General features: G+C 41.8%; 3 protein-coding genes and 1 long non-coding RNA gene across 8 annotated transcripts; 2 read left to right on the plus strand and 2 right to left on the minus strand.

The window, feature by feature from the left end:
* Positions 1-1,703: 1,703 nt before the first annotated feature.
* cct5 (chaperonin containing TCP1 subunit 5) lies at positions 1,704-26,935 on the minus strand. Of its 2 annotated transcripts, none has more exons than XM_012964470.3 (11): positions 26,753-26,776; positions 24,198-24,258; positions 23,946-24,110; positions 23,552-23,750; positions 19,779-19,971; positions 19,550-19,699; positions 12,212-12,331; positions 10,008-10,193; positions 4,782-4,919; positions 2,670-2,850; positions 1,704-1,951 (listed from the first exon to the last, which is right to left on the minus strand). In XM_012964470.3, exons 2-11 carry the CDS (start codon positions 24,247-24,249, stop codon positions 1,824-1,826), a joined length of 1,512 nt encoding a protein of 503 aa, XP_012819924.1. In that variant the 5' UTR covers positions 24,250-24,258; positions 26,753-26,776; the 3' UTR covers positions 1,704-1,823. The 2 variants fall into 2 exon arrangements, with proteins under 2 accessions (XP_012819924.1, NP_989340.1); NM_204009.1 differs by lacking the exon at positions 26,753-26,776 and adding an exon at positions 26,822-26,935 and having other exon boundaries at positions 1,709-1,951.
* A 339-nt stretch (positions 26,936-27,274) lies between these two features.
* atpsckmt (ATP synthase c subunit lysine N-methyltransferase) lies at positions 27,275-117,952 on the plus strand. Of its 3 annotated transcripts, XM_012964674.2 has the most exons (5): positions 27,283-27,386; positions 52,910-53,201; positions 87,580-87,717; positions 90,347-90,397; positions 116,859-117,952. In XM_012964674.2, exons 2-5 carry the CDS (start codon positions 52,920-52,922, stop codon positions 117,072-117,074), a joined length of 687 nt encoding a protein of 228 aa, XP_012820128.1. In that variant the 5' UTR covers positions 27,283-27,386; positions 52,910-52,919; the 3' UTR covers positions 117,075-117,952. The 3 variants fall into 3 exon arrangements, with proteins under 3 accessions (XP_012820129.1, XP_012820128.1, NP_001016023.2); XM_012964675.2 differs by lacking the exon at positions 90,347-90,397 and having other exon boundaries at positions 27,275-27,386; NM_001016023.3 differs by lacking the exon at positions 27,283-27,386 and having other exon boundaries at positions 52,918-53,201.
* Positions 117,953-127,116: 9,164 nt separating this feature from the next.
* slc9a3 (solute carrier family 9 member A3) lies at positions 127,117-377,637 on the minus strand. Its single transcript, XM_031903807.1, has 16 exons — positions 376,795-377,637; positions 353,424-353,726; positions 334,099-334,259; positions 291,715-291,793; positions 267,493-267,670; positions 259,269-259,489; positions 257,267-257,469; positions 253,429-253,518; positions 209,443-209,513; positions 187,591-187,720; positions 167,261-167,376; positions 163,521-163,650; positions 135,506-135,679; positions 130,489-130,549; positions 128,491-128,604; positions 127,117-127,934 (listed from the first exon to the last, which is right to left on the minus strand). The coding sequence occupies exons 1-16, from the start codon at positions 376,958-376,960 to the stop codon at positions 127,687-127,689; spliced, it is 2,445 nt and encodes an 814-aa protein (XP_031759667.1). The 5' UTR covers positions 376,961-377,637; the 3' UTR covers positions 127,117-127,686.
* Positions 137,767-139,115, plus strand: LOC105947654. 2 transcript variants are annotated; one of them, XR_001171084.3, is made up of 2 exons: positions 137,767-138,550; positions 138,633-139,115. It is a non-coding gene; the product is annotated as an uncharacterized LOC105947654 (long non-coding RNA). The 2 variants fall into 2 exon arrangements; XR_001924747.2 differs by having other exon boundaries at positions 138,910-139,115.
* Positions 377,638-576,716: the final 199,079 nt, after the last annotated feature.

Raw genomic sequence — 576,716 nt, forward strand, 5'->3', positions numbered from 1 at the left:
TAATCCAGGTGTACAAAGGATGAAAGCACAAGCTCTTAGTTACCTATTGTGGCCTGGTCTGGATCAGGCTATAGAAATTTTTGTAAGTCAGTGTGCTGCCTGTGCTTCTGTAAAAAATCAGCCAATCACTGCACTATTTTACCCATGGACAAGGGCTACATCACCATGGGAAAGAATTCACGTTGACTATGCCGAAATAAACCAGCAAACATTCCTAGTGGTTATAGACAGCTATTCCAGGACAGGTCATGTCAGACCAATTTAATTGCTTTTTATGATGAGGTAAAAAGCTGGACAGTGGAGGTGCAGTAGACATGATCTATTTGGATTTTGCCAAAGCATTTAATACCGTTACCCACAAACAACTGCTTTTTTACAGTAAACTATGGTCTATTGGTCTTAGTTAAGTCGTTTGCACATGGATAGAAAGCTGGCTACAGGACCGAGTACAGCGGGTGGTAATTAATGGAACATTCTCTACTTGAAGTAATGTTCTCAGTGGGGTCCCTCAGGGTTCTGTACTGGGTGCACTTTTGTTTAACTTGTTATAAATGGCTTAGGCGAGGGTATTATAAGTAATGCATCAGTGTTTGCAGATGACACAAAACTCTGCAGCCCAGTCAATTCTATCCAGGATGTTGCATCCTTGAAGCAGGATCTTGACAAACTGGCCTTCTGGGTGGCTAAGTGGTTTTTTACAGTGAGAGCTGTGAAATTGTAGAATTCCCTCCCAGTCATACTGGCTGATACATTATATAGCTTTAAGAAGGGACTGGATGGCTTCTTAGCAAGTGAGGAAATACAGGGTTATGGGAGATAGCTTTTACTACAAGATGATCCAGGGACTGGTCTGATTGCCATCTTGGAGTCAGGAAGGAATTTTTTCCCCCTCTGCAGCAAATTAGGGAGGCTTCAAATAGGGGGGTCTGCCTTTCTCTGGATCAACTAGCAGTTAGGCAATATGGTTGAACTTGATGGACATATGTCTTTTTTCAACCTAACGTACTATGTTGTGTCTACATTTTGGTTAAGGGTATTCCTACTTTTTGCCATTTGTCTATAATTCATTATCCAGTTCTTGTTTCCCACTTCCTGTCTATGCAGAGAGCCATTATGAGGCAGGCCACTTTTTCCAGCCATGTTATAATAAACGTACCAGAAGTTACTGTGCTGGTCTGACTGTTTTCACCTGTACTAACGCAGCAGAATCACTTAACCCACTGTTACCCAAGTAGTTTATCACAGAACCAAAGAACAAAAGGGGATACACAAACCATGCTTACAACACCAAATTAATTTATATATAACTTTAAAATCAATCACAATATTGAATGTATATTGGATGCTTGCTTAGAAGCATTTACTTATTATACTTTCATGTGCAGTTCTCCTTTGATTTACACTAGAAATCAGCTAGCAGACAGAAGTCAGAATTTAAGGTAAGGGCAATTAAATGACAATAAAACTGAACCTTCTGTCTTGGTTGCCAGAAGCAAAGATCAAAACAACCAGATAGCATTTTCAGTTGCAGATTGTAAGACAGAATAGAAAAGGATGATTAAAAGCCATACAAAACCATGGCAATTTATACCTTTTAAGCATTTAAGCGCTCAAAGTATTCCTTATTTTACTTTTGATGTATGAAAGAAAATCAAGTATGATTATTCCCCTTATTGTACATAAATTATATAAAGTCACACACATTAAGTTAACAGCAGAATTTTTATTGTCGATGTAAAATATGCAGTATATGAGAAATGCAAAATTTAGCAAGTAGCACTGAGCTGAAATAAGTGTTTTCCTGTTTGACGGCGATATGAAGTTTACTCTTCAATTTCACCAGGCCGACGGATGTCATCGATTTTCAAAATCATTTTAACAACTTGTGTAGCCAAAGAAATCTGCTGTTTCTTGCCAATTAAAGTTTCTATGACATGCTGCTGCTTCATATCTGTAAAAACAAAAAAAAATAAAGTAGTCTAAAATTATACACATCAAGGTGATTGCAGCTACAGATATGTTACTTATTTGTAGCTTTGTAGTGGCTGTATACATTCTATGGTTTGGTTTTTAAATGACTAAATATATCAAGCATGATGTCATAAATAAGACAGAAAATAATTCAAGTTTAAAACATACAAAATATAATTATCAGATTCATCTTACAAACAGGGCCTTTGGGGATCTGCTGGGAGCTCCTTGGCAATGACCGTCATTACATTTAACAATAGATTTAAAACAATTTTAGATTTTAGTGCATTTAACAGTATGGACACTTTTTAATGGGCAGACTGGGTACCTTCATCTGGCTGAAGTTTCTGCTTTGCAATAATAAAAAGCTACTCCAACAACACCTATTTCTCAGATGACTGCTTTGTTTGAGGTAAGTTAGGTTAAAAGTAAAATATAAAGAACAGTAATAAAAAGAACTGTGCATTGTAAATCCAAAATAAATAAAAAAGATCAGCAAAGACCTCTACTCTACAGCATACTGCACTTGTTTTCCCTGTAAATTGATCAGTGACAACAAACTGCACAAAACAGCGGCTAAAAGGAAAAAATATATAATGTATATAAAAATATAATGTAGGATCCTCCTATATATTTTTGTTCGGATGATACTTCTCCTTTAATAAACAACTGACCATTGAACTGTGCAAGGATCTTACCATTTGTGCCCTTATGCAGGCAATCAATGCCAAGTGCTGGGTTGCTTTCCTTCACTTGCTTAGATCGTACTTCAGTCATTGTCTGAATAGGATTCATACCACTGTTTTCAGCAAGTGACATAGGAATAATTTCCAATGCGTCAGCAAAGGCTCTCATGGCATACTGTTCCAGAGATGGACACTAAATAAAATACAGGAAGTTTATTAAAAAAAAAAAAAAATCACAACAATTCTTATACACCTTTGAGTGACCTCTCCTGTAAGAAGAGTAACTTAACCATATGTCATATGCACTTAAGTATCATGAGGTAGTTTCAAGTGCTTTATAGATTAAATAAAATACATAAAATGTTATATACTACATACACATAGCGTGAAGCTCTTTTAGCTTATTAAATAACATTGTAATATCAGTCAGTTACTTTGTTAAAAAAAAAAAAAAATCATACAAATTTATAAATGTGCCATTGGCACTGTTCTGTCGGAGCCCTATCAAAAAAACGTCAATGGACATAAGAGGTATTGCAGCTTATAAGCCAAACGTATATACATAGCAATTATATAAGAATAGCAGTGAAAATGTTAGTTTACAAACACTGAGAATTACGGAACATAGATGCTATATAAAAAGAGAGATTTTGTAGCAGGGCAACTTTTTGTACAGAAACAGGGGGGGAAGTTGATAAAAGAATATTTCAGCTATAGGTGAAATAGGAGACAACAAATGTAGAGGAGGAGGGGACTGGGATAATTTTTGTTAAGAAAGGAACAATATTCAATATACTATATATTCTAAGGCAGTGCTGTCCAACTTCTGTGGTACTGAGGGCTGGAATTTTTCTGGTCTACATCATGGAGGGCCAATAATGGAAGTCAGTTTTAACCACTCCCCTATTTTAAATGGCACCCACTTTAAACCACACCATTAATGGTGGTAGTGCAGCAAAAACCCAAATGGTTGGTGCTCACCATGATTCATATGTGAAAGAATTAAATTATGTCATATTAAGACACACCCTTAAATCCATATGCCTCCTCCTCCCCATTTGGATAGCACATGGACCATATAATGACTATTTTCAAATACTACAAACTCACTAAACAAATGGCTGCCAGGTTCACCTCCCACAGGCAGCATAGGGTAGGCAGAGTATGGTACACAGGCAGCAGAAGAAGAACAGGAGACCCTCCTCACACACCCTTGGCTCTCCAAAAATTGTAGGGCTCGGTGCACACTGCTGGAGGGATCAGCACCCTCCCAGGATACAAGTAGCAAAAAGCACTGGTACTCAGAGCTGCAAACGGGACAAGCCCTTTAAAAATCTTTATTGCGGAGGTACAGTACTCTGTCTGCCCTATCCTGCCTGTGTGTGCCATACTATACCTGCCCTATACTGCCTGTGTCTGAGCCTAAGGTGTGAACTCTGCAGGGGGTGAACAATGAAGGTATTAAAGGTGTAAACAGTACAGGGAATTACATGTTTAAACAATATATGGGTTTACAGCCTGAATATGGTATCAGTACTAAGATTAAAGTTTACACAAAGGTAAGCAGTCACAGCAGCCAGACAGGTGGAGAGCCACACAAAGGGGGGCCGGCGGGCAGCCAGTTGGACAGCACTGTCCTAAGGGGTTAAGAAAACACAGATTTCTTAAGGGTTTAAATATATGCTGTTTGCATATGGCTGTGTTGGTACCACTGTTGAAATTGATAGTTACAAAAGCAGCTGAGATAGCCAAGGACCAAGTCTCTAATTGTTTCACCTATTCTTTTACACTGGATTTCATCCTAAGGCTGATGTCTCATTGAGCGTATTAGTAACCCCTCCGAAAAGACTTATCTGCAGGAGGAAAGTTTGCGTGACTTTGGAAAACCGAAGCGATGCAAGACCTTTCCACCGGTGACTCCTATTATTGCCGGTGGAAAGGCACTTTGGAACGGTTAGTTGCCCATGATAGCAGAAATCTATCGTGGGCGGCTAACAGGCTCTGTGAGAATTTAGCTAGAATCTTATTATCTTCTAAAGTTGACAGCTAAAAAATGGGAAGCAAACAAACAAGGCATTTATTAAATGGTTTCCTTATTTTTAGGTCATTAAAACACGTCTTTACCTTGTCCGCAGCCTCGCTAACGGCTAAAGCACAGGAGATCTCTGCAGCCCCACCTCCATAAACAATTCGATTGTCCCTTACAAGATTACGAATAACACACAAAGCATCATGGAGTGAACGCTTTGCTTCTTCAATTATCTAAAAAAAAAAAAAAAAAGAATTTGTACATAAAAGTAAATTGGTAAAAAAAAAAATTACTTTTTTTAAAAACAACTTATAATTTTTATTGAAAAAGAAAAGGGGGATTTTGGGTACAGAAAGGAAGAAGGGAAGGGGTTAGCAGTTTCACTACCACCCATAAACAAAGCATGGTAGCGCATTTTGTATCTTTGTTTACACATTTGTCACTTGTCACACTCGCTTTCTTTTTTCAGGCTTAAACATTGTTTGTTATACTTTTTTGACAGATTCACTATTACGTCATTAGCAAGTTATTCAGTGCAGTTGTCTGCATAATTACAATCATTATTGGTTGGTATCAGGAGTGACAGAAAGTTGTTATGGAGTAGTGAATACCAGGTAGGAGAGAGGGAGAAAGAAAAAAAAAAAAAACCTCTAAAAGAAAAAGAATCATAATGGGGAGGGAGGAAAGTAAAAAGAGAAGAGTAATGATAAAAACATAAAATCGTAACTATTTACAGTTTGGAACGGTTTTGTAGCGGCTGGGACCTGTTATTTTAGCAGTGTGGGGGGTGTCTCTTCCTTGGTTATTTTGATTAGTAGCCTGGCCCTAGGATTATGCTCTGATGGCCATAAGCAGTTGGGGGTCATTTTCATGTAGTAGCCAGGGCATCCAAATTTTTTCATAGGCTTCCATGTCATTCTATAGCATATATGAGAGCTTTTCATTAGTAGCTATGCAGATTATCTTTGCTTTTAGTGAATTTAGTGGGAGTTCTGCTTTTTTCCAGTTGCTGGCGATTATCAATCTGGCAGCCATTAGTATGTGTTGGCTCAGCCTGTGTCCTGAATTTGTAAATCGGGGTGGTTTTTTCCCCAGTAGCAGAGTTAGTGGATCTTTGGGGAACTGTGTATGAAAAAATCTTGACAGCATATGGGTTACTGTATCCCAAAATTGTGAGACGATGTTGCAGTTCCACCATATATGTAGCATGGTTCCCAGTTCTGGACATCCTCTGTAGCACTACGGGCTACAAGTTGAAAAGAGTTTGTTTATCCCATGTTAATAAGTCATGCATTAGGAGTTTTATCAAGGGAGGAAAGTTTGCCTTATATAATGTTGTTAAGTTTGGGGTGAGTTTGACTCCTAGATATTGTATGGAATCAGTTTGCATTTTAAAGCCAAAGTTTACCTCTATAAGTTTCACCATATGCTTAGGTACATTACAGGGCAGCATTTCAGATTTATCCGGGTTAACTGTTAGCCCGGAGACTTTCGCAAAGTCAGCTAGTGTTTTTACCAGGTTAGGCAATGAGGTTAGTGGTTTTGTTACATGAAGCAGGAGGTCGTAGGCAAATAGAGATACTTTGTATTCTTTATTTTTACCTTTAGGCCTTGGATATCTTCATTCTCCCGGATTGCTCTAGCTAGTGGTTCCATTGCTAATGAAAAAAGGGCTGGGGATAAGGGGCAGCCCTGTCTGGTTCCCCTATGGATTTCTATGTGCCCCAGTGGGCTAGTAGTTGGGAGGTTGAGCTGGGCTCTGGGGGCAGAGTAGTACGTTTGTAATGTTTTAGTAAAATTGGGACCGATGCCTATTACTTCCAGGAGAGTAAATAGATATTTCCAGTCTAGCGTGTCGAACGCTTTTTCAATATCTAGAGTGAGCAGGCAGAGGGGGGTGTTCGTTTTGTTTGCTTGAGTAATTAAGTTTAGGATTTTTCGTATGTTGTCTGGGGCTCGTCTGGATGGGATGAATCCTATTTGATCCTTATGTATCGTGGTTGTCAGTACTTTGTTTATGCGGAGGGCTAATATGGTTGCTAACATTTTTATATCTACATTGAGGAGTGAAATTGGTCTATAGTTTTTAGGAGTAAGGGGATCCTTATTTGGTTTTGGGATTATCGATATTCTAGCTTCATTCATCTATGGCGGTAGTGAGTGGCCTGTAACAATGTGTTGATAAAGTTTATGTAGGTGTTGGATCAGCTGGTCTTGGAATTTTTTGTAATAGAGAGATGAGATGCCATCCGGGCCCGGGGCTTTGTTTAGCTTTAGTTTTTTTATTGTCTGCTGTATTTCGTCGTGTGTGATATCTCCTTCTATCATTTGTTTAATTTCTGGGGTTAGTGGTGCAGGGGCATATTTTTTAAGAAACGAGTTAATATCTGCTGCATGTGTTACTCTATTTGTTTTATAGAGTCTTTGGTAGAATGCCATAAATGTCGAGGCTATTGTGTTCGGGTTGGTGGTAATGCGGCCGTCTGGCTGCCTGATTTTATATATGCTATTGCGTTTGTTATGGGTTTTTAGCAGATTGGCCAACATCCTATCAGGTTTGTTAGCGTACAGGTAAAACTTGTGATTGGTTTTTCGGATGGCTTTCTCCGCATTGGCTATCTGACAAGCTTTAAGTTTTTGTTTGAGTTCTTCTATGGCTTTCCTAGTTCTGGTTGTAGGGCGTGTTCTGTTGCTCTGTTCTAGTACTGTAAGTTCGGATTCTAATAAAGTTTGTGTTCGTAATCTTTCTTTTTTCTTTCTAGATGCGTATTGGATCAAACATCCCCTTATGTATGCTTTGTGCGATACCCATATCCAGACAGGGGATGATTCGGGGTTGGTGTTTTCTTGAAAAAAAGAGTTTTAACTCTTGTGAAATATATTTAACGCATTCAGGATCTGCTAGTAAACTCTCATTTAGTCTCCATGTGGGGCGGATAGGTGGGGGGGACTGTTGATCCAGCACTGACATCATGAAATCATGGTCAGACCATGCACAGTGTATTATTCTCGATTCCTGCAAAACTGAGAGGTCAAGTGAGTTTATTAAGATATAATCTATCCTTGAGTAGCTATTGTGTGTATGGGAGTAGAATGTATAGTCTCTTTTGCTGTTATTAGCTTCTCTCCATGTATCTGAAAGATTGTGTGCCTGCAATAGTTGTTCTATTTGTTTTGTCAGTTTTCTGTGTCTGGTTGCAGAGGTAGATGCAGATCTATCTAGGGCATGGTTGAAGGATAGGTTAAAATCTCCAGCCCAGAGGACTCTAGCTTTAGGGAGGGATGTTAGGATGTTCGCAATTGTTTTAAAAAAAGGGGAGTGGAGAGTCTGTTGGGGCATATGTTGAGAGAATGATGTATGGTGTATCGTATAGCGTTCCTTGGAGGATAACATATTGCCCTTGATTATCTACGGTTGTCTTAGTGACGTTAAAAGGGAATTTATGTAAAAATATAGCAACCCCTCTGTGCCTGCTCGCCGCAGATGAAAGATAGTATCTAGTATAGTGCTTGTGAAAGAATTTCGGGTAGGAATTTGTGGTGAAGTGTGTCTCCTGAAGGCATAATATGTCTGGGGAAAGTCTGTTATAATGCTGAAATGCTGCCCTTCTCTTACATGGAGAGTTGAGACCTTGTGCGTTATGGGATAGTATTTTAATCGACATTAGGATGGTAAATTAGAAGTCCAAATTTAGTGGTATGTGTTGTTCGCTGGTAGGGTCTCAAGTCTCCATTTCTGTGTATTACAGTTTTTTCATTCCTATACCCCGCGCGTAGGATCCCAGCCGCTAAACCAAACAAATAAAAATATAACCTTACAAACTTGTATACATAAAACATACTATAATACAGTGAGTTAACACTTATTAGTGAGCACTGAACCATTGTGCTCCCCTTTTCCTTGTCGGGGGTGGGGGCACTAGAAGGTGTTCTTTGGGGGTAGCAATTTCCCAAAACCGCTAGGGTAGGTAGCGATAAAGGGAGCTTTTTTGCCTACAAATACTGAGCCATGGGCTTCTGTGTTACCGTAGGTGAACCTTATCTTAGGTTGGTGGCGGTCTTACTGTGTCAAGTCTGGTCCCCATTTGGACGAGGTCTAGGTGGCCTTTGCTCCTTGGTGGAAGAGCTCAGAGGGGGTCGCTTTTGTTGCCTGTTGATGGGGATTGTGGTCCATTCTGGGTCTGGACGGGGTGAGGTAGAGGGTGGGCTGTTGGTTCTAGCTGGACTCGGTGGTGCTCCTTCCAGTATTGCCATCCCTTCCTCTGGTGTGTGGATGGAGTGGTTTTGGCCTTTCCAGGGGAATTGCAGCGAGAATGGAAAGCCCCATCTGTATTTGACTTGGTGCTGTGTAAGTATTGCCGTGACTGGCTTCATATTGTAGGGTAATTTCTCTTTAGACATAGTTCGGGCAGCTTGCAAGGCTAGGTCTCTCACTTCTACATGGTGTAGTTTTAGCACTATGTCCCTGGGTAGGTTGGGATTACGAGGGCGGCCTAGGGCCCTGTGGATCCTTTCTATATGTAGGTAATCATTGGGGTGATCGGGGAGTAGCTGGTGTAGGACCTCCTCCATTAATAGTGTGAGGTCGGTTACTGTTTCGGGGACCCCCCTTACCCGTAGATTACCTCGTCTAGAGCGGTTCTCTAGGTCTTCAACTTTAGTTTCTAGTTGTAGGATTTGGTTCTGGTGTAAGGTAAGCTGTTTTTGGTCATCTTGCAGGGCCGCCGCATGTGAGTCTGCACATTGTTCTAGTTTGTCCACTCTGTCGCCTATTTCCCTGATTTGGCGGGTAAATTCTACTACGGCAGCTTTTAGTTCGGTTTTGAATAATGTCTGTACCGTTTGAAGTGCTGCCTGGGTCTCGGTAGCGAGCAGGGGCTCCTCTGTGTCTTGATCCTGCTCTGCGCACGGCGATAAAGATGGCGTCTGCGAGTTTTCAGTGGCGCGCTTTTGAAACATCGGTGGTGTTTGGAGCTGTTGCCTTTTTCTCGCTGACGGGGGAGCCATCGCTATATGCAGAAGCTTGTTAGGTAAAGGATCGGTACCTTTTTTTAGCGATTGAGGCAATCTGCTCTGCTGGTGGTTGCTTAATAGTGCGGTGAGGGTACGGAGCGTTCACAGACACATCCTGCCTGGTCAGCTGCGCGCATGCGCCCCAAAAAAAGGTGCAGGCAGTTCATTTTACTTCTTAAAAGTAAAATAATTGCTCTAATGCATTCATTTTTCATTGAATCACAATGAAACATTTTTCAAACTAATGCCAACAGTGTATGATATCAAGTCTGTTATTAAGTTGAAGAGGAAAAATAAAGAAAACTTACCATCTTATTTCCTCCTCTGATGAATATAGTTACAGCTCTAGAGTTCTTGCATTGCTCAATAACAAGCATTCGATCCTTGGTTGTGCCAAAAGAAATTTCTTTCACAATACCAGCATAACCAAGTTTTTCTGGAGTTAACTCACAAAATCGTGGGACAATACGGCCTCCTGTTGCAATAGCAATTAACTGCAAAACAAGAAGAAGAAGAAGTTAATTTCTTCTACTATAGAATAATGATCTACATGTATAACCATTACAAACAGTCTGCAAATTAATGCACATTTTTGTCAGACTAATGAAAACATGTTTTAACATAGATTTTTATATTTAACTGCAAAAAAAGAGACAACAGCAAACAAACCCTCATGTGTAATAAAAGGCACTGGCACTCTCAAAGTTTATTTTTCCATACATAAAAAGCAAAAGGATAGGCTATCCTTTTGCTTTTTATGTATGGATAAATAAACTTTGAGAGTTCTCATTTTACAACGCTGCTTCCTGACAACTTTTTGGTTTCTTGATATCCAGATGTGCCATCCAGCACACTTCTAATTCCTGTCTGTATTTAGAACCCCTTTTCATGGAGCATCTTCATAATGGTAAGGCTGCTATTTCATAAAAGACAGGGGGCAGAGACATCTGAAAGATGCCCTGGTCTTACCCATTATCTGGGGGCAGAGTCATCTGACAGGGGCTCAGGAAAACCTCAACATGGTATAATTCCTGCCAGTAGAAAAAAACCCATTAATCTCAAAGGGAGGAGGGATCTTTATAGTGGATGAGCGAGTGTCAATTTAACTAGGGTCAATATTTTTACCCACCCACAGGACAACATCTCTAAGTGCCAGTCTAAGTGCTGCCAAAGGACATGAGGGAAAGAGGAGTTATACTGTCCTTTTAAAGCAGTGATCTCCAACCAAGGGCTCAAGACAACAACATGTTGCTCACCAACCCCTCTAATGTTGTTCCCAGTGGCCTCAAAGCAGGTTTTCATTTTTAAATTTCTGACTTGAAGACAAGATTTGGAGGCATAAAGTCCATGTGTACTATCAAGCAGAGCCTCCTGTAGTCTGCCAGTCACCACTGGGCTATCAAATAACCAATCACAGCCCTTATTGCTCCCCAAAAATTTTTAACATTTAAATGTTGCTCACGGGTAAAAAAAGGTTGGGGACCCTGTTTTAAAGGCTAAGGCATTCCTATCACAGCTCCTGTGAATGGAAATTACTGTATTGCAAATACACATAGCAGTGACAGACCTTGGTGACAAGTCAGCCCAACATATAATGTTTTGCCTAATAAAAGAAAACAATTCTAAGCAACTTTGCAACATACATTCATTACAAATTTGCAATGGTTTATAGGTTATTTGTATATATAATTGCTATTATAAGTAGTTTGCCAGTCCTTTTCTATTCTCTGCCCAGTTAGCTCTGGCAATTGAAAAAACACAAACAAAAAGAAGCTCTCTGCAAAATTGTGTAACAGTAGGACATCAAAAGGTGATGGGGTTTCTCTTCACTTCCTCATCTGCAAATGCACCTTTTCAGATTTTCAAACCTGCCCAATGCTCAAACCAAGCGATATTCACATTATATGAATATAGGAAGGCTTTAGCAAAAAGCATACACACACAGATAATATTACAAAATGCAGTTTTACACAATAATATTGTTCCAGCTGTACACATGCATACACGATATGAAATGAATTGCATTGTTATGCCAATATTTATGTAAAACTGCAACAGATAAAGTAAATAACATGGTTTCAGAGTAGGGGCATTTTGTGAGAATAAAAAAAGTGTAGGAATGGGGACAAATTAGTATAAGAGTAACAGTGAGAATAAAGTGGAAAAAAGGGAAAAGGAAAAAAAAAATGTGGCTATAAAAGGGTAGGAAAAAAAAGGAGTATAAGAAAACATAAGGAGAACATAATATGGGATAGAAGCAGGAGAAAAGAAAGGGGAAAAAGAAAATCAAAGCAGCAGATATATATGCATTTATATAGGATCTGGATAAACATTGGGAGGTCTGTAAAAAATAATTATATGCTATAAAAACAAAATAAATTGTTGCCTGCCTTGATTATCCCTCCAAAAATTAAACATGAAAGATTAAACTACTCATGTATTAGATTTGAATGTTCAAGGTTTAGCGTTGTTTGGTTGCCTTTGCTATTTTTTAGAAGAAAAAAAAATTTACCTCTATTTCAGGTCCACCAACCCATCGAACAGCAGGAAGTTCATTTTGTAATAATAAATGATTTGCTTCATCGTCAAAGCCCCACTGACATATGGCAAGATTTGCACCTGTATCTTTTATCTATAAGAAATTAAAGCAAAAGCAGTATTTCTAACATCAGTTAAATGTGGTTAAAGGAAAAAGAAAAGTAAAAACTAAGTAAGCTTTATCAGAAAGGTCTATGTAAATACAGCCACAAGCACTCACAGAAACAGCTGCACTGACTTCTCTGTCAAAAGATTAGTTGTGTCTGTTTTCCTCTGCCAGAGAGACACAGCTTTCAGCTCTCTCCTCTCTGCTGCTCCCCCCTCCCTCAAGAATGCTAAGAACTCACTCCCTCCTTTAGGAATGTAGATCTGAGCCAATCAGCAGGAAAGCTGACACATAGGGGCAAATTCATGAAAACACGAATTCGAATCGTATTGGCGATCCGAAAGTCTCAAAATTTTCATATCCGAATGATCGTAAAATGCTGGAACACCTTTCCGACTTTGATCCTTCTGTGCATGATTTTGGAAGCCTCCCATAGGACTCAATGGCACTGTGCAGCTCCAACCTGGCCCAAGGAAAGTCACGATTCCGAAGCTTGAATGAATCCGAAACTTTCGTACTCGGTGCGACAATACAATTTTGTCACAAAGTACGAAAAAGACCCGAAAATACGCCGATCGAACGCTCGGAGCGTTCGTGGATTAGTAAATGTGCCCCATAATCTAACTTGGTCTGGGTGTCTGTTCAGAAGCGAGACATTATGGGAACTTTCTTTACACAGATTAGCGTTTTTTCTTCCTGTCTGGCTTCTAATCATCTGAACGGGAGAAATATGTGGAGAATTAAGGGCACTATTGAAACAACTGAAGGTACCGTATATACTCGAGTATAAGCCGATCCGAATATAAGCCGAGGTACCTAATTTTACCTAAGAAAACTTATTGACTCGAGTATAAGCCTAGGGTGGGAAATGCAGCCGCTACTGCTAAGTTTCTATAATCAAATAAATAATAAAAGGACACTCAGGGTGACCCCCTGTGAACTCTTCATAAATATATCATGCTGGCAGCTGCAGATTAGGGAAAGGTGGATGGAGGACCCTTTGACCCTCCTGCCTTGAAGAGCACTGGGAAAGAAAACAGGTACAGGGAAAGAAAAATGGTACAGCAGCAGACAAAGCCAAGTTTGGGAAGGCTAAGCTGCCATACTAAGTGACAGGTTCGGGCAGACATATGGGGATCCCATCGCTGATCTGGGCGCAACACAAAGCGGCTGCAGTGTAGGATGGAGATGGCGCGCAACAAGCTCATTACGGCTTCAAATCCATATACTCGAGTATAAGCCGAGGGTTACTTTTTCAGCACATTTTTGGTGCTGAAAAACTCTGCTTATACTAGAGTATATACGGTATGCCTGCAGTTTGAGATTAATTAGCTTTTCCTTCTCCTTTAACTATTTACCAACACTTTATTTCCTCCTAAATAACAGACGAAAACCTCTACTCACACACCATCACTCTAGCAACAAGCTAAGGGGCGGAGTAACTTACTAAATTATCATTACCAGGGATTTGTCCACAAGTCTTATGCTACTTCCACACTTGGCTGTTTATCCACTTGTGTATACAGAGTGTATTTTGGGATGAGAATGCATTTTCATTTCTAAATACAGGTCAACACTGTGCCTGTCAATGCAGTAACATCATGGAGCAGGTGAAAGCATATTGGCTGTTTATATACAGGCAGTAAAACAGCCATGATAAAAGAGTCAGTCACAGCCACAAAAAAAAACAAAAAACCCTGAAAGCAGAGATGAAAAGTTACATAGGTTTGAAAAAAAGACCAGAGTCCATCAAGTTCAACCCTTCCAAGTAAACCCAGCACACACAAATCTATACTGACTTATCTATACACTCACATACATAAACTATATATACAAACATTAATACTAACTGTAGACATTAGTATCACAATAGCCTTGGATACTATGCTTGTTCAAGAACTCATCCAGGCCCCTCTTAAAGGCATTAACAGAATCTGCAATTACATCATCCACAGTACCAAAAACTAACACAAAAAACAAACATAAAAGGCCAGTAAGAGAAACCAACCCAATCGCTCCACAAAGCAAGGTTATACTGAGAAGCTTCTGAACAAGTTAACCCCTACATGAAATGTGCCATGACCCTGCAAATCAAAATTCCTCTGGGCCAGTACACTAATAGTACACACAGTAGCAGTGGCCCACTAAAAAATACATAGCAACTCTATTCAGAGTGGTGCATAACATTTTGGTATTCATAAATAAATAGGGTTTTCCATTAAATGCATTAATATCCTAGAAACAGTTAACAAGATTTTCGCTTCTTCTACATCCAAGGGCTATTGTCAAAGAGAACACCAAGGGTTTAAAAAAAAAAAAAAAAAAAAAAAAAAAAAAAGTAATTAGTCAGCAAGCTATGAATATTTGCTGGACGAATTAGTGGTTATATTGTAAGACCCAAAGAGGCGATGTGTTCTACTTGCCAACCCAGAATCCAGAATAGAGGCAGAGTAATGGGCTCAAGGGCTCAGTAACTCTACCCAATGTATCATCTTACCTTTTCAAAGCAAAAAAATATTTCTCTCCCCAGTTTTTATACGTGTGCCTGGATGAACCCTTTATTTAAAAGAAATGCTCTTAAGTTGTATGTGCACCTGTAAGGCCTTTGCAAGTTACAGTGAAGACTTAAGCGCCTTGGCATGGACTAGACTAAAGGAAGGAGAAGGCCCACTACTGGGATTGAAATTTACCCTAGGAACCTGTTTGGTCAGATGTATTGTTTAAGTTGTAGTGTCTGGCTGGCCTAATTACCCACCAGCATAGCACTGGTAGTAGTATAGAAGGGAGAGCAGGGTGCTGAACCTTCCAAGGACAACACATAAGCATGAGAGTCAGCCAGTTTAACCTCCTTCTGGCAAGACAGAAATACACAAAAGATGGGGAACCTGCCCTTACAGTGCTTTGCTAAAGTATTCATCCCCCTTGGCAATTTTCATGTTTTGTTACATTCCAAACTGTAATTTAAATGTTTCTTAATCTTATTTTATGTGATGGGTCTGCACAAAATAGTCTAAGTTGGTGAAGTAAAATGAGAAAAATATATAAAAATAAATAAATAAACTGAAAATTGGCATGTGCGTATGTAATCACCACCTTTGCCATGAAGCCCCTAAAAAGTCTTGGTGCAACCAATTACCTTCAAAAGTCACATAATTAGTGAAATGAAGTCCACCTGTGTGCAATCTAAGTGTCACATGATCTGTCAGTATAAACACACCCTTTCTGAAAGGCTCCAGAGGCATCACACCAAAAGAACCAAGGAGCTTTCCAAAGAAGTCAGCGACAAAGTTGCTGGAGGGTCCAGAGAAAGGCAACTAAGCTGGTAATGGGTATGGAAAGTCTCAGTTATGAAGAAAGACTGGCCAAGATGGGTCTGTTTACACTGGAGAAGAGGCGCTTAAGAGGTGACATGATAACAATGTATAAATATATAAGGGGATCATATAATAACCTAATACTTTATTTACCAGTTGGTCCTTCCAACGGACACGAGGGCACCCACTCCGTTTAGAAGAAGGGAGGTTAGGTTTAAATATTCGGAAAGGATTTTTTACTGTGAGAGCTGTGAAGTTGTGGAATTCCCTCCCTGAATTAGTCGTACTGGCTGATACATTATATAGCTTCAAGAAGGGGTTGGATGGCTTTCTAGCAAGTGAGGGGATACAGATTGATGGGAGATAGCTCTTGTTGAACAGGCATTATGGTTGAACAGGCATTATGGTTGAACTTGATGGATGTTTGTCTTTTTTAAATCTAACTTACTATGTTAGGGTTGAGTTATTAAAAAAAAAAAATCCAAATCTTAGAGGATCCCCTGGAGCTAAAACCATCCAACATGAAGGAGCTGGAACAGTTTTGCCCTGAGGAATTGGCAAGATGTAGCAAGCTCATAGAGACTTGTCCAAAGTGACTTGCAGCTATAATTGCAAAAGGTGGCTCTACAAAGTACTGACTTTAGGGGGGCGGGTGGACAGTTATGCACACTGAAGTTTTCTGTTATTTTGTCCGATTTGTTGTTTGCATCACAATAAAAAAAAAAAAATATACATCTTCAAAGTTGTAGGCGTGTTCTGTAAATGAAATAGTGCAAACTCTTAAACAATTCATTTTAATTCTAGGTTAATCACAAAACAAAAACTGTAGTACCGTGTTAGCCAGTGTCAAAAATAATAATAAAAAAAAAACAACAAAATACAAATACAAGAGTATTGTAGAAATGATACCTATATTGGCTAACAATAAAAATACATTGCAAGCTTTCAGAGCTCTAAGGCCCCTTCATCAGGCAAAATACAAATGAGAACTGAAATGGCACAACATTTATACTGATAGATCAGAGAGAAGTGTTTACAAGCAATAAATTAGGAAGTTACAGATAGATAGAGATAACTTGTGAAGATAGTGAAAGTAATTAAGGTTTATTAGGGTGGGTTGTAAATAGTCCAGGGGTCTGGATTCAGTCAGATCAGATAGTGTGACATGAAACCTGACCCCAAATTAAGGCCCTGTATTAATGTGTTAAATAACTCCATACATTTGAATTCCACAGCTGAACATTATAAGAAAAATAGCCAGGGACCTGCAGCCCATGCTCCATACAGATACCAGACTAAAGGAGATATTCCCTGAACTACCCCTTCTGTCCTATAGACAACCTCCCAGTCTGAGGAAAATGATTGTTAGAAGTGCTCTTCCCCAAACAACTAAAGCAGGGACATTTCCCTGCAACAGCAAAAGATGTGAGACTTGCAAATACATCCTGTGCAAAGATCAAATTGCAATACCGAATACACAAAAAGTCTAAACCATTCGGGACTGCTATTCATGTGCTTCCTCCAATGTTGTGTACTTGATCATATGTACTAAGTGCCCTACAGGAGGAATGTACATTGGAGAAACAGGGCAAAAACTGCGCACAAGGATGAACCATCACAGACATAAGATCAAAACCAAAGCATGTGATACACCAGTGGGACAACACTTCTGCAATCAGGACCACAGGCTTCAGGACATGAAGGTGTTAATTCTAAAAGGGAACTTTGGATCTGAACGAGAAAGGAAGATCTATGAATTCAAATGTATGGAGTTATTTAACACATTAAAGGAAAAAGAAAGGTAAAGTCACTTGGGGGTGCCAAAATGTTAGGCACCCCCAAGTGACTTTAACCGCCTACCTTTTACTGGGCTGGTGCCGCTGTCAGGAGAAAACAGCACCAGCCCGGGGTAGCTGCCGGCGCTTCCTCCTTCCGGCTTCGCTGCGCGCGCATGCGCAGTAGAGTGAAAAGCCGAACTTAAACATTTAAGTCGGCTTTTTCGCTCTACTGTGCATGCCCGGCCACCGGCAGTTTAGGAAGTGGAAGGCGGAAGGAGGAAGTGCTGCGCTCCAGGTACCCCGGGCTGGTGCTATTTTCTCCTAACAGGGGCACCAGCCCGGGGTACAAGGTAAGCGATTAAAGTCACTTGGGGGTGCCTAACATTTTGGCACCCCCAAGTGACTTTGCCTTTCCTTCCCCTTTAAGACAGGGCCTTAATTTGGGGTCAGGTTTCATGTCACACTATCTGATCTGACTGAATCCAGACCCCTGGACTATTTACAACCCACCCTAATAAACCTTAATTACTTTCACTATCTTCACAAGTTATCTCTATCTATCTGTAACTTCCTAATTTATTGCTTGTAAACACTTCTCTCTGATCTATCAGTATAAATGTTGTGCCATTTCAGTTCTCATTTGTATTTTGCCTGATGAAGGGGCCTTAGAGCTCTGAAAGCTTGCAATGTATTTTTATTGTTAGCCAATATAGGTATCATTTCTACAATACTCTTGTATTTGTATTTTGTTGTTTTTTTTTTATTATTATTAATTCTAGGTTGTGAGGCAACAAAACATGAAAAATGCCAGGGGGGTGAATACTTCAGCAAAGCACTGTATATAGGTCTTTTTTGTTGGCAAATTAGTTTCCAAAGGAGAATGGATGGTGCGTGTTTTTCTGTTTGTAAAATTCTTTCACTACATATATACAATACATACATTTTCTCGAAGCAGGACCACTAAGAATCAATTGCGAGTAGGGCTCCCTACACGTCCTTATTTCTACAGGAGTATAAGTCTTGCCTAGTTTAGTCTAAAGTCTATAATTACTTGCTTCAGATGAGGCATCCATCACGGAGCAGTGCGTCCCAAAAAAAAAAAAAAAAAGCTAAAGGAGACTCCTGCTCATGCAGCGTAATGGAGAAGGAGAGAAAAAACAGGAAACTGCAAGCCAAACGCTCCAGCTAGTGATTGGGCACGGAAATACTGATACCAATCATGTTAAACTGCATCTCTCAGCAGATCCTTGAAATCTATTTCCATGCTAGCTGGTGGGCCACAGAACTGACAACCCTGAACTAAATGACACTGTTAAATACTATAAAATTAATAGACAATATGTAAGCATCTGTTTGTGATTAGACAGGACAGAGCATATATTTCATAGAAAATATGTCAATCAAGTTGATGCCCTGGAAGCATGGCTATCATCCTTGCCTTGAATATGTAAAATGAAAGAGGGGCTCCTTTACAAACACTGGGCATATTTGCGGCAAGTTACTGCACTAGTCTATCGCATCAGTTTTAAAGAGATACCGACACCAGAAAATAAGCCTTTTTTACATCTATCTTAACATATTATTCCATGCTAGATAATTTTGCCTTTAAAGTATTTTCCCAATGCTTATACATTACCTATCTGATGCCCCAATTTCCTCTATGAGGGGGTCTACCATATTTTTGCAGCAGTAGCCTGTTAGCATTAGAAGCTATAACGGACAGGTTGAGAAGGGACAGACAGGTTGGCAAAACAGTCAGGTTTAGGAACTTTAAGTTACAATTACAAACAAAAGCAGCCATATCAGCAAAAAAACGATCAACATGGCCAATAGGTAACTTTTTGTACATTAATATTTTGAAGAGTAGTTTCTTGGTGTCAGTCTCACTTTAAGCTTGGTTTGCTGCAAGTCTGACATGATGCAATGGAGCATATTTTCCCAGTGTAAATAAATGAGCCAGAGAATTATCAGATGCTGGAGCAGTAAGATGTAAGGTATTTTTTTTTCAAATCAAATCAAATTAGGAATGCTATATAATGTTTGTAATGTAATATATGTTTGTTTGTACAAAATATGCCAAGCTACTAAAACAATAGTTTTTTTATTGTCTTCACCTGTTTCACCATTTCAAGAAACTTTTCTTTCTCATATTTCTGAAGTGCTTTATAATCTTCCACTGAAGTAACATCTAGCTTATGTTTTGTCTTGGGCTTTGGTGGTTCAAATGGACATGTGAGAATGGCGATTTTAGCATCTTTCACTACCTAAAACGTAATGGAGAGTAAAGACAATATTTAGTTTTTGCAGATGAAAGAGAAAAATAAGGTGAAAAGGAATACATACTTTTGGCATCTGAGGGTGACTGAAGTCCTTGTCCACTATAACACCTTTGATCAGTTGTGTATCCTCTAGTTTACCTCCAACTTTTCCTTCAACCTTTATTAACTCAAAGTCTACGTCCTTGCGATCCATATCAGCAACAGTCAAAATGCTATTCACTGCAATTTCTGCCATCTGTCGGTGGCAGCGGTTGATCCTATAGGAACAGATTTTATAACGAATAACTAGAAAATAAGATATGGCAGATAATTATTTATCTTATCTTGTAGATGGATAAGCACACAACCTTAGTATATAGCAGGGGTCAGGAACCTTTTTGGCTGAGAGAGCCATAAACACCACATATTTTAAAATGTAATTCCGTGAGAGCCATGCAATATGTTTGGCCGCGGATGCTGCGGGGCAAGGTAGGGTAGGTCCCGGGGATGCGGATGCGATGCAGAAGAGGGCGTAGCCTGCGCTTGGCGGATAGAAGACGTGTTCAAAGGCTTGGAACACGTCTTCTATCCGCCGAGCGCAGGGGCAGGGTAGGGTGGGTGCCAAGGATGCCGGATGCGATGCTGAGGAGGGCGTGGTTTGCGCTTGGCAGATATAAGACGTGTTAAGGCTTAGAACACGTCTTCTATCCGGCGAGCGCAGGCCACGCCCCCGTTATTTTTTTATTAAAGATTTGGCAGTGAGCCAGATGCAGCCATCAAAAGAGCCACATCTGGCTCCCGAGCCATAGGTTCCCTACCCCTGGTATATAGGTAAAGGTTCCCTCATCTGGAAACCAGATATCCATAAATGTCCGAATTATAAGGCCCTGGGCACATGGAGCGGAGAAATAGCTAACACTACAGCTCAAATTATTATTGACATAATGAAGTCACAGATTGACACAATGTAGACATAGTCTGCTTTTAATTTATTGAAAAAAAAAAAAAACACTTTCTATAAATATCATTATTGTTAAATATCACTCACCCCTGCATTAATTAGGATAGTTAATTTCAGAATAGAGACAACAAATACCTTCTTTCTCCAAGTGTCAGAAGTTTGACAGAAAAGAGGAATTAATGGTAATGGTCATTTGATTAACAACCTTTTACTTACATAGTCACTTGGGAAAAAAAAACAAAAAAAACAAGGACTTATAAGATGAAGCCATGGTCCCAAATACTTAAACAAGAAGACCCTGTAACACCTGTAATTACCACTGCCAACAATAGATAAAAAATACCCAGCCCATAAAAACATAGCAGTACTACAAAGGAAAGGAGAAGCCCCTCAACATGTATATATAACACCTTATAGAGGGTATAATTCACATCCATAAGTATCAAGTAACTATCTCATAAGCATATATCTCCAATAGACAAACTAACTAAAAAACTTGTTAAAGGAACAGTAACATCAAAAAATTAAAGTGTTTTAAAGTAATTAAAATATAATGTGCTGTTGCTCTGCAAAAAAAATGGTGTTTTTGCTACAAAAAAGCTACTATATAAATAAACTGCTGTGTAGCCCCGGGGGCAGCCATTCAAGATGGAAAAAAGGAGAAAAGGCACAGGTTACATAGCAGATAACTAGTAGATAAGACCCATATAATGGGGGTTTATCTGTTATCTACTAAGTAACCTGTGCCTTTTCTCCTTTGAATGGCTGCCCCCATGGCTACACAGCAGCTTACTTATATAAACTATAGTAGTCTTTCTGAGGCAAACACACCAGTTGTAGCAATGCAGGGCAACAGTACATTACATTGTAATTACTTTTATACACTTTCATTTTTTGGTTTTACTGTTCCTTTAAGTAGTATACAGTATACCAGTGTTTTTCAACCTTTTTTGGGCAAAGGCACACTTGTTTCATGAAAAAAATCACGAGGCACACCACCATTAGAAAATATTAAAAAATTTAACTCTGTGCCCAGCAGCAGTGCCCCCCTAGTACACTGGTGCCCAGCAGCAGTGCCCCCCTAGTACATTGGTGCCAAGAGCAGTGCCCCCCTAGTACATTGGTGCCCAGCAGCAGTACCCCCCTAGTACATTGGTGCCAAGAGCAGTGCCCCCCTAGTACACTGGTGCCCAGCAGCAGTGCCCCCTAGTACATTGGTGCCCAGCCCCCCTAGTACATTGGTGCCCATCAGCAGTGCCCCCCTAGTACATTGGTGCCCATCAGCAGTGCCCCCCTAGTACATTGGTGCCCATCAGCAGTGCCCCCCTAGTACATTGGTGCCCATCAGCAGTGCCCCCCTAGTACATTGGTGCCCATCAGCAGTGCCCCCCTAGTACATTGGTGCCCATCAGCAGTGCCCCCCTAGTACATTGGTGCCAAGAGCAGTGCCCCCCTAGTACATTGGTGCCCAGCAGCAGTGCCCCCCAGTACATTGGTGCCAAGAGCCAGCCCCCCTAGTACATTGGTGCCCAGCAGCAGTGCCCCCATAAGTCAGTGTGCCCCATGGCCCCCCTAATACATTGGTGCCCAGCAGCATTTTACTCTTTGGCGGCTTCAGCAGCATCTTCCCCTCACGCGCGCCGCCTCTGCACTTCTGCCTACACGCGACCGCACACAGGCCCTTTTATAACGTTGCGCCCCGTGCGTACTGACGTCACCCGTACACACGGGGCGCAACCAATGACAGGGCCCAGATTTTTTTTTTTTGAAAGTAAAAATTGCGGCCCTGCCTACGGCACACCAGGCAACATCTCGCGGCACACTGCGGTTGAAAAACGCTGCAGTATACAGCATGCTGTACTACATAACTACTGGTTCCTGAGGTTGGTTGTGTATTACCATAATTTTTTGTTCATGTATCATTCCAATGGATTGCAGATTTTATAATATCCCAGAAACGGGGTATCACTATCACTCATAGATGTTTAGCAATGAACATAATTAGTGGTGCTTGTGAAGCAAAGCATCACTACTGTTATCTCAGGCTTATTTTTCTTCTTCTTCTTTCGTACAAAAGTTCGGTATGTAATTAGTCCCGCACCTTTTGTCGTAGACCCATGAGTGATGTGTCAAATCGTGCGGCCTATTTGGGAATGGGGTGCTATGACTTTTCTCAGGGGTGGGCGGTTAATTGCCCCCGCAGGGGGCAATAAACCAGGCCAAAAATCCCATTGACTTAACATTGAGGCCAACTTTGACGGATTGTAGCGCAGAGAGGGATTTTTTTAGAAACGTGAAATTTACCACATTTGAAGAGGTTTGCAACCTATGTCAGAAGATACCCCGCACAAGGGTATAAGTTTTACCCCCGGGGCAAAAGAGGTCCCCAAATTTGCCCCATTGACTTATAATGGGGATTTTGGCAAATAACTAGTTTGTCATAGACCCATGAATGAGGTGTCAAACTGTGCGGCTTATTCGGGAATGGGGTGCTATGACTTTTCTGAGGGGGGGCGGTTAATTGCCCCTGCAGGGGGCAATTATCCGCCCATAGACTTAACATTGAGACCAACTTTGACTGAGCCACGCAACGTTTGTCGTAGACCCATGAATGAGGTGTCAAACCGTGCGGCTTATTCGGGAATGGGATGCTATGACTTTTCTGAGGGGTGGGCAGTTAATTGCCCCAGCAGGGGCAATTAACCAAACTGAAGGAAACATTGTAATATTGGGGCACGAGTTTTGCCACGGCAAGCACCACTCACATTTTCTTCAGGAAATGTACCTCTCGAGTTTTATTTTTAATTCTTTGTAAACTAACACATACATTTATCAAACACTACTTGCTTGTCTCATAAGAAATACACTAAAACCTGTATCACAAAGGCAAATCTTACACTTTTGAGCCCAATGTTGTCATTGCGGTTCGAATAAGTGGCTCCAAGTTCTCAGGATCAACTGGAAAACTGTCGCTGATCTTGTCAAGATGTTCAACAGCAATACGTGCTGCTTGTTCATACCCATCAGCAATCCTGATAGGGTGGATACCACGATCTAATAACTGTTCCGCTTGTTCCAGCAATGCACCAGCAAGAACTGCAACAAATTCTTATGTTAGCAAAATGTCTGAAACATACTATTTTACATTTGTTGACTACGTTTAGTTTATCTTTTTATCAGCTCTGTAAATTATTATTTTGGTTTTGGCTGGACAAGCAGACACAATGAGACCTAAAATCTACAAGGCTGACACAGTTAGCAATTTATTTAAAAAATATTAAATGGTCTTACCTACAACACCTGTAGTGCCATCTCCAATTTCATCATCCTGAGACTTAGACAATTCAACCATTAGTTTGGCAATTTGGTGATCCACATCCATCATACTAAGAATCGTAGCACCATCATTGGTGACTGTAACTTGCCCATCCTTATCCACCATCATCTTGTCAAGTCCTAAAATCATTTTGAATAAATTCTTCAGTTTAGATCAAAACAAAGATTTAAGGAAGTAATAATTTACCTCAAAGGCCATCAGCTTACCATTGGGCCCAAGTGATGTTCTTAGCGTGTTTGCAACGGCTTTAGCTGCCATAATATGAGACTGTAAGAAAGTAGACGTAGGACAGAATTAGCACTTGTATATACTCTTAATGAAACGTAAAAATAAAAAAAAAAGTACAGATTGTGCTACAGATTGTGGCTGAAAAGCCTATGGCAATGGTTTCCAGACTATGGAGATGCACCTGTGCTGCAGTATGAACTGCAATAAGCACAATATTTGGGTGAATGCTTATTTGATGCTCTAGATCAGTGCTGTCCAACTTCTGTTGTACCGAGGGCCGGAATTTTTCCGACCTACGTGGTGGAGGGCCGATAATGCAAGACAGTTTTGACCACTCCCCTTTTTGAAACCGCACCCACTTGAAACCACACCCATGTTATCACATGACCATACCCATATTAATGGTTGTAGTACAGCAAAAACCTGCCCTACCCTGCCTGTGTGTGCCCTACCCTGCCTGTGTGTGCCCTACCCTGCCTGTGTGTGCCCTACCCTGCCTGTGTGTGCCCTACCCTGCCTGTGTGTGCCCTACCCTGCCTGTGTGTGCCCTACCCTGCCTGTGTGTGCCCTACTCTGCCTGTGTGTGCCATACTCTGCCTTCCCTACCCTGCCTGTGTGTGCCATACTCTGCTTGCCCTATGATGGCACACACAGGCAGCCTACAGTGACACAATGCTGGCACTGCTCCTACAGTCTGCACAATAACTATATATTAAAAAACTTTTTAATTGAAGTACCACCTCAGTAAATGTTCTTTTTGTAGTGTGCAGGGATTATTTGTGGGTTTCTACTGCTCCTGAGGTGTGAACAGGTGAACAATATGGGTGATTACAGCCTGAGGTATGAACACTGCAGGGGGTGAACAATGCAGAAACTAAAAGGTGTGAACAGTACAGGGGATTACATATTTAAACAATACAGCCTTATTACAGCCTGAATCTGAGGTGAGAACCATGCAGGGGGGGCAGTTAATCACAGTACTGATACCATTTAAAGCTTACACAAGAGTAAGCCATCAAAGCAGCCAGAAAGGTGGGGGGCCACACAGAGGCCCGCGGGCCGCCAGTTGGACAGCACTGCTCTAGATACACTTGGGAACACTACTGCAGACAAGCACTTTTCATACATCTCAAATATGCTGTAAACTAAGGGAACCCGGGAGTTCAACAAATGTTTATCTGAAGGTTGAAAACCCTTTACTGGACTGGATCCCTACAGCCAACAGTGGTTCAGGGGTTAATACTAGCCTGATACCTGTGTCTGAACTGTGGTCCCTACAGCAAGGCAGACAGAGCCTGGGGTATGCTAAACCCACTAAATTCTCCTTTGTTGGAGCGACAGCTGCTCTTTCTAAATAGCCCTGACTGAGTCACACTCCTAGAGTGTTATGACAGAGTCTAGTCCTGAAACTAACTTTACCTCGTTCACGGGGCCCTGTCCCTGACTTTACTTCAAAAGAATATTGCTAACTGGGGCCTGTGTCTGCACCCAGGCTCAATGGAGCTGTTGTTGGGAAGCAGACAGACAGCCAAAGAGGAAGCCACACCTCCTTGCTAGACACTATATGAGGCTGAAAGGGGTGTGGACAACCATATGGGACAATAAAGGATAGGCAAAACTATAAACTGTTACAAAGGCTTCTGCCCAGTAACAAGGGATCTATGTGAAGAGGTAGGGATATCACTCCATAGGGAATTTAAACCTATGGGTCCCTACACCCGTTATCCACAAAGTTCCGAATTACGTGAAAGCCATCTCCCATAGACTCCGTTATAAGCAAATAATTCAATTTTTTATAAAAATGGTTTCCTTTTCTCTGTAATAATAAAATAGTACCTTGTACTTGATCCCAACTAAGGGTATATAATTCATCCTTATTGGAGGCAAAACAATCCTATTGGGTTTATTCAATATTTAAATGATTTTTAGCAGACTTAAATTATAGAGATCCAAGTTACAGAAAGACCCCTTATCCGGAAAAACCCAGGACCCAAGCATGCTGGATAACAGGTCCCATACCTGTACAATTGTTTGAGAATGCAAAAAACAGCCTGTGTATGGAGAGTTTAAGAAAACAGGGCAAGATTTAAAGTGTAAATTAAAAGAGCAGCGTACACTGTGCTTCTCTCCTTGGACCACTCTGCTAAATACACGAAGTAAATTTGACAAAGTCTTTTTCTATCTAAAAGGAGATTTACAAGCAAAGCAAGAAAATGCACATTGCAATTCGTACACCTAATATGGTATTGCTTGCATTCCAATCTACAAGTGACATTTTAAGTGCAACAAGATGTAGGAACATCGCAATTTCGATGGGGCACAGGATTATAAGAAGCTAATCAATTATTTTTACGTCAGACACATAGCCCTTGAATTCCAGCTCCTTCTACAGAACTGAAATTCCTCTACCCCACAAATCACAGAATAGGAATGCTAAAAGGTGTACCTCTCTAGTATCTATCGGATTTACCTGAAAGTTACTATACAAATACTATAAAATAATGTAAAATGAATAAGAAATACTGTGCCATACCCACAGCACCGTAAGGATTCAATTTCAGCTTTAAACGGTGAAGGTGCGGCCTTAACACCAACTCATTACCTTCAGCGCATCTAGCCCACTGAGCCGAGACTTGCGATCCTGGTCCTTGATGATAATAAAAGGCCGCCCATATTCATCGAAGGCGAGAGTTCCAAGCGCAGACATGACTGCGACAAAGAATCGAATGAAAGAACTAACGAATACAGCACTACACGCTTTCAGACCCACCCGGCTTCCGTACAGCGCACGCGTAGGAATCGACAGACTCTGTACTACGCATGCTCTGCAACTGTCGTGTTACGTTCTAGAAGCCTCTTTTGTTGGGGGTGGGGGGAGACGAAATTTGATCACATATACAATAAACTGCGAATTTTATTAACGCACTCACAGTAAACTGTTGGCACCGCAGCCAGCAAGCTTGTTTGCGTGTAGGAGTCGAAAGTCTTTATATTTTTAAACTACTTGGTCCGTTAAGTGAAAGTATCTTATTGCTGTACATGTGCTTGGCAAGAAGTTATCTCCTCCCCTTCCTGCTGTTCCGCAGCAGAAGCTCGTCGTATCATGGGTTTACTGATTCTTCCGTAGCGTAACGATATCGTCTGTATACTTTGTCAATTTCGTGAAGGTCAGTGATTCCTCCCTTTGCCCCTCTGTTTTTTTTTTTAACCAATACTAGGTAATACATGGAAATTTTTTTCTTGGCAATTTGTGTAAATGAAAATGATTATTTTATAAAAGAAGGTCGCTAAAGATCAAAGTAAATAACACTGTACACTATTGTCAGATAAGGTTTTAGTGCAATATCATAAAAACTCTAGACTTAAAGAAGACATATCCTATACAAATTAAGAATGTACCAGTGAATTATACTCCTCTAGATATAGAAGGATTGTGCTTTAAAAAGTTGTGTTTCTGACTGATTTATTGAGACATTAATCAGTTCCACTTCCTGCTGGCAGAATTCTCTGGATGAGCTGGGGAGCCGGTGGCCCTCCATACACTGCACTGTAGGATAGGAACCAACAGGGTCGGACTGGGCCACCGGGACACCGGGAAAAATCCCGGTGGGCCCCGGCCCTAGTGGGCCCCAGTGGCCCAGTCCGACCTTTGCCGGCGCTCCCCCTACTGATTGTTCCTCCCTGACGCGTTCAATTTATACACGCTCGGGGAGGACGTCAGGCGGGGGCCCTGCGGGGGGGTTAGGGGACGCAGCTGGGGCACCTGCAGGGCCCCTGGGGCGGGAGCCCCGGTGGGCCCTGCACCCCCCAGTCCGACCCTGGGAACCAATCAGCAGCTAGGCTGACCTGATAGGGAACTGAAGCCTGTCTTTGCTTGTGTGACTGCAGGGCTGTGATTGGCTCTCCCCCTCCTACTGTGCCTCTGGCAGGGACCGTTAGGACACGCCCACTCTTCATTTCACACTGGACGGAGAAGTGATAGGATCTATAGGGACCTCCAATAAAGGGGCCATTTTTACAGAGAGGATTCATTTTTAGCACAAAGTGAAACCAGCACCGTATATTATTCATAATGGCCTACAAAATAAGGTTTTTCCCATTTATCCAGTATGTCTCCTTTAAAACTGATATTTTCATCTGTGTCCCTAGTAGTATTATCTTGTAACCCATATGCCCAGTGATGATACTGAAAAAATAGTCCTTAAGTCATGTGCCATGCATACTCACATAAACAGAGGCAGAAATAGCAGAACCCACTGAGGATAACAAAGGAGGATGCCACCGGTTTATCCCACCTCTTTTGGAGTCTGGGCAGGTTAAAGCTGGGCACCACTTTGGAAGGCAGTCTGGATATTTATTCCAATCCTCAGGTTGATAACCTTTAACTCTTGTGGGTCCTACGGCTGGGCATAGATCATGGTTTATACTAACCTGTATCCTGTCACTAGTCCGTGGCCCTGAGCTAAGGCAACATTGCTGGATGGAAGGAATACTTCCAGCTGTCTTCTAGTTGGGGCTCTCCCAGAGGGTGCTATAACAAGTACTGCTATTCTTTTCTAAACCTCGTTCACGGGGCCCTGTCCCCGACTTCACCAGAGTGGGTATTAAGCTCTGGGGTAATGGCTTGGCTATACTGGGGCCTATTTCTGCACCCAGGGTCAGTGGAGCTGTTGTTGGGTGAACAGAAGGCAGCCAAAGAAAATGCCACTCCTCCTTGCTAGACATTATATCAATCTGCAATGGGAGTGGTCAACCAGACTAAACCAATGGGATATAAAGTATAGTGCAAACTAGATACATAGGACTAGTGCTGGGCGGTATACCGGTTTTTAAAAAAAAACCGATATGGTTTTTAAACATACCGCTACACCGGTATGCGCGCCTCCTGTTATTTTTCTTCAATTATATCCGGGTTGCGCCCGTGCGCATGTGACGTCAGCGCGCATGTGACGTCAGCGCGCACGCGACGTCGCTAGGACGCATCGCTGGAGGAACCACAAGTTGGGTAAGTTCTGCTGGGGGGTTGTGGTTGGAGTTGTGGGAGGGTTGTGGTTGGAGTTGTGGGAGGGGGGTGTTGGGGTTGTGGGGGGGGGTGTTGGGGTTGGGGGGGTCGGGGTTGTGGGGGGGTTGGAGTTGTGGGGGGGGTGTTGGGGTTGTGGGGGGGGTGTTGGTGTTGGGGTTGTGGTTGGGGGGGTCGGGGTTGGGGTTGGGGGGGGGGTTGGGGGTTGACACCAATATTTATTATTTATTTTTTATTTATATACCGTCAAATACCGTGATACCGATATAATTTTGAAAAATACCGTGATATAAATTTTTGGTCATACCGCCCAGCTCTACATAGGCCTAGTAACAGTAGAATAAGTGAAGTGGTAGGATTTAAAGCCATAGGGGAGCTAAACCCTATGGGTCACTACAGTTCCAAGGTGACTGCTTTCTATCTAGTCAAAGGTTATCACACATGAACAAGATGGATCAGCGTTTCTTGGTACTGTGTTAAAAAACATTTGATCGTGCACCCTGAGTTGTAACTGGATAGAGTGCAGACACATGAGCCAAGTATATTATGTATATTATAACCTTAAATGTCTATGAAGATTTTCATTCATCCAGGTCATGGTATATCTAGTATAAATAAATTTGAAGCAACTGGACTTGTTTGGTAATCATTGAAGACGTTTCACTGCTCATCCGAGCAGCTTCTTCAGTTCAACTGACTGGTATGGGAAGTCCTCAGTGGTGGAGCTTTATACCACCGCCTGTACCCCAGAGAAGCTACACCATGCTTATATGGACTCCCCAAGATACATAAAGATGGAGCACCACTCAGGCCTATTGTCAGCAGCATTAATTCAGTGACTTACAGCATTGCAAAATACTTGGCCAACATCTTAGCCCCATTGGTAGGTAAAACAGTGCATCATATCCAAAATGCCAAAGAGTTTGTCACCAAGATTCAAGGAATCAAACTAGAGGCAGAAGAAACTATGGTATCATATGATGTCACTTCACTGTTCACATGTATACCTACCACAGAGGCTACTGAGACTGTAAGAAATCGACTGCAGAAAGATAACACCCTCAGCAGCAGAACGAAACTCAGTCCCAACCAAGTATGTTTATTGTTAGATTTGTGCCTGAACACCACATACTTCAGATACAAGGACCAATTTTACAGGCAAAAACATGGCTGTGCAATGGGTTCACCAGTTTCTCCCATTGTAGCAAACTTGTATATGGAAGAAGTGGAAAGGAAGGTCCTACTCACATTCAATGGAACTACACCAAGTCACTGGTTCAGGTATGTAGATGACACGTGGGTTAAAATCAGATCCAACGAAGTGGCGGCCTTTTCAGAACACATTAACTCAGTGGACAACAACATCAAGTTCACAAGGGAGGATGTCCATGAGAACAAACTTGCTTTTTTGGACTGTTTTGATATCCATTCAAGAGGGGGGTATCTTGAAAACAGAAGTATACAGGAAACCCACTCACACGGATCAATATCTGTTGTTCGATTCCCACCATCCGCTGGAACACAAACTGGGTGTCATTAGAACTCTACACCACAGGGCGGAAAGTGTGACAACTGATACAGAGTCCAAGGACAAGGAATGTAAACATCTCAGAGGAGCACTGAAAGCTTGTGGCTACCCAGACTGGGCCTTTGTCAAAACAAGAGCAACTAAGCCGAACAGGAACACCAAAAGGAATAACCATCCTGAGGCAGAGAGAAGGCGCAATACAGTCATCCCCTATGTAGCAGGAGTGTCGGAGAAACTCAGGAGAATTTTCAACAAACACCACATCCCTGTGTTTTTCAAACCTAGCAACACACTGAGACAAAAACTTGTACACCCAAAGGATCCAACACCAAAGGAAAAACAAAGCAATGTTGTATACGCAGTCCAGTGTAGCGAGGAGTGCACAGACCTTTACATTGGTGAAACAAAGCAACTGCTCTCCAAGCGAATGGCTCAGCATAGGAGGGCGAACACTACAGGCCAGGACTCTGCTGTATTTCTACACCTAAAAGACAAGGGACACTCTTTTGAAAATAGCAATGTCCAAATTTTGGACAAAGAAGACCGCTGGTTTGAAAGAGGTGTAAAAGAGGCCATTCATGTCAAAGTGGAGAAACCATCCCTTAACAGAGGCGGGGGACTTCGACACCATCTGTCTGCTACATACAATGCTGTTCTAACATCTGTACCCCGGCAGTTTCAGAACTCTTCACACATCCATTCATGCAACTCTAACAAGTAACACCTGTTTGAAGAGTTGCATGATACTTTGGTAATCCTTTCAAAGTAACTCCACAGCATTCACACCTCTGTGAGTTTCAGATGTCACCTTTCTGAAGAGTTACATAGTGCCATTGTGATTGGATTAGTGGAATCCAGTCAGTTGAACTGAAGAAGCTGCTCGGATGAGTAGTGAAACGTCTTCAATGATTACCAAACAAGTCCAGTTGCTTCAAATTTATTTATACTAGATATAACCTTAAAACAATACTGGTGATGTCATCATTAATAATTGGTTTAGTAATGTAATTTGTCAAGTTAAAACTTGTGTATTATAATAAATAATGGACCCCCTTTTGGAATATATGATGATTTTAAGAACTATCTCGGAGTTCCATGACCGGTATAAAAACACTTTCAGCCACAAGCCTTTGTATGGTCATGGAAAGCCTTGGGGACTTATAATATCGTTATATCTTACAATAGGGCGTACATTATTCACTTTACACTTACTGTGCTTCACTTTCTCCTCCAGCAGTCAGTATATATAAACTAGCATCTACTTCACGCCACACCTTAAAGTTGGTGGTCAGACAGATCGACCAAATACATATGGCCAGTAGTTGGGTCATTCCACAACCTCACTGCCCTCACTGTGAAAAACCATTTACGCTGCTTCAAATGGAAGCTCTGTTCCTCTAATCTAAAGGGGTGGCCTCTGGTGTACTGATCATTTTTATGGGAAAAAAGAACATCCCCTATCTGCCTATAATCCCCTACATTTGCAGTAGTTGCTGGGCCTTATTCTCCTCATTTTTACGGGGTGGTTTATAGCATACACCAATGATAATTTTCTTTGTAACCTTTAGCCCTACTGAAATTTCTACCCAAAGAGATTCCACATTTTCCTTGGTAATTTCTTTAGCACATGGCTTTAAATCTGACTTTACATGAAGACAAACCCCTGCACCCTTTTTAATCCCTCTGTCCCTCCTTGGAAGGGTGTAACCATTTAAATTCAGAGCCCAGTCGCATGTTCCATCTCACCAGGTCTCAGTGATACCAATTAAATAATAATTTACAGTACATGCAATGGCCTCCAGCTCTCCTAATTTACCTGACAAGCTCCGTGCATTAGCCAGCATGCAGCTGCGATTTCTCTGATATTTACATTAGTAACGGAGAGTTAAGAGTTAAGGTGATTATTAGGCTGTTTCCTTTGTAACAATGGAAGCTCCTTATCTGGTAAACTTTATGCCCCCCTTACTCCTCCCCCGTGACCCTTTGATAATCCCACTGCCCCTCTACACTAGCTCTCCCATAAAACTCTAGCTCACCCCCCCATCTAGTTTAAACACTCCTCCAGCCTTTTAGCCATTCTCTCCCCTAGCACAGCGGACCACCTTCCATTGAGGTGCAATCCGTGACGGCTATATTGATTGTACCCTAAAGAAAAGCCAGCCCAGTGCTCTAGGAACGCAAACCCTTCCTTCCTACACCAAGACTTTAGCCACACATTTAGCCCCCTAAGCTCCTGCTGTCTCCCTAAACTTGCATGTGGCACCGGCAAAACTTATGAAAAAATTACATTGGAGGACCTTTCCTTAATCTTAGAGCCTAGATCCCTGAACTCACTCTTTAAGGTCCCGATCAACCATATGCCAAACCCTGGCACCAGGAAGACAGCAAACTGTTCGGTTGTAACGATCCGTTCGACAGATGTCCACTTTCCTAATGATTCAGTCCACTATAACCACATTCTGTTTAGGCCTAGTTCTTCTCTCCTCCCCACCACTAATAGAGAAACTGGTCTCCTGGCTGTTAGAGAGATCAACCCCATCTAGAACTGCCAGTCCTGAGTTCACCCTTCTATCTTCTTCACACAATCTGGCAAATCTGTTTGGATGCACAAATCCTGACACAGCCTCCCTTTTTTCTTTTGCCCACACTAGATTTTCTAACTGTCACCCAGCTTACTGCCTCATCATCTTTTCGCTGCTCCCCTTCCCCCAAACTATCTGACCCCACTAGCTTCTGCTCAGTGAGCAAGTGACTCCTCTCAAGATTGTCAGTCGAAAATAGTGTAGCAACTTGTTCCTCTGGGGCTCTAACACGAGTCTCTAGAGTGGCAATTTGCTCACATCCACAACAGAGGTAAGCACTTTGGAACTGTTGTTCTACAACTGCATACATGTGGCAGACTGTGCACTGCATTGGACCTTCAATCAGAGTCACCCAGTAGTTAAATTTTTTAAAATTGGGTCTGTTCAAAATGAAACCTTCATTTGGTGACTCCTCCGTTATAGAAGTTTAAAATTTCTTCTTTTTCCCTGCGCTCATCAACCAAATGGTCTCAAGCTGTTACTAAGGCACCCACCCCTTTTTGCTTAATTTTTTTTTACTATTTACATATTTAAAAACATAATTTTGGATTTGTTTTTGTCTTTGATACAATCCCCTTTTTAGTCTCTATTTTAGTTTGCCTGATAGACTTTTTCTATATATTATTGGCCTTGTTGTACCTAATAAAAGTTTCAGCTGTCCCATCTAACTACTGTATTTTCCTAATCAGTTTTCCTAATCAACCTCAATGCCAATGCTTTTACCAAACTATAAAGGTTTTGCTTTGCGATGCTTTTTTATGCTTAAAAGGAGAATATACTGACATGTATATTTGAGCATCATTTTCATTTTTACTGCCACCTCAGTGTTGATGTTTCTGCTCACCTCCTCATAGAAGGCAATTAAATGTGTCTGCCAAGATCTATTGCATATACAGTACAGCCATGCTGGCACAAGCTTATAGAATTGTACTTATTGTGATTTGCAGTATAAAGCCTTATTAAATCAGAAGGTATTCACATGTCTCAAGCTACACACATACATTTTTAAAACCAAAAATGATAAGCTTTAAGTCTTACTCAAGGAATCATGACCAGAGACAACCACATGGCAAAACACAGAAAAATACTCATTAATGTTCCTGTGCATTCAGAACTGGTATAATACAGTCTAATAATTCCATGTATCCAAACTTGCAAAGAGCCTTGGACCTTGTAAGGTCTCTTCAGAGCAAGATATTGGAACATTGCTTCTGAGTGGGTAGGGAAGTGGAGAAATCAGATTTCAAATTGCAGTACAGTGATGAGGGTCAAAAGGGCTAAAAGTAGCTTCATACTTTGTAGCTTTGTAATAAGAAACTCTTTGTTGGAATCATTAATAATCCCTGCCTCAAATGTATATGTCACCGCTTCATCTATTTCAGTGCTGTCCAACTGGCGGCCCGCGACCCCCCTCTGTGTGGCCCCCCACCTGTCTGGCTGCTTTGATGGCTTACCTTTGAGTAAGCATTAAATGGTATCAGTACTGAGATTAACTGGCCCCCTGCATGGTTCTCACCTCAGATTCAGGCTGTAATCCCTCTGTATTGTTTAAAAATGTAATCCCCTGTGTTTTTCACACCTTTTAATACCTGCATTGTTCACCCCCTGCAGTGTTCACACCTCAGGCTCAGACTGTAATCACTCCCATTGTTCACTTCTTCACACCTCAGACATAGGTACTGTAGGCAGAGTATGGCACATACAGCCAGCATAGGGCAGGTAGAGTATGGCACACACAGGCAGCATACGTCAGGGAGGGTATGGCACACACAGGAAGGGTAGGGCAGGCAGAGTATGGCCCAAACAGTCAGGGTAGGGCAGGCAGAGTATGGCGCACAAAGGCAGAGTATGGCACACAGAGGCAGCATAGGGAAGGCAGAGTATGGCACACACAGGCAGGGAAGGGCAGGCAGAGTATGACACACACAGACAGCATAGGACAGGCAGAGTGCTGCCTGTGTGTGCCATACTCTGCTTGCCCTATGCTGCTTGTGGGAGGTGAACCTGGCAGGGGTTTGTTGTGGGAGTTTGTTAGCAGTTGGAAATAGCCATTAAATGGTCCCTAAGGTGTGTAATAATGTACTGGGGGTTGCTCTGCTATCCACAGGGGAGCAGGAGGCATATGGAATATGTATATCTTAATATGACATAATTCTTTCACATATGAATGATGGTTGATATCCCCACAGTAAGGACCAAGCATTTGGGATTTTGCTGTGCTACCACCATTGTGATAAAATAGGTGTGGTTTGAAGTGGGTGTGGTTTCAAAAAGGGGAGTGGTCAAAACTGGCTTCCATTAGCGGCCCTCCACCATGTATGCTAGAGAAATTCCGGCCCTCGGCACCGTAGAAGTTGGACAGCACTGATCTATTTTATTTTTAGTCTCCCAAGTGGATCATGATCAATAAGTAGATAATGACCTGGCGTCAAAAACTTAGAAAACAAAATCTTATTACACCAACAACGAGAATTGGTACTTTCTAGAGACAAATTTGTGCTTAAACTCTGGATAACTTAAAATGCTCTCAGTCGTCCTCTACATTTGAACAAGCTTTTTTGTAGAAAATAAATAGGTTAAAATAATAATAAGATCTAATAATAAGAATCTACAGGTAGTCCACATTTGATGAGAACAAACCCAGGATGCTGTACTTTTTATTCATATTTAAAAAATATTTACACGTTTTCTATATATACCAGAATAGACCATATATTCATATTGGACAATTTGATTCTAAATGCACTTTATTCCTCTATACAGTCTACAACCTGTTCAACCACTCTCCAGTAATTCTGGTCTTGGCTGGCTTGTTGGTCAAACTGGTTGAATTCAGATGGCGCCCCCATGACACACTACATACCATTTCTATTTGACTAATGATATGGGCTTGGTCATTTAGTTGGCAGTGCAATGAAAAAAAAGGGAAAAACCTGACCCTCACTTAACTTTAACAACTCTAAGCTGCAGAACAACTATTTAAAGTCAACCTTACTCTAGCCACAAAATGATAACGTCAGATTCTAACTCCGGAGTTTTGAGCAGATACAAATTCTGTTCCAAATTTAATTAAAAAAAAAAACAAAAACTGTTCACACAAAAACTAAAAGGCCTAAACATTACCTATAATATTCGACACAAAAATCTGGAAACCTTACATCCCATCCTCTTTTAATATTATCTGAATTCCATAAATATTATACAGATCTTTACCGAAAACCCCTTTTCCCCTTCAAACTGTCAAAAATCTGGTTAATCAGGTTACCTTATCACCTATACCACCTAATTAGCGGGACCTGTTGGACAGCCCTTTCATGATTGATGAAGTAAGTCAGACCTTGAATAGTAACATCAAAAAATGAAACTGTTTAAAAGTAATTAGAATATGATGTACTTCTGGCCTGCACTGTACAAGCTGCTGTGTAGCCACAGGGGCAGCCATTTAAATGAGAAAAGGCACAGGCACATAGCAGAAAACAGATAAAACACTATTGTATTTTACAGAGCTTATCTGGCCTAGTTTGTTGCCACAATTAACATTTTCTACACGGAATCGGAGTGCTGCAGCATGTTTTTCAGTGAGCTACAGAGCTTATTAGATCTGTTATCTGCTATTTGACCTGTGCATTTTCTCCTTTTTTCCAGTTTGAATGGCTGCCCCCACACAGCAGCTTATTTATATAAACTATAGCAGTGTTACTGTAGCAAACACACAACTTTTACAAGTGCAGGGCAACAGTGCATTGTATTTTAACTACTTTATAAAACTTTCATTTTTTGGTGTAACTGTTCCTTTAAATCTAACACAACTCCAGGCTCAGATGGGTTCTCAAGCCTTTATTATATAAACATTTTCTGACATTTTAATTACACATTTAACCATAACTTTATGTGTATGGAACACACAGTTAGCATAGGGTAGGCAGAGTATGGCACACACAGGCAGCATAGGGCAGGTAGAGTATGGCACACATAGGCAGCATAAGGGAGGCAGAGTGCTGCCTGTGTGTGCCATACTCTGCCTGCCCTATGCTGCCTGTATGTGTTAGTAGTTGGAAACAGCCATTAAATGGTCCCTAAGGTGTGTAGTTATGTTGCTGGGGGTTGCTGTGCTATCCACAGGAGAGGAGGAGGCATTTGGATTTAAGGGTGTGTCTTAATATGACAAAATATAATTCTTTCATATATGAATAACTTGATATCCCTGCAGTGAGGACCAAGCATTTGGATTTTTGCTGCATTACCACCATTGTGATAAAATGGGTGTGGTTTGAAGTGGATGTGGTTCAAAAAAGGGGAGTGGCCAAAAACTGGCTTCCATTAGCAGCCCTCCACCATGTATGCTAGAGAAATTCCGGCCCTCGGCACCGCAGAAGTTGGACAGCACTGTACTATGTGAAAAGCATCCTCAATTTGGGCCAGGTTTGTTTAAGCACCTGGATATCATACTAGAAGCCTATAGAAGCTATGGGGGAGTGGCTTGGTTTATATATGAGGATAGATTTCACCAAAAAATGTCTGTGCACAAATCTATGACTTGGGGTTCAAAGGATATAGATTTGTGGATGGGCATGCTTACACCTAGACCTCAACCAACTAACTCTGCTAGTAAGAATTTTTGTAAATGGCAGAATAACTGCCATTACAAGCACGAGAGATTCCTCAGCATTGCTAATAAGACAAATGCCAAAGAACCCGGAGTTAGAGCTGATAACACCAGTGAAAATCAGCGAAATGTTGCCATATCTAAAAATGTACCCAGACAAACGGACAGCGGAAATAATTGAATTTGGATTCTCTTTTGGCTTCCAAATTCCTACCGATGATTTTAAATGGTCTCCTGTTTTAGTTGACAATTTGAAATCTGCTTATTTACTTCCCAAAATAGTTTCTAAAAAATTAAAGAAAGAGCTGTCAAATAATAGAATTGCAGGTGCTTTTCAGACATACCTATAAGGAATATGAGAATTTCACCCCTGGGGGGTAGTTCCCAAAAAAGAATTAGGCGCATATCGCCTAATTCATCATTTATCATATTCCAAAGGCCCTTCTGTAAACGATGGAATTTCTCCTGAGTTATGCTCAGTTGAGTATTCTTCTTTTGATAAAGCAATTGAGTTAGTTCAGAAATGTGGCCAAGGTGTGTTACTTGCAAAAACAGATATTGAATCAGTCTTTAGGTTGTTACCAATATATCCTGATTCCTATTATTTGCTGGGATTTCATTTTCAAGGAGCATATTTCTATGACAAATGTCTTCCTATGGGTTGTTCTATTTCCTGTAAATATTTTGAATTATTTGTCAATTTCATTGAATGGGTTATAAAGTTTGAGTCTGGATCCAATTTGGTGATTCATTATCTTGATGATTTTTTATTTTTAGGCCCAAAGGGTTCAGACACCTGCAGCATTCTTAATACTTTTCCATATTTTTAACAAATATTTGGAGTTCCCATTGCGAGGGAAAAAACTGTCACCCCAACAACTTCTTTGCAATTTTTAGGCATTGAAATTGATACAATTTTAATGGAATTTAGGTTACTTGAAACTAAAATTTCAAAACTTAAAAGCTTAATTTCGAGTGCTTTGGGGGCTAAAAAATTAAAATTGAAGCATATACAATCATTGATAATTTCAATGGGCCGTGTCTTTAATAGGCGGCTTATTTATTTAACCATGGGAATAAACAATCCTAATTGGCATTTACACGTTCCAAGCTCGGTGAAAGAGGATTTGTTAGTATGGCAACAGTTTTTGTCGATATCCAATGGGAGAACTTGTTGGCAGGAGGAATTTATTGAGAACTCAGCCATTCAGTTGTTTACAGATGCTGCTGGATCAACTGGTTTCGGGGCTTATTTGTCTGGCCGTTGGTGCTGCGCAGCCTGGCCTGCTGAATGGAGGGAGCAAGAATTGACAGGGAACTTAGTTTTGTTAGAAATTTTCCCAGTGTTAGTAGCTTTGGAAATTTGGGGCCCCTTATTAGCCAATAAGCATATTTTGTTATTTTGCTCCTTATATGGGAGTGGTTCAAGTTATAAACATTATCTTTCAGATAAATTTTCTCCAGTAATTAAAATTATGAGGCAATTAGTTTTCTTGGCTTTAAAGTATAATATTTGGCTCAGAGCAAAGCACATCCCAGGTTGCCAAAATAATTTAGCAGATGCTTTGTCTCGTTTTCAGCTCGATCGATTCAGGTGGCTAGCAGGAGAGGCAGAGCAGGAAGGATATCCTTGCCCACACTATCTGGAATATTCCGCTGTCAAATTAAGAGATTGGCTGGTGCGCTCTGTTAAACAAAAGACATGGTCTGCATATGTAAAAGTATGGAGAACATGGTCAGAATTTAAAAAGAATATTTTGGGTAATGATGTAGTCGTTTTAATCTCATTTATGCTTCAACAAGTTGAATCAAAACATTCCCCAGCGTTTTCAATCTGGATAGTGGGTTACTCTTTTATTTTCCGGGCCCGAAGAAGAACACAAGCGAGGAATTATGGCCTTAATTTAGGTTTCTCGACAAAAGAAGCAAATATCATTTGGTTTGGATTGCGAGGTGCTAGGTGGAGCGATTTAAATGTTATGATTGCTAAGTTACATTCAAAATGGGGTGTACTAGATATTATTTTCATTCATTTGGGGGGCAATGACATCGGTCGCATGAAAACAATTGATCTTATTAATTGCATGCATAGAGATCTTGCTAAACTTCATTTTACTTTGCCAGATACCATTATCATATGGTCCAAAATAATTTCCCGACAACCCTGGTTAAGAGATATTCGTCAAAAGCCTTTAGAACGTTGCAAGAGGAAAATTAACCATAATTTAGCCAAGTTCCTGGTATCTTTAAACATGGCCTGCAGGATGTTGATGGTGTTCATGATATTTTCAATGTAGGCATTCAAAATGCTATAGAAAAAGCAATGATTAAGTGGAAGTGTGCCAACACCACTTTATATATTTAAAGTGTTGTTGGCGTGGAGAGAGTTGTATGTTTCAAGTTGTTTTCGGGTCGAGACAACATCCTGGCTTGTAAGGTAAGGCGGGGCTAAGTATTCTTCTCCTTTAAATGATTAGGCAGCCTAGGACATTTGGTTCTCCATGGGCTGGCTAGGAAGTTTAAAACAACATTTTTCTCTGTATAAAACAATATATGGCTTTATGAGAAATTTCGTAATAAACAGCTGCGGCCATTTTATCCACCCAATCAACTTTGTCTGTTTTTATTTAAGTTTGTTTCACTAGAGTTTATACTACATACCATTCCCATAGGCGGAGAAAATACACAGCGTAAAAACGCCACGTCTGCCATCAGCAGTCTCTTAAATTTATTTGAAGTTTCCTGTGATTGACAAGGCTTCCTTAGGCTGATGGCAGACATGGCGTAGGGCTGATATTTTCGGCAAGCGGAAAAACGCTTGGCGAAAATTCAGCCCTACGCCTGCTACTTGTGCCTGCACCCGAATGAATGAGATACGCTCGGGTGCAGGCACATGTAGCCGATATACGCATGAAAATGCGAGATAATGCAAAGTCTTGCATTTTCATGCGTATATCGGCTACATGTGCCTGCACCCGACTTGAAGTCTTTAGTTTTTTCCTGCGTGTTCTCTGAAACAAATCGTTAATTAAACAAGGGCAATCCAGGGAGAAGCAGGTCAATCAGCCAGAAATCCAGGACAGCAGGATGTTGCATCAAAAGGGGGTCACTCTCTTATGAAAAGCAGGTCAGTTTGAAGATGTGTAATAAAGGTGATGCAATAGTTGTTCAGAACAGGGATGATTATGCACAGGAAGCCCTACTCCAGTTAGGGACACCTACCTCCTGTTGTAAAGGGATATTATAAGTCACTGAGAATTAATAATAAACTCTAAGGTGACTTCTAATATTCTCATATTTTACAACTGGGGGTACATTATGTATTATAATAAACAAGTTTCATTGACAGATGTGACATCACTAAGCTCATTTTATAATGATATAATTTACAGGATATTCATGGCTCTTTTTTATTTCACACAAGGAATGTACACCAGAGCTTTTATTACAAGAAAACATTTATCATGTTAAAATATATTTTTACTTGACCTTATGTGCCTTATATTATGTACTTTATATTCGAGAAAAGCCACATGAAGTTGTGTTTGCCATGGAAGAAATACTAATTTTGCATAACACTGATGTAAAAGATGTAAAAGGACAATACTATATATACTCTAGTTTGGTAAGATCCTTTAATAGGTCACTTAACATGATATAAACTATCTGTTGGTTAAGTATTCATTCTGGGGGTTTTCCTTTAACAAACAGCCCCCTTGTATATATACCTATAATCAGCACCAAATAAAATAACTTTAAGCAGCACCAGCATACAGTAACCACAAAGACTCATATTCCCAAATATAAATACAATATATGCGGCCGAACCCCCGAATCCATCCCAAGGATTCAGTCAAATACCGAACCAGTCCTAATTAGCATAGGATAATTACTTTACAGAAGGGGTAAACAAAAATTTTCACTTCCATCTTCACGCGGACATTTAACCCATCCAAATCCTAATTAGCATATGCTAATTTGGATTTGGTTCAGCCAAGACCATGGATTAAACCAAATACAGAATCTTGGATTCCGTGCATCCCTAATAAATACAATAGTCACAATAGTGGTTCACTCTATGGTCCTCCTGCATGGACCCTAAAATGTTTTTGGTAACAAACATTTTATGAGTTACCGTTCAAATGAGACATTTAACGTTTTCTTTAAAGGACAATGAAAGGTTAATATAAATTAAAAGTAAGTCTAAAGCCATTATTTTTAAGTACTTACTGCATATCTAAATTCCCAGATCCCTGCTTGCTTCTCTGAGATATGGTGCTGGCAGCCTACAGCAGTGTGAAGACTACAGTGACATCACTGAAATCTCTCTGTCCTACCTGTAGGCTGCCAGTGGCAGCCTTCCTATTCTCTGAGCATGTGTGTAACTTGATCCTGTCTCCTGTTCTGAGCTACACATGCCCACCAGCCAATCAGAAGCGGATCTGGCACAGGGGAGGGGGGGGAGGGAATGAAACACATGTGCAGTATGAAGCATAGTAAGTTGGGTTGAAAAAAGACATACGTCCATCAAATTCAACCATAATGCCTATATATAACCTGCCTAACTACTAGTTGATCCAGAGGAAGGCAAAAAACCCCATCTGAAGCCTCTCTAATTTGCCGCAGAGGGGAAAAAATTCCTTCCTGACTCCAAGATGGCAATCGGACCAGTCCCTGGATCAACTAGTACTAAGAGCTATCTCCCATAACCCTGTATTCCCTCACTTGCTAAGAATCCATCCAGCCCCTTCTTAAAGTTATATAATGTATCAGCCAGCACGACTCGGGGAGGGAATTCCACAACTTCACAGCTCTCACTGTAAAAAATCCTTTCCGAATATTTAAATGGAACCTCCCTTCTTCTAAACGGAGTGGGTGCCCTCGTGTCCGTTGGAAGGACCTACTGGTAAATAAAGCATTAGAAAGGTTATTATATGATCCCCTTATATAATTATACATAGTTATCATGTCACCTCTTAAGCGCCTCTTCTCCAGTGTAAACAGACCCAACTTGGCCAGTCTTTCTTCATAACTGAGACTTTCCATACCCTTTACCAGCTTAGTTGCCCTTCTCTGGACCCTCTCTAACTCAATAATGTCCTGTTTGAGCACTGGAGACCAAAACTGAACAGCATATTCTAGATGGGGCCTTACCAGCGCTCTGTAAAGGGGAAGAATAACCCTCTCCTCCCGTGAATCTATACCCCTTTTAATACAGCTCAAAACCTTGTTTGCCCTTGCAGCTGCTGCCTGGCATTGCTTGCTACAGCCAAGTTTATTATCTACAAGGACTCCAAGGTCCTTCTCCATTATGGATTTGCCTAGTGCAGTCCCATTAAGGGTATACGGGGCTTGCATATTTTTACATCCCAGGTGCATGACCTTACATTTATCCACATTAAATCTCATCTGCCACTTAGCTGCCCAGATTGCCAGTTGGTCAAGATCCTGCTGCAAGGATGTCACATCCTGGATAGAATTGACTGTTCTGCAGAGTTTTGTGTCATCTGCAAACACTGATAAATTACTCATAATACCCTCCCCTAAGTCATTTATGAACAAATTAAACAAAAGTGGACGCAGTACAGAACCCTGAGGGACCCCACTGAGAACCTTATTCCAAGTAGAGAATGTGCCATTAACAACCACCCTCTGTACCCGATCCTGTAGCCAGTTTTCTATCCATGTGCAAACGTCTTCACTAAGACCAATAGACCTTAGCTTAGAAAGCAGTCGTTTATGGGGAACGGTATCAAATGCTTTGGCAAAATCCAAATAGATTATATCTACTGCATCCCCACTGTCCAGCTTCTTACTTACCTCATCATAAAAAGCAATTAAATTGGTCTGACATGACCTGTCCTTCATAAAGCCATGCTGATTACTGCTCATAATGCCATTCTCCAGTACATAATTTTGTATGTGATCCCTTAACAAGCCTTCAAATAACTTGCCCACCACGGATGTCAAACTTACAGGCCTATAATTGCCAGGCTGAGATCTTACTCCCTTTTTAAATATGGGAATGACATTCGCCTTCTTCCAATCCCTAGGTACCATACCTGATGAAAGCGAGTCTGAGAATATCAGAAACAAGGGCCACTGCAATTCTGCCCCTAGCTCTCTCAGTACCCGAGGGTGTATTCCATCTGGCCCAGGTGCCTTGTTTATATTTATCTTGTGTAACCCTTTAAGCACCATATCCTGTGCCAACCACTGTGTATTTGGAGCTGAGGCAACAGTGCAGCTCTTAGGTGGGACTTGGCCCTCTGGCTCCTCTACTGTATACACAGAAGAAAAGAACTGGTTAAGCACATCTGCCTTTTCTGTATCCGCTGTAACCATATTGTTACTATAACTCAATGGGGCCAAACCCTCAACCTGCATCTTTTTACTATTAATATACTTAAAAAACTTTTTGGGGTTAGTCTTGGCCTCGGCCGCGATGCGCTCCTCATTTTCTATCTTTGCCCTCCGGATTGCTGTTTTACAACACTTGTTATAGTGTTTATAATCATTAAACGCATCTACTGTCCCCTCTGACTTATATTTCTTAAAAGCTTTCCTTTTTCTCCCTCTTAACTTCTTTACCTCAGAGTTAAACCACATAGGGTGATTCTTAACACTTCTACTTTTTCTTATTAATGGAATGAATTGAGAACAGTAATGATTTAATATCATTTTAAATGACAACCATTTCTGCTCTGTGTTTTTTATCAGAAAACATAATGCCCCAATCTATGCCCTGAAGCGCTGCCCTTAAGGAGCTAAAATTTGCCTTCCTAAAATTTAGTGTCTTTGTTGCCCCCGTGTAAATTTGTTTCCTGCACCAAACATCAAATGAAATAACATTATGGTCACTATTACCCAGGGGTTCAACCACTTGCACATTTGCTATATGTTCTGGGTCATTAGAGATCACTAGATCTAGTCTAGCATGGTTCCTGGTTGGCTCCTCAACAACCTGTGACATAAAGTTGTCATGCAGCAAGTTTATAAACTTGTTCCCATTTACTGTCCTGGCAGTACTATTGCCCCAGTCAATATCAGGGTAATTAAAATCCCCCATTATTATCACTTGCCCCAAACTAGCAGCCTTTTCTATTTGCAACAGGAGCTGGGCCTCCTCCTCTTTGCTTACATTAGGGGGTCTATAGCATACCCCTACAATTAGCTTGGTAGATTCTTTACTATCTGTGAGAAGCTCAGCCCATAAGGATTCAGTTCCCTCTGTTACCCCCATCACTTTCTCCTTAATATTTGCTTTTAATTCCTGCTTAACGAACAGACACACTCCTCCTCCTTTTCTATTGCCCCTGTCCCTCCGAAACAATGTATACCCCCCAATATTAACAGCCCAGTCATGAGAGTCATTCAACCAAGTTTCAGCAACACCAATCACATCATATTTCCGCTCCAACGCCAGTACCTCCAGCTCTCCCATTTTACCAGTCAGACTCCTTGCATTGGTAAACATACATTTAATACTGGTTCCGGCGTGAGAATGACGTGTAAACAACTTATGGGCCTCCCTGCCATTATCAGTATCCCGAAGCAAGTCTCCTCCCCCATTTTCCCTTACTATGCCCACTACCTCATCTATTCTGTCTACCACAGAATTTCCCGCTGCACCCTCCCCCCCCACTCCTAGTTTAAAATCTCCTCCAACCCGCTAGCCATCTTTTCCCCCAAAGCAGCTGCCCCATCAACATTGAGGTGCAGCCCATCCCTGGCAAAGAGCTTGTAGCCGATTGAGAAATCAGCCCAGTTCTGGAGAAACCCAAAGCCCTCCTCCCTGCACCAATCTCTCAGCCACGCATTAATCTCCCTAAGCTCCCGCTGCCTTCTTAATGTTGCTCGTGGCACAGGTAATATCTCTGAGAAAATTACCTTGGAAGTCCTCGCCCTCAACTTCGCACCTAGCTTTTTGAAATCATTCTTGAGGACTTCCCCCCCTCCTCTAACTTTGTCATTGGTACCTATGTGTACCAAGACCGCCGGGTCTTCCCCAGCCCCTCCCAACAATCTGTCCACTCGTTCCACCACATGCCGAACCCTAGCACCAGGCAAGCAACACACAGTTCGGCATGTAGGGTCTTTGCGACAAATTACCCTATCCACCTTTCTAATAATTGAATCCCCTACAACTATAGCCTGCCTTCCCTTCCTAGCACTATTCCCCCCACCTGTATTAGAGGTGCCGGCTCCCAGGGTGCTCCGAGAGTCAGCCTGCTCCATACATGCCAGCTCAGAGCTGCCTTCCCCAGCATCTTCACCTAAAGCGGCAAATCTGTTGGTTTGTACAAGCTGTGAACCAGCCCCCCTACCCCTGCGTCCCCTACTGCCCCTCTTAACTGTTACAAATTTGTCTCCCTCATTAACCTCCACTTTCCCTTCTCCACCCCCCACTACACCGGCCCCTGCCAGTGGTTGCTCAGTGAGCCTCCTGTTCTCCCCCATGTTTGCAGCTGCCCTCAGTGCTGCCAGTTCCCCCCTTAGATTCTGCACCTCAGATTCCAAGAGGAAAACCCACCTGCATCTCTCACAAGTAAATGCTGCATGGAACTGCTGCTCTAGGACCACATACATGCGACAAGATGCACACTGAGTCACACCAGCAATCATACTGGAACTCATATTGCAACTGGGTACTTACAGTCTCCCGAGTGCAATCCCTTGTATAGTGCCTTTTAAGTTTCAAGCGCCTTTTTTGTTTTTAACGCCTGCTATACACTTAATCTACATGCAACACGTTAGATTACATGCAACACTCGCTAGCAGCTCCCAAACTCGCTGTGCAGTCAGAAACTTATTGAGGTTCAAACCAAAAAGAAAGGAGGGAAAGGAAGGGAGAATACCTTTTTAGAGATGGCTGCCTGTTCTAGAAAATGTGAAGTAAGTGTGACTGAGTAAATATTTAATTAGGTGAGCCAAAAGTGTGGCGTTTTTACTAAACAATAGGAGGACTATTGGGCAGTATGCTTTTTAAATTTTGACTTGCATTCTCCTTTAAAGTCAAGTACAACATTATGAACTTTTTATGGTTACAGTATAAATGGTATGACAACAAATGGAAGTAGAAAAATGTATGCCTTCATTTAACAGCTGTATAATATTGGATATATTCATGTACTGATATATGTATGTACATTTTTAGAATACATTTAGCTACTATAAGGAGCTGTTATTCAGGGTCACATGATTTGGTAAAGGGGTTGGTGGCTTTATAAGGCATTACAGTTTTCTTTAACTTTAAAGGAAAGGTAAAAGAAAAAAGTAAGATTTATCAGAAAGGTCTATGTAAATACAGCCATAAGCACTTTCAGTAATGCTGCACTGGGTCCTCTATCAAAAGAAACACAGCATTTCTTTTTTGTAAACAGTGTCTGACTTCCTCTCTCAGAAACAGCATTAATTCCGGGGGCCAGTGTCTGCACAGCTCTCTTCTCTCTCCCTTCTCTCCCCTCCCACCAGAATGCTAAGAACTCCCTCCCCCCTCCCTTAGGAATGTGTGATCTCAGCTATAACTGCTAAAGACTGCAGGAAGGAATCTACCTAAAATGGCAGCTGCTATCTTAAAGGAGACATTTTATATAAAGTTCATATTCAGTTATAATATTCAGCCTCCCTCAAAATGTGACATGATGCAGAAAGAAAGATGTTTTGAAAGCATTTTACCTTATATGAGAGCTGCATAGACAACATAGTCTGAAGCTAGAGCGAAATGAAAGATGGGAGTGTCGCTTCAGTCTCCCACAGGAAGTGTTCATAGCACTGACTGACAGGCTTTACGCAACAGTAGCAGTGAAAAACACCTCCCAGTTTACTCTTTCTGTGTCTTTCTGCTTTTGCTGCTGCCAGGGGGCGGGGAGAGGAGCGAGCAGAGCAGGAACGGACTGCCTGTGACATCGCAAAGCCCTGCGCACTCTATGCAATATTCACTGCACTTTAAGTAGCTGCAGCTCTGTTACTGAAGTCTATCAGGGCCGGTGGCCCCAGCCACATACTGAAGAGTCTAAAACCGGAAGCTTGCGAAAGGACTGGGTAGAGCACAGTTTTCTAGCAGTTATGGACATATTTCAACCCAAATGTATTAAAATAAAAGCACTTACTTTTATTTTACATGGTTTTGGTGCATTGTAAAATTTATGGTATATGTCCCGTTTAAGCAAACGGAGAAAGCTTCTAAAGCTGTTTACTCAGGTATGGTAATGGTTTCTGCAGAATAAATATATTGTTCTAGGTAGCATGTATGTATGTATAACTTTATTTACAAAGCACCACAAGGGTATGCAGCGCTGTGCAATCTTACAAAATACAAAATTACACACGGGGACAAGTGTTCTAATATTAAAAAAAAATAAAAAATACAATAAATATATATATATAAATGCACAGGGAATAAGTGCCATGTGTTATGAGACATTAGGAAAGAGGTCCCTCTCCTATAGAGCTTACAATCTAAGTGGTTGGGTAACATACAGGCACAAATTGGAAGGGATTCAGGGATAGAGTTCCAGAGGTAAGGAGCAGCAAGATAGAAAGGTTTAAGATGAGAGAGCGCAGTGGGTGTGGATGGGATAAAAAGAGGCTCTGAGAGGAGCGGAGGAGACGACCAGGAACATGCAGGGAGACCAGTGAAGAAATGTAGTGAGGAGCACAGGAGTGAAGGGCTTTGAATGCTAGCAGAAGGATTTTGTAAGCTATCCTTTGCTTAACAGGCAACCATGCAAGAGAGCTTAATTGAGGCTGAACAGGTTCCCTCTTTGGAGAGAGCAGGAGGATCCTGGCAGCAGAGTTTAAGATTGATTGCAGTGGAGAGAGGTGGGAGTCTGGGAGGCCAGTTAGTAGGAGATTGCAGTTATCTAAGCGGGAAAGGATAAGGGCATGCATTAGTGTTTTAGCTGTTACTTGTGATAGAAAGGGGCGTATCTTGGCAATATTGTTATTAATATGGATAGAGAAGCAGAGGGACTGGTCAAAGATAACCCCAAGGCAGCGTGCAGAATTAACAGGGTTGATGGTCATGCCATCAATAGTAATGGTGAAAGGAGGAGGAGAAGGGCTAGGCTTGGGCGGGAAGACCGTGAGCTCTGTTTTAGCTAGGTTAAGTTTTATGTGGCATTGGTTCATCCAGGAGGATATAGCCAGGAGGCAGTTAGCAATCTGGGTTTGAACATCAGTGGTTAGTGCAGGTTTGTCTAAATATATCTGGATGTCATCTGCATATAAGTGATATTTAAGACCAAAAGAAGAAATAAGGTCTCCTAAAGAGAGAGTGTACAGGGAGAACAGCAAAGGACCAAGCACAGAGAGCCCTGAGGCACCCCCACACTAAGCTGAACTGGGGTAGAGAATTTGTTAGCAAGAGCAACAGAGAAGGAGCGATTATAGACATAAGAAGAGAACCCAGGATGCAGCCTGATACCGGATACCCAGAGAATAGAGAATTTGCTTAAAGGAGAATGCAAGTCAAAATTTAAAAAGCATACTGCCCAATAGTCCTCCTATTGTTTAGTAAAAACGCCACACTTTTGGCTCACCTAATCAAATATTTACTCAGTCACACTTACTTCACATTTTCTAGAACAGGCAGCCATCTCTAAAAAGGTATTCTCCCTTCCTTTCCCTCCTTGCTTCATACTGCACATGTGTTTCATTCCCTACCCCCCCTCCCCTCTGCCAGATCAACTTCTAATTGGCTGGTGGGCATGTGTAGCTCAGAACAGGAGACAGGATCAAGTTACACACATGCTCAGAGAATAGGAAGGCTGCCACTGGCAGCCTACAGGTAGGACAGAGAGATTTCAGTGATGTCACTGTAGTCTTCACACTGCTGTAGGCTGCCAGCACCATATCTCAGAAGCAAGCAGGGATCTGGGAATTTAGATATGCAGTAAGTACTTGAAAAGAATGCCTTTAGACTTACTTTTAATTTATATTAACCTTTCATTGTCCTTTAAGGACAGAATGGTCAACAGTATCAAAAGCAGAGGAAAGGTCTAGGAGAATGAGGACTGAGTAGCGTCCTTTGGCCTTGGCAGTCTGGAGATCATTTGCCACTCTACATAAGGCCGTCTCAGTTGAGTGTGCAGGCCGAAAACCAGACTGCATAGGGTCCAGCAGATTATGGGTGCAGAGGAAGTTAGTGACACAAGAAAAGACAAGACATTCCAGGAGTTTAGAGGCTAGGGGCAGAAAAGAGGCGGGACGGTCGTTAGAAAGGCAGGATGGGTCCAGCCTTGCCTTTTTAAGAATGGGTTTGACACATGCTTGTTTGAATAGAGAGGGAAAAGTACCAGAAACCAGAGAGGAATTGAATATGTGGGTAAGAGCTGGAGTAAGGATAGGGGCACACTGTTTTAGTAGCGATGAGGGCATAGAATCCAGTGAGCAGGTAGTAGGTGGAGAGAATCGGAGAAGCTGAGGAACTTCAGACTCTGTTATGAGACTCTGTTAGGAGCTAAATACGGAAAGAGGAAGGTTGAGATTACCAGTATCTGAAGGTTGGGAAAATTGTTTGCGAATAGAATCTACTTTGCTTTTAAAGAAGTCAGCAAAGTCGTGGGGCGGGTGTTCAGATACGATTGATTCATTAGGTGAAGGATGAAGTAGTGAGTTAAATATGAAGGATAAGCGCCGTGGGTTTGATTTATTATTATTTACAAGTGTGTTATAGTATACTTGCTTGGCCTGGGATAGGGCAGTATTGAGACACACACCATAAGAAATTTATAGTGGAGGAAATCCGCTTTTACACAAGATTTCCTCCAAATGCGCTCAGCAGATCGTGCACAGGAGCGCAGAAATCATGTCTGAGGGTTAAGCCAGGGACGGGGATTGCGGGCACTACTGCGTTGCGGCTGCAGGGTTGCATGGGTGTTTATTTTGGATGATAAAACAGAGAGGAAGCACAGAAGGAGGAGAGGTTAGAACAAAGAGAGTTAGGGAGAGCAGTTATATCAACCATTTGAGTGTTGCGAATCAGGGTTCTAGACTGAGCGTTAGAAGGAGAAGGAGACGCGTGCAAGATAGAAAAAGAGATTAGATGATGATCTGAAATAGGAAAAGGCTCGCTGTTAAATGCAGATAGATCTAGATTTTTGGAAAAGACCAGAACGAGAAAATGACCATCCTTATGGGTAGCTGTATTAGTCCACTGCTGGAGATCAAAGGAGGAGGTTAGATGGAAATCGAGAGGGACAGGGCTGAGAGGGGTCATCTATATGGCAATTGAAATCACCTAAAATAATTGCAGGGTTGTCAGAGCATAGGAAAAAAAGAGAGCCAAGATTCAAAGTCAGAGAGAAATGTGGCCAAGGATTTTGAAGAAGGAGGTCTGTAAACAACTGCCACACGCACAGAACGAGGGTGAAACAGCTGAACCATATGCACCTCAAAAGAAGGAAACCTAAAAGTAGGAGGTATAGGGATTTGTTTAAACCGGCAATGAGGGGAGAGCAGAACCCCTACCCCTCCCCCACGGCCAGTAATGCGGGAAGTATGAGAGAAGGAAAGGTCGCCATAAGAGTGAGCTGCCTCAATAGCTTTATCATTCTGAGAGAGCCAGGTCTTCGTTATAGCAAACAGGTGAAAGGACTTGAAGCAAAACAGATCACGAATTAAAGCAAATGTGGCAAATCTATCGGCAGAATAATTTTCAAAATGACTTTCCTTCTCCTTTAATTCTCCTTTAAGGAAGGACTAATTAGGTGTGACACATTTTATGCTGTACACATTTTAACAACACTGCAGAAGGAAAAAGAAAAGAAGGATAACATATGTGGCTTGGTGAGCTTGGCATGAATATTAGGATTATGCATTTAGCCATACATCCCATACTGCAATAAGCTTGGTTGGACAGCTTATAGACCAATTTCTGCTTCGGTAACACATCATTGATAACCTTCCTCCAGAAAGTGAGGATTGGAGGTGCAGTAGATTTCCATTTTAACAGAATAGCTTTTTTGACATAGAATAGGAGTTGCAGATAACACAAACATTGATATGATGATAGCCCCAGGTCTTCCAGCACTCCCAACAAGCATACGTTTGGAGAGAAAATACTGGGGAAGGACAATGTTTCATTGTAAAACTGTGGACAATAACTGTTGAATGGTCGGACACTCCCAGAAGACATGCAGGAAGGTGCCCACAGCAGAGTTACATTTTGGACATGTGTCAGATATTTGAGAATACAGCTTTGCCAAACTGTGGGGTGTTAAGTAGGCACAACTAATACATTTAATTTGGATGAAACTGTCTCTGACTGCCATTGTTATTTCTGGGACTTGTTCTAGGGCATCGTCCCACATGTCATTGTCAAGGTCCGGTATATCTCTTTGCCATTTCTCTTTGGCCTTAGCTACTAGGTCTGGGGTTGATTGCCATAATAGGGTATAGTACCATGATAAGGCCTTTCTTAGGTTCGGCCTATGTAAGTATTTTTCTATAGAAGACTCTTCTAGTTGCATTGATCTAGTGGGAAATTGAGCAAAAACAAAGTAAGTAGAGTTGTTTATTATGAAAGTACATATAAGGGGGCAGTCCAAAGTCTAATTTTCACACACCCCCTTTTTTTTTTTTTAACTTTTTTTTCTTCTCCCCCTACCATTTACCCTTTCCTTCCTCTTTTTGTAGGCTACTTTACTTTTTAATTGATCTATGATTTTCCATACTAACAAACATCCATACTAACAAACAATGGAGCTGGGCAAGGACTGTCTCAGCTTGAAAGCTATTTAAATGTCTAGCCACTTGCATATGTCAATACAGTTCCATTTTTGCTCCTATGTGCTTTCAGTGTTTTAGCAGATAAACTGAAAATTTAAATTTAAAAAAAATGGTGAATTCTACTGTCTCTTAGTCAAATGTATACAACTTTGTTTTATTTGTATATTTTCATTTTTAATTTTTTGCTTGTCACTCTTGCTTTTTTTCTTTTTATGAACAAGATTTTGAACAATGTCCAAATCATGCAATGAAAGCAAAACTCTAAAAGAATATTCCATCGTATCCAGCACTAACAAACCCAAGAAAAAAAAATGGGGTCTGATTGCTACTGGAGTTATGGGTGGGACACTAGTGGCCCTGTATGCAGTAGCAACTCCATTTGTGGCACCAGCACTGAGAAAATGTTGTCTTCCTTATGTACCTGCAACAACTGCTCAAGTTGAAAATGTGTTAAAAATGATTCGGACTAGAAGTGGACTTGTGGTCGATATTGGAAGTGGCGATGGACGTATTGTAAGTTGCTATGGTATTTTCTTATTACCCCTTTAAATCAAGTGAGAAATGTTTATATTGTGAAAGTATTTAACACATGAAAATAAAATGTGCACAATATCCCGCTGGTCTGAAAATTCCATAACCAAACCTTATTTTTTTGCATGTCTTTCAATATACCATAGCAGTGTTTTTTAATTATCTTTCTTTATTTGATCCCCCACTCTTACGGTAGATTATTGGAGGCGTTCCTTACAAGTTACATTTTTTTTTTTTTAATATTATTTTTATTTATTTTTTATGTCGGATTCCACATGTGCAAAATAATGTCCATTGCAAGAGAAAACAATATGACATAGGATTTGATATATACGTTATCAACATGGAGTATAATAATATGCTTAACTTGTCTCTGATATTCAAAACAGTTGCATTAGTAAGCTTATTAAAAGTTAGCGGACGTGTGAGCGACAGGGTGATAGTTTCATGCTTATGTGTGCCATATTACAATATGTGTTGAGCTTCTCACAGATAGTAAAGAATCTACCAAATTAATTGTAGGGGTATGTTATAGACCCCCTAATGTAAGTGAGGAGGAGGAGGATCAGCTCCTGTTGCAAATAGAAAAGGCTGCTAGTTTGGGGCAAATGATAATAATGGGGGATTTTTATTATCCTGATATTGACTGGAGCCATAGTACTGCCAGGACAGTAAATGTGAACAAGTTTATAAACTTGCTGCATGACAACTTTATGTCACAGGTTGTTGAGGAGCCAACCAGGAACCATGCTATATTGGATCTAGTGATCTCTAATGACCCAGAACATATAGCAAATGTGCAAGTGGTTGAACCCCTGGGTAATAGTGACCATAATGTTATTTCATTTGATGTTTGGTGCAGGAAGCAAATTTGCACTGGGGCAACAAAAAAGCAAAAAAAGAAAAGCAAATTTTAGCTCCTTAAAGGAGAAGGAAAGGCAAAGTCACTTGGGGGTGCCAAAATGTTAGGCACCCCCAAGTGACTTGAATCGCATACCTTTTACCCCGGGCTGGTGCCCCTGTAAGGAGAGAACATCACCAGCCCGGGGTAGCTGCAGCGCTTCCTTCTTCCTGCTTTGTGAGCGTGCACATGCGAAGTAGAGTGAAAAGACTCAGACTTGCTTTCATCAGGTATGGTAGCTAGTGATTGGAAGAAGACGAATGTCATTCCTATATTTAAAAAGGGAGTAAGATCTCAACCTGGCAGTTATAGGCCTGTAAGTTTGACATCCGTGGTGGGCAAGTTATTTGAAGGCTTGTTAAGGGATCACATACAAAATTATGTACTGGAGAATGGCATTATGAGCAGTAATCAGCATGGCTTTATGAAGAACAGGTCATGTCAGACCAATTTAATTGCTTTTTATGATGAGGTAAGTAAGAAGCTGGACAGTGGGGATGCAGTAGATATAATCTATTTGGATTTTGCCAAAGCATTTGATACCGTTCCCCACAAACGACTGCTTTCTAAACTAAGGTCTATTGGTCTTAATGAAGTCGTTTGCACATTGATATAAAACTGGCTACAGGATCGGGGTACAGAGGGTGGTTGTTAATGGTACATTCTCTACTTGGAATAAGGTTCTGAGTGGGGTCCCTCAGAGTTCTGTACTGGGTCCACTTTTGTTTAACTTGTTCATAAATGACTTAGGGGTGGGTATTACAAGCAATGTTTCAGTGTTTGCAGATGACACAAAACTCTGCAGACCAGTCAATTCTATCCAGGGTGTGGCATCCTTGCAGCAGGATCTTGACCAACTGGCAATCTGGGCGGCTAAGTGGCAGATGAGATTTAATGTGGATAAATGTAAGGTTATGCACCTGGGATGTAAAAATATGCAAGCCACTTATACCCTTAATGGGACTGCACTAGGCAAATCCGTAATTGAGAAGGACCTTGGAGTCCTTGTAGATAATAAACTTGGCTGTAGCAAGCAATGCCAGGCAGCAGCTGCAAGGGCAAACAAGGTTTTGAGCTGTATTAAAAGGGGTATAGATTCACGGGAGGAGGGGGTTATCCTTCCCCTTTACAGAGCGCTGGTAAGGCCCCATCTAGAATATGCTGTTCAGTTTTGGTCTCCAGTGCTCAAACGGGACATTATTGAGATAGAGAGGGTCCAGAGAAGGGCAACTAAGTTTGTAAAGGGTATGGAAAGTCTCAGTTATGAAGAAAGACTGGCCAAGTTGGGTCTGTTTACACTGGAGAAGAGGCGCTTAAGAGGTGACATGATAACTATGTATAAATATATAAGGGGACCATATAATAACCTTTCTAATGTTTTATTTACCAGTAGGTCCTTCCAACGGACACAAGGGCACCCACTCCGTTTAGAAGAAGGGAGGTTCCATTTAAATATTCAGAAAGGATTTTTTACTGAGAGCCGTGAAGTTGTGGAATTCCCTCCCCGAATCAGTTGTACTGGCTGATACATTATATAACTTTAAGAAGGGGCTGGATGGATTCTTAGCAAGTGAGGGAATACAGGGTTATGGGAGCTCTTGGTACAAGTTGATCCAGGGACTGGTCCGATTGCCATCTTGGAGTCAGGAAGGAATTTTTTCCCCTCTGCGGCAAATTAGAGAGGCTTCAGATGGGGTTTTTTGCCTTCCTCTGGATCAACTAGTAGTTAGGCAGGTTAGATATAGGCATTATGGTTGAACGTGATGGACGTATTTCTTTTTTTCAACCCAACTTACTATGTTACTATGTTACTATGGTTTCACGACACTTCATCAGAAGATACTATGGTGTCCCAAACCCACCATATTTAAATAGGCACACCAGTTCACACCCATTATAACAATTAACCCCATCAACACAATAGTGTATAAAAACAACATAAACCCTTACATGGGATAAAACCCACCCTTAGCCATGACAATAATTAAACATTAAGGTGTATACCCAATTTAAACATAAATGCAAATTACAATTTCTATAACTACAGAAGTTTTTCATGCCCAATAAGTTGTGAATATTTTATCCATACCAATTATAGTACATTTTAAACACATGACTTCATTCACCAACCTCTAGCTAAAGATCCTACACCGTGGTTTTTCTGAAACACTTGGGAGATTGTTGTTGGAGGGATTTTCTATGGGGATTCTTGATAAAAGGGAGTATAAATTTTTATATTGTATGCACCCAATATCCCCATATTTCATACCCTCCCTAAAGTTTATAAATCTTTGAAGGAAGTGAAAGGATGGCCGATAGTGGCAGGTATTGGGCATTAAATGAAGGGCTCTCCCGTTATGTAGATACATTTTTAAATCCCTTGGTGTTAGAATTACCAATGTATTTGAGGGATACAAACGTGTATTAACAAGCTGGCTGATTTGGAATGGAGGCCAACATACAGATGGTTTTCAATAGTTACAGCCTTGTATTCATCCATTGACCATGGTGTTGGCCTGCATTCCATACAACACTGGTTGAGTTATGAAAGAAGTTTCCCCTTTATACAAGTGGAATTTATTCTACAGGCAGTTCAATTCTTATTGCATACCAACTACTTTCTTTTTAATGGGAATTTCTATCACCAGAGTCATGGGGCTGTGATGGGGGCATCATATTGATGATTGTATTGGGGTGTGGGATAAAAATGAACTATCCCTACAGTCCTTTGTTAACTATTGTAATGAGGCAGTGGAAGGGATTACGTTCACATATGAGACTGATCCAGTGAAAATTCCTTTTTTGGATGTGGTATTCTCCGTGATGAATAGTAGGGTGACTACGGATCTCTATCGTAAGAGTGGACACCCCACAGCTTGCATTAGGGGCATCCCAGTGGGACAATTTTTGTGCCTTCGACACATATATTCCACTTGGGATGCCTTCCAGGAACAAGCTATGCAGTTGTGGAAAGGTTTGTTCAAAGAGGCTATGATACTGAAGTGATTAAAGGGCAGTGGCCATGAGTAGGTCGGATTTATTGTGCCCTGCAAGGGGTGGTAAGAATTGTAGACAGAACTTTGGATGTAAACCCAAGTTCTGTACCACCTACAGACGGGGTATCTATGGCATACAAAGAAGTATACGTAAACATTGGGGAATTTTGTTGCAGGATCTGATAGATAATATTTAGGATAAAAAGCCCCTTTTTGTTTTCAGGAGAGGTAGGAACATAGCGTCCTGGGTGTCTAAAAGTTTATACTCCACGGGTGGCAATGAACAAAGAGCTGCTTGGTTACACCAAAAAGGTACCTATAAATGTGGCAAAAATAGGTGTAAGGCTTGTGGTGTTATTAATGTGTCTAGAACTTTTATGTGTACAACACATGGGACGTGTCTATTATATCCCCCAGTATTATATACCTAGCCACATGTGAATTTGGGGCTCAATATGTGGGCAAGACGATTAGAAGGGCAGGAACTAGGTTTCTTGAACATCTATCGGCTATAGAAAGGAAGGATTTTAAGTCGGCAATAGCCAAACAGATAGCTGAGAAACTTGATAATAGGGTTTCAGTTACATTTCAGGTCATAGACAAACCTAAAATAAATGGTTAGGAAGGGTTATGTGGATAATAAGCTGTTAAAAAAGAACGTATATTGGTATCTATTGTTCTGGGGTCTATCATCTTAAGACCATAGAACAGGGATCCCCAACCTTTTTTACCCCGTGAGCAACATTCAGCTGCAAAACTTATTCGCGAGCAACACAATACATGAACAGTAGCGCAAACACAATTTTTAATAATAATAATAAGAAGAAGAAGAATATACACTATATAAAAATGTTATATAATATCAAAATATAAGTGTGAAATCTGGCACTGCATGTTTTCTGCCAGTGAAAATCTGAGGTGTAGCTGATGGGAAGCAGTATGGCACACAAGAGCTGTGAGGGTACAGATGGGAAGCAGAATGGCACACTGGAGCTCTGAGGGTACAGATGGGAGGCAGTATGGCACAGAAGCAGCAAGGATATATAGAGGAGAGAGAATGGCAGAGCAAACAGGTAGAGGAGATGATGGAAAGGAAAATGGCACAGAGGAACAAGGAATAAAATAAATGTAAGAGTGGAACTTTTTGGAAACATATTTCTGGTACAGTTATATAAGTGGGTGAGTAGGTGGCACAACGACGACTGGGCAGCAAGATTTGTACAAAAATGTAATGGGTGACCGAGAATGTGAAATATTAAATTTGACACAGCAGTGGCATGGGTGAGGAGAAGGGGTCACTGGGATGGCTTCCCAAAAAATTATTGTGCTGGGGCTGGCAACAGATAAAAAAAATATTCAGTGGAGGAGCTGGAACTCAAAAGATTGTGCTGGTATAATTCACAGCTGGATTTGACAGGAGGCTCACAGGACTGATCTGGGTCTTTGCCCCCCCTGCTCCCTGATTTGTGATAGTGCCTCCTGTCAAATCCAGCAGTGAGTTATAGCAGCACAGCCTTTTCTCTCTGTCCCTTCCCAGCACCTTTTTATTCCAAAATCCTTTCTCCCTAGCCCACAGCAAATAATGTATTACAAAGTCCCCAGCATGATTGTGATAGGTCCTCCTGTCATATCCAGTTACAACAGCACCATATTTTCTCTCCCTCCGTTCCCAGCTCCTGGGAACAGAAAAAGATTGTGCTGTTGTAACTGGATATAACAGGAGGCTTACCCTCCTTCCTAGCCCCCCTCTTAGGGGGGGACCTGCAGTGAGTTATAGCAGCATGCTCTTCTCTCTGCGACTCTTCCCGCCCCTGCTCACTGCTGAATATGACAAGAGGAGCGATCACAAGTGAGTGAGTGGGAGGGGCTGGGAAGGGAGGGAGAGAAAAGATCTTGCTGTTGTAACTTGATATGACAGGAGGACCGATCACAATCATGCTGGGAGCTGGGTCTGTAACTTTTACATGCTTCCCTAGGGAGAAGGGATCGGGGGATGTTAATGGACACCTGCTGGGAGACCTACACGAGCAACATCAAGAGTGGCTGCGAGCAACATGTTGCTCGCGAGCTACGGGTTGGGGATCCCTGCCATAGAACAATATGGGGCCTCAATAGGGAATGAGAGGTCTCTAGTTTCTGTAAATAATTTCGGCATTCATGTATATATAAAAGACTACTGGTGAACTATATGAAAATATCCCCTTGGTGAATGAAGTCATGTGTGTAAAATGTACTATACCTGGTATGGATAAGATATTTACAACTTTAGGGGGCGTTAAAAACATCCGGTTATTATAGAAATTGTAATTTATATTTAAATTGGGTATACACCTTAACCCTTTCCCTGCCAAGCACGTAGGTACTACGGTGTTTTAAAAAAGGCAGTTTCCTGCCTACACCGTAGTACCTACGTTTTCTTTCCCTATCTCACTCTCTCTGCACGCTGTCATATTTTGACAGCGTGACTATTGGATCAGATATTCTGACCACTAATTACAGTACATACCGCAGACTTTGGTATATCTATGCATATTGGGCATCAATCTGTTCAGTAGGCCTCTGGTGTTCCTATTTGGGGTGAGCAGCCTTTGTACGCAAGAAATTGTGTGAGATAAATGCGGCAAACTGCAACATTTTTATGCGATTTTCTCAATAGTCATAAAAACCACTAGCTTTAGGAAAGCTTTGCAGATGGGTACTTTGGTGTAGAAAGGACTCTTTACCCTTGTTGGATTTATCAGAATGTGTACTTTCCAAAAATATAAAACTGCCATGTGTTTATGAATTAGGTAAAGATAAGCCATGAAATTAGTGTGCACAAGGTATATTTGGGGGTCTCTAAGTGCCATGTGCTTTGATAAACCTATGTACAGTGGGCATCAAACTGTTCAGTACACCTCTGGAGTTCATATTTAGGGTGTTTTATCTTGGTACCTAATGACCTGTAGAAAATAGGATGCTGTATAGTGGAAGTTTTGAGGTGATTTTTGGAAATGCCATAAAAATCATCAAACTTAGGAAAGCTTTATGGCTTGGTACTTTGGAGTAGAAAGACATGGGTACCCATTTTAGATTCGGGGGAATGTGTACTTTCCAAAAATATATGACTTTCTGGGGTGAATGTACTTTTTACTAGCATTATCCCACATATAATGATGTAAATGTATTGATTTTGCAGAAGCTGAAATGACAGAAATGATAGTTCATATGGGGGTATGTTCCCATTGGGGCCCCTACATGCCACATACTTAGTTAAACCTATACATATTGGGCATCAAACTGTTCAGTGGGCCCCTGGCGTTCATATTTAGGGTGTTTTATCTTGGTACCTAACACTATGTGGGAGATAAGATTCTGGAAACTGGAAGCTTTGAGTGAATTTTTGGAAATGTTATCAAAATTGCCAACTTTAGGAAAGCTTTGCGGCTTGGTACTTTGGAGTAGAAAGACATGGGTACCCATTTTAGATTCGGGGGAATGTGTACTTTCCAAAAATATATGGCTTTCTGGGGTGAATGTACTTTTTACTAGCTTTATCCCACATGTAATGATGTAAATGTTGATTTTGCAGAAGCTGAAATGACAGAAATGACAGTACATATGGGTATATGTTCACATTGGTGCCCCTACATGCCCCATACTTAGGTAAACCTATACATATTGGGCATCAAACTGTTCAGTAGACCTCTGGGGTTCATATTTAGGGTGTTTTGTCTTGGTACCTAATGACCTGTAGAAAATAAGATGCTGCATAGTGGAAGTTTTGAGGTGATTTTTGGAAATGCCATAAAAATCGTCAAACTTAGGAAAGCTTTATGGCTTGGTACTGTGGAGTAGAAAGACATGGGTACCCATTTTAGATTTGGGGGAATGTGTACTTTCCAAAAATATATGACTTTCTGGGGTGAATGTACTTTTTACTAGCTTTATCCCACATGTAATGATGTAAATGTTGATTTTGCAGAAGCTGAAATGACAGAAATGACAGTACATATGGGTATATGTTCACATTGGGGCCCCTACATGCCACATACTTAGGTAAACCTATACATATTGGGCATCAAACTGTTCAGTAGACCTCTGGGGTTCATATTTAGGGTGTTTTGTCTTGGTACCTAATGACCTGTAGAAAATAAGATGCTGCATAGTGGAAGTTTTGAGGTGATTTTTGGAAATGCCATAAAAATCGTCAAACTTAGGAAAGCTTTATGGCTTGGTACTGTGGAGTAGAAAGACATGGGTACCCATTTTAGATTCGGGGGAATGTGTACTTTCCAAAAATATATGACTTTCTGGGGTGAATGTACTTTTTACTAGCTTTATCCCACATGTAATGATGTAAATGTTGATTTTGCAGAAGCTGAAATGACAGAAATGACAGTACATATGGGTAAATGTTCACATTGTTGTAGCTTCTGATGAAGTGGCGTGAAGCCATGAAACGCATTAAGCTGTTTGGGGTGAATTCTCTGTTATGATTTTAAAGATGGAAATAAAAGTGACCTTTTATTAAGAAGTAACCCAGTGCTCTGCTTCCATTTCTATTGAGTTTAGTGGGCCATGAATTTAATGCCCATATATGTAATGTGGTGTTAAGCTTAAGGGTATGTTTTCTTTTTATGGCTTCTGATTTGTCATATTTGATTTGTAGGCCTGTAAAAGTTGGTCTCAAGGATTATTGGGAAATTATTGGGCTGGGTTCACCAATAAATAATAAAATATCATCTATGAAGGCTACGATTTTGTAGCATGAGCGTTCTGTTGTGAATCCTTGGAATAGTGGGTTTTGTGTGAGTTGTCTGTGTAGTGGGTCCAATGCTTGATTGAAAAATAAAGGGGATAGAGGCCAGCCTTGTCTGGTGCCTTTCTTTTATAGAAAAGCGGCCTGAGTTTAGGTTGTTGACTGTGCGGAAGGCAGTTGGGGCAGAGTACAAGTATGGGACCCATTATCCAGAATGCTTGGGTCCAGGAGTTTTCTGGATGAGGGATCTTTAAGTAATTTGGATCTTTGTGCCTTATGTCTACTAAAAAATCATTTAAACAACTGTGAACTGGTAACAGGAAAACAGGTTGAAGGGAGATATATTTCCCCCAGGTTCATCTCCTACTCCCTGATGTATAGCGGTTCTGAGTGGGTTAATTCCCCAAGAGAGTCTCACCTGGGGAATAGTTAGCAGGCTAGATATGCTTGCAGTCAGAGTGTGGGGCTGAGACTGAGAACTGAGATCAGTGTGAGAGGGTCTGTGCCTGCGTGCAAAAGCTTGAAGTGCTACTGGGGTTTTCTCCCAAACAAAATGACTCTCTCAAGGTACGGTGACTCTAGGGAGTTGTGTGTTTTTGGTTTAGCCAGCAATCCCAGTAGGGGACTGGTAATAGAGAGGGAGAGCACCCTATGTATTAGTTAGAGCCCAAGTGTGGCAAGGGTTTTGTTTTCTTTTGTTTTGCTTATGCTCCTGCTTGATACCAGAGTCAATCACTGTACATAATAAATGGACTTTGCTCACCGAAAGAACTTTCTGCATGTCTGATCTCTCTTACACATGGTGGAGGATGTGGGCAAATGCTGTTTTCTCTTGGAAATAGTGACGGCAAAATTTTAAAGAGACAGACACTCTTAAAGGTGAAGTTTTTTTTTTCCTCTCCAAAACTAAAATGGAGGAAGTGTTAAAGGTGTTGCTGCAAGCTCAGCAGCAGAACAATGCCAGTCAGCAGCAAGCTAATACAAATCAGAAAGCTCTACCCCGGGATCTCCAGCGGTGGGTTGGCCAGACGGACCCCCAAGATATGACCCATATGGGTGAGCTTGTGGAGCGGTTTGTGGCTACGGAGGGTTACCTTGGAGAAGGAACTTCCCAACATTGCCTTGGCAAAGCTCAGAGATTGCAGGAGAATCCTGGTAAGACTGTTCCAATTCTTAAAGCGGTGGTTTCCCAAAGTAACAGGACAGAAACTCCGGTATGGCCACTGGACTTAATTCAGGCGCCAAGCCTAGAGTGGTGCCCAGTCAGGGGCAAGAGTTCTCTGATAGAGAGAGAAGGGGGTACAATGCTGGCGATGTAGGGAGTTTGGTCATTTTGCAGCTAATTGCCCCCTAACAACAGAGCCTATGGACTGTAGCTGGGGAAGAAGGAAGTCCCTGTATGCTCACCCTGCATGTCTTGTTTCCCAACAGGAAGAGACTGGTAAACAGTTTTGCCTGGTAGGCATAAAAGGACAGCAGGTGCCGGCTCTCCTGGACTCGGGGAGTTTGGTAACATTAGTTCATGCCAGTATAGTGGACACCACTGACTCTCTGAACTCAAGGGTTGGTGCAAACACGGGGGCACAAAGGACTACCCAACTGCCGTGGTTATGATTGAAACCCAATGTGGAAATATTAAGTATCAAGTTGGGGTGGTTAAAAACCTAATGCATTCTGTTATACTGGGAAGAGATTTTCTGTTGTTTTGGCAGCTGTGGGGTGGAGGGAGTAACTCTGGAAAAGGGTCCCCAAGGGAGGCAGAGGAGCCCTACTTGTCCCCAGAACCTTTTATGTCTGGTGATAGTGCTGAAGAGGTTGGGGTAACCCCTGATATTTCCTCACCCATAGAAGTGTTTGCTGACCTGGAAGAGGAAGTACAGGAGGGTGACGTGGTACCTGACTTAGAGGTGTCCCGAGACAATTTTGGTACTGCCCAAATGAGGGACCCAACTCTGTGCAAAGCCCGAGAGGGTGTAAAAGTAATAAATGGTGAACCCCAATTCCTTGGGGCAGAAACAGTGTTCCCACGCATGGTCCTGAACCAGGATCTGTTATATCAAGTGAGCAAGAAGGGGTGAAATTATAGAGCAACTGGTGGTACCTCAGCAATATAGGAGGGTGGTGTTAGATATGGCACACCGACATGTGCTTGGGGGACACCTGGGAGTTGATAAAACTGCAGACAGAGTCCTCCAGAGGTTTTTTTGGCCTGGGGTAGCGGGGGATGTTAAGCATATACTGTAACTCTTGCCCTGACTGTCAGATAACTGCACCCAAGCCTCATTACAGAGGACTGTTGGTTCCCCTTCCCATCATTGAGGTCCCCTTTTAGAGAGTTGCCATGGGTTAGGTAGGTCCCCTGCCAAAATCCGCTAGAGGGCACCATAATTCTGGATAACACCACCCAATATCCCGAAGCAATCCCCCTAAGAAATACTTCATCAAAATGTATTGCCAAGGAGTTGGTTCATTTGTTTTCCCGGGTGGGGATACCAAAATAGATCCTGACAGATTAGGGTACCCCATTTATGTCCAAGGTAACCAAAGAGTTGTGTCGCTTCTTAGGTATTAAACACTTACGTACGTCTGTTTACCACCCTCAAACTGATGGGATAGTTGAACGGTTTAATAAAACCCTGAAGGCCATGCTGAAAAAGGCTGTAGACAAAGACGGGAAAAACTGGGACTGTCTGTTACCATTTCTGTAATTCTCCATCAGGGAGGTACCTCAAGCCTCAACGGGGTTCTCACCCTTTGACTATACTACTATATGGTAAACAAGGGGGATGCTAGATATAGCCAAGGAAACTTGGGAACAGGAGGCTACCCCCTATAAGACTGTGGTAGAACACATTGCTCAAATGCAGGAGCTTATTTCAGCTGTGTTACCCATAGTAAGGGAACACATGGCCAAGGCTCAGGAGGCCCAAAGCAGGGTTTCCAACAGGTCGGCGACAGTAAGGACCTTTAATCCTGGGGACAGAGTGTTGGTACTTGTTCCCACGGTTGAGAGTAAGTTCCTGGCCAAATGGCAGGGGCCATATAAAATAATCGAAAAAGTTCAGCCTATTTAGATGATGTAGTCATCTTTAGCACCGATTGGGAGTCTCACTTAGCAAAAGTGCAGGTGGTGCTAGACTCAATACGAGAAGCTGGACTTACTGCCAACCCTAAAAAGTGTGCAATAGGGATGGAAGAGGCCAAGTACTTAGGCTATGTGATTGGAAGAGGGGTAGTGCAGCCTCAAATAAACAAAGTAGAGGCAACCAGTGACTAAGAAGCAAGTTTGTGCCTTCCTGGGGATAGTAGGCTACTATCACAGATTTGTGCATAACTTTTCTTCCATTGCAGCTCCTCTAACAGACCTTACAAAAGGAAAGACCTCTTTGATGATCAAGTGGTCTGCAGAGGCTGAGAAAGCTTTTATAGAGCTTAAAAATTCCCTGTGTAGACAGCCGGTACTGATAACGCCCGATTTTAAGAAAGAATTTGTGGTCAGTCTATACTGACGCCTCAGAAGTAGGACTGGGGGCTGTCCTCTCCCAAGTGGTAAATGGTGAGGAACACCCAGTTATCTATTTAAGCAGAAAACTTACACTGGCCGAGAGTAGGTACTCCATTGTAGAAAGGGAGTGCCTGGCAATTAAGTGGGCATTGGAGGCCCTGAAGTACTATTGGCTGGGTCGTAAGTTTAGGTTTATCACTGACCATGCTCCCCTTAGGTGGATGTCAGAACATAAGGAAAAGAATGCTCGAGTCACCAGATGGTTTCTGGCCCTACAGAACTTTAAGTTTGCAGTGGAGCATAGATCTGGGGCATTGCAAGGGAATGCAGATGCCCTCTCAAGAGTTCATTGTCAGGTGGCTGCGTGCAAAAGCTTGAAGTGCTACTGGGGTTTTCTCCCAAACCAAAGGAATCTCACAAGGTAGGGTGACTCTGGGGAGTTGTGTGTTTTTGGTTTAGCCAGCAATCCCAGTAGCGGACCGGTAATAGAGAGGGAGAGCACCCTATGTATTAGTTAGAGCCCAAGTGTGGCAAGGGTTTTGTTTTCTTTTGTTTTGCTTATGCTCCTGCTTGATACCAGAGTCAATCACTGTACATAATAAATGGACTCTGCTCACTGAAACAACTGTCTATATGTCTGATCTCGCTTACACAACTTAAAAGACACATACGATATACCGCGTTAGATTATGCTATCTGGGAAAATACCTCACAGGCTTTGCAGATCTCCTAGAGCAATCTCCATATACTGTAATGCTAACTGACAAGATTTGTTATCGATACAACATTTTTCTGTTTAAGCCATATGTACAGTTGGACCTTCTGTTAATGCATTAAAACTCAATAAAAAGATTTAAAATATATAAAAAAATCATTTAAACATTAAATAAACCAAACAGGATAGTTTTGCCTCCAATAAGGGGTAATTATATCTTAGTTGGGATCAAGTACAAGGTACTGTTTTATTACAGGAAAAAAAGTAAATTGGTTTTAAAAATGTGAATTATTTGATTAAAATGAAGTTAATGGGAGATGGACTTCCCATAATTTGGAACTTTCTGGATGACGGGTTTCTGGATAAGGGCACTTATCTAGAAACCCATTATCCAGTATATCTGTATAAGGCTCGAAACAGTTTTAATAGTCGATGGCCAAAATGTTGAAATTTAAGTATTCTCAGTAAATGGACTTAAAATATTCTGTCATGCTTTTTATGCTTCTTGATTTATTAAAATTCCATGTTTGCGTTTTTTCCATGTTATGTTGGTATATTGAGGCTAGAATCTGTTTTGTTGCCTTAATTGAGTAGAGTCCTTTTGTGAAGCCTAGTTGGCAGGGGGATAGTATTTTGGGTAAGATTTGTTGTAGTCTATCTGCCATAATTTTGGTGAGAATTTTGAGGTCTTGGTTTAAGAGGAAGATAGCGGTATGATTGTGGATTAGTTGGGTCTCTGTCTTTTTTGGGAGCAGAATTATTCTAGCTTTATTGGCTTCTTGCCAGAGTGGGAGACCTTGTAGTGTATTATTGTATAGGTCTAGGAGTAGTGGGACTAGTTCTGGTGCAAGGATTTTATAAAATTCTGCACTTAGGCTTTCAGGGCCTGGGGATTTACCTTACTTTAAGTTTTTGATTGTTATTTGGATGTCTAATTCTGTTATGGGTGCATTTAGTATGTTTCTTTCCTCTATTGTTAGTTTTGGTATGTGTGCTTCTTGTAAGAATTTGATTGCCTCTGTGGGGTTGTCTGATTCCATGTTGTAAAAGGATTGTAAAAGTATTGTGCCATCTCTTCTGTTATTTGCTTTGTTATGGTGACCCAACCTTGTTTTCCCTGAAACCCCTGTATGTAAGATTGTGGGTTTTGTCTTTTTGCTATATTTGCTAATAGTTTGCCCGCTGTATTTGTTGAATTTGTAGTCTATGCTTAGCTGTTTCTCAGTTAACAGTGTATCAAAGAGATTTTTGATTTCTTTTTAGTTTTTTAGGCTTCTTTTTTGGTTTTTCAGTTGTGCATAGGCTTGAGATAGTTTCTGTTGAAGGGTTGTATATTTTATATTGAATTGTTTTTTGCCATGCGCCAGATATGTGGTTATCTGTTCCCTGAGAACTGGTTTTGCGGCTGCCCATAACAGATTGGGGTCGTCCCAGTGAATGAGATTGTCATCTATGTAGTTGGCTAGAGAGGTCTTGATATATTGTTTAAAGTCCTTGTTGTGAGAAAGGTATGAGGGGAATCGCCAATTAAATGATCGGTGTTGTGGGAGGGGGTTTTGTATATGTAGGGAGATTAAGGCATGATCGGAGATTATTATATACTTTATTTCGGCCTTTTGTATGTGAGGTAGGAGAGATTGAGAGGTGAAAATGTCATCTATATGAGAGAATGATTTGTGGATTCCAGAGTAAAATGTGTAATCTTTTGAGATTAGGTTCAAATATCGGAAGGAGTCATGCATGCCTATGTGTGTGTGTACAGTGTTTTTAGATGTTTGTCTTTGTCAGTGGTCTGTGTAAGGCAGGGATCCCCAACCTTTTATATCAGTGAGCCACATTCAAATGGAAAAAGTGTTGGGGAGCAACACAAGCATGGAAAAAGTTCTTTGGGGTGCATATAAGAGCTATAATTGGCTATTTGGTAGACCCTATGTGGACTGGCAGATTATACAAGGCTCTGTTTGGCTTTGCACTGGGTTTTTATGCAACCAAAATTTGCCTCCTAACTAGAAATTCAAAAATGAGCACCTACTTTGAGGCCACTGGGAGCAACATCCAAGGGGTTGGGGAGCAACATGTTGCTCACGAGCCACTGGTTGGGGATCACTGGTGTAAGGGATGTATGTGAGTTATCTAGAAGTCTGTCCCACGTTACATTCATGTCTCCCCCGAGGTTTATATGCACTGCCTCCCAGGAGTCCAGTCTTTGCATGAGATCTGTAAAAAAGATTGGTTATTATCATTTGGGGCATATATGTTAGCAATAATGTATTTGACATTCAACATTTCTGCCTGTAGTAGGAGAAATCTGCCTTGTTTGTCTTTATAAGAATGTTTTGTTAAAGAGTTGCTACTCCTCTAGCCTTTTTTGTATGAGGCCTCTAGACATTCCCCAACCCAATTAGAGATGGTTTGTCTTTCGTGCGCCAATGGGTTTCGTGAAGTAACACTATGTGGGGTTTCTCTTTTTTCAGCCTTGTCTAGGACCTTTCTCCTTTTAAGGGGAGAATTAAGGCCTCCTGCATTCCAGGACAAGATTTTAATATCATGTATGATAGACGTACTAGTATTCGTCCTATGCCTTTTTTCCAAAAGAAAGTAGATGGGTTACGTGGAAAGGTAGCCGGTTCTGTCCCAGCCAGCAGACACCGTATATGTTTGTGTCCAGAAGTTGGTGAACTGTGCTGAGAAAATATAGAAAACAAACGGTAATAATAGCATATAAAAGTATGTTTCATAAGGTAAATACCACACTACTATTGATGGACAGGGGGAAGTGGCTTGAACAGTTGGGATCAGATGGTTAGAGAGCCAAACTAGGTAGGCCCTTCAAGGGGGATAGTTGTGGGGAGGGGTCTCTGAATTTGATTAGGGAAAAAGGGGGTGGGTTGTGTCCCAGGTTATCCAGAGTGTGTTTATTGTTTAATATTGGAGGGATCTTTGCCTTTGTTGGGCTTAGGAGTTCTTGTCATGGTTTTGGGTTGTCTCTCAAAGTTGCAGTAGGGGGGTAGGACTGAAAAGGTGTTGTTGTGGGTACAAATTGGATTGGCTCCTCAAAATAAGGATCTGGTTTGGTTGTTGGGGTGAGAAGCTTGGGTTATTGTTCGTGGTTTCTCCATTTATGGAGAGCTGAAAATGTTTTATTGCTTTCAGGGGGTTTTCAAAGATATGTATTTTCCCATTTTCTGAGTTTGGCTGGATATAGGTGGGAAAATTTGTGTCCTGACTCATACAGGTGTCAGCAGATGGGGGTGAAGTCTCTCTGTTTGGTGGTGACTAAGGCAGAGAAGCAGGGCTGTGGAGTCGGAGTCAAGGAGTTGGAGGCAATTTTGGGTACCTGGAGTCGGAGTCGGCAAAAAATGAACCGACTCCTACTAAATTTAAATGGGAATAAAAAAAAAAAAATAAAGCAAGTTTAAATGTCCCAATTCACAAACAGTCATAATTAATTACTTCTCTGCTATAAGAATAAAGCCCAATGCACGCAGTGCAGTTGAGTGACCATGAAGCATGCTTTTCATTGACTGTATGCTTCACTAAATGGGATGTAACGCACAGTTAAGGTGCGGCAGCTCCACTGCGTCGTGTTCCTCTGTTACAGGGAACACAATGCCCACTGTGAACCCAGCCTAACTCTCACTGATTGAACTAATTAAGTAAAAACAATTTGCAGGACTAGAAATACTTGTATACGTGAAGGGAATGGATAGTCAATAGTTTAAAGGAACAGTAACACCAAAAAATGAAAGTGTATAAAAGTAACTAAAATATAATGTGCTGCTGCCCTGCACCGTGTGTTTACTTCAGAAAATCTACTATAATTTATATAAATAAGCTGCTGTGTAGTATGGGGGCAGCCATTCCTGCACTGGTACAGCTGGGGTGTTGGCTACAGAAACCCTACTATAGTTTATATAAATACCCCCCTGTGTAGCCCCGGGGGCAGCCATTCCTGCACCGGTACAGCTGGGGTGTTTGCTACAGAAACCCTACTATAGTTTATATAAATACCCCGCTGTGTAGCCCCGGGGGCAGCCGTTCCTGCACCGGTACAGCTGGGGTGTTTGCTACAGAAACCCTACTATAGTTTATATAAATACCCCGCTGTGTAGCCCCGGGGGCAGCCGTTCCTGCACCGGTACAGCTGGGGTGTTTGCTACAGAAACCCTACTATAGTTTATATAAATACCCCCCTGTGTAGCCCCGGGGGCAGCCATTCCTGCACTGGTACAGCTGGGGTGTTTGCTACAGAAACCCTACAATAGTTTATATAAATACCCCGCTGTGTAGCCCCGGGGCAGCCATTCCTGCAAAGGTACAGCTGGGGTGTTTGCTACAGAAACCCTACTATAATTTATATAAATAAGCTGCTGTGTAGCCATGGGGGCAGCCATTCAAAGGAGAAAAGGCACAGGCACATAGCAGATAACAGATGAAACACTGTTGTATTCTACAGAACTTATCTGTTATCTGCTATGTAACCTGTGCCTTTTCTCCTTTTTTCCAGCTTGAATGGCTGCCCCCGTGGCTACACAGCAGCTTATTATATAAATTATAGTAGTTTTACTGTAGCAAACACACCAGTTTTACCAGTGCAGGGCAACAGTGCATTATATTTTTATTACTTTAAAGCTCTTATTTTTTGCTGTTACTGTTCCTTTAAGACTGAAGCTTTAAAACATTTGAAAAACTGCTGTAATTCAGCTGTAATGTTAGCTTAAACTTTAAACATGACTATGGGATTCTAGGGAAATCATTAGGAGTAGGAGTATAGATAAAATTGTATATCAGTTTATTATCAGTTCAGTTGTGTTTTAAGTGCCCCTTCCTGGATGTATAAAATACATTAGCATATTAAAAACAGAGGAGTCGGAGTCGTGGAGTCGGAGTCGGAAGTATCAGAAACTGATGAGTCGGAGAATTTATCTACCGACTCCACAGCCCTGCAGAGAAGTCCTGGAAGAGACGGTGGCTTTAAAATTTTTTGCTTGTCTGCATAGTTTAGTAGCTTGAAGATGACTTGTCTGGGTTTAGATGCTCTTGCTGTGTGGGAGGACCTATCTAGTGGAATCTCTCTATCTGGTAGTGACTGTCTTTTGGAAGCATTTGCTGGCAGCCAATTTAAGAGAAGATCTTCAAGTTGTTTGCCTTTTGTGGTTTCCAGTATTCCCACTAAATGGAGATTGTTTCTTCTACTGCTGTTCTTCTAGGTCATCCACTTTGTCAGTTAAAATTTAAATTAGCCTCTGCTGAAAATCAATTTAATTTTGTTCTTTTGTAAGGTCATCTTCCAGTGTTGAGATTCTGTCCTCTGCTTCCTGTATGCGCTGTGATTGGTTAGTGGATTGTTGTAAAAGTTCATCTAATGTTTCTTTAATACTTTAATACTAGTTTTTGGTCTAGCATGGGTGCTAGGAGGTGAACCAGCTCGCTTGCAGATATGAGATCCGTAGACTCTGGCTGACAGGAGATTCTGGGGCTTGTTGTGGGGATATGGAGACATCTGAAACTGGTGCTTTGGTGTCTTTATTTTTTTCCCCCTTGGTGCCCCTTTGTGGGAGTGAGGCAGATTGACCCAGGTATTTTTCCATGGGTCTGGATTGGGATGACCGTGAAGATGTCAGTTTGGAGCTTCCCCCTGATTTTTGTTTGAACCAGCTGAAGTGAAATTTGGAGTGCGGTATTAGACACTCACAATAATTACATGGTTGCTATGTGCATGGCGCTTAGTCAAGTGTTCACTTCTGAGATGTGGTTCTGCTTGAAGTGTTGCAATGAGCTCTGTATTGCCTTGATGTATAGTTAAGTTAGGTGCAATAATGAAATGCAGTTGTGCAGGCTGGGTTAATGGATTAGCACCTATATTGTGTGTTGCTATGAGGCTGGATTTGAGGTGCAGGTTTCAGGGGTAGGGCCTCTGTCCTGGAGTGTCTTCTGGATGAAGATGTAGATGGCCCCCAAAATTGTCCTGTTACACTTATTGATTATTTGGGGGGACAAGTTAACTTAATAATACTTTTCATTGATACATGTAAAATGTAATAACTCTGTTCTCAAGTTTGGTTGATTATATGTATTTTTGTTTTCATTCAACTTTTGAGTGTCTAGATATAAGATGGTCAGAGACAAACTTTATTAGTATCTATACAGATTATATTCCTTTTAGTGTAGTGTAAACATATTTTTGTTTTGTTGTGTTTTGTAGCACCTCTGTCTTAGTTTACAATATAAAGTAATCGGTCAGTGATTAGTATTGGTTTCCAAGTACTTACACACACACACTCTCTCTCTCTCTCTCTCTTTCTCTATCTATAACACTATAACACTATAACACTATATATATATATAATATATATATATATATATATATATATATATATATATATATATATATATATATATATATATATATATATATATATATATATATATATATATATATTGGGTATCCAGTTAATGCAAGGAAATAAAAATACCAAAATTCACCACCATGGTCTATGGCAGTGCTGTCCAACTGGTGACCCCTCTGTGTGGCCCCCCCACCTGTCTGGCTGCTTTGATGGCTTACTCTTGTATAAGCTTTAAATGGTATCAGTACTGTGATTAGCTGCCCCCCTGCATGGTTCACACCTCAGGTTCAGGCTGTAAACCCTCTGTATTGTTTAAAAATGTAATCCCCTGTGTTGTTCACACCTTTTAATCTCTGCATTGTTTACCCCCTGCAGTGTTCACACCACAAGCTCAGACTGTAATCACCCACATTGTTCTCCTGTTCACAACACCTCATTCAGACTGTAGGAGCAGTAGAAACCCACAAATAATCCCTGCACACTACAAAAAGAACATATACTGAGGTGATACTGCAATTAAAAAGTTTTTTAATATATAGTTATTGTGACTGTAGGAGAAGTGCCAGCATTGTGTCACTGTATGCTGCCTGTGTGTGCCATACAGCATAGGGCATGCAGAGTATGGCACACACAGGCAGCATAGGGCAGGCAGAGTATGGCACACACAGGCCAAGTATGGCACAAACCAGCCAAGAATGGCACACACAGTCAAAGTATGGCACACGCAGGCAGGGTAGGGAAGGCAGAGTATGGCAGGTTTTTGCTGTACTACAACCATTAATATGGGTATGGTCATGTGATAACACGGGTGTGGTTTCAAGTGGGTGCGGTTTCAAAAAGGGGAGTGGTCAAAACTGGCTTCCATTATCGGCCCTCCACCACGTAGGTCGGAAACATTCTGGCCCTCGGTACCACAGAAGTTGGACAGCACTGGTCTATGGCATTTAATTCTCTGTTTTGCTGGCAAGGTTTCTGGATGGGAGCCTTGAATGTAGAGGTTGGGGGTTCATTTCCTTAAACTAACTAATGCATTCTGCTGTTTTTACCTTTACCTGCTACTACACATGTCTATAATTTCATTTTCATTTTCCCTTTTTCTGCTAGACCATGTTCCCTTTTGTTTTCTTCTTCAACTCCACATATTCTTATTGGTAGAACAACAGATGTGCAGTACACACATAATGCCCTTTTTGAAAGAACAGTTCTGAGCAATATGTTTTCTGATAAAAACACACAGCAGAAATGGTTGTCATTTAAAATTATATTAAATCATTCCTGTTCTCAATTTATTCCATTGATAAGAAAAAGTAGAAGTGTTAAGAATCACTCTATGCGGCTTAACTCTGAGGTAAAGAAGGAAAAAAAGGAACGCTTTTAAGTAATATAAGTCAGAGGGGACAGAAGCTGTTGTAAAACAGCAATCCAGAAGTACCGTATATACTCGAGTATAAGCCGATTCGAATATAAGCCGAGGTACCTAATTTTACCTAAGAAAACTGGAAAACGTATTGACTCGAGTATAAGCCTAGGGTGGGAAATGCAATAATCAAATTATTTAATAAAAGGACACTCACAAAAAGTGTGTAAGTAACAGGAATGATACTGAGAGTTCTACAGTATATTAAAGCTCTCAAAGATAGAAACAAAGATATTTACATGTTAAATTATACAGAACCATACGCAAAGAAACAGGCATCTTACACTTCTTATTTGTGCATTTACATGACTCCACTACGAATTGACAGATCATTTTTTTGTACACATGGAAAAGCAAAACTGATACCATAAGAAATTGTGCGTCAAATGCATTTCGCGAATTTTTTGCTGTTTTGCAAATTTTCTTGCCGCTTCGCAAATTTTATGGCAGAGCGAAACAGCGGGACAGATTCGCTCATCACTACCCATGGGATACTAGTGGTGTTGACAATATCCATCCCAGGACAACGTAACCCAAAAAGGTGTCCTTCCAACAATGAGGACCTAGCTAACCCTGATCCTGTCACTTTGGCCTGACTGACCAAACCGAAATGCTGTTTGCATAAATATTCAACCCCCTACATTATTACATTCTAGAGACATCATGTAGATATTTATGGGGCAAAATTATAAAATGCAATTTTCTTATTAAAGAGCTGATATATTTAATGAGATAAGATATGGCTGTTAAAACACAAATAAAAAAACTATGGTGATTTCTACACAAATTTACTAGACTCAAGCTGTTTTTCTCCTTTGCATTTTGTGGACTTCGAAATCGATTGATACTTTTGGTGTAAATCCTTGCATAAATCCACTTTCACAAATAGGCCACCCAGAGCCTTTACACAGGAATGTATGCATTTTGGTGTAAAATTAACTACACAAAACTGTGTTCATTTAGATCTTATCCCAATAATGTGTGAGTCTCTGTTGGTTAATAATTCTATACAAGTCATTTTCAATTACCTTCAGTCCTACTCACGTCGGCGCCGACCCCCCCCCCCCCCCCCCCCGGTGTGTCATCCGATCACCCTCAGTCCTACTCACTGCATGCAGGCACGTCGCGCCGGCACCCCCCCCCGGCGGCTCAATGTGCCGGCATCTTTGCGCAACTGATGCGGCGGTACTACTTGACTTGAGTATAAGCTGAGGATTCCTTTTTTAGCACATTTTCAGTGTTCAGTATTAATTGTAGAAAGATGCAGGTTGAGGGTGTGGCCCCATTGAGTAACAATATGGTTACAGTGGATACAGAAAAGGCAGATGTGCTAAACTAGTTCTTTTCTTCTGTGTATTCAGTAGAGGAGTCAGAGTGCCAAGTCCCACCCAATAGCTGCACCATTGCCTCAGCTCCAACTACGCAGTGGTTGACACAGGATATGGTGCTTAAAGAGTTACACTAGATAAATGTGAATAAGGCACCTGGGCCAGATGGAATACACCCTCGGGTACTGAGAGAGATAGGGTCAGATTTACGTGGCCTTTGTTTCTGATATTCTCAGACTTGGATTGGAAGAAGGCATTCATTCCTATATTTAAAAAGGGAGTAAGATCTTAGCCTGTCCTGTAAAGTTGACATCCGTGATGGGCAAGTTATTTGAAAGCTTGTTAAATTGGTGTGACATGACCTGTGCTTCATAAAGCCATGCTGATTACTGCTCATAATGGCATTCTCCAGTACATAATTTTATATGTGATCCCTTAACAAGCCTTCAAATAACTTGCCCACCACGGATGTCAAACTTACAGGCCTATAATTGCCAGGCTTAGATCTTACTCCCTTTTTAAATATAGGAATGACATTCGCCTTCTTCCAATCCCTAGGTACCATACCTGATGAAAGAGAGTCTGAGAATATCAGAAACAAGGGCCACTGTAATTCTGACAAAATCCATGCACTATGTCCTAATGTCCCTAGATGTTGTGGAGTTCTTGGCAGTAGTCAATATCAATGACGCCTAACTCCATATTCCAATCAGAGTCGAAGCCCTACATCCAAAATAAGGGCCCAGTCTCCCTATGCAATACGCACCCTTGCAACAATGGTCAATTCGTCCCCATTATCACAGACAGAACAGTCACGACCTGGACAGAGTTTTTCCAATTCCTGCCCAACTCGGGGCATCCCTACTTGGCGGCTCCAAGCCAGAAGATATCTCTCCGGGAAGGCCATCCACAACTACCAATGGACCAGGATAATCACAGATGCACATCTCTGGGGTTGGGGGGTGTCTTTGGCTCCCACGTTGTCCAGGGTTAGTGGCACAGGATGGAACAGTCTTTTCTCATCAACATCTTGGAACTCCAAGCCATCTTTCACTCTCACTGGACAGAACTCCCAAGAGGCCAACCTGTCAGAATACAATCTGACAATGCGAATCATCAAGAGACACAAGAAGTTCAGCAGTGCTAAGAGAATCTCAGAGGATATTAGCGTGGGCAGAGGGGGACAGTACCCAACATCTTGGCGGTACACATTCCAGGTGTGGACAATTGGATAGCAGACTCCTCAGTTGCAAGATCCTGGAGAATGGAGCCTCCATCCAGAGGTCTTCCACGTGATTGTAGAATGATGGGGAATACCCGAAGTGTATCTCAGGTACAAACTAATCTAGTTTTTTTCATAGTCAACTTTTATTAATTTTGTTATAAACAAGGAGTATGATACGGGGATGGAGAGTGCATAGAATTATTCTAGGTAACTTGCTGGAAACTCCAGCCATGGGTTCCATATCTTCTCAAACTTTTGTGGGCATCCTCTGGCTAAATAAGATAACCCAGAGGTGTCCAAAAGGTAGATCACGTTCTACCAGTAGATCACGTTCTACCAGTAGATCACTTTAAAGTTTCTGGTAGACCTCGAGGTGGAATGCAGTGGGATGACATCCCGCCACTTCTTTTTCCAGCCAGCATACTGGAGCGTTTGAGTGCGGCTGCTCAAGCCTTCTGTCTTTGTAGTTTCATCCCAGTATAGAAGATTGTCCCCACCAGGCCGCTGTATATATTTGTTACCACTTTATATGTTTCTCGGTCATCCCTAGAAGGCACAGGCACCAGTGGGTTAATGCGCTCTTCCCTTTAGGAGGCAGGATAGCCAAAGAAAAAAGACTAGGTCCTGTCCCCCTGCATCCCCTCCCTCATCCCTGCATTAACCCCACCTCCAGCAGTTTTTTGCTATCTTGTTTCCTTGAGGCAGGAAGCCTGGGAGCTCTGCTCACTTCACTTTATTTTATTTTACTTTATTTTATTTCACTTCATGCTACTTCATTTTTATTTCAGGTTATTGCTTTTATTACTTTTCCTTTCTTCATTTTTAAGGAACCAGACCTCCCACTAGGCAAGCTACTACACCTGCCTGAGGAGACAAACAGATGAGCTCACACGGCATGCTTCCATGCTGCCTAGACCGGCCAAACCCAGTGGCACAAAAGGCAAGCCATAACGTTGCCAGAGGAACCACTGGCAGGGTACCCTGTGGACCGCTCTCCCTCCACAGCCATTTTTCAAATGCGGCACCATTTTTTACACGCACAGATGCGCCAACCAGAAGTTCCAGTCACCAGCGTGTCACGCACTTCCTCTGGCGGTTTCTTCTCATGGAGAGAGCAGGCACGTACAGGAACTCCTGGAGGGGCCCCTAAACCTGCGTGAGAATACAGAAAAGGCACTGCAAGCCCTAAGACACAACAGGTACGGCAGGCACCGCACTTTCTCCCCCACTGTGGTTTTCATTCTGTTTTTCTCTACCACTACTGGTCACTAGTTAGCCTAACATGGCTTCTGAGTCAGGCAATTCTCCTAGGCCAGACACGACAGACCCATCACGGCCCACAGACCTAGCTCAGGGAATGGGCAATCGGCAAAGCATGCACACTAGGCCCAAGGAGCATAATCAAGACAGCAAAAAGAGCAGATTCTCTCCACAGCATACAGAAAATCCAGCCACCAGTATCGTGACCAACTCTGCATATCCAGAAACAGAGGGCTATACCTCAGATGAGGAAAACCCAGCCTTTATAGATCTCATAGATCCCAATCAAAGGCCGTCAACGTTTTACTAACAGATATGTTCCAGACGCTAGGCATACAGGAAGAAGTTAAAGAACAAAAGACCTTAGTCAAACTCTTTGGTTCCACTCACCAAAAACCAAAACACCAAAAACCTTTCCCTGTACATGATACAGTACAAGAGCTCATTAAGAAAGTCTGGAGTTTTCCACTCTATCTAAGGATAAGAGACTTGACACCCTGTATCCCTTTGACCAATCACACAAGGACTTGTGGGACAATATCCCAAAGGTGGATGCTCCAGTAGCTAGATTAGCGAAACGCACCACCATTCCTTTGGAGGACAGAACATCCTTCAGAGACACCATGGACAGAAAAGATGAGAGCTTACTCAAAAATATCTTCTCCTCAGTTAATACAACCTTTAAACCTACAGTGGCCGCAGCCTGCGTATCAGCGGTCTTGTGGCTTGAAGAAGCCCTCACGGTGGTCACAGATGATTCCTTTGACATGCATGGCCAGCTATCCAAAATTCTCAACGCAGTGCATTTCCTCCATGCACACACTACAGCTTCTAGCCAAGATATAAGCCATGTCAATTGGAGCAAGACGTACCCTCTGGATGAAAACTTAGATGACGAATCGGCGTTCCAAGAAAAACCTGGTAGCCCTTCCTTTTACGGGAGTTTTACTATTTGGGCCAGAGAAAAAGTAATTTTCTCCCGCAAGATAAGAAAACATGCCCAAGAGGTTCACAACCCAACCAGTCCTTTCGTCCCACAAACTATACTAGACGCTAACCTCAAGGCTCAAGGCCGCAGAACACATATTCAGGACCCACAAAGGGCTACTGACCCAATAGGAAGCCAGAGGCGGTAGGGGGATGTTTCATCAATTTCATATGCACCCAGTTCAACTGGAATTTTTCAGACAATGGACAAGACTACAACACGATCTCAGAAGTCCGATCATCTTATCCCAACCCACAAAACTCTCCCTACAGTGGTGGCTCCAACCCAACAAGCTCCTTGCCGGCAGGACCTGTTCATGCACCAACTGGGCCGAAATCACAACAGACGACAGTTTAATCCGTTGGGGCGGCGTATTCAACCACCAAGAACAATACAGGGAAAATGGTCCCCACAAGAGGCAAAACTTCACATCAACGTACTAAAACTCCGGGCAGTTTACCTATCCATCACCCACTGGACCCACCTCTTACAGAGACACCCAATCAAAATCCAGTCAGACAGTGCCACCACGGTGGCATACATAAACCACCAAGGGGGCACAAAAAGCCACAACGCCTGGAAAGAGGTCTACCGGTTGCTCCAATGGGCAGAGATCAACCACTGCCCCCTGATGGCAGTATAGATCCCAGGCCATCTCAACTGGGAGGCAGATTTATTCAGTCGCAACTTCATAGACCAAGGGGAATGGTCTCTACACAAAGCCATAGTCCGACAGATCACACAGTGCTGGGGGACAAAGGTGGACCTCATGGCCTCCTATCCAGTCATCAGGTCCCCCACTATTGCACCAGATACCGAGATCCACAAACGTTCGTGGAATTTCAACTTGGTATACATTTTTCCCCCAATACCCATGATCCACCCAGTTCTCCGCAGACTGCTTCAGTTTCAGACGACAGCCATTGTCCTCACCCCGTTCTGGCTACGACAGCTGTATTTCTCCAACCTCCACTCTCTGGCAATAGCACCACTGTGGAGGCTTTCTCTGAGACCAGAGTTCCACCACCCTGGGCTGGAAAACTTAGCGCTCACGGCATGGCTATTGAGACCGCCATCTGGTCACGGAAGGGCTTCTCCACCAAGCTTCCTATCACCGGATCTGGAATACATTCTTTACTAAATGCTCAGCCTCTCAGCGCAATACATCCAGGTGCCACATCCCCACATTACTTCCTTCAGGATGGCCTTGACAAGGGCATAGGAGCTAACTCCTTAAAGGTACATGTGTCCGCCCTCTCACTACTTTTTCAGCACCAGCTCGCAATGCACCCGGATGTCAGGACATTCCTTCAAGCAGCAACACACATCAAGCCCCCATACAAAAATCCACTTCCCCCATGACACTTGAACCTAGTTCTCCAGGCTCTGCAGAACCTCCCATTCGTACCATTAGCGATAGATCTGAAGCTCCTAACCTGGAAGATAGCCTTCTTGATAGCAATCTTGTCTGCCCAATGAGCTTCAGAATTGCGGGTCTTATCCCATAAACCTCCTTACTGCATCTTCCATGAAGACAAAGTGGTCCCTCCTAAAGGGAAGAGCGCATTAACCCACTGGTGCCTGTGCTGCCATGACGGGACCCCGAGAAAAGGCTTTATCGGTGAGTTGAACAAATCTCTGTCAGACTACAAAGTGGGCCATGAAGAAACTGCTACAATCCTTTCACATGAAACTTGAAGTTGCTACTTGAATAATGTTATGTGGGCATTAAATGTCAATTTGGCACTGCATTTATATATTGCTATGTGTATTTGTTAAGCATCAATTGATACCTTTTCTTGCTTATTGCACCAAATGATAGACGTTGCACTATTTTAACTGTGATAGATCTCTTGACGAAGGCCAGGTGGCAAGAGTAGATCACAGGGTCTGGGCACCCCTTGGTTAAAGGAACAGTAACACCAAAAAATGAAAGAGCTTTAAAGTAATAAAAATATAATGCACTGTTGCCCTGCACTGGTAAAACTGGTGTGTTTGCTACAGTAACACTACTATAATTTATATAATAAGCTGCTGTGTAGCCATGGGGGCAGCCATTTAAGCTGGAAAAAAGGAGAAAAGGCACAGGTTACATAGCAGATAACAGATAAGTTCTGTAGAATACAATAGTGGTTTATCTGTTATCTGCTATGTGCCTGTGCCTTTTCTCATTTGAATGGCTGCCTCCATGGCTACACAGCAGCTTATTTATATAAATTATAGTAGACTTTCTGAAGTAAACACACAACTTTTACCAGTGCAGGGCAGCAGCACATTATATTTTAGTTACTTTTATACACTTTCATTTTTTGGTGTTACTGTTCCTTTAACCTGTAATGTTCTAGCTGAGAGCTTATCAACTTTATCCATTACTTTGAATTGAATTAGTTGTGTCTCATACTTATTAATTGGGAATACAGATTATCTTCCACCTCCTCCCAGTCATCTGGGTCTAGGCGGAGACTACTTGTTTCCCCACTTGAGTTTGACTCTGGGTCTAGGGTATTTGTGAGTGCTGCATATGTTTTGGAGAGAGTTTTCAGCTTATCTGGGGCAGAAATTATATTTTCTTCTGCCTTGTACTGTCCCCCTGCTGCCTCATCACTGTATAAGGAGAAGGAAAGGCTAATAAAGAGTTAATCTGAAGTTGCAGCCATACCTTCAGTTGTCTCAATAGTGCCCTTAAGTCTCCCCATATTTCACCTGTTCAGATGATCAGAAGCCAAACAGGGAGAAAACACACAGAGCTGTCTAAAGAAAGTCCCCACAATGCCTCACTCCTGCATCAAAAGCAAGACCGGTGTACATGCTCAGTTAGTTAGACTATGAGTCAGCTTCCTGCTGATTCTCTCAGATCCACATTCCTAAGGGGGGGGGAGTGAGTTTTGAGCATTCTTGAGGGAGGGGGGAGCAGCAGAGAGGAGAGAGCAGAAAGCTGCGTGTCTGTGGCACATGAAGTCAGTGCAGCGTTTCTGTGAGTGGTTATGGTTGTATTTACATAGACCTTTCTGATAACGCTTACTTAGTTTTTACCTTTCTTTGTCCTTTAAAGGCATTAACAGAATCTGCCATTGCAACATCACTAGGAAGGGCATTCCACAACCTCACTGCCCTCACCGTGAAAAAACACCTACACTGCTTCAAAAGGAACCTCCGTTGCTCTAATCTAAAGGGGTGGCCTCTGGTGCGTTGATCGTTTTTATGGGAAAAAAGAACACCCCCTATATGTCTATAATCCGTTATAAAGATGGTAGTAAAAAGCCTTATATTAGTATCTGTCAATCGCCTGGGCAAGTATCTGATTAATGCTTTCAGGGGAAAAAATAACCCATTACCCATGTCCTCATTCTAGGCAAGTCCATCTGATCAGGGAATATTATATCAGGTTAACAGACTGCCAACCAAGTATCTAGTACTGTTGACAAGATTTTAGTGTCCGTATTAACAAAGGAGATTAGATGCTACAAGGAACACTCTAGTGCAGTGCTGTCCAACTGGCGGCCCGTGACCCCCCCCCCCCCCGTGTGGCCCCCAACCTGTCTGGCTGCTTTGATGGCTTTGTGTAAGATTTAAATGGTATCAGTGCTGAGATTAACTGGCCCCCTGCATTGTTCACCCCTCAGATTCAGGCTGTAACCCCCCTGTATTGTTTAAACATGTAATCTCCTGTACTGTTCCCACCTTTTAATCTCTGCATTGTTCACTCCCTGCATAGTTCACACCTCAGGCTGTAATCACCCACATTGTTCACCTGTTCACACCTCAGCAGTGCCAGTATTGTGTCATTGTATGTACTGCCTGACCTATGTTGCCTGTGTGTATGGCAGGTAAACCTGGCAGGGGTTTGTTCTGGGAGTTTTTTAGCAATTGGAAATTGCCATTAAATGGCCCCTAAGGTGTGTAATTATGTGCTGGGGGTTGCTTATGGATTGTGGATTTAATGCATATGGATTTAATGGTGTGTCTTAATATGACATAATTCTTTCACATATGAATGATGGTCGATATCTCCGCAGTGAGGACCAAGCATTTGGGTTTTTGCTGCGCTACCACCTTTGTGAAAATATGGACGTGGTTTGAAGTGGGTGCAGTTTTAAAAAGGGGAGTGGTCAAAACTGGTTTCCATTAGCGCTCCTCCACTATGTATGATAGAAAAATTGCGGCCCTCGGCGCCACAGAAGTTGGACAGCACTGCTCTAATGGATGCTTTCCTGGCTTGGGAACTACAACTGTAGTGTCTTCTGCATAGAGTGTGGTAGAGGATTAATCTCTTATAGCCAATTACAGAGTTTTACCAAGATTGCAGCAATTTGTTTTTACATGGTGTTTGCCCTGAGGGGAAAGCCCCAATGGCCACCTGAACTTCTGTGATGATAATAGGCCTAATAATAGGGCTAATTCATCAGATGCCTGTCTAGTTAGTGGAAATTTGAGTGTTTCTGAAGTACTTATATAGCTTCTCTGCATATACGTGCAGTTTAGAGCTGTGAAGTTTACAGTAAAAGCCTACAAATATCTGATTAATGCTTTTAGGGGAGGAAATACCCTCTCTATTAGGTGATTTCACAGCTGGGATTGCCATAGAATTGGCATTATCTCTGCATAATAGAGCTAACATATGTCCCCATGTCCCCATGCTAAAACTGTTTGCCTTGTCATATAGGATGTCTTTTTTTGGTAAACTGTATCTGAGCTAATTCCAAGGCCCATTTGCACCTCTGTTCAGAGGGATGAGCTATATATACAGTATATATATATATATATACAGTATATATATATATACATTGCACATGCACAGTAGAAAAGCCGAACTTTAACAAAGAAGTGGGCTTTTCACTCTAATGTGCATGCGCTGACCCAGGGATTTCGCCGCAGAAGAAGGAAGTGCTCACTATAGGTACCCCGTGCTGTTGCTGTTTTCTCCTAACATTTTGGCACCCCCAAGTGACTTAGCCTTTCCTTCTTCTTTAAATATTCAAAGTCAATTTCACCCCTAACGTAAGCCTTGAGCCCATTCCAGGTGGTAACTGAGGGATCCGTATCAAGGTTAGTTGACAGAAATGTACTGTATTGCCTTGTCCCAGGGTTACAGGTTCAACACAGATCCATCAGTTTATGTGTGGAAACCCACCTGGTAAAGGCTTGATTTTAGATTTTGGATGGAGTACATTTTATCCACGTTTGCAGCAGAACTGTCATTAAAGGAGAAGGAAAGTCTTTTTGGCATTTGCCAATAGATTCGCCACATTAGAACAATTAGTGCCACCTAGAACAATATATTTATTCTGCAGAAAACATTGCCATACCTGATTTATGAGCCCTAGAAGCTTTCTCCGTTTGCTTAAGACAACAGCTACCATTTTAAATAGCTTCCTGCTTGCAGCTAGCCCCTATAGCTCAGATCAGACATTCCTAAGGGAGGGGGGAGGGAGTTCTTAGCATTCTTATGGGAGGGGGGAGCAGGACAGAGGAGGGAACTGAGCAGACTCTGGCCAAGGGAATTAAGGATTTTTCTGAGAGAGGAGATCAGACACCCGAACAACATGTTTACAAAAAAAGAGACAAGAAATCCTGTGTTTCTTTTGATAGTGGACTCAGTAAAGCTTTTCTGTAAGTGCTTATGGCTGTATTTAAAATGTTTACAGGGTAACCCTTTTGAGGAATACAGCATCCATGGCCAGTACGACTGTTCTTCCTCCAACGTGGTGTACTTAATACAGTGCACTAGGTGCCCAACAGGAGGACTGTATATAGGAGAGACTGGCCAAAGCCTGAGAAAGAGGAATACACACCACCGCTTTACCATAACAAATAAAAAACTGGACACACCAGTAGGGAACCATTTTAACAGCCCTCACCACTCCATAAATGATTTAAGAATATTGGTCCTTAAGGGAAACTTTAAAACAGAGAATGAAAGGAAGGTATGGGAGTACAAATTAATGAAAACTTTCAACTCTCTGGAGAAAGGACTGAACCCGGGCCTTGGATTTATGGCAAATTACATAGATTAAGAACTGCCTGCACCCAGCCAGAAATACCAACATCTGTAGAGACACTGGGCCAGTTAATCACATGGAATTCCATTTACTTCACACTTCAGTAACTTACCCTAATTTATATCAAGTCACTTTGATCCACATTATCCTGTACCTTATCTGTTTGTATCTGTTTGTCCCTTGCAACCCCCCCCCCCCCCCCCCCCCCGTTTATATGACTTTGTTAACACCTTCCACATAGATATCCTTTTTTTCTGGTTATTTGATCTATGAGCTGAATGTTGTGTATATATATCAGAGAGCACCACAGCTTCATTGTAATCAGCTTGAAAAAGGAACTAAAATGTTCTGAAAGCTTGCTATGGTTATCTTAGTTAGCCAATAAAGGTATCACCTTTATACCACTTTTGTTATTTTTTATTTGAAAAGGGTTACCCTGTAAACATTTTTGACTGGCTAACACGGTACATCACCTTTTCCTGGCTGTATTTACATAGACCTTTCTGATAAAGCTTACTTCGTTTTTGCCTTTCCTTTAAAGTCATCTTTAATGGTTTTGCAGGGAGAGACAATATTTTACTTATAATCCCATACAAAGTCTCATTTTTAAATGCAAGTAGAACATACATCTTTAAGCGCTCCATGAACTATTAAAAATTGCAATACCTAGCAGAAATTATATTTCCACAGTGAATAATCAGGATTTGTGAATAAGTAAGAAACCCCTCTGAAGTTAGAGAGTTAGAAGTGTATTGCTTCATACTTTTAAATCATTAAACAGAACACCAAAGTAAAGTAGAATTAATAAACCCCTCCCTGCCCCCTCCATCAGATAAGTGAAAGTGATTTTACGCCCTTAAAAAATAATAACTCCAGTAACTTGAACCACATAGCTTTACAATGATTGTAAGTAATTGTTCAGACCTAAGTAAATGAGATTGTTCTAATTATTATTGCGTCACAAACGATTCTCCAAATCGTCAGTTATTCTCTCTAGCTCTGTTAGTTGTGTTTTTGCAGTAGGAATGCTAATTGTTTCCTACTTTTGAGCTGCAGCATCTCCAACACCTTTGGGACTGGTAGACTGGTGTGCACCAAGTCTAAACTGGTTAGAGCAGTGATGGGAGCCTTCAATAGAAATGAGTGAATCCCAGGATGCATTGAATGGCTTTGAGTCCCTTAGGAGGAGGAGATATCTTTATTCACATAGAGATTATTGTCTTGCAAATGGTGCCACACTAGTTTGATTTGAGAAATATGTTCGGAAAGAGCAGAATCAAAAAAATAGAATGTCTTCCAGGTAAACCATAACTCAAGACTGAAGGGGGTCTGAAAAAAAAGTTAATGAATAGAGGTTGGGCATGCAGTTACTTCCAGTCTGCACTTTCTAGATGTCATTGCGCTCCCCACTTTGTTGCCTGAGCATGGGCATAAGGTCCCCCATTCTGGTGCATATAAGACTTTGAGATGATGCAAAGCATCATATACTGTCATATACAATCATATACGTATTTACATATACTATGTAAATAAAGTTCATTATGCTTGACTAACACAATAGAAACAAATTTGGAACTATTTCTTATGTAAATAACATTCTTGGAATTACAATTCATGTATTTTTTAATGGGATATTAAAGAAAGAATGTACAGCCAATACAGTACTGCAGGTGTTCTCCTGTTATCCCCCACATATTATATGCAATATACGTATGGGACAATTCCTTAGACTGAGAGCTTGTGTTTAGATTATTTTATCCAGAAAGCCTGTGAGCTGTCATATCCTTTACCCTTCCTCATTAGACAGAAACAAAGAAATCTTTAGAGAGGCCCAGCGCATAGCCAATCTTATTTGGCTCTCCGCTAACCCATGTCCTTTGCTCCATGCCTCGCAGGTAAGAGAGCACCTGGAGTGGGAGGATTTCTTTTAAGCAGACCTCTATAATTTATTTTATTGTTCCTCTATAGCAGGGGTCCCCAAACTTTCTTACTCATGAGCCACAGTGAAATGTAAAAAGACTTGAAGAGCAACACAAGTATTATGGAGGTGCCAAATAAGAGGGATCACTGCTCTGTATCACTGCTCTATAGTTACACCAGCGGAAAGGGGGTTGGGCAGGACCCAGGTGGTTAGCATACAAGAGCTAAACTACACAGGAGATTTTGTAGAATGGTGTTGGATCGACAAAAATGCATCCTACAGGTTAAATGTAGTTGCATGGTTTAAAAAATAATGGGACTGATAGAAAAGTCTGATACGTGGACTACATGTAAACTTTGCCTTTTGACGTGACACCTGCTGTGTTTGCATCTGACAAGATGAAATATGATGGTGGCTGATATAGACCTGACTTTATCTTATCTGACTTGCATTAAAGATGTGGGGATTAGATTTTGTCAGATCCTATAAAATCTTTTGTTACATGACAAGATTTTTTGGGTCAGATAAATGTTTGTTGGTCAGATAAATACGTTTTTACGGTCAACAAGGTTATTTGTTTATTGCATTTAATTTATGGTTATTTTCGTAGACTCTGTAAGTTAGGTTACACTCTCTTGGTTGTGAAAAAGCCTGTACAAGCTTTTGGGTAAATGTAACAGTCAAAATCTAGATTTTTTTTTTTGTGGCAGGCCCAAACTGGTAATCTGTGGATTCTGGCAAATGCCAGCAGGGCAGTTGTAAGATGCTATAGAAACAGTCACTATTGAGTGGATTTGGTGGAGACTGTTTGGGCCTCTGTGTACTTGTAATGGCAGGGCCTATTTTGAGTCCCAGTCCAAACCTGTTCTGGAGTAGTACCTGTTCTGGTAGTATTATTATGCTATTGTTTTACACTCACAGTATTGTTGGTGATGGTATAATCTTGACAAAAATACAAAAAAAGTCTAGATTATATATTAATTTATGTATAATATTGTTTCCTCTTTCTTCAAGGTAATAGCTGCAGCAAAGGAAGGTTTCCAAGCTGTTGGCTATGAATTAAATCCATGGCTTGTTTGGTATTCCCGTTTTCGTGCATGGAGAGAAGGTGTACACCATAATACCAGATTTTATATTACAGATTTATGGAAGGTATGCAAAGCATGCTTTAAACATAAATAAAGTTGTTTCTTTCCATGAACATAATTTACAAGATCATCGGGTACATACAGTATATTAACTTCATGGCTGTCTGTTATTCTATGTCCAAACAGCTAATTCTTTATGGGTTAAAGAGGGTTATTCACATTAGCGTTAACTTATGTATTATCTTAGTATAATGTAAAGAGTAATACATTATACAATTTCCTATTGGTCTTTATTATTATTTGTAGTTTAATTATTTCAATTTTTGTTAAGCAACTCTCCAGTTCAGATTTTCAACAACTATCTGCTTGCTTAAGTCCAAATTACCTTACCAACCAGAGAGGGGCTCGAATGAGATACTAATATATGAGTAGGAGAGGACCTGACTAGAAAATTAAGTTATAAAAAGTAACAATAAAACTGTAGCCTCACAGAGCAATAGTTATTTGGCTCAGGGGTCAGTGACCCCCATTTGAAAGCTTCCAAGAGTTTAAAGAATAAGGCAAATAATTAAAAAACTATGAGAAATGAATAATGAAGACCAGTTGAAAAGTTGTTTAGAATTGGCCATTCCATAAAATTCTAAAAGTTAAATGAAAGGCGAACCACCCCAAGTAATACCCATGTTTAACTTATATTTAAGTAGACATAAAGTATGGAGATGTAAATTATGGAAAGCTCCAGGTCCCAAGCATTCTAGATGATTCCAACTATTCGATTACAGTGAGGAGAAACCTCTGCCACTGATAAAAAGGAAAGTTAATGAATCTTCAATTGTAAAATTAAGAAGAGGTCAGCATAACTAGCAATGATTTTTCACAGAAATGTAGAAATATATATATTTAAACATTGCAACTGGGGCTGACACTCGCATATAGAAGAAAATATATAGATGCCTGTGTGCAGTATCTTGGAGATAATGCAGGAGGAACAGGTCAGTATTTTCCATCTGTAGATGTTATAGAGCAGTGCTGTCCAACTGGCGGCCCGCGAACCCCCTCTGTGTGGCCCCCCACCTGTCTGGCTGCTTTGATGGCTTACCTTTGTGTAAGCTTTAAATGGCATCAGTACTGATCTTAACTGGCCCCATGCATGGTTCTCACCTCAGATTCAGGCTGTAATCCCTCTGCATTGTTTAAAAATGTAATCTCCTGTACTGTTCACACCTTCTAATCTCTGCATTGTTTACCCCCTGCAGTGTTCACACCTCAGGCTCAGGCTGTAATCATCCATATTGTTCTCCTGTTCACACCTCAGACATTGTATATACTGCCTGGTCTATGCTGCTTGTGTGTAGGCAGCATAGGGTAGGCAGAGTATGGCACATAGGCAGCATAGTGCAGGGAGGGTATGGCACACACAGGAAGCATAGGTCAGGGAGGATATGGCACACACAGGCAGGGTAGGGCAGGCAGAGTATGGCACACACAGGCACCATAGGGCAGGGAGGGTATGGCACACACAGGCATGGTAGGGCAGGCAGAGCATGGCACACACAGGCAGCATAGGGCTGGCAGAGCGTGGCACACACAGGCAGGGTAGGGCTGAGTATGGCACACACAGGCAGCATAGGGCTGGCAGAGCATGGCACACACAGGCAGGGCAGGCAGAGTATGGCACACATAGACAGCATGGGGCAGAGTATGGCACACACAGGCATCATAGGGCAGGCAAAATATGGCACATACAGGCAGCATAGGGCAGGCAGAGTATGGCACACACAGGCAGCATAGAGCAGGCAGAGCATGGCACACACAGGCAGGGCAGGCAGAGTATGGCACACACAGGCAGCATAGGGCTGGCAGAGCATGGCACACACAGGCAGCATAGGGCTGGCAGAACATGGCACACACAGGCAGGGCAGGCAGAGTATGGCACACACAGGCAGCATAGGGCTGGCAGAGCATGGCACACACAGGCAGGGCAGGCAGAGTATGGCACACACAGGCATCATAGGGCAGGCAAAGTATGGCACACACAGGCAGGGTAGGGCAGGCAGAGTGCTGCCTGTGTGTGCCATACTCTGCCTACCCTATGCTGCCTGTGGGAGGTGAACCTGGCAGGGGTTTGTTTTGGGAGTTTGTTAGCAGTTGGAAATAGTGATTAAATGGTCCCTAAGGTGTGTAATTATATGCTGGGGGTTGCTGTGCTATCCACAGGGGAGGAGGAGGCATATGAATTTAAGGGTACATCTTAATATGACATAATATAATTCTTTCACATATGAATGATGGTGTGAGTGAGGAAGAAGCATTTGGGTTTTTGCTGCACTACCACTATAGTGATAAAATGGATGTGGTTTGAAGTGGGTGTGGTTTAAAGGGGGAGTGGTCAAAACTGGCTTCCATTAGCGGCCCTCCACCATGTATGCAAGAGAAATTCCGGCCCTCGGCACCGCAGAAGTTGGACAGCATTGTTATAGAGTATGGGTCACATTTCAATGAATGCCACATTTTAACATTCTGGCTTACAAAATCTGATTTAAAACAGCTTATTCAACTGGAATTGGCTAGGAATCTACAATGTTAATATTTATAGTGTTATTTTTATCTGTAAAACATTACAGCTGCATGCTTTGTTGTTGTTGTCTACTCTAGTAAACCTAGTTCTAAAATGTTGAAATTGTCTCTTATAGGTCAGTTTTTCTCAGTATCCAAATGTTGTCATTTTTGGTGTGCCACAAATGGTAAGAATAATAGCATGAATGCACTTTTAATTGGAATAAGAAATGTATTGTTTACTTAACTCTGTATTTTGTGTATTTATGACCTATGGTTTAGGAGACCATTTATTTTAAAATATACTGTATATTATACTGTTTAAATAAAACAAGCTAATTAAACAAGTGAAAAAAGTGACTAACACACAGCATTTTCCTTGTATTCTCTATAAAAAAAAGTTTCTACCATATTTTCCAAGTTTAAAAAAATAGGTATAAAATCAACCGCCAATTTTTCAGCCAAATAATAAACATAATCAGTGTATTTAGATATTAAATTAAAATTGTGTTACCTTTGTTTATCCTACCTTAATTCCCATAATTGTTTCGGATTGATTCATCTGAAAATTTTAAATAAATCTGTATCTTGCAAAAATATCTTTGATGTTTGTGAAACTTTTTATCGAAATCCTGGATATGCTGCTCCCCAAAAAGGTGTACCCCATATGTGTGCACCCCAGATCTAGTTGCCTTTCATTCTGTATGGCCATTCATTCTGTATGTGTCTTTGCACTTTTTTTCCAGAAAAATATTGAAAATAATATTGCTATATAGTCCTCATGTATTTTTATATGTTTGTTGTCTAACAACATCAAATATCTTCAAAAAGTGAAATCTTTTTATTTCACTCATCGTAAAATGGGCTGATCAAAATTTATGGCGCCCTTTAGAAGTTGTAAGAAATATTTGAATTTGAAGCAAACAATTCTCCTCTAAGTTGTAAGTAAACTTGTCTGTGAGTTGCAGGTGCCTTCAATAAAAGAAGAATAAAATTCAGCCTGTTTGAATAGAGAGGTTTTTTTTTTTAATCATTTTTCTGTATTGTATCTATGTGCACCACTCTGAACAAGAAGAAGAGAAAGAAAAATAGAGAACTATCTAAGTAGATGAGACTAATGTTCCTGTTTAAAGGACAAGGAAAGATAAAAACTATTAAGCACACTATTAAATAGTACTACTATTGCTATGTAAAAACGCTATATTTATAGCTTACCTAATGAAAGATTTACAGAGATACACCTGCTACATTCTACATACTTGTTTCAGTGAATGGTGCGTCCTTCTGTGTCTCCCCCCCCAGCAGCTGTGTCCTTATGTGTATCCACTCGCCTCTTGTCAGCACTCCCACTCGTGTGCTCCTGTTGTGTATACAACTTGCCTCCCCCTGCTCGCATCCTCCAGTCGGCTGTATCCTACTGCATATGGCACTGTAGCCAATCTTCCTTGATGTACATGAGTACAATTGAAAGGTTTGCAGTGAATTTTTCAAATTGTGTTAAAAGAACCTGGATCCACTGCCAGACAGATTCACGTTAACCTTCAGGCAAAGGGTTTTAACTTGAACTATTTGTCACCAGTTCAGTGAAATGGAGCTCTATGTTAGGAGCCAATAAGACCGCACCGCTTACAGAAACATAAGAAACCTTGACTGAAATTCACCAAAACATACCTAAGCAAACATAAATCCTTCTGGGTAATGTAGACAGATGAGATAAAATTGCAAAGCACAGCATCTCTTTGTTAACAAAAAAAAAAAGACTTCAGACAACAAGAAGTCAGGCGATTACCAAGGTATTTTGAAGCGCATTATGGAATCCGGTGGCAGAAAGCTGAATCACACTTCATGAAGCGTCCAGGAATTTTTACTTTTGTACTGTTATACTGTACTGAAGCGGTCAGCTTTGTCCATATCTAAATATGAAAAAACACTTGTTGAGACATCTGAAAACTGCTGTCGGCAGAAAGCATCCTTCAAATTTTGGACAATTGGAGCCATTTGCAATAGAAAATTGGTCAAAACTGTCAATAGGAAAATATAGGCTACGTGACTATTACAAGCACTTGATTTATGTAATTTTCTAGAGAGGTCAATCATTTTATCAGTGTATTTTTTTTTCTAGAAAAATTATAATTATTTGTGAATGGAATATCAAAGATTTTTAATCTTAATAGTGAAGCACAGAATTGTGGAAACCTGGTTTTGTCAGCTTCAAACTTATTTTGCAGTAGATCAATTTATTTGTTTGTATTTAAAAGTAGCTACTTTTTAGCATTTAATTGGATGAAGGATATCTTCTTGTTATGAGACCTACTTTTAGGGTTTGAGTAATGACTGTATTTGAATTGAACTAATGTATCATATTTTTACTTTTAGTATATGTTACTACTCTGCTTGGACTTTTTATTATTCTATAATTAACTTATTACTTTATTTTTGGATTAACTGGACATAAAACATGAACTAAAGATGAAGCTAATACATTAATCTAAAATATGACCAGACCACCTATTCGCTGAGGTGTCTCTGTGCTAAATAACTGCCCTATAGTTTCTACAAATATCTAAGTGTTCAAGAGTGCTCTCTTAAAATCAGTAGCTTTATGGTTCTTTCAGCTTCATTACTCAAAGCCAACCTTTTGTAAAATGACTGTTCTTTGAAGAATACATCTATAAAAGCAGCTATTTAGCTTAATTCATGATATCAGTGTCCATTACATAGGAGATGCCTTTGTACTATGAAAATTCTAATAGAACAGAAGTAATTAGTGGACTAAATAAATTACAAGAATGAAATATTTGCTAATCCTGCCTTGTAAAGCAATGTCATTACTTGCTACCAATATGTGCCTTGTATAAATGATATTGCTTTGAACTTTGGTTGCATGGAAGGTAGCAGTATGTTTAGTTAACGGAGAGTACAAAATAGCTTATCATAGAGTGGGAAGATGTTGTTTTAGATGGAGTTGTAGGGCAGCTAGTAGCCTGAGTTGGAAAGATGGGTCCAGTTAAAGGACAAGGAAATGCTGTTTCTACAAAGTTGCTTATTTAAATATTCTTATTCTCCTCTCCCAGATTGCAACCTTTTTTAGAAAAATCCATTTGTAAAGGCATTAATCTCTCCACTTATGTATTCTCTGCATTAGGAGTTTGTGCCGCCATCTTTACCAGGAGCGAATTGTCGCGACTTTTGCATAGCCATTATGACTTTAATGAATTGTCGCGACTTTTGCATAGCCATTATGACTTTAGTGAATTGTTGCGACTTTTGCATAGCCATTATGACTTTTGCGAATTGTTGCGATTTTTTCGTATTGAGCACTCGATAAATTCGCGACAATTCGCGAAAAAGTCGCAAAATACTGATCATTACGAAAAAAACGCATTCGGACGCTTTTCGGACGTTCGTGGATTAGTAAATGTGCCCCTTAATGTTCATCTGCACATGTGTGAACTTTCCGTATCATGCACGTATCAGTTGTGTGTGCCTTCTCTCCCCTCTTTCCCTGGACTCCTTATCATATTCAGCCTTTCCTTGTCCTTTAATTAGCATCTGTGGACATTACTGCATTTCTGGAGATATTCCTCATGTTACATTATAGGGTTCAAATATTGTTTATTGTGATAGAGATAAACATTTCTAAAAATAAGTATAAATTCAAAAATATTCCATGTGTATTTTACCATTATATGCCAGACATAATCTCTAATAACACTTACAATAGTATCTGCATGGAATCCCAAATCAGTTAGCACAATGCTGTTTCTACACAGTAAAATGTTGTTAATTTTGGTGACCATAATACAAGGGAATACCTTCTAACCGTAATTGCTCATCTCCAAGAATTAATCATCTTCTAGAATTAATCCTGGATTTATGTAACACCAGTTCTTGGATTTTTGCTAGTAAACTGTTTACACTTTAAGTTTACTCTGGATTGCCTAAGGGCATTATTAACATTTTTTATTTAAACTCCTTATTTCAGTCTATATTTTATTCAAAATTTCTTTTTGGCAAACCTATTCTGAAGGATGTATAGTAATGGAACTGTGCTATTTTCCCCTTTTTCCTTTTAAAAAACTGGCCCATAGTATTGTCACGGCTTTAGGATGCACGCGGTGGTGTCAGGGTGTGTGTACATCCAAACACAAGTTTGTGTCAGGACATGCCTGGACACGCGTTCATGCATGAATATCCCTGGGAACCGGTGCACCAAGATGTAAAAAGGATGTGTTACATTGGTTTAGAGGAAAACACCCATCTGATGTCTCTGCAAATTTGCCTCAGAGGGAAAAAAATGCCTTCCTGACTCTCAAGAAGCCAATACCATGTTCAGTTTTGTACTAAAAGTGAATTCTTTTTTAAGGTAAAACTTATTATTTTTGTTAATACAGATAACAAAGAAAACAGCAGTTTCCAGGACATTACATAGAATGACAGGTTTTACAGGCACAACACATAGTACACTGCAAATGCCACAATATTTAGTGATGCAAAGGATGGTATTACATTATTGTTACAACCTTAGATTAAACATTAGGGCAGTGGCACACGAGGAGATTAGTCGCCCGCTATTGGGGGCAACTAATCTACCCGACATGCTATCCCACTGACAAGAATTTATATTACCGGAGGGATGGCATACGCGACGCTTTGGTTTCCCAAAGTCTTCACTTAATTTTTCAGGATTCATTGAGGTCTGGCATGGTGCCAAGGTACTGGCTCATTGCTAATGTGGTTCTGTTATTCAAAAAGGGATCCCGTTCTCAGCCTGAAAACTATAGGGATAGGATACTTAAATGCATTGCAAATCACAATACTATAAGTTTGTTCCAGCATGGTTTTATGGGTAACAGATCTTGCCAGACTAAAGCATTTGATACAGTACCGCACAGAAAGTTAATAATAAAATTAAGGAATACTGGCCTGAAACATAATATCTATACTTGGATAGAGAACAAGCTGAAGGATAGATTGCAAAGAGTGATGGTAAATGGAACATTTTTTAATTGGGCCAGTGTTGTTAGTGGAGTACCGCAGGGGTCTGTCCTTGGTCCTTTGCTTTTTAACTTTTATTAATGATTAATGACCTTTTATTAATGTAAGCATCAGAGGAAGAAGTAGTAATCTCCGCTGCATGCTGGCTAATGCGCGTAGCTTGTCGGGTAAATTAGGGGAGCTGCAGGCTATTGCATGTATTGAAAATTATGATTTAATTGGTATCACTGAGACCTGGTGGGATGAAAATGCGACTGGGCTGTGAATTTAAATGGGTATACGCTTTTTAGGAGGGACAGAGTGATTAAAAAGGGTGGAGGGGTTTGTCTTTATGTAAAGTCAGATTTAAAGCCATGTAATAAAGACATTACCAATGAAAACGTTGAATCTCTTTGGGTAGAAATTTCAGTAGGGCTGAAGGTCACAAAGAAAATGATCATTGGTGTATGCTATAAACCACCCCGTATAGATGAGGGGGATGAGTCCCAGCTACTTTTGCAAATGGAGGAGGCTTCAAAATTGGGTCAAGTTGTTATTATGGGGGACTTTAATTATCCGGACATTGACTGGAGTAATGGGGTGGCTAAGTCAGAAAAAGCTAGTAGGTTTGTAAACATGCTAAATGACAACTTTTTATTTCAGGTGGTTCAAGAACCTACTAGGAATGATTCTATTTTGGACCTGGTAATATCTAATAATACTGAACTTATCTCTAACATTTGTGTGGGTGAGCATTTGGGGAACAGTGATCACAACATGGTCTCCTTTGAGATAATGCTACAGAAACAGCTCTATAAGGGAGTAACTAAAACGCTCAATTTTAGACGTGCAGACTTTGGCAGTATAAGGGCATCTCTGCAATGTGTCAACTGGGAAAGGCTTTTCATGGGGTTAGACACAGAAGGAAAATGTAACATCTTTAAAACATTGCTTTGCAGGTATACACAACAGTATATTCCCCTTGTAAGTAAGGAGAGGCATCGCAAAGCAAAACCTTTATGGCTGAATAAAAGAGTTAGGGTCGAGGTTGGTAATAAAAAACGTGCTTTTAAAGCATTCAAGTTAGCTGGGACAGTGGAAACTTTCATCAGGTACAAGGAAGCAAATAAAGCATGCAAAAAATCTATCAGACAATCTAAAATAGAGATGGAAAGGGATATTGCAGCTAGGAGTAAAAAGAATCCAAAATTATTTTTTAATTATGTGAATAGTAAAAAAATAAAGCAAGAAGGGGTGGGAACTTTATTATCACGGGGGGGTACGTTGGTTGATGAGAACGGGGAAAAAGCAGAAATTTTGAACTCTTATTTTTCATCTGTCTAAACATCTGAGGAGCCACCTAATGAAGGCTTCCCTTTTAATATACCCAGTTCTAGTAATTTAGCTACTGACACATGGGTCACTCAGGAGGAAATTCTAAAAGAGACTTGAATATGTAAAGGTAAACAAAGGTCCAGGACCGGATGGGATTCATCCCAGGGTATTAAAGGAACAGTAACACCAAAAAATGAAAGAGCTTTAAAGTAATAAAAATATAATGCACTGTTGCCCTGCACTGGTAAAACTGGTGTGTTTGCTACAGTAACACTACTATAATTTATATAATAAGCTGCTGTGTAGCCACGGGGGCAGCCATTCAAGCTTGGAAAAAGGAGAAAAGGCACTGGTTACATTGCATATAACAGATAAGTTCTGTAGAATACAATAGTGTTTTATCTGTTATCTGCTATGTGCCTGTGCCTTTTCTCCTTTGAATGGCTGCCTCCATGGCTACATAGCAGCTTATTTATATAAATAATAGTAGACTTTCTGAAGTAAACACACAACTTTTACCAGTGCAGGGCAGCAGCACATTATATTTTAGTTACTTTTATACACTTTCATTTTTTGGTGTTACTGTTCCTTTAACCTTTTTAGTGCCACAGGATGTAGAATCTACGTCCTGTGTATCAAAGGACCAAAGTGCCACAGAACGTAGATTCTACGTCCTGCTGCACTTCCGGTTTTGGGAGCGGAGGAACGGCTTTTCAAGCCGTTCCTTCGCTCCCCACTCGTTCCCCAGCCTCCAGACAAAAGTCAGAGGTGGGGAACGAGTGGCCCCTGGGTAGCGATCGCCCAGGGGCCACATACAACTCACCTGCCATCCTCATGGCTTTGCCGGCAGCTCCTCTCCCTTCTGCAGCTTCCCCCTCTGGCCCCCCTGCTTCCTGACACGCCTCCTCACATGATCTACTGCTGCTGTGCCAGATGAGTTTCTCCTGCAGATCCTGATCTTCTAGACCCCAAGTAAGTGGCAAATACACACAAACACACAATCACACACTTATTACACTAATACACACTTATACTCACACTTACACACACACACACATGCATTTTTGGGAGGTTTTCAAACATTCATCACTTACAGCACTTAGAGAAAACTCACACTTGCTTGCATACTCACACACATGGACACAAAACACATTTTACACACATGTACACACACACTTACACACTTATGTAATTTTGTAATTTTTTTTTTTTTCTAATCGCATCGTTTTTATTCTTGCCTGAAAAAAATGTTTTATTGCCATTGCGGATAGTGTATTCGCTAACCGCACTGCGCAATACCTTTTGTGTATTATTTTGGTGTTTCTACTACATTTTCTGTGATTTTGGTGGATTTTTGGGTATTTTACTGCATGTTTAGCCATTTTATAGCATTTTCAGTTTTGCATAGTTGTTCGCTTGACTTTGTCTGTAAAACTTATTTGCCCTAGCCAAAATACTCAAACTGTTATTCTGCCCGCAGATATTATTAGGCAAAAAAAAAAAATGATTTTAGTGATTTTTTTTTTATCTTTATCAATTTTATTGCTTTTTACATTGTTCTTTGTTACTTGTCTTTGCACATGGACATTTTGTCTGCTGTATTTCAATTTGGCATCCTCTGTACCCCACATAGTTTGGTAAATCTATTCATATTGGGCATCAAACTGTTCAGTAGACTAGTGGCGTTCATACTTAGAGTGTTTTATGTTGGTACGTTACTAAATGTGGGGTACATAATGGGGCAACATGCAAGCTTTGTGACGATTTTCAGAAATGTCACAAAAACAGTTCTGTTTAGCATAGCTTTGTAGTTTGGTAGTTTGCAGTAGAAAGTTTTATTTACCCATTTTTGTTTTGTCAGAATGTGTACTTTCAGAAAATATATGGTTTTCTACAGTCTCTGTACTGTTAGGGGATCTTATGCCGCATAATACACATACTGGGTTCAAAAACTGCATGAGCCGGAGCGTCTTATGTGAAAATTTATATGCACTATTTTTACTTGGGTGCCCCTGTACCCCACATAGTTTGGTAAATCTATGCATATAGGGCATCAAACTGTTCAGTAGACCCCTGGCGTTCATATTTAGAATGTTTTATGTTGATACGGTACAAAATGTGGGGGCACATAATGGGGTAAAATGCAAGCTTTGTGACGATTTTCAGAAATGTCAAAAAAAACGTTCTGTTTAGAATAGCTTTGTAGTTTGGTAGTTTGCAGTAGAAAGATGTATTTACCCATTTTTGTTTTGTCAGATTGTGTACTTTTGGAAATTGTATAGTTTTCTAGGGTCTCTGTACTGTTAGGGGGTCTTATGCCGCATAATGCACATGCCGGTAGCTTATATTGCAGTGTATACACTTTGTATGCACTAACTTCCTTTTGGGGTCTCTAAATGCCAGATACAGTGCTGATCCTATGCACAATGGGCATCAAACTGTTCAGCCGACCCTTGGCTTTCATATTTAGGGTGTGTTTTCTTGGTACCTAATGTAATGTGGGAGATAAGGTGCTTGAAAGTGGAAGATTTGAGGTGATTTTCAGGTATTTCACCAAATCTAGCAATTTTGGGAAAGCACTGTGACTCTGTAGTTTGGAGTAGAAAGACATGGGTACCAATTTTGAATTCGTCCGAATGTGTACTTTCTAAAAATATATGGTTTTGGGGGGGTCAATGTATTTTTTTGTGTTTTTACCCCACAGAAAATGCAGTAAATGTGTTGAATTTTCAGTAGCAAAAGAGATCTCCTGGGCAATTTGTATGTACTAACTTCCTTTTGGGGTTTCTAAATTCCAGATACATCGGTGATCCTATGCACAATGGGCATCAAACCATTCAGTGGACCCCTGGCTTTCATATTTAGGGTGTGTTTTCTTGGTACCTAATGTTATGTGGGAGATAAGGTGCTTGAAAGTGGAAGATTTGAGGTGATTTTTTAGAATTTTCATAATTTTTTATAAATTCAGTAAAGCATTGCCGTTTGGTACTTAGGAGTTTGAAGACATAGTTCCCATTTCGGATTCGTCAGAATGTGTAGTTTTCAAAAATGTATGGTTTCCTGGGGTAAACCCAATGTTCCAGGATTTTTGGCTTTGGAATGTAAAGTATGCCGTATTCTGCTGTAATGCTTTGAAAATTTAGTAATTTACTGCTGGGAGTTTTTGATCTATAGAAGTCAGAAATCTCAATAAAACTATACATATCAGGTATTGGCACATTCGGGAGACATGAGGCTTTCCAAATCAGTTGAATTTTTGTCCATAAAATAAAATATGTTTCTGGTAGAAATCCTTATATCATGAAAAGTAGCATTTTTTCTTTTTTTTTTGTATTTCAAGCTCTAAATCTTGTTCCAGAAGTGGAAATACACAAAAACTCAGGTAGATTTGGAAAGCTCAGGTTCTCCTGAAAAAAACAATATATAGTTTGCCTACCTAAACTTAACCCTGCCCCCAGTAAAAGCCCCTATATTGAGAGAGCACAGAATGTTTACAAAACGTCTGGCACTGGGGGGAACTGACGAATTCGGCTGGCACTTAAAGGGTTAAATGAGCTGAGCGCTGTGATTGCCAAACCTCTTCACATAATTTTTCAGGATTCGTTGAGGTTTGGCATGGTGCCGAGAGACTGGCGAATTGCTAATGTGGTGCCGTTATTTAAAAAGGGACCTCGTTCTCAGCCTGAAAACTATAGGCCTGTTAGTCTGACATCAGTAGTAGGAAAGCTTCTGGAAGGGGTAATAAGGGATAGGATAGTTGAATACATTGCAGTTCACAATACTATTAGTTTGTGCCAGCATGGTTTTATGCGTAACAGATCTTGCCAGACTAATTTAGTTGCCTTTTATGAGGAGGTGAGCAGGAACCTTGATGCTGGAATGGCAGTTGATGTCATCTACTTAGATTTTGCTAAAGCGTTTGATACAGTACCTCACAGAAGGTTAATGATCAAATTGAGGAATATTGGGCTAGAACATAATATTTATAATTGGATAGAGAACTGGCTGAAGGATAGATTACAAAGAGTGGTGGTAAAATGGAACATTTTCTAATTGGACCAGTGTGGTTAGTGGAGTACCGCAGGGGTCAGTCCTTGGTCCTTTGCTTTTTAACTTGTTTATTAATGACCTGGAGGAGGGCATAGAGAGTAATGTTTCTATTTTTGCTGATGACACTAAATTGTGCAAAACTATAAGTTCCATGCAGGATGCTGCCGCTTTGCAGAGCGATTTGACAAAATTGGAAAACTGGGCAGCAAACTGGAAAATGAGGTTCAATGTTGACAAGTGCAAAGGTATGTACTTTGGTAGAAATAATATAAACGCGAACTATCTACTGAATGGTAGTGTGTTGGGGGTATCCTTAATGGAGAAGGATCTAGGGGTTTTTGTAGATCACAAGTTGTCTAATTCCAGGCAGTGTCATTCTGTGGCTACTACAGCAAATAAAGTGCTGTCTTGTATAAAAAAGGGCATTGACTCAAGGGATGAGCTGGAGAGAGTGCAGAGACGTGCAACTAAACTGGTAAAGGGGATGGAAGATTTAAGCTATGAGGTTAGACTGTCGAGGTTGGGGTTGTTTTCTCTGGAAAAGAGGCGCTTGCGAGGGGACATGATTACTCTGTACATTAGAGGGGATTATAGGCAGATGGGGGATGTTCTTTTTTTCCATAAAAACAATCAACGCACCAGAGGTCACCCCTATAGATTAGAGGAACGGAGCTTCCATTTGAAGCAGCGTAGGTGGTTTTTCACGGTGAGGGCAGTGAGGTTGTGGAATGCCCTTCCTAGTGATGTAGTAATGGCAGACTCTGTTAATGCCTTTAAGAGGGGCCTGGATGAGTTTTTGAACAAGCAGAATATCCAAGGCTATTGTGATACTAATATCTACAGTTAGTATTACTGGTTGTATATATAGTTTATGTATGTGAGTGTATAGATTGGTTAGTATAGGTTGTGTGCTGGGTTTACTCGGATGGGTTGAACTTGATGGACAATGGTCTTTTTTTAACCCTATGTAACTGTGTAACTATGTAACTATGACCTGTAGGTGGGCATAAGTTTTCCCAGTCTTCTCTTGGCGACTTAATGTTTCATATACACATGGAAGTAAGATTCTTTAAGTGATTATAGTGGAGAACATACAGGAATTTAGGCAGATAAACCTTTTTAAAAATATTGATTCAACCCCAAAGAGTAAGGGGAAGTTTGAACCACTGTGTGAAGTCTTTGGTCATGGAGGAAATAATTGGGTGTCGTGGTGCATTTTGTACCCAAATACATTTTGTACCCAATTTTTGCATTTTTTTTAATGAAAAAAAACGTATTTCTGCATCTTAAGATGGAACCTTTTTGTGTATATATGTGTATATATAAAAAAAAAAACTTTTTTCCTTTTTCTTTTCTCTTGTCCACACCTTTTGACAGGTCTATTTTTTAGTCCTGTTTAAAAACATAATATAGTGCCTAAATCTTGCTAAAGAAATATTGATATTAATGTGTCAGATTCTGTAAACATTTCCACTATTGTAGGAGTTCATCGTAATACTTGAATACTTGTAGTTTTTATATTGTTTTGTATATTATATTTTGTTTAATGGTTTTCTCTTTATTGCAAGGGTCAGCACATTTGTTAACTTTGGTTTTGATTAACTTTGGTTTTCACTTGCTACACTTCTTAGATGGATTTGTATTGGTTGATGTATTTATAGGGTGATTGGCCACACACCCTATAAAAACTGGAGGGTGATGTTAATTTTTTTTCACTGCTGTTGTGATTTTGTTTTTTTATTTTTCTCACCATATTCGTTATTGGATTTGCTTTCGCCTGCACGGCACGGCACGGAAACCTTTCTGACTTTGAACCTTCAATGCATGATTTTGGAATCCTTCTATAGGACTCAATGGCACTCTGCAGCTCCAACCTGGCCAAAAGAAGTCACGATACCAAAGCTTGAATGAATTCCGAAACATTCATAGTCGTTGTGACAGATACGATTTTGTCGCACAAATTGACGCAAAGCACAAAAAAGTTGCGTTAATGAAAATATAGGGAAAATTACGCAAAGTTTTATAAGTTAGAAAAATTAAAATTTTTCCCATTCTGACTCGATCGTACTTTGATAAATGTGCCCCATAATCTTCAATGTAATCCTTTGATGTCTGTTGTGACCAAGATATTTAAAGGTTTGTAAAACTTGGACCTGTATTTGGCAGATTGAGAGTGTAACCCTTTTTTTTTTTTTTTTTTTTAAATAAGGTAACTAGATCAGCTTTCTTTCTAGTCAACTGGTAACATAGTAGATGAAAGGTAGTCTCAGAGGATAAAAGTTGAACTGAAGAAGCTGCTCGGATGAGTAGTGAAACGTCTTCAATGATTACCAAACAAGTCCAGTTGCTTTAAATTTATTTATACTAGATATAGCAGTAAACAGTAGTTTTGTTGATAGCTGATATTGTAGGCACATGCTAAAGCTAAATGCATTAAATGTGAACTTCTGCAATTAATCTGGTGTGTAAAGGACAGCCTTTACCTGTCATCACTTTTCACTAAGATAACTGGAAATGCTCTGCCCGTGGTCGATATTGGCAGTAACAAATTATCACTCTATGAAAGAAGAAAGCAAAGTGGTCATAGTTGGTCTTGTTTGGATAGCCAGAACATTTAACAGGCTAATGAATTAATAGTATCCATTTCTTAATTTAAAATGGTATATATTTTATAAAATTGTTATCTGCACCAGTATTTATTTTCCCAATTTAATACAGTAAAGGAGGCTAATGTATGAAGATCTGCAACTTTACATTAAAGTGGACCTGTCACCCAGACATAAAAAGCTGTGTAATAAAAGCCCTTTTCAAATTAAACATGAAACCCAAAATCATTTTTTATTACCACATCCATACCCATTATAAAAGCATTTGAAAATCCCAGCTGTCAGTCATATATTGCCTGCCCCGCCTCTATGCCTTAGGCATAGAGGTGTGGCAGACAGTTACTTTCATTTTCAATTCAGAACTTTTTAGATGTTGCTGCACTGCTCACATTCCCCCTCCCTCCTCACCATGCAATTTTGTAACCAGTGCATGGACATGGGCATTAGGTTCCCCCATAATGGCACAGAAACAAGATATTGGCAGAATGCAATGCCTGCTTTGATAACAGTGTCCACAAAATGGCCCCTGCCTGCTTGCTGCAATTGTGAATTCCAAGGCTGAAGAAACTAAGATTAAAATAATTTATATAGTGAAAGTAAAGTTTATTTTGCTTGACAACCACAATAGAAAACAATTTGGAATTATTTCTTAAGGTGACAGGTCCGCTTTAAGAATTCTTGGCTTAGGGAGTTCAATTGGATGAATACATTTAGGGTCTTATTATCAAACTGCCCCAAGAACTTTTCAGTATGGTGTTACTTTAGTGGATGTTAAGGCAATTCTGGCCACCTTAGCTCTGTTAGAGGAAATCTTAGGGCTTTAACTTGACCTTATTGAGACATTTTTAGATGAGAATCTTCTTTAGGTCCATAATGAGATGGAGATTAATTTTTCTGGTGTCCCTTTGAAAAACAACACATCCCTGAGCAATTAACAGAAAGTCACTGGTAAGATTGTTAAGAAGTTGACGCATTATATCCTGAAGCTATATTTACAGCCCTAGTGCAGTATGCATAATGTACAGTGTTTTTTTTACTTAGAATGCAGTGTCCAATTGCCTTTCATTTTAACTTACAGTAACCTAATGTAAAGAGCACCGGGAGACCAGCGTGTGCTCCTACCTCTACGCTCCTGCGCACATTCGTTCTCGGCGCACAATGCCCTTAGACGCGCATGCACATAAATGCTGGCATTTTGATGTCAGCGGACGTGCTGATGTAACATTTGGCGCTAAATTATAATTTAAATTGTGTTCCTTCATTTGTTTTAGTGCCCAAGCTAGTTTAGAATATTCTGACTTTGCTAAAGCCTTTGTTATTCTGATTCCTGCTGGTTTTTTTTACTTTTGCCTGTTCCTGACTTACGAATCTCCGCTGCCTGCCACCGACCTTTTGCCTGACTTGACTTTGCCTGGTCCCTTTGTACCGTGTTTTCTGAAAAAACCTTGGCCAAGTGTAGGATCCCTGTCAACTCTGCCACAGAAAGTCAGGGGCCCCAAAAGGGCATCAGTGTATACCAGGGTTGGCAGGGCTCTCCCGCTACACCTAAGAGGTTACTCCTGGCAGTTTACAGGCTCCTCCACATGACAGTCCGTAACAATTAGCTTGGACCAACATGGAGCCTTCTCACACTGCTGCTGCTGGCTCCTTAGAGAATGTCCTGGAAACGCTCCTCAAGTATCTACAGTCGTGGCCAAAAGTTTTGAGAATTACATAAATATTGGAAATTGGAAAAGTTGCTGCTTAAGTTTTTATAATAGCAATTTGCATATACTCCAGAATGTTATGAAGAGTGATCAGATGAATTGCATAGTTCTTCTTTGCCATGAAAATTAACTTAATCCCAAAAAAACCTTTCTACTGCATTTCATTGCTGTCATTAAAGGACCTGCTGAGATCTTTTCAGTAATCGTCTTGTTAACTCAGGTGAGAATGTTGACGAGCACAAGGCTGGAGATCATTATGTCAGGCTGAATGGGTTAGAATGGCAGATTTGACATGTTAAAAGGAGGGTGATGCTTGAAATCATTGTTCTTCCATTGTTAACCATGGTGACCTGCAAAGAAACGCGTGCAGCCATCATTGCATTGCATAAAAATGGCTTCACAGGCAAGGATATTGTGGCTACTAAGATTGCACCTAAATCAACAATTTATAGGATCATCAAGAACTTCAAGGAAAGAGGTTCAATTCTTGTTAAGAAGGCTTCAGGGCGTCCAAGAAAGTCCAGCAAGTGCCAGGATCGTCTCCTAAACAGGATTCAGCTGCGGGATCGGAGTGCCACCAGTGCAGAGCTTGCTCAGGAATGGCAGCAGGCAGGTGTGAGCGCATCTGCACGCACAGTGAGGCGAAGACTTTTGGAAGATGGCCTGGTGTCAAGAAGGGCAGCAAAGAAGCCACTTCTCTCCAAAAAAAACATCAGGGACAGATTGATCTTCTGCAGAATGTATGGTGAATGGACTGCTGAGGACTGGGGCAAAGTCATATTCTCAGATGAAGCCGCTTTCCGATTGTTTGGGGCATCTGGAAAAAGGCTTGTCCGGAGAAGAAAAGGTTGAGTGCTACCATCAAGTCCTGTGTCATGCTAACAGTAAAGCATCCTGAGACCATTCATGTGTGGGTTGCTTCTCATCCAAGGGATAGGGCTCACTCACAATTTTGCCCAAAAACACAGCCATGAATAAAGAATGGTACCAAAACACCCTCCAACAGCAACTTCTTCCAACAATCCAACAAGAGTTTGGTGAAGAACAATGCATTTTCCAGCATAATGGAGCACCGTGCCATAAGGCAAAAGTGATAACTAAGTGGCTCAGGGACCAAAAGGTTGAAATGTTGGGTCCATGGCCTGGAAACTCCCCAGATCTTAATCCCATTGAGAACTTGTGGTCAATCCTCAAGAGGCGGGTGGACAAACAAAAACCCACTAATTCTGACAAACTTCAAGAAGTGATTATGAAAGAATGGGTTGCTATCAGTCAGGATTTGGCCCAGAAGTTGATTGAGAGCATGCCCAGTCGAATTGCAGAGGTCCTGAAAAAGAAGGGCCAACACTGCAAATACTGACTCTTTGCATAAATGTCATGTAATTGTCGATAAAAGCCTTTGAAATGTATGAAGTGCTTGTAATTATATTTCAGTACATCACAGAAACAACTGAAACAAAGATCTAAAAGCAGTTTAGCAGCAAACTTTGTGAAAGCTAATACTTGTGTCATTCTCAAAACTTTTGCCCACGACTGTAGAGTTCAAAAAGGCTCATCTTTCTCAATCCCTTTAGCTTTATGCTTCCCATCTGGATGCCCTCCAAGGTGCTTCTGCTCCGACTCCTTAGGTTTCTGCCCCGGTTGCTCTTCCTGCTGTTCAGAGCCAAAGATTCCTGCTCCTATGCACTATGCAGGAGATCTTGAAGTTTGCCGAGATCCTGAAGTGTCTCATTAAATTTGAACTGTCTCCTCTCAAGTTCCCCACTGAGAAGTTTAAGGTGGAATACATTATTGCCTTGCTCTATGGTAAAGCACTGACCTTGATGTCACCACTTTGGGAACGAGATGATCCCTTATTTCACAAATCCTCGGCTTTCATTTCTACATTCCATGAGATCTTTGATGCCTCTGGTCGAAAAATCAATGCCTCTGCCTGCATTTTGTACTTTGGCGGCTGAAGTCTCCTGGAACAATAATGCCCTGGTCGCAGCTTTCTGGCAAGGACTGAATGAAAGTTTCAAGGATGAATTGGCCGCAAGGAAACTGCCTACACAGTTTGAGCAGTTAGTGTCCCTTGTTATCCACATTGACACCAGAATTAAAGAGAGGCAAATCCCAGAAATCACGATCCTGTAGACCATTTGCATCTTTTCAAGCTGATGAGCCCATGCAACTAGGGGCCACAAGTCTGTCCCCAGAAGTGAGGACTGGCAAAAAGTCTTTGTCTATATTGTAAACAGAGTGGTCATCTACTTAAGGCCTGCCCTCCAAAGCCTCAGTGTCAGGGAAACGCTACTACCTAGGTCCGAGTGGGGAGTCTCTCCTAGGCAGAATTGATTCACTCCCAGATAAGCAAGTTTATAGAATTTTGTACCCGCTACCCTATTCTATTCTTCTAATTCCGTTCCCTGTCAAGCATTCCTGGACTCTGGGGCAGCAGGGAATTTAATTTTCCTTTGTCAAGAAATGTGGCTTTCCCTCTTCTTCTCTCAAAGTGCCATTCTCAGCTCAAGTGGTTGACGATCGACCTGTATCTCTGGAGCTGTTAAAATCCTCCACAGTGCTGTTGCAGTTACGGGTGGGGTGGTTACACTCGGAAGAGATTTCCTTCCTAATCGAGTGTCCTGCCACTCCAATTATTCTTAGTCTTTTGTGGCTAAGACAACATAATCCAACCAATTGGTCCACCAGAGAGCCCACTGCCTGGAGTTTCTCCTGCCATTTTAAATGTATGCCTACTCGTATTATGCCACTGCATGTCTCATCAGATCTTTTGCCTAACTGCTATATTGCTATATGTCTTTGAGAAAAAGAATTCAGAGACTCTTCCACCACATAGGCCATACGATTTCCCTATTGAACTTATCCCTGGCACTATGCCTCCAAGGGGTAGAACTTATCCTTATCTGTCCCAGAAACCCAAGCCATGAAAGAATGCTTCCAAGAGAATCTTTCCAGAGGCTTCATTAGAAAATCTAGTTCTCCTGCTGGTGCTGGCTTCTTCATTTAAGAGAACGATGGGAGTCTCAGACTGTGTATCAACTACCTTGGTCTCAATAAAATCAGTTAAGAATCATTATCCACTCCCCTTAATTCCTGAACTATTTGACAAATAAAAAAGCCAAGGTTTTCTCCAAACTTGATCTTCGAGGGGCTTACAACCTGATCTGCGTCCGTCAAGGGGAAAACTGCGTTCAATAACAGTGATTGCCACTACCAAGTATCTATTCATTCCCTTCAGGCTATGCGATGCCCCAGCAGTCTTCCAAGACTTCATAAATGGCATTTTTCATTATATGTTACAATCATGTGTTGTGGTATACCTTGATGATATCCTGGTGTTTTCCTCATCCTTATCTGAACATATTCCTCAAGTCAAGTCAGTTTTACAATGTCTCAGAGAAAATAATCTTTGTGCAAACTGGAGAAATGCAAGTTCAAGATCTTCTTCCTAGGGTATATTTTCTCTTCTTCTGGATTTGAGATGGATCCTACCAAGGTTTCTGCTGCCACCGAGTGGCCTACTCCTGTAGGTCTCCTGTAGGTCTGTAGTGCTACGGCACTATTAAGTTCAGAAATTGCAGTAATATGTCAAGGAAATAAACACCCACACACTATGGTTTATAGCACACGTGCTTCTTTGGCTACAGACAAACAACCCTAAACAATGCACACAATGCTACAGTACTACTGTGAATAAAACCATTGTAACAGTTAATACTTAGCTTCATTTAGGCAGTGAAGTTCAACAGAGGTAAGTTCAAACTGCAGTCCTTAAAGGTAAGAATAGTGATGAGCGAATGGATGGCATGGGGAATTGTTTCACCAAACTTCATTGAAAATTCATAGCGGAAAAATTAGTTTGCATGAAAAAAAATTGCGGTTGCATCAAAAAAAGACGGGCGGCAAAAAAAAAAAAAGTTGCGCAACAAACGCGTTAAGCAGATTTTTCACCATTTTTTAAATTTTCTGGCGAAGCGTAATGGGACAGATTCGCTACTTAAGGTCCTTTGGTCAAAATAGACAACTCCAATGGGAGATTATGGGGCAGATTCATCAAAGTACAAGTTCGAATCCCGAAATGGGTAAAATTCGTATTAGATATGATAATTTCTGATGATCAGAAACGTCATGAAAATGCTTATGAAAAAATCGTAATAGTCACAATAATATCGTATTGGCGATCCAAAAGTCACCAAATTTTCAACAATCGTAAACGGCAGGAAAACCTTCCTGCTGTGCATGTTTTTGGAAGCTTCCCATAGGACTCAATGGCACTCTGCTGCTCCAACCTGGCCAAAAGGAAAGTCACAATAATGAAGCTTTAATGAATCTGAAACTTTCGTACTCATTGCGACAAATACGGTTTTGTCGCACAAATTGACTCAAAAGTACGAAAAAGTTGCGCAAATTAGCGAAAAAGTCGCAAAAAAAATATGCATAAAATAAGATTCGGAAACAATTGTACTTTGATGAATGTGCCCCATTATGTGCACTCTAGGCACTTTCAAAGTCCTAGAAGAGTCCTTGTGCAGGCTTATTTCTTCAAATAATTCCATTTACTGTGTTAAATGGAAATATCAGTATTCTATGCAGGCCTACATATTTGAAAAGCCTACATTATAGTTACATGTCACAACAGAAATCATTTATATTTTTCATCGCACTACAAGGTCTGAAGCCCATACAACGTTTCCTTGGCTTTGCCAAATTCTATAGAAGGTTCATTAAAGGTTTTTCCTCAAATCAAAGACTCTAAGTCACTCTGGTCTCCTGAGGCCAAAAAGCTAAAGTCAGCTTTTGCTTCTGATCCATCCAGATACTTCTCATCCATTTACCTTGGAAGTTGGCATCACCCATACTCCAGTACAATTCTTCCTGACCATAATAACTTGGAATACATTTCTTCTGCTAATAGACTAAACCTTCAACAAGCTAGATGAGCATTATTTTTCTCTAGGTTCAGTTTCCTCATCTCTTACAGACCATGGTCCAAAAACATCAAAGCTGATGCCCTATCAAGATCCCTAACTTCGGAAGTGGATGTCCCTGTTGCTGAAGCTGCTGTTCTTGACTTCAAGTCTATTTGGTCTACTGCTGGTGAAGGCTTCTGTCTGTCAAAAGAAGGCAGCAGATAGATGTCATAGACCCGCTCCTTGTTTTGCGGTTAGAGATTCCGTATGGTTATCTATCAAGCTTTGTGTTCCTTCCTCTAAGTTGGGTCCCTGTTACATTGGTCCTTTTAAAATCAAAGAAATCATCAATCCTGTTTATATTAAGCTCGAGCTTCCTCCCACTATGAATATTTCATACTCCTTTCATGTCTCCCTCCTTAAACCGGTAGTCAGTAATGCCTTTTCTTCTGCCTCTCCTCCTCCAACTCTTGTTTCTGTCGAAGGGCATCATTTGAGGTTGAGCTTGTGGATTCTCTCAGGTTTAGAGAAAAGATTTGATACCTTACTCTCTGGAAGGGCTTTGTTCCTGAGGAGAGATGTTGGGTGGCAGCTAAAGATACTCATGCTCCGCGTTTGGTAAAGCTTTATCACAAAAAGTTTTCCGGCAAACCTTGGGAGTGTCATGGATCGGCGACGCTCCCTACCTGCTCCTGTGCGGCGGCGTCCTTCCTCCCGGCGCGGCGAATCCAAGATGGCGGCGCCCAGGGCTCCACGTGGGCGCAAGGACGCCGGCGCGATGACGTCACGCGCTATGGCGCCAAATTCAAACTTAAAAAGACGCCAGAGACCCAGGTTCAATGCCCGAGTATAGCTCAATTTACCTATTGTGTTCCTGGGTCTCTATTTGTCTCATCTGCCTTCCTGTTGATGTTTATTTGCCTGTTCTTGACCTTGAACCTTGCTGCCTGCCTTAAGTGACCTTTGCCTCGACCTGACCTTGCTTTTGGATTACCCTGCATCTGTACTTCGCTCGGACTCGCTGGAAGCGGCCTTCCTCCTTGATCCTGACTTCACCCTCCCCGTGGGTGCCGAAGGCCCCCCTTGACATTATACTCGGGCCATGGATCCCGAGGAAGTGGTACCGGACGTCGGAAGAGCCCTTCGCGGGCTGGCGTCCCGTATGGAGGCATATGAATCCCAGCAAGTCAGAATTGGGCAAGTACTTGATTCCATTTTGTCCCGTTTGCCCGCTACTCCCGCTGTCGCGGAAATTCCTCCTGCTGTGGTGGTTCCTCTGCCAGCAATGTCACCAGCTTGTGAGCCACGAATACCTCCTCCTCCGCGCTACAGTGGCAATCCGCAGGCCTGCAGGGGATTCGTGACTCAATGCCAGATTCAGTTTAAGTTCCAACCTTCCCAATTCTCCTGTGAGTGAGCAAAGGTGGGCTACGTTATGTCTCGTCTGGAGGGCAAACCACTGGAATGGGCAACTTCTCTCTGGGAGAGCCAGTCACCCCTGACATTTGATGTGAAGGAATTTCTACAGATGTTCAGAACCATCTTTGATGCCCCTGGTCGGGTCGCTACTGCCTCTTCACGCCTGCTGCAAATCCGACAGGGCAGTCTCGGTGCCAGTGAGTATGCCATAGACTTTAGAACCCTCATGGCGGAAACTTCCTGGAATGAGGAGGCTTATAAGGCAGTCTTCTACCAAGGCCTATCGTCCCGTCTGAAGGATGACCTGGTATCCAGAGATCTACCTGACTCCCTTGAAGATTTGATTGCTCTCGCTATTAAGGTGGACACTCGCCTTAAAGAACATCAGGCTGATAAAGAGCGGAGTAAAAAGTCTCATCCAGTCCTGGCTCCGCGCTTCCAGAACCCTATGATACCCCCGTCTTCTCCGCAGTTTACCACTTCCCCTTCGGAGGAACCCATGCAACTTGGGAAGGCTCGACTATCCGCACAAGAGAAGCTTCGGAGACGCCTTTCCGGCCTATGTCTGTACTGCGGCGGACAATCCCACTTAGCGGTTTCCTGCCCTGTCAAGCTGGGGAATACTCCTGCTTCAAGTAAGACTGTTGTTTCTTTTGCTGGTAGTATTGTTCCTAAATCAGTGGAACAATCTCACCAATTTCATGTTCCTGTGCAGATCCGGTTGTCCTCCCAGGCAATTCCAGTCTCAGCCTTCCTTGATTCCGGAGCTGCAGGAAACTTTATGGACTTGGCATTCGCAAAAAAGGTTGGCATTTCCCTCTTTCTAGTGGCTCCTCCTATTCGGGTCTTCGCCATCGATGACAGACCTCTCTCCACGGACACCATCACTTTAACCACCGGTGAACTATCTGTCCAGGTTGGAGCACTACATCTGGAAAAGATGTCATTCCTGATCATCTCATGTCCTTCGACTCCTGTTGTGCTGGGGTTGCCATGGCTACGACTCCATAACCCCTCCATTGACTGGTCATCGGGTCAAATCTCCCGTTGGAGTCAGTACTGCCAAAGACATTGTTTAATTCCTCAGCCACTCCAGCGGGTTACAGTCTCCTCTACGAGTTTTTCAGCTGTACCCTCCGTCTACAGGGACTTCTCTGATGTTTTTTGTAAAAAGTCAGCAGAGTTTCTTCCCCCGCATCGGCAGTATGACTGCCCTATTGATCTCCTTCCTGGAACCATGCCACCCCGTGGGCGGACCTATCCTTTATCCCCTGCAGAGACGGCTGCCATGAAGGAGTATATCTCTGAGAATCTCCAACGTGGATTTATCCGTCCTTCTACCTCCCCAGCAGGAGCTGGCTTCTTTTTTGTCGAAAAGAAAGACGGTGGACTCCGCCCCTGTATTGACTACCGGGGTCTCAATAAAATAACTGTTAAGAACAGATATCCATTACCCTTTATTTCTGAACTTTTTGACCAACTTAAAGGGGCCAAGATTTTCTCTAAGTTGGATCTCCGCGGGGCCTATAATCTCATCAGGATCCGAGAGGGCGATGAGTGGAAAACGGCTTTCAATACCCGTGATGGGCATTACGAGTACCTCGTGATGCCCTTCGGCCTCTGCAACGCTCCAGCCGTCTTCCAAGAGTTCGTTAACGATATTTTTCGGGACCTCCTGGGGAAGTCTGTTGTCATGTACCTGGATGACATCCTTATCTTCTCTCAAGATTTGGAGACCCATCGCTCCCAAGTCAAAGAAGCCCTTTCTCGCCTTAGAGAAAATTTCCTTTTCGCCAAGTTGGAGAAATGCACTTTCGAAGTACCAAAGATCTCCTTCCTGGGCTACATTATCTCGTCTAGGGGCTTCGAAATGGATCCTGCCAAAGTATCTGCTATCCAGAAGTGGCCACTTCCCCAGAGTACTAAAGCAATCCAGAGGTTTATAGGATTTGCGAACTATTATCGCCAATTTATTAAAGGCTTTTCTTCCCGCATTGCTCCTATCCTTTCCCTCATCCGCAAAGGAGGGAGACCCAATTGTTGGCCTCCTGTGGCCCTTGAAGCCTTCCAGTCCCTGAAGGATGCCTTCATTTCGGCCTCTGTTCTTCGACACCCTGAGCCTCATTTACCCTTCTTTATTGAAGTCGACGCCTCTGATGTAGGAGCGGGTGCTATCCTTTCCCAGAGACATTCTGCTGATGGTAAGCTCCATCCATGTGCATACTTCTCCAAGAAGTTTTCCTCCGCCGAGCAGAATTACGACATTGGGAATCGTGAACTCCTGGCTGTCAAACTCGCCCTCGAGGAATGGCGACACCTCTTAGAGGGAGCATCTCATCCGGTCACGATCTATACTGATCATAAGAACCTAGAATTTCTTCAGTCTCTCAAGAGACAGAATCCCCGTCAGGCGAGGTGGTCGCTGTTCTTCTCCCGTTTCAATTTTGTCCTGACGTATCGTCCTGGGACCAAGAATCGGAAGGCAGACGCTCTGTCTCGAAGTTTCTCCCCCGAAGATCGTCTACCTATTGAGCAAGAGCCTATCATTCCTCCTATCAGGATCATTGCCTCTGTATTGCCCCAATTTGCTGAACAAATTTTGCGAAGCCAGTCTGCCGCTCCTTCCGATACTCCCATAGGAATGGCATTTGTACCTCCCGAGTTACGCCTTCCTATTCTCCAGCAGACTCATAGCTCCAAACAAGCTGGCCACCCAGGTTCTGAAAAAACTCTTGAGCTTCTTCGACGCCTAGTTTGGTGGCCGACCATCCGCAAGGATGTCCGAGACTTTGTCGCAGCTTGTACAGTATGTGCCACCACTAAAGCCAGTCACTCTCGACCCTGCGGTCTTCTGCATCCATTGCCAATACCCTCTCGCCCATGGACGCATTTGGGTATGGACTTTATTGTGGAGCTGCCGCCCTCCTGTGGTAACACTGTCATTTGGGTAGTGATAGACCGCTTCAGCAAGATGGCACACTTCATACCCTTGAGGAAACTCCCCTCGGCTGTAGAACTGGCTCATCTCTTCATACAGCATATCTTTCGTTTACATGGTTTCCCTGTGGAAATTGTCTCCGATAGAGGATCCCAGTTTGTTTCCAGATTTTGGCGCTCCTTGTGCAAGTCTCTGGGAGTATCTCTTCAGTTCTCCTCTGCCTATCATCCTCAGACCAATGGGGCAGCAGAGCGTGTAAACCAAGCTCTTGAACAGTTTCTGCGAAACCATGTTTCCCTTTGCCAAGACGACTGGTCGGATTTACTCCCGTGGGCAGAGTTCGCTCACAACAATGCCAGTCACTCCTCCACTGGAAGATCTCCTTTCTTGTCGGTGTATGGTCAACATCCTTTGGCCTTCCCTCAAGATTTGCTTCTCTCCGAAGTTCCCGCTGCAGATGACCTGGCGGCTCACATGTCTGTTATCTGGGCTGCCACCAAGTCTAATTTGGAAAAGAGTTCCTTGGTACACAAGACCTTCGCTGATCGTCGGAGAAAGCCTTCCCCTCCATACAAGGTTGGTGAAAAAGTCTGGCTTTCTTCCAGGAACATCCGCTTGAAGGTACCATCTCCGAAACTGGGTCCCAAGTTCCTGGGTCCCTTCTCCATCTCTGAGGTGATCAATCCCGTAGCAATCCGGCTACAACTTCCCCCAGAGATGCGGATTCCTAACGTGTTCCACGTCTCCCTGTTGAAACCAGTGGTGCTCAATCACTTCTCCTCTGCTCAGTCCCCTCCTTCTGCCGTCCTCGTGGATGGTCAGCAAGAGTACGAAGTTGAGAAGATTCTAGATTCTAGGCTCTCCAGGGGATCACTCCAATACCTCGTCCAATGGAAGGGATTCGGCCCTGAGGAATGCTCCTGGGAGAAAGACTCTGATGTACATGCTCCTCGTCTTGTGAAGGCATTCCATGATCAATTTCCTCAGAAGCCTCGGCCTAGTGGTCCAGTGGCCCCCCGTGGGGGGGGGGGTACTGTCATGGATCGGCGACGCTCCCTACCTGCTCCTGTGCGGCGGCGTCCTTCCTCCCGGCGCGGCGAATCCAAGATGGCGGCGCCCAGGGCTCCACGTGGGTGCAAGGACGCCGGCGCGATGACGTCACGCGCTATGGCGCCAAATTCAAACTTAAAAAGACGCCAGAGACCCAGGTTCAATGCCCGAGTATAGCTCAATTTACCTATTGTGTTCCTGGGTCTCTATTTGTCTCATCTGCCTTCCTGTTGATGTTTATTTGCCTGTTCTTGACCTTGAACCTTGCTGCCTGCCTTAAGTGACCTTTGCCTCGACCTGACCTTGCTTTTGGATTACCCTGCATCTGTACTTCGCTCGGACTCGCTGGAAGCGGCCTTCCTCCTTGATCCTGACTTCACCCTCCCCGTGGGTGCCGAAGGCCCCCCTTGACAGGGAGCCCCCGGTGGGTGCTCCTGAGAGGGGGGGCACTGTAAGGAATACCAGGCTCTTACCTCTATGTGTGTCAGCCTCCGTTGAGGCATACTTCTGCGCGCATCCATTATCTGCGCGCTCCAACACTCACTGCCCTCAGCCGCGCGCATACGCAGTAACACTAGAGCTGCATTGCGATGTCAGCAGATGCACTTTTGCTTTTTTAAATTCGAATTTAAATTGCATTCCTTTGTTTATTTTAGCTAGTTTAGAGTATTCTGACTTTTCAAAAGCCTTTGTTATTCTGATTCCTGCTGGTTTTTTTTTTACTTTTGCCTGTTCCTGATCCCTTTGTACTGCATTTTTTGGAAAAACCTTAGCTGTGTGTAGGATCCCTGTCAACTCCACCGCAGAAATTCTGTGGCCCCAAAAGGGCGTCGGTGAACACTAGGGTTGGCAGGGCTCTCCTATTACACCTAAGAGGTTACTCCTGGCAGTTTACGGGCTCCTCTACATTACAGTCCGTAACACCTAGCTTTATTCCTGAGGTTTAATCCTAAATATTTCAGAATGATGAGGGACTGGCCATTATAGGGACTGGGGCAAAACAATGAAAACCAGGAAATAGGTGTACGTTTATACAGATATGAAGCAAGCAAGGTCAGGAGAGAGGCTTGCCCTTAGAACTGTTGAAGCAGATATCAATGATGTTGAAACCTAAACACTGTACATGTAACTATCCCTGGCTGGTCAGAAGGCCAGTTGGAGTAAAAACACCGCTGCTTAATCATCAAGCAATCACCTTAAAGAGGGAATACACCTTACATTTTTTGTTGTAATGTAAACATAGGTATTTATTTGTTCCTCCTTTCTTGAATATTTTTGTAATTATTTACATTTTTGTTTTTTCCTCTGTTAGAGGAAATTTTAGAGGGCTGTTACTTGACCTTATTTTTATACAAATACTCTAGGTCTGCAATGAGATGGAGGATTTATTACTTTATTAACAGAATGAAAGTCAGAAGAAAATGATTACTGTTATTTAATGTAACTCTGCAGTTGCTGTAAACTCTTGAATTACAGAATATAGGTTTGTATTTCTGATTCTAGCTAGCAGTTTTTATTAGTTAAAATTCAACATCTGCAATATTGGCTATAATATTTTTGTGTACAAGATACAAAAGGGAAATATAAAAGCAAAATTGTTACCTTTAGCAGCACAAATAAGAGACATGCATCATGAAGTTTTTATGTATTTACAGATGCCTCAGCTGGAAAAGAAGCTTCAGATGGAATTACAGGATGCTGCCAGAGTTATAGCATGTCGCTTTCCTTTTCCTAATTGGGTGCCAGATCACACTTTTGGAGAAGGAGTCGATACTATCTGGACATATGACCTTGATGTCAATGCATTTAAAAAAGTCAGTGACTCCAAACCAATTGCCCAACAACACTGTACTCTTGAAACAGCAGAATAAAAAAGCAGCACATCACATACAGTACAAAACAGTTTAATTTTTGTACTTTTGTAACCCTAGAATCCTTGTAATTAAAGCTAATGGATTATGAAGACTTGATTGCCCTCAAATCTAAACATATTCGATAATTCATATTTTGTTTCCTAACACATAGTTGTACTGTATGAATTCTACGTTTGTTTTTTACATTTTCCAAAGGCTTGTGTCTGCTTTCAATCCTTCCATCTTTTGATGAGCTATTCAATTCATTGAAAATTAAGAATGCTTATATCTCTGATATATCCCTGCCGGCTTCTCTCCATTCTCCTCCAGATATAGTAGTCACAGGGGAATAAAAGACAAAAAAATTAAATATTGTGCAGTATTCTTTTGTTTTGTGAATATCATACCCTTCTGTATTATAATGGGAAAAAAGGGGGGAATGTGTTCTAACACCTTAACTTGTCCACACACGTGTAGGAAATGGTGCAATTAATTCTTAATTTTGGTGCACACTGTATGGTGAAGGTGGGTACTCACAAACTGTAAAAAGCTTCTTGCCATGTCATTTGTTGTTGTGAGTCGGGGGAGATTCATTTTAAGCACTTGGAGTTATTGATCAGAAGGGTGTATAAGTGGATATAAGTATTTCAGATATGTAATTTGTAAGGTAAGAGAACAATAGATCACTGATAAATGGGAGCATGTAATAAGTCTTTAGCATAAAAATGTATACATTGTTCATTGTACATTGTAGGAGAAACAGTTTTTTCTTTGTGTGTATTGAATATCATTTTTTCAAACTCATTTTAACTCCACTGGCAGCAGAAAAATAAAGCATGTTATAGTTTGCACTAGTGTGCAGTGTACATAATAAAACATTGTCCTGAAGACACAAATTTTGCATTCAAAATGATTACACCTCCTTCAAGCAGTACTTAAAAATGCTATATTCTTAGTTACATTTCCTAGTTTAAAAGCTGTCTAATGAATATTATGTTGTGAAATGCTCATTGTTCAATGTTTGTCGATTTATGATTTTTTATTACATTTGTCCAATAGATATTTCTGCAGGTGAGACTGAGCTATTAAGTGGTGGGTATATGGGAAATCAAATGTGCCAATTTTAGGTCAAATATCAGTTGGATAAGGCAGATAAGCAGTTGAATTGGTGTGAGACCTGAATCGGCAGCTGAAATCTGCCCATGTATGGCTACCTTTACATTTCCTTTGGTAACGCTCCCACATATTTTGCAATTTAATTATGGGTGTTCTGATTGCACCTTTTTCCTTAAATTACGTGATAAGTGAACCCCTGCTGTCCATTAATCATCATCAGATGCAATTTTTCTAGAATACATAGTGGAGGGCCACTAATGGAAGCCAGTTTTGACCACCCCCCCTTTTTAAACCACACCCATGTCAAACCACACCCATGTTATCACAAGAGCTTTTAGGACCATGCCCATATTAATGGTGGTAGTGCAGCAAAAACCCAAATGGTTGGTGCTCACTGCAGGGATATCCACCATCATTCATAGTTGAAAGAATTATATCATATTAAGACACACCCTTAAATCCATATGCCTCCTCCTCCCCTGTGGATAGCACAGTAACCCCCAGCACATAATTACACAAACTAGGGACCATTTAATGGCTATATATAACTGCTAACGAACTCACAGAACAAACCCCTGCCAGATTAACTTCCCATAGACAGCATAGGGCAGGTACACACATGGCACACACAGGCAGCGTAGGGCAGGCAGAGTATGGCACACACAGGTAGTACTCTGCCTGCCCTACCCTCCCTGTGTGCGCCATACTCTGCCTGCCCTACCCTGAATATGTGTGGCATACTCTGCCTGCCCATAACTGCCTGTGTGTGTCATACACACAGGCAGCATAGGGCAGGTAGTACATACAGTGACACAAATGGCACTGCTCCTACAGTCTGTCTAAGGTGTAAACAATGTGGGTGCTTACAGCCTGAATCTGAGGTGTGAACCATGCAGGGGGGCAGTTAATCTCAGTATTGATACAATTTAAAGTTTACACAAAGATGTAAATTTACACAAAGCAGCCAGACAGGTTGGGGGCCACACAGAGGGGGGTCGCGGGCCGCAAGTGGACAGCTCTGTATTAGACCATTAGGATCAGTATTTTTTTCAGTATATGTCATGGACAATACCACCACCTCTAGAATCATGGTGAACTTAACTGTGTGCTGTAAATGAGACCAAGTTTATAAACTTGTTGCATGACAACTTTGTAGTTATAAACATATTCTCATTTACTGTCCTGGCAGTACTATTGGTCAAGTCAATATCAGGATAATTAAAATCCCCCATTATTAGCAGCCTTTTCTTTTTGCAACAGGAGCTGAGCCTCCTCCTCTTCACTTACTATAGCATACCCCTTCAATTAATTTGATGGATTCTTTGCTATCTGTGAGAAGCTCAACCCATAAGGCTTCAGCTTCCTCTGTAACCACCATCACTTCCTCCTTAATATTTGCTTTTAATTCCTGCTTAACGAACAGACACACCCCTCCTCCAAATCAATGTATAACCTCCAATATTATCTGCCCAATCATGCGACTCATTCAACCACGTTTCAGCAACGCCAATCACATCATATTTCCGCTCCAACGCTAGTATGTCCAGCTCTCCCATTTTACCAGTCAGACTCCTTGCATTAGTAAACATACATTTAATACTAGTACCAGTGTGAGAATTTCACATAAACAACTTATGGTCCACCTTGCCATTATCAGTATCCCGAAGCAAGTCTCCTTCCCCCAGTTTCCCTTACTATGCCCACTCCCTCATCTATCCTGTCTACCACAGAATTACTCGCTGCACCCCCCCCACTTTTAGTTTAACATTTCCTCAAAGCCTCTAGCCATCTTCTCCCCCAAAGCAGCTGCAGCATCATCATTGCAGTCCATCCCTGGCAAAGAGCCTGTTGCTGATTACCAAGACCACTGTCTCCCCAGCCCCTCCCAATAATTTGTCCACTCATTCCACCACATGCCTAACCCTAACACCAGACAAGCAACACAAAGTTTGGCATATAGGGTCCTTGCAGCAAATTACCCTATCCACCTTTCTAATAATTGAATCCCCTACAACTATAGCCTGCCTTCCCTTCCTAGTACTACTCCCCCCATCTGTATTAGAGGTGCTGGCTCCCAGGGTGCTCTGAAAGTCAGCCTGCTCCATACATGCCAGCTCAGAGCATCTTCACCTAAAATGGCAAATCTGTTGGTATGTACAAGCTGTGGTCCAGCCCCCCTACCCTTCCGTCCCCTACTTCCCCTCTTGACTGTCACTATCACAGAGTTAGTAGCCTGGGATGAATACCATCTGGTCCTGGATTTTTTTTAACCTTCAAGTTTCTTTTTAATTTCTTCCTGAGTAACCCATGCATCAGTAATTATATAACTAAAACTGGGTCTATTAAAATGGAAACCTTCATTAGCTGGCTCCTCAGTGTAGAGAGATGAAAAATAACAGTTCAGAATTCCTGCTTTTTTCCTGTTCTCATCAACCAACTGAATTCTTTAAAAGCACATTTTTTCTTACCAACCTTGACACCGATACTTTTATGCAACCATAAGTGTTTGGCTTTGCAATGTCTTTCCGTGCTTACAAGGGGAATATACTGACCTGTATACTTGCTAAGTAGTGTTTTAAAGATATTCCATTTTCTTCTGTGTTTAACATTTTGAAAAGCCTTTCCCAGATAATACATTGCAGAGATACCCTTTTACTGGCACATCTAAAATTTTGGGTTTTAGTTTAAACAGCTCTTACATTAGAGTTTAGAGATTTCTTCTAAAATGGAGTGGGTGACCTTGTGTCAGTTGGAAGAACCTACTGGTAAATAAAGCATTAGAGAGGTTATTATATGATCCCCTTATATATTTATACATAGTTATCATATCACCTTCCCCTGTGTAAACAAACTTGGCCAGTCTTTCTTCATAACTGATACTTTCCATACCCTTTACCAGCTTAGTTGCCCTTCTCTGGCCCTCTCTAATTCAATAATGTCTCACTTGGTATTCCTCCTGGACTTCTAACTGTGCCTTATGGTGTTTGGTCAATGGGTCCCAATGATGACTGTTGACCCCACCAAACCCATTCCTAGGATTCCTCAATACCCAATATCTCCCCAAGCTTGACTGGGAATTATCCCAGTTGTTAGGGTTCCTGACCGCAGACTGTAAATTTAGTAATCCAAAGGGAGACCTCCTGGCAGGACCAAGACGTATACGGGGACAAGAACGACACAACTACAATGGAAGTTCAAACTTGTCCAGTTTATTCTTACGTGCTCATAGTTCTTATACCCCTTGTGTACGTGCAGACAAAGAAATCATTATAACATTAGCTTTAGAACAAAGGTGGCCTATTTCATTATCTTCAGAGATGGCCTTCAAGGATGGCTAGTACAGGCCAAGAATTTTAGGGAGGACACAAGGAGTAGAAAAGGCGTCAGTGCATAGATAAGATTAAGTTAGTTTTCAAGGCTTATATTTCGTAAGGTGCAAGCTGTGCAAGTGTACTATTTCGGAAAAACAACTATTATGGGATGTTCAAGCCTTGCTGGTTGCTGTTACAAAATGGAGATACATTTCTAAAATGGAGTATAATATGCTAAGCATCAAAGTGTATCAAAGTATCAAAATACATGCATATATGATTATATGAATATGAGAATATATGATATTATATCAAACCTTACACCAGTCATGAAGGATTTCTTGCAACAAGGTGTCACAGTACCCTGCACTAGTCCTGCCAATACCCCTATTCTGCCTATTAAGAAGCCTTTGTCCAAGATCTAATTTCTATTTTTCCCACAATTTCCAGTCTATAAAGACTATAAAGACTCTCAATGGCTGTTTTGTCTTCACCTTTGACCTAAAACAATATACATTTACAATATGTCCAATGGGCTACCTTGAAAGGCCTTCAATATACTCCTTTGCCCTTAAAGAGGATCTTGACTCCATAATCCTACATAATCCATAAATTGATGATATTCTATTTGTTTATCCTACTGAGCAGGCATGTTAAACCAATACCTATGCCTTACGCCACTTGAGGACAACTCAAGAAATCAGAAATTGACCCCTACCTTCACATGCCCCCCAGTTCCGTACGTTTCTAGGGATGCTTCTGGCAGTGGCTTGCCAGTTACTCTGAATTAATTAGATCTTTGCTAGATTTGCTTTATCAGGTGAAACCTGATGACTCAGCAAAGTATTCAGTGAAATAAACAACCATTTATTGGCTCAAAATTAAACAAACAATTCAAAAAAAGCAAACATACTATACCAAACAATGGATAGGTGCATGCCTCAGTACCTCATGCCACTCTCCTAACGCGTTTCGCACCATTGGATGCTTCATCAGAAGAGGTGTGGCATGTTCATGTAATTTCCTTTATATACCCCCAACCTATGATTCATACAGTGTACAGGGTTACAATCAAACTCTGTAATAGGCTCATAATGCTGGAGAAGCACTTTTAACAGAAGCATTATTATAGTGAGGTCCCCACTTAATAACAGATATGAATTCCTGTCTCCTAGTTGTCTTAGAGCCTGTGATTAAGTGCTGGGTAAGCATGACATTGTATGTAAAGGTTTTTTTTTTTAATGGACTGAAATAAATGTTATACACTTTTTATTAATTATGAGTGGTATTTGAGGTATATGAGTGTTAAGTTGCTTTACTCTGTATTGGTCACCTGGGGGAGTTATCTACATACCACTCTTCTTTATAAATGGCCATTTGTACTTATTGTACAGCGATGTGGAATATGTTGGCGCTTTATAAATAAATGTTAATAATAATGTTAATAATTTGTAATCTTCAGTTCCAGGGATCCCTAGTTTTTCAAATTTCTGTAAAAGTAATTTGAGACTAGGTCCAGAAAAACCCATTACGTGGCAGTGTGAATTTACATAAAAGGGAATGCAAGGCTTTTTTTTAAGGATTGGGCATGGCCCAGTTAGGAAATTTAGTAGGGATCCACCAGATCCAGGATTGGGTTTGAGATTTGGCCATGATTCTGCATTTTTCATCAGGATTTCGGATTTGGCCAAATCCACACTCCAAATCCTTAAAATCACTTAACTTTTTGTCACATAAACACACATACCCTTCTGTAACCTAATTTGCATATACTAATTGGCATTCGGATTCTGTTCAGTATTTGGCTGAATCTTTTACGAAGGATTCGGTTCAGTGGGTACCCATCAGAGTGAGAAGAACACAGGTAATATATTTTGCTGGGAGTTGGCTATTATAGGACACCCAAGGATAGACTACACAAGTATGAAAAAGCCTTTAACAGACCACAATCACTTAAACTAACTATAGAGAGCATTCGCAGTCCAGCATAGAAAGGGTTAGGCTTTCAATTTAGAAAGTATCTTTGGAATCCACATTTGAAGGAAAGCCCTCACAGCAGGGAGTAATTCACAAATACCCCCTAAAAGATGCTGAAGACAGACTAGCTGTCTGGCTAGGGGACTGTGAGGTGTGAAGAGCCAGACAGGGACAAATTAATCAACAAGGTAACTAAATTATGATACCTGTGCTACAGTGAAGTGGTCTATCTCAGGGCAGATTCTTAGTAAATATTTCTTTAGGCCCATAAAATAAATATCTTTTACTAAAGATAAAAATCATGGGGCCCAGCCATTAGTTTGTAGCTAGGGCTCCCTACAGACTCCAAACACTCCCATGCGATGGTGATCGCATGATCTGGATTATCCAATATTCTGATAAAACCAAAATAATATGTGTTAGGCTTGGTGTGTTTGGTGTCTATGAACAGAGAATTCCATTTCCCACATAACACTCAAGGCTCCATAATTTTGTTGAACACCCATAAGTATTTGAGGCTAGCTGAAAAATAAAATGTCACCAGAATAGCCAGTTACCAAATGGTGACCCACCCTCACCTTTCTCATTGGGGGTGTAACCTGCCTCAACCTGTATATCAGACACAACAAAAAGCCTGATATACTGCTTCACACTGTAAGTAGCCTGCATTGTGCAGGGGCTTTATTTTATATATTAAACGATTTTATACTATTTTCGATTCCTCTTCATTCCATATACTCTGAGGACTAAGGATGCACTGCAATCAATAGCCGAATTGACTTCTCTACATGCTCTTATTTTAATTAAATCTGGTGAGCATTTACTTTGGACACATCGTGTGGGTGTGATACACTGCATTGGGGCTGATATATAAGCACTTTTGATTGTTCGATTCACTTAATATATTTGCACATTTTGCACCAAATTAGAACGCTAAAAATCTTTTAGCGTTTTAGTCACAAAGAAAGTTTTGTACGTATTGCACTAGTTTTGCTTTTGTTTTTCTCTAATTCCATGCGCTTCCATCAACACAATAAGTTTGTCTTTGCTGCTCTAAATGAACCTTTTTGCCTTAAGCAGAGTGTGTATGTTAAATGTGTTTTAACCCCTTGCTAGTTACGAGGAAAGTGTGTCTGCTTAACCCTTTGTCTGCTTGCGGGAAAGTTGTGTGTTGTCAGTAGACTAACTTGCATTGTCTGCTGGAGTGTCTACTAGAGTGCTTAGCTCTGTGAAGTGTCAGTGTGAAGCGAAGTGTCAGTGTGAAGCGTCAGTGTGCAATAGAGTCTGGTGCTTGGGGCCTTAAAACGCGGTGGTGGCAATTTTAAGTTTTGGCGGGTTGGGACTGTTTGGGTTTGGCCGCACGAGTTAGCGAGAAACTGTATAGTTGATGTGTTAAACCTTACAGCAGTACGCCTGGTCACATACGTCTGTGGTGGTGTTTGTCACAGCAAAAGTTTAAATAGGCATAGGAACTTCAGTGGTAATTCAGACCCGATCTTTGTACTCCTGCAAGTATCTATATTTGATTTTATAATTAAAGCTGTCCATATGACTGTGATTGCTAAGAAGCTTGTTTGCACAAAGACTTCACATTCACACTAATGTAAAATAAATATGATTTTGGCATAGCATTTTAATTGACTTGAAATATAACCTTCCAGTGTATAAATACAGTGTTGTAGGGAACAGTAGCAAGCAGTAAGTAGTATTTATATATGTACAGTCAATAACTCAAAAATATCACAAGAAACATGAATGCACTTTCAGACTGATTAACAATACAATTATCTTTATTGATTAAAACAAAATATACAATTATATATCAGAAAGCAAACTTTATTAATAGTATTTTCAATACCTTAATCATCCATACTTTTCGATTAAAGTGAAATACTTTCCAAGTATTTTTAATACCTTAATCATCCTTATTTTCAATCCAATCCTCCAATCTGCGAATCAAACCACTGCCTAGTTGCCAGAGCGAAACTAAATAACAGTTTCAGTTTCCAAACCAGAGACCTGCATAAACTGGGGACAATGGACAATACCACATACAAATGTAATTCATTTGGGCAAATACAGGTTGTGAGAAAAGGGAACATGTTGAAAGTGACATATGTAATGGTCTTGGGGCAGCAATGTTCTTGAACTGTGACCCATGGGCCTCTAAGTATTAACTGAAAAATATTTATTTATTTGGTAAAATATTTTTAAAGGTGATTTTACTTTAAGGCCTTGTACATAATTTCATTTTAAGTGTGATTGTGGTCACAAATATAATTGAATGTGTACAGGAGCACAGGAAATTATTTTATCCACTGACTTTATGTCAATCATGAGATATATTCAAGCAGTAGTGAGTTTCACAGTAAAAGTTTAGACATGTATGGCAACTTTAGGGGTTAATTAATATACATGAAATCTCTGTCCCCCAAGTCTCTGTGCTGCACGTATGTACTGTATATGTAATTTTATATTAAAGCTGTCAGCATGAGTGCAACTGCAGTTTGCACAAAGGCTTTACATTTACATTATTGGAAAATGTATATGGTCAAGTTCTGGCATACTTGACTTGCAAAAGAGGGCTGGCGTTATGGCAGAAATGTTCTTCTAGGTACAGGTATGGGACCTGTTGGCCAGAATGCTCGGGACCTGGAGTTTTCCGGATAAGGGATCTTTCCATAATATTAAATAATAGAAAACAATTTGAAACAATATTAAACAATACTGTAGAATTGTTTTGCCTCCAATAAAGATTAATTATATCTTAGTTAGGATCAATTACAAGGTACTGTTTTATAATTACAGAGAAAAAGGAAATTACTTTTAAAAATTAGAATTATTTGTTTATAATGGAGTCTATAGGAGATGGCCTTTGTGTAATTCGGAACTTTCTGAATAATGGGTTTCTGGATAACGGATCCCATACCTGTATATCTAGTAAAGGAATTCTCCACAATTCGTACCCCCAAGCCCAGAAGACAGAAGTAAAATTAATTTTACTATACAAAGTATTATAATTGATAGGTGTGCATCTTATTCCCAAATAACTAAAAAGACATGCTCTATATATAGAATTTACAACATGGGATTCAGAACAAAGTTATTCAATTCAGTTATAGTTTAACATGGTCTCCTTTAATTTAGTCATGGTAACAAAGCACACTAAAAGCTGAAAATATCTAAAGGAGAAGGAAAGGCTAACAAAGAGTTAATCTCAAGCTGCAGGCATACCTTTAGTCCTCTCAATAGAAATTTTGGTTTCATGTTTAATTTGAAAAGGAATTTTATTATACAGCTTTTCATGTCTGGGTGACAGGTCCACTTTAAAGTTCCCATTTAAGTTAACTTTTCCAGTTTACTGTTTCTTATTGTTATTGAATTATAAATGAGGCAGACATGAGACCAACAACTAAAAAAACTATTGCTGTGTAAGACTTCAATTTTATTATTACTTTTTAATTCTTATTTTTTCTATTAAAGAAGAAGGAAAGGCAAAGTCATTTGGGGGTGCCAAAATGTTAGGCACCCCCAAGTGACTTTAGTCATTTACCTTGTGTCCCGGGCTGGTGCCCCTGTACGGAGAAAACAGCACCGGGGTACCTGGAGTGCAGCTCTTCCTCCTTCCTTTCTGAAAATGCCAGCGGTCAGCACATGCGCAGTAGAGTTAAAAGCTGACTTTTCTGTTAAATTTCGGCTTTTAACTCTACTGCGCATGCGCGCGCAGGGAACCCGGATGGAGGAAGTGACCGCTGCTACCCCAGGCTGGTGCGGTTTTCTCCGTACAGGGGCACCAGCCCGGGGTATGCAATTAAAGTCACTTGGGGGTGCCTAACATTTTGGCACCCCCAAGTGACTTAGCCTTTCTTTCTCCTTTAAGACCTTCTCCTATTCATTGCCTAATTGCAAGGGTAAATTGGACTCTAGCACCAAAATATTTAACAAAATATTTTATAAAATGATTCTGCACACACATATATGGAGTAATTAAATAATATATGTTGAAGTGATTATATTTGGAATAAAATTTAATTCCATTTTGGACATGCTAACTAAAATAGAAAAGGAAAGTGGCCTACAGCGCACCCCCTCACAAATGTGTAAATATAAAAAATCCATCTTAATATATTTCTTCTCTATTTATTATTGTAGTGTCTTCCTAATATGAATAGATAGCAAATTCTTTACTGTAGGGTGACAAGGTTTTCTTTTAATCTATAGATATATTACATATTTGTTGATTCTGGCAGGAAAGATCTGGGTTGCTCTTCTGCAAAACCTGCTGTCAAAAAGGAATCAACTGATTTATTACTTATGCGTAGTGGAGTAAGCCTTCTGAAATTACTTGGTGAATATGGTATTTTTACTCTGGCCCTTTGTGATGGAGCTACTGCATCTTCATTGGAGAACCATGGTGCAAAATTGAAAGAAATATCTTCCTCGTCATCTGCTGAAAATACTGGGTTATCAATTCCTATAATAAAAAGAGATTTGTAAGTAAAATAACAGTGTAAGGGTATTTTTCTGTTATTCTTTCTCCATTTAAATATCCATTTTACAGTATATCTGAGAGAAAATAAAATCAAGTTAGCAAATTAAACTAAACGTGCGTACTTTCACTAAAAGTATTTTAAATGCAGACAAGAAGAACCACCCCCCACATCACCAAAATATGTAAAAGCAACTATAATTTGCCCTTCATTTTAAATAGCTTCGTGTTATAGCTCAGATCACACATTCCTAAGGGATGGGGAAGGAGTTCTTAGCATTCTAATGGTAGAGGGGAGCAGAAGAGGGGAGAGATGAGAGAACTGTGCAGACTCTGGCCACAGGAATTAAGATTTTTATGAGAGAGGAAGTCAGACACTGGAACAACATGTTTAAAAAAAAAGAGACAAAAAATTATGTGTTTCTTTTGATAGAGGACTCAGTGCAGTGTTTCCATTAGTGCTTATGGCTGTATTACTAAAACTGTTTTACTGTTTTAACTGCAGTGTTATGTTTATCAAATAAAAACATTGATCACTTACCAAAGCCTGTATCTATCTGCCCCTTGCTGTCTGCTAAAGATGCAAAAAAAGTAATGCAGTTGTTCATTTCAGGATCACACTCCATAGTATTTTCTTCATCATAAGCTTCGATGTCTAAGCAATATACATATGTAAATGTATTAAAATTTTTGTAAATTGCATTCTACAAACATTCTTTATTGCTGCATTAGCTAAGTTTTTATATTATCCACTCAGGACTATTGCATTCTGCCTGACAGCACCACTGTCTGCTGTAAGAATGGGCATATTAATGGGAAGTGGCTGCAGAGGTAAAAAGTGCTTTAATCTATAGAATACATTTAAAATTCCTGAATTAAAGCAACATATAACTTTTGTTGTAAAACATTTCTATTTCTCGGGAATACCCAAGACATGCGAGATTTTGTTGTCAGAATCTCTTTATTACTTGTACCTGTATATTATAAGAAATAAAGGGCATTGCAGAAGTTTTAGAACACTGACTAACTAATTCTCTAATGTTCCTGAATAACAAAAATTAAAAGTTTCTGTTAATTTTTTTCAGACCACTTGAATTTAAAATTACATTTGTTTTATGTGAATAAAGAATATTTATAATGTGCAAAAAAAATTTGAAGAAGTTAAAAAAACTGACATAGCTGTTCGTATTCTATTTCCATACTTTATTATTTTTTAGGGCTGGTCATGTGTTTCCCTTATTTTTCTAATAGTACGGATTCTCAGTTGAATTGGTGACAGGGCTTAGACTAGCCCATTGTAAGATATTCAACTTTATGTTCCAGATTCACATTCATTTAGTGCCTAATTGGGTCTTTATTAACTTTGGTTAACCTTTGAAACAGGATCAGGTTGCAGTATTAACCTATGTTTTTCACAATCCCTTCTACCGTTTATTTTAACACGATGCTCTGCTCTGCTAATGAAAAACATATTCCCAGCATGATGCTATTGAGGTGTACACAGTTTTTTCCCACACATTTTGAACTGTTGCACTATATTGAATTTTAGTAAAAAGCTCTGACCAGAAACCCTTTCCCACATTGCAACTGGGTTACTCTTTAATCTCTTTAATGTCAAATGAGCTTTAAAGGAACAGTAACACCAAAAAATTCAAGTGTATAAAAGAAATTTCAATATAATCTACTGCTGCTCTGTACTGGTAAAACTGGGGTGTTTGCCTCAGAAACAATACTATGGTTTATATAAAGAATGCAGCTGTGTAGCCATGTGGGCAGCCATTCAAAGGAGAAAAGGCACAGGCACTTAGCAGATAACAGATAAAACACTATTGTATTCTACAGAGCTTATCTGTTATCTGCTATGTAACATGTGCCTTGTCTCCTTTTTTCCAGCTTGAATGGCTGCCCCCAGGGCTACACAGCAGCTTATTTATATAAACTATAGTAGAGTTACTGTAGCAAACACACAACTTTTACCAGTGCAGGGCAACAGTACATTATATTTCTTTTACTTTAAAACTCTTTAATTTTTTGGTGTTACTGTTCCTTTAATATCACTTTTTTTTCAATTAATTCTTTTGTGGCACCCATAATGTAGGAGGCATCTTGTTATAACAGGACATATAGATGGTGCAAAATAAAAGCATATGGTGCTATAGAAACTGTTCCAGTTGCAGGAAAAACTGGGAAAAGGTTCATATTTCAGCAGGACAATAAAAAAAAGCTGAAGTTACACAGAAATTACTCTACAACACTGTGCATGTGTGTGTGCATGTATGTCTTTGGTCTGCCTAGCATGACGCTAGCCCTTACATTACAGGCACAAATTGTGCTCAAAATAATGTGCTATTCAAACATTGAAAAAATATTTCTACCTCAGCATGCAAGATTTATACCAGCTTATGGTGGGAATACTCACAACTGAAAAAACTGAATCCAGGAGAAAAATTGCAATTTACACCTGCTTTTTTTTGTACTTTGCACCCTTCCCAACATAATAAATGAGACCTATTTTATAGTAAATTAGTAAGTAACTCACCATGAACTTTCATGTTATCTGAAATATTTCCATTGGGTAGCATATTCATTGTACTGTTTCTCTGCAAATCAAGAATAATGTACATTCTTATACAGTTAATGATAAATATTTTTATTTTTTCAAATACCTGAAAGGCACATAACCATACAAAAACGTAAAAGCAGAAGTAAAGATCTCCAGCAGTGTATTGAAGTACCAGGAGGCAATGAGTTAACTGGGGTACAGGGCCCACCAGCCTCCCGCCCCCAGGGGCCCTGTAGGTGCCCCCGCCAGTGTTCTGTAATTGTAAGTGCTTCTTAGCAGACTACAGACCCTGTGCCAGCTGTAAACAGTTCCAAAAGTGTAAACCAGTGACACAGAGAAGACCGGTTAAGAGGTTGCATGGGGGTACAAAGAAGTGGGCACAGAACTGATATTGTGCCGATTGAAGCAAACCCCAATGAGACAATTTTACAGACCGTGACCCCCCATCTGAGGTAACTGATCTTTGCAAAAATCTGTCTATCTAAACTGGTTCTGTAAAATGGGCTTGTTGTTTGGGATGTGGCCATAAAGTGGGCATGGTCTGAATTTTTTTTCATCTACTTTTCTAATGTTGGGAGGTATGGTTTAGTCATAGGAGGTTTAAAGATATTTTACAAAGGCAGACATGACCTACAGAATAATAGGGAAATAATAATTAAAAAACCCAATTAAGGTGGTGCCACAGGTTTTTTAAATAGAGATGCATATATCTCTAAGGCAATGACACAGTTAAAAAATTCAGAACATTATAGGCACTTACAGACACTTGGGATATAAAGAAAAAAAAATAGATCTTTGTATAAAGGGAAACTATACCCCCAAACACTGTAGGTCTATAAAAATATATTGCATAAACAAGCTCATATGTAAACCCTGCTTCATCTAAACAAACCATTTTCATAAAAATATATATTTTTAGTAGCATGTGCTGTTGGGTACACCTAAATAGAAAACTGCCATTTTAAGAATTAAGGGCTACCTCCTGTGATCACGGGATTCACAGTACACAAAAACAAGCCAAGGCACACATACATGCTAGGCCACATCAGCCAATGATTAGACAGAGTTCTGCCTTTTGCTTTCACACCTTCTTCCTTAAAGCTGCATTATTTCTGGTCATGTGAGGGAGTACACAGCCCATCACTAAATGATGGATCAAGGGAAAGTAAGTACAAGCAGACTGGCAGCTGGACCGGCAGTGACCTTGCACACCCCCACTCAGCAAACACATTACTCAAATTAGTGGCAAGATATTCTAGTAGTTGATGCAACCAAATGACTTCTTGACTAGCATGAGTGGCTGAGATGTATTCTGCTTCTGCAGAAGACAATGCCACAGAGATTTACTTTTTGCTAGACCAGGATATTGGGCTGTTATCTAATTTGAACAAGCAGCCACTTGTAGATATGCAAGTACTGGGGTCACCTGCCCAGTCTGGGTCCACGTATTCTGTGAATTCTACTCACCACTTGCTGATATGTTTAAACTCAAGTCTTTAGTCTATTTGAGGTATAGCATAACTCTCTTAATTGCATTCCAATCTCTTTGATGAGGTTTACTTACACGTCTGCAAAGAACTGCGAAGAGCTGACATGGCAGCACCTATATCTGTACGTGTAGTGGTGGCATTGTACAAGAGTGCCCTCTCTGCTTGATTGTATTTTACATTATTTGGCAGAAAATCCTCCTCTCCTTCCAACTTTAAGTAGGCTGTGTCTATTGGGGTATGCACACCTTTGCATTCTGCGATGTCATACTGATTAAAGACACCAATCTTGGCACTTTGATTTAATAGAAAGATTCCATCATCCTCTCTTTATATCTGTATTCCTAGGTAGGTTCCTAGTAGGTTACATCTCTTATGTCCTTGGTTTTAAAGTGGTTGTTAAGAGTTGAATTTAGCTTTGCGAACAATTGTCAAATCATCAACATAGAGTAATAAATACATCCACTCCTCACCTGTGTGTTTTCAGTAGACATGGATCAGCTTTACTGTACTTCCTGTGAAGCCATCGACTACTACAGAAAAATTAGTGAAATGGTCTAAAATTCATGACATGTGAATTTTTTTGTGTGAATTTTTTTGTGTGAATTTTTTTGTGTGAATTTTCACACAGGTTTCTCAAAATAATTTGCCAATGATGAAATGCAGAAATACGCTGAAAATCTATGCCTGCCGAAAAATGTGCTCATCGCTAGTCATTTCAACATAGAGTAATAAATACATCCACCTGTGTGTTTTCAGTAGACATGGATCAGCTTTACTTCTTGTGAAGCCATCATCTAACAGGACTTTATTCATTCCGTGCCCTAGCTGATTGCTTCAGCCCACAGAACAAGATGTTCTTCTTCATCTTTCATATAACCTTCTGGTTGTGTCATGTGCAGTTAATCTACTTTGTCACCATTAAGAAAGGCTGTTCTGATGTTATGGTGTCTCACAATCATATTTCTCAAAGCTGCAATAGCCATTAAAGTTGCTTGGCAACAGGAGCAAAAGCAGCATCATAATCTTCCCCCTTTCCAACCAGTCTTGCCATTTACATCCAATTGCATGTTTGCCTTGAGGTTTCCAAGTTGCTGGCTGAGAGATAAATTTTTTGGAGTCTTCTCCATTGCTTTTCCGGGTAAATAGTTTTGAAGGTGGTTTAGCAGGCTGTCTCAATTGATTCTCCCCAATACATGGTTGGCATATCTGCATTAAATGGCATGCTTCTTCCACTTTCACACAATGTGCGGTTCATTCTGTCTGCAACACCTTTTTGCTCTGGATTTATGGTACAGTAGTGTGAAACATAATTCTGTGTTTTCTCAGAATGGCTTTTGTTTTGCCACTTGTTTAATAGTCCCATTGTCTGCATGCAGTATTTTTGGCATTTTGCTAAATTTATTGTTACTTGAGCAAAATACTGTGCTGTGCAGCAGGGACTACTGTGTACCTTGAGAAATCATCAATAAAAGTAAGAAAATATTTCTTCTTTCCTGAAGTCTGAGTTTTTATTAGGCCACATCCTGATCTGTGTAAATTAAGTGCAGGGGTAGTTGAACTCGACTGTTGCTGGCTTTTGGAAAAGGTCTTTTTTAGTGATGAGCGAACCTATCCCACTTTGAATCTATCCCTTTTGGTAAAATTGTGGAAACTACCGAAAAATTAGTGAAATGGCGCAAAATTCATGACATGTGACTTTTTTTTGGTGTGAATTTTCACACAGGTTTCTCAAAATAATTTGCCAATGGTGAAATGCAGAAATTTGCTGCAAATCTATGCCTGCCGAAAAATGTGTTCATCGCTAGTCATTTTCTCCTTTATGCAGCTAGGACATTTCATTTGCTAACTACATGCATATGTACCACTGGCATGCTGATCTTTTTATTGCTTCAGGATTCATATGCCCAAGGCAATGGTGCCATGTATGAATATAGTTCACTAGTGATGAGCGAATTTCTCAGCGAAACTGCGAAAAATTAGCTAAACGGAACCTTCTTATTTTGATGCAGTGAAATTTTGTGCCCATTTCGTGAAAAAATTTGGTGATGGCAAAACACAGAATTTCATTGCTAATCCATGCCTGGCGAAAAAATTTGCTCATCAACTACAGTTCACATGTCTTTCCTCTTTGGCAGTCTTAACCATTTCCTTACAGTCCATCTGATATCTGATAAAGTTCATCTCTGATTTTTCCTTTTGCGAGTATGCCCCTTTGTGATAATGCAGTTCCTACCTTTAAATGTAACTTGCTTAGTTAGCTTTTTCACAGACAACGAATTACTTTCAAGAGCTGCGACATATAGGACATGGAAACGTTTTGCCATTGGCTGATTTTTTTAGTGAAACGGCCACGAAAATTTGGTGTGGAAAAAATTTGCTGTACAACAAAAAAAAAAATTAGCAAAATGCTACTTTTCTTGATGCACACGTCATTTGACATTCGCAACAATTTGTTTTGACAAATTTATTATTGCTTTACACTCGCACAGATTTGATAGAAACTAAATATGATGCACTACTATCACAAAAAATTACAGCAATAAGTCTCCTCTTTGTAAAGAGATATGACAGCCCTAACAAACCAGATCTAGATAATAGATATAGATGCAATAATGTGAGAATTCACAATGTACCAGAATCATTCACAGATCTACAGAAACTATTTGAACTATTATTTTTCAAACTTCTCCCTGAATATAGCCCTGAACTATTGATAATAGATAGGACTCCCAGAGCACTGCATTCTGAGCCTCGACCAGATGAACCCCCAAGGGAAATATTAGCCAGGTTACATTATTTTGAAACTAAGGAAGACTTGCTTTGTTCTGCTAGAAACCATGATGTGGTAGAGCTAGATGGTGAACCTCTACAACTTTTTCCAGATGTGGCACTTTAAATCATTAAGTTTTAAACACATATAACACATGGTGGATATCTAACGGTGGCAATACATGGGCATATATAAGCTGCTGAGTCAGCCCCTTCAAACTTCAAACTTTAAAATAAATCAAACACTATAAAATATATGTATATTATATATATATATATATATATAAAAGTGCAAGAGAGGCCAGCACTCACGGGGCTTTTAACACCATGTCATGAAGACAAAAAGAGTTATTATTATAGCATGGTTTCTTTATTAATCCACGTTTCAGTTCCAGGCTGGAACTTTCATCCATGAAAGTTCCAGCCTGGAACTGAAACGTGGATTAATAAAGAAACCATGCTATAATAATAACTCTTTTTGTCTTCATGACATGGTGTTAAAAGCCCCGTGAGTGCTGGCCTCTCTTGCACTTTTATTTGGATTTTTTGCATGAGCACCCGGGCATTCTCCTCATTGTTTGTGGTGTGCTACCTTTGCTGGAAGTGTATATATATATATATATATATATATATATATATATATATATATATGAACAAATTTATATTACTCAAGTAAAACATATGTCTGTGTTAATTATCAATAGAGGGTCCAGCATTATACAAGACAAACTTACACGTTGTCCCAAATCCTTTTTGTAGTTTTTATTGATCTTTTTCACATGCTTGCGACCAAATTTAGTTGTCTTGAATGATTCTAAACGTTTCTTCATTGTTCTTTGAAATATTTCTTTGGCTTGTTTTTCATCCTCATCCACTGTGACTTCATGACGACTGTAAAGGTGCTTTTGCTTTTGGAAAAGAAACATAACATTTACTGTAAAATAATTAATCAATGCAAGTTTTTCAGGTGTGATATTTGAGGTATTTTGAGACACTGTAATGTGGCACAGTGTCTTGTAAAACACTAAAGGGAAGGTACATATCTCTCACAATGCTATATGAGATCCAAGATATGAGGAGAATAACAGAGTCTGTGTGTAATCAGCATGAAATAACTAGTACAGGTGCTGTGAGTTACATAGTTACATAGTAAACCCAGCACACACAAACCTATACTGACACTCACCATACATACCAATATCAATACTAACTGTAGATTTTAGTATCACAATGACCTTGGATATTATGCTTGTCCAAGCCACTCTTAAAGGCATTAACAGAATCCGCCATCACAACATCACTAGGAAGGGTCATCCACAACCTCATTGCCCTCACTGTGAAAAACCATATATGGTGCTTCAAATGAAAGTTCCTTTCCTATAATCTAAAGAGGTGGCCTCTGGTGCGCTGATTGTTTTTATGGGAAAAAAACATCCCCTATCTACTTATAATCCCCTCTAATGTACTTGTACAGCGTAATTATGTCCCCTTGCAAGTACCTTTTTTCCAGAGAAAACAACCCCAACCTAGGCCTATGTTGAACGTGATGGACGTACATCTTTTTTCAACCTAACTGACTATGTATGTTGACAGTCTAACCTCATAGGTTAAATCTTCCATCCCCTTTATAAGTTTAGTTGCCTGTCTTTGCACTCTCTCCAGCTCATTAATATCCTTCTTAAGAACTGGAGCCCAACTGCACTGCATACTCAAGGTGAGGCCTTACCAGAGACATATAAAGAGGCAAAATTATGTTCTAATCCCTTGAGTCAATGCTCTTTATTAAACAAGACAGCACTTTATTTACTTTAGTATACATTTACTGGAATTAGACACCTTGTTATCTATAAAAATCCCCAGATCCTTCTCAATTAAGGAAACCCCCAACACACTACCATTTGGTGTGTAACTCGTATTTATATTATTTCTACCAAAGTACACAAGTTTGCATTTTTCAACATTGAAACTCATTTTCCATTTTGCTGCCCAAATTTGTCAAATTGCTTACAGCAAAGTGGCAGCATCCTGCATCAAATGTATATAGCTCTACATAAGGACTGACCCCTGCAGTACTCCACTAACAACACTGGCCCAATTAGAAAATGTTCCATTTACCACCACTCTTTGTAATCTATCCTTCAGACAGCTTTCTATCCAATTACAAATATGTTCTAGACCGATTTTCTTCAATTTTATCATTAACATTCTGTGCAATAACCTATCAAATGCTTTAGCCCAAGGTGGCATAAATTTAGGGGCGGCATGCCACCCAGCCGCAAGTAAAAGTTGCTCTCATATGAAGCACTGGGGATTGGAACCGCAAAAATCTTCAGTGCCTCCTCTCCGCAGTGCTCCATGAGTGAACAGGGTCCCCCCCAGCATCCACCAGCTCCCTCAACTCTCCCCCCAGCATCCTCCAGTTGGGGGAGAGAGTTGGGGGAGCTGGAGGACGCTTGGGGGAGAGTTGAGGGAGCTGGAGGATGCTGGGGGAGAGTTGGGGGATGCTGGGAGGAGAGTGGGGGGAGCTGGAGGATGCTGGGGGGAGAGTTGAGGGATGCTGGGGGGAGAGTTGGAGGTGTGGCCCTGGCTACCAATGTTTTAGGGGGGGCCCTGGCTACCAATGTCTGTGTCCTTTGTACTGATGGGAGAGGTCATTGGGGGCAGGGTATGGGAGGAGGGGGGCCCAGAAAATTTTGTTTGCTAAGATTGCTCATAGCCTGTACAGAGAGATACCATAAAACTATGGCATAGGGATTCCCCTGTACTAAGCACAATTCAGCAGGAACAGCCCCCTAAGTTTGCTCCATATGATGGCTACATGAAAGCTGATCAGTGCTGCTCTGTTCTGCTAGTGTTCTGCTAGTGTTGGGTGAGTCAGGGAATGGAGTACACTGCAGGACAAATTGCATTCTTTCCATGGGCATGGCAAATTTCTTTTTTTGCCGTGCTGCACGTGTGCCTGTATTAAGCACAATTCAGCAGGAACAGCCTGAAAAACTATAATACTATGGCAGCATAGGGATTCCCCCCTGTACTAAGCATAATTCACAATGTACTAAGGGGGCCCCACAAAAATGATTTCAATTGGGCTCCGCAGTTGGTAAGACCGGCCCTGATGGCCATTTAGTCAAATGCAAACAAACATTCAAAGTTTTTCAAAATTTTTCAAGAAGACATAGTTATACTGTACCTGACAATATCATTACAGATAGCTGTTTAAACACATATATAGCCCCATTATACAGGTGAGGTTCAAGCTATACATTAATCAAAGCTTTTAAAATTGTTTAGAAATTTATTTTCATTTTTTACCTTGGAGAGAAGAGGAGGAGGACAACTTTTACTCTTATGTAGAGGAAAATGTTTTGAGTTTTAAAGTTTTAGAATTTTAAAATGTTAGAGTTTGCACAAAAATGTTTTAATATTAATTAGAATTGAAGAAGAAGAAGGAGTGGATTCTTTACTCTCAAGTAAATCACAAAACATCAAACTCATAATTAAGTCCCAAGGGTAAACGTGTATGGACATAAAAAATCTAAAAAACCTCCCTTCTTGCTAGAAGACTAAGTAAATCACTCCCTCTCACCCCCAATCTAACTTTCCCAATGCCTTGGACTGAAAAGAAATTAGTTTTACTCCTATTGCATAGTGCAAAGTGTTTTGTTATATTGCTTTTCTCCGCTGCTAAGGGATTTTTTATCTGACTTAAATGTTCCCTTATTCTTTCTTTCAGTGATCTATTAGTACAACCCACATCTTGCTTCTGGCCCTTTAAACAGGTAATTAAGTAAATGACTGTAGAAGTATTACAATTAATGTAATCTCTAATCTTGTTTGTAACAGTTGATTTCAATTCTTTAGAAATTTTTGTATGTTGGCAAGTTATACACCTACGACTACCACACTTATAATTCCTTGAAGGCTGAAGAAAACTTGATGACACTAAATCCTTAAGTGTATGGGCTCACTTAGGAATAGCACTAATTCTCTGATTCAATATACTGAAGAAATCATTATCTGCAATAATGTAGGCAATCTTTTAAGAATGTTGAAAATCCTATAGTATTGTTTACTATATCTAGTGACGAATGTAATTTTATCTGCCCATTTATGACCTTGTTTTTTCTCATCTACCCAGGCTAGCAACTGCTTTCTCTCCACATTCAGGCCTGATGTTTATAACCTCGTTCCATAAATCTCCTACCTATATCTCCAGCCTGATCACATATAAATATGTCTTCTTGAAAAATTTTAAATGTTTGTTTGCATTTGACTAAATGGCCATTCTACTATTTGATTATTGCTGTTAAAATGTAACCAATGGAGAGTAAATGGTTGAATTTCTATTTTTGTGATGTTTACTGATGTAGTATTTATTATACAGAACCCTGTTAATGTTTTTTTAAAAAAAAGTCATAGAAAACCCGGTCAATTGATTTGTAAAAACCTTTTTGATGTGTCTCTCTTTAAATGAGTTGTGATAAGTTGAACCCTCGTTATGACAGGGGGGTCAGCTGGTTGATGAGAACAGGGAAAAAGCAGAGTTTCTGAACTCTTATTTTTCATCTGTCTATAAAAGGCTTCCCTTTTAATAGACCCATTTCTAGTAATATAACTACTGATGCATGGGTCACTCAGAAGGAAATTCAAAAGAGACTTGAACATGTCAATGGAAAAAAAATTGTCAATGGGGGTTTAGTACTCCTTTAAAGGAGAAGGAAAAGCTAAGTCACTTGGGGGTGGGGGGGGATGTTAGGCACCCCCAAGTGACTTGAATCACTTACCTTCTACGCCGGGCTGGTGCCCCTGTATGGAGAGAACAGCACCAGCCCGGGGTAGCAGCAATCGCTTCCTCCTTCCTTCTTTGCTGCGCGCACATGTGCAGTAGAGTGAAAAGCCGAACTTTAACAGAGAAGTCGACTTTTTCACTCTACTGCGCATGCGCCGGACTCGGAGTCGCAGCGAAACGAAGGCGGAAGGAGGAAGTGCATCGCCCCCAGGTGCCCCGGGCTGGTGCGGTTTTCTCCTTACAGGGGCACCAGCCTGGGGTACGAGGTAAGCGATTCAATCACTTGGGGGTGCTTAACATTTTAGCACCAAGTGACTTAGGGGTCATCAGTTAGACATCAGTGGTAAGAAAGCTTTTGTTAAGGGTAATAAGGGATAGGATTCTTTAATACATTGAAAATCACAATACTATAAGTTTGTGCCAGCATGGTTTTATGTGTAACAGATCTTGTCAGGCTTAATTAATTGCCTTTTATGAGGAAGTGAGCAGGGACCTTGACGCTGAAATGGCAGTGGATGTATTCTACTTGGACTTTGCTAAATCATTTGATAGATTACTGCACAGAAAGTTAATGATAAAATTGAGAAATATTGGCCTAAAACACTGATGTCCAATTTCTCTGGTACCGAGGGCCAGATTTTTCTGGGCTACATGGTGGAGGGCTACTCATGGAAGCAACTTTGACCACTCCTCTTTTTTAAACTGCACCCACTTTAAACCACACCCATGTTATCACAAGAGCTTTTAAGACCATAGCCACATTAATGGTAGTGCAGCAAAAAACCAGATGATTGGTTCTCACTGTAGAGATATCACCGCTTAAATCCATATGCCTCCTCCTTCTCCCCTGTGGAGAGCACAGCAACCCCCAGCACATAAATACACACTTTAGGGGCCATATAATTACTATTTCCAACTGTTAAAAAACTCCAAAAACAAACCCCTGCCAAGTTAATCTCTCTGCCTGCCCTATTCTACATGTGTGTGCCATACTCTGCCTGCCCTATGCTGCCTGTGTGTGCCATACACACAAGCAGCATAGGGCAGGCAGTGCATACAGTGACATAATGCTGGCACTGCTCCTACAGTCTAAGGTGTGAAAAGATGAATTTGGGTGCTTACAGTCTGAGCCTGAGGTGTGAACAAATCCAGGAGTTGAACAATGCCGGTGCTAAAAGGTGTGAACAACACAGATCTTAAAGGTGTGAACAGTACTTGGGATAACATGTATATTCAGGATTTACAGCCTTAATCAGAGGTATGAACAATGTAGGGGGCAGTTAATTTAAAGCTTACACAGGGGTATGTAGTCACAGCACCCGGACAGGTGGGTAGCCACGGGCCACCAGTTGAACAGCACTGGCCTAAAACATAATATTTGTAACTGGATTGAAAACTGTTTGAAGGATAGAGTGGTAGTAAATGGAACATTTTCTAATTGGGCTAGTGTTGTTAGTGGAGTACCACAGGGGTCAGGCCATGGTCCTTTTTAACTTGTTTACTAATATTGAGGGCATACAAAGTACTGTTTCTATTTATGCTGACAATATTAAATTGTGTAAGACTATAAATTCGATGCAGGATGCTGCCACTTTGCAGAGCGAGTTGACAAAATTTAAAAACTGGCAGCAATATGGAAAATGAGGTTCAATGTTGAAAAGTGCAAAGTTATGCACTAAATGGTATTGCGTTGGGGGGCACCCTTAATTGAGAAGTTTCTGGGGATTATTGTCAATAAGTAATCAGGGGAAATTTTCAGGCCAAATAGGGTACTGGGGGAATTTTCAAGTCAAATAGCTTTCAGGTTGACAACTCTGCAAATGTGCAATTGATCCTGTGGAGATTTTTCCATTTTCCTAAACAATTTATTACTGGTTGAATTTGCTCTCACCTGGAGTAACAAAATAGGAACCTATTTTGTTATTCCAGGTGAGAGCGAATTCAATTTGAGGGTCCTCTTGAACTCATCTAATCTTCCCAGAGGATGGTAACATATTATTCACTATATAAGCTGGACCTGGATCTCCTGGCAGGAAATTTCAAATACAGTTTTCCAAGAAGTGTGTGGCTTTGCATTGAGTTTATTCTTTTATTTAGAATTTATTTAGAAAACAAATTAAACCTGTGTCTTGGTTGTGGTTAACTGGTCTCAAACTGTGTCACTGTTTATAGTGTGACACTGAGTTATTTTGCAAATAAATGTTGCTTTGTTAATAGCTGTGCTTAAGGAGCAGTAGGAAAGCAGTGTGCATCCTTATTTCCCTAGCCCAGTGCTGTCCAACTTCTACGGTGTCGAGGGCCGGAATTTCTCTAGCGTACATGGTGGAGGGCCGCTAATGGAAGCCAGTTTTGACCACTCCCCTTTTTGAAACCACACCCACTTCAAACCACACCTATTTTATCACAATGGTGGTAGCACAGCAAAATCCCAAATGCTTGGTCCTTACTGTGGGGATATCAACCATCATGCATATGTGAAAGAATTGTCATATTAAGATATACATATATAATTCCATATGCCTCCTCCTCCCCTGTGGATAGCAGAGCAACCCCCAGTACATAATTACACACCTTAGGGACCATCCAACTGCTAACAAACTCCCACAAAAAACCCCTGCCAGGTTCACCTCCCACAAGCAGCATAGGGCAAGCAGAGTATGGCACACACAGGCAGCACTCTGCCTGTCCTATGCTGTCTCTGTGTGCCATACTCTGCCTGCCCTACCCTGCCTGTGTGTGCCATACTCTGCCTTCCCTATGCTGCCTCTGTGTGTCATACTCTGCCTGCCCTACCCTGCCTGTGTGTGCCATACTCTGCCTGCCCTACCCTGACTGTGTGTGCCATACTCTGCCTGCACTACCCTTCCTGTGTGTGCCATACCCTCTCTGACATATGCTGCCTGCTTGTGCCATATTCTACCTGCCCTATGCTGGCTGTATGTGCCATACTCTGCCTACAGTACCTATGTCTGAGGTGTGAAGAAGTGAACAATGGGAGTGATTACAGCCTGAGCCTGAGGTGTGAACACTGCAGGGGGTGAACAATGCAGAGATTAAAAGGTGTGAACAGTACAGGGGATTACATATTTAAACAATACAGCCTGATTACAGCCTGAATCTGAGGTGAGAACCATGCAGGGGGCCAATTAATCTCAGTACTGATACCATTTAAAGCTTACTCAAAGGTAAGTCATCAAAGCAGCCAGACAGGTGGGGGGCCACACAGAGGGGGGTCGCGGGCTGCATGCGGCCCGCGGGCCGCCAGTTGGACAGCACTGCCCTAGCCGAACTCTATGTCACTACCTACGGGGATAGCCCCTCCCTCCTGCTCTCATTAGAAGGGCCCTCCCCAAATCTTTAAAAGACCAACCCCACCCACTTACTTGCGTTTTTTTGGTCCTTCTGCTTCTACTGGAAGCAAACTTTTGTTTTTAACTTCAGGAAAGCATTGGACCTGCCCATAAGTTGTCCAAGGAGCAGGGGTTTTTTGGTCTATGGGACTTTTTTTTTTTTTATTCCCCAGCACATTACCTCATAACATGGAGTCTTTTGGGTTCCAGCTCCTGAATTCGGTAGGGCACTGGTGTGCAAAATTTGGTAGCCATGTTTGCCTGTGTTTCAGTTGCCTTCCTCTATTGCCATTGGAGCATTTGATGGCAAGTGCTTGTCCCCTCATCTGTGTGCCCTCCAGGCCTGCTCAAAAGGTGTCCTGTGGCAATGGTGTGTGTGGCCCCTACACCCCTTTATTTTTACAGATGGGTGAGGGAGGTGGCAGTTAGCATAGGGTCAGTCAGTAATTAGGCCTTAATGCCTCCTGTTACCCAAGGCAAGAAATATAAGTATTTTCTTTTCAATAGAGGAAAGGTTCATGGCTAGCTGTCTCTCTCGATAGACTTTCCTAAGGCTTCAAAAGAAAAAATGAACTCTCTATAAACCTTTCAGCTAGAAATGGCTGCAGACTTGGGCCCTTGCAGGAGGCACTAACACCTATTATCCAATTGCCTCTGTGTAACCTCAGCAGTTGCTTTTGTTTACCTGTCTATGCAGACACCATACGCAACTGACATTCTTGGATCCAGGTCTGAAAGTGAACCTGGAGGAGAAGAATGTATTCCAAATTCTTATGGTCATTAAGAATAGTAACAGGCACCAAATCTCCCTTTAGTTGATAACACCATTCCTCCAAAGCCAACTTTATTATATTGGAGCCAGTAGCTCCCAATTGCCAATATCATAATTTCTCTCAGCAGGTGATCATATTCGGGAGAAAAGTGTGAAGGGGTCCTTAGAAATCAATTCTTTTGGATAAAATACTACCCCTGCATTGGAGGCGTCAACTTCTAAGGTAAATGGATGAGATGTATTTGGGTGCATTAAACTGGAGCGGAAGCTGACTTTAGAGATTCAAATGAGACTTAGGGGCACATTTACTAACCCACGAACGGGTCGAAATGAGTCCGATTGCGTTTTTTTTCGTAATGATCGGTATTTTGAGATTTTTTCGTATTTTTTGCGATTTTTTCGGCTTCTTTACGAATTTTTCGTTACCAATACGATTTTTGCGTAAAAACGCGAGTTTTTTGTAGCCATTACGAAAGTTGCGTAAAATCTGGCGATTTTTCGTAGCGTTAAAACTTGCGCAAAAAGTTGCGCTTTTTTCGTAGCGTTAAAACTTACGCGAAACTTTGCACCATTTAAGTTTTAACGCTACGAAAAAGGCGCAACTTTTTGCGTAAGTTTTAACGCTACAAAAAAAGCGCAACTTTTTACGCAACTTTCGTAATGGCTACGAAAAACTCGCGTTTTTACTCAAAAATCGTATTGGTAACGAAAAATTCGTAATGAAAGCCGAAAAAATCGCAACAAATACGAAAAAGTCGCAAAATGTTCGTTTTCAAGTCGGAACTTTTCCAATTCGGGTCGGATTCGTGGGTTAGTAAATCAGCCCCTTAGTCTTTATAAGTGAGAGCTGTGATGGGAGCCACAATTTAAGAAAACCCTTTAATGAATCTTCTGAAAAAATTAGCAAAGCCAAGTAAACATTGTATGGCCATCAGGCCTATAGGTGTAGGCCACTCGGTAACCACAAAAACCTTGGCAGGATCCATGTCAAAGCCACAAGAAAAAACAATGTACCCTAGGAAGGGAATCTTAGACTTATGGAACTCACATTTCTCCAATTTTGCATAAAGATTATTAACGCTGAGATCTTATAGAACTGACTTGACGCAAGGAATGTGTTCAAATAAAGAGGAGGAAAACACCAGGATATCACTGATTATCACAATTGCAAAATATCATGAAAAATATAATTTAGGAAATTTAAGAAGACTGCAGGGCCATTGCACAGCCCAAAGGGTAATCGTAGTGGCCATCACAGGTATTGAACGCAGTTTTTCACTCAACCCCTTGACGGATGCGGATCAGGTTGTTAAGCAACCCAAACATCAAGTTTGGAAGAAAATGTTGGCTTTTTTTAATCAAAGATTTCTGAAATTAAAGGGAGCGGATAGTGACTCTTGGCTGATTTTATTGAGAACACGGTAGTCAGTACATGGTCTGAGTCCCATCTTTTGTTCGAATGAAGAAGAACCATGCACCAGCAGGAGAACTAAATTTTCTAATGAAGCCTCTATAAAGATTCTCTTCTATGTACTCTTTCATGTAATGGGTCTCGGGGACTGAAAATAAATAAGTTCTACGTCTTGGGGTAATAGTACCAGGGATAAGTTCAATAGGGCAGTAGTAAGGCCTATGTGGAGGAAGAGTCTTTGCATTCTTTGTTTCAAAGACATCAGAGAATTCAGCAAAGCATTTAGGCAAAAGGGATGAATCTTGCCTTAACCAGGGAAGACCAAGAATAAGTGGAGTGACATTTGATGATTAGGAAGGAAATGTCTTCAGAGTGTAACCATCCCACCCGTATCTGCAACATCACTGTGGAAGATCTATTGTGCCTATTGTGCCGACTTCCCACTCGGACCTAGGCAGGAGCTTTTCCCTGAGGCTGAGGCTTTACAGGGCAGGCCTTAAGACCATTCCATCCGCAATATAAGCAAAGACCTCTACATGTCTTTTGCTCTGGTTCCTAGTTGCATGGGCTCTTCAGCAAGGGACATTAATTACTCAAATTATGCAGCCAATTCATCCTTGATGTTCTCATTCAAAACTTGCCAGAACCCTGCATCATTCTTGCAGGTAACTTTGGCCACCAGAGTATGGAAATCAATGGTGTATTCCACAGCAGATACAGATCATCTCTTTCTCAAAGTGGTGACGTCCAGGCCAGTACTTTACCATAGAGCAATGCAATAATGTATGCAACCTTGGACTTCTCAGTGGGGAACTTCAGAGGGGAAAGCTCAAACTGGATAAGACACTGATTCAGGAACCCACGGCATACCCGAGGATCTCCCACATAATGAATAGGAACAGGAAGAGGAAGCTTTGAAGGTTGTACCACAGCAGGTGCAGCGACTGGGGCAGAAAAACAAGGAGGCAGAGCACATTGGAGGGCATCGAGTCAAGAGGCAAAAAGCTGAAGCAACTGGAAGAGATGTCCCTGTTGAGTCTCCTGGATTTCTAGATGCTTGAGGAGAGCTTCCAGGACATTCTCTGAAGAGCCAGAAGCAGCAGTGAGAGGGCTCCATGTTGACCCAAGCTAACGGGTTACAGACTATAATGTAGAGTAGCCCATAAACTGCCAGAACTAACCTCGGCCAACCCCCTATATTCACTGACACCCTTTTGGGGCCCAGGACTTTCTGCAGTGGAATTGACAAGGATCCCACACGTCAGTCAGGCAAATAGCAGGCAGGCAGGCAAATGGCAGGCAAATGGCAGGCAGCAGAGATTTGAAAGTCAGGGAGAGGCAAGAGTCAAAAACCAGCAGGAATTAGTACACTAATACAGTACAGGAGCTGAAATTCAGTTCAAGTGTAAATGGTGGACTCTTGTTATTTATCCTCTTCTCTGGGAAAAAATTCTGTCTATAATATCCTTTAATGTCATTTAAGGGTATCAGTGCACTTCTCAGAGATGGTAGATTGTTAAAATGTACAGTAAACAGGCGAGCAGTATAAAGAGCAATTACGTCCTCTCACAAGCATATTTTTTTCAGAGAAAGCAACCCCAAATTTAATATTGATATCAAACCCACAGTTTCCACTACCAGCTTAGTTAGATGTCTCTATGCTCTTCCAGTTCAATAATATTCTTTCAAGGACTGGGGCCAGACCAGGACTGCAGTGCTTATTTAACACAAGGCCTTACCAGGTATCTATAAAGAATATACAATTTAACTAGCATTTGTTATTTTTGCCCAAATACATTGAACATAATTTGCCATTTTGCTGGCAAGTTTTCCATATAAGTAAAATCTCCCTGCAAAGTGGCAATATCCTGCATGAAATTTATAGTTTTGCACTTTTTAATACCATCAGTAAAAGCAAAATATAGTACTTAGATTGTCAATATTAAGTAGGGATGCACTGAATCCACTTTTTTGGGTTTGGCCGAACCCCCAAATCCACCCTGAAGGATTCTGCCGAATCCCGAACCGAATCCGAATCCTATTGAGTAGATAGTAAAACATTTACTAAAGCTACAGAAAACATTGGAAACATATATAGAGCAGGGCTAGGGTATTACAGAAAGCAAGCCTTTGCCTACAGCTTATTGTAATATATGGTAAACACTTTTTAGTTGACAAAAAAATAAGAATGTATGTGACTAACTGTAACTGAAATTGACTGTAATTTTTTATTATGCTATACTTTAAAAAATAAAAATAAAAAAGAGAGATGTTTGATGTGTTACTGCTGCTTTTTTATTGATTGAGGAGTTGCAGAAGACATATTGAATTGAATTGAAAAAGTCCAGAATTCACACAGACTGTACATGCCATGCTGAGTTGAAGACAGTTGAAGACTAGACTGTTAAAGACTAGACTGTTGAAGACTGTTCTAATAAAGGCATCAAGCATAATGAAATACTAGTAATACTATACGAGTAGTAGTCAAGAAAAGCTTTGCCAATAATTGCATTGCATTTTTGCATAACTTGAATATGTGGAATTCCTCCTGGTAGTGGCAAGTTGGCAACTTGAACTAATGATCACTAACTTAAACTTAGTGACACTCATCAGAAAGAGACAGACAACATGCAGCAGTCACTTTTGCACAGTCACATAGTAGTAGTCTATGTCATAAACTTAAACCTAAAAATAATCATGTTCACCATCACTAATACCAATTAACAATTCACCAGTGTAACGATTCACATATATACAAGTACAACAACCAATAAATAAATATAAATTAGATCATAAAGCATTAAAGTTTAGGTTCAGCAACACCTTTGAGGCACTGATTAAGTTAAAAGAAAGTAAAAAAATCAAATACTTGCAGAGATTATACTGTACTATATTGTACTGACCTATCCTATACACTCACATACATAAATCATATATACAAACATTAATACTAACTGTAGATATTAGTATCACAATAGCCTTGGATACAATCAAGAACTCATCCAGGCCCCACTTATAGGCATTAACAGAATCTGCTATTACAACATCACTAGGAAGGGCATTCCCCAACCTCACTGCCCCCACCGTGAGGAACCCCCTAGAGTATGTTGCTGCAAATGAAAATTAATGGTGATGGTGGTGTGGCGGGAAAGATCCGTATATGTATTTATTTGGCACCAAGGCAATTCCATATAAAGTAAATAATTCAAATAGCATTAGCAAATAGCACATCTCCTGCCCCCTTACTGAGTAAATCTACCAGCTTGCACCTATCACTGCAGCCCAGCATAAAAGAGGGAATAACACTGGTAGAAATAGGATTTACACTAGTAGTGACAATGGGAATGTACAAGCTGAAGGTACAAGGTTACATTTGCTTTGTATTTATAGGTTTTCATCTCTGCAGAAGTTGCCATGTAACCTCCAGTATAAGACCCCTCTGTTCAGCTATACCAGCAAAATGGAAACCTGACTTTATTTACTGTGCAGTTGGCACTGTAACTGTGTTTGGTATAGATTATAAAACCTCCAAGTGATTGATTGAATTTGAAATGCGGTGCGCATGTCATAATTGTCAAAAGTGGATTTCTGGGCCCCCCTCCCCCAGGGCCCCTCCCATCAGTACAGGACACACAGGCATAAAATGTATTAGGGCCCCCCTACCACAGTGCCCCCTAACACTATGCTGGCCACGGCCCCCCCATACAATTGCCCCATAGACAGTACCCCCATACACAGTGCCCCAAATTGCCCCATACACAGTGTCCCCATAGACAGTCCTCCCCACACACAGTGCCCCCAATTGCTCTTAGACAGTGCCCCCAATTGCCCCATACACAGTGCCCCCATAGACCATGCCCCCATAGACCTTGCCCCCATAGAAAGTGCCCCATTTGCCCCCATACACAGTCCACCCCACACACAATGCTCCCAATTGCCCTTAAACAGTGCCCCAATTGCCCCATACACAATGTCCCCATAGACAGTACCCCCCAAAGACCTTACCCCCATAGAAAGCCCCCCATTTGCTCCCATACACAGTGCCCCATAGCCAGTCCCCCCCACACACAGTGCCCCCAATTGCCCTTAGACAGTGCCCCTAACTGCCCATACACAATGCCCCCATAGACAGTACCCCCAAAGACCTTGTCCCCATAGAAAGTGCTCTCGTACACAGTGCCCCAGTTGCCCCAATTGAAAGTGCCCCCATACACAGTGCCCCAATTGCCCCCCATAGAAAGTGCCCCCATACACAGTGCCCCAATTGCCCCCAAGAGAAAGTGCCCCCATACACAGTGCCCCAATTGCCTCCAATAGAAAGTGCCCCCATACAGTGCCCCAATTGACCCCCATACACAGTGCCCCCATACACAGTACCCCAATTGCCCCCAATAGAAAGTGCCCCCATACACAGTGCCCCAATTGCCCCCAATAGAAAGTGCCCCCATACACAGTGCCCCAATTGCCCCCAATAGAAAGTGCCCCCACACACAGTGCCCCAATTGCCCCCCATAGAAAGTGCCCCCATACACATAGTTACATAGGGTTTAAAAAAGACCAGAGTCCATCAAGTTCAACCCATCCAAGTAAACCCAGCGCACACAACCCACGCCTACCAATCTATATACTCACATACATAAACTATATATACAACCACTAATACTAACTGTAGATATTAGTATCACAATAGCCTTGGATATTCTGATTGTTCAAAAACTCATCCAGGCCCCTCTTAAAGGCATTAACAGAATCTGCCATTACCACATCTCTAGGAAGGGCATTCCACAACCTCACTGCCCTAACCGTGAAAAACCACCTACGCTGCTTCAAATGGAAGCTCCATTCCTCTAATCTAAAGGGGTGACCTCTGGTGCGTTGATTGTTTTTATGGGAAAAAAGAATATCCCCCATCTGCCTATAATCCCCTCTAATGTACTTGTACAGAGTAATCATGTCCCCTCGCAAGCGCCTCTTTTCCAGAGAAAACAACCCCAACCTCGACAGTCTAACCTCATAGCTTAAATCTTCCATCCCCCTAACTAGTTTAGTTGCACGTCTCTGCACTCTCTCCAGCTCATTAATATTCTTCTTAAGGACTGGAGCCCAAAACTGCACTGCATACTCAAGGTGAGGCCTTACCAGGGACCTATAAAGGGGCAAAATTATGTTCTCATCCCTTGAGTCAATGCCTTTTTATACAAGACAGCACTTTATTTGCTTTAGTAGCCACAGAATGACACTGCCTGGAATTAGACAACTTGTTATCTACAAAAACCCCTAGATCCTTCTCCATTAAGGATACCCCCAACACACTACCATTCAGTAGATAGTTCGCGTTTATATTATTTCTACCAAAATGCATAACTTTGCACTTATCAACATTGAACCTCATTTTCCAGTTTGCTGCCCAGTTTTCCAATTTTGTCAAATCGCTCTGCAAAGCGGCAGCATCCTGCACAATTTAGTGTCATCAGCAAAAATAGAAACAGTACTGTCTATGCCCACCTCCAGGTCATTAATAAACAAGTTAGACGCGACAATTAGCGCGCGATTCACAACAGTATTACCACATGCGTTGTCGCATATCGCATGCGCTAATTTGCGCGCAACCGCATGCGTTAATTTTATCGCAATGCGGTAATTAGCGAATGAAAAGAATGTGAACGAATGATTCACAAAAGCACATAAAGCGTTAAGTGCGTCAATTAGCGCGCGAATGTGTGCGTATTTTAGCGCCTGATTGGGGGGAGGCGTTGGGCAGAGCACATTTTGCATTTTTGAGTGTTTGGAGTTATGGAGTATGCATATGGGCTGTTACTTGACTATAAGGAGGAGCAGCAACACCCGCAGCCTTCCCTAGTGATGCAACCTCGGCTTTTTCGCCAAAGAGCCACGTTAGAGGGCCTAAGCGAGGATGAAGTGGTCAGGCGGTACAGGCTCAATAGGGCAGCAATCTCCAGCCTGTATGAGCTGCTTGAGCCTTCACTGGAACCACTGACTCGCTGAAGCCGTGCTGTGCCCGGAATGGTCAAACTGCTGTGCTCCCTGCACTTTTTGGCTACTGGCAGTTTCCAGAGGGTTGGGGGGGTTTATGGGGGGGTGTTATAGCCCACCTTTTCACGGTGCCTTGGCCAGGTCCTGGACTCCATCCGCTCGGTGTCCAGGAATTTCATCTCGTTCCCACAACATCAGAACGAGTGGAACGCCGTGAAGAGGGATTTTTATGGGGTAAGTGGCATCCCCAATGTGTTGGGTGCAATTGATTGCACCCATGTGGCGTTCAACCCCCCCCCAAGACAGGGAGCACATTTTTAGAAACAGGAAGGGTTACCACTCCCTCAACATACAAGTGATATGTGATGCACATATGAACATCCTGAGCATCGTGTCTGGGTTCCCCGGCTCCTCTCACGATGCTTATATCCTAAGGCAGTCCACACTTTACCAATCTTTTGAGACAGGACAAATGCCTCACGGGTGGCTGTTAGGTAAGTATTTGTGTCACTTATCTAGCACAACTTGCCCACATTTGCTTTGTGTGTCCCACTGTAAAACCAGTCCCTGCCTGCCATAAGCTTGTTATGCAATGTGTAAAGTGCCCTCTTTTGCCACTGGGAGAGTCAAAGCAGCTACTTGTAGTGTCAGTATCTAGCACAACTTGCCCACATTTGCTTTGTGTGTCCCACTGTAAAACCAGTCCCTGCCTGCCATAAGCTTGTTATGCAATGTGTAAAGTGCCCTCTTTTGCCACTGGGAGAGTCAAAGCAGCTACTTGTAGTGTCAGTATCTAGCACAACTTGCCCACATTTGCTTTGTGTGTTCCACTGTAAAACCAGTCCCTGCCTGCCATAAGCTTGTTATGCAATGTGTAAAGTGCCCTCTTTTGCCACTGGGAGAGTCAAAGCAGCTACTTGTAGTGTCAGTATCTAGCACAACTTGCCCGCATTTGCTTTGTGTGTCCCACTGTAAAACCAGTCCCTGCCTGCCATAAGCTTGTTATGCAATGTGTAAAGTGCTCTCTTTTGCCACTGGGAGAGTCAAAGCAGCTACTTGTAGTGTCAGTATCTAGCACAACTTGCCCACATTTGCTTTGTGTGTCCCACTGTAAAACCAGTCCCTGCCTGCCATAAGCTTGTTATGCAATGTGTAAAGTGCTCTCTTTTGCCACTGGGAGAGTCAAAGCAGCTACTTGTAGTGTCAGTATCTAGCACAACTTGCCCACATTTGCTTTGTGTGTCCCACTGTAAAACCAGTCCCTGCCTGCCATGAGCTTGTTATGCAATGTGTAAAGTGCCCTCTTTTGCCACTGGGAGAGTCAAAGCAGCTACTTGTAGTGTCACCTATCAGTCTCACACTGTCATATCTGTTGCAAAAGGGCCGTGTTTTGACACAGGGAGACTGGAAACAGCTTATTTGTTTGCAGCATCTTATTCCATCTTATTTTATTTCTGGAGATTCTGGCTACCCCTGCTGTCGGTGGCTCCTAACATCCATTCACAGGCTGCGTTCACGTGCCGAGCGGACGTTTGGGGTCCTGGATAAATCAGGAGGCAGCCTCATGTACAGCCCCACCAAAGTTGTCAACATTGTCGGTGCGTGTGCTGTAATTCACAATCTTGCAAACCGGCACGGTTTACCGGGTGATGTGGCCGATGACCTGGAGGACCCCATCCATCCACCAGATCCTGTCCAACGTGCGGATGCCCGAGGGAGTCAAGTCCGGGGACAAATTGTTACCAATTACTTTGCCTGTAAGTACCTACAATCTTTAATCCCATACACAAGAAATACCAAACAACTTGTCCAAAAAAAAAATATTTCTTCTGAGGGAACACTTCCTCAATTTTTTTTTTTTTTACAGGTTTAAAACTTGTCAATAAACCAAAATAAAACAAAACAAAAAAACAAAACATAGGCCAAAGAAAAGATAGGTTCCACCAAACCCTAATATGACCGTGCCCAATTTATTTGCGCTTACGAAGCTGCCTCGTTGAGCCTGCAGGAGGGGGAGCTGCGCTCTCACCAGCAGCTCCACTGGTAGAGCTTGTTGGCTTTTGGCCCTGTTGCTGGAGGGCAGCAAGTTGTTGTTTTAGTAGGGAATTTTGTTTCGCCAACAGAACCACTTGTTGCCTTTTGAGCTCTACCTTCTCCTCCTGCAGGCTCAACATGGCAGCCTCGTGTTGGGCCTTACGTGCGCTGTCTGCCTCCTGTTGCCTCAACATAGTTACATAGTTACATAGGGTTGAAAAAAGACCATTGTCCATCAAGTTCAACCCATCCGAGTAAACCCAGCACACAACCTATACTAACCAATCTATACACTCACATACATAAACTATATATATACAACCAGTAATACTAACTGTAGATATTAGTATCACAATAGCCTTGGATATTCTGCTTGTTCAAAAACTCATCCAGGCCCCTCTTAAAGGCATTAACAGAGTCTGCCATTACCACATCACTAGGAAGGGCATTCCACAGCCTCACTGCCCTCACCGTGAAAAACCACCTACGCTGCTTCAAATGGAAGCTCTGTTCCTCTAATTTATAGGGGTGACCTCTGGTGCGCTGATTGTTTTTATGGGAAAAAAGAACATCCCCCAACTGCCTATAATCCCTCTAATGTACTTGTACAGAGTAATCATGTCCCCTCGCAAGCGCCTCTTTTCCAGAGAAAACAACCCCAACCTCGACAGTCTAACCTCATAGCTTAAATCTTCCACCCCCTTTACCAGTTTAGTTGCACGTCTCTGCACTCTCTCCAGCTCATTAATATCCTTCTTAAGGACTGGAGCCCAAAACTGCACTGCATACTCAAGGTGAGGCCTTACCAGGGACCTATAAAGAGGCAAAAATATGTTCTCATCCCTTGAGTCAATGCCCTTTTTTATACAAGACAGCACTTTATTTGCTGTAGTAGCCACAGAATGACACTGCCTGGAATTGGACAACTTGTGATCTACAAAAACCCCTAGATCCTTCTCCATTAAGGATTCCCCCAACACACTACCATTCAGTAGATAGTTTGCGTTTATATTATTTCTACCAAAGTGCATAACTTTGCACTTGTCAACATTGAACCTCATTTTCCAGTTTGCTGCCCAGTTTTCCAATTTTGTCAAATCGCTCTGCAAAGCGGCAGCATCCTGCATGGAACTTATAGTTTTGCACAATTTAGTGTCATCAGCAAAAATAGAAACAGTACTCTCTATGCCCACCTCCAGGTCATTAATAAACAAGTTAAAAAGCAAAGGACCAAGGACTGACCCCTGCGGTACTCCACTAACCACACTGGCCCAATTAGAAAATGTTCCATTTACCACCACTCTTTGTACTCTATCCTTCAGCCAGTTCTCTATCCAATTACAAATATTATGTTCTAGGCCAATATTCCTCAGTTTGATCATTAACCTTCTGTGAGGTACTGTCGGCCTCATGTTGGGCCTTACGGGCGCTGTCTGCCTCATGGAGGCTTAGCATTGCCGACTCGTGTGCGGCCTGGCGTGCCTGACCTTCATTGTAGGCCTGAGTGACCACACACAAGTCGGTATGCAATAGATTCAGTTTGCGCATCATCATTTTGTGGTTCTTTATTAGGGTTTGGTGGAACCTATCTTTTAGCTGTGCGGCCTGGGGTTGGAGCTGCTGCTGCTGGGGAACGTTGGCTGGCTCCTCATCCGAGATGAAGGCCACTTTCCTCCCCACTAAAGGTTTCGCCTTGTATTTGCAGGATGGCGCTGTGGGGAGTGGAGCCCGGACGAGGAGCGTCCACCTTTGGGAAAAAAAGAAGAAAAAAGTTTATTTAATTTTTTGTTATCTTCATGATGCAAAACCAACTTCATGGAGATTTGTCAGTTTTGTTCAAACATGACCAAGTTTATTTGTACCCAAAAAATTGTGGACATTGATTCATTCCAAATAAGGCAAAAAGGTTAAATCAAGTTGAAAAGATTGTCCAAAAGTCAAAGACTGCACCTAACCCAGCAAGACACACTTGGCAAATAACACACCTATCTTATTAGCAATACAGTGCACTTCTGGAATTGAAACAGCTGCAATATACACAGACACAATTCATTATTATGCCACTGCACTAGCCTAACACAAAACACAGGTCGAACCAAATTTGTTAAGAATAATACCTGGAATGGGAGCAGATGCCTTTTGTCTGCGTCTGCTCGGGCCAGGTGGAGATAAAGATGAATCTGTTTGAGAAAAAGATTGTTTAACCTTAAAGAGACACTGACACCAGAAATGAAACCATTTTTACATCTGTCATAACATTGTCTTTGCATGCTATTTATAATTTTGCCATAAAAGTATTTGTCCATGCTTTTACATTCCCTATCTGATCCCCCATGTTCCTCTATGAGGGGGCGGCCATATTTGTCCAGCAGGAGGTCGTTAGCATTAGAAGCTATAACTGACAGGCTGAGAAGAGACAGTCAGGCTGGCAAAACAGTCAGGTTTTGGGATTTCAAGTAACAATTACTTACAAAAGCAGCCCTATCAGTAAAAAATGATCAACACGACCTATAGGCAACTTTTTATGTAGATTTATATTTTAAAAAGTTGTTTTTTCGTGTCAGTATCACTTTAATCTTAAGCTTCTCTGCAAGAGTAAATACACTTGGATTACTGTCATTACACCTACCTTGGCCAACATTCCGGTCTGTATCAAAGGTGCCGGAGACACCTTGCACGCTCTCCCTGTGGAGGAAAGCCGCAGCAGCAGCTCCTCATACCGGGTGAAATGCACCCGCTTTGCAGGGCCACCTCCAGTTCCTGATCTAAAGAAAATATACAAATGGTTTTATTGTGTTGTCTCCAATAAGCAAGCCATAACAACGCAGTCACTTTTTGTTACTCATTGTTGCCCCAATCAATTCCCTTTACTTTCAAGTGTAACAATACTAAGGCATGCTCTGACACAAAAACCATACTAAAATGCTGCAAGTTGCTGCTAAGTGGCTTCGCTAACTCCCAGGGCTCTCCCTTATACTCTCTCTGTGTTAACCAATGCTTAAACAATAAGCCTCCTTGATAAAGGACAGTACAGGGCATTAAGGGGTCTGTTTACTAAAGTGCGTTTAAATTGTCTAAGAGTATAGTCTATGAACAGTTGCTAACTTTAACGCCATCAAAGTAGAATATTTGTAAGCAAGAATAGTGTCAAAGTTTCTTTTGTCGCCATAATATTCGCCACTATATAGGTGAATATTTAGTCGCCATAATATTCACCACAATAGCGGTGCATATTTAGTTGCCAATAAACGCGACAAATCGCACAAATATAATACTAGGTATATTTTGGCGACTCTTTTGTCGCGACTTTGTAATCTCATGATACGTGCGACTTGTGGCTATTTTGTCGCGACTTTATAATCTAGTGACATGCGCGACTTGCAGCCATTTTGTGTCACAGAGCCTGCTGTCACACACTGAGAGACATCATGCCTGGGGTTTCTGAGCTGCTAGAGAGGGAGAGGCGCTACATAGTCCGCTTTTTCCTGCGTTCAGGATATGACAGGCTGCCGCTGGGGCCCATAGGGGTCCATGAGAGGAAGAGGGCAATCCTGCGCGACCTAATAGACAGGTTGCGCGAAAGGTTTGCCCTTGAAATGGACCCTCCGCCTGCTCCAGCAGATATGGTCGGACCTGAAGCGCAGGAATTTCGACCTAATAGCGGAAATCGCTGACGGTAATTATTGTACAGGTATAGGACCCATTATCCAGAATGCTCGGGACCAAGGGTATTCCGGATAAGGGGTCTTTCCATAATTTGGATCTCCATACCTTAAGTCTACTAAAAAATCAATAAAACACTAATTAAACCCAATAAGATTGTTTTGCATCCAATAAGGATTATTTATATCTTAGTTGGGATCAATTACAAGGTACTGTTTTATTTCTACATAAAAAAATGAAATCAGTTTTAAAATTCTGAATTATTTGCTTATAATGGAGTCTATGGGAGACGAGCTTTCCGTAATTCGGAGCTTTCTGGATAACGGGTTTCCGGATAAGGGGTCCGATACCTGTACTTTAATATAGTTTTACACAATACGTTTATTAAAAGATTTAGCAAGTAATTTGAAATGTATATTCTATATATATACTGTATATATATATATATATATAGAAAATAATCATCTGTGGCCAGCACACCCTTCAATGTTTTATCAAAAATTTTTTTATTGTAGATATATTGTTAAAACCAATGTTTCGGTCCTCATTAGGACCTTTCTCAAAGATAAAAATCTTTTTATCCTTGAGAAAGGTCCTAATGAGGACTTCTTATTTCCCCCCCCCCCCCCATTTACTGGCCTAATGTTGTACTACACAGCTTTGAGGACATAAGTTGCGCACATAATAATAGGCATGCCATACATACATTACATACAAGTAAAGTAAGTAGGAAAGAAGGCAAAAAGGAAGGAAAGATAGTAAGCCAAAAGGAAAAGCCAATTGAGTAGAAAAGCAGATGAGCAAGTGTTTAAATAGAAAGATGAATGTAAGATATTTACCTTTATCTGGAGTCCTCTGCCAACTTTTTTTTCAGGACCCGCTTTATGTCCTGGTATCTTTTCTTGCAGTGTTGGACGTTGCGGAGACACACACCCACGCTGTTAACGCGCTCCGCAATGTCCTTCCAGGCCTTTGATTTTACGGCAGTGGGCGTTTTCGTGGCATATTTGCCAATCACTTTGTTGTACACTGGCACCAGCCCCTCCACTAGCGCCTCGTTTTCAAATTCATTGAACTTGAGGTTCCGAAGTCTGCCCTGCTGCCTCTTCCTTTTCCCAGATGAGGGGGGAGGAAGCTCCTCGCTCTCTCCGCTTGCTTCCTCGGGATGATAATCCTTGTCTGATAAATCAGGGCTGCCAAGATAAAGGGGCCCCTCTGTGTCACTGGCGGAGCTAGGTGACACTGCAGGTGTTTGAGGGTGCTCCCTCTTCTTGGCAACTTTTTTATGGCTGTCCATAATTTTGGATGGATGACCAATATCTTTTTCTCACTAGCACTTCTGTGCTCTCCCAGCGCAAATGCGCAAAATGGCGCCAGTTTTATGCTGCCGCGTGCGTCAAGCCGTGTGGCAATTGCAGCGTGCGTAATGTCGCGACAATTAGCGCACACTCAAAAGTTATCGCTCGTGCGCTAATTAGCATGCACGCGAAAAGTACCGCGCTGCGCGTGCGTTAATTAGCGCGCATGCGGTAATTACCGCTCTGGGTGTACGTTAATTAGCGCACATGCGGTACTTACCGCTGTGGGCGTGCGTTAATTAGTGTGCATGCGGTAAATACCGCGTGTGCGTCAATTAGCGCGCATGCGAAAATTAGCGCACACGTTATTTAACGTGCGTAGAGTTTTCGCGACTAAAATATTGCATTCAGTATCGCGCGTAAATTAGCGCAAGTGTGCTTATAATGAATCGTGCGTTAAGTTGCGAAAATTTAGACGCGATAAAATTTTTCCGCACGCTATAAATAGCGCACGTTTTAACGCACCTGGCAAGATCTGTTACGCATAAAACCATGCTGGCACAAACCTATAGTATTGTGAACTGCAATGTATTCAAGTACCCTATCCCTTATTACCCCTTCCAAAAGTTTTCCTACTACTGATGTTAGACTAACAGGCCTATAGTTTTCAGGCTGAGAACAGGATCCCTTTTTAAATAACAGCACCACATTAGCAATTCGCCAGTATCTCGGCACCATGCCAGACCTCAACGAATCCTGAAAAATTAAGTGAAGAGGCTCGGCAATCACAGCACTCAGCTCATTAAATACCCTGGGATGAATCCCATCCGGTCCTCGACCTTTGTTTACCTTTACATGTTCAAGTCTCTTTTGAATTTCCTCCCGAGTGACCCATGCGTCAGTAGCTAAATTACTAGAACTGGGCATATTAAAAGGGAAGCCTTCAATAACTGGCTCCTCAGATGTATACACAGATGAAAAATAAGAGTTAAAAATTTCTGCTTTTTCCCCGTTCTCATCAACCAACTTACCCCCCCATGATAATAAGGTTCCCACCCCTTCTTGCTTCATTTTTTTACTATTCACATAATTAAAAAATAATTTTCTCTATTTAGCTTCCCTGATAGCTTTTTTGCATGCTTTATTTGCTTCCTTGTACCTGATGAAAGTTTCTGCTGTCCCAGCTAACTTGAATGCTTTAAAAGCACGTTTTTTCTTACCAACCTCGACACTAACACTTTTATTCAGCCATAAAGGTTTTGCTTTGCGATGCCTCTCCTTGCTTACAAGGGGAATATATTGCTGTGTATACCTGCAAAGCAATGTTTTTAAAGATGTTCCATTTTCCTTCTGTGTTTAACCCTGTGAAAAGCCTTTCCCAGTTGACACATTGCAGAGATGCCCTTATACTGGCAAAGTCTGCACGCCTAAAATCTAGCGTTTTAGTTACTCCCTTAAGGAGCTGTCTCTGCAGCATTATCTCAAAGGAGACCATGTTGTGATCACTGTTCCCCAAATGCTCACCCACACAAATGTTAGAGATGAGTTCAGTATTATTAGATATTACCAGGTCCAAAATAGAGTCATTCCTAGTAGGTTCTTAAACCGCCTGAAATAAAAGGTTGTCATTTAGCATATTTACAAACCTACCCCATTACTCCAGTCAATGTCCGGTAATTAAAGTCCCCCATAATAACAACTTGACCCAGTTGTGAAGCCTCCTCCATTTGCAACAGTTGCTGGGTCTCATCCCCCTCATCTTTACGGGGTGGTTTATAGCATACACCAATGATCATTTTCTTTGTGACCTTCAGCCCTACTGAAATTTCTACCCAAAGAGATTCAACGTTTTCATTGGTAATGTCTTTATTACATGGCTTTAAATCTGACTTAACATAAAGACAAACCCCTCCACCCTTTTTAATCTCTCTGTCCCTCCTAAAAAGTGTATAACCATTTAAATTCACAGCCCAGTCGCATTTTTCATCCCACCAGGTCTCAGTGATACCAATTAAATCATAATTTTCAATACATGCAATAGCTTGCAGCTCCCCTAATTTACCCAACAAGCTTCGCGCATTAGCCAGCATGCAGCGGAGATTATTACGTCTCCCTCTGATGTTTACATTAGCTAACGGAGAGTTAGAGCTAAGGCAAATATTAGACTGTTTTCCTTGTAACGGAAGCTCCCCTCTCACTCCACCCCCACAACCCTTTGCTATAGAACGCTAGCTCACCCCCCCCCCCCCCCTTGTCTAGTTTAAACACTCCTCCAGCCTCTTAACCATTCTCTTCCCTAGCACAGCGGACCCCCTTCCATTGAGATGCAATCCTTCACGGCTGTATAGAATGTACCCCAAAGAAAAGTCAGCCCAGTGCTCTAGAAACCCAAACCCTTCCCCTTCCTACACCAAGACTTTAGCCACATATTTAGCTCCCTAAGCTCCCGCTGTCTCCCTAAACTTGCACGTGGCACCGGCAAAATTTCCGAAAAAATGACATTGGAAGACCTTTGCTTAATCTTAGAGCCTAGATCCCTGAACTCACTCTTTAAGGTCCCCCACCTACCGTTCATTTTGTCGTTAGTACCGATATGTACCAAGACAGCCGGGTCATGCCCAGCCCCTCCCAATAATTTGTCAACCCGATCAACCACATGCCGAACCCTGGCACCAGGAAGACAGCAAACTTGACAGATTACACTGTCCACTTTCCTAATGATTGAATCCCCTATAACTACCATCTGTTTAGGCCTAGCTCTGCTCTCCTCCCCACCACTACTAGAGAAACTGGTCTCCCGGCTGTTAGAGAGATCAGCCTCATCTAGAACCGCCAGTCCAGAGTTCCCACTCCCACCTTCTTCACACAATCTGGCAAATCTGTTGGGATGCGCAAACCCTGGAGCAGCCTCCCTTTTCCTTTTCCCCTTCCCCACACTAGTTTGTCTAACAGCTTACTGCCCTATCATCCTTTTGTTGCTCCCCTCCCCCCATACTATCTGACCCCGCTAGCTCTTGTTCAGTAAGCAAGAGACTTCTCTCAAGATTGTCGATTGAACGCAGTGTTGCAACTTGTTCCTCTAGTGCTCTAACGCGAGCCTCTAAAGTGGCAATTCGCTCACATCCACAACAGAGGTACGCGCTTTGGAACTGTTGTTCCACAACTGCATACATGTGGCAGGCTGTGGGTCAGACCTTCAATGTTGCTGCCACTCATTCTCCCAGTTATAAGAACAGTTAAACAAAAATAGGTGAAAGGACTTGTAGTAAATACAAACTTAGTACCTTGTTTTAAACTCCCTTAGTGTTTAACTTCTGAGTTTATAACTCCACTTACAGAGCACTCACTTAAAGGACAATGAAAGGTTAATTTAAATTAAAAGTAAGTCTAAAGGCATTCTTTTTAAGTACTTACTGCATATCTAAATTCCCAGATCCCTGCTTGCTTCTGTCACGGTCGGCACCCTAAACCAGAACAGATGCCAAGTTCCTTTGTCTCGGCTCGGCTTCACCAGTAGTGTGACCGCCTTTGGCTTCGGGAGGAGCCCTCAGCTACTCGGATGCCACCTGGACTTATCGAGAGGAACAAGGCGAGGAGTTCTGGCAAGCAAAGGGGCACGACTGTTGTTAAGTCAGTTAGGCCGAAGATCACGGTACAAAAGGAATAGGCAAGTTCGTAGTTAAGCAAGCTAGGTCGAGGCAGGCAGATATCAAGGAGCGTCAGACAGGCAGGGGTCAATCGGGTAATCAATCAGAAGGATGAGACGAAATCGGAATCAAAGTACAGGCTGAGGTCAGGTTACCGATATCAGAATAGTCAGGAACAAGCCGGGTCAAATAAAGGAACACAATCAGGATACAAGAACAAACGCACAAAAGGCTCAGGAAGGCACCAGGAATCAAATCCTATCACGGCAATGAGAAATGGCAAAAAGTCCCTTTAAATATTTTAAATTTCGCGCCATTGCGTGCTGACGTCATCACGCCAGCGCGCATGCGCCTTATCATGCGGAAGTGCGCACGCGCGCGCACCTAGGAGAGACCCGGCACAGGGAGCAGACAGCGCGGCGGGCGTCCCCGCCGATGGCAGCGCAGCGGGCGTCCCCGCCGTGCCGGTAAGGCACTTGTTACAGCTTCTCTGAGATATGGTGCTGGCAGCCTACAGCAGTGTGAAGACTACAGTGACATCACCGAAATCTCTCTCCCCTTCCTGTAGGCTCTATTCTCTAAGCATGTGTGTAACTTGATCCTGTCTCCTGTTCTGAGCTACACATGCCCACCAGCCAATCAGAAGCGGATTTGGCAGGGGTGGGGAGGGAATGAAACACATGTGCAGTATGAAGCAAGGAGGGAAAGGAAGGGAGAATAACTTTTTAGAGATGGCTGCCTGTTCTAGAAAATGTGAAGTAAGTGTGACTGAGTAAATATTGATTTGATTCAACCAGCCACCAGCCTGTTAGTAAGCCCCAATTGCCCCCAATAGAAAGTGCCCCCATACACAGTGGCCCAATTGCCCCCAATAGAAAAAAACCAACATACTGTTCTTTGACATCAGCTTATTCTTCTGCTTCTTCTTATTCTTAGCACCCTCCATTTTCTAAACGCTATTCCTCCTACACTTTTAGGGGTACAACACCCAGACTTTTCACACTCCATCAGTGAAGCAGGTTGCTTGTGCTATTTTAAGTAATCCTGTCTGCTGTCTTTTTGTGGCACCACTCCAAACATGGTGTGATGACCGAAAGTGGGAGGGGCCAACAACAGAATCAAATTTCACCAATTGACGTTAATGGGGAAATTTAAACTGCTCCCTCTCTTACAGCTTTGAGGCTACACTCACCAGACTTGAATCACATAGTCATGGGGTCAACCTGAATGAAAATATATTTGTTGGATGTCCAAAAGTGGGTGGGGCTATGAACAGCCAATCAGATTTTACCTTTTATTTTGTTTTTTTTACCTTCTGATGCCAGGGCCCCCGAAATTTGCAGAGTTAGTATCTGCAATGTAAAGTAATAGTGACACCTAGGAACAAAGGTTAAAGTAACTCTCCACCATTAAATGCCTCAGTGATTCCCAGCAACACTGAGCAACACTCTCACTTGATGAGTGGGGTACAAGTGCTGCAGCTTTGGCGCAAACCTTGACTCCTCTTACAATATATTCTTCATTCTTTCATTCTATGATTGACAAATAGGTAGGAAATTGCTGTTTTCAATTCCTACACCACCTTATCATTAGCCCAGATATTTTCCTCAGGGCAGATTAACTAGGGGGTGATTAGTGCAGGCACTAGTGGCTGTTAAAGCTGGGTTAATGCACACATTCAGCACATTTTTATGCAACATTTACATGAAGGTCTTACAAAGCTTTTACTGTGGGATCCAGCAACCCCTAATTATGCAACTGATTGCACACAGTAAAAAAGACTTTTCTTACCTGTCGCCTTGGCTTGTACAGATATTGCTGCAGAGTATGATGGCTTAAAATATCTTCTACATCTCTAACACTTTTTCTTCTTTGCTCCAGTGCCTGCATGTCTAGGCACACTGCACTGATGTTTTCCCTCCTAAAAATAAAATTTACATAACATTAACATTTTGACTATTGACATATTGACTATTTTGTGTAAAACATGAACATAATGTCCATTTTAATACCACAACAATATGTCGAAAAATGTAATGGGGTGAATACCCATGCAAGGCACTGTAATTTAACTGAAACCTACAAATTAAGGATGCTGAACACTACTTAAAGTCCATAGACAAAACATAAAAGCAGAGTTGATGTAAAAAGTGTACTTGGAAACATTAATTATGCTGGACATAACATGTGTGAAAAGTGGCTACATTAAGCACTCTGGATATTTTTTGTTGTCAAAAATGTATAATTTAATCAATAAATATTATTTTATAGGGCTTTATAAGAATAGATCAATACATTACACTTGCAATGACACCAAAGACATCAAAGAGAAGTGCAATTTGTTAGCCCAGAAAAGTATTAGATTAAAGGGGAGTTTCCTGTTTGGTAACTGTAGCTAGGTTGATTTATGAAATATATATGTAGGGACCCATAGGGTTAAGCTCCCTATGGCTTCATATCCCTACCTTTCATATCTTTAATGTTATTGGGTAATAACCTCTGTACTTAAGTTACAGTTCTAACACTATGCCCTATAGGTCTATACCTGTTGACCACTCCCCTTGCAGACTGATAAAGTGTCTTGCAGAGAGAAGTGGCTTCCTCTTTGGCTGCCTGTCTGCTTCCCATCAACAGCTTCATTGAGCCTGGGTGCAGACATTGGCCCCAGTACAGCCATTTTACCCCAGATACCCACCTACTATCTGGATAAGTCGGGTACAGGGCCCCGTGAATGAGGATAAGCAAGCATAGCAGAACATTTAATAGCACTCTCTAGGAGAAGTGAGCATAGTCAGCTTTAACTAGAAAGGGCAGCCATTAGCCCCACCAAAGGAGACGTTAAGGGTTTAGCCTACCCCAGGCTCTGTATGCCTTGCTGTAGGGACCACAGGTAAGACAAAGGATTCAGGCTAGTACTTACCCCTGAACCACAGTTGGCTGTAGGGATCCATTCCAGTAAAGGGCATCCATCTTGGGCTCTCAGCTATTACCTCAGCATACCTCCAGTGTGGGCTATACTGTCTCTATTGATTACAACTGCTATTTACCAACTGTACCAATCTACCTCAACTGCTGTGAGTATTTACTGATCCCTGTATTAACAACATTCGTCTCGGACAATAAAGAGTTAACTTGTTCATCTGCAAGAGCTCCTGGTGTCTTATTACTCAACACACTACACAGTACCCATGGGAGTTGTAGTACAACTACATCGTGCAAGTATCGTGCAAGACCCACTCATTTGAAAGGGGGTCGCATGTAACACATGCTCTACCATATTTTAGTCTGGATTAACCCCTTCTAAGCCAAACAAGTGTTACATATATTTTGCCACTGCGAGGGTTAAATGAGAAGCTTAATTTTCACGTGGACTGTAGGATTTATCTAACATGTTCAGGTTACAGTTTTTGACAGTTGTGTGAGGAAGTAAGCCTGGAAACACTGACATAGCACTTCAAAGAAATGCGCATTGGCTAACATGGAAAGCCCGCACAAGGTAGCTGCACATGTGAACTAATAATACAGGCCTGTATTATTGGGATATGTGGCTAAAAGTACCCACTGAACAAACTTGCTACAGGCCCAATTAATGGTGACGGTCTATGGCATCTTACAGCAGCCCCTGGCAGTTGCCAGAATTCAGAGATAGCCAGTCTGGGCATGGTGGCCTGCATCTCCCCGGGTGTATAATTATGAAAGCACACAAATGCAACTTTAAATTTATATTTGCAAGTATAATTAATTGATCTGTTTTTATAAAAACCCAATGAAATAATATTTATTGTTTTAATTAATTTTTGGCAAAAAAATCCAGAGTGTTTAAATTAGCCACTATATGGACAACTATGTGCACTGAATGTTTTAAGTTTGTGCCAAAGTTACATGGAAATTTTACACAAAAATCATACACTTTAATGACTAAAGTCCACTATGTTATTGGAATGGAAGAGCTAAACTGTTTCATTTAATTTAATCTAATGCTAGCACATTAAAATTGAGCCTGATCCAGAGTTTACTTTAGCCAAGACTCTGCAACCCGGAATGTTTCGTTTTTTTTTTCCAACTGTGCGACAGTTGATCATGTGATTAATATTTTTTCACAAAGAAATCAATCTAATTTTAGCTTGTTGAAATATTTTTGTTCTGAAACTGTGAAGCTTGGAATTTCAACTTCTATCTTGCAGCAAATAAACCTAACAACCAGCTAGTAGAAGTTAGAATTGAAAATAGAATATTTAAATACGTTTTCTTAAAATAACACTATTTATGATATTTAAAAGTTTATAAGTGTGAACTTATAATAATAATAATAAGTTTATAATAATCTGTATGTATGCAGAATATTCCAATTTTTCTATTTACTATGGTGTCAGACTTATAAACTTATAAACTTTTATTATGCTCTAGATGAGCGGTTCTCAACCTGTGGGTTGGGACCCCTTTGGGCCCTTTAACAGGGGTCGCCCAAGACCATCAGAAAACACATATTTCCGATGGTCTTAGGAACCGAGACACTGCTCCTCTATGGTTGGGGGTCACCTCAACATGAGGAACTGTATTAAAGGGTCGTGGCATTAGGAAGGTTGAGAACCACTGCTCTAGACAGACCTTTTCTGGGCAACTTTTCATGTGTTCTTCATTATATATTTTGTATGTTTCATAATTTATCTTCTCATTTAGCCTATTTGTAGCCTATGCAAATGGTTAGATCCAATAGGATTGCACTTACTAGACCACTGCTCACAGTATTATATAAAACTTTGGTTTTATTGGAACATAGTAAAACATAGTTTTTAAGGGGAATTGCTGACAGCCCCATCTACTCAGACTATCCTATTCAACTTTTAACCCTTAAACCTAATAATGTTTTTCCTGCTTAGTTCCCATTTAATATTATAAATGGAATAGATTACCTGTAAGGGTTAAATATTGTAAATAGTGTTATTTAAAAAAAAAAAAGTATTTAAATATTCTATTTTATATTCTGACTTCTACTAGCTGGTTGCTAGGTTTATTAGCTACAAGATAGAAGCTGAAATTCCAAGCCGAAAAAATAAAAACATTCTGGGTTGCAAAGTCTTGGCTACAGTAAACTATGGATCAGGCTCAAATTTAATGTGCTAGCATTAGAAAAATTAAATAGAACAGTTTAGCTCTTCCATTCCAATAACATAGTGGACTTTAGCCACTGAAGTGTATGATTTTTGCGTAAAATTTCAATGTAACTTTGGCACAAACTTAAAACATTCAGTGCACATAGTTGTCAATATAGTAGGATGTTTTTGCCAAAAATTAATTAAAACAATAAATATTATTTCATTGGGTTTTTATAAAAACAGATCAATTAATTACACTTGCAAATATAAATTTAAAGTTGCATTCGTGTGTTTTCATAATTATTCACCTGGGGAGATGCAGGCCACCATGCCCGGACTGGCTATCTCTGAATCATGCACTTTTTATACATTGAAATCTTTATAATTTAATAGAAATAGAATAGACTTTAAATAAAATTTTGACATACAACTTACAATAGGTAAGACACTGATGGCTCACTGAGTGAAGGTCGTGGACTGCTAAAATCAACATTGGCCATATTCTCAGTGCTTGAGGAACGAATAAATGCTAGTGAGCCTCTCCGTTCTCCCTAGGGGTAAACATAATAATACAGATAACATTCATCACAGTAGAAATTGTAAAATTCTTTGTAGAGCCTTGGAAGGATAGTCAAATCAAATAATTCTCTTCTCAAGAGTATTCACTGTAAAAAGTTTGGACCTCGTTTTATTTGTGTATTGAAACTTGAAGCAGTTATGTCTAATTGATATTTATTATACCCCTATTTGTGTTTATACCTTGTAAAACACAGCAATTGTGCTGAAAAAGTGATGTAATTTCTGTCATTCTGTCAGCATGAGAGCATTTTGAAGCAAGTACTTTTAATAAATGGTATCACAACTGGCTGCAGGGATATTTGCAGGCCCATGACTAAGGTGCAGTAAGTAAATACACACCAAAAAAAAGGTAAATATTATTTATGTTTTTCTTAGCACTGGGCAGAGGAGCACAGAGAGTGGAGAGAACAGGATTACCACCAGGCTTCCAAAAAAGTATTTAAAAATAGATTTGGGCTAGTTTTGCACCCTTCTGTTTACCATTTGTTTACTGTCCCAATATTCAGTAATAAAAGCATGCAGTGCATTCTGAATTTTATATTTTTACATAAACCTTGGGCCACCAGCATATGTTTAAGTAAAATTACAATAACCTAGGGGGGGCGTGTCCAGCCGCGCATGAAGCAGGGCGCACTTCACGGCGCTCCCGGGGTCTGGCCTTGGTAATTGCCCCAAACAAAGCATACCCCTGCACAACCCACACCCCACCACGCTGAAAAGGCCCCCCTGCCCTTCCTCTCCTACCCGCCGCATCCGGGAGGCTTCCACGAGCTGCAGCGGCGGAGATCCGACTGCGGCCTAGGCGTGCTGCGGAAGCCACGGGTTAAATTTTTGGGGCCTACCCGCGATCGCGCCATATCGGCGCGGAGCACGGGTCTTTGCGCCTAGGACCAGCCCAAACCCCGGGAGGCCGGGAAAAGACCAGGGTGAGTTGGCCCTGACCCCGGGGGCGCCCTTTCTATTAACCCTGACTCAGGGCTACAGTGTGCTCCACCAAAGGCCCCATCTAAACTCCCTGACAGCCTGCCATGAGCTGTTAAAGCTACAGACTACAAAATAAGGCTGACAGCAGAATAGGCATATTTCCACTGAGACCAACCTATGTGGACTTAAACCTGATCACTGGAACTAGAATCTACTGAATAAGGGTTCAGCCCTGAGATGGTGAACTGACCCTCAAGATATAACAGCACCGCGCATAGAGCGCTCCTCCTTTAATCTCTCTGCCAAACAGACCCATCAGCAGTACCAATATATACAACAGAACATTGTCTGTAATACTGACCGCCACAATGGGGAAACACTCCCAAAAGCAAAAAACAGAAGCTGTCACACGATTGGAGCGCTTTGCTCGCACGGAACCGCAGAGCTCTCAATCAATCTCGCCCAACGACTCGCTCCCACCATCACCAGGAATGGTAGCGGAGACACCAGAACCATCACCAAGTGAACTCCTTTCAGCAATAATTGAAAGTCGCACCGCTACAACATCACAACTGGAAGAAATCAAGGTGGACATCTCACTCCTGCGCCACGACCTCCAGAACATCAGAGAACGTACCACGGAGGTAGAAACTAGGGTCTCCACACTAGAGGACACAGTCTCTCCTCTTCCAAATAACATCACGGTCATAAAACAACAACTTCAACAAGCACTAGACAAAACGGAGGATCTAGAAAACAGACTCCGTAGGAACAATGTGCGAATTGTTGGCCTACCTGAGAAAGTGGAAGGCCAAAATCCGGAGACTTTCATTGAAAACTGGCTCAAACAAACCCTAGGAAACGACACCTTCTCCACTATGTTTGTAGTTGAAAGAGCCCATAGGGTTCCTACCAGGCAACATCCTCCTGGAGCCCCTCCAAGGCCATTCCTGCTGCGTATGCTCAACTACAGGGACCGAGATGCTGCTCTAAAAGCTGCAAGGATTAAGGGTCCCATCACCTTTAACGGAACAACAGTCTCTTTGTATCCAGATTTTTCGCCAACAATACAAAAGCAAAGAGCTACGTTCACTGCAATCAAAAGGCGTCTCCGGGAGGCGCACATCCCCTATGGAATGATATACCCTGCGAGGCTCCGAGTACAAGATGGCGATCGTGCGCAGTTCTTTAACTCACCAGCGGAAGCTGACGACTGGCTAACTCGTAGGAATCCAAGGCGTTCACCACCACGTGATTGAAGAGTAAGCAATCAATTACTCTTGAACAGCTGCAATGGCTGAGCATTTTGAACAATATCCGAGGGTCACTTACCCCTGACAATCCTTCCCATTCTGTGAACACCTTAAGGCCCCCCAGGCTGATGAGATTGCTGCCCCAAGGATCCTATTAAAACACACCTCAAGGACCCTGGAACTGCAGAAAACTCTATCCTTTAGGTGACTGTTTTGGAAGGGGAGACCCCCCTCGGCAACGATTAATACTGGGACAATGTCACACAGCCTACGCAATGACCCTTATTCTTTATACGCTCCTCCCGATGCTTTCGGTCTGGTTCTACTACAGAGCTCTGATGCTGCGGTAGCTTTTTGCTATCCCTCCTTTTTGGATATATACTAGTTATTTCTATTTTTCTAAAGTTCCTGCTATATTGTTCAGATGAGTGCGGACACGCTCACTAAAGCTTCTATAAGCATACTACAGTTTTGGGTACTAGACCCGCCTAAGTTGGGAAGGTGGGTAGGGTGGGATAGGGAATTTTGGTTGGGAATGTTATGTTTTTTATCTGTCTATATTATCACTATTCAGGTCTTACAAGTCTATAAGATACTCCTTTACAAACACAAAATAATGACGGACATCGCTCACAGCGGCACCAATCTAAACCCAATGCAATATGGCTAAAATTTCAGTGACCTCTTGGAATATAAGAGGCCTTAATTCAAAATTTAAAAGGAGCCTTATGTTTACCTACCTAAAGAGATACCCTCCCTCTATCCTCCTACTCCAGGAGACCCACCTTACGGGCCAAAAAATTCTAGCACTTAAAAAACCCTGGGTGGGATGGCACTATCACTCTACCTACTCCTCTTACTCCAGAGGAGTCTCAGTGCTAATACGCAAAGGGGTGCCATTCGAATTAATCAAGCTACATACAGATTACTATGGTAGATTCATGATTCTTCATGGTCTCCTAGCTCACAAACCTATAACAATTATTAATATATATTTGCCGCCGCCGTTTGCTATGTCCGTTTTAGATCAAATTGTCTCTAAACTGGCAGAGTTCCCCATAAGTCCATTTATCATCATGGGAGACTTTAATAATTGCATGAATCCCTCCCTAGATAGATCCAAAGCAGAACCCAATACATCTACTAGACTTGCGGGATGGGCAGACGCTCTTCACCTTACGGAGGTTTGGAGATGGAAAAACCCCACAGCGAGAATCTACTCCTGTCACTCACTTACTCACAGGTCCCTATCTAGAATTGATCTGGCATTTGCCTCAGCAGACCTATTGCCTATGGTTGACACAATACGATATCTACCCCAAGCCCTGTCAGACCACTCCCCACTTAGCCTTTCTCTCCGCTGGAACCCATCCCCGCTAGACCGATTATGGCGACTGAGCCCTCTGTGGCTTAAAAACGAAATAGTTGCAAGTCAAAACCAAAAAGCATATACAGAATTTTGGGAACTAAACAATAACTCCGCCTCGCCATTAACGCTTTGGGACGCCTCTAAGGCAGTCATGAGGGGTGAATTAACAGCTGTAATATCCCAAGCGAGAAATGAGAAAAAAGAGCAGTTAAATGAGGCGGAAAAAAGTTTTGTAGCAGCAGAAACTGCACATGCCCAAAACCCTACAGAACACACTTACGAACAACTCCTATCTGCAAGGAACTCCCTTAGCCGGGCGACTGTCTCACTAACAAGAAAAGCAGTGCTATACCAGAATCAGCGCGTTTTTGAGCAGGGGGACAAGAATAGCAAAATACTAGCCTACCTCTCCAAACCCCAAAACAACTCTACAGCGATACCCCACATTCGCCAAGATGACGGCACGCTTACCACAGAACCCAAGAACATTGCACAGCAGTTTGCCTCCTACTACAAGAACTTATACACAACCACAACCACCTACTCTACGACACAGCTAGCACAGTACCTAGCAAGCATACCCATTCCACAAATAACCCCACCAGATAAGGCATATTTAGATGCCCCGATCACAAAGCAAGAAGTTGCCGAGGCAATTGCCACCCTCCCCTCAAATAAGACACCAGGCCCGGATGGATTACCTTCCAACTGGTATAAGGTACTAGCTGAATACATCCCCTCTAAACTGCTAGAAACTCTACAATATGCCTATGACAATCAAGCCCTACCTGCATCCTTTGCGGAGGCGTTAATAGTGGTCATTCCGAAGCCGGGCAAAGATCCATCCCTCTGTTCCTCATACCGCCCCATCTCCCTAATTAACACAGACGCCAAAATTTTGGCCAAAATTCTGGCGACAAGGCTCCAAAGGGTGGTTCCCGACCTGGTCCACCCGGATCAATCAGGCTTTATGCCCGGGAGATCCACTGATATTAATTTAAGAAGGCTCTTTACCAATCTACAAATCCCTCACTTAGAGACCGATACCAGAGTTGTTGCCTCCCTAGATTCAGCCAAAGCCTTTGATTCAATTGAATGGGGATACCTATGGGAGGTGTTGTCCGGCTTCGGCTTTGGCCAAACATTCTTAAAGTGGATCAAGTTATTATACCAGCATCCCACAGCAAGAGTCAGAGTAAATGGGATTACATCTCCCCCATTCTCACTGGAAAGGGGGACTCGCCAAGGCTGTCCGCTCTCACCAATATTATTTGCTCTAGCAATAGAGCCTCTAGCCATACTGATTAGGAACTCACCGGAGATTAGAGGCCTTACATATGGTAATATCCACGAAAAATTATCGCTATATGCAGATGATTTGCTAATATACCTTGCAGATCCCAGAGATTCGCTGACCTCTCTACTGCAGCAAGTGGACAAATTTGGACACTACTCCGGTCTGCGAATCAACTGGGATAAATCAATCCTTTGCCCTATAGATCCTCTTCAACCACAACCAGTAATACCCAATATACCTTTAAAATGGGCCAATCAATTTAAATACTTAGGAGTCTGGATAACTACAGATCCTACTAACTACATACCACTTAACCTAGACCCCTTGCTGTCTGATCTCAAAGCCCGACTGACCCAATGGTCCAAGTTACCACTTACACTCTGGGGCCGCATAAATATAGTAAAAATGATATACCTTCCCAAATTTTTATACATACTGCACAATGCCCCAATCTTTATCCCTAAAACCTTCTTTAAGAAACTTAACCAGATTATCCTACCATTTATTTGGAACAATCGACCCCCCAGAATGGCCTGGACAAAACTATGCGCTCCACTAGCCGAAGGAGGCCTAGCCCTCCCCCACTTTTACCATTACTTCTTAGCTTCACAAATACACTACCTACACTGGTGCTTCATTCATGACCCCTACAATCCAAATCTGCAGCTCCAGGCAACAATACTTGGCTCCCTGGAAGGATTACGCAACTTTCCTTACCGGCATCTTAAAGATACAGCCCCATTGCCAACAACTTTAACTATTCCGCATAAAGCCTGGACCATTGCACTTACACTATTCAAACACCCGCCACCCTTACTTACGACTAGGCTTCCACTCTGGGGCAACCGATATTTACCACAATGTAGGACACTACACAATTTCATATATTGGCCCCGCCATGATATTAAATACTTGGGAGATCTTATGGAACACTCAACCTTCCCAACATATCTGCAGATCCGAGAGAAAGCTCAACAACCTAGTCTCCCCTTTTATAAATATTTGCAGCTGCGATCAGTATTCAGGGATCAATTTGCCACTCTTACCCCTCAGCTCATTTCTTTAACAGCGGAGGAAATCTTACAGTCTAACAACCCAGTTAAGCTTACCTCAAACCTATACCAAAATCTACTCTCAACAGGCCCAAAACCCTTCCACTCCGCACAAATATGGTGGACTTCCCAAATACCAGCACTCACCCAAGATGATTGGGAAGAGGCAACAGATACAATATACAACTGTCTTATATCTACCAGAGACAGGCTAATACAATACAAAATCTTTCACCACCTGTATATCACACCACTAAGGTTGCATCAGATGGGCCGTACCCCAACAGATCGCTGCCCGAGATGTGCAGCAAGCTCAGCTAACTTTTTTCACATGATCTGGTCATGCCCCCATATTGCAATATTCTGGTCAGCAGTGACCAAATATCTGTCAAACAACTTAGCCTTCCCCACTGTGACTGCTCCTGAAACCTGCTTGCTAGGAGTTCTAGATACTATAATTGCCCAAAATAGCTCCCGGCTACGCTACAGAATATTGCTGTTCTATGCCAAAAAAACAGTTGCAATGCATTGGATGGGCACTACCCTCCCCACCGTTACAGCCTGGAAGAATCTAGTGAATGCTGTTGTTCCTCTGTACAAACTCACATACGAGAATAGGGGCGCGCCCGATAAATTCAATAAAGTGTGGGGCCCTTGGTGTGACCTGGAGGGAAACTGAAGGACTCCACTCCCACTCACATGGTAAAACCCCCGGCACTCTTCCACTCCTCTCCATCACATCCTGAGCATTTAGCTCAGTAGGTAGATGAATCCAATCTTATGTAACTGCTGCCAGAATCATGCTTAAACCTTATATTGTCACATCTTCCCCTTTGATATTTGTAACAAGCCTTAATGACAGACCTGAAAAGAAAGACCAGCATATTCTCTTTAATGTAATGTTAAGTGTGTTACTTTATGTTTTGTTTGTATGAAAAGCAATAAAATATACCTTTCAAAAAAAAATTACAATAACCTGCATACACTAACACAGTGGGCTGGGCACAGAGTTATGCTATGTAACGGACATACAAAATTTACATTTTCGCCGGTAGTATGGGCTTTCGGGGAGATTAGGCGCCCAGGGCTCTTAGCAGCCAGTAGCTCTGCTTACACAGCAGTTGAGAGGGGGAGAGAGATGAGATGGGAGGGGGCGGGGAGGAGAAAAATGGAGAGGGAGAGAGGAGCAAACGGAACAAACTTGTGCCATGCCCTGAAGAATTTTTCTGAAAGCGGGAAGTCTGACACAGAAGAACATGTAGAAGAACATGAACAAGAAGAAAGGAAATCCTTTGTTTCTTTTGATAGGGGACTTTGTAAGTGTTTATAGCTTTACTTACATAGACCTTTCTGATAAAGCTTACTTAGTTTTTACCTTTCCTTCTCTTTTAAGCAAGAGGCTCTAAACATTAATGGTGCAGCTAAAATTATGTTAAAACTATAGCAAACTGACTACATAGTTACATAGGGTTGAAAAAAGGCCAGATTCCTCCTAAAAGATTTCCTTGTGTACTTTAGGCTTGTGCACCAGCACTTGATATATTGGGTGTAAGGTGCACAGGTTCAACTGTGGGGGGACTCTTATTCACCTCTTCTAGGACTAATCACAAATTTCTTGGCCTTGCTACCAGCAGGTCAATTCACTGTTTCAGGACTATGACCAGCTTTTTAGCAGAAAGTCTAGGGCAAGTTGGGACTGTTTTCCAAAGAGCAAAAAGACGGATGTGACAGGTGATGGCTGGAAAAGTGTCTCTTACGTAAACTGGGTCTAAGTGTTCCCTTAAAGTTCAATAAGGTGTATTTAAGTCGCTAACAAACTGTTAAGAAGCACTGATCTGTGCCATCTGATCCACTGTGGCTGCAACTAATGCAGACTTGGAAAAACTGTCAGTAAGAACCATGACATGGAGCCCCAGATATAAAGAGACAAAGTCTACAGCTACCAGTTCAAAGAGCACCCCTGTGTGGATAGGGACTAGTGCTACCTGGTCTGGCCTAGCTATTTAAATAGTACACTATGGACATTGTCTGCACATATCCTCCAGTGCACCTCTCAACACTAAGTCCATTGGTGTGGCCATCGGTACAGTTGACCATCAAGGAGCAATTAGAGTAACAAAAAGGCTAGGGTGGCTACTAGAGAATTTCAAAGATTTTTCTGGCTGTGCTCCAGAACTTCACAATGTGTCCTGTTTCACCTGAAAAAAAATGTGGTCTGTAAAATGAAATGCTGTGTCATAATTATACACCCCTTGCCTTCCACATAAAACAATGGGACTGGGGCCCTACCTAGCCTTAATCTTGTCTATCTAAAGAGCTATCGCATACACCACAGGAGAAAAGCAAATGTGCTACCTAAATTTGTCTGCGCAGACATGCACAGGATCAGCCCATCAGTATACACACATGTAAGGGTAATGTAATAACTGTAACCCACACTAACACAGGAAGTATTATGACACTTGAAAGTGTTCTCTCTACCACTCTTGTCACCAGCCTCCATTGTCAGTGCGGGGAACCTGTTAACATGTTAACCTCTACACTCTGATGAATTCCAACACTTTCTTGGTCTCTGCCGAAAATCCCACCTGGTGAGGTACCTGCAGGGGAGCTACTCCCACTCACTCCTTGGTGGGGCTTTTAGCTCTCCATACTCACTGGCCTGAACTGTCTCACATTACTAAGTGTGCTATACCACACCTATTCTATGCTAGCTAACCCTTTCCATATTGACTCAGATGCTGGTTGTTATCCTACTTCACAGATTTGTGGTAGCTGTTCCTCCCATGCTCGCCTGGAATTGTGTGGTGTTTCCATTTATACCCCTCTAGCCACACCCTTCTAGAGCTTGGTAGGAATTCCTTTTTTCTCTCTAGCTAGAGAGGGCTGGCCAGAAACAAACTACAACTAACACTTACTCAACACTGTCATCTAGTTGCCAAACCTAAAATCACCGCAAAATAATTTTGGTGAACCCCATTCACGCCTTACAGACAGAGCAGATTTTAGAGCAAAATACATATTTTAGTGGTTCCACACTGATATCTGCTCTGTTTGTGCAATGGTGGGCTAATCCCACACCAGTTAGTTTAAACACATTAAGGTAGTGGAAGGAAGTAGGTCATCTTTTCTCTGCTGGTGTACATACATCAAAGGAGAAACTAACTTGTGTGCTGTCATGTCTCCAGCATAAGCTTCATTTTTTTTGTGGTGAACTCCCTCTGCTTGCCATTTAGGTCATCTGTATGAAACCATTTTTAGAATCATATTTGACCCATTTGCACCACCATACCTCTCGAGCAGTGATCCCCAACCAGTGTCTTGTGAGCAATACCTTTGATGTTGTTCCCAGTGGCCTCAAATAGATGCCTCATTTTTGCATTTCTGGCTTAAAAGTAAGTTTTGGAAGCACAGAGACAGAATTTTACTCAAAGCAGGCTACCAAATAGCCAATCACAGTACTTATTCAGCATGGAACGTATGTGGAGGAAATCCCGTACGCAAGCAGACTTTATCCATTTTAAATTCCTATTGGCCTGCCTCAATCCTGCCTTGTCGAAGACTAAACAAGAATACTACAATACCCTTATTAACAATAATAAATCCAACCCGCAACACCTGTTTTTTATATTCAATACCCTTCTGCGTCCCTCACAGACTCCATTACCTAACTTTATGCATTCTCCCCAGGACTTTGCTGATTTCTTCATGAACAAAGCGGAATCCATCCGCAATCAGATTCCCACCTCCCAGCTGACCTCTTGTCAGCTCCGCTCACCACTTGCTCTCTTGAGCCTTCCTCTCTGCTTAAACACTGTGCTGCTGAACTAACTCCACTTCTTACTCACATCTTCAACTCTTCGCTGGACTTCTTCATTCAAACAGGCCTGTGTCAAGCCTGTCCTTAAAGGAGAAGGAAAGGCTAGTAAAGAGTTAATCCCAAGCTGCAGGCATACCTTCTGTTGTCTCAATAGTGCCCTTAAGTCTTCCCATACTTCACCCGTTCAGAAGATCAGAAGCCAAACAGAGAAAAAAAACGCTGAGCTGGGTAGAGAAGATTCCCATAATGCCTCGCTTTTTCCAAGACTTGAGGACTCGTTTCTATAGGCAGTGCATGGGCAGAGAGCAGAAGCGTTCCGGTTGCCATGGCGACACAGCGTTGCCGAGTTCTCTCACAAGCAGGAGGGGGAAGGGGGGGGGCTGGCTGGTGCTGCGAGGGAGATTGTTTGTGGCAGGAGCGGGGGTTTGTGGAGCTTGGAGGGGTTTGTGGCAGGAGCGGGGAGGAGCGGGGGGTTTGTGGAGCTGCAGAAACTTTGTAACAGGAGCAGGGAGCTGGCTTGTGCTTTTCAGCTCATACAGACACGCTGGATAAGATGGCGGCGCCGTTCACTGAAACAAGCATGTAAGTTCTAGTATGTGTATCTCTGTAAATCTTTCATTAGGCAAGCCAGGAATATAGCGATTTTACACAGCAATAGTAGTACTTTTTAATAGTGTGCTTAATAGATTTTGCCTTTCCTTCTCCTTTAAAAAGGCCACGCTGGACCCATCTTGTCTCTCTAACTACCGTCCTGTCTCCCTTCTACCGCTTGCATCCAAAATCTTAGAGAGTATTGTCTTCTCCCGTATTACTAACTTTCTTAATGCCCATAATAATTTATTGGGCCCGCTGCAATCTGGTTTTTGGCCTCCACACTCTACTGAGATGGCGCTGTGCAGAGTTACAAATGATCTTCAGGTTGCCAAAGGTCACTTTTCTATACTAATCCTCCTTGATCTATCGGCTGCGTTTGATACAGTCAACCACTCCCTCCTGATGCAAATTCTGCATTCGACTGGTATCCATAGTCAGGATGCATCCTGGATTACATCTCCTATGCTAATAAAAACTAATTTCCAGTTCCTCTTAATGTGGGGGTACCCCAAGGCTCTGTACTTGGGCCGTTGTTGTTCTCCCTCTACACACTGGGGCTCATTTATCAATGCATCGCAGCACACAAACCGGCGCAATTATGATTATGCGCCATTTTGTGTGCACACGCAAATGCATATGCGTTACATTGCATTGGTTCATCTATTTTTCCGCCAGTTCTTTTTATGCGCATGTCGCAAATACTGGGCAATAATGTCGCAAGCAACAACGTGTTTTTTGGGGGTGTGGCTAGGGGCGTGTTTTAAGTGCCTGATTTTTGCATGAGTGCGCCCTTTGCGCCTATATATGTGCTATTTGCGCGTATATATGGGCAGATTTGTGCAGGCATGGCTGCATTGAAATCTTTACGCCTGTTCATTTGTGGCGTAGTTCTGACTGCGTGTTCTTCACCATTTGCGCTAGTATATTTGCAGATTTGCGCTACAATAAACTAATTTAGGTATGTCATTAATAAAACCATGTTAATGTTTCTCAAATTTATGATATGTTAATTAGCATTATTATAAAAATGTAATTGTTAATTTGTTTACAATGTTTTAATAACATTTACCCTTTTTTAACTATGTTCTTATCTATAAAGGCAGTTTCCCTTTAATGTGATGGAGCCTTTCAAATCTTTTTTCCATTTAAACACCACCTGACTAGGTTGTTAAGTTAGGAAGCATGTAGTTGGTACGGGTTTATTAGAGCATTAGCTTGCACCATCTATGCACATAATTTATGACAAGTTTTGCATCATGATAAGTTTTGCGTCATGATATGTGCAGTTTTGCATCATCATATGTGCATGTTTGTATGACGCAGCAGTTTGCGTCAAAACTAGCGCATGAAACTTTAAGCGCTATACTGTTTGCGCTATACTGTTAAATATGCTTATGCGCAGAGCAAAAGTTTTGCGTCTGCGACTATTACAGGGCTGCGATGCGTTGGTAAATGAGCCCCATTTGGGAGATCTTATTCTTTAATTCGCCTTTAAATATAATCTGTATGCTGATGATATCCAAATTTATTTTTCGACCCCTTCATTAACAGTTGAAACTGAGACTCAAATCTATAACTGCCTCCTCCAATTGGATGCAAACTGAACCTAACAAAAACTGAACTAATGATCTTTCTGCCTGGTCCTACCCCCCTCCTTTACTATCTCTATTGATGGAACCCTCATCAACCCTGTCGATTCTTTGCAACTGAAAAGTCTTCAGGTCTCACCACCGGCACGGACCCTGCTTACGCATGCACAGTTGGTGGTAGCAGGAAATCTGCTTTAACTGCGCACGTACAAGCAGGGTCCATGTTGCGGAAAAATTATAAATAGCATGCAAAGACAATGTTATGACAGATGTAAAAAAGGATTAATTTCTGGTGTCAGTATTTCTTTAAGGTAAAGCCACTAATATTAATGTTGTTCCAAATGTAGGATGCCAGTGGTTTTAGGGCTTAAATAAATAGAATTGGAGAAATTGGGATTCCTTGCCCAGTGCCTAGTGAAAAGGGGGAAGGAATCTGAGAAGTAAGGACCCCATTGTACAAAAGTGGTGGGGGAGTTATAGAGGGCTTTGATTACATGGCAACAAAAGTGGAAAAAGGGGGAGTTATAGAGGGCTTTGATTACATGGCAACATTAATGTTTAAAACCCCATTTTTTTTAGAATACAATTAAAGGTTTTATTAAATTCCTCAAGGACTTTAAAGGGGTTTCCCTATGTCATCTGCTTGGGACGTTCTGATTTTTTGGGGGGTGGTCGGCTTGGGAATCATTGGCCATTTTAGCCAAGCAGCCAGCATCGTTCAAGGTTTATTGCATACTATTTCTGGGACCTCTGCTGGATGGTAAAGGTCATTTTGGAAAAGAGATCCAGGTCCAGTTCATTTCTAAGGGACAATAATTGATTCCTCAAAGAATATGGGGAGGCTATTCTATTTTGGTTTTCTAGGGAGTCCAACTTAGCTTGCAGTTCCAGTGCACTGAGCAGATTGTTAATAGAGTTTACAGGAGTTACATTGTTTATAGGATACTGCAGCTATTATTTGACCTCTTGTGACACAAAACTCATTTTTTTAAAGTAGGTAGTTAAGGAGGGCCTCCTGTATCTGGGGCATCTTCAGGAATGTATAACGACTGTCTCTAAGCTAAGGTCTGTTGGTCTTAGTGAAGTTGTTTGCACGTGGATAGGAAACTGGCTACAGGATCAGGTACAGAGGGTGGTTAATTGAACATTCCCTACTTGGAGTAGGGTTCTTTGTGGGGTCCCTCAGTGTTCTGTACTGGGTCCACTTTTGTTTAACCTGTTCCTTAATGACTTACGGGAGGCTATTATAAGTAATGTATCAGCATTTGCAGATGACACAAAACTTTGCAGGATCTTGACAAACTAGCAATCAAGGCAACAAAGTGGATTTAATGTGGATAAATGTAAGGTGATGCACCTGGGATGTAAAAATATGCAAGCCACTTGGAAAATCCACAATGGGAAAGGACCTTGGAGTCCTTGTAGATACTAAACTTGGCTGTAGCAAGGAATGCCAGTCAGTAGCTACAAGGGCAAACAAGGTTTTGAGCTGTATTAAAAGGGGCATAGATTCGTTGGAGGAGGTGGTTATTCTTTCACTTTACAAAGAGCACCTGTAAGGCCCCATCTAGAATATACCGTGCAGTTATGCTCTGTAGTGCTTAAACAGGATATTATTCAGTTAGGGTACCGAGAAGGGCAACTAAGCTGGTAAAGTCTTAGTTATAAAGAAAGACTGGTCAAGTTAGGGTTTTTTACACTGGAAAAGAGGCGCTTAAAGGAAAATATACCCCCAGAATGAATACCTCGCCAACAGATAGTTTATATTATTATTAAGTTACCTATAAAAGAATCTCACCAAACTGGAATATATGTATCAGTAAATATTGCCCTTTTACATCCTTTACCTTGATCCACCATTTAGTAATGGGATGTGAGTTCACATGACCAGAAATAATTCAGCTTTAGCTATAACAGGAAGAAGTGTGAAAGCATGTATGTGTGCCTTGGCTTATTTGTGTGCACTGTGAATCCTATGATTACGGGAGGCGGCCCTTAATTCTTAAAACTGCAATTTTCCTTTTAGGCAACAGCACATACTACTAAAAAAGTAAATTATTATGAAAATGGTTTATTTATATGAACCAGGTTTTGCATATGAGCTTGTTTGTGCAATATATTTGTATAAAGACATTGTTTCGGGTACAGTTTTCCTTTAAGGCGGGATATTATAACTATGTATAAATATATAAGGGGATCATATAATAATCTCTTTAATGCTTTATTTACCAGTAGGCCCTTTCAACTGACACAAGGGCACTTATTCTGATTAGAAGAAAGGAGTCTCCGTCTAAATATTCAGAGATTTTTTTACTGTGAGAGCTGTGAAGTTGTAGAATTCTCTCCCTGAATACTGGCTGGCTGATACATTAGTTAGCTTCAAGAAGGGGTTGGATGGCTTTTTAGCAAGTGAGGAAATACAGGGCTATGTAAGATATCTCTTAGTACAAGCTGATTCAGGGACTGGTCCGATTGTGCCTCTGCTTCAGATGGGGTTTTTTGCCTTCCTCTGGATCAGCTAGCAGTTAGGCAGGTTATTTATAGGCATTAAGGTTGAACTTCATGGTCATGTGCCTTTTTTCAGCCTAATTGACTTTGTATCATTGATCCTTGACGTTGGGGCATGTGGTTTGTTGTAATCTTGTTGGGTTAAAGATAAAGGAGAGCGATCAGAGAGTTGTATGGATTTTAGAAGCTAAGGCCTTTAGCATTAAGTAGAAGGAAAGGTTAAAAATAAGTAAGCTTTATCAGAAAGGTCTATGTAAATACAGCAATGACACTCACAGAGTCCTCTGTGAAAAGAAACACTGCATTCTCTTGCCTCTATTGTGTACTCATGGGCTACAGTATCAGGTTTCCTTCCCTCAGCTCAAACCTCCAGAGCACGGGCATAAGCCTGCGCAGCTTGCTTCTCTCCTCCTCCCCCTCCCCTCCTTGCTGTAATCTGAGATGAGAGTTACCAGGAAGCATTGAGAGACAAGACAAAAAGGCACTATTATGACTAATCTATTGGCAATAAACTGCCTCACTAGCTTTCCTTCTCTTTTTAATGTTTGTGGAATCCAGATATGATCAGTTCTGGAATAAGTAGTATGGGGGTTTGAATAAAAAGTGTAATCTTCTACTCAAGGGTGCAGCTCCCTCTAAACATAGAGTAATTGAAGTGAGGCAAAAGCTTTCTTAAGTTTTTGGAGGCATTTGCATGAATGGGGATGTGAGTCTGTAGGACTAGATCTGTTCTTCCCAAAGATCAAAGCAGATGTTTTAGTCTCCTGCCATTAGTAAAATGCCCTTCTTGTGTTTGTATATTAGGGACAATAAGTTAATCAAAATTTCTATTTGCCCTGTATTCGGGCAGTAACATTTAACTAAGGTAACAGCCTGGTCTTGTAGTTCCCCTGTTAAAATTAAATATCAACCTTCTGGACCTTTAACTTCCTCTTGGGTTGTAAAAGGAAGGCCTTTACATAAACAAATTCCTTTTATTACACAGCACTCGCTGTATGTACGTACGTACGTACGTACGTACGTACGTACGTACGTATGGACAGACATACGTAGAGAGAAACTTGAGATTGCAATTAATAGAGAAATGTGATTCCTGCAACACAATGACCTTGGTTAGAATGGAGGCGAAAGTATTTGAATGCTATTGTCCTTTTGTTGTGGAAAATGAAGCCCTGAACATTATGTAAAATAGCTTATAAAGGCTTATCTAGTATAAATAAATTTAAAGCAACTGGACTTGTTTGGTAATCATTGAAGACGTTTCACTACTCATCCGAGCAGCTTCTTCAGTTCAACTGACTGGTATGGGAAATCCTCAGCATATATACTCTTCCACTAATCCAATCACAATGGCACTATGTAACTCTTCAGAACAACGGGTGCACGTGCGCATGCGTGGAAGGCCACACTTGCATACGGAGCAGTGGGGAGTAGCCCCCATTGCACTGTATGGAAGCAAAATTTTAAGATTTTTGGCCTCTCCACAAATCCATGCATGACCATAGCCCATATCAAAGATAAGGTGTCTAAACTATAAGATTCGCCGGTTCGGCAAGGCACAGCCTTTTAAGTGTGTCTATGGGCTCTCCAACCATCTCTAGTGAATATTGTCTGCACTAAGGAAAAGCTACGAGAGGGAAGGACCATTGCTATTTAACATTGTTGGACCATTGCTATTTAACATTGTTAGTATAGCTAAAGCCAGGTTGAAGGTACGTCAGTAAGCAATGGTTCTGGGTGAAAGATCAGCATATATTTGGATAGGGGGACCTTCATACACCAGAATGCTTACTTATAATTACCTCCTTTGCTTGAAAATAATGGAACTTTACTATGATGTCTTGGGCCTATCCTATCAGGTGGCAGGTGAGGTGGTAGATGGGTCAGTAGAGAACCAATATTCTTCTCCAGATTCTTGTATTATTCGGGGAGGCCCTGTATGCATATATTATCTCTCCTGGACCAGTTCTCTTGGTCCTCTAATTTTTCTTGGAGATCCTCTATGTGCTGTCTCATGTTATTTAGTTCTGATTCATTTTTTGTTCTAGCAGGTCAGGTCCAACTCACGTATTTCCTTGGTAAACGTCTTGGTTTATTTTAAGTGAGGTCGACTCCAGTTCAGAGCGTAACATTTGTTTGAACAGAACTTGGGGATCTTACTACTTAGAATGTTATTGTTGTATAAATGGTTCTTCCAGCTCATCTTATTAAGTGGTATTGTCTACTGGTGTCTGATGATGTAGGCTCAACAATCTCTAGGGTTTGTGAAGATATTCCTCAATTTGTTTACCCCATATAAACTGCTTTGGGAGAAGAGTTTGTGGACCACATGACTTGCCTCATGACTTGCTGTTGATAAAAAATGTGAGGAGTCACTGCTGTATAGGTTCTTGAAGGCCCTCTGCTCTGCACCTCCAAGTCCAAAAGTCAAAAGGCTTGTTAGCTTGTAGTAGATGTAACAAATAGGTCTCTATGTATAAGAGAAACGGCACAATCCTGCCACAGTTCACAGACATAAAGAAGACCTGGGTGCCCATAAGCTTGACTCCTCTGGAATAAAATTTGTGGAGATCAGTTATGCATTAAAGGAGAAGGAAAAGCCAAGTAAAGAGTTCATCTAAAGCTGCAGGCATACCTTCAGTTATCTCAATAGTGCCCTTAAGTCTCCCCATATTTCACCTGTTCAGAAGATCAGAAGCCAAACAGGAAGAAAAAAATGCTGAGCTGTGTAAAGGAAGTTCCCATAATACCTCGTACTGCACAGACACCCAGACCAAGTGAACATGCTCAGTTAGTTAGACTATGGGGCTGATTTACTAAGACACGAATTCGAATCCGAATTGGAAAAATTCCGATTGGAAAACGAACATTTTGCGACTTTTTCGTATTTTTTGCGATTTTTTTCGGCGCCTTTACGACTTTTCGGAAATTATCGCGACTTTTTCGTTACCAATACGATTTGCGCGAAAAAATGCGAGTTTTTCGTAGCCATTACGACTTGCGCGAAAAAACGCGAGTTTTTCGTAGCCATTCCGAAAGTTGCGCAAAATCTGGTGATTTTTTCATAGCGTTAAAACTTGCGCGAAAAGTCTCGCCTTTTTTCGTAGCATTAAAACTTAAAAGGCGCAACGTTTCACGCAAGTTTTAACTCTACGAAAAAATCGCGACTTTTCGCACAAGTTTTAACGCTACGAAAAAATCGCCAGATTTTGCGCAACTTTCGGAATGGCTACGAAAAACTCGCGTTTTTTCGCGCAAAACGTATTGGTAACAAAAAAGACGCGTTAATTTCCGAAAAAATCGCAAAATACCGATCATTACGAAAAAAACGCAATCGGACGCATTTGGCCCGTTCGTGTGTTCATGCTCAATGCTCAAGCATTCTTGAGGGAGGGGGGAGCAGGAGAGAGCAGAGATCTGGCACATGAATTACAGACACAAGAAATCTTTTTTCAGAGAAGTCAGTGCAGAGTTTCTGTGAGTGCTTATGGCTGTATTTACATAGACCTTTCTGATAAAGCTTACTTAGTTTTTACCTTTCTTTCTCCTTTAATTGCCAACATTGGAATGTTGGTGGCAATGGAGAACTGCTGCCCAACAGAAAGGAATAGGAGTGGGTATCAAACTGCAGCTGCCTCAGAAATGTAATTTGTAGTGTTTAGGTATGTGTACAGTACCTCCAGTTTATATGATGCAATGTGGAAATAAGAACGTGGAAAAGAAAATAGCATGTAGGACTCAGAACCTAGGCCCTGGCACTTCACTCGGGTGATCCAGACCGTAGCAGCCCTCCCGCCAGTGCATCAAGCCAGGAAACTTCGTCAACTGATCTCCCAAACCAAAATCCACTGGACTCAGATATTTATAAACCAGCCAGATTACTATGGAGCGGAGCTTCAGAATGGTGTGGCCATCTTGCTTGGTGCATGCTAGCGTGCTAGCGAATGGCTTCTAATTCTTTGACCTTTTCTATGTGAAAAAAAGATCCTTTTTTTCTGTCTGTAATGTTCTGTAATGTAATGAGCAATTATAACTCCTTGCAAGCACATTTTCTCCTGGCAAAAGAACCCTGACCTCCCTAACAGTTTAATAACTCCATTTCTTTTACCAGTTTACGAAGAAGTCAAAAGGGTTGAGGAGACCACCTCATACGTATGCAAATAAGTCAAAAGGGATTCTGGGAACAAATTTCTTAAGGCTCTTAGAAAAATCCCATTTACCAGTTTAGTTGCACGTTTCTGCCCTCTTTACAGCTGATGAATAGTACCACTACAAAAAAGCCTCTATATCTTTATCCTAATGCTTATTTAGCGGCATTTCATATGCAAATAAATGTATCTCTATCTCATCATACCAAAACAAATGGTGGTTAGAATTTATTTTAAACCTTATTCTCTTCATGAACACAACTGTATCCTAAAGACATAACTATCGTAAATGTTCTGAAATGTTCTAAGTGTTACCTTTTGGAAGCAGAACTATTTCACTGTTTCTGGTCTTTCCCATGCATCAAAACCCTTTTAGTTTTAATAACCAGTGGCTACTATGGGGCTGCTGCCGCCCTCTCTCTCTTGCTCCTCGCTTTAGCATCGGAGCAAGTCCAAAGGGGTCCGCATTACAACCATTTCAACCATTTCTTTGACCTTTTCTATGTGAAAAAAAGATCCTTTTTTTCTGTCTGTAATGTTCTGTAATGTAATGAGCAATTATAACTCCTTGCGAGCACATTTTCTCCTGGCAAAAGAACCCTGACCTCCCTAACAGTTTCATAACCTGCCTAACTGCTAGTTGATCCAGAGGATCTATGTTTAAAACTTAACTATTTAGTGTATATTTTACATGGAACAAATGTATCTTTTCAAGCACATATATAAAATTCATCTCTCTTATTACTTATATTTAAAACGGAACTATTTAGTGTATTTTACATGGAATGAATTGTTACAAAATAATAACACACAAAATGCTTCTTGTGTATTGGAAAAACTAGTGATTCTTTAGATAAATATAAGTAACAAAGCAAAAAAATCAGAGCACTTGCAAAATGCCCCACTTTTAGTTCCTCTTTGTTGTCATCTATTTTCATAACTCACTATTTTTGCCTTATTATTACTTTTATGGCAGTGGTGTGCTGTACTTAGTTTATTTTAAACTCTACCAATTTCTGTTTTACTGAATATTTTTAGCTGTATTGTATATGCCTGTTCATTGTTAATGCCTGAACCATCAGGCTGTAAATGTTATGCCTGCAAAGAATGGGAAAAAAACTTTTGAATATAACTTGTATTGGTGCTCTTGAAAAGCAGTGCTTGTGTGAAACTGCATTTATGTTGTGGGCAGTAGGCCAGAATCTATCAATCTGCCACTTATTGTACATATATTATACACATAAAACATATAATAAACCAAGGAAACTTCTATTTATAGTTTACATTATGTATATATTTTTAATGTATATATTTGTTACTGTATTTGTTATTTACTAAGCGAAAGGGATTATCAATGTCAAGAAAAAATGTTTTCTGATTATCAAATTCTGTTTCTCTGGAGAAAATTAAGTTGACAAAACATGTAAATATACACAAATGAATTTGTATTTACTCTTCAAAAACAAGAGTGAAAAATAAATGCAGTAAAAATTGATAATAAACCAGATGAAAGTACTAAGTATGTTTGTTATTTTTATGTAAGCTCTTCACAGAGTTACTGTAACTATTAGCCTCTGCTTAAATAAGAAGAAAATGTTAAAAGACATGAGTTACTCGAACTTTTAAACATACCTCAGCAACATAGCTTATGGCGTCCTTCATATTTAATTCATGGAAAACATTAAGAATCCGATCTTGTGTTTTCTGGGCAGATTTTCTCATAAAAATTTTACTGAGATATTTTGAGTCAAAGCTTGATATCCTGAAAAAAATGTTTAAAATTATATAAAGTATTAATTGTAAAATACAGTGCATGTATAATCCCTGTTCATATAAAAGACTTTCATGTTACTTAGAGACAATTCACCGGAATAATAATCTACAGCATCCAAATAAAATGTTATTTAACTAGTCCTGTGACATTTTATATTAGTGCTGACTGGTGTTAATAAAATTCAATTGAAAATAGCTAATTTTCGAACGTAACTATACCACAGTTACTAATGGCAACCAATCAGAAATTTGGTTAGATCAGTCTACCACAAGTTAGAAAATAAAACTGCGCTGGTATATTTAGCACCTATGTTATTTTAATTGTAAAACTGTAATAATTATCACAATTAGCCCTTTAATGTCCATTTATATCTTTTTTAAAACCTAAAAAACTGCCACAACAGGTTAGAGCTTACTTTTCTCCCCATCAAGGTGCTGATAAACATCCAACTGCAGGCACTATCTTGGAGCAGCACACAAACACGGAAGGAAATGCTGCGATGCCTGCAACAGAGCCCATGCAAATGACAGCTGATGAACTCAAAAGAAAATGCTACAAACCGACATAAGACAACTTTCAGAAGATATATGGAACAAACTGCAAAAACTCACAACGATCTGGTGTATACGCAAAATAAAATGGAAAAGGAGCTAGAACGGTTAAGAAACAAACTGGCCAACCTGGAAGACAGGTGCAACAACCTGAAGCTAAGTGGCATACCAGAATCAGTACAAACAACGGATCTGGAAAACTACCTAGTAGAACTACTATAGGTAATTATGCCTAATGCGCCAAAAATTGAACTGACTATCGATAGGATCCATAGGGTCCCCAAGCCTAGGACAGCGCCAGAGTCTGACCCTAGAGACATAATTACAAAGCTCCTACAAGCAGCCCGCCAAAAACAAATTTGGCCCCCGAAATTCAAAGATATACAGATATACACTGACCTGTCACAGGCTACCCTAGCCAAATGTAGAATGTATGCAGAAATAACAAAAGTATTAAGAAACAAAGCCATCCAGCGTTGGAATTTATCACAATCACAGCACTTACCTCTTCAAGGAAATCTTCCCCGCAAAAAAAAAAAAAGAGACTGGCAAACAGTGTAACACCAAAAAGCCCAAACTACCTATACATTGCAGAGGTCTCTCAAAATTTACCAATAGGCTCAACCAATTCGGAACCACTTAAAAAAACTGAATTCAACCCCACAAAAAATAAACTTAGCACTAAATGAAGCCTATAAAGCTAAAGCAGAAATATTATATTATCAAGAAACGCATTTTAAGAGGTCCAACCGGCCCTCATTTTGCAAAAGAAGATACCCACGCAATTGTCATGCTTACTCCAAAACTGAATACAAAGGGGTGTCGATACTGATCAGTACAAATGTAGGCTTTCAATTGCATCATCTGTTTGCGGACCCCATTTTTAATGTTAATTTGCTCGCTATAAAATCAACTATATACATTACTCAATCTCTATGCTCCCACCACAGGGCAACTGCACTTTCTCACTGAACAATTTCAAATAATTCATTGCATTTTTTTTTTTTTAATTGTAAATACTTGTACCTTTATTGCTCACTTTTATTATATTTAATATGTAATATGTCTATGTAAAGTTGGGAGGAACACGGGTCAAAAAAATTTCATTACAGTAATGATGCTTCATTGTAATTTGTATATGACAATAAAACTTGAAACTTGAAACTTCTCTCTAGAACTTTAGCCCGACTAATGCTACATTAACAAGGCAGACGCATTGTGAGACTTAAATAGTACACTAGACCCAATTATGGATTTTCAAAGACAATTGAAGCAAACTATAGATAAAAGTCATCTTATAGCAGCAAAGAAATTACTAGACATACATGACTACACATACTACTCACCTCGTCACCACACATACACTAGAATAGACCTTATTCTAACAGACCCTCAAACAACAACCGCAGTTTCAAGAGCTTGGATTAGTATACAGCCTTGGTCAGATCATGCACCCTTAGGAATAGACTTAGACAAATCGCAAAACAAAAAGTCCTTAACCCTCTGGAGATTGAATTATACCCTATTAACACAAATATCAACTCAAAATGAAATTAAAACTTCACTGCAGGAATATTTCCATGGTAACTCCCCCAAAACCTCAGACCCACAAATACGGTGGTTAGCACATAAAGCTACTATGCGAGGACAGCTTATTTCACAAGCAATAGCCTACCGAAAAAAATTTAACAGAAACAGAGAGAAATAATTTGGGTTAATTTGGGTGCGTTAAATTTCGCGCTACCGCATGTGTTAATTTTAAGCATGCGTTAATTTGGGTGCAGAAATGAATACGAACGCATGATTCACAAACACTTAGGCGCGTTAAATATCGCATTAGTCTATGTGAAAATTAACACCTACTTGAGGCAGGCGATAATTATAGAAAAGTACAGTTAATGAGTTTTTGGCAATAAAATATGGACTTAGCAGTGTTATTTATTCAAGTATGTGTTTTTTATTAAATTTTACTAAAGTATTGGCATGTATGGCTAACATGGCGTGCATATTCGCTACTATAGCGGTGAATATTTAGTCGCCACAATATTCGCTACTATACCGGTGAATATCTAGTCGCACAAATACAATACTAGGTATATTTTGGCGACTCTTTTGTCGGACTTTGTAATCTCATGACACGCGCGACTTGCGGCCATTTTGTAGCGACTTTGTAATCTCGTGACATGTGCGACTTGTGGCCATTTTGTGTCATTGAGCCTGCAGTCACACACAGTGAGCATCATGCCTGGGGTTTCTGATCTGCTACCGGAGGAGAGGCGCTACATTGTGAGCTTTTTCCTGCGCTCAGGATATGATAATCTGCCGCTGGGGCCCTTAGGGGTCCATGAGAGGAATAGGGCAATCCTGTGCGACCTCCAAGACGGGTTTGCCCTTGAAGTGGACCTCCGCATGCTCCAGTGGTTATGGTCGGACCTGAAGCGCAGGAATTTAGATCTGATCGCTGAAATAGCGGAAGGTAATTATTGTACTTTATTATGCTTTTACAGAATACGTTCAGTAAAAGATTTAGCAAGTAATTTGAACTAAAAGTACAAATGTAAGAAATGTCAGGGATGACAAAAGTTCCTGTGAGGAACTGAAACGTTGGTCACAATAAATCTCTAAATATTATTTCACATCTTCGTGACTCCTTGTGAAAATCCTGTGTGTGCTGTCACCCCATGCCTGTCTAGATTTTGATTTGCACAGGCACCCAGGTATAATTGTTCCTTATGGTGTGCAGCTTCCCAGCACTTCGTATTGTATATATATATATATATATATATATATATATATATATACATCTATTTTCAAATACATATGCATAAATAAGTTTAAAGCAGGGGGGAAGCAGCAGGGAGCGGCCCATAGTATGAGTCATTTGGGGAAGGACCACAAATGTTTTAGGGGGCCCTGGCTAACAATGTCTGTGTGTCCTTTGTATTGATGTGAGGGTTCACAGGGAGAGGGGCCATTGGGGGCGTGGGAGGCCCAAAAAATGTTGTTGTGAGGGGCCCCATTATTTATGATGGTGTATGAATGTATATATATATATATGTATAATATATTACACAAAATAACATGTTGCAATACTATCTCACAGAACTTCAGCTGGATGTAGCGCCTCATCCAGAGGCCCAATCCCAGGCCCCCCAGGCTGCAGAGGCTCCCCAGGCCCCACAGGCCCCCGAGGCACCACAGGCACCCGAGGCCCCCCAAGGCCCCACAGGCACCCGAGGACCCCCAGGCACCTGAGGACCCCCAGGCTGCAGAGGCTCCCCCAGCCCCGGACTCTCCCCAGGCCAAACACTGGGCACCAGGTCCTCCTGTGGACGAGGGACCCTCACGACAGACCAAAGATGTGGGGACCCAAACAACACCTGGGTAGACTGACCCCACACTTCGGTCAGTGCAGGAGGACCTGAACACTATCAAGGCCCAGTTGGCCCAGCTCTGGGGGGGACATGGCCCAGCTGCAGCAGGATGTGGGGGAAATCAAGGCCAGCAAGGCCAAAGTTTATTGTTAAAAAAAAAGTTGTTATTTTTCTACTTTTGAACTTGGTAATGTCTAATTATTTTGCCTTCCTTGATATGGTATTCTATACTTTCATGTAGTTTCTCCTACACTCTTACATTTATCAGTAACAGCATCAATATGCTATATGGTTTAAATTTTTGCAAATATACTAATATTCTGCCAACAATTTTGTCTGAATAGTAAAGCTTGCGTTAATTAGTACGTAGCGTATTTTCTGGCAAGTGTGATAACTGCCAATCAAATGTTTTGTTGCCAGAATAATTGCAATATTATATTTGTCCCCATTTAATAAAGTGCCCATAACATATTTGCCATTTATTCTGTGTCTAAAATCTCCCACTTAATTTAAGCCACTTTAGTAAACGGACCCCTTAGTATTTGGCTAAATATTCTTAAATGCCCCCCCCCCTATTTTATTCTCTCTACCACTTCTTTTTTTTTGTTACTTATATTTTTATTGGGTTTTTTTGCAAATAAACATTTATACAGCACCTCTCTAGCACTTCTGTGCTCTCACAGGGCAAATGCGCAAAATGGCGCCAGTTTTATGCTGCCGCGTGAGTCAAGTTGTGTGGCAATTGCCGCGTGCGTAATGTCGCGACAATTAGCACACGCGAAAAAGTTAGCGCACTTGCGCTAGTTAACGTGCACTCGAAAAAAAACGCGCATAGAGTCTTCGCGACTAAAATATTGCATGTAGTATCGCGCGTAAATTAGCGCAAGTGTGCTAAAGTCGCGAAAATTTAGACGCGATAAAAAATTTTAACACACGCTATAAATAGCGCACGTTTTAATTCACTTTAGTGAATCAGCCCTCATATCTGAAAGACCACAATTGCAAAATTACAGACCCACTCCAAACAGCCAACCATTTTGCCAAGTATTATACCTCTCTCTATAATTTAGCTCAAAAACAAGAACCTCAACCTATTCGTAACGAATTTACCACAATTCACCCCACAACAAGCTGAACAATTAAATACCCCTATAACAGCAGAGGAAATTAAACTAGTGTAACACCTATTTGGCTATATTATGGCCAAACCCAGGCTAGTATTTGGTATAGAGCATGTGTTACATGCGACCTTAATGCACAGGAGTGGGCCTCCGCTAAGTGGGAGGTATTAATGGAGCTGAGGGTGTAGTTGAACTATAACTATATAAGCTTGTGTGGTGCAGATAGAATAATGGACGCCAGAAAGGTTCTTTATGTTGACCTATAGTACAGATTTATTTGACAAGGCACATATAGAATAGTGCAACAGGTTACCGGTATACTCGTCCTCCTGCTGCGGCTTCTTAGTGGAGGACGTCAGGTGGGTGACCCTGCGGGGGGTTAGGGGGGGTGGCCGGCGGGGGCACATGCAGGGCCCCTGGGGCAGGAGCCCCAGTGGGCCTTGCACCCCCCAGTCCAACCCTGGCTTTACCAACACCTATTAAAACATTTTTCAGGACATACTTATCTATTATACCTTATCTATTAAAACTTTTCCAAAACATTATGGAAAAAGGCAACATTAACCCTGAATTATTACTCCTGCTGCGGATTTTTACGGGAGGACGTCAGGTGCGTGATCCTGCAGGGGGTTAGGGGGTGTGGCCGGCGGAGGCACCTGCAGGGCCCATGGGGCGCGAGCCCCAGTGGGCCTTGCACCCCCCCAGTCAGACTCTGGCTTCAGCAACACCTATTATAACATTTTTCAGAACATACTTATACCTTATCTATTAAAACTTTTACAAAACATTATGGAAAAAGGCAACATTAACCCTGAAAACAACACGACCAATGTCATTATTAAATACTGATTTGAAACTCTACTCAAAAATTCTAGCTCTTAGGCTGAATAAAGTTCTCTCCTCACTCATTCACTTTGACCAAGTTGGATCTGTGCCAGGGAGACAGGCCCCAGATAACACCAGGAAATTCTATAGATTGATATGCCACATAAAACTTAAGAAAATTGCAAAAAATCCTGACCTTCTGCCCAAATACAACTAAATCCCATTACATAAAACATTGCAAGCCAACTATTCTAGATGGAAACCACATAAAATTTATTGGCTGGGTTGGTTGATATCTGTCAAAATAAATGCACTCCCAAAAATCTTATATTTGTTTTGTACTATACAATATATACATATATATACTATAAAATATATATACTATACAATTCATGATGAACAACTTCATTTGGGCTGGAAAAAAACATAGAATAGCAGCTAAAACCCTGCAACAACCACTCAATAATGGTGGTCTAGGCCTGACAAATATTTTATATTATTATAAAGCAGCATTACTAGATACAGCAATTAAAATGAATACCCCAAACTATTGCAGAAAAAGATTAGATTTAGAGACAGCAAAACTGCAAGAACTACTCTGGCTGCCCTCAAAGAATAGACCAGCTGACCTACAAATGATGCCAACCACTCGGACAATATTATGTTTTAGTGACAAACAAAACAAAAACGCACTCTTTAGACAGTTCACCTCTCCTAGAATGACACTAGAGAATCATATGCACTTCATCCCAGACTTCTCCCCCATTTAATTGGATAAACAATGGCACCACTACTATATCAGACTTATATGGAATTACTACTTATAGAATATTTACAAAACTACAACAAAAATTTCAGAAAAAGAAACATATAACCACCTTAGGATCACTCACTTTTTGAATGCAAAGGATTCTAACTACAAAAACCAACGCCAACAATCAGCAATAGAAAAACTATGCAAAGATGGATGGAACTACAGAGGAATCCACAATGCTACAAATATTTAAATTAGGACCCACCTGAATTGAAATACAATTATCAACTTAAATGGGAACAAGATCTACAAACCACCATCACCCATGAACAATGGCAATATTCAGCCAACATACTAAGAGGAGCAACTAGACTGAATCACGTACCATCTCGAATCATACAAAAAAACTGATATACAGATGACACCAAACCCCAACCAAAATACAAAAATTCTCACCTACATATTCATCCCAATGCTGCAGAGGATGCAACAATCCAGGAACTTGGCTCCATATAAGGTGGGACTGCCCATCTATCAACCAGCTTTGGTAGCAAGTCTTCAAGCTTATTAATGAGGGTCTCAAAATCAATATACCTCAACAACCACAAATAGTGCTACTGTTAATATTCCCATGACATGTGACTTAAACCCCAGAAGAAACTTCTGTTTCACATATTTAATACCACTACAACAACCATAGCTGGATGATGGAAACCTGGTGGACCCTATCACCTACAGTAAATTGTAAACAATATGGATTACAGATCCGAGATGAAAAAAATGGCAGCCAGAAATGTAAACAGGGCAGAGGCTTATGGAAAAATATGGTCTAGCTGGCAAACGTTTAGAGAGTCCCAACGTTAAGAACCAGCTAAATTTAACACAATGATAAATGTAGCAAAAGCCATGAAATACTGTATCACCTATTCCACTTTATTATCCCTATTTCCTTTTTTTTTTATCTTTGCTTAACATGATGTTATAATATTATGATGTAACTTTTTGCAATAAAGAAGTTATAAAAAAAAAGCAAAGTAAATATAAAAAATAATGCGTGTAGGCAGCCATCTCAGAGCACTGTGTCTGATTCTGAGCTTTCAGAAAACAGCACTACACATTAGAACTGCTTTCAGGCACGCTATCCTACTCCCATGTAACTGAAGAAGTCCCAAGCCAGACTTGGAGTTTTTACTTTTGAGTGTGCCTGTGTATGCCATACTCTGTCTGCCCCTACCCTGCCTTTGTGTGCCATACTATGCCTGCCCTTCCCTGCCTGTGTATGCCATACTATGCATGCCCTTCCCTGCCTGTGTGTACCACAATGTGCTTGCACTATGCTGCCTGTGAGTACCACACTCTGCCTGGCCTGTGCTGTGGGTATTTGCCATACTCTGCCTGCCCTATGCTGCCTGTGTGCCATACTATGCCTGCCCTATGCTTCCTGTGTGTGCCATACTATGCCTGCCCTATGCTGCCTGTGTGAGCCATACTCTGCCTACTTACATATAGTGACACAATACTGGTGCTGCTCCCACAATCTGAGTCTGAGGTGTGAACACCTAAAATGTCAGGAAAAAATAATAAAACAACTATCACATCAGATTATAATGTAAAAAGTGTTTCAGTGGAAAGGTTTATCTTCTTAATTGTGAAATATGTGACAGTAAATGTAATAAAGATCTCTACATAGTAAATGAAAGAAAAGGAATGGTAACCCACATATTCCGACCCTACCTTTCCAATGAAATTCCAATTCCAATGAAAGTTCATACAGCTGATATCTCAATATAACAAATAAGTAGCAGTTTTGCCAAAAAATAATTTGTCCTTCTCAGATATCTTGCACAACCACACTTGGGCAGATTAATCCAATATAAGTAAATGCAAGATACACTCACAGTCCTTTGTAGGATCCCTGTGTTCTCTCAGAAGCAGTAGCACCTCAGTCCCAAGTCTTTAGGGAAATTCTGCAGCACAAAAAAAAATCTGTCCATGTAATTTTCTCTTTGTTTTGTGCCACCCATGTGAAAGGAACATGGTCAATCTCCAGCCTGAACTGATACCCTAAGAGATAGTACCTTAGGGCTTCTAGAGCCCAGTTGATGGGCAGGCACTTCCTTTCCACAATGGCATATTTTCTTTCACCTGGCTTTTGGTTAAGGAAGGCTATAGGGTGTTCTTCTAACCTGATCACCTGGGAAAAAACAACACCTAGAGCTAGATTTGAGGCATCTGTTTGGACTATGAATTCACTCTTAAAATCAGGGGTTATCAAATTTAGACCACTCACTGCATGACTCTTCTATTACACCAAGCTCTAGCATCTTTTTAACTTTATCGGAGATTGCCCGCCTGTGAGCCTCAGGCACCCTATAGGGTTTCAAGTTTACCTTTACACCAGGCTCAGTCATAATGTCATCTGTTATTACTGTTGTGCTCCCTGGTAAATCTGAAAACAAATCATTATTTTGCTGCAAAATTATTTTACCTCCTGCTTTTGACTTGGCTACAGGGTCTCAGATATTTTTACCTCTGGTATTGAACTGAATCTGCTGTTTTCATAGGAAAATTTACAGCAGCAAGACTCACAGTCTTTCCAGGGCTTAAAGGAGAATGCAAGTCAAAATTTAAAAAGCATACTGCCCAATAGTCCTCCTATTGTTTAGTAAAAACGCCACACTTTTGGCTCACCTAATCAAATATTTACTCAGTCACACTTACTTCACATTTTCTAGAACAGGCAGCCATCTCTAAAAAGGTATTCTCCCTTCCTTTCCCTCCTTGCTTCATACTGCACATGTGTTTCATTCCCTCCCCCCCCCTCCCCTCAAGTTACACACATGCTTAGAGAATAGGAAGGCTGCCGCTGGCAGCCTACAGGAAGGACAGAGAGATTTCAGTGATGTCACTGTAGTCTTCACACTGCTGTAGGCTGCCAGCACCATATCTCAGAGAAGCAAGCAGGGATCTGGGAATTTAGATATGCAGTAAGTACTTAAAAAGAATGCATTTAGACTTACTTTTAATTTATATTACCCTTTCCTTGTCCTTTAATGAATTGAACACAATATATTTGGTAGTTGGTTAGTTTTCACTGGTTTATACACCCTGTAATTGACGTCTCCTACCTTTTCTACAATCTCATAAGGTCCTTGCCATTTTGCGAAGAATTTAGTTTCTACTGTGGGAATAAAAACCAGTACTCTATGTCCCAGATTAAAGGTTCTCACTGTAGCAGAACAATTGTACACTCAGGACTGGGCCTCCAGAGCCTTTTGTAAACCTTTCGAATTTTATCTTGCATTTTACTGATATGTTTAATTACACTCTTAAAGGGAGTGGCTTCTTGTTCCCAGGTCTCCTTTGCAATATCTAGGAGACCCCTTGGGTTTCTCCCAGCTCAAAGGGAGAAAATCCTGTGGAAGCTTGGGGCACCTTTCTTATGGCGAACATAAAAAGGCAACAGGCAATCCCAGTCCTTGCCATCTGTGGACACAACTCTCTTTAACATTCCTTTTAGGGTTTTGTTGAATCTCTCTACCATCCCATCAGTAGTACAAAGAGGTTTGCAGTGGGGAGATTTTTAACAATTTGCAAAATTGTTTGGTAATCTTTGGCATAAAGGGAGAACCCTGGTCAGTAAGAATTTCCTTTGGGATTTCTGTACGTGTAATCATCAGAAATAACTTTTGCAATGCCTTTTGCTAAAGCATTCCTTAGTGGAGTTGTCTCTGGATATTGAGTGGCATAATCAAGAACAACAAGGATATTTTGGTGTCCTCTAGCAGATCTGACTAAAGGGCCAACCAGATACATGGTTATCCTCAAAAAGGGTATCTAAATTATGGGGTAATGGAACAAGGAGACTCTTTAAATGTGGCACTAGGGCAGTTAAACTGACAAATAGGACAAGAATCCCAATACTGCTTCACTTGGTATACCCCAATCCAGTAAAACTTTTGTAGTACCCTATCTTTCCTTTTTTTTTTTTTTTTTATTATTTATTGTTTTTATTGGTGAATAAAATGAAATTAACATAAAAAAAGTTACAATGATCTTAAATTATACCGTATGAAATATAAAGAAACAAGGTACAAAACGTGCCAAAAGCATCTTTCCTTTTTTTATAGCCCAAGTGTCCCCTTAACACATGGGAATATGCCAGATCTAGCACCATTTGTCTAGGAGATTAAGGAACTAGCAGTTTTTCCATCCTCTCACCCCATACCTTATTTACTCAAGACATTTTACATTGAAAAGTGGACAAATATTTATGCACCCTGGGCTCCTGAGGTACCCCATTCACAACCTTTATTTGCTCCTGAGCTTTACTTAAGGTGGGGTTTCTTAGTTGGGCAGTCCCAAAATTATCCCAGATCTAGTAGATCTAGTTCCAGATCAGCATCCTCTCTCGCTAACACCTTTAGGGGAAAGTTTCCCTTTTCTTTAAGATTACCAGCCGCAACTGGTAAAAAATACTCTAAAAGCTCAGGACATTGGGGGTATAGACTACGAAGGCACCTCTTCTCCTCTGGGCTTTGTTTGATGCACATAGGAGGAATGGACAATGGAGGCACACCCCCTGCAAGCCCTTTTACTTTTCCCCACAAGTCCCGACAGGAAAATCATTTCCCAATAACATTATGCAGTAAGTTTATTTTACCACTCCCACTTCATGAATGCAGATTCCCCAAGCAGTTTCAAAGGAGAGTATAGCTGTGGGATAGATTTTAACACCTGGTAAGACTGTAGCTACCGGGTATCCACCAGGCTGGCATGAACAAGAGTCCCCAGACTTCCAGAGTCTAGTAGGGCAGACACTTCATATCCTTCCACTTTAACTGTACACATTTGCTGTTCCAATTCTGCATCAGGTTAGATAATGCATACAGATTTAGCAAATAGGGATGAATGTTGTTTAGTTGTGCTGCAGTCCATTGGTTCCTGGGTAAGTGGGCAACTCACTTGTCCCTTATCCCTAACTTGCAAGTCAGGTTTAGAGTTTTTCCATCACACTGGCTTTGCCACCAGTTCTGTCTTTTAGAGTATCTTTCCACCCCTTAGTGGCAGGCACTACTTTACCTGTGCCTGGTGCTCTTTGACTCTTAGGGCCAGCTCTTTTAGCTGAAGAGCCTTGAAGAAAGTCCTCTGTGGTAAGAAAGCGTTCCACCAGGGCCACCATTTAGTCCAGTGCTGTCCAACTGGCGGCCCGTGACCCCCCTCTGTATGGCCCCCCACCTGTCTGGCTGCTTTGATGGCTTAACTTTGTGTAAGCTTTAAATGGTATCACTACTGAGCTTAACTGGCCCCCTGCATGGTTCTCACCTCAGATTCAGGCTGTAATCCCCCTGTATTGTTTAAAAATGTAATCCCCTGTACTGTTCACACCTTTTAATCTCTGCATTGTTTACCCCCTGCATTGTTCACACCTCAGGCTCAGGCTGTAATCATCCATATTGTTCTCCTGTTCACACCTCAGATTGTATGTACTGCCTGATCTATGCTGCCTGTGTGTAGGCAGCATGGGGAAGGCAGAGTATGGCACATAGGCAGCATAGGGCAGGGAGGGTATGGCACACACAGGCATCATAGGGCTGGCAGAGCATGGCACACACAGGCAGGGTAGGGCTGAGTATGGCACACACAGGCAGCATTGGGCAGAGTATGGCACACACAGACAGCATAGGGCATGCAGAGTGCTGGATGTGTGTGCCATATTCTGCCTATCCTATGCTGCCTGTGGGAGGTGAACCTGGCAGGGGTTTGTTTTGGGAGTTTGTTAGCAGTTGGAAATAGCAATTAAATGGTCCCTAAGGTGTGTAATTATATGCTGGGGGTTGCTGTGCTATCCACAGGGGAGGAGGAGGCATATGGATTTAAGGGTACGTCTTAATATGACATAATATAATTCTTTCACATATGAATGATGGTTGATATCCCTGCAGTGAGGACGAAGCAGTTGGGTTTTTGCTGCACTACCACCATTGCGATAAAATGGGTGTGGTTTGAAGTGGGTTTGGTTTAAAGGGGGAGTGGTCAAAACTGGCCTCCATTAGCGGCCCTCCACCATGTATGCGAGAGAAATTCCGTCCCTCGGCACCGCAGAAGTTGGACAGCACTGATTTAGTCAATGGATCAGCTTGACCTGCATTGTTCAATCAATGCAGGTGTTGACTCTGGTTGTAGACACTTTCTGACAAGATGTATTGGGTCATGTATCTAAGATGTTGCAGATTTGTCAACATCAAATGTCCAGGAGGTGCCCTCATAGCCAAAGGGACAATATTTCTGCTTTCAGTGTTTGGTACTGATTTGCATTCTTGATATTCCAATCAAAATAAGCCTTTTGGGGCTCACCGGTTAGAAGAGGAGCAATTAAGGGGTAATTGGTCCATTGGAAGTTTTCCCCACTCTGCCACTCTTTCAAATATAGCAAGGAAAGCCTCCACATAATCCTCTGATGTCATTTTTTTTAGGCTTGCACTCTTTTATCCACAGAGACAGTCTCTCTTTGTAAGGGTTGTGGCCTCTACATAGCCTCAATCCATTTCAAAAGCTGACGTTTTATCTCATAATGCTCCTTTAAGGAAGTTTGAGCAGCCTGTTGAAGAGCATTGGCTTGCTGAAGGCTAGAGTTGATTTGCTGCTGCTGAGCATTAGCCTATACCACCTGTTTTATAATCTCTTCAATCTTGGCAATGCTTCAGGAAATCACACCAAGGTGCTTAATAAAATATCCCCTTAAGAATATGTCTATGCAGATTTTCATTCATCCAGGTCATGGTATATCTAGTATAAATAAATCTAAAGCAACTGGACTTGTTAAGAAATCATTGAAGACGTTTCACTACTCATCCGAGCAGCTTCTTCAGTTCAACAGTTGAACTGAAGAAGCTGCTCGGATGAGTAGTGAAATGTCTTCAATGATTTCTTAACAAGTCCAGTTGCTTTAGATTTATTTATACTAGATATGCCCTTAAGAAGCTAAGCCTCTTTAGCTACTGTCTCTTTAAGGATCTGCCCGAATCCTCCACCAATTGTGGGGATTTAGCTCTTTGGGTAGAAAAGGCAGCTCCTTTCACACAGATAAGAGACAAGTGGTTTTTAAACTGAAATCTGGCAGGTGAATTTATTTAACACAGCAGTTTTGGCAGAAAATGAAAGTTTACACAGTTGATTTCCGCATATAACAAATAAGTGTCAGTCTTTCCGAAAAAGTCCTTCACAGAGGATTTACACAGCCACACTTGGGCAGATTAATCCAATATAAGTAAATAAAACATACACTCACGGTCCTTTGTAGGATTCCTGTGCTCTCTCAGAAGCAGCAGCACCTCAGTCTCAAGTCTTTAGGGCATCAGAAAGTATTAATTCCACACCACAGCTTAAGTTGTTTACCTCTCTCCAGGGCCGGATTTCACTTCTGGGCGCCTCGAGGCCAATTTCCCCCCCCCCGCCCCCCGCGAGTGCGCATGTGCAATCGTGCAACACCCTCTCCCCCCCGCGAGTGCGCATGCGCAATCGTGCGATCGTGTATGAAGCAAAAAAAAAATGGTGTTTAATTCAACGTTTCAGCTTAGACTCAAGCCGTCTTCAGGACAAACAATTACAATGTGATCAAGTGATGAAACATATAGCTTAAAAGGGCGCCAAACAGTTTGTGCAAAGCCCTCCCCCACATTGTGACATCACTTAATGAGACAAGGTAAAAAAACTGTGTAGAAAGACCTCCCACATATGCATTGGCAATAGAAATCAAGGGCTCCCTAGCCCTTAATAGCTGTGACCGTAACCCACCCAACATGAGAAATAAATTAAAAGTGAAAACCAAATTAAAAAGCAAAAGTACCAAACAAGCCTCACACAATTATGAAGGACTTGTAAACCTCCCCAAGGAGGTCGGACCTGTGTAGAAGCACATAGGGGAAACTCTCTTGGGCTCAAGAGCCCTTACACTCATATATCACCCTTTTGGAAAAATGAACTGCTACATACGGTACTAAAGCTCCGTATTTACACGCACCATCATCACTCACCCTGGAGTCCCACGTGTCCAACTCTCTCTCGTCTCCCTAATATTGCCATAGCGAACATCCGTTATCTCTCAGACACTTTCTGCCAGAGCTATACATAACCGCAAGCCATGTTAGGCACATTTACCCTTTCCAATCTTTAAACCATAGCTACCTCCATATCGGGTGCTGCCTCACAGCAGCTACAGTTACAGTGAGTGTTAGAGCACCAGGTCAGTAAGAAGCAACAAGGTGTCAACGGATATTATAGTATAGTATGGTTCCCAAACTGTCATCTGATTTATACATTGTCACATCTAAAAAGTGGATACTACCATGGTCATAGGACATGGTGAGTTTGATCGGTGAATCTAAATTGTTCAGAGTCTGTAACAGTTAACTTCTCAACAGTACCCACCCACAACATCAGCAGATCATCTATGTAGCATTTGTAAAAATAGATATTATGCTCCCCCTAACAGATAACGTTGCTCATATTGTTCCATAAAAATATTGGCAAAAGTGGGAGTGACATTCGAACCGATGGCCATGCCCGCTAGTTGTAGGAAGAATGTGTCCTTGAACAAGAATTAATTGTGGGACAAGACCAAATCTAAGAGTGTCACCAAGAATTCAACAGGGGGGCTGATCCTTATGGTGTTTTTAGTAAGGCTTCCCTGCAAGATGCTATTCCTAAATCATGAGGAATGACTGTATAGAGACTTGAAACATCCATTGTGACAAGAAGGCAGTTTGGGGGAACACTTAAATCATTAAGTAGTGACAGAAGGTGGGAAGTGTCTCATAGGTAGCAAAGAATCCAATTATTTCTTGAAACTCCCAGTAGGGTCTTTTTTCAAGCACGAATATGTGGACTTGGAAACTGCCAATTGGTTGGTCAGTTCCATATCATAAAATATTTTGTCTAATAATACAATGGCACCCCCCTTATCTGCGTGTCTAATGATGAGATTACTGTCAGAAGGCAAGGTCTTAATGGCTTCTCTCACACTTTTAGGTTTGAATAGTAGGGGTGTAACCCTTTCCTTCTATTTAAAATGATTACGCAAACTTAAGCTGTCGCTTGAACTTATGTAAATCCTTAAATACCTCAAACGCATCAGACTGGTAAGAGGGAACAAATTTAAGTCCTTTGTTCAGTAAATGAGACTCCCCTGCCGTAAGAGTATGTTTGGACAAATTTACCACTATGTTCTCTTCCTGCCCCTCCTTGGTGGTTCTTTTTGCCACCCCTTCTAATTCTACTTCCTCCGGGGGGTTTGTTGTTGTGTTGGGATATATATATATATAAAGTATATATATATATATTTGCATCCTCACTATTTAAATCAACATAAGCCTCTTGGGGCTCACTGGGTAGAAAAGAATTACCACAGCCCACTGGTCCATTGGAATTTTTCTCGCTCTGGTTATACTCCAGGTTACATAGTCAATTTGGGTTGAAAAAAGACCAAAGTCTATCAAGTTGAACCCCTTCAAATGAATCCTAGTGCACATATACACATATATGCACACACTCATACCAACCTACACACTCACATATAAAAATGAAATATACGCATATCTACAATAATTGTAGATTTTAATGTGACAATAGAATCATTAACAGAATCTGCCAACACACATCATAAAAATCCCCCTTTCTATAATACCCTCTAATGTATTTGTAATGGTAATTGTGTCCCCTTGCAAGTGTTAATTTTCCAGAGAAGACAAGTCAAATAGCTCTGCAAAGTGGCAGCATTCTGCATGCAAGTGTAAGGAACTGGTAAATTGTTCCTTTTCTAACTCTGGGTCCTCTAGTATTTGGACAGCTATGAAGGGTCCTCAATGTAATGGGAAGTAAGTCCCTTGTTCCTGGGTCATAGCATGACCTTTTGTGCAGTTCCACAGTTTGGCCATAAGGTGGCACTGTTGTATAAAAGGCTGAGAGTAATGAGGCCAGAGGCCATTTTTTTAAGTCTTTGCCTGAGTAAGCAGGCAGAAAGATACTGGTAGATTCAGAAAGAACAGCCTAGCTCCTGTTATAGATCACACTAGGTGTGATAGACAGGCAGGGCTATTTAGTGAGCAGCATTTTGGCTCCAACCAGGAATTGTAGAGCGATTATAATCCTGGGTATAATACTGCCCAGAGTAGGGTAACAGTGTACAGACCTAGGGTTAGATAGTGATCACCCAGGTTCCACTGGAAGCATATACCTGAAAGCTGGGAGTTAACCCATTGTGCCCTGCAGCTAAATGGTTATTGTGACTATCCCTTGTAAGTACTGCCTATGTTGTGAGATGCTACTACCTACCTATTATATGCTGCAATTACTCCTAAATGGCTGTGTAAATAAACAGTTCATGGTTTCAAGGTTAAGAACCACTGGCGCCCATTGAGAAATACAACACATATTTGCCTGGCCTCCATACAAAGCGAGGGCTCACCCCTGAAGGATACAGTCTCATCCTGGGCAAAATATGGTGTAGCTTGTGGTAATAGAAGGGCTAATCTACTATAAGCTTACACAAGTTATGTTAGTTTTGCCTAATTTAGTATCATCTGCAAAAAATAGAAACATCTCCAGGTGTTCACAGATCTCTGTGGTACGGATTCAATTAAAAAAATGTTCCATGTTCCATTTATTGCCACTCTTTATAATCTATCATTCTGCCAGTTCTCTACAAATATTATGTTCAAGGCCAATATTTCTTAATTTTTTCATTAACTGTCTGTGTGGTACTGTCAAACACTTTAGCAAGGTCTAAGTAGATAACATCCCCTGCCATGCCAGAGTCGATCACCTCCTCATAAAAGGCAAACAAATTACTTTGGCAAGACGCATAAAACCATGCTGGCATAAACTCATAGTATTGTAATAACAGTATCCCATTTTATTTAGCACCACATTAGCAATTCCCCAGTCTCTCAGCACCATGTCAGACCACAATAAATCCTGAAAAATTAAGCGGAAAGGTTTATCAATCATAGCTATAAGCTAAGCAAAGATAAGTACCCTTGCATGAATACCATCTGGTGCAGGACCTTTGTTTATCTTAACATGTTCAAGTTTTTTATGAATTTCCTCCTGAGTGACCCATGCATCAGTAGTTATATTAGAATTTAAAATTTCTGCTGTTTGCATTATTTCATCAACCAACTGGCCTTCCTTTTATAATAAAGGTCCAAACCCCTTCTTGCTTAATTTTTTACTATTCACATATTAAAAAAATAATTTTGGGGGGGCGTGGCCATGCCGCTGTTCTGAACAGACGAGCGTTTACATCGCTCCGTTCCCGGAGGACTCATTAAGCCACTAAGCTCATGGAAATACCAGAATTATAACAGCAATCCTTAGCCACCTGAGCTGGAAACTATGTCTAGAGGCAACAAAAGCAAGAAAACCCAATCCCATGGTAAGCCACCAGGGACCCCGCATACGCGGCCTACAACCCCGTGCAGAGACAACACAGCAGATGGTGCCAACTCTACTCCTACGGCATCGCCACAATCAGAGCGAGGCTCAACAGCAGCAGACTCTGACCCAGAAACACACCTACAATACTCGGGAGATTCGATTCTAATCGGCAGATTTAAACACCTACTACAGGCTGAGCTAAACGTGGTGGCCACAAAAATCACAGATCACGTCACTCAAGAATTACGAGACCTAGGCCAACGCACAGCAGCGGTCGAAGACAAGGTCGACGATCTAGTCCACAAGACTTCAGAGCACAAAATCCAACTTGCCCAATTAAAACTGCAACTTACCGACATACAAGATAGTCTGGAAGACTACGAAAATCGGTCGCGTAGAAATAACATCAGGATCTGTGGCCTGCCCGATGCTATACAAAACCTACAGGAGGAAGTACCGCAGCTTCTAAAGACTATAGTCCCAGACATGACAGACTCTCAACTACTTATGGACAGAGTCCACAGGGCTCTTGGACCCAGACGGGAAGGAGCCCCACCGAAAGACATAATTGCTCGTTGACACTATTATACAACGAAAGAAGCCATAATGTCGGCCTCCCGGCTGCTCCCCAACTGGAATATAAAGGCCACAACTACTCCATCTATGCTGACCTTGCCGCACTGACAATCCAAAAGCGTAAGCTAATGAGACCAGTACTCACCATCCTCACCTCGCACCGGATCCGCTACAGATGGGGATACCCATTCAAGGTGATATTTATGCATCCGAACCGTCCCTATTCAGCGACGACACCGCAAGAAGGCCTCAAGCTCCTGGCCTGATTAAAACTTCACCAACCAGCTTCAACCCCACTTAACGCTACTCCACGAAAAAAGCCCAAGCACGGCGCAATCTGGATTCTTAAACTTGCTAGTTTGCTAGTTATTCAAGTTATTCTCCCTGTTTATCCTATGCCACTACTCCTGTGGGTATAACCAATGGTCTATCTATACGGTATCCTAAGGGTCAATACATTATGCTTATTCACTTTATTTGCAATGTCTTTAAAATGTATTTCCCATAATGCCAAGAGCCTGAATTCTCCTAAGAAACGCTCATTGGCATTCCGACAATACAATAAGTTAGGGGCTGACGTTCTTTTCCTCCAGGAGACACACTTCTCTAAGACATTCACACCTAAATACTTCCATCATTCATATCAGCTTGTCTATACCGCTTGCGCGGACAAAAAACACAGAGGGGTAGCAATATGTATCAATAAAAAACTAAATTTTCAACCCACCAATATAAAATCAGACCTAGAAGGTAGATTCCTGATACTGGTGGGACAAATCCAAGATACCCCAATAACCCTGGCAACGGTATATGGCCCCCAATGATCATCAACAAACATACTATAGGGAATTTTTTTCTATCCTGGAGGAATGGAGCAGAGGCCCCTTTATACTCGCTGGTGACTTTAATGAGGTAACCCACCCAAACATAGACCGGCAACCTAGCCCTGTCCTCATACGCACCCAAAAAAACAAACACTACTTCGCAAAACTAATAGACAAACACCTGCTGGTAGACGCATGGAGGGAGCAACACCCCTTTAAGAAAGACTTTACGTTCTTCTCTGCACCACATAACTCCCATTCCAGAATAGATATGTTCCTAATTCACAAACAAATTTCCCCTAACATTTCTCAAACAAAGATTTTGTCCTGTCCCTGGTCAGACCATTCTATAGTTACTTTAACACTGACCAAATTAGCACACAAGGCCTTAAACGGCACATGACGATTAGATGATTCTCTTCTCCCCAACTCACAACACCAACAAAAAATAGAATCTGAACTAGAATCATATTTTGCCCATAACAGTACTCCAGATATTGCAAGTCCAACACTGTGGGCCGCACATAAAGCCTACATAAGAGGGATCCTAATCCAAATAAAAGCTAAGGCAAAGAAAGAAAGAACTAAAACTACTAACCAGCTAAGTAACAAAATGCAACAATTAGAGGACCAACTCAAAATTAACCCCAATAACACTAAATTAAAACGAGAACTCAAGAAAATTAAAACAGAACTTAACCTACTCCTGACAGAGAAAGAAATCACAAAACTACAATGGACTAAGCAAAAATTTTACAGAAAGGCTAACGAAGCCGACACAATGATGGCACGACAGCTGTCAAACAAATTCAATAGATCCCCTTTTACCCAAATCAGATTAAAAGATGGATCCCTAACAGCAAATCCTGAATGTATTGCTCAAGAATTTGCCACTTACTATCAGACACTATATCAAACACACAAAGACCCAAGTCCAAACCTCCAAAAAGTTTTTAAATCAGGCAAACTTACCTTCACTAACACCCCAACAGAAAACATTAATGTCAGAACCAATTTCATTAGAAGAAATTAAGGAATCCATAAAACAACTGAAAATAAACAAATCCCCAGGCCCGATGGATTCTCAGGGAAATACTATAAACTGTTTGCCTCCAAATTAATCCCATGGCTACACCTTCTGTTTAACGACATCATGACAAATAAAGGTCATTTCAGCAGAGATGACCTACAAGCACAAATTGCTGTAATACCTAAACCAGATAAAGACCATACTAATTGCAAAAATTTCCGTCCCATATCAATATTAAATTTAGATATCAAACTATTAGCTAAAGTTATAGCCTCAAGACTCAACAGGTTTCTGGGACAACTCATACATAAGGATCAATCCGGATTTATCCCAAGACGACAGGTTACTGATAACATCCACAAGATTATAAACCTCATACACATAGCAAAAACAAGAGAAGTTCCCTCCATGCTTCTATCATTAGACCTAGAAAAAGCATTTGACTCTGTTTCCTGGGACTATCTGCAACGAGTGTTAACTGCTTACAATTTCCCTATCCCTTTTCTTGCTGTGGTTAAGACCCTCTATAATTTCCCCATAGCCAAAGTAAGTCACATGGGTTTCCAATCAGAGGCATTTAATATCAACAGAGGCACCAGACAGGGATGCCCCCTGTCATCCCTGTTATTTGTATTAGCTATCGAGCCTCTAGCACAAAACCTAAGGTTGAATAAAAAGATCATGGGTATAACAATAGGGGACTCTGAACATAAATGTACATTGCATGCTGATGATATAATAATGACAATGTCTAATCCCATGACTTCTCCCATATTTATATGATACTCTTTCCAATTTTGCCAAAATCTCGGGGCTCAATATTAACTCCTCCAAATCAGAAGCTTTAAGCATAAATCTCCAATCCCACCTTAAAAAATTATTGGAAATCAATTTTGAATTTAAATGGCAAACTAAAATAAATACCCACAAGAACTTATTTCCCAAGTTAACTGGGCATACCCCCATCTTCTTATTCCCCTCCCACCCTCATCCTTCCCCTTCTTCCCCCCCCTTCCCTCTCCCCCCCCCTCTTTTTATGTTTATGTTACTATCACTTACCTGGCACCATGGGACACCCCAAAAGGTGCACCTTTGTACATTGTTATACTAAATGCAAAATAAAAACAATAAAAAAATAATTTTGGATTCATCTTACACCTTGAGGCAATTTCCATATTTTATATATCTTGCCCATTACAGCATCTTTAAAAATACTTACTTATCTCTTATGTAATTATGTCCAATCTGACCAGAAACATCTTCAATGGCAGAGCAAATGTGGTCAAACGCCTTAAAAAAAAGACATATACTTTAGCTGTTTATTTTAAGACACCTGTCTGTAAAAAAACAATTGTTTCCCCCCCAGCCAGTTACATAATTATAAGGAGACCCATAAGCACAATTAAAATTTAATAACAGGATCCATAATTTTACATTTCTGAACACAGTATTTATGGTGGCCCATAATAGGGGAGGAGAACACCAGTGAATAAATATATGTATTCCACATAAGATGGCCTGGGTATTAAGTGTGCAGCTCTAGCAGCTTTGAAATAATTAACTATAAATATTAAATATGGAACATTTAGGCCCCCCTAGTTATAAGAACAATAAAGAGTACTTTTATTGATTCTATGATATGTATTATTCCAAATCAAATTCCAGATTTATTTTTGCAACTTGGATGGGTAGGGCGGAAAGAGTTCTGTTCAATTCAGATCAGAGCTTTTATTGTTGAAAAGTTACATTTCAGTTGAGGTTTGGAAGCATTAGTAGGTAAAGCTGACTTAGAGGCTACAAATCATTTGAAAGGTATCTAAAATATAGAATAGATTAGGGAGACTCCTTTTTTGTAAACATGTTCTTGGGTATATGACTTCCTCTCTCAGAAAAATCATTCATTCCGGGGGCCAGAGTCTGCACAGCAATCTCCTGCTCCCCCCCCCCACAAGAATGCTAAGAACTCCCTTCCCCCCTCCCTTAGGAATATGTAATCTGAGCTACCAAGGGCTAGAACTGCAAGCAGGAAGCTACTTAAAATAGCAGCTGCTGTCTTAAACAAACAGAGGTAGCTTCTAGGGATCTTTACTCGGGTATGGTAATTCCTGCAGAATAAATATAGTGCTCAAGGTGGCACAAATGTGGAAAATCTATTGGCAGTAAAATGCCAAAATTACTTTCCTTCTCCTTTAAGTGAGCAAGTGTTTTCATGGCAAGTGAAAATAAAAGAGGGTTACCCTTGCAATGGAGATATTAGACGACTGAAAGCCTACACATTTTATATAAGCTATTGGATTTCTATCTATAATAACTGTACAGCACCCAAAAAGGGACCAGTAATATTATATTTAGGGGGTATATAAAACAAATAAGGCAGGATAAAGAGTCAAATGCCTTATGAATATCCAAAATCAGAACTTACAACAGCACTGGAAATATTGGTATCTTGTGTAATGTAATCTTCTGTAATATAACCTATGGGTTGCATCCATAGTCTGCTTGTGAGGAACAAAGCCTTGACTGGCCAGTTGATACAATCGAGGGTGGTATAAATTTAAATGGGTTACTAAAATCTTCTAAAATATTCAGATATCAAAACTGAGAACTAAAATCAGACGGTAATTTTGAACATCAGGTCTTTTTTGGTTTGGGAAAAAGAGAGATTTGCTAATAACATCTCCTGTGGGAGAGTATATGTCATTAAGAAGCATTTAAAAGGCATTCCATTTTCCTTCTTTAATCATGGGAAAAGTCATAGGGCGTAATTTAATAAATGGTCTTAGGTTTGCAACTAGGTTTGCAACTAGGTAGTATCATTTACTTGGCACATGGAGTATACTCAACCAATTCCAGCTGAGCAAATTAAAGCAGTGGTCAAAATGTAGGAAGTTAAATAGCTTTTAGAATGAAACGGATGGAAAAATTCGCTGCACGTCCAAAAATTGTCGCCTGCAACAAAATAATAGCAGCGAGCGACAAAATAATCGTTGCGCAACAAAAGAATAGCCGCGGGCGACAAAAGAATAGCCGTGCAGCGAAAGAATAGCCGCGCAACGAAAGAATAGCCGCGGGCGACAAAAGAATAGCCACGGGTGACAATTTTTTTTTGACGTGCGACATTTTCGCCATTTCGCAAATTTTCTGCCATTTTCCAGGACAGATTCGCTCATCACTACTGGTAACATTTTTGGGTTTGCTACAGTAACACTGCTATAGGTTATATAAATAAGTTGGGGGCAGCCATTCAAACTGGAAAAGGGAGAAATGGCACAGGCTATGTGCCTGTGCCTTTTCTCCTTTGAATGGCTGCACAGCAGCTGAATTTATATAAATTTATGGGACAAACACACCAGATGTACCAGTGCAGGGCAGCATTACATTTTATTCTAATTACTTTTATACACTTTCATTTTTTTTTCATCAGAAAATTCATATAATGCCTAGAGAAAGTACTGTTTGGAGCCATGCTGCAGTGTGTTACAGCTGACACCAGCTAGACAACAATTCAACATGATGCAGAACTTTATACATGGACCATTTGTTGTAGCTGAACAAATCACTCTTTTTATAGAAATCTAGTGGTATGCATAAATGTACATGGTTTGTTTATTGCAAATATTTACATAGTAACATAGTAAGTTGGGTTGAAAAAAGACATACGTCCATCAAGTTCAACCATAATGCCTATATATAACCTGCCTAACTACTAGTTGATCCAGAGGAAGGCAAAAAACCCCATCTGAAGCCTCTCTAATTTGCCGCAGAGGGGAAAAAATTCCTTCCTGACTCCAAGATGGCAATCGGACCAGTCCCTGGATCAACTAGTACTAAGAGCTATCTCCCATAACCCTGTATTCCCTCACTTGCTAAGAATCCATCCAGCCCCATCTTAAAGTTATATAATGTATCAGCCAGCACGACTGATTTGGGGAGGGAATTCCAGAACTTCACAGCTCTCACTGTAAAAAATCCTTTCCGAATGTTTAAATGGAACCTCCCTTCTTCTAAACGAAGTGGGTGCCCTCGTGTCCGTTGGAAGGACCTACTGGTAAATAAAACATTAGAAAGGTTATTATATGATCCCTTTATATATTTATACATAGTTATCATGTCACCTCTTAAGCGCCTCTTCTCCAGTGTAAACAGACCCAACTTGGCCAGTCTTTCTTCATAACTGAGACTTTCCATACCCTTTACCAGCTTAGTTGCCCTTCTCTGGACCCTCTCTAACTCAATAATGTCCCGTTTGAGCACTGGAGACCAAAACTGAACAGCATATTCTAGATGGGGCCTTACCAGCGCTCTGTAAAGGGGAAGAATAACCCCCTCCTCCCGTGAATCTATACCCCTTTTAATACAGCTCAAAACCTTGTTTGCCCTTGCAGCTGCTGCCTGGCATTGCTTGCTACAGCCAAGTTTATTATCTACAATGACTCCAAGGTCCTTCTTCATTAGGGATTTGCCTAGTGCAGTCCCATTAAGGGTATACGGGGCTTGCATATTTTTACATCCCAGGTGCATGACCTTACATTTATCCACATTAAATCTCATCTGCCACTTAGCTGCCCAGATTGCCAGTTGGTCAAGATCCTGCTGCAGGGATGTCACATCCTGGATAGAATTGACTGGTCTGCAGAGTTTTGTGTCATCTGCAAACACTGATACATTACTCATAATACCCTCCCCTAAGTCATTTATGAACAAATTAAACAAAAGTGGACCCAGTACAGAACCCTGAGGGACCCCACTGAGAACCTTACTCCAAGTAGAGAATGTGCCATTAACAACCACCCTCTGTACCCGATCCTGTAGCCAGTTTTCTATCCATGTGCAAACGACTTCACTAAGACCAATAGACCTTAGCTTAGAAAGCAGTCGTTTGTGGGGAACGGTATCAAATGCTTTGGCAAAATCCAAATAGATTATATCTACTGCATCCCCACTGTCCAGCTTCTTACTTACCTCATCATAAAAAGCAATTAAATTGGTCTGACATGACCTGTCCTTCATAAAGCCATGCTGATTACTGCTCATAATGGCATTCTCCACTACATAATTTTGAATGTGATCCCTTAACAAGCCTTCAAATAACTTGCCCCCCACGGATGTCAAACTTACAGGCCTATAATTGCCAGGCTGAGATCTTACTCCCTTTTTAAATATGGGAATGACATTCGCCTTCTTCCAATCCCTAGGTACCATACCTGATGAAAGAGAGTCTGAGAATATCAGAAACAAGGGCCACAGCAATTCTGCCCCTAGCTCTCTCAGTACCCGAGGGTGTATTCCATCTGGCCCAGGTGCCTTGTTTACATTTATCGTGTGTAACCCTTTAAGCACCATATCCTATGCCAACCACTGTGTAGTTGGAGCTGAGGCAACAGTGCAGCTATTGGGTGGGACTTGGCACTCTGGCTCCTCTACTGTATACACAGAAGAAAAGAACTGGTTAAGCACATCTGCCTTTTCTGTATCCGCTGTAACCATATTGTTACTATAACTCAATGGGGCCACACCCTCAACCTGCATCTTTTTACTATTAATATACTTAAAAAACTTTTTGGGGTTAGTCTTGGCCTCGGCCGCGATGCGCTCCTCATTTTCTATCTTTGCCTTCCGGATTGCTGTTTTACAACACTTGTTATAGTGTTTATAATCATTAAACGCATCTACTGTCCCCTCTGACTTATATTTCTTAAAAGCTTTCCTTTTTTTCCCTATTAACTTCTTTACCTCAGAGTTAAGCCACATAGGTTGATTCTTAACACTTCTACTTTTTCTTATTAATGGAATAAATTGAGAACAGTAATGATTTAATATCATTTTAAATGACAACCATTTCTGCTCTGTGTTTTTATCAGAAAACATAATGCCCCAATCTATGCCCTGAAGCGCTGCCCTTAAGGAGCTAAAATTTGCCTTCCTAAAATTCATTGTCTTTGTTGCCCCCGTGTAAATTTGTTTCCTGCACCAAACATCAAATGAAATAACATTATGGTCACTATTACCCAGGGGTTCAACCACTTGCACATTTGCTATACGTTCTGGGTCATTAGAGATCACTAGATCTAGTATAGCATGGTTCCTGGTTGGCTCCTCAACAACTTGTGACATAAAGTTGTCATGCAGCAAGTTTATAAACTTGTTCCCATTTACTGTCCTGGCAGTACTATTGCTCCAGTCAATATCAGGGTAATTAAAATCCCCCATTATTATCACTTGCCCCAAACTAGCAGCCTTTTCTATTTGCAACAGGAGCTGGGCCTCCTCCTCTTCGCTTACATTAGGGGGTCTATAGCATACCCCTACAATTAGTTTGGTAGATTCTTTACTATCTGTGAGAAGCTCAACCCATAAGGATTCAGCTCCCTCCTTAATATTTGCTTTTAATTCCTGCTTAATGAACAGACATACTCCTCCTCCTTTTCTATTGCCCCTGTCCCTCCGAAACAATGTATACCCCCCAATATTAACAGCCCAGTCATGAGACTCATTCAACCAAGTTTCAGCAACTCCAATCACATCATATTTCCGCTCCAACGCCAGTACCTCCAGCTCTCCCATTTTACCAGTCAGACTCCTTGCATTGGTAAACATACATTTAATACTGGTTCCGGCATGAGAATGACGTGTAAACAACTTATGGGCCTCCCTGCCATTATCAGTATCCCGAAGCAAGTCTCCTCCCCCATTTTCCCTTACTATGCCCCCTACCTCATCTATCCTGTCTACCACAGAATTTCCCACTGCACCCCCCCCCCACTCCTAGTTTAAAATCTCCTCCAACCCGCTAGCCATCTTTTCCCCCAAAGCAGCTGCCCCATCATCATTGAGGTGCAGCCCATCCCTGGCAAAGAGCTTGTAGCCGATTGAGAAATCAGCCCAGTTCTGGAGAAACCCAAAGCCCTCCTCCCTGCACCAATCTCTCAGCCACGCATTAATCTCCCTAAGCTCCCGCTGCCTTCTTAATGTTGCTCGTGGCACAGGTAATATCTCTGAGAAAATTACCTTGGAAGTCCTCGCCCTTAACTTCGCACCTAGCTTTTTAAAATCGTTCTTGAGGACTTCCCCCCCTCCTCTAACTTTGTCATTGGTACCTATGTGTACCAAGACCACCGGGTCTTCCCCAGCCCCTCCCAACAATCTGTCCACTCGTTCCACCACATGCCGAACCCTAGCACCAGGCAAGCAACACACAGTTCGGCATGTAGGGTCTTTGCGACAAATTACCCTATCCACCTTTCTAATAATTGAATCCCCTACAACTATAGCCTGCCTTCCCTTCCTAGCACTATTCCCCCCACCTGTATTAGAGGTGCCGGCTCCCAGGGTGCTCTGAGAGTCAGCCCGCTCCATACATGCTAGCTCAGAGCTGTCTTCCCCAGCATCTTCACCTAAAGCGGCAAATCTGTTGGTTTGCACAAGCTGTGAACCAGCCCCCCTACCCTTGTGTCCCCTACTGCCCCTCTTAACTGTTACAAATTTGTCTCCCTCATTAACCTCCACTGTCCCTTCTCCACCCCCCACTACACCGGCCCCTGCCAGTGGTTGCTCAGTGAGCCTCCTGTTCTCCCCCATGCTTGCAGCTGCCCTCAGTGCTGCCAGTTCCCCCCTTAGATTCTGCACCTCAGATTCCAAGAGGAAAACCCACCTGCATCTCTCACAAGTAAATGCTGCATGGAACTGCTGCTCCAGGACCACATACATGCGGCAAGATGCACACTGAGTAACACCAGCAATCATACTGCAACTCAAATTGCCACTGGGTACTTACAGTCTCCCGAGTGCAATCCCTTGTATAGTGCCTTTTAAGTTTCAAACGCCTTTTTTGTTTTTAACGCCTACTATACACTTAATCTACATGCAACACTTTAGATTACATGCAACACTCGCTAGCAGCTCCCAAACTCGCTGTGCAGTCAGAATAAGATAGTTGATAAAGATAAGAAGACATATTATTAAATCAGTACACAACTGTCAATCTAAGTATGTTGTATATATGGTGAAAATGATGGTGGCTAGGGAACACAGAGGTGAGATAAAAAGAGCAAATGTTACTTTAAAAGTTGGAACATGGGCGTGGTTTGACCACCGATGTGAGTGCATGCATCTCCTGGAGCTCCGCAAACGACCCAGTAAAAATCCTGATTTACCTGTCCACACTCTACAGATATGGATTCAGAAAAGCCCAGCCAAGAGCCTCTCCCACAAAAGGAACTAATGGGGCAACACAAAGCCCAGAAAAGGGCTTTAGAGGCCGCAGCTCACCTAGATATGTATATCTACATATTTATGCCTGCGAAATTAACCAAAATGGCTGCGTAGCAGAATGGCCTGCATCCACTCCCAGCTCTCCTACCAGAACCAGTGACAAACCTGCACCTGAAACGGGAACCCAACAACAGGAAGAGTCTCCAGCTGCTAGTGAGCCAACTCTCCACGATGTGCTAGCAGAGATACGATCGGCAAACGACCTATGCATATCGCTAATCAATAACAAAACAGAGGAAATTAAAATAGACTTCTCAATTATCAAAGGTGATCAGAAACTGCGGTAGAGTCCTGAGGGAGTAACCTAGAGGACTCATGCAGAAGCCTTCCCAAACAATACCAAATTGTGCAGAAACTGGTAATGGAATGTCAATGCAATTCAGAAGATTTGGAGGACCGTCTGCGACGCAGAAACATGAGGTTCGTAGGATTTCCCAAACGGTCGGAGGGTAATTCCCCTGAAACTGTTATTGAGAAATGGTTGAAGGAAACTGTATCCAATACTTTTGCCATTGAAAGGGTCCTGGGGCACCGCCTAGGCCACTAATAGCAAAACTGCTCGAAGCCAGAGGCCGTGACAAAATCCTAACACTCGCCAGAACACAAGGACCACTGCGGTATCAGGCTGGAAATATATCTATCTATGCTGACTATTCATCAGAAGTGCAAAGGCAACAGGCTGGCTTCCAGAGTGACAAAAACCGCCTATGCGCTGCTGGCCTAGCCTAAACAATGCTATACCCAGCCTGCCTGAAAGTGCAGGCGGATGGCAAGAGCTCTACTTCTTTACCGTGCCACAGGAGCTGCAGTTGTGGATGGATTGCAGAGGAATTCTTGCTTAGGAAAACCGCAAAGCGAGGATCCTGCAGTAAACACGATTGAACATAAGTACCAAGTGCCTCCAGAACCCTAACATCTACCGGCCCACCAATTTAAAAGATCCCTAAATCCTAACCCAGCCAATGGTAATTCCGGATCCCATACATACCATAACAGAAGACTGGACTGCGACACCATGGCCCAGTTTAGTTACTCGCCACACCCTGAGCCAGTGGGCTCTGATCGTTTGGCGGCTCCAGTTCTTCTTTTTTGCTGTTACCTCGACCCTATCTTTTAATAGCCTACTGGGAACAAATTGTGCTTAACAGAGTGGCATGGCCCACTCCCAATGAAGCTACCTGGAATTTACATTAGGAGACAAATTTTACCCAAAGTTGGGGAGTGAGTTGAAGGGGAGAGGGGGCAGTGTTTGGGAATGTCTATGCATCTGTGCTTGGTTAACGTGTGTATATATTTTTTTGACACTGTTAACGCTTAATGCTCAATGGTATGATAAACCTTTTCAAGGGCAATGTCATGGGGAACTACCTAACCCAGTGGGTTCTTTTATTTTCTTAAAAACCAAAACACTTCCATAGCGTTTCTACAAGACACTCACCTTAACGGATCTAAAATATTAGCCCTTAAAAGGCCCTGGGTGGTCCTACCATGCTACATACTCCTCACATTCTTCGGGAGTTTCTATTCTCACAGGGAAGAAAGTCCCCTTTAGGTTTGAAAATCTGAAGTCAGACCCAAAAGGTAGATATTTATTTCTGCATTGCTACTTTTATATTATTATATTTGTATACATGCCACCACCATTTGACCCAGAGGTGTTATACACATACTGTATACTCTCTGATCAAATGCCTAAATATAAATGCCTAAATATGCTCTGACAATAGTAGCAGGTGACTTTAATGATGTTATCACACCAAATATGGAAACAACCAACTAAACCCAACTAAACCACCCCCCAAGACTACCCACCTTGGTAGGCTGGTGGCCTCGCTGGCACTCATTGACCCTTGGAGAACAGCCAACCCTAGTATGCATCAATTTTCTTGCTTTTCCACATCCCATTTATCCCTCTCCAGAATCAACCTTGTACTTGTACTTGCAATGATCCCCTACATTAAGATGGTCAACTATCTACCGAGAGGAATATGGGATCATGCTCCAATACAAATACAATGGCCAACTCCACTATAGAATAAAGAGCTTGATAAAGGGCTGGATTGAAGCCCGAAACGTGCCTTTGGCACTTGAGTAAAGATTCACATTTTTTCAAAACAACCAGTGTGCTGCTGTTTTCATAATTTTTCTATTTATTTGCCTGGGCAGTGGGTACAGCGTGCACCTGGGGCTACAAGAGGCTATTTCACTGTGTAAGCACATGTTAACTGATTCTATTTGTATATGCGGCAATGATCCCCTACATTAAGATGGTCAACTATCTACCTAAAGGAATATGGGAGGATGATCCAATACAAATACAATGGCAACTCCACTATAGAATAAAGAGCAGTCTGGCTGAATATGCTTGATAACTTTAAAGCTGTAGAAGCCAATATCAATGAATTTCTATCCCTCAACTAGGGCTCAAATCATATTCTTCCCTTTTGGGATGCATTACCTGCGTAATTTCATCACAGCTGAAATAACAGCCTATAAATAACAGGAAAAGACCAGGTCTCCCAACTAGATAGCCAAGCCGCTAATTCCCCAACTTTATTCTTTATTACGGGAAGCACAGGAAAAATACGCAGAAAGCCTTAAGCAGAAGGCCCAGAATAAACATTATTCCTCCAAAGTCAACATATATGACAGAGAATGATCAGGCAAGATGTTAGCGCACCTTGCAAAGGTGCACTCCTCTCTCCACATTAAAAGATAGTAAAGGTACCCTACATATAGTCCTTGGGACATATGATCAAGATGGGGCCGGTGAGGATGGCAGCCGTTGCTCAGTGTCCTCCTCAACTTTGCTTTTTTCTTATGTTTGTCATGTTATTTTTAGTTTTTTTGCAACCTGCAATGCTCTCATCTCCTATGACAGACAAACTCTCCTGGACATTCAACAAAATTCACAATCCGGACCTTCACAGACTGACTTTTTTGTGAACGGAGGTGACTTACCTTGGCTAAAAAAGAGATGGGATCCTGGTCAGGCTGAGGAACAGACAACACCATGCCCCACTTCCCAGCATTCTTCTAGCGAACGACCAGTCTTTGGAAAACAAGCTGGATGAACTAAGAGGCAGGATAACTTTTCATAGGGACATTAAGAACTGCAATGTCTTTGTTTTTAAAGAGACATGGCTGGACCCTTCCATCCCTGACTCCGCCATTGTTCCTGAGGGACTCTCCATTCACCGCCGGGACAGAACAATGGACTCAGGTAAATGCCGGGGAGGTGGCGTGTGTGTAATGACCAACAAACGGTGGTGTACTGATGTACAGACAGTTTCGTCTGGGTGCACTCCTGATCTTGAACATCTTATGATCAGATGCCGACCTTTTTATCTGCCCAGGGAGTTTACAGCAATATTTTGTACCGCTGTTTATATTCCTCCCCACCCTGACACCACACAGGCACAGGATGAACTGTTTGATGCTATCGGCAGGAAACATTACACCCGGAGGCTGCTTTAATCGTGGCTGACGATTTTAATAAAGCCAACATGAAGAAAGTTCTGCCGAAGTTTTACCAGCAGGTAAACTTTCCAACGCGTGGTGAGAACATCCTGGACCATGTTTACACTCCTTACGCACAAGCCTATAAAGCCCGCCCTTGACCAGCCTTCGGCAAATCAGATCACTCCTCAGTCCTGCTGCTGCCAGCCTATAGGCAGAAGCTGAAACGCGAGCAGCCTATGACGCGTTCCGTTCAGCGCTGGACCGACCAGTCAGACAGCACCCTGCGTCACTGCTTCAACAGACCTCAGGCGGTTCGGATCGGCAACATCACCTGATCCACACTGACACTTAGCATCGGTGCCCCCCAGAGATGTGTGCTTAGCCCCCTGCTGTACACCCTGTTCACCCACGACTGTACAGCAACACACAGCTCCAATACTATCCTCAAATTTGCAGACAACACCACCATAATTGGCTGCATTTCTAATGGAGATGAGTCAGCATACAGGGCAGAGGTGAGAGCCCTGACATCATGGTGCCGTGACAACAACCTGCTGCTCAACGTCAGTAAAACTAAGGAGCTCATTGTGGATTACAGGAGACTGCAGGGAGGAGGCCATATCCCCATTCACATTGAGGGAGCAGAGGTGGAGAGAGTCAGCTGCTTTAGATTTCTGGGCATCAATATCAGTGAGGGTCTGTGTTGGTCTCACCACGTTGGTGTGATCACAAAAGCTGCAAGAAAGCGGCTCTTCTTTCTGCGGTGCCTGAGGAGGTTCGGCATGGACTCCAGAATACTCACAAACTTCTATCGATGCACCATTGAGAGTATTCTGTCTGGCTGTGTCACCACCTGGTATGGCAGCTGTAATGCTTTGGACCACAAAGCTCTGCAGAAGGTGGTGAGATCAGCACAGCGCATCACCAGGACTGAACTGCCGGCCATGCAGGACCTCTACAGACAGCACTGCAGGAGGAAGATGCAGCGAATCCTCTCTGACCCCAGCCACCCCAGCCAGTCTTTTCACGCTCCTACCATCAGGCAGGCAGTACAGGAGCATCCAGTCCCGCTCCAGCAGATACAGAGACAGTTTCTACCCACAAGCCATCAGGCTTCTGAACTGCTGTCATTCTGCACACACCAACACACACTCCCCATAACTACTGGACTCTTTGCAAAGCCACTTTAAATCACTCACTGCACAATTTCAAATATTTCATTGCATGAAATATTTTTTTATTGTAAATACTTGTACCTTTATTGCACACTTTTATTATATTTAATATTTGTATTTTTTTTTTTTTGTCTATGTAAAGTTGGGAGTTACAGTAATGATTCTTCATTGTTATTTGTATATGACAATAAAACTTAAAACTTGGTAAAATCGAAACCCTGCAGGTATCATTCTATAAAGATCTCTACTCCACTAAACTACAGGCCTCAGTAGAGGATATCAGAGCCTTTTTGGAACCCCTGAACCTACCATCTCTGTTAATATATGGAACCTGAACCTACCATTCCCCTGTGAATATATGGAATTCTTGGAATCCAGTATCATGAATATAGAAACCCAAGAGGCTATTAACTCTTTTACACTAGGCAAAGCTGCAGGCATCCCAATTGAACTCTATAAAAGGCACTACAAGACCCTAATACCTCCTCTAATCAAAATGTATGAGGAAGCCCTGCAAATGGAACGCTTCCCAGAGTCTTTATATGCAGCAACAATAGTCCTATTACCAAGACCAGGAAAGGACCCACAACTCTGCAAATTGTTTAGGCCCATCTCACTGCTAACAGCTGATGTCAAAATCTATGCCAACATACTGGCATGGAGATTGGCCAAAGTTATATCAAAACTTATCAACCCTGACCAAAGAGGTTTAATACCTACTAAAACCTCTAAAAACTAAAACTTAACAATGACACACGACAATACAGGAAATAGAGCCATAGCAGCCTCACATATAGCAAAGGCATTCAACACAGTTGAGTGGGTTATCCGTGGTGTGTCCTGAAACAACTTGGATTTGGTACCCAAATGGTCCAGCTACTGTACAAAACCCCTAGGGCTACCTTACGTATTATCTCCCTCTGCACTGCTAACTTCTCTCTCTCCTGAGGTACAAGGCAGGGTTGCCGTTGTCCCCCCTACTCTTTCCCCTTGTCATAGAGCCCTTTTCCCAAGCAGTTCACCTACATCTGCAGATCCTGGGCTATGAACAAACAGAAACAACAGAAAAAATACAACTGTACGCTAATGAAACCTTGGTATACTTGGGGGGCATAGGTCCATCGCTTAATGCCTCAATAGAACTTACAAGGGTCAATTTCAAATCTTAAAACAAAAACATCTGAATCAACACTATTTTTAGTTGATGAACCCAGAGAGGACTCCGCAGTGCCATGCCCCCTCCACATCACCAACAAATTTACCTACCTTGGTATACAGATTGCGCTCCCTATCACTAAATATAGAGAGCACAATCTAGATCCACTACTTCATTGGGTACAGGATAAATTTAAGGCATGGGAGATGCTCCCAGTGGGTCCAGCAGGGAAAATTAATTTGATAAAAATGTTTATCTTTCCTAAACTGCTTTATATTCTATGGCACTCCCCGATCCCAATTCCCAAAAGAACATTTACCAATATATACTCACTATTTACTTGAGGGGAACCTCAAGAGCCAGGTTATATCTTACCACCCTAATGAGACCTAGGGACAGGAGGGAAGTCAGGGAGACCTGTTCAGGTCTCTCATTAAAAAAAACCCGGCTAATGCACAGACTGGCTCCTGCTGCCTCCAGGCATGCGCAGAAGGCTCTCCACTCCGACAACCTTGTTGAATTGAAGAGAGAACTGAACAGGAAGTGGGGGTGGGGCTTCACTCTGCACACAGAAGCAAAGAAAAAGAATACCTTCTGACTGAGGAACCAGGTCAGAGAGAATGCTGGGACAAAGGTAGGTAATTTTGGGGGCTGTTTAGAGTAATTTTACTCATAGGAAAAAAAAAGGTTTACTTATTCTTTAAAAGTAATTTTGGAGGGGCGTGGCCTGACCACCAATGTGAGCGCACGTACCTGGTAGAGCTCCGCAACTGATCCTGCAATTCTCCTGAACAACCCGCTATAAACCCTTCGCAACGGAGCCGGAACCTCCCGGGAGGCAGCCGCTACCCCAGAGAGAGCAGATGGGGCAACACAAGGCACATAAAAGAGCCTCGGAGGCAGCAGCCCGACTCGAAAAATATGCCCGGGACACAAATCAAAATGGCGCCGACTCAGAACATGCCGCAAGCAGTCCTGCCCAAACTGTGAGTATCGCTGAAAATGCTCCACAGACACGCGCAAACACCCTGCTGGTGGCAACCCCACACACTACAGAACCAACTTTGCATGATATTATGGCAGAAATCAGAGCGGCCAATAGCTCCTGTACAGCGCTTATAAATGCCAAAACTGAGGAGATCAAGATATACCTCTCCATTATAAAGGCAGACCTGCAAAAACTGCGTGACCGCACTACTGCGGTCGAATCCCGGGTCAGCAACCTGGAAGACTCGTGCAGGGACCTGCCTAACCAATACCGTAACTTACAAAAACAACTTGTAGACTGTCTGAGCAAAAATTATGACCTCGAGAACCGATTGCGGCGCAGCAACTTGAGATTTGTAGGGTTCCCTGAACGGGTGGAAGGCAATACCCCAGAATCATTTCTAGAAACCTGGAATAAAGAAATATTTGGTGCCACACAGCTCTCTACTATGTTCTCAATTAAGCGGGCACATAGAGTCCCAACCAGGCAATCGCCACCAGGGGCGCCTCCAAGGCCCCTAATCGCCAAGCTACTAAACGCCCGGGACCGCGACAAGATACTCACTCTGGCCAGAACACAAGGCCCTCTGCGCTTCCAAGCATCCACTATATCTATCTTTGCCGACTACTCCATGGAGGTACAGAGACAACGCACAGGCTTTCAAAACTGCAAGATCAGACTGTGCGAGGCTGGTCTCCCCTACGCGATGCTCTACCCAGCCAGGCTCCGGGTACAAGCAGATGGCCGCTTTACCTTTTTTACAGCACCACAGGAGCTCAATACATGGTTGGATACCAGAGGAATTTGGCCCTAAAGGCTTCAGACCGGCCTGCCCAGGATAATTGATATCGGCCACAGAGCACCACGTATCCCCTGGCCAGATCAGGCTTCTACATGGTGCGGGTTACTTACCCCGCTACAGTAAGGATCATTGCGGGCTCAACGCAATGTTATTTGCACTTACCTCAGTTACAGTTTTGTACTTTTGTGCTAGTTCTTTGCAGCAGATGCTCAACGGAGTGGTGTGACCCAACACTGATCAGAGTTATGGTTTATGTTCAGGGACAAGTTCTACCCAAAGTTGGGAACCGGGTGGAAGGGGAGGGGGGTAGTTCTCCGGGGGAATTTTTTTCATATGCTTTTTTTCAGCACAAATGTTGGTATAATCTATACGTACAGCGAAATGTAAGGTACTATGTATGCATGCATTGTAAGAGAGCTTTAAGCTGGTACACCCTCAAATATCCATCCAATTCCAGATCATGGCGATTAGGTTAACAAGCTGGAATGTGAGAGGCCTTAACTGCCCAATTAAGCACAGACTAGTTTTAGACTTCCTCAAAAGGCACTCTACTTCCATTGCCTTTCTCCAAGAAACGCATCTGACAGGTTCTAAAATCCTAGCTCTCAAACGCCCGTGGATAGGTTGGGCTTATCATGCCACCTATTCCACACACTCCTCAGGGGTTTCGATCCTTATAGGAAAATCTGTTCCCTTTAGGTTTAACAACCTTAAAACTGATCCAAAGGGCAGATTTATTTTCCTACATTGCTATTTCTACTCATGTAAAATACTCTTAGTCAATATTTATATTCCCCCTCCATTTGAGGGGGAAATATTACATACTCTAGCTGATCAGCTAGCTTTATACCCGAGAGCACTGGTTCTGGTGGCAGGCGATTTTAACGAAGTATTACTTCCCGAACTAGACAGGCTATGGAAACACCTTTGGAGGTCTCCCCCCAAGAGCACTCAGCTCTCTCGAATAGTGGCCTCCCTAGCATTAATAGACCCATGGAGAGAAACGCACCCTCGGGTGCTCCACTATTCATGCTTCACAGCTGCCCGCTCATTGTTATCTAGAATAGACATGGCCTTTATCAATACAGCCGCGATCCCCTTTGTAACGGACACTGCCTATCTCCCACGAGGTATATCCGATCATGCCCCATTCCAGCTTAAACTAGAGCTCCCACACAAAATTAAGAGCCCACGCCTTTCTATTAATCCAGTATGGCTAAACATCCTTGATAACGCCAAAACTGTAGATGGCACCATAAATGACTTTATAACACTAAACCAATCAGTAGACCGCATATTCCCCTTTTGGGATTCTCTGAAATCCTATATAAAAAATTCGATATCTGCTGAAATAACAGCATACAAAAAGCAGGCACAAAAAGCGATACAAACACTTGAGTCACAAGTCTCCCACCTAGATGCAGTAGCAGCCGCCTCCCCCTCTCCAGATAACTTAAAACTGCTCAACGAAGCACAAAACAATTACACCCAAGCCATTAAACAAAAAGCACTGAATAAGCTTTACTTTATCAAAACGAATGTATATGAACAAGGGGAGAGAGCAGGCAGAATGCTAGCACACCTGGCCAAAGCCCACACCACCCCCCCTCCAGTTCCTGCACTCCCTAGGCAAACTGCATACTGACCCCCAGGTGGTCCAAGGAATGTTAGTCTCATTCTATACGGACCTGTACAAGACCAAACTCACTGCCCCAGAATCAGAAATTAACTCATTCCTTGCTTCACTAGCTCTCCCGATACTGCCCCGAGACTACAGTAAGCAGACTCCGAGTTTACTGAAATAGAGATACAAGAAGCGGTAAATTCCTTCCCCTTAGGTAAGGCTGCAGGGGCCAACGGTCTCCCCATAGAAATATATAAGAGGAACTCTAAAATACTAACCCCACTTCTACTTAAGCTTTTTAAGGAAGCCACACAACTTGGTCAGTTCCCTGAATCCCTCTACGAAGCGGCAATTGTCCTCCTTCCCAAGCAGGGCAAAGACCCACAACTCTGCGAATCATTCAGGCCGATCTCCCTCCTCACTGCAGATGTCAACATTTTTGCCAAAGTACTAGCCCGCAGGTTGAGCAGGGTAATTACTAAAATAATTCATCCCGACCAGATAGGATTCATCCCTGCAAAAACCGCGGCCCTAAATACTAGAAGGTTGTATTTAAACCTAGCTTATACCTCTGCCGGTCTAGGGGCCACAGCCATAGCAGCCCTTGACATTACAAAGGCATTCGATACAGTAGAGTGGCCCTACCTCTGGCAAGTACTCACCCACTTTGGTTTTGGTAAAAAGTACATACAAATGGTACAGCTCCTTTACAAGTACCCCATGGCCAGTATCCGCATCAACTCCCTCACTACCCCAGCCTTTGCACTATCCAGGGGTACAAGGCAGGGGTGCCCGCTATCCCCCCTGCTCTTTGCCATAGCCATAGAACCCTTCGCCCAGGCAGTGCGGGCACACCCCCAGATTGTGGGTTTTGAGTAGCCGGGCTTCACTGAAAAAGTGCAGCTGTATGCTGACGACACTCTAGTGTATCTAGGGGGTAGAGGCCCTTCCCTGACTGCACTGATTGACCTCACACAGGAGTTTGGCAGAAATTCAGGGCTGCAAACCAGTACTGCTAAATCGGTACTTTTCCTGGTAGACAAGCAACAACCCAATGAATCTCTTGATATATGTCCACTGCAGATCTCTAGCAATTTCACCTACCTGGGTATACAGACAGCCCTTCCGACATCACAATACTATAGCCTTAACATAGAACGTTTCTTTCAGTGGGCACAAAATAAATTTAAAACTTGGGAAACCTTACCAGTGGGACCAGCAGGGAGAATTCAGCTGATCAAAATGTTTTCACTACCGAAAGTCCTGTACGTGCTATGGCATTCCCCAGTATACATCCCCAAAAAGGTATTTACCCAGCTGAATTCTCTGCTCAGCAAATTCATCTGGAGTTCTTCCAGACCCCGACTACGCTTAACTACTCTCATGAGGCCCAGAGATGGGGGAGGGCTAGCACTCCCAGATGTATATACTTACTATGTGGCAGCCCAATTAACACATGTCTCTCCGATGGTTCACTCGGACATCTCCCCCCCCCCTGCATCAGCTGTGGGCTTTGGTATTTGGCAACCAGGGGTTTCCCTGGCCCTCTCTACTGTCTAAAAAACTACCAAGGAATGCCCTATCTATACTGGCACTCCAGAATAAGATACTTCAGGCTGGGCATAAATGAATTAAGCTAAAAGCTATACCCACCCCAAACTCCCCTCTGGCATAATTTAGATTTCCCTCAACTGGTATCGCATAACCCTCCTAGAATCTGGTACACGCTTAGTCTTACCACGATTGGATATGTATGGGCTGACAACCAAGTCATACCCCTGCAACAACTAAGTGACAGCAGGCAGCTCCCCTCCACGCAATGGCTAACGTATTACAAACTGGCAAGGGCCCTGACCTCACAATCTGCCCGCTCCAACATCATGGTAGCCAACTCTCCACTAATAGACTCTCTTTTAATACCACCCCACAAGGGCAAGATCTCGAGCTTGTACAAACTACTATACAAACCACAACATATAGACCCTAAACTGCGTGCACGCGATGCCTGGGAGGGTGAACTGGGTACTCTCCTTGATGTACAGTGGGAATGGATACTTACCACCCCAAAGCTGGTCTCATTTGCGTACAGACATAGCTTGTTACAATTGTATTTAATTCACAGAGCTTACTATACTATACAAAGATTGTATGTCATGAAAGTAGTGACCTCACCTCTGTGCCCGAGATGTGGCTCAGAGACCTCAGAGTGCACACCCTATGGAGCTGCCCGTGCCTAAAACAATTATTGGGGTGGAATAACAGGGTGGCTTACCATTGCAATCCCGGGTTGGGCCGCGGGTACAGCTAGAAACTGCTTACTAACTGTAGACCTGAATGACACACTTGATAGCCATACAAAAATGTTTATTTTGAAAGCCATGTTCCACGCCAGGAGAATACTCACCTTACACTGGAAAGACCAGGCACCCCCAAAATCGCAGGAGTGGAAAAAGGCCATGGACGAAACTGCTGCTATAAAGCGGACTATACTGGACAAAAGAGGGAAACTGCTCACTTATATGCAAACGTGGCGACACTGGACAGACTGCCTCGGTACCCCAGTCCCCTTTCCCCCAGGAGATCCCCCATAGATATCAATCCTCTCCCCATAAACCCTCCACTGCTCCCACCCTCCACAGAACTTTCATGGTTTGGATCTTTATTAGTACCAATGCTCAATGTATGCCAACGTTGTATTTGATTAATGTGCTGTTCAATAAAAACATTGTTGACAAAAAAAAAGTAATTTTGGAAGAGATCAACTTCACTAGAGGGAAAGGGACAAGATATATCCAATATGAAAGCAACAGCAAAGCAGTTTTAAACTCCATACAGTCAAATGAAAACCGAGTTTTTACAGTTTTTTAAATAATGTTTTTTTGTCATTGAGTTACAGATATCTTTGGAAATAAAGCTTTCTGTTTCTGGTGTATTTGGGGTATTTTCTTTGTATGAAAAGAGGTGTGACTTCTCAAATGTTTTTGCAACAGCCAATGGAGCAATAGGACTGAGTATATAAAGTGTAAGGCTGCAGGTAGGAATTAATTTCTTGAAGAAGTATTTTTTTAAACTTTATTCTGTGTAAAAAATTTAAAGTGTTGGGCAGGTGTGAGGAGCCAAGAACAGAAAGCCTGAGAGAGAAAAATAGTACCTTTCTATCATTATCATCATCATTTATTTATATAGCTCCTGCAAATTATGCGGTGCTTCACAAAAAATTTAAACAAACAGGGATCAACAAACAGAGCAACAATAGGATCAGAGGGCCCCTGCTCGCAAGAGCTTACAATGTGGGTACTGATTGATGATATATGATACATATATAAATGTCTGATCAGTTTAAATACATTGCATATGCTTCTCTAAACAGATAGGTCTTTAGGGAGCGTTTGAAGGTTTGGAAGGAAGGGGAGAGTCTGATGGGCTGAGACAGGCAGAAGAGAAGTCTTGCAGTCAGGAATGAGAAGAGGTAATGAGAGGAGAGGCAAAGGTTAGAGGCAGAACGTAGGTTGCATGAAGGAGTGTATTTTGGCATCAGAGCTGAGATATAAGGAGGGACTTCATTAATAAGGGCCTTATATGTAAGTGTTAGTAATTAGAATTTGATTCTAGAGGAGATCGGGAGCCACTGAAGAGATGCATAGGGGAGCGGCAGATGTGGAATGGTGAGATAGATGAATGAGTCTGGCAGCAGCGTTTAGAACAGATTGGAGTTCAGAAAGGCGATGTGCTGGGAATGCCTGTAAGGAATAAGTTACAAAGTAGTGTACTATGTACTGGATGTGTGAATGCAAAGGCTGGGTGGGGGATGCCTTATAAGCATGGGAGTCAGCAGAAAATTTTCCAGAGGGACAAGTAGGTAAAAGTACTACAAGTAATAAAGAGACAAAGATAGAGACTGGGAGAGTTAATTTAATTGAAAGAGTAAAGTATGAGACAGATTAAATTGCTATGTTTTAACTTAGCCTGATGGGAAAAAGAAATGCTATACAGAGGAAATTATAAAATAGTCCGTGGGGGTAATTATCTTTATCCACTTTGCATTCAAATCAGTGGCTTGGGCACACACATATTAGCAGTTGAGCCAGTCCATCAGATGCAATCATCATAAACACTAACAGCGCTCAAGCCACGAGGACAGCAAGAAGCGGCAAAAAGCTATTCCTGGTAACTTAAAGGGGGAGATTTATCAATGTTCAATTGTGTTTTTTCACAATTCAAGTTTCTTATCACTAAAACTTGCACAATTCCAGTTATGGTTCAAAAACTCGAATGTCTGGTATTTATTACGCACAAAAAACCCAAATGTAAAACATTCTGACTCTCTGACTCACACTCACACACATTCATTAACTCACACACTTGCATTTATACTTTAAGGCTAGTGAGAATCAACCTGCTGGCATCCAATTACTTGTGTCTTTAGTGACTGGCACGTCACCGCAGTATAGAGACAAAAGCAAGTAGATGCCAGCAGGTCGGTGTCATGATACAGGCCTGTAAGAGTTAATAAAGCAGGCCAAGGTATTCAAAAATCATTCTACCACAACCAGAAAACAGATCTCTAACAGGACTTTCTTTACTAGGGTCTGGAATCAGCTATGTGTAAAGATCTCAAAACCTGTGATGCCCTGCTCTAAGCCCTTACTGTAACTGACTGATAAGAAACCATACCATGTTGGGGAGTGAAAGCCCATATAGGGGTGGCTTAGGGGCAGATTTATCAAAATGTGAATTTAGAGCTTAATAAAACTCAACCCACTCTCTATTCATTCCTATGTGATTTTTAGAAGTGTATTTATCAATGGGTGAAAATTAGAGTTCACCATTTGATAAGTACGCTTCTAAAAATCCCATAGGAATGAACTGAACATGAGTTGAGTTTTTATGTATTAAGCTCACATTTCAATAAATCTGCCCTTAGAGTTCACATCAGGACCCATCAAAGGTGACTTGGAGGTCACACTATAACATAAACTCACACATATTTATCACCCTATTTATCAGCGGCATATAGGGTTAATTTTATATGGCCTGTTAAAAAGTCCAAACATGGCTGTCTTTGGATAGATCACACAGCATTGATATTTAATATGTATGGAACTGGTTGGAAAAAACACAACCAATGAATGTAATATCATCTCTATATTATGTCCCCATAAGGAGTTATGGTAATTTATTATTGGTTCAGTCCATACACACAGGAGGTCATGAACATTTATAGTTATACCTTTTATAATATTAAATATACAATTTAATGCTCTTAGAGAACCCTAACCTAAAAGTGTGGAACTGTGTGATTTAGCCCTCTGCATATGTGTGTTTATTTGACTGCTGGTAGGAAGTGTGTGTGTCAGTTTCATTAACCATTTAACTACTAGAGTGTTTGGCACCTCTTATCACCAGTGTAAAGTATGGGAGTGGTGAAATCTAGTTGTATGTGAGTGTTGTGTGTGTTGGTTGGTCTTTGGGGTGCTGTGATGCTAGTCTAGCGAAATCGGGATCTCTCACTAATACTTGTGAAATCGGGATCTCTCACTAATACTTGTGAAATCGGGATCTCTCACTAATACTTGCAGAAATCGGGATCTCTCACTAATACTTGTAAAAACTCTGGACTTATGAACCAGTACGATTACTTTATTTCCAACTTGGAGAATACCAATAGCTGCTGTCTCTGAATAGCAATTACAGCAAGAAATTCTAAGTCGCTACAGTGCTATTATGTTGCTATATAGAATGTGAAATTGTTTCAATTCCAACAAACATAGGGCCTTTTCCCTTTTTAACCTTTCCTGTTTTCCCCATTTGCTATTTTAAATTAACTAATTTTTAGAAGTAATTGAAATAAATAATTGTTTTAATTTCCCATATGGTGTGCCTTGATTAAGTGTGTGTCTGTCTTTTGTACCTAAATCATTTATTTACTACATTCAAGTGCACCCATTGAGCAAGCTATAGTGCGAGGTAGCTCTCTACCTTAGGTATAAAATTAAAGGGTCTTTTTTCCTTTTTTCCTTTTTTCTTTTACCTCTGCAGAAATCGGGATCTCTCACTAATACTTGTAAAAACTCTGGACTTATGAACCAGTACGATTACTTTATTTCCAACTTGGAGAATACCAATAGCTGCTGTCTCTGAATAGCAATTACAGCAAGAAATTCTAAGTCGCTACAGTGCTATTATGTTGCTATATAGAATGTGAAATTGTTTCAATTCCAACAAACATAGGGCCTTTTCCCTTTTTAACCTTTCCTGTTTTCCACATTTGCTATTTTAAATTAACTAATTTTTAGAAGTAATTGAAATAAATAATTGTTTTAATTTCCCATATGGTGTGCCTTGATTAAGTGTGTGTCTGTCTTTTGTACCTAAATCATTTATTTACTACATTCAAGTGCACCCATTGAGCAAGCTATAGTGCGAGGTAGCTCTCTACCTTAAGTCTAGCCTGTGTGTGATAGATTGACCAAATGACTCCGTTATAGCCATATGGCTATAAAGGAGTTACATTGCTCAGTCCATCACACACCTTGTACACAGGCTAGACTAGCGTCAACAGAACACTAACTAACCAACACCCATAAAATGCAAAATGCATTACGTAGCGAGAAACAGAATTGTGTTGTCTGCATATCACGTTTTGACTTTGACTCTCTGTGTTATTTTAGCTGCTAGTCACTTGGTGGCCAAGACATAGAAAAGTGGTTAAAGAGGGTATCCCTGTAAAGTCCCTCTAAGTTTTACTAACTCTGACACCCAACCATTTATTGCAACCCTAGCCTTAGAGGCTAGTTTGACCGATTCTATAAAATGAGAGCCACATCTGAATTGCTCCAAGACCACAGAAAAGGCCATTTTGCTACATCTAAGCCCTTGGTGATGACAGGTACCACCAAGGTTAACCCTTCAGGTTGTTTATAGGTACCATATATAACTTCCAATATATAGATTGTGGTAGATTTTCAGGCTAAAGGCTATCTGGTCTAGGGGTATAATATTGAGAAATACTGGTACTCTACTGCTGCTACTGATACCCTACTGAGAGTCTACAAGCAAGGATTTCTATATCTGTCGTGAGCAGAAAAATAGGGCAATATTAGTTACAATCTAATATATTTTTTCCAGGCTTCCCAGAAAACTCTGCAACCCTCCTTACCAAAAGCCTTATTCATATTGATGAATAAGGCCTCTTTTAAAGGGATACAGTAATTTTTATGGTATACTTTTTATACTCTAAATGACACTGTTTACATAGCAATAATTCTTTCTATCATTTAAAATTTTATTCTTCAACAAACAAATGCATTTTTTTTCAGATGGAATATTGGTGGGTAGGCAGCCATCTTAGTGCATTGTGCCTGATTCTGAGCTTTCATAAGGAGCCAGCGCTACACATTAGAACTGTTTTCAGATAACCAATTGTTTCTCCTACTCCCATGTAATTGGAGGAGTCTCAAGCCAGACTTAGATTTCTTACTATTGAGTGATATCTACTGGGAGCTGCTATCTTGCTACCTTTCTGTTGTTGATTGGCTGCTGGGAGGGGGGTGATATCACTCCAACATGCAGCTCAGCAGTAAAGTATGGCTGAAGTTTATAAGAGCTATTGCTAGTTTAATCTCATTTGATTTTTTTTGTTGTAAATCTAGGTAGATATATATCAGAAAGGTAAATGTGTATCATCATTTCTGTCGTTTCAGCTTCTGCAAAATCAACACATTTACATCATTATATGTGAGATAATGCTAGTAAAGAGTACATTCACCCCAGAACGTCATATTTTTGGAAAGTACACATTTCCCCAAATATAAAATGGGTACCCATGTCTTTCTACTCCAAAGTACCAAGCCGCAAAGCTTTCCTAAGTTTGATGATTTTTATGGCATTTCCAAAAATCACACCAAAACTTCCACTATGCAGCATCTTATTTTCTACAGGTCATTAGATAAAACACCCTAAATATGAACCCCAGAGGTCTACTGAACAGTTTGATGCCCACTGTACATAGGTTTATCAAAGCACATGGCACTTAGAGACCCCCCAAAAATACCTTGTGCACACTAATTTCATAGCTTATCTTTATCTAATTCATAAACACACGGGCAGTTTTATGAGGGGTAGAAGCTGCAGAAATGTAGGGTGACCCTTAAAAACCCTATATTTTTGGAAAGTACACATTCTGACAAATCCAACATGGGTAAAAAGTCCTTTCTACACCAAAGTACCAATCTGCAAAGCTTTCCTAAAGTTAGTGGTTTTTATGACATTTCAGAAAATCGCATAAAAATGTTGCAGTTTGCCACTTTTATCTCACACAATTTCTTGCATACAATGGCAAATCGCCCCAAATAGGAACACCTGAGGTCTACTGAACAGTTTGATGCCCAATATATATCTATGGATATACCAAAGTCGGTGGTGTGTACTGAACCCAAAATGAAAATAGTGCATATGGATTTCTCGCCAACTCGGCTTTTGCACACAGAGCCCCCTGACAATGTATTATGTGCTATAACACCCCTTAACTATACAGAGACCCCCAGAAAACCATATATTTTTGGAAAGTACACATTCTGATAAATTCAAAATAGGTAAAGTTATTTTTGTACACCAAAGCTATACTTAAAATCAGATCAGGAACATTAATATAGGGATAAAAATGCAATAAAACCACAAAAATTGTGAAAATCAATGAAACAACAAAATAAGTCACATGACAGCATAATTAGTGGTCAGAATATCTGATCCAATAGTCACACTGTCAACATAAACAGTTTTTAGGGGGGAAAAAAAAGAAGTAAAATGAAAAAAAAATGTAAAAAACGTTTTTGTGAGTTTGTATATACATGTGCACATGATTTGGAAAGCCTCATGTCTCCCAAACGTGCCAATACCTGATATGTATAGATTTATAGAAATTTCTGACTTCTATAGATCAAAAACTCCCAGCAGTAAATTACCAAATTTTCAAAGCATTACAGCAGAATATGGCATACTTTAGATTCCAAAACCAAAAATCCTGGAACATTAGGTTTACCCCAGGAAACCATATATTTTTGAAAAGTACACATTCTGACGAATCCGAAATGGGTAACTATGTCTTCCAACTCCTAAGCACCAAACGGTAATGCTTTACTGAATTTAGCAGTTTCTATAAAAAAATTGTGGTAGTGGCAGATGCACCATCACTGGCCAAAGCTCCTTATTGGCACTTTAATAACAGTTTATTGGAGGATGAGGGGTTTGCAAAGTTGGTCTGAGAAATATGGATGTACTGGAGGGGTTTTCAGGATGAATTTGCCACTTTGAGTCAGTGGTGGGACATAGGCAAGGTTCACCTAAAACTCTTGTGTCAAGAGTATACCAAGAGTGTGAGCAGGCAGCGCAATGCAGAGATTGAGGAATTGAATGAGGAGGTGCTTGATCTTGAGCAAAAGCTGTTGGGATGTGAAGACCAAAACCTGCAGTGGGAATACCTAGAAAAGAAGGAGACTCTGCGTCATAGAACATAGAACAGCGTCAGGCTCGTGGTGCCTATGTACGAAGCCGCATGCAGTTACTGTGTGACTTAGATTGTGGCTCGCGCTTCTTCTGTGCTCTGAAGAAGAAGAAGGGAAACCAAAAACAAATCACATGCTTCCTTGATGAAGATGGCACCCCCCTTGAGGACCCAGAGGCTATGCGGGACAGAGCTTGGTCCTTCTATCGAAACCCTTTTTCTCCGGATCCTATCTCTCCAGATGCCTGCAAGGAACTATGGGAAGGGCTTCCAGTAGTCAGCAAGAGGAGAAGAGAGAGATTGGAGAAACCTATCACTCTAGATGAGCTCTCTCAAGCACGCAGTTTAATTCCCCACAATAAATCTCCAGGGCTAGATGGACTAACCATAGAGTTCTTTCAGTTTTTCTGGGATACTCTGGGACCTGATTTCCAAAGGGTCCTAACTGAAGCCTTTGAGACAGGTGAGATGCCCCTTTCATGCTGTCGGGCAGTGTTGTCACTGCTACCTAAGAAGGGGGATCTCCGTCTTATTAAGAACTGGCGCCCAGTCTCCTTGCTCAGCACAGACTATAAGATTGTAGCCAAAGCTATCTCACTCAGACTCAAGTCTGTTCTGGCAGAGGTGATTCATCCAGATGAGTCATACACAGTCCCCGGCCAGACAATTTTTGATAATGTTTTTCTGGTCCGAGATTTGCTGAGAAGGCATTTGACAGGGTGGATCACCAATACCTCTTAGGTACTCTGCAAGCCTATGGAAAACGCTGTACACCTCTGCACAGTGTCTGGTAAAAATCAGTTGTCTTTAACTGCACCTCTGACCTTTGGGCGAGGAGTTCAGCAAGGATGCCCCTTGTCAGGACAACTGTATGCACTGGCCATTGAACCCTTCCTGTATCTTATGGGTTGGTGCTCAAAGAACCAGATATGAAAGTGGTTCTTTCAGCCTATGCAGATGATGTAATCCTTGTGCCCCAAGACCTATCTGATCTTGAGCGGGCACAAGAGTGCCAAGAGATCTACGCTGCTGCCTCATCTGCTCGGATCAACTGGGCCAAAAGTTCAGGCCTTCTGGAAGGTCCTCTAGAAGTAGGCAATCTGCCTCCTGCTTTTCAAGACATCCCATGGGAGACCAAGGTCATCAAATATTTAGGAGTCTATCTGTCAGCTGAGGAGTGCCCTGTCTCACTGAATTTCAGTGAAATTGAGGAGCGTGTCCTCATCCGTCTTGGAAAATGGAAGGGTCTTGCTAAAGTGCTTTCTTTGAGGGGGAGGGCATTGGTGATCAACCAACTTGTGGCCTCTCCAGCTCTTGTACCAGCTGGTGTGCCTTAGCCCAACTCAAGAATTCATTGCTAAGATCCAGAAAAGGTTACTGGACTTTCTCTGGATGGGAAAGCAATGGGTATCTGCAGATTTTCAAGCCTTCCCTTGAGAGAGGGTGGGCAGGGAGTTGTGTCCATATGCTCCCAAGTGCACACTTTCCATCTCCAACAGATACAGAGATACCTTTACGCAGACCCTGCTCCACAATGGTGTCCTCTGGCATCCAGCTTTTATCACATGGTACGCAACATGGGGTATAACCGAAAATTATTTGCCATCGAACCTGAAGGGTTCTTAAAAATCCTCTCACCATTACCGGCATACTACCAAGAGACTCTTAAAACCTGGAGCATGGTCTCCGTGTTAAGGGAAGGAGTTTTTAAAGGGGAGGACATTCTAACTGAGCCCTTACTTTACAATCCGTCTTTAAAGACTAGGATGTTAGAATCCACAAGCATCCGCCGCCGCCTTTGCCGGGCTCAGTTAAACAGAGTTGGGGATCTCCTGGATTTTGAGAATAGAATTGGGTGCAAATTCAGGAATTTATGCAGTGCGTGGAATTGCACACCACCAGAGTTCCAAACCATCTAATCAAGGAGACCAAGGACACCATCTCCTCTGGCTCTCACACCTTCATTGATGAGGTTTTACATGCTGGAGAGCCAGATTCCCCTTGGAATGCCCCACCTCCAGCCATAAGAATAGCACCTAAGATCCGTCAATCCCCCCAACCTGAGCCAGTTGGAGAATTTTACCTTGACACGCTTTTGTGACATGCCAAAAAAACTACTGTACTCTCTCATGCTCCACACCGTACACTTCCTTGCCCTCGTCTCCCGCTGTGATACCATCTGGAGGGTTGGAGGGTGCTCCATGGTGCACTGAGCACAGGAGAGTACTTGGATCATTTTACAGACTCCCCGGCTGCTTGTACATTCTGTGGCAAAGGGGAGTCCCTGTTTCATATTTACTTTTCATGTGCCAGACTGCAACCTCTTTTAGCTCTTTTGAGGAAACTCCACCTACAGTTCTGGTTACACTTTTCCCCTCATGTTTTTATTTTTGGACACCCAGTGTCCCGGGACAATCGAGGAAAAGACCTTCTCTCCAATTTGCTCCTGGCTTTGGCCAAACTAGCCATTTATAAGTCCAGGAAGCAGCATTTGGAAGGTGGCAACCCTCTGTCAGCAGAGGTATTGTTTCGGGTGCTGGTGCGTTCCCGCATCAGAGTGGAGTACACTCAGGCGGTGTCTGCTGGTCGGTTAACTGAGTTTGTCAACCAGTGGGCAATAAATGAAGTACTCTGCTCAGTATCCCCAGACTTGGTTTCTGTTCACACAACTCTAACACTCCATATTTAAGTGCACTTTAATTTGAGTGGCAGTTTTAATACTTTCAATTAATCATCTCCTTTTAAAGGATGTGTGATTGACTTTGGCGACTGCAATTTGAATAATTTATTAGCTACTGAAAATTAAACACGTTTACTGCATTTTCTGTGGGGTAAAAACACAAAAAAATACATTGGCCCCCCAAAACCATATATTTTTGGAAAGTACACATTTGGGAAAATTCAAAATTGATACACATGTCTTTCTACTCCAAACTACAGAGTCGCAATGCTTTCCCAAAATTGCCAGTTTTGATGATATACCTGAAAATCACATCAAATCTTCTGCTTTCAAGCATCTTATCTCCCACATAACATTAGGTACCAAGAAAACACACCCTAAATATGAAAGCCAAGGGTCCAATAAACAGTTTGATGCCCATTGTGCATAGGATCACCAATGTATCTGGCATTTAGAGACCCCAAAAGGAAGTTAGTGCATACAAAGTGTATACGCTGAAATATAAGCTACCGGCATGTGCATTATGTGCCATAAGACCCCTTAACAGTACGGAGACCCTAGAAAACCATATATTTTCTGAAAGTACACATTCTGACAAAACAAAAATGGGTAAATACACCTCTCTACTGCAAACTACCAAACTACAAAGCTATGCTAAACAGAATGGTTTTTATGACATTTCTGAAAATCGTCACAAAGCCTGCATTTTACCACATTATGTACCCCCACATTTTGTAACGTATCAACATAAAACATTCTAAATGTGAACGCCAGGGGTTTACTGAACAGTTTTATGCCCTATATGCATAGATTTACCAAACTATGTGGGGTACAGAGGATGCCAAATTGAAATACAGCAGAAAAAATGTCTATGTGCAAAGACAAGTAACAAAGAACAATGTGAAATGCAATAAAATTGATAAAAATAAAAAAAAATCACTAAAATCAAAAAAAAAATTTTTGCCTAATAATATCAGCGGTCAGAATAACAGTTTGAGTATTTTGGCTTGGACAAATAAGTTTTACAGACAAAGTCAAGCGAACAACAACTATGCATACCTGAGAATGCAATAAAATACCCAAAAATGCACCAAAATCAAAATAAATGTTGTAGAAACACCAAAATAATACACAAAAGGTATTGTGCAGTGCGGTTAGCAAATACGCTATCCGCAATGGCAATAAAACATTTTTTTCAGGCAAGAATAAAAACGATGCGATAAAAAGAAAAAAAAAATACAAAATTACATAAGTGTGTATAAGTGTGTGTGTTTACTAGGTAAAATGTGTTTTGTGTGCATGTGTGTGTGTGTGCAAGTATGTGTGAGTGCTGTAAGTGCTGTGAATGTGTGAAACCCCCAACCCCCCAAAAAATGTATGTGTGTGTAGGGACCCATAGGGTTAAATGGCCCCTATGGCTTTAAATCCCTACAGGTTCAGTCCCCTTAGTTGCTGGGCAGAAGGGAATGTATCTAAGTGAGTTCATTAACATGTGTTCCATTGGTTAGAAGGTCTGGTTACCACATCCTGCCTCACTTTGGTATAGTGCTGGAAGAGGAGTGGCATCTTCCTGTTTGCTTCCACCTGAGGAACAAGGTGGATGTGTGCTGTGAGCCTAGGGCATGGGCCCAGGCCCAGTGAAGTCGGGGAATAGGGCCCCGTGAATGAGGCATTAGATAGTGGCAGGTGTAGCTCCCTTTATAATACACTCTAGGAGTATAAGGCAGTTAGGGTTGAGCTAGAATGAGCAGTACTGAGCTCCTGTATAGGATTTGCAGTTTTTTTGGAGATATCTCTCCCAGTCCACATTGCATGTAGTGTATAGTGGATAGGGAATCAGGATAGAGAATTCCCTGAGGGATCCACTATGGGGTGTGTTGCAGAGGTGAAGTGAGAGTCCTGCAAGTCTGCCCGTAGGGGAGTGTCAGTCTGTATATACACTCAGTATGTGTTGCCTGTACCACTGGCCTCTGAAGCTGTATTGTGAGAAAACCCTGTGGATGTTCAATAAACACTTATTACTTTGTTATTTGCAAGAACCTCTGGCGCCCTCTGTCTTCATTTTTCTGCATAGCAGCAAGAGAGGTGTAGTTGTACAACACCCTCACCTTCCTCTTCCACTTAGCGAAGGCCCATTCTGGGTAAGAGAGTACAGTGTAACCCATGTTCTACTGGTACTAGTCCAGGAAGGCAGCTGAAATAGAGGTTACATGTGTGTGTAAGTGTAAGCATAAGTGTGTATTAGTGTAATAAGTGTGTGATTGTGTGTGTATTTGGCACTTACCTGGCCAGAAGAATCTGGAGAGACGCAGGAGAGGCAGCTGCCTGAACGCGGTGGCGTCCTGTGGCACTTAGGTACTTTTATACACAGGGCGTAGATTCTATGTCCTGTGGCACTTAAAGGGTTAAAATTGTATTTTTGAACTAACAAATTTTTGTTGTTGTTGTTGTTGTAATATTGGTGTGTAGGCAGCCATTTCAGTGCATTGTGCCTGATTCTGAGCTTTCAGAAGGAGCCAGCACTGCACTTTTTAACTGCTTTCACATAAGCTATTGTTTTTCCTGCTCCATGTGCACGTGCTAAAATACTACTCCAGAGAGAAGTCTTCTGGATTAAAAAATTAAATACATTGTCACCGTATGGTCTGAATGAATAATGTTCACTCTCATGTTTTTTAAACCAGAGATAAAAAGAATATTTACATAAGGATGTTTTCTTAGCAACATGGTAATATTTGGTGAATGTTTGGCTATAATGTGCTCTGCCTCTTTCTCTTTTAAATTAACACTTACTCCACACCTGTGGTGGCAGGCCTTCCTTCTGTTAATCAGGTGGGTGGGTCTGCTGATGTCACAACCTAGGTGGATGTTGCACAGTGATTGGTGAGTCTTTGCTTTTAAGTATGTATATATTTATTGTTATTAACTGAAAACTGTGTCTTGAGAAAGATCCGAGATGGGGACAGAAACGTCGGCCTGTTTTCATTTAATGATGCTAATTAAAAGTTGAGTTTTTTTCTTACTAAAACTACCTGGTGTGCATCTATATTTTGATTTTGTATATATATATTGTGACATGCTGACTGCCTGTACACGCAATTTTGGGGGAATTAGCAATGGTACGCAGGCATGCAGAGGATCTGGAGCATAGAGACAGGGAATTCACATCTTCAGGCCAAACACAGGTTTATTTAGGGCCAATTCTTCCCAACAGAAACATAAGACAGTTCATAAACAATTCAGTGTTATGATATGTCCCTCCTTCAGGGCTCTCACCTTCCAGGGTTACTTCCACACTCTGGAACACTCAGGCTTCACATTAAGCCTAGCTGACTCCTCTCAGCACTCATCCATCTGGTCATAACTCCCTCTGCTCCCTGCAGTGGCAGGAGGCACCCCCAGCTCCTCTGGGAGTTCCTAACACAGGCAGCCCTCCTCCCCTGTGCCCTGCTCTGAGAGTGACCTTCACTCAGTCAAGGTTTAACCTCCAACTCTCTCTCTCCTGTGTAATCACACAGCCCTTTTATTGGTTGCTCACCTGCAGCCTAATCAAGCAGCTCCCTACAGCTGGCCAAATGAAAATACTAAGTGGAGTATGGAATGGAGGGTCTTTCCTACTCTCCCTCCATTCACTCCAGGGACCTTTTAATTTGGCTTTTCCTAAGCCAGTAACATAAACCCAGCATCACCTGCTGCAAAACCAGGCATTTTACCTGGTGCTATTTGTATTTCACCATTAACACTGGTGGAAAACACACCAAACAATGATCTTTTCTATTGCATCTCTCACAATATATATATATATATAAGTCCAGAGCAATGTTGGCCTGGGTGCAGTATTAGAAACAAGAATCCAGCAAGCAAAATAAATAAATGCTGCACTCACAGGACTTAATGGAGAAAAAATGGTTAGTTTATTTTAAACGTCAGCAGCCGAAATGTTAGATTGACGTTTAAAATAAACAAACCATTTTTAAAGTTTGAATTTGCTGCCAAAGTGACATCAGCACGTCCGTTGACGTCATTGCACAGCGCCAGGAGATTATAAAGCTACTGCGCATGCGCGTGCGTGCTTCTTGCCAATGCGCGTTGGGACGCGCCGGAGAGGGGTGCACACAGGAGCGCGCTGCACAGGAGGAGACCGGGGACGCGCCTGAAGTTAGGGATGCGCGCCGGTCTCCCGGTACTCCTTACAGCACCCCCCCTCTCAAGAGCACCCACTGGGGGCTCCCAAGGTTTCCCGGGAAAATTTTTGTGGAAAAGCTTTACCAAGCGTGGAGCATGAGTATCTTTAGCTGCCACCCGCTGAACATCTCTCCTCAGGACCAAACCCCCTCCAGTGAATAAGGTATTGAACATTACCTCTAATCTTGCGGGAATCTACAATCTCCTGGACCTCAAATTCTTAATGCCCATCGACCAAAACCGGAGTAGGGGGAGGAGAAGCAGAAGAAAAGGCATTACAAACCACAGGTTTGAGGAGGGAGACATGGAAGGAGTTCGAAATATTCAAACTGGGAGGGAGCTCGAGCTTAACACAAACAGGATTGATGACCTCCTTGACTTTGAAAGGACCAATGTAACGAGGACCCAACTTAGGGCAAGGGACACGTAGCTTGATATTCTTAGAAGACAGCCAGACGAAATCTCCAACTGCGAAACAAGGGGCAGGTCTACGATGTTTATCTGCTGCCTTCCTTTGACGGAGAGATGCTTTCACCAAAGCTGGATGAGCAGACGACCAAATGGACTTGAAATCATGAACGGCATGAACTAGCACATCCACCTTGAGTACAGAAGGAGGTAGGGACAGAGGATTCCGTCCATAAACACAAACAAATGGAGAAGAACCTAACGCTTCATGTTGCAGATTATTATGAGCAAATTCAGCCCAATTATCATGGTTTTGAGAGATAAAATAACAAAGAAACTATTCGAGGACTTGGTTGGTTCATTCAGTTTGACCATTACTTTGAGGATGGTATGCTGAAGAAAAGTTTAGCCCAATTCCTAACAATTTGCAAAAGGACCACCAAAAGCGGGAGACAAATTGGACCCCACAATCAGATACAATGGATGACAGGAAACCATGAAGACAGAAAATCTCTTTAATGGAGATACTTGCCAGGAGAGCTGCAGACGGAAGCTTCCTAAGAGGAGTGAAGTGGGCCATTTTGGAAAATCGATCTACGACTAGCAGGATTGTAGTAAATTCTGCTGAAGTCCATCGATATATCTGTCCAGGGTTGGCTTGGAACAGGCAGTGGATGAAGGAGACCACAGGGCACAGACAGAACATGCGGAAACATACTGGGAAACATCTTGAACAAGAGAAGGCCACCAAAAGTATCTGGAAATTAGATTGTGTTTTCTTAACCCCTGGGTGGCCAGCAATCTTAGAGGAATGACCCTACCAGAGGATCAAAGAAACCTTAGCCTGAGGGACGAAAGTCTTACCAGACGGGCACTTTGGCGTATTCTTAGTAGCTGACAGAGCTAAACACACAGGAGCCACCAGTCATTCAGGAGGAATGATAGGACAAGGAGGAACTGAAGGAGCCTCTTCCGGAGACAGGGATCTGGACAGGGCATCAGCTTTGACGTTCTTGGACCCAGGTCTGTAAGAGATAAGTTGAACCTAGAAAAAAATAATGCTCATGTGGCTTGTCGTGGGTTCAGTCTTTTGGCAGAAGAAATATATTCTAGGTTCTTATGGTCAGTAAGAATTGTAACGGGCTGTAAAGCACCTTCTAGGAGATGATGCCATTCCTCCAAGGCCAATTTAATGGCCAATAATTCGCGGTTACCAATATCATAATTTCTTTCGGCAGAAGATAACTTCTGGGAGAAAAAGGCACAGGGGTGAAGAGGACCTTGAAAATCAAATCGCTGAGATAAAATAGCACCTACCCTACTATCAGAAGCGTCAACCTCCAAGGTAAATGGACGAGACGTATCTGGATGGATCAAGACCGGAGCAGAGATGAAAGCCGACTTTAGAGATTCAAAGGCCTCTTGGGCCATAGGAGACCAAAGTGACTTGGAGTCCTTGCGAGTGAGAACTGTGATGGGGGCCACGATCTGGGAAAAATTTCTAATAAACCTTCTGTTAAAGTTGGCAAAACCCAGAAAACGTTGAAGGCCTTTAGGCCTACAGGGGTAGGCCACTCAGTCACAGCAGAAACCTTGGCAGGATCCATCTCAAAGTCGGAGGAGGAGACAATATACCTAAGGAAGGAGATTTTAGACTTATGGAACTCACACTTTTCCAGCTTAGCGTAGAGATTATTCTCTCTGAGACGTTGTAGCACTGATTTGACTTGAGGAATGTGTTCCGTCAATGAAGAAGAGAACACCAGAATGTCGTCAAGGTAAACCACAACACATGATTGCAACATATCACGAAAGATGTAATTAATGAAGTCTTGGAAGACAGCGGGAGCATTGCATAGGCCAAAGGGCATGACTAAATACTCGTAGTGGCCATCACAGGTATTAAATGCAGTTTTCCACTAATCCCCCTGGTGGATGCGGATCAAGTTGTAAGCACCTCGAAGATCAAGTTTGGAGAAGACCTTTGCGTTCTTTAATCTGTCAAAGAGCTCAGGAATTAAAGGAAGTGGATAACGGTCCTTGACAGTAATCTTATTGAGACCCAGGTATGGACCTGCATGGTCTGAGACTCCCATCCTTCTTTTGGACAAAGAAAAAGCCAGCAGCCGCAGGAGAACTATATTTTCTGAGGAAGCCCCTGGAGAGATTCTCCTGGATATATTCTTTCATGGCCTGAGTCTCCGGAACAGATAATGGATACGTTCTGCCACTCAGAGGCATAGTGCCAGGAACCAGTTCAACAGGGCAATCATAAGGCCTATGCGGCGGGAGAGTCTCAGCCTTCTTCTTTAAAAAACATCACAGAAGTTAGAATAGCATTTAGGCAAAGGAGAAGGATCAGGCACGACAGACGAGACATGGAGAGGCACGACTGGAACTGGCAAACACTTAGAACGGCAGGAGGAACCCCAAGCAGTGAGGTCACTAGTGGCATAGATTGTGTAGTCTGAGCCACGGGAGACCGAGGGTAAGTGGGGTATTAGGACACTCAATAATTAGAAAAGAAATCTCTTCCGAGTGTAACCAACCCACCCGTAGTTGCAGCAGCACGTGGAGGAAGTTAATAACCCAGGAGATACCGGATCGACCGCTTGAGCAGAGAGTGGCACCTGGAGAGTCACTACAGGGAAGCGACACTTCTTGACGAAGGAAGAATCTATGAAGTTTCCTGCTGCCCCGGAGTCCAGGAATGCTTGACAAAGGAAGGACTTAGAGCCAAAAGACAGAGTAGCAGGGACAAAAACTCTAGAAGCTTGCGAGTCTGGGAGTGAAACAATTCTGCCTAGGAGAGACTCCCCACTCGAACCTAGGCGGGAGCGTTTCCCTGACGTTGAGGTTTTATGGGACAGGCTTTAAGTAGATGACCACTCTGACTGCAATAGAAGCAGAGACCTGCAGACCTTCTTCGGGTTCTCTCCTCTGGAGACAAACGAGTGGCCCCTAGCTGCATGGGCTCCTCAGCTTGAAGACTCGGGGTAGAAGAAGATTCAGGAAGCAGCACTGAAGAAGCTGGTGACCTGCGGACCCGTGACTTCTGGGACTGTCTCTCCTTGATTCTGGAGTCAATGCGGATGACGAGAGACACCAACTGCTCAAACTGTGTAGGCAAATCTCTAGCGGCCAATTCATCCTTGATGCCTTCATTCAGACCTTGCCAGAAGGCTGCGACCAGGGCCTCATTGTTCCAAGAAAATTCAGCCGCCAAGGTACGGAAATCAATGGCATATTCCGCAGCAGACATAGCGCCCCAAGTGATCTTCAGAAGGCGGGTAGAAGCATTGATCTTCCGGCCAGGGGCATCAAAGATCTCTTGAAATGTAGAAATAAAAGCCGAGGAGTTGTGGACCAAAGGATCGTCTTGTTCCCACAGAGGGGATGCCCAGGCCAGTGCTTTACCCTGTAGCAATGCAATTATGTATGCCACCTTGGATTTCTCAGAGGGGAAACTTGACCTCGACAAACCTCAGGATCCCCCACATAGTGCATAGGAGCAGGAATCTTTGGCTCTGAATACTGTGCCACAGGTGGTGGGATCACTGGGGCGGAATCCGGAGGTGACAGAGCAGAAGCACCTTGCGCTCCTTGGAGGGCATCCAGACGGGGGGCAAAAAGTTGAAGGGACTGGGAGAGATGAGCTTGTTGAGCCTCCTGGAACTCCAGACGCTTGAGAAGTGCTTCCAGGACATTCTCCAAGGAACCAGTAGCGGCTGTGTGAGAGGGCTCCATGTTGGCCCAAGCTAACTGTTACAGTCTGTATACTTAGGAGCCCGGAAACTGCCTGGAATAACCCCTTAGGTACAGCAGGAGAGCCCTGCCGACCCCGGTGTTCACCGACGCCCTTTTGGGGTCCCGGACTTTCTGCGGCGGGATAGACAGAGATCCTACATATGGCCAAGGTTATTCTCCAAAACGCAGTACAAAATGATTAGACGAAATCAGAGTCAAGGTCAGGCAAGGGTCAGTGGCAGGCAGCAAGGATCGTATATCAGAAGACAAGCGGATAATCAAACACAAAAACAGCTTAGCAAGGCACCAGGAATACAGAACCAGCTTGGGCAAGGAAACACTTTTAAAGTTTGAATTTGGTGGCAAAGTGACGCCAGCACGTCCGTTGACGTCATCGCGCAGCGCCGGGAGATTATAAAGCTACTGCGCATGCGAGCGCTTCTTGCCAATGTGCGTCGGGACGCGCCGGAGAGGGGTGCGTGCAGGAGCGCGCTGCACAGGAAGAGACCGGGGACTGGCGCCCGGTACGCCTTACAATAAGTATTTGAACACTCTGTGATTTTGCAAGTTCTCCCACTTAGAAAGCATGGAGGGGTCTGAAATTCACATTGTAGGTGCATTCCCACTGTGAGAGACAGCATTTAAAAATAAAATTCAGGAAATCACATTGTATGATTTTTAAAGAATGTATTTGTATTGCACTGCTGCACATAAGTATTTGAACATCTGAGAAAATCAGTGTTAATATTTGGTACAGAAGCCTTTGTTTGCAATTACAGAGGTCAAACGTTTCCTGTAGTTCACACACACTGCAACAGGGATTTTGGCCCACTCCTCCACACAGATCTCCTATAGATCTGTCAGATTTGGGGCTGTCGCTAGAGATGTAGCGAACTGTTCGCCGGCGAACTAATTCGCACGAAAATCGGGTGTTCGCAAGTTCGCGAACTTTTCGCGATGTTCGCAATTTTGGGTTCGCCTTAGCTGGAGCCAAATTTTGACCTCTCACCCCAGAGCCAGCAGATACATACCCAATAGTCCTTTTTATTTGCTTTTATTTTCTGATTACTGATTACAACAACGTATTTTTCAGAGAAATGTTTGCCCTTGATCCCCCTCTGGCATGCCACTGTCCAGGTCGTGGCACCCTTTAAACAACTTTAAAATCAGTTTTCTGGCCATAAATGGCTTTTCTAGGTTTCAAAGTTCGCCTTCTCATTGAAGTGGGGTTCGCAAAGTTCGCACTTTTCGGCAGAAGTTCGCGAACAGGTTTGCGAACTTTTTTTGGGAGGTTCGCTACATCTCTACCTGTCGCTGAGCAACACAGAGTTTCAGCTCCCTCTAAAGATTTTCTATTGGATTTAGGTCTGGAGACTGACTAGGCCACTCCAGAACCTTGATATGCCTCTTACGGAGCCACTCCTTGGTTATCCTGGCTGTGTGCTTCGGGTCATTGTAATGTTGGAAGATCCAGCCATGACCCATCTTCAATGCTCTGACTGAGGGAAGGAAGTTGTTGCTCAAAATCTCCCAATACATAGCCCCATGCATCCTCTCCTTAATACAGTGCAGTCATCCTGTGTCCTTCGCAGAAAAGCACCTCCAAAGCATGATGTTACCACCCCCATGCTTCACAGTAGGGATGGTGTTCTTGGGATGCAACTCATCCTTATTTTTCCTCCAAACATGACGAGTGAAGTTTAGACCAAAAAGTTCTACTTTGGTCTCATCTGACCACATGACTTTCTCACATGCCTCCTCTGGATCATCCATATGGTCATTGGCAAACTTCAGGCGGGCCCGGACATGTGATGACTTGAGCAGGGGAACCTTCCGTGCAGTGCATGATTTGAAACCATGACGACGTAGTGTTCTACCGACAGTGAAATTTGAAACTGTGGTCCCAGCTCTCATCATGTCATTGACCAGCTCCTTCCCTTTTAGTTCTGGGCTGATTCCTCACCTTTCTTATCATCAGTAATACCCCACTTGGTAAGATCTTGCATGGAGCCCCAGTCCTAGGGAGACTGACAGTTGTCTTTAGCCTCTTCCCTTTTCTAACAATTGCTCCAACAGTTGATCTATTTTCACTAAGCTGCTTGACAATTGCCCCGTAGCCCTTTGCAGCCTTGTGGAGGTCCACAATTTTTACTATTTTGGTGTCTTTTGACAGCTCTTTGGTCTTGCCCATGGTAGTAATTGAAGTCTGACTGACTGTGGGGTGGACAGGTGTCTTTAAAGAGCTCAGACAGGTGCTACTAATTTAGATTAATGAGTGGAGTAGAGGTGGACTTTTTAAAGGCAGAGTAACAGGTCTTTGAGAGCCAGAATTCTTGCTGATTGCCAGGTATTCAAATACTTATGTCTAGCAGTGCAATACTTATATTCTTTAAAAATCATACAATGTGATTTCCTGAATTGTTTTTTTAAATGCTGTCTCTCACAGTGGGAATGCACCTACAATGTGAATGTCAGACCCCTCCATGATTTCTAAGTGGGAGAACTAGCAAAATCGCAGGGTGTTTAAATACTTATGTTCCTCACTGTATATATTTATATATATATTATATATAGATAAATATGTAACACGAAGTCACACACATTTCCTAAGCCCACGCCCCGGTGTATATAGGTGCACAGGGTGTGTGATGTGCAATTGTCTAATATTGGGGACGCAGTTCACACATCCACATACTGGAAAAACATATAGGATCAGGCAACGTATGACATGTGAATCGGCCAATGTGGTATACATTATAAAATGTCCATGCGGATTACTATACTGCGGCAAGACTGTCAGACAATTAAAGGAAAGAATAGGCATGCACCAAGCAAGCATTAGGGCCGCCCTAGATCCAGAGTGGGCGACTAAAATCAAAAAAATGGAGAAACATAAGCAAGATATTGCCCAGCAACCAGTTGCTAAGCACTGGGCTGAGGCAAAACACCATGCCTCCTCCTTTCGGTGCATGCCGATAGAGCAGATTGAGCTACATCCGAGGGGAGGCGACAGTGGTAAAAGGCTTCTCAAGAGGGAGGCATTTTGGATCAGTGAATTAAATTGCGTGTATCCTCAAGGTTTAAATGGAAGTTTAAATTTGAGTTGTTTTCTTACATAGATTAGCAAGCTTCAAAATATTGATCAGAGATATGTTCTGTATATAACTTTGTAGTATTTCTTGAATGTGTCATATATGATTTTATTGATATACAATTTTTGAGATGGTATTATAAAAAGGCATTTTTTTCTACAGGTATCTCATGAATGAACTTTTTAACATGGACACTAATTGAGCTCACTGATGCACTAGTGACCACCGTATGGTGAGAATGTACACTGCACTTTATAATTTTATAATTGTATTTTATGGTATTACACTTTGATTATTTATAACAAATTATTTATAACAAATATTTTATATCATGCGATTATTTATGATATGCGATTATTGCACTTTGTTGGAGATTTTACAGAATCACTTAGGTCATGATATAATAAGAGATATATATATTTTTGAATGGATATACACATGCACAAATAATGGGCACACATTGGACTATTCAAATTTGTACACGAGTAACCACATTGGTTAATTGCATAATGGTTAGAGAATGGGGATTGGGCACCTATTTTCACATGCTAGGGTATAATGGTATTTAGATGTGATGTGATGCACTATTGTTTTTTATCCTTGAGAAAGGTCCTAATAAGGACCGAAACGTTGGTTTTAACAATATATCTACAATAAAAAAATTTTGATGAAACATTGAAGGGTGTGCTGGCCACAGATGATTATTTTCTATATATATATATATATATATATCAGTCCTGATGGTGTCTGCACTCCAAGGCTTTTAGTATTCTGTGGGGTGCACAGCCAAAATCTGAGTATTTAGCATGAAATAATCCATGGCCGGCACACCCTTAAAATTCAAAAAAATTTTTTATTGAAAACTCATTGTTTAAAAACCAACGTTTCGGTCCTCATTGATAAAGGTCCTAATGAGGACCGAAACGTTGGTTTTTAAACAATGAGTTTTCAATAAAAAATTTTTTGGAATTTTAAGGGTGTGCCGGCCATGGATTATTTCATGCTATATATATATATATATATATATATATATATATATATATATAAATATAAAAACGAGTTGCTGGAAAGCTGCACACCATAAAATACAGATGATACCTGGGTGCCCGTGCAGAAAATGTAGATACACAAGGTTAGAGTGACAGCACTCGTAGGTAGTTTTTCATGAAGAATCACAAAAGGTTTACATAAGAAAATTTGAGGCTTTATTCAGTCCGACGTTTCAGTTCCTGTCTGGAACTTTCATCAGGGACAGTAACATCTCAGAGTACTACACACGTTTTTAAACACAAAAGGGCGCCAAGGTTGTTGCTAGACAACCCCCAACAAACACAGAATGTAACAAATAATTGTGAAAACAAATAAAAAAGCAAAAAAACACACTACAAACAGTGCATCAAAGTCAAGGAATGTAAGGACAATGTTTCCAGAGCTTATTGGTATGTAAATGAAGAGACCTCCCGGAGTGGAAACAATTGGTCACTTTGACTCATTTCAAATGTGTACAAAATGAAAAGCCCCAACCATTCACACCACCCCTAGTGCTAGAAAGGAGCCGCTGACATAGAGGGAGTACCCCCAAGGTACGGAAACCAATGCACATTGTGAGACTGGTTGCCTCGCCGTTGCTAGGCAACCAACCCCGTAGTAGCGACAATGGGCACACCTATGCAGTGAGCTTAGCGTGTGCTGTCTACACTTTTGGTCCTGCTTTGACGTATACGCACTGCCTGACATACCGGGGCTGACGATGCCCGCTCACTACTACGGGGTTGGTTGCCTAGCAACGGCGACGCAACCAGTCTTGCAGGAACAGGAGGGGATTTCCAGGATAGTGCAGAAACGGAGTGAGGTTTTTTTTTTCAAGGCGCCAAGCAGGTTTGGCTTAGCCTCCCCTAGCCTTAGTGAAAATCCATCTATGCTGTTAGGGTTTCTTCCAGTGCTGGCAGAGGTTGATCCTTTTTCCAGCAGGATTTGGCCAAATCAATGCCCCTGGCCAAACTGAATCCAAATTCTTAAACTCATGTGAATTTTTGTCACATAAACACAGAAGTTGAAATTTTTTTGCTGTGTGCTTCTCTTTAACCCCTCCTCATCCTAATTTGCATATTCAAATTCGAATTTGGTTTAGTATTCGGCCAAATCTTTCACAAAAGATTTGGGGTTTGACCTGATCCTAAAATAGTAGATTTAGTGTATCCCTAGTATTTTGGCCTTCCAATCACAGTAAGGCCTTTTATTGACCCTGCCCCCCTCAGTCTGGTTGCCTAAGCAAACAGGTTTTCTTTGAGTACTTGTATGAATTCTTTGAAGTTGCTAGTGTAATTCTTATGTTTTTTGTTCATGACTTTGGGCTCTGGCACACGGGGAGATTAGTCGCCCGCTGCAAAACTCCCTGTTCGCGGGCGACTAATCTCCCCTTGTGCCAGAGCCCTTAGGCCTTCTTCCTTTGATTAAGTATCTGAGTACCCACTTATTGCTTCTGTGAACTTCTGTATACAACTTGGCTTTCTTCTGATCTTGCTTCTAATCTGCTTTTACTGGCTCTGACTCTGATACAGTCTAAGCCCCTGGCAGTGCAGTAACTGTGTGCTTTACCACAGCGTTAAGCAAGTACCTGTTGTTGTTCTTAATTTAGCTGTGGTTATAATTTGTCCTGAGCACGCTGCAGCCCAGCTCTATCAGCTCAGCAGCTCCTATTACACTGCAGCACTGTGTAACTGGGGCCTACTCTAGGCAGACACTAAGACAGGGAGAATTTCTTATTGTTTAAAGGCCAAGTTGCTAAAGGGTACCAGCAACTGTAACCCTGAACTCTTTTCCTTACATTGACTGGCTAAATATTTTATAATTTTTATGTATTTTTGGAATACAATTCTGGGAACTTTATTTACCCACACATTAAGGGGGTAATTTATCAACATTTTTTTCGCGATTTGAGTTCTTTGCTCTAAGATTTGAGTTATGGTTCAAAAACTGGAATGTCTGTTATTTATTAACTGTAAAAAAACAAACAAAATTCCAAATTCAAAAATTCAGCAACTAAAAGCTTGCAAGTTCATGTAGAAGTCAATGGGAATTGTACTAGGCAAAATCAAGCCATTTTTTTTGAGTTTGTATTCAAGTTTTTTTTATTTGAACACATTTTTCATATTAATAAATAAGCAAGCATTTGAGTTAATAAAAATATAATGCACTGTTGCCCTGCACTGGTAAAACTGGTGTTTGCTACAGTAACACTACTATAATTTATATAATAAGCTGCTGTGTAGCCATGGGGGCAGCCATTCAAGCTGGAAAAAAGGAGAAAAGGCACAGGTTACATAGCAGGTAACAGATAAGTTCTGTAGAATCCAATTGTGTTTTATCTGTTATCTGCTATGTGCCTGTGCCTTTTCTCCTTTGAATGGCTGCCTCCATGGCTACATAGCAGCTTATTTATATAAATGATAGTAGACTTTCTGAAGTAAACACACAACTTTTACCAGTGCAGGGCTGCAGCACATTATATTTTAGTTACTTTTATACACTTTAATTTTTTGTGTTACTGTTCCTTTAAATATACAGTAATTATTACAATGCAAGGAGTGGCTATATGAATTACTAAGTATTTAATTGCAAGGCTGAAGTGCTGTTTACAGAGCTCTTATGGTCTCTGGGTTTTGCATATGATAAAAGCTTACTATTAGCCATTATTACTTAACTGAAACACATGCCCTATGCCACCTTCTTCTGCAGCTAAGTGATAAGGCTTTTAGTTGATTTTACTACATATTTTACCCATATACATTTAATTTGAGATTATAATGAATAATGTACCCCCTACTGTAATTCATAAAGATATTGGAAGTCACGTAACTCCTTGGTGACTTATAATTTCTTTATATTTACAGTAGGGGCACATTATCCACTATTTTATTCACAAATAAGACCCTCTTTACCAAAGTACTAGAAAAAAGGACCCCTTGAAATATTTTCATGTGGGACCCTATTGGAAAAAAAATTACAAAAATACATTATTTGCTACATAAGGGTTAGACTTCATTGCTATCTGTTTTGCTTAATGTGTACTGGGCCACATTATTTCTGAAAAGTATATAAAAGCATCCTTACTCTGCTGTGCAGCTTCTCATTAAGTTTTCTTTCCCGGTGCTCGCTTCTTTTCACTTTTAACCATTGCACCAATGGCTTAATTGTTAAGCCCTGTTGAAATTATAAAAGAAAATGTAGATTAATTTAAAAAATATTATCTCTTTCCTTTATATATTATTATGACAGTCAAAATTAAATCTATAACTTGTCAGGCGTGCTCCAGTTAGGAGCACTCTGCTTCGCGTGGAATTTAAAGATGGAGGTGGCCATGGCCACAATGGCATTGCGTTGGTGAGCTGCATAGTGATGCGGCACATGATGTCATTGCTCTTGGTGCAAAAATTTAAAACAAGAGACCTGAGTTTAATGTCTGAGTATAGTAAGCTTCTGGGTGCGCTGTTAATTGTTTCTTCTGATTGATCTACCATCTGTGCTCTCTACCAAGGAACCCTGCATTCCTCCACCCCCACACTACAGTGGTGATCCTCAGGCTTGCAGGGGGTTTGTGACTCAATGCCTAATCTAGTTTGAACTCCAACCCTCATATTATGCATCTGAACGCTCTCTAGAATGGGCAAATCCTCTCCTGGAGAAGAATTCACCTCTAATCATCCTTAAAAAAAAAATCCTTCTTGGAGACCTACTGGACTCTTTGATTGGAAATGTATATGCATTGGCTAGCACTGCAGTTGCCTGACCTGGACCATGCAATTGAGTTTCGGACACTGGGCGTGGAAACTGCCTGGAACAATGAGGCCTATGTGGCAGCCTTTTCACCAGACACTCAAGCCTTTCTTGATTCTGGGGCAGGAGGGGACTTCATGGGCTTCTGCCTTTGCCAAGTATCTTGGTATTCCCTTGGTATTCTTATGGCCACCCCCTTGCGGGTGTTCATGATTGACTACAGACCCCTGACTTCTGAAATCATTTTTTAAAACTACAGAGGAACTACCTCTCCTTGCTCTACATAAGGAGAAAGTATCCTTTCTTATCATCAGTTGCCCTTTTGCTCTAGTGGTGTTGGGGTTACCTTGGCTCTGGTTACATAAATCTCTCATTAATTGGCCCAATAGTCGAATCTCCCGCTAGAGAATTGCCTGCTCTCCTCCAGCATTCAACATTCTGTTGAATTCCATGCTTTACCTTATGTATATAGGGACTTTTCAATTGTTTTCTGCAAAAAAATATGCTGAGACTCTTCCCCCTCATTGTTCCTACGATTAACCTATTTATCCCATTCGTAGAACCATGCCCCCCAGAGGCCATACCTATCCAGCTCTGAGATCCAGGCCATGAATAAATACATACAAGACAACCTATAACGTGGGTTCATTTGGCCTTCAACCTCCCCTGCTGGGGCTGGATTCTTCTTCTTAGAAAAAAAGGATGGTGGTCTTCGTCCCTGTACTGATTACAGAGGTCTCATTAAGATAACCATAAAGAACTGTTACCCCTTGCCCCCTCATTTATGAACTGTTCGATCAATTAAAAGGGGCAAAAGTCTTCTTTAAATTAAGACTTTTTGGGGCCGACAACTTGATACGGATTTGTGAGGGGGATGAGCCTTCAACACCAGAGATGGGCATTATGAATATCTAGTAACGCCCTTCGGGCTCTGCAATGCCCCTGGCGTCTTCCAAGAATTTTTTTTAACATCTTTCGAGACCTTCTGGGACAGTCAATGGTCATCAGCTAAAAAAAAATATGCATATTCGAAGTCCCCAAGATTCCCTTCCTTGGCTATGTGATATCCCCTAGGGTTTGAAATGGACTCAAAAGTCTCTGCAATCCAGGACTGGCCTCTTTCTTCCAGCATCAAGGCTATACAGAGATTTCTTGGCTTTACCCTAGAAACTTTTAAATAATTAAAAGACTCTTTTGCTTCCACTCTGGTCCTCAGACATCTTGACCCTCTTCAACCCTTCTACAATGAGGTAGATGCATCCAACATTGGTGCAGGACCCATTCTGTCGCAAAGACAAGTCTCTGACTGGAAATCACATCCATGTGCCTACTTCTCTAAGAAGTTTTCCCCTGCAGAACAGAACTATGACATTGGAAACGGAGAGTTGCTAGCTGTAAGGTTAGCTTTAGATGAGTGGTGACACCTCTTTGAAGGCATCCTATTACAATCCTGACGAGTCATAAAAATCTAGAATATATCCAGGCTCTGAAAAGGCTAGACCTTCGGCAGGCTCAGTGGGCACTCTTCTTTAATTTTATCATTACTTATCGCCCTGGCTCCAGGAATGGAAAGGCAGACACTCTATATAGATGCTTCATACTGCAGGATTGTCACTATGAAAATAATTATCCTGTGCAGGATTATTGCCTCTTTGTTTACACAGTTTGCCTCTCAGATTCAATCAACACAGTCATCTGCACTTTCTGACACTCCTATAGGTATGGCCTCCTCCTGAGCTTCAAAATTCTATGCTACAGCAGACCCACAGTTCCAAACAAGCCAGGCATCCTAGGGTAAAAAAGACTTTGCAGCTACTAAATCGTCTGGTTTGGTTGCCTTCTATTTTAAGAAGATCTCAAAGACTTTGTTGCTTCCTGCTCTGTCTGTGCCTCTTCCAAACCAAACCACTCTCTCCCTTATGGGTTATTGAAACCTCTTCCAGTTCTCATCCTTTGATTCACTATTTTTAGATTTTATTGTTGAATTACTACATTCCAAGGGCAACACAGTTATCTGGATGGCTTCAGTAAAATGGCACATTTCATCCCTCTATGCTGAGGAGCTGCCTTAGCTCTTTATTCAGAATGAGTGACAGCAAGATTAAAGGTCTGACGCATTGCACAGTCAGCCATACTGTATGTATGCAGTTTTGGAACAACACTTCCAATGTACTTACCTCTGTTGTGGATGTGAGTGAATTGCCACTTTAGAGACTTGTGTTAGAGCCTAGCAGGAGCTAGCGGGGTCAGATAGTTTACGGGGAGGAGAACAGTGGAAGGATGATGAGAGGCAGTAAGCTGGGTGACAATTAGAAAATCTGGTGTGGGGAAAAGGAAGGGCTGCTCCGGGGTTTGTGCATTCCAACAGATTTGCCAGATTGTGTGAAGAAGATGGGAGCATGAACTCTGGACTAGGGGTTCTAAATGAGACTGATCTCTCTAAGAGCCGGAAGACCAGTTTCTCTAGTAGTGGTGGGGAAGAGAGCAGAGCTAAGCCTAAACAGATTGCAGCTATAGGGGATTCAATTATTAGGAGTGTAGACAGTGTAATCTGTCGTCTGGAGCGCTACAAATGAACAGTTTGCTGTCTTCCTGGTGCCAGGGTTCGGCATGCGGTTGATCGTGTTGACAAATTATTGGGTGGGGCTGGGCATGACCCAACTGCCTTGGTACATATTGGTACTAATGACAAAATGAATGGTAGGTGGATGAACTTAAAAAGTGAGTTCAGGGATCTAAGCTCTAACATTAAGGAAAGGTCCAGTGCCACGTGCAAGTTTAGGGAGACAGCGGGAATTAAGAGAGCTCAATGTGTGGCTAAAGTCTTGGTGTAGGAAGGAAGGGTTTGAGTTTCTAAGAGACTTCTCTTTGGGGTACAATCTATATAGCCTTAACAGATTGCACCTCAATGGAAGAGGTTCAGCTGTGCTAGGAGAGAGAATGGCTAAGAGGCTGGAGGAGTTTTTGACTGTTCATACGTTTTTAATACACGATTGATCTTTTTGGAATATAACTCGGTGTTGGTGGTCTTTTTTTGGATATTTAAATCATTTACCTTGCACCCAAGATAAGAGCTGAAGCAGAGTGCCACCCTGGATTTGCTATATATATATAAATATATATATATATCATTTATTTTTTTGGGGGTTCTATGTACAACACTATACATAAATACCTGAAAGATGACCGTGAAGTATACAACAATTATAGTTGTGCTGACAAATAAGTTCTTTTCTTTAACTCGGTTTTCATCCAATAATGCCACTAAAGCAAAGGCCACAGCACCACGGAGACCCCCATATGACATGACAACTTGATCTATTATCTCCAGCTGAACCATTCTGTAGCGGTTAAGAATCCACGTTTGAAGGACAACACCTTGGAGAACAAGAGAAGGAGGTTCTGCATTTAGACTGTGTATTTATGTAAAACCATTTTTTGTAAATTCTAAATTGAATATTCAGTTAATAAAAGAAATATTTAAGTGAACTCACATAGCAATCAAATAAAAAACAAGTTTTTGTTTTTCTTTTACCATTGCGTCATATGACAATTTGCTCAAAAATAAGGCATAATATGCCACATTTTCATGCCAAATATTATTATTAATATCCATACCATTCTGTTTTCAGTAATTATTTTTGAATAAAGACACAGGAAATGTATATGGCTATACAGGCTGAAACAGACTACCACCAGCCCAAAATAGTGACTGTCTGTGGCATCCTACAGCAGCCACTCTAGCATTTGTCAGAATTCACAGTTTGGCAGTCCAAAATCAATCTTTGCATTTAGCCAAAAATCATGTCATATTGTATTTCAAGAGACAGACTGCATATTAGGGTAAGCTCACTAATACCAGACACTGACTCCCCCTCAGAATAAAAAAAGAGGCTGCTATCATCCAAAAATCTGGACCCCTGAAATAGAAAATACCAGGAAGAATGCTCAAAGAGAGACAAATAGAACCAGACTTGATGCAGACCCATAATTCTTTTTGAGGTTCAGTGACTGTAAAAATTGACATAATGGGGCCGATTCACTAAAGTGCGTTTTAACGTGCGCTATTTATAGCGTGCATGAAAAATTTTATTGCGTCAAAATTTTCGCGTCTTAACGCACGATTCACAATAAGCATACTTGCGCTAATTTACGCGCGATACTGCATGCGTTATTTAACTTGCGAAGACTATTTTCGTGCGGTATTTGAGGGTACATGCGCTAAATAACGCACGCGTATAGTCGCCGCATATCAATAGTAGCTTATAAATAGTGTATATAAATTGTCGCCGCATATAAATAGTGTATATAAATAGTAGCCACATATAAATGGTAGCATATAAATGGTAGCATATAAATAGTAGATGCTTATAAATAGTAGCCACTAGTGATGAGCAAATGTGTTCTGGTTATCTTTGGTGAAAAATTAGCAAATCTTTCGAAAGATCCACGAAACGGCAAAAATATTGTGCGGGCAAAAAAATTGTTGCCCGCGACTATTATTTTTTGACGCCTGAGTCAATTTTTGGACATGCGGTGAATTTTTGCGTGGCGAATTTTTTCATGTGTTTTGCCATTGGCAGATTGTCACGTCCAAAAATTTGCTGTGAATCCATGCCTGGCGAAACATTTCATCACTTGTAGCCGCATATACCATACACGCCAATACTTGCTGAAAATTACTGTATTAAAAATTACCATTTCGCTGCAAACTGGCGGCTGCATCACTCTAGGGGAAACACATACTTGAATAAATAACACTGCAAAGTCCATATTTTATTGCCAAAAGCTCATTAACTGTACTTTTCTATAATTATCGCCTGCCTGAAGTAGGTGTTAATTTTCGCATAGCCTAATGCGATATTTAGCGCATCTAAGTGTTTGTGAATCTTGCGTTAGTATTCTTTTCTGTGCTCTAATTAACGCATGCGTTAAACTACCGCATGCGGTCGCGCGAAAAATAACGCATGCGATATGGCGACTTAACGCACGCGATAATACTATAGTGAATCGCGTGCTAATTATCGCGTCTATTTTAACGCAAAAAACCATGCGATAAAATTTATCGCACTTTAGTGAATCAACCCCAATGACTGTAAATGGCTTTTAAAAATGAATAAACAAATCTTGGTATTTTATATACTGAATAAAATTCACCAATTTGTAAAAAGACTTACCAATCACTCTGTAAACAGAGATGAAAACTAAGGTTAAAAGTATAAAAGCTGTGTTCCATGTCCAAATATGTGGGTTAACAGCTGATATTCCCAAAAACATGAAGACAATTGTTTCAGCACCACTTGCCAACATTTTCATTGTGTATCTCACAGTAGTTGCTGATTGTTCTGATATGTTAGCTTTTACATATTTCTGACAGAAAATTCCACAAAAAGTAATTCTGGAAAAAAGAAATCAGTGGTCAATGTAGTACTAATACATTGCATTTCAAAATGTAACAAACTAATATAGGTATAGATCTTGTCCAAGATTTTCCATGCTATGAACCAATTACCCACTATTATAAAAAATTTTTGTGTCATAAAATTGCTTGTCTCAAGATTTCACCATGTGGTTCTACAAACAAATAAATACAGAAAAAAGCAAACAAAAGGAATTCTGGGAATGAATTCACATGGTGACTCTACCTAAACTCATCAGAAAACCCTGCACTACACTGATGAGCCTCAAGAAAGGTGAAACCGGTCTGTAGTTGGAGATCTGATCAGCTATTATCCTGGCTTCAGATTTAAACCTAGTGGGTGAGCTGTAGTCTATAGGATAAACCCATGTAAATGGGATTTTTTTTAAGAGTTTGGAAATAATTAACGAGAAAAAGGAAATAATTTTCAAAAATTGGACTTATTTGCTTATAATGGAGTCTATGGGAGACGGTCGTTCCGTAATTCGAAACTTTCTGGATAACAGGTTTCCGAATAACGTATCCCATACCTGTACCAAACAGCAATGCTTTTTAGAACTTAGCAGTTTCTCTAAAAAGTTATGTCAAGTATCTGGCATTTACAGACTCCAAAAGGAAGTTAGTGGATATTGCCCCTGAGATCACATTTCAACACATTTACTGCATTTTTGTGGGGTAAAAATAACAAATACACAAATATGCTGACCTCCTCAAAACCATATTTCTTCTGCATCCCTCCATGTCAGTACACATGGGTAGCATCGCCCCTCCCCCACAGGAGGTAGGACCTATACCAAGCCAATTAAAAAGAATCCTGCCCTATAAGACCACCTGACTTCCTCCTCACCACTGTTATTTTTTGGACAGGTAGGTAGGTAGGATCTCCATCCTCACTTTTTTTTTCTCTTCCTTTTTATTTTTTACTTCTGTGTAGACACAGAGTGATGTTTCCCGGGTAATGGAGAAGAATTTACCTGATGCCCCATATACGCAAAATGTTCAAATTGATTGGGAAGAAATGCAGGCATGGGCATACCCTTGGTCCTAGCCTTGTGCTAAAATAGCCCCCCTGCCCTACACCCAACTACGCACAGTATTCAAACTGATGCCTATTGGGTAGGCTACAGGTGTGGGTTTTTTTCCACATTTTTACTTGTAAGCTAACTTAGCCTCCATTTTTTCCTATGTTTTTTTTTTGCGAGGCTTTAAGGACTCCTGCCCTGTGAAATGATTGATTAAGGGCCATAGGTATGGATATGGGCTAGTTTCAGCCTAGCTTGAATCCGGTGAGTATGATTCCTCAGTTTCCATTATGTGTCGTAACACTCCGTGCACTGGGAAGCTTGCATACGAATTAGCAATTACATCCCTCAGCTGAAAGCTGTCAGGGTTCTTGCTGGAGGTCCCATCCTGCAGACGTTCACTTTCATCTGGTAAGGTGCATGTGCTTCTTTTGCTTATGTGTTATTGTGAGCCTGAGTCCTCTGTGCAGACACAGTGGGTATTGTGCTCTTTATTAGACCAGTTGCTTCCATAGCTGTTTGGTGTTGCACTGCTGCAGCAGTATGGTTTCTCCTTCCTCTCTCACATTGTGTGCTCACTATTAGCAGCCTTCCCCAGGCTTTTACTGGAGTTAGCATTCTGCTGACAAGCAATGCTTTCAGGTTAGCTGCTTGTGTATTGCTGGGGCACTTTGCTAACTTTTGCTAGCTTTTTATCCTGCACCTGAGTCCTCTGTGCAGACACAGCAGGTATTTGTGCTCCTGATTTTACCAGGCACTTCCAGCACTGGTTCGGGGTTGCGCTGCTCTAGCAGTATTGTTCTTCCTTTTCTTTCTGTTATATTATGTGCATGTTCCCTATAAGCAACCTTCTCGGGGTTCTAACAGGGATTTGCTTTTTTCCACCAAGCCAGTGCTGTCTGGTAAGGAGCTTGTTTTCCTTTGGGTCTTTGACATTTTAAGCTTTATTGTGAGCCTGAATCCTCGGGGCAGACAGGTGTACTGTGCTTTTTTACAGTATTACTCATATGTTTCTCCATGGAGATTTCTTTTCTATCTGGTGGCTCAGGTGTGAGCCTAGTTGTAGTTCAACCTCTCCCACTGAGTGTTGGTAGCTGCCTGGTTCCCATCCTCCTTAGGAATCCCATGTTTGGGTGGATAGGCAGTACTACTACCTCCTTTCTATCTCCTGTGTCTGCTGGCCCCTATTTTGGCCCTTGGCCCGCGTGTCCGCTGGCCCCTGTTTTGGCCCTTGGGCCGCGTGTCCGCTGGCCCCTGTTTTGGCCCTTGGCCCGCGTGTCCGCTGGCCCCTGTTTTGGCCCTTGGCCCGCGAGTCTGCTGGCCCCTGTTTTGGCCCTTGGCCCACTGGTGTATGTTGTGGCCCTTGGTTCGCTGGCGTGCGGCTTGGCCCGCGTGTCTGCTGGTGTGCGCCGTGGCCCTTGGCCCGCGTGTCTGCTGGTGTGTGCCGTGGCCCTTGGCCCGCGTGTCCGCTGGTGTGCGGCGTGGCCCTTGGCCCACGTGTACTCTGGTGTGCGGTGTGGCCCTTGGCCCACTGGTGTGAGGCGTGGCCCTTGTCCTGCGTGTCAGCTGGTGGGTCTGCTGTGCATGGCCGTGGGCTCTGGGTGGTCTTTGGTGACCTTGGTATATTTGGCGACTAGCCCTTGATCTTGCCTGCTTGGGCTTGTGTGGTGCTGGTCCTTGCCATTGCCCTTGGCCCTTGTGTTGTCCTATGGAATTGAGTGGTTATGGGCCCTTGTTGTGGCCTTTGACTCATGCATCCGGGGGTTTTGGTTGGCCCTTTGCTTGCATGGCTGCAGGTCCTTGCTGTTGTGGCTTCTTGTCCCTGGAGGCTTGTGGTTGCTGAGCTTTTCCTGGGGGATTGGCTCATGCGTTAAACTGGTCTCAGGATAGCCTTTGGTGTTGGAGACCGATTTTGTTTGGTGTGGCCCTTGGTGCATGTGGATTCTGGGCTTTGCCTTAGTTATAGCCTTGTGTTGTCTTTTGGGCCATGGGCATGCATGAGGGTCTGCTCTCTGGCAGTTCTAGAGAAGACTAGGGTCATTGCCTCCTGGGACTTCTGGTTCAGTGCTCCAAAAGTTGGCATGCTTGCAGCAGGAGTGCTCATACATGGATTCACATTAGGTGTTTGGCAATGTTTGGTTGTTTTGGTGCTATGGTGTGTGTGCTAGCAGCCTTCCCTCTCAGGGTTTTGTCTGTGTTTTTGCATTGGCACACCAGTTGTGCATTCAGGCCAGCTAGCTTGTGCCACATTGTTTTGATATGCATTGCCTGGCCTCTGTGCCATTGGCTATATGCATTTTGACATTTTGGTTCAGAATGGTGTGTTGTTTTAGCATCAGCAGTTGCTTGCACAGTACTTATACCAGTGTTGCCGGTTCATTAGCTTCTTATGTTCCCCAGTTTGGTTGGGCTTAGTGGGCTTTGAGTGCTGCAGTGTCTCTATACAGTTGAACTGCATGTTGCATCAGCGTTTGTTGGGTCTTCTTTTGGTAGGTGTAGATGGTTGTCCACTTTTTTGTGAGCTGCTCCCATTGAGCTGTGGAGTAGATGCTTGCAGGTGACAAGCTTTATTTTCTAGTGCCACTGTTTGGGGCTTAGGGTCAGTTTCTTAGCCCCAGCACTAGTGGGTTTATTATCCTAGTTGTTGCCAGTTTCTGGTGTGGTAGTCTGGCCTGCTGGCTGTGCTAGGATAGTGATATTTTTGAGCTGGTTTTGCCAGGATTATGGTTAGCTGCAGTGAGCATCTGGGTCTTGTGAAAGGCCCTCTGGTCTGTGAGGGTACCCTTGTCGCAGGGAATGTACATTTTTTGTTTTGGCTTGCTTTTCTCTCATTAATTGCAGTAGTTGGAAAATTAAGCTTTGGTTGTTAGCCACTTACCAATACCTTGGGGGGATTGTTGTTGTTCTTTTGGTTGTTCAGCATTCTTGTCTCATTTTTAGGGATTCATTAGTGTCCCTGTATCCTCTATGGGATGTTGGCCTTGTTTTTGGCCTTTATAGCTCTTTTGGGTTTTGTAACTTTTTGTTTCCCGCCCCTTACTGTTTTGTGGGGCATGGCTTGGTAGATCCCATGTGTGCTGACATGGAGGGACGCAGAAGAAAAGGAGAATTTCACTTACCTTCTTGACGTAAATTCTATTTCTTCTAGTCCCGACATGTCAGTACAGGTTTCCCATCCCAATTTTGCTTCCTGTACTGCTATGGCAAATGTATAACAGTGGTGAGGAGGAAGTCAGGTGGTCTCAGGGTCGGACTGGTCCCGGTGGGCCCCGGCCTTAGTGGGCCCCGGCGGCCAAGTCCGACCCTTGCCGGCGCTCCCCCAACTGACTGTTCCTCCCCTGTCGCGTTCAATTTATACGCGCTTGGGGAGGACGTCGGGTGGGGGCCCTGCGGGGGGTTAGGGGACATGGCTGGCTGCAGCCCTGCACCCCCCCAGTCCGACCCTGGGTGGTCTTTTAGAGCAGGATTCTTTTTAATTGGCTTGGTATAGGTCCTACCTCCTGTGGGGGAGGGGCGATGTTAGCCATGTGTACTGACATGTCGGGACTAGAAGAAATAGAATTTACGTCAAGAAGGTAAGTGAAATTCTCCTTATTTTTGGAAAGTACACATTCAAGTGAATTCAGAATGAATACCCAGGTCTTTCTATTCCAAATTACAGTCGCAATGCTTTCCCACAATTGTCGGTTTTGATGAAAACCTTGAAAACTCCTCAAAGCTTCCATTTTCAAGCGCCTCATCTCCCACATAGCATTACGTATGGCCTCACCACCAATCCGGGCCTGATTAAGTACCAAGAAAAAACGTCCTAAATATGAAAGACAAGGGTCCACTGAACAGTTTGATCCCCATTGTGCATGGGATTACCAAAGTATCTGTCATTTAGAGACCCCAAAAGTAACTTAGTGCATACATATTTCATGGCATATAAATCAGGCAGTATATTTTTTGGTAGTAATATACAGGTCCTTCTCAAAAAATTAGCATATTGTGATAAAGTTCATTATTTTCTGTAATGTACTGATAAACATTAGACTTTCATATATTTTAGATTCATTACACACAACTGAAGTAGTTCAAGCCTTTTATTTTTTTAATATTGATGATTGTGGCATACAGCTCATGAAAACCCAAAATTCCTATCTCAAAAAATTAGCATATCATGAAAAGGTTCTCTAAACGAGCTATTAACCTAATCATCTGAATCAACTAATTAACTCTAAACACCTGCAAAAGATTCCTGAGGCTTTTAAAAACTCCCAGCCTGGTTCATTACTCAAAACCGCAATCATGGGTAAGACTGCCGACCTGACTGCTGTCCAGAAGGCCATCATTGACACCCTCAAGCAAGAGGGTAAGACACAGAAAGAAATTTCTGAACAAATAGGCTGTTCCCAGAGTGCTGTATCAAGGCACCTCAGCGGGAAGTCTGTGGGAAGGAAAAAGTGTGGCAGAAAACGCTGCACAACGAGAAGAGGTGACCGGGCCCTGAGGAAGATTGTGGAGAAGGACCGATTCCAGACCTTGGGGGACCTGCGGAAGCAGTGGACTGAAATGGCATGTGCAGGAAATGGGCTAAAGGTGCCGCATTCCCCAGGTCAAGCCACTTTTGAACCAGAAACAGCGGCAGAAGCGTCTGACCTGGGCTACAGAGAAGCAGCACTGGACTGTTGCTCAGTGGTCCAAATTACTTTTTTCGGATGAAAGCAAATTTTGCATGTCATTCGGAAATCAAGGTGCCAGAGTCTGGAGGAAGACTGGGGAGAGGGAAATGCCAAAATGCCTGAAGTCCAGTGTCAAGTACCCACAGTCAGTGATGGTCTGGGGTGCCATGTCAGCTGCTGGTGTTGGTCCACTGTGTTTTATCAAGGGCAGGGTCAATGCAGCTAGCTATCAGGAGATTTTGGAGCACTTCATGCTTCCATCTGCTGAAAAGCTTTATGGAGATGAAGATTTCATTTTTCAGCACGACCTGGCACCTGCTCACAGTGCCAAAACCACTGGTAAATGGTTTACTGACCATGGTATTACTGTGCTCAATTGGCCTGCCAACTCTCCTGACCTGAACCCCATAGAGAATCTGTGGGATATTGTGAAGAGAAAGTTGAGAGACACAAGACCCAACACTCTGGATGAGCTTAAGGCCGCTATTGAAGCATCCTGGGCCTCCATAACACCTCAGCAGTGCCACAGGCTGATTGCCTCCATGCCACGCCGCATTGAAGAAGTCATTTCTGCAAAAGGATTCCCGACCAAGTAGTGAGTGCATAACTGAACATAATTATTTGAAGGTTGATTTTTTTTGTATTAAAAACACTTTTCTTTTATTGGTCGGATGAAATATGCTAATTTTTTGAGATAGGAATTTTGGGTTTTCATGAGCTGTATGCCACAATCATCAATATTAAAACAATAAAAGGCTTGAACTACTTCAGTTGTGTGTAATGAATCTAAAATATATGAAAGTCTAATGTTTATCAGTACATTACAGAAAATAATGAACTTTATCACAATATGCTAATTTTTTGAGAAGGACCTGTATATGGTAAAAGTGGGAAATAAGTAAGTTGACCCCAGAAAACCAAATATTTTCAGAAAATACACATTCTATATATGAATGCCACTGGCCTACTGAACAGTTTGATGCCGGTAAGCATAGATTTACCAAGCTATGTGGCGTATAGAGTCACTCAAATGAAATTAGTGCATAAGAATTTTCACGTCTGACCCAATATAAGCACCCAGTATGTATATTAAGTGCCATAAGACCCCATAACAGTTCAGAGACCATAGAAAACGACATATTGTCCAAAAGTACACATTCTGATAAAATACATCTTCCTACTGCAAACTACCAAACTACAAAGCTATGCTAAACCTAGCCTTTTTTTTTTTAATGACATTTCTGAAAATTGTCACAAAGCTTGTATTTTACCCCATTATATACCCCACATTTCGTAATGTATCAACATAAAACATTCAAAATATGAATTTCAGGGGTCTACTGAACAGTTTGATGCCCAATATGCATAGATTTAACAAAGTAGGTGGCATTCAGAAGCACCCAAAGGAAAATAATGCATATGAATTTTCACATCTGACTCACAGGCTGTATCAATTTAAGCACCAGGTATGTGCCATAAGACCCCCTAACAGTAAGAAGACCCTAGAAAATCATGTATTTTTCAAAAGTACACATTCTGCCTAAACAAAAATGGGTAAATACATATTTCTACTGCAAACTACAAAGCTATGCTAAACGTAGCAGTTTTTGTTCTAAAAATCATCCAAAAATCAAGATTGCACTATTATGACCATTCCTTGGTACCTAGGACCTGGCTAGTTCTTACCCAGACAGTTGAAACATGCTTTACACAGGGCATTTTTTTTTAGGTGGGCCTTTACTTTAGGAAGTGTTGTATTTAGGTCTGGTGTGTGAAGTCACTTTTACCACAATGCGCCTGGTTGACCCCTCACCACTGGTAGTCTCTGGCAGCTGAGGAGCCTATATACAGTATAATATGGCCCTGGCAGTATGATGGAAGAAGGGTTAATCACATTGACTTCACACACAAAATAGACCTGAGGTATTTTACTTTGGGCTCACCAGCACTGACCACTGGAACATTTGGGATGTTATCCAAATGGCACAGGACTATCTGCTTCCTACACTCTGTGTTTATACTCTCAAAAGCCCCCTGTCTGCAGCTTTTTAAGGTTTCCACTAAAGTTGAGGGGAGACAGCAGGTAGCTATTATTGAGGCTTAGCTGTCCTAATTCTGTCCTGATTCTTGTATGCTGGCTGCTTCAGTGTTTAAAACTCAAAATGCAGCAGTAGAAAACCACACTTGCACACAAAAAATAGAGCAGCTACATTAGTCAATAACTGAAAAAAAGGCATTGTAACCCTGATATGTTATTACCAGGGAACCAGACATGTTCAAACCATCTTATACTCACGCAAGGATTGCAGAAAGTGAAAGCATCTCTGAAGTAAGATAAGAAAGATATGAAATAATAAAAATAAATCCAGGTTCAATAATCCTGACATGTTTGGTGAATCGAGTAACCAAGCTGAGAATATATGCAAAAGCAATTCCAATTAATGTTCCACCGATGCTTACTACAAAAAATGACACTGGAAAAGAAAATAAATAAAAAATTAAATATATTAATTAGGAATCCTAAACAAAACAAATACATTTTTCAGTTATATATCAGTGCTTGCACTGAGAAAAGGAGATTTTCTTACCTGAAAAATCTATTTATCGTAGGCCCGTACTGTCAGTTCAGGAAGACAGGGGTTAAATTGCTCCTCTCTGGAGGCAGGACAAACTACTTGGATATTTTGAGTCTCCTCCTCCTTGGTGGCTTCACCTCTTCCTCAGTTTTGTTATTAAGCTGCCGGTGGAGATGTTTACCCTAACTGACTCTGGATGAGCAGCAAAAATACCAGCCACCCTGCATTGACAGTACGGGCCTATGAGAAAGATTTTTCAGGTAAGAAAATCTCCTTTTCTATGTATCGCCTTACCTGTCAGTGCAGGACAACTGAGGATGTCCCAGAGCTGTGCTAAAAAGTGGTGGGATCAAAAAGGGTTAACATGTAACTGACTGTTTCTAGCACCTTCCTGCCAAAAGCCCTTTCTGAAGAGGAAAGGACATTAAGGGGTATATTTATCATGCTGTGTAAAAAGTGGCGTAGAACATTACTGGTGATGTTGCTCATAGCAGCCAATCAGATGCTTTGCTTTGGTTTTGTAACTGTTGAACTCTAATTGCTATTTGGTTGCCCTGGGCAACATCACCAGTAATGCTTCACTCCACTTTTTACACAGCATGATAAATATACCCCTTAGTTTGTAAAACTTGGAGATGGTATGCAGCGAACTCCAGGTTGCTGCCTTGCATATTAAGCCAGGCGATGCTGAATCCTGCATTGGCCATGAAGTGCTAACTTTCCTAGTGAATGAGCTTTGAGGTTAGTAGGTGGGTTTTTACCCACCTTCGCATAGGAGTGTAAAACAGTGGACATTATCCATCTAGCTAAGGTAGCTCTGGTAGCAGGAAGCCCACATTTGTTTGGACCAAATAGTACTAACAGATTGTCAGTCTGATCTCTTGAGTTAAAATGCTGTATTAGGACAGAATGATGGGATTACTATATCCAGGTTTATGTGAAACTCGGAAGCTACCTTTGGTAAGAATGAAGGGCCTATGCGAAGTACTGCCTTGTCTTGATGAAAAACTAGCCACGGCTGTTGGGAGTTGGGAGATCCAAGACTCTCTACAGCCTGTAGGAAGGTAACTTTCCAGGATACAAACCTGATGTCAACATTGTCCATGGGCTCAAAAAGAGTATGCTGAAGAGCTGTTAAGATCCCTTGGTGGGACTAGGTCCCTGTTTGGTGGCTGAATGTGTACAAGTGCTTGGAAGTATTGCTTAAATTCCAGTAGGACTGCCCACTGTGTCTGAAAAAGTGCACTGCTACCTGGACTTTAAAGGCAAAAACACTTTTGTGTCAACTTTGTCCCAACCTTTCATAGAAAGTCTAATATCTGTGGGGTAGCCATAGCTTTTCGGCCCCATGTCCAATTTATACTTGCCCATTCCGTCTTGGATACTGAAAGCCAATATATATTAATAAATGGTACAATAATGGGCACCGTTTTTCACGGTGAGGGCAGTGAGGTTGTGGAATGCCCTTCCTAGAGATGTGGTAATGGCAGATTCTGTTAATGCCTTTAAGAGGGGCCTGGATGAGTTCTTGAAAAATCAGAATATCCAAGGCTATTGTGATACTAATATCTACAGTTAGTACTAGTGGTTGTATTTATAGTTTATGTATGTGAGTGTATAGATTGGTAGGTGTGGGTTAGGTGTGCTGGGTTTACTTGGATGGGTTGAACTTGATGGACACTGGTCTTTTTTCAACCCTATGTAACTATGTAACTATGTAACCCTGTAACGTTTCTTAACCTGTATGCACCGCCTACAGGGGCTAAACAATTTTTTACCAAATTATTTGATTTGTTATAATTGCATTCTCAAGGTACTATTGTTGTCATGGGGGACTTCAACCTGGTACTCGACCCATGACTTGACCGCTCACAACATACAACTAACCCAACTCTGAACTTCCCAAAATTTTTACAACAACTCAAGCAAGAAACATCCTTAGTAGATACCTGGTGAGCCTTAAACCCATTTGATAAAGACTACACCTTTTTCTCCCCAGTACATAACTCTTATTCAAGAATAGATCTAATTTTACTTCTTCAATTAATGCTCCCTAATGTTAAAAATGCCTCTATTCTCAACATAACTTGGTCCGATCACGCACCAACCACACACCACAACCTATGCACTCTTGGCGTCTAAAGGAATCACTACTATCAGATTCCACCATAACCACATCCATTGCTGATGATTTACAGCAGTGCTGTCCAACTGGCGGCCCGCGACCCCCCTCTGTGTGGCCCCCCACCTGTCTGGCTGCTTTGATGGCTTACCTTTGAGTAAGCATTAAATAGTATCAGTACTGAGATTAACTGGCCCCCTGCATGGTTCTCACCTCAGATTCAGGCTGTAATCCCCCTGTATTGTTTAAAAATGTAATCCCCTGTGTTTTTCACACCTTTTAATCTCTGCATTGTTCACCCCCTGCAGTGTTCACACCTCAGGCTCAGGCTGTAATTGTTCACTTCTTCACACCTCAGACATAGGTACTGTAGGCAGAGTATGGCACATACAGCCAGCATAGGGCAGGTAGAGTATGGCACACACAGGCAGCATAGGTCAGTATGGCACACACAGTCAGGGTAGGGCAGGCAGAGTATGGCACACACAGTCAGGGTAGGGCAGGCAGAGTATGGCACACACAGTCAGGGTAGGGCAGGCAGAGTATGGCACACACAGGCAGGGTAGGGCAGGCAGAGTATGGCACACACAGGCAGCATAGGGAAGGCAGAGTATGGCACACACAGGCAGGGTAGGACAGGCAGAGTATGGCACACACAGACAGCATAGGACAGGCAGAGTGCTGCCTGTGTGTGCCATACTCTGCTTGCCCTATGCTGCTTGTGGGAGGTGAACCTGGCAGGGGTTTGTTGTGGGAGTTTGTTAGCAGTTGGAAATAGCCATTAAATGGTCCCTAAGGTGTGTAATTATGTACTGGGGGTTGCTCTGCTATCCACAGGGTAGGAGGAGGCATATGGAATTTAAGGGTATATCTTAATATGACATAATTCTTTCACATATGAATGATGGTTGATATCCCCACAGTAAGGACCAAGCATTTGGGATTTTGCTGTGCTACCACCATTGTGATAAAATAGGTGTGGTTTGAAGTGGGTGTGGTTTCAAAAAGGGGAGTGGTCAAAACTGGCTTCCATTAGCGGCCCTCCACCATGTATGCTAGAGAAATTCCAGCCCTCGGCACCGTAGAAGTTGGACAGCACTGATTTACAGGAATACTGGCTCACAAACTTAGATCAAGAACTCTCCATGGGCACAATTTGGGCAGCATATAAAGCGGTCATAAGGGGGTCATTTATCAGCTTGGCGTCCCACAAAAAGGAAAAAAGAATTGAAGCTATTGTTAAACTTGAAAGAGAATTGAGAGACTTGGAGGCAAAACACAAAACATCAACTGAGCCCAATATTTCCCAGAAACTGACTGAAATAAGGTCAGAATTGCAAAAACTCCTGATCAATAATGCAGAAAAATCAATAAGGTGGTCCAAACATAAACTATGAAATTTCTTAGATAAACAATTCTAAAGGAGCAAAACGAGTTAACCCAGAGGACATAATACAAGAATTCCACAATTTTTATTCCTCCTCACCCCTAACAACCCGCGACAAAAGAGATACCTTCTTGGAGGCTATATCCCTCCCTAAACTGACCCAAAATGAAAGAACTTTACTCAATAACCCGATTACAGAAGAGGAAGTCACCCTGGCCATTAAAACCTTAAGATCTAATTCCAGCCCTGGACCAGATGGCCTCCCAGCGAGCTATTATAAAAAATTTAAAGAATTTTTAATTCCACATCTGACTACTCTCTTCAATGATATGATGCAAGGTCATTCTCTCCCTGTATAAAGATACAACAAACATACAAAATTACCGCACTATATCTGTACTAAATGTGGATATCAAACTCTTTTCCAAAATATTGGGCTCTAGACTCAACAAACGAATGTCTAAACTGATACACCCAGATCAGTCAGACTTCATTTTGGGACAACAAACAACAGATGCAATCAGAGGACTGCTCAATATAATAACAGACACTAATGCCTCCAAGTCTCCCATACTCATATTGATGTTAGATGTGTACAAAGCTTTCGACTCTATTTAATGTTTTACCCCGCTTCAATATATCTGGGGCCTCCCTAGAAGGATTTAGAGTACTGTACAACAACCCAACTGCAAACATAAGGCTGTTCCATAAACCATCCCCCCCATACAGATTAAAAGGGGAACCTTTTACTTTTTGCACTAGCAATTGAGCCTTTGGCACAAATGATAAGATCAAATACAGATATCTCAGGATATACTAAAGGCCCAAAAGAATACAAAATTAGCCTATATATGGTGATATATGTATGACGATATCTAATCCCCTAACCTATTCCAAATCCTAGACCGATTTTACCACATTTCACGACTGAAGGTCAATATATCCAAAACAGAAGCACTACCAATTAACATCCCCACTTCACAAAATAAACTATTGGAACTTAACTTTCCTTTCCAATGGAAACAAAAATCAATAGCATATCTTGGAGTTAATATAACTAAGACATATGAGTCAAATTACCCCCCCCATTCTTAAACAACTACATGGGAGACTTACTGACTGGACTAGATTGCAGATCTCTCTGTTTGGACGTAAAGCAACAATTCAAATGGTTTTTTACCCAAACTCCTATATCTATTTAGGGCCCTCCCTATCCCAATTTATGCTAAAGAACTTCACTCATTCCAAAGAGACACCATGAATTTCATATGGAACAACAAAAGACAATGGATAAACAAGGATACATTATTCAGAACTTACACTCAAGGGGGACAAAATGTCCCCCACTTTCTTACATACTACAGAGCAGCCAGACTTACCAAACTCATTCAATGGCATGTACAACCAAATACAGTTCCCTGGGTCGACTTTGAGAATGCTTTCATCTCCTCTCTGCAAACATCCGCTATTATGGACAACCACACAAAACATAAAATCACATCACATATCAAATCCCATCATCTTACACCATCTAAAGATCTGGACCCTGCGGAAACCCAAAATTTTAACACACCAAACAGCAAACTACAACCCTTAGTAGGGAACCCAGACTTCATACCAGGACTAACAGCAAAAAACTTCTCTTGGTGGTCGCAAAATAACTTTAATAAACTGGCAGATCTCATCACTCCCAGAGGACTGAAGTCATTAGTATACAATAACATTCCTGTGTCAGAACACTACCAATACACACAAATTCACCACTTTTACCTCTCACAAAACCCTAACCGCCCAACAACAGAGTTGACTGGTTTTGAACTCCAGTGCAAGTCTCCCACACGTCTCTCAGGATCAATAATCCAGATATATTGTCACTTAAGGGCAGAGCCCCCAGATAACTTATGCAAATACATGAGAGAGTGGGATACAGATCTACATTCCCCACTTCCCTACCAAAAATGGGTAAGAATATGGCATTCTGCAAAGAATATCTCCCCAAATATAAGTATCAAAGAAACAACATACAAACTTCTTTCCAGATGGTATGTCACACCAGTTTTAAAAAATAAGTTTAACCCCGCCTCTTCACCATTATGCTTTAGGGGTTGTAAAATGCAAGGAAACTACTTCCACTCTTGGTGGTCCTGCCCAACAGTAGAAAGATTCTGGTCCCAAACATTCCAACTCATTTCTCAGGTACTGCTAACAGAAGTCACTGTGGACCAAGATCTAGCACTATTCTCATTACCCACCAAAAACTTAACAAAAACAAACTGACCCTACAACTTATAGCCACAGCACACTGGGTTATCGCTCTGAACTGGCTAACCCCACACTTACCTATCTCCCAACTAAAATCCCACGTGGAATATATACAAACTATGCATTACCTTGAAGCTACTCTATCAGACTCATTGGATCAACATCAAGTAATCTGGAAACCCTGGACAACCTTCAAAATTCAAGAACTTCAATGCCAACCTATAAACGAAACAAATGACCCTCCTTGACCCTCACCGAGACAACTCTACTTTCTCTCAGGACATTAAATACCATCTACGGCCATTTCCACTACTCAACTTCTCTTATCAAGATGCATTTTAACCCATGTCACCGATACTGTTACTAATCAACGTGTAAAAATAAAATTGATAAATAAAGAGTTTTAAAAAAAAAAAAAAACATTTCCCTGGCATTTTAACCCTTCAGGGTAGTACTGTCACAGACATCCTATCACAATAATTCCATTAACCTTATTCAGTTAGGTGTTGGTTGAAACTCACAGGTGTAAGAAAGTATGATCAAGCCACAATGGTACCATAATTCTCATTGAGGCAGGTGTTACTACTTCAAAGTACAGGCATAGGACCTGTTATCCAGAATGCCCGGGGGTTTCCAGATAAGGGATCTTTCCATAATTTGGATCTCCATGCCTTATGTCTACTAAAAAAAATAATTTAAACATCATTTAAACATAGTTACATAGGGTTGAAAAAAGACCAGAGTCCATCAAGTTCAACCCATCCAAGTAAACCCATCACACACAACCCACACCTACCAATCTATACACTCACAAAAATAAACCACTAATACTAACTGTAGATATTAGTATCACAATAGCCTTGGATATTCTGATTGTTCAAGAACTCATCCAGGCCCCTCTTAAAGGCATTAACAGAATCTGCCATTACACTCTCTAGGAAGGGCGTTCCACAACCTCACTGCCCTCACCGTGAAAAACCATCTACGCTGCTTCAAATGGAAGCTCCGTTCCTCTAATCTAAAGGACATCCCCTATCTGCTTATAATCCCCTCTAATGTACTTGTACAGAGTAATCATGTCCCCTCGCAAGCGCCTCTTTTCCAGAGAAAACAACCCCAACCTCGACAGTCTAACCTCATAGTTTAAATCTTCCATCCCCTTGACCAGTTTAGTTGCACGTCTCTGCACTCTCTCCAGCTCATTAATATCCTTCTAAGGACTGGAGCCCAAGACTGTACTGCATACTCAAGGTGAGGCCTTACCAGGGACCTATAAAGGGGCAAAATGATGTTCTCATCCCTTGAGTCAATGCCCTTTTTTATACAAGACAGCACTTTATTTGCTTTAGTAGCCACAGAATGACACTGCCTAGAATTAGACAACTGGTTATCTACAAAAACCCCTAGATCCTTCTCCATTAAGGATACCCCCCAACAAACTACCATTCAGTAGATAGTTCGCGTTTATATTATTTCTACCAAAGTGCATAACTTTGCACTTATCAACATTGAACCTCATTTTCCAGTTTGCTGCCCAGTTTTCAAATCGCTCTGCAAAGCAGCAGCATCCTGCATGGAACTTACAGTTTTGCACAATTTAGTGTCATCAGCAAAAATAGAAACAGTACTGTCTATGCCCAGCTCCAGGTCATTAATAAACAAGTTAAAAAGCAAAGGACCAAGGACTGACCCCTGCGGTACTCCACTAACCACACTGGTCCAATTAGAAAATGTTCCATTTACCACCACTCTTAGTAATCTATCCTTCAGCCAGTTCTCTATCCAATTACAAATATTATGTTCTAGGCCAATATTCCTCAATTTGATCATTAACCTTCTGTGAGGTACTGTTGTATCAAACACTTTAGCAAAGTCCAAGTAGATGACATCAACTGCCATTCCCGCATAGAGGTTCCTGCTCACCTCCTCATAAAAGGCGATTAAATTAGTCGCAAGATCTGTTACGCATAAAACCATGCTGGCACAAACTTATAGTATTGTGAACTGCAATGTATTCAAGTACCCTATCCCTTATTACCCCCTCCAAAAGTTTTCCTACTACTAGTTTTCCTAAACCCAATAGGATTGTTTTGCCTCCAATAAGGATTAATTATATCTTAGTTGGGATCAAATACATTGTACTGTTTTATTATTACAGGGAAAAAGGGAATCATTTTTAAAAATTATTTTGATATAATGGAGACTATGGGAGATGGCCTTTCCATAATTCGGAACTTTCTGGATAATGGGTTTGCGGATAATGGATCCCATACCTGTACATGAACTGGAAGTGTGAATTGTAGTGACCTATGTCTTAATACCACTTACTTCAAGCACAAGGAAGTTTTTTATAGACAAAAACATGGCCGTGCTATGGGTTCGCCTGTGTCTCCAATTGTTATATAAATTGGAAGAAGTGGAAAAGAAACCTTGAACACCTTAAAGGGAACAACACCAAGTCATTGGTTCAGATATGTGGATGACACCTCAAAATTAAAGCATGCAAGGTTCCAGTCTTTACTGAACACATAAAACATCAGGTGAAACATCAGGTTCACATGTGAAGAAATGAAAGACAGCAAACTGGCATTTTTGGACTGTGCAATAGTGATCAAATGGGGGGGGGGCCTGGATATTGAACTATACACATAGCTCAGTATTTGCTGTTTGATTCCCACCATACTTTGGAACATAAACTGGGTATTATAAGGACTCTTCAGAAAAGAAAGCTTAAGAAAAGAAATACAAACATCTGACATAGTCATCCTATATGTTGTTAGAACATCAGAAAAACATTGCATTCCTGTGTCTTTCAAACCCAACAACACTCTGAGACAGAAGTTGGTGCCCCCTAAAGACCCAACACCAGATGAAGATCGATCAGATTTATACATTGGGGAAACAAAACAGCTGCTCTGTTAGAGGATGGCCCAACATAGGAGGGCTAACTCCTCAGGACCTCTCAGCCTAACCTCCTTCTTTGAACTCCAGCAGTGTAAAAACACCCCTAACTCATAAAGATGGCGATGGCCACTTTCTGGATCTAGCCCTTACCAAAAATCTGTCCCTTTCTGATTTTACGAGTGAGCCTTTCCCATTTTCTGATCACCTGGTTAAATTTTAAGTCTCACAGCTCACCTACTCTTTTCTCCAGTGTCCCAATTCAGAATACCCATGGTATAGACCACCCAGCCTTAGCTCACTCTTTCAGGTCCAGTCTCTTCTCCTTTAAAGGAGACATATCCTATACAAATTATGAATGTACCAGTGAATTATTCTCCTCTAGATATAGAAGGATTGTGCTTAAAAAAGTTGTGTTTCTGACCCCCACTAGTCCCGCCCATTTGTTCCACTTCCTGCTGGCTGAATTCTCTGGATGAGCTGGGGGGCCGGTGGCCCTCTATACACTGCACTGTAGGATAGGAACCAGCAGCTAGGCTGACCTGATAGGGAACTGAAGCCTGTCTGTGCTTGTGTGAGTGCAGGGCTGTGATTGGCTCTCCCCCTCCTACTGTACTTCTGGCAGGGACTGTTAGGACACACCCACTCTTCATTTCAAACATGGTCAGAGAAGAGATAGGATCTTTAGGGAGCTCCAATAAAGGGGCCATTGTTACAGATAGGGTTAATGTTTAGCATAAAGGGAAACCAGCACCGTATATTATTCATAATTGCCTACAAAACTAGGGTTTTTCCCATTTATCCAATATGTCTCCTTTAAAGGAACAGTAACACCAAAAAATAAAAGAGCTTTAAAGTAATAAAAATATAATGCACTGTTGCCCTGCACTGGTAAAACTGGTGTGTTTGCTACAGTAACACTACTATAATTTATATAATAAGCTGCTGCGTAGCCACGGGGGCAGCCATTCAAGCTGAAAAAATGGAGAAAAGGCCCAGGTTACATAGCAGATAACAGATAAGTTCTGTAGAATACAATAGTGTTTTATCTGTTAACTGCTATGTGCCTGTGCCTTTTCTCCTTTGAATGGCTGCCCCCATGGCTACACAGCAGCTTATTTATATAAATTATAGTAGACTTTCTGAAGTAAACACACAACTTTTACCAGTGCAGGGCAGCAGCACGTTCTATTTTAGTTAGTTTTATGCACTTTCATTTTTTGGTGTTACTGTTCCTTTAAGAAGATATCTGATCCTGATACACTGGTTAGTGAGTATAACCACATTCTGTCCTCCACATTGGCTCATTTGCACCCTTACAGGCTAAGCATAGCCATGCTCAAAACCGCCTGGCTGAACTCAGAAACAAGATTCTTCCACTCCTTTACGCAGTCTGCAGAATGTATGTGGAGAAAATTCCATACTCAAGCTGACTTTATACGTTATAATTTATTTTGTCATGCCTCAATTGTTCCTTGTCAAAGGCCAAACAAGAGTACTACAGTACCCTCATAAACAATAACAAATCCAATCCAGGACTCATATTTTCTGCATTTATTAACATTCTGCATCCCTCACCAACAGAATCTCTCAACCTCTTACACTCTCTACAGGACTAATTAGGCTGTTATTGCATTGCATATTGTACCATTAACCTTGTCAACTCAGCACTGTGGAGGTGCATCTCATTTAGTGCAAGTTGCTCACTAAATCTGCAGTAAATGAGCCCTTGTCTTTTGAAGCACATGCAAATCACCTGACCAGTGCAGTTCTGGCACTTATAGTGCATTGTCGACCACTGTAACCTGCAGCACTTAATATAATTTTATTTGTGTCTGTAAGTTACCGCCCACTTAGATTGTAAGCTCTACAAAGGAGAAAAAGGAGCTAGGCTAGGATTTTCACTGTAAGAGAGAACCTTGGTGAAAGCAGAAGCTGGTGTTTTTAGTGATCTTACTTCCTTGTAATTCTGGGAACAGAAAGGTTACACTGAAAAATTTAAAGGGCAAAACACCCAGTAATTTGCTGTTGTGAAAGACTGTTTTCTATTGCCAGGCCACTTGTTAAGGCTTTGCTACAAGCTGCTGTTACCCAGCAAGAGACCACTCAACAAGAAGCTACTAGAGTGCAGCAGTTAACCACTGAAGAGACCAACACTTTAAGCTAACTGTACAGAACAAAGGAGAGAAATGGAGACTACCCAAGAGGAACAAAGGAAAGACAGAGAGATTATAAAAGATATTGTCCGATTGCTTACAACCAAGATTGTAGAGCTGCCACAAACTGCTATTGCCAGTTTAAGTACTATACTTGCTACCCAAGCAATGTAGAAAATGTTTCAAGTGATGTTGAGGGCATATCTGGTGACATTTGAATGAACAGCACAAATAAAAGGCGTAAGGAACAATGGTCTGGAATATTGGCACCTTTCCTTTCAGATGAGCCACAAAAAAGCAAATTTTGACATGGATCCTGCTGATGCTTTGGACTATGAGAAACTCAAAACCAAGATCCTGGCCTGAATGGGTGTAAACCTTGCTGTATGTTCCCAGCATGTGCACTCCTGGGCATACCAAGTAAACAAGCCTCCTTATCCTCAAATGCGTGATCTGATATACCTGTTCAAGAAATGGTTATAGCCAGAGATCCTGTCAGGACCAGAAATCATGGAATGGGTGGTAATGGACTGCTTCTTTCGGTACCTTCTGCATTATGCAAATGGGAGTTTATCTTTGTTTGCACACTTTGTTATCTTTGTTTCATTGTCCCTGCCTCAGGCAGGGACCAAATTGGGAACTTACATTTTTGTGATGACTTTAGAAAACTGAATTCTGTTTCAAAATTTGATGCATACCAAATGCCCCGGGTTGATGAATTAATTAATTAAGCAGTCCATTACCACCCATTCCATGATTTCTGGTCCTGACAGGATCTCTGGCTATAACCATTTCTTGAACACTTGGGAAAGCTAGGTATTTAACAACACTAGATTTTACCAAGGGTTACTGGCAAGTCCCCCTGACTGAGTGTGCCAAAGAAAAGACTGCATTCGCAACTCCAGATGGTCTGTTCCAGTATAAGGTTCTTCCCTTTGGGTTACATGGGGGCCCCAGCTACATTCCAGTGTATGATAGATAGAATTCATCATGCAAATTGATGCATCGGATGCTGGACTTGGGGCTGTGCTGTCTCAGAACAGGAATGGGGAAGAATATTCTTTTGTCTATCTAAGCAGAAAACTGAATAGCCTTGAGAAAACATATGCCATTGTTGAAAAAGAAGGCCTAGCTTATCACTGCTTATCACTGACCATGCTCCAAAAATAAGTTTACAGTGGAACATAGGCCAGGAACCCAACTGTCAAATGCAGATGCCCTGTCAAGAGTGTATTTTGAAACAGGAAGGGGGATATGTAAGAGAAGCACTTGGAAACAGGTGGATGTAGTCCACAGTGTTTTATACCTCCATTCCAGTTGACCGCTCCAGGTGAATTGAGTTCACAGACAGGTAGCTGTATGGTGATTAGGTTGCAGCTGTGGAGGGGTTGGCACCCTAAGAAAAGGAGCTAGGAATTTCATTGTAAGAGAAAGAGAACATTGGTGAAAGCAGAAGCTGCTGTTTTGAATGATCTTACATCCTTGTAAGTCTGAAAACGTATTTGTGCATTTGGCTTTGTAAGGGATTGGGACACAAGGCCCTTGTCCTGGGTTAGTAAGTGAAAAAATTTCTGTGTATTAGTTACAGCCGGACAGGCTTAGAATTTGTTGTTTTCTGTATTTTTTTTATTTTGTTTTGCCTCTCTCCTTGGAAAAGTCTTAAATAAACTGTCCAAAGACCAGTTAAATTGAATTGAACTGTCTGTGCCTCTGCTTTGAAGTGTCTCAAAGTGCACCCAAAGGTCTGTTCCCCAGTGAGATCATGGTCCAACTACTTGAAAATCTTACTTTATATATGTGAGTGTATAAATAGGTCCATATAGATATGTAGGTATATGTACTCTGTGGCATTTGGAGGGGTTGAACTTGACATTTTGTTTTTTTCAACCCAAATTAACTATGTAACTAATGTGGCAAATCCATTTGGCAATAAAATGCCAAAATGACTTTCCTTCTCCTTTAAGGGTTTAAAAGCCTTGTGTCCTTAGCTGCCTACTGAATAAATATACCATTTCTTAATACTGAAGTACTACCTTTACTACCTTTATTTGTATCTTTTTCTTCTCTGAATTGAAGAAGCTGCTCGCATGAGTAGTGAAACATTTTCAAGAAAAAAAGTACAGTTGCTTTAGATTTGACTATTTCTACTACATAATCAAAACAGCAGAACTGTTTTTTTGTTTTTTTTTTAAACCTACATTGAGACCTAGATTGTTTGGGGATATAGTTTTCATTTAAATTGCAACATACTTGTCTTTATTGTAGTTTATTCCTATCTGATGGCCCCCTGGTGTCAGGAAGGTTTTTTTTCCCCTCTTAGGGTTTTTAATCTTTTTCTGGTATAAATGGCAAAGCAGTTAGGCTAATTTCACTTAGACAAAATGTTTGAATTGATGGTTGGATGCATGTATTTTATTAACCTAATCTACTATTATACTGTAAAACCGCAATAAAAGCAACTAGTGTTATTTTGCAAGAAAGGCAAAATATATCTGCACTATCCTTTCTATATGCAAGATCTCCCATAAATAAAATTTTATAATACAAGCTTTGCGTATTGTTTTCAAAATAGTTTGGGCTTCATCAATGTTGAGTAAAAAAATACTCGGTACTTAACTATTCAGCCTGTGAGCCCCTCAGTTGTTAGCCCTTATGGGACAGATTTCAGCCTGATAATGCTGGAGTGTATATTTAGACAAAAATCAACCACATGTGCTCAGTGATATAACCTCAGGGAGACTGGATTGCATCATATCTCAATTATATACAACATGTGTGTATTTTATATATACATTGTGACCTGTGTATTTAAGGATGTTGTATAGTTTACATATTAGATGCAATCAGGATACAACAGATGTGTCAGGACCTGCCTGTACTCGAACTCTGGACTTTATATTCGGCAGGTTCTGCATTACTCCATTGAGCCACTTGAGACCTTGGGCATCCAGCTCTAAACATTATATTCACCCCTCTTTGCTCCACTGTTCTGACTTGTCACCTCCTCCTCCCTTAGTAAGCCCAGGTGGTTGCAATTGGACAATTATCGGGCTTTATAAGCCAGTTACAAGCAACCCCTGGTTGCTTGTTCATTAAGCCTTTTTTGTGATTCCTGTGTCCGTACCTGCCTGACTCCTACCTGGTTCCTGCACCCATACCTGCCTGTGTTCCTGTGACCATACCTGCCTGACTCCTGCCTGGTTCCGTTCCTCGTCTCCTGTCCCTGACTTCTGTTGGATCTCCCGGTATTTGACCTCGGCCTGTTTATTTGACTCCTCTCTGTCTTCAGCCTGCCCCTGACCACTGCCTGTTATTCGGACCTTCCTTGCCTGCTGCCAGTCCTGACCCTTTGCCTGCTTAACGGACTTGTATTGTTTTGCCGCCTGCCTCTGACCACTGGCCTGTTTTATGGACTTGTATTTCTTGCTGAATCCTTAATAAATTCTCTGCATCTCAATATGCCTTCTGCCTATATACAACAGTACCCGTTATATCCATATTACACAGCATATAGGCTCCTACCTGCCAGCCACCCACCTGTGGCTATACCTGCCAGCCACCCACCTGTGGCTGCTCCTGATAGAATGAACAAGCCACATAACAAGGAGCCTGCTGGTAACTCTGCGGTTCAAAGCAATGTTGAACTACAACTCCCTGCAGAATGGCTTTCATCCATTAAGAGGTATGAAGGGGAAGACTCATTCAATTATTTACTTGACTTATGTAAAAAGTTTTCTACAGTTCAATTTTTTAAGGAAGCTCCTGACAATATGAAGAGCAAATTGATTATTCTTTTCCTTTTGGGCGGTGAGGCCGCAGAGTGGGCTGAAACCTGCATCGATGAAGATGCACATTTTTTAGAAGACCCCTGTTCTTTTCTTTCATTTTTAAAGGCAACATTCACAGGAGATTTATGGCCGGTTTCAGATATATTTTCCTCCACCTCAAATCCTTCTGTTGCTGTACGGCCTAAAACTTTCCAACTCACCCCTCCGGTTCCAAGGTATTCACCCAGGCCCAAGACCTGCCCACCTGCTTCAACTTCTTCCAGTGAGTTTTCCGAGGTAAAAGAATTTTCTGAGGAAGAGTTTTGTGAAGATTCACCTGATGAGGAAGATTGGCAAGATATTTTTGATGACGAAGAATGGGAAGATTTGGACTCAGATGAGGAAGAAATACCTACGGCATTTACCACTAGGTTTAGAGGCCGGTCTGTCTCTAAGAATCCGCCTATCCTCCAACCTTCTTCTGTTTCTTTTCCTGTTGTATCAGCCCCTCAAGATCTCAGACCCGAACCTCAATTTATTTGTTTTTCGAATATAACCAAGTCACCTCTGCTGTCTTCAGCTCCTGTGCCTGCACCTCTGCCGGCTCCAGTCTCTGTGCCAGCGCTTCAGTCTCCTGCTCCGGCCTCTGTGCCAGTGTCCCAGCAACAGCGGCCTTGTCCTATTCCAGCACCCAGACAGCGGCCTTGTCCTGCCTCAGCTTCTGTGCCTGAACTGCAACCCTCAGCTTCTGTGCCTGAACTGCAACCCTCAGCTTCTGTGCCTGAACTGCAACCCTCAGCTTCTGTGCCTGAACTGCAACCCTCAGCTTCTGTGCCTGAACTGCAACCCTCAGCTTCTGTGCCTGAACAGCAACCCTCCGCTCCTATGCCGGCTCCCCGAAAGCTGCTGCTGCCTGCTCTAGCACCTGCTATTAGCCTACCGGTTCCTGTACCCGCAGTCCAGTCTCCGGTTCCTGTACCCGCAGTCCAGTCTCCGGTTCCTGTACCTGCTCCGGTGTCTGCTACCCAGCCAGTGCCTGCTCCGGTGTCTGCTACCCAGCCAGTGCCTGCTCCGGTGTCTGCTACCCAGCCAGTGCCTGCTCCGGTGTCTGCTACCCAGCCAGTGCCTGCTCCGGTGTCTGCTACCCAGCCAGTGCCTGCTCCGGTGTCTGCTACCCAGCCAGTGCCTGCTCCGGTGCCAGTTCTCCAGCCATCAGTTCCTGCCTCGGTGCCAGTTCTCCAGCCATCAGTTCCTGCCTCGGTGCCAGTTCTCCAGCCATCAGTTCCTGCCTCGGTGCCAGTTCTCCAGCCATCAGTTCCTGCCTCGGTGCCAGTTCTCCAGCCATCAGTTCCTGCCTCGGTGCCAGTTCTCCAGCCATCAGTTCCTGCCTCGGTGCCAGTTCTCCAGCCATCAGTTCCTGCCTCGGTGCCAGTTCTCCAGCCATCAGTTCCTGCCTCGGTGCCAGCGGTTGTGCCTGCTCCTGCCTCGGTGCCAGCGGTTGTGCCTGCTCCTGCCTCGGTGCCAGCGGCTGTGCCTGCTCCTGCCTCGGTGCCAGCGGTCGTGCCTGCTCCTGCCTCGGTGCCAGCGGTCGTGCCTGCTCCTGCCTCGGTGCCAGCGGTCGTGCCTGCTCCTGCCTCGGTGCCAGCGGTCGTGCCTGCTCCAGCTTCAGTGCCAATACTTCTGCCACCAGCCTCTGAGGACAAAAATGCTTCCGGACCTGCCATCCCTGCTACTGGATCTGGTAGTTCTGGTGTCCCAGACTCTGCCAGTTCTGTTGTAGTGTTTGGTGGTCTTGTTGCTTCCCTGGGCGTCTCTCTTACACCTGTAGTGGGTGTCTATAATGGTCCTCCACCTGTAGTGGGTGTTTTGTGTGGCGACGACTCCGCTGTGGCCCCTGACCCTGGCGACGACTCCGCTGTGGCTCCTGACCCTGGCAACTCATCTGCTGTGGCAACAGCTTCTGGCAATCCTCTTGCACCTGCTCTGGCCCCCAACTCTGATGACCTTTTTGCTCCTGATTGTGGCACTTTACCTGTTTTGGTTTCCAGCTTTGGTGACATTCCTGTTCTGGCCCCTGACCCTGGCATCTCATCCACTCCGGCTCCTGTCTCTGGCAATTCAGTTGTTTCTGCCCCTGGTTTATTTGGCATAACTTTTTGCAGACAATCATTTCAAGTCTTTTTAAGTATTTTCCTGTTTCTTTTTGTTCCCATGCAATTTGTCAATTTTTCTATTAATGCAAAGAATTCAAGTTTTTTGTTAAATGATGTGACGTTAGCCATGGTCAGCAAGGAAAAACTAAAACATTTCAGTGCTTCTCTGGACAATTTGTTCTATACATCACAACAGATCTCTTCTAAAGGACACTTTCACATTGAGTACATGCATCCACCTGATCTGGGGATCGCCCGGAGGTCGATCCTTCAGGGGGGGGTAATGTCAGGACCTGCCTGTACTCGAACTCTGGACTTTATATTCGGCAGGTTCTGCATTACTCCATTGAGCCACTTGAGACCTTGGGCATCCAGCTCTAAACATTATATTCACCCCTCTTTGCTCCACTGTTCTGACTTGTCACCTCCTCCTCCCTTAGTAAGCCCAGGTGGTTGCAATTGGACAATTATCGGGCTTTATAAGCCAGTTACAAGCAACCCCTGGTTGCTTGTTCATTAAGCCTTTTTTGTGATTCCTGTGTCCGTACCTGCCTGACTCCTACCTGGTTCCTGCACCCATACCTGCCTGTGTTCCTGTGACCATACCTGCCTGACTCCTGCCTGGTTCCGTTCCTCGTCTCCTGTCCCTGACTTCTGTTGGATCTCCCGGTATTTGACCTCGGCCTGTTTATTTGACTCCTCTCTGTCTTCAGCCTGCCCCTGACCACTGCCTGTTATTCGGACCTTCCTTGCCTGCTGCCAGTCCTGACCCTTTGCCTGCTTAACGGACTTGTATTGTTTTGCCGCCTGCCTCTGACCACTGGCCTGTTTTATGGACTTGTATTTCTTGCTGAATCCTTAATAAATTCTCTGCATCTCAATATGCCTTCTGCCTATATACAACAGTACCCGTTATATCCATATTACACAGCATATAGGCTCCTACCTGCCAGCCACCCACCTGTGGCTATACCTGCCAGCCACCCACCTGTGGCTGCTCCTGATAAGATGCAAGCTTCAAACACATCCTATTAAGCACACAGTTGCTAAGTCTTCTGCTCTTTGACCAAGGATTGTCGAAAATTCAGTCCCTTTTGTCCTAAACTGCATTTTCCTAACTTGGCTCAAAAATCTATGGCCAACTCTCTAAAATTAACTTAATGGTCATTAACCAATCAGAACTTGACACATTAACCTATGGTCAATCTCTAGGTTAATAGCTTGGGTTAAGTTTTAGTAAGTGTGTTTCTGGAGTTCCTGGAGTGAGGGCACAGATGCCAGACTCAATGTAGGGATGAGTATAAGGGAGTCAGTGGCATTATGTATAACATATTCACAATATTAACAATTATCTTTGTAAATATCAGTTATATATTGTATTTGGATTTTGTTTTGTTTTATATTTTGTATGTTTGTTATTTCTGCAGACATGTGTCAGTAGCTTTTGTTAATAAATATATATTTATGATATAAATCATTGCTTACTGAGTCTCTTGCTTACTGAGCAAGATCTAGCGGGGTCAGATAGTTTGGGGGAAGGGGAGCAGCGAAAGGATGATAAGGCAGTAAGCTGGGTGACAGACAATCTAGTGTGGGGAAAAGGAAGAGGGAGGCTGCGCCAGGATTTGTTCATCCCAACAAATTTGCCAGATTGTGTGAAGAAGATGGGAGTGTGAACTCTGGTCTGGCGGTTCTAGATGAGGCTGATCTCTCTAACAGCCGGGAGACTAGTTTCTCTAGTAGTGGTGGGGAGGAGAGCAGAGATAGGCCTAAACAGATGGTGGTTATAGGGGATTTGATCATTAGGAAAGTGGACAGGGTAATCTGTCAAGCGGATCGCTTCAACCGAACAGTTTGCTGTCTTCCTGGTGCCAGGGTTCGGCATGTGGTTGAACGGGTTGAAAAATTATTGGGAGGGGCAGGGCATGACCCGGCTGTCTTGGTACATATCGGTACTAACGGCAAAATGAACGGTAGGTGGAGGACCTTAAAGAGTGAGTTCAGGGATCTAGGCTCTAAGATTAAGGAAAGGTCCTCCAATGTCGTTTTTTCTGAAATTTTGCTGGTGCCAAGTCCATGTTTAGGGACAGTGGGAGCTTAGGGAGCTAAATACATGGCTAAAGTCTTGGTGTAGGAAGGAAGGGTTTGGGTTCCTAGAGCACTGGGCTGAGTTTTCTTTGGGGTATAATCTATACAGCCGTGATGGATTGCACCTCAATGGAAGGGAGTCTGCTGTGCTAGGGGAGAGAATGGTGGGGTGAGGGGGTGGGTGAGCTAGAGTTTTATGGGAAATCTAGTGTAGACGGGGCAGTGGGGCTAGCAAAGGGTTTTGGGGGAGGAGTGTGGGGGGCATATAGTTAATCAGATAAGGAGCTTCCATTGTTACAAGGGAAACAGACTAATTTTCACCTTAGCTCTAACCCTCCGTTAGCTAATATAAATATCAGAGGGAGAAGTAATAATCTCTTTGCTGCATGCTGGCTAATGCGCAAAGCTTGTCGGGTAAATTAGGGGAGCTGCAGGCTATTGCATGTATTGCAAATTATGATTTAATTGGTATCACTGAGACCTGGTGGGACGAAAAATGCGACTAGGCATTTAAATGTGAATTTAAATGGTTATACACTTTTTAGGAGGGACAGAGAGATTAAAAAAGGTGGAAGGGTTTGTCTTTATGTAAAGTCAGATTTAAAGCCATGTAATAAAGACATTACCAATGAAGCAAATAAAGCATGCAAAAAAGCTATCAGGCAAGCTAAAATAGAGATGGAAAGGGATATTGCAGCTAGGAGTAAAAAAAGAATCCAAAATCATTTTTTAATTATGTGAATAGTAAAAAAATAAAGCAAGAAAAGGTGGGAACCTTATTTTCACGGGGGGGGGGGGGAAATTGGTTGATAAGAATGGAGAAAAAGCAGAAATTTTGTCTATACTGAGGAGCCAGCTAATGAAGGCTTCCCTTTTAATATGCCCAGTTCTAGTAATTTAGCTACTGACACATGGGTCACTCAGGAGGAAATTCAAAAGAGACTTGGCCATGTAAAGGTAAACAAAGGTCCAGGACCGGATGGAATTCATCCCAGGGTATTAAATGAGCTGAGTGCTGTGATTGCCAAGCCTCTTCACTTAATTTTTCAGGATTCATTGAGGTCTGGCATGGTGCCGAGAGACTGGCGAATTGCTAATGTGGTGCCGTTATTTAAAAAGAGATCCCGTTCTCAGCCTGAAAACTATAGGCCTGTTAGTCTGACGTCAGTAGTAGGAAAGCTTTTGGAAGGGGTAATAAGGGATAGGGTACTGGAATACATTGCAGTTCACAATACTATAAGTTTGTGCCAGCATGGTTTTATGCGTAACAGATCTTGCCAGACTAATTTAGTCACCTTTTATGAGGAGGTGAGCAGGAACCTTGATGCTGGAATGGCAGTTGATGTCATCTACTTGGAATTTTCTAAAGCATTTGATACTGTACCTCACAGAAGGTTAATGATCAAATTGAGGAATATTGGCCTAGAACATAATATTTGTAATTGGATAGAGAACTGGCTGAAGGATAGATTACAAAGAGTGGTGGTAAATGGAACATTTTCTAATTGGACCACTGTGGTTAGTGGAGTACCGCAGAGGTCAGTCCTTGGTCCATTGCTTTTTAACTATCTACTGAATGGTAGTTTGTTGGGGGAATCCTTAATGGAGAAGGATCTAGGGGTTTTTGTAGATAACAAGTTGTCTAATTCAAGGCAGTGTCATTCTGTGGCTACTAAAGCAAATAAAGTGCTGTCTTGTATAAAAAATTGCATTGACTCAAGGGATGAAAACATAATTTTGCCTCTTTATAGGTCCCTGGTAAGGCCTCACCTTGAGTATGCGGTGCACTTTTGGGCCCCAGTCCTTAAGAAGGATATTAATGAGCTGGAGAGAGTGCAGAGACGTGCAACTAAACTGGTAAAGGGGATGGAAGATTTAAGCTATGAGGTTAGACTGTCGAGGTTGGGGTTGTTTTCTCTGGAAAAGAGGCGCTTGCGAGGGGACATGATTACTCTGTACAAGTACATTAGAGGGGATTATAGGCAGATGGGGGATATTCTTTTTATAAAAACGATCAACACACCAGAGGTCACCCCTTTAGATTAGAGGAACGGAGCTTCCATTTGAAGCAGCGTAGGTGGTTTTTCACGGTAAGGGCAGTGAGGGCAGTATGTATGTAAGTAATTATATGATTGAACTATCTTTTATTAAAGAACCCTTATAACCAGGAATATGCATATATATGTGTATATAAGAAGAAATATACATATTTACATAAATATTGGGCAACAGTGACAGGTGGATTACAACTTTTGTCAATGCCACACATAGGAATAAATCAGCTGTTTCTCCTCCAGTGTAAAATCGCTGGCAAAGAAACTGTCCATGTGACATTACATTAGCATACCCAAACAAACAAATCACCCGCCGTCTATGATTTCCTTCTACAGAACCAACAGAATCACTCCATTTCCTACGTTCTTTGTGGGACATTGCCGATTTCGTAAAAAACAATGTAGGTTCCATCCACAAGCATATCAACACCTCTACTAATATGAACTCCTCTTTTGTAAGCCCCTTTTTCCTGCTTTAAAGGAGACGGAAAATCATTTTGACTTTTTACTGCTAATAGATTTGCCACATTAGTGCCATCTAGAACACTGTATTTATTCAGCAGAAAGCTTTATTATACCTGTGTAAACAGCCCTAGAAGCTACCTCTGATAGCAGCTGCCATTTGAGATTCCTGCTGCAGTTATAGCTGATAGAAGCTCAAATCGCACATTCCTTTGGGATGGGGTAGTGAGTTCTTATGTATTCTTATGGGAGGGGAAGAGGGAGAGAGGAGAGAACTTTGCAAACTCTACTGAGACTGCCAAAGACAATGATCGCTGTTCTAATCATCCTTGACCTATCATCAGCATTTGATACAGCTGTCTACTCCTTTCTTACGCAAATACTTGTTTTCCATAAAATCAGGTTACATGATGTATTTTTTTCTTATGATTTTAAACCAAACCAGTTCCCAACATTCTGTTATTGGTGTGTTATTATACTCCCTTATACCCTGATTTTTTGGAAAATCTTATGTACTCATTTGACTTTAAACAATCATCTGTATGTTGATATACAAAAATATTTATCAACCCCTTTATTAAAGGGGGCCTGTTAATATAAATCCTATTTTATCATGTTAGTGAAGCAAAATGTACTTTCTTAAACCATATAACTGATGTAAATTTTGTTTCCTTTGGTTTTGACATTAATTCTCACAGGAAGCAGGCAAGTGCCATTTTGTGGACACTGTAATAAAGACAAGTTTTGTATCACTTCAAATCTCAGTATGGGGGGCTTCATGCCTAGGCCCATGCACAATTACAGACCATGAGGAGGAATCTGAGGAGTGCACTGACATCTGGGAGGTACTGAATGACAAGAAAAAGTGATTGCTACGCCCCAGGCATATGGGCAGGTAATATATGATTAAAAATAAAGAATGTGTGTTTAATTTGCAAGGGACTTTTCATTTACAGCTTTTTATGTGTGGCTTACAGGCAGGGCTGGAACTAGGGGTAGGCAGAGTAGACACCTGCCTAGGGCGCAGTCAGAGGGGTGCACTTCTCAGTGGGAATTTTTATTTTTTCTTATTTTTAACCTGTTTTATGAACCTTTAATAATTTAAATGTACTCATTGTGAAGGAAGAGCTGCCCACACCAACACCCTCTGGCATATAACAAGATCATTGAAATTGTTTTCCTGAGCATCTGCTCCCCCTCTCTCCTGGCCTGTACTATATCAGAGACTCTCTGTTCCTCATTGGCACATGTGCTGTTGGTGTCATTCAGATGGCTGTTGGTGGCAGGATAAGCAGCAGGAATTGGTGCTCTGGTGTGGCAGTGGCTTGCACCAAAAATTTCAAACTGATTTCAAATAGCAGCTGACTGTAGTACACAGGGAAAATCCAGAGTGGGAGGGGAAAGAACGGATCTTTTTAAATAAATGTTTAAAGCAAAACAGCAGGCCTGAGCTGACTGAAGCTGAATTTAAATCTATACTACAGTCAGTGTGTAACAATGGGGTGAATTCACAAAAGTGGTGATATAAAGATAAAATAAAAGCAGAGATAGATGTGTTGGATTTATCACCTTATTTACAAACTTTTTTTACTTCTGAGAATTTGTCTTTTAAACAGACACTTTTTACATTTTTTTCTTAAATGAAACATTTTTTGCGAATTTGTCTTTAGCTCTTCCTAATCCTGTCAGTCTGCCATCAGGTGATTCTCAGCTGTACATTTAGCTTGTATTAATAACTCTGCCTTTCAGAAAAGAGTTCCTGTCTCTTTTAAATGCTGAAGTTTTAGTGCCAGTGCATAGATCGATCATCCTCCAGCCCCAACCACATCAATTACACTTGCACCAACTAAACTGTGGTTCATTGCACATCCAGAACTGTAGGGCCATACCACCACCTTTGGTTTTGTGACTTCTAGTTGCATTACCATCATGAATTTCAACTAGGACCATGTGCTTGTAATAAGCAAGATGGATGTTGGGATCAAAAGTGACACTGCCAAAGGTGGTGGTCAACACTGCTGAGTAGCTCTGTACTTTTGGACATGCTACAGGGGCACAGATAAGTTGGGAAAGGTGTCAGTAACATGTTGGGAATGGGGTGGTTTACTGTATTAAAACTAAAAATGTGCCAGAAAAGCTTTACTTCTCCTTTAAATAAAGATGTATTTAATATATTTACTCTAAACACTATTTATGCCCCATTCATTAAACTAAAACTAGCAAAATAACGCAAATAAAAGTGAGGGGGATCTAATGTGCTGAGAATGTTTGGTGGGGTTAGGAGTACTGACTGGGGCAGGGACGCCAAATTAAACACTTGCCTAGGGGGCCACAATAGCTTGGCATGGCCCTGGTTACAGGTACACTCTAACAGCTGAACCTGAGACACTCTAATTGCCTCCTAGCATGCTCCACCTGGATGAATCTAAAAAAAAACTGAACAGAGCATTTTTCCCCCTAAACCTGGTGCTTCTCACCACAATTTCTACTACTCCATATTTCCATGAAACTGGAAAACACGTGTAACATGAGCTGTGTTCTCTGTATAACATAACTATAATTTCACTTGCACAAAGCACAGAATACTTACCAACGCCTTTTACACAATCTTCAGCAGTCACATTTGCACCTCCAATAGCAACAAATGAATCAAATACATTGTACAGCACCTGGGGTGGAACAAACATTGCAATGTTATTTGTTTTAGAATAGCACTTAACCAATCTGACATTTAGAACAGCAGTTCTTAGATCCCAGAAAACCTTTATAAACTACCTAGGGCAAACTATCTACCTTATACTCTTGTACCTTAAATTGATACTGACACTAAAAAATCAAAATGGGGAATTAAATAGGCAATACAGCATTGTGCAAATACTTTTAAGGCAAAATTATAAATAGAATGCAAAGACAATGTGCAAATACTTTTAAGGCAAAATTATAAATAGAATGCAAAGACAATGTTATTATTTAAAAAGGTTTTATTCCTGATGGCAGCATCTCTTTTAAGGAGAAGGAAAAGTAAAAACTAAGTAAGTTTTATCAGAAAGGTCAATGTAAATACAGGTAAATACAGCCATAAACACTCACAGAAATTGTGCACTGAGTCCTCTATCAAAAGAAACACAGGATTTCTTGTTTCATTTTTTTGTAAACATGTTCTTATAGTATCTGTTCCTCTCTCAGAAAAGTCCTTCATTCCTGGGGCCAGAGTCTGTGCAGCTGTCTCCTGCTCCCCCTCCCATAAGAATTCATAAAATTTACTTAGGAATTTGTGATCTGAGTTATAATAGCTACACTGCAAGCAGGAAGCTATGAAGACCAAGCTAAAATGGCAGCTGCAATCTTACACAAACAGAGAAAGCTTCTAAGGCCATTGACTCAGGTATGATAGAGCTTTCTGCAGAATAAATATAGCATTCTAGGTGGCACTAATGTGGGGAATCTATTGGCAGTAAAATGCCAAAATGACCTTCATTCTCCTTTAAAATTTAAATGTGTTAGGTAAGAAAATATTGACGAGAGCATGTCCATATTACAGATTCATGCAACAGAGGCAAAAGGACCTCTTCTTAGTTGTCTAAAACACAGGTTAACTTTCAGTCAGTTAAAAAATAATTAAATACATCCCTTGAACAGTTTAAAGTGTAAAAAATACATATACAAATGTATATATAAAATGTAAATATAAAATTCTATAAAAAAAACTCTCAAGTTAATATCAATGTTCAAACCTAGGGGAATAAAAGTCTGCATATCATATATCCAACTACGAAAATCAATATAAACAGTGTCAGGACCTGCCTGTACCAGAACTCAGGACTCTATGTTAGGCAGGTTCAGCATTACCGCACTGAGCCACTGGAGACCTTGGGCATCCAGCCCTGTACATTCTGTTAACCCCTCTTCTTTGCTTCTGTGTTTATATTCTCCTTCTCCTCCCTTAATTAGCCCAGGTGGTTCCAATCGGTCAATTAACGGGCTTTATAAGCCTGTCACAAGCAACCCCTGGTTGCTTGATCATTGAGCCTTTTATGTTCCAGTGACCTTACCTACTTGTTCCAGTCCCTGTTCCTGCCTGACTCCGTTACCTTTCCCTGTTCTACGACTCCTGTTCCCGACCTCTGTTGATCTCCCGGTTTTGACCTCGGGCTGATTATTGGACTCTCCCTGCCTTCAGCCTGCCTTTGACCACTGCCCGTTATTCCGGACCCTCCTTGTTTGCTGCCAGTCCTGACCCTCTGCCTGTTTTACGGATTTGTTTCGTCTTCTGCCTGCCTCTGACCACTGGCCTGTTGTAAGGACTTCCATATTGTTATTACTCTATTTTCATTAATAAATCATGTTTCAGCAGCATAACTTGTTTCCTGGCTATCCACAAGTGAAGTACCCCCTGTACCCATATTACACGGCATATAAGCTCCTACCTGCCAGCCACCCACCTGTGGCTGCGCCTGACAAACAGCCTCCCTAACCTGGTGTTCATATAAGAGGGAGGGGTTATGAGAACACTTTGTGGACTTGCAAAAGGATGGGAATAGTAACTATGGCAACACAGGCAATATAAGGAAACCAGCAGGGAAAGGAAATCCACCTCTGAAGAAGCTGTCCTCAGCGAAATGTGTCAGGCATGACATCACTTACGGTTGTGGCAGTAAGTGGACGCACAGGTGAAACACATGAGAGGGAGATGCTGGGTCAATCCATCTCTTTGTATTGCAAAGGTTCACTTCCATGATCTGCATCACAACACTGGAAAAAGTGACTGTTTGATATGCACTCAGAAGTGTGACTTATGTAAGTAAGTTTTATATTTTTAAAAAAATAAAGGCAAATTAAACTATGGGCGCTGCCCCTTCTTTTTAATGTCTTTGCAGAGAAAAGGAGTACCCTGAAGTCGGTACTGATATGCTGTTTTGTTTGGAAAGAGTACTATAGCACTTTGTTATATATTTTTTTTTGAAGAAAGCACTATAGAACTTTGTTTCATATAAAGTAATGCTTTTAATCACTACAGCACTTTGAAAACACACAGCAAATCTGCATATAGACTTTCTGTGGTTCTGGACACACACAAAATTGTTTTGAAACACCCTGGTGTTTGTAATGAGTGTTAACAATGTTGCCTTAGGTTCTGTTATTTGGTTTTTGTTCCATAGCCTGTGGCACTGATCTGTATTTTGTCTTGAGTTTGTGATCCAGTGGAGGAACTGTGAAACAGATCGGCAAAGGAAACATTTCTGAGGGTTTACTTTACCTTTAATCTTGCAAAAGTTTTTTTCATTTTGCATTTTGGTATATAATTGTTTAGGTACCATGCTTGTTGTCCCTGTTTATATTGACCTTAACTTATAAGGCTTTTTTTATTAAAGCATGGAATAAGTTCCATGCAGGATAATGCCAAATATATTTGCCTAAATTGGAGAACTGGTCAGCAAACTGACAAATAAGGTTTAATGTTAAGGTTGCAAGGTTATCAACAATAACATAAATGACCGTTATACACTTAATGGTGCATTGGGGAATACTTAATTGAGAAGGATTTCAGCATTTTTATGACCAACAAACCATGAAAGTCAGTAGCTACTAAAGCAACTTAAGTGCAAAAAAAATGACATCTGAAGGAATAAAAGCAGTTTTTGTCTTTTACAGATCCCACTCGAAGTTTCTACAGATGACCAGTAGATGTCACTGTGCAAGACTTATACTCTCATCTCTTGGGAGTGTAGAAAGTACTATGTTGACAACGTTTGTACATGGATGTTTAAAGGAGACATTTTATATAAAGTTCATATTCAGTTATAATATTCATCCTCCCTCAAAATGTGAAATGATGCAGAAAGAAAGATGTTTTGAAAGCATTTAACCTCCTAAAACTGCCATTATATGAGAGCTGCACACACAAGCTCACTGATCAGAAGTCAGAGCCAAATGAGACATGGGAGTGTCCACAGGAACTGGTCACAGCCCTGACTGACAGGATTTACTCAGCAGCAGCAGGGAAAACCCCTCCCTCCTTCTGTGTCTCTGCTTGGGCTGCTGCCTGGGGAGGGGAGGGGGGGGAGAGGAGTGAGTAGAGCAGTAAGGGCTCTGGCACACGGGCAGACGCGGCGGGGCGATTTCAGGAAATCGCCGAAAAAGACGATTTGCGCGAAATCGCGCCGCCGCGTCTGCCATCCCGCCGGCGACTTACATGTTCGCCGGTGGAATGGCAGGGGTAGGCAACTCGGGGAGATTAGTCACCCGCGAACAGGGAGTTTTGCCGCTGGCGACTAATCTCCCCGTGTGCCAGAGCCCTAATAGACTGTCTGTGAGCTTGCTAAGCCCCGCCCATTCTATGAATATTCACTTCACTTTAAGTAGGTGAGGAGGGTGTCATAGAAGTCTATGAGAGCAGGCAGCTCTGAGCTGATTAGCAGTTATGGACATATTTGAACCCAACAAAAAAAAAAATAAAAAGCACTTCTTTCTAAATAAAAGCACTTCCTTCTATTTTACAGTTTTTTACGTGGTTTAGTGCATTGTAAAAATGTATGCTATACATCCCCTTTAATGTTCTTGGGAAAAAAATAGGGATACAGACCAGCTGTGGTTATTAATCACCAATGCTAGTAACACCTCTGTTCTTATACTGTAAGGACTGTTTTTTCCATAAACTGTAGATAAAAGGATATTCTTTTCTGTATCTAGCAAGTAGGGTTTTTTGTGGGGTCTGTGCTGGCTGATATAACTGTGGATATTCATGATAAGCACCTTAAATTTGTTTCAGAATGCATTTAGTTAGCTGTAATGAAATGGAACCTTTCTAAGGGGCATATTTACTTTAGTGTGTGAGCCAACATCACCAGCGATGTTGTCCATAACAACCAATCAGCAGTTGGATTTAAACGGTCACCTACAAAAGTTAGAAAACAAAAGCAAAGATCTGATTGGTTGCTATGGGCAAGATCACCAGTGATGTTGGCTTGCACTCTATAATAAATATGCCTCTAAATGTTTCAAACAGAAGTAAAATCTTAATTGCTTCTTAATTGTTTCTTTAAAGTAGCTCTCTCCTAGTTGCAAGTAGCTATCTTCAAGTTGCTTTTCTCTATCCTTACCTCCACCTCATTCCATTCTCTGTTGGAGTTCCTTAGGGTTTTGTCGTAGGCACAGACGCTGCTGCCATGAGGTGAGTTTCTCAGCTGGGAAACTTGCCTTAGGTGGCACTGTCCCCAAAATTTCCAGGGGTGGCAAAAAGCCACTCCTGGTAACTTTAAAGGGGACCTGCCACCTTAAGAATTAATTCCAAATTGTTTTCTATTGTGTTTGTCAAGCAAAATAAACTTTACTTACACTATATCAATTTTTTAATCTTATTTCCTTCAGCCTTGGAATTCACAATTGCAGCAAGCAGGCAGGTGCCATTTTGTGGACACTGTTATCAAAGCAGGCATTGCATCCTGACAAATTCTTGTTTCTGTGCCAGTATGGGGGGACCTGATGTCCATGCACTGGTTACAAAATTACATGGTGAGGAGGGAGGGGGGATGTGAGGAGAGCGGCAACATTTAAGAGTAACTGTCTGCCCCACCTCTATGCCTAAGGCAATATACGATTGACAGCTGGGATTTTTAAATGCTTTTATAATGGGTATGGATGTGGTAATAAAAAAATGATTTTGGGTTTCTTGTTTAACCCTTTTACTGCCAGCCGTTTTGGTCAAAGCGGAACTTGTATTGCCAGACAGTTTTTGAACATTTTTTCACTTTAGGGGCCTTTCCTCGGGGGGACTTTTAGTTTACCCAGGAAAACAATATATCATTTTTTTCAGAACAACCTAAGCTTTCAAAATATGGTAGAATTTTTGTGTAATTACAATTTTGTAACAAGATATAGGGCTTCTAAATGTCTAAAAATGCAAAAAAAAATCAAATTTTCCATAATATAAACACACATACTAGAAACAAAAATTATTTTATGCGCGAATATACAACTGATTTGGAAAGTCCCATGTCTCCTGAACGTGCCAATACCAAATATATATAGTTTTATGGAGATTTCTCACTTGTATAGGTCAAAAACTCCCAGCAGTACACTACCAAATTTCCAAAGCACTGCTCCAGAAAGCAGCATACTTTAAATTTCAAGGACAAAAATTCCACTAACAGAAGGTTTATCCCAGAAAATTGTACATTTTTGGAAAGAACAGATTCTGGGAATACAAAATAGGTAGAACTGTCTGTCTACTCCAAACTATCAAGTCACAACGCTTTCCTAAAGTTATTGGTTTTTATCAAAATTTGTGATTTTTTTAAAAAATTGCTTCAAAGCTTCCAGTCTATAGTATCTTATCTCCTACAGGTCATAAAGTAACCAAATAAAACACCCTAAATATGAACGCCAGGGGTCCACTGAACAGTTTGATTGTATAGGTTTACTTAAGTATGTGGCATGTAGGGGCCCCAATGTGAACATACCCCCATATGATCTATAATTTCTGTTATTTCAGCTCCAGCAAAATCAACACATTTACATCATTTATGTGGGATAAAACTAGTAAAAAGTACACTCTCCCCAGAAAGTCATATATTTTTGGAAAGTACACATTCTCCCGAATCTAAAATGGGTACCCATGTCTTTCTACTCCAAAGTACCAAGCCACACAGCTTTTCTAAAGTTAGCAATTTTGATGACATTTCCAAAAATCCCCTCAAAGCTTCCACTTTGCAGCATCTTATCTCCCACATAGTGTTAGGTACCAAGATAAAACACCCTAAATTTGAACGCCAGGGATCCACTGAACAGTATGATGCCCAATATGTATAGGTTTACCTAAGTATGTGGCATGTAGGGGCCCCAATGGGAACATACCCCACGGGGGGGTAAGTTGGTTGATGAGAACGGGGAAAAAGCTGAAATTTTGAACTCTTATTTTTCATCTGTCTATACATCTGAGGAGCCAGATAATGAAGGCTTCCCTTGTAATATGCCCAGTTCTAGAAATTTAGCTACTGACGCATGGGTCACTCAGGAGGAAATTCAAAAGAGACTTGAACATGTAAAGGTAAACAAAGGTCCAGGGCCGGATGGGATTCATCCCAGGGTATTAAATGAGCTGAGCGCTGTGATTGCCAAACCTCTTCACTTAATTTTTCAGGATTCATTGAGGTCTGGCATGGTGCCGAGAGACTGGCGGATTGCTAATGTGGTGCCATTATTTAAAAAGGGATCCCGTTCTCAGCCTGAAAACTATAGGCCTGTTAGTCTGACATCAGTAGTAGGAAAACTTTTGGAAGGGGTAATAAGGGATAGGGTACTTGAATACATTGCAGTTCACAATACTATTAGTTTGTGCCAGCATGGTTTTATGCGTAACAGATCTTGCCAGACTAATTTAGTCGCCTTTTATGAGGAGGTGAGTAGGAACCTTGATGCTGGAATGGCAGTTGATGTCATTTACTTGGACTTTGCTAAAGCGTTTGATACAGTACCTCACAGAAGGTTAATGATCAAATTAAGGAATATTGGCCTAGAACATAATATTTGTAATTGGATAGAGAACTGGCTGAAGGATAGAGTACAAAGAGTGGTTGTGAATGGAACATTTTCTAATTGGACCAGTGTGGTTAGTGGAGTACCGCAGGGGTCAGTCCTTGGTCCTTTGCTTTTTAACTTGTTTATTAATGACCTGGAGGTGGGCATAGACAGTACTGTTTCTATTTTTGCTGATGACACAAAATAGTGCAAAACTATAAGTTCCATGCAGGATGCTGCCGCTTTGCAGAGCGATTTGACAAAATTAGATAACTGGGCAGCAAACTGGAAAATGAGGTTCAATGTTGATAAGTGCAAAGTTATGCACTTTGGTAGAAATAATATAAACGCAAACTATCTACTGAATGGTAGTGTGTTGGGGGTATCCTTAATGGAGAAGGATCTAGAGGTTTTTGTTGATAACAAGTTGTCTAATGCCAGGCAGTGTCATTCTGTGGCTACTAAAGCAAATAAAGTGCTGTCTTGTATAAAAATGGGCATTGACTCAAGGGATGAGAACATAATTTTGCCCCTTTATAGGTCCCTGGTAAGGCCTCACCTTGTGTATGCGGTGCAGTTTTGGGCTCCAGTCCTTAAGAGGGATATTAATGAGCTGGAGAAAGTGCAGAGACGTGCAACTAAACTGGTTAAGGGGATGGAAGATTTAAACTATGAGGTGAGACTGTCGAGGTTGAGGTTGTTTTCTCTGGAAAAGAGGCGCTTGCGAGGGGACATGATTACTCTGTACAAGTACATTAGAGGGGATTATAGGCAGTTGGGGGATGTTCTTTTTTCCCATAAAAACAATCAACGCACCAGAGGTCACCCGTTTAGATTAGAGGAACGGAGCTTCCATTTGAAGCAGCGTAGGTGGTTTTTCACGGTGAGGGCAGTGAGGTTGTGGAATGCCCTTCCTAGGGATGTGGTAATGGCAGATTCTGTTAATGCCTTTAAGAGGGGCCTGGATGAGTTCTTGATCAATCAGAATATCCAAGGCTATTGTGATACTAATATCTACAGTTAGTACTAGTGGTTGTATTTATAGTTTATGTATGTGAGTGTATAGATTGGTAGGTGTGGGTTAGGTGTGCTGGGTTTACTTGGATGGGTTGAACTTGATGGACACTGGTCTTTTTTCAACCCTATGTAACTATGTAACTATACCCCCATACGATGTATCATTTCAGCTCCTGCAAAATCAACACATTTACATCCTTTATGTGGGATAATGCTACAAAAAAAAGTACACTCACCCCAGAAAGCCATATATTTTTGAATCTATAATGGGTAAACATTTCTCTTTGCTCCAAAGTACCAAGTTGTAAAGCTTTCCTAAGTTTGCAGATTTATATGACATTTAGAAAATCGCATAAAAATGTTGCAATTTGCCGCATTTATCTCTCACAATTTCTTGATAAAGATCAGATAAAGGCAAATCACCCCAAATAGGAACACCTAAGGTCTACTGAACAGTTTGATGCCCAATATGCATAGATATACCAAAGTCTGCGGTATGTACTGAACCCAAAATGAAAATAGCGCATAAGGATTTCTCACCTGCCAGCTCAGATTTTGCACACAGAGCCCCCTGTCAGTGTATTATATGCCGAAACTTCCCCTAACTATACAGAGACCCCCATATTTTTTTGGAAAGTACACATTCTGACAAATCCAACAAGGGTAAAGAGTCCTTTCTCCACCAAAGTACCAATCTGCAAAGCTTTCCTAAAGTTATTGGTTTTTATGACATTTCAGAAAATCGCCTAAAAATGTTGCAATTTGCCGCATTTATCTCACACAATTTCTTGCGTACAAAGGCAAGTCACCCCAAATAGGAACACCTAAGGTCTACTGAACAGTTTGATGCCCAATATGCATAGATATACTGTATGTACGGTATGTACTGACCCCAAAATGAAAATAGCGCATATGGATTTCTCGCCTGCCAACTCAGCTTTTGCACACAGAGCCCCCTGACAGCGTATTATGTGCAGTAACCCCCCCTAACTATACAGAGACCCCCAGAAAACCATATATTTTTGGAAAGTACACATTCTGATAAATTCAAAATAGGTAAAGTTATTTTTGTACACCAAAGTTAAAAACAGATTAGGAACACTTATACAGGGATAAAATGCGATAAAACCACAAAAATTGTGCAAATCAGTGAAACAACAAAATAAGTCACATGACAGTGTAATTAGTGGTCAGAATATCTGATCCAATAGTCACGCTGTCAAAATAAACAGTTTTTAGGTAAAAGAAACTAAAAACAAAGTGGTAAAATGAAAAATAAACCAAAACAAAAAAAAAGTGTTTGCGTATACATGTGTGTACATGTGTAAAAGTTGTGTGACAGTGTGTAAGTGTGTATATGAGTGTAAATAAGTGTATAAAAGTGTGAAAAATGAAAAAAAAAAACTGCTAAATTGTGTGCTGTAAGTGTGTGTAAATGTATGTAAGTGTGTATAAATGTATGAAAGTGTGTGTAAGTGTGTAAGTTCAAAAAAAAAACCAAACACCTACCTGTCCTGAAGCACCCGATCGCCTCCAGGTCCTCCAGGCTGCAGTGGGCGGCGGCATCAGGGAAAGCAGGAAGCAGCAGACGCGATGCGATCGCGTCTGCTGCTTTCAGAAGGGTCCTGCGATGATCGCTTCGCAGGACCCTCATGACAGCCCCCCTGGCTTGTTGCCCAGGGGGCTGTCATCGCTAGAAACTCTCTGCAGCGGCGGCACATGCCGCTGCTGCAGAGAGAAGACCTTAAATGCCGACGACGTATGGGACACGTCGTTGGCATTTAAGCCCTTTTACTGCCACAACGTATCCCATACGTCGTTGGCAGTAAAAAGGTTAATTTGAAAAGGACTTTTATTATACAGCTTTTTATGTCTGGGTGACAGGTCCACTTTAAGAGCTGAATTGCTTGTATTTAAACCAGAAATTCATCCTGCTAGTGAGAGAGCACAATTGCATTCTATGCACTAGCAATGTGACCCTCTCTGGTTCAAGAAATAAATAAATAAAGATATACATACAAGAAATGGTAAGCGGGAGGGGATTCTTCACTGGCTTCTGAAACTTTCCACTCTACATATTAAACAGGCCTGTGTCAGGCCTATTCTTGAAGGAGGAAGTCACCTTTTAAATTAACTTTCTGCATCATGTAGAATTTGATATTCTGAGATAATTTGCAGTTGGTTTTAATTTTTTTTGTGGTTTTTCAGTTATTTAACTTTTTGTTCAGTAGCTCTTCAGTTTGCAATTTCAGCAGCAATCTGGTTTTATTTAGCTTAGCAACCAGGTATAAATGAGAGACTGGAATATAAATAGGAGAGGGACTGAATACAAAGTTAAGTAATAAAAAGTAAAAATAAAATTATAACCTTGCATTACCATCCTGTTGCCCTTCTACCGATTTGCCTCTTAAATTCTGGAATGTATTTTGTTCTCCTCTATTACTAACATCCTACACACAGATAATCTGTTAGACCCATTGCAAACTGGTTTCCAGCCTGCACTCTACTGAAATTTCCTTGTGCAGAGTTACAAATGATCTACAGTGTGGCAAAGCCAAAGGTCACATCTCTATTCTAACCCTCCTTGACCTATAATCTGCATTTTATACCACTGACTACTTTCTCCTTATAAAAATTCTGTATTTGTGGCTCTTATATTTTTACCTCTCTAACTGATTGTTTCTGTCGCTTATGCTAATAAACCCTTTTTTATTTAGAGGTGCTATAACAGTAGTTCTCAACCTTCCTAATGCCGCGACCCTTTAATACAGTTGCTCATGTTGTGGTGACCCCCAACCATAAGATTATTCCTAAGACCATCGTAAATATGTGTTTTCCAATGGTCTTAGGCGACCCCTGTGAAAGGGTCGTTCGACCCCCAAAGGGGTCCCGACCCACAGGTTGAGAACCACTGTGCTATAAGGTCCTGTATTTGGTCTGCTGTTATTTTCCCTATACATTCTGAGGCATATTTATTATAGTGTGTAAGCCAACATCACCATAATACCACCATAATTATACCATAATATCACCACAATAATACCACCATAATACCACCACAATATCATCAATTACCCATAGCAACCAATCAGCAATAAAATTAAATGGTCACCTACAAGTTAGAAAACAAAAGCAAAAATATGATTGGTTGCTATGGGCAACATCACTGGTGATGTTGGCTTACACAATGTAATAAATATGCACCTCTGTGTTTATGAGATCTCATCCATTTATTTGGCTTTAAATTAGGGATGCACCGAATTAACTTTTTTCAAATTCAGCCGAACCTGGACAGATTCGGTCGAATACCGAACCAAATCTGAATCTAACTAACCTAATTTGCATACACCAATTTCCATGTGCAGAGTTACAAATAATCTTCAGTTGCATAAGCAAATTAGGTTCTGGAAGGGTTAAAGTTTAAAGCTGAAAAATGTTTAACTTCCATGTTTACATGACAAAAAGTAAAATGATTTTAAGTATTCAGATTCGGTTCGGCCATGAGCGTGGATTTGGCTAAATCAAAATTCTGCCGAGTCGTGGCCAAATCCTGGATAAATCCTGGGATTAGGTGCATCCATAATTTAAATGTTATCTGTATGCTGATGATATCTGAATATATTTATTAACCCCTTAACAGCTGAAACTGAGACTCATAATCTCTGCCTCCTAGCAATCTACAACTGGATGAATCAACGATACCTCAAACTAAACCTATCAAAAACGTTGTCCTACTTCTGTTTATGGCATATTGATTCGGCCTAAATCTTTGCTATCTTTATTGATGGCATGCTCATTAAACCTGTGTAGGGACCCATAGGGTTAAATGCCCTATGGAGTGATATCCCTACCTCTTCACATAGATCCCTTGTTATGGGCAGAAGCCTTTGTAATAGTTTATAGTTATGCCTATACTTTATTGGTCCATATGGTTGTCTACACCCCTTGCAGCCTCATATAGGGCCCGATTCACGAAAGTGCAATTAAATTTATCTCACGCTTTTTTGCATTAAATAAGTCGTGACAATTATGCGTGATTCACTATAGTATTATCGCGTGCGTTAAGTCGCCATTTTCGCATGCGGTATTTTTCACGCTAGTTTTAACGCATGCGTTAATTTCCGCGCTGAAAAGAATACGATCGCATGATTCACTATAACTTAGGCGCGCTAAATATCGCATTCGGCTATGCGAAAATTAACACCTACTACAGGCAGGCGAAAAATTTTAGAAAAGTACAGTAAATGAGTTTTTGGCAATAAAATATGGACTTACAGTGTTATTTATTCAAGTATGTGTCTTTTTACTCAATTTCACTAAAGTCTTGGCATGTATGGAATTTCACTACTAATATTAGTACTATACTATACAGTACTATAGCGGTAAAAATTTAGTCGCCAAAATATACAGTACAATAGTGGTAAATATTTAGTCACGGTATTATACAGTACTATAGCGGTGAATATTTAGTCGCGATAATATACAGTACTATAGCGGTGAATATGTTGTTGCGATAATATACAGTACTGTAGCGGAGAATATTTTGTTGCGTAAAATACATTACTATGTATATTTTGGCGATTTTTTTTTGTCGCGACTTTGTAATCTTGCGACTTGCGGACATTTTGTAGCGATTTTGCAGAGAGGATCATGCCTGGGGTTTCTTATCTGCTACCAGGGGAGAGGCGCTATATTATCAGCATGCTCCTGTGCTCAGGATATGACGACCCGCCGCTGGGGGACTTAGGGGTCCATGAGAGGAAGAGAGCAATCCTGGGCGAGCTAAGAGAAGGTTTGCTCGCTGGGTTTTCCCTTGATGTGGACCTCCGCCAGCTCCAGCGTCTGTGGTCTGACCTGAAGCGTAGGAGTCCAGATCTGGTTGCTGAAATTGCGGAAGGTAATTATTGTACTTTATTATGCTTTTACAGTATACGTTCAGTAAAAGATTTAGCAAGTAATCTGAACTAAAGGTACAAATGTAAGAAATGTCAGGGATGGTGAAAGTAACATAGTAACATAGTAAGTTGGGTTGAAAAAAGACATACGTCCATCACGTTCAACCATAATGCCAGTGAGGAACTGAAACGTTGGTCACAATAAACCTCTGAATATTATTTCACATCTTTGTGACTCCTTGTGAAAATCCTGTGTGTGCTGTCACCCCATGCCTGTCTAGATTTTGTTTTGCCACAGGCACCGAGGTATTATTGTTCCTTATGGTGTGCAGCTTCCCAGCACTTCGTATTGTATATATATATATATATATATATATATATATACACATCTATTTTCAATTACATATGCATAAATAAGTTTAAAGCAGGGGGGGAAGCAGCAGGTAGCGGCCCATAGTGTTAGTCATTCGGGGAAGGGCCACGAATGTTTTAGGGGGCCCTGGATAACAATGTCTGTGTGTCCTTTGTATTGATGTGAGGGTTCACAGGGGGAGGGGCCATTGGGGGCGTGGGAGGAGGGGGGCCCAAAAAATGTTGTTGTGAGGGGCCCCGTTATTTATGATGGTGTATGAATGTATATATATATATATATATATATATATATATAATATATTACACAAAATAACATCTTGCAATACTATCTCACAGAACTTCAGCTCGCGCCTCCTCCCCAGGCCCAACCCCAGGCCCTCCAGGCTCCTGTGGCCCAGCAGGCTCCTCCGGCCCCCGAGGCCCAAGCACCGGCCCCCGAGGCCCGACCTGTGACCCCAGAGGCCAGACCAGCGGCCCCCGAGGCCAGACCAGCGGCCCCAGAGGCCAGACCAGCGGCCCCAGAGGCCAGACCTCCTCCAGCCCCAGGACAAGAGGCCCCAGAGGCCCAAGGACAAGAGGCCCCAGAGGCCGAATATGCCCCAGAGGCCCCCGACACACCCCCTTCATTCCTCCCCCAGTTTCCCCCCAGGCCCTTGAGTTCTCCCCCCAGGCCCCGGACTCCCCCCAGGCCAAGCGCTGGGCGCCAGGTTCTCCTGCACACGAGGGACCATCCATTCAGGAGGACCTGGCCAACATGAAGGCCGAGCTGGCCCAGTTCCGGGCGGAGGTGGATTAACTAAAGAGGGACATGAGAGAACTCAAGGGCAGCAAGCCCTAAGTTTTTTTTTCACCCCCTTTTTTATTTTATTATATTAAGTAAAAGTTTTTAGTTTTATACTTTTGAACTGAGTAATGTCTCATTATATTTCCTTCCTTGATATGGTATTCTATACTTTCATGTAGTTTCTCCTACACTCTTCCATTTATCAGTAACAGCATCAATATGCTATATGGGTTAAATGTTTGCAAATATTCTGCCAACAATTTTGTTGCCAGAATAATTGCAATATTATATTTGTCCCCGTTTAATAAAGTGCCCATAACATATTTGCCATTTATTCTGTGTCTAAAATCTCCCACTTAATTTAAGCCACTTTAGCAAATGGACTCCTAAGTATTTGGCTAAATATTCTTAAATCCCCCCCCCCCCCCCCCCCCCATTTTATTATCTCTAACACTTCTCTTTTTTTCTTACTTATATTTTTATTGTTTTTTGGGGTTTTTTTTTGCAAATAAACTTTTATACAGCAACTCTCTAGCACTCTGTGCTCTCCCAGGGCAAAATGTCGCCAGTTTTATGCTGCCGATTGTCGCAACAATTAGCGCATGCGATAAATAGCGTGCATACGGAAAATACCGCGCATGCTATTTATCGCAACAAAATTATCGCATGAAATACCGCGCGTAAAATAGCGCGAGTATGCTTATAGTGAATCATTCGAAAAGTCACGAAAATTAAGACGCGATAAAATTTTTAATGCACGCTATAAATAGCGCACGTTTTATCGCACTTTAGTGAATCGGGCCCATAGTGTCTAGCAAGGAGGTTTGGCTGTCTGTCTGCTTTCCAACAACAGCTCCACTGAGCCTGGAGGCCGAAACAGGCCCCAGTACAGCCATTTCACCCCAGATACCAACATACTATCTGGAGAAGTCAGGGACAGGGCCCGTGAACGAGGTAAAGTTAGTCTCAGGACTAGACTGTCATAGCATGCTCTAGGAGTGTGACTTAGTTCAGGGCTATTAAGAGCAGCTGTCGCTCCAACAAAGGAGAATTTAGTGGGTTTAGCATACCCCTGGCTCTGCCTTGCTGTAGGGACCACAGTTCACAAACAGGAATCAGGCTAGTATTAACCCCCGAACCACCATTGGCTGTAGGGATCTGGTCCAGTAAAGGGTATTCAACCTTGGGATTTCTGTACCATCCTACCTCAATTACTGTGAGTATTGACTGATCCCTGTGCTAATAATATCTGTCTTGGACAATAAAGAGTTAACTAGTTAATCTGCAAGAGCCCCTGGCGTCCTATTACTTAACACACTACACAGTACCAGTGGGAGTTGCAGTAAAACTACAACATGGGATCTATCCTTCCACTTAGCGAAGGCCCACTCCTTTGATAGAGAGTCCCAATGTGCCCCATGCTCTCCTTCTTTGGCCAGATTAACACCACTGTCAAAAAGTTACTTATCTGCCTGTGTATGGGAACTCCTGAATGGCCTATCCGGCCAATATCTTGCCTAAAATTGGCTAGATCTCAATCGGGCAGGTTTGATTTTCCCGTCAGCTTTTTTAATTTGATTGTTTGGCCAAATTAACTTGATATGACCTACCTTAGGTGGGCATATTGAAAGAAGATTTGCTAATTTGGCGACCTCACCAAACAAGTAAATCGCAACATGTATGACCACCTTTATGTAATATTGGCAAAATCCATCTCTTTCTTTTGCAAGCAACACCTAAAATGCTCATGTTTCTGTCTAGACTACTGCAACTTGCTCCCTTACTCCCACCTTTGCTCTATAGGGCAGGGATCTCTTTCCCCTTGTCTCTATGACACTTACAGGGAAGGAAAGGTAAAAATCACTGGGGGTTCCAAATGTTAGGCACCCCCACCCCTAATTATTGTAATCGCTTACCTTTTACGCTGGGCTGGTGCTCAGGCGTACCAGCCCGGGGTTACATAGGGTTGAAAAAAGACCAGAGTCCATCAAGTTCAACCCATCTAAGTAAACCCAGCACACACAACCTATACTTACCAATCTATACTATCGCATGCATAAACTATATACTGTATATACAACCACTAATACTAACTGTAGATCTAACTAATTAGTCTGGCAAGATCTGTTACACATAAAAACATGCTGGCACAAACTTATAGTATTGTGAACTGCAATGTATTCAAGTACCCTATCCCTTATTACCCCTTTCAAAAGCTTTCCTACTACTGATGTCAGACTAAACAGGTCTATAGTTTTCAGGCTGAGAACGGGATCCCTTTTTAAATAACGGCACCACATTAGCAATTCGCCAGTCTCTTGGCACCATGCCAGACCTCAACGAACCCTGAAAAATTATGTGAATAGGCTTGGCAATCACAGCGCTCAGCTCATTTAATACCCTGGAATGTTTACCTTTACATGTTCAAGTCTCTTTTGAATTTCCTCCTGAGTGACCCATGCGTCAGTAGCTAAATTACTAGAACTGGGCATATTAAAAGGGAAGCCTTCATTAGCTGGCTCCTCAGATGTATAGACAGATGAAAAATAAGAGTTAAAAATTTCTGCTTTTTCCCCATTCTCATCAACCAACTTACCCCCCCCCCTGTGATAATAAGGTTCCCACCCCTTCTTGCTTCATTTTTTTACTATTCACATAATTAAAATATAATTTTGGATTCCTAGCTGCAATATCCCTTTCCATCTCTATTTTAGCTTGCCTGATAGCTTTTTTGCATGCTTTATTTGCTTCCTTGTACCTGATGAAAGTTTCAGCTGTCCCAGCTAACTTGAATGCTTTAAAGGAGAAGGAAAGTCTAAGTCACTTGGGGGTGCCAAAATGTTAGGCACCCCCAAGTGACTTAAATCGCTTACCTTTTACCCCGGGATGGTGCCCCTGTACAGAGAGAACAGCACCAGCCCGGGGTAGCAGCGATCGCTTCCTTCTTCCTGATCACGTGCGCGCGCAGTAGAGTGAAAAGCCGAACTTTGAACAGAGAAGTCGGCTTTTCACTCTACTGCACATGCGCCTGTCCCGGACATTTGCCAGCAGCGCGAATAGGGAAGAGGGAAGCGCTCGCTACATGTACCCCGGGCTGGTGCTGTTTTCTCCTAACAGGGGCACCAGCCCGGGGTACAAGGTAATCGATTTAAGTCACTTGGGGGTGCCTAACATTTTGGCACCCCCAAGTGACTTACCTTAACATAGTAAGTTGGGTTGAAAAAAGACATACGTCCATCACGTTCACCCATAATGCCCATCTGAAGTCTCTCTAATTTGCCGCAGAGGGGAAAAAATTCCTTCCTGACTCCAAGATGGCAATCGGACCAGTCCCTGGATCAACTTGTACTAAGAGCTATCTCACATAACCCTGTATTTCCTCACTTGCTAAGAATCCATCCAGCCCCTTCTTAAAGCTATATAATGTATCAGCCAGCACAACTGATTCGGGGAGGGAATTCCACAACTTCACAGCTCTCAAAGTAAAAAATCCTTTCCGAATATTTAAACGGAACCTCCCTTCTTCTAAACGGAGTGGGGGTGCCCTCGTGTCCGTTGGAAGGACCTACTGGTAAATAAAACATTACAAAGGTTATTATATGATCCCCTTATATATTTATACATAGTTATCATGTCACCTCTTAAGCGCCTCTTCTCCAGTGTAAACAAACCCAACTTGGCCAGTCTTTCTTCATAACTGAGACTTTCCATACCCTTTATAAGCTTAGTTGCCCTTCTCTGGACCCTCTCTAACTCAATAATGTCCCGTTTGAGCACTGGAGACCAGAACTGAACAGCATATTCTAGATGGGGCCTTACCAGCGCTCTGTAAAGGGGAAGAATAACCCCCTCCTCCCGTGAATCTATGCCCCTTTTAATACAGCTCAAAACCTTGTTTGCCCTTGCAGCTGCTGCCTGGCATTGCTTGCTACAGCCAAGTTTATTATCTACAAGGACTCCAAGGTCCTCCTCCATTATGGATTTGCCTAGTGCAGTCCCATTAAGGGTATAAGTGGCTTGCATATTTTTACATCCCAGGTGCATGACCTTACATTTATCCACATTAAATCTCATCTGCCACTTAGCCGCCCAGATTGCCAGTTGGTCAAGATCCTGCTGCAAGGATGCAACATCCTGGATAGAACTGACTGGTCTGCAGAGTTTTGTGTCATCTGCAAACACTGATACATTACTCATAATACCCTCCCCTAAGTCATTTATGAACAAATTAAACAAAAGTGGACCCAGTACAAAACCCTGAGGGACCCCACTGAGAACCTTATTCCAAGTAGAGAATGTACCATTAACAACCACCCTCTGTACCCGATCCTGTAGCCAGTTTTCTATCCATGTGCAAACGACTTCACTAAGACCAATAGACCTTAGTTTAGAAAGCAGTCATTTGTGGGGAACAGTATCAAATGCTTTGGCAAAATCCAAATAGATTATATCTACTGCATCCCCACTGTCCAGCTTCTTACTTACCTCATCATAAAAAGCAATTAAATTGGTCTGACATGACCTGTCCTTCATAAAGCCATGCTGATTACTGCTCATAATGGCATTCTCCAGTACATAATTTTGTATGTGATCCCTTAACAAGCCTTCAAATAACTTGCCCACCATGGATGTCAAACTTACAGGTCTATAATTGCCAGGCTGAGATCTTACTCCCTTTTTAAATATAGGAATGACATTCACCTTCTTCCAATCCCTAGGTACCATACCTGATGAAAGAGAGTCTGAGAATATCAGAAACAAGGGCCACTGCAATTCTGCCCCTAGCTCTCTCAGTACCCGAGGGTGTATTCCATCTGGTCCAGGTGCCTTGTTTACATTTATCTTGTGTAACCCTTTAAGCACCATATCCTGTGTCAACCACTGTGTAGTTGGAGCTGAGGCAACAGTGCAGCTATTGGGTGAGACTTGGCACTCTGGTTCCTCTACTGTATACACAGAAGAAAAGAACTGGTTAAGCACATCTACCTTTTCTTTATCCGCTGTAACCATATTGTTACTTGGACAGCGCTGAAGTGACTAAGGAAAGCGCTGAGGGACTGAGGAGTTAGCATAAAGGCCAAAATACCCTCCAGTACTCAAGGGGTTAACGGTTCCTGTTACGGGCGGGAAAGAAGAGTACACTCCCACTGCTCCCCCCCCCTCCTTTTGTTCCACTGATCTAACTGCAGGGTCTCACTCACCGGCAGCAGCTGCAGCACGTAGGACCATCTCATCCTACACAGAGGATCTGCTGCTCTCTGCTTCAGCTGCCATCTGACTGCTACCTCCCTGCCATGAGCGACGGGCTCATCCAACAGGTGCAGGCCAAACTTGCGGCAGAGGGAGCCGACTGGCTGCACCAGCTCCTCGCCCCCATCGGCACACAGGTACAGGGCAAGCAAGCGGCGAGCGGTGCCAGTAGGCGACCGCCTCGCCGCTCCCGCCTTCCCTCCCGCCTGAGCCCCAGTCCCCCGAGGTCCACGCGGCGCAGGACCTCCGCCGCCGCCGCCTCCCAGCCTCCGACTGCCGAGCCGGCAAGGCGACGCACGGAGGTTGGGACAGGGGCCCGCGTGACGTCACGCGGCGTCGCCACTGCCACCAATGCGGCCCCCACACAAAAGCCCTCCGCCAGTTCTAATAAGGCGAAGAGGGCGGCACGTAGGCCCCCCCAAGCACCCTTAAGTCGCGCCTGGCAGATGGCGGGCACGCCCGCACCAAGGGCCCCCCAGGACACTGGGGCACGCAGGCGCCACCACTCCGCTGGCTCGGCCAGCGGGGTGTCAGCCATCCACCAACCAGTCACCACCCCGACCAGGAGCACGGTCGTACGGAGGGCAGCCTCCACACGATCAACCTCACCCAGAGCACCTCAGCAATATGGCAGTCCCAGCCCAGCTGACACTGACTACCGCCAAGGCAGACCTAGGCTACGTGACACATCTGGGTACGACCCGAGATTTCAGCCAGTAGCAGCACCTGCATGCCCTGTTCCGGCTAGCCGCAACCAATCACAGCTCGACTGGAACCCAACAGGTGAGCTTTCGTGCGTTAGGGCATGGGGCCAACAGGCAAGTGGTGGCACCGAAATTTTGGCTGCATTGCAAGCCATCATGGACAAAATAGGCCCCTCCACCTCTAACACTAATATCTCAATTCCTTGCCCACTGAAGGATACATATTTCTGTGGGGTATCCCCGCTGGGCTGTCACCTGTCAGGGGAGACTAGGGAAAAAATTTGGAGGAACGAGTACGTCGATATATGGTCCCTCGTCTCCCCTGAGCAGCCCACAGTGGACAAGGAAAGGAGATTTGACAAATCTGACGACAAAAAGCCAAAGGTGGCCAAAACCTTTGGCAACTAGTTACAAGCATTCTCGGTCCTAGCCTGCATCATAGGCCAAAAATATCCGGCGAAATGCTCAGAGCTATTCGTCTAGTTAGATTCCATTTATGGGGCCTACTGGACACACGGGGGCGCCTCATGGTGGCTACGACGAGGAATTTAGACGCAGATTGGCCCTCAAACCAGAGCTGGGGTGGGATATGAAAGCCACGGATGCATGGCTAAGGATCATGATGACCCCTAAACCGCCCTTTCAGCATGGTGCCGCTGTGCCTTCCCCCACCGGGTCCCAAGGCGCAGCGGCAGCAAGACGTCCCGGAGTCTGCTGGCTCTTCAATGAAGGGCACTGCAGATTCTTCGGGAACTGCAAATTTAAGCACGAATGCAATTTCTGCGGCGGGGCCCATTCGGCCCTGCGATGTTTTAAAAAGACCAGGGTGCCACCAAAAACTCCAGCGATGGTTCGCGGCGAGGACGCCAGTGAGCGTCCAAAAGATGTCACCATGGCTAGACCAATACCACAGGAAGGGGGAAGCCGCATTAATTACGGATGGGTTTACTTACGGTTTCTTTATACCCTTCACACCAAATCCTCAACCAACATTTGCAGAGAACTTGAAATCGGTCCCGGAGAATTGGGAAATAGTGGCAACAAAACTGCAGAATGAAGTGGCAATGGGCCGCATGGCCTGCCCCTTCCCGTCCCTGCCCTTCCCAAATTTACGTGTTTCCCCTTTGGGTGTCGTGCCGAAAAAGGAGCCAGGAAAATTCCGGCTCATCCACCACCTCTCCCACCCGAAGGGAAAATCGGTAAATGACGGGATCAGCAAGGAAGCGGCGGCAGTGTCATACGTGTCCTTTGACAGGGCGGTATCCCTAGTGAGACAGGCAGGAAAGGGTGCGCTACTAGCCAACTCAGATATTGAGTCTGCCTTCCGCCTTGCTATCATCTATTGGGTTGCCAATTCGAAGGTCAGTTCTACTACGATTTGTGCCTTCCCATGGGCTGCTCAATATCTTGCCGCTATTTCGAGTGCTTTAGCACGTTCCTAGAATGGGTAGTGAGGCACGAAACTGGGCATAACTCCGTCATTCCCTACCTGGATGACTTCCTGTTCATAGGCCCCCCAAACACCAACTTGTGCCAACTACTGCTGAGCACATTCCAATTCTTCATGGCAAAATTTGGAGTCCCCTTGTCAAGAGAAAAGACAGAGGGTCCGGTCACTGTTTTATCTTTTCTGGGCATCGAAATTGACACGGTGGAACTAGTTTTCCGCCTCCCCGATGACAAGCTGCAGAGACTAAAAAACACAGTAGCCGAGATCACAGTAGCGAAAAAGGTAACGCTCCGCAGCATGCAGTCCTTACTGGGTCTGTTGGTCTTTGCCTGCCGCATTATGCCCATAGCACGGGTTTTCTCGCGGAGACTGTCCACATGCGGCATTAAGCAGCCCCACCACTTTATTAGGATAACAAAGCAGCTACGGGAAGACCTGAAGGTCTGGCAAACCTTTTTAGAACAGTACAACGGGCACACATGCCTCATGGACACAGAAGTGTCCAACAAGGAGCTGAGTTTATTCACCGATGCCGCCGGCTCCACAGGCTTCGGAGCCATCCTGGCCCAGAGCTGGTGCGCGGAACAATGGCCTGACAACTGGGCCCCGGTAGGGCTATGCAAAAACCTGACCTTGCTGGAGCTGTTCCCCATAGTGGTAGTGGAAATCTGGGGTCATAGAATAGCAGGGAAAAAGATTTGTTTCTGGACCGACAATATGAGCGTAGTATTTGCAATAAACAAGCTAACTTCCTCTTCATTACCCGTACTTGCTCTGCTAAGACATCTGGTCCTGCGCTGCCTTGAGCTCAATATATGGTTCCGCGCCAGGCACGTGCCGGGACGTGTACATTTTGCTGGTGATGCTCTCTCTAGTTTTCAGTGGGGGACCTTCAGAGAATTGGTGCCGGATACGGAACGGGAGGGAGCGAAATGCCCAGTATTCCTATGGCGCCTGGTGGAGGACAACTGCTGAACCTGGTTAGGTCCTCGGTCACCCCAGCAACGTGGCAAGCATATGGTAACGCATGGAGCGAATGGTTACATTTTGCTAGGGGCAACGGCGAGGATACTCGCCAGTTAAGCAACAGCACTATTAATTACCTAGTAGCGCTGCGAGCCAGGGGCGCGTCAGCCGTTTCCGCGCAAAGGCGCCTCACCGGCTTGGCCTTTTTCTTTAAGCTTCTAGGCTGGCAGGATGTCACTAAGCATTTCATGATTACACAGGCCCTCAAGGGCTGGAGGCGAGAGGGAAAGAAGGGTGACACGCTCAGGCCGGTGGATTTCCAGCTGCTACAGCGCTTGCTAGCCCCACTTCAGGTCATCTGCAAGTCTCCATACGAGACTGCTCTATTCCAGGCAGCTTTCAGCCTTGCTTTCTTTGGGGCCCTTCGCATCAGCGAGCTTGTTCCCACGAGCGCCAAAAAAACGGGTGGACTGAAGCAAGATGACATGATTGTAAACAAAAAATTTATAAGGTTCCGGATAGGCAGGTCAAAAACCGATGTCCTAGGGAGGGGCTGCTGGGTGACCATCTCCGCTATCCAAGGCCATGCTTGCCCAGTACAGCTGATTGGCACCTTCGCGGCGTTGCGAAGCGCGGGCACGAACTTCCTCGTACACGAGGACAGCTCCCCCCTTACACGCTACCAGTTTAGCCGCCTGTTCAACAGATGCCTGGAACACCTGGGGCTGGAAAAAAAGGAGTTTGGCACGCATTCCTTCAGAATTGGCGCTGCGACGGAAGCATGCTTACAAGGCCTCAGCGAGGCGTCAGTAAAATCAGTGGGAAGGTGGAAATCAAATTGCTTTGCAGCTTATATCCGTCCCAACTTGATAATTAATCAGTTCTCTCCCCAGGTTCCAATACGCCAGTAATCCTACTGGTTGGTCATTCCTACCTCCGTCGGGCAGAGAGGCGGGCGGCTATTCGTCCAGGAGGCAGGAACCTCGGTTTACAAGGAGTTGACATGGTTTGGAAGGGAATTAGCGGCCTGCGGTGGCTACAAGTACTACCGGAAGTGTTTACCTTCAGTAAAATTTATAATGGCCCACTGATGCTGGTCATACATGCAGGGGGCAACGATTTAGGCGCGGTTAAGGTGTCAGAGCTGATAACAATAATCAAGTCAGATTTAGAGCGCTGCGCTTCACTGTTCACTAACCCAATTATTTTGTGGTCAGAAATTGTCCCCAGATTAACGTGGAGAGGGGCCAGGGACCCAATTGCGATCGATCGCGCGCGCAGGCTACTTAACACGAAGATATCCCGTTTTGTCAGGAATAAGGGATGGGTAGCATGGCGGCACATCCACCTTGAGGGTGATACCTATAGATTCATGACACAGGACGGAGTACACCTCAATGACATAGGGCAAGATATCTTCTTGTCCGGTTTACAGGACGGCATTGAAAGGGCTCTAGGGCTCCTGGTGGGTGGGGGTCGGAGTTCAAGTAGGGATACATGAACTCCTCCTGGCGGGGATAGTCCTTGGCCATTTTAAGTCCGGTTGGTTTGGTGTTTTCCACATGCCCACTGCGTTTGCAGTGGCCGGCATCCGTTATAATAACAATTAAGTTTCTTGTGAATTTGGAAAAGTTTTGAATTACATGGCGAGGACTATTTTTCGGTTGTATCTCTTTAATAAAGCTGTGGCCGAACCCTACCCACAAAAAATCTTGGTGTCAGTGTACTTCATCCTGTGTCAAGCGTTTGCATTGGGGGAGAAGGTCGGTAAGGGAGGGAACAAGTCTCCGCAGTCATAACTCAATGGGGCCACACCCTCAACCTGCATCTTTTTACTATTAATATACTTGGAAAACTTTTTGGGGCTAGTCTTGGCCTCTGCCGCGATGCACTCCTCATTTTCTATCTTAGCCTTCCAGATTGCTGTTTTACAACTCTTGTTATAGTGTTTATATTCATTAAACGCAGCTACTGTCCCCTCTGACTTATATTTCTTAAAAGCTTTCCTTTTTTTCCCTATTAACTTCTTTACCTCAGAGTTAAGCCACATAGGGTGATTCTTAACACTTCTACTTTTTCTTATTAATGGAATAAATTGAAAACAGTAATGATTTAATATCATTTTAAATGACAAACATTTCTGCTCTGTGTTTTTATCAGAAAACATAATGCCCCAATCTATGCCTCAAACGCTGCCCTTAAGGAGCTAAAATTTGCCTTCCTAAAATTCATTGTCTTTGTTGCCCCCGTGTAAATTTGTTTCCTGCACCAAACATCAAATGAAATAACATTATGATCACTATTACCCAGGGGTTCAACCACTTGCACATTTGCTATATGTTCTGGGTCATTAGAGAACACTAGATCCAATATAGCACGGTTCCTGGTTGACTCCTCAACAACCTGTGACATAAAGTTATCATGCAGCAAGTTTATAAACTTGTTCCCATTTTCTGTCCTGGCAGTACTATGGCTCCAGTCAATATCAGGATAATTAAAATCCCCCATTATTATCACCTTTTTTATTTGCTTACATTAGGGGGTCTATTACAATTAGTTTGGTAGATTCTTTACTATCTGTGAGAAGCTCAACCCATAAGGATTCAGCTCCCTCTGTTACCCCATCACTTCCTCTTTAATATTTGCTTTTAATTCTTGCTTAACGAACAGACACACTCCTCCTCCTTTTCTATTGCCCCTGTCCCTCCGAAACACTGTATAACCCCCAACTTAGACTTTCCTTGTCCTTTAAAAGCATGTTTTTTCTTTCCAACCTCAACACTAACACTTTTATTCAGCCATAAAGGTTTTACTTTGGGTACCTGCAGCGAGTATTTCCTCTTCCTTCTGAATCCCAGGGCACAATAGAATGAAAAAGCTGACTTTGGCTTTTCATTCCACTGCGCAAGACAGAAGAAGGAAGAGGAGACAGTTGCTTGCAGGTACCCCGGGCTGGTGCAGTTTTCTCCTAAAAGGAGCACAAGCCAGGGGTAAAAGGTTAGGGCAGGCAGAGTATGGCACACAGGCAGCATAGGGCAGACATACAGTAGTATGGTACACTCATGCAGGTTAGGGCAGGCAGAATATGGTACGCACTGGCAGCACAGGGCAGGCAACGTATGGCACACACAGGCAGCATAGGGTCCCTACCCTGAGTACGACACACGCAGGCAGCATAGGGCAGGCAGAGTATGGCACACACAGGCAGGCAGAATATGGCACACACAGGCAGTACTCTGCCTTCCCTATGCTGCCTGTAGGAGGTGAACATGGCAGGGGTTTGTTATTGGAGTTTGTTAGCATTTGGAAATAGTCATTGTCATGTTGGAGCAGTAAGGCTCCACATAGAAAGGTTAAGTTTTCAATTTAGAAAGTCTGCGTGGAATCCTCATTGGAAGGAAACCCCTCACAGTAGGAGGTAATTCACAAATACCCCCTAAATGACACTGAAGTCGGGCTGGCTGGCAAAGTGTGAAGAGCCAGAATAAATCAACAAGGGTAACCAAATTATCATACCTGTGCTACAGTGGGGGTCTGTCTCTTCTTAGCAGATTCTTAGCTAATATTTCTTTAGGCCCATAGAATAAATATCTTTTACAAAAGATAGAAATCATGGCGCCCAGTCATTAGTTGTAGCTAGAGCTCCCCACAGACTCCAAACACTCCCGTGTTATGATGATCCCTCGCGGGATCATCAAATATTCTGATAAAACCAGAATAATATGCGTTAGGCCTGGTGTGTTTGGTGTCTATGAAGAGAGAATTCCATTTCCCACATAATGCACATGGTTCTATAATTCTGGTGAATACCCATAAGTATTTAGGGATAGCTGGAAAATAAAAATGTCAACAGAACAGCCAGTTACCAAATGGTGACCCACCCTCACCTTTCTCATTGGATGGGGGGGCGTGAACTTTGTAAACTAAGGGTATGAACCTTATGAACTGTATATCAATGGCCCAGACAACTGGGAAGAGATATGCCTTTGGGGACCGAGTTGCTCGGGAGGTATTTGCCGCTATTTCTCCGTCCCCCCCGGAAACAGGAATTACATAGGATCATTCTATTGGTGATGTAGGTAGGTTTCTGCATTTTTATCCCTTTTTATTTTATAACAGTTTTGCAACGTATGTATTTTTGTAACATTCACTGTTTTTATATATGCACTGTTCACTTTGGATTATTAAATATAAAATGTAATAAATTTTTCTTTGTGCTCTATTGAACCTTTATGCCTTAAGAAGATTGTGTATGTAAATGTATTTTAACCCCTTGCTAGTTATAAGGAAAGTGTATCTGCTTAACCTTTTGTTTGCTTGCGGGAAAGTTGTGTGTTGTCTGTAAACGAACTTGAATTGTCTGCGAGAGTGCTTAGCTAGGAAGTCTGGAGTGATTTGCCTCTGTGAAGTGTCAGTGTGCAATAGAACCTCTAGATTTGGGTGCTTGCGGCCTTTAAACGCGATGGTGGCAGTTATTAAGTTTAGGCGGGTGGGCGCTGTTTGGGGTTTGAATGCATGTGTTAGCGGAAAACTGTGTAGTTGATGTGTTAACCCTTACAGCTGCCTGCCTGGTCACGTACGTCTGTGGTAGCGACAATTGGTGGCAGCGGTGGGGTTTTTTTGTTTTTAGCGCATTAGTGGGTGCCAAAGTAACTCAGGGGCTAAGAGACTCAGGGTCTAATTTTTCTCTGGTGCGTCCAGAGATTATCAACACTGGGGACATTATTCCTGGGAAGACTTCCATAAAGGGGGTGGGTGGGGACCACCCAAAGGTGCCTGTGGCCAAGGTTCACTTGGATTGGGGTGTGGGGAGAGGTCTAAGGGAAGTGGGAGTGTCCAATGAGATTCCTGTCGGTGTATTGTTGGGGAATGATTTGGGTTGCATGGTATGGCCTTATGACCAAGTCTCACTAGGTCCAGCCACGCTGGAGTGTGGCCACCCACCTCAACAGGTAACTGTCGCAAGTAAAATGAAGCAAAGTAGCTGGGAGGGAGGCCTGGGAGACAGGAGCCAGTGTCAACCAGTGGTGTCCCCAGGTGGGAACCAGAAGGGAGATGGGGAGGAGCATTTTCCCCTAGGAGTCTCCCTGGTGCAGACAGGTAGTGTACCTGTAGTGTGGGATTACCAGCGTGTAGTCTCTGATCCTGTACCCAAACTGCCTGAGGTCTTGAGTGGGGGTCAGCGGATAGGCCAGACTCAGGAGTCAGTGTAGGCGTGTGGGGGACAGGTGGGTAGGACTCAGAGTAGGGTCCTAGTAAGTAGTGCCACTCAGACTGGGATCAAGGAAGGTAGCTGGGAGCCAGTGCCAGAACCAGTACTGGGAGGGGGGCTAGTAGTCAGAGTCAAGGAGGGATTGCTGACAGTACCGGTTGCCCCTAAGGCAGCTATTGACCAGAGGGGAAGGGCATGTGGGTAGAACCCAGTAGTTTATGTCGGTCTGGGACTGAGCAGGTCAGTGCAGACCAAGTGGGCATAGATTGGGTGGATGGCGGCCAAACAGTGTCCGGGTTCAGGCCCAGGGAATGGGGGTCTAGGGACCGGCAGGAGGGGCCCACATGCACTAAGGTAACTGCAGGGACAGAAAAGAATCAGGTGGGAGCAGGAGGCCAGGTGCCTACTGGAGGCAGTTTCTTTTTTTGGCCTAGTACCCACCCTGGCACCCCTTGCAGTAAGGGTAAAAACAAGGATGAAGTGAACATTGTGCCTATATTTTTCCACTCCAGTGCCATGGATCATGTGGATAAAGATCCCAAGGAAAGAGAGTTGCGGCCTGGAAAGTAAAATAATTTCTACAATTGTTATATCGGGAGGAATTTTTGGTTATGAACCGGATTTGCACAAAGGATTAATGCGTACTGGTAATGGCAAGGTTATTATCGTCCCGTGGGCCTTTACAGCATTGAAGAGGGAGGTGTCATGTTGGAGCAGTAAGGCTCCACAAAGAAAAGTTTAAGTTTTCAATTTAGAAAGTCTGCGTGGAATCCTCATTGGAAGGAAACCCCTTACGGTAGGGGGTAATTCACAAATACCCCCTAAATGACACTGAAGTTGGGCTGGCTGGCAAAGTGTGAAGAGCCAGAATAAATCAACAAGGGTAACCAAATTATCATACCTGTGCTACAGTGGGGGTCTGTCTCTTCTTAGCAGATTCTTAGCTAATATTTCTTTAAGCCCATAGAATAAATATCTTTTACTAAAAATAAAAATCATGGCGCCCAGTCATTAGCTTGTAGCTAGAGCTCCCCACCACTTTTTTTGGTCTGGAGGGATGAAAAAGTTCTGCATACTGGAGGATTTTGTGTGGAGCAGAGCGGAAAGGTTTTTGAAATTTACTTGCATGCATTGGGGGGGGGGGGGGGGTTGACCTAATGCTGAAGAACAGAAATGAAGCATATAGACAGTGCAAAGTTTAAAACTAGAAAAGCTGGCAGGCCACAGAGGAATGCAAGGAGATAAGTGTTGCTGAATAAGGGGAATATAGCACAGCACAGGATGGAGAGATGAGGCAGTAGGTATTACTGTAGATAAAGAACATACCACAGGAGAGGGAAGGACAGTATGTGATAGCAGGTGGCACAAGGCAGAGAAAGCTTTGAAAGACCAGAGGGGAGATGAAATGACAAATTTTAGGGATGGAGGAGATTGTACAGCAGGGTGTACAATTAAATTCCAGAAACATCCTAAAATGGAAACTATGCTGCTGGTTTACTATGGGTTTTTTTATGGGATTACTCTCAGCATTCTGTTATGCCTTTCTGCATTGCCCTGGTCTGAAGAAAAAGGAAGAGGTGGGAAGGCTAGGTGAGGATAATCCTAATTAAATGCTTATAATTGTTGGCATGGCTTTTAATTGTGGTTGTGGCTCATACCTTCCCTCCACTTTTTTCACCTCAGTTCAAGCACTATGTGCCATAGTAATGCCTCTACCTTTGATCCCCAGTTTATGGATTGGTCCTTACATCTCAGGTGGGCAAATGTAAAAATCAAACAACTGCCAGTTGCCACGAATTGATGCTACTTTGTTATAATGACATTTAAAGACTACACCAGATGAAAAGACTTACCACGTTCTTTTACAAGTTGTTAAGTTAAATGTATCAGGAGTTAGTACATTTCACAGTAAGATACAAAAAGAAAAGATAACCCCTTGATTAGAAAACACTTTTTAACAATAGCTTCCCACTGTTTGATTCAGCTCAAAATACCAATCGTGAGTTCATTATTTGATTCAATAAAGTGATTTGTGCTAAATAAATAAGAAAAGTGCAATAATTTGAAGGTGCCAGCTTTTTCAATACTGTCACTTAAGGGCTCTGGCACACGGGGGAGATTAGTCGCCCGCGATAAAACTCCCTGTTCGCGGGCGACTAATCTCCCCGAGTTGCCTACCCCTGCCATCCCACCGGCGAACATGTAAGTCGCCGGCGGGATGGCAGATGCGGCGGCGCGATTTCGCGCAAATCGCCGAAAAAGACTCGCGAGTCTTTTTCGGCGATTCCATGAAATTGCCCCGCCGCGTCTGCCATCCCGCCGGCGACTTACATGTTCGCCGGTGCCAATTTTTTATAATCTCACTTAAAAAGACCTTTAGAAATCATCCAATCAAATTAATGCGGCATTCCTTCAAAACAATTAATTAGAAAAGTGCTAGTGCCACAAATTCAAATATCACCAATATATATATAGTTTTCTTATTAAAAGGTCAAACATGAATGAATTGCTATTGAATCAATGAATTAACAAACTATCAGCCAAATTATTGATTGATAATTCATAATTAAAGGTATATATATAGAGAAAAGGAAGATTCAAGAAGTGTATAGATATCCCAATTTTATTTAACTATCTCAGTTTTTGCTGACTGATTTAAGGGATACCACAAAGCAAATATAGAGCAGATACCAAGTGGCTGCGCTCTCAATGTTTACCTTACCTAGTATCTGTGTAACCTCTAGCTGCCTTCCTGGACTAGTACCAGTAGAACATGGGTTACACTGTACTCTCTTACCCAGAATGGGCCTTCGCTAAGTGGAAGAGGAAGGTGAGGGTTTTGTGCAACTACACCTCTCTTGCTGCTATGCAGAAAAATGAAAACAGAGGGCGCCAGAGGTTCTTGCAAATGACAAAGTAATAAGTGTTTATTGAACATCCACAGGGTTTACTTACAATACAGCTTCAGAGGCCAGTGGTACAGGCAACACATACAGAGTGTATATACAGACTGACACTCCCCTGCGGGCAGACTTGGCAGGGATCTCACCAGGTTCGGACTGGGGGGTGAAGGACCCACCGGGGCTTCCGCCCCAGGGGCCCTGCAGGTGCCCCCGCCGGCCGTGTCCCCTAATTCCCTCCTCCCCCCCCCTTTCAGGGGCCCCCCTGACCCCCCTCGCAGGGCCCCTCACCTGACGTCCTCCCCCGAACGCACGTAATTTAACGCACCGGGGCAGGAGCGGTTGGGCAGGGGGAGTGCAGGTAAGGGTCCGGTCTGGGCCACCAGGGCCCACCGGGATTTTTCCCGGTGTCCCGGCAGCCCAGTCTGACCCTGACTCTCACTTCACCTCTGTGACACACCCAGTAATGGATCACCTCAGGGAATTCTCTATCCTGATTCCCTATTCACTTGGATCCCTACACTACAGGCAATGTGGCCTGGGAGAGATACCTCCAATACTGCAAGTCCTATGCAGGAGCTCAGAATTGCTCATTCTAGCTCAACCCTAACTCCTTACACTCCTAGAGTGTACTATAAAGGGAGCTACACCTGCCACTATCTAATGCCTCATTCACAGGCCCTGTTCTCCGGCTTGGCTGGGTCTGGGCCCATGCCCTGGGTTCACAGTACACATCCAGCCTGTTCCTCGGGTGGAAGCAAACAGGAAGGTGCCACTTCTCTCCCAGCACTATACCAAAGTGAGGCAGGATGTGGTCACCATACCTTCTAACTAATAGCACACATATGTTAATGAACTTACTTAGATACATTCCCTTCTGCCCAGCAACTAAGGGAACTCAACCTGCTGGGATTTAAAGCCATAGGGGCCATTTAACCCTATGGGTCCCTACACTTGTTAGGGCAGTGACACAAAGATTTATCCTATAAAAAAAACATCAAGGATCTTGGAGGGAAAACAGTGTTAGAATAAACGTTAAGGAGAAAGAATTTTAGAATCACAATTAAGAAGCAAGGTCAGCTGAAGCTGCACCTTTTTTCAGTTAAACCACCCAGCAGCCACCCACACAACCTCAACTATCAGTTTGCCATTCCAGTAGTAAAAAATGTTCATATATTAAAATTAAAAAAATCTGCTCCACAGTGCCTTGACACAGGTCTCATTTAAATAGCTTTCTCAAAAAGGAAAAAGAGTCTATAAGCTTGTTGTTCGCTTTCTTTTAAATGTACTTCCCAAGCATCCCAATCATCCCTCCTTTCCCCTCCCTTCACGTCATCCCACTTCACTTCTTGCCTATACCCAAGGAACAAATTGGCAGAAGAGGGAGAGCAGACTGTTGGGTGTGCAGATAAAACTTGCCATTAAAGGTAAAATAATTGAAATACAAAATAAATCTCATTAATTGACAGTAAAGCTCAATTTTATCCACTGTATTTTCTGAATTCTTACATAGATGATATTTCACAGCCTTTAATCCTAAATCATGTTTGATTGAAGTCCAAATCTTCAATCAATCAGATTGACTCCACATCTAGGGTGACTACAGATATCTGAGGTAACTGATAATCTTTCAATCTGAGATAATACATCTCTAGCATAAGATGCCAGGGTTTCAACCATAGGTTTGAAACATATGTCTACATCTCACAGTAAGATGACAGGGCTTCTCAGCGTTATTAGGAAAAAGGTTTGTTTCTGTCCTTAATAGGGGTATAGTAATTAATGTCCATAATAAATACTGTAGGTCACCATTAATGATGTAGTGACAAACAGGCCTTAGTCATACCTCCCAACATTTTGAAAACAGAAAGAGGGACAAAAACAAATGGGGTGCACAGCGTGGCCCATTTTTGTGACCACACTCTCTAAATACCACTTCCATTTGACTAAATTTGGCAGGTTATTTAAAGTTTGAACACATTTCTGTGGGTTTTGGGGTCCTGTTTTATGTGTTATTACAGTTTTGCTGAAAAAGGTCAAATTGCCCTTTAAGCTGCGAGTCTCAGCTCCCCTAAGAGACCTGTTTAGCTTATTAGTTACAATTGTATCTCAGTGCAGGGGGGACTTTTTACCTTTTTGGGCACTCTGTCAAAAGCCCTCTTTTTTCATTAAAAGTGAGAAACATTGTATCTAAGTGCAGGTGACACTCATTAAGATTTCTGGGCTCTCTGCCAAAAGCTAATTTTAATTAAATGGGGTTTACTGTGCATGCTGGGAGTGCTGGATGAAAGGAGGAAGTAAGTGCAATTAACTAACTGCTGTGTGACTTGTAAGGGCTACCTGGCTGATTGGGCACATACTAATTAAGGGGGTAGAGTAAATCTGGTAAATTCTCAGCAGACTTTTGGCTGTTTGGTTTGAACCTCAATAAGTTTCTGACTGCACAGCGAGTTTGGGAGCTGCTAGCGAGTGTTGCATGTAATCTAAAGTGTTGCATGTAGATTAAGTGTATAGTAGGCGTTAAAAACAAAAAAGGCGTTTGAAACTTAAAAGGCACTATACAAGGGATTGCACTCGGGAGACTGTAAGTACCCAGTGGCAATATGAGTTGCAGTATGATTGTTGGTGTTACTCAGTGTGCATCTTGCCGCATGTATGTGGTCCTGGAGCAGCAGTTCCATGCAGCATTTACTTGTGAGAGATGCAGGTGGGTTTTCCTCTTGGAATCTGAGGTGCAGAATCTAAGGGGGGAACTGGCAGCACTGAGGGCAGCTGCAAGCATGGGGGAGAACAGGAGGCTCACTGAGCAACCACTGGCAGGGGCCGGTGTAGTGGGGGGTGGAGAAGGGACAGTGGAGGTTAATGAGGGAGACAAATTTGTAACAGTTAAGAGGGGAAGTAGGGGACACAAGGGTAGGGGGGCTGGTTCACAGCTTGTACAAACCAACAGATTTGCCGCTTTAGGTGAAGATGCTGGGGAAGACAGCTCTGAGCTAGCATGTATGGAGCGTGCTGACTCTCAGAGCACCCTGGGAGCTGGCACCTCTAATACAGGTGGGGGGAATAGTGCTAGGAAGGGAAGGCAGGCTATAGTTGTAGGGGATTCAATTATTAGAAAGGTGGATAGGGTAATTTGTCGCAAAGACCCTACATGCCGAACTGTGTGTTGCTTGCCTGGTGCTAGGGTTCGGCATGTGGTGGAACGAGTGGACAGATTGTTGGGAAGGGCTGGGGAAGACCCGGCGGTCTTGGTACACATAGGTACCAATGACAAAGTTAGAGGAGGGGGGGGAAGTCCTCAAGAACGATTTTAAAAAGCTAGGTGCGAAGTTGAGGGCGAGGACTTCCAAGGTAATTTTCTCAGAGATATTACCTGTGCTACGAGCAACATTAAGAAGGCAGCGGGAGCTTAGGGAGATTAATGCGTGGCTGAGAGATTGGTGCAGGGAGGAGGGCTTTGGGTTTCTCCAGAACTGGGCTGATTTCTCAATCGGCTACAAGCTCTTTGCCAGGGATGGGCTGCACCTCAATGATGATGGGGCAACTGCTTTGGGGGAAAAGATGGCTAGCGGGTTGGAGGAGATTTTAAACTAGGAGTGGGGGGGGAGGGTGCAGAGGGAAATTCTATGGTAGACAGGATAGATGAGGTAGCGGGCATAGTAAGGGAAAATGGGGGAGGAGACTTGCTTCGGGATACTGATAATGGCAGGGAGGCCCATAAGTTGTTTACACGTCATTCTCACACCGGAACCAGTATTAAATGTATGTTTACCAATGCAAGGAGTCTGACTGGTAAAATGGGAGAGCTGGGGGTACTGGCGTTGGAGCGGATATATGATGTGATTGGAGTTGCTGAAACTTGGTTGAATGAGTCTCATGACTGGGCAATTAATATTGGGGGGTATACATTGTTTCGGAGGGACAGGGGCAATAGAAAAGGAGGAGGAGTGTGTCTGTTCATTAAGCAGGAATTAAAAGCAAATATTAAGGAGGAAGTGATGGTGTTAACAGAGGGAGCGGAATCCTTATGGGTTGAGCTTCTCACAGATAGTAAAGAATCTACCAAACTAATTGTAGGGGTATGCTATAGACCCCCTAATGTAAGCGAAGAGGAGAAGGCCCAGCTCCTGTTGCAAATAGAAAAGGCTGCTAGTTTGGGGCAAGTGATAATAATGGGGGATTTTAATTACCCTGATATTGACTGGGGTAATAATACTGCCAGGACAGTAAATGGGAACAAGTTTATAAACTTGCTGCATGACAACTTTATGTCACAGGTTGTTGAGGAGCCAATCAGGAACCATGCTATACTAGATCTAGTGATCTCTAATGACCCAGAACATATAGCAAATGTGCAAGTGGTTGAACCCCTGGGTAATAGTGACCATAATGTTATTTCATTTGATGTTTGGTGCAGGAAACAAATTTACACGGGGGCAACAAAGACACTGAATTTTAGGAAGGCAAATTTTAGCTCCTTAAGGGCAGCGCTTCAGGGCATAGATTGGGGCATTATGTTTTCTGATGAAAACACAAAGCAGAAATGGTTGTCATTTAAAATGATATTAAATCATTACTGTTCTCAATTCATTCCATTAATAAGAAAAAGTAGAAGTGTTAAGAATCACCCTATGTGGCTTAACTCTGAGGTAAAGAAGTTAATAGGGAAAAAAAGGAAAGCTTTTAAGAAATATAAGTCAGAGGGGACAGTAGATGCGTTTAATGATTATAAACACTATAACAAGTGTTGTAAAACAGCAATCCGGAAGGCAAAGATAGAAAATGAGGAGCGCATCGCGGCCGAGGCCAAGACTAACCCCAAAAAGTTTTTTAAGTATATTAATAGTAAAAAGATGCAGGTTGAGTGTGTGGCCCCATTGAGTTATAATAACAATATGGTTACAGCGGATACAGAAAAAGGCAGATGTGCTTAACCAGTTCTTTTCTTCTGTGTATACAGTAGAGGAGCCAGTGGGCCAAGTCCCACCCAATAGCTGCACTGTTGCCTCAGCTCCAACTACACAGTGGTTGGCACAGGATATGGTGCTTAAAGGGTTACACACGATAAATGTAAACAAGGCACCTGGGCCAGATGGAATATACCCTCGGGTACTGAGAGAGCTAGGGGCAGAATTACAGTGGCCCTTGTTTCTGATATTCTCAGACTCTCTTTCATCAGGTATGGTACCTAGGGATTGGAAGAAGGCGAATGTCATTCCCATATTTAAAAAGGGAGTAAGATCTCAGCCTGGCAATTATAGGCCTGTAAGTTTGACATCCGTGGTGGGCAAGTTATTTGAAGGCTTGTTAAGGGATCACATTCAAAATTATGTAGTGGAGAATGCCATTATGAGCAGTAATCAGCATGGCTTTATGAAGGACAGGTCATGTCAGACCAATTTAATTGCTTTTTATGATGAGGTAAGTAAGAAGCTGGACAGTGGGGATGCAGTAGATATAATCTATTTGGATTTTGCCAAAGCATTTGATACCGTTCCCCACAAATGACTGCTTTCTAAGCTAAGGTCTATTGGTCTTAGTGAAGTCGTTTGCACATGGATAGAAAACTGGCTACAGGATCGGGTACAGAGGGTGGTTGTTAATGGCACATTCTCTACTTGGAGTAAGGTTCTCAGTGGGGTCCCTCAGGGTTCTGTACTGGGTCCACTTTTGTTTAATTTGTTCATAAATGACTTAGGGGAGGGTATTATGAGTAATGTATCAGTGTTTGCAGATGACACAAAACTCTGCAGACCAGTCAATTCTATCCAGGATGTGACATCCCTGCAGCAGGATCTTGACCAACTGGCAATCTGGGCAGCTAAGTGGCAGATGAGATTTAATGTGGATAAATGTAAGGTCATGCACCTGGGATGTAAAAATATGCAAGCCCCGTATACCCTTAATGGGACTGCACTAGGCAAATCCATAATGGAGGAGGACCTTGGAGTCCTTGTAGATAATAAACTTGGCTGTAGCAAGCAATGCCAGGCAGCAGCTGCAAGGGCAAACAAGGTTTTGAGCTGTATTAAAAGGGGTATAGATTCACGGGAGGAGGGGGTTATTCTTCCCCTTTACAGAGCGCTGGTAAGGCCCCATCTAGAATATGCTGTTCAGTTTTGGTCTCCAGTGCTCAAACGGGACATTATTGAGTTAGAGAGGGTCCAGAGAAGGGCAACTAAGCTGGTAAAGGGTATGGAAAGTCTCAGTTATGAAGAAAGACTGGCCAAGTTGGGTCTGTTTACATTGGAGAAGAGGCGCTAAGAGGTGACATGATAACTATGTATAAATATATAAAGGGATCATATAATAACCTTTCTAATGTTTTATTTACCAGTAGGTCCTTCCAACTGACACGAGGGCACCCACTTCATTTAGAAGAAGGGAGGTTCCATTTAAACATTCGGAAAGGATATTTTACAGTGAGAGCTGTGAAGTTCTGGAATTCCCTCCCCGAATCAGTCGTGCTGGCTGATACATTATATAACTTTAAGAAGGGGCTGGATGGATTCTTAGCAAGTGAGGGAATACAGGGTTATGGGAGATAGCTCTTAGTACTAGTTGATCCAGGGACTGGTCCGATTGCCATCTTGGAGTCAGGAAGGAATTTTTTCCCCTCTGCGGCAAATTATAGAGGCTTCAGATGGGGTTTTTTGCCTTCCTCTGGATCAACTAGTAGTTAGGCAGGTTATATATAGGCATTATGGTTGAACTTGATGGACGTATGTCTTTTTTCAACCCAACTTACTATGTTACTATGTTACTATGTACCTTTTTTAGCTTCAGTGCAGGAGATCAAAGGGAAATGAGGGACTTTTCAGTAAGAATCCGTGACTGCGGGAATGAGCTATCAAAAGAGGAACTGTCCCACGAAAATCGCCACAGTTGGGAGGTATGCAGTTTGTAGAAAGGGGACACAAATGTAGAACACAGGATCTTGTAAGGAGCACATGAGTTTGCGCAAACTCTGGGGGTACTATGCTCCCTTCACACACACAATTACTGCATAATTACATTATTATGTAACAGATGCAGATATGGCACAATCTTTACGGCACTTCCTTGCCAATATTAGACTCTCCCGTAGATCTTATACAGGGTCTCACTCAACTTCTTGTAGAGAAATGGACATTTTTTTGCTGCGGTTTCGTAAAAAAAATTGCCAATGCCGAAGTTCACACTTTTGCTGCAAATCCATGTCTGTCGAAAAATTCACACATCACTACACTATAAAAAATAATAACAAAAAAGATTTTAACTGTAAAAACTCAAACTCTAGGCCACAAAAAGAATGGGCTACGCATGCAGGGACCCCAGTGATCTTCCCACATATTTAATATTTGGTTGATATAAAAGATAACACAGTGGGTCCTGCCACTCTTTACTGTTGATACAAAGCACGGTAGGTTGGCGCAATGGTAAAGTAAATTTGAACCAATGTCCACATACATTACAAATAAAACTAGAGGCTGGCAGGTCCGAGTGGGTACAAGAACTGAAATAGCCTGCAGCCGATCCCAACTCTCATCTCGCGAGACTTGCGGGAGAACGAGATAACCCAAAGCTGAAGGAGCCGGAAAGAGCCAAAGAGAAGCAAGCTGGAAGAAGCAGTGGCAGAAGAAGCTGAGAAAACCCGAAGAAAGCCGAGCACCATGCGACAATTCTGTAAGTATCCGGGACAGGGTGAAAAAAGCGGGACTGTCCCACGAAAAGTGGGACAGCTGGGAGGTATGGCCTTAGTTATGTTGACCAATTTGTTTTGGCCTTTAGATCCCTATCACTGCTGTGGCAATAAGGAATACCCCTGGTTTTCATCTTGTGCATATGGTAGTGGGCATGTTTGCTGTTCAGGCTGTGGTAGAGTGAGCAAAGAAGTAAAAATGTGAGTTTTCCATAGTGAGAGATGTAAACTTTAAGGAAGATGTTACTAAAAGGGAATGATTTGCAGTCTGGTCTGGGAACCTATAGTGTTCTGGAAGGAACAGACAGACCAGGTGATCTATTCTACTAATCCAATATATTGGAGCCCACTTTCCACAGGAGGATTGTCCTAAGTATTTATTGTATGGAAAATGTGTGGAAGGTCTCTCGAAGCAGGGCACAGAGCGGGAAGGCTACATGTCTGTGTTTAGAACTACCAGGGGGGCTGGGGTGCTGTCTGCCACTGCAAGGACAGAGGGAGCCCTTGACAAAGCATCTGAGATACTGAGTGTCTAAGAAACGGAGAGGAAAGCCAGGTGGTTGAGAAATTCCCCCAAAGAAGTATTGTGAATACAGGGGTGACCCCAGCCATTTGTATTCTCTAACTGGTAGTCCACAAGGGGCCCCGTTTAGTGAGGGAACTCATCAGATGTGTGAATGTAGCGCTCTGAGGGTAGGATTTATTTTTATGATTTATGTTTTGTATGCCAAATTGGTCACCCCTGTGTTAAACAAACTGCATTAAAGTAAAGAAAGTGTCTGTCATAGATCCTGCAAGTTTACAAGGCCTAAGAAGCCAAAGTATGTGTATATATATAGTTTAGTGCTATTTGATATCTAATGAGTAATTCATCTTCACCTTGGCTATATCAACACCTATATAGATGCCTTAAGTGGGGAGCATTTCGATGATTTTCTTGTTGTCTTTGATTATTTTCCAAGGCAAATCTTTCATCTGCATTCACCTGTGTTGGTGCATACCTCTAAGGTGTTTGTCTAGTTCTGATGTTTAATACCCCTGAGGTGGATTTTGCAGATGTGCCAAAACTATCTGGTGCATGTCACCTATCAGCCAGTTATCCATTGTGGGTGGCTGTCAAGGTTGGGTTTGCATAGGTATCTTAAAAGTTCACCAAATAGATATATATATATCTTTATCAATATTTGTTAGCTATTTCATAGAGGTAGTAGTAGATTTTTGTTTATATATGATGTAAGTGTGATTAGGTATGAAAAATAGGGGGAATATGCTAAGGATTCGCCATAATCATCTTATCTATGCATATATAGTTCAATTAAAGTGCAGCTTTACTGGACCTTTAAACACCAGTTTTATCCAGCGACGCTTCAGGGGTCCTAGCCACCTGAGGCAGGCAAGTTGATGCCTTCCCCTCGCTCCCCCCACATTTGCTTGTTTCACGTCAGAGGGGGTAGAGGAGGGTGTGCATCGTTAGTGCAGAGAGCGCTATTGTGCTCTCTGCACTAGGGGAGCTAAATGCATCTGAATGACACGCAAAATGCATCTGAATGACACGCAAGTTAGGGGACAGAAGGGGGGGATGCCAATTTGCCTCACCCCCACCTGCCCCTCACTAATTTGCCCCTCACTAATTTGAATAACGCAGCCCATTGTTTTACCTTTGCTTGCTGCTCCTAAAGAATTGCTTCCACACGTTTTAGAGCGTATGATTTCCCACACTAAAATAGCACTAACTTGGGCCCTTAGACCCTCCTCTTCTCCTTCAGGAGCTGGTTTCTTCTTTGTAGAGAAGAAAGATGCGGATCTTAGGCCATGTATTGATTATAGGGGTCTGAACAAAATCACAGTCAAGAATCGATATCCCCTTCCCTTGATTTCTGAACTTTTTGATAGAGTGAAGGAAGCCACTATTTTCTCTAAACTTGATCTAAGAGGCTCTTATAATCTAATATGAATCCGGGAAGGGGACGAGTGGAAGACAGCCTTCAAGCTTCTAAAAGAAGCCTTTATTTCTGCTCCTGTACTCCTGCACCCTGACTCTGCTCTTCCTTTTCTGGTAGAGGTGGATGCTTCTGAACTAGGAGCAGGAGCGGTCCTGTCTCAGCGCCACACCGTTACCAATAAGGTTCATCCTTGCAGTTACTTTTCTAAAAAGTTTTCTCCTACGGAGATGAATTACGATATAGGTAATAGGGAATTATTGGCCATAAAATTGGCATTTCGAAGAATGGAGACATCTCTTGGAGGGGGCTAAACATGTGGTTACGGTATTTACAGACCATAAGAATCTCTTGTATATTGAATCTGCTAAGCGCTTAAATCCTAGACAAGCCAGGTGGGCACTATTCTTTTCTCGTTTTAATTTCATTATAACCTATAGACCTAGTGGGAAAAATGTCAAAGCAGATGCCTTATCCAGAAGCTTTGACTCCAAGCCTCTAGAGAGAATCAACCTGACCCTATTATTCCTAAAGATATGATTGTAGCAGCCCTTAGTCTGGATCTACTTTCCCCTTTTGACTGAAGCCCAGGTTAACCCCAGGGAAGTTATTTGTTCCAGAGAACCTTCGGGAGGCAGTTTTATCGGAATCCCATGATTCTAGGGTAGCTGGGTAGCCAGGCCGTAATAAGACCTGTTCCCTCCTGTCTCGCACCCTCTGGTGGCCAACTTTAAGACAGGATACAGGAAATTTTATTGATTCTTGTTCTGTTTGCCAACACTCTAAACCTTCCAGATACTTGCCTCAGGGGCTGCTACAACCACTTCCCATCCCTGATAGACCGTAGAATATTTCTATGGATTTTATTGTGGATTTACCTCCTTCCAAAGGAAATACTGTTATATGGGTGGTAGTAGACCGCTTTAGCAAAATGTCTCATTTTATTCCCCTCCCCGCCCTCCCGTCTTCAAAGTCCCTTGCTGAACTTTTTGTAACTAATATCTTTAAGCTCCATGGCGCTCCTCTAAACATTGTCTCTGATAGGGGGGTTCAGTTTGTTTCAAAGTTTTGGCGGGCTTTTTGTGCATTGATGGGTACTGCCTTGTCCTTCTCCTCTGCTTATCATCCGCAGACTAATGGCCAGACAGAAAGGGCTGAATTTGCATTCAATAATTCTTCTCATTCATCCACTGGGGAATCCCCATTTTTTACTGTTTTCGGTTATCATCCTAGAGCATTTTCATGTTCCACTGCATCCTCTGATGTGCCCGCAGTTAATTCTTTGGTGGATCATTTCTCTAAGATTTGGCAAGACATTCTATCTTCTGCAGTAGCTGTCCAAAAGAAAGCCTATGATAAACATCATAAAGTGTCACCAGAGTATCAGGTCGGTGATAGATTCTGGCTTTCCTCTAAAAAGTCCCTTTGAAGGTTCCGTCTGCTAAATTAGGGCCTAAATTTATTGGCCCTTTTTCTGTATCTAAGATTATCAATCCTAGCACAGTTAGGTTAGAACTTCCTCCTGAACTTAAGGTGTCTAACTCATTTCATGACACTTTATTAAAGCTTGCTACAATACCTGGTACATTGGAAAGATTATGGCCCCGAAGAGAGGTCTTGGGTTCCAGCATCGGATATTCGGGCTGATCGTCTCTTACGACAGGTCTGGTGGCCCCCTCTGGAGGGGGAGGGTAATGTAACGATACCATGTGGTCTAGTGGGGCGGCAGGGACGCCCACCGTCTTCCTTAGGTGCGTGCACATTACTCTGCCTTTAACACACCTTGGCGCCTGTTCTGAGTTTTGGGATACCGACCGTGACAAATATTCATTCTGCAGAATGCTTTACCATACCTGCGTAAACAGCCATAGAAGCTCTCTCTGTTTGTTTAATATAGTAGCTGCCATATTAGCTGGTGTGATGTAACTTCCCTCTCCTGTGCTCTCAGCTCAGATCACAGCAGGAAGGGGAGAACAGAAAAGGGAGGAAGGAGCAAGCTGCGCAAGCTCATGCCCATGCCTGGGAGGTTTGAGTTGACAGAAGAAAAGCTGACACCAAAGCCCATGTGTACACAATAGAATGAAATAAATGTGTTGTTTCTTTTCATAGAGGACTCAAAACAGCAGCACTGTGTGTTTAAACTGGTGTGTTTACATAGACCTTTCAAATAAAGCTTATATGGTTTCAACCTTTCCTTTTTTTTTTTTTTTAAAGGGCTGTGTTTTATGAAAAGCATGTAACACAGTTTGAATATAGCAATAGTTGAAAACAAGTATATGTCTCTTACCACTGTAACAGCATCATTCAAAAGAGATTCTCCAAAAACAATGATAAACAGGACATCATTGACATGGACTTCTTCAAATACTGCAAGGACGGCCACTGGGTCAACTGCTGCAATTAGACTTCCAAACAGTAGGAACTCCAAAACACCAATATCTAAATATCCTTTAAGAAAAAAAAACATTTACTATATTTTATGGGAGAAAATTTTGAAGTTAAATTGTAAAATACCAAAGCAAAATTCATATTATAATGCATTATATTATTGCATTGTTGGTGGTATTGTTTTCCTTTAAGTAAAGAAAAATCATTACATGTATGGCCAGATTGAGATTTTGGTTACCTCCTCATAAATACAATTAAAATTGGCTGACAATATCTATTCCAGTATCACGCCTTATAAAGGTGCGTCTACCACTGATGTGAAACTTGCAGATCGATAGTTTTCAGGCTGAAAACAGAATCCCTTTTTAAATAATTGTACCACGTTAGCCAGATTTGCCAATTTCTTCCCGCCAAGCCAAACATCAAAAACTTCAGAAAAAATAAGTAAAGTGAATGTTGTGTTATAGAACCAGACAAGAACACCTTTCACAAAAGGGAAAAAATGGTTTACAACTATTCTACATTATATTTATTTTTCTGTTTACTCATATGTTTGTTATGAGTTTGGGCCTATAGCCTTAGTAACCCAAGGAAGACAGTTGCTGAAACAGTGTTATATAACTTCTTTCATATCCTTTTAAAATCCCTTTCATAGGTCACAAAACCTTTATGGTTGAATAAAAGTGTTAGTGTCGACATTGGTAAGAAAAAACGTGCTTTTAAAGCATTCAAGTTAGCTGGGACAGCAGAAACTTTCATCAAGTACAAGCAAACAAATAAAGCATGCAAAAAAGCTATCAGGCAAGCTAAAATAGAGATGGAAAGGGATATTGCAGCTAGGAGTAACCCTTATTATCACAGGGGGGTCAGTTGGTTGATGAGAACAGGGAAAAAGCTGAAATTTTGAACTCTTATTTATAATTTCTAGTGATGAGCGAATCTGTCCAGTTTCGCTTCGCCAAAAAATTTGCGAATCATTCAAAAGATTCGCAAAATGGCGAAAGATTCGTGAAACGGTGAAAATGTTGCCCGCGGCTATTCTTTTGATGCCCGTGACTATTCTTTTTTGACGCAAAACTATTCTTTTGACGCAGGTGACAATTTTTGGATGCTCAGCAAATTTTTCCATGGCAAACTTTTTCATCCGTTTCACAAAACAATCCGCCAATGGCGAAACGTGGAAATTTGCCGCAAATCCATGCCTGGCGAAACATTTCGCCTATCACTAATCATTTCTCTACACAACTGAGGAGTCAGCTAATCAAGGCTTCCATTTTAATAGACCCTATTCTAGTAATATAACTACTGTTGCATGGGTACTTGAATACATTGAAAATTACAATAACTGTACAAATGTACTTGAATACATTGAAAATTACAATAACTGTACAAACTTTTGCACAATCTTTTTTGCCAGCATGGTTTTATGTATAACAAATCTTGTCAGACTAATTTAGTTGCTTTTTATGAGGAGGTGAGCAGTAACCTTGATGCTGGAATGGCAGTGGATGTCATCTACTTGGAATTTGCTGAAGCATTTGATACAGTACCGCACAGAAAGTTTGAGATAATATTGAAGAATATTGGCCTAGTACATAACATTTGTAAGTGCATAGAAAACTGGCTGAAGGCTAGATTACAAAGAATGGTGGTAAATGGAACATTTTCTAATTAGGCCAGTGTTGTTAGTGGAGTACTGCAGGGGTCAGTCCTTGGTCTTTTACTTTTTAACTTGTTTTTTAATGACCTGGTGGTGGGCATACAAAGCACTGTTTTTATTTGTTTTTGCAGTATTAGATACACAGCAACAGTATCTTAGACATTTATCACAGAATAGGGCCGATTCACTAAAGTGCGATAAAACGTGCGCTATTTATAGCGTGTGTTAAAAATTTTATCGCGTCTCAATTTTCGCGACTTTTCGCACGATTCACTATAAGCATACTTGCGCTATTTTACGCGCGATATTGCATGCGTTATTTAACTCGCGAAGGCTATTTCGAATCGGTATTTGACGGTACATTCGCTAAATAACGCACGCGTATAGTCGCCGGATATAAATAGTAGCTTATACAGTGGAGAAAATAATTATTTGACCCCTCACTGATTTTGTAAGTTTGTCCAATGACAAAGAAATGAAAAGTCTCAGAACAGTATCATTTCAATGGTAGGTTTATTTTAACAGTGGCAGATAGCACATCAAAAGGAAAATCGAAAAAATAACTTTAAATAAAAGATAGCAACTGATTTGCATTTCATTGAGTGAAATAAGTTTTTGAACCCCTACCAACCATTAAGAGTTCTGGCTCCCACAGAGTGGTTGGACACTTCTACTCAATTAGTCAACCTCATTAAGGACACCTGTCTTAACTAGTCACCTGTATAAAAGACACCTGTCCACAGAATCAATCAATCAAGCAGACTCCAAACTCTCCAACATGGGAAAGACCAAAGAGCTGTCCAAGGATGTCAGAGACAAAATTGTAGACCTGCACAAGGCTGGAATGGGCTACAAAACCATTAGCAAGAAGCTGGGAGAGAAGGTGACAACTGTTGGTGCGATTGTTCGAAAATGGAAGGAGCACAAAATGACCATCAATCGACCTCGCTCTGGGGCTCCACGCAAGATCTCACCTCGTGGGGTGTCAATGATTCTGAGAAAGGTGAAAAAGCATCCTAGAACTACACGGTAGGAGTTAGTTAATGACCTCAAATTAGCAGGGACCACAGTCACCAAGAAAACCATTGGAAACACATTACACCGCAATGGATTAAAATTTTGCAGGGCTCGCAAGGTCCCCCTGCTCAAGAAGGCACATGTGCAGGCCCGTCTGAAGTTTGCCAATGAACACCTGAATGATTCTGTGAGTGACTGGGAGAAGGTGCTGTGGTCTGATGAGACCAAAATAGAGCTCTTTGGCATTAACTCAACTCGCTGTGTTTGGAGGAAGAAAAATGCTGCCTATGACCCCCAAAACACCGTCCCCACCGTCAAGCATGGGGGTGGAAACATTTTGCTTTGGGGGTGTTTTTCTGCTAAGGGCACAGGACAACTTATTCGCATTAACGGGAAAATGGACGGAGCCATGTATCGTGAAATCCTGAACGACAACCTCCTTCCCTCTGCCAGGAAACTGAAAATGGGTCGTGGATGGGTGTTCCAGCACGACAATGACCCAAAACATACAGCAAAGGCAACAAAGGAGTGGCTCAAAAAGAAGCACATTAAGGTCATGGAGTGGCCTAGTCAGTCTCCGGACCTTAATCCAATAGAAAACCTATGGAGGGAGCTCAAGCTCAGAGTTGCACAGAGACAGCCTCGAAACCTTAGGGATTTAGAGATGATCTGCAAAGAGGAGTGGACCAACATTCCTCCTAAAATGTGCGCAAACTTGGTCATCAATTACAAGAAACGTTTGACCTCTGTGCTTGCAAACAAGGGTTTTTCCACTAAGTATTAAGTCTTTTTTTGTTAGAGGGTTCAAAAACTTATTTCACTCAATGAAATGCAAATCAGTTGCTATCTTTTATTTAAAGTTATTTTTTCGATTTTCCTTTTGATGTGCTATCTGCCACTGTTAAAATAAACCTACCATTGAAATGATACTGTTCTGAGACTTTTCATTTCTTTGTCATTGGACAAACTTACAAAATCAGTGAGGGGTCAAATAATTATTTCCTCCACTGTAAATAGTGTATATAAATTGTCGCCGCATATAAATAGTGTATATAAATATTAGCCACATATAAATGGTAGCATATAAATAGTAGATGCTTATAAATAGTAGCCACTAGTGATGAGCAAATGTTTTCTGGTTATCTTTGGTGAAAAATTAGCGAATCTTTCGAAAGATCCACGAAACGGCAAAAATGTTGTGCGAGCAAAAAAATTGTTGCCCGCGACTATTATTTTTTGACGCCTGTGTCAATTTTTGGACGTGCGGTGAATTTTTGCGCGGCGAATTTTTTCATGCGTTTTCACCGCACGTCCAAAAATTCACTGCGAATCCATGCCTGGTGAAACATTAGCCACACGTAGCCACATATAAATAGTCGAATGAACGCACGCCATGTTAGCCATACATGCCAATACTTGCGGAAAATTACTGTATTAAAAATGACCATTTCCCTGCAAACTGGCGGCTGCATCACTCTAGGGGAAACACATACAGTACTTGAATAAATAACACTGCAAAGTCCATATTTTATTGCCAAAAGTTCATTAACTGTACTTTTCTATATATATCGCCTGCCTGAAATAGGTGTTAATTTTCACATAGCCTAATGCGATATTTAGCGCGTCTAAGTGATTGTGAATCATGCGTTAGTATTCTTTTCTGTGCGCTAATTAAAACTACCGCATGCGGACGCGCGAAAAATAACGCATGCGATATGGCGACTTATCGCACGCGATAATACTATGGTGAATCGCGTGCTAATTATCGCATCTAATTTAACGCAAAAAAGCGTGCAATAAAATTTATCGCACTTTAGTGAATCAGCCCTAATATAGCATAGCAACGATTTGTTATGGTTTAGCACATCATAAACTGACTTAGCCCCAGCTATACATAGTAAAGTTGCATCTTAAGAAGCCCAATCCAGCCATTTATCCCATATTTTGATATATTTTTTGGGGCTTCCCCTCTTTCAATAGATAAGATTCTCCAGGGTAGATATGCGTTTAATTTCTAAAATCCATTGGGATGAATTAGGGTGTACAGACTTCTTCCATTTCCTTGTAATGAGCTTCTTTGCTACAAAAAGTCCTTCATTAATAAAAGTACTTTGGTACCGTGTATATGACTCTTGTATTCCTATACCAAATAGAGATACCCGCGGGGTTCTAGAAAGTTGTATTCCCAACACCGTGTCTATAGTATCAAAGACCTCCTTCCAATATGTTGCTAATACAGAACATTCCCAAACCATGTGAATAAAGGTAGCTTGTTGTATATTACACCTAGGGCATTCTGAGGGGGATCCCGGGAACAGTTTATGAAGTTTGGCAGGATAATAATAGGCTCTATGTAGGAAGTATAATTGGATCATGCAATCCCTATAGTTCAGAGATACCAATAGAGGGGATTCCAACATCTGATCCCATTTGTCATCATCACATCGGCCTATATCTCCTTCCCATTTATCTCCTAGTGTTTTCGAGAGGCTTATTATGCAGTTTAGCATATAGTTCTAGGTATAAATTAGAGATAAGAGGGTTGATTCACTAAGGTGCATTAAAACAAGCGCTAAAAATGATGTTGCATAAATTTAGATGGAATGCTGTTTGTGTTATTTAAGACGCAAAGACTATTTTCGTATGGTATTTGACGCAACACGCGCTAATTAACGCAGCGCGCACAAACTGACGCCGCATACGAAAAAACACACGCCATATTATCCATACACGCCATTACTTTTGAAAAACTACTGTTCTGAAAATGACCATTTCCCTGCAAACTGGAGACTACATCACTCTAGGGCCAACACATAAAATGACTGAATAAAAATGACACTGCAAAGTCCATATTGTGTTGCCAAAAGCTCATAAACTGTACTTTTCTATAATTACCGCCTGCCCCAAGTAGGTGTTAATTTTCGCAAAGACTAATGCGATATTTAGTGTGTCTAAGTGTTTGTGAATCATGCGTTAGTATTCTTTTAAATTTGCTAATTAACACAATGTGTTAAAATGAACGCACTCGGTTGTGCACTATTTATTGCACGCGATAATACTTAAGCGAATCGCGCTTTTTTTGCGTCAATTTTAACGCAAAAAGCATGTGATACCACTTATCGCAACTTCAGTGAGTCAACCCTAAGGCCTCTAGTTGAGCTTTGCTGTAAATGGTCAGTTAGCGAGTATTGGCCGAGGATGATGAAGCGAAGAGGGGTTAACATAATATTTAGGGCTGGATGCTCAAGGTCTCCAGTGGCTCAGTGAGGTAATGCAGAACCTTCCTAACATACAGTCCAGAGTTCGAGTACAGGCAGGTCCTGACATTACCCCTCCCTTGAGGATCGACCTCTGGGCGATCCCAGGATCAGGTGGGTGCATGTGCTCAATGAGAAAATGTCCATTAGAAGAGATCTGCTGTGTTGTATAGAATAGACTGTCCCGAGAAGCACTGCAATGTTTTAGTTACCTTACTGACCACGGCTAGCGTCACATCACTTAACAAAAAACTTGAATTCTTTGTATTAATAGACAAATTGACAAACTGCATGGAAAGAAACAGGAAAATACTTAAAAAGACTTGAAATAATTGTCTGTAAAAAGTTATCCCAAATAAACTAGGGGCAGAAACATCTGAATAGCCAGAGCCAAAAACCAGAGCAAGGGGGTCATCAGAGCCAAGAGTCAGAGCAGGTAGAAAGCCAGGATCAGAAGCCAGAGCGTCACCAGGATCAGAAGCCAAAGCCGGAGCATCACCAGGATCAGAAGCCAAAACTGGAGCATCACCAGGATCAGAAGTATAAGGTAGGCCACCGAGAACAAGACTCAAGACAGAGGAATTGCCAGAGTCAGGAGCCAGAGCGGATGAGATACCAGGGTCAGGAGCAAGAACAGGAATCTAGGAATCAAGAGCTAGGAATCAAAACAGGTAAGTTGCCACAATCAGGAGCAAAAAGGTCACCAGAGTTGGGGGCCAGAGCAGGTACAGGAGGATTGACAGGAGCAGAAGGGTCGCCAGGGTCAGAAGCCACAGCGGAGTCATCGCCAGGGTCAGAAGCCACAGCGGAGGACCATTATAGACACCCACTACAGGTGGAAGAGAGACGCCCAGGGAAGCAACAAGACCACCACACACTGCAACAGAACTGGCAAAGTCTGGGACAACAGAACTACCAGATCCAGTAGCAGGGAAGGCAGGTCCGGAAGCAGTTTTGTCCTCTGAGGCTGGTGGCAGAAGTAATGGCATTGAAGCTGGAACAGGCACAACTGCTGGCACTGAGGCAGGAGCAAGCACAACCGCTGGCACTGAGGCAGGAGCAGGCACAACTGCTGGCACTGAGGCAGGAGCGGGCACAACCGCTGGCACTGAGACAAAAGCTGGAACTGGACAAGGCCGCTGTAGCTGGGAAGCTGGCACAGAGGCTGGAGCAGGTGACTGAAGCACTGGCACAGAGGCTGGAGCCGGCTACGGTGCAAGTGCAGACACAGGCACAGGAGCTGGAGACGGCTAAGGTGCAGGCACAGGAGCTGGAGATGGCTGAGGTGCAGGCACAGGAGCTGGAGATGGCTGAGGTGCCTTGTTATATTCGATAAACAAACAAATTGAGGTTTGGGCCTGAGATATTGAGGGGCTGATACAGCAGGAAAAGAAACAGACTGAGGAATAGAAGAATGCTGGAGGATAGGCGGATTCTTGGAGACAGACTGGCCTCTAAACCTAGTGGTAAATGACGTATGTATTTCTTCCTCATCTGAGTCCAAATCTTCCCATTCTTTGTCATCCAAAATATCTTGCCAATTTTCCTCATCAGATGAATGTTCACAAACCTCTTCCTCAGAAAATTCTTCTACCTCGGAAAACTCACTAAAAGAAGTTGAAGCAGGTGTGCAGTCTTTGGGCCTGGGTGAATACCTTGGAACCGGAGGGGTGAGTTGAAAGGTTTTGGGCAGTATATCAGCAGAAGGATTTGAGGGGGAAGAAAATATATTTGAAACTGGCCATAAATCTCCTGTGAATGTTGCTTTTAAAAATGAAACAAAAGAATAGGGGTCTTCCAGAAAATGTGCTTCTTCATCAATGCAGGTTTCAGCCCACTCTGCGGCCTCACCTCCCAAAAGGAAAAGAATAATTAATTTTCTCTTCATATTGTCAGGAGCTTCCTTGAAAAATGGAACTGTGGAAAACATTTCACATAAATCAAGTAAATAATTTAATGAGTCTTTTTCCCCTTCATACTTCTTAATGGAGGAAAGCCATTCTGCAGATTGTTGTAGTTCAGCATTACTTTGAACCGCAGAGTGGTTACCAGCAGGCTCCTTTTTATGTGGCTTGATCATTCTGTCAGCTGCAGCCACAGGTGGGTGGCTGGCAGGTAGGAGTCTATATGCTGTGTAATACGGATACAAAGGGTACTTCGCTTGTTGCTAAGCAGGATACATGTTGAGATGCTGAGACATGATTTATTATGAGGATTGAGCAAGAAGAAATACAAAAGTCCATACAACAGGCTAGTGGTGAGAGGCAGGCGGCAAAAAGTCTGTATAGCAGGCAGAAGGTCTGGACTGGCAGCAAGCAAGAAGGGTCCAAAATAACAGGCAGTGGTCAGGGGCAGGCTGAAGACAAATAAACAGGCCAAGGTCAATACAGGGAGATCCAACAAAGGTCAGGAACAGCAGTCGAGGAACAGGGTATAGCGAACGGAACCAGGCAGGAACACGGGCAGGAGTCAGGCAGGAACACGGGCAGGAACCAGGCAGGAATCAGGCAGGTAAGGTCACTGGATTGCAAAAAAGGCTTAATGATCAAGCAACCAGGGGTTGCTTGTAACATGCTTATAAAGCCCGTTAATTGTCCAATTGCAACCACCTGGGCTTACTAAGGGAGGAGGAGGTGAGCCTGAACGTAGAAGGGACGAGGGATTCCCCCCTAGTTTGGCTACATTTGGAAAATATAGGTTCTCCCATAGGGGAGTCTGGGGTAGTATGTTAGTAAATTGCATAATTTGTATAGTTTTTTTGCCACATTTGTTGTACATACATTATAACCTGGTTGGGGTATGCTATTGGCTGAGGTCCTTTAGTAAGCAGCCACTGGAAGGGGGTATAGCTGGTTCCTAGCAAGGCTTTATATAGGTGGTACAGTGACTGATGATTTGCATCCTCAACCCAGGATGCTATGTGGCTTAGTTGGGCCACCATGTAGTATAGATATATGTTCGGTAATGCTGCTCCCCCTTGAGATTTGGTTTTAATCAAAGTATTCAGACTTAGACTTAGTGTCGGGTGCCAGCCCATATTAGCTGTCTAAATATTGTGTCTAGTGCGGTAAAAAAGCCTTTTTTAATAGCACAAGGGGCTTGCAAGAGGGCATAGGTTAGTTTGGGGAGGAGTATCATTTTGATAAGACGTATTCTGCCCATTGGGCCGATTAAGAGAGATTCCCAAGCTTTATTTTTCTTTTGTATATAGTCTTTTATCAGAAGTACATTTAGGTTATAATATTCAGATAGAGGAAACTTAATTACAACGCCTAGGTAAGTGAACTTCTGAACCATAGGGAAAGGTATATTTGATTGGGTAATTGACAGCTGTTGTGAGTCTACTGGCAGAATCATTTGGGCAAACTTAGAGGTTATGTTTATCAGGAATGTTATGGAAGGTCCAAGGTCACCTAAATAGACTAATGTGTTGTCTGCATACAGTTGTATGCGTTCTTCTCTATTGCCAATCTTCCAGCCGGTAGAGTTAGTAGCCTGTCTAATTGCTTGTGCAAATGGCTCCATAGCAATGGCAAACAACAGAAGGGACAGAGGACAGCCTTGTCTTGTTCCCCTCTGTAACAAAAATTGTTCATGGCTTGAGCCATTTACCACTATAGATGCATTGGGTGAATGGTACAGCAGCTTAATCCATTTACAGAGGAACCAAAATTGAACTGTTGTAGAGTACGCCATAAGTATTCCTATTCGACTGTATCGAAAGCTTTAGTGATATCTAAAGCGGCTACAGCTCGTTGCCCACAGTTGTCATGTTTACTAGCTAGGCTTAAGTAAAGCCTTCGTATATTTAAACCTGTAGCTTTATTTGCCATAAAACCAGTTTGTGATAATATTTTGGCCAGAATTTTAATGTCTGTTGTAAGGGGGGAGATTGGACGGTATGCGTCCATCTGTGTAGGGTCTTTGCCTGGTTTGCTTAATAGGACTATAGAGGCCTCATATAGAGATTGTGGGCGGGAACCAGACTTTATAGCATGGTTAAACGTTTGGAGAAGATGTGGGGCAATTACCTCTTTAATCCTTTTGTAGATTTCTAATGGCAGTCCATCAGGGCCAGACGCTTTCCTTGTGGGGAACATGTCAATAGCTTCACAGAGTTCAGCTAGAGTGAGATCAGCTTGAGACTTTCTTTTTGTTCTTCTGTTAAACAGGGTAAATTCAAGGACAAAAAAAAGAGTCTATTTCGGTGGCTGGGGTTGAGGTTTGGGAATTGTTTGCATAATAACTGGATAGAAGAGTTGAAATTTCTGCAGGGTGAGTATGCGTTATACCTTCTTGGTCAGTCAATTCAGTTATTACTGGATTACTGGGGGAGAGTAGTTTGCTTTAGAGATATAAGCCAAGAGCTTTCCTGCCCGTTCTCTTTGCTAAAAATAAGAGGCCTTAGTAAATAGAAGTTTGTCTTTAGCCTTTTGAGCTAAGTGGGTAGAGTAATTAGTTTGAGCAGTTTGGAGATTCTGTAATTTCTGTGGTGTGGTACTGCGTATTGCCTCTATTTCGCAAGCCGCTACTAAGCATGCCAATTCCTCCTCTATTCGTGATGCTTCACGTTTAACTGCGGTAATTTCTCTATGCAAAATACCCCTGATATAGGCTTTAAATGCATCTCAAACTATTGAGGGGCTGGCAGAGTCATGATTTACTTGGAAGAATTCTAGTATCTCTGCTGATATACAGTAGATTCATCTTTATCAATTATGTCTAACCAGACTGTATTGAGTGCCCATCTCTTATTTTGATACACTCTAGCGGTGTCCCACGACATTTATTTACACTCTTTTAAGCCTATTTACACTCTATTTACAGCCTACTAACAAGTTTTGGGATAAGAAAACCATATCAATACGGGATAAAGACATGTGTGAAGTGGAAAAGCAGGAATACTGAAGTGCTGTCGGATGCGCATACCTCCAACCTTCTGTTAAGCCCACTGTAGTGGTTAAATTAAGTAGGTTGGTAGCAGTGAGGGGGGCTGCGGGGACCGTCTGCTAAGTCTATCCAAGTTAGTATTAAGTACTGTGTTAAAATCTCCCGCACATATAATCTGAGCCTGGGGTCGATAGGTAATAAAGGCAATCAGCTGTTGAATACAATTGTCTGAGTATGGGGGGTGGATATATATACAGTATTTGCTAGCACATAGTTTGCAGCATTTATGCGGGAATATACAAATATATATTTGTTTTGATCGTAACAGTTTGGAAATGGAGTTTTTTTTAATCAAAATAGAAACCTGCTGTATAGGTAGAGTAGGCTGAGTGGTAACACCATCCCCACCATGGTTTATTTAGAGATACTTGCTTACTGCCTGTAAGGTGCGTCTCTTGAAGAAATGTTATATCTGATTGTTGCTTTCTAACATAGTCTGCAACAAGTCTGCGCTTTATCGGGTCATTCAACCCTGTTACATTACAACTTAGCAATGAGAGACCCATTTTGGTGTTCTATGGTAGCATTTGAAATATAGCATCCATATAGTATTATTAACATCTCTAGTGCTGTGTAGCATTTTTAAATCATTTTGCCTAAGTAGCATTGACATAAAATAACTATTTATCCAGATGCGAAATATTTCAGTAGTGTATGCATGTTGTACAGTAATGGCATCATTTTAGCATCTTTCCCTTTCTGCTTTGGCAACAACTGTAAGCAGAATTTTCCCATAATTGTAAAACATTAACGTAAATATAGTATACTCAAATAGCACTTGTAGAAGACGCATGGGGGGTGGATAGTTCCAAAACCAGCTGGGCCCAGTGGGCCTGTGCAGAACTGTTGTAGGTAAACCAACTGGGACCGCTCCGGTGGTCCGTAGGGTGCAAACTGCCAACCTTGTTTAAGTTGGAGAGGTTCTTCCGATCATTACGAAAAAAACGCAATCGGACGCATTCGGCCCGTTCGTGGGTTAGTAAATGTGCCCCAAAGAGTTCCACAGAGGACTTTATACACCCTGGCAGCCCAGCAGACTTTTATTCCTTTTAATTTGAACTCACAGTTTGTACTGGCTGCTCACTCTAGGTCTCTCTCTCTGCACTGGCAAACAACAGCAGGGGCTCCCTTTATAAACTGCTGGGCCCACCCCTAGATTTTCGGCTCCAAAGCTTAGGCACACCTCTCCCAGACGTGCACTGGGGCATCCAGCCCATCGGATCCCTCCCCAGGCTGTAGCTAGGCTGGATGAGATCACAGACTGAAAAACAGGGGACAGGGTTCTCTGATCCCCCACAGTAGCTTTAGGCTTGGTCCCCTCTTTGTGCGCCTAATAGATTATGATCTTCCAGCCACGCATCAGCCTCTTGCGGAGTAACAAAAAAGTTCACTTTTTCATCTATAGAGATCCGAAGTTTAGCAGGCTATAACATGACATATTTAATTTTGGCGCTCCTTAGCTTCTTTTTGACCTTGTTGAATTTAAAGCGTTGCCTTTGTACCTCGTGCGAGTAGTCCAGATAGATGCCTATATTTGCGTTTTCAAATGGGAGTTGCTTTTTTGTATGGGCAAGAGAGAGGATTTTCCTGCCATATTTGTTCAGCAGGAGTCCATAGCATTAGAAGCTATAACTGACAGGTTGAGAAAGGACACTCAGGTTGGCAAAACAGTCAGGTTTATTAAATTCAAGCAACAATTACTTACAAAAGCAGCCCTATCAGCGAAAAATGATCAACATGACCTATAGGTAACTTATAATGTAGATTCATATTTTTAAAAGTAGGTTTTTAGTGTCAGTATAACTTTAAGAATTAAGGGCTGCCTCCTGGGATCATAGGATTCACAGTGCACACAAACAAGCCAAGGCACACATACATGGTAGACCACATCAGCTTTTTTCTTCCACACTACTTCCTGTTAGCTGCATTATTTCTTGTCATGTGATCTCTGAGGGAGTTCACAGCCCATAACTAAATGGTGGCTCAAGGGAAATGATGTAAAAGGGCAATAATTACTGATATATATATTCCAGTTTGGTGAGAGTCTTTAATAGGTCAGTTAACATAATATAAACTATCTGTTGGTTAATACAGTATCTAGTAGAATTAAGTCTAAAACAACTGGACTTTTCTGAGTTTTTCTTGAAAACGTTTCACCACTCATCCGAGTGGCTTCTTCAGTTCTTCTGTTGGTTAAGTTTTTATTCTGGGAGTATAGGTTTCCTAACAACTAATTTCAGTACGATTCGACAAAACTGTCAAATTACCGTAAGGTTGGTGTGCACTAAACGATTGTACCTTTGGTGAGTTTTCTTCTGACATTGAAAACAGAAAATTGATTGGGCAGGTTTAAAAATGTTCACCTTTAAACAATAAAATATGTCCATCAATATTATGGACAGATTTCAGTCGCTTAACAATTTGGGAAACTGCACATGCTCCAAACGTTCTTTGGAAGAACAGTTATTTTAATAATTACAGCAGTAAATATATATAGCGGCCCAAATTAAAAATAATTCATAAAGATATTTAATATATTTTAACTTTTTTTTTTTTGAGATATTGTACAAACAACCAAAAACTGAAAAGAGGAAACTGTACAATACAGAGTTGTTTGCAGGAGTTGTTTGGTGAATCCAGAATGTTAACGTGTTTTTGTTTGGCTTTGTTCTTTGTTTCCAAACCTTAAGCATTCTTTTTTCTTTTGTGAACCTTTAGTGGAAGGCCCACAGCCAGGGATAGGCAAGAGTCCCAACAGACACCAGCAGAGGCAACGCTGAGCCCTGCAGAGCCCCTGGATGCCAGTGGGGCAGGTGTGCCAGACCCCATTCAGTCTCCAGGTAAATATAACTAGCATCCATCGCTCCTACGAGTGTTGTCACATCCGTCACTCCTACATCAGGCGCATGTGCATAATAAGCAAGCGGGGTGTCCCTCTAATTATACGCATGTGCACCAAGTAACATGGCTGCCTAGAGCAGAAAGGGGCTGTTTTTTGGGGGGGGGGGGAAATATATTGTTTCCATCAACCAGAGTTTGGGCTCTATTAGCCTGTACCTCTGGTTGGGGAATGGTGATAGGTGCCTTTTAAAAGACATAGTTGATGAGAGTTGCATTAGCAGTAGTGATGAGGGAATCTGTCCCGTTTGCAACGCCAGAAAAAGTGGCAAATGCGAAATGGAGGAAAATCCAAAAATGTTGTGCATCAAAAAAATATTGTTGCGTGCACCAATTTTTTTTGGCATGCAACAATTTCTTTTGTTGGGGGCAACAATAGGGGCCAAATTAGGAGGCGTCTTTGTCATAGTCTCATTGCAAGAATGCATGCTACAGAACATGGCCGATGGCACCAGGAGCTCCCTTCAGGTGCGGGTGGCCTAACACTGGGTGAGGGGGCAATTTTAAAAAAAAAAAATACTACCAGAGTGCAGGCTCTTTTTGACACAAGTGAGACTTTTTTGAGGCAACCTCAACTTTTTCCTCATTCTGCAATTTTTTTTGTGGCAAATTTTTTTATGTGGCAAATTTTTTTTATGTGGCGAATTTTAGCAGCCTTTTTGCAAAAAATATTTGCAATGGTGAAATGCGGAATTTTGCAATGAATCCCTGCCTGCCCAAAAATGCGACTCAATACTACAGGTAAGTGATTACAATAACCAGGGGGTGCCTAACATTTGGCACACCCCAGTGATTGTACCTTTTCTCCTTTAAGACCTACTTCCAGTCAGAGCAGTGTATATACAGGTCCTTTTCAAAAAATTAGCATATTGTGATAAAGTTCATTATTTTCTGTAATGTACTGATAAACATTAGACTTTCATATATTTTAGATTCATTACACACAACTGAAGTAGTTCAAGCCTTTTCTTGTTTTAATATTGATGATTGTGGCATACAGCTCATGAAAACCCAAAATTCCTATCTCAAAAAATTAGCATATTTCATCCGCCCAATAAAAAAAAAGTGTTTTTAATACAAAAAAAGTCAACCTTCAAATAATTATGTTCAGTTATGCACTCAATACTTCGGGAATCCTTTTGCAGAAATGACTGCTTCAATGTGGCGTGGCATGGAGGCAATCAGCCTGTGGCACTGCTCAGGTGTTATGGAGGCCCAGGATGCTTCAATAGCGGCCTTAAGCTCATCCAGAGTGTTGGGTCTTGTGTCTCTCAACTTTCTCTTCACAATATCCCACAGATTCTCTATGGGGTTCAGGTCAGGAGAGTTGGCAGGCCAATTGAGCACAGTAATACCATGGTCAGTAAACCATTTACCAGTGGTTTTGGCACTGTGAGCAGGTGCCAGGTCGTGCTGAAAAATGAAATCTTCATCTCCATAAAGCTTTTTGCAGCAGATGGAAGCATGAAGTGCTCCAAAATCTCCTGATAGCTAGCTGCATTGACCCTGCCCTTGATAAAACACAGTGGACCAACACCAGCAGCTGACATGGCACCCCAGACCATCACTGACTGTGGGTACTTGACACTGGACTTCAGGCATTTTGGCATTTCCCTCTCCCCAGTCTTCCTCCAGACTCTGGCACCTTGATTTCCGAATGACATACTTTGGACCACTGAGCAACAGTCCAGTGCTGCTTCTCTGTAGCCCAGGTCAGGCGCTTCTGCCGCTGTTTCTGGTTCAAAAGTGGCTTGACCTGGGGAATGCAACACCTGTAGCCCATTTCCTGCACACGCCTGTACACGGTGGCTCTGGATGTTTCTACTCCAGACTCAGTCCACTGCTTCCACAGGTCCCCCAAGGTCAGGAATCGGTCCTTCTCCACAATCTTCCTCAGGGCCCAGTCACCTCTTCTCGTTGTGCAGCATTTTCTGCCACACTTTTTCCTTCCCACAGACTTCCCACTGAGGTGCCTTGATACAGCACTCTGGGAACAGCCTATTTGTTCAGAAATTTCTTTCTGTGTCTTACCCTCTTGCTTGAGGGTGTCAATGATGGCCTTCTGGACAGCAGTCAGGTCGGCAGTCTTACCCATGATTGCGGTTTTGAGTAATGAACCAGGCTGGGAGTTTTTAAAAGCCTCAGGAATCTTTTGCAGGTTTTTAGAGTTAATTTGTTGATTCAGATGATTAGGTTAATAGCTCATTTAGAGAACCTTTTCATGATATGCTAATTTTTTGAGATAGGAATTTTGGGTTTTCATGAGCTGTATGCCACAATCATCAATATTAAAACAAGAAAAGGCTTGAACTACTTCAGTTGTGTGTAATGAATCTAAAATATATGAAAGTCTAATGTTTATCAGTACATTACAGAAAATAATGAACTTTATCACAATATGCTAATTTTTTGAAAAGGACCTGTATATTTAAAAAAGAAAAATGCTTTACAGCAGGTTTTCGCAAACAAGAAAAAGGGGTTATGTAATAAAACACACTTTGCTCAGGTGCAGTAACCCATAGCAACCAATCAGCAGGTAGCATTTACTGGTCACCTGTTTAAAAGCAAAAGTCTTATTGGTTGCTATGGGTTACTGCTACTGGGCAAATTTTTTGGGGCCTCTTATTACATATGGGGGGTTACAGCATTTTTGTTGGAGTCGCATTGGATTCTGGGAATTGGAATGGGAAGATAAACTTAAATTGCAGTTACCGCATTTTTAGCTCTACTGTAGCATATACATTGCACATTGTGGGGAATTACTAGGTTGGTAGTAGTGGTGTCACTTCTTATACAAACAGAATCACAGTTCACTTTTTGTAGTGTAACAACAAGACTTCATATCACAGTTGTTAGTGGTATACAGTTCTCCTGAACATTTTTTATTTGGCTCCCAAGCTTATTGTCAGAGCAAACAGCGTACATAGAAAAATTATAGAACAGATTTGTGAAAATTTTGTGTTATGGCAGACTCTGTGAATTTTGACATTAAACTGTACCGGGCCAAAAATGTTCCCCATCCCATTAGAATTAAAACTGATTGAAATGTGTTTTTACCATTTTTGTTTACATAATATACAATATCAGACAGGCAATGTAAAAGCATCAGGCAAATATTTATAAGGCAAAATTATAAACAGCATGCAAAGACAGTGTTATGAGAGATGTAAAAAAGGTTTCATTTCTGGTGTCAGTATCTCTTTAAGTCTATTTCACAAGAATGTTCTATTCCTTCTGTATTTTCAGATGTCTGTACAATGTAAGACCTTGTATGTTCAATCCTTCCATGATATTCTCACCAATCTAAGGGCTTATACACACTGGTATTTTCAAATGCATGCTGAATAATGCATGTAAAAATATTGTGCCACATGTAGTGCAGCAGATAATTGTTTCTCATTGTTTCTTTTAAAGTGGGGGACCCCAAAAGCAATACCTTGCCTAGGTCCCCATTTAGTCCTATTCTGGCTCTACTTTACCCCAAATACAATGAAGTAAATGTGTTGTTTTTGCAGTAACTAAAATGACAGAAATGATAGATAATATAGGGGTATTTTTATTTTGGAGCCCCTACATACCACATACTAGGCAAATCTATGTATATTAGGCATCAAACTGTTCAGTAGACCCCTGAATGAAAAACTTCAAAAATCCAAAACCTTTAAGGTTGGAGGCAAAAGAAGGATCTTTCAGGGAAGGGACATCTGCCATTGACATCTGCATGATCGTGGCAAGTTTTAGCTGATGAATTGTCGGATTCTGATTTTTAACTGTATATTTGCATACTAAATTTTGAAAAATGTGAAACTTTTTTTTTTTCGCGACTTTTAGTGCCAAAATCAGATGGTTAGTAAATGGCCACCTTAACGGTATGTTTTGGGTGTATGATTAACTGAGAAGGATCTGGGGATTTTTGTAGATAACAAGTTGTCTAATTCCAGGCAGTTTCATTCCGTAGCTACTAAAGCAAATAAAGTACTGTTTTGCATAAAAAGGGCATTAACTCAAGGGATGAAATCATAATTTGGGCCTTTATTGGGTCTCTTCTTGAGTATGCATTTTAAAGTGCAATGGACGTGCAGCTAAACTGGTAGGAAGGATGGAAGATTTTAACTATAAGGTTAGACAAGTTGGAAAAAAGGGGGACATTATTACTCTGTATGAGTATATTAGAGTGGATTATAGACAAATAGGGGATGTTTTTTTCCATAAAGGGCAGTGAAGTTGTGAAATGCCCATTCGTGTGATGGCAGGGGTTACCAGGGGTGGCAAAAAGCTGCCTCTGGTAACTTTAAGAGCCAAATTTCCTTTTTTTAAAAGGCGCAAAAGTCCTCTCTGTACTAGCGATATCGATCCCTGAGGATAATATAATATGCAAAACAGTTGCTAACGCCAAACTGAACACCAACTCAAAATGAGCCACATAATGCTCGTCTCAAAATAGCAGTTAATAGCAGGTGGAGGATAGCCGTTTCTGGTTGTGGGCATAACTGTATTTGATATAGGCCGTAACATATTTGTACGGTGCGTAATAAACCCGATGCATGTTTCACACTCCTACAACTCTCTTGTTTATTAGAAAACATGTAAATATGTTACAGCCTATATGCTACCTAATAAGATATTACTCAGTGATGCCAGAATGGATGTTTACAATTATATTCAATCAGCTGTATATACTGCTGCTACATGGAATTGCTAGATTAAGGATTTCAATTATTACAATATTAAATTATAAAGGGGACTTAAAGGGGACGGTGATATATGAACCCACATTCTATTGATTCATATGGGATTTTAGTGTACTTCTAAAATGGTGAGTTCTAACTTTCACCCATAAATGGGCTTCTAAAAATCCCATAGGAAAAAATAGAAGCTGGGTGAGTCATGTATTAAACTATAAACTCACATTTTGATATATCTGCCCCTAGGTGTTTTAGATATTTGTCTATTATGTGTTTAAATAATGTATGCCTTTTTATAATTAATTCCTGAGGTGTTGTTTCTAATATTAAAGGCTTTAAAGGTTGTTTATTGGGAATATTTATTTCTTCCAAAAAAAACCACCCTGCTCACTGGGTAGTTAGTTTCACTTATGCTAAGGGTGAGGAAACTATATGGGGTGTCTGCTTCTTTTTGGTAATGTTAAAATGTATTTAGGGCAGTAAGGGAGCAGAACATGGCAGTATGTGTCTTCTGCCTTTCTCCTCACTTCACAAGATGGTGGTCCTTTCAAACTATCAGCATGTGCCCCATAGTGGAATCTAAGACACATGAACTCAGATTCTCAGATCTCTATCTTTTTTATAGTTATATTTATACCACATATATCTATTATATCACAGTTATAATAGCATACATAGGACCTGCACTGTGCTCCCTACAGTGCTTCCTTAGGCAACTACAACACTTTGATATGGTTATTAGTGAATAATTCCTTACCCATTATTCCAGTCAGGTAAACTCCATATAGAGAGAGGCCTGTAGTTGCTGCATTCCATATTGTCCCAATTACAGCATACAAAAGAATGGTGCCAAGATTTTCAAAAAACAATCTGTTTGGCATGAAGTATCCTGCATCTAGTACGATGGGAGGCAGTAGGTAGAAGAAAAAGACTGTTGGTGTTAAGGTAAAAGAGGCGATGTGATCTGCAGCCCACACTATACCACCCAGAAGAAGGCCAAGAACTATGAGAAGGCAGCTTTCAGGTACCACAGTGGTCACTTTGTGAGATATATGGAACACTAAAAAACAGAAAAAAAGTTTGGTTATATTTTTTTTTTTTACAATCAGGTGTAAGATGAATTAATTTAAGTTATATAAATAATAGGGGCTGCAATGTGCCATTTCGTTTGCACTTGGCCTACTGTGTGCTGCATTGTGTAAGTAACCAGAGGGTTCCTTGAATCAAGCACTGCCTGTGTTAGGCAACACTTTGATCTAAGAGAAGTGGGTGGGGGGAGGCATGTAGGCATCCACACACCCACCCCCTTACTTGTTTACTTGTGTGTCATTCAGATGCACTAGTTAGGGAGTGTCAGATCATCTTGTGCTGAAGGCATTTGCACCCCTGGGTATAGCAAATGACCCCTAACAACTCATATACAACTGTACATTTTGGCTCCATGCCCAGACCTAATCCAATATATATTTATCACATGAATTTTTCATTTTTCTTATCTCAGTAAAGAGATGAGAAAAACTATTTTTACTGTGCATGCACACTGACAGACTGAAGTATATCACATATGACTATTTATGACTTTAATACTTTGTATGTATGTATAACATTATTTATAAAGTATAAATACACAGACATTAAGTGCCATGTGTATGAGACACAGTAGGAAGGAGGTCCCTGCCCCAAAGAACTTACAGTCTAAGTTGTCGGGAAAAATACAGGCACAAATTGGAACCTTTTCAAAGGTTGGTAACCTGGCTGTCACAAGAGGCAGGAATATAGGTGAGATGATTCACAGGCTTACAGACGTGCTCTCTATAAAGCCACATTGATTATAAAAATTATAAAAGCAAAGTAAATAATAGGAAGTAATGGAAAATGTGTATATGTGTGTAGACACGCAATGTAAGGAAAAGTGTTCAGGATCCCAGTTGCTGGTAACATTTAGGAATTTGCCTTTAATAAAATAATAAATTCTCCCTGTGTTAATGTCTGCAGACTAGGCCCCAATTACACAGAGCTGCAACGTAATAGGAGGTTTTATTAGTTCAGGGAGAAAGGGATAGGTGGGCTGCAACATGTTCAGGGCAAAGTATAACCAAAGCCCAATTAAGAAAAGCAACAGCTTAATGCAGATATTAGTTACTGCAGTGCCAGGGGATTAGACTAAATCAGAGTCAGATTAGATGCAAGGTCAGTGATTGGAAGCATTGGATTGGCAGTGAATGGAAGGACAAAATACGAAAGTTAATCTTCCAATGCTGGAAGAAACCGACAACGCATGTTGTGCTGAAGCATAACCTCCACAGAATCTTCAGTTTCCTCCTCAAGTTGGGCAGCCACAGCCAGCTCAGAAGAGGTCCCCATAAGAAGGAGCATTAATCTCTGCATACGGTTTGGAAGCCCTAAGTTTTGGAAGCTTCTCTCAGTCTCTATTCCCACCTGCTTAGCTTCCACAGGTGATGGAAAATATTTTGTAAACTGACAATCACTAGTTCTAACCTGGATGAGCTGTAGTTAACAGGTTCTTTTCTATGGGCATAATCCACATTCTTTTCCATCCCATTGATGTATTTGGTACAAGCATTAAGCAACTACAGTCTACCCATCTTTCTTCCAGACTAAAAAAATAGGGACCATTCTAGGACTTTGGCTTTCCCTGTTTACGCCCCTCTTTTTATTTATTATTAAATGTAATAAATATTTATCTATTTATATAAAATATATATGCTTAAATATATATATATATATATATATATATATATATATATATATATATATATAACTATATATACCATGGATAAGGCTGAGGAGTGCTATTTATAATTAAGATTGCTGCAGTGACTGATTGTTCATCATGTGCAGGCCTGACCTGGCAATCTATAGATTCTGGCAAATGCCAAAAGGGAAAGTCAGCCACCCGAATGAAAAATGCTTCTTAGCCATATAACAGTTGAGCAGGGGCGATTCTGGACATATCGCCGCCTGAGGCGGCTCCTGGATGCCGCCCCCCCCGCTCCACAGCGCTTACCTTCTGAGCGCAGGAGCGGGTCCGGGGGCGGTGAGATCGCTAGTGCAGAGAGCACACTTAAAGTTACCAGGAGCGGCTTTTTGCCGCCCCTGGTAACTGGAGCGCTTCTGCCGCCTGAGGCGAGTTTCTCAACTCGCCTAATGGCAGAAGCGTCCCTGCAGTTGAGGCAACCACCCCCCTGGGTAGTATTACTAAATATGATAAATGTTAGTCTATATATAAATTGCTATATATTTACATTATTAAAATATATATAAATATATCCACTATGAATAAATCTGAGGACTGCTGGGTATAGTGTAATTAGCTTACATGGTAGTGTCATTTTAATTTAAAACTATATTTTAAAAAAAGCTCATTAATACAATAAATTGCTAAATAATAAATTACTGCAATAATCTGGTTAATGGAGAAAATATCAAAAAGATGTTGAGCTAGATTGCTGCAATGGCAGATTGTTCGTTGTGTGCAGACCTGGATTGGCAACTGGGCCAGACTGGGCCGGCAGGACACCGGGAAAAAACCCCATCGGGCCAGAACCGATCCCTGCTGGGTGCTCCGCTGCCCCCTCTCCCCACGTGCCCTCATGTGAGGGGGTTCGGTGGGTGGCATGGGCCGGGGGGGCCACAGCAGGGGTCCTTTGGGGGGTGCGAGGCCCCTGCAGTGGCAGCCCCGATGGGCCCTGCACCTCCCAGTATGACCCTGACTGGCATTAAAGGCAAAAATGGCACTTACAGTAGTTTTACCCCAGCGAACCATATATTTACATATACATAAGTACAAGACAAACTGCTAAACTTAGCAGTTTATATAAGCATTTCTAAATATTCTTAAAAATAAATGTTGTAGTTTGCAGCATATTATCTCCCCTATTTCATAAGAGACTGAAAATTAAAAAAAAAAAAAACAGTCACTCAAATTATGGCAATTTTCTAAAAAAATGTGTCAATTTTTTAGCCACACTCCTAAATAACACACCCATTTCACTAAAACATAACCTAGACATGTCAGGAGAGTAGTGGAAGTAGTCTTCTGGATGGATATTCCATCAGGGAAACAAGTGACAGTATAGGAATAGTCAGGGTTTTGTGGCTTCAGGCCACAATCCACAAGGAGAAAAGTCTTGTTTTCGAAGAGCAAAGGAGAGGCACTATTGGAAAGTGTCAGATTGCTGGGGATAGTGATCCCAAGGCTGAAGTGTATTAACCTGACAGTGTATTTCCAAAATTATATAGTTTTCTGGGGTCATTATATAATTGTTTTTAGGAACTGAAGTGTCAGTCATGAAACTTGGCACAAGGTCAATTTTAAGTGTCTACATGCCACATATGCCACATAATCCTATGCATACTCAGTGCCATTTTTGTTAATATTTTTTTTTCCTAAACTACCAGATCTTCTCGTTTGGTACTTTGGTGAGGTTGCCAGACAAGCAGACCATTACATAATTTGGTCACCAATGTAGAGGGCCAAACTGTGATGATCTAATTGTTTGTCCCCGGAGCTACGCCTCGGTAACTGGTCAGGAAAAATGTGCCTATGCCGTCCTCAGCCAAGAGGATTTTCTAAGATGTCTGATTTTAGTCTATCTGATAGTCTGGAAGAATCTGTTCATCACCTTTTATCAGCACTGTTTAAAAAAAAAAAACAACTTGAAAACATGGAAAACAATTAACTGGATTAGTTCTGCCATCAAAAGGGCAGAAAATAAGGTGCACTCAAAAAAGCAAAGCACTCGAAAATAAAAGTTGCTTGTTTAAACAGGACACTTTGGAAAATGTCCTTCTTGTATTTTGGAGCTTTCTGGATAAAGGGTTTCTGAATAATAGATCATAATACCTATATCACAATTTCTGTTCATGAAAATAACTAAATTTTCTATGACTAGCTCTCTGCATCTTGTAAGCAAAGAGTGGTACTACATTGCAAATATACCATCTTTCTTAAAAGATGCAGGTTTATTAATATTCACCATGTGTGTCTGGACAAAAGATTGGTGGTTTATAAACCCCAGATCAATCAGTTTTTGAAAAACTAAGTTCAGTAACTCACTCGTTTTGCATGTGGAGCTGGTAAAAATATATAAAATAATGGTCTTAAAAATCCTAGATTCTTGAATTCCCACTTTATGGTCCTCTATCTACCATTACTTTTCTCATTAATACCAATGTATATTAAGATACCTGGGTGATACCAAGCCACACTCATAACAACATGTCAAAAACTTAACCATATTTCTTTACCACAAAAAGTAGAAAATATACTGTTATTTAAAATGTGTCAAAAGAAGATATGTCCCAGACAGAATGCAAAACCAAGATTTTTGTGTTTGTGCGATGGGATTAGAAATATAGGAATGTAGAGAACTATATTTGAAGGTACTGATTAACACATAGAAATGCAGATATCTGGATTGTCAAGCTCCTCAAACTGAAGGCCTTCTGTTCTTGGTGCAATAATTGCTTTTCCACTTAAACAGCATGTCAAGATAATTAACCTTGACTAGGAAATGACTGTACTATAAAATCTGCAGGCACTTTACTTAAATGGCTTTTCACTTTTTTATTTCATCTTAAAATAAACTGGTATGCGTTTGGATCCATCTGGCTTTTAAGGCAATAACCACTTAAAATGTAGTAAAACCTTTAATGAGCGCAAAACAATTAAGATACCTGCTTTTTACCTATTTGACTTAACATGTAGGTCATAATAACCTAGTCTATTAAAAATATACTCTACACCTGAAATCTGAAAAAAATGTACACGGCTGCTGATACTAAAACCAAAACATATACTCCTCTTGACTTTCAAAGCCCTTCATTTCCTCAGCACCTCACTACTTTACGCCACCTCTTATTTATGTCTGCATACATTCCTGGCTGAATCCTCAATTCCCCTCGTTGCAACCAGGGCTGCTATCACAAATCTTGGGACCCTGTTCATTTTCAACCACAGCTACTATGAAACAAACTCTAAATCATTTTAATGAAAAGCAGGGGTGTAACTGCTGAGGGGCCTAGGAACTACAGGGGGTTCAGTGGGAAAATATATGTAGAAATACAGGTATATGTTTAGAGAAAATGTATTGTTCCTAAAGTATAGGGGGACCAATAAATTTGATATGAGGCCCAATAATTAGTGATTCCACAGCTGACACGTTTATATGCTTATATGTAATCTTAGGGGCAGATTTATCAAAGTACAATTTTCGTACCTTTAAAAAGCATGACACAAAAAAAATGTATTAAACGTGATTTTTTTTGTATTGTGCTTTTTAAAGTACGAAAAATTTGTATCATAGAAAATCAAATAAGGCGTATGGGGCTAAGCAATTTAAGTAGAGTTCTTATCAGTAGTGGTTGGGGGTCCAGGTGCTCATGCCCCAGACCTTCAGCATTAGGGAGCCAATACGGAAAACAAAAACGGAACAAGCAGGCACTCCGAACCCCAAAAAGAAATATATCTTTTGCTCAGGTTTTGCAGTAAAATCAATAAGGTTTATTTATATTTACAAAAAGATGGTATATAGCCTAAATTTGTATCTTGAAATATGAAAAAATAATATCTTATCGTATAATGCCTGAAAAGTACATTTTTTTCATATCTGAATGATCTTAAACTGCAGGAAAACCTTTCTGACTTCTGTGTATGATTTTGGAAGCCTCCCATAGGACTCAATGGCACTCTGCAGCTCCAACCTGGCCCAAGGAAAGTCATGATACCGAAGCTGAATGAATCTTTAAGTTTCATACTCGGCATGACCATACGATTTTGTTGCACTTTTTGTCGCAAAGTACAAAAAAGTCACGCAAATGTATGAAAAAGTCGCAGAAAATAAGCAAAAGTTGTAACCTTTAAAAAAAATAAAAATTTCTTGTATTTGGACCTGTCGTACTTGCGTGCCCTTAAGTGAATAGTTCACAATGTAAACAGATGATGATAATAGATAAGATTGACTTAGGCTAATGCCACACATTGCGTATTCTTGGAAAGAGAAAAATGCTTGCTGAGAATATGCCCTGCTACTGTAAAATCCTCTTACTTGTGCCTGCACCACGAAGAACTGAATACCCTTAGGTGCAGGCACATGTAGCTGATAGCCGAAGAAAATGCAAAGTCTTGCGGTTTTTTTTTGGTGGATATCAGCTACATACAGTATGCCTGCACTCAAGCGTATTCAATGTTTTGTGATGCAGGCACAAGCAGAAGTTTTTTCAAGTCTAGGGGTGTATTCTCAGCAAGTGTTTTTTCGTAATTCCCAGGAGCAGATAGCATTCTAGTAGAATCCATAATAGTAGATAGTTCGGAAGATGTAAAGAAAACTTTTGTTTTTTATTCAGAAGATCTGTTCTTATGTATAAAGATTTTTTTTTTTTTTTTTCATGAAGTTCACTCAGCACTGGTGCCTATTTCTACCATATGGTGCAAGTGGAGATGGGTCCACTGTTTACTTGCTTTGACAAAGCCTAAGGGACCCAGTAGAAATGTTAGCTGTTAATAAACACTTTTTTTAACATGGATAAGACCTGTAAATGAGCACAGGGTCAGACTGGATTGGTGGGGCCCCGGGAAAAAACCCAGACCCAATCCCAGCTGGCATCCCCCCCGGGCCGAAGGTAAGAATTAAGTATGCACATTCAGAGGAGTGGGATAGGCGGGCGGCGGAGGCCTCAGGAGTGTATGGAGGCCACCCTTGGAGGGGTGTGGGGTCCCTGAGGTGGCAGCCCTGGTGGGCCCTGCACCCCAGTCTGCAGCCTGAATGAGCACCATCTTTATGTATGTATGTATACATGTAGGGATCTCCAAAATTGGGCTCCCTAGGATGGTTCCTCTAGCACAGGCTCCCAAGGGTGGTTTTGGGAAGTAATTAGTTAACAGGGCGTATCCCTGCAGTTTGGGTTACAGCCACTGGGTGGTGTATTAGGATATATAAGGGAGTGCAGCCATGTGCTGTTAGGTTTTCGAGCCCGGGACCTCCCTCTGGACAGAGGCTTATAACGGGCCTGTGATAGATAGTAGATCTGGGAAATGGTAGACCACTCTAGGAGTGGGAGACAGGTTAATTAGTTGGCAGACATCGCCCCTACAGGAGATAGAGGGATTAAGATCCCCCCCCCAGCAGTCATAGCTGGAGTCAGGGATAACAGTGTTAAAATCAGGAGATTACCTAATCCAGTGGGTGCTTGGGCGTGAGTACCGGGGTGAGGTCAGAATATCCAAGGCTATTGTGATACAAATATCTACAGTTAGTATTAGTGGTAGTATATATAGTTTATGTATGTGAGTGTATAGATTGGTAGGTGTGGGTTGTGTGTGCTGGGTTTACTTGGATGGGTTAAACTTGATGGACTCTGGTCTTTTTTCAACCCTATGTAACTATATAAGAGTGCTCCTGTGTAACCTGCCTGTCAGGTAGCAGCACTGTCACTAAAGTGGGCTACATATGTACATACATGAGCACACACACAATCCTTTCTAATGTGCACACAGTGAGGGGCAGTTATATGGAATATTAAGGGTAATGTTCCATGGGTAGATTTGTCGCCCACCATAAATCTAATGCGGGTGACTTATCTCCCAGTAAAAGCCTTTGCAGTCATGCAAAGTTTCCTCCTGCTCGCAAGTTCATGCAACTTTGGAAAACCGGAGCAATGCATAAGCCTTTCCGCTGGCAATAAAGGGTATCGCCAGTGGAGATTACTCACCCGCGGTAGCAGTGATTTATCGCGGCATACTAATCTCAACGTGGGAATTACCCTAAAGCAGCACTGTCCAACTGGCCCCTCTTTGTGTGGCTTCCCACCTGACTGGCTGCTGTGACTGCTTACCTTTGAGATTAACTGGTCCCTGCATGGTTCACGCCTCAGATTCAGGCTGTAAACCCCTGTATTGTTTAAATATTTAAATATGTAATTCCCTGTACTGTTCACACCCAGCATTGTTCACACCTCAGGTTCAGACTGTAACCCCCCCCTTGTTCACCAGTTCGCACCTCAGACATAGGGCAGGCAGAGTATGACACGCAAAGGCAGCATAGGGCAGGCAGAGTAAGGCACACACATGCAGCATAGGGCAGGCAGAGTATGGCACACATGCATGCAGGACTCTGCCTGCCCTGTGCTGCCTGTGTGCCATACTCTACCCTAGCTGCCTGTGTGCCATACTCTACCCTACGCTGCCTGTGTGCCATACTCTGCCTGCCCTCTGCTGCCTGTGTGCCATACTCTGCCTGCACTATAGGAGGTGAAGCTGGCAAGGGTTTGTTCTGGAAATTTGTTCATATACAAATATATACAAACATTAATACTAACTAATAGATATTAGTATCACAATAGCCTTGGATACTATGCTTGTTCAAGAACTCATCCAGGCCCCTCTTAAAGGCATTAATAGAATCTGCCATTACAACATCACTAGAAAGGGCATTCCACAATCTCACTGCCCTCACCGTAAAAAAACATCTATGCTGCTTCAAATGGAAGTTCCTCTGGTGCATTGATTGTTTTTATGGGGAAAAAAATCTGCCTATAATCCCCTCTAATGTACTTGTACAGAGTAATCATGTCCCCTCACAAGCACCTTTTTTTCAGAGAAAACAACCCCAACCTCTAACCTCATACTTTAAATCTTTCATCCCCTTTAACAGTTTATTTGCATTTCTCTGCACTCTCTCCAACTCATTAATATCCTTTTGAGGACTCGAGCCCAAAACTGCATTGCATACTCAATGTGAAACCTTACCAGGGACCTATAAAGAGGCAAAATTATATTTTCATCCCTTGATAACTGTGCACTTGTCCACATTGAACCTCATTTTCCAGTTTGCTGCCCAGTTTTCCAGTTTTGTCAAATCGCTCTGCAAAGCAGCAGCATCCTGCAAGGAACTTACAGTTTTGCACAATTTAGTGTCGTCAGCAAAAATAGAAACGTTACTTTCTATGCCCACCTCCAGGTCATTAAATAAACAAGTTAAAAAGCAAAGGACCAAGGACCAACTCCTGCAGTACTCCACAAACAACACTGGTCCAATTAGAAAATGTTCCATTTATGACCACTCTTTGCAATTTATCCTTCAGCTAGTTCTCTATCCAATTACAAATATTATGTTCTACGCCAATATTCCTCAATTTTATCATTAACCTTCTGTGCGGTACTGTATCACGCTTTAGCAAAGTCCAAGTAGATGACATCCACTGCCATTCCAGCAGCGAGGTTCCTGCTCACCTCCTCATAAAAGGCAACTAGATTAGTCTGGCAAGATCTGTTATGCATAAAACCATGCTGAAACAAACTTATAGTATCGTGAACTGCAATGTATTCAAGTACCCTATCCCTTATTACCCCTTCCAAAAGCTTTCTTACAACTGATGTCAGACTAATGGGCCTATAGTTTTCAGGCTGAGAACGGGATCCCTTTTTAAATAATTTGATACATTTTTTATTATTTGTAGTTTTTTAATTATTTTGTTTAATTTGTTTTTGTTCAGCAGCTCTCCAGTTTGGAGTTTCAGCAGCAATCTGGTTGCTAGGGTCTAAATTAGAGTTTTGTTGAAAATAAATCCCATAATTTGTGATCTATTAATGTATAGTACATTTTTTTGCCAAAAACGTCATTCGTGCTTGTCATTTCTGAATGCTCTTAAGCAACAGTTGGTAGATAAGGGTTACTGTCTTCTTCTTCTTCCTTCTGCAATGAATGGAAATCCATCCATAGCATTTTACAAGGTTCTCTTTTATTAGTCATATAAGAAGCAAAAGAAGCAAAAACTTTTTAACAATAATCATGACCATTAAGGGGCAAAATAATCAAAATGTGAGTTTAGAGCTTAATACAAAAAAACCCTCCCACGTTCTATTCAGTACTATGGGATTTTTAGAAGCTTATTTATCAGTGGGTAAAAAGTTTTTATGTATTAAGCTCTAAACTCACATTTTGAATGCCCCTAAAAGTTACCTACAGGTCTACTTTTGTAAATAATTGTTAACACTAGTTAACTACTGCAGCACAAATATGTAGGTAAATAGGTAAGTAATGTAAAAGTATCAGAAATATTAGTGCACATGTTAAGACTATATTAATATAGTTGTAAAAAAGGTTGAATTTCTGGTGTCAATACCTCTTTAATACATAAACAACTTTAGGTATGTGAGAGTGTGGTGCTTAAGTAATTGTACTTAAGTTGCATGATTAGTTCCAAAAGAATGAACACTAAATATTTCAATTACATAAAACTGTAATTAGTCAGAGTTCAACAACAAACACGTTGTACCTAATAAATATGAGTGACCTGACTAGTAATTTCATTACTGAATCATTTAAGGTAAAACATCTATACCAACATTAACATTTAATTCAAGCAAATATTCAACACAAATATTCTAAAATTATATCAAATAACATACCTACACAACACTATTCAAATCAGTAAGTCAAATTAATACTGTTCCAAAACTGCAAAATATAAATACAACTGCTCTTAGGGGCACATTTACTAAGGAATTTTAAGAAAAAGTCGATTTTTTTTACTTTTAGATATTTTCCAGATTCGATTTTTTCCAATATTGTTTCTTGTTAAAAAACTTGACTTTTTACAATTGTCGTCATGAAAATCCCAACTTTAATCGAGTTGTCACAGCAACAATTCGGAAAATTTGTGACAAAAAAAAGAACTTCAAGGAAAGGGAAGGGACCGATAAAACGTGCGCTATTCTTATTGTGCGCTAAAATTTGTACCGCCGCTTAATTTTGGCGATTTTTCGCACAATTCACTATAAGCATACTCGCGCTTTTTTACGCGCGATATTGCAAGCGTTATTTAACTCGCGAAAGACTATTTCAATGCGGTATTTGCCTGTACATGCGCTAAATTACACGAATAATCGCCGAATATGAATGGTAGCATAGAAATAGTGTATAAAAATTGTCGAAGCATATAAATGGTGTATATAAATATTAGCCACATATAAATAGTAGATGCTTATAAATAGTAGCCACTAATGATGAGCGAATGTGTTCTGGTTTCTTTAGTGAAAAATTAGCAAATCTTTCTAAAGATCCCCGAAACGGCAAAAATGTTGTGCGGGCAAAAAAATTGTTGCCCGTGACTATTATTTTTTGACACTTGTATCAATTTGTGGATGTGCGGTGAATTTTTGCGTGGCGAATTTTTTCATGCGTTTTGCCATTGGCGGATTGTTTTGCGAAACGCAGGAAAAAATCCGCCGCGAAAAAATTCAACGCACGTCCAAAAATTCGCTGCGAATCCATGCCTGGCGAAACATTTCATCACTTGTAGCCAAATAGAAATAGTTGCGCAAATGAACGCACGCCATGTTAGCCATACACGCCAATACTTGCGGAAAATTACTGTATTAAAAATTAACATTTCGCTGCAAACTGGCGGCTGCGTCACTCTGGGGGAAACACAGACTTGAATAAATAACACTGTAAGTCCATATTTTATTGCAAAAAATCATTTACTGTACTTTTGTATAATTTTTCGCCTGCCTGTAGTAGGTGTTAATTTTCGTATAGCCGAATGCGATATTTAGCGCGCAAAAGTTATAGTGAATCATGCGATCGTATTCTTTTCAGCGCGGAAATTAACGCAAAACGGTAAAACTAGTGCGAGAAATACCCCATGCGAAAATGGCGATTTTTCACACGCGATAATACTATGGTGAATCGCGCGCAAGTTATTTTGCGTTTTTTAACGCGAAAAAGCGTGCGATAATTTTTATCGCCCTTTAGTGAATCAGGCCCATTATATTTGAGTAATAACCTAAAACTGCTATATGGCAAAATCAAGCTTTCTCCCAGAACCTAACAAAACATCTAGGCAGTAAAAGACAAAAAGTTTGCACATGTTACATGACCCTATTAGTGTAATAGGTCCATCCTTGAGAGATCACAGCACTGCACAGATTCACTGTTTAAAAAGAACACAGCTGGAATATCATGCAATAATCTCTATAAACACAGAGCTAGATAAATACATTTACTTTATGGTTATTTTATATTTAAGGTGGACCACTTAAGGGATTTTTACTCTGGGTCTACCAGTTGCTTTTAGTAGCTTGTGCATATAATTCAACAATATTAGCCAACAGGACAAACTTTAAGTGTTTATGGGAAGGTCATCTCTGGTTTAGTTTGGCTCAAATCTAGGGGCGCAGTGCTGCTCAAACCACACTGAAACTTTGCTCACATATGGAGCAATGGGGACCGGACACAAAGAAAACACCAGCACGTCCTCTCCCCACTGCTCCGTATGTGAGTTAAAGGGATGTGCAAACGGAAATCCATCTATAGCATTTTACAAGGTCATAATCAGAGGCTTAAAAGTTTAGCAAGGTTTGAGCAATGTCATGAAAAGGTAGTTGAAGTAGTGTAGTAGAAAAATAAACTGCAATGGTGTAAATTTTGGTGAGGAATTAGGTTAAAAACAGTTTAGGAATACATGATTTAAAAAGGCATAAAAATACCTTTAGAAATTAGTACTCCTTAAAATTATATTTTTCCTTTGAGGGGAATTTTTCTTCTCAGGGTTACTTGAATGCAGTAGCACGCACATATACAATGTTTTCCATATTTACTAACCATCTACATCCCTCACTAACAGAATCACTTAAGTTTCTACATTCGCCACACGATTTTGCCAAGTTAAAAGGTAAATTGTATTCTTTAGTATAAAAAAAATCAAGTATTCATGAGCATAGAGTGGAACTGTGCATTTTGCATTACACTTTTATTGCTTCTGAAGTGGCATGTCACCACAAATCGTGTAAAGTATAGGATTTAGTTCTTTGCTTATGAATACCTGATGTTTTTATATGAAGGAGTAAAAGTTACTTTTTAACTTTATTAAAAAGCATTCTGGTGCCTAATGATATTTCCTAGCCACCATATGTCAACATAAACACTGGGTAGATTCCCTGTCCCCATACTCAGACCAGAAAGTCCCTCCCCTAAAGAAGCTATAAAACCACCCTCCCCTCCTGGGGCCAGTAATCTTTTTTCTTCTGATATCAGACTAGTTTTTTGATGTCTACCTGGCTCTTTAAACAAAATTTTTAAAACCTGTGGCCACTCTATATTCAGTGGCAGGGTTAACACCTGTTGTGGGGCAGTCAGGTTTTCCCTAAATTACACTCCTACGGGACTGTAAGGGGTTTATAATGATCTGATCCACATGTCTGTTTGAATCCTTCTTCTAGCTTTTGATAAGCATGCGAAGCGCTATGGTAATCTCCCAAAGGAGGTTAATGGCGCAGCTGGTCTGTTTTTTTTTCTAGGTGACGTCAGCAGCCTGAAACACACGCTAAGTAGTATCTTTTGTGTTTAGGCAAAATTTCCACTTTTGACCAAAGCATGTTGGTCCATTGATCAAAGCAGTTAAGCTTGTCCTGGGGGTTGAGTCTCCTATAGAATCCACTCCTAAACCAAAAGTATTGCGCTCTACAAACAAGTCTAAGGAACATTTTCTGATGTTTCCAGAAGTGGCAGGTCTGATCAAATCTGAATGGTCTAAGGCAGTTCTGTCCAACTTCTGCAGGGCCGAGGGCCGGAATTTCTCTTGCATACATGGTGGAGGGCCGCTAATGGAAGCCAGTTTTGACCACTCCCCTTTTTTATCCACACACACTTCAACCCACACCCATTTAATCCCAATGGTGGTAGTGCAGCAAAAACCCAAATGTTTCGTCCTCACTGCGGGGATATCAACCATAATTGATATGTGAAAGAATTATATTACGTAATATAAATACATACCCATAAATCCATCTTCCTCCTCCACCTCCCTTGTGGATACCACAGCAACCCCCAGCACAAAATTACACACCTTAGGGACCTTTTAATGGCTATTTCCAACGGCTAACAAACTCCCAGAACAAACCCCTGCCATACACACAGGCAGCATAGGCCAGGCAGTACATACAATGTCTGAGGTGTGAACAGGTGAACAATGTGGGCGGTTATTCTCTTGCTCTGGCTCCAGACCCTGGCGGCTCACTCCCTGCTGATGGTCCTGTCTCTGATGGCTCACCCTCTGCTGATGGTTTTGAGAGTTGCAGTATACTCACTTGCATAAATGTTATCTATTTAAAATTTTGTTGTCTGACTGGGATATCTTTAAAGGGGGGGTTATGTCAAGAACTGTGAGGAATTGAACCCTGGACACTTTGATGAACTATAATTGCCACAAGAGGCTCTTTGAGCAGGACTTGGTCAGTTGCCCTGATGTGCCAGCAACTCTACCTGCTCCCCTCTTGTTTTCACCCATTGTTGATAGCATACTGTATGTTGCTAGTCTTGTAATTAGCAGCCATTATAAACCTGCTCCTGGCAACTCCCAGTGCTTGATCATCATTCCTGCTGAGCCTGATCTAGCTGTGGTCCTGATTCTTGACATCCTATTATTCTGTGATCCGTGATTCCTGCTCTCCCTGCCTGTGCCCTGTCTGGCTCCTTGCGTCCGTTCTCCTGCCCCCACCTGGTACCCTGTTTTCACCCATAGTTGATAGCATACTGTATGTTGCTAGTCTTGTAATTAGCAGCCATTATAAACCTGCTCCTGGCAACTCCCAGTGCTTGATCATCATTCCTGCTGAGCCTGATCTAGCTGTTGTCCTGATTCTTGACATCCTATTATTCCGTGATCCGTGATTCCTGCTCTCCCTGCCTGTGCCCTGTCTGGCTCCTTGCGTCCGTTCTCCTGCCCCCACCTGGTACCCTGTTTTTTGTGGATTCCCCTGGTTTGACCTTGGGCCTGTTTACTCTACCTCGTTTGCCTGCTGCCTGCCACTGACCTCAGCCTGCCTTTTGGACCTTGCCACTATTCTGACCAACTTGCCTGTTACCAGATTGTTTACCTTGCCGCATCACATGCCTGTATATTAACTCTTATTTTTGTTCTGTTCGGTTTTCATTAAATATCTTCGCTTCACCTCACTTGGCCTTGCTAACTATCCAGCCATTAAAGGGTGTTTCTGGGGGTTTCTCTGCACATAGACTCCTACCTACTGGTCACTCACCAGAGGCCAGTCCTGACAGGACTCATGGCACTCTGCAGCTCCAACCTGGCCAAAAGAAAGTCACGATACTGAAGCTTGAATGAATTCCGAAACTTTCATAGTCATTGCGACAAATACGATTTTGTCACACGAATTGTTGCACATTTTGTAGCAAAGTACAAAAAAGTGGCGAAAATTAACAATAAAATCGCAGAAAACACACACAGTTATAAAGTTAAAGATATTACGATTTTTTTGTAATCATTACATTATCGTATTACAATCGTACATTAATAAATGGGCCCCTTAATGTCCAATTCTGATTATCTTTCCATTTAGTCTTCAATATTCATTTTTGATTGTTTTTTAATTATTTGCTCTCTTCTGATTCTTTCTGGTTTTCAGTTGCTCTGTGAAGCTACAATTTTATTGTTACTACTACTTTTTATTAATTTTCTATTAGGGTCCTCTTTTATCCATATATCAGCCTCTCATTCAAACCACTACCTGGTTTCTAAGGTAATTTGGACCCTAGCAATCAAATAGCTGCTAAAAACTATAAATAATAAAAAAGGAAGACCAGTAAATTGTCTCAGAATATTACTCTACATCACATGTTTGAAACACAAGGCCCATGGGCCGAATACAGCCCTTCTGGCTGTTTTATGTGGCCCATGGCAACTGTGCAGCACCAATCGCCTGATTGCATTGTGACTGTGCCTGACTGTACTTAATAAAAAATGTGGCCGGCGACTACATCATAAACTCAAAGGAAAATAACATGTAGCATTGCAATTGGCATAATTCTATTCTCATAAGATTTACCTCTAACTGTTGAACCAAACTGTTTACTAGTTGTGATAACACTATGGGACAGATTCACTAAAGGTCGATAAAACGAGCGTTATTTATAGCATGCGTTATAAATTTTTTATCGCTTCTTATTTTTTGCGACTTAACGCTCGATTCACTAAAAGGACACGTGTCATAATTAAGAAGTGATGTTCTTTGCGTTATTTAACTCATGATGACTGATTTTACAAGATATTTTAACGCATGCGCAATAATTTGTGCCGCGTGCGAAAAATCTCACACCATGTTAGCGCACACTATTATGCACGTAGCAGTTACTTTCTGAAAACTACTGTTCTAAAAATTACCATTTCCCTGAAAACTGGAGGAGGGCCAACACATACTTGAAAAAATCCCACTGCAAAGTCCATGTTGTGTTGCCAAAAGCTCACAAGGTTTTACTATTCACACAGATTAATGCGATATTTAACGCTTTATATGTGTTTGTGAATCATGCATTAGTTCTATTTCTATTCGCTAATTAACGCACTGCGTTAGAAATAACACTTTGCGATGATGCGTTTTTTTCCACATGCGATATGTGGATTAACTTAGTTATCGTGTGCTTTTTAACACAAAAAAGCATGCAATAAGCGTTACTGACCTTTAGTGAATCCGGCCCCCATATGTCTTTCAATGATAGATGCCACATTTCCCTTGTGCTCTTAGCCAGCTGTTACCTTGGCCCCTATTTGGAGTGGAGACTAAACTTGGTGACAAAAGTGTAGGGAGCCCGCTTGGAAATGCATTTAACCCCTGCCAACAATGTAGGTACTGCATTGTTTTTAAAAAAGCAGTTATGTGCCAACAACGAGCCAAGGGGGCTGGCAAGTCAGCCCTGTGATGGGATTGTTGCAGGACCGACTTACAAGCAGCAGACGCGATCACATCATCTGCTGCTTGTCCTGCGTCTTCCCCTGCTCCTCCCCCCTAGCTCTGCCCACACACTTCCTGTGTTGCAAGGCCTTTAGAGAGGACTCCTACCTGCGATCCCTGAGACCTTCTACTGGTAAGTGCTCTTTATTTGCCTAATAGACTCATTTACACACAATTTAGCACAGGTTTTTTTTTTTGTTCCCATTTTGCACACTTAAGCATACTTATATACATACTTACACACTGCTTTTAGATGTGTACACACACACATGTATACTCAAACACTTTTTTTTACCCCTTTGTCTTTAGTTTTTTCCCTAAAAACTTTATTTTGGCACTTGACTATTGGATCAGTTATTCTGACCACTAATTACGCTGTTGTGTCATTTAATTTTGTTGTTTCATTGATTTACACACTTTTTGTGGTTTTATTGCATTTTTATCCCTGTACTAGTATTCCTAATCTGTTTTTAGCATAGCTTTGCCATGTGGTACTTTGGTGTAGAAAAATAACTTTACCTATTTTGAATTCATCAGAATGTGTACTTTCCCAAAATAAATGGTTTTCTGGGGGTCTCTGTTAGGGGGCGTTACGGCACATAATACACGGTCACTGGGCTTTTTTTGTAGAAACTTGAGTTGGCAGCTGAGAAAATTCATATGCACTATTTTCATTTGGGTGCCTCTGTACACCACATACTTTGGTAAATTTTAGCATATTGGACATCAAACTGTTCAGTAGACCGCTGGCATTTATATTTAGGGTTATTTGTCATATGTAAGAAATGTTGTAAGATAAATGCGGCAAATTGCAACAATTTTAGGTGATTTTCTGAAATGTCATAAAAACCTATAACTTTAGAAAAGCTTTGTTCTGGCTCCAGACCCTGGCGACACTCCTGTTACTGGATGAGGCTTGTTGATTTATGGATGGATAAAAGAATCTTTGAGAGATGGACTTTACATGGAACACCCGCACTGTGAAATCTGATACTGAACTGACGCTGATCAATCGCAAAAAGATTTGGTTATAGGAGGAATAAGGACCTCAAGTAACTTTTCTCTCCAGCTGACACTATCTGCCGAGAGGTGGGGATATAGATTGGATTCTACTGCAAAGAGAAACTTTTTGGACATTTAAACGGAATTGCATGGTCCCCAAAGGTCTAAATAGCTCTTTATCTTTGAGCTGTTTTCTGTAAATTAACTTGTCCAACAAATATTTGAACTATTATGCTGATTTTGCCTAGCACTAGACCCTTTGCAGCACTTTTCAGCACTTTCACTTGCTTTTTGGTTTCCTTGTTATGGATATAAAATGGTGTGTGGTAAAGGCATGGTTGCATTGAGAAAGGTTCTGATGTGGACTGATGCGTTATGTTGTGATGCTGGTCTTCTTTGTAATATATACATATATATATATATATTTATTTATTTATTTTTTCACTCCAGTTGAAAGTTTCTGTGTGAGACCGAAACGTTGAGTAATAAATCTTTCTATTTTTGTATTTACATTTTGCACACAATTCTTCAAATCCTAGGAGTGCAATATCAATACGGGGCAAACATCATAAAACTGCTTTATACGAAGATGACTTACTGGTATACATCACACAACCATTAATATCTCTCCCAGCACTCATGCAAGAATTTAAGGAATACGGTATATATAGTAATTTCAAGATTAACTATGGGAAGTCTGAGGCACTGAATGTCACATTACCAACACAGACCCAACAACTATTACAAGATCACTATCTATTCAGATGGAGCAAAGACTCCATAAAATATTTAGGTATAAATATCCCTGCTGATCTAACAAAGCTATTCCAACTCAGCCATCAAACACTTGTCACTCAAATAACCCATGACCTTAAAGCCTGGCAGTCTTTACAACTCTCTTGGTTTGGCCGCATCGGCCTAATAAAAATGAACATTCTACCAAGGCTCCTTTACCAATTCCAAACAATACCGATAGAACCGCCTAAGTGTTTTTTTTGACAAATTGAACGCAATATTTTCCACCTTTGTATGGGCAGGAACCAAGCCTAGAATAAACAGAAAGACACTATTCTGCCACAAGATAAAGGGCGGTCTAGGCTTACCCAATATGAAAAAATATTGGGAAGCAACAGTTCTATCTAGGATAATAGAATGGTTCCAGCACCAAAAGACTTAAAGATGGGTTCAGGTAGAGCAATCAATCTTGGAAAGGCCGTTACAGGCACTCTGGTGGCTACCCCCCCGTCAAAGACAAGACAGCTCGCTCCTACCAATAATCTGTAAAGAAACCACCCTACAAGCTGATAAATTATTGAAAAGCACCTCCTCTTTGATCTCCCGCACTGGCCCACTCTCCCCAATTATAACAAAGATTAATTCAGAGACTTAATAAACCCCGAGCTCAGAATCAGGCTGCTGAATGAAGTAACTATATCTACGGAAATACAGTGCAATAGGCAGGCTTAATAAAGCAAAGGCCAGGACAGTTAGTGTATGCTCTGTATACTGTAATGAGTTGCAGTTAGCAGCATCTCAGTGTTACAGCCTGGATTTTTATATAATATAATACAAAGACATTTTGTGCAAAGGCTGACTCCCATGATGCCTGAGTGCCTACAGTGAGATTAACTGCTCTAAAACAGTTAATTTACACCAAAAGCCCAACAAGCCCAAAGCCAGCAGTATAGCAAGGAGTCGGTGCGCTCATTTATCAACCCTGGGCAAATTTGCCTGTGGGCAGTAGCCCATACCAACCAATCAGTGATTGGCTTTTTTTCAGCCAGCTATAGGTAGAACAATGAATGCAACAATTTAATTGGTTGCCATGGGTTACTGCCCATGAGCGAATTTTGATAAATTGATAAATGACCCTGTATATACAGCAGCTATTGTATTACAGAGAGAGCTCTGCCTTATGTTTCTACCTGTTCAGAAGATAAGAAGTGAGTGCTTCTTGTCCTGACATCACATCCCTCCCTTTCTCAGTCCCCAAGCTCAGCTTTCTCCTGCCTTAACTCTTTCCTTCTCACCTAATCATGGTTGCACCTGATTCTGCCAATCTCTAAACATAAGCCAGTGTAATCTGGCTGCTGGTCATTAGGATCCCTTGTTCTACAGCTAGGTTCACCAACCTTTCTTACTCGCGAGCCACAGTCAAATGTAAAAAGACATGGAGAGCAACACAAGCATCATAAAAGTTCATGGAGGTGCCAAATAAGGGCTAAAATTGGCTATTAGGTAGGCTCTATGCACACTATCAGCTTACAGGAGGCTTTATTTGGCAGTAAATCTTGTTTTTTTTCAACCGAAACTTGCCACCAAGTCAGGAGTTAACAAATAACTACCTGGATTGGGGGCACTGAGCGCAACATCCAAGGGGTTGGGGAGCGACATGTTGCTCATGAGCCAGTGGTTGGGGATATCTGTCCTACAGCATCTGCGCTTATAGCGCTAAGGCTTTCCTTATGTGTCAAATGCAAGACAAATTGTAAAGTCGCATGACTTTAAACTAATGTTGATAATTCGTAAGAAGAAATCTACTGCATAAACTAACAAAGCAAGTGAAAGCCTGGACACCTCAGTAACAGTGCAAACAATACTGTAGAATTTACACTAAATTCCCTAAATCTATAGAAGCAATTTATATCTTTGAACAAAGGGAAATAGCATAATTTATAATTAAATAATAATGTATATATGCTAATAAACTCTTTATACAGCCATCAGTTTACTACTTATCTATTTATAAAACGAATCTGCAATAAATATATAAACCAATGGGATTCATAAATTATTGCCTCATCTCTGAAGTTTAAGATCCAGAAACATGATCTTGTACCCACCACATTTACTAGAAAATTTAAGATTAAATGAATTCTGTCATGATTTTTATGATGTACTTTTAATTCCTAAATTACACTGTATTACCAACATTTTTTTTAGCTGTAATATTGGTGTGTAGGCAGCCATCTCAGTGCATTGTTCCTGATTCTGAGCTTTCAGAAGGAGCCAGCATTACACACTGCTTTCAGATAACCTATTATTTCTTCTACTCCAATGTAACAGGAGGAGTCCCAAGCTGGACTTTGATTTCTTACTATTGAGTGCTATTCTGATATCTACAGGGAGCTGCTACCTTCCCATTGTTCTGCTGATTGGCTGTTGGGAGGAAAGGGAACATTCATGCCATTCTATTTCACACAATTTCAAGTGAAACTGAAATTTCGCACGATTGTTCATAAAACCTTCACCAAAATTTTTCAAGAAACTTTCGTACGATCAACTTACAAATTATTGTGACTATTAATAAATACATCTATGATTGAATTTTTTTAAGGAAAGAACTCTCAGGAGTTTATGCGAGTTTCTTAAAACAAAAAAGTAAAGTTGTAGCAAAGCTGTAGCCACAAACGTAATACAAACTATTAAATTTAAGCAGTGCAGAATTATTCGCACAGTGAACATATTTGCCTTGCCAGTTTTTATATTTAGAAAGCTGGACAAGACTGGTGCATTTAATGTTGCAAACATAATTGCAAATTTTTGTTCGCAATGCAAATGTCCTTAAAAACTTTTAAAATGTGGCATATTCGTCAATTGCAAACATTTATAATCACACTTTGTGTCTGAGTTAAGCCACAACCTAAGGGGTGGGAAAAATATTCACTAAACTGATTTTGCAAATTGCGAATGTATAGTCACAAAGTGAAAAATATGCCTTTTTTTGCACAAAATAAACACATGTAGAGGACATTCTCTCGCAAACCGCAATCTCATTTGCAAATCTTTTAAGATTTCTAATTTAAAGACAAAGTATAACTAATAACAGTGTTCTGAGAACATTCAGAAGACCATTGATACCTTCGCTAATGGTAAAACACTGTCAGACAAGTGGAAAATATACTTAAAACAGATTTTCAAAAAGTTCATGTCTACGCTTCCTATTGTGTAGGGTCCACTTCTTTCAGCCAGCTCTCATCCACAGCTCTCTGCAGCTGCACTGACGGGCAGCACCAAACAGATATTGTCCCAAAAATATATGCTTTTGCATTTTAGGACTGATACTCCATGTAGCTACACTTAGGCCAACACTTTGCCTGTCAAGGGCATCTTACACAGAACTCCAGATGAGAGTGGATCTGCTTCTCTCCACCTGCCTACAAAATTCAGGCAGAGAGAAGAGAACCCTACACAGCACTTTTAAAGTATAGAATGAAAATTGAAAAAGCTTGGTGGGGGAGGCTGGACAAATGTTGACGGGAAAGAAGGCACTGTGTACAGTGAAACTTGTGGGACAACAGAAGGGGGCCTGTAATAAGAGGAAGATCTGTCTGGTTGGCTTAGGCTGAGGGAGCTATAGAACAGTAAGTGAAACTTGTAGGGAAGTGGGGGCTGGTGCTGGGATGTATGTTGGGGTGAAGGTAATGGGGGTTGTGCGTGACAGTAAATAGGCAGCAGTCTGAATAATTAAAGCATAACATTCACCATACTAAAACTTAAGTCTAACTTAAGGCTGAAGTCACCTCAGATTTCCATGACCTCTACAAAAAATGTATAGTGACTTCTAAGTACATTAATCTGTATCTATATAATCACTTTCCTTACCAAACAGTACTTTTGCCTAGTAGAACTAATGGAATAAATATAAATTCATCTATTATCATCAACAGTCTTTCAAGCAAGTAAAAATGTGAGATTAAAAATAAGCTTGATTGAATACAGGTAAGGGAACTGTTACCTTGCATGCTTGAATAAGGGGTCTTTCTGTAATTTGGATCACCATACCTTATGTCTAATTAAAAATAATTTAAATATTAAATAAACCCAATTTGATTGTTTTACCTTCAATAAGGATTAATTATAACTTAGCTGGGATGAAGTGCTGATACTGATACTGTCTTATTATTACAGAGAAAAAAAAACATTTTCAAAAATGTGAATTATTTGCTTATAATGCCTTCTTGTAATTCGGAGCTGTCTGGATAACAGGATTCCGTATATTGAATCCCAAACCTGTACAACTCTCCTACTTTAAATCCCCCTCCCTTACAACTGTGGTCTCACAGCACCAGAAACTACTGTATGTAAATATAAATATATTGTAGTGTTAAAATTTGTAAACACAACATTCTACCCAATAATATTATACTATATACATTACTGCCTACAACTCTTTTGGTAACCTTTATAGACATATATAAACCCATAAACACTTTATTTTATTTTTTATACTTTTTTGAATATTAGCATTTTTTGTAACCCTGAATATTTTTTTTTAGTTAGGGATCAGCTGTGTACCTAGTTAACTGTAAAATGTAAAAACAAAAATTAAATACAATATAAATTAATAACTTACCAATTTTAGCCAAACTTGCAACCAATATCCAAACAGCAATTATGTATGGATCCTGAACATGGTGCCACTTAAAAGTAACAATTTGAAGACTGGTTGGTATGTCTCCATGCCCTCCACCAGATTGTTCTCCATCAGCATCAAGCCCTGCACTTTTGACTTGGGCCATTATTAGCGTAACTTTTCTTTGATATTTTGATATTTTTTCTTTAGTAGGATATTTAAAGTTTATAAACCCATTCTTCTTCACACCATTCTGTTCTTTAAGGTTAATCAAGTGTAATATACTATTCCCAAGATACCTTGTATCTTCCTGCTAATGCACAGTAGAGTTGTTGAAAGGGAAAAAAAAAGTCAATTACCTAAATCGATAAAAATCAAAGGATGCTATCTGTAACAATACCAACCTGTCTCTGCTTCTCTTTTAATATGTTCAAGTTGGGTGGTGCTTTGTGTTAAAATCCGCCCACATCCACCTGTATGAAACTGTTCACTTGTAGTGAACTCCTTCCCCCTCCCTAAAATTGCACAGTGCCCACAGGTATGCAAACCGATATGAGTGGATAATCTCAATGTGTCTCTAATTCCATTAACAAACTGTGCCTTTTTTATACCAAATATTAAATATAGGCATCCACAGGAGGGGGCAATGAGGTTTACTTGACACAATCCCACCTGGCATTTCCCCTGGAAAAGCAAGTTCCCAAGGTCCCCATGATGTTATTTAAATCTAAAGGACCCAGCAACTGCTGGTTTTCTGCCTGTCTCCTGATAGCAGGGTCTCTCTGCTATGTACCTGAAGCCTGATACTTGTTTGATCTTAATCCAGAGGCTGAGCCACAGCCTGTTCACATGGTGGAGTGTGTGTGTGTGTGTGTGTGTGTGAGAGAGAGAGAGAGAGAGGGAGGGTGTTAGACTGGTCCTGTTTCAGTGTGGGTGAGAGAGAGAAAAAAAAAGTGCTTGTTTCTGTGTTTGTATGTGACCGTGTCTATGTGAGAAAGAGACTGTGGGACAAAATAAGTGTAGTGTAGTGAAGTACATGAGGAACCTGGTTACCTGTGACTAATCAACCAAGGGAACATACCAAATCACAGTTTAAGATCCTCTGCATATATACTGTTAAAATTTTTTGTTTTATTGTTTGACTTTCACATGCCATAAAGTATATTATGTTTTGAGTCAGCCTACCCACTTGATTGGCAGTTCTGTTTATCTTGAGATTGTGTTTGATTAGTGTGTGCACCTAATTTCTTTTGGAGACTTTCCTTAATCTATGGGTTTGGGGTGCCAAACCTGAATTAGGGACAGAGAACGGTAGTGGAAGAATCTCCTTCATGCTTGTCAGTGTTTGTAATTGTTGAAATAATTGAAGGGTGTGGGACATATGCACCCAGACCAATTGTTACACATGGTGAAAGATACCAAAGAAAAATGTATTGGCTAAATAGCCTATGAAGCCTGGTGGAAGCAATCTACTGGAATACATTGTGTTTATTGGGTAACAAAATCATGTTTAGAAGCCATTAATAAGACTTGGTGCATTGAATATGCTTGCAATATTCTTTATATACTGTATATATTGCTATCAATTTGTAGATTGTTTACAGAAGTCAATTATACAGCCTACAGGAGGCTCTGGTCCTCCTGGTTTTCTTTGCCACTTCCTCCCCACTGTTCCCAATAATATGCCTAGGTTCCTTGCTGTATACCCTAAAACAGTGATCCCAAAACTAGTGGCTCGTGAGCAACATGGCCTCAAAGCAGGTGCTCATTTTTTAATTTCTGGTAAGGAGGCTAGTTTTGGTTGCATAAAACCAAGTATAACACTTTTTCCATTTAAATGTGGCTCATGGGTATAAAAGTTTGGGGGTCCCTGCCCTAGAATATCTCAGTACACCAGATCCTATTCCTAGTTTAAAAGACAGATAAAACCTAACCATCCTCATAACAGCTGCACCGTTATTTTTAAGGTTCAGTGCAACCTAGAAAAAGAGAGTATGCAGTGCCTAATGAAACCAATTCTATAAAAACACCAAATCCTCCAACCTACACAGATTCTTTAGTCACAGTTCAATCTACCTTAACTTTATCAGGCAAACACTCCTTTTTGCAAATAATAGATTTAGAAAGTCCTCATCAGTATGTTCTTTCTAATTTTCTTAAGTTTGTACCTACTTCCTGTTCTAGAGTGACTAAGGTGGCTATACACAGACAGATTTCAGCTGCCAATTTGAGCCTTTTAGACCGATTCTGCATCATATCTGCCCATGTATGGCCATCCCCGACTGGCCTAACTGACTGACATCTGTCAAGATCTTGATCGGGCAGGTTTGATTTTCCATTGGATCTGGGAAAATCATTCATTCAAAATCAATCATTCACTTGTTCATGTGGTCCTCGGTCCATCATGCCTGCCAATTTAATTTAATCATTTGGCCCTAGGACCAAATGATCGGATTAGGTAGGGCCGAATTGATTGGATTAGCCCAATATTGCCCACCTAAGGTGGTCGTATTGCTAGAAGTTCATCTTATTTGGCGACCTTGCCAAATGAGAGGATCACAACGTGTATGGCCACCATAACCACTGAATCCTGCAAACTGCTCCTTTAGATTCTGCACCTCATCTTCTAAAATAGTGAAATAATTAAAATACCAGATGAATTGTATAAAATAAATAGTTTTATAATAAAGACAATAGCAAACTGTACTCTAGAGGGAGCCACAAGTGTTGGCCAAACTTTAGTGGGTTATTAACAATATACAATAACTTTCTTTTCCTGTTGTTAATATTTAATACATTGCATTGCACAATGCATTATCTAAGCTCTGTTGCAGGTATGCCAAAGTATATTGATTGCTGATAATGAATAGCTAAAATGGTGATGGATAATGTATTAGCCAGCAGATATATTGTTAATTTGTATTTTTGTGCCACCCTGTAATTAATCCAAATCAACTTTACCAATACACAGTCCTTTTAGAAATTGAATAGTAGCACTGTTGATTGTATTATTGTGTTTAGGTCACAAACCATAGAGGTATCAAATGTGTCTGTTACTAGAAACTGTCTATTGTTATTTTAAAAAGTTAACTATTAACTTACATGGAGAATATGCTGATTTTTGACAATAAGGTGTTGACTGTAATTTTATTATCGATTGTTAAGATTAGAAAGGAGATATTTGCTCACAAAGGAAAAATAACTAGTTTTCATTAATATGTATTCTTGTGTTTATTCTTGATGCAGTGAAGGTGAAAATGCAGAGCAGATGCTGACCCTAGATAATTCAGTTAAGATCCATTTCATGTGGGAAGCTGGGTGGAGAACCTCTTTAAGTATTGACTGATACTCTATTGTACATTGTATTGATGGTGACAAACAAAATAAAGTCTAGTTTTCACCCTCTACTTCCATTAAGTCCCATAAGTCAATAATTATCTTTTTTTAACTTTAAAATAAACACAAAGGCATGTATCTCCACTCTATTAAAAAGGAAAAAAATTATTCTGCAGGAAGGAAGCACCCCCACACCCTCCCCTATAAAGGTAGTTTCATGTTTTAAAAATGGGTACTGATCTTGCGGTTAGTAAAACGCCCCCCTAAGAAACAAGTTAGTTACACTACACCTGTTGCAGGCCACAAAGTCGCTGATTCCTCAAAAATGGAAATCGCCCAATCCCCCCACATTTAATGAGTGATTAGCCAAGGTGGAGGAAATCAGGAAACTTGAGGAGATATTCTGATACAAAATAAAAAAGTCAACTCTATAGAAACCCAACAAACATATACTTAAACTGTAAGGTATGATATTATGTACATGCAACTTTACTTAATAGCAATGACTTGTCAGTCTCGGTTCAAAGCTTAATGATGGCTAAATATATGTGAACCTGTTACCCCCCCCCCCCTCTTCCCTTCTGTACCCCTCCCTTTTTAATGTTAAATGCAAAATAAAAATAAAAAAAAGAAACAAGTTAGTTTGCAGATGATGAATTCAAAAAGTCCCCAGCTACATGTCTGGGGTTCTGGTAGGGATCAGCTACAAGGGTGACTAAGGAAAGACAAAGGGGGCCATGTACAAATGGTCAGATTTTTTCCCGATTTTAATTTTATAGGGATAAAAGTTGCAGAAAAAAAAGTCTTGAATTTTTTGAGTTTCACTATGGGGCTCATTTACGAACCCCAATTTTTAATTTTAAACTTGATTCAATTTTTTTTACAAAAAGTTGCAGAAAAAAATGCTGCGTCTTTTGAGATTTATTATGCGTTAAACGGCTAAAAATCCATATTCGACAATTCACCAGATTAAACTTGCCGAGTTCATGTAAAAGTCAATGGCAAAGGTCACTTCCCTTTCCTTAAACTTCTTTCTTTTGTCTCAAAACTTTATAGTTTTTGCTGGGTTTTGTCCGAAAATCACAACTTTTTGAATTGTTGCAGCAACAATTCGATAAAGTTGGGATTTTTTCAGCAACAATTAGAAAAAGTTGACTTTTTTTATGACTTTTCTCTGAGCACCTTTTCCTTGTGACTTTTTTTTAGTAAATATCATAAATCTGGGAAGACACATCAGTCGAATTTGAAAATAGAAAAAAAATACAAATAATGAAGTTTTACTAAATCTAAATTTTACTAAAATTTCTGAATAATTTCTCATTTCCTAGAATGTCTGACATTTACTTAAAAAATCTAATATGAAAAGTCCATGCGAGAAAAGCCAGAACTTATTTGAACTGTCGCTATGAAAATTCTAAATTTTATAGTTCTTGCAGCAAAAAAACAGCAACAAAAATCCGAAACCTTTAAAGTTTTAAGACAAAAGAAGGTTCTTTAAGGAAAGGGACCTCTGCCATTGACTTCTACATGATCTAAGCACAAGCTGGCAATTTCAGATTTTTAGCCATTTGGATGCATAGTAAATCTCAAAAAAAAAATTGCAACTTTTTTTCTGTGACTTTAGGCACTAAATATTTGAATTGAGTAAATGGGCCCCTAGGAGTGCATTTCACTAACTTTGTATATAGACCTCCAGCCCTACCTTGACTATCTGTCAGCACAACAGTCTTGGGAAAAGAATTCTACAACTTAACAGCTCTCACTGTAAAAAATTTGCATCTAAAGATGAATAATCCTTTCTTCTAATTTGAATTAATGCCCTTGTGTCCACTGAAAGAACCTGTTGGTAAATATAGAGTAAAGTGTTTATTTTAAGGTCCACATGTATATATGGACAAAGTCAAAATCATACCCCTCCTTAAGTACCTCTTGTACAGCATAAAAAACTTTTACTCATATTGAGAGCTTCCATAACTACTTTAGACTTTCTCTCTCATTGATAACCTTTTTAAGGACTGGGGACCAAACTGCACTGCATGTCCTTACAAGTGAAACTCTTTTTTAAAAACCCTTTTAAAGAGATACTGACACCTGAAATCAAACAGTTCTTTAGATATAGCATGATGTATTTGTATGAACTTTATAATTTTGCCATAAAAATATTTCTTGGTGCTGATTTTTATGCAACCAAAGCTTGCCTCCAAGTCAGGAATTCAAAAATAAGCACCTGCTTTGAGACCACTAGGAACTGGTGAGCAACATGTTGCTCGCGAGCTACAGGTTGGAATCACTGACCTATTGGATCCCCCAAGTGCCTTTATGAGGGAGCTACCATAGTTGTGCCGCAGGAGTTAGCATTAGAAGCTATAACTAACAGGCTGAGAAGGACAGTCAAGTTGGCAAAACAGTCAGGTTTATAACAATAACTTACAAAAGCAAACCTATTAGGTTAAAACAATTAACATGACCTATAAATAACTTTTTATATACATTAATATTTTGAAAAGTAGCCTTTTTGTGTTAGTACCACTTTAACACAGGAAAATACTTTGCTAAACTTTCACGCTGCTGACTAGCTTTGCTTTCTACACCTAAGTTTATTATCCACAAGTATCCCCAAGGCCCTCCTTCATAAAGGATATGCCTAGCTATGCCATTAAGTGACTTTAATATTCTTATATACCTTACATTTATAAATACTGAATCTCATCTGTCACTTAGCTGCCCAATCTACTAGTTTCTCCAGATCTCTTTACAAGGATGCCACATCCTGAATGGAATTAATTGGCTTGCATAGATTTGTGTAATTGAAAAACACAATGACCCCAAGTCATTAATGAACAAATTAAATAAATGTGGACCGAATACAGAAACCTATTGCACCCAACTAAAAGCTTTTATCCAAGAAGATAATGTTTCATTGGTTGATAACCACCCTTGTGTGTGCATTGTGATCCTTAAAGGGACTCTGTCACAGGGAAAGGTGTTTTTTAAAAAATGCATCAGTTAATAATGCTTCTCAAGTAGAATCCTGTTCTGAAATCTGCTTTTAAAAAGAAACTGGGCACAAGGCAAACCATTATATTACTTTCGTCAGCCTTGTGGCTTGTACTCAGATCAGCCTCACTATCTCTTTAGGGCAATGACTCAAGGGGAGATTTACAGCCAGTGTTAAAAAATTGCTACCGCTGGCTACAAATCTCCCCAAAAATACCTTTCCATAGAAAAACATTAGGATCACCATGAGTATGGTGATCTGGCTTAATTATGGGAAATTGTCTCCCTTCAGGCTGATGTGCCATGGAGAGATTTAGTCGCCTGTGATAGATCTCTACTACCACGGGTGACTAATCTCTCCAAAATTCCTTTCCACCTGCACAAAAATGCACACTTACACTCTGCAGAAGATGCTTTAGGTAGGGAGGCCAGGGTTACTCCTTACCAGCTGGACCCAGTGCCACAACAAACCAACCAAATTTGGAATTAGAGATAAAACGTTTGAGCAGCCTATGTCCCTCTGGCCTCTTACACACACAGACACATGCAAACAGACTCAAAAAATATTTGACTCTGCAAAGAACCAAGCAGATTCATACTCTCTCCCCAACACTGAAGCAGAACCACATACTAAGGACCCTCTCTTTCCTCTCATACACACAGACAGAAGCAAACAGGTTTCACTGCTCCCTAGAGAAAGCACAATTGCGCAAAATCTGTAGTATTACCGTTACACCAATGCTACTGACTTGAATTATAATCACTCTCTCAGTGAGTATATTACTACTGTATACAGTTAGGAATACCTGGCCAAGTTTTGGTATTTTACCTTTTAAACTGTTTGGGGCTTATATCTAGTTATAATTTTTAGCATATGGAGATTTCTTTCAAACCACTGGATATACTGGCATGTTTTTATTAAGATTAAGGGGCACATTTACTAAGATCTGATTTTTTTCTAGGCTTAAAACATGATATGGAAAAATTCAGATAATTTCTGAAATTCTAAAAATGCATTTATCGTTCGTACGAAAATATCGCAATTACATTCCAAAAGTCACAATATTTTTGTGCTGAAAAATTCATTATGCCACAAAAACCTTTCTGGCTTTGATTCCTTCCATGTCTGGCTTTGGAAGCCTTCCATATGACTCAAATGGTACTCGACAGATCAAACCTGGTGAAAAGATAGTCCCGATGAAAGTGTAACCAAAGCGTAAACAAATTCTGAAATGTTTGTATTCTTTGCGCAAAGTGCGACTTTTCGCATACATTCCGAAATGTTCTATAAGTTAGAAAAAATATGAAATTATCTCAAAATTATTTAGTAAAAGGGCCCCTAAGTGTAACCCTTGGAAGATGTTATTCTTTATTCTGTTGATAAATGCCCTCTGTATATTGCTAAATTTGTATTTTACCCTTTATTTTGTAACCGAATGTCTTTTATGCACTGCTGAATTTGTATTTGTACAAATTTGTATTGAGTCAATATAAGATGTGCAGTTTTTACTGTAATAAACTATTTAATAAAAGAGAAAAAACTTTTCAAACCTTCTGGAAGTGTTTTATATTTAAGATCTCTGCTACTAATGAATTCTTCTACCATTATGGGCACCTGGGGCAATTGCTCTTGCCCTTCTAGGGAGGAAATTTTTGGGGAAGGGGGGTGGACGCCAAAGGGCACAGTCTTCTTTTAGGGGGCCATTAACTAACACTTTTCTGTACGGCCGGATTTACAAATTTGCCGCCCCGAGACCGCACCCCCCCCCCGAGTGCGCATGCGTGCGTGCCTGAACAGCGGAGGGGTGCGAGCGCCATAGGCCAAACTTGCATACAGAGCAGTGGGGAGATCTTTGTGCGGCGTGGTGGCATGCCGCCCCCAGGTTTCTGCCGCCCTAGGCCCGGGCCTTCGTGGCCTCTCCACAAATCCGGGCCTGCTTTACTGACAATTTTCCAGCTAAAAGTTGCAGAAATTATGCAGAAGCCAATGGGAGATATCCCTTCCCTTCCTTGGAGGGGAAGGGGGGCTTCGAAACTTTAGAGGTTTCGTATTTTTTACGCTGTTTTATTTGTGTTGGTGACTTTTTGCAACTTCCCGCACTGGTAAGTTAAGTACTTACTTGAATGGTTAAACATAAATTTAAAGTAAGTCTAAAGGCATTCTTTTTAAGTACTTACTGCATATCTACAGTGGCTTGTGGCTTGAACTTTTCCACATTTTGTCACATTACAGCCACAAACATGAATCAATTTTATTGGAATTCCACGTGAAAGACCAATACAAAGTGGTGTACACGTGAGAAGTGGAACGAAAATCATACATGATTCCAAACATTTTTTACAAATAAATAACTGCAAAGTGGGGTGTGCGTAATTATTCAGCCCCCTTTGGTCTGAGTGCAGTCAGCTGCCCATAGACATTGCCTGATGAGTGGCTAATGACTAAATAGAGTGCACCTGTGTGTAATCTAATGTCAGTAGAAATACAGCTGCTCTGTGATGGCCTCAGAGGTTGTCTAAGAGAATATTGGGAGCAACAACACCATGAAGTCCAAAGAACACACCAGACAGGTCAGGGATAAAGTTATTGAGAAATTTAAAGCAGGCTTAGGCTACAAAAAGATTTCCAAAGCCTTGAACATCCCACGGAGCACTGTTCAAGCGATCATTCAGAAATGGAAGGAGTATGGCACAACTGTAAACCTGTAAACTATGTAATACTTGTTCCTAGTTTTTCCTTGTGACAGCATTCAACCTTTGATGACCTCATAGGCAACATCCGTGATGAGTATAAAAATATCATACATAATTGTAAGCACTTAAATGACACGTCAAAAAAATAATTTTTGCTGAAAATATGAAAACATAATTCTAAGCAACTTTCCAGTGTGAATTTATTAAAAATGTTTAGTTCTTTAAAAGTTATATGCAAATGTTGCTGCTATTTGAAAAAGATTTGTATCTGGATGTGTAAATTGCAGGATGGTGACTGGCAGCTGACATAAAGGTGGCCACACACGGCGATTTTCGATCTTTCGTACAACCCACTGACATTCAGGGCTGAATCGTCAGATATGGAGGTAGAAACAATAGGAATTATACCTCCTTCTGACGATTCAGCCCTGAACACAGATTTTGCTCGGGCACCTTTAATGGCGCCCAATCAAAATCTTTTAACCCGCCCGATCAGCGAGTCGAACGATATCTGCAGCTTTCTGCGATATCGGTTACCTCGCCGAGTTGCCATACACATGCCGAATATCGTACAAAACGAGGTTTTGTAGGATATTTTCGGTGCGTGTATGGCCAGCTTTAGTCTGCTGGTAAGCAGCACAAAACCCAAATGCAAAAGAGCCTGAAGTGCTATGTATATGTGGATATAAGCAATAAGCTGCTTTACTGTTATATGTACAAATGCAATTTCATGAGCACCCAGTCCAGAGGACAGGATTCTGGAAGATGGGAGGCTGCTTCAATAATTAGAGCAAAAAAAAGAATTCACAGCTGCACTCACCTTAGCCAATTTTCTGTGGTGCATAGTCTCCTTGGCGTATGGCAGCACCCCAACAATGTATAGAACAAAGCAAAAATAGAGACTGCATTTAGTCCCTATTTCTGCTTTGTGCTTCAGTAATTAGCCATAACTTTGTAACGGCGCAAAATTTTTAAAAGCTATAAATTGTCAAAATGCTTGTCTAGACTTTGTACTTTCAGGCATTCTCCAGCAAAGACAGTGTTACATTGTTTCAAAAGTCAGAGCCACCAGGAAAATAGAAAAGGGTGGATAAACACTTCTTTTAACAGCACTTACATATACAAATAACATAAAACACCTTACAAATTTGAAATAAATGTATATTGCAGAGTTGCTTAAGGCTGATGCCAGACGAGGCATAGGGCGGATATTTTCGGCAAGTGGAAAAGCGCTTGCTGAAAATACCGCCCTATGCCTCCTACATGTGCCTGCACCCAAATGAATGGCATATGCTTGGGTGCAGGCACATGTAGCCAAAATACGCATAAAAACATGAGACTTTCAAACTCTTGCGTTTTTATGCGTATTTCTGTTACATGTGCCTGCACCAGAGCGTATCTCATTCATTCGGGTGCAGGCACATGTAGGAGACGTAGGGCAGAATTTTCCACTTAGGTGAAAAAAAATTAAATTTGGGTTGACATGTCCTCTAAATAAAATCTTTAGACTGGTGCTGACTACACTACAGGGAAATGATCAGTGGTGTGCAAATTTTCAGAAGCAGGGAAGTGCAGGTTTATTTTTTTGATTAACCTTGCTAACCTTTGCTAACCTCTGCTAACCTCAATGAGAAACAACCCAGCTTGTGACCATCAAGAGATTTGTCTAATATGCTGTACCATTTATTTAGATTTCTGTAGATTCCCACCTGCAGCTAGTAGCAGCTCCGGATTTCTACATGGGGTGCCCGAGGCCCCCCCATTCACGCCCCCTATCACCCCTGCAGCACGAATGCGCATAGGAGCAAAATTTTAAAATTTTCGCGCAGCGGGTCGACATGCCGCCCCTATGTTTATGCCGCCCTACGCCCAGGCCTTTGTGGCCTTGCCACAAATCCGGGCCTGGCTAGTAGCTTTTAGGTACCAGAACCCCCAGCAATTCAGCACACCAGGTGGATTTAGGTAAACAGACATTTATGTGGCTATCGTAGAACTAATATTAAGTCCACTGTTTGGGTTATAAGAAATAAAGAACATACTATTTATATGTATTTAATGATTAATATATATCCCATATTTAGAGATTTATTAAAATAGTTTAGAAGCAGGACTAGAAAATAGAAAAGGACTGAAAATCATTGAGCATAGCTGCCTGCCAGTCAATGGCAATGCTGACTCAAAACATAACGAACTTTATAAAAAGTGTTTTCAAACAATAAAATATGCTAATAGAAAATATACAGTAGAGCTTACACTGTGATTTTCATGTATGCAGCAGCCACAGGTAGGCATGCCTGGTCACATAATGATGGTGTGATTAATACACATACACAGTACACATATGTGAGATTAGGTCTATGCGTGAAAGTCACTTTCACGCATAGACATAATCACTTTCAAAAAGAAGCAAATCTAGCTTTTACCCAGTGTGAAACTGAATCAACCTTTCCCATTCTCTTTCTCTTTTACTCACACACCATCATTATGTAACCAGGCTGCGTCTGAGTTTCTGAATGAAACTGCATCAACGTAACAGACTGTGAGTGCCTGGCAGAAAAGCCCTGTCATGATATATGAGAAATCAGCTGTTACTGGGACTTTAGTTTCAATGTCAAAATGTGCCATGTTTATTATAACAAATAACACAAAAACATACATATTACCAAAACAACAACCAGAAAGTATCTTTGACACAAGCCATATTAATTGAGCTAATGATGAAAAAGACCAAATGCAGATTGTCTCAGAACATCACTCTCTACATCATATTACATATTAATTTTAACTAACAGCTATGTAATACTAGGCTCCCTTGCGCCTGACAGCATTTAAAATGCAAGTTCATCTTAAGTAATAAACATGCTGACATAGCTGATGCTAAAAAGTAACTGCATAAGAAACACATGGTTATAGGCAACAGATGTTCTGAGCCTGTTGAATAGAATCACAAACTGAATAGATTTGTGTTAAGGTACTGCATATGAAGGTTTTCATTCCTACAGATCATAATACAGTATCTAGTAGTATATATAATGTAATTGTTAAGCTTGTTGAGCAATCGTGAACCAATTAATTTCTTTGTTTAGCTGAGTGCTAGGGCATGCAACAGCAAATTTACGCTTTAGAATAAACAATCACCAATATCCATTTACAATGGTTCCATTAAACCTATTCAGGCAGTTGTTAGTTGAAACTCACTGAGGTGTGAAAGTGTGATTCAATCACAATGATATCATTGGGACTTGTGTTTATATATTGAGTTACATGTCTGGAAGTATGAAAGCTTTACTTTGCATGTGCTAAGGTCCCTTGTTTGTTAAAGGAAAACTATACCCCCAAACAATGTAGGTCTCTATAAAAATATATTGCATAAATAAGCTCATATGTAAAGCCTGCTTCATCTAAATAAACCATTTTCATAATAATATACTTTTTTAGTAGTATGTGCTAATGGGTAATGCTAAATAGAAAATTGCCATTTTAGGAGGCCCCAATGCCCTATTCGCCCCCCACCTCCCACGCGTGCATGCGCATTCACAGTCACGACCCCCCTACACCCGCATGCGCATTAACGCTTCCATTTAAACTCACATACGGAGCAGTGGGAAGAGGGCCCATTGCGCCATATGTAAGCAAAATTGCTGTGTCCTACATTTGTGCTGCCCATACCTGGGCCTTTGTGGCCTCGCCACGAATCCGGACCTGATTGTGAGGAGATTTCAGCAAGATTTTTGTCATGTATCCGACTAGACAAGGTGGGGACATCAAACAGGTCATAAATCTAAACTAAAACTTAGGACTCAATGAATTTATTTTTGGTATTAAGTGTCAGGTGTTTGGAGTGGTATGTTGATCTAAGTGCCTAGTGCATATATATACCTACCGTATATACTCGAGTATAAGCCGATCCGAATATAAGCCGAGGTACATAATTTTACCTAAGAAAACTGGAAAAACTTATTGACTCAAATATACGCCTAGGGTGGGAAATGCAGCAGCTACTGCTAAATTTTTTTTTTTTAACTGTCAGGCAAGTTTGGGAAGGCTAAGGAAAATATAGGCATCTTAACCCTTAACAGTAACAGTTAACTTACTCCTTGTCCTTCAGCCTGCTGTAAAGATGTTCCATATGGGATCTGCAGAGGCAGCAGCGCTGTGTGTGCTCCTTCATATGTGCGCGCCGGATGCGCTTCCTTTGCATGAAGCCGGCGAAAATATTGGCCTCTTAAAGGAACAGTAACACCAAAAAATAAAAGAGCTTTAAAGTAATAAAAATATAGTGCACTGTTGCCCTGGACTGGTAAAATTGGTGTGTTTGCTACAGTAACACTACTATAATTTATATAATAAGCTGCTGTGTAGCCATGGGGGCGGCCATTCAAGCTGGAAAAAAGGAGAAAAGGCACAGGTTACATACAATAGTGTTTTATCTGTTATCTGCTATGTGCCTGTGCCTTTTCTCCTTTGAATGGCTGCCTCCATGGCTACACAGCAGCTTATTTATATAAATTATAGTAGACTCTCTTAAGTAAACACACAACTTTTACCAGTGCAGGGCAGCAGCACATTATATTTTAGTTAGATTTATACACTTTCATTTTTTGGTGTTACTGTTCCTTTAACTCAAAAGACGTTCCATATGGGATCTGCAGAGGCAGCAGCGCTGTGTGCGCGCTGGATGTGCTCCGTTACATGAAGCCGGCGAGCGTGCACGTTTTCATATGGGATCTGCAGAGGCAGCAGGGCTGTGTGCGCTCCTGCATATGTGCGAGCCGGATGCGCGGATGTGCTTCCTTTACATGAAGCCGGCGTGCACGTTTTCATATGTGATCGCCGGCTTCATATGGGATCTGCAGAGGCAGCAGGGCTGTGTGCGCTCCTGTATATGTGCACGCCGGATGTGCGGATGCGCTTCCTTTACATGAAGCCGGTGTGCACATTTTCATATGTGATCGCCGGCTTCATATGGGATCTGCAGAGGCAGCTGTGTGCGCTCCTGTATATGTGCGCGCCGGATGCGCGGATGCGCTTCCTTTTCATGAAGCCGGCGTGCACGTTTTCATATGTGATCGCCGGCTTCATATGGGATCTGCAGAGGCAGCAGGGCTGTGTGTGGTCCTGCATATGTGCGCGCCGGATGCGATTCCTTTACATGAAGCCGGCGAGAGAGGGTGAGTAGGACAATAGGCAGTTTGGCGCCCACGCACGCCAGGCCGGCCGGCCTTCCACGGGGGATGGGGTGCTTGCGCAGCGAATAGCATCTTCAAATCCATATACTCGAGTATAAGCCGAGGGTGACTCTTTCAGCACATTTTTTGTGCTGAAAACCTTGGCTTATACTCGAGTATATACGGTAATCAGGTTCCTAGAAAAGCATAAGTGTATAAAAGGCAGAACATCAATTGGTGTAATAAAGTTATGGGCTCTGGGATAATTGGGATGTTTTCTGGGATATTTTTACTGATCCTGTCTTGGGAAAATGGTATCCCTTGGAGGCAGTAGAATTTACCTTAAAGGACATGTAAAGCCCACACAAAAAAATTTAATCAGTGAAAAGCCTCTTTGAAATCTTTCAACACCTGCCACAATGGTAGTCCAGAGGTTTAATAGGAAGGCTTAATCACCTTAATCACAGATTTCATTCTCCTCCTGTAACACACTCGGTCCCCTCCCTCAGGAACTTGCTTTGACTTCTGGCTTGTGGGCATGCTCAGTTGTTCTAAGCACAGATTACTAAACACACCCTCCAGTCTAGCAGCCAGTGAAGAGATGGCATTACTGGTTACCATAGAAACTCAGCTCTAGCTGTCTGCTTCAATTTTTTTCTCCTAACTTTCTCTCCTGCACTCAGCTTAAACAAAGCAGACCTTTTATCAGACAGTTCTGCCTGTGTGAGCCTGCATTCTTGATGAAATGAATGCTGAATAAGGATCTTTGTGTGTATATGCTGTTTGCAGATTTAAATGTATCTAATTATGTATCAGAGAAAAATTGCCACCAGGTAAAAGCTGAATGGGCCATAGAGCAGGGAAGGCACCCAGTGTATATTTTAACAAAGAGACTGCAGTTTGCATCAAACAGAGAGACTTGTACCAGGATTCATTAAAGGTACAGCGGCATGTGGATTTGCAACAGATGGCACAGGAAGTGAGGAAGACTTTGCGAGTGATAAAGGAGACCACTTTACCTGGATGCAAGCCAGGAAATGTGTTCCAAGGAGTTTACACAAAAGGCCAAAGAGGTGGTGTCCAAAGGGTGGATCCTGTGCGATTGGCACAGAGTTCACCCATAACAGTGCCAGAGAATATGCCCTACAGGAATGGTAAGACTGTACTTAAAGGAGTGGTGGAAAGGGAACAGCGTGTTGATGGGGTAAATGACTGAGATTTGGTAATTAAAGGCAAGGTCCTGGGAGTAGATGTACAGAAAGAAAGCAAAGAGTTAAGTGCATTGTCAGAGTGCACTGTGTCTCTTAAAGGGATGGTTGAAAAAAGTATTCAAAGTAAAAGTGAATGGGGTCTCATTAAGGGTCACACTGGACATTAGGGTAACTGTGTTGCATGAACTGCTGATATTTGTTCTACCCCAGGAAGAGGTCCCAGATATGCAAGAGGTCTCTAATAAACTAACTGTATGTGTGACTTTTAAGACAACAAAAGGGACAGTTGACTTGTAGTGTCAATCACATTTATGTGGAAATTATTCTGGGAACTGATTTTCCTCTATTCTGGAAGTTATGGGAAAACAGCAACATTTTGAATAGAGGGCAAACAAGCCAGGTGGCTACTGTTTGTTATATGCAAAATGTTAACTGTAATTTTGCTGAAAAATGTCCAGCTGTAAATAATGATAGTGTGACTGTAGAGTGTGAGGTAATGCCCATGGTAAAAAGTGTAGGGGTGACCCCCCCAATATAAATGAGCTAGCAGGAAGGATGCAATGAGTGTAAACTGCTTTGAGCCTGTTGAAACAGAACACAATGTTATCAATGTGAATGATAATGCTTGTGCAGCTCTGTTACAAAAAAATGCAAGTGAGAGTCTGCATGTAGAACTGCTAAGCAGAGTGTGCTCAATAAGTTCTTCAGTGAACAAGGGGTTAAAGCCTGGAGAGAGTAACCCTTTGTTGCCCAGCAGTAGCTCATCTCCTGAAGGCCTTAAAGGAACAGTAACACCAAAAAATGAAAGAGCTTTAAAGTAATAAAAATATAATGCACTGTTGCCTTGCACTGGTAAAACTGGTGTGTTTGCTACAGTAACACTACTATAATGTATATAATAAGCTGCTGTGTAGCCATGGGGGAAGCCATTCAAGCTGGAAAAAAGGAGAACAGGCACAGGTTACATAACAGATAACAGATAAGTTCTGTAGAATACAATAGTGTTTTATCTGTTATCTGCTATGTGCCTGTGTCTTTTCTCCTTTGAATAGCTGCCTCCATGGCTACATAGCAGCTTATTTATATAAATTATAGTAGACTTTCTGAAGTAAACACACAACTTTTACCAGTGCAGGGCAGCAGCACATTATATTTTAGTTACTTTTATACACTTTCATTTTTTGGTGTTACTGTTCCTTTAAAGGGGATGAGTGTACTAAGCAATCTCAGTCATGATGATACAGATGATATAGCGAAATTTACTGAGCTAATTATGGCACTGGGCATGTTACTGGTAACTATCCTGTATATACTGCAATACAAAGGTCACTAGAAGCATATAAGCAGTGCTGGGAAAGTATGACACCTAAAAGTGTGTTCAGTGAGAAGTCAGGTGAACTTCTTTAGCTCATTAACTGTCAAGCTGTGTGTTTGAACAGACAGTGAATAGTGATAACTCAGATGGAGTGTCTGAGGAGATTGAAGGTGGTAACATTACTGTTAATATGGGTAAGCCAGACAGTGTGTCTGAGGAGGTGAGTGAGGAAAATGTAGAATTCCCTTCTGATGCTGTGTGTGAGGATGTGCCAGCCATAGAACTGGTCTCCAGTGAGTTGAGTTGTGTGAGAGAGGAAACACAATGTGCTGGAGAAGAAAATGTATGTGAGGGAATGTTTAAAGGTGAGATGAAACATAAACCCTGCATCATGTATGACTTGTACGAGAAATGGTCTGCTGCTGTATCCAGATAAAGAAGGCATCACACCAGTACTTAAAAAGTAAACAGTTGTTGGGTGGGCAAGTTGATGCAGCTGGGGATGACCCATCTTTAACCACCAGAGTGATTACAAAAAATTAAGTGTGACTTAGACGCACAAACTGCCTGTGGTTGTGTGTGCTGGGTTTACTTGGAAGGGTTGAACTTGATGGACTCTGGTCTTTTTTCAACCCTATGTAACTACTATATGAAATGGAGAGTGAGTATTTTGCTGGCAACAATGCTTTTGAATGTGGTATTAAAGTTAAAGGGGAAGTTTCCCCATGTGTGGCTGTGTGTGATGGTTAATCCCTTGGTAAAAGAAAGGTGACTTTGCAGAGTGAAATGCTGTTTGAGTACTGTGGTTGAGAAGGGACTCAGGAAACAAACATTTGGGAAATGCCTGATATGTGGCTGGATTCCAAAATGTTTCTAAAAACTTGCATGTCAGTGGAGAGCTGGAATCCCTATTGTGTGTGTCCATCCTCACTGAAAAGAAGGTGATGGATTAAGTGCCAGCTGAGTCTACCTTAAAGGCAGTTGGGTGGTACTTCGTGTAAAAATCTGCCCATGTTACATGTCACCTGTTTGAATCTGTTCACTGGTAATATACAGTATTTTATTTACTAAAAATAAACTGTGCTCACAGATATGCAAATTAATATGTGTGCATAATTATCTATAATTCCATAAAATATACATTTTCAATGTATCTTTACATACTTATGAATTAGCAGTAGACTTATTAGGGCTGATTCACTAAAGTGCTTTAATTTTTATCGCATGCTTTTATGCGTTAAAATAGACGCGAAAATTAGCGCACAATTCACTACAGTATTACCCCGTGTGTTGTCACACATCGCATGAGTTAATTCGTGCGCAACCGCAATGCGGTAATAAGCGAATGAAAAGAATGCGAACGCATGATTCACAAAACCACCTAAAGCGTTAAATGCGTTAATTAGTGTGCATATTTTAGCGCCTGATTGGGGGAGCAGTTGGGCAGAGCATATTTTTCAGTTTTGAGTGTTAAAAACAAAAATGGGGTATGCTATGGGGTTTTTGCTAGATTTGGAGGAGGAGCAGCAAGACCCCCAGCCTTCCCGAGTGATGCGCTCTTGGTTTTTCTGGGAAAGGGCCACTTTAGAGGGCTTAAGCGAGGATGAAGTTGTCAAGCGATACAGGCTCAATAGGGCAGCCATATCCAGCCTGTATGAGCTGCTTGAGCCTTCCCTGCAACCACTGACTCGCAGAAGCCGTGCCATCCCTGGAATGGTGAAACTACTGTGCTCCCTGCACTTTTTTGCCACTGGCAGTTTCCACAGGGTCGGGGGGGTTTCACAGCCCACCTTTTCGCGGTGGCTTGGCCAGGTCTTGGACGCCATCCACTCGGTGTCCGGGTATTTCATCTCGTTCCGTGGAACGCCGTGAAAAGGCATTTTTATGTGGTAAGTGGCATCCCCAATGTGTTGGGTGCAATTGATTTCACCCATGTGACGTTAAACCCCCCCCCCAAGACAGGGAGCACATTTTTAGAAATAGGAAGGGCTACCACTCTCTTAACGTGCAAGTGGTGTGCGATGGCAAGATGAACATCCTGAGCATCGTGTCTGGGTTCCTCGGCTCCTCTCACGATGCTTACATCCTAAGGCAGTCCGCACTTTACAATGCTTTTGAGACAGGACAAATGCCTCACGGGTGGCTGTTAGGTAAGTATTTGTGTCACCTATCTAGCACAACTTGCCCACATTTGCTTTCTGTGTCCCACTGTAAAACCAGTCCATGCCTGCCATAAGCTTGTTTTGCAATTTGTAAAGTGCCCTCTTTTGCCACTGGGAGAGTCAAAGACCACAAATGTGGGCAAGTTGTGCTAGATAGGTGTATCTAGCACAACTTGCCCACATTTGCTTTCTGTGTCCCACTGTAAAACCAGGGCCCTGCCTGCCATAAGCTTGTTTTGCAGTTTGTAAAGTGACCTCTTTTGCCACTGAGTCAAAGCAGCTACTTGTAGTGTCACCTATCAGTCTCACACCGTCACATCTGTTGCAAAAGGGCCGTGTTTTGACACAGGGAGACTGTAAGCAGCTTAGTTGTTTGCAGCATCTTATTCCGTCTTATTTTATTTCAGGAGATGCTAGCTGCCCGTGCTCTTGGTGGCTCATCACACCCATTCACAGGTCGTGTTCACAGGCCGAGTGTGCTTTTAACGAAGCACATGTGAGATTGCGGTCTGTGATTGAGCAGACGTTTGGGGTCCTTAAAGGACAAGAAAAGTCAAAATCAATGAAGCACACTATTAAATAGTACTACTACTGCTGTGTAAAAAAGCTATAATTTTGGCTTGCCTAATGAAAGATTTACAGAGATACACCTGCTACATTCTACATACTTGTTTCAGAGAACGGTGTCGCCATTTTGTCAGCACCCCCCACCCCCCGCTCGATCTCTCTCTCTGGTCCGCTCCCTCCTTGCCTCTCCCCCCACCAGCACCCGCTTGCTTCGTTTCGTCAGGACCGTACCCCCCAGTCCGATCTCTCTGTCCGGTCCACTCCCCCCACCAGCATCTGCTTGCCGCTGCTGCACACCACCCGCTCGCCGCTTGCCTCTCACCCCTGCCTCTCCCCACCTTGCCTCTCCCCCCCTGCCTCTCCCCACCTTGCCTCTCCCCCCCCACCAGCACCTGCTTGCCAGCTGTCTTCTGTGCCGTGCCGATTCTGTTCTGTACCGCTGCCGTTCTGTGCCGCTGCTGCTGCTGCCGCTGCCATGGCAACCGGACCTTGGGGGGGTGCGCATGCGCTGCCTAAGGCCTCAAGTCGCCAAGTCTGGGAAGGAGCGAGGCATTATGGGAATCTTCTCTACCCTGCTCAGAGTTTTTTCTAACTGTTTGGCTTCAGATCTTCTGAATGGGAGAAATATGGGGAGACTTAAGGGCACTATTGAGAGAACTGAAGGTATGCCTGCATTTTGAGATTAACTCTTTACTAGCCTTTCCTTCTCCTTTAAAAGCCGGTTCCGCTGCCTGGATAAATCAGGAGGCAGCCTCATGTACAGCCACTCCAAAGTTTCCAAGATTGTGGCTGCGTGTGCTGTACTGCACCGCATCTGGCGAACCGGCATGGCTTATCAGGGGATGTAGCCGATGACCTGGAGGACCCCATGCATCCACAAGATCCTGTCCGAGGTGCGGATGACAGAGGGAGTGAAGTCCGTGGACGAATCATTCCAAATTACTTTTCCTGTACGTACCTACAATCTTTAATCCCATACACAAGAAATACCAAACAACTTTTCCAAAAAAAAAGGTTTATTTTCAGGGAACACACTTAGCAGGTTTCACAACACCTGCAACACAAAGAGAAAAAAACAAAAGAAAACTTACAAAAAAACATAGGCCTAAGGAAAGCTAGGTTCCACAAATCCCTATGTTACCAATTTATTTTCTTTTGCGCAGCTTGCATAGTTGCACCTGCAGGAGCGGGAGCTGCGCTCTCACCAGCAGCTCCACTGGTAGAGATTGTTGGCTCTGTTGGCTTTTGGGCCTGTTGCTGGAGTGCAGCAATTTGTTGTTGGAGTAGCAAATTTTGTTGAGCCAACAGAGCCACTTTTTGTCTTTTAAGCTCTACCCGCTCCTCCTGCAGGCTCAACATGGCAGCCTCATGTTGCGCTTCCTTTCTTCGCTGGCCTGATGGAGGCTTAGCGTTGCCGACTCGTGTGTGGCTTGGCGTGCCTGACCTGCATTGTAGGCGTTAGTGGCCACACATAAGTCGACATGCACCAGATCTAATTTGCGCATCAGCGCTTTGTGGTGCCTTATTAGGGATTTGTGGAACCTATCTTTCTGAGGTTCCTTGGGGGCCACGCTCTCTCCTGTGGCCTGGGTTGGGAGCTGCTGCTGGGGAATGTTGGCCGGCTCCTCATCCAAAAAGAAGGCCACATTGCTGCCACTTCCCCACTAAATGTTTCTCCTCCAATTGCAGGATGGCGCCGTGGGGAGTGGAGCCCAGACGAGGAGCGTCCACCTTTTGAAAAAAAGAAAATTTTCTTGTTAAGTTCATGATGCCAGACAAACTTCATGGACAATAATGCTTGTCAGTTTTGTTGACCAAGTTGACCAAATATTTGTGGACATTGATTCATTCCAAATGAGGCAAAAAGGTAAAATCAAGTTGAAAAGATTGACTGTCCAAAAGTACAAGATGAACTGACTGCACCTAACCCAGCAAGACACACTTGTCAAATAACACACCTATCTTATTAGCTATACACTGCACTTCTGGAATTGAAACAGCTGCAATATACACGGACACAATTCATTATTATGCCACTGCACAAGCCTAACACGAAACACAGGTCTAACCAAATTTGTTAACAAAAATAACTGGAATGGGAGCAGATGACGTTTGTCTGCTTGTGCCAGGTGGAGTTAAAGATGAATCTGTTGGAGAAAAGATTGTTATCATTAATCTTAATCTTCTCTGCAAGAGTAAATACACTTGTATTACTGTCATTACACCTACCTTGGCCAACATTCCTGTCCGAATCAAATGTGCCCGACACACCTCGCACACTCTCCCTGTGGAGAAAAGGCAGCAGCAAGCTCCTCAAACTTGGTAAAATGTACCCGCTTTGCAGGCCCACTTCCAGTTCAGGATCGAAATAAAATACACGAATGGTTTTATTGTGTTGTCTCCAATAAGCAAGCCATAACAACGCAGTCACTTTTTGTTACTCATTGTTGCCCCAATCAATTCCCTTTACTTTCAAGTGTAACAATACTAAGGCATGCTCGGCCTCGCTAACTCCCAGGGCTCTCCCTTATACTCTCTCTGTATTAACAATGCTTAAACAATAATCCTCCTTGATAAAGGAGAGTACAGGGCATTAAGGGGTCCGTTTACTAACGTGCGTTTAAATTGTCTAAGAGTATAGTCTATGAATAGTCGCTAACTTTAACTCCATAAAAGTAGACTATTTTATAGCAAGAATAGTTGCAAAGTTAATTTCGTCGCCAGAATATTCGCCGCTATAACCTGCTTCTGTCACCAGAATATTCGCCGCTATAACCTGCTTCCGCAGGTTACAGCGGCGAATATTTTGGCAACAGAATATTCGCCACTTCAAAGTTGACTAAGTAGCGATGTGCCAAGTAAATGGCAGCGATCATAGCGGCAAATATTTTGGCAACAAAATTAACTTTGCGACTATTCTTGCTCTAAAATAGTCTACTTTTATGGCGTTAAAGTCCCTAGTGCTATGCTTTCTGCTAATCCCTATGCTAATGTCTATTTTTAGCTTCTCTGTGAAATCAAATCTTCATAATGGTTTACTTTCAACTTTTTCTCATTTTCCTCGAAAAGAAAGAAAATTTGGGATTTTCATCAGAGAGAATAAAGTTATCATCTAGAACAGTGCTGTCCAACTTCTGCGGTGCCAAGGGCCAGAATTTCTGTCGCATACATGGTGGAGGGCCGCTTATGGAAGACAATTTTGACCACTCCCCCTTTAAACCACACCCACTTCAAACCACACCCATTTTATCACAATGGTGGTAGTGCAGCAAAACCCCAAATGCTTCGTCTTCACTCACACCATCATTCATATGTGAAAGAATTATATCATGTCATATTAAGACGTACCCTTATATTCCATATGCCTCCTCCTCCCCCGTGGAAGCAACTCCCAGCATATAATTACACACCTTCGGGACCATTTTATTGCTATTTCCAACTGCTAACAAACTCCCAAAACAAACCCCTGCCAGGTTCACCTCCCACAGGCAGCATAGGGTAGGCAGAGTATGGCACACACAGGCAGCATAGGGCAGGGAGGGTATGGCACACACATGCAGGGTAGGGCAGGGAGGATATGGCACACACAGGCTGGGTAGGGCAGGCAGAGTATGGCACACACAGGCATCATAGGGCAGGCAGAGTATGGCACACACAGGCATCACAGAGCAGGCAAAGTATGGCACATACCCTCCCTGCCCTATGCTGCCTGTGTGTGCCATACTCTGCCTGCCCTACCCAGCCTATGTGTGCCATATCCTCCCTGCCCTACCCTGCCTGTGTGTGCCATACCCTCCCTGCCCTATGCTGCCTATGTGTGCCATTAACACTGCAGGGGGTAAACAATGCAGAGATCAGAAGGTGTGAACAGTACAGGGGATTACATTTTTAAACAATACAGAGGGATTACAGCCTGAATCTGAGGTGGAACCATGCAGGGGGGCAGTTAATCTCAGTAGTGATACCATTTAAAGCTTACACAAAGGTAAGCCATCAAAGCAGTCAGACAGGTGGGGGGCCACACAGAGGGGGATCGAGGGCCGCATGCGGCCCGCGGGCCACCAGTTGGACAGCACTGATCTAGAACAATGCAATATTATATAAAACAATTTAACACACCCTTACAATAAACGCAAGTATATTTGGCAACTATTCTGAAGCACAAATACATTACAAGGTATATTTTGGCGAATATTCGGTCGCGACGTGACGTCATTGTAATCACGCGACATGTGCCCATTTTGACTCACAGAGCCTGCTGTGACAGTGACAGAGCCAAGATGCCTGTGGTCAGTGAGCTCAATGATCAGGAGAGGTGCTATATCGTCCGCTTCCACCTGCGCTCCTCTTATCCTATCCTCCTGATACACAGCCACTGGGGACCATAGGGGTCCATGATGCGGAGAAAGTTTGGCCTCAACATGGACCTAAGACATCTTCAGCGGCTGTGGTCAGACTTGAAGCGCAGGAACCAAGATTTACTTGCGGACGGTAATTATTATACTTTATTAATGTTTTAAAGAATACATTAATTAAAATAATTTAAAATTAATTTCACCTTAAAAGTAAAAATGTAAGAAATGTATATTCTATATATATGTATATATGCATGTTTTTTTTGTTTTTTTTAAATGTTGTTGTGAGGGGCCCCGTGATTTCTGATGGTGGCCCTCTGTGTATGAATGTATATATATATGTATAATATATTAAAACAACATCTTGCTATATTATCTCACAGAACTTGAACAGGATCATGCTCCAGAGGCCCCAGAGCAGGCAGAGGCCCCAGACCAGCCAGAGACCCCAGACCAGCCAAAGGCCCCAGACTGGGGCAACTGGATGGCGGATCCTCCTGAGGATGCTGATGAGGGACCCTCACATGAGACGAAGATGTGGGGACCCAAACAACACCTGGGTGGACTGACCCCACACTTCAGTCGATGCAAGAGGTTCTTGCCACCATAAAGGCCCAGTTGGCCCAGCTGAACAAGGACATTGCTGCGATCAAGGCAAGCAAGGCCTAACTTGTTTATAGTTATTTTAAAAATGTTTTTATCTTTTATGGCCTAAATAAAAGTTTATATTTTTGTAGTTTTGAACTGGGTAATTTATAATTAGTTTGCGTTCATTGATGGTATTCTATACTTTCATGCCTGGTTTCATGTAGTTTCTCCTCCACTCTTACATTTATCAGTAACAGCATCAATATGCTATATGGGTTAAATTTTTGCAAATATTCTGGCGACAATTTTGTCTTTAGGCCATTTTGCTGAATAGTAAAGCTTGCGTTAATTAGTACGTATCGTATTTTCTGGCGAGTGTGATAACTGTCAATCAAATGTTTTGGCGCCAGAATAATTGCAATATTATATTTGGCCCCATTTAATAAACTGCCCATAACATATTTGGCATTTATTCTGTGTGTAAATTGTGCCACTAAATTTAAGCCACTTTAGTAAACGGACCCCTAAGTATTTTGCAAAATATTCCTTAAATGCCCCCCCTATTTACTGGCCTAATTGTTGTTGTACTCCACAGCTTTGAGGACATAAGTTGCACACATAATAATAGGCGTGCCATACATACATTACATACACGTAAAGTAAGTAGGAAAGAAGGCAAAAAGTAAGGAAAGTCAGTAAGCCAAAAGGAAAAGCCAGTTGAGTAGAAAAGCAGATGAGCAAGTGTTAAATAGATCTGGAGTCCTCTGTCACCTTTTTTTTAGGACCCGCTTGATGTCCTGGTACCTTTTTTTGCAGTTTTGGACACTGCGGAGACACACACCCACGCTGTTAATGTGCTCCGCAATGTCCCTTAGATTTTATGGCAGTGGGCGTTTTGGTGGCATATTTGCCGATCAGTTTAAGTGCCCCTCCACCAGCGCCTCGTTCTCAAATTCATTAAACTTGATGTTCCGAAACCTGCCCTCCTGCTGCCTCTTCCTTTTCCCAGATGCTGAGGTGAGGGGAAGCTCCTCACTCTCTCCACTTGGCTCCTCGGGATGGTAATCCCTGTCTGTGCCCTCAGACACATCAGGGCTGCCAAGATAAAGGGGCCCCTCTGTGTCACTGGCGGAGCTGGGTGACACGGCAGTTGTTGGAAGGTGCTCCCTCTTCTTGGCCACCTTTTTAGTGGTCTCCATGATTTTTTTTAAGTATGAAACAAAAAATCACACTCTCTGTCTCTCTCTATAACAAGCACTTCTTTGTTCTCCCAGCACAAATGAGAAAAATGGCGCTAGTTTTATGCTGCCGCGTGCGTCAAGTCGCTTGGTAATTGCTGTGTGCGTCAAGACGCGTGAAAAGTAGTGCACCGCGCATGCGTTAATTAGCGTGCATGTGGAAAATACCACGTGTGCGTTAATTAGCGCGCATGCAAAAAGTAGAGCACACGTTACACGTTACCGCGCGTTGAGTCTAATACCACACGAAAATAGTCTTCGCGACTAAAATAACACATGCAGCATTGCGTGTAAATTAACACAAGTATGCTTATAGTGAATGGTGCGTTAAGTCGCGAAAATTTAGACGCGCTAAAAATTTTAACGCATGCTATAAATAGCGCACGTTTTAACGCACTTTAGTGAATCAGCCCTATAGCACTATTGTATTTATGGAAGAGTCTCCATTTTTTTTGGTTCTGATGCTTTATTAGATTGCCTAGTGTATTTTTTCCAACAAACTGGTGTTAGCAAATAAATTAATATCTTGCTAGGTTTTTAAATAGCATTTTTTTTTTAAAAATCCATTAGTGTAGAAAATTACACTTTTGTTTTTTAATAACAAAATAAACAAAAACATTTGATTGCCAAAAATAGTGGGTTCAGGAACTTATTCACATTTTGTGGCATAAGAAATAATTTATATAAATCTAAAGCAAACTCCTAAACTGCATTTTTTAAGCTATTAAAGAAAATGAACTTGTAAATCAAGTGAAGCTTGATGCTACGTGATGCCACACACAGAAAAGTAATACCAAGTGATGCCACACACAAAAAAATGCTGTAAAGAGATGGCATTAACCTCCTGCATCTCAAACATCCAAAAATGTCCTTTTCAGCCAGCGACTGTAGTAATCTTACTTTAAAAAAACAAACCTATATAGAGACAACTTGTATCATTTGCTCAGCAAAAATCTGCTCAGTCAGTTACATGATAGTCTTGGCCTATCCTCTCTTGATAAATAATAAACTTGCATATAAAATGATTGCTTATTTACAAATAAGGAAAACTTGTTTGAAAAAAAAAAAAACACCTTGAATATCTATATAATATACCCATCTGTTTACACCATTGTTTTCCATTGCTCTCACTCTTGACCCACTACAAACATGTTCAAAGCTATAGGGAACCTTCAGACACATCTGAAGGCTGCTCTAGTCCCCCCTAGGTAAAAAGGTGTAAGAAGAGAGATTACCAGTTCTCTGAAGTCTAACAAGATACTTTTGCAAACATGACCAAGACCAGTTGATCAAAAAAAAAAATCTATGTAGAGTATGTAGGGGATCAGAGAACTCTGTCCCCTGTTTCTCAGTCTGTGACATCACCCATCCTAGCTACAGACTAGGGAGGAACCCGATTGGCTGGATTCCCCAGGGCACTTCTGGGAGGAGGTGTGCTTAAGTTTGGAGCCAAAAATCAAGGGGCGGGCCCAGCAGTTGATAAAGGGAGCCTCTGTTGTTTTACCAGTTGTTGGAAGAGAGATACAGAGTGAGCAGCCAGTACCACTTGTGAGTTCAGACTGAAAAGAGAAGAGTCTGCAGGGCTGATTACAAAGTCCTCTGTGGAATCTCTGTGTGTGACCCTGGTGAGAACAGGTATTGCTTGTTTGCCTGCTACGTGGGAGCAGCCACCTTTCCAAAAGGGAAGGTACTCTGGGGCAGGTAGCGCTACCTGGGGGGACATAAGAGCTCTTGGGGAAGGGACTAAACTGATTAAAAGGTTGTGGTCTATCCAGATCCAAGTTGGGACTGGGCACCTACAGAGACTGTGCCAGGAGTGTATAGACTGCATAAGTTCCTCAGGGCAGGAAATTCAGTTATCCCTAAAGTTGTTTTACTTTCTGTTTCAACAGTTATATAAAGTTTGATATTGCTGAAAACTGTGTGATTATTTCCTATTGGAAATCCCCTTGAGGTGTGCTCTTCAGTGTCCACTAGGTGGAGGCACTGCGCTAAAATCCCAGTCCCAGTACCTTTTATCTGCAAAGGGAACCCAAGTCTTCTGTTCTAAGCCTATATACAGCCCAGAATAAGTGAGTGTGCCAAGAAAGGGTTACAAGTACAATTAGGGACTTTTGTACACAGAATGTACAGTGCATATAAAAAGTCTACACACCCCTGATAAAATGTCAGGTTCCTGTGCTGTACAAAAATAAGACAAAGATAAATCATTTCAGAACTTTTTCCACCTTTAATGTGACCTATAAACTGTACCACTCAATTGGAAAACAAACTGAAATCTTTTAGATGTAAGGAAGAAAACCAAAAAACCTAAAATAATGTGGTTGCATAAATTGTAATATATATGCAAGATGCAATGAAATGAAAACAGTGAATAACAGTTTCAACATAACACATATCAATATTCCCCTTTGTGTAAGATATGTCCACTGTCACTTTAAGAACCTTGAGCGTGCACACTATTTTCCTGAGCAAGTTAACTCCTTGTATGAAGGTAGTGGTAGCAGAGTTATGTATTGCAACACCAGATTGTAGCACCCTGGCGTGTGTAACTGTAAAATCTCACCAAAATCCCGGTGGCAGTAAAAAGGGAATAGATCCTGTGGGGCAGAGCAGATGCAAGGAAGCAGTCTGGCAGCTTTAATCCTCACTGAGCTTGAGATGCTGGGGAAGAGAAAGGCTTCTTGGGATCCTGATGGAGATTTACTGCAGGTGTCACGGAGGCTGATGGGTAATCCCACATCCAGGGCTAAAGTCCTAACTATCCTACAAGGGATTGCTACCCTAGCAATAACTCAGGCCTGCTGCAGTATAATCCCATTCACTAAATGGCTGAATGGGAAGGGTTAACTAACTCCCTATGCTCTGATTATGGGGTTCCCTATATGGATAGTTGTTATACAGGTGGAACCCTATCTTCCTACATGTACAGATCACAGGAACACTCGCAGGAAAGATGCAGGAATCTCAAGCAGCTCTCAGTATTACTGTGCAGAGTCCATTCTTTCCTTTTCCTCTCTTCCTGGACAAGATCTGCCTCACTTTCATATCTTTTTGGCTCCAAACCTCTTTCAGCAGGGTCACAAGGTCAGAAGCAAATCCCTCCTGCTGATTGGGCAAGGCTGTGACTGGGGACTGTCCCTTTGCAGTACAGTCAGCAGCCATGTTTTTGGTTGTCCCAGATTTAAATTCACAGGGTTGTGTATTCAGGGAAAGTGTAAATTAGCACTTCCCTACACAGGTTTTTGTGAATTTTGTGAATTTGGCCATTTTACCAATTACTTGATATACTGTAAAATTAAATCAAGGATATTTTTAGAGATATAATGGAAGAAATGTATGAATTTCAATCCCATCATATTCTCTTTAATATATTCCACACATTTGTGAAAATCAGATAATAAGTCTTGTAGGTTGTCAATAAAGCAGCCATAAAAAATTATGTTATTTATAAAGGGATTCTCCAAACTATACAGGTATTGTTATTCCCACCGACCCATTGTAAGGTTGGCAAAATTTGCCCCCATTTCTGCTCCACATGGAGGAAAAAGGAGTTATTGTATAGAAAAACTGTGCTGTATCGACTCCAGTGTATAAGATTGTAGTTGTTCTGAGTAAATATTATATTTCTTTAAGTGGTAATTAACTACTATTAAACTAACATCATGGAAAATACACCTGTATAGCCCTTGTACTCAGTTTACAGTTATTTACCATTGCCGGGACGGAATGGATTTTCCCCCGGGTGAATGTAGAGACCCATAGGGTTAAGCTCCCTATGGTGTTATCCCCTACCTCTTCACATCTTTACTATTATTGGGCAGAAGCCCTTGTACTCAGTTTACAGTTATTAAGCTACTCCTAATAGGTTTAGCCCTGGTTGACCACTCCCCTCTGCAGACTATATAGTGTCTTGTAAGGAGGAGTGTCTTCCTCTTTGGCTGCCGGTCTGCTACATGAAGCACCACTCCATTGAGCCTGGGTACAGATCCGGCCCAGTAGCCATATCCATCTAAATTAAGTCAGGGACAGGGCCCCGTGAATGAGAACAAGACCACACAGTCAGAACTATTTCATAGCACTCTCTAGGAGAAGTGAGTACAGTCAGTAATCCGTATTCACCTTGGGTACCCAGTTAATACTCTGCGCATCTTCCTATTGAGCGATACAGGTTCCTAAGGGTCACCACTTCTATTCTCTATAGTGACCATCATTATCTACTGTGTCTGTGAGTATATACCCTGTTGCACTATTTTGCCATTGTCTTGGACAATAAAGTATTATTCAGTTATTCTGCAAGAGCTCCTGGCGTCCTATTACTTTAATCTACTGAACAACACCAGTGTGAGTTGTAGTTCTACTACAACATTAAGCCCCAGACATAGCTCCCACTTAGCGGAGGCCCATCCTGGGAAAGGGGGTTGCTTGTAACACATGCTCTAATGTCCCACTAGCCTGGTATAATACCCCTATTAAGCCAAACAAGTGTTACATAACTGTTTAAATGTAATACTAATGCATAGATAGATATGGATCAACTAACTGTGCCAGTGGTTCTGTCGGTGAGCCTATCCCTGAAATGATTGAGAGGCCCACTGGGGGAAGTATTTCCTTGGAAACCTTAGGTTCATTTAAACAACTCCTTTTGAAAAACATGAGTAGGATTAGAGTTAGGGCACCAAACCACTTGTAAGTTGCATTATTATATAACAGGAAACAGGGTCTGTTTCCTCTATACTTATGCCCCTAAGTAAATATATTGTGTAAATCTTTCTTTAAAGATGAAGTAAAGCCTCCTTGACATTTTTTAAAATTTTGTACTAGTAAACAAGCCCCCCTCCATAATATGTCACTGACACTTGTCCCAACTGTCCAAAAGTACAGAGCTGCTCAGCAGTGTTGCCAACCACCTTCAGCTGTGTCATTGTGTGACAAAACGCTGTGCTAAAGTCTAAAAAGTGTCTGTTTTAAAGACAAATTCACAGAAGTGGAGATAGAGTTTTGTGAATAAGGTAGCAAATCTGTCAACTCTATTGCCACTTTTATTTCTCAATATCGCAATTTTTATGAATTCTACCCTATATGTAGAGAAGGCCATATGCTTCCACCGCATTATTTGAAATGTATTGTCTGAAATACCTATCATAAAGATAGCTTTTTAGACCATTAAATACCGCCGTAACAATTTACCTTTAACAAAAACCCTTTATAATGGAGCTTAAATATATGAAAATTAACAGAGTTAACCAGTAACTACTCAATTAAAATATACATACAGGCTGGTGACTGGTTAAATCAATCAAATCAAATTAGCAAAAAAGAATTTAAAGTAACAGGTGTTTATTTAATTGTTGTGGTGTAATTATTCATACGTTTTGCTGTCTTAGGGCTAAATAACAATGTTTGGTGGACTATAAGGCTTACAGCAAATATGCCATAAACTGCATTACTTTGTAGTTAGATTTTCTTCAGTTTGAGGTTGGTGGGGTTTGATTAATTACAGTATTAATAGAACCCCTGGGACTCCAGAGGGGCTTTTGCTCTTGTGCATAGCTGCTCTTTAAGTGAACACTCTGTAAGTGGAGTCGCGGACAAAATTTTAATTCACTGGCACCAAGATTGATGAATTGCCATATGTATACAGATTCAGAACAAAAGTTAGGGCACACATTAAGTTATTGTAATGGTATGTAGTTTCTTTTTTAACTGATTATCTGAAAAGTTCAGGATATAAAGCTGTGTCAAAAATTAAAACTGTGTTGCGGCTTTTTATGCTGACCTGGAGTGCACTGCCAATGTGTGGCACCCGGGTCAACAGGACCGTTTGGTAAGCGTAATGCTTTCTTTTTTGGAAGTGGGTTCTCCCTGGCTGTGAGTTTTTTCACCTGAGTGCGGGGTCCGGGGCAGGTTGCACCTGGACCAGAGGATTTGAGCGGTGAGCAGTTTTTATGTGGGGGAACCTGTATTGCTTTTTCCAGACAAGCACCTGTATTTTTAAACTAATTTCCATGTTTAAACTAGGCCCTTAAACTGTGTGCTGTGGATATATAATTTTTTCACTTGTTAAGAGCCATAGGGCAACAAATTGCAACTCTGCAGTCAATTGACAATCTTGAGAGGAATCTCTTGCTCACTGAGCAAGATCTAGCAGGGTCAGGTAGTTTGGGAGGAGGAGAACAGCAGTGGTGTGATAAGGACGTCTGGGTAATAGTTACAAAATCTAATGTGTGGAGAGGAGAACAGAGCTAAAGAGATCCCTCTGTTACAAAGAAAACAGGTTAATAGTAACCTTAGATCCAACTCTCTGCTATGTAATATAAATGTCAGAAGGTAGTAACATCTGTAGTATATGTTCGCAAATGCATGGAGCTTGTCGGGTAAGCTGTTTATTGCATGTGCTGAAAATTATAATATAGCTGGTATCACTGAGACCTAGTGGTATGAAACATGTGACTGGGTTGTGAGTTTAAATGGCTACACCCTTTTCGGAGGAACAAAGAGATTAAAAAGGATGGAGTAATTTCTCTTTATGTAAGGCCAGAATTAAGACCATGCACTAATGAAATTTACCAGGAATAGCACTGGGAAAGATGTAGAGATTTCAGCTGGGCTAAAGGTTAAAAAAAATTATCATTGTTGTATGCTACAAATAAACCCCTATAAGCTACTATTAAAAATGGAGGAGACTTCAAGACTAGGGCAAGTTGTTATTATGGGTGACTATTATGTGTTATCCAGACATTGACAGTACAGTAATAGGGTGGCCAAGTCAACATTTACATGGGTGAGCATTTAGTGAATAGCTACATCCTGGTTCTCTTTCTAACTGCTTCTTCTCTGTTGCTTTTGCTAACAAATACTCTTCCCCGATTCAGCATAATGTGGGAGTGCCTCAGGGTTCTGTACTTGGTCTTTTGCTGTTGTACACTCTCTCTTTAGGTGACCTTATCTCTTTGTTTGGTCTTAAATATTACTTATATCACATCCAGATATATATCCAGACATATTTAGACACCCCTTCACTAACCCCTGATGTTCAAACCCAGATTGCTAATAGCCTCCTGGCTATCTCCTCCTGCATGAACCAACACCACCTCAAACTTAACATAGCTAAAACAGAGTTCATGGTCTTCCTGCCCAAACCTAGCCCACCTTACTATTGGTGGCACGTCCATTAACCCTGTTAATTCAGCACATTGCCTGAGGGCAATCTTTGACCAGTCCCTCTACTTCTACTTTTTGAACCTCAATAAGTTTCTGACTGCACAGCGAGTTTGGGAGCTGCTAGCGAGTGTTGCATGTAATCTAAAGTGTTGCATGTAGATTAAGTGTATAGTAGGCGTTAAAAACAAAAAAGGCGTTTGAAACTTAAAAGGCACTATACAAGGGATTGCACTCGGGAGACTGTAAGTACCCAGTTGCAATATGAGTTCCAGTATGATTGCTGGTGTTACTCAGTGTGAATCTTGCCGCATGTATGTGGTCCTGGAGCAGCAGTTCCATGCAGCATTCACTTGTGAGAGATGCGGGTGGGTTTTCCTCTTGGAATCTGAGGTGCAGAATCTAAGGGGGGAACTGGCAGCACTGAGGGCAGCTGCAAACATGGGGGAGAACAGGAGGCTCACTGAGCAACCACTGGCAGGGGCCGGTGTAGTGGGGGGTGGAGAAGGGACAGTGGAGGTTAATGAGGGAGACAAATTTGTAACAGTTAAGAGGGGCAGTAGGGGACACAAGGGTAGGGGGGCTGGTTCACAGCTTGTACAAACCAACAGATTTGCCGCTTTAGGTAAAGATGCTGGGGAAGACAGCTCTGAGCAAGCATGTATGGAGCGGGCTGACTCTCAGAGCACCCTGGGAGCCGGCACCTCTAATACAGGTGGGGGGAATAGTGCTAGGAAGGGAAGGCAGGCTATAGTTGTAGGGGATTCAATTATTAAAAAGGTGGATAGGGTAATTTGTCGCAAAGACCCTACATGCCGAACTGTGTGTTGCTTGCCTGGTGCTAGGGTTCGGCATGTGGTGGAACGAGTGGACAAATTGTTGGGAGGGGCTGGGGAAGACCCGGCGGTCTTGGTACACATAGGTACCAATGACAAAGTTAGAGGAAGGGGGAAGTCCTCAAGAACGATTTTAAAAAGCTAGGTGCAAAGTTGAGGGAGAGGACTTCCAAGGTAATTTTCTCAGAGATATTACCTGTGCCACCAGTAACATTAAAAAGGCAGCGGGAGCTCAGGGAGATTAATGCGTGGCTGAGAGATTGGTGCAGGGAGGACGGCTTTGGGTTTCTCCAGAACTGGGCTGATTTCTCAATCGGCTACAGGCTCTTTGCCAGGGATGGGCTGCACCTCAATGATGATGGGGCAGCTGCTTTGGGGGAAAAGATGGCTAGCGGGTTGGAGGAGATTTTAAACTAGGAGTGGGGGGGGAGGGTGCAGCGGGAAATTCTGTGGGAGACAGGATAGATGAGGTAGTGGGCATAGTAAGGGAAAATGGGGGAGGAGACTTGCTTCGGGATACTGATAATGGCAGGGAGGCCCATAAGTTGTTTACACGTCATTCTCACGCCAGAACCAGTATTAAATGTATGTTTACCAATGCAAGGAGTCTGACTGGTAAAATGGGAGAGCTGGAGGTAATGGCGTTGGAGCGGAAATATGATGTGATTGGTGTTGCTGAAACTTGGTTGAATGAGTCTCATGACTAGGCAGTTAATATTGGGGGGTATACATTGTTTCGGAGGGACAGGGGCAATAGAAAAGGAGGAGGAGTGTGTCTGTTCATTAAGCAGGAATTAAAAGCAAATATTAAGGAGAAAGTGATGGGGGTAACAGAGGGAGCTGAATCCTTATGGGTTGAGCTTCTCACAGATAGTAAAGAATCTACCAAACTAATTGTAGGGGTATGCTATAGACCCCCTAATGTAAGCGAAGAGGAGGAGGCCCAGCTCCTGTTGCAAATAGAAAAGGCTGCTAGTTTGGGGCAAGTGATAATAATGGGGGATTTTAATTACCCTGATATTGACTGGGGCAATAGTACTGCCGGGACAGTAAATGGGAACAAGTTTATAAACTTGCTGCATGACAACTTTATGTCACAAGTTGTTGAGGAGCCAACCAGGAACCATGCTATACTAGATCTAGTGTTCTCTAATGGCCCAGAACGTATAGCAAATGTGCAAGTGGTTGAACCCCTGGGTAATAGTGACCATAATGTTATTTCATTTGATGTTTGGTGCAGGAAACAAATTTACACGGGGGCAACAAAGACACTGAATTTTAGGAAGGCAAATTTTAGCTCCTTAAGGGCAGCGCTTCAGGGCATAGATTGGGGCATTATGTTTTCTGATAAAAACACAAAGCAGAAATGGTTGTCATTTAAAATGATATTAAATCATTACTGTTCTCAATTCATTCCATTAATAAGTAAAAGTAGAAGTGTTAAGAATCACCCTATGTGGCTTAACTCTGAGGTAAAGAAGTTAATAGGGAAAAAAAGGAAAGCTTTTAAGAAATATAAGTCAGAGGGGACAGTAGATGTGTTTAATGATTATAAACACTATAACAAGTGTTGTAAAACAGCAATCCGGAAGGCAAAGATAGAAAATGAGGAGCGCATCACGGCCGAGGCCAATACTAACCCCAAAAAGTTTTTTAAGTATATTAATAGTAAAAAGATGCAGGTTGAGGGTGTGGCCCCATTGAGTTATAATAACAATATGGTTACAGCGGATACAGAAAAGGCACATGTGCTTAACCAGTTCTTTTCTTCTGTGTATACAGTAGAGGAGCCAGTGGGCCAAGTCCCACCCAATAGCTGCACTGTTGCCTCAGCTCCAACTACACAGTGGCTGGCACAGGATATGGTGCTTAAAGGGTTACACACGATAAATGTAAACAAGGCACCTGGGCCAGATGGAATACACCCTCGGGTACTGAGAGAGCTAGGGGCAGAATTGCAGTGGCCCTTGTTTCTGATATTCTCAGACTCGCTTTCATCAGGTATGGTACCTAGGGATTGGAAGAAGGCGAATGTCATTCCCATATTTAAAAAGGGAGTAAGATCTCAGCCTGGCAATTATAGGCCTGTAAGTTTGACATCCGTGGTGGGCAAGTTATTTGAAGGCTTGTTAAGGGATCACATTCAAAATTATGTAGTGGAGAATGCCATTATGAGCAGTAATCAGCATGGCTTTATGAAGGACAGGTCATGTCAGACCAATTTAATTGCTTTTTATGATGAGGTAAGTAAGAAGCTGGACAGTGGGGATGCAGTAGATATAATCTATTTGGATTTTGCCAAAGCATTTGATACCGTTCCCCACAAACGACTGCTTTCTAAGCTAAGGTCTATTGGTCTTAGTGAAGTCGTTTGCACATGGATAGAAAACTGGCTACAGGATCGGGTACAGAGGGTGGTTGTTAATGGTACATTCTCTACTTGGAATAAGGTCCTCAGTGGGGTCCCTCAGGGTTCTGTACTGGGTCCACTTTTGTTTAATTTGTTCATAAATGACTTAGGGGAGGGTATTATGAGTAATGTATCAGTGTTTGCAGACGACACAAAACTCTGCAGACCAGTCAATTCTATCCAGGATGTGACATCCCTGCAGCAGGATCTTGACCAACTGGCAATCTGGGCAGCTAAGTGGCAGATGAGATTTAATGTGGATAAATGTAAGGTCATGCACCTGGGATGTAAAAATATGCAAGCCCCGTATACCCTTAATGGGACTGCACTAGGCAAATCCATAATGGAGAAGGACCTTGGAGTCCTTGTAGATAATAAACTTGGCTGTAGCAAGCAATGCCAGGCAGCAGCTGCAAGGGCAAACAAGGTTTTGAGCTGTATTAAAAGGGGTATAGATTCACGGGAGGAGGGGGTTATTCTTCCCCTTTACAGAGCGCTGGTAAGGCCCCATCTAGAATATGCTGTTCAGTTTTGGTCTCCAGTGCTCAAACGGGACATTATTGAGTTAGAGAGGGTCCAGAGAAGGGCAACTAAGCTGGTAAAGAGTATGGAAAGTCTCAGTTATGAAGAAAGACTGGCCAAGTTGGGTCTGTTTACACTGGAGAAGAGGCGCTTAAGAGGTGACATGATAACTATGTATAAATATATAAAGGGATCATATAATAACCTTTCTAATGTTTTATTTACCAGTAGGTCCTTCCAACGAACACGAGGGCACCCACTCCGTTTAGAAGAAGGGAGGTTCCATTTAAATGTTCGGAAAGGATTTTTTACAGTGAGAGCTGTGAAGTTGTGGAATTCCCTCCCCGAATCAGTCATGCTGGCTGATACATTATATAGCTTTAAGAAGGGGCTGGATGGATTCTTAGCAAGTGAAGGAATACAGGGTTATGGGAGATAGCTCTTAGTACTAGTTGATCCAGGGACCGGTCCGATTGCCATCTTGGAGTCAGGAAGGAATTTTTTCCCCTCTGCGACAAATGAGAGAGGCTTCAGATGGGGTTTTTTGCCTTCCTCTGGATCAACTAGTAGTTAGGCAGGTTATATATAGGCATTATGGTTGAACTTGATGGACGTATGTCTTTTTTCAACCCAACTTACTATGTTACTATGTTACTAACCATATTAATAACACTGCCAAAACCTGACACTTTTTCCTCTGCAGTATTGCCAAGATACACCCCTTTCTTTCACAAGTTACTGCTAAAACACTAATCCATGCCATTGTCCTTTCCCTCTCAGATTACTGCAATCTCCTACTAACTGGCCTCCCAGACTCCCACCTCTCTCTCCCCTGCAATCCATCTTAAACTCTGCTGCTAGGATCCTCCTGCTCTGTCCTAAAAGGGAACCTGTTCAGCCCCAAATAATCTCTCTAGCATGACTGCCTGTTAAGCAAAGGATAGCATACAAAATACTTTTGCTAATCCCTTCATGCAAAGCCCTTCACTCCTCTGCTCCTCACTACATTCCTCCTCAGAGGCTCCTCAGAGCCTCCGTCTCTTTACACCATCCACACCCACTGCTATCTTTCATCTTCCTACCTTGCTGCACCTTATCTCTGGAACTCTATCCCTGAATTCCTCTGTGTGGAACAATCACTCACTATCTTTAAGAAAAAAAGCAGACTCTACCTTCTAGAGCACTAAAACATTATTTTGTCTAGTCCTGTGTTTAAGGGCAAATATTCATACCTTGTGCACTCTTGCCTTCCAATTTGTGCCTGTATGTTACCCGACCACTTAGATTGTAAGCTCTACGGGGTGGGGACCTCCTGGTGTCTCATACCACAGGGCACTTAATCTCTCTGTATTTATACTTATTTATTTTATTTATTATGATACTTGTCTTTCCTGTGTTTAATTGTATTTATTGTAAGATTGTACAGCGCTGCATATCCTTGTAGAGCTTTATAAATAAAGTTATACATACATACATACATAACATGGATTAGAAAACAGCCTTGTGAGTCTGGGGCACATTTCTTAAGCTTAAACCCAACCAGTGTATTAAAATGGCTATGCCAGCTTGTTTCATGTCCTGGCTGGCAAGAGAGAAATTAGGGAAAGTGACATGGAAGTAGATATTTTACCAAACTGGGTCCCCTGGAGGAGCAAAATTTGGGCATTCCATTAAAGAAAAGTACTTGGTGGCAACAGAAAGTTTAGTGGGATTATTAAATCCCCTATCATTGTGCATTGGGACTATGTAGCGGGGGTGCAATATATGTTCCACATCATGGGCGTCCGCAGAAAATTTTCCAAGGGGGGGCAAGTAAGCTAGCATCATCCTGCAACAGATAAATATATATATATTTTTTTTTTTGCAGGATGATACTAGGGGAGGCTAAATATGGCCCATACACAGACTGACCTACAGCTAATGTGACACTTAGTGGATTCGCTGCTGACGTAAAAAGTTAACCTCCCAACTACCTCTTGCCGTTCCCACTGACTTCCAGGGATACTGTCCAAAAGTGCGGGTGGGGGTGCTTTTTTTTTTTACCCTAAAATGTTTAGTATTAGTAGTAAAAGTATTCATACGCGCACTTCTGTTAGGGGATCTGCAAACATTTGTGTTTGTGATCAGTTAGCTTAAAGGGGTAGTTCGCATTCGAATTCACTTTTATTTTTAATGGTTTTTCAGTTATTTAGCTTTTTGTTCAGCAGCTCTCCATTTGGTATTTCAGCAGCTATCTGGTTGCTAGGGTCTTATTTACCCTAGCAACCAGGTAGTGATTTAAACAAGAGATGGGAATATGAATAGTTAAGGGGCCTACTTGGAAAAATAAGTAATACAAAATTATAATAATAATAAAATTGTAGCCTCACAGAGCAATATTTTTTGGCCCCCATTTGAAATCTGTATAGAGGCAGAAGAGAAAGGCAAATTATTCAAAAAAATTAATTAGGAAGACCAATTGCAAAGTTGCTAGGAATAGGCCATTTTATAACATACTATAGGTTAACTTAAAAGTGAACCACCCCTTTAGATGTGTTTATGTTAGTTTTATAGCAAGAAAGGCAGTGGGTACTGACTCCCCATTATATACAGTGAGACGCAGTCTGTATTTACAAACCCAGCACATTATATACAGTGAGAAGCAGTGGGTACAGATGGCAGATATTCAGGCCCTGGCACTATAACACTGGCACTGATACACAACATTGGCCCCACTGTAACTTACTATAAATGAACAAAATAATGACAAAAAAAAAAAAAATAGTAAGTGCAAAAAACAACAACACATATATAAACACACAATGAGCTTTTTCAGAGGGAAAGAGTTAACTTACCCTCCATGTGTTAGGGTAGGGGATAGATTATATATTATTATAGATGTCAGGTCAGGCAAAAAACAATTTAATGTCAGCTAGTGATTCTTTAGAACTGTATAGTACCTGGGTATAGTGCCTGGGTATAGTACCTGGGTATAGTGCCTGGGTATAGTGCCTGGGTATAGTGCCTGGGTATAGTGCCTGGGTATAGTGCCTGTGTATAGTGCCTGTGTATAGTACCTGGGTATAGTACCTGGGTATAGTGCCTGTGTATAGTGCCTGGGTATAGTGCCTGGGTATAGTGCCTGGGTATAGTGCCTGGGTATAGTACCTGGGTATAGTGCCTGGGTATAGTGCCTGGGTATAGTACCTGGGTATAGTGCCTGTGTATAGTGCCTGGGTATAGTGCCTGGGTATAGTGCCTGGGTATAGTGCCTGGGTATAGTACCTGGGTATAGTGCCTGGGTATAGTGCCTGGGTATAGTGCCTGTGTATAGTGCCTGGGTATAGTGCCTGGGTATAGTGCCTGTGTATAGTGCCTGGGTATAGTGCCTGGGTATAGTGCCTGTGTATAGTGCCTGGGTATAGTACCTGTGTATAGTGCCTGGGTATAGTGCCTGTGTACATGGGCGTCCGCAGAAAATTTTCCAAGGGGGGGCAAGTAAGCTAGCATCATCCTGCAACAGATAAATATATATATATTTTTTTTTTTGCAGGATGATACTAGGGGAGGCTAAATATGGCCCATACACAGACTGACCTACAGCTAATGTGACACTTAGTGGATTCGCTGCTGACGTAAAAAGTTAACCTCCCAACTACCTCTTGCCGTTCCCACTGACTTCCAGGGATACTGTACAAAAGTGCGGGTGGGGGTGCTTTTTTTTTTTACCCTAAAATGTTTAGTATTAGTAGTAAAAGTATTCATACGCGCACTTCTGTTAGGGGATCTGCAAACATTTGTGTTTGTGATCAGTTAGCTTAAAGGGGTAGTTCGCATTCGAATTCACTTTTATTTTTAATGGTTTTTCAGTTATTTAGCTTTTTGTTCAGCAGCTCTCCATTTGGTATTTCAGCAGCTATCTGGTTGCTAGGGTCTTATTTACCCTAGCAACCAGGTAGTGATTTAAACAAGAGATGGGAATATGAATAGTTAAGGGGCCTACTTGGAAAAATAAGTAATACAAAATTATAATAATAATAAAATTGTAGCCTCACAGAGCAATATTTTTTGGCCCCCATTTGAAATCTGTATAGAGGCAGAAGAGAAAGGCAAATTATTCAAAAAAATTAATTAGGAAGACCAATTGCAAAGTTGCTAGGAATAGGCCATTTTATAACATACTAAAGGTTAACTTAAAAGTGAACCACCCCTTTAGATGTGTTTATGTTAGTTTTATAGCAAGAAAGGCAGTGGGTACTGACTCCCCATTATATACAGTGAGACGCAGTCTGTATTTACAAACCCAGCACATTATATACAGTGAGAAGCAGTGGGTACAGATGGCAGATATTCAGGCCCTGGCACTATAACACTGGCACTGATACACAACATTGGCCCCACTGTAACTTACTATAAATGAACAAAATAATGACAAAAAAAAAAAAATAGTAAGTGCAAAAAACAACAACACATATATAAACACACAATGAGCTTTTTCAGAGGGAAAGAGTTAACTTACCCTCCATGTGTTAGGGTAGGGGATAGATTATATATTATTATAGATGTCAGGTCAGGCAAAAAACAATTTAATGTCAGCTAGTGATTCTTTAGAACTGTATAGTACCTGGGTATAGTGCCTGGGTATAGTACCTGGGTATAGTGCCTGGGTATAGTGCCTGGGTATAGTGCCTGGGTATAGTACCTGTGTATAGTGCCTGTGTATAGTACCTGGGTATAGTACCTGGGTATAGTGCCTGTGTATAGTGCCTGGGTATAGTGCCTGGGTATAGTGCCTGGGTATAGTGCCTGGGTATAGTACCTGTGTATAGTGCCTGGGTATAGTGCCTGGGTATAGTACCTGGGTATAGTGCCTGTGTATAGTGCCTGGGTATAGTGCCTGGGTATAGTGCCTGGGTATAGTGCCTGGGTATAGTACCTGGGTATAGTGCCTGGGTATAGTGCCTGGGTATAGTGCCTGTGTATAGTGCCTGGGTATAGTGCCTGGGTATAGTGCCTGTGTATAGTGCCTGGGTATAGTGCCTGGGTATAGTGCCTGTGTATAGTGCCTGGGTATAGTGCCTGGGTATAGTACCTGTGTATAGTGCCTGGGTATAGTGCCTGTGTATAGTACCTGGGTATAGTGCCTGGGTATAGTGCCTGTGTATAGTACCTGGGTATAGTACCTGGGTATAGTGCCTGGGTATAGTGCCTGGGTATAGTACCTGTGGGATGAAAACTGCAGCAAAAGTTGAGAGTTGGTTCTTAGGTAAAGTTACAGGGGCAGATTCTTCTTTTCAGTCTTTATTTCTGTTTCCAGTTTGCAAAATCTCCCGATCCCTGTGTGCATGTGTGCTCTGATTGGTCAATTTTACTGTCTGTCAAGGAAGCTGTGCTCTGATTGGAGAATCCACAAGAAGAAAGATCCAATCGGAGCACAGCAAAAACGGGCTTGAAGGGACTGCAGAAACGGAGTAAGGTTTTTGTTTTTTTTGCTACTTTTCCAGGGGGGGGCAAGTGCCCCCTCTTGCCCCCTTCTGTGGACGCCCATGTTCCACATATAGATAACCTGGCAGAGACTTTATTACCAGTGTTATATACCAAATTATGTAAAAATGCCCAGCCAGGTGATGTTGTGATGACAGATTCTATTAAAGCCTTTAAGAGTGGCTTGATACATTTTTTAAATTAGCATGTCAAAAACTATTATGATACTAAAATCTACAATTAGTATTACTATTTAAAGTGATACTGACACGAAAAAACTACTTTTCAAAATATGAATATACATAAAAAGTTACCTATAGGTCATGTTGACTGTTTTTCCCTGACAGGGTTGCTTTTGTAAATAATTGTTACTTGAAGTTCATGAACCTGACTGTTTTGCCAACCTGACTGTCCCTTCTCAGCCTGTTATAGCTTCCAATGCTAACAGACAAATATGGCCGCCCCCTCATAGAGGAACATGGAGGATCAGACAGGTAATGTAAAAGCATCAGGCAAATACTTTTATGGCAAAATTATAAAGTTCTTGCAAAAACAATGTTGTGAAAGATGTAAAAAAAAGATTTAATTTCTGGTGTCAGTATCTCTTTAAGATTTTTCTGGACTTTTCTAAGTTTTCTTGAAAACGTTTCACCACTCATCTGAGTGGCTTCTTCAGTTCAGATGACTGGTAGGGAATTCCCTGGGGGTAGTAGAGTCACAAACATCCAATCACAATGTTTCATTGAACTTATTCAGTTAGGTGTTTACTGAAAATCACAAGTGTAAGAAAGTATGATTAGTGATGAGCGAATCTGTCTCGTTTCGCCGCACCATAAAATTTGCGAAACGGCAAGAAAATTTGCGAAATGGCGGAAAATGCGAAACGCATTTATTGCGCGATTTTTTTGTCCTCCGTGTCTATTTTTTTGTTGTCTGCATATATTTTTTTTGTCGCCCGCACCCAATTTTGACGTGACCGTACCCTTTTTTGACGTGCCCAATTTGATGTGCAATAAAAAAAAAATTTCCACACCAAATTTTCGCTGAGTTTTCACGAAACAATACGCCAATGGCAAAATGCAGAAATTCGCTGCAAATCCATGTCTGGCGAAAACATTCGCTCATCACTAAGTATGATCAAGTCACAATGGCACTATGAATTCCATTGATGCAGTACATGACTGGAAGTGTGAATTGTTGTGAAACAGCTGGGGTAAGGATGTAAAAGCTACATTGTAAGTTGCTGAGAAGCGGTGTTACAGGTCTCCTTCTGTGTTCAGGGATTGTTTTTCTAACATTTCGGGGATTTGGGACCTATGGATATGAATATAGGTTTCACCAAGGATTCAGATATGCTACCCTAACATTATAATAGAAATATCTAACTCATCTATAGCAACCTCATGCCACAAAGATGCAAACTCCAGACGAGAACGTCTTGCCTAACAACATAATTGTGATCATGTACAGTACATTGTTTTTATCTTAATTTTTTATAACTTTTTTTTATTAACTTCACTAAGTTTATGTTTACCCAAACAAGAAATATACAAGGTTCTTCTGCTTATGTGAGTTGCCAAGGATGGATAGTCAACCTTGGAATTGCTCACAAAAATTATGTCCAACAGGAAGTTGGCTGATACTGATACTGCATACTGCACTTTTCACTGTAAATCCAGCTGTCCTTTTTATTATACTACCTTGCTGAGTAATATTTTTGATATGTTATAATATGTATGTAAATGTAAAACAAAAACATGGGTCCATCTCTAGCTCTTGCCCAAGTGTACTGATTTAACTTTCAATATAAAAATATAAAATGAGTTATGTAGCACCTTTTTATCTATACTACTCTTTAAGACCTGCTGTGCTAGCAGCCCTGGATCTTATGGATCTTAATTGAATACATACTATAGATCTACTCTGTTTATATATGGATTGTTGTGTTCTTCTGCATTTAGGGTCATGCTAAGACTAGATAAAATGGATCTGTATGATAGGAGTTTATTTTTTCTTGTTACTGGGTAGATGCCCATGTATCTGTTTTTGCTATTAGTGTAATTCTGCATTATTGGTCCTTAGGCTTATGACCACTTCCTGCCACACTTTAATATAACGTTTGGTTAGGGGTGGTCCTTTCTCTTTGGCCTTTCTCTCTTGACCAAGGTGGAAGCCTGGGATCATCAAGGCCCAGAAGTGTTCGGCCCTAGGGAGAGAAACCTTTTTAGTGAAGTTGGGGAGCAGGGAGCCTGTGAACGAGGATTAGTAAGAGCAGGTCAGTTCTGTTATAGCACATTTTAGGAAGAAAGTGTAGTTATAGCTAGCAAGAGCAGCTCTTTGTGCTCCAACAAGAAGAGACAGTGAGGAGTAGTCTCCTAAATGAAGGGATTGCAGTGGTGACAAGGCTTAGATTTAGTCTCCCTGATCCAGACCTGCTGTTTGGGATCTGGACCATTCAAAGTGAAATCCCCAAGGATATTACTCTACTTTCCCCATGCTGGTGCTCTGCAGTGGTGCACCCTTAAAATCTGCTTTATTCTTATGTACCTGAATACCTGCCATACCATCAAACATTTGTGAGTATCAACTCTTTTTTTTGGACAATAAACTCAGTTCTGTTTTATAGCAAAGAACTCCTGGTGTTTTTCTATTTTATTTACATCTGGCAGTGGGGGGGGGGGGGTGTAGTTCAGCCACACCATCCATATATACTTCTCCACATTGCGAAGACCCATCTTTTAAAGGGAAGTACAATATACCCCATGTTCTAACCAGTCTAGTTGGACAAGGTCTATTCTGGCCAAATAGGAGTTACATGTACTTAAATGACCCTGTCAGTTACTGCTATAAGATGGTGGAGAATAATAAAGATTTTTAACAGTTTAAATAGGAAGTAGGGCACAGAAGGGAATGGTGACCTTTTTTGCTTGATCACGCTGACTTTTAAAATTTGCAGGTTTGGGTTATGACATTGCTCATAACAACTCTGAAACACAATGTACAGAGCATACTATTCTATTATCAATCCTAGGTAAATTACTCTGGTATAGGAGGGAATAGGGAGGAGATTAACCTCTCTGTTTTCTGCACTGGTGTCAGAAATGAAGGTTAAAGTGCTGTGTAACTACTAGCAGACATACTGAGGCTTGACAAACAACTGTGGTCAAAAGATTTAATAATGAAAACAACAAAGATCCAGCAGAAATGAGTATAAAAAGCAGCGCAAAAAAGGTCAGGCGCAAGGTCAATGCAGGTGGCAGACAAACGGAAATCTGAATGAAAGGTCAGGGATCAAAAACCAGGGAGTCAGAATATGAGGGCAAGGGCAAGGCAGGAACTGACTCAGGGCAGGAAAGTCATCATATGAGCCACCTGGATAAGGAATTGGAGAGTCCCTGGACAGCACCAAGATCAGGAACAGAATAATCATGAGCAAGTTGACCTCCACAAACTGTAGCACCAACATCAGGCCTGGAGTCTGGGGTATACAGGTCGTCAGGCCCAGGTACCAGGAACGACAGGTCATTAGGCCCAGGTGCCAGGGGAGACAGGAAGTTCATGTAGCCTTTTTACAAATGTTTAACATATGCCCAGCTGAATGAGTTCATGTCAATAGCAGGGTGTATTTTCCCCTTTTTCCCATTAAACCACAGCCATCGTTACCAACACAGGTGCCACTGCTTCATACAAGAAAGACTCCTTCCTTCCTTGGATATGGAGTCTTGGATATAACTCATGTTTTCACTGTGTGCAGCATTTAGGCAGCAAAGTGTTTAAAAAAGAATTGCATACACATTTAGCAGTCACCATATAATCAGAAATGTAATACTTTATAGTGTTAACCATTTGTGATTTTCTTCTTTTGCCCAGTATGTATAAAATATGCATAGCTGTACAAAGGTGACATTGGGTAAATATATTACAGCACTTAGGTAATCATCACCATCATCATAAAAAACAATAAAAAAACTGAAATTTGACTGCATAGAAAGAGCACAATATTCTGTAAACAACTATGTTATTCTATTAAAATAAGACCTTTAGCTTTTATTAACTTGCAAACTGTTACTCAGTGTTTGTGTGTGTATAATGTGATTGTGAAATGCTGTGTACAGTTCACAGCAATGTATTTCCTTGTGTGATCAAACTGTATGATGTGTATGTATTTGTGTTATTTTGGGTACAGATTGCTATAATTTAGTTAGTAATGGAGGCATTTAAAAGAAGGTTTTATACTAAAAATTCAAAGTGCACAATACAATTATATGCCATGAAGACAATGAAAGGAAATGAATGGCAAATTATTAATATTTATTTATATTTTATGTATATAGTGCTTCTTTTGTATGCAGTACTGTACATTAAAACAATAAATAAATAAATATAAATATATTCATACCTGCATGTTTTGGTAAAATAGTGAGAGTTTGGGTAAAAAGAGTGAGAGATAAAAACTAATCTGACTTTGTCAGGTATATGATATGTCACAAGCTCATAAACATCAGTCTCTCAAGGTTTGATGACTGTCCAGAGAATTACAGAGCCTGAAGACCAACCTTTTTATAACTGTCATTATGTTTATAGTATAGTAGTATCTGAAAATACCGGGCAGGAAAGCTGCTGTTAGTTGTTCATTATATTTAAGATTCATGTGTTTCCATGCATACATTATGTTGCCACCTAGTGACTACTTGTATATATATTACAAGATATTTACGTCCTTTGTCTGTAAACCCCTTCCCTTTGGTTAAGTGTAATGTAATTCCTCCCATCCTTTTTTCCTGCTCCTGCTCTGAATGTTTTCTAGAGGTTGAGGAAAGGAAATTTTCCTTCCTGGTGGATTTCTCTCTGTAGGCCTGTACTGCAGGACAACTTGTTCAACAAGGAAAACAAGTTCTTCTTTCTTACTTTTATTGTAACATCTGTAAAAGGAGAGACTACTGAAAATGAAAACAACCTAACTCCGTGACTAACTAAGGCACAGCAGCAATTGGCACCCACACTCAAGGGTAGGATGCTATACTGACAGTACAGGCCTGCACAAAAGTGCAGCTGGGGATTTCCTAAAGCTGTCCAGAAAAAGGGTGTAAAAAAAAAGATCAATTTAATATCTTTAATTGGTGTAATTAAGAAAAAACTTAACTATATACTACTTCTGCTTGTAGCACATTCCTTTAAATGCAAGTATGGGACATGTTATCCAGAATGCTTGGGACCTGGGGTTTTCTGGATAAGGGATCGTTCCTCAGTGCCCCCAAACCAGGTAGTTATTTTTGAATTCCTGACTTGGTGGCAAGTTTTGGTTGAATAGAAACAAGATTTACTACCAAATAAAGCCTGAAAGCTGATAGCGTGCATAGAGGCTACCTAGTAGCCTAATAGCCTAATAATCTTAGCACTTATCTGGCACCTCCATGAACTTTTATGATGTTTGTGTTGCTCTCCAAGTCTTTTTACATTAGACTGTGGCTCACGAGAAAGAAAGGTTGGGGACCCCTAGGAGATGGCCATTTCCTGTATATAAAACTTGCAAAAGTGTTGGTGGAGAAGACCAGGTAGCTGCCTGGCAAATAGCCTCTAAGTGCAATATAGATAAATTGTAGATAGAGCACAGGAACATCCTTCCATAAAAAATAACTTTTATTCAAACGATTAAAACCATCATGGAGTTAGGCACCCATAGCTTTACGCGTTTCATGGTTCTTGCCACTTCATCAGAAGCTACACAGGTGCCATGACACAATTGCATTTAAATACACACCCCCAGCCCAAACCCTCTATGTAAGTTAACCCTATATAAACTCCAATTGATCCCTTTAAAAACAAAAGATAGAAAACATTGAAAAATACATATTATTCAAAGTACATCCATTATCTCAAGAAGGCCAAACTCAGTATTAATCCCCATATAATACGATTTATACATTAGACTCCATTTATACATTGCACATATGTTCATATATTACACCATCTAAATAATTGCAAAACAATCCCAAAACATTAAGCTAAACGGGGACACTATTAGTTGCATTAATTCTATGTATAAATATAGAACATCGTAGCTCTCTTATGATGTTATCATTATAGTATATTTTATGTTAGTATATTCCAATATATTTTATTCAATTATATTTTATCATAGCCCCCACTGCAAATTTAATTCAGTCAATACACGTCCTGATCCCTTTAAAAGCATGAAATCTCCCATTCTCTATTTAAACCACCATACTGTTCCACAGACTTCAAACGTCTGTGGAACAGTATGCCAATATACCTCTCTCTGTAGCAATTTAGTGTCCAGATCACCCCTCCTTACATTCCACTTTGGTTTACCAATGACCTGAAACATCACCGTCCCTCTGCCAGCATGCTTTTCAATGACATGTTTGGCAACAGCAGATTTCAAATCCTTCCTATCTCTCGTTCCAAGTGTTCAAGGAACCTAGTTCCTGCTCTCCGAATGGTCTTACCCACATACTGGGCTCCGCATTCACAAGTTGCCAGGTAAACTATATTATTAAAATTTAATAAAAATTAAATTAAAATAATTAAAGGAGAAGGAAAGGCAAAGTTACTTGGGGGTGCCAAAATGTTAGGCACCCCCAAGTGACTTGAATCGCATACCTTTTAACCCGGGCTGGTGCCCCTGTTCAGAGAGAACAGCACCAGCCCGGGGTACCTGTAGCACTTCCTCCTTCCGTCTTCACGAGCACGCGTATGCGCAGTAGAGTGGAAAGTCGAACTTTAACAGAGAAGTCGGCTTTTCACTCTACTGCGCGTGCGCCTATTGTGTAGTTGCAGCGAAACGAAGCCGGAAGGAGGAAGCGCATCGCTCCAGGTACCCCGGGCTGGTGCTGTTTTCTCCTAACAGGGGCACCAGCCCGGGGTACAAGGTAAGCGCTTAAAGTCACTTGGGGGTGCCTAACATTTTACCATTTTATAAATGTTACCATTAAATAGTGCTACAATTGATAAACAAAAACTCCACACTTTTGGCTCAATTACAGCAACAAAAACTTATAAAATCTTGCTTGAAAGTTTGAGCTCCATGTAAAGAATGGCGCGGCCATCTTGGAATTGGTATGCCCACTTTCTTTCCTTCACTTTCTACACTGCGCATGCGCAACCTTCTTCCCCCCCGCCCTGGCGTGCGCCCTCCTGTGCGCATGCGCAACATTCCCTCCCCCCAGCCTAGGCGCGCGTCCATGTGGGCACGCCTGATAAAACATACTAGCAGCGCAGGCACGGATCGCTTCTATTTAGAGCGCGTCACCATAGCAACCGGACGCTTTGCTTATGGTACGCGCTCAGAGGGTGATGAGGGGGAGCGCCTGTCTGTGTGCGCCCACAGCTTTAGCACATTGCGCATGTGCAGCCTCCAGTCCAAGTCGTCAAGTCTTCAAAGGAGCGATGCACCATGGGAACTTTCTTCACACAACTCAGCGGTTTTTGGTCCGGTTTGCCTTCTGAACGATCGATATATGGTGAGACTTAAGGGCACCGTTGAGACAACGGATGGTAAGCCTGCTCCTTGAGATTAACTCTTATGTAGCCTTTCCTTCTCCTTTAAGGAATGGTAAAACTGTGACCATTGCAAGTACAGGTAAAAGTATCTGACTGGTAGGGAATTCCCCGGTATTTAAACTCTCCATGGTAGTACAGGCACAGACATCCAATCACAATGGTTCCATTGAACTTGTTCAGTTAGGTGTTAGCTGCAGGTGTAAGAAGGTATGATACAATCACAATGGTGCCATGATTCTCATTGATGAAGGTGTTAATCCTTCAAAGTACATGATTGGATGTCTGTGACTGTACTACCATCGAGAGTTTAAATACCGGGGAATTCCCTACCAGTCATTTGAACTGAAGAAGCCACTCGGATGAGTGGTGAAACGTTTTTAAGAAAAACTCAGAAAAGTCCAGTTGTTTTAGACTTAATTCTACTAGATACTGTATATCATGACCTGGATGAATGAGAATCTTCATAGACATACTATTTAGTATGCATATACAGCTTTTGACACTTGTTTGTTTTTACATTACAGTTCATTTGTTCTTTTGTACTTTCATATGCAAATTAAGTGTATTGTGTTTTTTCAGTGCACCAGTTTTGTTTGCGGAAGCAGCCAAAACGTTAGATGTTTGAATAAACATCACCTAAGACTTGAGAGTGCGGGACATTTTCTCTAGCTATTATATATATATATATAGAAAGAGAGAGAGAAAATGTCCCGCACTCTCAGGTCTTAGGTATATATATATATATATTTCAATCCAAATGGTGTCCGCACCATGGGCGTCCACAGAAGGGGGCAAGAGGGGGCACTTGCCCCCCCCTGGAAAAGTAGCAAAAAAAACAAAAACCTTACTCCGTTTCTGCAGTCCCTTCAAGCCCGTTTTTGCTGTGCTCCGATTGGATCTTTCTTCTTGTGGATTCTCCAATCAGAGCACAGCTTCCTTGACAGACAGTAAAATTGACCAATCAGAGCACACATGCACACAGGGATCGGGAGATTTTGCAAACTGGAAACAGAAATAAAGACTGAAAAGAAGAATCTGCCCCTGTAACTTTACCTAAGAACCAACTCTCAACTTTTGCTGCAGTTTTCATCCCACAGGTACTATACCCAGGCACTATACCCAGGCACTATACCCAGGTACTATACCCAGGTACTATACACAGGCACTATACCCAGGCACTATACCCAGGTACTATACACAGGCACTATACCCAGGCACTATACACAGGTACTATACCCAGGCACTATACCCAGGCACTATACACAGGCACTATACCCAGGCACTATACCCAGGCACTATACACAGGCACTATACCCAGGCACTATACCCAGGCACTATACCCAGGCACTATACCCAGGCACTATACCCAGGCACTATACCCAGGTACTATACCCAGGCACTATACCCAGGCACTATACCCAGGCACTATACCCAGGCACTATACACAGGCACTATACCCAGGTACTATACCCAGGCACTATACCCAGGCACTATACACAGGTACTATACCCAGGCACTATACCCAGGCACTATACCCAGGCACTATACCCAGGCACTATACACAGGCACTATACCCAGGTACTATACCCAGGTACTATACACAGGCACTATACACAGGTACTATACCCAGGCACTATACCCAGGCACTATACCCAGGCACTATACCCAGGTACTATACCCAGGCACTATACCCAGGTACTATACAGTTCTAAAGAATCACTAGCTGACATTAAATTGTTTTTTGCCTGACCTGACATCTATAATAATATATAATCTATCCCCTACCCTAACACATGGAGGGTAAGTTAACTCTTTCCCTCTGAAAAAGCTCATTGTGTGTTTATATATGTGTTGTTGTTTTTTGCACTTACTATTTTTTTTTTTTTTGTCATTATTTTGTTCATTTATAGTAAGTTACAGTGGGGCCAATGTTGTGTATCAGTGCCAGTGTTATAGTGCCAGGGCCTGAATATCTGCCATCTGTACCCACTGCTTCTCACTGTATATAATGTGCTGGGTTTGTAAATACAGACTGCGTCTCACTGTATATAATGGGGAGTCAGTACCCACTGCCTTTCTTGCTATAAAACTAACATAAACACATCTAAAGGGGTGGTTCACTTTTAAGTTAACCTTTAGTATGTTATAAAATGGCCTATTCCTAGCAACTTTGCAATTGGTCTTCCTAATTAATTTTTTTGAATAATTTGCCTTTCTCTTCTGCCTCTATACAGATTTCAAATGGGGGCCAAAAAATATTGCTCTGTGAGGCTACAATTTTATTATTATTATAATTTTGTATTACTTATTTTTCCAAGTAGGCCCCTTAACTATTCATATTCCCATCTCTTGTTTAAATCACTACCTGGTTGCTAGGGTAAATAAGACCCTAGCAACCAGATAGCTGCTGAAATACCAAATGGAGAGCTGCTGAACAAAAAGCTAAATAACTGAAAAACCATTAAAAATAAAAGTGAATTCGAATGCGAACTACCCCTTTAAGCTAACTGATCACAAACACAAATGTTTGCAGATCCCCTAACAGAAGTGCGCGTATGAATACTTTTACTACTAATACTAAACATTTTAGGGTAAAAAAAAAAAGCACCCCCACCCGCACTTTTGTACAGTATCCCTGGAAGTCAGTGGGAACGGCAAGAGGTAGTTGGGAGGTTAACTTTTTACGTCAGCAGCGAATCCACTAAGTGTCACATTAGCTTTAGGTCAGTCTGTGTATGGGCCATATTTAGCCTCCCCTAGTATCATCCTGCAAAAAAAAAAATATATATATATTTATCTGTTGCAGGATGATGCTAGCTTACTTGCCCCCCCTTGGAAAATTTTCTGCGGACGCCCATGGTCCGCACTCCATTTTTTATCCTTGAGAAAGGTCCTAATGAGGACCGAAACGTTGGTTTTAACAATATATCTACAATAAAAAAAATTTTGATAAAACATTGAAGGGTGTGCTGGCCACAGATGATTATTTTATATATATATATATATATATATATATATATATATATATAATACACCAGTAGGTCCGCACTCACTTTAATTAATCCTTTAGGCAAAATGAACGGGTGCTATATAGGGTTGTACCTTGTATATTTCTCCAAAAGTTATGTGCACTCCACTGATGGGGTTTGACATCGTGAACAAGGTCCTAGACCCGGACCAAAACGTTGATGTTTGAGCTATGATGTAAGTTATTAATAAAGCTGATTGATCTACACTGGAGTGCACATAACTTTTGGAGAAATATATATATATATATATATATATACAAGGCCGAATCTTGGCCGAATCCGGAACCGAATCCGGAACCGAATCCTAGATTCCATGTATCCCTACAAGAGAGTAGTGAAGGTGTAGGAATTATGTGAGCCAATATAATCCAAACAGAGCACAGGCAAAGTAGATCTTTTTAAAACACTGGAATGTGATTTACACAGATGAACAGTTGAGAACCAAAGTGTGTAGAAAACCAAAATTTGGTTACTCACGTTCCAAAAGTTTAAAGGAACACTAGAGTCCCTTGTATCAAAGAGACAAGTATGTGAAACAGAGTCAGATCTGTTTTTCCTCTCTGCAACTACAGGTGTAAAGGGTGTGTGATGTGTAGTACTCTAATTGTGGTTACACACTTCACACACCCATACTTTGGAAAGAGAAGTGAAAAAGTAGTTGGGCAAAGAATAACTTGTAAAACAGCTATGGAGATGTACATAATCAAGTGCTAATGTGGATTTTTCTACTGGGAGGCAATTAAAAATGAGAGCTGGCATGAACTAAGCAAGCATCAGGGCTGTGCCTGTAGTAAAGCATTGTGCAGGAACATGGCATAATACTTTTTTATTTAGGTGCATGCCAATTGAGCAAACTGAGATGCATCCAAGGGATGGTAATGTGGAAAAAATATACTTTTGAGGAGGAAAGCCTTTTGGATACACAAATTAAATTGTGTAGTTCTTAAGATTTGAAGGTGCAACTAAATCTGAGCTGTTTTAAAATTTAAATTATTAAATTATTGGACTCAATTATTGAGTTCAATAAGAGTAGGGGTTTCTGGATGTGGTTTTGGGTGTAAACAAATTGTACATATGTTGTGGATACAAAGTTGTTACATAAATGTTTACAGTGATTGAGTACACATTATTATGATATTTTTATGCCTGTGGACTGGCACAAATTTAGCATTAAAAATTAAATTTTAAAAGTCACTGACTCATTAAGTCTTAATGTCATATATTTATATAGATAATAGTTAAGTGTAGAGCATTTCTTATTGTTGTCTATATGTATTTTGTAGTCACAACCTCATTGCACCCCTGCCTAATGGTTTAAAATTTAGTGGTTGAGCAAAACTTTCCCGTTTTTGCTATAGTTTATACAGGAGCAGTGGTCAGCTCCATGTTGTAGCTCCCACCCTTAAAAACCCACATACAAACCCTGCACACTAGAAAAAGATCAGGGAGGTACTATAGTTAAAAAAACATTTTTATTTACCAGGACATTATACAGCAACAATATTTGTCCAACAATGGACAAATCAATACATACCACCGAGTGAAAAACTGAAAAAAGAAATGAAGGCAGATACTCTGGATGAGAGAATACCCCAACGTTTCGGCTCAAACGCCTTTATCAAGGGAACTCTAGTGCATATAATAAAATCCACAGATTTTCTACCTTGTATGGCGTCAAAAAATCACTGCACAATCTCGCACTCTCTTCTTCCTGAATACCATGACGTCACTTCCAAATACATCCCTTCCGCGAACACTACATTCGCTTCGGCGATGTTGCGCCTTACACACTATGTTTGCGCATCATCGCGCACGCCATGCGCACATGTAATCACTCATGCCATACATACTGTAAATGTGCATGTTGCGCATGCTCATACATGCATATATTGTTTATAATGTCACTTATCAACCAACTCTCCTAGACAACGCGTTTGTGTAGATCTATTACAGCTCCCCTAGGTAACACATGGGTATATAGCATGGGTATATAGTATATAACATATGGGTATATACAAGTGCACGTGTGTATTAAATATATAAATACCTATATTTATATATTTATTACACACATGCACTTTTGTCAGACACTTTATGGAGAATATAAATAAGTCTTCCTAAAGACACCATCTCATACATCAAAATCTACTTAAATATGCTAATACCAATTCATATGTCAGTAATAAAACAATCAAATATCAGTTCATATCATATATTAAAAAAGTTAAATTGTGTCATTAATACAGTGATTTATCAATTCATGTATCTAATAATGAAAGTGCCAATACCTATACACATGGATATTAGTGTTATATACACAAAGAATCAACATAGTGAAATATCATGAATACAAAGTGCTAGTGCATAAATCAATAGATATCATCTCAAATTATTCCACACATATTAAAAGAAATATGTCATAAAAAGTTACTTAGTTACATAGGGTTGAAAAAAGACCAGAGTCTTTCAAGTTCAACCCTTCCAAGTAAACCAAGCACACACAAACCTATACTTACACATTCATAAACTATATATACAAACATTAATACTAACTGTAGATATTTGTATCACAATAGCCTTGGATACTATGCTTGTTCAAGGACTCATCTAGGCCCCTCTTAAGGGCATTAACAGAATCTGCCATTACAACATCACTGGGAAGGGCATTCCACAACCTCACTGCCCTCACCATGAAAAACCACCTACGCTGCTTCAAATGGAAGCTCCGTTCTTCTAATCTAAAGGGGTGGCCTCTGGTACGTTGATTATGGAAAAAAAGAACATCCCCTGTCTGCCTATAATCCCCTCTAATGTACTTGTACAGAGTAACCATGTCCCCTCGCAAGCACCTTTTTTCCTGAGAAAACAACCCCAACCTCAACATTCTAACTTCATAGTTTAAATCTTCCATCCCCTTTACCAGTTTATTTGCACATCTCTCAAGGTGAGGCCTTACCAGGGACCTATAAAGAGGCAAAATTATGTTTTCATCCCTTGAGTCAATGCCCTTTTTCATACAAGACAGCATTTTATTTTGCTTTAGTAGCCACCAAATGACATTGCCTGGAATTAGACAACTTGTTATCTACAAAACCCCTCCAGATCCTTCTCCATTAAGGATACCCCCAACAAACTACCATTTAGTAGCTCACATTTATTTTATTTCTACCAAAGTGCATAACTTTGCACTTGTCCTCATTGAACCTTATTTCCCAGTTTGCCCAGTTTTCCAATTTTGTCAAATCGCTCTGCAAAGTGGCAGCATCCTGCATGGAACTTATAGTTTTGCACAATTTAGTGTCGTCAGCAAAAATAGAAACAGTACTTTCTATGCCCACCTCCAGGTCATTAATAAACAAGGTAAAAAGCATAGGACCAAGGACTGACCCCTACGGTGCCCAAATAACAACACTGGTCCAATTAAAAAATGTTCCAATTATGACCACTCTTTGTAATCTATCCTTCAGCCAGTTCTCTATCCAATTACAAATTTTATGTTCTAGGCCAATATTTCTCAATTTTATCATTAACCTTCTGCGAGGCACTGTATCAAACGCTTTAGCAAAGTCCAAGTAGATGACATCAACTGCCATTCCAGCATCGAGGTTCCTGCTCACCTCCTCATAAAAGGCGACCAAATTATTCTGGCAAGATCTGTTATGCACAAAACCATGCTGGCACAAATTTATAGTATTGTGAACTGCAATGTATTCAAGTACCCTATCCCTTATTACCCCTTTCAAAAGCGTTCCTACTACTAATGTCAGACTAACAGGCCTATGGTTTTTACGCTGAGAATGGGATGCCTTTTTAAATAACGGCACCATATTAGCAATTTGCCAGTCTCTCCGCACCATGCCAGACCGCAATGAATCCTGAAAAATTAAGTGAAGAGGTTTGGCAATCACAGCACTAAGCTCCTGAACCTTTGTTTACCTTTACATGTTCAAGTCTCTTTTGAATTTCCTCCTGAGTAACCCATGCGTCAGTAGCTATTTTACTAGAACTAGGTAATGAAGGTGTAAGCTTATAGTAAATTAGCCCTTCGATTACCACAAGCTACACCATATTTTATCCCGGATGAGACTGTATCCTTCAGGGGTGAGCCCTCGCTTTGTATGGAGGCCAGGTAGATATGTATTTCTCAATAAATGGGCGCCAGTGGTTCTTAACCTTGAAACCATGAACTGTTTATTTACACAGCCACTTACGAGTAATTACAGCATAGAATAGGCAGGTAGTAGCATTTCACAGCATAGGCAGTACTTACAAGGAATAGTCACAATAACCATTTAGCTGCAGGGCACAATGGGTTAACTCCCAGCATTCAGGTATATGCTTCCAGTGGAACAGGTTCCACCCAGGGGTGATCACTATCTAACCCTAGGTCTGTACACTGTTAACCCTACTCTGGGCAGTATTATACCCGGGATTATAATCCCTCTACAATTCCTGGTTGGAGCCAAAATACTGCTCACTAAATAGCCCTGACTGTCTATCACACCTAGGGGCACATTTACTAAGACACGAATCTGAACTGAATTGGAAAAATTCCGATTTGAAAACGAACATTTTGCGACTTTTTCGTATTTTTTGCGTTTTTTTCGGCGTCTTTCCGACTTTTCGGAAATTGTCTGGCGATTTTTTCGTAGCGTTAAAACTTGCGCGAAAAGTTGCGTCTTTTTCGTAGCGTTAAAACTTAAAAGGTGCAACGTTTCACGCAAGTTTTAACACTACGAAAAAATCGCAACTTTTTGCGCAAGTTTTAACGCTACGAAAAATCGTAACGAAAAAGTTGCGACATTTTTCCGAAAAAAACGCAAAATACCGATCATTACGAAAAAAACGCAATCGGACGCATTCGGCCCGTTCGTAGGTTAGTAAATGTGCCCCCTAGTCTGATCTATAACAGGAGCTCGCTATTCTTTCTGAAACCTACCTATTCCCAGATTCCACAGTAACTCTCTGCCTGCTTACTCAGAAGAAACTTCACAAAAATGGCTGTCTGGCCTCATGGCTCTCAGCCTTTTATACCACAGTGCCACCTTATGGCCAAACTGTGGAAATGCACCAAAAGGTCATGCTATGACCCTTCAGAGCTGTCCAAATACTAGGGGACCCAGAGTTAGAAAAGGTACAATTTACTAGTTCCCTACAAAGGTAAGCCTTTATTAGCTGGATCGTCTGATGTATTGACAGATGAAAAATAAGAGCTTCCGTGTACCTGATGAAAGTCTCTGCTGTCCCAGCTGACTTGAATGCTTTAAAAGCACATTTTTTCTTACCAACCTCGACACTAACACTTTTATTCAGCCATAAATATGATCAAATGCTTCTTAAAATCAATCTCGGTGCTCCGGGAACATCTACTGGTTCACTTCAAGCTTTCAAAAGTTCAGTATCACCATTCTTAGGGGCCGATTCACTAAAGTCCGAAAAAAAAGTGCTATTTATAGCATACGTTAAAAATATTATCACTTCTTATTTTTTTTACTAAAAGGACACTTGTCTGAATTAAGAAGCGATGTTCTTGTTGTGATTTATCTGGCGATGACCGAATTTCAAGCGGTATTTTCCGCCGCATGCAATATATTTTGCCGCATGTGATATTAGCGCGTGATATTCCGCACGTAAGCATTACATGTCGTGTACCATATGACTTCCGCCATTTTGTGCAGTTCCACTGTGAGTGTTGAGATGGAGAGCACGGAAGGTGCAGCTGCACAATTACTGCCTGTGGAGCGACCCTTTGGCGAGGCAAGCAATGGAGAGGAGGGATGAGAGTGATATTGAAGAAAGCTGAGCTGCGTAAAGAAAGTTCCCATAATGCCTCACTCCTGCACAGACATGAAGACCAAGTGAACATTCTCAGTTGGCATGAACATTTTCTGGCATGAGAGTGAATTGTGTCTGTGTATATTGCAGGTGTTTCAATTACAGAAGTGCAGTGTATTGGTATTAAGATAGGTGTGTTATTGGACAAGTGTATCTTGAAATGGAAAAAAGAAAGCTTAGTGCTGCTGATGATAATGCAAAACATTCTGCTGACATTTTAAGTGATGTTGCTGTTTTTTCAGATGATGATAATGACCCCTCAGAACAATCACTTGTTAAACATAAGGCCAAAACACCAAGATCTAATCTTCCCACACAAATAATGGAATCCGAAAAAAATAGTTTCCACAAGTCACTCATAAACTATCACAAGTCTCTCATGAAAAAAATGCACTTTGTACACCTTGATTTGTGTGTTGCCACAACAGCTTACAACGACAGTCAGGCATGACAAGCCTCATACGAGGCAGCTATGTTAAATCTGCAGGAGCAACACTTAACCTTTTTAGTGCCACAGGACGTAGAATCTACGTCCTGGTTACCAAAGTACCTAAGTGCCACAGAACGTAGATTCTACGTCCTGCTGCACTTCCGGATTTGGGAGCGGAGTTCGCTCCCCGCTCGTTCCCCAGCCTCCAGACAACAGTCAGAGGTGGGGAACAAGTGGCCCCTGGGTCGCGATCGCCCAGGGGCCCCATAGGAAAAGCCTAGCACATGTATTCTACGTGCTAGGCTTTCCCTGCAGTTTCTCTCCCTCCACTCCCCCTCTGCTCTCGGCCCCCCCTCTCTGCACCGCCCCCTCTCACCATCGGCTGCAGCTGCTGCCTGCATGTCTCTCCGGGTCTGGCTTCGATCTTCAGCCCAGGTAGGTGCCAAATACACACACAAACACAATCACACTCTTATTACACTCATATACTTACACACACAAACATGCATTTTTGGGGTGGTTTTCACACATTCACACTCACACTTACTTGCACACACACATTCATACTCACACTTACTTGCACACATGCACACAAAACACATTTTACCATGTGTACACACATGTATTTTTGTACATTTTTTTTTTATCGCATCGTTTTTATTCTTGCCTGAAAAAAATGTTTTATTGCCATTGTGGATAGTGTATTCGCTAACCGCACTGCGCAATACCTTTTGTGTATTATTTTGGTGTTTCTACTACATTTTCTGTGATTTCGGTGCATTTTTGGGTATTTTATTGCATTTTTAGCCATTTTATTGCATTTTCAGTTATGCATAGTTGTTGTTCGCTTGACTTTGTCTGTAAAACCTATTTGCCCAAGCCAGAATACTCAAACTGTTATTCTGACCGCAGATATTATTAGGCAAAAAAAAATGATTTTAGTGATTTTTCTTTATTTTTATCAATTTTATTGCATTTCATATTGTTCTTTATTACTTGTCTTTGCACATGGATATTTTGTCTGCTGTATTTCAATTTGGCATCCTGTGTACCCCACTTAGTTTGGTAAATCTATGCATATTGGGCATCAAACTGTTCAGTAGACCCCTGGCGTTCATACTTAGAGTGTTTTATGTTGGTACATTACTAAATGTGGGGTACATAATGGGGCAACATTCAAGCTTTGTGACGATTTTCAGAAATGTCACATAAACCGTTCTGTTTAGCATAGCTTTGTAGTTTGGTAGTTTGCAGTAGAAAGTTGTATTTACCCACTTTTGTTTTGTCAGAATGTGTACTTTCAGAAAATATATGGTTTTCTAGGGTCTTCATACTGTTAGGGGGTCTTATGCCACATAATACACATACCGGGTGCAAAAATTGCATGAGCCGGAGTGTCTTATGTGAAAATTCATATGCACTATTTTTATTTGGGTGCCCCTGTATGGCACGTAGTTTGGCCAATATATGCATATAGGGCATCAAACTGTTCAGTAGGCCCCTGGCGTTCATATTTAGAAAGTTTTATGTTGATATGCTACAAAATGTGGGGGTACATAATGAGGTAAAATGCAAGCTTTGTGATGATTTTCAGAAATGCCATAAAAATCGTTCTGTTTAGCATAGCTTTGTAGTTTGGTAGTTTGCAGTAGAACGTTGTATTTACCTATTTTTGTTTTGTCAGAATGCGTACTTTTGGAAAATATATAATATTTTTATAGAAAATGCTAAATTCAGTAAAGCATTGCCGTTTGGTACTTAGGAGTTGTAAGACATAGTTACCCATTTCGGATTCGTCAGAATGTGTACTTTTCAAAAATGTATGGTTTCCTGGGGTAAACCTAATGTTCCAGGATTTTTGGCTTTGGAATGTAAAGTATGCCGTATTCTGCTGTAATGCTTTGAAAATTTAGTAATTTACTGCTGGGAGTTTTTTATCTATAGAAGTCAGAAATCTCAATAAAACTATACATATCAGGTATTGGCACGTTCGGGAGACATGAGGCTTTCCAAATCAGTTGAATTTTTGTCCATAAAATAACATATGTTTCTGGTATAAATCCCTATATCATGAAAAATAGCATTTTTTCTTTTTTTTTGTATTTCAAGCTCTAAATCTTGTTCCAGAAGTGGAAATACATAAAAACTCAGGCAGAAAGCTCAGGTTCTCCTGAAAAAAACAATATATAGCTTGCCTACCTAAACTTAACCCTGCCCCCAGTAAAAGCCCCTAAATTGAGAGAGCACAGAATGTTTACAAAACGTCTGGCACTGAGGGGAACCGAAATGTCAAATTCTGCTGGCACTTAAAGGGTTAAAGGTACAGGGGGAAAAAAAATTGCTTTGTTGGAAAAACAAAATGCCATTTTCGAGAACATGAGTAATTCACAACTGGAATAGAACAAAAACTTGTCAGGTGTTATTAGATACCAGTCGAGTAATGCCAACACGCTCTAGTAAAGATAGTGCAGATAGTTCAGCAAGCACTTCTGCAACCACAACTCGACAGCTCTGTAAAAAAAATTAAATGTCCATGTTTTGTTGATTTGCTGAGGGACAGATTTGGTTATAGTGCTTAATGATACTTTTCCTCTCGGTAAATTTGCAAGCAAAGAGTTATTTGGCAATTTGTAAGACATCTTTTATTTTTCTATTTTTCATGGACAAATTTGATATTAAGCAATAATATTAATACACATTAGTCCTATGTGCTTATAGTGCTATGTAAATAAACATTTCTCTTTTTGCTATTTGTTGTGGGGGGGGGGGGGGACATGAGCCTTAGTGGATAAGATCCATTTTTGTTTTCATATACAACTGTTTTCAACTTAGCTGTTGCACCTTCAATGAGTTAATTATTATCAGCAATAAGCAGTTACTCAATCCTACATCCTACTTACAGGAAAAGGAAAAGTAATTGTTATTGATTTCTCCCCATACTTGATTGCCTCTGTCATCAGCACTTTGGAGAGGATGTATAGGATGAATTGGGTCATCCAGGTCCTCAGCCACAAACACAGGTAAGCCTTGCTGGTTAGCTACCTTGTGCAGTACAGCGCAGGCAACTTTAGTGGGGCTGTTCATAAGACTTCCTCCCGACTTATCTAGGCAGCAGAAGCGGCTTTTAAGAACCCCAAATGTTCTCTCAATCAAAGACCGTGCTCTGACATGTGCTTAATTGAAAGCACATTCGGCCCTGGTACGTGGCCTGGGAATGGGGGTCATCAGCCACCTAGAACAAGGGTAGCCAGCATCTCCTGAAATAAAATAAGATGGAATAAGTTGCTGAAAAAAAATAAGCTGCTTCCAGTCTCCCACTGTGAAAAGAAGGCCCTTTCGCAACAGATGTGACAGTGTGAGGCTGATAGCTGACACTACGAGTAGCTGCTTCGACTCTCCCACTGTCAAAAGAGGGCTCTTTTGCAATTGCAAACCATGCTTATGGCAGGCAGGCCCTGGTTTGACAGTGGGAAACAGAAAGCAAATGTAGGAAAGTTGTGCTAGAGATGACACAAATACCTACCTAAAAGCCACCTGTGAGGCATTTGTCCAGTTTGAAAATCAGCATAAAGTCTGGACTGCCTTAGGATGTAAGCATCATGTGAAGAGCCTGGAAATCCGGACACGATGCTCCTGATGTTCATGGTAGCTTCACAGACCACTTGGATGTTCAGTGAATGGTAACTTTTCTGGTTCCGAAATATATGCTCCTTGTCTAGGGGGGGATTTAATGCCACATGAGTGGATGCCCACTCACACCATAGAACTGCCAGACACCGAACGTATGGCATCCAGGACCTGGCCAAGGCACTGTGAGAATGTGGGCTGTGACACTCCCCCATAAATCCCTCCAACCTTCTGAAAACTTCCCATGGCAAAAAAATGAAGGAAGCACAGAAGTTTGACCATGTCAGGAACAGCATGGCTTCTGTGTATTAGTGGCCGCAGGTAAGGCTCCAGTACCTAATACAGGCCATATATTGCTGCTCTATTTAACCTGTAGTGCCTCACTATTTCCTCCTCTGTTAAGCCCATGGAGCCCACTTTAGTGACAGTGCTGCTACCTGCAGAGATCTTATGGCACTAACAGGGTTCCTGAGCCCCGCTTACTTTGGGGGAACATATGTTACTTTACTTAATGGCGTGCCTCCACCCAGGTTAGGGACATATTAAACTGTAACTCCCCTCCTGAGAACTTAATGCTGTACTGCATTCCCTGGTCAGGGACTCCCTGCAACTCCTGGTACCTTGCCCCTTCCCTTTGGGGTAGCTGCTTACCAGGCAGTGAGGATCCTCTTTGTATGAAGAGACCAGGACACTGGTATGATGTTGAACCAGTAGAATGTAGTTTATTACTTGCAGACAGGCAGATTATACAGGAGCACACTTATATGTCAGGTTACACACACTTCCCTTTGGAGACCCTCTCTCCCTGGGGTTACTCGCGGTACTCCCGCCAGATGATCCTCCTTTGGGGTTCCCTCCGGTACTCACACCAGAAGGCCCTCTCTAGGTCTCTCCCCAGTACTCCCGCCAAGCGGACACTCCTCTGAGACCTCACTCCGGAACTCATGCCCGAGCACCCACTGGATTAGGTAATCTGAATTTACCACTTCGTGCCCTGACTCCAGCTATGAGTGCTGGGAGATCTTAATCCCACTATCCCCTGTAGGGGTGATGACTACCCGTACTAAATAACCTGTCTCCCACTCCTAGAGTGAGCTATTATCTCCAGATCTACTATCTAAACACTAGCCTGTCATTAACCTCTGTCCAGAGGGGGTCCCAGGCAGAAAGACCTGGCAGCACATGGCTGCATTCTCTTATATACCTAATGCACCACCCAGTGGCTGCTAACTAAAACTGCAGGGCTACTCCCTGTTAACTATTAACCTCCCAAACCACCCTTGGGAGCCTGTACTGAGGGAACCATCCGAGGGGCCCAATTTTGGAGATCCCTACACCCATTAGAGTTGACCTTTCCCTGAAAACTCTAGGATGCATCACTCTAGGACGTTCACATACTTGTTGATCCTCTTCTTCAAAATCCATCAAAATTCTGACTGCAAACGCCATCTTGTCTTCACAAACGCTCACAAATCACAATGTTCTTTAAAGGAGAATGCAAGTCAAAATGTAAAAAGCATACTGCCCAAAAGTCCTCCGATTGTTTAGTAAAAACGATTAGGCTCACCTAATCAAATATTTACTTAGTCACACTTACTTCACATTTTTTAACTGTTTTCTTGAACAGGCAGCCATCTTTAAAAAGATATTCTCCCTTCCTTTCCCTCCTTGCTTCATACTGCACATGTGTTTAGTCTCCCCCCTCCCCTCTGGCCGATCCGCTTCTGATTGGCTGGTGGGCATGTGTAGCTCAGAACAGGAGACAGGATCAAGAGAGAGAGATTTTAGTGATTTCACTGTAGTCTTCACACTGCTGTAGGCTGCCAGCACCATATCTCAGAGAAGCAAGCAGGGATATGGGAATTTAGATATGCAGTACGTACTTTAAAAGAATGCCTTTAGACTTTAAGTACCGCCTACCCCAAGTAGGTGTTAATATTAGCACAGATTATCGCAATATTTTGCACGTTTAACGCTTTATACGCATTTGTGAATCATGTATTAGTAGTCCTTCTATTCTATAATTACCGCAATGCGATGTAAATAACGCATTGCGATAATGTGCTTTTTAACGCATGCAAAATTACGTTGATGATTCAGTACTTATCGCATACTTTTTAACGCAAAAAAGTATGCGATAAGCGTTAACGACCTTTAGTGAATTGGCCCCACAGTGTGTAAGGCGCAACATCGCCGAAGTGAATGTAGTGTTCGCAGAAGTGATGTATTTGGAAGTGACATCATGGTATTCAGGAAGAGTAGAGCGCTCGCTCGTGCAGTGATTTTTTGTCGCCATACAAGGTATAAAAACTGGATTTTATTATATGCACTAGAGTTCCCTTGACAAAGGCGTTTGAGCCAAAACGTTTGGGTATCAAGGGTATCTCACCCAGAGTATCTGCCTTTATTTCTTTTTTCGGTTTTTCACTGGGTGGTATGTATTGATTTGTTTATTGATGGATATTGTGATTTCTTTACAAATGCAATATTGTTGCTGTATAATGACCTGCTAAATAAAAATGCTCTGATATATTTTTTCTAGTGTGCAGGGTTTGTATGTTGGTTTTTATGGTATATCCTCTGATTTTTGAAACCATGGTATATAACCTTGGTATATATATATAAGTATATCTTAGCCCAGAGTGTCCTCCATTATTCTAAATTCTGTAGCTGCCACCCTTCCCAACTATAGTCAGGTGATCCCAGTGAAGCCACTACAAGGGCAACCATTTGGGGGTTTGAACCTTGAAAGCAAGTAAATTGCAGGTAAAACTAAGTAGAATTCTTAATGAATCGCATAAGTAAGTGTAGGACTGGCCAGAAGAGATGACTTTGACGCAGTTGAAGGAACTGATGCATATAAGAGACAACAAACCCACTTTGAATAAAATAAGGGCCCATCCTTCTCTGTCTCCTGTCTCCTACTCACTCAACTGAACTGACCAGGCTTCTATGCCATCTCATCTCATACTGCCAAGGGAACCCCAGTAGCTGCCTCTTTATGCTATAATGGGGACCCTCTGATAAGCACAGGCTTTATTAACCACTTTAGTTTGAACACCAGCCTTCCTACTACAATTCTGAGCTCACTAAAATGGGCACACAGAGATAGAGTGCTGTCTATTTCAAATTATATCTCAAGATATTCCAAATTATCTAAACTGCATTCATCAGGGTTAATTTGATTCAAATTGGAATATTTTTTGGGTTCACTTCTATTAACGTTAAATTGCTGTTCAATTTTTAGTTGGCCGATGGCAAAATATTTTGTGAAACTGCATGGGAAAAAATTTTTATGCACATGAAAAAATTTGTTGCACGCACCAACTTTTCATTTTGCGAAACTCGCGACCCAAGAGCCCTTATTAGGGCTACGTCTGTGTGTCTGTGTGTATCCATTGTGAGTGCACACTAATGCTGAGGGTTGTTTTTTTTCAGTTTAATTTAGTTTTATTTTTTTCACCTTTTCCTTCCCCCAAATATCCAAAAAAAAAAACTAATTATTTTTTCTAGTTTAGGTGCAGTCCATTATGAAGGGCCGTGGTAGAGGGAGGAAGGGTGGGATGGGAGGTAATGGTGGGAGAAGAGGAAGGGTGGGATGGGGGGTGAGGGTAGTAGAGGCTGTGATGCTGGCCATGGGTATGTTGTGCCTGCTACCCCACAAGAGTCCAGCCCACATGCTATGGGGGGACACCCCATCCCCTTTATTATTTGATCCTGAGGTGGACTTGAGCTCAGGTTCTTTTTGCGGATAAGACAGGTATGGGGGGGTACATTCCTGTTTGAGGAGAAGGAGGGTGTGGCACAGCCCAGCACAATAGCAGTATGGAATGTTAGATAGAGTCCCCTAATGGCAGGGCAGCAGGCTGCTGGTGAGGCAGACGCTATCATGCTATATGTGGATGCCGCATATGATGCAGGGTCTGGTCTGGGGAAGGTTTTTGAGGATGACGGAGGCAGACCCTGGGTGCTGGCTCAGAAGGATGACAGCAACAGTTCAGGGGGTAAACTATGTGTGGTTGTTGATGATGATGATCATGATGATGAAGAGCTGGCCCCACAGAGGCAGAGGACCGCACCAACCACTGCTTAGGGGAACGGGCAACGGAGCAGCATTACACCATTGTCCAGAGGTTCTTGGCGTATGGGTGGGGACCAACAGCCTTTGGATCCCCAGCCCTCCACAGCAGGCAAGGTAGAGGCCTGCACTTCAGCAGAGAGGGCATTTTTCACATGCCAGTCTGGGAACCAGTCGGTAGCAGTGTGCCAGCTCTGCCAGCAGAAAGTTTGTAGGGGGCAGCCATGGTCACATATGGAAACATTAACTTTAACATGGTTACATAGTAAGTTAGGTCGTAAAAAGACATATGTCCATCAAGTTCAACAATAATGCCTATAAATAACCTGCCTAAGTGCTAGTTAATTCAGAGTAAGGCAAAAAAAACAACCCATCTGAAGCCTCTCTAATTTGCCGAGGGGGAAAAAAATTCCTTCCTGACTCCAAGAAGGCAAATGAACCAGACCCTAGATCTTGTACTGAGAGCTATCTCTCATAACCCTGTATTCCCTCACTTGCTAAAAAGCCATCCAATCCCTTCTTAAAGCTTAAATAATGTATCAGCCCGTACAACTGGTTCAGGGAGTGAATTCTACAACTTCACAGCCCTCACAGTAAAAAAATCCTTTCTGATTATTTAAATCGAACCTCCTTTCTTCTAAACTGAATGGGTGCCCTTGTGTTAGTTGGAAGGACCTACTGGTAAATAAAGCATTAGAGAGGTTATTATATTAAATTTATAGTCAACTCACTTGCTAAAAAGCCATCCAATCCCTTCTTAAAGCTTAAATAATGTATCAGCCCGTACAACTGGTTCAGGGAGTGAATTCTACAACTTCACAGCCCTCACAGTAAAAAAATCCTTTCTGATTATTTAAATCGAACCTCCTTTCTTCTAAACTGAATGGGTGCCCTTGTGTCAGTTGGAAGGACCTACTGGTAAATAAAGCATTAGAGAGGTTATTATATTAAATTTATAGTCAACTCTTAAGCAAACAACCCTAACTTGGACAGCCTTTCTTCATAACTGAAACTTTCCATACCCTTTACCAGCTTAGTTGCCCTTCTTTGGACCCTCTCTAATTCAATAATATCCCGTTTTGAACAGGAGACCAAAACTAAACTGCATATTCTAGATGGGGCCTTACTAGCGCTCTGTAAAAGGGGAAGAATAACAACCTCCTCCCATGAATCTATGCCCCTTTTAATACAGCTCAAAATATTGTTTGCCTTAGCAGCTGCCTGGCATTGCTTGCTACAACCAAGTTTATTATCTACAAGGACTCCAAGGTCCTTCTCCATTATGGATTTGTCTAATGCAGTCCCATTAAGTGTATAAGTGGTTTTCATATTTTTGCATCTCAGGTGCATGACCTTACATTTATCCACATTAAATCTAATATGCCACTTAGCCCAGATTGCCAATTGGTCAAGATCCTGCTGCAAGGATGCCACATCCTGGTAAGAATTTACTGTGCTGCAGAGTTTTGTGCAAACACTGATACATTACTTATAATTACCTCCCCTAAGTTGTTTATGAACAAGTTAAACAAATGTGGACCCAGTCCAGAACCCTGAGAGAATGTACCATTAACAACCACCCTCTGTACCCGATCCTGTAAGTTTCCATATGAAACATCATCACAGCCACTGTGCAGCTCTGCCTCTTCTGAAGCCCCCTCTGCCTCCTCCTCACTGCCATCTTCTGTGTGTTTCCTTTCCCCCAGGTTTTCCTTCCCCAGTTCCTCGCCACAAGGCACCTCTTTCCCCCAGCCACCCCTAAGTGCAGAGGCTCAATGCCTGCTTGGCAAAGCTCCTGCCCTATCAGCTGGTTGATGCAGCCCCCTTCCAACAGCTGATGGCTAAGCATCTGGCTTTAAATTCTTTAATGAAGTTATACTAATCTGTATCCAGGAATTATTTAATCTGTCAAGCTAAGTGAAGTTATAGTTTAACATAACTAACCCTCCAGTACCAACATAAGCATAGACGTTGGTCTATGCTTATGTTGATACTGGAGGGATGAATGTCAGCAAATAAATTAATTCCTCACGTCACTCTAATAAATTCCTTTGCCACTCGTAAACTCATTTTAGAAAAGGAATTATGTAATGGCAATTTATATTTCCTTTAAATATTATTTGAATTTTCAGCAGTCACTCTGCCTATATAGCATAGGTTGCACAGAAATATATATTTTGTCTCTTATTTCAGAAACAATTTTATGGACAAAATTATATATATCACAGAGCTGCAGGGTATCTGTATATTTAAAAAAAAGTATTATCTAAATAAATACAAACACCTAATAATTTACTTTTTTTTATTTACTTGTTTTATTCAATCCCTTGACTTTCTCAAAAGTCAAGGGAGCCGATTCACTAAAGTGCGAAATAACGTTCACTATTTATAGCGTGCTTTAAAAATATTATCGCATCTAAATTATCGCGACTTATCGCACAATTCACTATAAGCATACTTGCGCTATTTTACGCGCAATATTGCATGCGTTATTTAACTCGCGAAGACTATTTTCGTTCGGTATTTGCCGGTACATGTGCTAAATAACGCCTGCGTATAGTCACCGCATATAAATAGTAGCATATAAATAGTGCATATAAATTGTCGCCGCATATAAATAGTGTATATAAATAGTAGCCACATATGAATAGTAGCATATAAATGATAGCTTATAAATAGTAGCCACTAGTGATGAGCGAATGTGTTCTGGTTAACTTTGGTGAAAAATTCGCAAATCTTTCAAAAGATCCACGAAACGGCAAAAATGTTGTGCGGCCAAAAAAATTGTTGCCCGCGACTATTATTTTTTTACGCCTGTGTCAATTTTTGGACGTGCGGTGAATTTTTGCGTGGCGAATTTTTTCATGCGTTTTGCCATTGGCATATTGTTTTGCGAAACGCATGAAAAAATTCGCCGCGGAAAAATTTGCCGCACGTCCAAAAATTTGCTGCAAATCCATGCCTGGCGAAACATTTCATCACTTGTAGCCACATATAAATGAATGAACGCACGCCATGTTAGCCATACATGCCAATACTTGCGGAAAATTACTGTATTAAAAATGACCATTTCGCTGCAAACTGGTGGCTGCATCACTCTAGGGGAAACACATACTTGAATAAATAACACTGCAAAGTCCATATTTTATTGCCAAAAGTTCATTAACTGTACTTTTCTATAATTATCGCCTGCCTGAAGTAGATGTTAATTTTCGCATAGCCTAATGCGATATTTAGCGCGCCTAAGTGATTGTGAATCATGCGTTAATATTCTTTTCTGCGCGATAATTAACGATATGGCGACTTAACGCACGCGATAATACTATGGTGAATCGCGCGCTAATTATCGCATCTAATTTAACACAAAAAAGCATTTGATAAAATTTATCGCACTTTAGTGAATCAGCCCTAAGGCCCCTTAATGCAGTTCACAATTTATAAGGCCACCAACCCATTCTCAAAAAACATTTACCCTCTATTGGCAATTACAAAATGTAAGAACTAACCACAAATGATCAGTATGTCAGTATAAATCTATAAATATTAATGCAGAATTTTAAAATAAGTGTACACAGATTAGGGCAATAAAGGATTCATTGTTAGCAGGGCCGAAACTAGGGGTAGGCAGAAGAAGCATCTGCCTAGGGTGCAGCAGTGGGGGGGGGGGGGGCGCCAGGCAGGTACCTCTTCTTTCACCTGCCAAGGGCGCCTGGCTGGCTTGGCCCGACACTGATTGTTAGTAGTAACACAATACTTTTTTTTAAAAAAAACCTTGTACATGCATTACAAATTGTTTTCCCAACAAACTGGGCACCACATTGTCACAGTCGGCACCCTAAACCAGAACAGATGCCAAGTTCCCTGGTCTCGGCTCGGCTTCACCAGTAGTGTGACTGCCTTTGGCTTCGGGAGGAGCCCTCAGCTACTCAGATGCCACCTGGACTTAACGAGAGGAACAAGGCGAGAAATTCTGGCAAGCAAAGGGGCACGACTGTAGTAAAAGTCAGTTAGGCCGAAGATCACGGTACAATAGGGTTAGGCAAGTTCGTAGTCAGGCAAGCTGGGTCGAGGCAGGCAGATATATAGGATCGTCAGACAGGCAAGGGTCAAACCGGGTAATCAATCAGAAGGATGAGACTGAATCAGAGTCGAAGTACAAGCTGGGGTCAGGTTCCAGATATCAGAATAGTCAGGAACAGGCCGGGTCAAACACAGGAATACACTAGCAGAATACAGAGAACAAACGCACAAGGCTCAGGAAGGCACCAGGAATCAAATCCTATCACGGGCAATGAATGGTAAAAAGTGTCCCTTTAAATACCTTTAACTTTCGCGCCATTGCGCGCTGGCGTAATCACGTAATCACGAATGCGCCTATAAAATGTGGAAGTGCGCGCGCGGCGCGCACTAAGAAGATGACGGCACAGGAAGAGGACCCGCCGTGCCGGTAAGTAATATTTCATTACACACATTCACAAGTGGCCAGATAAATGACCCCTTTAGATAAACTATTGAAATAACTTTGCCAGTATATGTACTACTAAAGGTCTTGAATTTAAGGCAATTCCATTTACTGCTCCTTGTTTGGGAGTCAAACTAGCTCCTTGAAATCTTCATGATGCTATATTTCTCCCTTACATAAAGAAAACGGATGGCATCCTGTCTAAAAACCCCATTGAGGACAGGGTCCTGTAACAATATTTTCCATTATTCATGTTCCCAATATATATACATATATGTTCCACTATTATTATTAACTGTGCAGGTACTATAGGTGGTATAAAATCTTAACATAGGTTCTTGCTGTAAAGGGATTCTAAATGTAACGGTGTGAGTCTTTCAGATAAAGACTGGTTAACATATTGACAAGTAAAGAAATAGTTTGACCGAAAATCAGGAACAAGACTGACAGGATTGGGATGAAGTAGGTGGAGGGTCAGGGACAGGCAGGAGCAAGACTGAATGGGAGAAGAGGACTAAGCAGGAACAGGATTGAGCAGGAACAAGAGTGGTGAGAGAGTTTGCAAGAGCTAGTGACTAGCAGATCTAATGCTTGGGCCAGGATGTGAGGTAGGAGCTGAACTTAGGGCAGAGTTAGCCCTGATTGGCTGGCCCAGTCTGACTATTAATGTGATATTGAATAGAGCCAGGTGCACATATGAGTGAACACGAGTTTGCCAGCTCCTCCTCTGGCCTGTGGTTAAAGAGAGCACCAGTAACCAGGCCATTCCTAGCTCATATCCCAGCAGAACCTTACACTTGCCATTCCTACCACTTCCTGGAAGGGGATTTTTTATATGTCAAGAATTAAATTCTACTACACATCACAGCTCTTTTATAAGCCCTTCTGACATCTATAGTTCTGTATTGTCTCTCTATGAATCTGCCCATAGTAACATTGCCTTTTGTTGAAAGTATCCTAAGTGGAGAACTTTTTATCTCAAGTGACTTTCAGTATCTGAATTTTTCATACCGGTTGGTGGGGAATGCCAGCAGACTCGAGATCACAGATATCACCCATCCAGATTGATGGGCGTTAGAGGAATAAGACAGATGCAGCTGCTTAAGGTAAATTTCCTTGATTGTCTTTATCCCTCCATTGGCTAGGATGCACTGTGCAGCAGCCTGGTCCCGAAAGGTTATTTCAGGTAGCTGTGTTTTGTCCTAACCTCATGTTTGGAATGAAAGTGTGTGTGTGGAGGAGAAGTGGTTTTCTTCCAGAAGGTCAAAGGGCACAGGACTGGCAAATCACTTGGGCAAGCGGCTGACAGACTGTTTCAAGAGTGCTGCTACAACATCCAACCAATACCTTAAGTACTTGATACCCCAAGAGCGTGCAAGACTTGAGGGAAGGGGCATGAAGGTAGAAGCCTATTTCTGGAGTAAGACTCCACTCAATACCTGTTACCCACAGAAAAGAGTGGCGAGGAAAAAAAGGATGCCCGGAGAGTTCGCTAGAGACAAGCCTACTTGTAGATCCTCTGAAAGAATTTGATGTCCACACATACTATGCAGTCATATATCAGGCTGTGGGTAGTATTGATAAGAAATTCTCTAAAAATGAAAAACTCATTCAAGATCTTGCCTTTCTGGACCCAGGCAGTTTGGTAACATCAGAGAAGAGAACATTCCGGCAGAATCCTGATTTGGCTTGTGTGGGTTCTGTTCAGTTAAAGGGTTCTTGCAGTTGAACTATAGTACAGTTTATTGTCAAAGACAGATGGATATGCAGGGTTATACTCACATAGATGGTACAGATGATAAATGTTAAATGTCAGGATAGATACCTCAGTCCTCAGGTTGATAACCTCAAGCTTGAGAGTCCTACAGCCAACTGTGGAACAGGCTTGAGATACTGCCTGTCTCCTATGTGTTAACTGTGGCCCTATGCAGAGGCAACATGCCTTTCCTCCTTTCCTTGGTGGAGCTGAGCTGCTCTTGCTTTCTCCCCTCTCTATCTCACTCTCCTAGAAAATGCTCTTACAAGAGTAACTATCTAACTGGTCCTCGTTCAGAGGTTCCCTGTCCCCGACTTCACTAGGTTATAGGAAGGCTTTACTGGGGCCTTGTCCTGCTCCCAGGCTCAGTGACCTGTTCCTGAGACACAGAGGCAGCCAAAGAGGAAGCCACTCCCTCCTGCTAAACAGTATATGAGTTGCAAGGGTTGTGATCAACCAAAATAACCAATAGGTATAAGTGCAAAGGATAAACTAGATACATGGAACTTTGCATCAGAAATAAGTAAGTGGTTTAAAGCCATAGGGGCAGATTAACCCTATGGGTCCCTACATTCACCTGGGGGGAAACCCATTCCAACCCAGCAATGGCAAATTAAATACACAATTACATTATCAAGCATAATTATAGTGCATGAATTAGTGAAAAAATAAACACAGTACCAAACATCCTCCTCTGGTATACTCTCCTGAGGAATACCGGATACAATAGTTCCTGTGGACATAAAGTTAAGGCACAGAACATTGAACTGTTAAGTTTCTTGTTACCGTTAACCATTTACACCTCATGAGTGTCACTAAGGATCACTTTACTTTCAAGGTCCACAAGGTATTTCAAGGACTTCTAACAGGGGTATAAGAGGCAATTTACTTGGTAGAACCATGACACCACCCAGGCCCATAAATTGGGGTGCTCCGGCACACACTTACAGAAACATGGGAAAATCCTGCCCTCAGTCAGGTATCCCAGGCACATGCTTGGTTGTAAAGAAAAGTCATTGGGTTTATGCAACTGTTGAAACACACCCCACCCATCAACTTTATTAAGTCCACTCCTGTTCTGTCCCAACTCAGTGTTCGTGACTACCCTGCACGCACTCCGTAAGCCAATGGGTCCAACCTAAAGGCAGGTTGAGGTAGAAGTTGGAGTGAGGGGCTCAGCAGTCTTTCTAGAACCCAACTATTTACAAACCAAAAGGTTATTGTCTGAGTCTCCAAGGAGAGGGTTCAAAGCAAACAAAGAACAAGCCCATTATTGTGGGGGAAAATAGAACAGTGGTCACACTCTAGATGTGTCAAAATTAGTGGGAGTCTCTAGAAGGTGGACCAACATGGTGGGAAATCCTGGCATCTGGTGCCCTATGGAATTTCTCCCATCCTCCTGGGTACACAAATCCTCAAGCCTGAGGAAAACCACTTTGGATATTCAGAAGTGGTGGTCATACTTGGCCCTTGTCCTCGAAGGAGATGTAATAGGCCAGATGAGGCTTGTCAACCCGACTACCCTGGGGAAGATCTGCAGAGAGACTGAAGTCTAGAATGGTCCTGCTGAACCACCATTCTTTTGAGATATCATAGAGGTAGTTCGCATCTTTTTGCCTTTGGGCAGGATCACTATGGAACACTCCCCGGAACCCCAGTTTCTCTCTATGGACCAGCTCACCATAGATCCACTCCTCCAGGTGCTTTTCTACCTCATCATAGACCCATTCCGGAGCGTAAGTCATGTAATAGCCCCATCTTTCCAATACTTGGCCATTGATGATCCTTTGCACTCTGGAGAACATGTGCTGCTTCTGAGGGTCTGTCCTTCCTGGAGCCACCCAGAAATGGTCATCTCTGGCAGGCATGTAGGGCGGTAGAGATGGTTGAGATGGCTTTGGGGATTTTACTGTTTCCTCCTCTTTGAAGAATGAGTTCCCAGATAGAGGCCCAAAGTCCATGAGATCCCACTTTGGTTTAGGGGATTTCTTTGTAACTTTTTGTATATCCTGAGTGGATGTGCCAAGTGGTGGTGCCACTGTGGACCCGTTGTCTGATGCAGTAGATCGAGGTCTACCCCTCCCCACAGCAGCCCTGGCCACCATCCTCTGGATTTGCCAAAGTAAGCTTCATCTCCAATGCAGTCCTCAGCCAACTAGGTTCCTCCTGCTTGACAGTGGCAGCAATGACAACAGGCAAGCTCTGCACTGACATCGCCTTGCAGGACTCCTTTGTACTGGGTGGAATCGGAGACTTTGCAGTCACAGCAGTAGAATCCTCCTGAGGTATGGCAGGCACCATCCCCTGCGGACTTTTGCAGGTGGGTGGTGCCTTCGTCACTGTGGAGGAATTCTCTGCTTGCATGGGCCCAGACCAGCACCGATTTTATCAGTATGGACCCAGGGCCTTAACATTGCGCATAACCCGCCACACCTTCTTCCCACAAGCGCCACAATATGGTACTACTTCCATGGCAGTTTCACTTATGTGCTGCTCCCCGAAGGTACCAGTCCATACATGATAGAGCATGGAAGGTGGGGGTATAACGTCTTTAGTGGTAAAGAAGTGGTCCCTGCGGAAGGTGTATTGGACTGCTCTAGGGACTGGGTGATATAAAGGTCCACTCAGGTTAATCAAGTCACGGGTATGAACTGGCAGTGAGTGGATGGATGCTTAATGTATTCCGCAGCCGCGGTAACACTTAGGAGTATTTGAGAGTCCCGGGGTAATTTTATCCAGGCCTCAGCCGAGGTTCCTGGCAATGCAGGGGTAATTTAGATTAGTCCGCAGCCGCCGTTGTACTTACAGCAGCCTTTGGGGTGTCCAGGCAGGTTTATCCAGGCCTCAGCTGAGCATACTGGCAGTGCACTGAAACTCCCTTCAACCCCTGGTTTATCCAGGGGGCTGAAGGAAGGGAGGCAGGGCAGGCTGAAAGACTTTGACTTGGTGGTATTAGAGTGTAAGATGTCCTCTGTAGAAGGCAGCAACTGACTTAACTTTGCAGGAGCAGTGGTTGCGCGTGCATCTCAGTCTGAGGTCTGGCACAAAATGGCTGACTCAGTCTTTTATATGCGGGCACCGCCCTGTAAAGTCTCATAAACAGGGTGTGACTTACGCAGGATTTTGTTAAAAATGTGCCAAACTCCACAGAGATGACTGACAGATTCTTTAGCCAATGGGTACACCCGAGGGAACCTTCAAGACCCGAACCCACGGTCAACTAAAACATAGATTTTATGATCAGACTGCGGACTGCAGGCACCTTTTCCCTATTGAGTCTGGCAGCCTGTCAGAAATTTTTAAAGAGATATACACAACAGCTCAGGCCCTCAAGCTAATGGCTCAAGGTAAAGGTAGTGGCTCAAGGTAATGGTTGGAATGACAAATAAAAACCTACTACTACTACTACCATTCCGTTTTAGAGATGACTCCACCCCTTTTTGGGATGGCCACGCCCCACGTTGGGTGCCAAATGTAACCCCTATTTGGCTATGAAATAGTTAAACCCAGGCTAGTGTGGTTTAGAGCATGGGGTACATGCAACTCTCTTAGACAGGATGGCCCTTCGCTTTATGGAAGAGACCATGCAGAGCAAGGGTGCAGTGGAACTCACTGTAGCTGTGTGCAGTTAAAATTAGCAAAGATGGACGCTAGAAGGTTCTTGCAGTTGAACTATAGCATGGTTTATTGTTAAAGACAGATGGATACAGAGGGTTATACTCACACAGATGGTACAGATGTTAAATAATACTACACTCTGAGGACAACAAGAGAGGATGCACACCGGTTAATCCCACCTCTTTTGGGAGTCGGGGCAGGGTAAATGCACCTGGTCAGCTTGGCACCCCTTTGGAAGCAGTCAGGATAGATACCTCAGTCCTCAGGTTGATAACCCCTAGTTTGAGAGTCCTACAGCTCACTGTGGAACAGGGTTGAGACACTGCCTGTCTCCTATGTCTTAACTGTGGCCCTATGCTGAGGCAACATTGCCTGTATGGAAGAGTACTTCCTTTCCTACTTTCCTTGGTGAAGCTGAGCTGCTCTTGCTTCCTTCCCTCTCTATCTTACTCTCCTAGAGAGTGCTCTTACAAGAGTAACTATCTAACTGGTCCTCGTTCACGGGGTCCCTGTCCCCGACTTCACTAGAGTATAGGGCTTTACTGGGGCCTTGTCCTGCTCCCAGGCTCAGTGACCTGTTTCCTGAGACACAGAGGCAGTCAAAGAGGAAGCCACACCTTCCTGCTAAACACTATATGAGTTTGCAAGGGGTGTGAGGTATAAGTGCAAAGGATAAAAAAGATACATGAAGCTGAGCTGCTCTTGCTTCCTTCCCTCTCTATCTTACTCTCCTAGAGAGTGCTCTTACAAGAGTAACTATCTAACTGGTCCTCGTTCACGGGGTCCCTGTCCCCGACTTCACTAGAGTATAGGGCTTTACTGGGGCCTTGTCCTGCTCCCAGGCTCAGTGACCTGTTTCCTGAGACACAGAGGCAGTCAAAGAGGAAGCCACACCTTCCTGCTAAACACTATATGAGTTTGCAAGGGGTGTGAGGTATAAGTGCAAAGGATAAAAAAGATACATGAAACTTTTCCCAGTAACAACAGAAATAAGGAAGTGGTAGGGTTTAAAGCCATAGGCGCAGATTAACCCTATGGGTCCCTACACAGCAAAATGTATACTTAAAGAAAATAACACCATAGATGTGCCGAGAAATAAAACCTGTGCTGGGAAAACAGAGGTTAAAACTATTTTTCCTTTACTCCCTCCCCCTCTTTCCATCTCACATCTCTAAAATTCTTTCTGAAGTTCCATACTAGTTTAAATGAGGAAATGTCAGCTATTTAGCTGTTATTTTTTTCATAGGAAGCAACATTATTTGATTTAAAGCATTGTGTGGGAATACAAGGTAACATAGTAACATAGTAACATAGTAACATAGTAAGTTGGGTTGAAAAAAGACATACGTCCATCAAGTTCAACCATAATGCCTATACCTAACCTGCCTAACTACAAGTTGATCCAGAGGAAGGCAAAAAACCCCATCTGAAGCCTCTCTAATTTGCCTCAGAGGGGAAAAAATTCCTTCCTGACTCCAAGATGGCAATCGGACCAGTCCCTGGATCAACTTGTACTAAGAGCTATCTCCCATAACCGTGTATTCCCTCACTTGCTAAGAATCCATCCAGCCCCTTCTTAAAGCTATATAATGTATCAGCCAGTACGACTGATTCGGGGAGGGAATTCCACAACTTCACAGCTCTCACTGTAAAAAATCCTTTCCGAATATTTAAATGGAACCTCCCTTCTTCTAAACGGAGTGGGTGCCCTCGTGTCCGTTGGAAGGACCTACTGGTAAATAAAACATTAGAGAGGTTATTATATGATCCCCTTATATATTTATACATAGTTATCATGTCACCTCTTAAGCGCCTCTTCTCCAGTGTAAACAGACCCAACTTGGCCAGTCTTTCTTCATAACCGAGACTTTCCATACCCTTTACCAGCTTAGTTGCCCTTCTCTGGACCCTCTCTAGCTCAATAATGTCCCGTTTGAGCACTGGAGACCAAAACTGAACAGCATATTCTAGATGGGGCCTTACCAGTGCTCTGTAAAGGGGAAGAATAACCCCCTCCTCCCGTGAATCTATACCCCTTTTAATACAGCTCAGAACCTTGTTTGCCCTTGCAGCTGCTGCCTGGCATTGCTTGCTACAGCCAAGTTTATTATCTACAAGGACTCCAAGATCCTTCTCCATTATGGATTTGCCTAGTGCAGTCCCATTAAGGTTATACGGGGCTTGCATATTTTTACATCCCAGGTGCATGACCTTACATTTATCCACATTAAATCTCATCTGCCACTTAGCTGCCCAGATTGCCAGTTGGTCAAGATCCTGCTGCAGGGATGTCACATCCTGGATAGAATTGACTGGTCTGCAGAGTTTTGTGTCATCTGCAAACACTGATACATTACTCATAATACCCTCCCCTAAGTCATTTATGAACAAATTAAACAAAAGTGGACCCAGTACAGAACCCTGAGGGACCCCACTGAGAACCTTACTCCAAGTAGAGAATGTGCCATTAACAACCACCCTCTGTACCCGATCCTGTAGCCAGTTTTCTATCCATGTGCAAACGACTTCACTAAGACCAATAGACCTTAGCTTAGAAAGCAGTCGTTTGTGGGGAACGGTATCAAATGCTTTGGCAAAATCCAAATAGATTATATCTACTGCATCCCCACTGTCCAGCTTCTTACTTACCTCATCATAAAAAGCAATTAAATTGGTCTGACATGACCTGTCCTTCATAAAGCCATGCTGATTACTGCTCATAATGCCATTCTCCACTACATAATTTTGAATGTGATCCCTTAACAAGCCTTCAAATAACTTGCCCACCACGGATGTCAAACTTACAGGCCTATAATTGCCAGGCTGAGATCTTATTCCCTTTTTAAATATGGGAGTGACATTCGCCTTCTTCCAATCCCTAGGTACCATACCTGATGAAAGAGAGTCTGAGAATATCAGAAACAAGGGCCACTGCAATTCTGCCCCTAGCTCTCTCAGTACCCGAGGGTGTATTCCATCTGGCCCAGGTGCCTTGTTTACATTTATCGTGTGTAACCCTTTAAGCACCATATCCTGTGCCAACCACTGTGTAGTTGGAGCTGAGGCAACAGTGAAGCTATTGGGTGAGACTTGGCCCACTGGCTCCTCTACTGTATACACAGAAGAAAAGAACTGGTTAAGCACATCTGCCTTTTCTGTATCCGCTGTAACCATATTGTTATTATAACTCAATGGGGCCACACCCTCAACCTGCATCTTTTTACTATTAATATACTTAAAAAACTTTTTGGGGTTAGTCTTGGCCTCGGCCGCGATGCGCTCCTCATTTTCTATCTTTGCCTTCCGGATTGCTGTTTTACAACACTTGTTATAGTGTTTATATTCATTAAACGCAGCTACTGTCCCCTCTGACTTATATTTCTTAAAAGCTTTCCTTTTTTTCCCTATTAACTTCTTTACCTCAGAGTTAAGCCACATGGGGTGATTCTTAACACTTCTACTTTTTCTTATTAATGGAATGAATTGAGAACAGTAATGATTTAATATCATTTTAAATGACAACCATTTCTGCTCTGTATTTTTATCAGAAAACATAATGCCCCAATCTATGCCCTGAAGCGCTGCCCTTAAGGAGCTAAAATTTGCCTTCCTAAAATTCAGTGTCTTTGTTGCCCCCGTGTAAATTTGTTTCCTGCACCAAACATCAAATGAAATAACATTATGGTCACTATTACCCAGGGGTTCAACCACTTGCACATTTGCTATACGTTCTGGGTCATTAGAGATCACTAGATCTAGTATAGCATTGTTCCTGGTTGGCTCCTCAACAACCTGTGACATAAAGTTGTCGTGCAGCAAGTTTATAAACTTGTTCCCATTTACTGTCCTGGCAGTACTATTGCCCCAGTCAATATCAGGGTAATTAAAATCCCCCATTATTATCACTTGCCCCAAACTAGCAGCCTTTTCTATTTGCAACAGGAGCTGGGCCTCCTCCTCTTCGCTTACATTAGGGGGTCTATAGCATACCCCTACAATTAGCTTGGTAGATTCTTTACTATCTGTGAGAAGCTCAACCCATAAGGATTCAGCTCCCTCTGTTACCCCCATCACTTCCTCCTTAATATTTGCTTTTAAGTCGTGCTTAATGAACAGACACACTCCTCCTCCTTTTCTATTGCCCCTGTCCCTCCGAAACAATGTATACCCCCCAATATTAACTGCCCAGTCATGAGACTCATTCAACCAAGTTTCAGCAACTCCAATCACATCATATTTCCGCTCCAACGCCAGTACCTCCAGCTCTCCCATTTTACCAGTCAGACTCCTTGCATTGGTAAACATACATTTAATACTGGTTCCGGCGTGAGAATGACGTGTAAACAACTTATGGGCCTCCCTGCCATTATCAGTATCCCGAAGCAAGTCTCCTCCCCCAATTTTCCTTACTATGCCCACTACCTCATCTATCCTGTCTACCACAGAATTTCCCGCTGCACCCTCCCCCCCCACTCCTAGTTTAAAATCTCCTCCAACCCTCTAGCCATCTTTTCCCCCAAAGCAGCTGCCCCATCATCATTGAGGTGCAGCCCATCCCTGGCAAAGAGCCTGTAGCCGATTGAGAAATCAGCCCAGTTCTGGAGAAACCCAAAGCCCTCCTCCCTGCACCAATCTCTCAGCCACGCATTAATCTCCCTGAGCTCCCGCTGCCTTCTTAATGTTGCTCGTGGCACAGGTAATATCTCTGAGAAAATTACCTTGGAAGTCCTCGCCCTCAACTTCGCACCTAGCTTTTTAAAATCGTTCTTGAGGACTTCCCCCCCTCCTCTAACTTTGTCATTGGTAAGTTAACAAAAGGGTACATGAAAGGGTTAAGTATAGTTGTTTGATTTCGGACATTGTGTATGGTTTATAGTTTTGTGGAATAAATCAATAAAAGGTCAGTAAAGTTTAGTGAAGTAATTTCTTTTGGCAAGAGTAATGTTGTAAATCTGCCACAGTTTCCAGTACACATAAAAAAGCATTCTACTGTATTGTTCACACAATACAGTAGAATGCTTTTTTATGTGTACTGGAAACTGTGGCAGATTTACAGACAATATGATAATGATGGCATTGTAAGTGAAAAGTGAAAGTAATTGCATAGAGAGTAGATATAAAAGTTTATGTTATAATTATGTTAAAGGTGCTATTCTGAAACATTTAATCAAGATGGCGCCTGTACCATGGACTGCACCCAACTCAGTTATTCAAGCTGCCCTGCCTCTATTGTTTGTGTATCAAGAGGTACACCTTTAATCATTTACATGTCCTGCCTCTTGGGTGAATATTGGGCTAAGGGCGTGTCAGACAGAATAAATAACTCCAGTTCTGTTATAACCTTTCAACAGGAACAGGTCTTCCCATCTACAGTGTATACTGTGAAATCAGCCTAGTTGCATAAGAATATTGCAGGAGTGTATAATTTAGTCCGAATACACATTAATACTTTCATTGACAATGCTTTTTGCATTTTGTGATTGTGATGCATTGTTGTTTGATATATACATTGATGTTTATGTGTTGTTTTGTCACTCCATAGCACTTATGTCTCTTGTCTTATAATGCAGCAGTTACATGATGACTTGTACCTTAAGTATCTTTCTGCTATACTTATTCACTTGGGTACGTTTTCTACCATTACAGGAATAATTAAGCTTGTGCGTTTAATAATTCTTATTAAGGATAGAGTCTGTGATAACGGAACTCTTATCTACTTATTGTAATTTTTCTTAAATTTTTGCTACTGTGTCTATAATTGCCACAGACATAGATACATTGCCATAGTTTTACTGCAACTGCCATTTACTGCTGCAGCCCTAAAACACCTTGGCAGACTCGCTTACTGATGGCAATGGATTTTTTAAAACTATTTTTTTTTAGCCTGTTTGTGTTATTTAAGTTGCGAAAACTATTTTCATGCGGTATTTGACGCAACACGCGCTACTTGTCGCGCGCGCTAACTAACGCACGTGCGCTACTTATCGTACGCCATATTAGCCATACACGCCATTACGTTCATAAAACTACTTTTTTTGAAAATGACCATTTCCCTGCAAACTGGAGGCTACATCACTCTAGGGCCAATACTTGAATAAATCACACTGCAAAGTCAGTGTTGCCAAAACCTCATGAACTGTACTTTTCTATAATTACCAGCTGCCCCAAAAAGGTGTTAATTTTCGCATAGACTAATGCGATATTTAGTGCATCAAAGTGTTTGTGAATCATGCATTAATATTATTTCTGCGCGAGAATTAACGCAATGCGGTAAAATTAACAATTTGCTATTTAACTCACGCGATATGTGATTTAAAGCATTCGATAATACTTTAGCGAATCGCACGTTTTTTTCGTGTCAATTTTACCACAAAAAAGCATGCGATATCGCTTATCGCACTTTAGTGAATCAACCCTACAGAGTCTTAAGGAGGAGTGAATGTACATAAATAAGATGTCATGATATCACTTCACCTAGCACATGGATATGGAGTGTGGAAAGTAGTTCCGGCGAAAGGGCATTACACAACCTCACTGCCCTTACTGTGAAAAACCACCTATGCTGCTTTAAATGGAAACTCTGTTCCTCTAATCTAAAGGTGTTGGCCTCTGGTGCGTTGATCGCTTTTATGGGAAAAAAGAACACCCCCTATCTGCCCATAATCCCCTCTAATGTATTTGTACAGAGTAATCATGTCCTCTTGCAAACACCTCTTTTCTAGAGAAAACAACCCCAACCTCGACAGTCTAACCTCATAGCTTAAAGCTTCCATCCCCTTTAACAGTTCAGCTGCACGTCTCTGTACTCTCTCCAGCTCATCAATATCCTTCTTAAGGACTAGAGCCTAAAACTGCACCGCTTACTCAAGGTGACGCCTTACCAGGGACCTATAAAGAGGCAAAATTATGTTTTCATCCCTTGAGTCAATGCCCTTTTTCATACAAGACAGCACTTTATTTGCTTTAGTAGCCACAGAATGGCACTGCCTGGAATTAGACAACTTGTTATTTACAAAAACCCCTAGATACTTCTCCATTAAGGATACCCCCAACAAACTACCATTCAGTAGATAGCTCTCGTTTATATTATTTCTACCAAAGTGCATAACTTTGCACTTGTCAACACTGAACCTCATTTTCCAGTTTTCTAATTTTGTCAAATCGTTCTGCAAAGTGGAAGCATCCTGCATGGGACTTATAGTTTTGCACAATTTAGTGCCATCAGCAAAAACAGTACTCTCTATGCCCACCTCCAGGTCATTAATAAACAAGTTATAAAGCAAAGGACCAAGGACTGACCCCTGCGGTACTCCACTAACAACACTGGTCCAATTAGAAAATGTTTAATTTACCACCACTCTTTGTAAGCTATCCTTCAGCCAGTTCTCTATCCAATTACAAATATTAGGTTCTAAAGCCAATATTCCTCAATTTGATCATTAACCTTCTGTGAGGTACTGTATCAAACACTAGTCCAAGTAGATGACATAAACTGCTTTTCCAGCATCGAGGTTCCTGCTCACCTCCTCATAAAAGGCGACTAAATTAGTCTGGTAAGATGTGTTACGCAAAAAACCATACTGGCACAAACTTATAGTATTGTGAACTGCAATGTATTCATGACCCTATCCCTTATTACCCCATCCAAAAGCTTTTCTACTACTGATGTCAGACTAACAGGCCTATAGTTTTCAGGCTGAGAATGAGATCCCTTTTTAAATAACGGCACCACATTAGCAATTTGCCAGTCTCTCTGTACCATGCCAGACCTCAACGAATCCTGAAAATTTAAGTGAAGAGGCTTGGCAATCGCAGTGCTAAGCTCATTTAATACCCTGGGATGAATCCCAGCTGGTCTTGGACCTTTGTTTATCTTTACATGTTCAAGTCTCTTTTGAATTTCCTCCTGAGTGACCCATGTGTCAGTAGCTAAATTACTAGAACTGGGCATATTAAAAGGGAAGCCTTCATTAGCTGGCTCATCAGATGTATAGACAGATGAAAAATAAGAGTTCAAAATTTCTGCTTTTTCCCCATTCTCATCAACCATCTTACCCCCCGTGATAATAAGGTTCCCAACCCTTCTTGCTTAACTTTTTTACTATTCACATAATTTAAAAACATTTGATTCTTTTTACTCCTAGCTGCAATATCCCTTTCCATCTCTATTTTAGCTTGCCTGATAGCTTTTTTGCATACTTTATTTGCTTCCTTGTACCTGCTGAAAGTTTCCTCTGTCCCAGCTAACTTGAATCCTTTAAAAGCACGTTTTTTCCTACCAACCTCAACACTGACACTTTTATCCAGCCATAAAGATTTTGCTTTGCGATGCCTCTCCTTGCTTACAAGGGGAATATACTGTTGTGTATACTTGTAAAGCAATGTTTTAAAGATGTTCCATTTTCCTTCTGTGTCTAACCCTATCAAAAAGCCTTTCCCAGTTGACACATTGCAGAGATGCCCTTATACTGGCAAAGTCTCTACGTCTAAAATCAAGCATTTTAGTTAATCCCTTATAGAGCTGTCTCTGCAGCATTATCTCAAAGGAGATCATGTTGCGATCACTGTTCCCCAAATGCTCACCCATACAAATGTTAGAGATGAGTTCAGTATTATTAGATATTACCAGGTCCAAAATGGAGTCATTCCTAGTAGGTTCTTGAACCGCCTGAAATAAAAAGTTGCCATTTAGCATGTTTACAAAGCTACTAGCTTTTTCTGACTTAGCCACCCCATTACTCCAGTCAATGTCCGCATAATTAAAGTCCCCCATAATAACAACTTGACCCAGTTGTGAAGCTTCCTCCATTTGCAACAGTAGCTGGGTCTCATTCACTCATCGATAGGGGGTGGTTTATAGCATACACCAATGATCATTTTCTTTGTAACCTTCAGCCCTACTGAAATTTCTACCCAAAGATATATGACGTTTTCATTGGTAATGTCTTTACTACATTGTTTTAAATCTGTAAAGACTTTAACAAATTAGACATTTCAAAATCCTCCAAGTTATTTTTGTATACCAGAAAAGGCATGAAATGTCCTGTAGTTAGCTGAAAGTTTAAAACAATTGTTCATTTAGGCATTATTTCTATATGTTAAATTATGTTATTGTGGTATTCCTCTTGTATTAGCAATAAGGCAGGTTATATTATAAGCATTAAAGACGTGTCTTTTTTCAACCTAACTTACTATGTTATTATGTTACTATTATTAGTTTTTATATTTCCACACTATAATAATCCTGGATGTAATAAATGAGGAACTAATCATCCAAGTTATAATTTGTCTTTCTATTCCACGTGTTTATAGAATACTTAATAGAATTTTTTTTTCTACTGTTTTAAACATTTTCAAAGGTTATGCTATATGATGTTTTTAATATAGCCACAAGATGGCAATGGTGCACCAAGAGTATGAAAGGGCTGTTATTAAGATACATATTGTACCTATGATTAAGGGTGGTAGCACCTAAAACGTGTCAGGTATTGAGGATCAGATGTTTTTAAGCTGAAGATTGGCTGCTGTCCATTTTTCTCTTGTTCCCTGCCTGTTTTGTTGGAGATACTGACACCAGAATTTTTTTTTTCATAACATATCCTTTGCATGAGCTTTAAAATGTTGCCATAAATCTATTTGCTTTTAAATTGCCTATTCAGTCCCCATGATACTCTGTAAGAGGGCTGTCATATTTTTGCTATATTTTAAGTAATCTGTTGGTGTTAGAAATTCTGGCTAGTTGTGAAGGGAAAGTGATGTTGGCAAAACAGGCAGGTTTAAGAACCTCAAGTAACAATTACTTACAATGCAGACCTATCAGCAAAAAATGATCAACGTGACCTATAGGTAACTTTTAATGTACTTTAATATTTTGAAGAGTAGTTTTTAGTCAGTATCACTTTATGTGAGTGTATGGATAGGTCAATATAGGTTTGTGTGTGCTGGGTTCACTTGGAAGGGTTGAACTTGGACTCTGCGATTTTTCCAACCCTATGTAACTATGTATTGTTTAAATGTACAGCTCTACAAATACAGGATGTGAAAATATACATAGCTTTTGACAACAAATGTTCGTCAACGTTGTGACAAAAGTCACTGGGAGGTGGGCCTCCTTGTTCCCATGAACTGGGGAAGCTCTGCAAACTCTACATATGTGCTATTGAGCGCATTCATAATAAGGAGACTGAGCACTTTACAGGCATTGCACCAGTTGTTAGAAATTTGTATCTGCAGACATTAAATTAACCCAGGAGATAAGTATAATGTAGCAATGTAGTATTGACTACGCAGAGACCTATAACACAAGTAGAACTTTAAGTGCGTTTCTTATTTATTACTTGAACTAACTTGGCCCTAAACACCATATTGAGCAGAATATATGTAAGGACACTGGGCTGGTTGAATAGACAACTGCCGCATATCAAACATTTATTTACATCATTGTGAACATTGTTTGGCATCTTAATATAATGGATATCAATTTAATTCTGTTTGTGGACCTGCATAATTTCAGGTGGCAACTGGACAATTGGGTTTAATTGTTATAATGGCCAGATTCATACATAACTAATACTGAGTGTTGTAGGTCATTGACATATTGACATCTTATAGGAACAACAAAAGTGTGCAATGTGTAGACATTGCACACTTTTGTTGTTCCTATAAGATGTCAATATTTAATTCATTATTGTATTGGATTAAACTGTCGATGCACATTAAGATTTTTAAAAGATGTTTTCATTATCATAGGACCAAGCTTATCTTGAAACGATCATTTAAAAGAAGATTTGCCCATTAACAAAAACAAACATTTCAAGCGATATCATCTAGCTGAAGCTAGGAAAACTTACCTGCTTGGCCCTGCAAACAATTGGTCAATGGGCAAATTTCATTGTTGAAAATTTTCAAACCGCCCAATCGAATTTATGACTGATGTCAGATGAAAAACCGGCAATTGTTCGATGCCCACTAAGCTTACAATAATTTGATCAATTTAGAACTTAGATTGTAAGTTCTACAGGGCAGGGACCTCCTTCCTACTGTGTCTCATACCACGTGGCACTTATTCCCTCTGCATTTATATATATTTATTGTATTTATTTATTATAACACTTGTCCTCCCTTTGTGTAATTTTGTATTTTGTAAGATTGTACAGTGCTGCACTTTATAAATAAAGTTATACATACATACAATTTGTCAGATCCCACTAAAATTGGTAGTTAGGGAGAGAAAAACTTGTATGGCAACCTTTAGTCCTTGCTTTTATGGGTTAGGGTTTTTATTTGTGCTGGTAGAATCTTGTACTCAATAAATATTGTCTTTATTTTTAATTTAATTTTAACATATATTTGGGAGTGCTTTCTGTCTCTGAAGCAAATTAGTCCCTTACTTATGTTTAATTAGTATACATAGATACATTATGAAGGTCTGGTAGACACGAATGTTAAAAAAAGATCAGGAAAACGCTTAGAATATTTTATTGATGGCACTAGTTCTGACACAGACATTGAATTTCCTATTCTAAGATGGTGTCTGTCCTATAGACTATGTTGAAGTAAATATTCTGAACTTTTTGTGTGCTATGCAGCATGTAAGCATGTATGCTCCCTTATCTACCATGTCCAATCATTTACATGTCAAACCCCTTGGATAAATATTGCAGATGTAAATAAAGGTGTGGTATGAAGCAAGGGTTTCACCCTCAATAAAGCAACTTTTATTTCATTCCTCTATTTTATTTGCCTGATGACCTCCAGCACAACTAGCTATTCATACATCTGCTGGATTCCTATATTACTGTTGCGCGACATCTCTAGACACTGTAGTAGGAAATTATGGGACTATATAACTAAGAGAACAGCAAATACATGCGCTTGATAAATGATTTGTGATTTTGATGGTAAACCTCTTGTCTTTGTCTTATTGACAAACAAATCACATAATCACCTCTAGTGAAAAAGTTTCCATTACCATGTTTTCTTTACATGGTAAGATTCTTACCACTTTACATATTTCTCTATGGGTGCCTGCCACAATAAAACATACCTTACTGTTTGGCCAGCAGAATTTAATCCCCCCATATGAAATAAAAGTTTGCCCAGGAGCAGTAATCCATAGCAACCAATAAGATGTTTGCTTTTAAACAGTAAGTGCCACCTACTAATTGGTTGCTATGATTTACTGCTCCTGGGTAAATTTTGTGCCTTTTTTTTTTTTTTACAAAACCCCAATATAGCCATATTATAGAGACTAAAGGCCTGTCCCAATAATGTCTCTAAAGCAACTGATTTTTAACTATGCTGAACTTTCCCAATCTATTTAAGGTTGCTCCAGCAGGTTAAGATTAAAGGTATCTGCTAACTACTGCCATATCCTATGTACTACTGATGCAACCCCTTTATTCCATCCTCTGAAAACAGCTTAAGTCAGAAAAGGCGTCTTGCGCATATTTTCAGTAAGCGGAAAATCGCTTACTGAATATACCACCACATGGAATGAATGAGATACACTTCGGTGCAGGAGGCGGATGGCGGTATTTTCATCAGCCTTACAGCAAGTCCTGCTTTAGGCCTTTTGGGTCTATTCCACATTTTCATGTTGCTGTGTCATAACTTTTATGTACATGCATTTAGGGCAGCATTACTTGGTGAAAAAAATTGCTGATTTATTGTTGTCATTTGACCTTACTGCTTACATTCTTTGTACATTTTAGTAATACCGACACCTGGCAGAAGCACGACTTGTCAATCCTTTGTTAAAAAGGAAATACAGTGGTGTGAAAAACTATTTGCCCCCTTCCTGATTTCTTATACTTTTGCATGTTTGTCACACAAAATGTTTCTGATCATCAAACACATTTAACTATTAGTCAAAGATAACACAAGTAAACACAAAATGCAGTTTTTAAATGAGGGTTTTTATTATTTAGGGAGAAAAAAAATCCAAACCTACATGGCCCTGTGTGAAAAAGTAATTGCCCCCTGAACCTAATAACTGGTTGGGCCACCCTTAGCAGCAATAACTGCAATCAAGCATTTGCGATAACTTGCAACGAGTCTTTTACATCGCTCTGGAGGAATTTTGGCCCACTCATCTTTGCAGAATTGTTGTAATTCAGCTTTATTTGAGGGTTTTCTAGCATGAACCACCTTTTTAAGGTCATGCCACAACATCTCAATAGGATTCAGGTCAGGACTTTGACTAGGCCACTCCAAAGTCTTCATTTTGTTTTTCTTCAGCCATTCAGAGGTGGATTTGCTGGTGTGTTTTGGGTCATTGTCCTGCTGCAGCACCCAAGATCGCTTCAGCTTGAGTTGACGAACAGATGGCCGGACATTCTCCTTCAGGATTTTTTGGTAGACAGTAGAATTCATGGTTCCATCTATCACAGCAAGCCTTCCAGGTCCTGAAGCAGCAAAACAACCCCAGACCATCACACTACCACCACCATATTTTACTGTTGGTATGATGTTCTTTTTCTGAAATGCGGTGTTACTTTTACGCCAGATGTAACGGGACACGCACCTTCCAAAAAGTTCAACTTTTGTCTCGTCGGTCCACAAGGTATTTTCCCAAAAGTCTTGGCAATCATTGAGATGTTTTTTAGCAAAATTGAGACGAACCATAATGTTCTTTTTGCTTAAAAGTGGTTTGTGCCGTTTTTGCCCAGTCTCTTTCTTATGGTGGAGTCGTGAACACTGCCCTTAATTCAGGCAAGTGAGGCCTGCAGTTCTTTAGATGTTGTCCTGGGGTCTTTTGTGGCCTCTCGGATGAGTTGTCTCTGCGCTCTTGGGGTAATTTTGGTCGGCCGGCCACTCCTGGGAAGGTTCACCACTGTTCCATGTTTGTGCCATTTGTGGATAATGGCTCTCACTGTGGTTTGCTGGAGTCCCAAAGCTTTAGAAATGGCTTTATAACCTTTACCAGACTGATAGATCTCAATTACTTTTGTTCTCATTTGTTCCTGAATTTCTTTGGATCTTGGCATGATGTCTAGCTTTTGAGGTGCTTTTGGTCTACTTCTCTGTGTCAGGTAGCTCCTATTTAAGTGATTTCTTGATTGAAACAGGTGTGGCAGTAATCAGGCCTGGGGGTGACTACAGAAATTGATATTGAAATTGAAAATTGAAATTGATAAACCACAGTTAAGTTATTTTTTAACAAGGGGGGCAATCACTTTTTCACACAGGGCCATGTAGATTTGGAGTTTTTTTTCTCCCTTAATAACGTAAACCTTCATTTAAAAACTGCATTTTGTGTTCAATTATGTTATCTTTGACTAATAGTTAACGGTTTTTGATGAGCAGAAACATTTAAGTGTGACAAACATGCAAAAGAATAAGAAATCAGGAAGGGGGCAAATAGTTTTTCACACCACTGTATAATATAATGTCCTGCTACCTGTATGGCAGTTTGGTTGTTTTTATGCAGTTTTACTAAGGCCATGTCCTACATTGTACTGGACCTTTTCAGGTAATGCCAGTTCACTTCATTGAAATGCCTGCATGTCAGAGATAACACGCGGGGTCATTTATTAACACTGGGCAAGTTTGCCCGTAGGCAGTAATCCATGGTAAACAATTAAATTGTTACATTCATTGTTCTACCTGCAGCTGGCTGAAATAAGCCAATCACTGATTGGTTGCTATGAGTTACTGCTCATGGGCAAACTTGCCCACTGTTGATAAATGAGCCACATTATGTTTTCATTGGTGGTGATATATTTACAGATTTACTATAAAATTATTTAGTAGTCATTGTAGTCAAAGCATATGCAACTACTATTGTTAAGATGTTCAATATGTAGCTGATACCAAGGTTTGCATTACAAATATTTAGCACTTATAGGAATACCCATTTGAGAACAATCTCATTGAAGGTAACTAGACTTGTTGACATTATGGGCCGAATCCGAATCACGAAATCCAATAGTTTCTTATGTTTGGAAAAGTCACGAAAATTCTGTTCGCTTGAATACAAAGATTTCGTACTTACTATCCGAAAGTTCCGAAATTTTCGTATTTAAGTGATCATTTGTGAATTTTATCCGAGCGATACGATTTCTGAATTTGAACCTTTAGACGCCTCCCATAAGACTCAATGGCACTCTGCAGCTCTAACCTGGCCCAAGGAAAGTCACCATACCAAAGCTTAAATGAATCCGAAACTTTCGTACTCATTGCGACCATACGATTGTCGCACAAATTGTTGCGCAAAGAACAAAAAGGTCACGCAAATTAACAAAAATATTGCAGAAAATGAACAAAAGTTTTGTACTTTAATGAATTTGCCCCTATATGTCATAGGCTTGCTGTTCTTATTTATCTTGCATTTCTAACTTAATTTTAGGTGGGCCATTTAATGTTGTGTTACAGAATATACAGGAATAAATTTGTCTGTAATTTGTCCAGTAACCACAGCTTTTAGACTGCTGAATCTAACCTTTTAATATAAGAGCTCTACCCTCTGCTATAAGTATTTTCTATTTATACCTTGACTATTTCTTTACCCTTAGGGCAAGGTCACATGGCATGGATTGTCAGTCTGTGGATAAGTGCGGGCTGACAATTCGTCCCTATGCTAAAAATATATTCTAATTGTGCCTCTACCCCAAAACATTGAATACAGGCACACACAGCTGATATCCACCAACAAATGCAAGATTTCAGCTGTGTATGCCTGCACCATGGCAGTGTCAAGGATCAATCGGGATTCGAACACCACTTGGGGTATTCTTGGCAACATGCATTTGCCTCCTGAGCCACTGGAGGCATTTTGGGCTGACTGTTCTTCTATTGTCTGTCTTCTACTTCTCTGTCTGCTCCCTTTCCTCCGCCTACCTCATTATCCTCATGTGTTTTCCATATCCTAATTTTGACCCTTTATAAGCCTGTCCCTGACCATTGCCCCTGGCTTGGTCATTAAGTGTTCCCTGTTCCTGTGTCTATTCTTGTTATCCTTCTGGTTCTAAGCTCCAGATTCCAAATCTTGTTCCTGCCCTTGCCCTGTTCCTGTTGTCTGGTGCCCTTCCTTGTCCTGTTTTGATTCCCCGGTTCTGACCTTGGCCTGTCCTTGACCTTGTTTGATTGCTGCTAGCCCTGACCTTTTGCCTGATTTGGATTCCATCTCTGCCTACCGTTTCTATATTCAGTGTGTATATCCATTGTGTGCACTGTTACGTCACTAAGTTTATTAAAGTTCTTCACTATCATCATGGCCTCTGACACCAGTTCTGTGATCTATGGTTACACTCCGGGTTACCCAGTCTTCAGGCTCCCACCTTCCTGGTACTCCACGGCCTCTCCTCAGGGAGATCGTGACAGAATGACCAAGCCATACAAAATGGAGCCTGCTGGTAACTCCTCCATGTCCTGTGATGATAAACTACAACTCTCTACTGCTCCTTGGCTCTCTACCCTCAAGAAATACAAAGGTGAGGAAGATTATTTTTCTGCCTTTCTGCTATCATGTAAAGACTTAAGTTCTGCTCCATTTTTTGTACAAGCCACTAATTCTTTGAGGAGTAGACTTATAGCTTGATATCTCCTAGAGGGAGATGCTCGTGTAGGGGCGGAATGGTGCATTGCAGAAAAGGCCAGTTTTTTGGAGGATCCCTGTGCTTTTCTGTCCTATCTGAAAGCTACTTTTACTGGGGATTTATTCCCAGTTTCCTCTGACTTATTTTCTTCAAGTACCACTGTGATGGCTGGTTCTGTAAAACCTTTCCTGTTACCCCTCCAGTTCCAAGATATTCACAGCTTGTTAAGTTAAATATATTGAATATCCACCAGCCTACTGTTCCTTCCTTTTATGATTTTTGTGATGAGGAACCATACTGTGAAGATGACTATACTGATTTTTCTGATTATGAAAACTGGGAAGATTTGGATTCCGATGAGGATGAGATTCAAACTGCCATTAAGCCCATGTCTGTTCATTTACCTTCAGTTCAGTTTGTATCTGCCCCTCTGTCAGCTTTGGCTGTTCCACAGTCTGACATCAGCCTGTGACAGTTTTCAAGTCTCTCAGACCTGAACCCCAGTTCGTGAGTCTGTCTATTAAAAACCAGTTTCTTGCTCAAGTTCCTGCAGCCCAGCTTCCAGTGTCTGCTCCAGTGCCAGCTATCTCCCTGCCTGCTCCAGTGTCTGCTTTCTAGCCAGTACCTGCTCCGGTGTCTGCTTTCCAGCCAGTGCCTGCTCCAGTGTCTGCTTTCCAGCCAGTGCCAGCTCCGGTGTCTGCTTTCCAGCCAGTGCCTGCTCCGGTGTCTGCTACCCAGCCAGTGCCTGCACCCCGACGGCTGCCTCCTCCCGTGCCAGCAGTAATGTCTGTACCAGCTCCTTCCCTTGTGCCAGTTCTCCAGCCATCAGTTCCAGCTCCTGTGCCAGTGGTCCTGCCCGTGATAGCTCCTGTGCCAGTGGTTCTGCCAGCTCCCAAGCCAGCAGTTGTGGCTGCTCCTGCCTCTGTCTCAGCGGTTGTGCCTGTTTTCGCTTCAGTGCCAATGCTTCTGCCACCAGCCTCTGAGGACAAAATTGCTTCTGGGCCTACCTTCCCTGCTACTGGATCTGGTGGTTCTGTTGTCACAGACTCTGCCAGTCCTGTTGCAGAGTGGTGGTCTTGTTGCTTACCTGGGCATCTCTCTTCCACCTGTAGTGGGTGTGTATCATGGTCCTCCACCTGTAATGGGTGTTTTGTGTGGCGTCTCATCAGCTGTGGCTCCTGACCCTGGCGTCTCATCCGCTGTGGCTCTCGATTCTGGCGTCTTGCCCACTGTGAATCCCGATTCTGGCAACTTCTCTGTTTTAAATCCTGACCTTGGTGGCCTACATTGTGTGAACGATCCTCTGGTTTTGACTCCTGACTCTGACGGCACTCCTGTTTTGACTCCTGGCTTTGGCAACACTCCTCTTTCGGCTTCTGATCCTGTCGACCCTTTGGCTTCGGCTCCTGATCCTGGCGACCCTTTGGCTTCGGCTTCTGATCCTGGCGACCCTTTGGCTTCGGCTTCTGATCCTGGCGACCCTCTGGCTTTGGCTCCTGTTCCTGGCGACCCCTTGGCTTCGGCTCCTGTTCCTGGTGACCCCTTGACTTCGGCTTCTGTTCCTGGCAACCCTTTGGATTCGGCTTCTGTTCCTGGCGACCCTTTGGCTACGGCTTCTGTTCCTGGCGACCCCTTGGCTTCGGCTTCTGTTCCTGGTGACCCTTTGGCTTCGGCTTCTGTTCCTGGTGACCCTTTGGCTTTGGCTTCTGTTCCTGGTGACCCTCTGATTCCGGCTTCTGATCGTGACAACCCTCTGGCTTTGGCTTCTGATCCTGACGACACTCTGGCTTTGGCTCTGGCTTTGGCCAGGAGAGTTCAGGCCCTTCCCCTGCTAAAGTCCTTATCGTGGCTTCCTATCAAACAAAGAATTGCTTACAAACTTCTTCTCCTAACCTTTAAAGCCCTCCATTCCTCTGCTCCTCACTACATCTCGTCCCTTGTGTCTCCGTATGTTCCCGGCCGACTCCTTCGTTCCTCGCAGAGCAATCGTTTGGTTGCGCCCCCCACAACTACTGCGGTTTCCCGTCTTAAACCTTTCTGCCTGGCTGCCCCCTACATTTGGAATGCCCTCCCTGATTTCCTCCGGAGAGAATCCTCCCCCAGTCTTTTTAAAACTAAGGTTAAAGACTACCTTTTGGAGCACTCGCCCAGCACCTGATCTGGGAACTGGCACTTATATTGTAGTGTCACCCACTGTGACCTACAGCACTTATATTTGCCTATTTGTGTCTGTTAGTTACCCTCCCATATAGATTGTAAGCTCTACGGGGCAGGGACCTCCTTCCTCTTGTGTCCTCGACTCTTAACTTATTGCTGCTGTATTTATCTGTATTTATTATTATACTTTGTATTTATCTATTATCTTAACACCCTGTTTGTATTAATGTATTCTACTGTACAGCGCTGCGTACATAAGTAGCGCTTTATAAATAAAGATATACATACATACATACATACATACATACATACATCATGGCCTCTGACACCAGTTCTGTGATCTATGGTTACACTCCGGGTTACCCAGTCTTCAGGCTCCCACCTTCCTGGTACTCCACGGCGTCTCCTCAGGGAGATCGTGACAGGCGGACAGCCGCAACTAGAAGATTTTTTAAGTGTAGGAGCAGATTGTTAGCCTGCTACAGTTTTAGATATTTAGCGTTTTGTTCAACAGCTCTCTAGTTTGGTATTTTAGCATCTACCTGGTTGCTTATGGTCTGTATTTATCCTTGCAACAGTTGTTTGAGTGAGAGACTAAAAGATAAATAGGAGCCGGAGTGAATAGAGGGCGAAATAAAAAAAAAATTACAATAACAATAAAATTGCAACCAACTACAAAGTTGCAAGGAATAAGACATTCTGGGGCCGATTCACTAAAGTGCGTTTTAACGTGCGCTATTTATAGCGTGCGTTAAAAATGTTATCGCTTCTAAATTTTCGCGACTTAATGCACGATTCACTATTAGCACACTCGCGCTATTTTACGCGCGGTACTGCATGCGATAGTTTTGTCGCAATAAATAGCGTGCGCTGTATTTTTCGCATGGGCGCTATTTATCACAAGCGCTAATTGTCGCGACATTACGCACGCGACAATCGGCAGCATAAAACTGGCGACATTTTGCCCTGGGAGAGCACAGAGTGCTAGAGAGGTGCTGTATAAATGTTTATTTGCCAAAAAAAACCCAAAAAACCAATAAAAATATAAGTAAGAAAAAAAAAGAAGTGCTAGAGATAATAAAATGGGGGGCATTTAAGAATATTTAGCCAAATACTTAGGGGTCCGTTTGCTAAAGTGGCTTAAATTAAGTGGGAGATTTTAGACACAGAATAAATGTCAAATATGTTATGGGCACTTTATTAAATGGGAACAAATATAATATTGCAATTATTCTGGCAACAAAACATTGGATTGGCAGTTATCACACTCGCCAGAAAATACGCTACGTACTAATTAACGCAAGTTTTACTATTCAGCAAAATGGGCTAAAGACAAAATTGTTGGCAGAATATCTGCAAACATTTAAACCATATAGCATATTGATGCTGTTACTGCTAAATGTAAGAGTGGAGGAGAAACTACATGAAAGTATAGAATACCATATCAAGGAAGGATAAATAATAAGACATTACTCAGTTCAAAAGTACAAAAATAAAACAACTTTTATTTTTACAATAAAATTATTAAAATTTTTAATATAAAAAAATAAAAACTTAGGGCTTGCTGCCCATAAATGAGTCCACTTTCTGCTCCACTCTGGCTAACTGGGCCTTCATGGAGGCAAGGTCCTCTTGTATGGACCGAAGAGTGAGGTCTAAGCTGGATGGTAATGTCTGGGACTTGCCTCAACCCAGTCTTCGGCCAGGGGAGCAGAACTTGCCTCGGGTGGCTCGGGGGCCTCAGATGGCTCGGGGGCCTGTGGGGCCTGGAGAGCCTCTACAGCCCGGTGTGCCTGGGGTTGGGCCTCTGGATGAGGCGCTACATCCAGCTGAAGTTCTGTGAGATAGTATTGAAAGATGTTATTTAAATATATTATACATATATATATACATTCATACACAACGGGCCACCATCATAAATAACAGGGCCCCTCACAACAACATTTTTGTGGTCCCCCTCCTCCCACGCCCCCAATGGCCCCTCCCCCTGTGAACCCTCACATCAATACAAAGGACACACAGACATTGTTAGCCAGGGCCCTCTAAAACATTTGTGGCCCTTCCCCAAATGACAATGGGCCGCTCCCTGCTGCTTCCCCCCTGCTTTAAACTTATTTATGCATATGTTTTGCCAAATAGATGTGTATATATATATACAAAGTATGTGTATATGGTTTTTTTTGGTTCAAAATGCCACAACATATTTAACATTCCCTCTTTATTGTGTGTGGTTTTTGAAAAAACATTCATATATACACATATATATAGGAACAGGTCAAAGCAGGCACTCACGTATAATGAAGTAGTAAGATAAATGTAAGGTCATGCACCTGGGATGTAAAAATAAGTAAGGATTTTTTACTGTGAGAGCTGTGAAGTTGTGGAATTCCCTCTCCGAATCAGTCGTGCTGGCTGATACATTATATAGCTTTAAGAAGGGGCTGGATGGATTCTTAGCAAGTGAGAGAATACAGGGGTATGTGAGAGAGCTCTTAGTACAAGTTGCCCCAGGGACGGGTCCGATTGCCATCTTGGAGTCAGGAAGGAATTTTTTCCCCTCTGGGGCAAATTAGAGAGGCTTCAGATGGGGTATTTTGCCTTCCTCTGGATCAACTAGTAGTTAGGCAGGTTATATATAGGCATTATGGTTGAACGTGATGGACGTACGTCTTTTTTCAACCCAACTTACTATGTTACTATGTAATAATTTGCCTGGGTGCAGTAAAAAGTAAGCATACAAAACTAGAAAGAATATGCTGCACACTCAGGTCTTAGGTCTCAAGGACTTGATCCAAATAAAAATGTATTTTGTTTTTTGCATCTAAGACCTGAGTGTGCAGCATATTCTTTCTAGTTTTGTACACACACATATATATATGTATAATATACATTTCTTCAATTTTTAAAAGTACAATAATTACCTTCTGCTATTTCAGCTATTAATTCGGGACTCCTGCGCTTCATATCCGACCATATCCGCTGGAGAGTCCTGAGGTCCATTCGGAGGGCATAGAAGTGTTGTAACCTCCGCATCAGCCTGCGGAGGATTGCCCTCTTTCTTTCATGGACCCCTACCATCCCCAGCGGCTGCCTATCATAAGATGAGCGCAGGAGATAGCAGCAGATGTAGCGCCTCTCCACCAGTCGTAGCTCCAATACCCCAGGCATGTTGACTCTCTGAATCACTGCAGGCTCTGACACAAAATGGCCACAAGTCGCGCCTATCACGAGATTACAAACTGCGAATAGTCGCCAAAATATAATGTGTAGAGTATTTGTCGCGACAAAACGCGCTATAGTAGCTAATATTGTGGCGACTAAATATTTACCGCTATAGTACTGTATATTAGTAGAGAAATTCCATACATGCCAAGACTTTAGTAAAATTTGGTAAAAAGACACATACTTGAATAAATAACACTGCTAAGTCCATATTTTATTGCCAAAAACTCATTTACTGTACTTTTCTATAATATATAAAAGCGTGCGATAAATTTTATCACACTTTAGTGAATCAGGCCCTCTGGTTCTTACTAAAATTTAACATAAAGGACCTGGAAAGGCAAAGTCACTTGGGGGTGCCAAAATGTTAGGCACCCCCAAGTGACTTTAATCGCTTACCTTGTACCCCGGGCTGGTGCCCCTGTTAGGAAAAAACAGCACCAGCCTGGGGTACCTGTAGCAAGTGCTTCCTCCTTCCTACTCGCACTGCTGCTGAATGTCCGGGACAGGTGCATGCACAGTAGAGTAAAAAGCCGACTTCTCTGTTAAAGTTCGGCTTTTCACTCTACTGCGCATGTGTGTGCAGCGAACAAGGAAGGAGGAAGCGCTGGCAGCTACCCCGGACTGGTGCTGTTCTCTCTGAACAGGGGCACCAGCCCGGGGTAAAAGGTAGGCTATTGAAGTCACTTGGGGGTGCCTAACATTTTGGCACCCCCAAGTGACTTTGACTTTCCTTCTCCTTTTAAGGTGGACTACCGATTTAATGTTGCCTATCCCTTTGAGACATTAAGTGAGAAAATCATGCAGTCTTTGTAAACAAGAAGTTTAAAGGATATGTAATAAATTAATGTAAAATTGTCCAGGGTGCTTCTCAAGCACTTTTAAATGCATTCATTATTTTTGTATAAGTATATAGAGAGAGAGAGAAAGAGAGAGAGAACAGAGTGGAACACATTCGTCACCAAAATAACAGCCCTGGGTGCAGGTAAAAAAATAGACTTATAGAAAAAGAGAACTGCACACTCAGGGACTTGGTGCAAAGGGAAAAAAGTTTATTGGAATAACTCCAACGTTTCGGGTACAAACAGTACTCTTCTTCAGGGACAAACAAACAGACTGAATACCAACAGACAATTTAAGTATCTCCGACAAAAATGGCACCAAAAAGGGACCCTGGTAACCATAGCAACCACTGTAAACAAACAGCATGGAGAAAAGAAGCAAAAAGAGGCAAAGAAATATAGTAAAATGGAGTGAAAATACATGAAACTAGTGTTACAAGTGTTGTAGTTAAGTGTAAGTGGTTATTAGGTTTCAACACATATATCAAGTGAAAGGATGTTGCAAGAAATATTTAAACATTAAAGTATAGGGAATAAGTTTCATACCACATATCAGGGACAAACAGAGTAACAGCAGGACTCAAGGCAAATCAGGGAGAATAGTATTGAATCGGCCACATAGTTACATAGGGTTGATAAAAGACCAGAGTCCACCAAGTTCAACCCATCCAAGTAAACCCAGCACACACTACCTATACTTACCAATCTATGCACTCACATATATAAACTATATATACAACCACTAATACTAACTGTAGATATTAGTATCACAAATAGCCTTGATATTCTGCATGTTCAAAAACTTATCCAGGCCACTCTTAAAGGAACAGTAACACCAAAAAATGAAAGAGATTTAAAGTAATAAAAATATAATGCACTGTTGCCCTGCACTGGTAAAACTGGTGTGTTTGCTACAGTAACACTACTATAATTTATATAATAAGCTGCTGTGTAGCCACGGGGGCAGCCATTCAAGCTGGAAAAAAGGAGAAAAGGCACAGGTTACATAGCAGATAACAGATAAATTCTGTAGAATACAATAGTGTTTTATCTGTTAACTGCCTTTTCTCCTTTGAATGGCTGCCTCCATGGCTACATAGCAGCTTATTTATATAAATTATAGTAGACTTTCTTTAGTAAACACACAACTTTTACCAGTGCAGGGCAGCAGCACATTATATTTTAGTTACTTTTATACACTTTAATTTTTTGGTGTTGCTGTTCCTTTAAAGGCATTAACAGAATCTGCCATTACCACATCTCTAGGAAGGGCATTCCACAACCGTTTTCGTTTTTATGGGGAAAAAAGAACATCCCCTAACTGCCTATAACATGATTACTCTGTACAAGTACATTAGAGGGGATCTAATGTACTTGTACAGAGTAATCATGTCCCCTCACAAGCAACTCTTTTCCAGAGAAAACAACCCCAACCTTGACAGTCTAACCTCATAGTTTAAATCTTCCATCCCCTTTACCAGTTTAGTTGCACGTCTCTGCACTCTCTCCAGCTCATTAATATCCTTCTTAAGGACCGGAGCCCTCATTGACCTCTCTGTCCAGATCAATTGCCGCATGAGGGAAAGACGTGCAAAGAGACTTCAGCTTTCCTCAGTTTCGTGGTTGTCCCCGAGAACCTCTGGGAATTTTCAAGCTGCTGCCTCTGCTGCTAACACTTCCGAACCCATGCAAATTGGTCTGGTGAGGTCTGCCTACCAAGGAACATACCCACAGACGCCAGTTAAACTTATGCCTATATTGCGGCCAGCCTGGTCACTTTCTGATCACTGTCTTCTTGTGTATCTTTCAGAGATCTTTCAGAGTCTCTTTCACTTCCTGTTGTTTTACAGTGGCCTCAGGACTGTCTCAAAAGCACAGTGGTCATTGATTCGGGGACTTTATTAAAGAACATGCTGTTCCTACTCGACCTAAGATGCAACCACTATCACTGAGGACGGCCGACGGTTCGCCCATCACTTCAGGTCCTGTGACCTTAGAGACTTTACCACTGGAAGTGTTTTTGAACTCTAAACATGTTGAAACAATTTCATTTGATTTCTTCTGGGGTTTCCTTGGCTAAGACTGCACAACCCATCAATAAATTGGAGCACTGGGGACATCTATTTTGATTCTAAGACTTGTTCTTCTCATTAGGATTCAATCATTAGGAAAGTGGACAGGGTAATCTGTCAAGCGGATCGCTTCAACCGGACAGTTTGCTGTCTTCCTGGTGCCAGGGTTCGGCATGTGGTTGATCGGGTTGACACATTATTGGGAGGGGCTGGGCATGACCCGGCTGTCTTGTTACATATCGGTACTAACGACAAAATGAACGGTAGGTGGGGACCTTAAAGAGTGAGGTCAGGGATCTAGGCTCTAAGATTAAGCAAAGGTCCTCCAATGTCATTTTTTCGGAAATTTTGCCGGTGCCACGTGCAAGTTTAGGGAGACAGCGGGAGCTTAGGGAGCTAAATGCGTGGCTAAAGTCTTGGTGTAGGAGGGGGCGTGGCTGACCTAGCACCGAAGCATACGTGCTTTCTGAGAGCGCTCCTGGGTTCCCACAGCAATCCTTTGCCATCTGCCCAATCCAAGCCCAGCAAAGCCCCACAAAACAACACAGGCTGCCTGCGAGACCCATCGCTGCAATTTGGGACCAAAATGAGCTTTGCCGCCCCATCCGTCGCATAGATCCAGTTGCGGCCTAGCAACACAGTGAAGCCGGGGACTCGCCTGATCGTGGCCCCTGCCGGCGGCCCCACCGGAAGCGCGGTTCCTCCATAACCAGCTCCTGGACACAGCTACAGGGGATATAAAGGTACAAGAGGAGGCAGAGTGGGGAGGGGAGACTTGGGGGACCCTGGGGCGCCCATCATCTGGCCCATAACTGCCTTGAAAAACTCGGCACACAAGCCATATCTGTGGCAAGCAGCCAGAAGCCAGCACCATATAACTGTGGCTGCACATAGATGGCAAGCAGCCCCTTTCTAATATAAGGAACTACCCTCCACTGAGCTGCCCAGAACAAGCCAACTGGCTCCCATCCAGGCATAGAACACCCAACAGGGGCATTAAACAAAGCACAGTACAACAAAATCTGAGGTATCCTGAACTCTATACATCAATCAGTAAACTGTGCTAACCACATGATATACAATACCCCACTGACATACCTCCCAACATTTCATTAAGAGAAAGAGGGACAAAAATATATGAGCTGGTAGTGCGGCAAAAATGTTTTGGCCACGCCTGCTGTGTAACCCCCCCCTACAGGTCACACCCACTTTACATGCCCCAGATGTGCCTGTATAATCACTAAATAAAAAGAATAAAGGACATATTAACTTCAAAGGTGCCAGTATGACTACATTAAATTGATAAAGGGCATATTAACCCCAGACATGCCAGTAAAATTACTAAATGAAACTGATAAAGGGCATATCAACTTTAGACATGCCAACAGTTCTGTGCATTTTCCAAAGTTATAAACAGGGCCAATTCCAGTGGTACATAAATCTATGTTATTTCCTTCCATTCTTAATCAGTTGAAAGCAAAACAATATTAATGTACCACTAGAATTTCTTGCCATATTAACAAGGCCTAAGGTTCCCAGACTTATAAGGGCCCCTTTTAAATGTCTGCTATATTTTATGAACGTGCAATACCTCTGTCTTCCCCTGCATGCTGTGCTCTGCCAGAGATTCCCAGGAGTGAGAGATATATGTTAGGGGTGGAAAGGTGAAACTGCCCAGCACACAGATAAAGGCAGCAGCCTCTTCTGCCTGATAAAAGACAGAGGCACCCTCAGCCCCTGACCCACTGAGCAGGAGAGGGATGCGGAGCCAATGCAGATAGTTGACCCTTGCCTGTCACAAATGCTCCTCCCAGGACAATTAACCATCAAGGTAAACCTGTGAGCTTGAGGTAGCAGGGGAGATTCAAGAGTTAAGGGGGCGGGCTTTATTCCTGGAGCAGAGCAGGCACAGCAATCAATTAAATGGCAATGCTGAGAAGCGGGACATCTAACAGTGAATCCGGGACAGTGGGAAGTGCCATAAATGTCGGGCCTGTCCCGCTGAAAGCGGGACAGTTGGGAGGTATGCACTGACTATAAGATAGTAGTCTGGTAAAATAAAGAGCTCAACATGGAAATATAGCTCTTACCCCAAACTGGGCAACAACAGCAGCCCAGAGCCTACTATGCTGGGAAGTGGCCAAATGAAAGACTAAGTAAGGAGCCGAGCCCTACTCTGCCGCAATTCTGACTGTATAAGTGGTTAATTACACTACAAAAGTTACTGCAAATACCTACAAATATATCCCAATACTGGTTGATAAAATGGGGAAGCATTCCAATAAGACTAGATCAGAGGCTTCTACTAAACTGGAACAGTTCACTCGTGTACAGCCCCAGGAGAACAGAAGCCCTGCACACTCCTCGCCATGCCCATCCCCCCCACCTGGGCCTCCGCCAAGTGCGGACTCATGTGCTACCTCCACTGCACCAGCACCCACAGCCGCAGAACTGATGGCGGCGATCCTACAGTGCCAATCTAGTCTTACTGCAACCTTCACTGCCAAAGTAGATGAGTTAAAAGTCGACTTATCACTGATCAAGCAAGACTTGCACAACGTGCGGGAGCGCACCGGGCAGCTAGAAGAAAGACTTGGGGGGGGTGGAGGACCGTACTAGAGGCATTCCAGCGGAAGTACAGTGCCTCAAACAGCAACTACAAGCTGCTATGAACCGTATAGAGGACCAAGAAAATAGACAGCGGCGCTCTAATGTGAGAGTAATGGGCCTACTGGAAGGATCTGAAGGACCCTCCCCAGAGATCTTTGCGGAGAATTGGCTGAAAGAACTCTTGGGTCAAAATATCTTCTCCAACCAGTTTGTTGTGGAACGGGCTCACCGGGTCCCCATGCGACCCCATCCTCCAGGTGCCCCCCCACGCCCATTCCTAATAAAACTCCTTAATTTCAGAGACAGAGACACGGCGATGCGTGATGCCCGGAAAAAAGGTGAACTGCAATATGTGGGAGCCAAAGTTTCTCTTCCCTGATTATTCTGCCGCTGTACAAAAACAACGAAGCTCCTTCATGGGAGTTAAACGCAAACTACGGGAAATAGGCTTAAACTATGCAATGCTTTTCCCGGCCAAGCTGAAAATCATGGAAGGCGACAGGTCAGTGATATTCAACCGCCCTGAGGCAGCCCCCGACTGGCTGGAACAACGACCCAGACCGGCCAGGAGCCCTCGCCAACACTGATACCAGCAGGCTGAACGCACACGCGCAATCCACGGAATAAACTTCAATACCTGTAGGTACTGCAGACACTACTACATCTTGGGACCAGGGTAAATGCTCCACCCCAGACATACAGAGATGCAATACTTACGCAGAGCCAGAGTTTCCCTCTGATAGGAACTATGCGTTCAAGTCAATAATGTGGACACAACTGCGGCTAGTTCAACATACCATCACCCATGACGACCCAGACGTCTCCCATGACTATTGGACACTGACCCGAGCAGGTGGAGCAAAGAAACTGTCAAATCCTACCAGAGTTACACCCACATTACCCTGGCCAACAACAAGATCTACACAACCAATACCACTCCTGTTACTCGGAGTAGGTGCTCAGGAACCGTCTACAAGCCTTTCCTTCACACTTTCTTTAGGAGGGCTACGTGAGGCCGAGCCATGCCTCTACAAGAATTTAGTTTTGGGTTAAGGGATAATGTATCTCCATGTTGGGGGGGGGGGATACCGGGTGGGGGGTCTATTTGTTCGGGGTTAATTTTTATGCTGTTCTTACTTTATTGTCTTTCTCCTACTCACTTTCTCTGTTTTCTCTGACTAGCAAGCCAAGGCACAACACTGCAAAGGTATCCAGTACAAAAGGTACTCCCACTGGTACAAGGCAGTCCTCCTGCTACCTTCCGGGGGGAAACCCACTAGTCAGCAGCGATGCAATGGGAAGGTATTTAGATCTTTACTCGAGATTAGTCTCTAAAGTACCATGGCAATAGACAAGATACATGGTTTTTCACTGCTCTCCTGGAATGTTAGAGGGTTAAATGACAGAATAAAGCGCTCAATAATCTTAGATCAACTTAGGAAATCTGGAGCTGACCTCATGTTACTCCAAGAAACCCATCTGGTTGGCCAGAGAGTTAGGGCACTGAGGAGGCACTGGGTATCCTCCTATTACCATGCAGAATACTCTACCTACTCTAGAGGGGTAGCAATACTAATACGGAGGTCCTTGGACTTCTGCTTTGGGAAACTTATCACTGACAGAAATGGCAGATATATAATTCTAAGGGCACAAGTCAAAGGCCTTCCCTACCTACTGATTAATATCTATTCACCCCCGCCGGCTGATATGCAACTCTTAAATGAGATCCTGCAAAAAATTGTGCAGTTTGGTCAAATCCCAACAATATGGGCTGGAGACTTTAACATGGTCCCAGACCTGGCCATGGATAAACTAAAACCCCTTGCTAGTGACTCCAGATTATTAGCTCACTGGATAGAGGCTACTGGGCTTACTGATGCCTGGCGCTGGAAGCACCCCTCAACATCTCAATTCTCTTGCTATACAACGGCCACGTCAGCGTTGTCTAGAATCGATCTGGCTCTAGTCACTGCCGAAATACTGCAGCGAATAGAATCAGTCAATTATAATACAAGATCCTGCTCGGATCACTCACCACTTGTGTTATCACTTACATGCGACCAGAAGAACCATAGGGCCCTCTGGAGGCTTCCTCCCAAATGGATTGCCCACCCCAAAGTGGCAGAAAGATCTGCATTGACTCACTATTGGGAAGACAACCTGGGGTCAGCTCCAGAAGCAATTGTGTGGGATGCTGCAAAGGCCTATGTAAGGGGGAACTACATGTCATTAATTAAAGCTACTAGAAATGAAATTGAAGCTGACATAACTAGGGCCCGGGTGGAACTCAATGCCTGCGAGACTAAACTAATAGCTGATTACTCTGAGGAGAACCAGCAAGACATGACAGCAGCCCAAACCCAACTTAACTTATTACTTACCGAAAAATATACTCAACGAGATTTATTTAGAGCTGCCTTCTGGTACAACAACGGGGACAAAAATGGTAAATTGTTGGCGATACTGGCCAAAAGTTAGTCCCCTCAAATGGTAATTGCTGGAGTGAGGGCGGAAGACGGAACCCTCTTAACTGACCGTGACCTAGTTACAAAACAGTTCTACAATTACTTTCAATCCATATACAATTCTACACCCTCCTACCCACTAAGCAGCTTACAGGAATATCTGGCTGGCATTGACTTCCCCTCAATTACCACTGAACAAACAGCATGGTTAGATAGAGATATTACAATAGAGGAAATCAAATATGCTGTATCACAAAGCCCATCTGGACGCTCACCGGGCCCAGACGGCATTCCCATTGTGTGGTACAAAGCTCATATTGATATACTCTCCCCTGTACTATGCTCCTTATTTAACAGTGTCAGTGATGCTACTGCCCTCCCAGACTCCTGTCGTATGGCCCATATAGCCCTTATTCGTAAACAAGGTAAACCATCAGAGACCTGTGAGTCTTATCGCCCAATCTCGTTGTTGAACTGCGATGTCAAACTATTTGCCAAAGTCATAGCGGTGCGACTAAGCACCGTTATTACAGAACTTATCCACCCCGATCAAACTGGCTTTATGCCATCCAAAGCCACAGATTAATATTCGTAGACTGTATGTACTCCAATTTGGCGCTCAATCATGACAACCCAGGAAATAGAATTGTAGTCTCCCTAGACACAGCCAAAGCATTCGACACAGTCCAATGGCAGTATTTGTGGGAGGTTTTGCCACGATATGGGCTAGGGCCCAGATTTTGTACGTGGGTCAGGCAACTATATAACTGCCCCCAGGCCAAAGTTCTAGTGAATGGGGCGCTCTCGGAGGACATAACCCTCCAGCGTGGGACAAGGCAAGGTTGCCCCCTATCTCCAATGCTATTCGCTCTGGCAATAGAGCCACTGGCCATCCACATCCGGGCATCACCAGGGATTGAAGGATTGAAGCTCCACCCCATTGAGGAGAAACTCTCCCTGTACACAGATGACATGCTCATCTACCTAGCTAACTCCAATGCAGCCTTAACAGAATTGTTGAGGACAGCCTCAACCTTTGGACAGTTTTCCGGACTCCAAATTAATAGAACTAAATCTGTCATTTTTCCTATTGACCCTCTCCCTGATGCACAACAAACCCATATCGAGGGGCTAAAGGTAGTATCAAATTTTACATACCTAGGCATTAAGATCCATAAAGACTTCAATAAATTTGAAACCCTCAATCTCGCACCAATTATGCAATCCCTGATCACTAAAATTCAAGTGTGGCAAGACCTCCCACTTACCAGGTAGAATTAATCTGCTCAAAATGGTATTTCTCCCTAAATTTAACTACGCCTTCCATAACTCCCCAGTAATCCCCAAGGCCCAATGGTTTAACCACCTCAACAGAGTAATTCGGGGATTCCTTTGGGCTGGAGCACATCCCCGCCTTAATATAAAAATCCTACTGGCATTGCCAGACTTTAAATTGTACTTCTGGGCCAGCCAGCTGGTATACGCACACTGGTGATTCACGCCAGCAGCAGACAACCCAGCTGTCATGCTTGAAGCTGCAGCCCTGCACTCCTTAGAAGCGCTAGCTAAGCTCCCTTACCGAGGCCCCTCACGCCACTACCGCACTACTACCCCAATGCTCTCCAACAAGCACAGAAATCCCCACAGATTTGGTCCCCTCAAACTCCTCTATGGGGCAACCCCACACTGGCCCAGTTCAACTCTATGCCTGAGATCAGTCAATGGGCAGGTAAAGGCATCAAAATATTGCAGGATATTGTGAAAGATGGGGAACTAAAACAATTTGGTACCCTTAAAGAGGAATTTGAGCTCCCCCCTGCCATGTATTTCCGCTACCTACAACTAAGGCATGCCTTCTACGCCCAGTTTCCTATTAGACCTATACAGGTGAAGGATACCTCGCTTGAAAAATACATGCATAGACCATACTTGAGAAAAGCTATGTCATGGTTTTACAACCTATTATGGCAATCTACCCCGAACCCACTGGCCAAGACCAAGGCTAAATGGCAGAGCGATATACCAGACTTGGATGACGAAATGTGGGATGATGCCCTTGACCAGATTCCCGAAATAACAATGTCAGTCAGAGACAGGTTTATCCAAATTAAGTTTATTAATCGCGCTTATTTGACACCCCATAGACTAGCAAAGATATACCCTCAAACGTCGGACCTATGCCCCAAATGTAACACAGCAATAGGCTCCTTTCTCCATGTATTTTGGGAATGCCCAGCCATTCAATAATTATGGTCAGCAGTGCTGAAATACATCAATGAAACATTGGCTTTCCCCAGCATACGCTCCCCAAAGCTATGTTTATTGGGGGTGCTAGAAGACCTGGGGTTATCGCCATACCAATGTTTGTGCTATTTGCAACTGCTATTTTATGTTAAAAAAGCAATTTTGCTAAATTGGAAATCGACTACTGCCCCCTCACTTACCTTTTGGAAAAAATTAATCAACGACGTGCTACCTAAGCAAAAACTAGTCTATATCTCTAGAGGCTGCCCAACCAAGTTCAATGCAGTGTGGGACACCTGGTTAAATGTACAATCTGTATAACTCTGCCAGGCTCACCAAAGCTCTATATACTCTCTCCTTCTTTCCTCTTTTCTTCTTTCCTTCTAAATTTTTTTTTTTCTATTGTTGTTTAAAAATGTTAAAACCTTAAATAAAAACTTATAGAAAAAAAAAAAAAAGTCTTGGTGTAGGAAGGAAGGGTTTGGGTTCCTAGAGCACTGGGCTGACTTTTCCTTAGGGTACAATCTAAACAGCCGTGATGGATTGCACCTCAATGGAAGGGGGTCTGCTGTGCTAGGGGAGAGAATGGTTAAGAGGTTGGAGGAGTGTTTAAACTAGACAAGGGGGGGTGGGTGAGCTAGAGTTCTATAGGAAAATTAGTGTAGACGGGGCAGGGGGACTAGCAAAGTGTTGTGGGGGAGGAGTGAGGGGGGCATATAGTTTATCAGATAAGGAGCTTCCGTTACAAGGAAAACAGTCTAATATTTGCCTTAGCTCTAACTCTCCGTTAGCTAATGTAAACATCAGAGGGAGAAGTAGTAATCTCCTCTGCATGCTGGCTAATGCGCGAAGCTTGTCAGGTAAATTAGGGGAGCTGCAAGCTATTGCATGTATTGAAAATTATGATTTAATAGGTATCACTGAGACCTGGTGGGATGATAAATGCAACTGGGCTGTGAATTTAAATGGTTATACACTTTTTAGGAGGGACAGAGAGATTAAAAAAGGTGGAAGGGTTTGTCTTTATGTAAAGTCAGATTTAAAGCCATGTAATAAAGACATTACCAATGAAAACGTTGAATCTCTTTGGGTAGAAATTTCAGTAGGGCTGAAGGTCACAAAGAAAATGATCATTGGTGTATGCTATAAACCACCCCGTATAGATGAGGGGGATGAGGCCCAGCTATTGTTGCAAATGGAGGAGGCTTCAAAACTGGGTCAAGTTGTTATTATGGGGGACTTTAATTATCTGGACATTGACTGGAGTAATGGGGTGGCTAAGTCAGAAAAAGCTAGTATGTTTGTAAATATGCTAAATGACAACTTTTTATTTCAGGCGGTTAAAGAACCTACTAGGAATGACTCTATTTTGGACCTGGTGATATCTAATAATAATGAACTCATCTCTAACATTTGTGTGGGTGAGCATTTGGGGAACAGTGATCACAACATGGTCTCCTTTGAGATAATGCTGCAGAGACAGCTCTATAAGGGATTAACTAAAACGCTCAATTTTAGACGTGCAGACTTTGCCAGTATAAGGGCATCTCTGCAATGTGTCAACTGGGAAAGGCTTTTCATGGGGTTAGACACAGAAGGAAAATGGAACATCTTTAAAACATTGCTTTGCAGGTATACACAACAGGCTATTCCCCTTGTAAGCAAGGAGAGGCATCGCAAAGCAAAACCTTTATGGCTGAATAAAAGTGTTCGTGTCGAGGTTGGTAAGAAAAAACATGCTTTTAAAGCATTCAAGTTAGCTGGGACAGCAGAAACTTTCATCAGGTACAAGGAAGCAAATAAAGCATGCAAAAAAGCTATCAGGCAAGCTAAAATAGAAATGGAAAGGGATATTGCAGCTAGGAGTAAAAACAATCCAAAATTATTTTTTAATTATGTGAATAGTAAAAAAATGAAGCAAGAAGGGGTGGGAACCTTATTATCACGGGGGGGTAAGTTGGTTGATGAGAACGGGGAAAAAGCAGAAATTTTGAACTCTTATTTTTCATCTGTCTATACATCTGAAGAGCCAGATAATGAAGGCTTCCCTTTTAATATGCCCAGTTCTAGTAATTTGGCTACTGACGCATGGGTCACTCGGGAGGAAATTCAAAAGCGACTTGAACATGTAAAGGTAAACAAAGGTAGGTCCAGGACCAGATGGGATTCATCCCAGGGTATTAAATGAGCTGAGCGCTGTGATTGCCAAACCTCTTCACTTAATTTTTCAGGATTCGTTGAGGTCTGGCATGGTGCCGAGAGACTGGCGGATTGCTAATGTGGTGCCGTTATTTAAAAAGGGATTCCTTTCTCAGCCTGAAAACTATAGGCCTGTTAGTCTGACATCAGTAGTAGGAAAACTTTTGGAAGGGGTAATAAGGGATAGGGTAATTGATAATGGCAGGGAGGCCCATAAGTTGTTTACACGTCATTCTCACGCCGGAACCAGTATTAAATGTATGTTTACCAATGCAAGGAGTCTGACTGGTAAAATGGGAGAGCTGGAGGTACTGGCGTTGGAGCGGAAATATGATGTGATTGGAGTTGCTGAAACTTGGTTGAATGAGTCTCATGACTGGGCTGTTAATATTGGGGGGTATACATTGTTTCGGAGGGACAGGGGCAATAGAAAAGGAGGAGGAGTGTGTCTGTTCATTAAGCAGGAATTAAAAGCAAATATTAAGGAGAAAGTGATGGGGTTAACAGAGGGAGCTGAATCCTTATGGGTTGAGCTTCTCACAGATAGTAAAGAATCTACCAAACTAATTGTAGGGGTATGCTATAGACCCCCTAATGTAAGCGAAGAGGAGGAGGCCCAGCTCCTGTTGCAAATAGAAAAGGCTGCTAGTTTGGGGCAAGTGATAATAATGGGGGATTTTAATTACCCTGATATTGACTGGGGCAATAGTACTGCCAGGACAGTAAATGGGAACAAGTTTATAAACTTGCTGCATGACAACTTTATGTCACAAGTTGTTGAGGAGCCAACCAGGAACCATGCTATACTAGATCTAGTGATCTCTAATGACCCAGAACGTATAGCAAATGTGCAAGTGGTTGAACCCCTGCGTAATAGTGACCATAATGTTATTTCATTTGATGTTTGGTGCAGGAAACAAATTTACACGGGGGCAACAAAGACAATGAATTTTAGGAAGGCAAATTTTAGCTCCTTAAGGGCAGCGCTTCAGGGCATAGATTGGGGCATTATGTTTTCTGATAAAAACACAGAGCAGAAATGGTTGTCATTTAAAATGATATTAAATCATTACTGTTCTCCATTTATTCCATTAATAAGAAAAAGTAGAAGTGTTAAGAATCAACCTATGTGGCTTAACTCTGAGGTAAAGAAGTTAATAGGGAAAAAAAGGAAAGCTTTTAAGAAATATAAGTCAGAGGGGACAGTAGATGCGTTTAATGATTATAAACACTATAACAAGTGTTGTAAAACAGCAATCCGGAAGGCAAAGATAGAAAATGAGGAGCGCATCGCGGCCGAGGCCAAGACTAACCCCAAAACGTTTTTTAAGTATATTAATAGTAAAAAGATGCAGGTTGAGGGTGTGGCCCCATTGAGTTATAATAACAATATGGTTACAGCGGATACAGAAAAGGCAGATGTGCTTAATCAGTTCTTTTCTTCTGTGTATACAGTAGAGGAGCCAGTGGGCCAAGTCCCACCCAATAGCTGCACTGTTGCCTCAGCTCCAACTACACAGTGGTTGGCACAGGATATGGTGCTTAAAGGGTTACACACGATAAATGTAAACAAGGCACCTGGGCCAGATGGAATATACCCTCGGGTACTGAGAGAGCTAGGGGCAGAATTGCAGTGGCCCTTGTTTCTGATATTCTCAGACTCTCTTTCATCAGGTATGGTACCTAGGGATTGGAAGAAGGCGAATGTCATTCCCATATTTAAAAAGGGAGTAAGATCTCAGCCTGGCAATTATAGGCCTGTAAGTTTGACATCCGTGGTGGGCAAGTTATTTGAAGGCTTGTTAAGGGATCACATTCAAAATTATGTAGTGGAGAATGCCATTATGAGCAGTAATCAGCATGGCTTTATGAAGGACAGGTCATGTCAGACCAATTTAATTGCTTTTTATTATGAGGTAAGTAAGAAGCTGGACAGTGGGGATGCAGTAGATATAATCTATTTGGATTTTGCCAAAGCATTTGATACCGTTCCCCACAAACGACTTCTTTCTAAGCTAAGGTCTATTGGTCTTAGTGAAGTCGTTTGCACATGGATAGAAAACTGGCTACAGGATCGGGTACAGAGGGTGGTTGTTAATGGTACATTCTCTACTTGGAGTAAGGTTCTCAGTGGGGTCCCTCAGGGTTATGTACTGGGTCCACTTTTGTTTAATTTGTTCATAAATGACTTAGGGGAGGGTATTATGAGTAATGTATCAGTGTTTGCAGATGACACAAAACTCTGCAGACCAGTCAATTCTATCCAGGATGTGATATCCCTGCAGCAGGATCTTGACCAACTGGCAATCTGGGCAGCTAAGTGGCAGATGAGATTTAATGTGGATAAATGTAAGGTCATGCACCTGGGATGTAAAAATATGCAAGCCCCGTATACCCTTAATGGGACTGCACTAGGCAAATCCCTAATGGAGAAGGACCTTGGAGTCCTTGTAGATAATAAACTTGGCTGTAGCAAGCAATGCCAGGCAGCAGCTGCAAGGGCAAACAAGGTTTTGAGCTGTATTAAAAGGGGTATAGATTCACGGGAGGAGGGGGTTATTCTTCCCCTTTACAGAGCGCTGGTAAGGCCCCATCTAGAATATGCTGTTCAGTTTTGGTCTCCAGTGCTCAAACGGGACATTATTGAGTTAGAGAGGGTCCAGAGAAGGGCAACTAAGCTGGTAAAGGGTATGGAAAGTCTCAGTTATGAAGAAAGACTGGCCAAGTTGGGTCTGTTTACACTGGAGAAGAGGCGCTTAAGAGGTGACATGATAACTATGTATAAATATATAAAGGGATCATATAATAACCTTTCTAATGTTTTATTTACCAGTAGGTCCTTCCAACGGACATGAGGGCACCCACTTCGTTTAGAAGAAGGGAGGTTCCATTTAAACATTTGGAAAGGATTTTTTACAGTGAGAGCTGTGAAGTTCTGGAATTCCCTCCCCGAATTAGTCGTGCTGGCTGATACATTATATAACTTTAAGAAGGGGCTGGATGGATTCTTAGCAAGTGAGGGAATACAGGGTTATGGGAGATAGCTCTTAGTACTAGTTGATCCAGGGACTGGTCCGATTGCCATCTTGGAGTCAGGAAGGAATTTTTCCCCCTCTGCGGCAAATTAGAGAGGCTTCAGATGGGGTTTTTTGCCTTCCTCTGGATCAACTAGTAGTTAGGCAGGTTATATATAGGCATTATGGTTGAACTTGATGGACGTATGTCTTTTTTCAACCCAACTTACTATGTTACTATGTTACTATGTAATACATTGCAGTTCACAATACTATTAGTTTGTGCCAGCATGGTTTTATGCATAACAGATCTTGCCAGACTAATTTAGTCGCCTTTTATGAGGAGGTGAGTAGGAACCTCGATTCTGGAATGGCAGTTGATGTCATCTACTTGGACTTTGCTAAAGCGTTTGATACAGTACCTCACAGAAGGATAATGATCAAATTAAGGAATATTGGCCTAGAACATAATATTTGTAATTGGATAGAGAACTGGCTGAAGGATAGATTACAAAGAGTGGTGGTAAATGGAACATTTTCTAATTGGACCAGTGTGGTTAGTGGAGTACCGCAGGGGTCAATCCTTGGTCCTTTGCTTTTTAACTTGTTTATTAATGACCTGGAGGTGGGCATAGAGAGTACTGTTTCTATTTTTGCTGATGACACAAAAAGTTCCATGCAGGATGCTGCCGCTTTGCAGAGAGATTTGACAAAATTGGAAAACTGGGCAGCAAACTGGAAAATGAGGTTCAATGTTGATAAGTGCAAAGTTATGCATTTTGGTAGAAATAATATAAACACGAACTATCTACTGAATGGTAGTGTGTTGGGGGTATCCTTAATGGAGAAGGATCTGGGGGTTTTTGTAGATAACAAGTTGTCTAATTCCGGGCAGTGTCATTCTGTGGCTACTAAAGCAAATAAAGTGCTGTCTTGTATAAAAAAGGGCATTGACTCAAGGGATGAGAACATAATTTTGCCTCTTTATAGGTCCCTGGTAAGGCCTCACCTTGAGTATGCGGTGCAGTTTTGGGCTCCAGTCCTTAAGAAGGATATTAATGAGCTGGAGAGAGTGCAGAGACGTGCAACTAAACTGATTAAGGGGATGGAAGATTTAAACTATGAGGTGAGACTGTCGAGGTTGAGGTTGTTTTCTCTAGAAAAGAGGCGCTTGCGAGGGGACATGATTACTCTGTACAAGTACATTAGAGGGGATGTTCTTTTTTCCCATAAAAACAATCAACGCACCAGAGGTCACCCCTTTAGATTAGAGGAACGGAGCTTCCATTTGAAGCAGCGTAGGTGGTTTTTCACGGTGAGGGCAGTGAGGTTGTGGAATTCCCTTCCTAGTGATGTGGTAATGGCAGATTCTGTTAATGCCTTTAAGAGGGGTCTGGATGAGTTCTTGAACAATCAGAATATCCAAGGCTATTGTGATACTAACATCTACAGTTAGTACTAGTGGTTGTATTTATAGTTTATGTTTGTGAGTGTATAGATTGGTAGGTGTGGGTTGTGTGTGCTGGGTTTACTTGGATGGGTTGAACTTGATGGACACTGGTCTTTTTTCAACCCTATGTAACTAACTATATACTATTTATTAGAGAATTCTCACTCGTTGGCTGTGTCTCCTGCAGCTGACTCCCAATCTGCAGCTATTCCTGATTACCTCCATGAATTCAAAGAAGTTTTTGATGAGAAAGGTGCTGACACTCTTCCTCCTCATTGGGTATATGATTGTCTGATTGATCTTCTGCCGGGTGACTCCATTCCGTTTGGTCGTATTTATCCATTGTCTGAACCTGAACTAGCTGTGTTGAAGGAGTACATTGATGAAAATCTTGAGAAGGGGTTCATTTGTCCATCCACATCTCCAGCTGGGGCCGGTATCTTCTTTGTGAAAAAAAAGATCATTCTCTACAACCTTGTATCGACTACAGGCAATTAAATCAAATCACTGTGAAGAATCGCTATCCTCTTCCAGAATTTGCGAGAGGCTAAGATCTATTCCAAACTGGACTTACGTGGTGCTTATAATCTGGTAAGAATTCGTAAGGGAGACGAGTGAAAGATGGCTTTCCGTTCTCCTTATGGTCATTTTGAATATCTCGTGAGCCATTTGGACTATGTAACGCTCCCGCAACTTTCCAACACCTCGTTAATGACATCTTTAGAGACTTTCTTGAACAATTTGTTATAGTCTATTTAGATGACATTTTAGTTTTTTCTTCTTCCATTGAAGAACATGAGACTCATATGAGAAAAGTTTTCAGCAGATTACGTGAACATTCGCTGTTTGCTAAACTTGAAAAGTGCGAGTTACACAAGACCTCTATTGAATTTCTAGGTTTCATCATCTCAACCGATGGAATCCTCATGGACCCTAAGAAGGTTTCAGCAGTTCTGAATTGGCCAATTTCGACAAATCGAAAAGCGACACAGAGGTTTCACACTAATTTTTACAGGAGGTTTATCCGCAATTTCTCTAAGATTATTTCTCCCATCACTGACTTAACCAGTACCACTAAACGTTTTCATTGGTCTTCTCAAGCTCAGTCTGCTTTTGACAAATTGAAGGAATTTTTTACTTCTGCTCCTATCCTCAAACATCTTGATCCCTCTCTACCGTTCATTGTTGAAGTGGATGCCTCAGAGTCTGCTGTTTGAGCTGTCCTTTTGCAGAGGTCTGGGTCTCAGAATTTTTTTCATCCTGTGGCATTCTTTTCAAAAAAAGTCTCCCCTTTTGAAAAGAACTATGATATTTCAGACAGAGAACTTCTGGCCATCAAAGTAGCCTTCGAAGAGTGGTGTCAATATCTAGAAGGCTCTTCCCATCCTATTCTCATCTTTTCAGATCATAGAAATCTGGAATATTTACATACGGCTAAGCGCCTAAGACCAAGGCAAGTTCGTTGGGCATTATTTTTTTCTAGATTTAATTTTCATATAACATACAGACCTGGCTCCCAAAACCATAAAGCTGACGCTCTCTCTCATATGTTCCATGATGAGATTTCTGAAACTCAACCAGATACCATCCTGCATTCTCAAAACTTTTTGTTATTAGAAACTGATTTAATTGCCAAGATGATGGAACAATCTTCTTCTGTAGTTCCTTCTGATCAGCTTTGGAATAAAGATAGTCTTATATTTTTCAAGGACAAAATTTTTGTGCCAGAACCTTTACGATTGGATGTTCTTCGGTTAATTTGTGATCATCCATTAGCAGGTCACATGGGGGGGCGCAAGACTATTGATTTAGCCAAAAGATCTTTTTATTGCCCAGGGATGGTCAGAGACTGTAAGTTTTGTCTTGTGAAGTTTGTGCTCATTTTAAGGAGTCATGGTCCAAACATTTAGGTCTCCTTCATCCATTGCCTGTACCTGACAGACCTTGGGGATCCGTTTCCTTAGATTTTATTGTTGAACTTCCTCCCTCTCATGGATTTAACACTATTTTTGTTGTTGTTGATTGGCTGTCCATGATGGCACATTTTATTCCTCTCACCAGTATTCCATCCGCAGTAACCACTGCTGAAGTTTTAATCAAGGAGGTGGTTCGTCTTCATGGGGTTCCTGACGAGATTATTTCCGACCGTGGGGTTCAATTCACTTCTAGATTTTGGAGAACTGTTTGTCATGCTTTGAAGATTAAGCTTGCTTTCACTACTGCGTTTCATCCTGAATCCCTGGTCAAACAGGAATACAAATAGTATGAGCTTTTGCCGTTAGCGGAGTTTGCATATAACAATTATGTGCATTCTTCCATTAAACAGACTCCTTTTTATGCCAATTTTGGGTTTCACCCACAGGTTCTTCCAAAGGTTTCAGTGCCAGCAGTACAGGATAGACTTTCCTTTGTTGCTAATATCATATCATATCAATCTACCGTGCCCAACTAAGAAGTTGGGTCAGAAATTTGTTGGCCCATTTCTGATTATAAAACAAGTCAATGAGGTAGCCTTCAAGTTGAAATTACCCTCTTCCTACAAGATTCATCCTGTGTTTCATGCTGCTTTGTTAAAACGCATGTGCATTGAGTTTAAATAGACGCCGTGGCAGACTTTAATGCCTTAATGAACCCGCAAATAGATAAATTAAATCCCCCCTTTCCCACTGAGAACAAACTAATGTTGTGGGCAAAAGCACTAGGACTCACAGATGCCTGGAGATGGAAAAATCCTAACCAGAAAGTTCACTCCTGCCACTCCACTACCCACCATTCTCTCACAAGAATCGATTTAGCTCTAGTAACATCTGAACTCCTACCTAAGATAACAAAGACACAATACCTCCCTCGAGCCTTGTCCGAACACTCTCCCCTTTCCCTCACTCTAAACATAATAGATACCCCTCAAACTAATCTCTGGAGACAATTTGGCTCAAGAACAACACAGTGCTAGAAAGTGCAACCACAGCTGTAACTGAATATTGGGAGACAAATGAAGGATCAGCCTCTCCACAGATGGTATGGGATGCATCAAAGGCATATATGAGAGGGCAACTCACTAGTGCAATTAAAAAAGCCAGAATAGAATCCAAAGCTCAAGTGGTAGAGGCTGAAAAAGACCAGGAAGAGGCAGAATCAGCATACGCAGCCAATCCAAACCCAACCAACTACAGCAAATTGGTAAACTCCCACCACACTCTAGCTAGGGAATAAACTCTCCTCACACATAAAGCTCAACTATATACACAGCAACACATATTTGAAACCGGGGACAGGAGTGGCAGGACACTAGCCTATCTAGCCAAATTACAAGCTCCCTCAACTGCAATCCCTTTGATAGTAGACTCAGATGTCACCCACTACTCTACACCTCAAGAAATAGCAGAAGTTTTTGCAACATACTTTAAAACATTGTATACTACCAGAGCCACCTATAACGAGGCAGAAATACAGCAACACCTTAGCAACATTCCCATACCCGCATTAACAGTAACCCAAAGATGCACTCTAGACTCTCCCATTACCAAACAAGAACTCCAACAGGCTATTAATGGCTTAGCTCCTGGTAAGACTCCCGGGCCCGATGGCCTACCAGCAGACCTATATAAGAGTCTTACTGATGAAATAACCGCTCACCTACTAAACACACTCACAATAGCGACTCAAAACTTCTCTCTCCCACCTTCCTTTATGGAAGCCATTATTGTGCTGATACTGAAATCACAAAAAGACCAACACACCTGTAATTCCTATAGACCAATCTCCCTACTTAATACAGATGCTAAGATACTAGCCAAAATTCTTGCAAGTAGACTAGCCCAGGTCATGCCAGACCTCATTCACCCTGACCAAACTGGGTTCATGACTGGCAACAGACATCAACCTAAGGAGATTATTCTTTAACTTAAAAACGATACATGACAATGCAGGCTCACGGGTAGTACTCTCACTAGACTCTGCCAAGGCATTCGACTCGGTGGAGTGGACCAACCTGTGGGCTGTGCTTTCTAAATTTGGCTTTGGGCCCAATTTTATAAAAAGGATCCGCATGCTATATCAGAAACCTACAGCTAAGGTTAAGACAAATGGAATAACATCAAACCCCTTTCCACTCACACGAGGCACTAGACAGTGATGCCCACTCTCACCCCTATTGTTCGCCCTGGCCATTGAACCCCTGGCCATCCTAATTAGACAAACCACAGCACTGGAAGGTTGGCGATTGGGACCATTAGAGGAAAGAGTCTCCTTATATGCAGAGGACCTGCTGGTCTATTTGGCAGACGCAGGCCCCTCATTAACTACACTGGCCAATATCATAACGCATTTTGGGAAACTCTCTGGTTTGCAAGTTAATTGGGATAAATCTGCCTTGATGTGTGTAGACCCGACCCCCCTCCCTGCTCTACCACAAGATATCCCCGTAATGACAGTAGATTCATTTAAGTACTTGGTAATCCAAATCCACCTAGACCTAAACACCTATACGACAAGAAACCTTGATCCAATCATATCCTCCCTAAATAATATCCTACCCAAACTTCCCTTAACACTTTGGGGGAAAGTTGACATTTTTAAGATGATTTACCTGCCACGCTTTCTATATACATTCCACAATTCTCCTATCCACATCCCAAAAAGCTTTTTCAAAGCCGTTAACCAGATCCTAATACATTTTATATGGGGAGGCAAAACCCCTAGAATTGCTTGGAAGAAACTAACCCCCCCCACCAAAGAAGGGGGATTGGGATTACCAGATTTATACCAACTACTATTTACCAGACCTACTACCTAGCTAGTCAGCTGCACTATATTAAATGGTGGTTTGACCCCGACTCATAAAAACCAAATATGAATCTGCAAGCAGTAACAGTAGGGTCAGTGGAGGGCCTTAGACATCTCCCATATAGAGCAACCACAGACCACAAAAACCTCCCAGCGGTAATTGCAACTCCGAGGACAGCCTGGAACCTAGCACTCAAGATGTACCCACAACATTCCCCAACTTTAACACCCAACATACCCTTATGGGCAAACTCTCGACTCCCCCACTTCTATAAGTTCCCTGATTTCTTGTACTGGCCTCGCAAACAGATCAGGCGTCTGCAGGACACACTTAATGGCTCTACATTGAGAACATATGAGTTCTTTAAAGAGAAACTTGCAGAACCCACTCGCTCCCAATTCCGATACTTCCAATTTAGGCAGGTATTTCAAGCACAGTTTGGTGGAGTTGATATACAAACCTCCCAACCACAGTTTGAAACTGCACTCTGGTCCCCCACTTTAACCAAACCTACATCAACATTGTATAAAACTCTACTACAAACAACTCCATCCCCATTCAAAACAGCACACTGCAAATGGTTGTCCAATGTCCCAGACCTTACAGAGGAAGACTGGGAAGAAGCAACAGACAGAGGGTATTATTACTTATTTTCAGTAAGAGACAAACTTGTCCAATTTAAATGGCTGCACCAATTTTATCTCATGCCTATGTGACTGAGGTCCATGGGACGCAACCCCAATGCACTATGCCATAGATGTGGAATGGAGGAGGCAAATTTCTTATACATGGCCTGGTCGTGCCCACATGTAGCCAAATTTTGGTCTGAGGTTATGTGTGTCCTAGCAGGCAAACTAGAATTCCCCAAAATTCTGACACCCCAGGTGTGTATACTGGGAATCCTGGATGAATTAATAACTACCAACCATGTTAGAACCAGATATAGAACACTCCTATACTACGCTAGGAAAATCATTGCAATGGCTTGGATGGGACCTGAACCTCCTACAGTTCAAAACTGGATTACCCTGGTAAATCAAGTTTTGCCCCTTATTAAACTTACTTTCCTAGCCAGAGGTTCCAAAAAGAATTTGAGATATTGTTATATAAAACAATAAAAGGATAAACTATAAAAAAATAAATAGACGTCATGGCCTACAGTCCAGTGCGAGGTGATTGTCTTTACTGATTGACACTAAGCGGTTCCTGTTCCTGATTCTGGTTTGACCCCTGCTTCTGCTCTTAACTTCGGCTCCCTCTTGACCTTTGATTGAATTCCCGGCCTTGTACCTCGGTTCTCCTGTTTGCTGCCTGTCCTGACCTTCGGCCTTGTTCATCGTTACTCCTGTTTGCTGCTCATCCTGACCTTGGGCCTGCCTTTGTGACTTCGCTTTTGCCTGATCCCGGTACCTGTTTTCCGCATCAAGCAGAGACCTGTGCACCAGTTACTAGCACCTCTGCTATTCCTTATCTGAGCTCACCCTGTCTGCATCTCCAGGACCTGAGCATTCCGTGGGAAGCTTAGGGGAGTGCTTCAGTCATCTTTCCTTGTATCTCAAGCATCTGGCAGAGGTAGGCCTGACAACCACTCTTTGTAATCTATCCTTCAACCAGTTCTCTATCCAATTACAAATATTAGGTTTTAGGCCAATATTCCTCAATTTGATCATTAACCTTCTGTGAGGTACTGTATCAAAAGCTTTAGCAAAGTCCAAGTAGATGACATCAACTGCCATTCCAGCATCGAGGTTCCTGCTCACTTCCTCATAAAAGGCGACTAAATTAGTCTGGCAAGATCTGTTACGCATAAAAACATGCTGGCACAAACTTATAGTATTGTGAACTGTAATGTATTCAAGGACCCTATCCCTTATTACCCCTTCCAAAAGCTTTCCTACTACTGGTGTCAGACTAACAGGCCTATAGTTTTCAGGCTGAGAACGGGATCCCTTTTTAAATAACGGCACCACATTAGCAATTCGCCAGTCTCTCAGAACCATGCCAGACCTCAACGAATCCTGAAAAATTATGTGAAGAGGATTGGCAGTCACAGCGCTCAGCTAATACCCTGGGATGAATCCCATCTGGTCCTGGACCTACCTTTGTTTACCTTTACATGTTCAAGTCTCTTTTGAATTTCCTCCTGAGTGACCCATGCGTCAGTAGCTAAATTACTAGAACTGGGCATATTAAAAGGGAAGCCTTCATTATCTGGCTCCTCAGATGTATAGACAGATGAAAAATAAGAGTTAAAAATTTCTGCTTTTTCCTCTTTCTCATCAACCAACTCCCCCCCCCCCCCGTGATAATAAGGTTCCCACCCCTTCTTGCTTCATTTTTTTACTATTCACATAATTAAAAAATAATTTTGGATACTTTTTACTCCTAGCTACAATATCCCTTTCCATCTCTATTTTAGCTTGCCTGATCCCTTTTTTGCATGCTTTATATGCTTCCTTGTACCTGATGAAAGTTTCCCCTGACCCAGCTAACTTGAATGCTTTAAAAGCATGTTTTTTCTTACCAACCTCGACACTAACACTTTTATTCAGTCATAAAGGTTTTTCTTTGCAATGCCTCTCCTTGCTTACAAGGGGGAATAGCCTGTTGTGTATACCTGCAAAGCAATGTTTTAAAGATGTTCCATTTTCTTTCTGTGTCTAACCCTATGAAAAGCCTTTCCCAGCTGACACATTGAAGAGATGCCCAAAGTCTGCACATCAAAACTCGAGTGTTTTAGTTAATCCCTTATAGAGCTGTCTCTGCAGCATTATCTCAAAAGAGACTATGTTGTGATCACTGTTCCCCAAATTACTACTTCTCCCTCTGATGTTTACATTAGCTAACGGAGAGTTAGAGCTAAGGTGAAAATTAGTCTTTCACTTGTAACAACAGAAGGTCTTTATCTGATAAACTATATGCCCCCCTCACTCCTCCCCCACAACCCTTTGCTAGTCCCACTGCCCCATCTACACTAGCTTTCCCATAAAACTCTAGCTCACTCCCCCTTGTCTAGTTTAAACACTCCTCCAGTCTCTTAACCATTCTCTCCCCTAGCACAGCGGACCCCCTTCCATTGAGGTGCAGTCCGTCACAGCTGTATAGCCGTACCCCAAAGAAAAGTCAGCCCAGTGCTCTAGGAACCCAAACCCTTCCTTCCTACACCAAGACTTTAGCTTCCTAAGCTCCCGCTGTCTCCCTAAACTTGCACGTGGCTCCAGCAAAACTTCCGGAAAAATTACATTGGAGGACCTTTGCTTAATCTTAGAGCCTAGATCCCTGAACTCTTTAAGGTCCTCCACCTACCGTTCATTTTGTCGTTAGTACCGATATGTACCAAGACAGCCCCACCCAATAATTTGTCAACTCCTGAAGGACAGAGTCATGTGTGTCTAAAACACTGTAACAGTGTGTGGTCTCTCAATCATCATTTTGAGCGAATTGCGTCACCAAATTACACAGGACACATTCTATTTAACGAGCATGGTGGGCACATCTAGGACACTGCATTCATTAGGCCAGGGGCGGGCAAACTATTGCCTGCGGCCCACGTCCGGCTCGCTGGTCTTTTTAATCCGGCCCGTGCTGCATTGAAACACAGGAGCTTTTACTCCCCCCTTCCTTCCACCCACAGACATTGAAGGTCTGCGGCTCATTTCTCCCCACTGAGTTATTTAAAAAGAAAACCTGTGCATGGACCTCTATTACATTTATCTACTTAATCTTATCTACTCAAAAGGAGAACTCCTTTACAGGAGGCTGTGTGTGCAATGCGATTGGACATGTTTGCAGGGCATTAACTTTGAACCTTTATACTCACCGCCATAAGGCAGACCACACACGCACAGCCCCCTGTAGTTCTCCTTTTGAGTAGATAAGATAAGTTTATTTGAAATAAAGCTGTCCATACACGCACCGATAATATCGTACGAAACCTCGTTTCGTACAATATTCGGTGCGTGTATGGCAAGTCGGCGAGTCAACCGATATCGCAGAAGTCTGCTGGTCGACTCGCCGATCGGCCAGGTTAAAAGTTTTTGATCGGGCGCCATAGAAGGCGCCTGAGCAAAATCTGCCTTCAGGGCTGAATCAGCAGAAGGAGGTAGAAATCCTATTGTTTCTACCTCCTTATCTGCCGTTTCAGCCCTGAACTGTTAGTGCCTGATTGAACGATCGCAAATCGCCACCTTAACTCAGTAGGGAGAAATGAGCCCCGCAGCTTCAATGTCTGTGGGTGGAAGGGAGGGGGAAGTAAAAGCTCCTGTTTTCAATGCAGTGTGGGGCCCCTTATTTGGCATTCTCATCTGATGAGTCTGGGAATGGGAGTACACTGCAGGGCAAATTGCATTCTTTCCATGGGCATGGCAAAAAAAAAAATTTTGCTGCGCTGCGCATGGCAGAGCTTTTTGTCCCTATTCACATTTTTTAAATGTTGGGAGGTGTGCCTGTATTAAGCACAATTCAGCAGGAACAGCCTGAAATCAGGATTCTCCTGTACTAATAGGGATTCCCGTGTACTAGGCATACTTGACAAGGTACTAAGGGGGCCCCCCAAAAATGGTTCCAATTGGGCCCCGCAGTTGGTAAGACCGGCCCTGTCTGTCTCGCTTTTCCTAACAGAGATTGCAGTCCCAGATCGCTACTTTTGCCTTCAGAAAAGTTAACAGCAAACCTCACGCTTCTGTTTTTCAGAAAATCCTGACTCCGCAAGTCTCATCATGCATGTAAGCGCAGCGACGCAAAACACGTTGTTACGCATTTGTGTACCTATAACTCACACCACTTACGAGGTGTAACTGTAACTCACACCACTTGCGAGGTGTAACTATAACTCACACCACTTGCGAGGTGTAACTATAACTCACACCACTTGCGAGGTGTAATTATAACTCACACCACCTGCAGGGTGAAGTCATAACTCACACAATTTGCAGTAAGCCCAATGTTTATTCAAAATGGAAAGGCAGCAAACTTTGTGCTGTAGCAGATGTGGGTGCAGGGTAAGACATAGCGGTTTATTAAAAAAGAAGGGCAATTGTTTACCACGCCATGAGCCATTTTACGCTCACAAGCCACACAAGAATGCTGACCCTACTAGGATGAATAGTGCTATATAATAGTTCCTAGAGCACCCACATGCTGGCCAGTTCAAACGACCCAATATGTAGCTCCATTAGAAAAATGACCACAAGTACACAACCAATAGTCACATACATGTGACATTTCAAAATTATAGAAAAATATACCGGTAAATAAAATACACACAAAAAAAATCAAAAACTAAGAAAAATTATAGAATAAAAGAAAAAATTATATAGTACTCCCCAAGCCCAAGTTCTGAATTACGGAAAGACCATCTCCCATAGACTCCATTATAATTCTAATCTTTAAGAATAATTTCTTTTTTCTCTGTAATAATAAAACAATGCCTTGTTCTTGATCCCAAACTAAGATATAATTAATCCTTATTGGAGGCAAAACAAGCCTGTTTGGTTTTTTCAATATTGAAATGATTTTTAGTAGACTTAAGTTATGGAGATACAAATTTCGAATAAATTCCTTAAAACCCCAGGTCCCGAGCATTCTTGATAACAGGTCCTGTATATATAGAATTTTGTAACAACAGGGCTGGTTAGGTCCTCTGACTCTATGGTCAGAGTGATACTTCAGAAGGAAAATAGAGAACAGTTCTAATGTTGCTGTGATCAAGGAAGAGATTAAAAAAAAACATAAATGACTACTGTTGCCATCTCTTTCCTAAGAATTTGCCTATTCTACTTCTTAACTAATTTTCTTACCTTACAGTCACAGGCACTGACCAGTAGTTGGCCCTGTTGGTATTGTTGTTATGTTATTATAATTTATAGCCACAGATACCGTATATACTTTAGTATAAGCCGAGTTTTTCAGCACTAAAAATGTGCTGAAAAAGTAACCCTCGGCTTATACTTAGGTATATACGGTAAACATCTATTGCACTCAAACTAGATGTGCGCCCCCACGTGGATGAACTTACACTGCGTGTAGACGCGTCGTGCGCACAACATCATGCGCGGCGCGATGCTGCACCATTGAGGGACGCACACAAGCACTGTTAGCATCAAGCACGGTGCCGCTGTGCGCCTAAATGGGGCGCCCATTCATTGTCAGTGCTTCTGATATATGTGCATTTTTTCTGGCAAACGTGGAAGTTCGAGATGAAGTCGGGAAATGGGAACAACTTTATATATGATATGTAACGAAGGTAAAGTGGTTGCTTTCTTTATAATCTGTTACCCTCTAGTCATGCAAAGCACACAGCAGGATGGCAAGTACTTAATAATTAGTATGGAAGCTTCCTTACCCTTCCCAAAGTTGCTTTTGTCTGCTCCTGTAGCATTTTTCTTTCCCTAAAGTTATCTATTATTTATTTATCTGTTATTTGATTATTGAAACTTAGCAGTAGCGGCTGAATTTCCCACCCTAGGCTTATACTCGAGTCAATACGTTTTTCCAGTTTTCTTAAGTAAAATTAGGTACATCGGCTTATATTCGGATCGGCTTATACTCGAGTATATACGGTAATCAAGATAATCTAAGGAGACTGTTATTATATCGGGCTGTGGGTGTCAGAAATAATGTATACAGTGTAAATAAGTGGGCAAGATCAAACACAAAACAACCATATAATCTGGACTGTAAACAGGGATAGAGGGGTTCTGTCTGTGCTGTCTGTGTGTATTCAATATTTTGGTCTGTGCTCTCATACAGCTTGTTCTAGCAATAATACAGAAAATGGAACATACAGTCTGTGCAATAACTGTGTATTACTGTATATAGATTAGATGATTCTTCACAAAGTGTTAATATCAATAATACAGAAGCAGTTCCTTTGTATCTGTTAAGCACAATATGAACCCAAGCCTTTGTATAAATTATACTAGGACAGAACAATTTTAGGTTATGCTTAATGGGCAAATATTAATATCACTTATCACTATAATTTTACAACTAATGTACAGTATTCATTAAAAAGGGCTATATTGCATTGTGGTATTAACTTTTTTTTAAAAATTAAACTGATATCCACCATGAACTTACTTTGCCATAAGATTTCTGCTTTATGTGTGGCCAGAAAGCATTTGCCTGAATACCATTTTAAGATTTAGGAGTATGTAATATAGGCTTTGTTTCCCCGGGTATCCGGATTCAAATTTTACAGTAAATATATACATGCAGGTATCATAGCTGTAAACCTTTTTTAAAATATAAAATAGTTCATGTCATCCCTTATTTCTGAATTAAGTCACATAGTGTTGTCCTTAACACACTTTACTTCCCAAAGGATAAGTCAACCCAAAATATAATTTATTGCCTAATAAAAAAAAAAACATAATTCTAAGCAACTTTGCAATATACATTCATTACAAATTTGCAATGGTGTTTTACTTATTAGTATATATAATTGCTATTAGTAGTGTTTGCCAGTCCTTTTCCATTCCCTGCTCTGGCTCTGGCATTTGAAACAATGTAAGCCAGCAGATTGAAAGACCTGTCTTGCTGGAGGAGACTGACTCTTGCAAACATTGTATAAAAAGTAATAACCAGGAAATTTTTGAAAAATCATTTCAAAGCTTCCAATCTACAGCATCTTATCTCCCACATATCATTAGGTAACCAGATAAAACACCCTAAATATGAATGCCAGTGGTCCACTAAGCAGTTTGATACCCAATGTGAATAAGTTTACCTAATTATATGGCATGTAGGGGCCCCAAAATTAAAATACCCCCATATGAGCTATAATTTCAGTCATTTCAGCTCCTGCAAAATCACCACATTTACTGCATTTTATGTGGGGTAAAGCTTTAAAAAAATTATGCTCACCAGAAAACCATATATTTTTGGATAATACACATTCCCCAGAATCTAAAATAGGTACCTTCTACTCCAAAGTACCAAGCTTTTCTAAAATTGTCGATTTTGAGGAAACTTATGAAAATCACCCTAAAACTTCCACTTTGCACCATCTTATCTCCTACAGGTCATTAGGTAACCAAATAAAACACCCTAAATATGAACTCCAGAGGTCTACTGAATAGTTTCGTCTTCAGTATACAGGTTAATCAAAATATGTGGCACTTACAGACCCCAAAATATACCTTGTGCAACACTACTTTCATGGCTTACATTTACAGATGAGCAGTTTAGTGTGTGGTAAAAGAGGCAAAAATCTAGAGTGTTCCCTGAAAACCATATATTTTTGGAAAGTACACATTCTTACAAATCAAACATGGGTAAAGACACCTTTCTAAACCAAACTACTAAATAACAAAGCTCTCCTAAACTTAGCAGTTTTGATGGCATTTCTGAAAGTCACCTAAAAACATTGCAATTTGCCGTATTTATCTCACACAATTTTTTGCATACAATGGCAAATCATACCAAATATGAATGCCAGAGGTCTGCTAAACAGTTTGATGCCCAATATGCATAGATATACCAAAGTATGTGCTTATGTACTGACCCCAAATCAAAGTAGTGCATATGAATTTTCTCATCTGGCAACTCACTTTCTGCTAACAGAGCTCCTAACTGCATATTGTGTGCTGTAAGACCCCTAACTGTACAGAGACCCCCAGAAAACCATATATTTTTGAAAAATGCACAATATAACAAATGCAAAACAGGGGGAGATGTCTTTCTACACCAAACTACCAACTTCAAAGCTATGCTAACAATGCAAGTGTAAAACTGCAATAAAACCACAAAAAATGAAAATACAATTAGGCAAATCAATGAAATAACAAAAATTAAAGTGGAATTGTGTAATGGAAGTGTGTAAATATGTATAAAAGTGTGCAAAGTAAAAAAAAAAAAAAAAGCAAAGCAAAAAAAAACAGTTGCTTTAGATTTACTTATACTAGATATACCATGACCTGGATGAATGAAAATCTTCATAGTCATGTCCCTTTGTGACAAGCCATCCTCACCTGGGGTGATGTCACTTTACCCACTGCATCTCAAAGTAATGCACATGCATTTCATCCAGGACCTTGTGCAGAGCTTTGGGAAGACTGTATTGCACATTACATTCCTTTGTCTGAAGGGTTTAATTTAAAAACAGGAAAATTGCTGATGCCAATGCAGCAGCATCTGAGAACTGCATAGAGGTCTGCTGGAAGTTGCAAACAAGCTTTAAAAAGTGGCCTTGCTAATGAATTACTATTACAAATTATGAATCAAATCTTTCATTACATTACTATTACTATTATGAATTACAACTTTCATTATCCTTTAAGGTGGTAGTCCTGTCTGGGAACCACCAAAAATGGAAGGGAATATGAGCCCAGCAATTTCTTTAGTTTTAAGTACATTAGAATACATTAAGGAACTTGTGATAAAAGTGGCTTTAAAAAAAGAATGGGAATTTTTTTATTGGCTATGTCCATGGGGTGTTATGTAATGCCCATAATGTTAATTACTCATGCAAATCTATATGTATGCAGCAATTAAGTACAGGTATGGATTCATTACCAGAAAACAACCAGAAATTTCGGAATTATGGGAAGTTCAACTCCCATAGACTACTTTTTAATCAAATAATTTAAATGAAAAAGAAAATATTTATTTTTTCTCTGTAATGGACCTAGTACTTTATCCCAACTAAGATATAATTAATCCTTATTGGAGGCAAAACAATCCTAATGGGTTTAATGAATGTTTAAAATGATTGTTTAGTTGACGTTATACATTATGAAAAGATCCCTTATTTGGAAAACCCCAGGTCCTGAGCATTCTGGATATCAGGTCCCATACCTGTATTATAATATTGTATATAAAATTATAGAGTAAAACTAAAACATAACTTTCCATCTATTTTACCAACTGGACCTGAAGTTAAACTAAAAGATTAATACATTTTATTGTAAACACAATATATATATATATATTGCAATGTATATTTTAAACAAAAACATTTGAAAAAATATAACCTTACTTACAGAGCTTTCCCACACTGGCCACCAAAACCCACAGGGTGAGGATATAAGGCACGTGAACGCTGTTCCATTCAAACATTACTATTTGAAAACTGGGTAGGCTTGAGCGTAAATAGTTGGCACTCAGATTGGAATTTGCATCTTTTAAATTTCTGCCATTCTCTGAACTTGTTTTTCCACTCATAAAAATACTACACAGCAGGAGCCAAATTAAAATCTTCAGATTCTTCTGCAGCAACATTTTCAGTTTCTCTCCGATGACTTCTGATTTCAATTTACTATAATCTTTATTTTTCGTGTTGCTTTCTTTATTATATTTTGTTTTATCTGCTGCTCTTTGTTTTTATTGTTGAGGGTTCACAGCAAAGTAGAAACTGTCTAAGGAACAGTTTGCTCACTTTTACATTCTGAATGGGATGGGCAAAACCAGGGGCTGGATTAGTAGTAAAAGCAGACCTAGTAATTTAAGCCAACCCAACATACATGTGCACACTGCCAAACAATGACACAACTATGTTGCAGTGTCATATCTTTACACATTATAAATCTGCAGAGAGGATGCCTGTTTTCCACAGTGCTGTATATGACCCCCAACTATAATTACAATTGAGTCTTAACATTTACATACAACTATGCAAATAATTTTCAAACTCAATTTCCCTCTCATCACCTCATCTCATCACCTTGTATGTGTACCTTTATTTTTCAAATTGCTACTACGATAAGTAGTGCTGTACAATTTTACAATATAGAAAAGTACAAACATGAGAACAAATATTAGAATAAATAAATATACAGAGATTAAGAGCCCTGTGGTAAAGTAGAAAAATACAGTGTAGAAAAGAAATTCATGCCATGTAGACCTTTTAAGTATGTAGATTACCACATACCAAAAGGCAGGATCTGCATTTCTTTTGGACAGAGTTGAGAAAGTGATCCCTACAGAGGAATTCAGAGATGGAACTTTAGAAGAAGTAAGAAGCCGCATGATAGAAAGTTTTCAGATGGATGTTGGTAGTGAAGAAATGTATTTAGGAGCAGAGTGTTAGCAAAAGGATTTTGTATGCTATCCTTTGCTTAACAGGCAGCCACAATAGAGATTTTGCCAGGCAGTTAACAGGCTCCCACTTAGGAGAGAGCAGGAGAATTATAGGAGCAGAGTTTAAAATTGTTTGCAGGGGAGAGAAGTGGGAGTCTGGGAGAGATAGTAGGAGCTTCCAGTAGTCTAAGCGGAATACGATAAGAGCATGTTTTAGCAGTTGGTTAAGAAAGAAAGTTATAATTTGGCAGTATTACGGAGGAAAGAGCAGCAGGTTTTGCCAGCAGCATTATTATGATTTCTGAAGGATAGAGTCTGGATAAAGATAACCCCAGGCACATAAATGTAGTGAAAAGATACTCTATGTAACCATATAGCCTAAATTAAATTCTAGTGAATTTGCGCTTGTCACTACAACTTTATTTTACATGTGCACCTTTTTTCTCACTCCAAATACATTAAAGTCTATGAGCGCTTTTTTCTTTGCCAATTGTTTTATTGAAATTAATTTTTGCCTCACAAAAAAATTCACAATATCCATTCCTGGCAAAAAATGCACTCATCACTTTTAAATCCCTCTAAATGTGCTCTGTGGATTGTAAGTGCAGGAATTGTGTTGTGAATGAGATTTTAGCCAGGTGTTTTACTTGGATAGAAAACTGTCTAAAGGATAGATTACAAAGTGTTGTGGTAAATGGACAATTTTCTAATAGGGTCAGTGCTTTTAGTGTAGTACTTCAAGGATCTGTCCATGATCCTTTGTATTTTTTTTTATTTTTGCTGATGATACTAAATTGTGCAAAACTTGCCACTTTATCACTTTTTGAGTGATTTGACAAAGTTGGAAAACTGGACAGAAAACTGGAAAATGAGGTTCAGTGGTAAAAAATGCAAAGTTATGCACTTTGGTAGAAATAATATAAAGGTGAGTTATACATTAAATGGTAGTGTGATGGGGGTATCCTTAATTGAGAAGGATCTGGGTATTTTTGAAGATAACAAGTTGTACAATTCCAGGCAGTGTCATTCCGTGGCTACTAAAGCAAATAAAGCACTGTCTTGAATAAAAAAGGGCATTGACTGAAGCAATAAAAACATAATTTTTGAGTGATCTCTGGTAAAAGCCTCACCTTGAATATGCAGTGCAGTTTTTGGCTCCATTCCTTAATGGGGGACATATACCATAATTTTTTACAATGCACTAAATGATGTAAAATAATGTAAAATGCTGTAGAAGTAATTACTTTTATTTTAATACCTTTGGATCAAATATGTCCATAACTACTTAAAAACTGTGCTCTACCCCTCCCCCCCCCCCCCCTTTTGCAAGCTTCCAGTTTAGGACTCTTCAGTATGTGGCTGGGAGCCTCTGGCCTGATATACTTCAGTAACAGAGCAGCAGCTACTTAAAGTGCAGTGAATATGCATAGGGTGGGTGGGGCTTTGTGATGCCACAGGCAGTCCTTCCTGCTCTGCTTATGCCCCTCCCTTCCCCTGCCTGCCTGTTTGTTCACCCACCCACACTGATTGGTTCCCTATGTCTCCCTCTCTGTGCTGAGATTAACCCCCCCCCCCCACGTTCATTTGTGAATCATGCACATTTGCTTTGAAAAATACAATTCCACTATAAACAAAGGAAAATGTTACTATTATATTTTTTTTACATTTTACAACTAAGCTTATTGATCAATAACTAGCTTATTGATCTGGCAGCAGCACAAGCAAAACTATGCAGCCAAGGAGCAGAGAGACACAGTAGGAGGAAACTAGGAGGGGTTTTCCCGGCTACTGTTAAGTTACTGTTAATCAGTGTTGTGGCCACTTCCTGTGGGAGATTGAATCGACACTCCCACCTTTTATTTCATTCTGGCTTCTGACTTGAGAGGTTGTTGCTACAGCTCATATAATGAGGTAGGAGGTAAAATGCTTTCAAAATATATTTTTTTCTGCTTCATTTCACATTTTGAGGGAGGATGAATATTATAACTGAATATGGACTTTATATAAAATGTCTCCTTTAAAGGACATGTCAACCCCCAAAATTATTTTTTGTCTAATTAAAGAAAACATAACTTTCATACATTGGACATACAGAGTAACATATAAAGCAATCAATAACTGATAAAAGAGGTGAAGAGAGCCCTGCCCAAAAGAGATTACAATTAATAGCAGTAATATATACAAAAACATTACAAATTTGTAAGGAATGTATATTGCAACATTGCTTAGAATAATGTTTTCTTTTATTTGGCAAAAAATTATTTTTGGGATTGACATGTCCTTTAAGTTCTATGCAGGATGCTGTGACTTTGCAGGGCAATTTTACAAATTTAGAATAATGGGCAGCAAACTGGAAAATGAGGGTCAATGTATGTATAAAGCACTACAAGGGTACACATTGCTGTACTATATTACAAAATTACACACAGGGAGGACAAGTGTTATAATAAATAACACTTCAGTGAGGAAATTTTAATACCACACTTGAAGCAACCTTTCACATCCAAAAAATGTTTTTTAACCCCACTTTTGCTCATTAATAAACTTGGAGATAACATATCTCTTAAGGTGTGGGCTATTCTAACTATATTACCAATTCCTTGTTTCAAAGTCTTTTAACTACTTGAACTATTCTTTTATATTGTCTACTGTACCTTGTAATAAAGGATATTTTATTCTCCCATCTCTTGTCTTGTCCTTTTGGTTTTGAATTTAATAATGAATTTCGCCTGCACTCACAAATGCCATCAATTTCTCTATACCCCCTCTCCCTAATGCGATCCTTCATATCCTTTGCAAATATTCCATATTGGTGGAGCAGTTCCTCCTCACTCTCCCTGACCCACCGGTATGCCTCGGATTGGCATGAACAGGCATGTAAGAGTGTGTTCCCATGGCTTCTTATAGACCGTGGTTTGAATACCACTGTTTGTGGCCCACAGTTTCAAATCCAAATACTCAATTTCTTTATATGAAAATTTATCTCTGAACTGAAAATTTAGATTATTGATCAAATTAACAAAGTTTTGGAATCTTTCGGTTCCACCCTGCCAAATAAAGAGCAGATCATCAACATAGTGGATGTATAACACTAAATGAGTTCTCAAATCTGCAGAGAGGTGGGACTTCTCCCACCAACCTATGTAATGGTTGGCAGAGGGGGAAAATTTCGCTCCCATGGCAGTACCACATCTCTGCAGATAGTCGAATATAAAATAATTATGCTCCAACAGAGGCCTCTTTGTATTCATCTATTCCACATAAGAGGGGTTTAGAGGTTATTAACTACCATCTCGAAAAATATAGTGAATATTCTAGTGATTTAAAGGATTTAATTTTACAGGTAATTGAGTATCTTTTAGAGCATAATTATTTTATATTTGACTCAGAGTTCTATCTGCAGAGATGTGAGACTGCCATGGGAGTGAAATTCGCCCCCTCCTTCGCCAACCTTTACATGGGTTGGTGAGTCCCCAAACTTTGCATAGTTTGTCACTGGGTTACTACGTTTCAAGTTTATAAATGCGAAGCCAACAACAGCCAATCAGATTTGACCTCACTTCATATGGCATGCACTCACAGATCCCACAAGCATGCAATAGCAGATAGAAATAAAAAATCTTTATTGTAGACAATTAGACCACACATCATAGGCTGATAACAGGATACAGAATGCACAATATATACTCCAGATTCACCAATCACAAACACAGCATTATAGAAGTATTATTCATAGTAACAAGAAAACATCAAAGGTTGAATTTAGATCTGCAGGCTGCCTAGTCCCCAGTATAAAAATCCATTTTACCTCTCTTTTATTTAAAAGGATATATAAATTTCCACCTCTGGGACCCAATGTGACACATTTTATTCCTATTAGTGAAAGAAAGTTGGTATTACCATCAGAACAGGAACAAATCTGACATCTGTTGAACAACAATTAATATATTGCTTAATATAATATTTTTTATTTGTGATGTTCCCACAAAGCAAAGACTATGTTACTGATACATAAGTACTTGTACATTAGAGACACATTTATACATCTCAGTCGTAGTTTACCATGTGGGAACACTAGATGATTTTTGAGAGGTAATCATACTGAGGGCTAAAAGGCTGCCTAAGGATGTACCTTTCCTAGTCACAAATTTACATCCATTTCTTTGAACATTATCCAAAATAGCATCAGTCTTCAATATAGCAAGATTCTTATTGATAATCTTTTTATCTAAAAAAATTGTGGACCTCAGAACCAAAATCAGGACCCACAGTCTCAAAAGGGACATTAATGGGGAAACCCATCTGGCCCTCTTTCTTGGCTTGGTATTTTTTAAAACTTCTCTAATCTTATACCGTAGTTTAAGATAAGAGAAATGGGGTGGAGCCACCAACAGCCAATCAGATTTTATTTATTAAGGAATCAGGAAATTCTACTTACTGCCATTAACCCCAGGGTCCCTAAACTCTTCACAGTTGGTCACTAGGGGACTGCAGTTTTAGGTTTGGAAAAGTGGGGTGAGGCAACCAACAGCCAGAGTTCACCTATTGAATTTTACTGGTTTAAATTTAAAATATTGCTATTCTCGTACTATATACGCCAGGGTCTTTGTAGAGAGACAACTGCATGACAAAAATTCAAGGTTTGAAAAAGTGAATGGAGGCACCAACAGCCAATTAGATTTTTAATGGAGAAATTTAAGCTGCCATTCTCACACGTTTAATGCCGGTGTTCCCAAACTTTTCACAGTTGGTCACTGGGGTACTAAGGTTAAAGGTTAGAAAAAGTGGAGGAGCCACAAACAGGCAATCAGATTTCATCAATTAAACTTCATTCGTTTACATTTAAACTGCTGCCATTCTTTAAATATTAATATCATGGTCACTTTGCAGAGTTAATCACTGGTGGACTACAGTTCAAGGTTAGTAAAAGTGGGAGGAGCCACCAACAGCCAATCAGATTCACCCATTGAATTTTATTGTTTTAAGTTTAAAATGCTGCCATTCTCATTATTTAGGCCAGGGTCCCCATTTTGTCACTGGATAACTACAGATTCAAGGTTAGAAAAAGCAGGCGGTGCCACATACAGCCAATCAGACAATTTCACTAATTGATTTCAATGGGGAAATATACACTGCTGCCATTTGTACACATTTAATACAAGGTCCCCAAACTTTGCAATATGTCACTGGGTGACTATGGATTCAGGCTAGAAAAAGTAGGTGGAACCACTAACCACTAATCATAGTTACATAGTTACATAGTTACATAGGGTTGAAAAAAGACCATTGTCCATCAAGTTCAACCCATCCGAGTAAACCCAGCACACAACCTATACTAACCAATCTATACACTCACATACATAAACTATATATATATACAACCAGTAATACTAACTGTAGATATTAGTATCACAATAGCCTTGGATATTCTGCTTGTTCAAAAACTCATCCAGGCCCCTCTTAAAGGCATTAACAGAGTCTGCCATTACCACATCACTAGGAAGGGCATTCCACAGCCTCACTGCCCTCACCGTGAAAAACCACCTACGCTGCTTCAAATGGAAGCTCTGTTCCTCTAATCTATAGGGGTGACCTCTGGTGCGCTGATTGTTTTTATGGGAAAAAAGAACATCCCCCAACTGCCTATAATCCCCTCTAATGTACTTGTACAGAGTAATCATGTCCCCTCGCAAGCGCCTCTTTTCCAGAGAAAACAACCCCAACCTCGACAGTCTAACCTCATAGCTTAAATCTTCCATCCCCTTTACCAGTTTAGTTGCACGTCTCTGCACTCTCTCCAGCTCATTAATATCCTTCTTAAGGACTGGAGCCCAAAACTGCACTGCATACTCAAGGTGAGGCCTTACCAGGGACCTATAAAGCGGCAAAAATATGTTCTCATCCCTTGAGTCAATGCCCTTTTTTATACAAGACAGCACTTTATTTGCTGTAGTAGCCACAGAATGACACTGCCTGGAATTGGACAACTTGTGATCTACAAAAACCCCTAGATCCTTCTCCATTAAGGAAACCCCCAACACACTACCATTCAGTAGATAGTTCGCGTTTATATTATTCCTACCAAAGTGCATAACTTTGCACTTGTCAACATTGAACCTCATTTTCCAGTTTGCTGCCCAGTTTTCCAATTTTGTCAAATCGCTCTGCAAAGCGGCAGCATCCTGCATGGAACTTATAGTTTTGCACAATTTAGTGTCATCAGCAAAAATAGAAACAGTACTCTCTATGCCCACCTCCAGGTCATTAATAAACAAGTTAAAAAGCAAAGGACCAAGGACTGACCCCTGCGGTACTCCACTAACCACACTGGCCCAATTAGAAAATGTTCCATTTACCACCACTCTTTGTACTCTATCCTTCAGCCAGTTTTCTATCCAATTACAAATATTATGTTCTAGGCCAATATTCCTCAATTTGATCATTAACCTTCTGTGAGGTACTGTATCAAACGCTTTAGCAAAATCTAAGTAGATGACATCAACTGCCATTCCAGCATCAAGGTTCCTGCTCACCTCCTCATAAAAGGTGACTAAATTAGTCTGGCAAGATCTGTTACGCATAAAACCATGCTGGCACAAACTAATAGTATTGTGAACTGCAATGTATTCATCTATCCTATCCCTTATTACCCCTTCCAGAAGCTTTCCTACTACTGATGTCAGACTAACAGGCCTATAGTTTTCAGGCTGAGAATGAGATCCCTTTTTAAATAATGGCACCACATTAGCAATCCACCAGTCTCTCGGCACCATGCCAAACCTCAACGAATCCTGAAAAATTATGTGAAGAGGCTTGGCAATCACAGCGCTCAGCTCATTTAATACCCTGGGATGAATCCCATCCGGTCCTGGACCTTTGTTTACCTTTACATGTTCAAGTCTCTTTTGAATTTCCTCCTGAGTGACCCACGCGTCAGTAGCTAAATTACTAGCACTGGGTATATTAAAAGGGAAGCCTTCATTATCTGGCTCCTCAGCTGTATAGACAGATGAAAAATAAGAGTTCAAAATTTCTGCTTTTTCCCCGTTCTCATCAATCAGATGTCACTTATTGATTTCAGTGGGGAAATTTAAATTCCTGCAATTCCAACACTATTAAAGCCAGGATCTCCAAACTTTGCACAATGTTTTTTACTATATGACTGTGGTCCAAGGTTAGAAAACCTAGCAGGAGCCAATCATATTTTTTTCAGTGACATGTTTTTCAAACCAAGATGAAGTTTGTTCTCAAACATTACTTTCTTAGTTATGTTAATTTGAAAATACAACATATTGTTCTTCAAATTCAGCTAATTCTACTTCTTGTTACATTGGTTTGAAAACAACATAATGTTCTTTGACTTCAGCTTCTTCTTCTTTTCTTCTTAATCTTTTTCTTATAGCCCCTCATTTTCGAAATGCTTCTCCTCCTACAGTTTTAGGGGTACAGCATCCAAACCCTCCACACTTCTTTGTCCTCTAGCAGAGCAGGTTGTTTGTGCTTTTCTAAGCAATCCCACTCTCCATCTTTTTGTGGAGACACGCCAAACACCTCAATTTTTCCATTGACTTTGACAGGAAAGATTTTCAACTGCTGCCACTCTTTGAAGCTACACTCACCAAACTTCAATAAATGACTTCCTGAATGAAACAGTTATATTTGTTGGATGACCCAAAGTGGAAGGAGCCAAGAACAGCCAATCAAATTTTGCCCATTTAATGTTATTGTTTTAAATTTAAAATGTTGCCTTTCCCACATTATTAAGTCTAGGATCCCCAAACTTTGTCACTGGATGACTACATTTTCAAGGTTATAAAAAGCAGGCAGAGCCACAAACATCCACTCAGACAATTGCACTCATTTATTTCAATGTGAAAATATAAACTACTGCCATTTTCACACATTTAATGCCAGTGTCCCAAACTTTGAAGTTTGTCACTGGAAGACTAAAGATTTAGCTTAGATAAAGTGGGCAGGGCATCAAAATCAAATCCGATTTCACCCATTAAATTTCATTGGTTTAAATTTTAAATGCTGCCATTCTCATACTATTTACACCAAGGTCCCCAAACTTTTCACAGTTGGTTAATTAGGGAATGAAAATGGAAAAAAAGGGCGGGACCACCAGATTTCATCCTTTCAATTTCCAGCAATGAATCCTTTGGATTGAATTGAATTCCATCATCATTGAATTTCATTGATTTAAATTTAAAATGCTGCCATTCTTTAAATATTAATTCCAGCATTTCAAGAGTGACATAGCATTTAGCCCCAAAAAACTTAATAAAACTTGCTGTGTGTGGTTCCAAACCACATAAGCTCTGTTCTCATGAAGGAGACTAGAAAGCTCTCGACTTCTGCACAAAAAAGGTTTCTCTAGCAGCATCAGACCGTTCTTAATCCCCTTTTTTGTGCTTTTCTTTGTGCTCCTATTCCCAAACCTTTGGTTCCTACAGCTACTGCTTCCCCTTCCAAACTCCACTTTTAACACCTATTCCCCTCAACCTCTTGCTCCTGTGTTATTGCCTAATCCTAGCAACCCCTGCCACCCCATAAAAGCCCACACACTGAAGGAAGAGTTTCACCAGTGGTTGGGATAAGAGGCTGAGAGATGTGCATGTATGTATGTAACAGGGCTGCTCCTGCTGCAAGGAAAGGTAAGAACCTTGCCTCAGATGGCAGGTAGCGGGCAGTTTTCAGGGGTGGTCTTTTTACCACCCCTGAAAACCCCAATATTGCATACTCTTATCCATAGGCATTTTACTGCCATACGAGTCCCATAGTGCCCATCAAATTACAACCTTTATAATAATATGGGGAATCAGTTCTTTATATATATATAGTCAAACTAATTTTACATTTACAGTTTGTAAGGATGGTAATGTTCAGTTTTGGTTAGATCCAAAATTTTGCCCAGGCCCTACTCCTGCCACCATGTAAATCTATCAATAATTCCCAATGAAAAATGTTAAAAAAATTTCTCCCATACGGAGCAATGGGAACCTCTTCCCACTACTCCGTAAGGGAGTTTAAATATCATCCCCAGCACTTAATTACACACCTTAGGGACCATTTAATGGTTATTTCAAACTGCAAACAAACTCCCAGAACAAACCCCTGCCAGGTTCACCTCCCACAGGCAGTATAGGACAGGCAGAGTATGACACACAGACAGTACTCTGCCTGCCCTATGCTGCCTGTGTGTGCCATGCTCTGCCTGCCCTACCCTGCCTGTTTGTGCCATACTCTGCCTGCCCTATGCTGTCTGTGTTTGTCATACTCTGCCTTTCCTATGCTGCCTGTGTGTGCCATGCTTTGTCTGCCCTATAATAGCACACAGGCATCATAGGGCAGGCAGTACATTCTGTGACACAATGCTGGCACTGTTTCTACAGTCTGTCTGAGGTCTGAAGAAGTGAACAATGTGGGGCCTTACAGTCTGAGCCTGAGGTATGAACACTGCAGCGGGTGAACAATGCAGAGATTAAAAGGTGTGAACAGTACAGGGGATTACATGTTTAAACAATACAGGGGAATTAGATCTGAATCTGATATGTGAACCATGCAGGTGGCCAGTTAATCTCAATACTGATACCATGTAAAGCTTACACAAAGGTAAGGCATCAAAGCAGCCAGACAGGTGGGAGGCCAGGCATGTGGCCCATGGGCCGCCAGTTGGACAGCACCATTATAGATGCTCTCTTTTTGCTTTACACAAGTAACCATTTGTTTAGCATTGAGCCATATCAAGTCCCATACCTCTGGCTCTAAAGTTATGTTCAGATCTTGCTCCCACTGCTGCATATATTTATGGCTCGTATGGGTTCTTGTTTAGTATACTGGGGACACTGTAGCGTGTCATGAGTAATAAAATCTAATACAGGTATGGGACCTTTTATCCAGAATGCTCGGGACCTGATGTTTTCCGGATAAGGGATCTTTCCGTAATTTGGATCTCCATAACCTAAGTCTCCTAAAAATCATTTAAATATTGAATAAACCCAATACGCTTGTTTTGCCTCCAATATGGCTTAATTATATCTTAGTTGGGTTCAAGTACAAGGTACTGTCTTATTATTACAGAGAAAAAGGAAATCAGTTTTAAATATTATAATTATTTGCTTATAATGGAGTCTATGGGAGACGGCCTTTCCGTAATTCAGAACTTTCTGGATAACGGGTTTCCAGATAAGGGATCCCATACCTGTACTTTGAAAAAGCCTTTAGCTTTCCAGTTATAATAAAAACATTTATGTATACCAGGAGGGAATGCCGGATTGTGAAATACCGGGGCTAGCAAAGAGTTGCTGGAGGCCAGCATATATTTATTTTTAAGTCTTTTTCACACTAGTAAAACTGTTTTGGTTGAATTCAGAATTGTTTTGGAGGGGCTCGTGGGCAGGCCTGGGCTAAAGGGTAAAGTAAATGTCCATGCTTAGATAAGGCGTAAATGGGCAGCATTGTGGTATTTTTTGTATGGAGGGAACTCCTAAACCTCCTTGCAGTTTACCTGCCAATAAAACCTGGGGCGTTTATTACCCAGATATATTTACAGAAAGCTGCTTGTATTTTATTTAATATTTTTGTAGGGACTAGCACTGGCAGAGTTTCAAAAAGATATAAAAATTTCAGTAAAATATTCATTTTAATGGCCGCTATGAGCCCGAACCAGGAGATCGGATGGTTTAACCATTTGTGTAGAGATAGTATTGTTTGATGTATAAGTGGAGGGAAGTTCTGCTGGAGTATTGTGCACCCCTAGATAAGTAATATAGTCTCTCCTCCATTTATACTGAATTTTGGATTGTAGCGGTTTTTTTATTATTGCAGGCATACAGAGAGGATGAGCTGATTTGTGTATGTTATAACCAGATAGTTTACCATATGTACTTAGTACTGTATAAAGTATAGCCAGAGATATAACCCCAATTCCACAAGCTTGCTGTCTAGGAGTCACTCTCTAAATCTTGTCGGTTTCACCTCAAAAAAATTGCTCACATTCAACCTTTCCTCACACATGAGACTGCCAAAATTCTTATCCATGCCCTTGTCATATCTCGTTTAGACTACTGCAGCTCACTGCTCTGTGGGCTTCCCCTGTCGAAACTGACCCCACTCCAATCCATCATGAACAGTGCCGCCAGACTCATACACCTCTACTCCCGCTCCACAAGTGCTGCTCCTCCTTCACTGGTTACCACACTGGCCAATCCTTGCACTGGCTACCTCTAATGTACAGGATTCAGTTTAAGACTCTTATACTCGCCTACAAAGCACTCACTGGTGCTACACCACTCTATACAACCACCCTAATCACCAAGTACACCCCCAGACGCAACCTTTGCTCTACCCACAACCTCCTTCTCTCCTCCTCACTCATCACCTCCTCTCACTCTCGCATCCAGGACTTCTTGCTGCATTCATTCTCTGGAACGCTCTTCTCCATCCCATTAGACATTGCCAGAGTCTCCAGGCTTTTAAACGGTCTCTTAAAACTCACCTTTTCATTCAAGCGTATAACATAAATCCTCAGAAATGTGATTACCCACTGAACACTCCTAATCTTCTCTTATACACTCACTAACCACTGGTTTTCGCCTCTTACTCTGCCCCTGCTGTCACTTCACACATCAATATGAACTCTACCACCATGCTAGTTACCCTGATCCAAAAAATTAGACAGGTGCATAAATTAGGGCACCCGAACAGAGATATTACATCAATACTAAGGGGCATATTTATTATGCTGTGTAAAAAACGGTGAGAAAATTTGCCACACATCGCCAGGCTTCGCCGTGTAAGAATGGCGTAAAAACGGCATAAAATTGTTTTACGCGTTTTTTCTTCCACTGGAACTTATGGAAAATAACGGCGTAATATCCGGATATTACGCCGTTATTTTCCATAAGTTCCAGTGGAAGAAAAAACGCTCAGATGGCGATCTTTTCCATTTATTTTACACAGCTTTTTACTCCATTTTTTCAGCGAATTAGTTTTACACAGCATAATAAATACGCCCCTTAGTGGAGCCTCCTTTTGCAAATGTAACAGCCTCTAGACACCTCCTATAGCCTTTGATGAGTATCTGGATTCTGGATGGTGGTATTTTTGACCATTTGTCCATACAAAATCTCTCCAGTTCAGTTAAATTTGATGGCTGCCGAGCATGGACAGCCTGCTTCAAATCATCCCTTTTTCTATTATATTCAAGTTAGTGGAATATTGTACTTCTCCCTCTGCATAAATGCCTTTGTAAATTTCCAACTGTGTTTAGGATCATTGTCTTGTTGGAATATCTCATCAGTCCAAAGCACTTTTTTCCAAAATGACTGTGGCTTGTCAAATGAGCTTTTGCATAGAAGTGACTCTGTTTGTGGCGTGAGCTTTTTGTAGCCTTACCCTAAACCATGATATGGAACAGTCTTTGTTTTCAGATATTTTGAGAGTTGCTTTGAGAATCCCATGCTGTCACTCTTCAGAGGAGAGTCAAACAGAAGCACAACTTGCAATTATCCACCTTAAACACCTTTTCTCATGATTGGACACACTTGCCTATGAAGTTCAAGGCTTAATGAGTTAATCCCACCAATTTGATGTTGCCAGTAATCAGTATTGAACAGTTACATGCATTCAAATTAGCAAAATTACAAAGGTACCCACATTTTTGCACAGTCAGTTTTTCTACATTTGATTTCATACAACTAAATACTGCTTCACTAGAAATCTTTGTTCAGAAAACACCCCAGTACTCGGATGTTCCTGGAAAATGAATGATATACTACTGTTATCTTTTTTGTTGAAAGTAGAGTAAAAATTATGCAGGCTGAGAGGGGTTCCCAAACTTTTTCATATGACTGTATATGAGCGGAGCTTAATGTAAAATTTATTTTTGCCTGGTCCCAGGGGTTCAGAGAATGTTTTAGAATAGTAAAACCCCCAACATTTGAACAGGAGAACAGGCATATGGCTATGCCCATTTAGCCACACCCCCAGGACCAAAAATAAAAACATAAAAAAACTAAAACCAAAAACCCAGACATGTGAGTAAGATTAGTGCAGAAATAGTCAAGATCTATTGTTGTGGGCTATGCTGTAAACAGATTTATGTTACCAGGGGCATGGTTAGGGCATGGCTTGTTTCTCCTCCCTCTGTTTCCTGCTTTGAACCAGAAAAAAAAGTTCCAGTATTCTAAAATTCAGCATCCTGCCAGACAGGATGCAATTAAGTGGAAAAAAAAAAGAAATTGTGGGATGCCATCCTGCCGCAACCCACCCAAATTGACTCTCAAAGGGGGAACACAAGGGAGACAAATGTATATTCTGGGAAGGGAACAAGCCAGGGCCAAAACCAGGAATTCACCTGGGACAGAACCGGGAAAGCAGGAACCAGGGAACAACAGTACCAAGAAACAAATAAGCTTGACCTATAATGGGCATTGAGTGAGTGCAGAGCAGGGGTTTATATTGCCAGACTGATGGCTAATACTGATCCAGCTAGAACAAGCCATGCCTGCTTGAAAATACAACAATACAAAAGGGAATGATCCAGGACCCTACCTGTCTGCCTCTATAGAACAGTGGTATAATAGACCACATAGAACCTATAGGTCACTGGTTCTTAAGGGATTTAATGGCAAAATCAAAACAAGCTGACCTAGCAGACACTGCTGTTGCCACAGTGTCAATTTCTTAGCCATGCAACCTTGACTTTGTTGCATACGCAACAAAGTATCCAGTTTATCTTAACACAACCAGAACGTCATCTAGGATGCTTAGATTTTCGGACACCCAATTTATCCATGTGGAACTTAGGCTAATGTCAGATGAGTCGTCTGGCGTATATTTTCAGCAAGCCGAAAATCGCTTGCCGGAAATATCGCCATCTGCCTCTTACCTGTGCCTGCACCCGACGGGTGCAGACACAGGTCCCAAGGCTATTGTGATACTAATATCTACAGTTAGTATTGATGTTAATATATATAGTTTATGTATGTCAGTATATAGATAGATCAGTATAGGTTGTGTGTACTTGGTTTACTTGGAAGGGTTGAACTTGATGGTCTCTATGGTCCCTATGTAGCTATGTAACTATATGGGAACCAGCAATGCCATCTCTTTATTTGCTGCTAGAATGGAAGGTGTTTCTAGTAATCTAAGATGAGAAAAACTGAGCATGCCCAGGAGGGAGAGGGCCAAATGGGTTACAAAAGGAGAAGAAACTCTAAGTGATTAAGGGGATGCTGCAGCCTTACTATTAACCTCTGTACAACCAGAGTGGCAGCACAACAATATTAGTAAACTAAGATAGAGAATCTATAAGATATATCCCACTGATAGCTGAATATATATATAACCGCTATAGTACTGTATATTTTGGCGACAACATATTCACCGCTATAGTACTGTATATTAGTAGCGAAATTCCATACATGCCAAGACTTTAGTAAAATTGAGTAAAAACACGCATACTTGAATAAATAACACTGTCCATATTTTATTGCAAAAAAATAATTTACTGTACTTTTCTATAATTTTTCGCCTGCCTGTAGTAGGAGTTAATTTTCGCATAATGAGATATTTAGCACGCAAAAGTTATAGTGAATCATGCGATCGTATTCTTTTCAGCGCGGAAATTAACGCATGCGGTAAAACTAGCGCGAAAAATACCGCATGCGAAAATGGCGACTTATCGCATGCGGTAATGCTGTAGTGAATCGCGCGCTAATTATCGCGTCTTTTTTACCGCAAAAAAACGTGCGATAATTTTTATCGCACTTCAGTGAATCAGGCCCTGAGTCTGCTTTCTGTCTTATCCTGGTTCATATGGAATGTCTATTTATATATGTGAATTTTCATGGGCTGTTCCATCTTTTTTTTTTTTTTGAGATTCTTAAAGGACATGTAAACCCCAAACAGAAAAATGTAATCAGTGAACAGCCTCTTTAAAATCTTTCAATACCTGCTTCCTCTGATGAAGCACCCAGTGGGAGAAACGCGTTAGGAGGGTGGAGTATGGGTACCATGAGGCACTGGGATGCACCTGTTTGTCATTTGGTATAGTATGTTTGGTTTTTTTTTCATTGTTTTGTTAAAATTTGAGCCAATAAATGGTTGTTTGTTTCACTGATTAAATAGTTGATTTTGTCGCGATAATATACTGTACTGTAGCGGCGAATATTTTTTTGCTCAAAATACATTACTATGTATATTTTGGCGATTTTTTTTATCGCGATTTTGTAATCTTGCGACTTGCGGACATTTTGTGGCGATTTTGTAATCTCATGACATGTGCGACTTGGGGCCATTTTGTGTCATTGAGCCTGCAGCCACCAAACTGAGAGGACATGCCTGGGGTTTCTGACTTGCTACCAGGGGAGAGGCGCTACATTATCAGCGTGCTCCAGCGTGCAGGATATGACCACCCACCGTTGGGGGACTTAGGGGTCCACGAGAGGAAGAGGGCAATCCTGGGCGAGCTAAGAGAGGGTTTGCTTGCCGGGTTTTCCCTTGATGTGGACCCCCGCCAGCTCCGGCGTCTGTGGTCCGACCTGAAGCGCAGGAGCCCAGAACTGGTCGCTGAAATTGCGGAAGGTAATTATTGTACTTTATTATGCTTTTACAGTATACGTTCAGTAAAAGATTTAGCAAGTAATTTGAACTAAAGGTACAAATGTAAGAAATGTCAGGGATGATGAAAGTAACATAGTAACATAGTAAGTTGGGTTGAAAAAAGACATACGTCCATCACGTTCAACCATAATGCCAGTGAGGAACTGAAACGTTGGTCACAATAAACCTCTGAATATTATTTCACATCTTTGTGACTCCTTGTCAAAATCCTGTGTGTGCTGTCACCCCATGCCTGTCTAGATTTTGTTTTGCCACAGGCACCCAGGTATTATTGTTCCTTATGGTGTGCAGCTTCCCAGCACTTCCTATTGTATATATATATATATATATATATATATATACACATCTATTTTCAAATACATATGCATAAATAAGTTTAAAGCAGGGGGGAAGCAGCAGGGAGCGTCATTTGGGGGAAGGGCCACGAATGTTTTAGGGGGCCCTGGCTAACAATGTCTGTGTGTCCTTTGTATTGATGTGAGGGTTCACAGGGGGAGGGGCCATTGGGGGCGTGGGAGAAGGGGGGCCCAAAAAATGTTGTTGTGAGGGGTCCCGTTATTTATGATGGTGTATGAATGTATATATATAATATATTACACAAAATAACATCTTGCAATACTATTTCACAGAACTTCAGCTGGCGCCTCCTCCCCAGGCCCAACCCCAGGCCCTCCAGGCTCTACCGGCCCAGCAGGCTCTACCGGCCCCAGCGGCCTGACCACCTGCGGCCCCAGCGGCCCGACCTCAAGTGGCCCCACCACCGGCCCCAGGACTCAGCCAGGACCCAGAGGCCCCAGGACCCAGCCAGGCCCCAGGACCCAGCAAAGCCCCTGAGGCCCCAGGACTGACCCAGGCACCCGAGGCCCCAGAGGCTGAGGAGGCGGAAGAGGCCGCCGAGGCCGAGGGGGCCATGGAGGCCCTGGACACCTCCCCCCTTTACTCCTCCCCCAGTTTGCCCCCATTTTCCCCCCATTTTCCCCGGCCCTTGAGTTCCCCCCCCAGCCCCCCGGATGCCAGCCACCAAGTTCTCCTGGCCTAGCACATCAGTCCATGCAGGAGGACCTGGACAATATGAGGGCTGAGCTGGCCCAGCTCCGGGGGGAAGTGGCCGAACTGAGGAGGGACTTTGAGGAACTCAAGGGCAGCAAGCCCTAAGTTTTTTTTCCCCCTTTTTTTTTCTAGTAAAATTTTATACTTTTCTGGCGAGTGGGATAACTGCCAATCCAATGTTTTGTTGCCAGAATAATTGCAATATTATATTTGTCCCCGTTTAATAAAGTGCTCATAACATATTTGCCATTTATTCTGTGTCTAAAATCTCCCACTTAATTTAAGCCACTTTAGCAAACGGACCCCTAAGTATTTGGCTAAATATTCTTAGATGCCCCCCCCCCCCCCATTTTATTATCTCTAACACTTTTTTTTTCTTACTTATATTTTTATTGTTTTTTGGGGGGTTTTTTTGCAAATAAACTTTTATACAGCACCTCTCTAGCACTCTGTGGTCTCCCAGGGCAAAATGTCGCCATTTTTATGCTGCCGATTGTCGCGTGCGTAATGTCGCGACAATTAGCGCATGCGATAAATAGCGTGCATGCGGAAAATACAGCGCACGCTATTTATCGCGACAAGAATATCGCATGACATACTGCGCGTAAAATAGCGCAAGTGTACTAATAGCGAATCGTGCGAAAAGTCGCCAAAATTAAGAAGTGGTAACATTTTTAGCGCACGCTAAAAATAACGCACATTATTTCGCACTTTAGTGAATCAGGCCCTCAGTGTCTGATTTTGCCAGCAGGGCCCTGGCTCTGGCCTAGGAGTCTATAGCCACTGTCCTTTCAAAAGAGTCATAGGAAACTGCTGCCTGTTCACTACTAATACCACAATTACCCAATTGCCATTTGGGAAGGATAAATGATGGCTGAGTCAAAATTTGCTGGGTTCCTTCTTGGAGACAACTCCTCAGACCATCAGAGCTGTTAAAGAATGAAAGCTGTTTGAAAGGTGGATCTGTTGAAACGCTCACTTATGAAGGGGAAAGTTCTGTATAAAGGGACGCATAAAATCCCCCAGGGTACCCTATAAAGACATCCCAAAAGCAGGTGAGGTAGGAGATGAAAGTATATAAATATGCCATATGTAAAGTATAAGTATAAGTTCAATATGCTATCTTACAACATCACAAGGACCTGACATGATAGTGTTGACTAGCTAACCCCCCACATGCACTTTGCTATTTGCACAGCTGTAACCACAGTGTACACAGAAAGTTGTAAAAGGGGTGTCATTTAGTTTTGAGATAAGGTATGCTATCATCTATAAAATGCTAAGACTTTCACGGTCTCACCTAAGGGCTCTGGCACATGGGGAGATTAGTCGCCCGCGACAAAACTCCCTGTTCGCAGGCGACTAATCTCCCCAAGTTGCCTTCCCCTGCCATTCCACCGGTGAAAATGTAAGTCGCCGGTGGGATGGCACACGCGGCCGCGTGATTTCGCGCAAAGGCAACTTCGGCGATATGCGCAAAATCGCGCTGCCACATTTCAGCTATTGCTTGGTGTTGCTGAAAGCTTCCACAAGATAAAACATCAGAGGGCTGATTCACTGAAGGTCGATATTTCGAGCGCTATTTATAGCATGCGTTAAAAATTTTATCGCGTCTAATTTTTTGCGTCTTAACGCACGATTCACTAAGTATAATTAAATTAACTAAGTATATTTGCGTTAATTTAGACGCGATGCTGTTTACGTTATTTAAGTTGCGAAGACTATTTTCGTGCGGTATTCGACGCAACTCGTGCTAATTAACGCAGTTCGCTACTTGTCACGCGTGCTACTTATCGCGCGCACGCCATATTAGCCATACACACCATTACGTTCGTAAAACTACTTTTTTTTTAAATGATCATTTCCCTGCAAACTGGAGGCTACATCACTCTAGGGCCAACACATACTTGAGTAAATCACACTGCAAAGTCCTTATTGTGTTATCAAAAGCTCATTAACTGTACTTTTTCTATTATTACCGCTTGCTCCAAGTAGGTGTTAATTTTTGCATAGAGTAATGTGATATTTAGCGCGTGTAAGTGTTTGTGAATCATGCGTTAGTATTATTTCTGGGCACTAATTAACGCAAAGCGGTAAAATTAATGCATGCGGTTGCGTGCTAATTAATGCACGTGATATGCGACTTAACGCATGCTTTAGTGAATCGTGCGTTTATTTCGCGTCAATTTTAACTCGAAAAAGCAAGCGTTATCACACTTTAGTGAATCAACCCTCCGTTATGCTATGAACCTTGTCTTAGAGTCTTATAATCTATAATAAGGTTCTGGTAAATTAAAAATTACACATCTAAAAGGGAGGTGTCAACACTGAACCTAATTTTTCAGTTTGTTTCCCAGTTTTCCAATTTTTTCAAATCACCCTACAAAGTGGTAGTATTCTGCATAGTTTTGCATAATTTAGAACGATCAGCAAAAATAGAAATAGTACTTTTTTTGTCCACCTCCAGGTCTTGAATAAACAAGTTATAAAGCAAAGGACCAAGGACAGACCCCTGCTGAACTCCACTAACAACAATGGTCCAATTAGATAATGGTTTTTTTATTTGTAATCTATTCTTCAGCCAGTTCTCTATCCATGAACAAAGATTATGTTCCAGGCCAATATTCCTCAATTTTATCATTAACCACATTAGCAATGTGCCAGTTTTTTGGCAACATGCCAGTGTAACGATACCTGGTGGTCTAGTGGGGCGGTGGAGATGCCCGCTGTCTCCTCCGGTGCGGGGACATTTTGGCGACAAATTCAAATATTTATTAAATGCTTCCTGGTCTTTTTTCATTGTCCAACGTAGGTTTTTCTTCCTGAAAGTTCCTGGGTGTTTTCTTGTATTGTATTGCCTCGTCTTGATCCTTGCCTGTTCGTTTGCTGCCTGGACCAACCTTCTTCCGGATTCCATTTTTGATACCACGCTGTCTGATTGTTGCTGACCCCGGCCTGACCTCTGACTACGCTGACTTGCTCCCCTTCTCCCTGCAACACGGTTCTGGTTCCCTTGCTTGCTCAGAACTCTCTCCTTGGGTCTCTCACTATAAGACCTGGCGCCTTCCGAGTAGTGAAGGGCTCCTCCCGACGGCTGTTAGAGGCAGAAGCGTGAGTCAAGACTGGACCCTTGCCGCCAGTTCTGAGTTTTGGGATACCGACCATGACATTACGTTGGGCCCGATATGGATGCTGAAGGGGCAGCCGTGTCCCCTACTTCCTCTGAAGCAATCCAAGCGAATCTCCTCAAGCGTCTTGGGGAACAAAAAGCTCAGCAGGACCAAATCATCCAGTGGCTCTAGAGATTGTCTGTAAGGGTTGATGCGCTCCAGCAACAGCCTGCTGCTCCTACTCCTACGACCCAGATCGTTCCGCCGCTGCCGATTCTGCAATTCTCAGGCAAGGTAAACGACGGGTAGAGGATTACTGTACTGAATTTGCCCGTTGGACGGTAGAAACGGGCTGGAACGATACTGATTTACGAAGTCAGTTTAGAGTCGGGCTATCTGATTCTGTAAAGGATAGCCTGATACATTTTTCTGCTCAGCCCTCTCTAGACTCACTTATGCATCTTGCCATTCAAATTGATAGGAGGCATAGGGAGTGACGACTTGAGAGAATTCTGGCAGCGGCCCCACACACCTTTTCTGTAGAGCCAGTACCCAAACCTGAAGTGTTTTTTTTCTAAATCTTCAGAGGAACCCATGCAGTTGGGTTCTACCCATTTATCTTCTGAAGAAAAGGTTCGGAGGTGGGATAATTGGTTATGTTTGTACTGCGAGGATAGGGGTCACTTCCGCAGCTCCTGTCCCAAAAGGCCGGGAAACGACAGAGCCTAAGCAGATCTGGGGAGTTCTGCTTGGGTAATGTTGTTTCTACTCCTCAACAATATTCATCTAAAGTTACGCTTCCCTTTTGGGATGGGATATGGGTTGTGTGGAAAGCTCGGCTTTCATAGATTCTGGGGCAGAAGGGAATTTCTTAGATATTACCTTTGCCCGCAGACAAGGAATACCCACACTTCCTTTATCCTCCTTGGTTAAATTGCTAGCAATTGATGGTACTTCCCTAGGTTGTGGGTTTATTTCTTCTAAGTCTGTAATATGTTCCTTGTCTATGAGCTTCTTTCATGTAGAGCAAATTTCCTTTTTGATCATAGATTGCCCACATACCCCTGTGATCCTAGGTCTCCCCTGGTTGCGTAAGCACAATCCTCAAATTCACTGGGTGGCCAATAAGATTATTCAATGGGGAAGTGATTGTCAGAAGTTAAGCTCTAAGTCTGCCCAAGTTCTTGCTGCTACTTCCATACAGGAGTTACCTTCCCCTTATTCTCCATTTGCAGATGTCTTCTCTAAAAATGCAGCTGAAACCCTTCCTCCGCACAGACCTTATGATTGTGCCATAGATTTAATTCCTGGTTCCTCTCCCCCTAGAGGTAGAACTTACCCACTATTTCTCCCTGAGTCTCTTGCTATGGAGGAGTATATTAAAGAAAATCTGGAGAGAGGTTTTAGAAGACCCTCCTCATCTGCTGCAGGGGCTGATTTCTTCTTTGTAGAGAAGAAGGATGGGGGTCTTAGGCCATGTATTGATTATAGAGGTCTGAACAAAATCACAGTCAAGAATTGATATCCCCTTCCCTTGATTTCTGAACTCTTTGATAGAGTGAAGGGTGCCACTATTTTTTCTAAACTTGATCTAAGAGGCGCGTACAATCTAATACGAACCCGGGAAGGGGATGAGTGGAAAACAGCCTTTAATACCCAAGATGGTCATTATGAATATTTAGTAATGCCCTTGTAAGATATTGTTCATCTTGGGTGCCATTATTTGTGAGATATATATATATATATATATATGTGTTTGTGTCTCTATACATATTTATGTGTAGAGTTATATATTATATATTATATATTTATATATTATATATTATATATTTATATATTATATATTATATATTTATATGTACACAGTGTAGGGGGAGTTCTATTGATTACTATAAACTGGTTGTTCAAGTTACACCCGAAGCCAAATCTCCATATAAAAGGTTTTTCTGTGGATGGTGGTTCGGACAGTACATCTGCGAGAAGCCTTCTCAACAGTTACTAAACAATGGGCAAGGTGTGGTTTTTATCAACCCCATCTGATCAGTTGGTATGTGGGGGCAGTGGCTGAAAAGGTGTATAAATGTGGATTGGACAGTGGTCAAGGGACAACCTGGGAGGAGCACCTGGGGAGAGGATCTGGAAACTGGATCAGAAGTGACCGGGCAGGATGTGAGGCTACAGGCCAGAGGAAGCCATGATCAACTGGTTAGGGAAAAGGAACCAGACCACCATGTTCTGTGTTTGTTGGTAACTATGATGATGTAGACTTTGTGATTAATTTGTAACTGTAAATAATGTAAATATATTGTGTTGTGTTAACTAATCCTTTAATTGTAACAATCAATTGATTTGCTATTCAATATTGTAAGGAAAAGTGCCTTACCGGCACGGCGGGGACGCCCGCCGCGCTGCCATCGGCGGGGACGCCCGCCGCGCCGTCTGCTCCCTGTGCCGGCTCTCTCCTAGGTGCGCGCGCGCGCGCACTTCCGCATCTTAAAGGCGCATGCGCGCTGACGTCACAAAGGCGCGAAATTCAAAATATTTAAAGGGCCATTTGTATTAGATTCATTGCCCATGATAGGATTTGATCCTGGTGCTTTTCTGAGCCTTGTGTATTTCGTTTCTGTATCCTGCTTGTTGCCTTCCTGTGTTTTGACCCGGCTTGCTCCTGACTATTCTGATTATCCATATCTGACCCCGGCTTGTACTTTGACTACGATTTCGTCTCATCCTGCTGTATTGATTACCCGGTTTGACCCTTGCCTGTCTGACTATCCTTGATTGCTGCCCGCCCCGACCTAGCCTGCCTGACGACGACCTTGCTTAACCCTATTTGTACCGTGATCTTTGGCCTAACTGACTTTCTACAGTCGTGCCCCATTGCTAGCCAGAACTCCTGCCTTGCACCTCTCGTATAAGTCCAGGTGGCATCCGAGTAGCTGAGGGCTCCTCCCGAAGCCAAAGGCGGTCACGCTACTGGTGAAGCACGAGCTGAGACCAGGGTGCTTGGCACTAGCTCTGGTTTTGGGTGCCGACCGTGACATTATCACGGGCCATGGAGGACCAAGATCACGTTGAGTCCGCTGCTGCTCCCCCCACTCCATCTGCTACTACTGAAGCGCTTCTTACTGCCCTGCTACAGCGTTTGGAGGATCAGGAGCAAAAGCAGAATTATCTCCTGCAGGGTTTTCACAACCTAACCCGCCAGCTGGAGACTTCGCAATCTCCGCAGCAGCAGCCTGTTCCTAGTTTTTCCCCTTCTGTGGGGGCATCTGCTATGGGAGGTAACACCTATAGGCCCCAGGAGCCTAAAATTGCATTTCCTGAGAAATTCTCTGGGGACAGGTCCAAATTTTTCGTCTTCAAAGAGGCATGTAAACTATATCTTAGCTTTTTCCCTCATTCTTTCCCTTCTGGTGTGGAAAAAGTAAAATTTGTTATGACCCTTCTAGTGGGGGATCCCCAGGTTTGGGCCCTTAGACTGCCTCCTTCCGATCCTGCTCGTTCTTCCCTTGAGGTATTTTTTGATACTATGGCACTTCTTTACGATGACCCGGATCGTGCATCATCAGCCGATTCGGCGATTCGTAAACTGCGCCAAGGGAGACGGGATGCAGAGGTGTATTGCACAGAGTTCCGCCGGTGGGCAGGAGAGACCGAGTGGAACGATGCGGCCCTGCGCAGTCAGTTCCGTATCGGGCTATCCGACTCTATTAAAGATAGCCTGGTTAATTACCCCTTGTCGTCCAGTCTGGATGATCTCATGTCCCTAGCCATCCAGATCGATAGGAGACAAAGGGAGAGAAGGAGTGAAAGGGGTCATACTGCTTTCTATGGGGCTACTTATGGGAGACCTGACTTAGTGACCAATGTTAAGTCTTCGGCTTCCCCGGTGTCTCCACCTCAGGAGGAGCCTATGCAACTAGGCCTATTCCATCTCTCTCCTGAGGAAAAGACACGCAGGCGGACCCTTGGGTTATGTATATATTGTGGGGACAAGGGTCATTTTCTCAAACAATGCACCAAGAGGCCGGGAAACGCCCAAGCCTAAATAAAGAAGGGGAGCTTCATTTGGGTGCAGGCGTTTCCTCTCCCCAATTTGCCTCTAAGGTGCAGCTACCGGTCAAACTGTCCTGGCCTACGGACTCTGTTAACTTGTCTGCTTTCGTGGACTCTGGGGCAGAGGGTAACTTTATTGAGGCCACATTTGCTGCTAAACATGGCATTCCTGTGGTCCCTCTAAGTGTTCCCATGAGGTTATTTACGGTGGACAAAAGACCTTTAGGGTCTGGTGTAGTAGATAAGAAAACTGTATCTTTATCCTTATGTGTGAACAATTTCCATGTTGAAGAGATAGTCCTTTTTCTTATTGAAGGTGCCTCTTCCCCACTCATTTTGGGTTTACCCTGGCTCCAGGTTCATAACCCCCAGATTAATTGGGTTACTGGGGAGGTGTCTCAATGGGGTTCTTGTTGTAGGGGTATTTGTATTCCCTCAACTATAGCAGCCACCTCACTCGAGGGTTACCTGCAGCCTATTCGGCTTATGCCGATGTCTTTTCCAAAAAGGCGGCCGAAACCTTACCCCCACACAGACAGTATGACTGTCCCATTGATCTGGTTCCAGGTTCCTCTCCCCCTCGTGGTCGTACATACCCTCTTTCCCTACCTGAGTCCCAGTCCATGAAGGAATATATCCAGGAAAACCTCGAAAGAGGTTTTATCCGGCCTTCTAATTCTCCTGCAGGGGCTGGGTTTTTCTTTGTGGGTAAGAAGGATGGAGGTCTCCGTCCTTGTATAGATTACAGGGGTTTAAACAAAGTCACTATTAAAAATCGCTACCCTCTTCCTCTAATTTCTGAGTTATTTGATCAGGTTAAAGCTGCCAAGATCTATACCAAGCTTGATCTTAGAGGCGCATACAATCTCATCCGTATTAGAGAGGGGGATGAGTGGAAAACTGCTTTTAACACCAGGGACGGCCACTACGAGTATTTAGTAATGCCCTTTGGGCTCTGTAACGCCCCCGCAGTTTTTCAAGAATTTGTCAACGACATCTTTCGTGACCTGCTGGGGGTATTCGTAGTGGTCTACCTTGACGATATTCTTATTTTCTCTTCTAATCTAAATGAACATCGTAAACATGTGTGTGAGGTCTTAAAAAGACTAAGGGAGAACAACCTGTATGCAAAACTAGAGAAATGTACCTTTGAAGTCACTACTGTCCAGTTTTTGGGTTTTATTATTTCCGGCAAGGGTCTAGAGATGGATCCAGGCAAAGTGAGAGCTGTCCTAGATTGGGCCCAACCCTTTTCGTTACGCGCAATACAAAGGTTTCTTGGTTTTGCCAATTATTATCGTCAATTCATTAAGAATTTTTCTCTAATTGTAGCTCCCATCACGAATCTAACCAAGAAGGGCGCTGATCCCAGTATATGGCCTCCTGAGGCTGTACAAGCATTTGAAACCCTCAAAAAAGAGTTTAGTTCTGCCCCTATCCTTAGATCTCCCGATTCCGCTCTCCCTTTCTTTGTAGAGGTAGATGCCTCTGAGGTAGGAGCTGGGGCAGTCCTTTCCCAAAGACACCCGATAACAAATAAGATGCATCCCTGTGCCTTTTTCTCTAGAAAGTTTTCACCTGCAGAGGTCAATTACGACATAGGGAACAGGGAACTGTTGGCCGTGAAATTGGCCTTCGAGGAATGGCGTCATCTCCTAGAGGGGGCTAAACATCTAGTTACGGTCTATACCGACCATAAAAATTTACTTTATATTGAATCCGCTAAGCGCCTGAACCCAAGGCAAGCCAGGTGGGCTTTATTCTTTTCAAGGTTCAATTTTTCTTTAACTTTTAAGCCCGGGTCAAAGAATACTAAGGCAGATGCACTCTCTAGGAGTTTCAATTCTGTTTCCTCCGACTCTAGTGAGTGTACTCCCATCATTCCCAGGGAGCTAATTATTGCAACTTTGGAATCTGACCTCTCTTTCTTATTGTCCCCGTTACAATCTTCTGCTCCTATTGAAACCCCATCTGGTAAATGGTTTGTCCCTGAGGAGTTTAGGGAACAAGTATTAAGAGAGGTTCATGATTCTAAAATGGCAGGCCATCCAGGAGTTGCAAAAACCATTTCTTTATTGTCCCGCCATATTTGGTGGCCATCCTTCAAGCAGGATGCTAAAACTTTCGTCAATTCCTGTCCAATTTGTCAGAGGTCTAAATCATCTCATCAGCAGCCCCAGGGTCTGTTAAATCCCTTACCCATTCCAATGAAGCCTTGGTCCCACATCTCTATGGATTTTATTGTGGAGTTACCCCCTTCTCAGGGTAAAACAGTAATTTGGGTGGTGGTCGATAGATTTAGTAAAATGGCTCATTTTATTCCTCTCCCACACCTCCCTTCTGCTAAAACCCTGGCTGATTTATTCATTACTCATATTTTTAAGTTTCATGGGTTTCCAGTGAATATTGTTTCTGACAGGGGAGTTCAGTTTGTGTCAAGATTTTGGCGTGCTTTCTGTTCTTTAGTTGGGAGGGAATTATCCTTTTCCTCTGCCTACCACCCCCAAACTAACGGTCAAACCGAAAGGGTGAACCAGTCCCTTGAGCAGTATCTCAGGTGCTATGTGTCCGATAACCAGTCCACATGGTCTGAACTACTTCCCTGGGCAGAATTTGCATACAATAATGCTACCCATTCCTCCTCAGGGAGGTCTCCTTTCTTTGTCGTTTATGGGTTACACCCAAAGCATTTTCTTTTTCTGGCTCTAATTCCCCCGTACCTTCTGCCAATTCCTCTGTCTTAAGGTTTTCCGAAATCTGGTCGCTAGTTCATGAGTCACTATCTGCAGCTTCCCTAGCCCAGAAAAAAGCTGCTGACAAATCCCGTAGGGATGCTCCCCAGTACAAGGTGGGGGATTTAGTGTGGTTATCAACCAAGAATATTAAGTTAAAGGTTCCCTCTCCCAAACTGGGGCCCAGGTTTATTGGTCCATATCCCATCATTGCAATAGTTAACCCATCTTCTGTCCGTCTGCAGTTACCTCCTAATTTCAAGATTGCTAATACTTTTCATGTTTCTCTCCTTAAACCTGCTGCTAACACTCGTCATTTGTCCGTTCCTCCCCCGGTGCTGATTGAAGGTCAGCCTGAATATGAGATCCAGGAGTTCCTTGACTCCCGCCTGGTGAGAGGTAAGTTACAATATCTTACCAGGTGGAAAGGCTTCGGCCCTGAGGAGAACTCCTGGGTCTCAGTTGATGACATCAAGGCTGACCGCCTTAGGAAGCAATTCCATTTTAGGTTTCCTGAGAAGCCTGGGGGTCCAGTGGCCCCCCCTAGAGAGGGGGGTAATGTAAGGAAAAGTGCCTTACCGGCACGGCGGGGACGCCCGCCGCGCTGCCATCGGCGGGGACGCCCGCCGCGCCGTCTGCTCCCTGTGCCGGCTCTCTCCTAGGTGCGCGCGCACGCGCACTTCCGCATCTTAAAGGCGCATGCGCGCTGACGTCATGACATCAGTGCGCAAAGGCGCGAAATTCAAAATATTTAAAGGGCCATTTGTATTAGATTCATTGCCCGTGATAGGATTTGATCCTGGTGCTTTTCTGAGCCTTGTGTATTTCGTTTCTGTATCCTGCTTGTTGCCTTCCTGTGTTTTGACCCGGCTTGCTCCTGACTATTCTGATTATCCATATCTGACCCCGGCTTGTACTTTGACTACGATTTCGTCTCATCCTGCTGTATTGATTACCCGGTTTGACCCTTGCCTGTCTGACTATCCTTGATTTCTGCCCGCCCCGACCTAGCCTGCCTGACGACGACCTTGCTTAACCCTATTTGTACCGTGAACTTTGGCCTAACTGACTTTCTACAGTCGTGCCCCATTGCTAGCCAGAACTCCTGCCTTGCACCTCTCGTATAAGTCCAGGTGGCATCCGAGTAGCTGAGGGCTCCTCCCGAAGCCAAAGGCGGTCACGCTACTGGTGAAGCACGAGCTGAGACCAGGGTGCTTGGCACTAGCTCTGGTTTTGGGTGCCGACCGTGACAAATATATTCATTTTAATATACACTTATTGGTGTGGGTTATTTGTCTGCTTTGCAAAAGAACCGGAACCCTAGTGATTAATATTATATATTATTATATATTTATATATACAGTGTATAGTCAAAAAATCTTATACCCTTTGGGTTATGTAATGCCTCTGCTGTCTTCCAGGAGTTGGTAAATGACATTATCTGCAATCTTCTAGGTCGTTGTGTGGTAGTATACTTAGATGACATCTTGATCTATTCTAATAATCTGTCTGACCATCCTGCCCATGTTCAGGAAGTTCTGGATTGAGAAATGCATTTTTGAAGTCCCCTCGGATCACTTCCTTGGCTATATTATTTCTCTTAAGGGCCTGGAAATGGACCCAGCCAAGGTTCAGGCCATCTTAGATTGGGTACAACCTTTATCCGTACGAGCCATACAAAGGTTTTTATGGCTTCAATCACTGCTCTCACTAAGAAAGGTACTGACCCAAGCATGTGGTCGGAAGAGGCCTTAACTGCCTTCAAGCTTCTAAAGGAAGCCTTTTTTTCTGCTCCGGTACTCCTGCACCCTGACTCTCCTCTTCCTTTTCTGGTAGAGGTGGATGCTTCTGAACTAGGAGCAGGAGCGGTCCTGTCTCAGCGCCACCCCGTTACCAATAAGGTTCATCCTTGCAGTTACTTCTCTAAGAAGTTTTCTCCTACGGAGATGAATTATGATATAGGTAATAGGGAATTATTGGCCATAAAATTGGCATTTGAAGAATGGAGACATCTCTTGGAGGGGGCTAAACATGTGGTTATGGTATTCACAGACCATAAGAATCTCTTGTATATTGAATCTGCTAAGCGCTTAAATCCCAGACAGGCCAGGTGATCATTTTAGTTTCATTATAACCTATAGTCCTGGGGGGGGGAATCTCAAAGCAGATGCCCTATCCAGAAGCTTGGATTCCAAACCTCTAGAGAGAAGTCAACCTGACCCTATTATTCCTAAAGATATGATTGTAGCAGCCCTTAGTCCAGATCTACTTTCCTCTTTAACTGAAGCCCAGGTAAAAGCTCCTCCCAGTGTACCCCCAGGGAAGTTATTTGTTCCAGAGAACCTTCGGGAGGCGGTTTTAATGGGAATCCCATGATTCAAAGGTAGCTGGGCATCCAGGCCTTAATAAGACTTGTTCCCTCCTGTCTTGCACCCCCTGGTGGCCAACTTTAAAGCAGGATACAGGAAATTATATTGATTCTTGTTCTGTTTGCCAATGCTCTAAATCTTCCAGATCCTTATCTCAGGGGCTGCTACAACCACTTTCTATCACAGTAAGACCGTGGAGTCATATTTCTATGGATTTTATTGTGGATTTACATCCTTCCAAAGGGAATACTGTTATTTGGGTGGTAGTAGACCGCTTTAGCAAAATGTCTCATTTTAATCCCCTTGCCAAACTTTTTGTAACTTAAATCTTTAAGCTCCATGGTGCTCCTCTAAACATTGTCTCTGATAGGGGGGTTCAGTTTGTTTCAAAGTTTTGGCAGGTTTTTTGTGCATTGATGGGTACAGCCTTGTCCTTCTCCTCTGCTTATCATCCTCAGACTAATGGCAAGATGGAAAGGACAAATCAGTCTTTAGAACAGTATCTCATGTTTTTAGTAATCAATCCCTATGGGTGGATTTTCTTCCTTGGGCTGAATTTGCTTTCAATATGCTTCTCATTCGTCCACTGGGGTATCCCCGTTTCTTTACTGTTTTTGGTTATCATCCTAGAGCATTTTCTTTCTCCAGTGCATCCTCTGATGTGCCCGCAGCTAATTCTTTGGTGGATCATTTCTCTAAGATTTGACAAGATGTTCAAAACTCTCTATCTTCTGCAGTGACTGTCCAATAGAAAGCCTTTGATAAACATCATAAAGTGTCACCAGAGTATCAGGTCGGTGATAGAGTCTGGCTTTCTTCTAAAAATGTTCATTTGAAGGTTCCGTGTGCTAAATTGGGACCTAAATTTATCAGGCCTTTTATCAGGCCTGTACCTAAGATTATCAATCCTAGCACGGTCTGGTTAGAACTTCCTCCTGAACTTAAGATTTCTAACTCGTTTCATGTCTCTTTATTAAAGCCTACTAGAACTGCTCGACAGAGATCTCCTCCTCCTATTTCTGTTGAAGGGCAACCTGAATATGTGGTACACAGGTTAGTGGACTCCCGCCTCTCTTGGGTTCCAGCATCGGATGTTCGTGCTGATCGTCTCATACGACAGTTCCATGCCAGGTTTCCTGATAGACCTAGGGGTCCGATGGCCCCCTCTGGAGGGGGAGGTAATGTAACGATACCTGGTGGTCTAGTGGGGAGGCGGGGATGCCCGCCGTCTTCTTTAGGCTTGCGCGATCTACTCTGCCCTTTAACCCGCGTGCATGCACAGTCGCGTTCGGTTGCTCGGCACGTGCATGACGTCATTTTGGCGCCAAGTTCACATATTTAAAGCGCTTCCTGGTCTTTTTTCATTACCCAACATAGGTTTTTCTTCCTGAAAGTTCCTTGGTGTTTTCTTGTATTGTATTGCCTTGTCTTGATCCTTGCCTGTTCTGACTATTATCGTTTGCTGCCTGGACAGACCTTTTGCCTGTTTCACCACTCTTCCGGATTCTGTTTTTGATACCACGCTGTCTGATTGTTGCTGACTCCGGCCTGACCTCTGACTACGCTGACTCGCTCCCCTTCTCCTTGGAACACGGTTCTGGTTCCCTTGCTTGCTCAGAACTCTCTCCTTAGGTCTCTGACTATAAGACCTGACGGCATCCGAGTAGCGAAGGGCTCCTCCCGACGTGAAAGGCGGCTGTTAGAGGCAGAAGTGTGAGCCGAGACTGGACCCTTGGCGCCAGTTTTGAGTTTTGGGATACCGACCGTGACAGCCAGAGCTCAATGAATCCTGAAAAATGAAGAGGTTTGGCAATTATCCTGTGAGGAATATCATACTGTCCAGGACCTTTACATGTTCAATGCTTTTTTGGATTTCCTCTTGAGTGACCCAAGCTTGAGTAGTTATATTACTAGAATTAGGTCTGTTTAAAAGGAAGCCTTCATTAGCTGGTTCCTCAGTTGTATAGACAGACGGTTCTTATCAACCGTCTCCCCTGTGATAATAAGGGTTCTACCCCTTCTTGCTTCATTTTTTAGTATTTACATTTTGTTATATGAAAACCAAAAAGCAACATGTCTCCTGAAGTCAATAATTGCTTGAACCTATATAGTTAGTATCTGCATCCTAAAACTGTTGCAATAACTTAATTAGCCTTAATGGGGTAGTTCAACTTTAAGTTAACTTTTTAGTTGTTTTAGATTGTCCTATTAGCAACTTTCCATTTGTTTTTTTTTTTATTTTATAGTTCTTGCATTATTTGCCTTGATCTTCTGCCTTATTCCATTTTAAAAATTGAAAATGCTATTGCTGGTTGCTTGGCATCGGTTACCTCAGTGGCCAATAAACTGTTACGTGCTGTGTGAGGCTTTAGTTTTACTTTTTATGGCTATTATCTTTCTATTCAAAATCACTGCTATTCATCTTCCAGTCTCTTATTTAAACCACAGCCTGGTTGCTAGGCTAAGCTAGCAACCAGATAGTTTTTGAAATCCCAGAAAAGAACTGCTGAGCAAAAATACTTATAAAAATCACAAGAAATAAAGATCCAGTTGTCTTAGAATATTACTGTCCCTTTAACACCTCTTTAAGTTATGGCAACAGTTTTAATTTGCAGATATTAGCTATCTAGGTTTGTGCAATTATTGAGCAACATGAAACACATTTTACATAGCATAACAATGATAACATTCACATTTACGTCAGCACAATCTCATTGTTTTGCAATGTTGTATTAACTAATTAGTTTTGTTGAACAGAAGCAATGATCCATTTAATCTTTTGCAGAGTACAGCTATTTCTAAATTGCCTAACAAACATATCTATCAAAGGTTAAATGTATTCAGCAATAAATTCCCTTCATCATTTAGTTCAAATTAATAACAATTTATTTTCAGTTAAACTATTTAGTGGATGGGTTAAAGTCCCTTTATGATGAAATGCAGTTTATATTAAACTACAACACTTCACACATACATGCTGAGGTTTGACCTGAAAAAATACCAGTTTTCATGATAAAATGTATCCTTCACTCCTTTTAGAAGTGTGGCCAAAGAAAAACACATATTCGTATAAATATTTTTGTTTATATAATGCTTCTTCTGCAGGCAAGTGCAGTACAATGGAACAAACATTAATAGAACAGACAGGGGTCAATACACTAGTACAATGAAAAATATTGTTACTGTCAAGCCTAAGGACTGTCAATCCTAAGGACTTAGCAAGCTCTGCTACTTTGCCCAAAATCCTGCCTGATACTGCCACCAACGGGGCCCTGTGAACCCCACAGAACATAATCCTTAGCTCCCTGGAGTCAAACCACTCCACCGTGATAGGGAAAAACCGGGCACAAAGAGCAAAAAGAGTCTCCCCACCACGCCGCATGGCTCCTAATAATGGCAGCGACACTTGTGAAACTGTAGGTGTGCCTGAGCAGGACAGGTCCCAGGCAAGGAAGACAAGTGAACACCACCCATTGCCTAGAGAGGTACACAAGAGATCCCAATATGGCACAGACACATAGACCCAGCCCAGGGCACTCTTCCCCCGTTACCATCTCTCCAACATCTCAGACACTTGACATGTCTCCTAAAGTGCAACAAACCACCATCCCTGTCACTACAAAGCCCTTTCAGTCTACTCTCTCTGAACTCATGATTCTCATGTTGGCCAACCATGTTACTACCATCAGAAAAATAGACAAGCAGAAGGCTGATATTAATATATTGCACTTTCCAATTTGTGCCTGTATGTTACCCAATGTGATGTTTTGGGGGACACAGCGGGGTTGCAGCACAAATGCAGGCCACAAAAAATAGCTTACTGTATATACTCGAGTATAAGTGTGGAGACCTAAGTAAAGATCTCCAGCATTAACTGTCTGTTGCAGTGGATTGAAGTGCCAGGAGGCAATGGGTTAACTGGGGACTTTCAAACTGGCTACAGAGGGGCTGGGGCAGTGAGTTAGAACAGAGTGTTGGGCATAGTGGCTGCGGTGCTACGTCTGACCGGATTACTGGCTACTGGATCAGGGAAGGTCCAAGCAACTGACCCCAGCAGAACCACTGAGGATCTAGATTGCCTGCAGAGTGGATCACTGCTGGAATTGGGGGCTGCTATAACCTTGGATGAAGATGTACCAGGACTGCTTGCTCTGCTGGCCAGGAAGTACTGGGTTGTATTGTGGGGGGCATGTTTAACCCCTGCGCTGCTGGACATTCTGTGACTAATCTTTAAGTGTGGGACATTTCATCCATTGTTGGAAAGCTATTAGCTGCCTACCTGTGGGGTTTTCCCAGTGTAGATTTGCTGTGTTGTTATGCATTATACTGTTTAATTAAACTAGTAAAAATTAATATTGAAGTTCTGTGGCTTTGCCATATCCTGGCATCACAATAAGCCTAGTTTTTCAGCACCCGAAATGTGCTGAAAAAGTCACCCACGGCTTATACTCGAGTCGGGTGTCATGGGTCCCTCCAAACTAGCACCCTCTGTCCTTTGAGTGCAAATTAGGCCACCCGCATCCAGACCCTCCAGTGCCCTGGCCCACACCCAAATTCATCTTAATCTACCATCCTCACCTGTCCCATTCTGCACTAGGCATGGCACTTCATATTCTATATAAACGATATAAGGGGGTAGTACTCTTAAGGTATCATTGTTGATACCATATTGTTTTTGTTGACCCTCTTCTCCACTTACAGAGCTAACTTACTGGGGTTTTTTTAAATAAATATTTAAAAACATATACCCCACTGATGCCTCAATTATTGTAATTTTATTGGTATTTATTTTGATTATTGAAACTTAGCAGTAGCGGCTGCATTTCCCACCCTAGGCTTATACTCGAGTAAATACCTTTTTTCCAGTTTTCTTAGGTAAAATTAGGTACCTCTGCTTATATTCGGATCGGCTTATACTCGAGTTTATACGGTATGTTCAGCATCAAAAATACAACAACAGAGCAGGTGTCATTTAGCAACAGAAAGTGTCCCAAAACAATAAAGAAGGCTTACTTTAGCCACCAAGGGAACAGCTCCAACAGCAGTTTTTTCTCAAGAAGGTCAGGTGCATTTCAAAACAGCTTCTACGTGTGTCTCTACTTCCACACGCCACACACACTCCCAACTGCCTTTCCCTTCCTTAAAATCGCCTAGTCTGTCCAGCCCACGCCCTTCTCCAGGTTAACCCTATCTTGGGTCTCTTAAAGGGGTGGTTGTTAAAGGGCTCAGAACCTAAAATGATATCCCCTCAGACTTATACACCAACCACTTACATTGTAAGCACTATTGGGCAGGGACCTCCTTCGTACCACATGGCACTTAATCTCTGTGTATTTATACTAATTTATTGTATTTATTATTACAATTGTCCTCCCTGTGTGTAATTGTGTATATTTTAAGATTGGGAATGGTTCCCCAGGTTGGCAGTAACTGACATTAAACTGACGTCAAGGGCACGGATTTGCTGAGCGCATTTTTCTCACTTGGACTTCGGTCCATATCTTCCAGGTTACCTTAAAGTTAAGGGTGTATATCTGCTACCGCAAATGTTGGGGGAAATAGCAAACGGGGAGGGGGGAAGGGTAGTTGTTTTACTGTTTATACAGTGGGCCTGATTCACTAAAGTGCGATAAAAATTATTGCACACTTTTTTACGTTAAATAAGTCGCGATAATTAGCGCGCGATTCACCATAGTATTATCGCGTGCGATAAGTCGCCATTTTCGCATGCGGTATTTCGCGCTAGTTTTAGCACATGCGTTAATTTCCGCGCTGAAAAGAATACGATCGCATGATTCACTATAACTTTGGCGCGCTAAATATCACATTCGGCTATGCGAAAATTAACACCTACTACAGGCAGGCGAAAAATTATAGAAAAGTACAGTAAATGAGTTTTTGGCAATAAAATATGGACTTACAGTGTTATTTATTCAAGTATGTGTCTTTTTACTCAATTTTACTCAAAATTAACACCTACTACAGGCAGGCGAAAAATTATAGAAAAGTACAGTAAATGAGTTTTTGGCAATAAAATATGGACTTACAGTGTTATTTATTCAAGTATGTGTCTTTTTACTCAATTTTACTAAAGTCTTGGCATGTATGGAATTTCGCTACTAATATACAGTACTATGGCGGTGAATATGTTGTCGCCAAAATATACAGTACTATAGCGGTGAATATTTTGTCGCCATAATGTACTGTACTGTAGAGGAGAATATTTTGTTGCGCAAAATACATTACTATGTATATTTTGGCAATTTTTTTTTTTTTTGCGATTTTGTAATCTCGCGACTTGCGGACATTTTGTGGCGATTTTGTAATCTCGTGACATGTGCGACTTGGGGCCATTTTGTGTCATTGAGCCTGCAGCCACCAAACTGAGAGGACCATGCCTGGGGTTTCTGATCTGCTACCAGGGGAGAGGCGCTATATCATCAGCGTGCTCCTGCGTGCAGGATATGATGACCCACCGCTGGGGGACTTAGGGGTCCACGAGAGGAAGAGGGCAATCCTGGGCGAGCTAAGAGAGGGTTTGCTTGCCGGGTTTGCCCTTGATGTGGACCCCCGCCAGCTCCAGCGTCTGTGGTCCGACCTGAAGCGCAGGAGCCCAGAACTGGTCGCTGAAATTGCAGAAGGTAATTATTGTACTTTATTATGCTTTTACAGTATACGTTCAGTAAAAGATTTAGCAAGTAATTTGAACTAAAGGTACAAATGTAAGAAATGTCAGGGATGATGAAAGTAACATAGTAACATAGTAAGTTGGGTTGAAAACTTACGTCCATCACGTTCAACCATTATGCCAGTGAGGAACTGAAACGTTGGTCACAATAAACCTCTGAATATTATTTCACATCTTTGTGACCTTGTGAAAATCCTGTGTGTGCTGTCACCCCATGCCTGTCTAGATTTTGTTTTGCCACAGGCACCCAGGTATTATTGTTCCTTATGGTGTGCAGCTTCCCAGCACTTCCTATTGTATATATATATATATAGTTACATAGTTACATAGGGTTGAAAAAAGACCAGTGTCCATCAAGTTCAACCCATCCAAGTAAACCCAGCACACTTAACCCACACCTACCAATCTATACACTCACATACATACACTATATATACAACCACTAGTACTAACTGTAGATATTAGTATCACAATAGCCTTGGATATTCTGATTGATCAAGAACTCATCCAGGCCCCTCTTAAAGGCATTAACAGAATCTGCCATTACCACATCACTAGGAAGGGCATTCCATAACCTCACTGCCCTCACCGTGAAAAACCACCTACGCTGCTTCAAATGGAAGCTCCTTTCCTCTAATCTAAAGGGGTGACCTCTGGTGCGCTGATTGTTTTTATGGGAAAAAAGAACATCCCCCAACTGCCTATAATCCCCTCTAATGTACTTGTACAGAGTAATCATGTCCCCTCGCAAGCGCCTCTTTTCCAGAGAGAACAACCCCAACCTCGACAGTCTCACCTCATAGTTTAAATCTTCCATCCCCTTAACCAGTTTAGTTGCACGTCTCTGCACTTTCTCCAGCTCATTAATATCCTTCTTAAGGACTGGAGCCCAAAACTGCACTGCATACTCAAGGTGAGGCCTTACCAGGGACCTATAAAGGGGCAAAATTATGTTCTCATCCCTTGAGTCAATGCCCTTTTTTTATACAAGACAGCACTTTATTTGCTTTAGTAGCCACAGAATGACACTGCCTGGCATTAGACAACTTGTTATCAACAAAAACCCCTAGATCCTTCTCCATTAAGGAAACCCCCAACACACTCCCTTTCAGTAGATAGTTTGCGTTTATATTATTTCTACCAAAGTGCATAACTTTGCACTTATCAACATTGAACCTCATTTTCCAGTTTGCTGCCCAGTTATCTAATTTTGTCAAATCGCTCTGCAAAGCGGCAGCATCCTGCATGGAACTTATAGTTTTGCACAATTTAGTGTCATCAGCAAAAATAGAAACAGTACTGTCTATGCCCACCTCCAGGTCATTAATAAACAAGTTAAAAAGCAAAGGCCCAAGGACCCCTGCGGTACTCCACTAACCACACTGGTCCAATTAGAAAATGTTCCATTTACAACCACTCTTTGTACTCTATCCTTCAGCCAGTTCTCTATCCAATTACAAATATTATGTTCTAGGCCAATATTCCTTAATTTGATCATTAACCTTCTGTGAGGTACTGTATCAAACGCTTTAGCAAAGTCCAAGTAGATGACATCAACTGCCATTCCAGCATCAAGGTTCCTGCTCACCTCCTCATAAAAGGCGACTAAATTAGTCTGGCAAGATCTGTTACGCATAAAGCCATGCTGGCACAAACTAATAGTATTGTGAACTGCAATGTATTCAAGTACCCTATCCCTTATTACCCCTTCCAAAAGTTTTCCTACTACTGATGTCAGACTAACAGGCCTATAGTTTTCAGGCTGAGAACGGGATCCCTTTTTAAATAACGGCACCACATTAGCAATCCGCCAGTCTCTTGGCACCATGCCAGACCTCAATGAATCCTGAAAAATTAAGTGAAGAGGTTTGGCAATCACAGCGCTCAGCTCATTTAATACCCTGGGATGAATCCCATCCGGCCCTGGACCTTTGTTTACCTTTACATGTTCAAGTCTCTTTTGAATTTCCTCCCGAGTGACCCATGCGCCAGTAGCTAAATTACTAGAACTGGGCATATTACAAGGGAAGCCTTCATTATCTGGCTCCTCAGATGTATAGACAGATAAAAAATAAGAGTTCAAAATTTCAGCTTTTTCCCCGTTCTCATCAACCAACTTACCCCCCCGTGATAATAAAGTTCCCACCCCTTCTTGCTTCATTTTTTTACTATTCACATAATTAAAAAATAATTTAGGATTCTTTTTACTCCTAGCTGCAATATCCCTTTCCATTTCTATTTTAGCTTGCTTGATAGCTTTTTTGCATGCTTTATTTGCTTCCTTGTACCTGATGAAAGTTTCTGCTGTCCCAGCTAACTTGAATGCCCTAAAAGCACGTTTTTTCTTACCAACCTCGACCCTAACACTTTTATTCAGCCATAAAGGTTTTGCTTTGCGCTGCCTCTCCTTGCTTACAAGGGGGATATACTGTTGTGTATACCTACAAAGCAATGTTTTAAAGATGTTCCATTTTCTTTCTGTGTCTAACCCCATGAAAAGCCTTTCCCAGTTGACACATTGCAGAGATGCCCTTATACTGGCAAAGTCTGCACGTCTAAAATTGAGCGTATTAGTTACTCCCTTATAGAGCTGTCTCTGCAGCATTATCTCAAAGGAGACCATGTTGTGATCACTGTTCCCCAAATGCTCACCCACACAAATGTTAGAGATGAGTTCATTATTATTAGATATTACCAGGTCCAAAATAGCGTCATTCCTAGTGGGTTCTTGAACTGCCTGAAATAAAAAGTTGTCATTTAGCATATTTACAAACCTACTAGCTTTTTCTGACTTAGCCACCCCATTACTCCAGTCAATGTCCGGATAATTAAAGTCCCCCATAACAACAACTTGACCTAGTTTTGAAGCCTCCTCCATTTGCAACAATAGTTGGGCCTCATCCCCTTCATCTATACGGGGTGGTTTATAGCATACACCAATGATCATTTTCTTTGTGACCTTCAGCCCTACAGAAATTTCTACCCAAAGAGATTCGACGTTTTCATTGGTAATGTCTTTATTACATGGCTTTAAGTCTGACTTTACGTAAAGACAAACCCCTCCACCCTTTTTAATCTCTCTGTCCCTCCTAAAAAGTGTATAACCATTTAAATTCGCAGCCTAGTCGCATTTATCATCCCACCAGGTCTCAGTGATACCTATTAAATCATAATTTTCAATACATGCAATAGCTTGCAGCTCCCCTAATTTACCCGACAAGCTACGCGCATTAGCCAGCATGCAGCGGAGATTTTTACTTCTCCCTCTGATGTTTACATTAGCTAAGGGAGAATTAGAGCTAAGGCAATTATGAGACTGCTTTCCTTGTAATGGAAGCTCCTTATCTGATAAACTATATGCCCCCCTCACTCCTCCCCCACAACCCTTTGCTAGTCCCCCTACCCCGTCTACACTAATTTTCCCATGGAATTCTAGCTCACCCACCCCCCCCTTGTCTAGTTTAAACACTCCTCCAACCTCTTAACCATTCTCTCCCCTAGCACAGCAGACCCCCTTCCATTGAGGTGCAATCCGTCAGGGCTGTATAGATTGTACCCCAAGGAAAAGTCAGCCCAGTGCTCTAGGAACCCAAACCCTTCCTTCCTACACCAAGACTTTAGCCACGCATTTAGCTCCCTAAGCTCCCGCTGTCTCCCTAAACTTGCACGTGGCACCGGCAAAATTTCCGAAAAAATGACATTGGAGGACCTTTGCCTAATCTTAGAGCCTAGATCCCTGAACTCACTCTTTAAAGTCCCCCACCTACCGTTCATTTTGTCGTTAGTACCGATATGTACCAAGATAGCCGGGTCATGCCCAGCCCCTCCCAATAATGTGTCAACCCGATCAACCACATGCCGAACCCTGGCACCAGGAAGACAGCAAACTGTCCGGTTGAAGCGATCCGCTTGACAGATTACCCTGTCCACTTTCCTAATGATCGAATCCCCTATAACCACCATCTGTTTAGGCCTAGCTCTGCTCTCCTCCCCACCACTACTAGTGAAACTGGTCTCCCGGCTGTTAGAGAGATCAGCCTCACCTAGAACCGCCAATCCAGAGTTCACACTCCCATCTTCTTCACACAATCTGGCAAATCTGTTGGGATGCGCAAACCCTGGAGCAGCCTCCCTTTTCCTTTTCCCCACACTAGATTTTCTAACTGTCACCCAGCTTACTGCCCTATCATCCTTTTGCTGCTCCCCTCCCCCCCTACTATCTGACCCCACTAGTTCTTGTTCAGTTAACAAGAGACCCCTCTCAAGATTGTTGATTGAACGATTGAACAGTGTTGCGACGTGTTCCTCTAGGACTCTAACGCGAGCCTCTAAAGTGGCAATTCTCTCACATCCACAACAGAGGTATGCACTTTGGAACTGTTGTTCCACAACTGCATACATGTGGCAGGCTGTGCACTGTGTCAGACCTTCAATGTTGCTACAACTCATTCTCCCAGTTACAAGAACAGTTAAATACATATATATACACATCTATTTTCAAATACATATGCATAAATAAGTTTAAAGCAGGGGGGAAGCAGCAGGGAGCGGCCCATAGTGTGAGTCATTTGGGGGAAGGGCCACGAATGTTTTAGGGGGCCCTGGCTAACAATGTCTGTGTGTCCTTTGTATTGATGTGAGGGTTCACAGGGGGAGGGGCCATTGGGGGCGTGGGAGGAGGGGGCCCAAAAAATGTTGTTGTGAGAGGCCCCGTTATTTATGATGGTGTATGAATGTATATGTAGCCCACTTTTAGTTATTTCTGTGCTGCTACCTGCTGATTACTTGTTCTTGGCGCTACAGGAGTCCTGAGCCCCCGCTTACTATGGGGGTTAACAGGGATTTCCCCCTTAAAGGCATGCCTCCACCCAGGGATGGTGTTGTGGAACTATGATCCACCCCCTGGGAACTTAATATTCTCTAGTACCTCTGCCTTGGATCCACACACAGCCCCCAGTACCTTGCCCCTCCCTGGGGTAGTTGCTTACCGGCAGGTAGGTGATCCTTGTGCAGGAAACAGTCTGATACACACTCAATATGATGTAGAAGATTGAATCAGTTTATTATGGCAGGACCTCTCCAGGAGTGGCACATAGTGTCGCCAAGTGTCTCCTTCTAGGTGATCTCCCCGGTACTCACGCCAAAAGGCACCCCCTCTTGAGGCCCTTCCCGGTACTCGCGCTAGGCAGCATCACCACAGGCAGCCCACCCCGGTACTCACGCCTAAGCCCCCTCAGATCCAGCCTCCTGGGCTAGCGGTGACCTTGTCCACCTACCTAACCACTTATGGCCCTGCACTCCGGCTGATGTAATGCCGGGAGGTCTTAACCTCACTTCCACTCCTGGAGGGGCAATGTCCGCCCATTCTAAACTCCTGGTGTCCTACATATCACTCCTAGAGCGACCTATTATAGAACTACTATCTAAACTGTGCCAGGGGTGCACACTACCTGAGCAGCCCCTGGGCTAAAATGTCTGACCCTCAGCACATGGCTGCATCCCCTTATATGGGCCGATGCACCACCCTGTGGCCATAACCCGAACTGCAGGTATACTCCCTGTTAACTGTTTAACAACCCAGTCATCCCAGTGTCCCTGTTTACTATCACCACCCTGTGGCCTGTCCTAGGGGTTCCTGTCCTAAGGGCCCATTTTTGGTAAACCCCTACATATATATATATATATATATATGTAGCCCACTTTTGCAGATTCTGTGGCACTACCTTGTGGAGCACTATACTTGGCGCTACAGGAGTCCTGAGCCCCCGCTTACTATGGGGGTTTACAAGGGATTCTCCCTTAAATGGCGTGCCTCCACCCAGGGATGGTGTTGTGGAACTGTAATCCACCCCCTGGGAAACGATCAGGTTGCTATGCCCCTTCTGGGACCCACTTACTCCTGGCAGATGTACCCCACCCTGGGGTTATTCCTTACCAGCTGGGTAGTGGTCCTCTGGGCTGAATAGATCTCACAACACGGTGGTATGAGTAAAGCAGATGAAATGGTTTATTAGGCAGAAACCTCTCCAGGAGCGGCATATCAATCATACTCAGTGCAGGGCATATACTCCTTACTTCTCATTGAGAACCTTTTCCTGTTGTCATACCCTACGGTACTCCCGACATATGCTCCCCTCTGGGTGCTCTCCCAGGTACTCACGGCAGAGACACTCTCTCATAGAGTTCCCCCGGTACTCCGCTAGGACGTTTACACCCCAGGGACCCACACCGGTACTCACATAAGGCACCCTCAGATCCGGCCTCCTGGACTAATGGGGACCTTGTCCACCTACCTAGCCACTTGTGTCCCTGCACTCCAGCAGATGTAATGCTGGGAGGTCTTAACCTCACTACCACTCCTGGAGGGGCGATGTCTGCCCATTCTAACCTCTGGTATCCTACATGACACTCCTAGAATGTCCTCTTATATAGAAACATCTAACTCACAGGGGAGTTCCTCTCTCAGAGGCTCCCAACTTAAGATGGATCCCAGCACATGGCTGTTTCCCTTATATGGGCCTATGCACCACCCTGTGGCCATAACCCGAACTACAGGGGTCCTCCCCATTAACTATAGATGTACCAGGCTATACCCATTGTACCTTAACCATTACCCTCCCAGGGGCCTATCCTAGGGGTATACATCCTGAGGGGCCCATTTTAGCAAACCCCTACATTCTCCCCCTGCAAGAAAATTGTCACCTCCTGGCTGACACATAATAAACACAATACTTATACCTTTACCATCAAGTTAACATCACTCTTCAACAGTCCCACCTGGGCTCTGTCATGGGTACAATGGTATACCTGGAAAAGAAAGGTCAGGCACATAAAACGTGTCCCACCCGCCATGTGAAAAGTCCCGCACAAGAGTCTCTGTCCCTTGAGAAATTCCACACAGTTCAAAAATGCAAGGACAACCAATTGCCCTTAAACTGAAAGATTTTATTAAACAGCAAATCAAATCTGGGACCCCCCTCCTCCTTGAGGGAGTCCTTTGTCCCAAGGTGGTCCCACCTTGGGCTCTCCTCCACCAACGGGTGGGTACTTTGATCAGTCCCTTTGGACTAACAGGACCCTCCTGGGTCAATTCAAAAGCTGGATCCCTCCTGGGATAACACCGGGGCACTTCTTGCTCCCCAACCAGCCGGTTGGCTGCGGCTTGGACTTCATCCTTTACCCACAGTTCCTTCTCGGATGAGCAATCCCCCTAAGGGAACACCACAACAGCAGGTGCCTGCCCCTTTAACTGAAGCTCCCTCCTGGGAGTTGAATCAGTCCCCTGAGGACACTCACACCATATAGGTGAAGCGCATTTGGACATCAACATAAGACGTATAATAGCTGGGATGGGGCTTCTCTGCTAGTACCCCGTTGGGTAGGGTCACCTCAGTGCTAAAATAGCGCGGCTCTGGGTTTTTTCGCCCACAACTATACACTGTGTGGCGCAGGACAGTGCGGCCCCACCACCACTCCTTTTCCAGGGCCCTGATAAATTTCCAAGCAGCCATCTTCCTTACGGGGTCAGCATGGTGCAGGCATTTTCCAGCTCTTTTCTCTTTAGTAGCTATCTCTGCCACCACCCAATCATCTACAAGGGCCTCCATCTTATCATATACCCACAACGGGGCATAGGGCATATAGTACCCCCACAATTTGTAGATTTTGAAATTCATGACCCGCTGGATACGGGACACTCTGCAAAAGATGTCGGGGTCCCCCCGGCCGGGCAGGACCCAGAAGTCCTTCTCCTCCTCCCGTGAGATTTTTCTGGGAGCGAGGAAGCTATCTGGCAATTTAAATAGCTGGGGGCTATAAGCATCCTCATCCTCAGCCTCATCAGCTTCACCCCAACCTGGGTTAGATGTGCTGGCTGCCCCGGTGGCTTCTACAGGGGCCTCACTTTTCTGTTTGAGGACCTCTCTAAATGACGGGGGAGTTTCAAGCTCTAATACCTCCTCCTCATCACTGGCGGGAGTAGGATGTGACTCTGCCTCCTCTAGACATGTGTGTACCCCTTGGGGCTCTACTGTGACTATGCCCTGGGCTGGGATGGTACTGGGTGCGGTGGGCAAAATGGCGGGGAGCTCACTCTCTCTCTCCCCAACTGCGGGTGTGTCACTCACCCTGGGTGGCTGAGCAATACTCACGCTCCCTGGGGCTACAGGCACTGATGTTTCCACCTTCCATGGGCACCTGGCTGGTGACCCCCCTCCGGAGGTGATATCGCTGCCCCCTGTGTATCTACCACCGCTGCCAGAATCCAGCTTTCCAGCGTTTAGCTTGACTATTAATGCCATAGTCGCACTAGGGCCATGGCTCCGCGCCTCATCCCTCAGGGGCCCCATCCAACACTTATGTCCGCACTGGGCGCAGCGCCCCATGGGCTGGCTAAGGGCTACATACGCTTCTGCCCCACACTCACCGCATAGCGGCACCATGAGCGGGTCCCCCTTTGAGGTGGTCTTTTCGGCGAAGGAGCCCAGCCAGATGTAACGCAAGCCTGCGTCGTAAGATATGCCGTTCTCTGGCCTCTCCGGTAGAGAGGTTAAGCTGGCCCCATCACTTCCCGATCTCAAAGACATGGCAGCGGTAACGTCTAGTCTCTCAGGAGCTGCGATGCTCTCACAGTTGACTCTCCCCTTTCAAAATGGCCCCCGTGACATCATTCACAAGGCCACTCCTCTATCGCTTGGCGCACTTTTCTTGGGCTCTCAGTGGCTAGCTGGTCACAGGTGGCGATGTCGGGGCGGGTCACTCTGACGTCACCTCAGACCTCGCGCCTTTGTTGGCGCCCACCCCCTCACCGTCCTATTGGCTGGCAGCCTCGTGGGGCTCCGATTCGCGCCAAACCCCCTGACAGGGATTCGGGTAGGGTGGCCCAAATTTAGCCGCACGGAGGATAGGCTTTACAACTCCACTAGGCCTCAGATGCTTTAGGGCCTTGTCTACCAAACGGTTCCTGCTCTTTATCTCAGCAGTGCCTCCAAATGTAGCCCACTTTTGCAGATTCTGTGGCACTACCTTGTGGAGCACTATACTTGGCGCTACAGGAGTCCTGAGCCCCCGCTTACTATGGGGGTTTACAAGGGATTCTCCCTTAAATGGCGTGCCTCCACCCAGGGATGGTGTTGTGGAACTGTAATCCACCCCCTGGGAAACGATCAGGTTGCTATGCCCCTTCTGGGACCCACTTACTCCTGGCAGATGTACCCCACCCTGGGGTTATTCCTTACCAGCTGGGTAGTGGTCCTCTGGGCTGAATAGATCTCACAACACGGTGGTATGAGTAAAGCAGATGAAATGGTTTATTAGGCAGAAACCTCTCCAGGAGCGGCATATCAATCATACACAGTGCAGGGCATATACTCCTTACTTCTCATTGAGAACCTTTTCCTGTTGGCATACCCTACAGTACTCCCGACATATGCTCCCCTCTGGGTGCTCTCCCAGGTACTCACGGCAGAGACACTCTCTCATAGAGTTCCCCCGGTACTCCGCTAGGACGTTACACCCCAGGGACCCACACCGGTACTCACATAAGGCACCCTCAGATCCGGCCTCCTGGACTAATGGGGACCTTGTCCACCTACCTAGCCACTTGTGTCCCTGCACTCCAGCAGATGTAATGCTGGGAGGTCTTAACCTCGCCACCACTCCTGGAGGGGCGATGCCTGCCCATTCTAACCTCTGGTGTCCTACATGACACTCCTAGAATGTCCTCTTATATAGAAACTTCTAACTCACAGGGGAGTTCCTCTCTCAGAGGCTCCCAACTTAAGATGGATCCCAGCACATGGCTGTTTCCCTTATATGGGCCTATGCACCACCCTGTGGCCATAACCCGAACTACAGGGGTCCTCCCCATTAACTATAGATGTACCGGGCTATACCCATTGTACCTTAACCATTACCCTCCCAGGGGCCTATCCTAGGGGTATACATCCTGAGGGGCCCATTTTAGCAAACCCCTACATATATATGTAGGGGATCAGAGAACCCTGTCCCCTGTTTCTCAGTCTGTGATCTCATCCAGCCTAGCTACAGCCTGGGGAGGGATCCGGTTGGCTGGCTGCCCCAGTGCACGTCTGGGAGAGGTGTGCCTAAGCTTTGGAGCCAAAAATCTAGGGCCGGGCCCAGCAGTTTATAAAGGGAGCCCCTGCTGTTGTTTGTCAGTTCAGAGGAAGACCCAGAGTGAGCAGTAAGCACAAACAGTGTGTGTTCAGACTGGAAAGGATAAAAGTCTGCTGGACTGCCAGGGAATATAAAGTCCTCTGTGGTACTCTGTGTGTGTGTGTCCCCTGGAGGAACAGGTATTGCAATTACCTGCTACGTGGGAGCAGCCACCCTTTTCAACAGGGAAGGTACTCTGGGGCAGGTAGCGCTACCTGGGGGGACTAAAGAGCTCTTGGGGAAGGGACTGAACTGATTTAAGGGTTGGGGGTCTATCCGGATCTAAAGTGAGCTGGGCAAGTACAGAGACTGTGCCAGTGTGGATAGCCCTCCCAAGTTTCCTCAGGAAAGGATTATCAGTCACCCAAAAGCTGTTCTACTGTTTATGTCCAAAAGTTATATAAAGTTTAATATTGCTGCAAACCATGTGTGATTATTCCTAGTGGAAATCCCATAGAGGTGTGTTCCTCAGTGTCCACTAGGTGGAGGCACTGCGCTGTTCCCAGTTCCCAGTATCAATATTCTTTAAATACAGCCCATATTAAGTGAATGTGCCAAGAAAGGGTTACATTTTGGAGGCACTGCTGAGAGTCTATTGGGAAGCTGGGAATGTTGGATGAAAGCATGGCTGCACATGAAACCCCACAAACTGTTCGCCAGTGGTGCAATGCTTTGGGAATTAACCCCAGGAAGGTTGCTGTTGTGGGGCCCATGATGCCAAGAGTGAAAGAAGATTTTATTTATGAAATCCTTGATGGGGAGCCCATATTTTTCCGCCCAAGAGTGGCTGCGTCACGGCGAGATTCTGCCGGGGTTCTGCTGAATGTCCTTATAGAGAGCCCCAGAGAGCTAGACCGTGAGAGGGTTCCCCCTGATATTGATGCGGGAGATGAAGGGCCATGGAGGGTTGTTCTGCCAGATCTGTCTGATGACGCAGATGATTTAACTACTCATGTTGACACCCTTATTTCCCAGTTTGCAGTTACAGCACCGGGAGGTGTACTGCCCAGTAAGAGACTGTTTGATTCGCCAGCTGAACAGAGTCAAGTAAAGCAAGGTCCATCCGGTGAGAGAGTGGTCTCCAAGGGGAGTCGACCCAGCTCGGGAGGCCAGCTGGATACCCCTGATATTGTGAGGGCGCTGGGACTACTGACTGAGCAACTGACTCAGCTGGCGTGGAATGGTAATTTTAAAAGACTTAAAGTGTTTTCAGGTGCAGATCCGGTACCCTTGGGTGAGGAGTCCTTTGAGAGTTGGAGAGACTTCACTGTGGTGTCCGTGAGAGATTGGACCGGCCCTGAGGCAACCATGAGGAGGAAGATCCTTGAGAGCCTTCGCTGCCCTGCTGTGGATGTGGTAAAAGCCTACCTAGTTAGTCACCCTGATGCTACTTCAGGCGACCTGATTGAAGTCCTGGAGGTGACGTTTGGCCCTGTAGCAAGTACTACAGAGATGCTCCACAACTTCCACTCTACCTTCCAGAAGGAGAAGGAAGCCCTGTCTGCCTATCTGGTGCGGGTGGAGCAAGGCCTGAGACTGCTGGTGAGTCGTGGGGTAATCCAAAGCTCTGAAATGGATTCCCTGAGGATTCGCCAAATGAGGAGAGGGACTTTAAATAGTGACCCTGTTGCCGTGACGATTAGAGCTTACTACCAGGATACACTAACCCCTGGCTATATGGCTCTGATGGAAAGAGTTCGGCGGGAGGAGGCTGATGCCTATGTGAGGGTGAGGAGGAGTTCCACCCAAGGGCATGCAGAGAAGTCCCCTGCTGATGCAAAGCTGCTGGAGGAAAATAAGAGACTTCGCAAAGAGTTGGAAGAGTTTAAAGCTCAACTGTCTGAGAGAGCCAAAACCCCAACTGAGACGAGGAAACCTCCAACATGCTACCGGTGTGGCAGGATAGGCCACATACAGCCAAACTGCCCTGTTCCTGATGAGGTTCAGGTCCAGTCTGCACTGTGTAAAGTACGCCGGTGGCGTAAGAGACTTCCAGGAAAATGTTACAAGTGCCATGTGATGGGTCATCAGGCCCGGAACTGTAAGACTTACAAAGGCCCAACAGTACAGAAGTCCTACTATGAGCCTTCCATATCTGAAAGTGACTCCCCTGAAGGAGATGAGGGGTTGAGTCAAAGGGAGACCGCTGTGGAGAACCCTGTGGAGTGTTGTACTGTTTCTGAGTGTAAGGAGGTAAGGCAAGCGAGGCCGTTGCCGGTTTTTCCTAGGGGAGAATGTAGGGGATCAGAGAACCCTGTCCCCTGTTTCTCAGTCTGTGATCTCATCCAGCCTAGCTACAGCCTGGGGAGGGATCCGGTTGGCTGGCTGCCCCAGTGCACGTCTGGGAGAGGTGTGCCTAAGCTTTGGAGCCAAAAATCTAGGGGCGGTTTATAAAGGGAGCCCCTGCTGTTGTTTGTCAGTTCAGAGGAAGACCCAGAGTGAGCAGTTAGCACAAACAGTGTGTGTTCAGACTGGAAAGGATAAAAGTCTGCTGGACTGCCAGGGAATATAAAGTCCTCTGTGGTACTCTGTGTGTGTGTGTCCCCTGGAGGAACAGGTATTGCAATTACCTGCTACGTGGGAGCAGCCACCCTTTTCAACAGGGAAGGTACTCTGGGGCAGGTAGCGCTACCTGGGGGGACTAAAGAGCTCTTGGGGAAGGGACTGAACTGATTTAAGGGTTGGGGGTCTATCCGGATCTAAAGTGAGCTGGGCAAGTACAGAGACTGTGCCAGTGTGGATAGCCCTCCCAAGTTTCCTCAGGAAAGGATTATCAGTCACCCAAAAGCTGTTCTACTGTTTATGTCCAAAAGTTATATAAAGTTTAATATTGCTGCAAACCATGTGTGATTATTCCTAGTGGAAATCCCCTAGAGGTGTGTTCCTCAGTGTCCACTAGGTGGAGGCACTGCGCTGTTCCCAGTTCCCAGTATCAATATTCTTTAAAAACATACATCTCCTGTGAAAATACAGCCCATATTAAGTGAATGTGCCAAGAAAGGGTTACATATATATATATATATATAATATATTACACAAAATAACATCTTGCAATACTAAATGTTTGCAAATATTCTGGCAACAATTTTGTCTTTAGCCCATTTTGCTGAATAGTAAAACTTGCGTTAATTAGTACGTAGTGTATTTTCTGGCGAGTGTGATAACTGCCAATCCAATGTTTTGTTGCAAGAATAATTGCAAGATTATATTTGTCCCTGTTTAATGAAGTGCCCATAACATATTTGCCATTTATTCTGTGTCTAAAATCTCCCACTTAATTTAAGCCACTTTAGCAAACAGACCCCTAAGTATTTGGCTAAATATTCTTAAATGCCCCCCCCCCCCCATTTTATTATCTCTAACACTTCCTTTTTTTTCTTACTTATATTTTTATTGTTTTTTGGGGGTTTTTTTTGCAAATAAAATTTTATACAGCACCTCTCTAGCACTCTGCTCTCCCAGGGCAAAATGTCACCATTTTTTATGCAGCCGATTGTCGCGTGCGTAATGTCGCGACAATTAGCGCATGCGATAAATAGCGTGCATGCGGAAAATACCGCATGGAGTATCTGAACTTAGCCATTGGTGTAGTATTGTCTTCCGGGTTGCTGCCGACAGTCTCCCCGCCGATAATTTTTCGGGTTTGGTTAAGGATGTGTAAAATTTAGTTGTACTGAACAAAGCCCATTCTCGTTCTATTTGAAAGGGTTTTCCCGTCATCTGTGTCCAATATGTAGCTACCTCCTTCCAAAAATCTTGTATTTTGGGACATGCCCATAGGTTATGTATTAGATTGGCTTTTGGGGAGTGACATCTGAGACATTTATCTGATTGTAGATTACCCATTTTATATCTCCTTTCTGGGGTTAGGTAGGAATTATGTAGAATTTGCATCGCCATGTCTTGATATTTACTAACTGGGATTAGTTTCATTGTTTTTATATGTTGTTTTAGGATGTCTGATGTGTTTGTGTTTGGGATGTCTGTTGTCCATTTAAGGACATGTTGTTTTTCGTTATCTACGTTGATTAGAGTTCTGATGATTTGGTATATACTAGCTGTGTTTTGCTTTGTATTTTTGTCTTCCCAAATTCGGTTGATTGGGTTATTTTTGTCGTTTGTCTGTTAGTAATTTTGCTGTTTGTGTTGCGTAGTGGAGTATTTGAAGGCGCAGGTATATGTACGGTGTTGTGAAGGGGTATTTTTTAGTCATGTCGGTTTGGGATATGACTGTAAAATTTTTCTCCAGTAGGTCGTGGATATTATGGAGTCCATTTTGGCTCCATTGAGTTAAAGTTCGGTTGTAAAGACCTGTTGGAAAATTTTTGTTTCCTATCCATGATATATATGGGGAAATAAGTGGTGATATTTTGTGTCTTCGTCTCACAGAATGCCATGCTTTATAGGTGTCTATGAATAAAGGGTTGGTTTGTATTGCTTGTGGAAGTTGTGTTAGAGGTACATGTAATAAGTAGTTGGCGGAGTAGTTCCCGATTAAGTATTGATCTAGTGATGTGGTTGTGTAGAGGTCTCTGTTTAGCAGCCAGTCTCCTGCGTATCTGAGGAGTGCTGCATCATTATATTCTTTAGTGTTTGGGAAGTTGAGTCCTCCTAAATCTTTGGGTTGTTCTAGTTTGTGGAGACCTATTCTGGAGCATTTTTTGTTCCAGATGAAGGTTCTAAAAATGTTGTTTAATCGTTGCTAATGCTGCCAAGCGAGTGTTGCATGTAATCTAAAGTGTTGCATGTAAATTAAGTGTTTAGTAAGCGTTAAAAACAAAAAGGCGTTTGAAACTAAAAAGGCACTATACAAGGGATTGCACTCGGGAGACTGTAAGTACCCAGTCGCAATATGAGTTGCAGTATGATTGCTGGTGTTACTCAGTGTGCATCTTGTCGCATGTATGTGGTCCTGGAGCAGCAGTTCCATGCAGCATTCAATTGTGAGAGATGCAGGTGGGTTTTCCTCTTGGAATCTGAGGTGCATAATCTAAGGGGGGAACTGGCAGCACTGAGGGCAGCTGCAAACATGGGGGAGAACAGGAGGCTCAATGAGCAACCACTGGCAGGGGCCAGTGTAGTGGGGGGTGGAGAAGGGACAGTGGAGGTTAATGAGGGAGACAAATTTGTGACAGTAAAGAGGGGAAGTAGGAACGCAGGGGTAGGGGGGCTGGTTCACTGCTTGTACAAACCAATAGATTTGCCGCTTTAGGTGAAGATGCTGGGGAAGACAGCTCTGAGCTGGCATGTATGGAGCGGGCTGAATCTCAGAGCACCCTGGGAGCCGGCACCTCTAATACAGGTGGGGGGAATAGTGCTAGGAAGGGAAGGCAGGCTATAGTTTATTAGAAAGGTGGATAGGGTAATTTGTCGCAAAGACCCTACATGCTGAACTGTGTGTTGCTTGCCTGGTGCTAGGGTTCGGCATGTGGTGGAACGAGTGGACAAATTGTTGGGGGGGGCTGGGGAAGACCCGGCGGTCTTGGTACACATAGGTACCAATGACAAAGTTAGAGGAGGGGGGGAAGTCCTCAAAAACGAGAAGTTGAGGGCGAGGACTTCCAAGGTAATTTTCTCAGAGATATTACCTGTGCCACGAGCAACGTTAAGAAGGCAGTGGGAGCTTAGGGAGATTAATGCGTGGCTGAGAGATTGATGCAGGGAGGAGGGCTTTGGGTTTCTCGAGAACTGGGCTGATTTCTCAATCGGCTACAGGCTCTTTGCCAGGGATGGGCTGCACCTCAATGATGATGGGGCAGCTGCTTTGGGGGAAAAGATGGCTAGAGGGCAGGAGGAGATTTTAAACTAGGAGTGGGGGGGGAGGGTGCAACGGGAAATTCTGTGGTAGACAGGATAGATGAGGTAGCGGGCGTAGTAAGGGAAAATGGGGGAGGAGACTTGCTTCGGGATACTGATAATGGCAGGGAGGCCCTTAAGTTGTTTACACATCATTCTCACGCTGGTACCAGTATTAAATGTATGTTTACCAATGCAAGGAGTCTGACTGGTAAAATGGGAGAGCTGGAGGTACTGGCACTGGAGCGAAAATATTATGTGATTGGTGTTGCTGAAACTTGGTTGAATGAGTCTCATGACTGGGTAGTTAATATTGGGAGTTATACATTGTTTCGGAGGGACAGGGGCAATAGAAAAGGAGGAGGTGTGTGTTTGTTCGTTAAGCAGGAACTAAAAGCAAATATTAAAGAGGAAGTGATGGGGGTAACAGAGGGAGCTGAATCCTTATGGGTTGAGCTTCTCACAGATAGTAAAGAAGCTACCAAACTAATTGTAGGCGTATGCTATAGACCCCCTAATGTAAGTGAGGAGGAGGAGGCCCTTTTTAGCAAATTTTAGCTCCTTAAGGGCAGTGCTTCAGGGCATAGATTGGGGCATTATGTTTTCTGATAAAAACACAGAGCAGTCATTTAAAATGATATTAAATCATTAATGTTCTCAATTTATTCCATTAATAAGAAAAAGTAGAAGTGTTAAGAATCACCCTATGTGGCTTAACTCTGAGGTAAAGAAGTTAATAGGGAGAAAAAGGAAAGCTTTTAAGAAATATAAGTCAGAGGGGACAGTAGCTGCGTTTAATGAATATAAACACTGTAACAAGTGTTGTAATACAGCAATCCGGAACGCAAAGATAGAAAATGAGGAGCGCATCGCGGCCGAGGCCAAGACTAACCCCAAAAAGTTTTTTAAGTATATTAATAGTAAAAAGATGCAGGTTGAGGGTGTGGCCCCATTGAGTTATAGTAGCAATATGGTTACAGTGGATACAGAAAAGGCAGATGTGCTTAACCAGTTCTTTTCTTCTGTGTATACAGTAGAGGAGCCAGTGGGCCAAGTCCCACCCAATAGCTGCACTGTTGCCTCAGCTCCAACTTCACAGTGGTTGGCACAGGATATGGTGCTTAAAGGGTTACCACGATAAATGTAAACAAGGCACCTGGGCCAGATGGAATACACTCTCGGGTACTGAGAGAGCTAGGGGCAGAATTACAGTGGCCTTTGTTTCTGATATTCTCAGACTCTCTTTCATCAGGTATGGTACCTAGGGATTGGAAGAAGGGGAATGTCATTCCTATATTTAAAAAGGGAGTAAGATCTCAGCCTGGCAATTATAGGCCTCTAAGTTTGACATCCGTGGTGGGCAAGTTATTTGAAAGCTTGTTAAGGGATCACATACAAAATTAGGTACTGGAGAATGCCATTATGAGCAGTAATCAGCATGGCTTTATGAAGGACAGGTCATGTCAGACCAATTTAATTGCTTTTTATGATGAGGTAAGTAAGAAGCTGGACAGTGGGGATGCAGTAGATATAATCTATTTAGATTTTGCCAAAGCATTTGATACCGTTCCTCACAAACGACTGCTTTCTAAACTAAGGTCTATTGGTCTTAGTGAAGTCATTTGCACATGGATTGAAAACTGGCTACAGGATCGGGTATAGAGGGTGGTTGTTAATGGTACGTTCTCTACTTGGAATAAGGTTCTCAGTGGGGTCCCTCAGGGTTCTGTACTGGGTCCACTTTTGTTTAACTTGTTCATAAATGACTTGGGGGAGGGTATTATGAGTAATGTATCAGTGTTTGCAGATGACACAAAACTCTGCAGGCCAGTCAATTCTATCCAGGATGTGACATCCCTGCAGCAGGATCTTGACCAACTGGCAATCTGGGCAGCTCAGTGGCAGATGATATTTAATGTGGATAAATGTACGGTCATGCACCTGGGATGTAAAAATATGCAAGCCCTGTATACCCTTAATGGGACTGCACTAGGCAAATCCATAATGGAGAAGGACCTTGGAGTCCTTGTAGATAATAAACTTGGCTGTAGCAAGCAATGCCAGGCAGCAGCTGCAAGGGCAAACAAGGTTTTGAGCTGTATTAAAAGGGGTATAGATTCACGGGAGGAGGGGGTTATTCTTCCCCTTTACAGAGCGCTGGTAAGGCCCCATCTAGAATATGCTGTTCAGTTTTGGTCTCCAGTGCTCAAACGGGACATTATTGAGTTAGAGAGGGTCCAGAGAAGGGCAACTAAGCTGGTAAAGGGTATGGAAAGTCTCAGTTATGAAGAAAGACTGGCCAAGTTGGGTCTGTTTACACTGGAGAAGAGGCGCTTAAGAGGTGACATGATAACTATGTATAAATATATAAGGGGATCATATAATAACCTTTCTAATGTTTTATTTACCAGTAGGTCCTTCCAACGGACACGAGGGCACCCACTCCGTTTAGAAGAAGGGAGGTTCCATTTAAATATTCGGAAAGGATTTTTTACTGTGAGAGCTGTGAAGTTGTGGAATTCCCTCCCCGAATCAGTCGTGCTGGCTGATACATTATATAGCTTTAAGAAGGGGCTGGATGGATTCTTAGCAAGTGAGGGAATACAGGGTTATGGGAGATAGCTCTTATTACAAGTTGATCCAGGGACTAGTCCGATTGCCATCTTGGAGTCAGAAAGGCATTTTTTCCCCTCTGCAGCAAATTAGAGAGGCTTCAGATGGGGTTTTTTGCCTTCCTCTGGATCAACTTGTAGTTAGGCAGGTTATATATAGGCATTATGGTTGAACGTGATGGACGTACGTCTTTTTTCAACCCAACTTACTATGTTACTATGTTACTATGTTTTAGATCGTTTTTTTTAATGTAGTATGGTAGCATTTGCATAGGGTATAGTAGTTTTGGGAAAAGAAACATTTTTATAAAGTGTATTCTACCGAAGAAGGTCAGGTTAATATGTTTCCATTCTTGTGTTTCTTGCTGTATTTTGTCTATTATTTTCCTTATGTTTAGTACATATGTTTTTTTGTTGTTTGAAGGTACTATTATACCTAAGTATTTTATGCTGTCTTTGGCTTTTTTGAATGGAAAATTTGTGGGCCAGGTGGGTGTTGTCGTTTGGGTTAACTGTAGGGCTTCCGATTTGTCTAAATTTATTTGGAAACCTGCCACTTCTCCAAATTTTTGTATTATTTTTAAGATTGTGGGTGTTTCTTTTTGGCGTTGACTAAGAAATAGTAAGATGTCGTCCGCAAATGCCGTTACTTTGAGGGATGTGTTACCTATTTGGATGCCTTTTAATTCAGGTGTTTCCATTATATGTCTTAATAAAGGGTCTATAGCTAAATTGAATAAAAGAGGGGATAAGGGACATCCCTTGCGTGTCCCTCTACCTATGGTAAACCTGTTCGAATTATGATTATTAACGGTTATAAATGTGGTGGGGGAATTATATAGGTTCTTGTATAAATTAAGTGTTTGTATTCCAAAGTGTTGAAATTTCAGTAGGCGACGGAAGTGTGCGTGTGATATTCTATCGAAAGCTTTATTTGCGTCTAGATTTATTAACATGTCATGTTTTCTTTTCTCTAGGTTGCTGTAGTAGACTGCTGTGAGTATTTTCCTGAGAGCTTGAACTGGTTGTCGTTGTTTGAGGAATCCAGTTTGATGTTTGGTAAGTATTTTTGGTAGAATCTGTTGTAGCCTATCAGCCATTATTTTGGATACTATTTTTATGTCTTGATTTAATAACGATATGGGTCTATATGAGCTTGGTTCTGTTATGTCTCTACCTTCTTTGGGGATTAGTATTATCCTTGCTACATTAGCTTCATGCCATAGTGAGTGTCCTTGCAGGGTATTATTGTATAGTGTTTCTAGGATGGGAGTTATGTCAGGTGCTAGTTGTTTGTAAAATTCTGCTGGTAAGCTATCTGGACCTGGTGTTTTCCCGTTTTTTAATTGTGTCTAATATTTCTGCTTTCGTTACAGGTGTGTCTAAAATGTCTCGATCCTGCACTGAAAGCTTTTGGAGCCCGGCTTCTCTGAGAAATTGCAGACCTTCCTGTGGATTGTCTTCCACTGTTTGATATAACTTTTTGAAATGATTGGTAATTGTGTTCATAATTTCATTTGGGTCTTGGGTCCATCCCTCGGGCGTTTTAAGTTTTTGTATAAATGTATTCTTGGTCTGTCTTTTGGCTAGAAGTGCTAAAAGTTTCCCTGATTTATTTCCATGTCTGTAGAATTTATGTGTTGTGTAACTTAGTGATTGATATGCTTTCCCAGTTAATAAAGTGTCAAAAAGTGACTTAGTTTCCGTATATTTATTTTTGTCTTCTTGTGAGTTCGTAAGTTTAAAAGCTGTGTAATGTGCTGTTAGTTGTTTTTGGAGAATGTTATATTTGTCATTATAATTTTTCTTTTGTCTAATTACATATGAAGTAATGTGCCCTCTTAATACCGGTTTAGCTGCTGCCCATAGTAGCTGTGGGTTATCCCAATGTGTGATGTTATCATCTATATAATTTGCCCAGCTTGTTTTTAAGTATGTTTGAAAATCCCCATTAGAGCACAGATGTACCGGGAATCTCCAATTGTTTGAGCCAGGCTGAGGGGTCATGAGTTTTAGTTCAGTTGAAGTTTGGGCATGATCTGATATATCTATGTTGCCTATTTTGGCTGTTAAGACCGTCGGCAGCATTGTCCTGGAGACAAAGATGTAGTTGTCAGCGGGGCCTTCGGCACCCACAGGGAGGGTGTAGTCAGGATCAAGGAGGAAGTCCACTTCCAGCGAGTCAGTTTCGGGGAAATCCAATAGAGAGGTCAGGTTCAGGCAAAAGGTCAAATAAGGCAGGCAGCAAGGTTCAAGGTCAGGAACAGGCAGTGGATCAGCAATAGGAGAAGCAGGCAAGGCTTAAGAGACCCAGGAACACAATAGTAATATTGAGCTATACTCGGGCATTGAACCTGGGTCTCTGGCGTCCTTTTATCTTTGAATTTGGCGCCACAGCGCGTGACGTCATCGCGCCGGCGTCCCTGCGCCCACGTGGAGTCCTGGGCGCCGCCATCTTGGATTTTTCACCGCGCCGGAAAGGAGGACCCCGCTGAACACTTGGGCCAGGTAGGGAGCGGCGATCGCTTATGACAGTAGTCTAACCGTGAATGGGATTTATGTACTCCTGAATAAAAGGTATAGTCTTTGGCTATGGGGTGTAAGTGCCAATATGTGTCATGTAGGTGTAGGATGTCGCATAAGTTGTGTAGGGGCCTTGCTCTGTTTTTAGAATGTAGTATCAGTTTTCATCAGAAATCATCCCAGACCACGTTCATGTCGCCTCCAAGTATGATATTAGTAGCCCCCCAGAAGTCAATCTTTTGTAGTATATCTGTGAAAAAAAAATAATTGTTTTCATTATTTGGTGCATACAGGTTTATTATTGTATATTTGACACCATATATGTCTAAATCTATTATATTAAATAGCGGCCATTTTTATCTTTATAGGTTTTTGTTACATTACATTGTAAATCTTTACTAATTAATATTGCTACCCCTCTGGATTTGGTTTTATAGGATGCTTCTACTACCACCTGTATCCATTTATCTTTAAGTGTCTGCTTGTCTTTTCGACGTCAGTGAGTTTCCTGTAACAGGATAATTTGGGCCTTTTCCCTATGTAGTCGGTCTAATACCTTTTTTCTTTTTATTGGTGTATTTATTCCAAGAAAGTATCTTAAAATTAGTTATAAATTGAGTTGGCATATTTTGTGTTTCAGTGACAGTTGTCATTGAGACACTTGTAAAAGAAGGGGGGCTTACCCTATGCCCTTTTTAGGGCGTTTGGTTATTGTTATGATGTTTTTGTGGAGGGTTAGCCTGTCCCAGCGAGCAGGCATGTCACTCCGTTTCTTTTTCCCACAAATCTTAGGATGATATTTTTGTTGTTTAGTTGCATATTACTGCATAATGAACATTACCATATTTATTCATATGGAAAAATATGAAAAATAAAAAAAGAGAATATAAGTGAGAAGAAATAAAGAACATTAACATTTCCGATTGCCTAGATTGTCCGTGTTATCAATGCAATCAATGGTTTTAGAAGGGGGGGGCATGAAGTAATGGATGGTAGGCTTAGGAAGGGAGAAAAAGCAGGGTGGAAGGGATTTGGAGGGTGGGGAGGAGGGTAGGAGATAGGTAGGGGGGAGGGGTGGGGTATGGGAAGGAGTTGGAGGTTGAGGGGGATGCCTGGTTCTGGATTGTCGGTTGAGATTTTAATCAGCCGTCTTTTGGTTAGTGGTTTGGATTATTTCCAAATTTAATTGAGTTCAGTTATTGATTCAGTTTAAGTTTTCTAAGTCTGTTATTGAAACGTAGTTAGATGGTATTCGTTAGTCGAAAATTCCATTCACTTTTCAAGTTGTTTGGGTTTGTTCCCCATCTGCTGAGGTTGCTGTTTTGTAGTAGTCCATGGCTTGCTTGGGGTTTTCAAAGAAGATGGTTTTTCCATTGTTTTTGTCTAATATTTTTAGCTTTTAGCAGTGAGAAGCGGTATCCTGAGGCATATAAGAGTCTACATATCGGTGAAAATTCTTTGCGCTTTGTTGCGACTGCTGCCGAGAAATCCTGGAAAAGTAAAAGTTGGTGTCCTTGGTAGTTGAAGTCTTTAGTTTTCCTGTATGCTGTTAGGATATTCATTTTGTCCATGTAGTTAAGTAATTTAAATATTACTTGTCGTGGTCTGTTTGAGTCTTTGGTTGGTGGGGGTCCGATTCTGTGAAATCTTTCTATCGTGTAATGTGAGAGAGTCTCTTCCATTTTGAGCATTTTTGGTAGTTCAATTTTAAGTAGCTGTTCAAGTTCTGGACCTTTTATCGATTCTGGTATGCCTACCAGCCTTAAGTTGTTTCGCCTGCTTCTGTTTTCCAGATCGTCAATTTTTTCTGCCATTATTATTATTTCGTGTTGTTGTAGGTCTATTGTTTTTTGGGCTTTATCTAGGTCGTCTTCCAATGTTGAAATTCTTTGTTCGGCTTCTGACATCCGTTGTGTTTGGTTTGTAACTTGTTGTAGGATTTCCGTCATTGATTCTTTTATGCTGGCAAGCTTTTGGTCAAGCAGTGGACCTAGTAGTTGTGCTAGGTCTTGTGCTTGGGTGATTTGTGATTGTTGGTTGACTGTTTCAATATGTGTTTCCATTTGTTCTGGGTCTTGGGTTGTTTTCCTTTCCTTAGGTTTTTGTTTTGGTTGTCTCTGTGGCATGTTGGTTGTTGGTCCTAGATATTTTTCCATTCCAGGCTGGCTTATTTGTTTTAGGAATAGAGAGTTAGGTAGTCTTGTGGAGATATTTGTTACGGTACCTTTTTTTGCTTGGTTGTTGCCTTTTGTCACGGTTAGGTTAATTTAGGCGAGCATGTCCCCTCTGGCTAGGCAACAGGAGTTTACTTATATTTACATATTTACAATTGTTGTAGGTTTTTTATTTGAAGAGATATTTTCCCTGCTTTTTATTTAGACAGTATTTCAGCACACACTGATATGACCACTGAGTTTTTGTGTGCTGGGGCAACAGGCCTGGATTTCTGCCTATAATCATATCTCAGCTTTGTAGAGTTCTAGCGTTGAAAATGAGCAGGTAAGTTTGTTGTTGAGATTAGTTTGGATAATTTTTTAAAAGGTTGGTGTTAGTCTGTATTGTCTTTGTTTGGTTGGCTTTGCAATTTGTAGCTTCTGGGTTGGTGCTCAGTTTTTGACATTTTTGTTAGTCCTTAATAAAGTATTATTTTTGATAGATAGCCCGGTTCCACATGTATAGGTTTATGTTTGTATTACGGGATGCGGTCTTATTATCTGCAATGTAGAGTTGTGCCCCGAGAGTTAGTTGGTTAAGTATGAGTTGGCGCGAAAAAGGGTTTTAGCCTGCGCTTCTGTTAGTATGGGCCTTTCTACTGTCCCGTTATGTGTCGCCCTCCCGTAACCAGACTCACTGTTTTGAAGTATGTTATTGCTGTATATATTGCTTTTGTGTCTCGATTTTGTAGCGTCAGTTCAGCAAGTTGCTTTTAGTATGGCAGTGGTCGGTTCAGGTCCGCGAGATAATTGTGGCCCGCACTTCCTGTGGCGCAGGTTGTGTCACTGTTTCGCTTCTTTTTTGCTTGCTCACGACAAGACTCTCCGTCTTCTGAATAACCCGTTGGCACCCTCAGTTGTTTCGCCACTACCTCACTCCTTTGACTTCAATCGGTCAGGTTGGTGTTTTGCGTGGTTGGGTCTGATCGGGGTCCGCGAGTTGGGTGTGCTGCACTTCGGGGGTTGCAGGGGAGGGTTGAGCCAGGCGAGTGTTCCTGCCTTTTCCCCTCACTATCCCCTCACCGAGTTTGTTATTTTGAGCTTTTATTTTAGCTTGAACCGAATATTTGAGCAGTTAGTATAGGCTCTGGTGCGGGAGCTCAGCTGTAATGCGGCCATCGTCTGGGTCCGCCCCCCCGGAAGTCCCATAACAACTGTTTTAAACCAAAAATAGCAAAAACACAGTTAATCCAAAAGTTATTGGTTTTTATCAAAATTTGTGAAATTTTTAAAAAATCGCTTCAAAGCTTCCAGTCTATAGTATCTTATCTCCTACAGGCCATAAAGTAACCAAATAAAACACCCTAAATATGAACGCCAGGGGTCCACTGAACAGTTTGATGCCCAATATGTATAGGTTTACCTAAGTATGTGGCATGTAGGGGCCCCAATGTGAACATACCCCCAAATGATCAATCATTTCTGTTTTTTCAGCTACAGCAAAATCAACACATTTACATTATTATATGTGGGATAAAGCTAGTAAAAAGTATGCGCACCCCAGAAAGTCATATATTTTTGAAAAGTACACATTCCCCCAAATCTAAAATGGGTACCCGTGTCTTTTTACTCCAAAGTACCAAGCTGTAAAGCATTCTTAAAGTTGGCAATTTTGATAACATTTCCAAAAATCCCCTCAAAGCTTCCACTTTGCAGCATCTTATCTCCCACATAGTGTTAGGTACCAAGATAAAACACCCTAAATTTGAACGCCAGGGGTCCACTGAACAGTTTGATGCCCAGTATGTATAGGTTTACCTAAATATCTGGCATGTAGGGGCCCCAATATGATCTATCATTTCAGCTCCTGCAAAATCAACACATTTACATCCTTTATGTGGGATAATGATACAAAAAAGTACACTCACCCCAGAAAGCCATATATTTTTGGAAAGTTCACATCCCCCCCGAATCTATAATGGGTAAATATTTCAGGTTGCTCCAAAGTACCAAGCCGTAAAGCTTTCCTAAGTTTGCAGATTTTTATGACATTTCAGAAAATTGCATAAAAATGTTGCAATTTGCCGCATTTATCTCTCACAATTTCTTGATAAAGATTAAATAAAGGCAAATCACCCCAAATAGGTACACCTAAGGTCTACTGAACAGTTTGATGCCCAATATGCATAGATATACCAAAGTCTGTGGTATATACTGACCCCAAAATGAAAATAGCGCATAAGGATTTCTCGCCTGCCAGCTCATCTTTTGCATAGAGCCCCCTGTCAGTGTATTATGTGCCGAAACACCCCCTAACTATACAGAGACCCCCAGAAAACCATATATTTTTGGAAAGTACAGTACACATTCTGACAAATCCAACAAGGGTAAAGAGTCCTTTCTACACTAAAGTACGAATCAGCAAAGCTTTTCTAAAATTATTGGTTTCTATGACATTTCAGAAAATCGCCTAAAAATGTTGCAGTTTGCCGCATTTATCTCACACAATTTCTTGCATACAAAGGCAAATCACCCCAAATAGGAACACCTAAGGTCTACTGAACAGTTTGATTTAGGATTTCTTGCCTGCCAACTCAGCTTTTGCACACAGAGCCCCCTGACAGTGTATTATGTGCAGAAACTTCCCCTAACTATACAGAGACCCCCAGAAAACCATATATTTTTAAAGTACACATTCTGATGAATTCAAAATAGGTAAAAAAAAAGTTATTTTTGTACACCTGGCAAAGCTATGCTAAAATCAGTGAATCAGTGAAACAACAAAATAAGTCACACGTGTAATTAGTGGTCAGAATATCTGATCCAATAGTCACGCTGTCAAAATAAACACTTTTTAGGGAAAATAATCTAAAAACAAAGTGGTAAAGTGAAAAACAAAAAAAACAAAGTGTGTATACCTGTGTATACATGTGTGTACATGTGTAAAAGTTGTGTGACAGTGTGTATATAAGTGTATATGAGTGTGAAAAATGAAAAAAAAAAAAAACTGCTAAATTGTGTGCTGTATGTGTGTGTAAATGTATGTAAGTGTGTATAAATGTATGTAATTGTGTGTGTAAGTGCAAAAAAAAAAATCAGCCTTACCTGTCCTGAAGATCAGATCGCTGCCTTCTTCTGCAGAGCTACTGAGGAAGTGGCATACTAGCCACGAAACGCGTCAAGCTGGATGGGTGAGGACACTCTTTTCATGTTTTTAAAGCAATGAAATAAATGTGTTTTTATTGAACTTGCTACCCGGTGCTCCGCTTCAATTTCTATTTTTTTGCCTTCTTCTGCAGTCCTGGGAGCAGGAAGTCAGTGGGCCAGCGCTGGGAGGAAAAAGAAAGCAGGAACAAGCAGCAGACACGATGCGATCACGTCTGCTGCTTGTAAGCCAGTCCTGCGACGATCGCGTTGCAGGACTGACATGACAACCCCCTGGCTAGTTGCCGCCGCTGCAGAGAGAATCCTTCAATCTGCCGACGACGTATGGGACAGCAGACATTAGTTATTGATAGTCATTATACTATTCTAATTCTTTATGTGATGTATCTACTTGCATTTCTATGCAAAATAATTAATTGTAGAAAAGCAATGTTGGGGAAAGCATGATTATGCTTCAAATGATCAAGGTTTCTGGACTAAAGAAGGTTGTTATGTTGCACCCAAAGCCCTACTCCTTAATTTTGCACACATTTTCCATGACATTTCACACTATGGAAAAGAAAGAGATGTGTAGATTTATTGCACAGTTATGGTATGCAAAATATTTTTAACAATTTGCCAGATTTATTCAATGCTGTGTAATATGTCAGGGGCAGAACAATGGTGAACATGTATACTGAAATGGCAGATTGTCAGAAGAAATCACTATGTTTTGACACGTTTTAGTTTAAAGCTTTTCTAGTAGATTAAGATAAATGCAAAAAGTATTATTATAATAATCCTAAGAGATATGGGATGGTTCTTAGCTAAGACACATCATCCCATGTGAAAATAAAGTAATATGAAACATATGTTTATTGTATATACATGCTGTTTATTGATTGCAAGCTTCTGGTTTGGTAAAAAGAGTAATTCAGAGTAAAAAGAGAATAATTCATTTTGACAAACATGGAATTTCTCCATAAGATAATTTGTTTGGAAGAATAATCCATTTTCAAATATCACTTATAGTGCCTTTAAGAATTAAAGGAACAGTAAAGGTCCCCATACACGGACCGATAGCAGCTGGCGATGTCGGTCCCTTGGACCAATTCGGCAGCTAATCGGCCCGTGTATGGGCACTCCTGACGGGCCTGCCCGACCGATATCTGGCCTGGATTCTTCTGATATCGCCCACCCGTAGGTGGGGGATATCGGGAGAAGATCTGCTCGCTTGGTGACATCGCCACATGAGCGGATCTTATGGTGTATGGGGACCTTAAGACCAAGAATTGAAAATGTATTAAAGTAATTATTATATAGTGTACTGTTGCCCAGCACTGGTAGAAGTTGAGTGCTTGTTTAAGAAACACTAATATAGTTTATATAAATACCCTGTTGTGTAGCTATGGGGGCAGCCATTTAAGCTGGAAAAAAAAAAACACAGGTTACATAGCAGATAACCGATAAAACACCATTGTATTCCACAGAACTTATCTGTTATCTACTGTGTAACCTATGCGTTTTATCCTTTTTTTCCAGCTTGAATATCTGCCCCATGGCTATACAGCAGGTTATACTGTATATATAAACTATAGCACAGTTTCCAAAGCAAACAAACCAGTGTTTCCAAAGCAGGGCAACAGTACATTATATTTTAATTACTTTAAAACACTTTCATATTTTGTTGGTACTGTTAATTAAGGAAATTTAATTTGTTTAGTTAGACAGATTTGTCTGTTATGTCACATTCCTTCATCCACAGTACAGCATTATGTTGGTAGCTGGAAACTGGGCCTTGTATAAGCATCACACGAAAAAAAAATCCACTAAAGTGGAAAGGTCCTGATTTGTCTTTTTGGTAACACCTTATTCAACTGAATAACAAGCCACAATAGCACTTAGTAAGTGTATGTTTTGCACTGTAAAACAGGTGCCAGCTTCTTTGTCTAAGGACAGTCTTTGCCCAAGACATTTCATTATAAGGGGTCAAGGCAAGGACAGGAGTTAAAAGAAATATTATGTAAACTTCCAAGTAAATGCCGGCACTCATGTATAGATACTGTAAGTTGCTGTTGCCTGGGTGCAGGTCCAAATAACGTTGAAGGTGCTTGAGAGAGGGTCAGTACTCACAGGACTTATATAAACAAATTATTTTTATTAAAGAGGAGACTAACGTTTCCACTAGCACTCTAGCCTTTACCAAAGTGGTGAATACAACAAACACAGTGTCTAAAAAAGCACGAAGTGGCAGGTAAAAGTGGAGATGACATCATCATACGTCGCCAGAGACAGGATACCAGAGATAAACTAATAAAAAAAAAACTGAAAACATGCAATAAAAACAAAAAAACATAAGAGAAATAATAGAAAGTACAAGCAAGGAAGCTAAGCTGCTGCTTAGACTTTTTTATTACTTGCTTGTACTTTCTATTATTTATCTTGTGTTTTTATTGCATGCAAAGTCTACGACAAGATGGTTCCTGGCCCTTCAGAACTACAAGTTCACAGTGGAGCATAGACCGGGGTCCCAGCTGGGGAATGCAGATGCCTTATCCCGGGTCTTGAGGCTAGTTGTGTTCCGAAGCCTACGTCGAAACAGAGGGGGAGGGTATGTGAGAGAAATGCTGGGTTAGAGGTGGAAGGTGTGTATATTTCTCCCAGATTTCTCTCTTATATATATTAAGCTCCAGGGAAAGTATGCCAGCAGTGAAAGAGTGTTCTTTCACTGCATTCGGCTTTTGGAAAAGCCGGTAAAAAGGGCCCTGAAGTGAATGGAAGTGAGCGGGTGGGACTTCCATTCAACAGGCTATCCAGGTTTTGGTAAAGCCTGGCTAATTAGTGGCCTCGTTAGGCTTCAGGGGAAACCCCTTTAAACATGGTTTCTGCAGAGTGACTCACTCTCTCCTTTCCTGGGGAACTGCCTGCATGCAGTATGGAGAGAGCCGGACACAGTGAGTAACCAAACTACTTTTGTTTTTTGTAGAGTTGGATGCTAGATCCTCTCTATTGCATAGAGAGGGAGCTGCTGTATGTTTAGTTAGAGCCGGACAGGCTAGGATTTACTTTTATGTTTTGTTTTCTGATATACTCCTGTGTGCCGGTTATATGTGAATAAAGCTGATTGCGGTCAGCTTAAACCTATGTGCTGGGTGTGAACTGTTGTTTTCTGAGACCAATCTGATCCCTGCAATCTACCTAAACCCCCAGAGACTGCACTGTTTGGACGAGTTGCCTTACAATATATAAACACACACGCACATACACACACATGCACATACACACACACACACATACATACACACCACATACATACACATATACACACACACACTTTATCAAGGTACACTTGATAAAGGGTATTGACCCGAAACATGTTGTGTTACCACTACCCACAATAAATGTTTTGCAGTAAATCTGCTGAAGCTTTTTTTGCAGTTGTATTTGGTTGCAGCACAGAGCAACAACTAGGAGCTAAAGCTTCTTTGGAAGTATTTTATACAAAGTTCACCAAAAATTTTCTATTTTTGAACACACACACATATGTCTCGGTCTCCTTCTAAGACCATTATCAAGACCATATGTACACTTAAAATCAAGATATAAATAGATAAAACCTGTAGCGCTCACCCAATCCCACGCTCTAACACAGTCATGAGACTGGAGGAGAAACCCTGTACTCAGGATACACAATACCCAGAGTAACTATATACACAGGGACCGTGCAATTAGGAAAAAATACAGTGGTTTAAAACAAGTGCATAGTCCTACTGACCAAAAAACAGCATGTAACAGAAAAAGGTACACAATAATTCACAACAGTACAGTTACCCACAATATATCAACCTAACAAATACATAGTATCACCTTTGTTCTAAAAAGCATAAGAAAGAGCAATACTCATTTAACCCTGCAGGTGCTAGAGTGTGCAACTTCTTTAGCCAGAACACCTCTCTCTGAAGTAAAGCCTTAGCCCTGTCCCCGCCCCGTCTCAAGGGTGGAACATGATCGATGGTAATAGTGGAAAGTGGGTAACCTATGGCCTTTTTCCAGAAAATGTTTGACCACAGTCTTATTAGTTGTGCCATCCCTAAAAGCCGTACTTATTGCAGACCGATGCCCGTCCATTCGCAGCCGCAAAGTTTGATCTGTCTTACCCACATAGGAAAAACCAAACGGGCATGTAATTAAATAGATAACGTGTGGTCTGATTTTATATAGTTTCCCTGTTTGCGGATGTAGAAATGATCGCCTGGTGTCATGTATTGGCAAGAAATACAGTCGGGACAGCGGAAACATCCCTGTTTTACCCCCGGTAGCCATGTATCAATTTTCTGTGAATAGCATCTAACTGGGTCACTTTTAACCAAGAGGTCTCGAAGATTCGTACCTCTCTTGTAACATCATTGGGGGTTCAGGGACAATTTTACTCAATTTGTTATCAGCACCTATTATGTTCCACTGTTCCTTAATGAATTTTCCCAAAGATCTAGTACAATGATTGTATTTAGTACTAAAAACCAAACGCGTGTCTTTACCTTGAAGGACTTTGTCACTTTTACACCTCATCCGTGCAGTATCCAATGCCTGTTGCAAAGTTACATCTGGGTACCCCCTCTCCTTGAAGCGTAACCATGTGTCACTAATCTGTTGTTCAGCCATACTAGAAACAGAATTGTTCCTCAAAATCCTGCAAAACTGGGATATGGGTAACGACTTTTTCATAGAGTGTGGGTGACAACTCTTGTAGTGGAGCAAGACAATTTTATCTTTGGGCTTTTGGAAAAGCGTAAAATCTAGGTGTTCACCATTTCTTATGAACTCAACATCCAGAAAATGTACTTTTACTGGATTTACCTCAAAAGTAAATCTCACCGGACTCTCTAAGTTACTCAATTCATTAACCATTGCACAAAACTCTGCTTCAGTGCTGCGCCAGACAATAAACATATTGTCAATATAGCGCCGATATTTGTGTCCAAATTTGGGCAAAATATGTTTTTGTTCATATTGGTGCATATACAAATTGCCATAGGCAGGTGCCATCACCCCACCCATCGCCGTACCAGACACCTGCAAGAAATAATTGTGCTCAAAACGAAAATAGTTCAGAGACAAAGTCAAATCTAATAGCTCAAGTATAAATGACACTGGAGGTCCAGCATATGGGCTCATAGCTATTTACAGAGAATTTAACAGCTTGCAGCCCAGCCTCATGAGGTATTATAGTGTATAAACTTACCACATCCATACTGGCTAATAAACAAGGACCAACATCAGTTAGTGCCAGTTGTCTGGCACACTCAAGCAAATGTGGTGTATCCTTTAAATAAGTGGGTATACTCTGGACCACCGACTGTAGCACAGTGTCAATATAAATCCCAATAGGGTGTAACAATGAATCCTGTCCTGAAACTATCGGACGTCCGGACGTCAAGCTTTTATGTACCTTAGGCAACGTATACAACAAGTGACAAGGGAATACTGATGTTTTAAATAATCTTGCAATTGCATATTAATAATGCCACATTCAAATGCTCTATCCACCACCTCATATACCCGTGCCATAAACTGACTAGTAGGGTCCCCTGATAGGCGTTTATCCACAGACTGATCATTCAATTGGCGCATCATTTCATCACGATAGTCACAGTAGTTTAAAATTACTATACCCGCCTTTATCCGCAGGGCGGATCACAATGTTGGTATCATCCATAAGGGATTTTATAGCTAAACGCTCACCCCTTGAAATATTATCCCTATACTTATGCATAGACACTTTATTGATGCCTTCCCTTTCAATAGCTTGTTTGTACAATTTAATTGCAGGGTTTATAATGGGTGGGGTAAATGTGCTTTTCAATTTTAAAGTTGGCCCATAATTCACAGTCTCAGGGGCACTTTTAAAGTGATCTTTCAAGTTCGGTAAGGGCCAAAATTTGAAGCAGTCAATCTCCCAGTCCAGCAAATCAAAAGAACCCATGGGTAACCCTTTACGCAGTAAGCTAGTTTCAGACGGGGTCAGTGTATGTTGGGACAGATTGAAAATGGGAATATCTATACCCTGCAACCCCTTCCCCTTCTTCCCCCTCCTCGTTGGGTACCTTTTGCGCGACCCTGGCCTGAAGGGGGTCTGTCGGTCACTGCAAGGGGATCCTCTAAAAAAAGGGGAGCAATAGGGATATCCGGAGTACCCGATGAAGCATCCAGTGCCTGTGTAGCACTCTGTGGAATCTCCTCGCCGTCCGAATCACCCGAGCTGGTATCCACAGTATTACGCGGTTTTATGAGCTTGCGCCGGGGGAACCTCCTATAACGTGTAGGACTGTGCAGATTGCCGTTCCTCGTTTAACCATCTGTACACTCTATGGTTCGTATAATCATCATTGACACGTCTCAATTTCTCACGTTTTAAAGTGCAACAGTTCCTGCTTATACTTCGATATGCGCTCCTGTGCGTACCATAATGTCTGGCTGCGGATCCCCCTTCAAAACTCCCGCGTGTTCAACTTCAAACGCTGCGAGTGACTTCTACACTTTGCTTAGCTCTCCTGATACTACTTCAATTACAAGGATCATCAAATCGAAGCGCAGCACTCCAATCCACTTCTTACAAAACTCCGGATTGGAGCATCCAATAGTAGGCACATTGTGTATACGAAAGCCACGTGGAATTCTTTTGCCCGGTAGTAATCAGACAGGAAAAGACCGTGCAGGTCGAGATCAATCTCCTTCTTCCTCAGGCGTTCCCATTCTGCCGCAATGTCTCTGTCGCTCATTTTGCATGGTAAGTCAGTGTGTGTATTTTGCCACAGCACATGATCCGCATCTGCCTGTGTAATGTGCCAAGTTTCTGCATAGTCAGTAGAACAAATAACTTGAT

Source organism: Xenopus tropicalis, chromosome 6 (assembly GCF_000004195.4).
Source record: "Xenopus tropicalis strain Nigerian chromosome 6, UCB_Xtro_10.0, whole genome shotgun sequence".
NCBI classification, from domain to species: Eukaryota; Metazoa; Chordata; class Amphibia; order Anura; family Pipidae; genus Xenopus; species Xenopus tropicalis.

Excerpts from the sequence above, each read along its gene's own strand:
- cct5 (NM_204009.1), bottom strand. The coding sequence starts at position 26,926 with ATGTCTGCGCTTGGAACTCTCGCCTTCGATGAATATGGGCGGCCTTTT. Across the intron at positions 24,259-26,821 it reads GTGGGCTAGATGCGCTGAAG|TCTCATATTATGGCAGCTAA; the intron begins GTAATGAGTTGG and ends ACTTTCTTACAG. Across the intron at positions 10,194-12,211 it reads TTGGTGGACCTGAAATAGAG|TTAATTGCTATTGCAACAGG; the intron begins GTAAATTTTTTT and ends CTTGTTTTGCAG.
- atpsckmt (XM_012964674.2), top strand. The coding sequence starts at position 52,920 with ATGTCCAAATCATGCAATGAAAGCAAAACTCTAAAAGAATATTCCATC. Across the intron at positions 53,202-87,579 it reads GAAGTGGCGATGGACGTATT|GTAATAGCTGCAGCAAAGGA; the intron begins GTAAGTTGCTAT and ends TCTTTCTTCAAG. Across the intron at positions 90,398-116,858 it reads TTTTTGGTGTGCCACAAATG|ATGCCTCAGCTGGAAAAGAA; the intron begins GTAAGAATAATA and ends ATGTATTTACAG.
- slc9a3 (XM_031903807.1), bottom strand. The coding sequence starts at position 376,960 with ATGGCCCAAGTCAAAAGTGCAGGGCTTGATGCTGATGGAGAACAATCT. Across the intron at positions 257,470-259,268 it reads CTCTGTTTACAGAGTGATTG|GTGTTGTCCTTCAAACGTGG; the intron begins GTAAGTCTTTTT and ends TTGTTCTCCAAG. Across the intron at positions 135,680-163,520 it reads TGTACAAGCCAAGGCGACAG|CAAAAGCACCTTTACAGTCG; the intron begins GTAAGAAAAGTC and ends CTTTTCCAAAAG.